Here is a 556,360-nt window from a genome sequence, read left to right as displayed (position 1 = left end):
CCAGGAATTTCCAGAGCTGGCCGCATCCAATTCACTGACTGCACTGTGCCAAGGCTGATACAGGACAAAGCCCAGCACTGTTTAGGCCTTTCTCTCTGACCCTACTGCACCTGGCTGCAGGGCCGGATCTAGAAGGGGCAGAGGGGGTGCTTACTCCCGGTGCCGCCGGAGGGGGGGGCACCAAATTGGGTAAGGAGTCCATTCTATTCTATGGGCCCATAAAATAGAATGGGCCCATAAGGGAGCATCATTTTTTAACCCCCCCCCCCCCTCAAAAATAGGGTTGCCAAGTCCAATTCAAGAAATATCTGGGGACTTTGGGGGGTGGAGCCAGGAGACATTAGGGGTGGAGCCAAGATCAAGCATAATTGAACTCCAAAGGGAGTTCTGGCCCTCACATTGAAAGGGATGGCACACCTTTTCAATTCCTTCCTTCCATAGGAAATAATGAAGGATAGGGGCACCTTCTTTTGGGGCTCATAGAATTGGACCCCCTGGTCCAATCTTTTTGAAACTTGGGGGGTATTTTGGGGAGAGGCACTAGATGCTATACTGAAAATTTGGTGCCTCTACCCCAAAGAACAGCCCCAGCCCCAGATACCTGTGGATTCTCTATGATTTTCTATGGGAATAAATCTCCATAGGGAATAATAGAGTTCCCAGCAGACATTTCCCTCCCCCGCTTTCTGACGACCCTGAAGCGGGGCGAGGGCTTCCAAACCGGGGGATCCCCTGCCCCTACCTGGGGATTGGCAACCCTACTCAAAAAACATTTAGATCCTGTCCTGCCTGGTTGGTGCACCACAAGATTCCACATGTGGAACAAAGGTGCTGAAAGTATATTAGGAATCAGTGTTTTATTTCAATAAATATGGCAGGGCTTTAACAAAGCCCTTTAATTGCAGTTGCCAGATGTAAGACCAGGGGATAGTGGAGAAGTTCAAAGCCAGTGCTTAGCAAACATGTTGGATATGAATATAGGTAAAAGCACCTATGACAAAGAATAAGTGTTTTGGAAATGTAGTTATTATCCAGATGATGTGGCTTGACAAAATATTGTTACTACAACAGTGCTAGTGCTTGCTTTCAAAGGGTATGTGGCCTGCGTAAATAGTACAAGGACTAGTTTTCACACAGCTGTTACTCTATGTTTCAAAAAGAAAGCAAGAAAACTACACCTGGTTTACTTTCTGTTTTAATTTTAAAATAGATTTAGTTTGTTTTCTATTTTTGTGGGATAGAGTCTTTAGGTTTACAAAACAACATAGCAAAATCTAGATTATCAGATGCAGCATTTGCCATTTCTGCTGAAATTTGGTTGTCAGAGAGTATTTTAACAGATCAGGAGCCCCGCTATGAGAAAATATTCAATCTTTCCCCATTGTTTTTTTTTTTTAATTAACGCTTCTACAGACTGAAACAGACCTTTGAAAACATTGATTCTGTTACCTTACCTCTTTGGCATAAGAAAAATCTATGGATATCATTGCTACATGATTGAATGTACATGTGCAAAATCTTTGACCTTTCCTTGCACTGATTTAGTGGGCAGGCTGATGGATAATGGGTAGGGTTGCAAACCTCCAGGTGGTGGCTCCTGCCAGTACAATTGATCTCCAGGTGACAGAGATCAGTTCACCTGGAGAAAATGGCCACATTGGAAGATGGTCTCTGTGGCATTATACCCCATTCTAGGGTTGTCAATCCTCAGTTGGCGTCAGGGGATCCCCTGGTTTGGAGGCCCTCTCCTTGCTTCAGGGTCATCAGAAAGCTGAGGGGAGGACTGAATGTCTGCTGGGCACTCCATTATACTCTGTAGAGACTAGTCCTCATACAGTATAATGGAGAATCGATCCATGGGAATCTGGGGCTCAGGGAGGGTTGTTGGTTTTTTTTTTTTTTTTAGCATAGTATCTGTTGCATCTCCTAAAAAAAAAAACCCAAACCAAGTTTCAAAAAGATTGGACAAGGGGGTCCAATTCTATGAGCTCCCAAAGAAGGTGCCCCCAGCCTCCATTATTTCCAGCAAAAGGAAGGCATTTAAAAGGAGCATGGGCCCTTTAAATGTGATGGCCAGAACTCCCTTTGGACTTCAATTGTGCTTGTCACAACCTTGCTCCTGGTTCTACCCTCAAAGTCCCCAGATATTTCCTGAATTGGGACTGACAGCCCTATTGAAGTCCCTCCCCTCCTAAATCCCACCTTCCTCAGGCTCCACCCCCCAAAATCTCCAGGTATTTTCCAATCTGGAACTGGCAACCCCTAGGGGAGATCATTGCTCATAGGAATGGCTTGCTTTTCTTTTCTTGTCTTTTTTTAAAAAAAACACAACCCAAAGCACGTAATGTTCTTGAACATGTGCGTACCTACTTCTGTGTAAGTGTGTTGATGTTTACATTATGGACTTTATGAAGCTAGATATTCTTTTCTTCCCTTTGTAATTGTCTCAAGCCACTAAGATGAATAGTACAAGATAAATACAGCTACAAATTCATACATGAGCCACTGGAAAATGTCCATCTGTCCTCAGTAGGGTGGCCACTAGCAGGGGACTAGCTTTAAATGCCTGAAGGTCATGAAAGAGTTTGCATTATTAAGTGTATCTAGGAGACCAAGATTTGAATCCCCACTTTGCCATGGAAGGGTTGGGTCAGTCACTGTCAGCCTAACCTATCTCACAGGGTTGTTGTTGTGAGAATAAAAAAGAGAAATGGAGGAAGGTGTTGGGAGTCATTTTTGGTCCTTGTTGGGGAGAGATCTAAAAATATGAATAAAGAGGAGGACTGGCAGTCCCTAATATCTACTATCAAACAGCTGGCATGGTTTGGATTTCTGACTGGTTTAAAAATCCAAATGAAAGACTGATGAAACTGGAAGCAGCAGATTTACCTGATGGCTTATAAGACATCTTTGGATTAAAACAACTGGGAAAACATCTTTTAAAACTATGAGAAGTACAGGCCACTTGCTGAAAAATCTGTGATAACTTAATACAAGAATAAGTCCCCCAATATTACCTTTAATTAGATGTTCATCATGACAAACACAAGAGGGAAAACAGTGATTTTATGACGTATGAAGATGTGATCGATAAAGGTGGGAAAATCAAATTTTGGTAAGTCATTAATGAAGAAGGAAAAGAATAACAATGTTTAATTGGCCAACAGCAAGGGGGGGCTGCAATGGCAGTACAGGCCCACCCCAAGGGCCTAGACTGGAGTGAGGAGGTGGCATCAGCAGGGAAGGAGGCCAGTCCATCCCAAGGACCACACGTGTTGTGAATCCCCATGGCCAGCCCACTTTCTGCTGGGCCCAGCTTTGCTGCCACTTCTGGAGGGCGCCCAACCCACATGGTCCCTAGGGTGGAGTGGCTCCTTCCCTGCTGGCACCACCTCCCACATTCTCTCCCTGGGCTTCAGGGATGGGCCTTGCTGATGTACTATTGCTGTGGCCCTGCTGCCACTGTGCAGCTCACCACAGCCATCTCCTCTGCCGACCACCTCAGCTGTCCACCCTTTCTATACAGCTGGCTTTGTCCTTCACCACCCTATTGGGTGTCTTCCCAATGGGAGATCGGAGGGCATCCTCAGGTGATGGGGAGAGGAACTGCATAAAAAAGCCTAAAATAGCTGGGAGGTGCTAGAGGCACTCCACATCACTCAGCTGTTTTTGTGGCTTTCTGCTGCAGCAGAAAGCAGGGAGTTAAAGGACTCATTTAAAGTTCTGCTTTCTGCTGGACAAGAACTGACAGAAACACAATGAACTGCCTTAAAATTTGTTGGAAGTCTGTGACCACAGAGCTGTCATGTACTTCAGTTCCCAAACCATGAACAGGGCAAAATTAATCATGAATTTTAATTACAGTTTGGTTTGTGCCCATCCCTAAATTAAACACTTCTTTCTCATGATAAAAATTCTCCACAGCTTTTATTATGTCCAGTAAGGGGAAACAACAGTTAACAGTCCTATACAGCATTTTCCTTTGATACTTGATTGGGGGGGAATACTGAAACAAAGGGCACATAGTGAGATATATCTGTGTGGATCATAATTTAGGTTCCATTGCATGTATATTCTAAAGTATTAACCACTTCCCAACCTGAAATTTCACATTTTCAAGAAAGGGAACAAAGTCACTCATTCACACTATTGTCTGCTGAACACAGACACTTCATCCTTTCCCTCACCTCATTGTTGCCGCTGTTTCCTGGCAAGTTGAATCTCCAGCTGATGCTCTGATTTTGTAGCACCCCTTCCGCAAAAGGGCATTTATTTTGGTGAATTTTGTTTTGAACTTGGATCTGATCTTCTCCTTGTATTCTGCACTTCCTTTGAAAAGGGGTTGTGTGACCATGTCATCATGTACTTCATCAACAATGGAACTTCCTTTTTTTTGCACATGTGCAGTAATGTTAGAACATCATAACACTGTAAAAAGGCTGAATGTATCATAAGGACAGCATGGTTGTCACCATTTCAAAAATTCCCCACTCCTCCTTGGTTGAAATCTAGGAAACTGGCTGGCAATGACTGAATTGGATTCACCGATTCATAATACTGTTATTACATAATTATGAAGCATGCTAAATATGTATTCATGTACTTTGTCAGCAACAGAATCTCTTTTATTTCTTCTACTGCTACAGCTGCCTTGAGGAGGGGGGCGGAGGTGCTACTGAGGCAAAATGAAGTTGGAGGCCTTGCATGCAACTAAGACCTTTGCAAAGTTTAATTTATACACAAAAAAAGAATTCCATTTGGAGAGGGGATGTATGTTTTTGGGTGAGTGGGAACAAAAAGAGAGTCAGGCTATGGCTTGAGCCAAGCAGGAAAGAGAGGAACTGTGCTCAGAGGAAAGAGCCCCTGGCCCAGCTGCAAAGAGGAGAAAGAAAAGGAGGCAGTAGGAGGAGTTGGAGGAGAGGAGCCTAGCAGCAGGGTGCATGGAGCAGGTGTTGATCCTGGCTGCTGAAGAGGACTTATTCCACAAGAGTCTGGGCACTGCAGCTAATCTGCCTTTCACTTGTCCCTGGAGCTTGAGTTGGCCACCCACCAGCTGTAGCCTTCGCCGTGCAAGCTGCTCCAGGCACCCATGCAGGAAGGCATGGCCAGTGTGCATGGCCAACAACCTGCTGGACATCAAGTTTGGGCCAAGTGGGACAAGCTGCAAATGTGGTAACATAATGACATCATGACATGGCTGAGTAATAGGAAGCAGAGAGTGAGTATAAATGGGCAGTCTTCGCAGTGGAGGACGGTAAGCAGTGGGGTGCCGCAGGGCTCGGTACTGGGTCCCATGCTCTTTAACTTGTTCATAAATGATTTAGAGTTGGGAGTGAGCAGTGAAGTGGCCAAGTTTGCGGATGACACTAAATTGTTCAGGGTGGTGAGAACCAGAGAGGATTGTGAGGAACTCCAAAGGGATCTGTTGAGGCTGGGTGAGTGGGCGTCGACGTGGCAGATGAGGTTCAATGTGGCCAAGCGCAAAGTAATGCACATTGGGGCCAAGAATCCCAGCTACAAATACAAGTTGATGGGGTGTGAACTGGCAGAGACTGACCAAGAGAGAGATCTTGGGGTCGTGGTAGATAACTCACTGAAAATGTCAAGACAGTGTGCGTTTGCAATAAAAAAGGCCAATGCCATGCTGGGAATTATTAGGAAGGGAATTGAAAACAAATCTGCCAGTATTATAATGCCCCTGTATAAATCGATGGTGCGGTCTCATTTGGAGTACTGTGTGCAGTTCTGGTCGCCGCACCTCAAAAAGGATATTATAGCATTGGAGAAAGTCCAGAGAAGGGCAACTAGAATGATTAAAGGGCTGGAGCACTTTCCCTATGAAGAAAGGTTGAAACGCTTGGGACTCTTTAGCTTGGAGAAACGTCGACTGAGGGGTGACATGATAGAGGTTTACAAGATAATGCATGGGATGGAGAAAGTAGAGAAAGAAGTACTTTTCTCCCTTTCTCACAATACAAGAACTCGTGGGCATTCGATGAAATTGCTGAGCAGACAGGTTAAAACGGATAAAAGGAAGTACTTCTTCACCCAAAGGGTGATTAACATGTGGAATTCACTGCCACAAGAGGTGGTGGCGGCCACAAGTATAGCCACCTTCAAGAGGGGTTTAGATAAAAATATGGAGCACAGGTCCATCAGTGGCTATTAGCCACAGCGTATGTGTGTATATAATTTTTTTTGCCACTGTGTGACACAGAGTGTTGGACTTGATGGGCCGTTGGCCTGATCCAACATGGCTTCTCTTATGTTCTTATTAAAAAAACACACCAAGAGCTATCAGGGCAGAGAAGTGGGGAGGGGAAAATGAGTAAACAATGCAGGCTCAGGGCATCAAAACCTACTCACCAAAAAAAAAAAAAGGGAAAGAAAAGAACTTCATGGATGGGTAATTGCATGGAGAAGGCAACATGAAATCTCACTGCCCATTTTGTCCCAAGCAACTCAAGTGCAAAGTGGCATAACCCACTCTAAAAATATGAAATTATTAATGGGAAGTAAAGGACAGGAACTCCATGGAAGGGCAGTCACCTGGAGGAGGCTACATAGAACTGTACTGCCTGTTTTGTCATGATAAAATGGCTGCTTTGGAGAATGGACTGCACAATGTTATAACATTGCTGTATTGTAATGGACAAAATTGCATCATCACACAATATTATGGGGTTTTTTAATGGCAGCTGTCTCCAGGACAACCTGAGGTGGGTGGTAGGCCAGTAGGTGGAGTGAACACACGTCTCTGATTACCCAAAATGGCAGCAGGAAATGAAATTTCCTCACTATGAATTCCTCACTGGAATACTGTGAGTTAATATCAAAAGAAAAAATATCACAGAAAAAGGGAATTTGGAAATTGCAGGCTAAGGAGGTCACTGATTCTACTCCTGGGGAAGCAAAAGGTTGTGCAGAAAGTTTTGCACACTTTGGTTATTTAAGAATGCATATGTGGGGATTTGGTCTTGTCATGGGGTTTTTTTTTAATCAGGAACACACAAGAACTCAGTTCCAGCTGGCTTGGTGTCAGGGTGTGTGGCTTAATATGCAAATGAGTCTCCTATGTGAAACAATGCTGATGTCAGGAGTGTGGCCTAATAGACAAATGAGTTCCTGCTGGGTCTTTTCTACAAAAAAGTGAAGGAGAGCCCCTGAATAGTTAATCAATACCCCTATAATAATGCAAAAGAGCATGATTTGCCTCTAATCTAGACTGTCTGATGTAACATTCTGTTAAAACGCTGGCCCCAGTAAAGTGGGTGTATGCCCAACCTAGCTAGTCAAGATAAGAGAAAGGGCCCCTTGGAGGTACCTTGCTGAAATAGATAAGTAAGAGAACTTGGTCATGGAAATTTACCAGGGAGAATTCAGTGGAGGCGGGATCCTTTGAAATCAGACAAGCGCATGTGCCTGCTTGCTTACCTCTGTGTGGACAGAATGATTGGAACTCAGTCTTTGGGGCAGCCAAGCCTGACTGGGTCCTACCTCTTGGTGCCAAAAAGTAAACCTCACTTCTACCAGAAATTTTGTGCGGACCTCGTTATTTTTCTGCTACATTAGCCTGGTGTGATTGGTCGGGAAAATAACGAGGTAGGCTATTTCCTTCCCCTTGGGGTGGCTGCATAACTGTCCGCCTTCCACCCTCTCAGCGGGAAGATCGGACTAGGCTCCACGGTCACATTTTTGATCGAGCCCAGCTCTCTCCACCCCGGTGGGAGAAGGTGCCCAGTCCACCAACCAAGATTCCGCGCCTGGTTGAACCGTCAGAAGATCTTCAGGATTGTGAGTTTGAACTCACTGGGAATTTGGAATCACCTCTCCTTAGGAGAGAAGAAGGGTCTGATCACCCCTTAAGCTCTGTCCATTAGGCTCCATTTTGGCACTGAAGCACAGAGGCTAGGATCTGGGAGGATTTCTGTGGTGTGTGTGTGTGCGTGTGAATGAGAGGAGGCACAGACTCTAAGTGAGTGGGATTCTCAATTGTGCATTTCCCAGTAGGGCGACCTCACTGGGTCACAAGAGAGAAGAAGTGAAAAACCCCAGGGCTCCCTGGCTGTCCAGACCCCTTACTGGTGGCTGCTGTTTTCTGTTTTCCCTAGAAGTGTCTTGTCTAAATGGTGTCATGGGTGGAAATCAACAACGACCCCTCCAAAGAAGGAAAAGTCTGCAGTGTTAGATGCCAGACCCGAAGACCCCTTGGTTAGTCCCCCACCATATATTCCAGTGTACCCACCACTCCCGATGCAGCAAGGAGGAGGAGGTGCCAGGGCAGCAGAGGGAGAGGCTGAAGGCGAGAGCCAAGCGCAGCCCGTTAAAGGCGCTCCAGAATCCTTTGATGAGGAGAACCAGGAAGCAGAAGCTAATGGCCATGAGTCTAAAGAGCGTCTACCAGAATACAGACAGGCAATCTTAGACAGGATGAAAGAGGCAGGCAAGAAGCCTATTAATACGTCCAAAGTCAGTGAAGTTCTCCAGAAAGCAGATGAGAGCCCTGGAGCTTTTGCTGAGCGCTTGATGCAAGCATTTCGAATATATACTTAATTCGATCCAGAGGCTGCAGAAAACTTGCACGTGGTAAATACAGCTTTTGTCACCCAAGCCTGTGCTGACATCTGCAAAATGCTCCAGAAGCAAGATGGCTTTGCTGTCATGAATTTATCCTAACTGCTGGAGATTGCCCAGAAAGTTTATGCCAATTGAGATGTAGACCAAAAGCTGGAGGCTGAGAGAAAGATGAAAAAGAAAGCTGATCTGTTGGCAGCGGGTCTGGCAGGGAAGCCATCTATGAGAGGCAGAGGGGCTGTACAGGGGCAAGGAATGAATGGCGGAAATCAAAGATCTGCAATGACTAATTTAGACCCAAACTAGTGTGTGTACTGTAAAGAATTTGGGCACTGGAGAGAATCGTGCCCTAATCGACCCCCCCTCCGCACACAAGAGATCCAAAGCGCCCCTAAACAGATGACAGGACTGGAGTTTAGAGGCCGTGAGAGCAGAGGAGCCAGAGGCAGAGGGAAAGGCCAGATCCAGAGTGGCAGATATCGGAGGAACGAAGAAGAGCCTATGTATGGCCTGGCTGGTCTGGAAGGATGGGATGACTAGGACAGACCGGGCACCGATGGTCCTGGTCCCATGCAGCCCATGGTCACAGTTGATATTGGGGGTTGGGAGATTCCATTTCTTATAGATACTGGAGCTGTATGGTCTGTGGTGCCTGTTAAGATTGCTCCTTCAACTCACAAATACATTAATATAATTGGAGCTAGGGCACAAGCAATCCAGGCCACTTCTAGCCAAACGAACTTGTACAGTAGGAGGCCATGTAGTCTGCCACAATTTTGTCCATTTACCCGACTGCCCGGTGCTGCTGCTGAGAAGAGACCTGCTTTCTAAGTTGCGGGCCTGATTGACTTTTGAGTCAAGAGAGCCAAATGAACTTTGAGTTGCTTTATACAACCCCAGAAGGCAAACTACAGTATCAAGGTGTATATGCTTTAGAATGCCCCCGAGAAGAAGAGTGGCAGCTTTACCAACCAACTCCTGTAATGGTCATGTCAGAAGCCTGGTTTCAGCAATTTCCAGATGTATGGGCAGAGGAAAACCCGCCTGGGTTAGCAGTAAATTATGTGCCTATCAAGGTAGGGTTAATCCCAGGGACTGCTTCAGTCCGAGAACGCCAGTATCCAATCCCCAAGAAGGTAGTAGCTGGCATCCAGAAACACCTAGACAGGCTCCTCTATTATGGAATTCTTACTGAATGTCAGTCTCCATGGAATAGCCCCCTTTTGCCAGTTCAGAAGCCGAGCACCGATGATTACAGACCGGTGCAAGATTTACGAATTATTAATTCTTGCACACAGACTTTGCATCCTGTGGTACCCAATCCATATGTTTGTTGGGAATTATACCTGCCTCAGTCACTTATTTCTCAGTTGTGGATCTCAAGGATGCGTTCTTTTGTCTAAGACTGGCACCTGAGAGTCAGCCACTGTTTGCCTTCCAGTGGGAAGAGAAAGAGACTGGTAGAAAGCTATAATATACATGGACCCGTTTACCCCAGAGATTCAAATACTCGCCCACTCTCTTTGGCAATGCCCTCAGCAAAGACTTGAGCTGGTTCCCAACTGTGCCAGGAGAAGTTGTGTGCCTTCAGTACACTGATGATATCCTGATAGGGGCCAAAGACTTACAGACCTGCCAAGAAGCCACTGCTACTTTACTAATGCTCCTAACTGAGGCTGGGTATAAAGTGTCTCGAAAGAAAGCTCAGCTATGCCAAGAGACAGTGAAATTTTTAGGCTTCCATATATTCCAGGGCAGACGGCAGCTTGGCAGGGAGCGAAAAGAGACTGTGTATGCTATTCCTGTGCCCACTACCAGGTGCCAGCTGAGAGAATTCTTAGGAGCAGCAGAGTTCTGCAGAATTTGGCTCCCCAATTTTGCTATAACAGCTAAGCCCTTGTATGAAGCTACAAAGGGGGGAGAAAAAGCACCCTTTGAATGGACATAGCAATGTCAGAATGCTTTTGAAACCTTAAAGTGCCAGTTTATGCAGGCTCCAGCCCAGGGATTACCAAATACCGAAAAGCTCTTTACTCTGTATGTGCATGAGAGAGAAGGAACAACTGCAGGAGTTTTGACCCAATTGCTGGGATCATGACCCTGACCAGTGGCATATTTGTCTAAGCAACTAGACACTGTGGCCAAAGGGTGGCCTCCGTGTATGCGTTCCATAGCTGCAGAGGCAGAACTTGTGAAGGAAGCTGATAAGTTTACTTTTGGCAGTCAACTTGAAGTAAAAGTACCCCACTATGTGCAGGCACTTCTTGAGCACAAAGGGAACTATTGGTTCACTAATGCCCACATGCTCAGATACCAAGCTCTTATGTGTGAAAAACCCCATGTGAAAATAGTGACTGTGTCAACACTGAACCCAGCTTCCCTGTTGCCAACTCCTGGTGTAAAATCAGAACATGACTGCCTAGAAGTTATTGAAGAAGTCTACTCCAGCCGGCCTGATCTAAAAGATGCCCCATTTTCAGACCCAGATATTGAGTGTTTTACTGATGGGATCAGCTTTGTCCAGGATGGGAAGCGGAGAGCAGGATATGCAGTCATTACTCTAGAAGCAGTAATTGAGACTGACGCTCTGCCGGTCTCCACTTCAGCCCAGAAAGCAGAGTTAATTGCCCTCATCAGAGCACTTCGGTTAGCAGAATGACTAAAAGCCAATATATACACTGATTCCAAATATGCTTTCATGACATTGCATGCCCATGGAGCCTTGTATAAAGAGAGAGGTTTAATAACTGCCAGTGGCAAAGGAATTAAAAATGGGAAGGAAATTCTAAAACTATTAGAAGCTGTTTGGGCCCCCCGGCACATAGCTGTTATCCACTGCAATGACCATCAAAAGCCCCTAAGTCTGGTAGCAAGAGGAAATCGCAAGGCTGATTTAAAGGTAAAGGAAGCAGCCCTTAAGGAATTGCAAGCCTTGGGCAAAAGCTGTAAAGGATGTGAATAGGTATGTGTTTGAGACTTTGCCATATCAAATTTATTTTCCTGTACATGCTTACAAGCCAGGAGACAGTGTGTGGGTTAAAAGTTGGAGGGCTAAGAGTTTACAGCCTAAATGGAAGGGCCTGTTTACTGTTCTTTTAAGTTCTCCTACAGCCGTCAAGGTCCAAGGAGTGGCAGTGTAAGTTAACTGGTCTCATTTAAAGAGAGCTGCAGACCATTGGAAAGCACAGCTAGTTCCAGGGAAGCCACTGACTCTGAAGTTAACCATAGACTCTATCCGGCCTTAAGCCATCTAGTAAAGACCGTTAAAAGACAGCAGCTTGTAGCTGGTGGGACTTGCTTGAAAGCAGGTCTAGTGCTCCCAAGCTTCATCAGCAGCCCTGCTCCAGCCACACCCGGAGGCTGGCTGGTCTACACATGGCCAAAGCTTGAGGAAGCCTTCTGGAGCCACATAGAGTTATATATTTCTTTGTATTAGTTACTCTGAACCTTTTTAGCCTCCTTTATTATTTCTTGTATTGAGTGTGTAATTGAAAAAGGTGCTATATTGTAAGCTTCTGCAGTAAGACCAAAGAATCATTCATGCCTTAAGTACTTTTATAGCTATGTTTTTCTGCTGTATTTTTGCCTGTGTGCCAATATGCTGTACTCAAACTGTGAGATGTACTAAATGTTGGGAAGGAGAAAGTTCACAACGCACGCTGCGTGTCCAATCTAGGGAAGCGTATGGGGCTTGTATAGCACATAATACAAAAAAAGTTTGTGTAGAACGTGGAGTGTCTTATCATCAGGGCAAAAATTGAGTATCCTGGTTCAGGAGAAACCATACCTTATAAAGGAGTTACTGCTACCTGACTTTACAGTGGGTATGCTGGCCAGTCAATTTAAAGTCTCACAAGATGAAAAAGCCAAAGCTTAAGCCACCTGTGGAGAAGACTAAGAAAATTCTGTATAAGACTGTGTTTAATGATGCTCAGGATGAAAAAATTGTTATTCCAGAACCTGGGAGTAATCTTTTTGTAGCCCTGGCTGAACAGATAGCCGCCTTCCTAAATATTTCAAACTGTTGGGTGTGAAGAGGTCCGCTGATGAGTGAAAGATGGCCTTGGGTTGGCATGGAGGTTTTGCCTTTAGACTTGGCCTGATAGAATAAACCTAGATTGGAGTCAAGGTTAGAAGAGAGAAAAATCTGGGAATTGCAGGCGGTTGTGAATGGAGAATTGTGTATTTCTCAAGCTGTGTTGTGGACAAATGGAAAACATGTTGGGCACTCTTTGTGCCACTGAACCCTGCTAGTCAGCTCCACTAAGGAGAAACCGAAATGGGTAGAAGCAGATGGCAATGTTGTAGAGGATTTTCAGCCATGGGAAAATGTTAGCAGCATAAATAAATATTCTAATTCTGCTTCAGAGTCCTTTGATCAATGGATAGCTCCTGAAGGGTTATATTGGATCTGTGGTAAAATGGCTTATACTTTCCTGCCCAGGAGATGGCATGGAACTTGCATTATTGGAATAATACGTCCCAGCTTATTTCTTTTGCCTTTAAATGTTGGTTCTGCTTTGGGAACCCTGGTGTTTGATGACTATGTCAGATCAAAACGTTCCTTGGACATCGGAGGTACACAGTGGGGAGATGAATGGCCCCCACAGCGGATTATTGAATACTATGGCCCCGCCACATGGCCACAGGATGGGACATGGGACTACCGTAACCTGCGTATATGCTTAATCGTATTATTAGATTGCAAGCTGTGGTAGAATTTATAACAAATCAAACAGCCATGGCTCTGGACTACCTATTAGCTAAAGAAGGGGGTTTCTGTGGAAAGTTCAATATTTCAAATTGTTGTTTCAATATTGATGATAATGGGAAAGCTGTGCAGAATAGAGCATCTGAAATTCGTAAAATTGTTCATGTACCAGTGCAAACATGGAAGAATTTCGATGTATCATGGTTTGGGCAAATTATGGGAGATTGGAAACCAATTTTGTTCTTAATTGGTATTTCATTAGGAGGTTTAATGCTATTGCCATGTTTAATTCCTATTATGAGGTACAGTGTTAATAATGCCGTGAAGGCACTCACTCCCTTAGGGAAAAATGTTAACATAATGTATATGTCTCCAGAAGAAAGGAAACAGTATTTTATTAATTTGTTTGAGAGTGGTCAGTCTCCTTCAGACTAAATAAGTTTTTAGAAGACTGAAAAGGGGGAAATGAAGGAGAGCCCCTGAATAATTAATACCCCTATAATAATGCAAAAGAGCATGATTTGCCTCTAATCTAGACTGTCTGATGTAACATTCTGTTAAAACGTTGGCCCCAGTAAAGTGGGTGTATGCCCAAGCTGGCTAGCCAAGATAAGAGAAAGGGCCCCTTGGAGGTGCCTTGCTGAAATAGATAAGTAAGAGAACTTGGTCATGGAAATTTACCAGGGAGAATTCAGTGGAGGCGGGACCCTTTGAAATCAGATAAGCTCATGTGTCTGCTTGCTTGCCTCTGCGTGGATGAAACTGTCTGTATACAGAATAATTGGAACTCGTCTTTGGGACAGCCAAGTTCGACTGGGTCCTACCTTTTGGTGCCAAAAAGTAAACCTCGCTTCCACCAGAAATTTTGTGCGGACTTTGTTATTTTTCTGCTACAAAAGCCCTGGATCTCATCCAGAAATGGTCTTTCTCTCATGTGAAACAGACCACCCTTTAGGTGAGGGATCTAATTCTTAAGAATTGAATCTCAGTTGGGTAGATGGGTGAATTTACAGGCAGAAAAGTGTTCCCATCTGAAAAAAACTTGAATTGATTCCCTAATATTACTACCTTTACTTCCACTATTGAAGAATTCAATAATATGACATACCACCACACTCTTAATCCAATTTTGTACACCCTTCCAGTAATATTAGCAAATGCCTACTTAAAATATTAGTGAAAATGCATGCTTACATAAATAGCAACTTTACAATCATCAAGCTACATTTCTGACATTATCCCACTGAATTCCAGAAAATTATTTTGGAGTAGTTACTTAGAGAAAAGCACAGAAGCAGAGTTGAATGTCTTCCTTGTTTACTTCCTAACATGTTACATCAAGAAATTACAAAACTGCTTTAAAAACAACAGTCATTTGAGGTGACTACAAAACATTACCTGAAGGTGAGTTTGCTAACACTTGAGCCCAAATTTTAACTAGCAGGGAATGAAGTTACAGGATGAATCCAACTCTATATTTAGGAAGAACAACTGTAAGCTATGACAGGAATTCTCTTTTACACTTGGCTGCTAAACTCAGCTCTTTGCTCTAGCCTTAGAAGTGCTCTTGGTATCAGACACAAGCCAGGCAGGACTTCATCTGTTTCAACCACCTGTGAGGAATCAGAGGCAAGATCTGCCAGCTGACCAAAGAAGGTGTCTTACTAAGCGTCAAAAGAAAGTGTATGTATTCACTCACTTGATGGGTTGGAAACTTTCGTGTATAAATAACCAGGTACAAAAATGTAAGTTTGGGAGAACTTTTTTAAAAAAGTAAAAGGGTGACTTAGGAAATGAAGTATTTAACTATATTTCTCTTTATTTCAGTCTCTTGTGTACCAAGTCAGTAAGTTTACCACAAAGCACTTTTGCAACCATTTTTAATCTAGGAGACTTTTAAATGTTAAATAAGAATACTGCTTTACACAGTATCCAAGCTGTGTACGTGCCTGATAACACTTTGTGTAGCTGGCAGAAGCTAACCAAGGACATTCATTTTCCATGTTCTTATTGGTGTCTCCTTGGAATATTTTTAACTTAGGTTTTTTAAATTGATGATTTGTACAAAATATAAACAAAGTTATAGCAGCCACTTTCTCTTTAAGGTATCCATTAACAAATGTTTATAGTTTCAGCAGCAATAAAAACATTAACAAATGTTTATAGTTTCAGCAGCAATAAAACTTACAGTGAAACTGTACCGTGAGCAGTAAAGTTCCAACATGGTGTTTTCTTCTGCTGCTGAAAGTACAAGTCAGTCTCCCAGCAGTATAGTCTTGCTCTTTAATAAGGCATTCCAGTGGAGCTTTCTGTTTGTAACTCCTGTGGTGGTTTTATACATACAGCAGAGAACAGAAGGTATTACCTGTTCCTTTTTGAGTTTTGACTCAGATGGAGTTATGAAAGTGCCTCATGTACATCAACATTTAAAGCAAATTGAATAAGAAGTCACTCAGTGCAAACAGCTGCACATCATTCTGCACCCCTCTCAGGAATTATTTTTAGATGAGGCAGAGAAGATAATCCCTTCTTGCTTCTTCCTTTTTTAAAAACAAAACCTTTCCTATCCCAGATTTCTGCTTAGAAATCAAGGGGATATTTGCCTGTGAAGTAAAATGTTAAGTAGTTATAAAAAGAAATAAAAGTGGTGTTGCTTTCAAAAGTTGATGGTGGATATATATAGATCATAAAAGGTAAGGCTTGAATGAAATGCTAGTGTGCCTGGAAGCTTGTATTTAAATATGTTTTTATTTAAATAATAGGTGTCAACAACATCAGACTGCAAGCCTAAGGGCACCTTCCCAGGTTGGGGGTTTATTACTTTTTTTTTGTTTCAACTGATTTTTTTTACTATTATTGTAAGCTGCCTTAAACTATGAATAAATGTTTTAATAAACAAATTAAACATGAAGCTTACTTGTGAGTAGAGTTGCTTAGGAATACTCCCTTAGTTAGACTACTTGGGGGAAATAGAAGAATACAATGAGATGATTTTAATAGTTCCCTTTTGTCACTTGCAAGTTAGGTTGAGAGTAGAGAAGAAGAGCAGGGACTGCTTCAAAGCTTTCAGGTGCTGAGTTTGATGAGAAAATAACTTTAGCTCAGTGCTACTCTAATGCATTAGGCTACCTTGTGCCAAAAGTATAGACAAACTGAGAAAGAGTTACTCTCAGAACAAGCTGGAGTAGCTCCCTCAACTCTGCACAGTCTCTTATACTGACAATGATTGTAATGTGACTGGAGGATCTAGGGTTGTACAGACTCCTTTGCGCCCTGACTCCTCAAGTCCATATTTATGCTTGCTTGACTAGTGCAGGAAATGGTGCCTTGTGCGGCATTTGCATGTGCAAGATTCATAGATATGGCTGGATTCTGAGGGCTGTGTAAGGAGTCAACTGTTTGTGCCAGCATGTACTAGCCTGTATTATCTATGTGGTCCAGGGTAAAGATGCAATAGACTGTACTGTTTTCCCTAAATATTTAATTTATTCCTAAATATTTAAGCTGGTACTAGTACTAAAGGGGAGGGCAGCAGGGATATAGCCTAAGGAGGTTGTCTATTTTTACTCATCAGCATTGTGTTGTCCTGATTTCTCTGGCAGTAATGAGGTCAGCACTAACTGGCAGAAGAGAAAGATTGGCTCTTTTAAAAGCAATCCTACATAATTGTGCTTCTCTCTTGAGGAATCGAGTCTCATTGTGTAACATTCTTATTGGCTTGCATTAACTCTAAGATTACATTTAAGGCTTTAGATCATCACTTTAAGAATGGAAAGGGCCCCCAGAAAAGCGTACATATAGGATTGGAATTGCCAGTCTCCAGGTGGGATCTGGAAGTCTCCTGGAATTCCAACTGATCTCTAGGCCACATAGATTAATTTCCCTGAAGAAAATAGCTGCTTTGGAGGGTAGACATTATGGCATTGTACCCCACTGAGGTCTGTTCCCAAACTATGCCCTTTCCAGGCTCCACCCCACCCCACCCAGGCATCCAGGAATTTTCCCCACCCAGAGTTGACATTCGCAGATACCATGTTTTGGTAGATTGCACCAAATCTACCATTTGTCGACCATGAGAAATGTCATTGTTGTGATAGCTTTAAAATTATGTTAGTATTTACATTCTGTGCAATCTGTACTTTTGGGTCTTTAAGTAGTATCTATATCAGCTTCAAGTTCCAGTTGTTCTTTTCTCTTGAGAAAATACTTTGTCTTTGATTGGAATTTAATGAGTCAGTTCTTCAGAAAAGTGGTCTTATGGAGGATTTGACATTTTTTCAATACAAATAGAATTGCCTTTTTTAAATCAAGAAAAGCCAAATTTTCAATGCAAGGATCCCTTGGCTTCTATTTATAGCATGAATAATGTTAAGTAGTTGTCCTCTCTGAATACATGCCCATTTGATGGAGCAGTCAATGTCTCATTTACTATTGTGTTGTGAAAACGATCTTACTCTTTCTGCCTATGAAAAATTCACCAGGAAAGCTTAGATGTTCTCACTTCCTTGCGGTATTCTGTGTGTGTATCTAAGTAACTCTGAAACTGAGACTGAAAGACAATCTGGACAGATGAATAAATACCTGTCAAGAACCAGCATGGGTTAAATTGTAGTTAATCAAGCCCTGCTTTTGGGATGTCATTGTAACCCTTAAGAGTTTTTTATTTTGCTTGCAGGGTAAGACTCTCCCTTCAAAATGTCAAAACAGCCAGCTTCAAATGTCAGATCTATTCAGGTAAGTGACAGTGTTTACATTACTAATAATAAGTAATAAATCTTTGACTGTAAAAATGTCAGTTTTGTTGGTGACATCACCCCAAAGTCAGAAACAACTGGTGCTTGCACAGGGGACTACCTTTACCTTTTACCATGCAAACAAGTGTATTTTGCCCAAAATTATTGTTTTATATTTTTGATTAGTTGTATCAGAATAGTACTAATTAGATAGATTTTTGAGTGTGTTAAACCGAGAACATACAGAATTTCCTGCATTAAGATAATAAGCATGATCAAGAACTAATATCTGTATGTTTTCTAAAATGATGATCTGTAGACTGCTTATAGTTATTGGTGTTACCTGATAAAGGTTTTAATTCCATTAAACAGGATAGCCTATTTTCAAGAACTTACAAAAGCAACAAAGAATGTATGGAAATGTTATTGAACTTGTACATAATCAAATTAAGCTAAAGTACAAAGACTTGTGTCACTTCCGCACCACTGACATTGGTTAAACAAAATAGTAGAAATGCAAGTGCCTTTTTCAAAAAGTATCTAAAGCAGCGTGTATAATTTCTGTCACTGAAGTTGACCTCAGTGTTCCTGTCGACTTTAACAGACCTGAATAAGCTTTCTCACATTTAGTAATTGAATCATTAGAAATCTGGATGCAATTTAGTTTTTTTCTTCCCTTAACCCTCTGTTTGGTTTAAGATATTTACTTAAACAACAACAAAACCACTAGTCACTTTGAACCAGTTCCTATTCATTTTGTACAAGTTATTATCATGGATTCTTAAAACTACAATGTGAGTCCTACAAAATGAATACTTTAGAAATGCCTGAGGATTTTTTTAAATAAACAATTTGTTTGAATATCTATGAAGCACTGAACTTAGCACACTTTGAACTTACTCCCAAAACTAATTACTATATAATTACTGTTCCTTAGATGGGACTCACTTTGAAGAGTCCAGGGATGGTTATATTTGTCCGCCTACATTTGACCAGCTGTCTTCTTATAATTCTCAGATGCAAAGTCAAAATCTGAATGAAAATGAATAAATTTTGTTAGAAAACTTAGTTTTGTTTAGTTTATCATTGAGAAGTATAGTTTTTAGTACTTCCAAATCAGCCTGTAGTTTAGTTAAATTAACTTTGTTTTCCTCTTGTGAGAGAGGCAGTGTCTATTTTCTGTCAGGGTAAATATTACAAGGCACGAGAACACAAGGCTTGCAGGTCCTAAAGGCTAAATCTGCCAAGATGTATTATTAAATTAATATTACAGTATTATTATTATTGTTGTTATTTGACTTTAGCTGAGAGGCAAAGATAATCTCATGGTAGTGTTTGGTAGTATGTATTTTTCATATTTTGCTGAGTAAAACAAGTGAGGATTCATAAAAAGAGATCTACATACATCTAAGCAGGATCCTGTTCCTCACAATAGCCAGTCACATGCTTCTGGGAGTCCCTAAAGAAGAGCAAGTAGGCAAAAGCTTTCCCTCATTGTTCTCACCAGTAATTTAATAAAATGTCATTACATTTCATTTTAAAAATCATGCACTGATCCATTCTTCCTCTCATTCTCTAAGTGCATCCTAGCCTTTCTTTTAGCTCACCATAGGTATCCCATTGTATTTGGGAACAATGTTTTAAGATGGATGAACCCTCTTTAAACACCTGTTACTTATTATCAGAGCTTTTTTTTAGCAAGAACGCACAGGAACTGTTCTGGCTGGCTTGGCACCAGTGGGTGTGGCCTAATATGCAAATGAGCTTCTGCTGGGCTTTTTCTACAAAATGCTCTGTGTAAAACAATGGTGATGTTGGGGGCGTGGCCTAACATGCAAATGAGTTTCTGCTGGGCTTTTTGGTGTAGTGGTTAAGTGCACGGACTCTTATCTGGGAGAACCGGGTTTGATTCCCCACTCCTCCACTTGCACCTGCTGGAATGGCCTTGGGTCAGCCATAGCTTTCTGTCAGAGTTGTCCTTGAAAGGGCAGCTGCTGTAAAAAGCTCTCTCAGCCCCACCTACCTCACAGGGTGTCTGTTGTGGGGGAGAAGGTAAAGGAGATGGTGACTGCTCTGAGATTCTGAGTACAGGGTGGGATATAAATCCAATATCTTCTTCAATATCTTTTACCCAAAAATCCATGATTATACATAGTAAATATATATTTACTAGAATTATCCGTCTTGAATCTCAATGAGAAAGGTGGACTGTAAATAAAGTAAATAAATAGCAACTGTGAGGACATTATATGCACAGTTGTGGAAGCAAGAAAAAATATCAGAGAAATGGGATTGGATTATAAAAGTTATGACATGGAGTGAAATGGACAAATTAACAAGAATATTAAGAGACTATGATTTAGAAGTTTTTAAGACAGAGTGGAAAAAGTTTAGGAGATATGTAGAAAAAGAGTGGAAAATAAAAGGACATTGGACAATTTTTGATAATGATTAAGTTTTTAAAAAAGAGAAGAATATAAATTTTTGTTTTAATAGTTAAGGGTACCTTTAAATATTTGCATTTTAAGTAAATAACACCGGCGGAGGTCAAGTAACAGGGGGAGGGGTGGGTAGAAAGTAATATATGGGCTAGATGAAAGAAGTTTTTAAAGATGTAAGAAATAGATTTATTACCATATGTTACCAATAAAATTGTTTTAAGTTGATTTAGGTGATGACATAAATTTTTATAGAAGGATATCAAATGGCAGGTTTTATGAATAAGGCCCAAAACAGCTGAAGGATCCAGTAGGATATATGTTGTCCAAGAAAAACAAAATTGGATAAAAACAACCAGTTTAGTGAATGAAGAAGTTTTACTCTGGTGTATGTCTGGAGCATCCCTGTGGGCAAAAATTGCCATGTTCACTTCCAAAGAAAAAACAGCTTTGCATAAGCAGAACACCCCATTATTTTGAAATGAACAAGCAGGCTCATTATACAAGATTATATCTATAAAGATAAATAGATAGACAAAGAATTATGTTTTTAGATTGCACAAGTGATTTTTGAAATAAAAGAAAGACCCTTGAGAAGCAGAACAAAGGTCCCTCTAAGTTCAGCATTCCTGCATTGGCCAACCAAATGCTCCTTAGAAGACCATAAGCAGGACATGAAGGCTGTGCTCAAATTAGCAGGGGCTAGTGGGTGTGCACTGTAAGAAATGTGTTTTTTCTTTGGAGTTTTGAACTTAATAAAACCTTCACTCTGAGTTTTAAGTTCTCTCTGGGCAGAGAACAGGCCCTCATATCAGTCAACTTTAAGAAATGCTAATAGGTCTAGCAAGAGATCATGGAATGGCCCTCGCCAAGCAGTGGAGAGAGATTTGGAGGAATTAAGACTAGAAAGAAACTCCTGGAGATTTCAGGAAAAAATTCTTTGAACTAGCCTGACTGGGTAAGTAAGAGGGGAAAGAGAGATGATAAAACTCCCAGGTGCAAGCAGAAAGAACTCTTTTGGTGCTGGCTCCATTGAAGCAGGCATAACTCTTAACTAAGACCTGGAGGAGGCAGCTATTGCCTAATGCTGGCCTGCATGCCTGAAGGAAGCTTGAAGGTAATGTTACTCCTGTGAAAATCTGTAACTTTCTAAACTAGAGATCCTGCCTTATATTAAACAACTGATAGGGCATATATAGAGGGAGGGGAAGAGGAATTGCATTTTACACTGTTCTTTTGAACAGTTTGGTGCTGTGGTAAAAGTATTCTTGTAAACACTTTCTTTTTAATAAATGCTTCATAACTTTTGATCCTGGTAGTGGTTCTCTGTGCCACATAGACCTCCAGCTCGGACATGCTATTTTAATAGAAGCACCAAGAAAAAGTGGAGGTTAGTTGCCAAGCGGCTACTCTCCTAGCAGTACACAAGGCAGCAAGCCTTGTCCACATGGTAACCAGACTCTGAGTAGTGGGAGACATCATGGCAAGGCCTCAGAAAGGGAAGCTGGGTGTCCTTACTCTCCCAGTGGACAATTTCTACAAAGCTCAGGTGATGGCAGCAGTTGGAAAGAGAGAGAGGGAGGGGAAAGAAGGAAGGAAGAAAGGAAGGAAGAAAGAGGAAGGAAAAGTGATGGTATTATGTAGGAAAATAAATTCAGTGATTTATGGAGACCAGGGCATATTAGACCACACCTCCCAATATTAGCATATTAGCTCATTAGCATATTGGGCCACATACTGAAAAAAGTAGGGGGGGGGGGAAGGAAGGAAGAAAGAGAAAGGAAAGGAAAGAAATGGAAAGAAAGGGGATGGGAGCAACTCACCTTTAAAACTGCTGACTCTCAGGAAGCCCACTGTGCAATGCAACATGGCCCCCTGAGCCCTGCTAGCCAGCACAACTTCAGGAGGCCTCCAAGCGAGCATGGCTGGATCACTTGAGTCCCAACGGCCAACCAGGAAGCTGCCTGGACTGAGCCAGAACGCTGGCTAAGGCAGCCAGAATGCTGTCCAGGTCAGCCGGAACGGCGTTCCAGTTTGTTCCGGCTCAAAAAAAGCCCTAATGCGGACTCACTTCTGAATAACCATGTATAGATTTGAGCTCGTACAATCCCAAATTATTTTAAAGCTAGCTCAATTAATATCAGAAATGTTTTTATAATTGCTTAGGGAGGCACAAATAGAGCAATAAAAACTCACCCTTGAGACCTGAGGGCTAGGGATGCCAGCTTTCAGGTGGGGATCCCCAGAATTACATCTTCAGACTTCAAAGATCAGTTCCCCTGGAGAAAATGAATGCTTTGGAGGGTGAACTCTGTGGCATTGTACTCTGCTGAGGTCCCTGTTATCCCCAAATCTCCAAGAGTTTCCCAACCTGTATCTGGCAGCCCTACCACCATACTCCGCTGGTGGTCAGTGGGGACCTAGCAACCCTATGGGGGTTGATAGACACTTTCCAGTGGCTCCTATATGAGTTTGTGTCTGAACCTCATTTCATATGCAATTATAGCAAAATGTGAATGGCTACACTACTGCCTCCTCATAAAGCCCCACATTCAAATAAACTGGCTTTTTACCTAAGCAAAAGCCATCTGCAGATCTTCTCCCAGGCTATCATTGAACATAGAGTGAACACAAGCATGGCTGGCAAAAGCGTCTGCCTTGCATGTCTGCCAATGCTCCCTCTAAACTATGGAGTCTTGTGAGCCAAAATTCTACTTCATGAGCTATTGGAATTAGTTGTGAGTTACTGCATAAATTAATTTGCTCCTGGGCCACCCTTCCTGAGCTAAGACAAAAATGTGTGAGCCAGAGGCTAAAAAAGCTAGCTCACACTAACACAACTTAGAGGGAACACTGATGTCTGCCCTGAAACAAATTTCTGAATGACATTCAGTGTTTCTTTGATTATCAGAAATATAGCATAGTGATTAATTGTTGCTACATTTGCAAATGTCAAAGATCAATTCCTAACATTTCAATCAAATTATGTATAAAATTATATTCTGATAAGGTTATGATTTGATTTCTGATTTCCAGGCTAATATCAACATTCCCATGGGAGCACTTTTACCTGGGGCAGGTCAACCACCTAAAAGAAAAGAATTTACTGAACCTGATGAGGTGAGAGCAATGTACCTTTACAGGAGCAAAACTTCATAGATTCCTAGGAAATTAATTTATTTTCATATTGAGACACCATAAAATGATTAGACAATATAAATCAATGTATGCCTGTTGAGTGCTATCTAAACTATAGCAATATAAAAGCAGAACATAGTGGAAATGAACATCTGACTCAACTATATTCATGTGCGGACATTATTTTAGCCGGGGATTTCAATGCTAAGGTGGGCAGCAACATTCAGGATCTTGTTAATAATTCCGGCATAGATCAGGAGATATCTGATGTAATATTTTTACCTGAAAACAGATACTCTCGAGATAGTGTATCTAATAGAAATGGACAATATTTCATACAATTATGTGCCCAATTCTACCTTATCTGACTGAATGGTTTAAAGGAATATGGGGATGTTGGTGGTTATTCATCCATTTCTACTAGAGGTTGTAGTGTAGTTGACTATATTCTAGTTCCTTTAGCTCTTTATTATTGTATTTCTAATTTTTCAGTTGAAGAACAGCTTTACAGTGACCATTTGCCTCTAGTCCTAACCTTGGATTTAAATAATTGTAATCACTCACAATTATTGACTCAAGAACCAGATTTATCAATAAGGATCCCCTGGTCTCTGGAAATAAGGTCATATTTACCAGTACTTTTGAATCAGGCTATTATTTCCAATAGTAGGGATAGATTGATTAACTCTACTGATTATCCAAAAGCTGAAAACAGTTATGAGAACTTATTATCTGTTATAATTGAGTCATTAAGACATAAATTCCAGAGCACTAAATCAAAACAGTTTAAACAACCCATAAATAGCCCCTGGTTTAACAAAGAGTGTAGAGAATACAAAGTATATTTGTTTTCCATCTATTGCAAATTTTGTAATTCAGCTGACTCTCATTTACCTGAAGAATATCAAATATATAAAAACCATTTAAACAATTTTATCAAAATTAAAAGAAGTGTCTTTATTTTAAAAATGGGGATCGATTATTAATTGCTATGTCCCGTAATGACTCCAAACAATTCTGGACACTAGTCAATAGAGCACTCAGATCAGAAACTGCTATCCCTCCCGCTATTTTGCCTTCTACCTGGTACCAATATTTCTCTGACTTATTTCAAGAGGGTGCTCCAGGTGCTTTATATATTAACAATTTATCTTTAGATGATAACTCTGAATGGCCTCTAGTAACCCCAGAAGAGGTAGTATCTCTTATTGATCAACTAAAACTAGGCAAAGCTCCTGGCCCTGATGCAATACCTGCCGAAATTTTAAAAGCTGATCCTGAATGGTGGGCAACACCTTTGGCCACCTTTTTCTCCATTGTAAATTCTACCGGACACATACCTACAGCATGGACTAACACAATTATAGTCCCAATTTATAAGAGGGGCGATCACACTTCATATTTCAGGCCCATCAGTCTTTTATCTATCATTGGCAAGTTATATACTAAATTTCTACAAATCAAATTTAATAACTGGCTAACAACCCAGGAAATTAGTGGTCCAGAGCAAATAAGTTTTAGGCAGGGGAAATCGACTGTTGACCACTGTTTAATTCTTTCCCAATTAGTTAATAAATATACAAGATGCAGGAGATCTAAGTTATATGCAGGATTCCTGGACCTTAAAGGGGCTTTTGACTCTACATCCAGAAAACTATTATGGGAAAAATGGCTGATACATCTCTGGATAAAAGGTTACTCTTTTTAATCAGAAGATTATATATGACCACCTCATACCAGATTAGATATTCTGCTTCTAGACCCAGAAGCGCATGGTGCCCCAGGCCGCCTTACTGTCCATGCGCCCCCAGGCCGACCCCCTCATGTTTTCTTCTGTGGTGCCACAATGCGGTGCCACACTCTGCTCCATCCCCCCCACCCCCCGGCATGCTCTGATGCCAGCCTCCTGCTTACCAGCTTCGCAAGAGATCCTTCTGTTAATATCAAGCCGGAAAAGGCTTTACTCCCCCCTCCCTTCCTGTTCCAGAAGGGAGGGGTGAGAGCAAAGCCTTTTTCTGCTTTATATTAACAGAAGGGTATCTTGCAATGCTGGATGAAGCTGGTAGGCATGAGCCTGGCATCGCTAATCTGAGCATGCAGGGGGGGGGAGGCCTGAAAGTGGCCTATGCACCGCCACCCCCCGACCCCCTCCCCACACGCTCAGAGTAGCGATGCCAGCCTCATGCTTACCGGCTTCGGCCAGCATCACAAGAGACCCTTCTGTTAATATGAAGCAGAAAAAGGCTTCGCTCTCAACCCTACCTTCCAGAACAGGAAGGGAGGGGAAGAGAAGCCTTTTCCTGCTTGGTATTGACAGAAGGGTCTCTTGTGATTCCGGCCGAAGCTGGTAAACAGGAGGCTGGCGTCTGAGTGCTCCAGGGACGGGGGCGGCAGCAGCGAGGTGGCTACCCACACCGGGGCGGAGGTGGTCCACCTGCTGCAGCCTAATTGCCCCTGGGTAGTTAGGCATTTGTCTTGGGAGGAGCCCAATTCAGCACCCCAGGCAAATGCCTAATTTGCCTAGTGGGCGAGCCGGCCCTGAGCACCGGATCAGGTTCAAGGTTATGATGTCTTTAAGGCCCTTAACAGTCTAGGACCTGTGTACTTTTGAGACCACCTCTACTGGTGTACTCCTCAAAGGTCATTGCACTTAGCTGATACGAAGTTGCTTGTGGTTGTCAGCCTGAAAGATATCCAGCTGTCCTTGACCAGGGCTAAGGCTTTTAGTGCCCTGGCTACAACCTGGTGGAATTCTCTACCAAGTAACATCCATTTCCTGTGGAATTTGTTACAGTTCTGCAGGGCTTGTAAGGCAGAGATGTTCTACCAGGCATTTGGTTGAGGACAGTGACAATATCCATCTGATTGGCACTCTCTAGTTGTGAGTGCCACTCTCTACTTGTGAGTGCCATCTGACTGGCACTCACAACTAGAACCTGACCACCATTTGTTTGAATTGTATTGCCTATTATTAATTTATTAAGATGTTTATTTTTAAACATCAGACAAAGCCACATGGGACAGGGGTGTAATAAGAGGAGAACTGTCAAAGACTGAGTGAAAAAGGTGACTGGATCCAAATTTTAATCCTGATGTTCAATCTCACTTTACTTGTAAAATCACTTTATCAAGACCCCTTTCCCATTTATATACAAACCCAAGAGGGGAAACAGTCTAGACAGTAATAAATATATAATGGATCTTTCTTTGCTAAATATACCAACTTCTCTTATTCTTTCAAATTCAGTTTTAGTCTTGATACCATTATTATTCCTTAATAATAGATAACAAGCTGTAATTGGAAATATTGCTAAATTGAAGATATTTTCCCACCCATTATTCTTTTATCTCCTCAAAAATGCTTTTAAAAATCCTGTTACTTAAAAGAGCCTCTAAAATAGTTACAAAAATTATTGTTTGCCACATATTTTGATCATTAGAAAGGATATTTTACATATAAAATTTCACTTGCTATCTAATAATGTATTATGACAACTATTAGGAGTCTTGTGACTAACAGAATTCATCTTATGATGAACAGAATTTGTTTTCTAGGCTAAGTTTTTGACAACTATGAAGTAATTATCACAGAATCATCCAGTCATCTAAAGATTTAATTTCATGTTGATTCATCTTTGAAACTTATGATTGTTTAAACAGTAGTCACTGTCAATGGCAAAACAGACATCTTTGCTATTCCACATATGAATGGTTTCTTATTTGAATGAGTCCAATTCAAGTGTTAAGAGACCATGGGCTGTATATAATACACTCATGAAGGATAACTGTTGGCTTATGGGCATGGTCAGGTCACCAAAGCATTGTGTCCTGCAGTGGTAACACTACTAAATTTTAATTAAGACCTTTCTTTAAAAAAATCTGCTGACAGCTTTATTTACAAGGGACAGACAACTGTTTTTAAAGGTTGTGAGGTATTACGCATTTTACTAGTACAAATTACATTTTTCTTGAAATGTAGATACCTAGACACACATGTGGATTCCTAGAAATATCTGATATTCCTAGGCTTCTCAAATCCTCCGCCTACCCGGGGGACCCCCGATTTGGAGCCTTCTCCCCCCGCTCACCAAAAATCTGGAAAGCGGGGGGAATGGTGGCCCTTCCCACCCAGCCCCGATCCCAGCAGCTTCTCCTTGCCCTTCCCTTCCCACCCAGCCCTGATCGATCGCAGCAGCCTTTCTTCAGTTTTCCCAGGCTGCTTACCGCCCCCAATCAGCTGGCTGGCGGCGGCGGGGGGGAGGGAGCCCCGCCCGCAAAGGACCATGTGCCTTTGCACCTCCGGAGGCTTCACTTGAAAGCCTTCAATTTAGGATGGTGTGTCTGTGTTTCTGTGAAGAAGCTTACAGCAACTGGTGAGTAGAGAGGCCAATCCGCTGCTCCAGACTCGCCAGAAAGGGGGGGGGGGAGAGGGAAATGTCTTCATTATTCCCTATGTGATCGATTCTCATAGGGTATAATGGGGAATTGTTTGGAGGTTTCAGGGACTCTGGGGGAGCTGTTTTTGAGGTAGAGGCACCAAATTTTCAATATAGTATCTAGTGCCTCTCCCCAAAGTACCCCCCAAGTTTCAAAATGATTGGATCAGGGGGTCCAATTCTATGAGCCCCAAAAGAAGGTGCCCCTATCCTTCATTATTTCCTATGGAAGGAAGACATTTAAAAAGGTGTGCTGTCCCTTTAAATGTGATGGCCAGCACTCTCTTGGAGTTCAATTATGCTTGTCATACCCTTGTTCCTGGCTCCGCCCCCAGTGTCTCCTGGCTGCACCCCCAAAGTCCCCAGATACTTCTTGAATTGGACTTGACAACCCTAGATATTCCCCATAAATAAGCTTTTATTAATGGGTGGTGCTAATTTTATGGTAGAGCTTGACCCCCTATAAAGCAAGCTGAAGAATGCAACAAAAATTTCCATTGCTGTATCACTTCTCCAAGAATACAGCAGTGGGTTATCCCTGTTACACACCATGAAGCATATGCAAGGGCAGTGTAAGAAATCAGAACATGTTTATGAAATATATTTATCCAGCAAAACTTAAGCACTTTTAAGTCCCAGTTCATCAAAAGAAAGTTAAGCATGACCTTTAATAGTGGTAACAAGCTTGATGTTTACTTAGAATTTCTGCATGGTTCTGTCCTATGTGTGACTCAGTTTGTTTTATGTGACTAAACAGATGATGGCTATCCCCACTCAGTGTGTCATAATGGCACTAGGTATGCTATAACTTCAATACAAACACAATCAACCTGGCAAACTTACCTTGCTCATCTCACTTGGATGCAAAGTGAGTCCCTGCCTTGCTACCTTGTTCAAGTTCATGTCAAACAGCCTTGGACCTGCACACAGCTAAATCTTTGTAGCTTTGGTATGATGGTCTTTTTTTTGAAATTTTTTAGAAATTGAAATTATCACTATTAGACCATTATGCTAGTTTTGCCATTATGCAGCAATCCTGATGGCATGGTGTAAGCTATAACAAATATTATAGAGGTATACTTATGCAGAATTCCATAAAGAGCCAGTATGGTGTAGTGGTTAGAGGATTGGATTAGTATCTGGGAGACCGAGCTTTGAACCTGCTCTCTGCTATGGAAGCTTGTTGGTTGACCCTGAGCCAGTCACTTTGTTTCAGTCTAACCTACCTCACAGGATTGTGGTTGTGAAGATAAAATGGAGGAGGGAAGAATGATGTTGTAAGCTGCTTATGGCTCCCACTGGGGAGAAAAACCTGGCACAATATCTAAATAAATAACCAGAGAGGGAAGCAGATTCACAATTAGAACAACCTGACACCAGAAGTACACAGGCACCCCTAAATAATGTCTGAATGTAAATAAAATATTTCCCTTTTAATTATATGCTTTTTAAAAGTGGAGGCAGTGGCAGGTGAGGGAAGTACAGCTACTGAAAAAAGTACTGTACATGCTGACCTAATGGTGGCTCTTCCTCTGCTTACTAATATCCCATATCCCTCCTTCCGTTTTAGCCAATAAGCAGTATGACATCATGCCAGAAGATGTGTTAGCAGTAATTTCAAAGGGTTTTTTAAACTAAGGTGGTGACTGCAGCATGTGGTTCATATGTTAGTTGACAACAGATGCTATATTTTCTCGTGTATGGAAGAAAGCAATGTAATTGTGAGAGACAGACAAATTTGGATTTGTTTTGATGCATCTAGTCAGCATGCTGAACAAGTGGCTGTCTGCTTATGACTGGTGAGTCAGAAGGGAGCCCAACAGAGAGCTACTAAAGCGTAGTTAAGTGGCTCTGGCCCAGCAGACAAGAGGAGACAATCCCCCCAGTTGATGGGAAGAGGCAGGTGTGTATGGGTCCAAAACACAGATAATGAAGCCACCAACCACTGCTGAGATGTGAGCTGACACTAGGTTACCAACGCAGGCTTGGGAAATTCTTAGAGATTTCAAATGGTGCCTGGGAAAGTGGAGTTTGGTAGAGGAGGGACCTCAGTGGGGATATGATACCATAAGAACACCTTTTGAAGTTGCCATTTCCTCTGGGGAAAGAGATCTCTATGGTCTGAAAATCGACTGCAATTCCAGAAGAACTCCATATTCCACCTGGACTCTGGAAATCTTAGCTGAAACATCTACAGGTGCAGTATCTCTCTCTCTGGATATCTGATGTGCATAGGGTTGCCAAGTCCAATTCAAGAAATATCTGCGGACTTTGGGGGTGGAGCCAGGAGACATTGGGGTGGAGCCAGGAACAAGGGTGTGACAAGCATAATTGAACTCCAAGGGAGTTCTGACCTTCACATTTAAAGGGACAGCACACTTTTTAAAATGTCTTCCTTCCATAGGAAATAATGGATGGGGCACCTTCTTTTGGGGCTCATAGAATTGGACCCCCTGGTCCAATCATTTTGAAACTTGGGGGGTACTTTGGGGAGAGGCACTAGATACTATAGTGAAAATTTGGTGCCTCTACCTCAAAAAACAGCTCCCCCAGAGCCCCTAAAATCTCCAGATCAATTCCCCATTATACCCTATGAGAATCGATCTCCACATAGGGAACAATGAAGTGCTCAGCAGACGTTTCTCCCTCTCCCCCCCCCCCACGTTTCTGGCTACTCTGAAGTGAGGGATTGGCCTCTCTACTCATGAGTTGCAGCCAACTTCTTCCAAGTAACACAGACACCCCATCCCAAGAGGAAGCCTTTCCAATTGGAGACTGGAGCCTCCGGAGGGGGAAAGTCACATGGTGGCTTTGGGGGCAGGGCTTCCCCCCACTGGCCAGCTGACTGGGGGTGGGAAGGAGCCTGGGAAAGCAGAAGAACCCCCACTGGGACCTGGGGATTTACAAGCCTAGATGTGCAGTAGTGGATCTGTTACCCTGTTGTATTGCCTATGGAGTCCTTCATGTACATTTGTAAATAAAGCAAGGATATTTTAACAAAGAGGCCACAGTCTTTTTTCATCCTACTGGTACCTTTTGAATTTTGACAGTGTGGTGGGTGGAGCCACAAAATGGCTGCCACAGATTGGTTGCTGAGGGAGGTAGATCCAGCCACAAAATAGCTGCCACAGTTTGCCTTCAGTCAAGATCGTTGTGCTGTGGTGGCAACTGCTGCCAAAGAAACATATTTAAAAATCTATTCAGCCAACTTCCAATGGCTAATCAGAACCTTTGCAGGGCAAAAGCCCCCCTTGGCCCCATCCACTTTCTAAAAACAATTGGTGTGCATAGGGTTGCCAAGTCCAATTCAAGAAATATCTGGGGACTTTGGGGATGGAGCCAGGAGACATTGGGGGTGGAGCCAGGAGCAAGGGTGTGACAAGCATAATTGAACTCCAAGGCAGTTCTGGCCATCACATTTAAAGGGACAGCACACCTTTTAAAATGCCTTCCTTCCATAGGAAATAATGAAGGATAAGGGCACCTTCTTTTGGGGCTCATAGAATTGGACCCCCTGGTCCAATAGTTTTGAAACTTGGGGGGGTACTTTGGGGAGAGGCACTAGATGCTTGTGAAAATTTGGTGCCTCTACCTCAAAAAACAGCCCCCCCGCAGAGCCCCTGATACCCACGGATCAATTCCCCATTTCCTATGGGAATCGTTTTCCATAGGGAATAATTGCGCAGTAGACATTTCCCCTTCCCTCCCCCGCCACTTTCTGATGACCCTAAAGCAGGGGGGGGAGGGTCTCCAAACCTGGAGATTGGCAACCCCCTCTCTCTCACACACACACAGGCCCTTTTCACACTTACCAGTGGAAACCGGAAGGGAGTCGGTATTGTGCCGCCTTGCAGTAATCCGAGACAGGGATGGGAGTTTTCAGACACACGTTTTTTTCCCCGGTAGGGTTCCGTGATTGAAGCAAGCCATTTCACACTGTTCCGCTTTTATCTCGCTTCCACCAGCGCCAGCCGTTTTCGCCTGCCGGCGCGCGATCTCCGGCTTTTTTTTTTTTTGGGAACGTCGGGCAAAGATCGCTATAGCGGCATATCACAACAACACCACCATAGAGATGGCTAGGCTCCATTGAGATAAGTTACCAAGTTTCAGTGGCGGCGATCTATGGTGATGCTGTTGTGATATGTCACTATAGCGCTATAGCGATTTTAGCCGACGTTCCCCCCCCCCCAAAAAAAGCCGGAGATCGCGCGCCGGCGGGCGAAAAAGGGCGCGAAAACTGCTCCCGGGTTAGATACTGGACATTTCACACAGCGCCCCATAGCAATTTCAACCCGGAAGGAGGGGTTGAAAAGTGGAAGAAGCTGCTCTTTGTTAGTAACGACTCAGGCATGCCTCACTACCGGGACAGCCGCGGGACTGTGTGAAAAGGTGAGAGTATTCCGGTAGCAGCCAGTTACTGAATCAGGTCTGTCTGAAATGCCAACAGAGACCCGTTATTGTTCAGTAACTGACCAGCTGCCATACCAGAATACTTAGGCTGTGTGAAAAAGATCACACTTACTGGGTCTGGTTCCCCCACAACGACATGTGAAAAAAACAGGGGCTACGCTGTTCCCTCTCTCTCACACACGGTTGCTTTGAAACGAAAGCAAAACAAGCCCAGGGATTCTGTTGCTGACCTTTCCCATGAAGTACTTCCTGCTCAACTTTAAAGGCACACAGACACACACACATTTTGAAACAGACCTGTTTGCAGGTTTCTAAACCTGCCCAAGACCTAGAGCTGCATGGTGGCTGAGAGGGTGGGGCTTCCTCCGTCAGCCAGCTGGCTGGGGACGGGGGGAAGCCTGTAAAACTGGGGGATCCCCTGCTGGGACCTGGGGATTGGGAAGCCTAGGTGTGCACCAGAAAAGGTGTTGGAGGAACATCAGTCCTTTTTCCTTCAGGGGAACCAATCTGATAAGTGTTGGCTCCTGAAGCATCTCATGCTCAGAGAAGTGAGTGAGCATAACTATATGTAAGCAACAAGTGTGTCTAAGCAATAAGTGTTTCAGAAATGCTTAATGTTGATTGTACTGTGTTCTTATCCACTTGTGAAGGGTAGTTATAAATGTAAATGTAAAATATTCATCACAGTGCATTATATTTTAAGAGTGTTGAACCTCTTAGGAGTGACTCTACCATTTTGTAAAGCTTTTTTTACTTCTGTTTTTGACATTTTGGGGGGAGAATTCTTTCACATACACAGTTTTTTAAAAGGATGGCTGAAATGCTATTAGTCTGCCACCCACACTAAGCAAAGCTTTCCCTCCATATTTCACTTCTATTGTTGAAATGGGGTTAGTGCTCATGCAACACTAAGAATAAACTCAAGACTAAGAACCTGACCTTTGGAGAGGTCCTAGTTCTCACAGTTTATCTACCAAAGGGCAGGGAGGTATTTTGCAACACTCCAAATGCAGATCATGTTATTGAACATGTGGAGGTTGCACATAAATTTCAGTGGGCTGAAATGTGGGTAGAAGTTTGGATATAGATGGAAACTGACTGAAAGGGCAAGAAGCAAGGAAATTGTGTGGGAAGTGTGAAATTTTCAGATGAGAACACAGTCTGTTCAGCTGCAGAGATGCTGGCATGAAGTAATTTACCACCACCAGACATATAATTGACTCTATAAAGTTCAAGCCGAATTCTAAAATCAGGTGCAGGGTGCTTAGTGAAGGAAAACTTGAGATACACTGCAATGAATGCTGTGCTACATATCTGCAATTAAACAGTGGCTTTATAAAGAATTTCTGAAGTGAAATCTTTCCATACCATTGCTCTGCCATCATGCCATCCCATGGTTCCAGCCACCTAGTTACAAATCTGAATCGAATTTCAGAGGGCAAATCTGTCTATATCCAGTGCTGCAGGATTATTTTTCCCTACCTTTATCCCCCTTCTTCCAATCCTGTAACACTGTATATTATAAGAGAATAGTATTTTAAAAGACTGAACATTTTATTTTGTTTTCAAATAAAGAATTACCATAGGTATAACAGCATATTTGTAGTATAATAGCTACTTCTGTGTTGTTGTTGATGATGATGATGATATTGGATTTATATCCCACCTTCCACTCTGAATCTCAGAGTCTCAGAGCGGCTCACAATCTCCTTTATCTTCCTCCCCCACAACAGACACTCTGTGAGGAGGGTGGGGCTGAGAGGACTCTCACAGCAGCTGCCCTTTCAAGGACAACCTCTGCCAGAGCTATGGCTAACCCAAGGCCATTCCAGCAGCTGCAAGTGAAGGAGTGGGGAATCAAACCTGGTTCTCCCAGATAAGAGTCCGCACACTTAACCACTACACCAAACTGGCTCTCACCAAACTAGTTCTATAAATCCTGCAGTGAATGGCCCTCTATGCATTTTATTTCATAGCATTTTAATGCTGTATTTCCACAATCTATTATTCGCCACAATGGAAACTAACTTTAGAAATCCTCAGACTTGCAAACTCTTTTTGTCCTTGTCCTACTTGCTTTTCTCTCACTGCTTTTGATGCTCCTTGGGTTTTTTGTCCATTAGAGCATTGGTTGGAATAGTTTTCTCTCTTTAATAACACTCCTCCTCAAAACACTTCAGTACCCTCTGCATTGCTTCATTCCGATCATCAGTTTCCTCTTTCTGTGTCTTTCTCATCTGCCCCCAACTGACTACAGATGCTAAAGGAGCTGGATACTCACTCGTCACACTCTGGCTCTTCCCTATTAAGGTCCTCAGCCCAGGACTAGACTCTTAATTGGTATCAAGGAGGGGAAATGGAACCATCTGTAGAATGGTATCCCAGACCTATGCTCTGTCTGGGTGGGTGGGGAAATATTCCAGAACTAGTTCCCACCTGTATATCCAGGTCATCATGTACTAGTGACACACTGGCATTGGTAAGGGTAATTTCCCTCATTTTTCTCTTCTTGTTGTGAAGGATATAAAGGATAGAAACAGACCATGTGATAATAATGCCTATTTAAAATTATTGGGGCATCCATAATAACTAGCTACTAGCAGCAGAATGAACAGAGTTTATTATTTGTACCTAATATAGCTATCAGCTTTACAATTAATGTATGGCCTATGTAGGCAAGGCAGTGGAGTCAACAACACTATAGCACAGAGGTTGTTCCAATGTAGACTAAGAATGAATCAATACCTAGGATACTCTTGCAAGGAAGGCCCCACCCATCTAGGACTAATCTAACAGTACTTAAGACACTGTGCCTGGTTACAGCAGAAAGTGCTGTAATAGGACTGAAGCAGTTCAGGGCTTAGATAGACTGAGGAGTTGGTTGGGAAGAGAGACCTTTGGCTTAGCAGCAGGTTCTAGGGTGGAGTGTTCAAGGTTCATGTTGTGTCCTAGGCTCAAATGGGAGAACTGTTACTTTTGGAGGGAACTGTTACTTTTGGAGGGAAGCCGAACAAGCCAGAGCTTGAACTCCACACCAGGGTTCCAGAGAAGGCCTAAGCGTGCCCAATCAGGGGCAGGATTGAAACATAAGTAGCCAATCAACATCCAGGCTCATACTGTACCCTGATAGGCCCTTAGGGCCCTCTAAATAGCCAATACGTGTAGATAGTTAAGGACCAATCAGAAGGGGGCAAGAATTGTATAAAGGAGCGGGAAGTTTGAACAGAGCTCAGTGTGTTGTGTGTGTGTTCCTGAAGTAAAGCTTGCTGAAATCACTCTCCGACTCTGGTCTCTTACTGCGCCGACCCCAGTACATTACAGTTCAAGTCCAAATCAGAAAGCATGGGTTAAACAGGCTGGTGTCTCAATGGTCTCAGTTTGCAGCAGTGTTAGATGTCAGTCATCTACTCCTCTGAGTCTAGAGTTGTCCATACTCTGATCAAAGGCACTATACACTATATTCCGGTCCAAGGCACTATAAGAAGCAAATGACCAGGCTGAATAGAATTCTTTTATTTAATTTATTCATGAAAGATGTGGAACTAAGGGTGAGTAGTGTAGTAGCTAAGTTTGCAGATGACACAAAATAATTCAGGATGGTGAAAACCAACACTAATTGTGATGAGCTCCAAGAGGATCTCCACAAACTGGGTTGAGTGGATGACAATGTGGTAAATGAAGTTCAGATTCAGTTATAGATTCAGATTCAGAAATGAAGCTCCAAGTTGGTAAACGTAAGGTGATTCACACTGGGACAAAAAATCCCAACTTCAAGTAAAGGCTAATGGAGTCTGAACTTGATGAGACTGAGAAGGAAAAAGATCTTAGGGTCATAATGGCAGGCCTGGCATGTGGGAGTAGGCAATATAAGCAACTACTAGGGCACTGCATGGCCTACAGGGTGCCACTAGGTGCCCCCTCCCCACACACCAGCTGGTGCAGCTCTCTCTTTTCACTGCCCAAGACTCAGGCGGAGGAAAGAGGCAGCTTGGCCTAACTTCTGAGATGCCTCCCCTACAGGGAAGATAGCCTGAGAGCAAGAACAAGGCCCTGTGCCAGCTCTTTTCCCCACCCGAGACTTGGATGGAGGAAAGAGGCGGCTTGGCCCCGCTCCCGGGCTGCTTCCCCTGCAGGAAAGGCAGTCCAAGAGCGAGGATGAGGCCCCGCTCCGGCTCTTTCTCCCACCTGAGACTTGGGCAGAGGAAAGAGGTGGCTTGGTCCTGCTCTCAGGCTGCCTCCCCTGCAGGAAAGGCAGCCCGAGAGTGAGGACGAGGCCCTGTGCCCATTCTTTCCCCCACCTGAGATTTGGGTGGAGGAAAGAGATTGCACCATGTCACCCTACTATTTAAAGACCCCTGCCGATCAGCTGATCAGCAGGGGTCTTTAAATTGGAGGGGGAAGGCAGATTGGCTGTTTCTGCTTGGGGGAGAAGTGGCAGAAGTAGCTCCATCTCCACCCCCCTTTTAAAGGTCAGGGACAGGGGCACGGGTAGGGCAGCTGCATGGGGTGGCAAAAACCCCAGCACCTCTTCTGCATAATGGACAGCTCAATGAAAATGTCAACCCAGAGTGCCGAAAGCAGTGAAAAAGGCAAATTCTATGTTAGGGATTATTAGGAAACAGATTGAGAATAAAAGGCCAATATTGTAATGCCCCTATATAAATCAATGATGTGGCCTCATCTGGAATATTATGTATGGGTCTGGTTACCATCTCAAAAAGGACGTAACAGTTGTGGAAAAAGTAAGAAGAGAGCAACCAAGAGGATTGGAGCATCTTCCCTATGAGGAAAGACTGAGTTTCAGTTTAGAGATGACTATGCCTGAAGTGGGGAGAGTTGAGTAAGAGAATTTTTCTCCCTTTGTCAAAATATTAGAACTTGAGGGCATCCAATTTATTTATTTATTTATTTAGGATTTATATCCCGCCCTTCCCACAAGTGGCTCAGGGCGGCTTCCAAAAATTGGTCAAACATAAAAATTAAACAATTTTAAATATATAAATAATTAAACGTTAAACAGTTAAAACCTTAAAAACCAGTAGGCATTCCAATACATATAAAACAGATGTCTAGCAAGCTACCTTGAGTTCTCATCTTAGCTAGGTGTAGGCTAGCCGGAAGAGGGTCGTCTTACAGGCCCTGCGGAACTGAACAAGGTCCTGCAGGGCCCTCACCTCCTCCGGCAGCTGATTCCACCATGTAGGGGCCATAACGGAGAAAGCCCTTTCTCTGGTGGATTTCAAGCGGGCTTCTTTCGGCCCAGGGATAGTGAGGAGATTTTGTGTTCACGACCTCAGTACTCTCTGGGGAACATGTGGGGAGAGACGGTCCTTCAGGTAGGCAGGTCCCAGGCCAATGAAGCTGATAAGCAGTAGAGTCAAGATGGACAAAAGGAAATGCTTCTTTACACAGAGAGTGATTAAAATGGATTTTTTTGCCAGAGGATATAGTAATGGCCACAGGAATAAACAGCTTCAAAAGCAGATTAGACAGATTCATGGAGGATAGGTCTATCAGTGGCTTCTAGCCAAGGTGACTGAGGGAAAACATTCTCCTTCAGAGGCAGTCAGCCTCAGCATCCCAGTACCAGGAAGCAATATCAGGGGAAGGTCTAGGCCTCTATGTCCTGTTGTTGGCCCTCCAGAGGAACTGATTGGCTGCTATGTAAGACAGGATGGACTAGATGGACTACTGATCTGATGCAGCAGGGCTCTTCTTATATTTCTCAATGTCAGGGCTTTTTTTGTAGAAAAAGCCCAGCAGGAACTCATTTGCATATTAGGCCACATCCCCTGGCAGCCGGATCTGCCGGATCTGCATTCCTGTGTGTTCCTGCTCAAAAAAAGCACTGCTCAATGTTGATAGATCTTTGGTATGACCTAATAGAGCTATTCCCACATTCTCAAGAACCTTAATAGAACAGGATTATTATATACACCCATCCATGTATATTATATGCCCTCTATCTTCTTTAAAGCAGTATTAGCCCCCATGGTATTACTTTCAGCTGACTCTTTTTATTGTAGTCTCTTCCAGCTACAACGGAAGACGAAAAGAAGAAGACACTCCCAGGTGCCAAGAAGCTACCAGGACCTGCTGTTAACTTGTCAGAGATCCAAAATATAAAGAGTGAGCTGAAATTTGTCCCCAGAGCTGAACAGTAATAGAAATGAAAAGGTAAGTCAAAGGTCTTGTTCAACATGTCGCTCAAGTGCAGACCCATATGAAGACCACTGACATTAGTGGTACTCCATCAATGGATTAATGTGAAGGGCTTGTACTAGCAGGGGATATCAGAGCAAAATTCATAATATAGGAGATCTTCCACATAGTTCAATGCTTTTGGGAAGTGAGGTTTTCCATGCTACCTCACATTCATGCACCTGTGGAGGTTTATTGGCTTCTCTCTGATCTTTCTCAAACCTGCTTTGCTCCCAAGTTTTGGGAGAGATTGCAGTAAAGCCTGGATGGCTGCTTTGTGCATGACTAAATTCAGATTTTCTGGCCCACATGGCAGACTTTTGCCCTGGCCCTGTCTCCATGGCAGTCATTTCCTCCACCTACTACCAGGGGACTTTTTTTAATAGGCCCTAGAATACTATTATATAAATATATTGTTATAGTGATATATATAACAGGTTATTTGAATCCCATATTTCATTTTAAAAGGTAATTCCCTAGACTCTCCCTTTGCAGAGATACAACAAAAGGCACATCTTTGCAAAGGAAGATGCTGGAAAGTCCTTGTTTAAAAAATGAAAACTTGGAATTCAGAGGATCTGCCATACCTATCTTAAAATGGTATATCAATATAATGATATTCTTGTGCTGATTTTTAATTAAAAATACAAGAACACTGGTGGCTTTGTGATTGCAAAGTAGTTTCTGTTCTTCAGCTTTGCAGTTTTAGAATATAAGACCATAAGAAGCCATGTTGGATCAGACCAATGGCCATCCAGTCCAACACTCTGCGTTACACAGTGGCCAAAACTCAGGTGCCATCAAGAGGTCCACCAGCAGGGCCAGAAATCCAGAAGCCTATCCACTGTTGCCCCCCAAACAACAAGAATACAGAGCATCACTGATACAGACATAGTGTTCCATCTATACCTTGTGGCTAATATGTTTATCCAGTCCCATCCTGAAATTGTCTATGCTTGTAGCCACCGCTTCTTGCAACACTGAATTCCACATGGTAATTACTCTTTGAGTGAAGAAGTACTTTGTTTTATCTGTTCTAAACTTCTCATTAATTTCATAAGTGCTCATGAGTTCTTGTATTGTGAAAAAAGGAGAAAAGTAATTTCTCTGCCTTCTCTATCCCATGCATAATTTTGTAAACCTAGATCATGATACCCTCATTCATAATTTCTCCAAGTTAAAGAGCCCTAACCTCTTTAACCTTTCTTCATAGGGAAAGTATTCCACCTCCTTAATTATTTTAATTGCCTTTTTCTGCATCTTTGAGGCTTAGGGACCAGAACTGTACACAACATTAGAAATGAGACTGAACCATAGATTTATACCATAGAGTCATTATGATACAGGCTGATTTGTTTCCGTCTCCTTCCTAATAATCCCTAGCATAGCATTTGCCTTGTTTAATTGCAGTCACACACTCAGGGCCAGCCCTGCCACTAGGCAAACTAGGCAATTGCCTAGGGCGCTGGCCTTCTGGGGCACCAAATTGGATGCCCCCATGTAACTAAGTGAAGGAGGTCTGCCATCCAAATATTTGCCAGAGTTGGTCCTGCTCAGCTTCTGAGATCTGAAAAGATCAGACTTGCCTGGGCTATCCAGGTCAGGGAGCAGTTTCAAGTTGTGTGCTTTTCATTTTCCCCACAATTAATCTGTTTTTGAAAAATGATTATCAGTGGGGGGGGGGGCACTAGAAGTTAGCCTTGTCTAGAGTGCCAGATACTCTAGGGCCGGCCCTGCACACACCGAGTCAACATTTGCAATGAGATCATCCACAACTCCAAGATTTCTCTTCAGGTCAGTTTCTGCCAATACAGTCCCTATCAATGTATCTTCATTAGTTACGATTTTTTGTTCCAGTGTGCATTACTTTGCACTTGCCACTGTTGAAGCTGATTTGCCACGTTGACACCCAGTTGCCCAGCCTCAACATATTCATCTGGAGCACCTCACGGTCTTCTCTGGTTCTCACCACCCTGAACAACATAGTGTCATCCACAAACTTAGCCACTTCAGAGTCAGTTTGGTGTAGTGGTTGATGATATGATGATATTGGATTTATATCCCGCCCTCCAATCCAAAGAGTCTCAGAGCGGCTCACAATCTCCTTTACCTTCCTCCCCCACAACAGACACCCTGTGAGGTGGGTGGGGCTGGAGAGGGCTCTCACAGCAGCTGCCCTTTCAAGGACAACCCCTGCCAGAGCTATGGCTGACCCAAGGCCATGCCAGCAGGTGCAAGTGGAGGAGTGGGGAATCAAACTCTGTTCTCCCAGATAAGAGACCGCACACTTAACCACTACACCAGACTGGCTCACCAAACTGGTTAAGTGTGCGGACTCTTATCTGGGAGAACCGGGTTTGATTCCCCACTCCTCCACTTACAGCTGCTGGAATGGCCTTGGGTTAGTCATAGCTATCACAGGAGTTGTCCTTGAAAGGACTGTGAGAATCCTCTCAGCCCCACCCACCTCACAGAATGTCTGTTGTGGGGGAAAAGATATAGGAGATTGTAAGCTGCTCTGAGTCTCTGATTCAGAGAGAAGGGCGGGGTATAAATCTGCAGTTCTTCTTCATTGCTAATTCCAACTCCAAACAGGGCAGTAGCCATGGGGGGGGGGGGGCACAGGAGTAGTGCCCCTTATAGAATCTGCAGTACTCCCACCCAATCTTCCCTAATCTTCCCTTTAACCAGGGAAAATTGGGTGGGGGAACTGCAGATTCTATAGGGAGAACTGCCCCTGTGCCTCCTTGCTGGCTATGGCCTCAACTCCAACACATTAAGGAACAAGTTAAAAAGCACTGGACATAGTATCAATCCCTGCTGTACTCAAATGCTTGCCACCTTCCTTTTATACTCACTCTCTGCTTCCTGTTAGTTCGCCTGTTTTAATCCACAAGAGGATTTCTTAATTTATCCCATGACTGCTGGATTTACTTAGTAGCCTTTAATGACGAACTTTATCAAAAGATGTCTGTAAATCTAGGTAAACAACATCTACCAGGTTACCCTTGTCCATATGTTTGTTCACCCCCTAAAATAACTCTAAAAGGTTAAGTGAAATGAGATGTTGCTTTACAGCATCCATGCTGATTCTACCTCAATATCTTCATCAATGTGCCTACTAATTCTGTCTTCAATATAGAATTCTACCAATTTACCCAGTATTGACTTTAGACTGACTGGCCTGTAATTTTCCAGATTTCCTCTGGAACATTTATTTATTTATTTTTAAGATGGGGGGTTATATTGCCTATATTGACTATCTTCCAGTCTTCTGGAATGGAGGCAGATTTTAGTGATAGATTGCATATTTTTGTCAGGAGATCAACAAGTTCACATTTGAGTTCTTTCTTGGATGTATGCTATCTGGGCCTGGTGATTCATCAGTCCATCAGTCACAGAACCTCATCTTTCTTCACCTCAATCCAACTAAGGTCGTTTGACACCCCTACTGAAATCAGTGGTCCTGGAGTGGGCAACCACCTCTCATCTTCCACAGTGAAGACACAGACAAAACATTCAATTTCCCTGTCTTTTAAAGTTTAAATTATATACTAGTATGTAACCATAGTTTATTTCGTGTATTTTTTTGTTAATGGTTATGCATCCTAAAAATTACTTTTAGTATTGCCCTTGGAATTTAACATTTTGACTTTTGCCACAGAGTTTCCATATACATACTAGTTTACTTTACAGTGGTAATCCAGAAAGGAGAATATGTAGAGACTCAGAAAAGGAGTTAGGTTTTTTTCAAAACCTGAAATACCTCTGCCTGCATCACTAGTTTCTACCTGATTTTTTTTGCCAGCCTCTGTAAAAATAATTGACAATTGTGATAGGTATTCTAAATTAAAATATGATTTATTCTAATTTACTTTTTGCCCCATTTTGAATAGAAAGGAGCAATATCAACATGAGCATTCTTTAGAGTCCTGTAACCATTGGTATACAAATAATTTGGCACAGACCATTCCTTTCATTTCATTTTAGCTTGGCAAAGCATTGCCTTGAAGAATATGGGTAGGATAAATATGCTTTTAGTTCTACTTAAAAAAGAGTAAAGCAGCTTTTAATCAACAGAAGAAATTTTCCTTTGGCGCAAATACTGCCCTGAATGCTCAAGGCTATGGATATGGTTCCTCCTAATCCTGATCCATTTCCATGTGACATTCTTGTAACTCAGGGCTGTTAGAGTCCCTATAAAAATAATCAGGATGACTTTAGTCACTCATTCTTGGCCTCAAAACAAATAAGTACAGTCAATTGAATGCCAGCCAGAAGAGGACAGTCTTGCAGGCCTTGCGGAACTGAACAAGGTTATGCAAGGCCCTCACTTCATCTGGCAGTTGGTTCCACCAGCAAGGGGCTACAATTGAGAAGGCCCTGTCTCTAGCTGATTTCAATCGGGCCTCCTTCGGCCCGAGGATTACTAATAGGTTTTGTGATCACAATCTAAGTACTCTCAGGGGAACATGTGAAGAGAGATGGTCCCTAAGGTAGACAGGTCCTAGGCCATATAGGGCTTTAAAGGTAATAACCAGCACCTTGTAATGAACCTGGTATACTATTGGCAGCCAGTGCACTTCCCGTAGTCCCAGCTGAATGTGCTCCCACCTGGGAAGCCCCAATAACAGCTGGACGGCCGCATTCTGCACTAGCTGCAACTTCCGGGTTCGGCACAAGAGCAGCCCCATGTAGAGGGCATTACAGTAGTCCAGCCTCGAGGTGATCGTTGCATGGATCACTGTTGCCACGTTGCCGTGCTCCAGGAAGGGGACCAACTGCCTTGCCTGCCTAAGATGAAAAAATGCGGATTTAGCAGTGGCTGCTATCTGGGCCTCCATTGTCAAGGCAGGCTCCAGCAGCACCCCCAAGCTCTTGACCTGTTCTTTTAGGGCATTGTAAACTCACATCATAAGTCACAGATAGCTTATGTACAAATTATAACTTTGAAAGAGGAAATGTTTAATTTATATTCTGCTAACATCCAGAAACAAAAGGCTATAGGTCAAGGTTTTTTCCTAACTAAGGTTTTTTCCAGCCTGAATGACGAGAATAGCAATTAATATATTAATAATATTGAGGAGTCAACAGAATAAAAGAATGTATCCCCCCAACCACCACCCAAAGTATCAAAGAGAGCCAGACATGTCTAATTCATGTGTTGCAGGGATGTGAACAACCATGCCCGATTTGGCACACAGGAAGAAGGTAATTTAAGCATTTCCCCACCACCACCGCTTCCCAGTCTGAAGTAAGCTTAGGAAACTGCTATTATTCCACTGGGGAAGTTTAAATTAGAAAGGAATGGTTAAGTTCCCAGAAGGGTGAAACGTGCACACCTGTACAGTCTTCTACAGAACCAAAAGTGACTGTTCAACATTTGTTTATTTTGCATGGACAAGAGATCTCCTCTTCTTCCTTCCTTGCTAGCTGTGATGAAATCTGATTTTGAGTTGCTTACCAAAAGCATTTCAATTAAAAATTTCTGGCAAGGTGAGCTCTGCACTACAGTAGCTGCTTCCATGAATAGATTAATGCAAGGTGCCCAATAGGTCATCGAGAGGCAGAGCATAGCTCTGCCAAGTCACCACAAATTGTGCTTCATTGATGTAAAGGCTCCCATAGCTTCAATTAAAGGATCAGGTTTTTCCATGTCTTTGGAAATCTTGAGAGAAAAAAGTACAATGCAGAGGAAATTTCAAGGAGAACATAATTAGGGACTTCTGACTAAGGATATTACATAGTGCTGCTAATTACTTCTATATGGGCATTGTGAGATCTGTTAGAACCATAGTTTTGTGTTAGAGGTATTATGGCAACATGCACTTTTAAGAGTAGGTAATAATAAATAATACAAATAATGAACCGTACAAATTACATAAGCTTTTCAGCAAAGGGAGTCTTCCAACTACCTTCACCAAAGTACAGGTCTAATTGCTCCCAAGGAAGTAAAGAGCAACTCTTACCCTTATTAATGCCTCTGTTAAATTCTCTGTAGCTGCATAAATTGTAGCCAATTAAGTTGACAAAGGGATCTCAAATATCATGGCTCCAGCCTGGTAATCAAGCTAATTTATTTCTTATACACTTGGTCTCCACCAGCACTCCCTTTTGTAATTTGTTGCTCATGTCACTTGATAGAAGGCTACTTAATTATGTTTTCTGAGTCCTATGCTCAAAAGCAATATGCTACTTTTTAGTTGTTTTATACTTTGAGTATATTTTCACTTTCGCTTTTTTCTTGGAGTAATTCACTTAATGTAAAATGAAATGAAAATAGCACTCATAACTACTCAGAAGGTGCAACTGTGTTTAGGATGGTACTGTAAAATATCTATATTTATTAACACACAATTCCTTTTTATTGTTCATCTAGATTGAATTATCATAAATCGGTGTACTTCCTAGAGAATCCAGTTTATTTTCTAAATTGTTTATTTTAGATTGCTTGTCTTTATCAGATTTTCTCAATATGTAGAATACCTCAATTGATAAAAGGCTACTATAGTTGATATATTGTTTGCATTATAACATTACTGTCCAGATTCATTGCGGTCATGGGAGTGAGTTGTCTGATTCATTCAACCTGGAACTTGATGTCCAGATCAACTGGACATGTTAGATAAGGCTGATTGCTGTCTCAGTTTATATTTAATTTATAGTTAAATGATTTGTCAAGTATACTTAATTTATACTTAAATTATTTGTCTGGGTTCCACATGAAAAATTTATACTTCAGTGATTTAACTGGGTCCCACACAAAAAAGCTGTAAGAAACAAAGTCAAATCCTGTATTCAGGGTATTTTGAGTTTCTTTTGAACAAAAGGAAGGAGATATGTACCAAGAGCTAGTCAGGTTTTTAATCTAAAGGTAATTCCTACTACCTTATATGAGGCGGGAAAAAAGATTAAGGTGGTTATGGAATCCATTGATTTTCCACTCCTTTACTTTACTTTACTTTCTTCACAATTTTTTGGAATATGGCACCCTGATTCTCATCCCTCCTATGCTTATCATCTGACCTCACTTGGTCTTCTTAGGGCTTTTACTCTTGCTCGAAGGAATGCCATTCAATGAGAGGTTACAAGAGGCTACTCTGACAGAATTTGCTCTTACTTCCTTGGAAAAATAGGGGATCAGAGGAATGCTGTAGACATAGTTTATCTTGATTTCAGTAAGGCTTTTGATAAGGTTCCACATAATATTCTTGTTGACCTATTGTAAAAATATGCTTTGGATCCTATTACTGTTTGGTGGATCTGAAACTGGTTGACAGATCACCCCCCAAGAGTGCTTATGAATCATTCCTCATCTTCTTGGAAAGGAGTGACAAGTGGAGTGCTTCAAGGATCTGTCCTGGGACCTGTTTTTTAATATCTTTATAAATTATTTGGATGAAGGAATAGAGGGAATGCTTATTAAATTTGCAGATGATACTAAATTGGGAGGGGTAGCAAATACAGTAGAAGACAGAGTCAGGATACAGGATGATCTTGACAGGCTGGAAAACTGGGCTAAAACAAATAAATGAATTTTAATAGGGATAAATGTAAAATTCTGCATTTAGGTAGAAAAAATCCAATGCTTAGTCATAGAATGGGGAAGACTTGTCTAGGCATCAGTATATGTGAAAAGGATCTAGGAGACATAGAGGACCATACACTGAATGAAATTTTGGGCTGTATCAACAGAAGTACAGAGTCCAGATCATGCAAAGTTATGGTATCACTTTACTCTGCTCTAGTAAGAGCTCACCTAGAGTTTGTGTTCAGTTTTGGGCACCACAATTTAAGATGGATATAGACAAGCTGGAATGTGTTCAGAGAAGGACCAAGTCCTACAAGGAAATGCTGAAGGAGCTGGGTGTGTGTAGTCTGGAGAGGAGATGACTGAGAGGTGATATGATCACCATCTTCAAGTACTTAAAAAGCTGTCATATAATAGAGGATGGTGCAGAGTTGTTTTCTGTTGCCCCAGAAGGTTGGACCAGAACTGCTGGGTTGAAATAAAATCAGAGGAGTTTTTGACTAAGCATTGGAAGAACTTCCTAACAGTTAGCGTGGTTCCTCTATGGAACAGGCTTTCTTGGGAGGTGGTGGGCTCTCCTCCATTGAAGGTTTTTAAGTAGAAGCTAGATAGCCATCTGACAGCAATGCCGATTCTGTGAGCTTAGGCAGATCATATCAGGAAGGGTTGCGTCAGTGCTTAGTTTTTGTGGCTTTTTCTTACACACCCAAAGAAATGTTGTTCCCTGCTTTGGGGTCAGTCAGTAATTTTTATCCAGGCCAGTTTGATTAGGGAACCTGGAGGTTTTTGTCATCTTCTGGGCATGGAGCAAGGGTCACTGGGGATGTGTGAGGGGAGATATTTGTGAATTTCTTGCATTGTGTATGGGATTGGGCTAGATGATCTTGGAGGTCTCTTACAACTCTATGATTCTCGTATTTTATTAGAATGCCCTCTATATTTTAACAAGATGTCATTTCATTCTACCATGGTTGATGAATTTCTGTGATTCTAATCCAAGCATGGTGGTCCCCTTTCTACACTTAGATAAAAATCTTAATGCAACTTTGGATGTTGCAAATTTTTTTTTCCTTTTGTCTTTTGAGAAATAGAGACTATAAATGAACAGATTTGTATTCTGCTCAAAGAATTGAGCCATAGAGCTTTTATTGGATAAAGGAAAGGAATAATAGCATTCTACAGAGTTACATCCTTCTAAATGCATTGAAGTCCATTGTAAATCTACAGTTTCAGATTTTTAAAATAAAAAAAAAAATCTAGTCCTTCCAAAGCACAGAGATACAACATCCTCACTGTTTCCTGTATTTTTAAAATCAGGCTTATAATTAGTCAGTTAAGCATGGAAGTAGGTTGGAATTTAGTATACTTTTCCCAGTTTCATCATTGGGAAGGAAATCTGAAATGCAACCAATTGATCATTTGAATTAATATTCATCCCAACTAGTAAAATTTATGCTCAGTTAATTCAATTTTGCAACAAAACAAAACAATAAAATAAATCAATTTAAGACATGCCAAACAAAAAGTTCACACACACACAAAATATAGTTAAATAAGCTATTGGATTGAATTGAAGGCCATTTTTACCACCCTTCCCTCCCTAGGCTAGCTTTGCAATCCTAACAAGTTGCTGGTGCCGTGGCCGGCGCATGGGAGTAGGCAGGGTAAGTGACTAGCTAGGGTGCCACCCCACCTCGGGGCACCATGAGGTGCCCCCTTACTCCCCTACACTCTTTGGAGGCTTCCTTGGAAGCCTCTGAAAAGTGTGGCATTTTAGCAGCGCCTGGCCACTTTCGGGTTGAAAGTGGCCGAGCGGCACCTTTGCATGACATTGACTAGAACTGGGGAGGGAGAGGCGCGGCAGGGGGCTGCCTGGAGTGGCAGAACCCACGCATCCGGCCTGGCTGCTGCTTCTATATACCTTGCAAAAAGAAGGGGGAATTAGCTGGAATTGTGGTACACGCTTAGGACATAATTTCACAATATGCCCAATATGTGTAAGGCCATGTGTCCTTCCAGCACATGGAACCAGAGAAAAGAGGTGAAAAGCCCACTCACTGCCATTTTCCCTGATGAAAAGTGGGTGGGAGGAAAATCAGTAGCTCCTTTGCCCCTGTTTTATTGTTCCCTGCACCACTGAGCAAACAAGTGATCTTTAGAGTTGGTTCCTCTGACAGTAATTCTGGTCATACACCCATGTCCTGACACATGTCAGGTGTATCATGTAGTCTGGCTAGGGTTGCCAAGTCCAATTCAAGAAATATCTGGGAACTTTGGGGGTGGAGCCAGGAGACTTTGGGGGTGGATCCAGGAACAAGGGTGTGACAAGCATAAATGAACTCCAAGGGAGTTCTGGCCATCACATTTAAAGGGACAGCACACCTTTTTAAATGTCTTCCTTCCATAGGAAATAATGAAGCATAGGGGCACCTTATTTGGGGCTCATAGAATTGGACCCCCTGGTCCAATCGTTTTGAAACTTCAGAGGTACTTTGGGGAGAGGCACTAGATACTATACTGAAAATCTGGTGACTCTACCTCAAAAAACAGCTCCCACAGAGCCCCCGAAACCTCCAGATGAATTCCCCATTATACACTATGAGAATCGATCTCCACATAGGGAATAATAAAGTGCTCAGCAGACGTCCGCGCCCCCCCCCTCCCATTTTCCAGTGACTCTGAAGTGAGGGATTGGCCTCTCTATTCACAAGTTGCAGCCAACTTCTTCCAAGTAACACAGGAAGCCTTTCCAATCGGAGACTGGAGCCTCCGGAGGGGAAAAGTCACATGGTGGCTTTTGGGGTGGGACTTGCCCCTGCTGGCCAGCTGACTGGGGGTGGGAAGGAGCCTGGGAAAGCAGTAGAACCGCCGCTGGGACCTGGGGATTGGCAAGCCTAAGTCTGGCCCTAAACAGTTATGTGGAAACATTTAAAAGGTTCAGCTGTGCAAGGCTACAGATTGCGATAAGCAAACTAAATGTTCCTAAAAACTAACCTCCATGAATATTTCCCCTTTTCTACCAGGACTGCAACCTTGCACTATGCCAGCTGCCATTGTCAGCAACTGATGGCTAAATGCCAACAAACAATTAAGGCTGGAAAAGGGTTCAGATATAGTTAGGCTGACCATATCCCCAAGGGATATCACTTCTGATGCTCGTTTTAAAGAGCTCTGAGTCAGAGTAATATTTAGTAGGTTTTATGTTTCATATCATTTCAAAACTGTTCTGGAAGATGCAACTCCTGCTTACTTCAGACTAAACCCCTTTCATGGGATAAAATAAACACACTGGGGGAGGGAGCAGAACCTTGTTTTGGCCTTGAAATCACCTGGTACTTGCCTGACAGGAAGCAAAAAGTAGGCTTTTAAAAAAACAAAGCTATTCACATTTGTTGCCTTGGAGCAAACTTTGTTCCAAATTATTCTAACGCCTGATTTGGCCATGCAGAACTATTTATGTAGCACAAACACAATGTCAGTAAGTGCACTTAGGGAAAGAGAAGATGGATTGCCTACATAAATATAGTTTAATGTCCATAATACTGGTCCTAAAAGAGCTAAACTGGAAAGAGCTTTTATGGTATAACATAAAACAGCAGAAAGGGTATCCCCAACAGCAAGAGGCATCCAGTAACATGTGCAGAAGAAAATGTACAGCAACTTTCAACCTCAAGACTAGGGAAGCCAAGTTTTCCTTCAAACTCAAACAAACAGTATCTACATGGTTTAAAGCAGAAAACATGTACAGCAAAAATATAGAGTGTACAATCATTGACATTCATTAAGGGGAAAAGGAAAAAGAATAGAAAGATACAAAACAGGGTCAAGAAATGCATTTTATGGGATGAACTTATGTGGTCATTTAAAACTGAACTCATATGTAAACCTACTTTAATTCCCACTGTACTCAGTGAGATAATTCCAAATCATGTCTATGGATGGAACCATGTATATACATGAGGTTGCTGTACTTTTCACTGTGCTTATATAGGTTAGATCCAAAGAACCATGAAAAGAGCTCTACCTATGGAATGGAATTTTTTCTGCCTCCACATTCTGTCTGCATTCCCTGTGGCCCTTCCACAGTGACTTCTGGAAGACAGTCAGTAGTGGCATGGGATATGAAAGGCTTGCATTAGGATGGAGGAATCAGAGGAAATAATTTTTTTGCCATTTTTGCCATTCTCATAGGGTAGCAGTTGTCATTGGTGTGTGGGGGGAGGTATTTGTGAATTTCCTGCAATGTGCAGGGGGATTGACTAGATGACCCTGGAGGTACCTATGAATTCTATGATTCTATGACTTCTCCCTTTTGTTTGTGTAAAGAAGTATCCTCTCAGACGGGGTTCTGGATCCACTCAGTGAGTTTGGGGTAAATTGACCTTACATATTTTATGAAGAAGAACTTTTAGATTTCACTTCATTGGGGACCCTGAGTTGGGTGAAAAGGTGTCATAGAAATGTTTTAAATAACAATGACATAAATGAATTGTTCCTAAGCGTGTCTGTTCAGAAGAAAGTTGCACTGATTTCAGCTGAACTTCCTTATACACATAGATTGTGTGGTCAAGTTGCAGTACAAAATCAGCCCCTTCAAGCAGTCTGCACCAGCTTCTGAATACATGGTCCTGATTGCCCCAACCCCCATTTTTCCCCTTTGAAAAATGCTAGAATGCAAATGTAGTTTCAAGTAGATAGCTTTGTAAAATCTGTACTAGTACTAGTAGAACAAATGAATTTCTGATGAATATCTGAAGAAGTGAACTTTAATTCACAAAAGCTTATACCCTGGAAAAATTTGTTGGTCTTTAAGGTGCTATTAGATTCAGTTCCCCCTCTCCCCCCTGGAGAGTTAGGAAACAGACAGCCAATTATCTGTGTGCAAAGTGTGCTTTGGGCGTATATTTCTCAAACAGAAGCCTCACATGACAATCTGCACTTCAAACTCAGGGGGAACAGTTTGGAATATAATATGGGGATCTGTTGTTGTTTTAATTACAAGTTCTTCTCTGCTTGCCCAAACACTTGTTCAGAGATAAAGGGACTCTCTAGCATGTAGAACCATTTATAATAACCTCTACAACCAGACATCTTTGGCTGATCCCACAAAAGGTATTGTCTCATACTGTTTATCAGCACATTAGCTTCCCATATATGCATTCAAACATAAAAACATAAGTGTGGCATCAATGACCAGAAAGACTGTTCTGAAATCACCACTCACTCATGAATTTCACTGTTTACCTTTTTGCCAACTTACCTAACAAGGTTGTTGTGAAGATTAAATAAAGTAGGGGGTGATAATATATGCTTTGTGTGTTCCTGGAGAAAGGGTAGGCTAAAAATGTAATGAACAATGCAGAAAGCAGCATATGACAGCAGAGTAATAAATGAGGCTAGCACATAATAGTAGGATGTGTTTCCTCTGTAGTCCAGTTTAGGCTTGAGGTGATGAGCGAGATGACCTGGTTTCAGTATTTTGTGTTCTTTCTCTCATTGATCATGAAAGGGTTTCTTTATGTATAGAGATGCATTCTGCTGCAGAAAAAAGCTCAGAGTTGCAGGTATAGCTGGTTCCTCAAGGAGGCACTCAAGCTGTATTAAATAACGGCTTTTCAGTATATGACTACTGAAATATGTATGAACAGTACCTTTAGATTCAGCTTTGGATTTACTTAAAAAACCTCACCTCAAAACAGCATTATTGTGCTACAATGGGCTTAAGGCACTTCTTCTAACCTCTCCTTTCTAGAAATTCATTTGCAGAAATTAATCGATTAATTGGCTCCTTTAAATCCCAAAGCAGAAAAAAATATTCTGCTCTGACAACAGTTTAGCCTTCTGAGTTTCCCTGGCAACCAGAAACATAGTTCCTTCCGGGTTTTTCCCCCCTTTCCATTTCAGTAATAAATTCACAATATGTTCTGTCTGTTATTCATTTGCATGAGGATAACATGCTGGGTTTCTTGGCTGTTGCTTGTGCTATAATGGTTTGAGATTTTGGCATGGGTATAGATAGAAAAAAGCCATTTACAATATTAGGTAAGAAATAATTATTGTTCAGCAGCATAATCTTGCCTGTTGCTTAAACTGCAGCTGCATAAAAAGCCACTGGCACAGCAAGTGAAGCACAAGACGACAAAAACTGGATAACTCAGCACTTTATGTTTTACTATAGAGTTTCAAGCAATTCCTAGAGCTACCAAACAGTACGTCTGGTTTTTTTCTGGATATGACATATCAATGTCACTGACATTCACACCCTCCTTGTCCCCACCCTTTTGAGCCCCAAAAGAGGGTGCCCCTATGCATTATTTCCAATGGAGAAAAGGCATTTAAAAGATGTGTGGTCCTTTAAATGGGATGGCCAAAACTCCCTTTGGAGTTCAATTATGCTTGTCACAACCTTGCTCCTGGCTCCACCCCCAAAGTCCCCAGATATTTCTTGAATTGGACTTGGCAACCCTATTTAGAGTGCTATCCAAGAGTCAAAAGATACTATTCTATCTCTGTAATTTTAGACAAAAAATGCTTTGCTGATCATGTATACCAGGTGAATAATGAAGATAGCAAAGGTCATTGTTCAGAGGTGAAACTAGTCTGCTTTCAAAATTGTTTGTTTAATATAACCCATGTAGAATGACATGAAGATTAAAATTAAAAGCATAAATGTTTGTTTCATTGTGAAGCATCAGTGAAAATTAACATGAAAGACTTACTCAAAGTTCAAAGTAGTTTTTTATGTATAATGTCTGCAACTTATACATAATCAACAATGCAGTGGTGTATAACTCATGACCCGCATGCCTATAGCTGTATGATTACGTTTCTTGAAAAGCACAGATACTAGTCATCACTTGGGGGCATTAATTTGTCACTCCAGATGTCTTTTCTATTTGCTGTACTTTCTGCATTTGTTGCTTTTAAGCTTTCTGATATTCTTTCAGAATTTGTCTTTGTCATATATTTATCACAGCTATATGGAAGTGGAATGTACAAAGCTCTAACTAAAATCACCACTCCCTTTTATATGGATGTGATATGCTTCTGTACTGGACTGCAGAGTGTGTTTCAGAAGTTTGATCATAACCAGAATGAAAAATTCCATGCTTAAAATTCTTTTGTATCCAAATGAATCAGCTATGACAAGTATAAGTAAAATTCTCAGAAATTGTTCTGTCTGTGTACACTGAGGTTTTTATGAAAAACATTTTCTTCAATTTAACTGACTGTCATTCTTAGGATGGAAGATGCTCATTAGGCATGCTGTCTCTCTCCCCCTCTCCCATTATTGTTATTCAGATTAGGCAGCCGGAAAGTAAGGTACCCTAAGGTCAGGTTATCATCAAGTAAAAATCCAAGAGACTATAACAGCCTGCCAGCTACCCAGTTACTGCTTAGTCCAGTGTTTGCTGATACTACATGTCACATAATTAACACTGGGAGACTGGCCAGTCCATGGTTGGCCTCATAGCATGTGAACTTTCCTTTATTCTTAGTAACATCAGCCAGAGGCAACACATTCACCAGCCCTTCTTAGAAAGTAATCAGCCCAATGAAGAAAGGGGCACTGAATCTTTGATTTCATATTCCAACAATTCCTGGAGTCCCATCCCTGCCCCCAGTATAATTTATTTATTTATTTGGGATTTATATCCCGCCCTTCCCACGAACGGCTCAGGGCGGCTTCCAACAATTAATCAAACTTAAAATTTAAACAATTTCAAATATAAAACAATTGAATATTTAAACAGTTAAAAACATTAAAACAGAGTAATTCAGTTTCCTGTAAACAGATGGCTGGCCAGTTACCTCAAGTTGTTATCCTAGCTAAATATAGGCTAGGTATAGGCTAGCCGGAAGAGGGTCGTCTTACAGGCCCTGCGGAACTGTGCCAAGTCCCGCAGGGCCCTCACCTCTTCCGGCAGCTGATTCCACCATACGGGGGCCATAACGGAGAAAGCCCTTTCCCTGGTGGCCTTCAGGCGGGCTTCTTTTGGCCCGGGGATAGTGAGGAGATTTTGTGTTCCTGACCTCAGTGCTCTCTGGGGCACATGTGGGAGAGACGGTCCTTCAGGTAGGCAGGTCCCAGGCCATATAGGGCTTTAAAGGTAATAACCAGCACCTTGTACCGGACTCGGTATATCACTGGAAGCCAGTGCAGAGTCCGGAGACCCGGCCGGATGTGTTCCCACTTTGGGAGACCCAACAACAGCCGGGCTGCGGCATTCTGCACCAGCTGCAGTTTCCGGGTCCGAGACAAGGGCAGCCCCATGTAGAGGGCGTTGCAGTAGTCCAACCTTGAGGTGACCGTAGCATGGATCACTGTTGCTAGGTCGTCGCGCTCCAGAAAGGGGGCCAGCTGCCTTGCCCGTCTAAGATGAAAAAATGCGGACTTGGCAGCGGCTGCTATCTGAGCCTCCATCTTTAAAGAAGGCTCCAATAGCACCCCCAGGCTCTTGACCCTGTCCGCCGCCGTGAGCGGCGCACCATCAAAAGCCGGCAGGGGGATCCCCCTCCCCGGGCCGCGGCGGCCCAAGCAAAGGACCTCTGTCTTCGTAGGATTTAACTTCAGCCCGCTCAGTCTGAGCCACTCAGCCACGGCCCGTAGTGCCTGGTCAAGATTTTCCGGGGCGCAGACAGGCTGGCCATCCATCAGTAGATAGAGCTGGGTGTCATCAGCATACTGGTGACACCCCAACCCATACCTTCGGGCAATCTGGGCAAGAGGCCGCATGTAGATGTTAAATAACATCGGGGAGAGTACCGCCCCTTGGGGCACGCCACAATCAAGTGAGCGCCTCCGAGATAGCTCCCCCCCGATTGCGACCCTTTGTCCCCGACCTTCCAGGAAAGAGGAAAGCCACTGTAAGGCCAACCCCTGAATCCCTGCGTCGGCGAGGCGGCATGTCAGTAGCCGATGGTCGACCGTGTCGAACGCCGCCGACAGGTCTAACAACATCAGCACCACCGAGCCACCCCGATCCAGATGCCGTTGAAGGTCATCCACTAAGGCAACCAACACTGTCTCCGTCCCGTGTCCCGGGCGAAAGCCGGACTGAAATGGGTCAAGGACGGAAGTGTCATCCAGGAAGGTCTGTAACTGCTTCGCCACTGCCCTCTCAATAAGTTTACCCAGAAAGGGCAAATTTGAAACCGGTGCACTGCACTGTTAGAAATCAGTTCGAGAAAAAGCCACAAATCTTCATTACTCTGAGCCAAACTGCATTCTCTAATCCTCACATGGTAACAGAAAAGCAATTAATTTAATAATGGGGATGCATTTAAAGCAGGGGTGTCAAACATGTGGCCCAGGGGCTGAATCAGGCCCCCAGAGGACTCCTATCAGGCCGCCAAGCTACTGGCTGTTGTATGCTTCCTTCTCCCTCTCTCTTGTTTCTTTCTACATAACAGCTTGTTCAATCACACAGGAACTACAGAGCAAAACCTCTTTTTTCCATTGGCTGAGGCTCCTCTCTTGGGGAGGAAGGGGGGGAGAGACCTAGCTTTGCCAGGCTCTCTCAATCACACAGCTAATGAGCCAAGCCTCTCTTCCTTCTATTGGTTGAGGCTCCTCCTCCTCCTGGTCTCCTAGGGAAGGAAGGAAAGTGTCAGAGCTTCTTTTGCCCAGTTCCCATGGGAGAGATACAAAGAAAGCACCTTTAAGATCAATGAGTGCTAATGTTTTAAGCATGTTTCATTTTAAGCTTTTTTAAAAAAATCTTTAGTTGTGTTTGTCTTTTATAAAGTTTATATCTCTGCTACCTGGCATTACAGTTTAGAACACACATAGCCCAGCCCAACAAGGTCTCAATTATATCAGATCTGGCCCTCCTAACAAATGAGTCCAATACCCCTGATTTAAAGAGTTGGAGTACATGCTGGAACAGATAGGTCAACTGTGTGCAATGTAAGGCTTCCCCTTTGCTGTACCAGCTTACTCACCATCTGCCATCCTGGGTCAGCCTCAAAATGTGAAGTAGAGCAGGTTCAGGCACCCTGGTCTTCTTACTCCCCTCCATGTGAGCATACCCATGCTCTCTCTGCAATTTATACATAATCAGCAATGCAGTGGTATAACTCATGCTCTCATTTTCCTTCCCTCTGTGGTCCACCCATTTTTTCCTCCCTGGTATCACTTGGAAGCCGCCCTTGACCCCAATCCCTTGTCTCCAATCAGTGTTCAGCCCTGCCTTTTCCTTTAACTGATAAAAGAAGGATGGATATCTGCATTTGCTCTTCTTTGCTCTGGAGAGCCAGTTTGGTGTAGTGCGGACTCTTATCTGGGAGAGTTTGATTCTCCACTCCTCCACTTGCACCTGCTGGAATGGCCTTGGGTTAGTCATAGCTCTGGCAGAGGTGGTTCTTGAAAGGGCAGCTGCTGTGAGAGCCTTCTCAGTCCCACCCACCTCACAGAGTGTCTGTTGTGGGGGAGAAAGATAAAGGAGATTGTAAGCCGCTCTAAGTCTCTGATTCAGAGAGAAGGGTGGGATATAAATCTGCAATTCTTCTTTCTGCACTTTAAAGGTAGCAGGCCCAGTAGGGTTGCCAGGTCTGACCCAAGAAATACCTGGAGACTTTGGGGGTGGAGCCAGAAGCAAGGTTGTGACAAGGCATGACTGAATTTCAAAGGGAGTTCTGGCCATCACATTTAAAGGGACCATGCACCTTATAAATGCCTTCCCTCTATTAGGAAATACTGGATGGTGAAATACTGTGGCTCAGAGAATTGGACCCCTTGGTCCAATCTTTTTGAAACTTGGGGGAGTTGAGGAGAGGCACCAGATGCTATGCTGAAAATTTGGTGTCTCTACCTGAACCCTTAGGCCACTGGGTTGTTCATGACTTGTTCCAGTGGTGGGGGGCCTAAGTCAGGGACGGGAGCCAACCTGGACATGCAATTAGACCAATCAACTGGATTTGAAGTTCCAAAAGGTGAGATATCTACCACAGTTTCAGACAAAGAAACAGTGATCCTGAGAGTGGGATCTGGAATACTTCATTTAAAAATGATTAATTGAAAGCTAATATGCTTCAGATAGCTTTCAAAATATGTGTCCAGTTATGGCATGTGGGAATTTAAACAAAAGCCAAATATAAAGCTATATCAAGACTCAGCTTATATGGCTATGCTGATCCATGATTGTGTAACCTCATTGTTGGTTTACTTTCATGTGCTCTATGTTGGGCTGCTCTTGAAAACAACTTGGAAGCTGTAGCTGGTCCGGAATGTGGCATGCCAAAGCTAGCCATTGGGCTAACCAATGGGAATATATCTTGCCCATTTTGAAACTGCTACTCTGGCTGCCAATTTGTTTCCAAGTTCACTCCAAGGTGTTCATTATGACCTTTAAAGCTCTTCATGGCCCAGGGACTACATATCAGAAGCCCTGTTCCCATGTGCGGGCTATGGACTTCACACTGCCACATGCTGGAGTCCACCTGGCACTGATCAGAAACTAGGCCTTTTCCATTGCAACTTTCACTCTGTAGAATGGCTCCCAGAAGAGGTGGCAGGTGTCCCCTTGTTGGAGATCTTCAGGAAGTGCTGTGGGAGGTATTTGTCAGGGCTTTTGGTGACATATGCACAGCAAGCATTTTTCAAGGAGCAAGAGAGGTATTTGGGGCTTTTGTTTTATCTTGTTCTAATCACTAATATTTTAATTGTTACCTACAAGCCACCTTGAGTGAGGTACAAAATGTTATGATAAATATTATATACAGAATAAGACCAAACACTATTGAAACTAGTGAATTTTATTCTACTGATTCCATTAAAAAGGCATAGAGGTCTGTTGTGTCAAAGTCAATGCCATAGCTAGGAAGGACAGACAGCTACAAAATTTATGCTGTCTTGATAGATATATTTTTATCCTCTACCTTTAGGAGCTTTACACCTCTCTTTCAGAAGCAGTTTAAGACCTTCCTGCTTGGGCAGGTTTTCAGAGGCCAGGTTAAAACTGCTGAATTTTAATACACATTTGCATGGGACTTTCATTTTTGAGTCTGGGATGTGTTTAGTTCATGGTGTCTAATCTCTCCAAGACTTAGAATATTTAACATTTGTCTATGCTGTTCCCTGGCTGTTTGCAGAGCAGATTGCTCTGTCTGCATATTCCAAAGTACAACAGAGTTCTTACATGCTACTTTGAAATTGTCAGGATACAGGCAGCACAATTCTGACATAGCTGCCTAATGGCATAAGCAGGATACAATACTCAGTGTCATACTTCTGGTTTTGGGGCCAAGTTACTGGGATTCTGGGAAACAACAACACAGCAATCCAATTGGCAACACAGCCTATCAGGAACATGAGCTGAACCAGTAAGTATTCTTTGCTGCACTGCTGACCTCCATCAACCCACTCTGCAGTCTGTCAGCCAAGTTACTGGCCTGCTAGGGAGCATGGAGAAGAGGACAAAGAAATCAGCTAATACTGCTAGCTACCCCGAATATAAGCCTACTAAATGAATAAGAAAGGGACCAATGTTTTATTATATCCTGATAAAATCTGCAAGTCAAAGAACAGCAGACATCCCAACTGAAATAATTTGCCCAGAGAATGGAGCTTTGGCCAGACCCAAAGCACTAACATTACTGCTGGTCCAGAGTTGCATTTGTGCAGAGTAGGGTTCCTGTCATGAAAGGAAAAGGATCAGATCATATCAGATATTGAAACATGACACTGTCAGTCCTGATGTGGTCCTTTTCATATGGAAGGCCCAGGGCAATTACTGTCCCCATTACTGTCAATACCCAGCTCCCTTTCTTTAGAAGCTTTCTTTAGAGAAAACAGCAGACAAAAATGGGCCGTTCAGAACTCACTAGAATTTATGAGCCACCTAAGAGACTTAGAACTTGGTGGTACCTTTTTATCCCCTCTGTTTTTCATCTTTTCCAAAAATCATCCTTCAGGAGTCTCACCTTTCTGCTTTGCTCCATATTTTGCAATTTATTTTTGCCCTTCTTCATGTAATGTAGGCCAGTCTTGCTGTGGCAACAGTAGAAGGAAGTGCCTTTCCTTTTTCAGCATGCTGCTGTTGCTTGGAAACAGCAGAGACCAAAAGAGGAGGGAAAAAAGGCTGTGGAAACCATAACGGCAAGTGCTTTGTTGAGGCTGAGGAAAATGAATGCACTGAAACTGCTCAGGCATTATTTCAACTGTGTCTATACTTACCCTCTGGTTGGAAGTCACATATAGATTATAAATTGTACCAATAGTAGTGTTTGATGATTAGTGAGAACAGGTTGAGTACAGATGCAACCAAATATTCCTTTCCTCCCCACCCCCCATTACCACTTCAGCATTTAAAGTGGCTTTTGAAAAAAAGATTTCAAGTAGTGCTACAGAACTTTTAATTTAAATCACTGCTTTCTGTTTGCTCATTCAACAGCTGTCTCTAACACTCTGGGTAGCATAGAAGTATTAATTTAGAGAGGAAGGTGGTCTCACTATATAATGAGATCAAGTCAGCTAATTAAAGTCATACACTCTAGAATCTCACTCACCACTCCACAAATGAAAATATTTCTTACCCACTACAAAGCAAAGGATTTAATCTTGCATAAGTACCATAGAAAACATGTAATACTGGTAGCTACCCTGAACCAGGCAGTTTCTAAGAATAGCCCATAGAATCTAACTTCTGAAAACCCAGCAAGATATGTTCCCATCCTGGGATATGGACTAAGATATATTTTATTAGCTTTCTCATATGAAGTTCACAAAATGTTTGCCAGTTCTCTATGTAGTCTATAAAGGTTTATAAACTCTGTATCCTTTTTATTCTACTGAATATAATTTCTTGTTTTCATAAAATGCTCTGTCTGAACTATTATTTAAATGCTCAAGGAATGAAAGCTGTCTCCATGTCTAAAGAAATCAGTTCTTTTCACTTTCTTTCTCAAAACTCCTTGCTGAAATTGTGCAACAACTGGTTAATTTCTAAGTTTCTCATGCACTCTCCTTACAGGAGTACTGAACCTTCCTAGTTACTCAGAGGGGTTTTAACTGTATAATTCAGCAGCCATAGAACTCACTTTTGCTGTTCTCCAAGCTATATAAAGGCCACCAGGACTTTTAAAAAAATACAACATGGGACATGTATAATAACTGGGACAGTGTGAGTAATGTGTCTATAAATGGATTCTGCTTCAGTGTAAACATCACATGGGCTCTGGCTTAGATTCTTGTTGAGTGGGAAACATTTCATGCATCTTTGGGCACATAGCACACAATTGCTTGTTCTGCACTGGAAATATTAAAAAGAATCTGTGTTCTAACCCAACAACAAATGTTGTGGTTAAAGACACTGTAAGTAAGATTGCAAAGGCTAAGTGTGTAAAAGTGTTGATGCCACCAACATTTGATCCCCTTGTGTTTTTGTATTATGCCAGTCTTTAATTACATGAAGACCCAACCAGCCAGCTATATAGAGTAACGTAACTCTAGCTTTTGTGCCATGTTCTTAGTGATTTTATTATGCATGGATTCTGAAATGTGACAGACAACGTTTCAGTCCATGTTTAGACTTGCATACTTAAAAAAGCAATGATCCTTTATTGCTTTAAAATGGTCATATTTCTGCCATAATGCTTCCCTGCTTTAGAATCAGTTTGTTTTATCATAGTGTTCCTTTTTGAAAATGCCATTCACTAATTAATCTACTTGACATTTGGTGAGAGGTCATACCTCACCCAAAAGCTGAAAAGAGACATCATGACAGATTTCTGCCATGAAATGAACAGGAACAGAGAATGGGCTGAAGTTGTGTGGACTAGCATCCAAAAATGAAAATACATGGTCTCCAAGAACAATAATCCAGTAACCAATCCTTTTTCTAATGCTTGTAAAGTACCCTTGTTCCTACTGAAGTCAATAACAAAACTCTTACTGACTGAAATAATGAGCCAAGTAGAAATGTTTGCCCACCAAGGTCGGAATAACGAGTCGGACACGATATATTGGATTGAAATTGGGCCACTTTATTAACTTACAACATGAACAGCAAGGGAACCCCACCAGCGGCCTGGCCAGGGCTAGGGGTCACCGCGACCGCTCCCCTGCCATTAACGGGCGAGGACCCAGCCCCCCTTCCGGAGCTGAGCTGCTCAGCTCCCTCCAGGCAGGCTCAGCAGGGAGGCCCGCACCAGAGGGCCCAAACCCAGACGCACGTCTCGGCGGAAAGGCACCCTCTAGCCGAGCCTCCTGGACAGTCTGCATTCTCCAACCCGGGTCTCCAAACCCCAAGGCCGATCATGCCAGACCCCAAAATTTCCCCCAAAGTGGGGGATGCTTCACAGTCCTCCCCTAGCCGCATAGTGTCCTAAACCCCTAAAACCTGCCAACTAAAGTGACCGCCTATTTAAAGGCACCTTCCCAGAGCCAATTCCACAATCCACTGCACTGCTATGCAGGGTAGGCGAAAAACACACCCCAGCACCAGCCAATCAGCTGGGGCGTAAAAAATTCCTACCCGGCTCCCCGAATGAGGCAACCAGCAATGCCCACATAGCAGACAGGGCGGGTGGGAGGGCCGATCGTCGAGGGACTGAAGAGAGGGACGGGGAGCTAGCCGTTGACTCGGCTAAACCCCGCCCCCTGTAAAGCGCGCCCAAACAGCGCGCGGTCCAACTCTCCCGCCCTGGAGGGCAAACAGCTCTAAGCAGCCTAGCAGCTACGCTGCAGGCTGCAAGATTACGATTCTGTAAAAGTCCACCAGAATTGAAGTGAGATTACACAGAACAAGGTATAGTTGAAGACAGGGCTTTTTTTGAGCAGGAACGCAGTTCCGGCCAGCTTGGCATCAGCGGATGTAACCTAATATGCAAATGAGTTTCTGCTGGGCCTTTTCTATTAAAAAGCCCTGTGTGAAACACTGGTGATGTCAGGGGGTGTGGCCTAATATGCAAATGAGTTCCTGCTGGGCCTTTTCTACACAAAGAAAGCCTGGTTGAAGAGCTATGTTGCAGGGAGAAAACCTCCTTGTGACAGAGATGCAGCTTAACATATCAAGTTTATTAATATGCCCTTCTACATTCTGTTCTTTTTTCCAGTTATCAGCCATTCATTCACCTTTGTCAGAGCTTGAATTTTTAAACTATTGTGTGTTTGGGAGCCCAGGACTAGAGAACACAAAGGAAATTCATAGCTGAGCGGAATGTTACTTGAATAAATTGGAGGAACTAGGATGCTTAGTTTGGAATAGCAGGATGTAAAAACCATCCTGAATGAAGGATTATTTAATGTGTAGGCTTTTATCCTCTTAATTGACGGACACGAATGTGGCTTTTTTCACATTGCTCACATCTGAGTGGGCGAAGTTAAAAGAAAGGTTCTTAAAAAGTTATCTGATTCTAGATTGTCTGTTCATGATTTAGCTATACAAGTGTTCCGGAATTACTTTATATCAGGGCTTTCCAACATTTGAGCCTGTAGGCGCCTTTGGAATTCTGACACAGAATGGTATGTGCACAGTGCTGCCACAAAATGGGTGACACAAGAGGCAGAGCCAGCCACAAAATGGTTGCCTCAGCTTACCTTCAGTTACACAGAATAATGATCCTTGTGCAGAGATGGCAGCTGCTGCCAAACCAATGATTTTTTTTTTTAAAAAATCACCACAGAAAATAAACTTGTCTATAACAAATCAGAAACCCCACTTGGCCCTCCCCACTTTCCCAAAACACTTGACAGAAAGGAGTCAGCAGAGGCCATGGTATTCATAGGCACCATGTTGGGGACTCCAATTTATACTAAAGACAGAGGCTGCAGTTCACACAATACTAAGATGGACAGAAACATTTAATATCCCAGATATAAGTTTTCATGTGCATGCACACTTGTTCAGATACACTGAAACAGAAGTCACCGACCTTTGCATTTAGGTTGTGGGTGAGGAGTTGCCAGAAAGAAATTAGAGTCAAGGTTCATCAGTAACTGAGCAGTAAATATAGATAGGATTGGATGAAGGCGATTGGTCATACCTGCGAATAGCAGCAAATCAACATAGAGAGTAACTGATGCAAGAACAGAATGATATTAGCATGTATTATAAAATAAGAAACCAATGTCTATGTTAAGCTCTGGGGTTTCCATTGTCCTGAGTGCTGTAATAACTTGTAAGTTACAAGTTGTAACTCAGCAACCTCCCATTCTATTCTATTTCTGAAGATCCTTTACAATAAAACAACTATTTTGTTCTCCTATAGGTTTCTCAGTTTCGTGATTCTTGATGTCAGATTTGTGTGCATCTATCTTTTTGTTGTATTACAAAGGAACTTCAGAACTACCTCAGAACATTGATCTGTCTAGTCCATCAGTTTTCATTCTGACTTATAATAGTTCTCTAGGGTCTCAGGTAGAGATAGTCTTTCCCAATACCCGTTATCAAAGATCTTTAATTGTAGATGCCTGAGCCTGAAATCTTTATTAATAGCCAATAACAATAGCTTAAGGGTATAAAACAAAACAAAAATTATGACTTAGTCTCAAGACTTAACACATACAGGTATCCTGTATTCTATATTATTATTTTAACAACAACAATGTATCTATAAAATTATGCTTTTCATTGGCTTATTTAATTGTTCAGAGTAATTTACTATGTGAGGAGGACCTCCTGTTCTTTCATACTAACAGTACAGCATCAAGCTGAGAGGAACTATGCACCTGAAACTGAGGACAAGGTTTGCTCTTGCCTGTATTGGTGTCATTTCATCCACCCACTGCTTCAGAGCTCTGACTTCTCAGTATTCAGCAATGTTCATAATACCATTAGGGAAAGGAACGACTAAAGAACATTTTCAAATGAAACTGCAGGGAGAATTTGCGTAGGCAGAGTGTAATTATTCACATTGGAACACAAGTACAATGGCTTTACTTTGAGTCTCTCCAGCAGACTTCAGAAGCGGAATTACTTTATTTTGCTCTCCTTACTAACATGGCAAGCTTCCAGCACAAGGGACTGAAGTTTCTTTGCACACAAGCTGATGGGCATGTTTCAAAAATAGTTCTTAATATGAGATAACCAAGTATCAAAGCAGAAATGAAAGATTAATTGGTGTACTCAGAGAACCATGGAGGATGAAAGAATCATCATGACTGGGAAGACATTTCTAGTCTTCCCTTAAAGTCGGATCCCATTGCCTGGGAGAACTGTCTCCCTTTGCCCATCCACACATTGCCCCGGAGCCCTGTAAAATGACAGGGGGAAAGCACTGTGAATGTTAAATTGGCAGCCCTGAATGTTCTTGGATATACCCAAATATTTCCAGATTTTTTTTGGGGGGGGGTGCACATTTCATTTGTTTCCTGAACAATCTTGAATAGTAGGTAGAATCTAGATGTACCTTCAAAATGTCATACTAGTGATGGAATTGAACCTATCTTCTCCTTCCACTTACCTCCCTGTACTCTGCTACCTCAGGCATTTTTCTCAAAGCCTTACTTTGATATTGGGAATAAGCTGGGTTGAAAGAAAATTGGCTGAAGGAACAAAGTAGAAAATTAAGGAAGAAGGGTGAAGAATCATATTCCTCACCTTCATGCCCCTTTAAAAGTTAAAATAAGGTCCTGCCTGGGCTCATCAGAGCTTGGAAGCTAAGCAGGTTTGGCCATGGTCAACTACTAGAATGGGAGACCAACGAGGAAGACAGGAGTTGTTATGCAGAAGAGGACAGTGGCAACATTTCGTCTCTTGCCTGGAATGCCCCAGTGATGTGGTTGCCATAAATTGTCTGCAAATAGTATGGAATAAACAAACATGGTTGCCCCCATCTTTTGTAGCCCTAGCTGAATCCAGTCCACTAAAAGCATAAGGCAGTTGAGTGTTGCCTGCAAGACTCAGCTCTGATTCAGAGGTAAGCACACATGCATTTGACTAATTGCTCAAGGATAAAAAAAACCCCAAACATGAAATGTGGAATACCTGTTCTCATCCATATTGAGAGACTGAAGGATTGATTTTGTGAGTCTGTGTCATTATGGGTTTGTTGGATTGTGGATTATCCATATATAGCAGCATCCAGTTCTGGCACAAGGCAAATCTCTTTCCCCTGGACTGAGCAAGATCTTGTGCAAGTTTGGTGTCTGAATTCTTGGCAGAAGTTTTTGTAACAGACTAGGAATGAATGTGAATCAGTGCAAAAGGATGTGTTGATATTCTAATTTGCATATATTTTATTCAAATATACACAATTTGCTTTTTATTTTGCAGGTCTACCAAGATGCTATGGAAATGGTAAATAATAATGAAGATAGATCACTGAAACAATTTATATATTTATAATAAGATTACAAATATTCTAGGTACAAGATACTCTATAAAATATCTTTGCATATTTATATCAGCTTTCTTTATATCTATTTTGCTTAATAAAAGCACATGGATGCTATAAGCACAAAAATATGTCTACATGTCTGAGAATGAGTTTGATCATATAAGTAGAGACAAGTGTAGTACAATTTTAAAATGGAATTGAAATAAATCATTTTCCAGAAAATATTTTGTTCTTTTTCTGTTCCAAAGAATAGGCAAAAATGCAGACTGCATGCAAATGTAGAATTAATATCCATACATGCTGGACACAACATGAAGACCCTTCCTATCCAATAGGAAAGTTAAAGTGAAGCTTTAACTTGTGCTGTTGAAACTAATAGGGTTTAAATATGCTTGTTGGATGACTTGTGCCCAGTATATATTATGCATTCTTTAACAGTTGAAGAATCATTATGAAACTATGTAAAATAGCAGAAAAACTTGCAAGATTTTGCTATTAAAATACAAAAGAAAAAACATCTTTATTCACAATGTCCCAAGTATAATACAATCAAATTAATTGCCTGTCTTCTGAAATATCTGTCCCATAGTCCAGGCAATGCTTTCAGTCCATGTCACTTCTAGGATCAGGAGCCACCAGTATTAATCAACACACATTGAAAGGGCATCCAAAAGCGCATGTTCTATAACTTTCAATAGATTTCTACTTGGTTGTCTGTTTAACTGCCTCCTGGTTGGTGACTGCCAAAATGCCAGTGTGGTGTTGTGGTAAGAGCATTGAACTAGTATCTGGATGGAAGATCCAGGTCTGAATTCCCACTTATGCCATGGAAGCTTGCTACAGCCTAACCTACCTCACAGTCATTGTGAAGATGAAATGGAGATGAGGAGAATGATATAAGCCACTTTGGAAAGAAAAGTGGGATATAAATTAATTAGTAATTAAATAAATCTACATACTGATGCCTGTCTTCCAAACATAACATTTTACCAGGACAACTGTTTTCAGATTATTCAAAAGGGGAGGGGGAGTGGTAGTAGAAGATGCTGGTCCTGTACAATTAATCTTACTTTTTATTTCCAATAATTTGTTTTCATTTAATTATTATTAATACTATTCATTTTTGTTAGTACATTTTTGTTTCCATTGGTTTCAATAGAAATGGATTTTTGGCTGCTATCTTTCTGTTTTCCCTCCAATGTTAATTTTAGCCTACCTTACAAGGCTACTGTAAGGATTAGTATTACAATGTGTGTGAAGTGCTTTGTCTGCTGGAAGTACTATGTAAACTTAATATATTTATTCTTTATGTTTATAACTGGATTCTTTAAGGAGTGTTATTTTTAATGAGAAAAATAATTGTCCTTTAGAATTAGCAGATTTCTTGGATATATATATACCACAACACCACACTGGCATTTTGTCAGTCACCAACCAGGAGGCAGTTAATCAGACAACCAAGTAGAAATATATAAATATGAAGAAGCCAGTTGCTGCTAAAATGGCAAAGTGGCAACTGGGCCTATGTAGCTGGTCTTTGTAAATGGAAATAATATTGATGCTGTCCAGAAGCTCTATTCAAAGCTAGAAATAGATAGCACTTGACAATCCTAATACTTAAACCAGTAGGAGGGCTCTCCTCAAGTTATGTTCTTAATCACAAATCAAGCAGAAGTGCAGTCCCAAAGGTGACATGCATGATTAAAATAGCACAGAGGAGCCCTGAGATGGATAGCCCAGGCAAGCCCAATCTCATCAAATCTCAGAAGCGAAACAGGATCAACTCTGGCAAGTTATTGGATGGAAGACCTCCTTGGAATACCAGAGCCGGAGGCAGGGGCAGGATATATTCAGCCACCTCTCTGAATATCCTTAGTAGGGATCAGTCACCAGCTGTTGCCATGACTTCCAGGTGCACACACGCACATGAAAAATACAAAAATACCCCCCAAAGAAGAAAGAAAATAGTACAAAGGAAAGATTAAATCTCTACAATCCCAATCCAAGTAATGCCCCTCTACAGTGGCTTTGTACTTTTTTTTTAAATGATACCCTCTTCTCTTCTTGAGTTGCACCTAAATCCCATGGACTTCAGTAGTGTGCACCTTCTCCAGGTACATGGGTACAGGACTGTAGTACAACTATAACACCTAAATCTTTTCCTCTTCTTAATAGAGACTTTGGAAAATCCCAAGCCTAGTCATTACTTCCTCTGGAGGGGGGCGGGGCGGAAACATCCAGTTGATTAATCCATACAGAAGCTGTCTACCATAGACCAAACTGTGTATCAAAGTATATATGATAAATCAGTGTTGTCCTTATTCAAGGATAATAAAGTCTTCTGCAATAATTTGGTCTTGCAAGCTTGCGATGTCTGCTTAATCAATAACAAGAAACTTTCCATCACCAGAGGTTTCAGGTGCACACACACAGGCACACACATATTGGGAAGGCAGGCAGGCAGACAGACTGGTTTAGTTGTTTGAAAGAGGTTGTTAATGTCTTCCAATCATAATGCATAGGTTATTGAAGATTCTTGCTGTCAGATTTAACTGTTTTTACATTCTGTAATCCACTTTAAATCTCAGTGAGAAAGGCAGACTATAAATGAAGTAAATTTTTAAAAAGACTATTCAACCATGAGATTTTGCACCTGCTGTTTGAAGCATGTTTACTGCCTGATAATGGATTACAGCCTAGATTTCATATAATTTCTTGATAGTTCTGAATTGTGCAAAGAACCCACAGAGTTCTTCAACTTTCCTTATATCTACAAGCATTCCATTAAAAACAAAGGTCAACACCCAGAAAAAAAAGCAGGCACACAGTGGTTTGGGAGAAGCATCGTAATTCTTAGGGACAAACATGCACTCATTAGTATATTTCAGGGGTGGCCAAACTGCAGTTTGGGAGCCACACCATATCTCAACCACCCTGTCAGCCAGTTTGGAGAAGGCATTTGTCTCTTTAAATCACTTCTCCAAGCCAAGTCAGCTGGCAGCTTGGAGAATGCATTTGAAGTTAAAGTTGCTTTCTTTCAATCTCACTCTCCCTCCTCCCTACCCCATCTCTTTTCCTTCCTTCCTTCCTTCCTTCCTTCCTTCCTTCCTTCCTTCCTTCCTTCCTTCCTTCCTTCCTTCCTTCCTTCGTCTCAAACATCTGACATTCATGTCTTGCAGCTCTCAAACATCTGACATTTATTCTGTGTGACTCTTACATTAAGCAAGTTTGGCCACCCCTAGTGTATTTGCTTCTGAGGCACCTTAAGGCACCAGTCATCAAAATAATCAAGCAATAAAACCAAAATAAAAGTAATAAAATATGCAGTTGCAAAGCCAAATATGTACCTATTGTCCTATTTTGAATTCTGTCCCATTCATATATTAGATTGTAACCTGCAATAAGTTAATATAAAGGAAGGCGTACTTACAGTTCTGCCTGTGAAGAAGTAGCATAAGACCTGCAGCAACACACAGCACTTTAATACAATTCTTAACATTGTTCGTATCGGGATATGGAATGTTCAAGAGATTTCACTTCAGGAGAAATATCTTGGCCTATTTCACACATTAAAAAAGAGTGAGGATATTCACTTTTGCAATCAGAAAGGGATGAATAATGTTAACATTTCCACTCGGCGCAAGGACAGTTGCTCACACAGAAATTTTCTTTGGGATCTAACCATGGGATTCACAAAAATATAGATGATTACAGGAAGCCCAAACATCTGGGCAATCAATAATCAACTTGATTTTTAATGCCTTTAGGTGAAGCTGGAAAGCATCTTTGACCACGGTTAATCCAATATGCTCTGATAAGCCTTCTCATCTGTGTCTTACATTTATTCAACTCTGCCTAGCCTTTTCCCTTTGTCCTACAGAGTTCATGCCCCATCACTAAAACCTTGTGTAGTTGTCACCTACTACATGCCCCATCACTAAAACCTTGTGTAGTTGTCACCTACTACAAGATACTTGTTCTCAACAGGTTATGTAAACCAATGTCTATGCATTTTAAAGACCCAAAAGATTCTACACACCTCCAGCAGAAGGTACTGGCAGAAGTATATGTCTCCTGCCTTCCCTAGCAGCCACATGTGAAATTTGAAAAGGTGGTCTTGAGGACTGGGAGACATATGGATGAAAACCCATGTGATATTGTGTGATGGACTAAACTTTTAAAGGTTTAGAAGTGTTGTATAAACAGATATAGGACTGTGAAGGGTTAATTTTTCAAAAAGTCAGAGAGCATTGAGTGATATGCTGCTCCAAGGAATCTGATTTGTTAGTATCAGTTGAGCAGATAGATTTCTGAACTGGATGCTGAGGAGGATTGAGTTTGAATTAAACCCTGACTGAGAACAGTAACACAGATGGAAAACTGGGGAAAGTTGGCAAGAGGAGTGGATAGTTAAGAGAAGACTCTCATTTGGGCCAAGAAAAAGGGCTAATAGGTGGAGATACAGAGGTTTGCATGATGGAACCTAACTCTAGTGTCCAAAAGGAAAGGTCCTCTTTTTTCATTAGGATGTCTGGTTTTTCTCATTCTGTTCTACAAGTATTTGTCCTTTTGGTGGCTGTACTAAGGTGCTTACCCAGCTTAATCATTTGGGATGATTTCTTTTTCTAAATAATTCCAGAACAGTAGCCATTTCAAGTTTACTGTAGCAAAGTAACACAGAAGTCCCGTGGCACCTTAGTCTTAAACAGCAGTGACATTCATTCCAGCACAGGATTTTGTAAGTCAGACCAACTGAAGAAGCAAGCTTGTTATATAACTTGTTATTATATTCCTCCATATATCTCAGTACTCTTGTCATATGGTCCAAGAGTTCTAGCACAAAACCTGAATTGGTGATTGCAGGACTGGATTAACAATTAGGCCAAGTAGGCACTTGGCCTAATTGCAGCAGTCAGAACAATATAGACCAGCAGTGGTCAAACTTGTTTAATCTTAAAGCCACATTGAATAAATGCCAGATATTTGAGAGCTGCAAGTCATGAACACACCCGGACTCACTGTGACACACCAGCTGTGGAAATGTCAACCACACCTCCATCCAATTAATTGTACAATTATATATTATTACCCATACATAAATTATTATACAATTTTAACTAAAATATTTGATGGTAATAAACTATACTAGATAACTAGAATTGTTTCCTGAATTTTTTTCTTGAAATTGTTATATTTTGTCCCTCAACTGGAAACAAGAGAGCACAAATAGATGGGGAGGGGGAGAGAGGAAGGAAGAGAGAGAGAGGAAGGAAGGAAGGAAGGAAGGAAGAAAGGAAGGAAGGAAGGAGGAAAGGAAGGAGGGAAGGAAGGAGAAAGAGAGAAAGAAAAGCTGGAAAGAAAGCAAATAGATGGGGAGGGGAGAGAGGAAGGAAGAGAGAGAGAGAGAGAGAGAAAAGAAGGAAGGAAAGGAAGGAAGAGAGAGGGGGGGGGAGGGAGAAAAAGAGAAAGAAAAGCTGGAAAGAAAGCAAATAGATGGGAAGGGAGGAGATAGGTATGAGAAAGAGAAAGATATAAACAAAGAAAGCAAATGGGCGAGGGAGGGAGAAGAGAGACAAGAAGGAAAGAAGAGGGAATGGGAGGGAAGGCAGGGAGCCCTGGCAGCTCGGCTGCACTGCTGCCACTGCCACAACCAGAGTGGAAGATGGAGGGAAAGAGAGAAAGGAAGGAAAGAAGGGATGGAGGGAAGGCAGGAAGCCCTGGCAACTCAGCCACATTGCCCCCACTGACACCACAGTGCTGCCTGGCCTAGTTGCTAATGGAGGGGAAGGGAAAGTGGGGAACTAGCTGAGAGGGAGGGAGGTGGAGGGGCCCTCGGCTTTGTGAGCCACACAATATATGTGAAAGAGCTGCATGTGACTCATGAGCCATGGTTTTACCAGCCCTGATATAGACCAAGTGAATACCAAGAGAAATGAAAACCATGGTTTTTTAAAGATCCATCAAAATGAAGGACTGAAGCATGCTCAGGAGTCTTCAGTGCAGAGAATCAGGATTTGGGGAGAAGTTCTTATCTTTAGCCCACCTCTTGACTACAGTTTCCTCCCTACACAGCAATGGTGCACAACCTGTTCAAAGAGTAGATAAAGATTTGATTAGGAATTAACCTACTTGCTAGGAAAGAGGAAAGACAGATAGGTTTCTAACTTCTCTACCTGAGTGAGAAGGCACGACTTAATGTGGCACTTCCAAGAAGAAGGTGGAAATTGCCCTGAGAGTAGCAATCTGAAGATGGGCAAGGAATGACTTTTAAAAGGAGAGAAGGTGCTGACCTCACTATCCTGTTGAATTATTTTCTTGCTGCTTCCTGTAGGGTGCTTCTCTCTTTCTTTGTACACCAGACATTGCCTTTTCCAACACTGATATATGGGGAAAGAGTGAGGAAGGATGCAGGAGGACAGAAGTTTGGTGGTACAAAATGCAGAGCAAAAATATGGAGAGGTAGTAAGGTTTGGATTACAATAGCACAGGTTGAACAGGTTGTGCACCATTGCTGTGTAGGGAGGAAACTGTAGTCAAGAGGTGGGCTAAAGATAAGAACTTCTCCCCAAATCCTGATTCTCTGCACTGAAGACTCCTGAGCATGCTTCAGTCCTTCATTTTGATGGATCTTTAAAAAACCATGGTTTTCATTTCTCTTGGTATTCACTTGGTCTATTTCAAAATCACACTTTCCCATTTCTGAAATGTCCTTTAGTAATAAAACAACCGTAGTGGCAATTTCCAAGTATTGACTGACACTGTCACCACTTCCCGCTACCATTGGGTAGTCTGTCACCCGCCTACTGCAGCCTTCCCCACATTCTTGCAAGATTGGCTTGCAATCCGTCTCTGCTGTGCCATTGGCTGATTCTGCTATCCCCCGCCCACTGCCTGCCCTGTCAGGCAAGAACCCCAGCAGAAGGCCGCTGACCCTCATTTTAATCTGTTCAGGTCCACATTTATATCAGCATTATGCTGTTGCTAAGCTTTTAAAGAACCCCTCCGGTAATATATTGGTCATTGGTTTTGTTTATTTTGCTGTGGTTTAATGTTTTTTAGATATTTGTTCTTTCACTGGTATTATATTATTATTATAAACTTAATATTACCTGCCTTCTGAATAAAATGATGAAGAATGCAAAGTATAAATCGCTTAAATGAATCTCCAGTACTTAAATTATTCCTGGCACTGAAAATCAATATATTAGAGCACATACTATACTCTTCTAGTTTTGTGTCAAAAGATATTGTATTTTTCCCTTCCACAATTGTGGTTCCCTCATGGTTCTTGCTACCTCTCCCCGCCAAGTCACATACCCATTCTGTTCATCTTCTCCTTTAATGTTCAAGGTTATTTAGGATAAATTGAAGCATGCTGTTCCTTTTTTCTGTAACTAGCTTTGGCCTAGCAAATAATCTCTCTTGAGGTCACTTAACTCTTCTAAATGTCACACAACCATACAAGCATATGTGACTTGGGAGTGGTACAAGCTGCTTGCGTGCCCAAATGATACACCAATGACTCAGTCTCTAAATTGTGATAGTATCCTCATTCTCCTGTCATACTCTTTCCCTGTAAGCTGTGTACTCTAACACAATTTACCAGTGTCACTGGAACTTTGCTCAAATTGGGCCTGACATTCAGCAGTGCATTTCTGGTTCTTAACTGGTTAGAGGGTTGGAACTAGTAGCTTGAAGATACTATCTGCTGCAATTTGTAAACAAGTGTTTTGTATACATTCATAATTTCTTTCCCTGGTTTTTTGATATTTTTTGCAAGATTTTGCATAATTTGAGAAAGAAAGTTGGATCAGAATTCCTGGTCAATCCAAATGTTGGACTTAAGCAGCTACCTTCAGGTAATAAAGAATATATAATTGTAAGCAGAAAAAACTCAAGCAAGAAAACATAGAAAAATTGTACTTCAGTTGCTCAAGGACCTCGTGCTAATAGTTCTACATGTAGAATGTTGTGAGAAATGAGTGACTGATTGAATCCCCATATATCAGACAACTTTCCTCTTCATGGAAATTGTGAAATGTCTAGCAAATGCATAGATATTTCTTAATGCATAGATATTTCAGTCCACATCCATATGATGCTCTTACCCCTCTCCCTATACACCGTGATGACAACTTAACACATGTATTGTCCATAGTAGCTCCTGCCTTGTGGAATGGCCTGCCTGAGAAGCTCTAGAAAGCTCCAACCCTCCTGGCCTTCTGGAAACTATACACAACTGAACAATTCAAGAGGACTTTTCTGTGCAAGCAATAGAATTGCACTATATGTACAAAATGGTTCACAAACTTACCTGGGTAAATGATTGGGACTGAGGGCTATACTGCTGTGTATAGTTTATTGTAGCAGAATCCTATTGGTAATCTCTGTACTGCTTAATGTGTCGTGTTCATGCTTACTTTATGCTTTAGATCGTTCCAGTGGTTCCAGACTTCTACAATCCTAATGTATTGGTTATTGAATGTCCTGTTTTGTTGATTGTACAGGCTCACTGTGTCTAATCCACCTTGAGTTGCTGTGAGAAAAGTAGACTATAAATAATGCAAATAAAAATAATAAATTATATCAAAGTTTTTAATAGAATCGAATGTTGTTGGGTTGATTTCAAGTTCCTAGTGGGTTGAAGGCAAGGGTGGCTTGCCGTGGCCTATGTCCTGACCCTGATATTCCTTGGAGGTCTCCCATCCAAATACTAGCCAGGGGCAGCCCTCCTTAGCTTATGAGATCTGATGTGATCAGGCTTGCCTGGGTTATCCAGGTCAGGGCTAGAGTTAAATGTATCGACTATACATTTCTACTGACTGTACGATGCATCCGTCCATCCATTTTTATCCTACCCTTCTTCCAAGGAGCTCAGAGCTGTCACTTTCCTTTTGTAAAAGGGCTGAGTATTCTCACAAGGCAGCATTCACCCAAATCTGAATATGGTGCTGGAGGGAAATAGCTCAGAAAGGAACTTTGGACTCTGCACCCCTGATTTCATTCCTTCATATGAATTCCTGTGCTTATATATAGCTCATGAATCGTTTTGAATCTGCCATGACTTGCAGTGATTAGGTCCTTGATAACCCCAAAGTTCCCTACAGACAAGGCCCAATACTTTCTTTCCTCTTATGTGCCTCTAAGCTATGGCACATAGCCTATAATAATAGGTTGGGACGCACAATCTGTTCAATCATTCAGTGACAGTTTTGCAAATACAGCCATTTGATTTAAGAAAGGGATTATAGCAAACCAGAACTGGTGGCTTAAAGCCATTTGCAGGTGTTAATACTTCTTTTCTCTTTATTCGAAGAGGTAATTAGCCAGCTCTAGAGGGCACCCTGAGGCACCTTTGTGATGTGGAGCTGTGTGGGAGAGAGCATTCTTTTTGGAAACCTTTCTTAAAAGTTTGATTTCAGCTAACTTAATAGCTACCATTTATAATGAAATCAAAATGCAACTCCTTATAGCCCCAAGATTAGAGTTCACTCTCACAATTGCAATTCTTATGCAAACTAGTTGCAGGGAATGGAACTATTGTTTTTAATGCAGGCCCAGGGGAATCTTCCGGCCAATGCCAAAAGATGAGGGGAGATATAACTGTCATTCCACTTAATGCCATATATATTGTACTGAGATATTTTAGACACAAATCATATGACCAAAAGAAAAAAAGAATAAATTTCCTTGAGGAAATGTATTTTTGTAGTGGTTTTTCTCTCCTCTTATCAAGGCAGCTGTTTGTTACATTTTTTGATGGTGAATACTATTGATTGCAGGTATCTGAGATCACAGTGGAATCCTGTTATGGGTCCTTTTTGAAAGACACTGATATTTCTTTGAGTGACTCCACATAACATGTTCACACCCTTTTTATTATCTGGGAGAGCCATCATCACCTATTTCTGAAATCACAATCACTATATGTATTCTAGAATAGCAGCCAAATTGACTTTTTTGCTGTCATAGTTATGAAGGAGACAAGGCCACAGTGGAACACTGTGGAACTATATAAAACATGCCTGAAAATACAACATTGTCCTATGCAGAGTTATGGCCTACTCAGACCATAGATTTCAGTAGACTTAGGAGGATGCACCTTTGCTTAGGATGGCCCTTATGGTCTATCACTGTCTGAGCTTGTGACCTGAGAATTAAGTGTGAATGAGTCTGTGTAATGTGACCTTGAGTATGCATCCCTAGAGAGCTGCCCTTTAATATATCCAGGGTAAGTCTTCACCATGGCAAAATGTGTGCAACAAATCCCTTTAATTGGGTGAGATCAAATAGAAATGAAGAAAACAGGTGCAGGGCAGAACAGATAAGGTTTACCTGGGACACAAAGTTTCCATTGCTCTGTTTGCCTGATTCAGCACTTTGTCCATAGTGGACAGAAAGCATGACACCTCTAATATTAGGAATGCCCACAAAATCTTTATGGTGGTAAATAGCTACAAAAAGTGATTTCCTTCTGTCTTTTAAATTTGTATCTACAAATTTTAAGTAGTATAATAATGTTATCTTGGAAACACAGAGAACATATTTAGAAAACAGCGAAAATCCTCTGAAGCTGATTTAATGGAAGCATTGCAGCTTTTAGACGCTAAGATCCCTCTGAAGAAGCTCAATGTGAAATGCATAGGGGTTATTAATTTATTGGAATACATTTTTCCAGGCCTCATTTTGGGCAGAAGCGGAGCTCTGGAACCTCTAAATTTTATTTATTGTGCTTTTTTTCTTTCTCACCCCCCCCCTCAAGAATACTTTCTTCTGGGCTCCATTGTTCAAACCCCCTGTGACAATTTTGCTGAACTCTAAAATTTGACAAACTTTCTAACATTTTCCCCTACAAAAAATGGGAAAATAACCAAAACATATAAAGTAGACAGTCTTCATCATGCCACTGTGGCCACACAGGAGAAAGTAATTTTAAAAGTATGTTGGGAGTAAGGTTTTATTATGACAATTATAATTCAAGAAGCATTTTAAGGTAGATACTGAGCTGATGATGTCAGGGATGTGTGGCATATGCAAATGAGTGATTAAATGAATTGTGCTAATGAGCTCCAGCACCTCTTCTTCTATGAAATGACCCTGCATTTTTCTTCCCACAACATCGCTATTGCTTTTTCTTCATCTCTTTTCAGGGTGCAAAGGTTGCAGCCCTTTGTTATCTTTTCACAAAAGATAGTCCACATGGTCAGCAGTATAGTTATAATTTCCCCACTCAAGGAATAAAAACAGTTACTAGGGCTAAATGGTCTCATCAAAGGAGTAACAAAATGAAGGCTTATTCTCCTCTGTGGTGCTTAACCCTGGACTTCCATCTAAATACTAACCGGAACTGAGCCTGCTTAGCAGCCAAAACAGGCTAGTTTGACCCATCCAGGTCAGGACCATATTTCCACTACAAGCCTAGAAAGCAGAGCACTTGATCTTTCCTATCACCTTAAAGACTCTGGGAGAATAGTCTTAGCTTAGACATGAGTACTTGCTTAGCACACAGAATATTCCAGGTTCAGTCACTAACAACCCTGGCTAAAAGCTCTTAGATTACAGGTTCTAGGAAAGTCCCTACTGTGCCCAATACCCTGTAGAACCACTACTAGGTACACTGAATGCTGAGCTAGATGGAGCCATGGTTTGACTCTTATTTGACCTCCTCCATCAAGGAACCACCCTGCCCTGAAATCCATTTTAGACTGCTATGCTTGCACACAGGCCATGTGATCTATGCATCATAAAATCATATTATATAGATTGTGTGGCTGGGAAATCCTGTCCCCTCTTCATCTGAAGTTTTGAACATCTTCATAAGATTAATCACTGACCAAAGCACCTTCTTTAAAAAAAAAAAAAACGCTAGGGGGAAATTGTGCAACATTGTTACAGCTGAACGCTGTATGCATGCTATGCTATTGATGTGTGAGTGTTCACTGAGTTTTCTGATCAAGACAGCATCAAGGAAAGACTACAGAAGTATAGAGGGCTACACCATACCAGAATTTTCTGTTCCCTCTTTAAGTTAGAGGGATAAACATAACAACTTTTAAAGGGAGAGTGCATTGGCAGCACTTCTCCTTTAAAGTGTTCTCAAGCCAAACTGCAATTCAAGTGCACATAGAGATCACATACACAGATGGTTGTTGGAATTGTGGCTCTCATGTCTAAGCCACACTACATGAAAAAAGGCTGACAAATAAGATATAATTAGTGATAATATGAATGCAATCTATCTGTTGGGGAAGCCGGTTAAAATAGAAATCAAAACAAAAAAATCACATATAGTTTGTATGTACTATTTTGAAAGGTCTCTAGAGGAAGATGATCCTTTAATGCACAGAAACAGACAGGCACCTTTTCATGTCACATCACGGTCATATCACACATCAAGGTCATATCACACATCAGTGTTGGCATTGGAACACTCTTGAAATGCTACTGTATTACAAAAACAAAGAGTTTGCAGATAGCCCACAACAGTGCAACACAAATTCCCACAACAAAAGCCATTATTTTGTCATTTTTGTTGGTCTTAATAAGAGTTATCACACTGCTTTTATTTTTGTATACAACAAGCCATCCTGTGACTACTCAGAAAGAATCATATTCTAATGATGTCCATATTAAAAAACTTATTTCTCTATAGTATACAAGGGAGATTCTAATATAGAGTTCTGTACCTGTCATTTAAAGTGGTACAGCCCCACAAACAGTTTTTCCACACAACTGGCATGAACATTTGTTTCAGCTCTGAGAAACAAAGCACTCCGCAACTAATTTGTCTTTCCTTGGTATATCACAGTGAGCCAATATACAAGAAACAGATGGTATCAGAAAAACTTTACACATTTTTTGGTATACAATGAACAGTTTATAATTTAAGACACATTAAAATAAATGTGAAAGACAAACTTGATTGTACAATCAGCTGGGAAACATTTCTTCCAGAGCAAATATATCATATTTTTATCTTACCTGTACGCCAAAATGTTCAGGATAACATAGCGGGTTGTCCCTTCCTCTATTTTATCCTTACAACAACCCTGCAATATATATGAGAGAGAGAGCAACTGGTCGAAAGTCACTTTATGACTTAGCAGGGATTTGACGTTGGTCCTCCCCAGCTCAAAACTCTAACCACCTATAACACAAGTAAGTATAATCTTTTACTTGTTGTACTAACAAAAGTTGAAACTTACCAGCAAGACAGGGAGGGGTCTCTTGCCAAATGTCCTTTGGCCTCTAAAAGAGAAGACTGTGCCATGACTTCAGTAGCCTTGTTATCCACCCACTTTTTTTTTTTTTACTAAGAATGATAAAAGGAGCATCAATCAATATCCATGAGTGCTCAGAAGCCAATCACCAGTGTGTCCATGGACATCTGGCTGCACTTGGCCCTTCAGAGAATTAGATACTCCAAGTCCCAGATGACAATTACTGAGAATCTCTCTTTGCCTGCATTTAATTTAGTTCTATATGCTTTTCTATTCCAAATCCCTCTGTGACGGGCTGTCCAAGGAAGTTTAAGCTTAACAGTTACTAACTTGGAACTCACTTATCAAGCCAACATCCCACAACAAACATTTCACTTTATGTGACATCTTGGAGTTCTATTTTTGTCACTTCTCTTCAGAAATACGTTACCCTCATGATTTCCATCCAGGTCACTCAATGTCACATACTTTGGCTCACCCTTCTTGTAGAAGCTACAACTTTACCCTCCCCCACTCATGTCAGTTCAGCATTTGGGCAGCTATGACAAGGCAGCTAGTGTTTGCATTCTATTCTGGTCACTGTGAGTTAATGCGATATCATATAAACCAAAGGGCTCCAAAATGCATGTCAAATTATACCAGTGACTAATCCTACTCTTTTGCTAGTCTTTCTGATTTCAGATTACAGACCTGTGTGCTCAAGAAGTTCCTCCAGCTCTAATTTGTAGGTACTGATGTGATCTTCAGCCAAGACTTCCTAAAAGCAGTGATCTCCATATGCGCTCATTGGCCCTGGGGAAATAAGAGCTAAACTTGCCTAAGAGTGAAATACTGAGCTTGGGCTAAAGCTGCAGCAAAGTTCACCTCTCCTCCTTTCCTTTCGTGATGCACCGGGAGTCAGAGAGGATCTATTTAATCAGGTTAAGAGACAAAGAAAGGCCACAAGAGAGAGCTGAACTGATACAAAATGCCACTTAATGCCACTTAATGACATCTGTCACTTGATGCTGGCCAAGCAATACCTCTCATCTCCTGTGGAGCATCTATTCTTAAGCAGGAAATAGAGGTGAGAGAAACAACTGTCTGAAGATGTTACTAGATTTGGCTTTATGAATGAATGCATGAGGCAATGTACCAGCATGGAGACGGATGTGAAATCAGTAAGTGAGCTTTTTGAATCCAGCTGATGAAGTTGATGGTTGTTCTTCTAAGGCTTCTTTGCAGAGTGTGCTTGTACAGTTTGATTGATGCCCTGTTGTGGTTTCTTTCCTTCTCTTTTCATCTGAAAGTGGTGCTTTAAAGATTTCTGCTCTGCACAATGAGCTACTTCCTGTCCTACTGTAAAGGGCATTGCAGTGCTGTGTTGTCTCAGTATCAAACTCTCCGAGCAGAAGGCTTGCTGTGCGATATTTTGTTGAAGGTAAAAGAGAATGAGTTCCCCGCGCACAAGTCTTTGCTGGCCTGTTCCAGTGATTACTTCAGGGCCATGTTCAAGAGCTACACAAAAGAATCTAAGGATGCCATCGTTCACCTGCAAGTCGTCTCAGCCATTGGTCTGCAACATGTTCTGGATTTCATCTATACTTCCTGGTTGCCCTTGTCTTTTGATAGTTTGGAAGATACCCTGGAAGCTGCCACTTACTTGCAAGTGACTGAGGCAATTGGCTTGTGCAGCAAGTACCTGGCTAATAATCTTTCTCTGGAGAGCTGCTGTTTTTCCGCCAATGTTGCTGCAAAATTTTACCTTCCTGATGCTTTATCAGCAACTGGAAAATATATAATTACTAACCTCTGGAAGCTGCTGGATCTGGATTTTGCTGCATTGCTTGAGCTGAACTTCCAGACTTTGAAAGCAATAGCAGAATCACCTGATGTCCTCATGGTCAAAGAGCATGACTTGCTCAATCTTGTGCTGAAGTGGCTGAAGCATGAAAAAATGAGGTTAACATACACTACTAGCCTGTTGGAACATATACGATATGGTCTTATTCCAGTGGAAGATCTGCGAAAGGTGTACACACAGACAGAAATACCACTGACAGCTCCCATAAAATGCCTAATCATAAAAGCAATAAACTACCATTCACTTACCTTTAGACAACCAATTCTTCAGGATAAATACAGTACCTTGAGAAACCAGAAGACACAGATTATTCTCCTTGGAGGTATGATTGCACATGAAGGGCCTGTCAGTGATGTCGTAGCTTTTGATGTTTACAACCACAGATGGCAAACTTTAACAAAACTGCAGAACAGAGTACAAAATCACTGTGTGTGTACAATTGGAAACTTTTTATATGTATTAGGTGGGGAAATAGAAGATTTGCAAAGTGATCCAAAAAGTCCCACTTTGACAGTTACAAACAAAGTCCATCGCTATGATCCCAGGTTTAACAAATGGATCCAAGCCACAGGGATGCTGGACAAGAGAAGTCAATTTTCTTGTTGTGTCCTAGAAAACAACATTTTTGCTATTGGTGGACAAGGTGAAAATGGATCATTGCATTCATCAGTGGAAGTCTACAATGTTAGCCAAAACAGATGGACAAAGGCTCAAAATCTGCCATGTAAAATGCATGGTCATGCAGGAACTGTTTACAAGAATATCATTTATATATCTGGCGGCAAACACATGGATCAAAATAACACAAGTAAAGATATGTATTCACTGAGTACTGTGGAAGGAGAATGGACAAAGCAAGCCCCAATGAGTATTGCTCGGTTTGGGCATCAGATGGCTACAATCAGAGATACAATTTTTACATTTTTAGGGCTTTATGAACCATTCTCTGAAATTGAAATGTACAATCCTACCCAGAATCAGTGGACACGCTTAAGGCCATTGGTTTATGATCGATTTAGTTATGGTTTGGCAGTAGTGGAGGAAACTGCACTTCTCATTGGGGGGAAGAAGTGGCAAGACTCTCAGGAGGTTCCAACTCAGGATGTAGTGGGCTATGATATCGACAATGACTGTTGGGAAGAAATCTGCAAAGCTTCCTTGCCTTGGTATGGATTGCAGTGTGCAGTACTACAGCTCTCTGAATTAGTTGAAGCTAAGGATGTTCAACAACAAAACAACAAAACGTCTTGCTGAGCACAAGCATCTCTGCAAGGACAGTTCTTAAACTTTGAGATTTTGAAATACTACAAACATAGTCTAGTTTGTAACATTGAAAGTTAATGTTGTGATACTGAAAATGGCATTGAATGTTATATTGCAAAGCATTCTCAAACAAAATAAAGAAAAGGCAAGTGTAGCCAGAAAAAAAATTATGGACTAGCATGCATTTTCTTTGCATAGTTAATTGCACAAGAATGCCTTTCCTAAGCAACATAAAACGGCTATATGAAGAACAAGATATTATACAAGGTGCTGGTGATCTTGATATTTGCTTGATGCAAAAACTCAGCCAGGGAGGAAAAGATGCCTGCTAATTAGCTTTTGTATTCCAACATGTATTTTAAAAGTTGTTTTAAGTGGTTAGGAAGACTGTGAAAGGTAGAGAAAATGTTTGTGCACTAAGAGTGAGAATGAGAGCTATGTCAACAGATATCCATACCTTATGTGGAACTGTCTTCAAGTCTATATAGAATGAAGACACTGCTTCTTGTTCTTACTCTGATTTGTCTTTATAATTTCCTCACAATGGTGTACAGCCAAATTCTTATATGAAACTTGATTGGCTGGGATCATCACAATTATATGCCCATTTTTAGAAATGGTGCTATAGCTGTAGAGTCATCCTTAAAAAAGCTAAAAAACAATCAGCAGTGTACAATTTAAACAAATGAAACAAAAGGAAGGCTTGCAGAACTCTTCTCCTGAAACTGCCATTTCATTGAGTGAATTTAATTGTTGAAAATTTAGCATAGTGTTTGTCCCTTAACAATGAAGAATAATATCAAAATGATGTGTTAAAGCAAAAGAAACTGTTATTAACAGGTCTAGGAAGTAAAAGGTTGAGAAGAAAATGTAACAGTAGGGGCTTATATCTAGCTGTTCAAGGAATATGCCATACCCTGCTGGGTCATGCTAGCAGGAATTTCTTGATAATTTCTCCACAATAATAGGCTGTACTAACAAACCATATATGTTTGTATGGTTGCAATTTTGTGTCATATTGTTAAGGGCAGTTTGCTGGTTTGATACCATACATTTAAGAAGAAAAGGAAAGGTCCCCTGTGCAAGCACCAGTCGTTTTCAACTCTGGGGTGACGTTGTATCACGACGTTTTCACAGCAGACTTTTTTATGGGGTGGTTTGCCATTGCCTTTCCCAGTTATCTACACTTTCCTCCCAGCAAGCTCGAAAGGATGGAAGGCTGAGTCAACCTTGAGCCGGCTACCTGAACCCAGCTTCCACCGGGATCGAGCTCAGGTTGTGAGCAGAGAGTTCAGACCTCAGTACTGCAGCTTTACCACTTTGCCCCATGGGGGTTCTTATATGTTTAAGAACCTTACTACTAAAATTACCAGTGTTCTCTTTCTGTATTACTGTCAGAGTGGGATGGTTACAAGCTTTGTAATTTTAAACCCAAGGGAGAGACAGATTTTGCAGCAAAGGTTTTGGATTCCATTGTGTGTAATTTGTGTGTATGTGTGAAAATGAATATTCATCTCAACATCCATTTCATTTGCAGCACACCCTTCTAATTCAAAAGATCATGGAGTAAAGATGCATATTAGATCTTTAAGTACAGTGCTTAAAAAAGCAGTAGAAGGAATACAACAGCATTGTTTCAAGCTTGACACAATATAAATCGAATTTTCTCCTTGAAAGTTGTAAATCTGTCTTCACCAAGATAATATGAAGGCTGAAGTGCGGTTGCATAGCAACAGGTTGCTGTCTTGTAAACGGCTTGCTTGGCAAGCCAGTCCTGAGAATTTGCTGGCATGAGGGTGCTATGTACCAGTGCTCCTAGCCAGATGAATGAAGGGAATATGCTCATTCCAAAGCCATTAGGTAGGCTTTATTCCCCAGGCACTCCACCTCCCACAAGTCTAAAAGTCTTCTATAGTTCACTTTGTTGAATACTTGTCTTCCTAAATGGGGGTATTTAAACCCCTACATAGATCTGTTTTTGTCTTTGGAGATTACTAAAGAAGACTTTAATTTTGCAAGTATGATGGGGGAAGCATAGCTGACTCAAGGATTAAATAAAACTGCTGGTGATAGGATGTTTTTATTCTGTTTTTAACTATTTCTGCTCTTGGCTTTCCTTTTCGTTGAGAGTTATTTTTATTTTATTAGGCCTTACTCCTTAATATATGGTGTGAGCTACTTGGAGTGTACTTTAGGATAGTGTGGTAGGGTATAAATTCAACAAGCTAAAAATAAAAGAAAATATCGTCATAGGGGTTGGTAATCATAGTGGTGTTCATTTTAGCTTATCCATATATACTGAAATATATGATTACCCACAGCTTGCCATAATATGAATTGGAAAGGCATGATGAATTACAGCTTCCCAATGTACATATACTAAAAACATGCATGAACAACCAGCACAAATTATTATCTACAGGTACTTTACAAGTCCACCCCTCACCCACACCTGGATTGATTTTCTGTGTAAGAGAAACTTGTAAACTGACAGTGAGCACTGGAATTACGGTAGTCTGTTTCTTTGTCTGAAACCTCTCTCCCCCCATCTCCCTCTCTCTATGTATAGAAAATTGCATTTGGAATTTACTGTATACGCCAGAAGACTTACTGATCTGCGTGCTGATTATGGAACAACACCCACAGGGATTAAGAAATTCTCTTACTATAGGGAATACAACAGGAGGGAATTCATGTAACATATTTACACTTCTCTTACACTTCTGTAGCTTTGTTTTGACAATTAAGCTATAGTTGTGCCTTGAAATCTCCCAGTCGATGTCTATTATAGAAAAGAAAACTCAGCAAGAATCTAAAATAAACATTTGGAGCAAACATTGAAATTCAAATCAAGCATTTTTATATGAGAATTATACAAAATAACACTAATTATAACAAACAAGACATGCAGCTGATAAATTATTTAATACAAACAGATTCTTTTAGATGATATAAATATTCCTCCGTACCTGGAATTCCATACAAATCTTAATGTGCAATTTGTCATTTGGGTTCAAATGAATACAGAATTACTTAAAATGAGCTGTAGAAAGGCCACTCTCCTGTAAAATTGTGCAAAATTTGCAAGACACTTGCAATCAAAAATGTAGTTGAAGAGAAATAAACAATTCCTTGCTCATTTCTCTTAGGAGCAGAAACTATTAGTGCAGTGAAAAGTTAAATAGTACATTCACTGAGTTCTACTGGCTATAGGGTAAGAGTTCTGCTTCTTAAAAAGAATTATAAAAGCTTTATATATGTTCCTTAGTTGTTTACCATATACCAATCTGTTATCTTCATTCCTGAATTGTGCAGAAAAGGTTAAGAAAGTTACAGGGACATTTTTTATCATGCTCAGTACTCAGGATAAAAATGAAGGCTTAGAAAAAGGCAAGAATACATACTTTAGCATTTGCCTCTTATATCCCTTGCCAGGCACAGACAGCTTTAATTACAAATACATCACCTTCTGTAACATTTGCTTTTATTGGATATTTGGCCCTATTAACTGGGATGTCTCAGGACTGATGTCTATAATGCAGCCAACACTCTACTGCTAGTGTCCAGAATAAACTTTATCTCTAAAAATGCTTCTGGACAACAACCCCCCCCCCCCCATTTTGATAGTGTTAGTCTGATTCAGGGCTAATAGAGAAGATATGTATTGTCTGTGCAGTGTAATAACTGCTTGGGTAATGTTACATATCCCTCTTGGTTTACATAGACTGCTGTCATTATTGCTGCTCTAGAGAGGAAAGGGGGAAAAAGTATTTGCCTGCCTATCCTTTTGCAGGCAGAACTGAAGGCTAAATGCACTGAAATTGCCTACAGGTTTGTTATTTTCAGTTTTTTATTTTGGCCTTGAAACCATGGCAGGAGTCACTGTAGAAGAGAAGGGCTTATCCATTTCCCTCTTTTCAATATAAAGAACATCTGCAAACCAATACTTGAGCGACAGTTCTCATACTACATTGCTATTTTTCAGTGATCTTAATAATCTTTCCCCTCTTCATATCTGCAGTCCCACTATAGTTCCAAGGCACAAATCAGAAACAGTCAAACCACTTCTTAATTTCAGCTCATTTTTTTTTGTCCTGAAATTATTGTCTAACTTGGCTACAAATAATTAACGGTGAAAGGAGAGAAAGGAAATCTCATGGTAATAATCACGGTAACACACCATCAACAAATATAAGTTATTTAACCAAACAAAATGAGGCATGAAACTCCACCTCCTCCCAGTCTTCAAACTAGAACATTAAAATAAAAACAAAATAGGATGGATACTAGGGATTAAACAGTAACCTACTGGCTTGAGGTCTGATTTCTTAAGAATAAAGGGGTGAATGGTTTCAGTAATGGAAGAACAGGCTGTGTTGAAGCACCCCGGATTATAATTTTGCAGCCTATATTCATATATGGCATACAATTGGTCCTAAATTAGTATAGTTCTGTTTAGCTCACCTTTTGTCAAAATGTAAGTACAATTTAAAATAATGTGGATTCTGAAAGCCAGATTTCATTGTGTATATGGTATCTTTTGAGACTGTCATTTTGAACCTGTGAATATTACTGGCAATCCCATCCCCAAGCTACTAAATGATCCCCCTTCCCACATACCAGAATCTCCAAAACATCTCCAATTTCTTGAGCTACTGGAAGCGTTTGAAATATGAACTTTATTTTTATCTACTGCATGGATCCTTTGGTCAACAGTGCCATTTTTGTGTAACAGTGGGAAGTAATAAAATAAAACAGTCCAGTCATACATTTTTTTTAAAAAAAAAAAAACTTTGCCAAAACTACAACAAAAAGAATCCTTTACTCTCATATTAAATCTGTACTTTAGATTGTCTACTAACTGTCTTTTAAAAGACTAGAAAAATGATACTTTAAACTTTTAACGTAAGGTTATGGAAGTCTGATATTTTTCTTACTCCCTGACTATTAGTTAAAAAGCAACCCTTGCCACAATATGATACTTTCCTCATAATTTATGAAAATACCTAAAGTATTCCACCAGATATAAAAGTTTAATTTCCACATTGGCCAAAACAAAGGCCACACTTTGAAAATGTAACTAAATAATTTACAATTATATACTATTTAATAGGAAACTGATAGACTTTCAGTAGTAAAACACTGCTTTTATGCCAACTTTCCTCTTGATAAATCAGTAATCCTCAAAAATATACTAATTAAAATATTTTTTTAACTGTTAAAGACACTGGACACGGTCCAAAGAAGAAGCATGCGTGCTGCTTCAGCTTAAAATGTAACACTCTTTACTAGCAAGAAACCCTCTTTAAGCAGTGAAAACTGCTGTAGCACCAACCTCAAATAAAAAGCACACAGTTCCTGCTCCCATATTGCTTCTTTGGATTGTGGCCAATATTTGTAAACATAAACATTAACTGAGCATCAGCAGCTTTAAGATTATGTTATATTCACACAATAGTTATGGAAATTGTACTTCACTCATATCAGAAACATTAAAATAGATCTGTACATTAATATAAAAGCTATTCTGTGCACTTGAGCAAAGGTCTGGAGTGTCAGGAAGAGACAAAAACAGAAAATTATTTTTTATACATGTGTTTCAATGTAGGAATGAGTATGTGCTAAAGAGTCTATAAGAGCATCGACTTCATCAGAGTCATTTACAGGGTCCTCTGTAGGATTGTTCTGAGAAATATCCAGGAAGAGGTCAAGGTACATTTGTTTCCAATCTTGAAAGTCTTTAGATGTCAAGGCTGGATTATCCAAGACTTTATCTATGATAGCTACTTCTTCTTCTCTGGCCTAGAAGAAAACAAGTATCTGATCAAAGATATGAAAGAGAATACTCATAGTAATTCAGAACACCTTTTGCCCCGAGCATTCAATGGTTTGTTGATGAGGGAGATACGGTATCACATATCATTTATAGTGCCCAATTTTGTATTAATATCCATGTAATGTCCTTGTAAAACAAGTATGTAGTTTCCAGCTGTGTACGCTTTGCTGTCTAAGAATTTGTGTTTGGTGTTTTGATAAACTGAAATATTTGTTCTATATTTTTTTTTATTTACAAAACTTTATTTTACAAAATGTATATTCTACCTTTCTGCCCTCACAAGGGCCACCACAACAGCTAAAAAAATTAAAACTAAAGTCACATTTTAAAATATTGAAAATCAACCAAAACAAATGCATGCACACACACATCACTGAAACTATTAAAACCAAAGCAAAAATACATAAGAAGATATAAAAACAGCAATTAAAATATTGGATAGGAAGGTGATCACTGATGGAATAGCAAACAAAACAAAAAATGTTCACCTCAGGGGAAGAAAATAACAAAAGCGGCCAGACAAACCTCCTTGTGGAGAGAATTCCAGAGTTTTGCTGGCAGGATTGAGAATGCCTTCTCCCAGGTTGCCACCCGCCTAATCTCAGAAAGTGGGGGCACCCAAAACAGAGCCTCCAAAGATAACTATAGTGGTTGGGTAGGTTAATCAAAGCCTACACAGTCCTTCAGGCACATTGATTCCAAATCATATAGGGTTTTAAATGTCAATCAAATGTCAATACCAGCACCTTGAATAATGCCCAGAAACAGACTACAGCCAGTGTAGGTGGCCCAGACAGGAGTTATATAGACTATATGACCCACTCAATTCAGCACCTAGCAGCAACATTCTGAGCCAACAAAAGTTTCCTACATAGCGTGTAATGCAATAATCTATTTTAGCTATAACCAGGGCATGCACCACAGTGGCCTGTAGGGGTGTGCAATCCACCCCTCAGTATTTTTCAGTTTGAGTCTAGTGGACCTGAAAATTTTCAGGATTCCTGAAAAATCTGAGATCCAAATACTGGTATTGTATTCAGATCTGGAATTTTTCAGAAAATCCAAAAATTGTAGAGTCCAATAGACCAGAACCAAAAATGCTGGTAAAAACAACCCAACCTGATCCTGGGGCTGGCTTAGCTTCTCCTGCAGCCTGGTTTAAACCAAGCTGCAAGAGAAGCAATGCAAGGCTGCGCCAGCGGGGAACGATCAGCTCCCTGCAAGCACAGTTGACCTTGGCTGGGCTGTCATCTCCTGCTACTCGTGCGCCGCCTCTTTCATCTGCCTGGGACCCAGGCAGCTGAAGAGGATGGTGGGGCACCTCTCAGCTACCTGGAGGTTGCCTTGCTTTGCCATCACCTCTTTTGCCTGCCTGGGACCCTGGCATGCACGGTGCTAGGGCCTCAGGTGCCCCATGCCAGCACCTGTCCTGTACCCCCCACCTGTGCCTTCCCTACCGCCACACCCCTGCCCACAGGGGGAGCAGGCACAGCAATGTGGAAGGAGCATATACAGTTATTAAATGATGCTCAGTGTTACTTAAGTAAGTATGTCTGCCACGTTATTAGTTCACACTGGGTTCAACCACAGACTGTGCTGTAAATGAAAAGGTGGAATATTGCCCCATAAGAAGGAGTTTCTGGCATATTTATAAATAGAATATTTATACCTCACCTCTCGAACAGTAGGGGTGGGGTGTCTGTACTGGGCGAGTGCAACTTTGGTGGGGAGTGTTAGTTGGAGGCAGCAAAACGGTGGCAGCATTGTTGGGGGGGGGGGGAGATGGACTGAAGAGAGGCAGTAGTAATCAGTAAGGCTCCAGGAGAACCTGTCAGCAGAGAACTGTCTCGCTCAAAGGTCAGTGGCTTTCTGATGGGGTTCTGGCCTTATAGGACCAATAGAAGGTGGCTCCCAGCAAGGCTACCCAATGATAGGGGGGAGTGGTGACAGACAGAGTGCAAGGCCATTCCTGTGGTAGCCACAACTTCCAATAAAAATTGAGGATTGAGCCGCCCATTAGGCTTTTATTATATCTATGATAACAGCAACAAAAACAACAGCCACCACCCTTGCTCCAGTCTCTTTGCTGTTTTCAGATCTACCCCAAATCCCTGAATGTATTCAGGATTTTCTTGAGATTCTTCTCCCCATTTCCCTGAGAAAACATTACCAGATTTGGGAAGCTGAAATATACCAATAAGGTATTTTCCTGGTATATTTTAGGCTTGGATAGATCCAAATGCCCACCCCCTAGTTGCCAGATTTTTTCTGCCCTGGAAAGGCCACAGCTGACTAACCAGTAGAAGCTGGTGAAAGGCACTCCTTGCTACAACTGCCATCTGCTATGGACTTGTTCCTTCATGGGGCATGCAGCTTCATCCAGAATGGGTGTACTTCATTTTATTAACTTGTATCCTTTCCAAAACTGTCTCCAGGCACCAGTTCTCAGTCATGGCATCAAAACTCAAAGTCTTCTCAGTCCCCCTGGGATCAGCTGGAAGCGCTATATAGAGCTAAGTGACAACCACATACTGGTGACAACATACCCCAGATCTCCATATGACCTCTCCCAGAGATTTCATACAGATGTTAGAGAGCATAAAGGATAAGATGGAACCTTGTGGGATCCCAAAAGCCAAGGCAGGGCTGGCCCTGCCACTAGGCAAACTAGGCGATTGCCTAGGATGCCAGTCTTATGGGGGTACAAAACTGGGTGCCCCCATGTGCCTTGGTGACATCATCAGTGGAGGGCACCAGAACTTGCCTAGGGTGCCAGGCATTCTAGGGCCAGCCGGGGGGGCTGAACGATAGTCCCCCAGAATCATTTTCTGAAACCTGCTTTCCATGTAGGGCTGGAACCACTGCAGAACAGTGCATGGAAAGGTATTCAGAAGCATATTAGAGATGCCCAGCTTCTTAAGTTGGAGATTTCAAATGGCTGTATGTGTGTGTAAAGGATAGATTGAAGAACATAGGCAGCAGCACATAGTGAAGATCTGTCGAGTGGATTCCTAACACAGAGTGATAAAGACAACCAAATAATGGCTGTGGTAGTTATTGGTCCCAACCACAAAATGGTCACCATGAAATGTGCAGCCAAACACACATACAAAGAGGAAGACCAAATACAGAGGAGTAATTTTAAAAGTATACTGGAAAAGAAGAGTCAGAGAGTAAGCTCACATTGTGGTAGCAGCTGCTGCTGAAACATAGTTATTTTAATTTGTACTGCAAATCAGACCTCCAGTAGTCAATCAGAAGCCCCTGCTGGGCAACAGCCCTACAAGGCCCAATTCACTTTCTAAACACACTTGGCAGGCACCAGGGAAGGTCTTGGAAAGCATCCATGTGCCCATGGGCATTATATGTTGGGGACTCCTGGCCCAGTACAATTTACTATAGATCATCTACTATGAAAACATTTCATATGTCACTACTTTGCTTGATATATACAGTTAAGAAAAGGTGTGTCATTCAAGATGGGCTGACATTTTTTCTAATGCTGATCCAGGAAAGTCATGTAACTCCTAAAGTTTTCTCCATAGATGCATATGAAAGATCATTGGCAGGGCAATACACAAAAACACTGTAGAAGCTAGTAATATAGTCATGTTACAAAGGCACAAATATATTGGATTGGGGCATTAACTCGCACTAAAGGTTTCCTGTGTGATTTGGCACAGATGATTAAAAGATCTCAAACAGTCAGATCGACAAGCATGTAATTTCCTTTTATATTAAAAAGATGCATAAGTATCTGGGAAATCATTCACATAGGAATTAGCTTCCATATTCCAATAGATAAGAGGAATAACTTAATACCAATGACATCCAAAATCTGATTCATCACATCCCTTTTACGGATCAGTGGCTAAAACCAAACTAACCCCATGGATCAAGATGTTAAAAGTAAAGCTGAAATGTGTGATTACCATCTTGACACGCAAGCCTTTACTCTAGGGGTGGCCAAACTGCAGATCAGGAGCCATATGTGGCTCTTTCACACATATTGTCTGGCTCAAAGTCCCCACTACCCTGCCACCCAGCTTGGAGAACGCATTTGTCTCTCTAAATCACTTCTCCAAGCCAAATCAGCTTAGACAATGCTTTTAAAGTTGCTTTATTACCACCTCTTCCTCCCTATCTCCTACCTCATCTATTTCCTTCCTTCCTCCAATCTGACATTTACCCTATGTGACTGTTACATTAAACAAGTTTGGTCACTCCTGTTTTACTCTCACTCTGAATCACTCATAGCATTTCCATTGTCAGTCTCTCAGAGATGAGTGGGAAACACTGTACTCCACAGAGGATTCAACACTTTCATGAGATTTGCCCATCTTTGCATTAACTTACCTTTAAAGTGCTTTTCAGAATTCGCAGCTGGTGCAATTTTTCATTAACTATTGGATCACTGCATCTTTTAATAAATGATTTCTTGTACTCCATCTTGGTAGAAATCTGTTGGTCTCCTAAAGGGGACAAACTAGCTAGTTCCAAGGATCGGTACAAATCTTGCAGGGAATCTGCAGGTTTTTCTTCTATTGTTTCAGCTGTAAAACATAGACAAAATTAACTATATAGATTACAAAAGGAAGTCTAAAATAGACACTTTCAATTTATGCTATCTGCCTAAGTGAAGAAAAATGTTTGTTTGAGCATACCCAAATTCATATGATACAAAATTATTACAGAGAAAGCATTACACTATAGAAAACAAATTAAATATGTATTGATTTTTATGTGGACAATAACTATGTATGTATGTATGAAAGTAATGGCCAATTGCATGTTCTCAGTGGTCGTTTTCGCACTCACCTTCCGCCGGCGCGACCCCCCTCTTCACCGCGCAGGATCTGCGCGGATTTCGCACTAAACGCTGCGGAGCAGCCAGAAAAGCCGGAAGCTCCCATCGCAAAAGCCGCGCAAACGCCAAACTGCTTTTTGGCGGTTTCAGTTTGAGCGGCTTTTGCGCCGGGAGCTTCCGGCTTTTCTGGCTGCTCCGCAGCGTTTAGTGCGAAATCCGCGCAGATCCTGCGCGGTGAAGAGGGGGGTCGCGCCGGCGGAAGGTGAGTGCGAAAACGACCAGTATGTGTTCATATAGAAAGATGATCACATGCAATATGTATATAGAAAACAAACTAATATGTAATGAGCACATGAAGCTGTATTAGACCGAGTTACACCACAGTTCAATCAAGATTACTACAGTCTACTTTGACCTGACTGGCAGTAACTTTCTAGGGTCGTCTACCACCTAATCCCTTAAAATGGAGATGCTGGAGCTTGAACCTGGAAGCCGAAGCAGATTTTCTACCACTAAGACACCATCTCTCTGCATACTAAAATTAGCTGAGTCTCCATATGGAAAACTGGACAGTTGATTTAAAATATAATTATATTGACTTGTATATACTATTCTGTTATGACATATGGTCAAGACAAATGGTAAATGAATTGGACACACTGGGTCCTATTTGAAGGAGCTGTAAAGTAATATTCACAGTAACACAAAATCATGGGAGTTTAAGCAAAGCCATTTTAGTTGTTTAGTTCTTTGGAGAACAGAGTTAACCTACCGAATCACGAAAAATTAATGAGTGTTTAGTCAGGTACAGAGATCATTCCAGTTCCATAATCAGAAAGATATTGTGTTAATTAATACCTTTAATTAAACATGCCTATGACTATTTGAAGCATTTCCTTTGTGACCTACTTTAAAAAATCTTTTAAAAAAATCTTGCTGTTACAATTTCTTTAGCAAAATCTTCCTCTTGTGCAATGCGTTTGTTTAGAAGGTATCATAATCAGGACTGCAGCCTAAGAGCATTTTGATGCAATTGTTGTATCATTTTGGTATAAGAACTGTGGGTAAGACTGTGAGTGGAAGAGTTCTTGGTTCAAATTTTTGCTATTTATTAATTCCTGTGATGACCTTAGGCAAGCTGCTTGTCCCTCACCAAAACCCTCAAATTGCAATATGCGGTTACTACTTCCTAATGTACTTCATGGGAATGCTGTAAGGATTACTGAAATGTGATCTGAATGCTTAAACACATCCCAAAAATGCAAAGTCACCTTGTCAGGCTGTTTTTCAATGAAGACCCAGGCCCTGGTATTACATTTGTGTAGTTTATATCATTGCTTGAGTGCATTCTCTTTGGCTTTGGCTCTAAATCCTACAGACAAAAGCTTGTTATCACTTTCTGGATTTAGTCAGGCCATGTTTGGGGCAGGCAATTAGATAAAAGATGTTGCTGAGTCTTAGGGTTGCCAAGTCTGACTCAAGAAATATCTGGGGACTTTGGGGGTGGAGCCAGGAGACTTTGGGGGTGGAGCCAGGATAGTTTTTGTGATGCCATATCCTGTGATGTCACTTCCTGGTCAAAGGTCAAGTGATGTCACTTTCCCAGCTCCATCCCTTCAGATGATGTCACTTCCAGCACACTGCATCAAACCCTACCCCCATCTGTGAGGTCACTTTCAGGGCACTCCGTCAAACCCACCTTTTCCTCTAACGTAACGTCTTTCAAAGTTCAGATTTAAACACACCAACCTATATTAACTTTCTACCTTAGAAATCCATGCTTTCTTCCCTGTTCCTTTCGGTGAGGTCCCTTCCTCCTTCCAAATTTAAATCTCATTTTACATTGTTTTCTGTCCCTCAAATATTCAGCATCTTACTCTTCTCCATTTTATCCTCAAAAACCACCCTGCGAGGTAGACTGCCCCCCAAAGCACCAAGAATATAGAGCATCACTCCCCCATACGTAGTGTTCCATCTGTACTTTGTGACTAATAGCCTCTGATGGATCTTCATATGTTTATCCAATCCCCTCTTGAAGCTGTCTGTGCCTGTAGCTGCCACCACTTCCTGCAGCAGTCCATTCACTTTTTGGGTGAACAAGTACTTCCTTTTATTTGTTCTAAGTCTACTGCTCATTAGTTTCATGGAGTGCCCCCACCTATTTGTACAATAAGATGGGGTATGTCTTTCTGTGCCTTCTCTATCCCAAATATAATTTTGTAAACCTCTATCATGTCACCTCTCAGTCATTGTTTCTCCAAGTTAAAGAGCCCTAACCCTCTTCAAAGGGAAGGTGGTTCCATTCTCTTAATCATTTTAGTTGCCTTTTTCTGCATTTTTTTCAATGCTATTTCTTTTCTGAGGTGTGATAACAAGAACTATATACAATATTCCAAATGAGACCACATCATAGAGTTATACAGGGGCATTATGATAATGGCTGATGTGTTTTCAATGCCCTTCCTAATAATCCCCATCATAGCATAGCATTTGTCTTTTTAAAATTGCACATTGAGTCAACATCTTCAATGAGTTATCTACTACAACTCAAGCAGGTGGATCTCCAATCCAATCACACCTTTATTGGCTTAACGAAAAGAGATATACAAAGACTTGTCAACCAAACAAACAGATATGTCTGTTCAAAGCATAAAAGGCTAAACTAAGATTAAGATCGCAATAAAACCTGCTTAGAATAATTTTTAACAATTTCAGCCAAGAATTTGGTAACAGCTTTTGTGATATCGATTATGTTGTCATTTAATAGGAAATGGCAATCAATCCTATTTTCTTGAATGTAGGACAGTAAGGAAAGACTATCTAACAGAACCTCAAAGGCAAGAGGTCCAGATTCCCTTGCCACCTTAATACCAACAAAGTTTTATTACAGGTTGGAATGCACGTTTTCTCAGAGCAACACAGAACTGATTGCTCGACCCCTGTCAGGGCAGCTTTTGCAGGTGGCAACGGGAGGGGCTCTAGCCGCATCCCTCCCTCCCCCCCCAATGATTCCTCCAGAGGCTGCAGAATCACCCAGGGATTGGGGGGGGGGAATTCCAACCCTCTGTCCCCCCCTCCCCTAGACATCCGCTTCTCTGGGAAGCAAGCAAGTCAGAGTCTGCAAGACAAGGAATCCAGGGTCATTGCCACCTTAATACCAACAAAGTTTTATTACAGGCTGGAGTGCACGTTTTCTTAGAGCAACACAGAGCTGATTGCTCAACGACTGCCAGGGCAGTTTCTCCCGGTGGCAATGGTTTCTCTGGCTGCATCCCCCCCGCCCCTCATGATTCCTCCAAAGGCTGCAGAATTGACCAGGGATGGGGGCAAAATTCCAACCCTCTCTCCCTTCTTCCGCCAGCCATCTGCTTCTCAGGGAAGCAATCAAGTCAGAGCCTGCAAGGTAAGGAATCCAGATTCCTGTGCCACCTTAACACTAATGAAGTTTTATTATAAACTGGATTGCATGCTTTTTAGCACAACACAGAGCTGATCCTCAACACTTGCTAGGCAGCTTCTCCCGGTGGTACCGGGAGGGGCCCTGGCTGCATCCCCCCCCCCCCAACTCCTCCAAAAGCTACAGAATGGCCTGGGGATGGGGGGGAAATACACCCCCCACCTGACCAGCCATCTTCTCCAGGTATCTTACTTTCTCTAGAGGCCGTCTCAGCTCAGGCTCCACCACTAGTCTTGACGATTCAGGTAATGGCAAACAGCAAGTAGATTGCTCGTTCCACCAAATGAAGGCTTATAGATGGCTGCTGAGGAGGGCAGGGCAAGGCCAGCAGAGCCCACTCCTCAGAGCCAGAAAGTGCCCACTGGCCAGTCAGAGACCTGTGAGCTGGCTGGGGGGGGGGGTGCCAGAACCCGGCAGGAAAAAACAATGCTGCAGGCCAGTGCACCCTACAGGGAGCCAACTCAGTAAAACACGTGACTCCCTGGAGGACCATAGAGAGGAATCCTAGAGTGTCCTAAAATGGCTACCATTTCCCCCCCGCTTCTGGATTTTTGGTGAGCGGGGGAGGGGCTTGCAAATCGGAGGATCCCCTGCCCCCAGTGGGGGATTGGGAAGCCTACTGAGTCTCTAGATTATACACGCCTTTAGTTTCTTCACTGGATGGCAGGAGTGCCTAGCTGTGATGCAGAAACTGCACTTAGAGCAGAGTTTGCACACAGTGCTCATTAAAGTCCAGGGCTTGGATTGTCGCCTTTAATCTGAGATTGAAAATTCTTTTTTTGCAGTGCCCAATGCCTTTTTTTTGGGGGGGGGGGAGCATTTTGCATTTTTTGAAGGAAGATAATTTTAGAAGTGCCTGAGAGTGGTTTATAGATAATAGGCATGAATTTCTTAGCCCCTCATATTTAAAACTTTTTACAATCCCTAGCCATAGGCGGTCTTTTGTGCTTGCCAGACTGAATGGTCTGCCAGCTGCAGAACTGAGAGGTAGCTATGTTAAAATTCCATTTTCAGAGTGTTTTTGCAGTTGTATATCTGGTGCATTAGAAATGATAGACCATCTTTTGCTATTATGTGATCAATAGACTGCCCCCAGGGTTTTTTGGATTACCCCTATTTTTTTCTAGATATCAATTTCCAGTCGAGTCCTGGGTGGTATCTCTATTGCTAGCCGATTTTGATCCAGAAATAACTCAATCTGTTGCAAAATATTTGACAACAGAGCTTCCTTCAAATGCTAAAGTGAGTATTATCTTGCTGACCTTATGAGTATTTGTGTAAGTCCACTATTACATCTTATCCTCCTATGTCATCTATAACTAAATTAACTTCTTGTCTGTTCTGTTGTATTCTGTTATGTTATGCTGACTTGGTCTGTTTTGTTCTGCTATGATGTATTGGTTTTATACTTAAAACCATTGGTCATATGAGCTTAATAATAGAGGGAAGGAAGAAAAAAATGTTCATCACGTAAGGATACAGGAAAAAAGACAGAAAACTGGCTCCAAACATTTAGCGGTATTATTACACTGGGACACTGTTATCCTTAAACTGCTGGTCTAAAGGATCTTATGCAGTGTTCTTAAATCTCTGTAAAAGTCAAGAGGAATTTTAGGGTTTTATATCCTATTGTTCTTTACCTTAAGGAGTCTCAAAATGGCTTACAATGATATTTGCCTTCCTCTCCCCACAACAGTCACTCTGTGAGGCAGGCGCGGCTGAGAGAGAGAATTGTAACTGGTCCAAAGTCACCCCGCAGGCTTCATGTAGAGGGGTGAGGAATCAAAACTGGTTCTCCAGATTAGAGTTCATCACTCTTAACCAGTATACTACGCTGACTCCTAGAAGAAGAGACCAAGTTTGACACCAAAGTTGCCAGCAGCAGGAGGCAGATTTTGTCTGTCCTGATAATCTGTGTCCCTTATCACTACCAGAGAACAGAACTAGAGAACTGAACCTGTTTCTAACTGTATACCCAGGGGTCATTTTGTAGAAAAATAGGTGGTGGATCTCATAGGTATAAGTAATTAGCATATGTTGCCCCTGTCCCAGCCAAAAGCAATCCAATGCAAGAAAGGAGAGCCCCAGGAGAGCAAGGTCTGCTTGGGCTGGCTAGAGATCCAGCCAGTCCAAGCAGACCTCACTCACCTGGTGCTCTCCTGAGCTCCCTCCCAGTCAAAAGGCCAGCAATTCATCCCCTGCCCGAAATTACATAAGAAGTGGAGAAAGGGTGCAGGCTTCTCCAGGGGTTCAGGAGGGCTGCTGGGGGCATGGCAAAGCCCCTGGTGGCTGGCTGGCTGCCTGCTCTCCTAATTCATGGATTGTTATGCAGGTGGACCTACTATTCAATGGACAAGGTAGGTGGGGAGGAAGAGGGGGAACCTTCAGAAAGGTTCAGGAGATGAGCTCCTGCTGAATCTGAGGTCTGGTTCTACCCATTTATTTGCAGAATCCTATTTGGCTTCTAGTTATTGGACATTTATGAATATGACAAGTGTCATTTTGAAACTAAGCATTAATATATCAAACAGGCATCTGTTAAAAAAATCTGGTGTCAAAGACTATGTAGGCGAGAGATGGTGTTACTGTTATCTTGAGAGAGAATGAGTAATGGCTTGAGTTTGAGATGGGCAAAAGGTATTATTGGATTTGATTGCTGATAGGGATTGAGTTTGAACTGAAGTCAAAGTGACAGAGGCAAGGTTAACTGAGCAACTTGTTTCAAAGCAACCCAGTGTTCCCATATTTCCTAGGTAGTTGTATACAAAAATATTGCAAGGGGAGATTAAACTAACATTATTTACATTCACCTTTATCCAATTAGTCAGGTTAAAGAGAAAAACTGCATATTACAATGACTACTGCATTCCAGGTGTGGACAATTTATAACTTCAAGAGTCACCTTTTCATTGTTATGAACTGAAAAGAGACACAGCACTGATAACTATGTAAAAGCCAGAGAGGCCACAAATGGGAATGAACACATAAACATATGCTTTCCAGTTGTTCTTTATGCTATTGGAAGAGTCACAAAGTCACCACACCACACAGAGAAGCCCACTCTTTTGACTGGATATTGTTGTCATCTGTGTTACAATGTAATGCAAACACCTCTGTCTTGGAATGCTGGCCTTTCTTTGTAATAACTCCCTTCCCTTTGTCCAAGTTTTGGTTGTGCCCTTGTGTGTATACACATGTTATATATACTGCACTATGTATGGCTGTATCCAGGGCTTTTTTTTAGCAGGAACACACAGGAACGCAGTTCCGGCTGGCTTGGCGTCAGGGGTGCGGCCTAATATGCAAATAACTTCTTGCTGGACTTTTTCTACAAAAAAAGCCCTGGCTGTATCCAGTTGGGTATAATTCTTCATGTATCTGATGCAATGGTTTCTAGCTCACAAAAGATTGACAACGAATTTATTTAAGCAGTCCAAACTATCTTTTTTCACCTGCAAACAAGAGACTAAAACAACTTATCCCTCTTAAAACACCATGAACTGGATAATTTCTGTGTAAATCTTTACTGTTTTTAAAATTCATGATATTTATTATTTGTAGACAGTTCTGTAATATTTGTCCCATTCTCTACAAATGTTCTTAAAAGAGTTGCAGGTATTATAGAACTCTACACAAATAACAGATATCATACAGTAGTATGGAATTCACTTTCAACCAATATCTTAATATTTGGGATGCCCTGAAATTAAAGTTATCATGAATGATATGAATCCCAGAGTTTATAGAATATAATAAGATGTGTGTACCAAAATAAGCCTTCACACATCATTACTGTCTATGTACATTCTTTCTGTCTCTCTGAAACCCACCTTTTGTCCAGCAATTGTCGATGACTTAAGGCAGGGTGTAGGGTTGCCAATCCCCAGGTGGGAGCAGGGGATCCCCCGGTGTGGAGGCCCTTCCCCCGCTTCAGGGTCATCAGAAAGCGGGAAATGTCTGCTGGGCACTCCATTATTTCCTATGGACACCGATTCCCATAGGGCACAATGGAAAATTGATCTGCAGGGATCTGGGGTTCTGGGGGGGGGGGGCTGTTCTTTGAGGTAGAAGCACCAAATTTTACGCATAGCATCTGATGCCTCTCCTCAAAACACCCTCCAAGTTTCAAAAGGATTGGACCAGGGGTCCAATTCTATGAGCTCCTTCATTATTTCCAATGAAGGGAAGGCGTTTAAAAGGTGTGCTGTCCCTTTAAATGTGATAGACAGAATTCCTTTTGGAGTTCAATTATGCTTGTCACAACCTTGCTTCTGGCTCCACCCCCAGAAGTTCCCACTCTCCTGGCTCCACCCCCCCACTCTCCTGGCTCCACCCTCAAAGTTCCCAGATATTTCTTGAATTGAACTTGGTAACAGGGTGCTACATAAAGCTGCAGGATTCTGTCCAAAACAAGTTATTCCAAAGTTCAAGATGGTTGGCAGTACAAAGTTTGCTTGTACCTTAGTGCTTCTCCCATCACATTTCCACAAATACCTTTGCCAGTGCAGCTTGGATCATTTGGAATATTTCAGCAGATGGAAGGGATTTCAATAAACTAATCATCTCCTCCTACTGCAGCCCAAAACGAATCCCTGAAATGTTAGGGAAAAGGGGACTCCCAGGAATCACCTTGCCCCTTCCATTTGCCAAAATTATTTATGGGATCCAACCCAGCGAAATTCCATGCAGAGTTACTTAACTCTAACACCACTGAGATAAATTGATTTATACTAGACTAACTTTGTACAGGATTGCACTGAAAATCTACTAGTTTATGTAGGATAATACAACTCTCATCTCAATCATGATGTGATTAACTAGCACATGAACTACTTATACTAAATCTCCAAATATAGTGGACCAGACAGTTTTATATTCATGAATGGATGGAAATATTATTTAGTTTGCAGTGCTGGTGAGGGAACAGCTGGGCTTTAGGCAATGCAACTGTTATCGCTCATTATTTCAAGAAAAATAATACAAGATTATGTAAGACATTTTTTTACCAACCAAAATGCTTTAAAATAACATTACTATGTTGAAATCATTGTGTACTAAATCATGCTGTTCCCACCGTATAAATGTACTCTAAAAATCTATTTTTCTTGAACCATTCTGAATTATTATAATAGGCAATATTCTATATTTTCAGCATTCATGGAAATAAACACTTTACTCCTAGTAACAATTTTTAGCTATCAAGCTGTAATTCACATTGTATTTAAGAGCAACTATATGTTCCCTATAAAATATTCAAAACATACCTTAACTGAGACTTTGCAATTAGTTCAAGTTAATACAATTAATTTCTAGTTTATTGACAACTATTCTTTAAGCTACACACATAAGAAGGTATTGGTATGTCTGAACATATAACTTTGATCATGTCAAAGGAATGAAACATCCAAACAAACTCCTTACCTGAAGACCGTAAGAGGTAGCTATTGGCAAAAAAGTGCAAAGAAAGAGAATAATAAAAATAAAATCAACATAAAATGAGTAGAAAACTAATGAACTGCAAAATATGGGTGTAATGATGAACACATTATAAACCTATTCATTATCATTTTTTCAGTACAAAATAGATCATACTATTAATATGTTAGTGTTATGTAATAGCCTTGTTACGTTAGTCATATAAATAAAGCATTCAAATAAAATTAAAATTAAAATGCCACTGCATTTTGGCTGCAGTTTGATTTTTTTTAAAAAAAATTCTTCAGTCCAGATTCTAGGTAATAGGTCACAATGACTAATGTTATATTTGTGTACTGTTTGCAGGGGATTGAACTATGGTTGGTAGCTCAGGTTTTTTATGTTCTTTGTGATGGGGATGATCCTGTCTTTATGGAAATGTCTACAATGCATGAAGCTGTGCAAAAGGTTAAATGACAAATGGTTAGAGACGCTGGACTTAACTACATTAGTCACAAGTCAAATGTGATCAACACTTGGGGAACAGCAATGTCTGCCAAGTTTTATAGGACAAGTTTTCATGTTTTAATAGGGAACATACATTCCCAGGACACAATCTTCACTAAGCTCAGGAATTCTATTTCATTGGTCACAACTGCCATTTACACTGTATCTTTACTATCATGGCAAACACATTCCATCAAGAAAGGTAATAAATATGCACCCCAAATCCATATATTTTTATACATTAACATTCAAAATACTTTTAAGACTTGATAATTTTGAATGGCAAAGCATCAAATAATTGTTTTTAATAAATTCAATTCCACTATATAGCTTGCAAATTTGGTTTTGTATAGTTGCTATAGAAGACAGCTGTCCTAAATGACATATATGAAAACAATCACCAGTGCTGTTCCATATAGCTTGAATTATGTATGTGCGGACATGGGGGATATTTTCACATATCAGCACAATTACTAACTAACAGATTCAGTTTTAAAAATAAACCAGGGTCCTGTACTTTAGATTAATTTCTTCCACAGAGGTTCCTGGAGTAATATGTTGAGATGCTGCATGTAAACATCTTTTTGTTGCTTTCCATGGTGGAATATAACCTATGTTACATGGCACTGTGCATAAAAAGTAAGCTTGTGTTTGGTCAATTACTGTTCTTCTCCTGATAGGTAGGAACTGCACAAAAGTGGCAACACAGAAATACCAGTCAATCTGCCCCTAAGTATAATATACTTAGGTAGCAAAAACCTCTTACTTCCTATGTAAAGGAACTGTTATCATAAAGAAAAACTATAATAATTTAACAATATTATTTCAAGTAATACAGAGAAGCATGACAAATCCATCTACCATTAATGTCACAGGCTGCTAATCCCCCCCCTTTCCAATTATCACTGTAAAATGGAAGTGGGCATTCAATGAATGGTTCATCGAACCACTTCAAAGAGGGGGGAAATCTGACTGCATGTTGGTATCAATGTATTAGTTCTACCTATCCTTTAGCAAACTGTAGTAAATAAGTTATCACTGAAAACCCAAAAGCAGTCAAGAGACTGTCTAATTCATTTCCAAAACATTTCATTTGTACCTAATTGAAAATTTAATAGCAGGCTATAAAGATTCAGGCCATTCTAGGTAGGTTTTAGTGATGAATCTTTCAGGATGCATTAAACGAGGATTTATTGACTATGAAGCAGATACACTTTTTCAAAAAACCCAAAACCTGCCTCTTTCATATACCAAAACACCAGTAAATTACACTATAAAGTGATGTCTTAGAATATAGGATTAATTTTAAAAAATGGGAATGTATATTTAGACAGGAAACAAGGTCTATGAGCAAACAATACAATCCAGCCAAGGTAAGCATGTCTAAAACTTGTTCATTTTAATTAGAGAGATTTAGGCATGCACTTTTATATTGAAATCAATAGACCTCCAAACCATTTAATTTCACTGGACCATCGATTTTTAAAGAATAAACCAAGAATTATTAATTAATTTTGACAAAATAATTACATTAGATTTGTGCTAAAGAAAAAATAAGGTAAAATCATAATTAAATGTTTAGACAACCCTACTTGTTTGTCTCAAGTATATAGGCTTTTATTTTTGTGAATAAAAATGAAAGCTTATAAAGTTACTTTATTGCTCTTAGGCAGATGTTGCATATCAGTCACTTGTGAAAAAATACATAACACTTTGTTTAATAAGAGAAATATATGCATTTGTATATAAATAATTATATATAATTTTATTGGTATTAACAGAATGCAATACCATACATTGACCTGACAGAAATAAAACATTTCAAAATACATTTTAAAATTATCTCTCCATAGGATAGTATGAAATATCAAGAAATTAGCATTGACATTTACAGTACACCCTTAGCTAAAAATAGAAAGAAAATCCACATCCAATCACAGAGATACAGGCAAATAATGATCCATAGGAGACCCAATACTTAATGACAGAATCTGAATAGAATCTGAATCTACTTTGAAAGACATTCCAAGAAAATCTTGGTCTCAGAACCATCTCCTATGGACCCTAGATGATTTACAGAGAATACGTTATGCCTGTGCTGCAAAGCAACATCACTCACATTTAATCCTAGAAAGTAAGGAGAAACTGAAGTTTTCTGTCTTCAGTGTCTGAAACATTCCAGTGTGATGCATCACTTCATTGTGATAGTCAGCATTTGTGCACCAGCTGATAAATCATAAACCAGTTAACAAACTCTGTTGCAATCCAAAGCATATTTAATTGAACATAAGGTTCAAACTACATGCAACAGGAACAGATCCAATTTCTTAAACCTAGATTTGCCCTAATCATATACAAAGCAGGAGCTGTAAGGTCTAATTTTTAAAGCAAAAGGGACAGTCATATAAGAAGAGATGAATCCTCTGACTGCTCAACTCTTATTTCACCAGAGTCTCTCCAAGCGCATTTTTTTCCTGGCTAAACTCCCTTTTGATGTTAGATCAGGTTCTGGGGGAGTAAGCTGTGGTTAGGGGAAGGTTTAAGAGCTGCTTCTACAATTCCCGTGTTGTAAGATTTGGAACCTCATTCCCTGTTTTGCACATGATTGGGAAAATCCCAGATTTATATAAATACAATTTTGTGTAGTCAATAGGATAGTTTTCCAAGTTAACATGGTTAGGCTGTAAGTCTCGCAATAATCTGTGCACACCTAAACTTGATAGAATACATTTAATTTAGTATTATACAGCAAGTTATTTTCCTTCACTAATGTAAAATACACCAAGAATGCTATTAGCTTTTTCCCACTTGATCTGGATGGAAGTTACTGAAGTTCATTTCAAAAAACAGGATTTTATAGTTACCATAGCTGATCCCTCTTTCCTTCCTTGAGGACTGCACAGCACACCTGAGTGTCATCATAGCCCTTCCCTGCAATGACCCTCTTCCCCTTCTCTTTTTCCCAAGTTGGTGGCAGTATTTTCTGCAACTGTATTCCATGTAGCCATGTGTTGCGCCTAGTGCCTCTGTAGAAAGGATGCATTCTTCAAAATAAAAGCAATAGGTCTGGCAACAAGTTTGCCCTTTGTAAGACTTTCCTGGAGGCCCCTTACCCAGGCATCTGGTTGCCTATGTTTTAAAGTCAGTTCTCACTTATAAACATCAAAGTTATTCAAGAAGAATTGATTGGCTTTCTGAATGCAGGACATTAGAGGTTGCTTGCAAGAGGCTGAAGATGAGTCTCCGTCGTGCCAATTCTCTCCGATCTAAATTCTCTAATCAATAGTTTATCAATCTCTGAGTCCAAACTGTTCAGTGCCAAGAGAAGTGGATCCGAGTTGGCATGGGGAGGTTCTATCAACTCTCGCAGTGCTTTAGCCTAATATGATAAAGCAGTGATACAATATGGTAAAAGAACTGTAAATGGGCCATTATTTCTATATCACATCAGTACTGCATTAGAAACATGATCATGCAACCTTGATAAATAGAGAAAGCATATATTGCAAGATTTTTCGGTGGTGTTAGCTGTATGGTGTACTTTTTATCTGCATGCACTTTCAGGAAATAAAGGTCATTGCTCTGTTCTTGAATGAGACTTCAAAAATTTCAGTCTCTGGTGGAAGAAAAGCAATTAACAACAATTCTAGATTTTTAGTTTGCATACAAGCTACAATAATTACAAAATCAAAATAATAACATAACCATAAACTTATATTCTCAATAAATATACAACTAGGATTTCCTATTTAATATGCATTTCAAATTGCAACTCAGAAAATACTAAATTGAATTAAATGTCCAACTTTATCAATGTGAAATTTGTGGTTTTATTTTCAAAGGCAAAACAAACACATACAACAGCATACTATATCATCTACTGTAATAGAAAATGCTACTGAAAAAGGAAATGTGATTCATTTTTACTTGAAATTGTTATGCTAAAAATAATCCAAGAAGAGCAGCAAGCATGAATAAAGCCTGGGCTTTTATGCAGAGGTAAAATAATAAGAAACAGTAATGTACATTTTATAAATATATACATATTTGATATCTATACTTTTAATTATTTTTAATTCTGGTTTAAAGTCAAAACTGACTCCCAAAGCAGCTCACAGGAATAAAATGATAATATGTAACAGTACAAAATCAATAATCCTGAGAATACACACACACACACAGGCTGCAAGATGTACCGGTAATTAGTTTTATTGGTAGACTAATCATCTTAACGCTTTGGCTGATCAACTGGTAAGAGCCAAATTTAATCAATGGGAGAAAAGTCAAGCACAGTATTTCAAAACTTACTTTTGGTTTTGTTCAACTGAAAATGTACAAGAACCAAACTCAAAGGATCTGTAGACAAGGTAATTGTCTATAGCCATAAGATTTTAAGAAGAGCCTTATTTGATCAAATCAAGGACATAATGCTTGAACAAACATTAAATCTGAACAAACTCCACAAACAGGGCACAACAGTTCTTCCCAAAATCAGATACTGAAGTTCTAGTTAGTAATGACTAACAACTTGCTACTCTTTGTGAATTTGACTAATCATTTTTAAGAAGTCATCTAAATAAAAATAACTATATATTTGGGCAGCAAATCCCATAAACTAATGATGTATATTTCATCTGTTCTTAACCTACCATCAGTCAGTGATCTGTAGCAGTTAAGAGAGTCCACCTAGGATCTAGAAGATGCAGGTTCAAATTCCCACTCACGCCATGGAAGCTTTCTGGGTGATCTTGGCCCAGTCACACTTGCAGCCTAACCTACCTCAAAGGGTTGTTGTGAAGATAAAATGGAGGAGAGGAGAAGGATGTAAGCCTTAGGCTGAGTTGGATGACATTAAATCCAATGAAGATGGAGGTCCTGTATCTGAGCCATTTGCGGGGGGGGGGGGGAGGGGGGTGGCGGCAGTGAGGTGGGATTGGGAATCAGGCTTCCAATCCTTGGTGGGGTATGATTGTTACTAGTGCTGAAGGTGAAGAGTCTGGGGGTCTTGGATACCTTGCTTTCAGTGGAACACCAGGTCATCACAGTTGCCAGATCAGCGTTTTACCATCTGTGACTGGTTAGGTAGCTGGTTTCTTATCTCTCTTCCCAGGACTTAACAACAGGCTGGATTACTGTAATGCTCTTTACGTTGGGCTGCCCTTGAACCTGAATGGGAAACTGCAGCTATGTAAAATGCAGTTGCCACATCTGCTAGTAGTCCTCGGTCTGAAAGATGTCTGCTTAGCCTTGTCCAGAGATGGAACATGCTCCCACTCAAGATCAGGGCCCTGTGGGATTTAATGCAATTTCACAGGGCCTGTAAAACAGCTGTTCCACTAGAACTTTTGTTGAGGCAATTGATGCCTGAAGACTTTGGCCTCCCCTGCCTACACTGCCCAGGTGAATGGCCCTTTCTTAAAGATCATTATAGCATCAATTGAATGGGTCTTTGTTTTAGTCACCATATGCCTTGCACTTGTGGGCAGCATTTGTGGATGCCAGAAATCAAGTCTTTTCTGTTTGTTAGTTTTAAATTTTTTAAACTCTGTATGAACTGTATTTATTATTATGTTGCATTTTAACTGCTGTGACCTGCCCTGAGCCTGCTCATAGGGAGGCAGGATATAAATCCAACAATAAATAAACTGGAGAGAAAGGCAGGGTATAAATAAACAATAAATATCACTGGGTGACTAAGATCTAGTGTTATAAAGTAAAAAGGTCTTAATCCACTCTATCTATACCACTTAAAGCCTATATTATGGTGTTGTGAAGAAGAAAAAGTGGCAGAAATAGCACAAGGTTGCTACAAGATGAAACTGATTGGCCAAAAATTTTAAAAGATATGATAGTAAAAAAATGAAAAGTGGTGGACTGGTTTATTAGTATTAGTCATGGTGATATGCAGTTTGTGAAAAAAAATGACTCTCAACTGAATGCTAATCATGCTACTAATGTTTCATATTATTTTAGTGTTCTGTGCTATTAAACTATTTTCACAGTGCAGACATTATAGTTAAGGACACAACCCAGATTGCACTTTCATTGAAATCAATGTAATTTACTGAAACTGTCAACCCAAAGAATGTCACTGAAGACCAATTCAAAATCTACATGGCAGATGTAGTTGAGGAGTGGGGATCAGAAATTTTCCACATATAAGGACCCTTAATTCAGATTTGGAACATGGTGTATGAGAAGGAGCATAAGATTTCAAATTGGGAACATGGTGTTGGGAACATGGGAAGGGCAGGCTAAAAACTGAATTAAAAAGTCGAATTTCCTTCCTTTGGGAGGGGGGACCTGAAGTAATTCCAGGAAATGGTTACTTTCCCCACTGGAGAAACTTATACATAGCCATCAGTTTAGGTAATTTTCTAGTGCCATTGAAAGGCTATTTCAGGTCAAGAAAATGGCAACAAAGGGAGGTTTTCATTTCTGCTTCTCATGAAGCCTGGTACCAGTCTGACGTGGATCTGGATGTGCCTGTGGTTTAAGTTCCTGATGGGAAACCCCCAGAACACAATGTCTGAAAGTTTGCATGGGGGAGATCTGGACTCTTTAATGTGTGAATCAGTCTGAACCACTCAGGGAGGCAGCTGGGAGCTCATACTATAAGACAAAAAGAACTGAAAAAGTAGTTTAAATTGATAAATAAAATGAAACCAAAAGTAAATATGTAAATAAATGTTCTAACTATTATTCCCATAAAATAATCTTATAAATTGGACATTAAATGGGAATCAAATAAAGGTGGAGACTATCCACATGAAAAAGCTACAGCCGTTTGTGTCCTGAAGGGGTAAAGTGGCAACAAGTACACAAGTACATAATGTTCATGTTATGAAGACAACATCGTACTGTTCATTCAGTTCTTATGGCTCTTCAATATTATTATTATTTTTCAACTATGAACAAAATCAGTCTTGACACAGGTTGTGCCTCTGTCAGCTGACAAATTAAATAGGCTAAACTTTGGCTTTACTTTTGAACTTACCTCTCTTTGCTATCATCACCTGAAATACTGATTTGATGCAAGATTTTCAGGCCTTCCAGTGCCACTTTCTGAGTTCTCTCAGCTTGATTCATAACTCTATTACTAAAACAATTCACCTATTGTCAGTATGTAGACCATGTGATACCCTCATCAAATCACAACAGTGAAGCCTCATCCCCTTTTGCATCTATTACAAACTCATCCAGTACCACCACCTTGCTGAGGCGAAGTTACTCTTTTTCTGGATAGCTGCTATGGTTGTTAGGGTTGCCAATCCCCAGGTGGGGGCAGGGGATCCCCCGGTTTGGAGACCCCCCCCCCCCGCTTCAGGGTCATCAGAAAACGGGGGGAGGGGAGGGAAATGTCTGCTGGGAACTCTGTTATTCCCTATGGAGATTTATCCCCATAGAAAATCATGGAGAATTCATCCATGGGTATCTGGGGCTCTGGGGGGGCTGTTTTTTGGGGTAGAGGCACCAAATTTTCAGTATAGCATCTAGTGCTTCTCCCCAAAATACCCCCCAAGTTTCAAAAAGATTGGACCAGGGGGTCCAATTCTATGAGCTCCAAAAGAAGGTGCCCCTATCCATCATTATTTCCTATGGAAGGAAGGAATTGAAAAGGTGTACCGTCCCTTTAAATGTGATGTCCAGAACTCCCTTTGGAGTTCAATTATACTTGTCACAGGCTTGATCTTGGCTCCACCCCCAAAGTCTCCTGGCTCCACCCCCAAAGTCCCCAGATATTTTTTGAATTGGACTTGGCAACCCTAATGGTTGTGGTGTTACTTTCTTTTATCTGCATCCAGCTGGCTGTCTTCCTGACAGCTGCACAAAAAAGCTACATGTTTTCCTGTCAGCTACACAGCATACAGTGGCCTAGATTAGTAAGAGGGACCCAGAGGTCTGAATATATAAGACCACTTCTGGCCAACCTGCATTGGCTGCCTGTATGTTTCCAGCCCCAGTTCAAGGTGCTGGTCTTAACCTATAAAGCCCTACATGGCTTGGTACCACAATACCTGTAGGAGCACCTATCCCAACCTTAATCTTCCTGGATACTATGCTTAACCTCTGGGCCTTCCTCCAGGTTGCAACTCCTCAAAGGTAGGTGGCAATTAGACGAAGGGCCTTTTTGGTGGTGTCTTTAGAGCCCTGTGGCGCTGAGTGTTAAAGCTGCAGTACTGCAGTCCTAAGCTCTGCTCATGACCTGAGTTCGATCCCCAGTGGAAGCTGGGTTTTCAGGTAGCCGGCTCAAGGTTGACTCAGCCTTCCATCCTTCTGAGGTCGGTAACATGATTACCCAGCTTGCTGGGGGGAAACTATAGATGACTGGGGAAAGCAATGGCAAACCACACATTAAAATGTTGTGAAAGCAACGTCACCCCAGAGTCGGAAACAACTGGTGCTTGCACAGGGGACCTTTCCTTTCCTTTCCTTGGAACAGCCTCCCTGTTGTGGTGTGCCAATTACCATTTACCATTTTTTTCAGTGCCAGGTTAAGACAACCCTCTTTACAGAGGCCTTCAATGACCTCCCTGGTTATCCAGGGGTTTGATACAATTAACCAGGAGTTTTCTTTCACTTTGGGTCAGGTCTATTGTTCTTTAACATTTCTAAGTTATTTTAAATTAATCTTTAATGTTGAATGTTTTTAATTTATTGTATTTTACTGTTTTATATTTGTTGGCTTTGAGAGGTATAGAAACAGTAACAATAATAGTACTAGGTCAAAAGTGTGGAGGTTTCAGAGAAGGATGGGGAGTGGGTTGCTAGAGAGGACAGGGTTTTTACTTCCACACCTGGCACAAGGAGTGCACTAACTGCTTACTTGGCCTCCAGTCCCTCTGAAGGCAGCTCTTTCAAGCTGGGAGCCACTTATTGACCATAAGCGGCGGCGACGGGACCTGCTGTGGGCGGTGTGCTTGCAGGAGAAGATAGGAGCTGAGTCGGCCGGGGCCGTGGTCGGGCGTAACTGAGGCGAACGTGGAGGTTGAGGAGCCGAGCCGGCCGGGACCGTAACGGGACGTTTTGAGGCGGTCGCGGAGGCTGAGGAGTGGAGTCGGGGGTTCGAGGAGCCGAGTTTGAACTGGGAGCCGAGGAGATAGCAACAACGCTGGGCGAGCTGTGCGTTTATCCCCCTTACCCCCCCCCTCTTTCCTACACGGGAGTGGGCTTGATCGGGGAGAGTACGGCATTGACTGATGACCGAAGGGTCTGGAAGAACACTGGAAGGGGCCGAATTGAGTTGCTGACGGGCAGATTAGGGCGGAGGCTGTGTGACGAAAGGGACGCGGGGGGCTTATACCCCCCGAGCTCCCCGAGTCTGCACGGGGCGTTGTCCGAGTCTGCCGGTCGGCCAGTCGGCCATACAAGTACTATAAGAACATTTCAATGACCCTTACCCAACTATCCACCTCTCGGCATTCCCCCCCCCCCATCACCCTACAAGAAGCAAGCTCCACATGGATATCAGTACGCCAGAAGATAAAGATAAGGACATGGCAAAAATGAGAACATTGCACCCATAGGCACTAGCACTTTAAAAATCATAGCACTTTACTCAACTGTTTACATCCCCTGTCTTATCCCCCGCCCATCTGATCTAGCTGCCAATTGAGTGACATTTATTTATTATTGGTTGTGATTTATAGGCTATTTAAATTAATTAGAGATTGTTACTGGCTAAAGTGAGAGTTGGAATTATAGCAAATTAATTAAGGAAGAAGTTATTGGGAGGGTTTTTTATGATTAATGAGCTTTTGAATTAATAATTGACTTGTGGCAAATTAACTAAGGAGGGATAATTATTGGGAGGGTTTTATAGTTAATAAGCTTTTAGATTATACTAATTTAAATTTAGCTAACAATTGGTGGGAAGCTTGGAAGAGATTTAGTTAAATAGCTGATTAGTAAATTGGCAGATTGGATTAAAATAGATAGATCAGCTGGGAGGAGGGGGTGGAGGAGGGGGTAGATCTGACGGCTCCATCAAATTGAGGTGGCATTAACAGGAGATGATCGGCCTGGGGATTCCAGTGCTCCTGGGGAGGGGAAGATATGACGGTGGGACGAGGCAGAATTATAAGGGAAGGAGGTTGAGACATAATAGTGCTCGACCCCCTTCCAGCCTTCGCCCCATCCCGAAGGTGACAGGTAGCGGGGCCAGGTTGAATCACCCGCCTCCGTCACTGGTGTTATGCAATGCCAGGTCCATTAATAATAAGACCTCTGTCCTACAGGAGTTCCTGACCGAACAGGACATGGACCTGGCTTGCGTGACCGAGACCTGGGTGCGTGAAGGGGAGACGGTAGCTCTCTCTCAGACCGCCCCCCCAGGATACTCGGTCTTTCATCAGTCACGGACTAGCGGGCGGGGGGGTGGGGTGGCACTTTTCATACGAGAGGCTTACTCCTTTAGGGCTCTTCCGGCTCCAGAGATTCCGGGCGTTGAATGTGTTGGCCTGATGTGGGATGTTGGGGAGGGGTTGGCAATCTGGCTGGTGTACCGACCGCCTAACGCACCGGCCGGCGCCCTACCATCCCTGGTGGAGGCCGCGGCGGGCTGGGCGCTGGAGCACCCAAGGCTTTTGGTCTTGGGTGACTTCAATGTCCATGCCGACGACGCGGCGTCCAGCCAGGCGATGGACCTGGTGTCATCCATGGCGACACTAGGACTCTCCCAGGTTGTTACAACACCCACCCATCAGGCGGGACACATGTTAGACCTGGTCTTTGTGGCCGGAATATCAGTGACTGATATTGCAACGGAAGCAGTGCCATGGTCAGATCACTTTGCCCTTAAGGTCCGTATGGAGGTGTCACCCAAAACCTGTTTAGGCGGAGAGCGTATTTTAGCTCACCCGCGGAGCCTGATGGACCCGGAACGGTTCCTAACGGCTCTACGGGATACCTGGCCCGCTGGCGATTCCCTGGATGATCTGGTAGAGTCCTGGAACGATGGGCTCTCCAGGGCCATTGAGGAGATCGCACCCAGGCGCCCTCTGCGCCCCCGCCCGAAACCGTCGCCCTGGTTTAACCGGGAGCTGCGGCAACAAAAGCGGGAGCTCAGACGACTAGAGAGGCAATGGCGGCGTACTCGAGACGAAGTGACCCGAACATCTTATAGAGAGAGTTTGAAGGCCTATGAGATGGCAATCAAATCCGCAAAGAGAGTATTCTTTGCGGCTAAGATTGCGTCCGCAACCTCGCGCCCGGCACAATTATTTGATATAATTAGAGGACTTACAACGCTGCCACAAGGCAGGTTAAATTCTATTGAATTGGAAATCGGCTGTGAGGCTTTTGCGAAATTTTTTGCGGATAAAATCGCGTCACTTCGCCCCGACCCCCCTGCCAGTTTGGAGACAGTTAGCGAACCTGAGGCCCCGAGCCTGTCTTCGGACTATACTCTGGATGGCTTTAGACCCCTCAGCCTGGAGGAAGTTGACAGGATTCTCTTATTGGCTCGCCCAACAACTTGTAAATTGGACCCATGCCCTTCCTGGCTTATTAAATCTTGCCAGGGGGATCTTAGATATCCTGTGCGGGATATCATAAATAGATCCCTAACGGAAGGGCACTTTCCAACGCCACTCAAAGAGGCTGTGGTCCGTCCCCTCCTAAAAAAACCATCTTTAGATCCGGCCCAATTGGCACATTATCGGCCGGTTTCTAATTTGCCCTTTTTGGGTAAACTTATTGAGAGGGCAGTGGCGATACAATTACAGAATTTCCTGGAGGACGCTTCCATCCTTGACCCATTTCAGTCCGGCTTCCGCCCGGGACACGGGACGGAGACAGTGTTGGTCGCCCTAGTAGATGACCTTCAACGGCATCTGGATCGGGGTGGCTCGGCGGTGCTGATGCTGTTAGACCTGTCGGCGGCGTTCGACACGGTCGACCATCGGCTACTGACGTGCCGCCTCGCCGACGCAGGGATTCAGGGGTTGGCCTTACAGTGGCTTTCCTCTTTCCTGGAAGGTCGGGGACAAAAGGTCGCAGTAGGGGGGGAGCTATCCCAGAGGCGCACACTTGATTGTGGTGTGCCCCAGGGGGCGGTTCTCTCCCCGATGTTATTCAATATCTATATGCGGCCTCTTGCCCAGATAGCCCGAAGGTATGGGCTGGGGTGTCACCAGTATGCTGATGACACCCAGCTCTATCTACTGATGGACGGCCGGCCGGTCTGCGCCCCGGAAAATCTGGACCGGGCATTACAGGCCGTGGCTGAGTGGCTCAGACTGAGTGGGCTGAAGCTAAATCCTACGAAGACAGAGGTCCTTTGCTTGGGTCGCCGCGGCCCGGGGGGGGGGATCCCCCTGCCAGCTTTTGACGGTGCACCGCTGATGGCGGCGGACAGAGTCAGGAGCTTGGGGGTGCTGTTGGAGCCTTCCTTAAAGATGGAGGCTCAGATAGCAGCCGCTGCCAAGTCCGCATTTTTTCATCTTAGGCGGGCAAGGCAGCTGGCCCCCTTCCTGGAGCGCGACGACCTAGCAACAGTGATCCATGCTACGGTCACCTCGAGGTTGGACTACTGCAATGCCCTCTACATGGGGCTGCCCCTGTCCCGGACTCGAAAGCTGCAGCTGGTGCAGAATGCCGCGGCCCGGCTGTTATTGGGTCTCCCAAGTGGGGACACATTCGGCCGGGTCTTCGGACTCTGCACTGGCTTCCAGTGATGTATCGAGTCCGGTACAAGGTGCTGGTTATTACCTTTAAAGCCCTATATGGCCTGGGACCTGCCTACCTGAGGGACCGTCTCTCCCCATACGTTCCCCAGAGAGCACTGAGGTCAGGAACACAAAATCTCCTCTCTATCCCCGGGCCAAAAGAAGCCCGCCTGAAAGTCACTCGAGATAGGGCTTTCTCCGTTATGGCCCCCACTTGGTGGAATCAGCTGCCGGAAGAGGTGAGGGCCCTGCGGGACTTGGTTCAATTCCGCAGGGCCTGTAAGACGACCCTCTTCCGGCTAGCTTACACCTAGCCGGGATGGAACTTGACGTAACTGGCCTGCCATCTGTTTATATAAAATGATATGTTATTGGTTTTAAGCTGCTTTGTTTTTATGAATTGAAATGTATTGGTTTTAATGTTTAAATGTGAAGTATTTAATTGTTCTATTTAAATTGTTAAATTGTTATTGTTGGAAGCCGCCCTGAGCCACTCCTGGGAAGGGCGGGATATAAATCCCGAATAAATAAATAAAATAAATAAATAAATAAGCCCCACCAGGCAGTGGCCTTGCCTACGGTACTGAAACATGGGGTAGAGGTGCCATATTGGGAGATGGGGCTTAGAAGGGCCACAGGTGATATGTAAAAAAACACATGTGGCTCCTGAGCCACTGCTCTAATGCTAGCTCTCCCTTTATTAATAAAGAGTGCTAACAATATCATCTGTGTCCCTGCTCCAACATTCACATCTTGTAATGTGATATATGCCATTTTGCTAATAATATCCATCTGCCATTTACACAGTGCAAAGAAGTCATTCTCCATTGAAGAGGTTCAAATGGGACAATAAAAATTGTAACAACTTGAGATAGAACAATTTGATCTTGCTATATATTTTGAAGCAAGCCTGAAAGTCAGTTATTCAAACAAAGAAATTTCAGACTGAAATTCTAATGTGAAGTTATTAAAAGGCACTGGGAATTATTAGCTCTCTAAAACAAGCCCCATCTCTTAGACAATAACTTCAGAGGTACCTTGAAGAATTAAGAATCAATTAAAATCAATCAAGATGAGGCCAAATAACAATTAACAGCAAACAGCAATTAAAATGAAGATAAATCACTAGAGGCAGTAAACAGCATATTAACTGAACCATAACAACCATATAGTAACTATAAAACAACATAAAAAGGACCAATAGCATCCATACCTAAACAAACAAACATTAACCAAAAGCCAGAGTGAACAGAAAGGTCTTACTTGGCATATAAAACTAAGCAGACTTTACACAGTAAGCAACTGTAAGAATGGAATTCCACTTTTATGGAGCTATAATGGAAAAGGCCCTGTATTCTGGTATCCACCTACTTCACTTCTGAAAACAGGGACAACAAACAGTATGTTGACTGGAGTATTTCCACGTACTCCATGTGGGGCTGCTTTTGAATACTGTGTTAGGAGGTGATCACAGCAGTCAGAATGTGATCAGAGCATGGTTAACTGTGACAAAGCCTTGTCTCTGAAGGAAATGCCAAAACAGGCTGATCCACTTATGGTATGAAAACACAACACTTGCTTCAGAAGAGATTTGTACTTCTATCTGCAGACCTATGATACTCTGGACTTTGGAAATTGCTATTCTGAGAAGACTACAACCACATGCAGAACAGTCTGACTTTATAAGCTCTTAATGGCAACGCCACTAGCCAAAAATATAACAGCAGTGTCTTATTTTTGTGCCCACATCCAGTTTATTACCACCTGCAAACACAGGTTAAGACTGTAAATTAACTCACCCAATTCTCATGAAAACGAGAGAAAGCATCAGCATACTCATGACGCCTAACTCAACATTCTTGAACAATCTCTTCCATTGGTCTCATGTTAAATAGCATAGGAGGACATGGAATCTTGCAAGATCCCAGAACGCAAGTGCCTACAGTTCAACCTTCTAAAGCCACTCCACCACAGTTGATTTGAAGCACCAGAGCATGGTGCTTCGAGTTCGCATCCTGGTCAACAAGCCCACAGTGATTTTAATCTGAACAAATTCTATACTCATTGAGTCCTGCTATAGTAGCTTGACAATATCCTGTGATGAGGGTTTAGGGATCATTCCTGAACAATATGCCACATGAGGAGGAGGGTCGGCAGAGAGGATGAATCAGGTAAAAGTGAAGAACTGCTTCTGCAATCCTGCTACTACTGATTCACATTATGTCTACAAAGCTTAATTTGTTTCCAGGCCAAATAGTTTAGAGAAGAACAACTGGCTTCTTGAAAGAATATGCATGCAAAGTTAAAGAATGATGCTAGGATTTTCAGTCTTGATTGCAGAAAAAAAACTCCAAATGAAGAAGAGAACAGCAAATAGCATTTAGCAATGCCCTCTTCTTCAAACTGCTAATAAAACTAGAAAATTGATCTTAGAAAAAAGGCAGCTAAGATGTTGGAAATGATTTTCTAATATTATTTACAAAATGTGAATAGCTGCTTTTTTGCTATAAGGTCACTTGACAAAGTATGCATGCAGCAATACAAATGAGGCAGAGGATATGTTTTACATGTTCTCAGTGGAATGAAGAATGCATGCTGCAATGAACATCATTTCTTTTACCCAGCCAACAGTGACAATAAAGGCAAATTCATTGGTCTCTTTGATCATTGACAGAAACTTGCTCTCAATATTGGCATCTGCTAGAAGAACATGATCAGGAATTTGTGGCTTCTTTGTCTGAATTAGCATTGTTTGGATGCCTTTTATTTATTTATTTCTGCACAGTATTCTAAATGATTAGGTTAATCAGAAGTTATTCATTTCCAAATAGGTCATACCAGCAAAGGCATTGTGGCTGGTGGGTAAAAAGAGACTTAAGAACCAATTGATAAACACCCTGCAGCATCAGAATGTTAGAAGAGGTTCTCATTATTCAACTTCTTCCAGTTTATTGACTTGATATTTTAAAGAATTTTAAAACGAATAATAGAACAATGAGTAACTGGTAGATACCTGCTATGTGAATGTTGCTTTAAGATTTTTGAGAATTTCAATTGTTCTAGGACTCTTATATAAGAACCAGGAATAAGGCCCATTTAGAAGAAAAATACAGTGGGCTTTAGAAAGATGCTCTGGGTGAATGCCCCCCTTGCTGTCTTCCCACCCACCCAGGTGAAGGCATTTATTCCTCCACACACACTTCAAGGGGAGCTGATCTCTGCCATCTGAAGAGTAGTTGTAATTCTGAGGGATCTTCAGCACTCACCTGGAGAGTGGCAACAGTGGTTCCTCAGGAGGAAATGGCATTGTAACTGTCTGAGGTCCTACCCCTCCTCGAACCCCACCCTCTCCAGGTCCCATCCCTTAAATATTCAGGAATTTCCTAACCTAGAGTTGGCAGCCCTATCTCCTTCCCTTTATACGCCCCTCTGACTTCAGCTTTCCATCACTTTCCCCCTCCCTGAAGCCTCTGCATAGGAAAAAGACATGGGGGGGGGGGAACCAAAGCAGCTTACATCATTCTCCTCTCCCCCCTTTGATCTGAACAACAACTCTGTGAGGCAGGTTAGGCTGGAAGTGTGTAACTAGTCCGAAATCACCCAGTCAGCTTCTACAGCAAGAACCTGGCTTTGGCAGACCCCAGAAGTCTGAAGTCCTAACTCCTATGTCCTCCTTAAACTCCACAGAATCTCCAGGAATTTTCCACCAACCTGGAACTGGCAGCCGTAGTTAGGACTCACCCCAATGAGTCCTCAGAGGCCTTCCATGATACTTTTCAGAGCAACGTCTGTCTCTGAAAACGTTGTTGGACTTAAGCACAGGACTTCAATCTTTTGTTGAGTCTCATTTTCCTTCCATCTCTCTCTCTCTCTGTATTTGGCCATTACAAGAGGCCATTATTTCCCCTTTCCATAGGGGGATAGGGAGGAGGCCTCAGCCAATCAAGGGAAGCCTTTCTCTGGCTGTTTCCCTCTTCCTCCCTCCCTCAGACAATCGACAGAAGGGTTTCTTTCTCTCCTCTGTAAATCAGTGCGACAGATGGCTCAACGAATGGAAGCGCCACTAACTGCCAGAACTAAGGTTGGTTGCCCTTTACTGACAGAATCAGTTTTGTTGGTTAGCAACAGGCACTCGGGTGGGAGAGATGAGCAGTCTCAACCAATGGCACACAAGTACTCTTGACTGATAGTTTGATGGGCCAAAAGTGGATGCATCACAGTCCCAGGCAATCAGGTTGGTCGGATTTGCCAAGACGAAAAGGGAATTATGTATAAACTTTCTTCAAGTATTAATTTTAGTCTTTTTGTACAGGGCAGCTAAATCCTCTCATTTCATGTAAATAAGAAAACATCTGGACACTAAACACATGATATACTGCACTCGCTAGTGTAATTAGAGAAAATCAGAATTGTACAGGGATTTAATTAACTCTTAGGCTCTTATTACAAGAGTCAAGCAGTGAAAATGACACGAGCTCCCCAGTGCATTACAGTGTCTCTTAAATATAGAAACCATCAGCAGCTTTGCTATCATTTCAGTTTTTCTATATGCAAGTAAGGTTTTTTTAAATGGACTTCTTCTAGTCTGATTTATGTATTTGCATTGGCTTAACAAAGGAAAATCTGCTATTTATTCTTCAATGTATCTGACGAAGTGAGCTCTGACTCACAAAAACTTATGCAGGAATAAATTTTGTTGAACTTTTCTGGTGCCACTGGCTCCTGCTTTATTTTACTCATCATTCTAGTTATGTAGTTTGCACCATCTGGTAACATTCTATCCTTTTTTTTCCAGGCTGCTGCTTCTTGAATTACCTACTCAAATTTAGACTTTTCCCTTCCTGCCTCTTTCATGTCACATCTTTACACAGAAGATTCTATAATAGTTTTATTTTTGTATAATGCTTTGCTGGTTTGTAAGTGCTCAATGGCACCACCACATTAGAATCTTCAATAGTTCATATTCTCTCTCTCACCCCCATCTACTTTTGTGTTCTAAGTAATACCAGTTCTGTCCCTTGATTTTTTTTCTCCAAGCAGCTGTCTGTTCAACATTCAGTAACAAAATCCTCTTTGTTTTACGAATGGGCTGGGTTATACTTATACACAGGAGTAGTATTGTAGAAAAATAAATAGTGAAGCTCATTAGCATAACTAATTAGCATATGCCACCACTCCCCACCAGCCAAAAGCAACCTGACGCAAGAAAAGAGAAATTTGGGTGAGTGAAGTCTGATTGGGCTGGCTAGAGATCCAGCCACCCCAAGCAGGCCTTGCTTGCCTGGGGCTTTCCTGCCCCCCCCCCCCCGGTCAAAAGGCCAGCAAGCCACCCGCCACCCAAAATCACGTAAGAAATGGACAAAGGGTGGTGCAGGTTGCTGAGGACGTGGCAAAGCCCCTGGTGGCTGGCTGACTCCTAATCCAGAGATTATTATGCAGCTGCACCTACTATTCAATGGACAAGGTAGGTGGGGAAGAGGAAGGGGACCGTCAGAAAGGTTCAGGAGCTGCACTGAGTTCAAGGCCTGCCTATGCAATTTATATATTGAGGTTAAGTTCATATTGTCTTAAAATTTTAAGAACTGGGTTTTTAATTGTCCCATCCTTAGATTATCCCATCCTTAGTACAAATATCAAGGCTAAACTTCGCATTCTATTCTGCTAACCCAGTTCTAAACACAGGTGATCTCTAAAAGAATTCTGAATTAGCCTTTGTTCCGGTCTCATTCTTGGCTCTTGAGTTTGCATGGCGCGGGGTGGGGGGGGGGGGAGAAGCAAGCAGGGCACATGTAATCCCACTCCAGAGATGCCAATGCAGAATCTGGGGAAAAGAGTCTCCATGAGGAGCCCGCACAGAAGTGAGGCAGGTGCTAAGTGCAGAATTGGTCCCAAATAGAAGCTTTGATACATGGCCGGTGAAGTGTAAATGAGCTAATATCATATCTTTAGAGGTAGGAGTACTACTGTGCCATACTGCTTAGATCTATGCTGATAAAATTCTCTTCCAACGGAACACTTATATGTTTTGTTTCAGAACAGAAAATGGAAGCATACCAAATGCACTGACAATGAAGGTGGGAGAGAAGTTTTACATAATATTGCTGGCCTGTGACTGGATACCTCTGCTAACAAGTAATTTAGTTGTGAAAAGTAGGAGCCTGGGTGAAGGTTACTTTTCCTCCACACTTTTTTCCTAATCTAAACTGCTCCCCCCAAACAGCTTTAAATCTAGTAGGGAACAATATATTTTTTCTGGAATCTAGCCCTGAAGAACTATCTTTTTTTAGCCACTGAGTTCAAAATAGCCAAAGGAGGGGGAATTATTGGAAAAATGGTGTGTTACCCTCCAAATCCCTGTTAGACCTTTTGCAGCTGCTTATTTAAACTAAATTACATATTGGGAAATTTGATCCTCTGAGCACCAGTTAAGCATACTTACTTGCTAGTTTGGCTTGAGCTGATAATGTGCATCCCAATTAATTAAAATGATTCATTACTGACTATTTGCTAGAATTTTATTATGGTTTTTCTATTTGTTAGCTGCTTGAATGTTCTTTTTAAACAGAAAGGTGAGCTAAAACTAAATATATAAACTCTGCCAAAAACCATTTTGGGTATCAGATCATGAGGTTGGTCTTGCATGTGATCAAGGGATCTGAACACAGTAAATTCTCCTGGAGATTATATTCATATTGAAGTCTGCAGCAAACCTAGCAACTGTGTCATCAGTTGCTTTGCTCCAAGTCCAAAACTACTCAGACAATGAGAATCATAGAGTTGGAAGGGATCTCCAGGGTCATCTAGTCCAACCCCTGCACAATGCAGGAAACCCACAAATACCTACCCCAAATTCACAGGATCTTCATTGCTGTCAGATGGCCATCTAGCCTCTGTTTAAAAAGCTCCAAGGAAGGAGAGCCCACCATCTCCCGAGGAAGCCAGTTCCACTGAGGAATTGCTCTAACGGTCAGGAAGTTCTTCCTAATGTTGAGCCGGAAACTCTTTTGATTTAATTTCAACCCATTGGTTCTGGTCCTACCTTCCAGGGCCACAGAAAACAATTCTATACCACCCTCTAGATGACAGCCTTCAAGTACTTGAAGATAGTAATCATATCACCTCTCAGCCGCCTCCTCTAGGCTAAACATTTTATTTATTTATTTATTTATATTTAGACTTATATCCCGCCCTTCTCACCGAAGTGGCTCAGGGCGGCTTACAACATTGTAATTCACATAGATTCAGCTTAAAAACATTTACATAATAAAATTAAACCATAATTAATAAAACAGAACAAAAGTAAGAATAAAAACCAGCGGTCTGTAAATACATTTTTAGTTCCATCCAGAAGATATTCTCATTGTCAGTTAGATGTTATAGGTCTGCCGGAAGAAGGCTGTCTTACAGGCCCTGCAGAACTGCCCTAGGTCCTGCAGGGCCCGCACCTCTTCCGGCAGCTGGTTCCACCAGTAAGGCGCTGTTACCGAGAAGGCCCGATCCCTGGTGGATTTTAGGCGGGCCTCCTTTGGCCCGGGGATTACCAACAGGTTTTGTGAACCCGATCGTAGTACTCTCTGGGGAACGTGTGGGGAGAGACGGTCCCTAAGGTAGGCAGGTCCTAGGCCATATAGGGCTTTAAAGGTAATAACCAACACCTTGTACTGGACTCGGAATATTACTGGCAGCCAGTGCAGATCCCGAAGCCCCGACCGAATGTGCTCCCATCTTGGGAGGCCTAATAGCAGCCGGGCAGCGGCATTCTGCAATAACTGCAATTTCCGGGTCCGGCACAAGGGTAGCCCCATGTAGAGGGCATTACAGTAGTCCAACCTCGAGGTGACCGTAGCATGAATCACTGTTGCTAGGTCGTCGCGTTCCAGGAAGGGGGCCAATTGCTTCGCCCGCCTAAGATGAAAAAATGCGGACTTGGCAATGGCCGCTATCTGAGTCTCCATTGTCAGTGAAGGCTCCAATAGTACCCCCTGCTCTTGACCCTGCTCGCCGCTGTCAACGGCGCGCCGTCAAAAACTGGCAGGGGGATTTCCCTTCCCGGGCCGCAACGACCCAAGCAAAGGACCTCTGTCTTTGCCGGATTCAGCTTCAGCCCCCTCAGCCTAAGCCACTGCCTGTAACGCCCGGTCCAGGTTTTCTGGGGCGCAGGCAGGCCGGCTGTCCATGAGCAGATAGAGCTGGGTGTCATCAGCATATTGATGACAACCCAGCCCATACCTTCGGGCAATCTGGGCAAGGGGGCGCATGTAGATGTTAAATAACATCGAGGAAAGTACCGCCCCTTGAGGCACTCCGCAATCAAGCGTGTGTCTCTGGGACAGTTCTTCCCCAATTCCCAGCTCCTCCAACCTTTCTTCATAGGACTTGGTCTCCAGACCCCTAACCATCTTCGTCACCCTCCTCTGGACCCGTTCCAGCTTGTCTATATCCTTCTTAAAATGTGGTGTCCAAACTGACCACAATACTCCAGGTGAGGTCTTACCAGAGCAGAGTAAAGTGATACCATCACATCATGTGATCTAGACACTATACGTCTGTTGATACAGGCCAAAATTGCAATTGCCTTTTTAGCCACCACATCACACTGTTGACTCATGTTCAGTGTATGATCCACTAAGACCCCTAGATCCTTTTCACACATACTACTGCTAAGACAAGTCTCCCCCATCCTATAACTATGCATGGGTTTTTTCCTACCTAAATGCAGAACTTTACATTTATCCCTGTTAAAATTCATTTTATTGATTTTAGCCCAGTTTTCCAGCCTGTCAAGGTCATCCTGTATCCTGTTTCTATCTTCTATTGTATTTGCAACCCCTCCCAATTTAGTATCATTGGCAAATTTAATAAGCATTCTCTATTCCTTCATCCAAATCATTTATAAAGATTTTGAACAAAACAGATACTTTAGGCACTCCACTTGTCACTCCTCTCCAAGAGGATGACGAACCATTCGCAAGCACTCTTCGGGTGCAATCTGTCAACCAGTTACAGATTGTCACGGCTGGGGCCGGGTCAGGCAAAGTCCAGAGGCAGTCCGAGGTCTGTAGCCAGTAAGCAGGAGGGTCCGAGGCGCCAAATCCGAATCACTGTAGAAGTATCGCAGGTCTGAGGTCCAGAAGCCGAGGTCAGGGAGTCCAGAAGTCCAAAGCCAAAGTCAGGGAGTCAGGAACCAAAGTCAAGCCGGAGTGGATGCTAGAATGTCAGGGAGATGACTAGTTGCTTCCACAAAGCTTCCTCCCAAAGCCCACAGCTATATAGCCCTCTGCTGGCTGTTGCCCGTTTGGGCTAATTGCTGGCTCAGGGAGGCAGCCAGGATCCTGTTACCACTCAAGCATCCTTGCTCTTAGAAGGGCCAGAATCCTCTCAGAACTCAGGGCTCAGGGAGCGTCTTGCTTGTGAGCGTGCCGCCCTCCTCCGATCCCTGAGGTCCTGCCGGAGGCGGTCACGCACACGAGCCACCCGAGAGGGCGAGGCAGGGGGGCTGGGATCTTCTCCAGCAGGAGGCAGGGGCACTGGTGCAGGTGGCAGGGGCACAGTTTCCTCATCAGACTCAACTTCCTCTGAAGGGTCCCCAGCACCCATGACACTATCCCCCCCCCAGGGCCCCCCGCCGTCGAGGGACCTGGAAGGTCGGGGTGGTCGTTGTGGAACTGGTGCACCAAGTCCGGGGCATGAAGATTGTCTTCGGGCTCCCAAGACCGGTCTTCTGGGCCGTATCCCTCCCAGTCCACCAGGTACTGGAGGCCTCCACGATGGTACCGGGAGTCCAGGATCTGGCGCACCTCATATTCTTCCTCGTCATCCACCAACACTGGTGGTGGCGGCGGTGGGGAAGGAGTCCGAGCTGGGTCAGGGGGTGCAGCCGGAACAAGGAGGGAGCGATGAAACACGGGGTGAATGCGGAGGTGGGGTGGCAACTGGAGCCTGAAGGCGACGGGGTTTATTTGTTCAATGACGGGGTAGGGTCCAATGAACCGTGCATCCAGCTTGTGAGACCGACCAGGCCGGCGCAGGTAGCGAGTTGAGAGCCACACCTGATCCCCCGGCTGCACTGGAGGGCCTTCTTGCCTCTTTCGGTCCGCAGCCCGTTTATACGCCTCCTTGGCTTGCTGTAGCTGCTCTCGGAGCAAGTCTTGGCTGGCACGGAGTTCTTGCAGGTAGGCATCGACGGCGGGGACATTCGTGGGTGGTAGGATCGCTGGGAAGAACCGAGGGTGGTACCCGTAGGTTGCAGCAAACGGGGTCATTTGGGTGGATGAATGGACCGCGTTGTTGTATGCAAACTCCGCTAGGGGCAATAGAGTGGTCCAGTCATCCTGCTGGTAACAGGTGTAACAGCGGAGATATTGCTCTAGCGTGGCATTGGTGCGCTCTGTCTGGCCATCTGTCTGTGGGTGGTAGGCCGAGGACAGGTGCACTCGAGTACCCAGGCTGGAATGGAGGGCTTGCCAGAACCGAGAGGAGAACTGAGGGCCCCGATCGGAGATCAGATGGGCTGGGAGTCCATGCAGACGAAAGATGTGTTGCAGGTAAAGCTGGGCCGTCTCCTGAGCTGTGGGGAGTTTCGGGCACGGAGCAAAGTGGGCCATCTTGGTAAATAGGTCGACGACCACCCAGATACAAGTCTGACCCTTGGAGCGTGGAAGTTCCGTGATGAAGTCCATCGAGATGGTATCCCAGGGTCCTGCAGATGTGGGCAAGGGCTGCAGCAACCCTGAGGGTTTGGCTGGGATGTCTTTGGCCCGTCGGCAGACGTCACAGGAGCTGACATAGCGGGCAACATCAGCGCGAACTCGTGGCCACCAGAATTCCCTTGTCAGCAAGTGGGTGGTCTTATGCTGTCCAAAGTGCCCGGCGGGTAACGAGTCGTGGGTCAGGCGTAGCACTTCTGCCCGCAAGGGCCCGGGCGGCACATAGAGGCGTTCGCGGTGTAGCAAGAGGCCGCCTCGAGTCGTGAACTCCCCTGTTGGGTCATCTTGGAGAGCCTGGAGGTGTTGCTGGACCCAGGGATCATTGGCCTGGCTAGCCCGAATGTCCTCCACGAGTGCTGGTGAAGTGGAGGTGGCTGCAAATACTGAGGGCGGCAGGATTGGAGCAGCGGGCGCAGTCTCAGTTGAGGCAGGGGCGTATTCCGGTTTCCGGGAGAGCGCGTCTGCTTTCCGGTTCTGGGTATGGGGGATGTAGGAGATCCGGAAGTCGAAGCGAGAGAAGAATAGGGACCACCGGATCTGGCGCTGGTTGAGACGGCGGGTGGTCTGGAGGTGTTCCAAGTTCCGGTGATCGGTGAGCACTTGAACAGGGTGGCGAGCCCCTTCGAGGTAATGTCGCCAAACCTCAAACGCCGCCTTGATCGCGAGCAACTCCCTCTCCCAGATGGTATAGTTCCTCTCTGCAGCAGTGAGCTGCCGCGAGTAATAGGCGCAGGGCTGTAGTGGCTGGGACGGCTCCTCGCGCTGGGACAGCACTGCTCCCAGGGCCACGTTGGAGGCATCAGCTTCCACCGTAAAGGGAAGCTGGGGGTCGGGGTATCTCAGGAGTGGCCCGGTGGCAAAGCGAGTCTTCAGGGTGGAGAAGGCGTTATCGGCCTCTGGGGACCAGTGGAAGGGTTCTTTGGGGCGGAGTAGTTGAGTCAGGGGTGTGGTCAGGGATGCGTAGGCCGGGATGAATTGCCGATAGTAGTTGGCAAAACCGAGGAACCGCTGCAGGTCTTTGCGGTTCTGAGGAGCCTGCCAGGTCAGGACCGCTTCTACTTTTTTCGGGTCCATGAGGATCCCCTGCGGTGACACGATGTGCCCAAGGAACTCGACGGAGCGCAGGTCGAAGTCGCACTTCTCCAGCTTGGCGTAGAGACCATGGGCTCGTAGGCGCTGCAGGACCTGGCGGACGTGCTCGGCGTGCTGGGCAGGATTGCGGGAGTAAATTAGGATGTCATCCAGGTATATGATCGCGAAGCGGTCGAGCAGGTCCCGGAATATGTCATTCATGAACCTCTGGAAGACAGCGGGGGCATTGGTCAGTCCGAAGGGCATTACCAGGTGCTCGTACTGCCCGTATCGGGTCCCAAACGCGGTCTTCCATTCGTCTCCGGGCCGTATGCGCACCAAATTGTACGCTCCACGGAGGTCCAGCTTGGTGTAGATTTGGGCCCCCTTTAGGCGATCCAAGAGTTCAGGGATCAGTGGTAGAGGGTACCGGTCGCGGATGGTGATCTTGTTCAGGGCCCGGTAGTCATTGCACAGCCGGAGCTCCCCACTTTTCTTCTTCACGAAGAGCACTGGAGCAGATAGGGGAGAGGTTGAGGGTCAGATGAATCCGCGTTTCAGGTTCTTGTCCAGGAAGTCTCGCAGAGCTGCCAACTCCGGCTCCGACATTGGGTACAGACGCCCCACCGGGAGTGGTGCCCCAGGTACCAAATCAATGGCACAGTCGTAGGGCCGGTGAGGGGGAAGCTGATCAGCTCCTGTCTCTTCAAAGACATCAGCAAAGTCCACATACTTCTGAGGGAGCTGAGGACCACCACTCGGGATGCCAGCTGCTAGAGTGGTGGGAGGAGTCAGATGGGGGCATGGGTCTCGGAAGCGTAGTTCCTGCTGGGCCCAGTCCACGATGGGGTTGTGCAGCTTCAGCCAGGAAAGGCCTAGAATCAGCGGGAAGCGAGGCATGCGGGCGACATCAAACCGCAGCTGTTCTTGGTGCTGCTGGACGTGGAAGGTGATGGGACAGGTCTCCTGGGTGACGGGGCCAGAACGGAGGAGGCGCCCGTCAATAGCCTCCACCAGCGACGGAATCCCTTTTGTCTGCACAGGGATCTGGTGCTGCTTCACAAAGGCGGCATCTATAAAACAGTGGGCCGCTCCCGAGTCCAGCATGGCATACACGAACAGCCAGCGTTCGTCAGGCAGACGGAGTTTGACTGGTAGCAGGAATGGCCCTGGGGTATCAGCCCGCTGTTCGGAGGACCCAGCTAGTCGCCCCAGGCTGGGGGGTCCACTTACGCCTGGGGCTGCCCTTTTGGCGGCAGTGGCAGCGAAGGTCCAGGTATCCGATGCTTAGCAGGGCAGCCAGAGGCATAGTGGCCTGCCGTGCTGCAGTAGAGGCACAGATTCTGCGTGCGGCGTCTGGTCTTTTCCTCTGGGGTCAGGCGGGGTCGAGCAGCTCCAAGCTGCATAGGCTCGTCCTTGGTGCTGGTACTAGCTGGGGACGGGCGAGGAGCCAGGTAGCACGGCGCAGGGAGCTGGCGCCCTCTGGTCTTGGCTTGGCGGCGACTTTCCAGGCGGCCATCGATGCGGAGGCAGAGGGTGATAAGTTCTTGGAGCGTGGGTGGCTGCTCCACCCTGGCCAGTTCATCCAGGACCTCCTCTGCCAACCCCTCAGTAAACTGGTCCATCTGGGCAGCCTCATTCCACGCCAAGTCCTGGGTCAGGAGCTTGAATTCAGTGGCATATTGAGCCACCGAGGAGTTGCCTTGTTTCAGTGCCCTGATCTTCCGGTTAGCTGTGGCTGCTTGGACTGGGTTTGAGAAAGCAGCAGACAGGTGGGCCTCAAACCCCTGGTAATCAGTCAGTAGGGGAGAGGACGCGACCAGTAAGGGTGTGGCCCATTTGGCCGCCTGCCCCTTTAACAGACTGATGACGAAACACACCTTGGTTTTGTCATTGAGGAAGTCCCGTGCTCTCAGTTCAAAGTACAGCCGACACTGTGCTAGGAAGGCAGGAAATTCTTCCACGGCACCCCCAAATCTGTCAGGTGGGGGAACTGGGCACTTGGCTGGAGCACTGGCCGCAGGTTGTTGCTGCAAGTGCACTACTGCCTGTGTTAGCTGCTGTACCTGGGCTTGGAGCGCAGCCAGTAGTTCTGTGGTTTCACTTGCTTCAGCATCCATCCTGTGGAGTGGGTGTTTGTCGGTGGAAGCAATCTGTCACGGCTGGGGCCGGGTCAGGCAAAGTCCAGAGGCAGTCCGAGGTCTGTAGCCAGTAAGCAGGAGGGTCCGAGGCGCCAAATCCGAATCACTGTAGAAGTATCGCAGGTCTGAGGTCCAGAAGCCGAGGTCAGGGAGTCCAGAAGTCCAAAGCCAAAGTCAGGGAGTCAGGAACCAAAGTCAAGCCGGAGTGGATGCTAGAATGTCAGGGAGATGACTAGTTGCTTCCACAAAGCTTCCTCCCAAAGCCCACAGCTATATAGCCCTCTGCTGGCTGTTGCCCGTTTGGGCTAATTGCTGGCTCAGGGAGGCAGCCAGGATCCTGTTACCACTCAAGCATCCTTGCTCTTAGAAGGGCCAGAATCCTCTCAGAACTCAGGGCTCAGGGAGCGTCTTGCTTGTGAGCGTGCCGCCCTCCTCCGATCCCTGAGGTCCTGCCGGAGGCGGTCACGCACACGAGCCACCCGAGAGGGCGAGGCAGGGGGGCTGGGATCTTCTCCAGCAGGAGGCAGGGGCACTGGTGCAGGTGGCAGGGGCACAGTTTCCTCATCAGACTCAACTTCCTCTGAAGGGTCCCCAGCACCCATGACACAGATCCACCTAACGGTAACAGGATCCAAACCACATTTTACCAACTTGTCAAAGAGGATAGTATGTGGAACCTTATAAAAAGCCTTACTGAAATCAAGATAAACGATATCTACAGCATTCCTCTGATCCAGCAAGGTAGTCACTTTCTCAAAAAAAGAGATCAAGTTAGTTTGATATGACTTGTTCTTGAGAAACCCATGCTGGTAATCACATCCATTCTTTCTAAATGTTCCAGGACCGGCTGTTTGATGATTTGTTCTAAAACTTTTCCAGGTATAGAAGTCAAGCTGACGGGTCAGTAGTTACCCAGATCTACCTTTTTCCCCTTCTTGAAGATGGGAACAATGCAGGAACTTCACAAATATCTCCCCCACACACATATACCCAGGGATCATTTTGTAGAAAAATAGGTGGTAGAACTCATCCCGGGATTGTTATGCAGTTGCACCTACTATTCAATGGACAAGATAGGTAGGTGGGGAGGAAGAGGTGGAACCCTCAGAAAGGTTCAGGAGCTGCACTTCTGTGAGCTCCTGCTGAATTCAAGGCCTGCATATACCCAAAGTGACCCAAGGACTTGAGATGCTGACTAGGAGCTAATCTAGCTTGGAGGACAGGTAATTATAGTTGCGGCTCAGCTAATCAGTGAGCTGTTCCCTACTCACCAGGCTAACTAGTTCATTACACCAGGTTTACCCGATCAATTGTTATTTGGTGTCTCCTGTGCCTTTACATCTTAAAGGGCCATTATTTCCTGTGGGGTAGATAACAGTCCATTAAATTTTAAAGGGAAAGGAGTTCATAGTCAGCATCTCAGGTCCTTTTAAATTTTAAAGAAACACTATTTCCTATGAGCCTCTCATTTCAGAGTTCAAGTCTTTATAGAAAATGATGGCCTTTTAAAATTTAAAGGGAGATCCTGCCAAACAGGCATTTTATAGACCTGCTTCTCTCTTCCTTCCTCCAGCTCCTGCTGCCTCTGGGACCAGAAGGGGGGAGGGTTGCTAAAACTGCACTGAAAAATACCTAGCAAAAATCCTGAAAGGGTTAGAGAGATTCTCCAAAATCTGTAATAATTTGGGATAATGGAAATCATGCTGTCCCCAATACAGACCCCAAAATTAGTCCAAAAATTTTTGGTTTACACACCGCTAGTCACATGTTGTCTTATCAATCTCTGTGTTCTCTGTCTTCAGAACAGCCACAGGTCATGTTGTAGGTCTGAAGGTGATTGGCAAGGCACTGTGAATGGATTCTGTCCTTACGTCTTCCCCTTCATTGTATATCATGCACCTAGATTACCACTGTGCAATGAAGAAACCCTCAGCATCATTTACTAAAACCATAATTTTTTGAAAGGTCACTTATGGTAATTGGTTGCACCAGCCTTCAATCACATTGGTTAGCATATGTCTTTGTTGCCATCCCTCCATTAAATTCATGAGATTAATTACCCCTATGTGCTGCTATTCATCCCTTGTTCTCTGTTTCCCTTGCCTTAATTGTATATCCACTGTGCAGACAATGAAGAAACTCTCATAGCATCTTCCTTCCCCATGAAGATAAGAAGATGATGTTAGTTTTAAGCAGGGAGTTGGTATATATTCCTATCTACCAAAACCCAAATGCAGCTGAGCTATGCAACCATCATACATTTATTGAACAGCATCAGAAGTCAAGTTCTGAATACAAATCTAACTTAAGGAGTGCCAACTCTGTTGATCTATCAAGCCTCCCCTGCCTTTGAAATTTGCACTGACAGGAAGCACAACCGCAGTACAGCTGTCCTGCATGTCGCAAAGAGGTACAGTTGTAGTGGTCAAAGAATCATCCGTTACATAGCTTGCAATGGTGCAGGAGCTAGGTTTTAGAACAAAACAGCTGAAGCATCTAGATGTCAGAACAGCCACAGGTCATGTTGTAGGTCTGAAGGTGATTGGCAAGGCACTGTGAATGGATTCTGTCCTTACGTCTTCCCCTCTTGGTGGACTCCCTGGAAAGAGCCAAAATGACACAAGACAGTAATAAGTAAGACTCCACTGTACCAATATCAGCATATGGGCTCGATACTCTCAACACATGTTATGTGTTACAGATCTGAGAGGAGTAGAACCACTTAGGTTCCCTTCCACTTTATCTTTCTGCTCCCCCTGGGGGTTCTCCCTGTTAGGATTCAAGTTATGGGGAAAAAGTGTAACTAGTGGGCTAATACTTACCCATTACTTGTAGAGATCTGCTTCAGAACTCCATCTACGATTTTTGTTTGGGATGCTCCAAAGGGCTTCTGATCCTGCAAGGCAATGGGGGTCACAAGCATTTAGCAATGGTTAGAATTGCTGGCAAACTTCCAGAAATGTGGCTGTACTCCTGGGTCCCCCACCTATATGTTATGCTGATTGCAGTAATGTTCTGCCATCATATTTCCAATGCTCCCTTCCCTTCTGTACTGTGTTCCCTGTGTGGCAGGTACTGCTAGTAATGGTTAAGAAAGGAAGAACTGCTGAACTGAAACAATGTAGGAACGTGTGTGTGTGTTCACGTGCGCATGTGGACTTGTTAAGAGATATTTAAGCCATTCAAAGTTTGAGGAAGGGAATCTCTTCGCTTACCTTTATGAGGTATACTGTCCCTAAATTTCCAGATGGAGGAGTGCAGCATCCACACCAGTGTTGATATCCTGTAAGATTTCTAAGGAGACTACTATTAATAATGTATTATGACAATATTTGTTCCCAGACTTGGCTGGCTTTCCAAAGTAGTCCCTTTTATACAAAAGGCAAACCTCTCACCATCAAATTCCCTCCAGCTTACAGCTAAATTACATTTTACAATATACACAAGCCAACCATATTGCAGGTGCAATTTCCCAGTGGGAAATCTATTTCAAAGCACTGCTGGGACCCAGTGTTGTTAAGGGACATGTTGTGGGCATTCCCCACACTGCAATCTTGATCTGAAATGGGCCCCATCAGTACTTTTCCACTCTCAGGTGCTGCTGGTTACCTTTGCATTACGCCCCCCCCCTTTTCTATTGCATCACATTTACCCATCCCCACATTTTCCATATATTTGGGGGTGGACTACCATGATGCTGATTCTTTTCTAGTTATACCTGAGCACTCCATTGAAGCTTTGAGAACTTTAGATTGGACCTAAGAAGGTGAACATTGTACTATTTAGTTTTTCGCCCAGTTAGCTATGTACCCCTTTTTCTAAAACAATCAGGAGACTTTAATTTGCAATCGCTTAGTCACGTTTTATGTGTGTTTTAGATCTATGGACAAAGGAAATATTTGACATCTTGATGATTTTACACCTTACATTTTACATATTGATGCCCATGTTGTATCACAAGAAAATTTGATATCACTTACTCTACAGGTGAACTTCTTCATGTAAGGTAGCTATTCAAGTTCCATGTATTTCAAATTTGTTTCTTAACAGATATATAATTATGTATCTTTTTTCCTTTCATTTCTGGTCCATTCTGTGTATGATCAGTTTTATGTATGTTATTGCTAAAATAATTGGAGTGCTCAGTTTGAATTATACCACTGGAAGGCCAGGTACCAAAACATGTTTGGTATTAGTTCTTGCATATGGAGACAATGTGTACTTTTAAACCTGTATTTATGTAAATGAACATTTATCTTTATATTTGGAATAGGTCCTTATATGCTGAACTACAGGATAGTTGTTTTTAAATTACATTTTAGCACTTCTGATTATATTATTAAATTATATACAGTATTTTGTAAATTTGTACTACATGCATAGTTATATTTTACTTTCTTTTGTTTTGTTGTGTATGTTGTAACACATAGTTTGACCTTTAGCTGCTGTCCTGAGCAATTTACAGACTGGATTTAGGACTGTGCCTTTAAACTCTTAAATCTTGGGACATTAACTAATGAATTCAGATTTGTTGTTCAGTTGCACAGTCGAGTCCGACTCTTTGCGACCCCATGGACAAAGTCACGCCAGGCCCTCCTGTCTTCCACCATCCTCCAAAGTCTGCTCAAATTCGTGTTTGTTACATCAGTAACACTGTCCAGCCATCTCATCTTTTGCCGTCCCTGTCTTCTTTTACCTTCTGTCTTTCCTAGCATTAGGATCTTCTCCATGGAATGCTCCCTTCTCATTTGGTGGCCAAAGTATGTGAGCTTCAGCGTCAGCATCTGACCTTCCAGGGAACAGTCTGGGTTGATTTCCCTTAGGACTGACTGATTTGATCTTCTTGCAGTCCAAGGGACTCTCAAGAGTCTTCTCCAGCACCACATCTCAAAAGCATCTATTCTTCTGCACTCAGCCTTCCTTATGGTCCAGCTCTCAGAGCCATACATTACTACTGGGAATACCATCACCAACTATACAGACTTTTGTTGGCAGGGTGATGTCTCTACTTTTTATTATACTGCCCAGGTTGGCAGGGTGATGTCTCTACTTTTTATTATACTGCCCAGGTTCGCCATAGCTGTCCTCCTAAGGAACAAATGTCTTTTAATTTCATGGCTACAGTCACCATCTGCAGTGATCTTGGATCCCAGAAATGTGAAGTCCGTCACTACTTCCATGTCTTCCCCTTCTATTTGCCAAGATTTGATGGGGCCAGATGCCATTATCTTAGTTTTTTTGATGTTTAGTTTCAAGCCTACTTTTGTGCTCTCCTCTTTCACCCTCAACAAGAGGTTCTTTAGGTCCTCCTCATTTTCTATTACTATGCAAACATTTTTCTAGGAGAAAACCACATTGAATAAACCTGGTTTGGTTTCTGAGTAAACCTGCTTAGAATTGATTTCTTTGGTTTCTGAGTAAACCTGTTTAGGATTGATTTCTTACAAAGCAGTCCTAAGTTCACTTTACTGGGATCAGGACCCATCAAATAAAATGTAACATACTTCAAGGACTATAACATGAGGCTTCACTTCTTGCATAGGAGCCGAGCAAGTAAAATAAGCCTACATTTAAAAGGTTTTAATTTAAAATGTTTAATCTCATCTAATACGAATATTCAAGGTCTGTTGAAGTAGGGTTTTTTTAACTGAACACTCTACAGTATCTATATCAGGGCATCAGTATGCTAAGTGAAACGCAGGCATTCAGAATCCTGAAACAGAAGAGCTTAGATATTAAGAAACAGTCCCTTTGTTCTTCTGGACATAAAACTTGTTCCGCTTTAGCATTTGGTATCTTCCCAGATCAAGAGCTGCCTGCTGCCTACCTTTCCCAGATTACTTCACCCCAGTTATGCCGCTCTTTTATGTTAGCAAGACTCAATGTTCTACCTTCAGCGGTATTGTCTGGGAGGTTTGCCAACATCTCTTATCAGGATAGAGTCTGCCCATGTAATGGAAGGCACCTTGAAACGGTCGCCCATGTCTTACTTTATTGTGATTTTTATGGGGAAGTGCGGGACTGCATAATCAAATCTATTCTGTCTAATTTTTATGGATTACCTGAAGCGAAGTTAGTTTTTTTTTCTACTATCTGACCAATGTTCCCGTATCACAAGCCTGCTTGCGAAGTACCTTTTGGCTGCCATAACAATCAGGGAGCAAAAGACTAGCTCCCCTTCTTGATGTTTGACTGGTTTTTATAGCTGTAACTCCGTGTAAATTTGCTATGCTGTACTTTTTATTTCTATGCCAATAAAGGTATTTGGATTTGGAACTCATTACAGAATAGCTGGGTTTGCGTATTTCAGCAATTTACAATTCAAAAGGCATCTTCAGCTGCCCAGAACCTAATACCCCTATATCGAATTTGAGCAAAGAAACTATTGTCAAAGAAATAAAAATTCAGATACAAATGTGAGTGCTCAGAAAAATGTATAGTCTACATATTCAGTTTTCCTAGTTATTCTTCAACAATGATACATGTTCATCTAGGCACAGGAACACAGGTTCTTCTGCTAGATTTTTAATAAGTACATTTATGTTTTCGGCTTATATCGGCAGCTCACTTTGTTTTCTTAAAAACAATGTAGCAAACATATTAGTGCATTTGCCAGGCCCCAAACACTGCTACTTTAAGCTGTTGATCTCAGATCTCAATTGTCTGGGCAGAAACCTGTCGCCTTGGTGATGAGAAATTCACTGGGAAAGACAGGAAGAAGTACATTTTATAGTTCACTGCAAAAATAGGCACAAGAAAGTCTTACCTTCACATTCAGCAATGATAAAGCTTGCAACCTATCGACTGATGTTACAAAATCATAATTTATTGTAGCAACCAGACACAAAACATATGTTTTTTGTAAGAAAATTAATGAATAGCAGCACTCAATCATAGATATAATAATATGTATAACAACAGAAGCCTTTCTTTCTCCACTCCCATCTTGCTTTCTCACACCTACGTCAACTTAGAAATCCTTAAGGAAACATCTTTGTTCTAAGGACAGAGTCAAACAATTCTACAGGAACAATTACATACTAGACTTTGGACCACAACTTCTGAATTGCAAGAGTATATTTCTAAGTAATCATGAAAAATACAAAGCAGTACTATCTTGAACAAAATCTTTAAAAATAAGAAATTTCAGTGAATGTTGTGGTTGTTCTCTGAATACCCCTCCCCAGATCAAATGTTAAAGTCATAGCTAGACTTCAAAACTCATGTTTTATAGTTACTAAATAACATTTCTATTTAGAAAATGGCCAACCCCCAAACACTTAGTTCTGTTTTAATAACAGAATGGTTTTTTAAATATAAATTTTTGTCACTCATAGTGTGCACAGGAGTCTGAAAAGACCCATCAAAATTTAATGAAATATATATGCTGACATTAGAAAAATCATTATTCACATACAAAAAAATTATTCATTAGCAGCATGAATTGTTCACATGCCATTCATTATAAAAAAGATGTACAAATGATCATGACAACTGTTGCTGGGGGGGGGGGGGGGCGGAATTAAGTACCCAGACTGGCCTAGAAGTCCAGCACTTCTAAAGATCAATTATTAGGGAACAGAATAAAGTCCAGTGGCACCTCTAAGACCAACAATGTTTTACTCACAATGTAAGCATTTGTGTGCTAAAAGCACACTTCATCAGACAATAGTATGGAATGGAATTAGCAGTCCTACATAGAGAGTGGGCCGTGAATTAGTATGCAAAATAGTGAAAATGGTTTAAACAGATTAAAAGAATAGCAAGTTTGGGTCTGGTAATTGTTGGTCTGGGTTCAACTGGGGCAGGGGGGACAGCAAAGGCAATAAACATGTCAAAATTGGAGACTTGACATAGTGCCATGCTGTTCTGATTACGGTTAGACTTAATAGTTGAACTGTGGTTTCTTAATCTTGTTTAAAAGTCCCAAATTCAGCAACAAGCTTGAACCAAATAGGATACTGTGATTCTCTCCAGCACCACAAGCAATCTTCAAGTACTGCCATTCTCCAAAGATGCCAGTTCCACTTTAACTGCCTTTTACAGACTTTTATTTCCTACCAGCTCCAGGGCATTATTCTCCAACCACTCAAAATATTACTCCCCATGTGAAAGTGTAGAGATACACATCCAGTGCTCACCTCTGCCATAGGGTTGCCAGGTCTAATTCAAGATATATCTGGGAACTTTGGGGGTGGAGCCAGGAGACTTTGGGGGTGGAGCCAGGAGCAAGGTTATGAAAAGCAAAGGGAGTTCTGGCCATCACATTTAAAGGGACTGCACACCTTTTAAATGCCTTTCCTCCATTTGAAATGATGAAGGATAGGGGCACCTTCTTTTGCGGTTCATAGAATTGGACCCCCTGGTCCAATCTTTTTGAAACTGGGAGGGCGTTTTGAGGAGAGGCATCAGATACTATGCTGAAATTTGATGCTTTTACCTCAAAAAACAGCCCCCCCAGAGCCCCAGATACCTGCAGATCAATTTTCCATTGTACCCTATGGAAATCGGCCTCCATAGGGAATAATGGAATGCCCAGCAGATTTTCCCCTCCCCCCCACTTTCTGATGACCCTGAAGTGGGGGAAGGGCCTTCAAACCGGGTAATCCTCTGCCCTCACCTGGGGACTGGCAACCCTATTCTGCCATGTGCCACCCCAAGATGTTTTTCTGAATACCTGCTCCTGTCGCCGAACTTCACCTTACCACCCTTCTGCTTACTTCCATTCAGACTGTTACATAAGGCAGCACTTGCATGCAGAGAGCCCAGGGAACTTACATTTCAGCTTCACCTGTTATTTAATCCTCCCTGCACTGCTAAGGGAGGGAGACAGAAGAGGAGTGGTGTACATTTGGGTCAGCAGGTTAGACAGCTCTAGCTCACCCACCTCAGTGGGTCTCCTCCACCCCAAACCTTGGCATTCTACATGCATTGTGCTCCTTACATAATCGCTAGGCTTTTCTATCTTAGCCATGCTGTTGTGCACAGTGCACCCAGCCCAGCCCGTTGCTCTGTTCACACACTTACATAAGTGGGCATGTTTGGCGAGAAGATCAGCAGCTTTCCATAGGTGCCTGTGCTTGCTTCTTTCCTTCTTTCTCTCTTTCTTTCATCTATCTATTTATCTATCTATCTTGTACATTTATAGCCTGCCTTTTCCTGTGATGGGCTCAGGGTGGATCCCAACAAGCTAAAACATTAGCACCAACAATAAAACATCAAAATAGTTAAAACAATTAAACCAATACATTAAGTCAATCGTTTAAGACGGCATGGATGGTATAAGCACTTGAGGCATAATTATTGTGGGCAGCCTAAGTCGCCCCAAGATGTCAATGGTATTGGCCCCAAATGAAGTGGCAGTCATTGCTGGGAGGCCAGTTGGGTGGTGTAGTAGGGTGTGGATGTCCACTTGCCTCAACCCTAGACCTGGCAGAACTGCTCCATTTTACAGGCCCTCTGGAATGGTAACAAATCCAGAAGGGCCTGAATCTCTATAGGGAGCTGATTCCACCAGGTCAAGGCAAGCCGTATGTCCTTTGGGCTAGGGATGGTCAAAAGATGTTGGCCGGCCGATCGTAATGGCCTTTGGGGCTCATATAGGGAGAGACGGTCCTGCAGGTATGCTGGTCCCAGGCCACGCAAGGCTTTAAATGTCAATACTAAAACCTTGAAGCGGATCTGGTACTTGATAGGTAGCCACCGCAGCATCGGCCGACTGCTTGCCCATAAAGGCAATTCAGTAAGCAATTGTGCTGCTGCATTCTGCACCAGCTGGAGTTTCTGGATCAGTTTCAAGGGCAAGCCTGCGTAGAGCGAGTTACAGTAGTCCAACCTGGGAAGTGACTGTTGCATGGATCACTGTAGCTAAGTTCCGAGAAGCCAGATAGGGTACTAGTTGTTTGGCCTGCCAAAGATGGTAGAAAGCAGATCATGCAATAACTGTGACCTGCCTCTCCATAGAAAGGATGGCATCCAGTATCACACCCAGACTCCTCACCTTCTGAGCTGGCACAAGAGGCGGTGGGTCATCAGATCATAATCAAACGTGTCAAACGCTGCTGAAAGATCTAGAAGCAATAGCAGCGCTGACCCGCCTTGATCCAGATGCCTTGTAAGGTCATCTGTGAGCAGTCTCCACCCCATGACCAGAATGGAAGCTGGATTGGAAGGGGTCAAGGACGGATGTATCTTCCAGGAAAGCTTGGAACTACTCCGCCACCACTATCTCTCTCTCTGTCTGTCACTGCTATTGCCTTAAGCAGAAATCAGAACCAAATATTATTTTAAAAGACCATACTCAGTATTATTTCACTTACTGCACCTATGGATTTTGCCAGTGAGTAACACAATCATTTGTATCTGATAATAGCCATGACACCTGGGCTTGCACATTCAGCAATTCTGAATTTTTAAGTAAAGGGGTGACTAAATTAGCCCTCACATCATTAAATATAGGGCATTCTATAATCATATGGCTTTCTCTGTAGCAGCTCTCATGTGGTGGAATGCGCTCCCTGAGAACATCAGAGCCCTGTGGGACCTGCCACAGGGCTTGCAAAACTGAGCTTTTCCGCATGGCATTCAACAACTAAATGGGAGACAGCTGCTAAGCCAAAGGTCTGGCAACATCGGCTGACACCATTGTACCAGCATTACGAGCATCATGACCAACAAAGTAATCTATTGATTTTTATTGTATCTTACTGTTTCAATGCTTTATATGTTGTTGTTTTTATTGGTTGTTAGCTGCTCTGAGCCCAAAATGAGGAGGGTGGGATACAAATTTAATAAAATAAATAAATTAAATAAATATGTTCAGTGGTTTCAATTTTATCATTTGAGCATCTGCATGTTCACAGAAAACAGAAACAGGATACAGGATGACCTTGACTGGCTGGAAAACTAGGCTAAAATCAATAAAATGAATTTTAACAGGGATTTAGATAGGAAAAATCCCATGCATGGTTATAGGATGGGGGAGACTTGTCTTAGCAGCAGTATGTGCGAAAAGGATCTAAAGGTCTTAGTGGATCATACGCTGAACATGAGTCAACAGTGTGATGCGGTGGCTAAAAAGGCAAACACAATTTTGGGATGTATCAACAGAAGTATAGTGTCCAGATTGCATGACCTGATGGAATCGCTTTACTCTGCTCTGTTAAGACCTCACCTGGAATACTGTGTTCAGTTTTGGGCTCCACATTTTAAGAAGGATATAGACAAGCTGGAACGGGTCCAGAGGAGAGAGACGAAGATGGTGAGGGGTCTGGAGACCAAGTCCTATGAGGAAAGGTTGAAGGAGCTGGGGATGTTTAGCCTGGAGAGAAGGCAGCTGAGAGGTGATATGATCACCATCTTCAAGTACTTGAAGGCTGTCATCTAGAGGATGGTGTGGAATTGTTTTCTGTGGCCCCGGAAGGTAGGACCAAAACCAATGGGTTGAAATTAAATCAAAAGAGTTTCCGGCTCAACATTAGGAAGAACTTCCTGACCGTTAGAGCGATTCCTCAGTGGAACAGGCTTCCTTGGGAGGTGGTGGGCTCTCCTTCCTTGGAGGTTTTAAACAGAGGTTAGATAGCCATCTGACAGAAATGAAGATCCTGTGAATTTAGAGGGAGGTGTTGTGAGTTTCCTGCATTGTGCAGGGGTTGGACTAGGTGACCCTAGAGGTCCCTTCCAACTCTATGATTCTATGTTCTATTAGAATATGATAGTCAATTATATCTACCCTCCAAAATGGTTGAGTGAAAAGCATTCATTCTTGCTCTTTTTAAATATGAGACTGTCAATTTATAAAAATATTTTGGCAGTTGCATTGGAAGGGCAATTCCCAAATGAAGTGATGAACATACCCTGCGTGCTCTAACAGGTGTACTTGTAACATCTATCTTTCTTACACACTTTTAAATTTATCTTATTATGTCTTTAGTTTCTATATTCTTAATAATATCATTTGTTATTTCTAGGCATTTCATTTTCATTTCCAGTAGTTGGTCCCATTAGCTATAATGTTTATCTGCCTGGATAAGCTCACGTAAAGTAGAGTCTCCCTCAGATTTTAAAACCTTCACTTTGAAATATTTTAATCCAAGCCCTGGCTTTCATCAGTAATTCATTTAGTTCTGCTCTCAGTGCTACGACTGAGACACACCTGTGCTTGTTGGTGCCTTCCTCAGGCTGCCTGCAAGTGGGAAGCTGCTTGGCTGGCCTCAGGGAGGTACAGCTAAAGAGATTCTACCTGCCACATATAAATAGTCAGCCATCTTTCCAGCAGCCCATATGGCACAGGCAGGAACCCAACACGCTCTGGCCAGAGAAAGATGTGGTGGTGGTAGGAGCATGTTCTGAACCTGTGCCTTGGCCAAGGAGAGAAGGCAGGCTGCAAGGGACTGGCTGCACAGAGCTCAGGACCAAACCAGCTCTCTTAGTCCTTTATGGTTGCCAACCCCTCAAGATCTGGAGGAAAACCCTGGGGAGAGAGGGAAAGAAGGGACCTCAGCAGGGGATATAATAACTAATATAGGCCCTTGAGTTCACATTCAGACTGGTTTCCTCCCATGTGCCAGATGAGAGCCCTGGACTAGGGTGCATGTTTGACATGTCTGTTCTATAGCATCACTTCCCTACTGAAGTTCCTCCCCTCCTCAAACTCACCTTTCCCAGACACTGCTCTCAACTCTCCAGAATTTCCAAAGCTAGAGTTGGTTATACTGGGATATTTGGTTAATATGGCAAAGTTTGCCCAGTGACAGAAGTGTGATACTGAGTGCAGTAAATAAATCTCCCAATAAGAATTTTGCAAAGAAGATAAACAAGCCTAATCTAAAGAGTACCTTCCCTATCACAAATGGCTAGCTAAGTATGAGTGTAACATATCTACAGGGCACCTGCAGAGACTTGAAACTCCATGGTAGGTCATGTGAAGAGTTAAAGGACAAAGAGAGAGAGGCAGGAGGGGTCAAAGGGCAGGTTCCGGGTTAAGACAAAGAGAGGCATCCCATTCGCTAGTGGATCTCAGGTCTGATCTTTCTCCAGTCCAGACGGTATCAGCATATTCCAACAGTGTGGGATTATTAGTTGCTGGCAGTATCAGTTTAAAGTGTGCAGTACTCTTTAAGTACCTCATCACCCTTTTAACTTCAGTCCAATCTTTGTGGTGGGTGTGCTAACCCTGCTGGATAATATACTTACAGCTGGTGCAGTATCAGGTCTTGTTGTCATCACTATGTATAGAAGCTTGCCTATGGCAGCTCTGTAGTTATTGTTGTCTGGCAGTGGTTCATTGGGTACTTTTTCTTTGTAGAAGTCTGATTCCATTGGTGTGGGCACTGGATTAACACCTTCCAGGTCCAGGATTTGCAATAATTTACATCTTCCCATTCAATCTGAATTCTTAAGTAAAATTTAGCCTTACCTAGGTGTTTAACTTCTACTTGTTTAATTTTGATTTTCATGGCAAATAATCAGATTGTCAACTTAGGTCATTATAAATGTCCATCTTCCATGTTTGTGTCCACTGTAAAGATAGCAGTCCGCTTTGCCTTCTCTGAAGCCCCGACTGAGTAGCATCTTCTTCAGTCTATCCAACCACACTTTTACAGTTTGTTTAAGCCCATAAAGCTCCTTTTGAAGTTTACAGACTAGATGTTAATTCTTTTCATCTGTAAACTCTGGTGACTGTATAATTCTTCCCCTATTTCACCATGTAAAAAGGCAGTCTTAATGTCTAAGTGTTCTGTTTGCACGTTTCTGGAAGCTGCAATGCTTAGGAGCATTCTAGTTGTGGAATATTTTACAACTGATAAAATGCTTGGTCATATTCTGATTAATACATTTCAGAAAATCCTTTTGCCACTAGTCTCAACATAACTGTTTGCATTTTGGTTAGCTTTAATCGCATTCTTACCTTTAGGTAGTTCAGTGAGAGTCCATGTCTTGTTCTTATGCAGAGTATCCATTTCTTCTTGTGCTGCTTTCTTCTACTTGCTTGCTTTTGCTTTAGTCATGTGTTGTAATTCAGCCCATAATGTTGGTTCATGTGGTAACAATGCCCTTGTAAGGCATGTTGGTTTCTCAGCTGGAACTGCCTTGTTGGCCTATAATGAGTGTCTGAGGTCCAGGCTCTCATCTGCCTTCACAGTGGTCACTGACTCCTCTTGCTTATCTACTAGTTCAGGAATTTCCACCTTCATCTGCTTTTCCAGTTGACCATCTGGTTGTGCATCCGTAGTGACTGTATCTTTTGGCTCTGGGTGAAACACCAACAGCTGGTTGTTGTCACCATCTCCATCTGGATGGTAATCTGTTGCTGCAATCTGATTGTGTCAAGGGAGTTGATTTCGAATTTCAACATGTGACAGGCATGACCAGGGCTTTTTTTGTAGCAGGAACTCCTTTGCATATTAGGCCACACACCCCTGTTGTAGCCAATCCTCCAAGAGCTTACAGGACTCTTAGTACAGGGCCTACTATAAGCTGCAGGAGAATTGGCTATATCAGGGGTGTGTGGCCTAATATGCAAAGGAGTTCCTGCTACAAAAAAAACCCCTAGGCATGACCGACTTAACCAGCATTCCACTCAAATCTATCCCCCTGTATTTAAAATTTACCTTTCAGAAAATGGCTAACTAGGCATAGGGATGGATTAAACAAAAGTTGGTTTATTAAAACAAACTGGCAGCAAAGGGTATTGGTATATACACAGGTGTTTAGGATTGAACAAATGTAAATTTGTACACAAACTTCTGCTGAGGTAACTGGCTTTACTTAATACAGTGTTTCCCTTAAAGTTACTTAACTTTCTCTCAAGGTTTCACAAATGTCACTGGTTTAACTTTTTATGACTGGACTATATTTCTGGGTAAATTTTTCCTTTCACAGTTTCAGACAAACCAGAGTGCACCAAGTTTTGTCCTTATGGGTATAAGACCAAGGTCTCTGTACTAGACCTTCTCCTCTTGGCATGATTGTTACTATCTGCCCAATCAGACTAGTAACCTGGGCTTTTGGGCACCTACTGAGGACCTTGTACTGTCGCCTCAAAATTCCTTTTCCAAAGTCTGATCCGCCAGCCTTTCAGTCTTTCCTCCCTTTGCACACTAAGCTTCATAAAGGGACTGTTTCTCTCCCCCCACCCCCCAATGATGTGCTTATTTGATTGACAAATATAGAGACTTCACTTCTGAGAGCAGTCTCTCAACAGAGTTTCTAGGATGTAAAACCCCACTTCATGGGCTCTGCATTAGACTCTGCCTTGTGACTTTCTGGTCACACTTTCAAGATCATCTCCAAAAGACTTCTGCTCTCTTCTCCAGTCATTCTTCAACTTTTACAACTGCCTAACTGCCACTCTCCTTTGACAGTTTGAAGCAGTCCACCAATAAGAGTGAGTTCTGTCAGTTATCACTCAATGGCCCTTAGCATGCATATCGCTGCTGTTCATTACAGGTCATTCCTTGGCTGTTCATCAAACTGCTCCACTCTGCTTGTAGTAATTTGGTTAGTGCTTGGGTCTAGAATTCTGTACCCCTTGATCTGTAGAGAATAGTCTACAAAGATGCCTTCTTCAGCTCTGGGTTCTTGTTTAGATCTCTTTTCTTTTGGTATATGGGCATAGGATCTTGGATCCAAATACTCTAACATGTTTTATGCTTGAGTTTCTATTATGTCATAACTCATAAGGAGTTTTCTCTGTGGCTTTGGTTAGAAATCTTTTTTTGCAAGCAAACTGTGGTCATTGCAGCTTCTGCTCAGTGCCTGAAGGGAAGGCCTGAGTCAATTAGCATGCATCTGACCATATCCATTATAGAGTAATTCCTATGCTCAGCAACTGCATTCTGCTCTGGTGTGCAGGGTACAGTAGGTCGGTGCTCAATTCTATGTTTCCTTAGGAATGCCTGCACTGATCTAGACATATACTCACAACCATGGACAGACTGGATGGCTTGGAATTTCCTATTGAACCTGTTAGAAACCATGGCAACATAGTCTTCTCACTTTATGTTCAGTTTGTGATTTTTCTTTCACCAAATAACACATGGTATATCTCAAAAAATAATCAATGAAAGATAACAGATAAGTGTTATTTCTGGCTGATGTGGTTTGATACGCCCACGTAAGTCAGGGTGAACTAGCTCAAGTGGTTGCTTAGAGCATCTCTGATTTTGATGGGGAACAGAAGGCTGAGCTGCCTTTCCCTTTTTGTTTGTCATTGGCACACTCACTTATATTAATACTTGTTACCAAGTGCTTTGTTTGTAGTTTCAACATGACTTTTGGGTTACAATGAGCAAATCTCCTGTGCCAAAACTCCAGGGACTTCTGGTCTACAGTTTTCTTGGCTTTACAGGCCTTTGGTCTTTGGCTGTCTATCTCAAAGATTGCATTTCTGAGAGCACCTACTGAATATAGGTCACCTTGGCACAAGACAGTACATATGGTATTCTCAAAGTGTATGACAAATCCTTCTTCTGAGAATGTGGGCACACCTAGCAGATTTGTCTTTAAATCAGGAATGTATAAAACATCATCTGCAGTAAGTTCAGTTCCACCATCACCTATTTGACAATATACTGCAATTTTTCCTTTTCCTTCTATGTCTGCTTGATTTCCCTTGGCTAGGCGTATTTTTCCTAAAGCATTTATGTCCAGTTCAATAAACAAATATGTTATCTGATGACATATATATGAAAGTAGGGGTGTGCATTTGGGTCTACCAAAGCAGAAAAGATACCCGAAAAATATCTTATTGGTATTTTTTTGAGTGTGTATATATACTGGCATCCAAAATGTATCTGCAATTTTTTTTAGAGAACGGGGGTGGGGTGGGGGGAATCCCTGAAAACATCTAAGATATATTCGGGAATACTGGCAAACCTGAACAAGAGCTATGGGGCTGGAGCAGATTGCTCCCGCCACTCAGCTGTCTTGCTGGCAATTTGCAGCATCCAAGCCATAATCATATGTTTATAAGGATTACATTAGACACACTAGAGTTCATACAGCCATAGAAACACAGGGTTGGAAGGGACCTGCAGGGTTATCCAACCCAACCCCTTGCACAATGCAGGAAATTCATAAATACCTCCTTCCCTTACACCTTCCATGGCAATAAACCCTCCAAGGTCCTTGGCCAAACTAGCCTAGAGAAAATTTCTTCCTGACACCAAAGTGGCTATCAGGATTTCCCTGGTCATGTAAGAAGGGACGATGAGAACTAAGCACTGATGCAACCATTCCTGCCCTCCCTCTCATGATCTGTTTAAGTTCACAGAATCAGCATTGTTGTCAGATGGCCATCTAGCCTCTGTTTAAAGACCTCCAAATAAGGATATTTAGCATTAATGTTTTCATTGTGAGAAAACATTATGTGCAATGTAATGTTATTGTGTGAATTTACTGAAAACTGAATCAGAGAGGCTGATCTACATTTAGTGCCTGCAATGGACCAAAATAAGAAGTTATGAACCTAAACCAGAACTGAAGCAAAACTGGTAGTTACTGGGGAAATCCAAAGTGGTGGTAATAACTGGGAAATTAATTTAAAAATTCTAAATTCTAGTGGGATGCCCCAGGAGCTGCTGCCAAGTCCCTCCAATGTCCTCCCTGCAGCCAGCAGGATGCCACCAGAGCTGGTTGGAGTCATTGCTGTCACTGGGTCTCTCCCAGACAACCAAATCCCCTGTGGCCAGCAGAACATCACTGAAACCACAGCAGGAAAGCCTCCCTGAGCCCAGAGAGACAACACTGAAGCCTATATCAACAATATAATGCTATAAATACAACATATAAATCATGTTAGAGATGAAGATGAGCATAAAAGTCCCATGAAATCCAAAGTCCAAGCCAACAGTATATGCTATTTCCTGATAAGGTAAATATAAAGAGGTGGTTGATGATGGCAGCCAATTTTCCACTCCCAACAAATCAACCACGAGAACTTGTGACTTCAAAACTCCAGAAAAAAACACTCCACTTAAAATATTCTCAGTCTAGGAAAATGTGGCAGTACATATAAAACCAACAGACTAACATGACAAGTGGGAGACAGAAAAAATAAGAAGGGGGTATTGGCTTGGTGGGGGGGGGGGGGAAGAGAAAGAGAGAAAACAAATTGAGACATAAGTAAGAGGAGGAGTGGAGGAAGGGAGAGAGATGGAGAAGGGGTGACAGGAGAGGGGAATAAGCAAAGCTGGGGGAATGGAATGATTGTCAGAGAAGGTAAGGGGAAGAAATAGAGCAAAGAAATGCTGACAGATAAGGGTGGGGGAGAAGAAAGAGGGAGAGGTTTGTTAAACAAGGAAGGAAGGAAACAAAGGAAGGAAAAAGACGAGTTAGTGGAGTGCCAAGAGTGGGGAGGAGGTGGGAAGAGAGCAAGAGTGGTAGGTGTGTGAATGCCAAGGATGGTATATACATTTAATGACTACAAAACCTGCAGTGCAATTACAAGTTCCAGACACAACACATTATGCAACATTTTGTTGCAGTTCCTCTCTTGTGTACTTCTATACTTTAATTGGCCAACTGCCCTAGTGCTAGCCTAACTTTACAAGCACACAGCTGCTTGGGCAAGAATATTTAGGGGTTAATTAAGCAGTATTTCTATGGAGTGTAATATCCCCATTTGTTCTGAGTACAGATCTGAATAGACGCAGAATTACAATACATGAACAAAAGTTTACAAAAGCCACAAGGAAGGTTTTATTAATTTGGTCATCATTATTAGAATACTGTTTAATTGCACTTAGAAATATTTCATGTTGTTACAAAATATCTACATTCCTAAAGTACCTGAACTACACAAATGCACTTATCATAAAAGCAAGTAATTCGCAATTGTAAGGGAATAATGACCAAGACAACCACAATAGTAGCTTGCAAAAAAGAGATTGGGAAAAAGGAAACATGAAATGAATTCAAAATAATTAATTTGGATAGTAACTGTGCTGCAAATGAAACTGAAATTCTATCTAAATAGAAAATAGAATTTACAAATAGAAGCTACTAAATAATTTTCATTACTTAATACTATATATATAATATACTAATACATATAATTTTCAAGAGTTCAAACCATTCATAAGTATTATTTTATGAATCTTCACAAACAATACTCCCTCTAAGCTGTGGAGTCTTATGAGCAAAAAATCTAATTTGTGAGGTACTGGCATTAAAGTTGTGAGCTGCTGCATAATTTAGTTTTCTCTGGAGTTATTTTTCCTGAGCTAAAAAAAAATGTATGAGCCAGAGGCTAAAAAAACTGTGAGCTACCTTGCAGTAGCTCAGCTTAGAGGGTTCACTGTTCCCAAGCACATATGGTAAAGAATTTAAGTATTAGCATCCTTGTAATGCAGACAGGAGGTTTGCCTAAGGCCCCTACTATTTTCATGGCAGAGTTGAGATCAGAATCAGGGACTTAAACAGTACTTGATACTAGGACACAACACAAGTGCAAATTTTTAAAAATCATGATGAAAAGTAGTATATTCAAGTAAAACAACATCCCTTTTCTGCATGCACGCAATTTCTACTCATGTTCAAAAGCAGAATGTAATTAGTACTTACTTTCATCTTCTTGGTTTTCTGATGCTATTTCTGTGCCTTCTTCTTCTTCCTCCTCTTGCTCTTTCTGTGGCACTTCTTCTTGATGACTGGAGGCACTGACTGAAAGGGTCTGGCAGCAGTGGTTAAACCCACTATCCCGAGGCAAAGTATAACTGCGGGGCTTTCCCCCATTTCCATTTAGCACTTGCATTCTCTCACCCTCTACTAAAGGAAAAGGGCCATAGTGATCCTGTAAGTGGCATTTTTGAGTTGGAAGAGTTGATTGCCGCCTGTGTTCTGGAGAGATAACAGCCATATCAGAGAAAACTGAATCTTCAAGGGGCAGAGTCTGAAGGTAGTGTAGCCCTGAGCTTGTCAGTGGTGTTTCTATTAAATCCTGCCAAGAACGTCTCTGGCTGGCTGTTTTGCGGATGGGAGATTCAGTAGTACTCCCTACTGTTTCCTGTCGGAACTCCTCATGTGACGACTGTGACTGGGATGTTTCGGTGGATGACAGCCGGCTATGCTTTGGTTCTACATAAGGACTTGCGCAGCTCATCTGGAATATGAACATAAATTCTAGTTTTGTAAGTTTAATAAAGTGTACATATATATTTTCACAATTTATAGAAATAATTGTTTTCTATTCAGTTTTTTATAAGAACATGTATAACCTACTTTCTAGTGCATAACATGAACTTTCCAAGCCAAAAGAATAGTTATAAAATTTGCAATGATAAAGGCTCGCCTTTTTAAAAGTGCTTACTATATAACCTACTTTCTAGTGCATAACATGAGCTTTTCCAGGCCAAAAGAATTGTTATAAAATCTGCAATGATAAAGGCTTGCCTTTAAAAAAATGCTTAAAAGCCTGCAGTTGCAATGAAAACTGCAAGCACACTGGTATGGGGTCTACTATAAGCAAAGGACTCTACAAAGATAAGGTCTGCTTTGATAGAGCTGCTTGCTTAAACTCAGATGTTGGGGCCACATTTTTCAGGGGACCTCTGGCTTTGACTCATTGTATTCCCCATAAGCCTTTATCTTAGGCACGAATAAAACTGGATATTCATTCTTCCTTCATCTTTGCTGTGCAGTCTCACTGGAAAAGATCTTAGCTTGCTTCTATCTAACTATACTCCGAATTCAAAATTCAAAATAATACACACACAGTGTGTATGTGTAGATGCTCTTAGGGTAGATGTCATAGTACATTTGTGTGTAGTTAAGACATTTTTACTATGTCAGTTTTTGTGTGGTGAACATAGTGTGGTTGGAACATTGCTTCACATAGAAAAACATGCATTTAGTGACCTAGAACAAGGTTTGGAAAAGGGCAGCTATGCAAATAATCCTATTCAGATTTTTGAGATACTATGCATAAAATGCCAATAGGCAGAGGCTGCACAATTCCCAAATCCATTTGGCACTGTTGAACTGCTTCTGCTGTCCTTGCAACCCCCTCATTTGGACTATAATTGATATCAGACCTGTAGGGCTGACCTTTGCCACAATGGCACTAGTTGGGCATTAGTAGGCTGGCATTAGTTGGGTTCTGCTGCTGGCCACTAGTATAGTGTACTGTTTCTGCTGTCCTTGCAGAAATGGCACCCCACTGAACTTCAGAGATTCTCATATTTGACTTTAGTTCTCTTGGTTTCTTGGCAGTGCCACAGTGGCATTGGTTCTGATGCTGGCCTAGTATACAATACACACCCACCCACCCCAAAATTCACTTTCTACTGCAGAGACTCTCTAGGAGAATCTCTTCTCTGCTGGGCTTGTTGTGCTATTTTCCCCACCAATGAAAACATGGTGGTATGGGACACCTTCTTTGGGTGCCCCTAGGATTGGACCTCATGGCCGATCTCTTTGAGACCTAGGGGTACTTTTGGAGAGAGGCTCCAACAGCTAAACTGCAAATTTGGTGCCTTTACCTCAAACCCTCCCCCCCCCCCTCAGGCCCCTGAATATACCCTAGGAGAGATTAGCTAATGGCTACAAAGGCCCTACAAAGTATATTGAAGCTGAATAAATTCAGGAATCCTAAATATTTCCCAAATAGGGAGTCCATACCGCCCTTGATATTTGGCAATATTGAGGTATACTGAATAGATTGTTATCAGAGAATCTCAAACTGAATAATACTGAATATTTTTCCTTTGCACACCCCTAATATGTACTTCACAAAAACATCATGTGATCAAATGCAGCATGCAAGCACTGCCATGCAGTGCAGTAGAAGTGCTGCAAGTCATAGACCTGTATTAAGAAGTGTTTTTTATAACTTATATTGTAATATGGGAAATAAGCATCTATGAAGATTACTTTTTTCCTGCAACAGCATTTCTGAGTAACAACAGTGGTACTGGTAGAGGAAGAAACATGGCCACTTTTGAGATAAAGAATCTGTTTCCTGAAAAATGCCTTGATATTTCCATTGTGACCAGAATTAAAGGTGTTTTCCACTGGAATTCTGAAATCATGGTTTATGAGACTGAAAGATTATGGATCCTGTTTGATATTCTAAATTGGTCTGAGTGCTCAGACTGGCATCTGTAGCGAATCACCATGTTTTGTTCCATCAGCATTTTGTTTCTGGTTAAACATTTGTCTTTCCATTAAATCAAATGGCTAACAAAGAGACAGATATCCTAACACATGTTGATGTTTTCCACTATAATAAAATATGCTATAATCATGATAATTGAAACCATGGATACTTGAAGACTGCAGACTGCTTTGATTCTGAATGACCTTTTAATATAGCTGCGTTTGAGTAATTGTTTGAAATGTTTATGGAGAATCTCCAGATGTTGTGTGAATTGCACCAGGTGCAAAGAACAGTCCTTCTAACAGGTCATCAGTGAGCTCTGTCAAGACTAGTAGGGCTATCACTGCCTTATATGCTACTATATGTCTGCTTGCTAAAGATCTTGTTACTTTCAGAAGTTTGTGCATTGTAAATGTAATGCTTGGTGATTTTTTTTAAACATGTATCTGTTGCTCTGCATTGGAAACTACTCATGGGAAATCTATCAGAGAATTCATGTTATAACTAAATAAGGGAAGTAAATATCTTACAGATTTAGACATACTATAAAATTATCCAGTGGAGTCTGGAGAAGGCAAGATCTTGGGAGGGAAGGTATTACAGTCCACCTTTGAAAGCGGGCATTTTTCTATGGGGGAACTGATCACGGTCACCTGGGTATCAGTTGTAATCTCGGGAGAGCTCCAACCATCACCTGGAGATTGGCAACCCTTTCTCTTGTCCACAAACAAAGATTCATGTAATGGGGGGGGGGAAGGGAACCAAGCCCTCCCTTGTGTCTGTGTGCTTGACACTCTTGAAAGAGCCACCATGTCATGACCCAGATGGGGGTGCCACCTGACACTGCCACCACTCTGGAATCAGGGCCCCTTGGGAAGGCCCAGAGTACCTTCCCAAGCCCTTCCACTCCTTTGCTTTGGCCAAGAAAATAGGCATATAGACCAGGCAGAGTAACAAAGAACAACAAAAAGGTTTATTTTAAACAGGAAAATCAATAAAGGGGAAGTGAAAGATAAGGTGTTTTAAAACTATAGTAACATGGGTGAAGGGAAATAGACATAAAGTCCCTAACCTGTAGGCTTGCCAATCCCCAGGTCCGAGAGGGGGTTCTCCCGCTTTCCCAGGCTCCTTCCTGCTCCCAGTCAAGCTGGCTGGCAGGGGGAAGCCCCGCCCCCACAGCCACCATGTGCCTTTCTACCTCTAAAGGCTTCCTCTTGGGATGGTGTGTCTGTGTCTTTAAGGCTGAACGGGGGCAGGGAGGGGAGGCAGCAGTGCTTCCAGTGCCTGTGAAATCAGCCCAGACCCTCCGTTTGTTGCACAATCTTTTCAGAGGTCATTTGTATAGAAAAGGTAAACTTGAACCTTTGGTTGCTCTGTGTTACTTTGAAGTAGTTGGAAGTTCAGCAACTTGTGAGTAGAGATGTCAATCCCCAGGTGGGAGCAGGCCCTCCCACGCTTCAGAGTCATCAGAAACAGGGGGCGGGGGGGGGGGAAGGGAAATGTCTGCCGGGCACTTCATTATTCGCTATGGAGATCGATTCCCATAGGGTATAATCAAGGGTCATTTTGTAGAAAAATAGATGGTGAAGCTCATCCAGGAATTGTTATGCAGCTGCACCTATTATTCAATGGACAAGGAGGTGGAACTCTCAGAAAGGTTCAGGAGCTGTGCTCCTGTGAGCTCCCACTGAATCTGAGGCCTGGGTATAATAGAGAATTGATCTGGGGCTCTGGAGGGGCTGTTTTTTGAGGTAGAAGCACCAAATTTTCAGCAATGCATCTGATGACTCTTCTCAAAATGCTCGCCACGTTTCAAAAAGATTGGACCAGAGGGTCCAATTCTATGAGCCCAAAAAGAAGGTTCCCCTATCTTTCATTATTTCTAATGTAGGGAAGGCATTTAAAAGTGTGTGGTTCCTTTAAATGTGATGGCCAGAACTCCCCTTTGGAGTTCAATTGTGCTTCTTACAACTTTGCTTATGGCCCCACCCCCAATGTCTCCTGTCTCCACCACCAAAGTCCCCAGATATTTCTTGAATTGGACTTGGCAACCCTACTAATGCAACTGAACTTAACTGTCCTACTCTGTTAGGCCCCAGGCCTTGGCCTGCTCACTCTCTCCCTCAGAGTGAGGGTCTTCTTCCTAACAGCAGCCTTCCTGCCTGCTCGACCTCTGAGGAAAGAACAGTGTATGTATCCTGAGAGAGCTTTTAAACTATTTCCCTCAGAGCCTACTTGGACACTGATTGGCTGAAACCAGCACCAAGCATTCTGAGGATTGTAGGTTGTCTCTTCCTATTGAGACACAGGCTCCCTAGGCCCGCTGGGCCTCTGTCTCAGCACAGATCATGACACAGCTGTTGCTGGCATGGCTATAAGGGAGCATCTGAATGAAACTCATGCCATATGCAGTAACAGTCTGCATAGTTCATGTTCTGAGCCCTCTGTAACTAGACCTGATTTATTTGATGTAAGCCTGGATGCTGAACCTTTATGATTTAAGGTTTAAAACCCTACAAAAAGATAATAGACTAAAAAACAGGAGATGGCGCAAGTATTTCTGTAGCCCTACTCACAAGTCAGCTACCAGTGTATCACACAGTGATCAAAATCAGATCTCTGAACAAGATGGTGGGTAGAGCTGTTAGCATATACCGTATTTTTCGCTCCATTAGACACACCTGACTATAAGACGCACCTAGTTTTTCCTGTTTTCCTCCTCTAAAAACTAGGCAAGGAGAGCTGCGGCAGCAGCCCTGACGGCTGCTTCCGGCCCGAGCCCTTGTCCGCGGCGGCAGGGGGAGGTGGCGGTGGCTTCTGGGCTGGCTCCAGCACCTGGCGGGTCTTGTTGCGCACGGCGGGGCTGCTGCTGCAGCTCTCCTTGCTGGGATTGCTACAGCCGCTAGTCGGCATGCCTTGCAGGGGACGAGGCGGTGGCGCCTTGTTCTTCTGGTTGCTTTTGCCCCACAGCGATGAGCCCTGCGGGGAGCTGCCACAGTGGTGGTGGTGATGCTTTGGGTCCTCCATGTCGCGGTTGTGCAGGTGGATCAGCCCGATCTTCCGCAGCAGAGTAGCCATCTTCTGCACGGCCTCCTTCCTCGGGGGGGGGGATCCACTGCCCGCGCCTCCCAGCACCAAGAAGCCAGGGTGGGGGTAGGGGGGAGGCACTCCAGGAGGCAGAGCCCCCCTCTCACTGCGCTCACTCACCGCTTTGCGGCACAGCCGTTGGGGATGCTGCTGTGGGCGGCATTGCAGCCTTCAGGCCGCCTCTGCCGGGGGCGTCAGAGATGCGCAGCCGGAGCCAAGCAACAGGCATTTGCAGGCTGCGGCTCCGCTGCAGCTCCGGGCACAGAAAGTGAAGGTGCCCCCCCCCTTCCTTCTCCTCCTGCTGCTGCTGCCACTCGCTCCATAAGAGGCACACACTTCCCCCCCCACTTTTTTTTTGGGGGGGGAAGTGCGTCTTACGGAGCAAAAAATACGGTAAAAGTCAACTTAGACTCCCCAGGATCAGTCCAGTGTGCAAAGTGCAACTAAAAAGGACAACTATGCAGATGCTGTGCGGCATAGTCTTCCTATTTAAGAACAGATAAGCATTTGGTTCAGCTGAGTGGGAATAACTCTGAGTGATCTGAATGAATTACCTCTGCCTTTAGCTTCAGGACTGATACTAGGCACTGAATCTTGCTGAAAAAACACCCACACTGGCTGCAGGAAACAGCCAATTTCCAATCACTTTTACAGTCTGCCTCCTATTGGTCTAAAAGAAGTACAACCTTTTTTTGTGGAGGGTTATTTAAAGAGAAACTAGAAAAGTATGTTTGTCTTACCATGGAAAATGCTATTCTCGCTAAAAGATGATTTTCTGGGAAGCTTAGAGAATGCTGCCTGTTTTATCTTGGGTTGGCTTCAATTTTAATTGCAATGTGCAAATTATAATTTGTTGTTTGTAGGCTATCCTACTGAACATTTCAGTATTAAACAAATGTTTTAATAAAGCAGCCTTTAAATATTTGATAGGAATGGATATGCTTTAAATTTAATAAAAATATGAAATCATTTTAAAATATATATGTATATAAGATCAAGTAGAGACACTGGTTTGGTAAATTCAATGCAGTTTATGCAGAACCAATACAAACATGACTCTTTCAATATCAAGCATCTACAAAGGATTCTTTGGGCATAAATCCACCAAAAAATGTTCCCATGCAAACTCAATTGAAATTAATGAAGGCTGCACAGCCTCCACTTCTAAAAGAACTTAATCTGGAGTGCTTTGAGCAAACAACTGCAGAAAACTTACTGAAGGAGGTCGTGGATATGTGTCATATGGTGGAGGTGGGCTGTCTTGTTTGGGTGTTGATGGTGTGTCTGCTTCTTCTTTATCACTCTCACTCCAGTAATCTAAAAAAAAAAAATACATGGATCTTATTTTCAAAAAACAATCACCACTACTAGATCACATGCACAGAAAGAAAACGTAAAAAAGTGCAGATACCTCTGAATATGGAATCAGTTTGCAAACAATCAGAATATAAAGTATAAGTTTGTTATGAGTATCAAAATGTTTTAAATTAAATTGAAATAATGAGATCTGATCATACTTAATTTTTGTTGGACTATTCTCTTAGGTATTATTGGTGTCTAATCCAAACACTACAGTATATGATAAACCTATCTATGAACCCTGCGGAAATTAGTGTTTTCTATAACATAGTTTCAAAAGTTACTTACAACGATCCGACAAAGATGATACTAAGGACTGGCACGCCAGTGTAGCTGTCAAGCCAGACAATATGGATGTTAATACTGAGAAGGGGAAAGTGAATGCTACTTTTAACAGAAAGGATCCAACCAAGTATAAGTAAATGAAAATCCTTTGGGGCCAGTGAAAAGCCATATGCAACACTGTACTACAAATGAAATGTGCCAGAACAAAGAAATCATTGACAACTTTTTCATGATTTAGTGAGTTATAAAGTGGAAGAGCACCTGTTTTCATAGCTGTTACAAAATTAGTGCACAAGGTACAAGAATATAGAAGTTACAAAACATACTTATTCTTAAATCATAATAAATGATCTTAAGAGTTACAGTAAAAACTTTATTGTCCAGCATTCATGGGGAATGGAGGTTTCTGGATACTCAAAGGTTTATTACTCTGCCTCATCTTCTACCCAGAAAAATCCAAAGCAACCAAACCCCACCCCACGGGGAATGTTGTGGTGACAGCCGCATCTGGTGGAATCCTTCTTCTTTCTCCTCAACCCCACCCAGTGCAGTAGGTAGAAAAACAGAACAGTTTGCTGGGAGTCCTCCAGCACAGCAGGCTCTCAACAGCTCAAGGGAGGTTGGAGTGGTGGTGGTGGTTGGAGACATCTGGGGATCATGTCACCTAGCAGCAATGGCCCGACACATCAAGAGTAGGAGTGGGGTTGTCCTGGCCAGTATAGCCCAGGCAAGGCCAATCTCATTAGATCTCAGAAGCTCAGCAGGGTCAACTCTGGCAAGCACTTTGATGGGAGACCACCTTGAAATACATGTAGTCGAGAGGACAGGAGCAGACTGTATTCAGCCACCTCCTGGAATATCTTCCAGGCCCCCAGTAGGAGTCAGTCACCAGAAGTCACCATGACTTCCAGGTACAGACACACACACACAGAAACAAACAAAAAGAGTAGGAGTGGGGCACATACATAAGCAAAGATCCAGCGGTTGAGGAGGAGGACCTTTCCCTATGGATTATGCCAATTAACTGAACAATCTGCATAATCAAGCTCCAGATAACAAAGTTTTTACTGCATTTAGTTTCAGCATAAATTTACAACATTCTTTAGGTCCATTTTCTATTAGAACATAATTTTTGGCAGGTTTGCATTCTATATAGTTTCTGGCTTAGAACAAAAAACCTTTCATTCCCTTTCTGTACAGGTTGGGAGAAATTATTCCTGTTTTTTTATGAAGTGTCGGAACCATTGTTAGCCAGGAGATGAAGTGCTTAGCATAAGTGCTTCATAAGCATAAGTCTCATAGTTGATTCACATATGTGCCGTGATTACATCTACTTAGAAGCTATTGCACCATTGTTTTGTGGTTGAAAAGGCATGCTTCATGAGATCCATAATGAGGATTTGTATGGTATATTACACAGGAAAGTAAGAAATACGTTATATAAGTGATATTTCTCTATTACTCCACCTTCCATATGATACCAATTGCCATGGATTTCTAGCATAATTAAAAATAACACACTGAATAGTTAAAAATACCACCTCTAAAATAATTATTGTGAAATAGTACAATAACTAAAATCACTCTGTTCTCTTAGATGTTCTAATAAAATTTAGTGAATGTACTTCTACCCACTAAAGAATCAGAAAATTTAAAATATAAAAAATCCTCAGGCTAGCTACTTTCAAAGGTGAATGCGTTTTATAAAAATATTTTTACTCATAATTTCTTTCTCATTGTGAAGTCAAATATGCACTAAATTTCTTTTGTTCGAATGCCCTTTAATAAATAAATCAACAACAACAGCTGCATCTGAAGAAATGCTCTGAAATGATAAACTGTTTAGTGGTGTACAGAATATAGGTTATGTTAGTGTAAGCGACAAGTAAAAAGAAATAGTCATACTATACCTTGTTCTTGTTTGATCCTTTCTCTTTCTGCATAACCAGCAGCTAGCATATTAATTCTGTTTAACCACCTGAAATAATATTTTTAAAATATGAGACATACTTGAGCAATTGATGGATCTCTATATCTGTCTGTGTTGACCTGAACACATGACATATACAGTGCCAGGTAATGTTCATACAGGGGGATAAAACTATGTCAAAACCCACCCCCAATATGTGTTTCCTGCAACATGGCCACAGACTGGTTTGTATACAAACTAATTTCCTAACATTTCTGAACACAGGAATGAACTCTACACACATAGGTTCTGTGGCCATGCTATGATAAATATGCATGGTGGGGGCAAGGCAGGCATGTTCTCTATATGTGCACTGTTTATATACACTGCATGCGTATTATTCCAAAAATACTAGAAATAAGGCCCTTTGTGAAGGAAAGTACAATGGGCTCTAGAAAGAGGTTCTGGGCAAGTCCTCCCTCACCTTTGCTGTCTTCCCCCCCACCTCAAAGAGAGCTGATCTCTGCCATCTGGAGAGCAGTTCTAATTTTGAGTGACCCTCCAGACATCACCTGGAGATTGGCAACAATGATTCCCCAGGAAGAGATGGCTGGTTTGGAGAGTGGAGATCCCACTCCTCCTGAAACCCACCCTTCAAATCTCCAGGAATTTCCCAACCTGTAGTTCGCAACTACTAAGTCACACTGGCTGTCATAAGGGTACACATTAGGTGGGGAAGGGGTTACTTGAAAATAATTTTTTTCAGAGAGGGAGGAGGCAGTCTGAGGGCAATGCCTATGACTCCAGATTTGCTTCAAGCGTTTAAATAAAACAGCAGCAGGACACAGGACCTATTATATCCCCATGGCTTTGAAATGTTGAAATTTTCAAATGCAGTTTGAAAAACTCTTCCCTCAAAGTGGACTACATATCCCAGAAGCAATCCCACTGGCCACCAGTTGCTGCCATTTTGCAAGGAGTCTGAAGTACTGCTTCTCATAAGCACTTGCATGCATGCTCAGCAGGCCTGGTGCTAGGGGTTATGGCACCCCTAGGCTGAGGCCTGTTCCTCCGCCCCCCTGGTCTCTTCTTGCGCGTGTAAAGCGTGCGCGGCCCCATGACATCACCAGAAGAGATGTCATCAGGGTGTGCACGCTTCGCATAAGTGCTCAGCCTGGCCCTCCCCTACTTCAAAGGGAGCCGGCTCCCTTTGAAGCAAAGGTGGGCCAGCCTGAGTGCTCATGGGAAGTGTTATCAGCCGTGTGCGCTTTGGGCAAAGGGAGGTGGACAGCAGCGGGCACAGGGAGGCAGATGGCAGTGAACATAGGGAGACGGAGGGCAGCAGGCATGGGGAGATGGACAGCAGTGGGGGGAGACAGAAGGCAGTGGGCGCAGGGAGACAGAGGGCAGCGGGTGCGGGGAGACAGAGGGCAGTGGGCATGGGGAGAGGGGGTGCCTCATGAAGCCCCTAGGTCAAGTGGCAGCCGAAGCAGCTGCCTACTTGGCCTACTCCCATGTGTCGGCCCTGATGCTCAGAAGACAAATGAAGGGAAAAAAGCTACTGCCCCACTCCCTGGCTGCTGCATTTGATCAATTCAGGATGGGGTGAAAGCACATTGAAGCAAGTTAAGGGGCTAAGTCTGATCAGAACTCTCAGTTCCAAAAAACCCTGGAACAATTAGAAACAGGGCCACAGAGTGGATCAAGCTGCGTGTCTTAACAGGGCCACAGTGTGCTTTCTGCTATGTTCAGACTTCCATGCACCCCTAGTGGCTGAAGCCAGAACTGCACTTTAAAAATAAAAGGGAACATGTTCTGCTGGACACGGCATGACATTGGTTAAAAGGCCCTTCAAGGGCCTTTCTCAAGCTGCACCTGGGGCAGAGCACACCCCTTGTCCTACCCTTGGTACTACTGGTCCTTGGGATGCTACAATCCTAGTATTCAATAAGTGAAGGAGAGGGAAGGAGACTTTGTAGAGAGATTTCCAGAGAACCCTCTCCATTGCTGTTATCAATTAAACTGGATTACAAAAGAAAAAATGCAGGGGAAAGAATCCTGATTATGGTACTGGTAAAGTATCTGTAAACTGAATCCAGATTTCACTAATATTTAGGCTCAATTAGTAATTAAGTTTACTGATTTTTGAACTTCAACAATGTTAATTTAAAGTAATGTCACAATATTAAAAGTTCAGAAATGTTTGAAATGAGTCTGAAATGTTTCATTGAGTTAGGATCTGCACTGAATTTACAAACTACATTTCAGTAATTAGTTACTGCTACCAGTGCTAAAAATTCCAAAAATATATTTCACTCATTCTTAGCTTTTTTTTGCCACTCTGATTAAATTCAGCTGAGGTTTTAAATTCAGCTGCATGCCTTCTGAAAGTCCACTCTGCTAAGCAGGGGTAAGTAGTGTGATGGGGAACCATTTTGCTAGCCTTTTCTTTCTCTTTTCTAAATGAGATGAAGACACAGTAGGCTCTGGATTCAAAACAGAATTAGCAGAAGTAAGAACAATTCTTTTATAGCCGCTGTGTTCCCTCCCCACTGCTCTTACTCATTCACACACACATACACATGACCACCAGTTATGCTTGCAAAGCCACAATCAGTTTATATGAATGTTATCTGCGCATGCCTGTCATGTGAGATGAAACTGTGATGAAATGGAAAATATCTAATGTATTTTCTTTGGCCTCTGAGTCATCCTTTAACTGAGTATTATATTCAAGGATGATGGTTTACACATATTAAGCTTCACTACCTGTTCATGTCATCTAGATGTTCAGCAGCAAAATAAAAGCTTTTGATTTTAGGATGACAGGCCTTGAATGCACTGTGGAAGAAAAATAGCAGAAAACACAGCAAATGAAATATTCAAGCTTACAGCTTTTTATATTAAAGTAATCATTTCATTTGATGTACTTATATTCAATATTGACATAAGTATAAAGGCAAGAATATCTGCATTTTAATAACCTTTTGGAATATAATCAAAACGTACTTTTTTGAAGGCACATTAATAACATTAACTTTATCTAACTAAATAACAGTTATATTGCATCTTGAACCCAGAGAAAGTTCAAACTGTAGCTTGATTCACTGAATATTTGCTGTAAGAACACAGTTTATACATTGAGGAAACTGTGTTTGGCAGGCAAAAGTGTCATAAAAGTTTGGAACAGAACATTATTTGTGCACATTTGATTAAACAGAGAAGTCCCTATGAGTTTTCATACCATTATGCTTTATGCAATACTTTCAGTTTAAAAACTCAGAAGCTAAATATAAGAAACAAAATGTGTTGATCAATTTTGACATGATTAAATTTACAGTCACAAAGTCAATCACACTAATGGTCAGCTTTATGGGTCCTTTCCATTCAACCAAATACCAACATAATTTTTCTCAATCTCTGGAGCATCAAATGTACACAGGCCTTAGGGTGGTACACTGGCACAAGACTGTCCGGAGCTGTGGTGGGTGCGTTGGCCGGGGGCATGTTGGGTGGATCCTGGTCGGGGGGGGGGTCGAGTTTTGCCTGAACTCTGCCTCAGACTGGAGTTTGGGGGAGCGGGTTAACTTCACCCGGGTTCTCTTCCCTCCACCTCCCGTGTCTTATTCTCGTTTCCCTCTCTCTCAGTGCCTTCGTTCCAGAGTAATCCGCGGGTTGTTCCTCCCCGGCAGGTTCTCAGCATCCCTCCTATATCCCCCTCCCCGCTCACTCCTTCCCCACCCCCGGCCAATCTTTGAGGGCTACAGGTGCGGTCATTTTCACATCGTGTCAGCAAGCTATTCTCAAGGCACCCACGGGCAAGGGGGCCCATTCTGCTGGAATTCACATCTTCCCAGGGGATGGCAGTGGGGGCCTACGGCCCTGCAGCTGCTGACGATGCGGGCCTCCCAGCTGAGAGGCCCAGGAGGAAGGCCAGGGCCTCGGCCCCCAGACATCCCCCCTCCCTGGGCGTCCCCTTGTCCTCGGGGTCATTGTCGTCCTCAAACAGCCTGGATAGACAGTCTGTGTGGAGGTGCTGCTTGCCCTCCCGGTGCTGGATAGTGAATCTAAAGGACAAGAGAGAGAAATACCAGCGAAGGACTCGTGTGTTGTGGTCCTTCATCCAATGCATCCAGAGCAAGGGGGCATGGTCAGTGACTAAATAGAAAGGGTTACTGCTCAAATAGTACTGTAAGGTCCCCATGGCCCATTTTACAGCCAATGCTTCCTTTTCTACAGTAGAATAGTTTTTCTCAGCGGGCTCTAGCTTCCAGCTATGAAACATGATGGGAACCTTGTGTCCTCCCACTACCTGGACGACAGCTCCGAGGCCCGTATCAGAGGCATCTGTGTGGACCCAGAAGGGCTGTTCAAAGTTAGGAGCATGCAGTTTCATGGTGTCGGAAAGTGCCCGCCGCAGTTGGCAAAAGGCCTCGTGGTGGGTCAGAGTCCACTCAATTCCATTAGGGTGTTTTTTTGTAAGGCATCTGTCAACAACGTTGCTTTGGTGGCATAATGAGGGATGAATTGACTATAGTATGCCACTAGCCCTAAGAATCTCTTGAGCTACTGTTTGGTGGTGGGGAAATTGGAGGACCTTCAGAACCTTCTGCGGTTGGGGCCGTAGCAATCCTTTTCCCACTACAAACCCCAGATACTTCAATTCTTGAAACCCCAAAAAGCTCTTGCTCGGGTTAGCCCTCAATCCAGCCCTATGCAGGGCGGTTAGGACTGCTCGTAGATGGAGTAGATGAGTGTCCCAGTTGGGACTAAAGAAGTTGATGTCATCTATAAAGGTGGCTATGAAGGCACAGCAGTCCTCCAGCACTGTATCCACGAGGTGCTGGAAAGTTGCTGCCGCCCCATGTAGTCCAAAAGGAATGCAGGTAAACTGGAATAAGCCCTGGGGCATGGTGAAGGCCATCTTAGGTCGGTCTTCTTTTCTCAGGGGCACCTGCCAATACCCTTTTGTCAAATCCAGGGCCGACAGGTACTCGGCTGCCCCCAGTTGATCAACAAGTATGTCTGCTTGAGGCACTGGGTGTGCATCAAAGCGGGATACTTTGTTGAGTTCTCTAAAGTCAATGCAGAAGTGAGTAGATCCATCTAGCTTTGGTACCAGCACAATAGGGCTCCTCCACTCACTGCACGAGGGCTCAGTTATGTTTAGGCGCAGCATTTCCTCAGTTTCCTGCTGGACATCTTGCCAACATTTGTGGGGGAGTGGCCTCCAGGAGGCTCTGGCTACCTGCCTGAGTTTTGTCTCAATGACATGTGTGATGTGGTCTGTGGTCCCATGGACCCAGGAAAAGGCCTGGTGGTAGGGTGGCTATTAGGGCCCGCACTGCCTGCTGTTGGACGTCTGTCAAGGCAGGATCAATATTGGGCTCATCACGATCGGGGTCTTCTGCATGCCAGGGCAAGTAGAGGGCTGTCAACTCCCCTGGCACACGAGCCAGCACTGTCACCCCCTCCTCTCGAGGGTTCCACTTCTTTAAGTGGTTATCGTGAAACACTCGGGTATCTTGGGCCCATGCCCCATACTGCACCTCATAGGTTACGGGGCCGCACACCCTAACTATGCTGAAGGGGCCCTCCCAGGCGTCTCGTCCCCATCCTGGCATGGCCTGCTTGTGCACCAGGACTTGGTCTTCCACTTGAAACTCTCTCTCATGTGTGTGCACTGGTTGTAGTGGCAGCTTTGAATATGCTAAACATGCACTAAGTTTTGTCAAGCTTCCTTGTGAGTCCGCCACAAGCGATCTTGCAACTGCTGCACGTACTCCTGCTCAGTGACCAGCTTTTCCACCACCTCAGTGACCACTGGTTCTTTGCGGTCAAGCCAGCATGTGGCCAGCTTGCTTAGTTCGCCAGCAAAAAGCCTGGGCTGATCTTCCGCCTTCCACCACCGAGCCTGGAACTTCTGGCGGAACGTTTCATCGGTTATCTCAAACCGGTCCAGGATAGCTGCTTTTACAAAATCATAGACCCTTAAATGGGCCCATGCCATTGCCTGGATGGCCGCCTGAGCAGCCCCAGTCAGGTATGGACCTAGTATGCATGTCCACAGTTCCTTTGGCCACTGTGCCATCTTGGCCGTGCACTCAAAGGTTTCAAGTTACACTTCTATATCATCCTCAGGCACCAACTTGGCCAAGAGCGGGGCTGGAGGGCGCACCGTGAGGAAGGGGTCTGGCTTTGGGTGGGCGTCGGCCCAGGCTTTGGCCATGTCGCAGACGAGAAGACCGAGTCTCCTGCTGCTGCCTCATTCAGTCCCGCATCATCATGTCCTGCTGTTCCATCATCCATTGGGTAAAATAAGCTATGTTGAAGGTGGGCAGCCCCACCGCGAGGTCTGACATCGTTGGGGCAGCTATGGTCTGTCAGGGCTGGAACCACACTGGGGCTACCAGAGCTTGATGGGCGACCCAACCACTCGGAGTGTGTAGATGGGGACGGATTCACCTTGTCCCTGTATGGGCCACCAATTTGTCCGGAGCTGTGGTGGGTGTGTTGGCCAGGGGTGCGTTGGGTGGATCCAGGTCTTGGGGGGTTGAGTTTTGCTTAAACTCTGCCTCAGACTGGAGTTTGGGGGAGCGGGTTAACTTCCGTTCTGTCATCCATTGGGTAAAATAAGCTATGTTGAAGGCGGGCAGCTGCACCACCAGGTCTGACATCGTTGGGGCAGCTATAGTCTGTCGTGGCTGGAACTACACTGGGGCTACCAGAGCTCGATCGGCGACCCAACCACTCGGGGTGGGTAGATGGGGATGGATTCGCCTTGTCCCTGTATGGGCCACCTATTTGTCCGGAGCTGTGGTGGGTGTGTTGGCTGGGGGCATGTTGGGTGGATCCAGGTCTGGGGGGGGGGGTGTTGAGTTTTGCCTAAACTCTGCCTCAGACTGGAGTTTGGGGGAGCGGGTTAACTTCACCTGGGTTCTCCTCCCTCCTCCCGCATCTTACCCTCATTTCCTTCTCAGCACCTTCATCTCAGAGTAATCCGTGGGTTGTTCCTCCCCAGCAGGTTATCAGCATCCCTCCTATATCCCCCTCCCTGCTCCCTCCTTCCTCATCCCCAGCCAATCTTCGAGGGCTACAGGTGCGGTCATTTTCGCACCATGGGGGCGAGCTATTTTTGAGGCACCCAGGGGAGGGGGGCATGCTGCTGGAATTCGCGTCTTCCCAGGGGATGGTGGCAGGGGTCTGCAGCCCTGCAGCTGATGATGATGTGGGCCCTTGTACAAAGACTTCAGGCATTAAATCAGGCATTGAGCTCAGGTTACTGACTGCAACACATCCTGTGAGAAGTTTGTCTGGATATGCAATAGAAAACACCTTTCTCCTAACTGGAGATAAAGGTTTGCAAAAAATGTAATGTATTACAGTTTAATAATTGAAAAATATTCTAGTAATGCAATCCATTAAAAGAAAAAATTAAAAAGTATCGAATCCTCAAAATCAAGTCAAGACTTTCAACAAAAAAAATCTTTCAGCCCACCACTAAGTACCAGAATACATCATTTTATTTAACAGTAATAAGGGAATTCATAAAGGAATAAGGAATAAGTAAAATAAGACTTTTTCTCAAAACAGAGAAAATGTTTCAGCATTTATAATTTCTCTGTTCTTAAATGTTACTTCTAATATACTTACTATTTCTTGCGACATTCGCTAGCTCTATCAATTTTAAATTCTGGTAGGCTGATGAATCCTTCTGCTTTTTCATCCTATAGAGATGAAAAGATGAAAGAAAAATTAATGAAGCCGTCAACTAAATCACAGAGCCACTAGATAAGACTTGTGTATTTATTATCTTATCAAAACATTAACAAGACGAGGACCAATGTTGGCTGAGATTACTAAGTGCAAAGTATTGTCTGAAACTAAAATATAGTGTATCCTTGTGAAGGTGTTATGTCTGCTCGAAAAATAAGTGTAATCTCTATCTGAAGGATGAAGCTCTCTCCAGACATCATGAAGATGGTATTTGGTGAATAATTTAGATAATTTAGTTCTTGTGGGAGCTGAGTTAGCTAATCTGTGATTGCTAAAAGTTCTATTTTCCCATTAGCAATGAAGTTGGTCACCACCAATAATTAGTTCACCTCCTTGAAATGATTGAAGTGACTTGAACACTTCATCCAGAAAAACAATCTGATTCTGATCTGGCGCATAAATAGATGTGAGTGTAAATTTTTTACCTTCAATACTCCCTTTAAGGAAAAGAAAGCGACCCTGAGAATCGGCTTTGGAGCCTTCAAAAATAAAATTAATCTCACGTCTGAGTAAGACTGCAACCCCCTTAGCTTAAGAGAAACCAGGACATTTACAGGACTTTAAATGCACACCTTGCCCTCCAATGTCTGTATTACCAAACAGACTAAAATAGTCTCTGAGTATATTTCCCCTGACCAGGCAGACAATTGACAGACAACATTTGCTGCACTATCAATATAATCAAACAGAGCAATACTATCAGGGCAGGGTCTTGATTCTGAAAAAGCTTTTGACTTGGTGGAAGTACCATATATGTTATGCTTATTTCAGAAAATGGGATTTGGTCCAATTTTTCTTAGAGTTCTACAGTCCATTAATACCAATCTAAATTCCAAAGTAAGGGTAAATGGCTTTAACTCTTTCATATTCCACCCAAAGAGAGGTACAAGACAAGGCTATCCTTTATCACCTTTAATTTTTGCTTTGACCATGGAAGCTTTAGCTGGGTAACTTCAAAGAAACATTTTATTCTATAGCATTAAAATGGGTGGTAGAGAACACAAAATCAGCCTATATGCTGATGATCTTACACTATATATTTCTGATCCTTGTTGGTTTTTACCAGAAATTCACAGGATTCTAAATGCATTTTGCAGAATTTCGGGACTTCATATTCTCAAAATCTGAAATCTACCCAATCACAATGTCTTCTGGGCTAAAGGATCAGATCAAAAGTCTCTTTCCATTCCGTTGGTGCACATCTACTTGGTGTTATATCAGGGTTGCCACTAAAGTTTTATTTTTCATTTCCCTGACTTTCCCTGATCAACATTAGTCAGTTTCTCTGACCACAATTTATTTAGTAAGCTTATATCCCGCCCTTTCCCATAACGGGCTCAAGGCGAATCACAACATAAATTGAACAATAACAACCTACAATAAAATAAAAACCTGAACAACAGAACAATAAAACAAGATAAAGTGCTTCACAGGCAGAAAGGGCACATTTCACAAAATACAGCAGTTTTTGGCCCAAGAAGAAGTGATGGTGTTAATAATAAGATTCAGCACCACAACAAGGCTGTAAAGCATGATATCACAACAAGGGAGGCTAACTGATGGAATAGTTGCTGGAATAGGATGCCTGCTGCCTCAACCTAAAGCCTGGCAGAATAGCTCCGTCTTACAGGCCCTATGAAATGGTAGTGACTTAGGTAGGGCTCAGATTTCCATAGGAAGCTGATTCCATCAGGCAGGGGCCAGAGCCGAGAAAGCCCTAGCCCTGGTTGATGTAAGATGGACGTTCTTTGGGCCAGGGGTGGTCAGGAGATGTTGTATAGCAGACTGCAATGCCCTCCAAGGCATATATGGGGAAAGGCGGTCCCTCAAGTATGTCAGTCCCAGGCCGTGTAAGACTTTAAACGTCAGTACCAAAACCTTGAAGCGGATTCGGTACTCAATTGGTAGCCAGTGCAATTGGCGCAGCACCGGCCAAATGTTTGCCCATAAAGGCAGTGCAGTTAACAGCGGTGCTGCTGCATTTTGCACCAGCTGGAGTTTCCGGATCAGCCCCAAGGGCAAGCCTGTGTAGAGTGAGTTACAGTAGTTCAGCCTGGAAGTGACCATTACATGGATCACTGTAGCTAAATCCTGGGGGGATAGGTAGGGTGTCAGCTGTCTGACCTGCCAAAGATGATAGAAGGCAAATCGATCAACTGCTGTAATCTGGGCCTCCATAGTGATTGAGGCATCTAGTATCAGTCCCTGACTCTTCACCTTTTGAGCCAGTACAAGAGATGCACCTTCCAGGGTTGGGAGTTGGAGGCCCGACTCCAATCCCCCTTGGTTCAGGTACACATGGCCGGATTAATAGGCCAAGCAGGCACTGGCCTATGGGCCCCCAAGTCTTTAGGGGCTTTGGGCTGGCTTTTCCCGTTTCCCCCCTGCCTGTCTCCCTCCCAGCCTCCATGCACAGCCAGCAACTGAACTGCTTTTTGCCCAACTTGCCTGTGCGGCTGCTGCCGCAATTGTCACCAAGTTTGTCTCTCTCTGACTCTGCCCCACAGTTTTGTCAAAGGGGCTTTTGGAAAAGTGCCTGCAGGCTGCAGCAGGGGCCACAGGCGGTGGGGCGAGCACTCCAACTCTGAGATAATTTGCAAGGGGGCCTCCAAGATTTTGACTGTCTAGGGGCTTCCACAGGGTTTAATCTGGCACTGCAGGTACAGGACCTCCGTTTTAGCTGGATTAAGCTTCAGCCAGCTTTGTTGCAACCATCCAGTCACAGCTTCTAGAGCCCTAGTCAGATGATTGGGGGCAGAATCTGATTGGCCATCCAGCAACAGATAGAGCTGGGTGTCATCCGTATGTTGGTGACAACCCAGCCCAAAACCTTAAGCGATCTGGGCAAGGGGCGCATATAGATGCTTAACATCACTGGCAAGAGAATAGCTCACTACGGTACACCACATTCAAGTAGTTGACGCATTGAGGTCTGCTCACCAAGAGCCACCCTTTGTCCTCGACCATGGAAAAAGGAGGAAAACCACTGTAAGGCAACCCCCTGAACTCCAATATCGGCAAGGCAGTGGGTCAGATCATAATCAACCATGTCAAACACTGCTGAAAGATCTAACGATAACAGCAGCGCTGACCCGCCTTTATCCAGATGCCTTCTGAGGTAATCTGTGAGGGCAACCAAAGCAATTTCTGTCCCATGACCAGGGAGAAAACCGGACTGGAAAGGGACAAGGATAGAAGTATCCTCCAGGAAGGTTTGAAACTGCTCCACCACAGCTTTCTCAATTACCTTGCCCAGAAATGGAAGGTTCGAAATGGTGTAATTGGCCAGGACCTTAGGATCTAAAGATGGCTTCTTTAAAAGCAGACTCTTTGAGCCTAGCTGGGAATGTCCCCGATGACAGAGACAGTTTAACAATGTCAACCAGAGGGCTCTAGACATCAGCACAACTGCTTTAACAAGCCAAAATGGGCACGGGTCCAGAGGACAGGTGGTAGGTTTCACTGCAGCCAAGATCCTACCCACATATTCCAGAGAAATTTGACTGAAGTGGTCCTAAAAAGGGCCAGAAGACGGACAACGGACTTCCAGTTCTCGTCCTGAATCAACTGTGGCTGGGAGATCTTGGCGGAGAGTCAGGACTTTATCTGTGAAATAAGTTGCAAAAACCTCACAGCCAATGTCCAATTCCCTAACCTTTTGGTTGCCTGTCGGCACTGTTGTTATTCAAATATACCATTCAAATATAACCATGTTAAAAAATGAATAGGCCATACTGCATTTATGGAAGGCTTAATGAAATGTTCCACTCTACAACTACACAAGTCTCAACTGCAAAAATATTTGTCAAAATATTTAATATCAGCTTCTTTCAACATTAATTGCAGCAACATCTTGTTTTTCAATTGCACCAATAATTAGACCAAGATACAAACTTCAATTCAAGTAAACTCTGAATGCTTACAAGTAAGAACTTTCCAAAGCTGGGAAAGTTTCACTTTCACTTTCTGCTTCCAGAAAGCGTAATGAGCAGATCAGCAGCAAGAAAGCAGGTGAGGTTTCTGCAACCTAGAGAAGCAGACAACCTTCATTTGCAACCTTTATACATGGGAGAAGTCAGGAAAGAGGGTGAGAGAGCTGGTACTCTGTAAACTCCAGCAAGAACAAGCAATCACATTTGCAAAATTTACTTTGCATGGTGCGGCGTAGAAAGTGTTAGTTGTCTGTGAAATCCAACAGGGGCAAAACTCATTTGCAACTCTGTGCTGGGTTTCGCAGGAGACAAAACATCCATTCCATACACAAACATGACCCAAAAACATGCTTATCTTTATATCTAAGTTAAATGCAGTACTAGCAGGTAGGGATGAAAGCAGATGTTTAAAGTTTGTCTATTGATAAACGGTTAAACCAGCCTTGCTTTGCAAATGCTACAGGCAGACCTTGGAAATCATGTAGGGACAGAGCTCAACAAACACATTAGGCTGGTTGCTGGGGTGGAGCTGAGAAAAAGGTGGAGCTGGGAAAGGGCATCATTAACTTTTACTTGTATTCTGCTACTTCTCTATTCCAGTTACCACAAGATCATGCTCTTGAAGCTGCAGGTCAAAAATCCACTGCTTGAATATATTTTAATCACATTTTCCCTGACTTTCCAGAAAGTGGCAACCCAGTATATGGGAGTTCATATTCAGTTTAGCTAACCAAACATAACTTTGATGGGATGAATTCTAGTATAATTGTGCGGTTTAAAGATTGGAATTCTCTTCAACTATTGATAGCGGATCGCATTCATTTGATGAAAAAAATTTCTTAAATTTTCGGTCCTGTTTCGTGCTCTACTAATTTTTTATTCCAGTGGCTGCCTTTAACAAATGGCAAATGTCTCTCTCATCCTTTGTGTGGGCCTGCAAGAAATCCCACTTGAATAGTCATATTTTATTTGGACCTTCAATCTTGGGTGGGATGGATTTACATTGTTTGAAAACATACCACCAGGTATCTATAATTGCTAACATCATACAGATCCTTCATTCAAACTATCCGGTAGACTGGATGGCAATAGAGGAATCGTTTACTTCTTAAGTCTGAAAGAAATTTTTGGCTCCCTAATTCATGAAGACCTAACTCCGTGCAGAAAAATATTTTTATAAGAGTGATGTTACAAACTTGGGATCGTAATAAAGTGACACTTGCTCCGGGAATCTCTCCATTCGCTTCATTTAACAATCATTCTTGGTTTTCTGCTGGTAATGTCCCAGGAACTTTTGATATTTGGTCAAAGGCTGGTCTATCTCGGCTAGTAGATCTCATTCACAATGGCAGAATCAGAGAAAAATCTTATTTTGATACCCTCTTGGATATGATGTCCTCATGGTTCTGTTATCTGCAGCTAAAAAAATATGATTGAATCTCTTACACAGAAGGGTGCATGCTCCAGAGACCACCCACTGCATTTGAACAGATTTTATCTTTAAATGCTACTTTTCTGAAAGACATGGTACAAGATCCTGATAACCTTGGATTGCCCCCAACCCTCAGTTACCAGACCACATGGAAAGAGGACTTAAATTTTGTTATACTGATCCAGTTGCTTGCCTTCAACTAGACATAACTACTTCTATAAATAAACAATTATCAGTGCATCTCTCATTGCTGCTGTGAATGAAGCCTCCTCATTTTCCCTTATAACAAAAAGGACCTGAGTCTTACTTTTTAAAAAATTTAACACTTACTACTTACTACATTGTTTCAAAAGACTGTTATAATATTATAGTGATTTAGCAATTCCAAGCTTTTAAAAAGTCCTATGGTGTATGAGTTTGGGTAGAATGGTAGCTGCACTGGCCAAGGCAAGGAACGCTGCCTGAATTTGCTCAAGTTTGAGATTGAAGGCGCAAATCCAAATGGAGATCTCATATAATAACAGATACTGTTTTGGCATTAAAAACATGAATGGCGGTTGGGACAAATTGGTTACCCTTCTTGTAAAAGAAGCTAACTACCGCAGACGAACTACACCTTGCTGAAATGACTGCTTGCTTACATTGAACTGTCCAGTTATGATTGTTCTGGAAAAAAACCCCAAGTATTTAAAAGATTTCACCTATTCAATAGTATTTCCCTTGAGGTACCAGCTTTGTGGTTTCCAGGACTTTGAGAATACTATAATTTTGGATTGTGCATAGTTTATAGATAGGAAATTTGTCTCGCAGTAGGAATTAAGGCGAGTAGCATGCGCTTGAGGCCCTTCTGCGAGCGTGACAGTACAACTGCATTGTCTGCATAAAGCAATAAAGGGATAACATATGGCCCAAGTTTAGGGGAGTGACCATCAATATAATTTAGGGAGGGGGCCAGATCATTCAGGAATAAATTGAACAGAGAAGGGGCTAGAATACAGCCCTGTTTGACTCCCCAATTAGAAGTTATCTTTGGGGTTAACGCACCAAGGCCGTTATACCGCACTTGACAGCTATTAAGGGAATACATTTTACAGATAAGAAAAAGTAGGCGTTTATCCAGACCCATGATTTCCAGTTTATTCCAGAGAAGGTCCCTGGGAATAGAGTCAAACGTCCCTTTTAAATCAAGGAAGGCTACAAACAGCCTTCTCTCCCCTGTACCACTGTATTTCTCTTTCAGATGGTTAAGTGTTATGCAGTGGTCCAGTGTAAACTTGCCAGAGCAAAATCCAATCTGTTATCTACTTGGGAGATTTTGCTCTTGCATCCATGAAGTAAGTTTTCCCAAGAGGTGTCTCGTGTATAATTTGCCTGCTATGTCAAGCAGACTAATTGGGTGGTAGTTCTCTGGTGCTTGCGGGTCACCCTTCTTGTAAATTGGAACCATTATGTAATTTGTCCATGATTCAGGCATGGTCCCTGTTTTATCGATGACTGTGAAGAGAGTCAACAGAGGAGAAGCCCACCGGTCAAGATTGTTTGTAAATAGCTCTGGTGAGAGACCGTCTGGGCCTGGAGCCTTCCCTGCCTTCAAATGATTGATTAGATGATTGGTCTCATTAGGACTAAAAGGGGGTCATTCATGTAGATTGGGAGGGATTTGTTCTTGCTGATATGATACAATGAACAGAGGGTCAAAAAATAAGTGCTGGAAGTGGTCTATCCAGACCTCAGCAGGGATGGGATGCAATGGCTCTTCATGTCAGAAGCACCAGTAACTAATGACCAGAAAAGCTTACTGTTAGAGGCAGCAGAGGCACTAATAAGTAAATCCCAGTTCTTAATGCATAATTGTCTTTTCTTATGGGCCACTATATCTCTGAGCTTATTTTTCATTTCAAAGTAGCTCAAAGGGATACTGGCAGCAAGGCTGTTACGATAAGTGTGATATACTGCACGCATTTGGTGTTTCAGTTTTTGGCATTCCTTATCATACCATGGGTCTGACTTCCAAACAGGGAACTGGGTTTAGCAGACAATTGTTGTTTAGAAAAGTTGATTATGGCAGAGGTTATATTGCTATAAATTTGGAAGGCCTCAGAAGGGTTTTCAGTTTCAACCAGTTGGTTTAGTTCTGTTAATTTACTTGTTTGAAGCAACTGGTTAGTGTTCTCTCAAACTTTCTCTGACCATCTAACTCTTGGAGGGGCAGGCATATCAACAGGAACCAGAGATGAATGGCTAACAGATAGGGGTGCGCATTCGATTCAGCCGAACCGAATCAACCGCCGAATCACCCCTGATTCGGCTGTATACGGAATCGCATACAGCCGAATCCAATTGGGACTCATTATGCGGGAGCCGAGTATGGCTCCCCGTATACTTTCGTATAGATATTCGGAAGTATATGGAAATCCATGGAAAAGGCGGGAAAGGGACTTCTGCAGCCTCTGGGGAGCTGCTTGCCTCTTTTCCCGCCTTTGGTAGCCTTTTCCCGCCTCTCCCATAGCCTCACTGGGATCAGGGAGGGGGGGAGGGGGAAGAGGAGCCCCAGCAGCCAATCCAAATCATGCATTTGCAAAATGCATTGCAAATGCATGCTTTGCAGGGCTGTTGTATAGCTGATCTCCCAGCCATCAGCAACATTGTTGTTCTTTTGATCTTTTGCTTACTTGGGTTTCCAAGTAAGCACTGTTGTCTGGCCAATCACAGAGCAGTGCTATTTTTTGAAACTGCTCTCTGTAGGGCCAGAGAACCTTTTTAAGGAGTCTGCCTGGCTGGACTCCTCCATTGCTGCTGTGTTGGTGTGTGAGAGAGATTGTGCTGTGCTGGCCCTTGGCCTCAGCTGTTGCTGCTCTCTCTCAGCCTTACCAGTAGGGTGGCCATAATGTCTGAAGGCCAGCCAGGGACACCTTTGGGGGGGGGAAGGTGGGGGTGCGCGCGCGCTGCCGGAAACAGGAGGTGACGTCACTTCCGGTGATGTCATGCCACCGCCGGAAATAGGAAGTGACGTCACTTCCTGTGACATCATTTACCCCGCGCCACCTGCCTGCATTATGCAGCACAGTTGAGAAAGTGCCTTATCCCATATACTGATGAAGTAAATACAGGATCTGAGAACAAAATTGCACCAGAAGACACAAACACAAAGCTCCCTCACACTGAATCAGTGCTTGGGTCCACCAAAGTCAGTATTGTCTAGTCCAGTCACAAACACAAAGCTCCCTTACACTGAATCAGTGCTTGGGTCCACCAAAGTCAGTATTGTCTACTCCAGGGGTGGCCAGAGGGAGGGAGGGAGGGAGGGAGGAGGGAGGGAGGAAGGAAGGAGGGAGGGAAGGAAGGAAGGGAGGAGGGAGGGAGGGAAGGAAGGAAGGAAGGAAGGAAGGAAGGAAGGAAGGAAGGAAGGGAGGAAGGAAGGAGGGAGGAAGGAGGGAGGGAAGGAAGGGAGGAGGGAGGGAGGGAAGGAAGGGAGGGAGGGAGGGAGGGAAGGAAGAAGGGAGGGAGGGAGGGAGGGAAGGAAGAAAGGGAGGATGGAGGGAGGGAAGGAAGAAAGGAAGGGAGGAGGGAGGGAGGGAAGGAGGGAAGGAAGGAAGAAAGGAAGGAAGGAGGGAGGGAGGAAGGAGGGAGGGAAGGAGGGAAGGAAGAAAGGAAGGAAGGAAGGAGGGAGGGAGGGAAGGAAGGGAGGAGGGAGGGAGGGAAGGAAGGAAGAAAGGAAGGAGGGAGGGAGGAAGGAGGGAGGGAAGGAAGGAAGGAAGAAAGGAAGGGAGGAGGGAAGGAGGAAAGGAAGAAAGGAAGGAGGGAGGGAGGGAGGGAGGAAGGAAGGAAGGAGGGAGGGAGGGAGGGAAGGAAGGAAGGAAGGAGGGAGGGAGGGAAGGAAGGAAGGAAGGAAGGAAGGAGGGAGGGAGGGAGGGAAGGAAGAAAGGAAGGAAGGAGGGAGGGAAGGAAAGAAGAAAGGCCGCCCCCCCCGCCAGCCGCCCCCCCCGCTTTCGGCCCCCTCCCTCCCTGCCTGCCCTGCTTACCTGCTTCCAGGGCGGCGGAGAGGCCAGCGACGGCGACGAAGAGGCTGGCGGCGGCGGAGAGGCCGGGGAGGCGTCGGAGAGGTCGGCACTGGTCGCTGAAGGGCCTCCAGCGACCAGCGCCGGCCTCTCCGACGCCCTCCCCGGCCTCCGCCTGCACTCCCCGCCCTCCTTTTATAACTGAAACTCTGTGCAACTTTGCCATGCTGTACTTTGCCATGCTGTACTTTTTACTTCTATGCCAATAAAGGTATTTGTATTGGATTGGATTGCCAAGGCAAGGAAAATGGTGCTCATGTGAGTGGAATCTAGAAAAATGCACACCTTGCCCTCCAATGTCCAAACAAGCTTTGAGTGCAATTTTTCCAAAACGACCGTACAAAACCAGATATAGGAAAGAACATTGGGGAAAATTAGGGTTGCCAGCTTCCAGGTGGGGCCTGGAGATCTCCCAGAATTACAAATGATTTTCAGATACAGATGTCAGTTTTCCTGGAGAAAACAGCAGCTTTGGAGGAGAGGAGATTGGATTTATATTCCATCCTCCACTACTTGAAGGAGTCTCAGAGCAGCTTACAAACTCCTTTTCCTTCCCCTCTCCACAACAGACACCGTGTGAGATAGGTAGGGCTGAAAAAGCTCTCCAAGAACTGCTTTTAAGCAGAACAGCTCTGAGAGAGATGACTTACCCAAGGTCACTCCAGCAGTTGCATGTGAAATCAAACCCAGTACTACCAGATAAGAGTCTGCACACTTAACCATTACACCGAACTGGTTCTCTATGGACTATATGGCATTATATCCCACTAAGATCCCTTCCCTCCCCAAACCCCACACTCATATCTTCAGGAATCTATCAACCCAAAACTGGTAACACTGGAGAAAACACAAAAACAGAATGGATAGAGGATAATGACACTATATGCTTCTGAAAGCACCACTGCCATACAGAAACCAAGGCTTTCAGACATTTAGCTACCTTGTCTCTTTACCAGCTTCCTAATACTCTTCTCTCCTCTTCCCCATAGCCCATAGCTCCATCTTGTAACACCTCACTGATTCTTCTGTACTTTCTCCCAAGCCTTTCCCCCCCCACCACCTATGCTTCCTTCAGGTTCCTATTTTTCAGATCATTGTCCTTGCAGTTTCCTTCCTTCCGAGCTTTTCCCCCTTTGGCTTGCCAGTTTCTTTAGATTTCTTCTTCATGACCATAATGTCCTTGGGTTGAGGTTTAAATTGCCATAAAACAACATTCCAGTATTCCTGCAGCAAGTGAACATTCCAATGCACCACAACATTCAGCCAATCAGTGCTAGATGTTGAGGCAATACAATATAGATACTGAATCAATTGTGTATAGGGATTTACAAACTTTCATATGAGAAACAGTTGATGACTACAATGGGAAATGCATGCTAATACATGAAGCATTTCATGCTCATGAAAGAGAACTGGAAAATTCCTTAAAAGTGTGGTCCTGAATTATTACAAGAGCTGTTAATACTATCACCCAGTAGGATAGTGCTGAGTGGTGAATAACTTAATATTTCGATATATAGAAGCTGCTTTTCTGCTAAAGAGATGGTACAGATTGAAATGGCCCATATTCAGCATACCTTGGAGGAACTAATTTAAAATACGAGTAGGAAAGAACTGTCCCTCCTTCCAAAGAAGTGTGTTTGCAAAAAAAACAACACTGGAATAAAACATTGTTGATCTTAAAAGCTGCCATGGGATTCCAACTTTGTTTTCTCTCTCTCCCCCCCCCCCCCCCCACTCCCTTCCTTCTGAAAACAGAAGGAGCAGCCCTGGAGAAAGAAGAAGCTGTGTGTGTGTGAAGGGAGGGCTTGTTTTTGTATCTCTCATGCACAAAGGAGGAAATAGCCACTGAGGGAGCTTGGGTGGGGGAGAGGCAATAGACTGGAAACAATAAGTGAAGAGCCACTGAGGGAGCTGAGGGAAAAGCAAGCTATAATAATAATAATAATAAATTTGTATCCCACCCTCCCCGCCGAAGAAGGGTCAGGGCGGCTCACATAGCACAATATAAAATACAAACATTACAATAGTAAAAGCACATTGTTTACACAACATATTACATTTTTCAATTAACTTATATATACTATTACATTAAAACCATCTAATTAAAACCATCAAATGCAGTTCCAGCAAATTAGTTTGGTCCACAGTCTCAAGGTTACTCATCTTACACTTTTTACGTGATGACGGTACAATAGGTTCCACATTAAGAAAAAGTCAGTTGAAAGAGGGGTAGTCTTGCAGGCCCTGCGGAACTGGGCAAGGTCCCGCAGGTCCCGCACCTCTTCAGGTAATTGGTTCCACCAGTGGGGATCAAAAAGGCCCTTTCTCTTGTAGCTTTCAGTTTGGCCTCCTTTGGCCCAGGGATTGTCAACAGATTTTGTGAACCAGATCTCAGTATCCTCTGGGGAACATATCGGGAGAGACGGTCCCTATAGTAGGCAGGTCCTCAGCCACATACGGCTTTAAAGGTAATAACCAGCACCTTGTAACGAATCCGGTACACAGTTGGCAGCCAGTGCAGTTCCCGCAGCCTCAGCTGTATGTGCTCTCACTTAGGAAGCCCTAATAACATCTGGCTGCCGCATTCTGTACGAGCTGCAGTTTCTGGGTTCAGCACAATGGTAGCCCCATGTAGAGGGCATTACAGTAGTCTAACCTCGAAGTGACTGTTGCATGTATCACTGTTGTCAGGTTGTTGTGCTCCAGGAAGGGGGCCAACAGCCTTGCCTGCTTAAGATGAAAAAAGGCGGATTTAGCAGTTGCTGCTATCTGGGCTTCCATTGACAAGGAAGGCTCCAGTAGCACCCCCAAGCTCTTGACCTTGTGCGTCGTTTCCAATGGTGCACTGTCAAAAGCTGGTAGGGGGATTTCCCTTCCCAGGCTGCTAAAGCTCAGGCAAAGGAACTCTGTCTTCACTGGGTTCAACTTCAACTTATTCAGCCTGAGCCATCCTGCAACGGCTTGTAACGCCAGGTCCAGATTTTCTGGGATGCAGCCAGGCTGGCCATCCATCAGTAGATAGAGCCAGGTGTCATCACCATATTGGTGACAGCCCAGCCCATACCTCCGGGCAATCTGGGCAAGGTGGCGCATGTAGATGTTAAACAACATCAGGGAGAGCACTGCCGCCTGTGGCACCCCACAATTAAGTGGGGTGCCTATGGTACAGCTGCAGTAGCAGCCCTGGAAAAGGAAGCAGGAAAATGGCCAAATCTGAGCCCTGCATGGGCTGAATCCAGCCGGAGGGCTATATGTTTGGCACCCCTGTTCTAAAGGGATCAGTATTTGGACTGGAACTGTTTTTATTTGTTCCAAAATGATACTGTAGCACTGGGAGGAAGGAGTGTAGAAAGGGGCAACTGAAATCATGGAAGAGGAGGAGGAGATTTACACCCTGCCTTCATACAGAATCTCAGAGCAGCTTACAATCTCCTTTCCTTCCTCTCCCCACAAAAGACACTCTGTGAGGTAGGTGGGGCTGAGAGAGCTCTTGAAAGAACAGCTCTGAGAGAACTGTGACTGACCTAAGGCCACCCAGTAACTGCATGTGGATGAATGAGAAATCAAACCCGGTTCTCCAGATTAGAGTCCCTCACTCTTAACCAAACTGGCTCTGACAGAAGAGATAACTAATGGAGACATAATAAAGCTTATGTACAGCAGACCCTCACCATTTGTCAGTTCATGATTTCACATATATGATCTGATCGTATAATGCAATCTCCAATCTGTTTTTACTCCTAACACAACATCATTGTAATCCTTATATTAAATTTTGCTACTGGGAAGAGATCCCTAATTCCTAGTATTCATAGATTTCTCCATTCACAGTGATCCTGGGAATGGATCCTCAGTAAATGGCAAGAGTCCACCATATGGGGAAAGTGGATAGAGAGAAATTTTTCTCCATAATTTTAAAACTCTCCATAATTTTAAAACACCTATTTATTTATTAAAATATTTGAGGTCTGCCTTTCCTCTTGGATCAATTAAGTGTGAAAAAAGGAAATACTGCTTCAGTCACACACACATTAAATCATGAAATTAACCTCCAGAGAATGTGGTCATGGCTACTAGTTTAGTTCACTTTCTAAAGATAAGGTCCATTAGCTATTGTGGTGCAGCGGTTAAGGTGTTGGACTGGAATCTGGGAGATTCAGGTTCAGATCCCCAATCTGCCATGGAAGCTTGCTAAGTGAGTTTGGACCAGTCTCTCTCAATTTCTCAGCATAAATTACCACACAATGTTACAAATGGTTGTAAACCAATTTCGATATTCACTGGAAACAAAAACGGTAAAAATGAAGTATATAAATACATAAATGGCAGCCAGCCATGACGACTAAATGAAGCCATGTTTAGAGACACTAACCCACTGAATATCAGTTAGGGGGGGCAGAAAAAGTGGGGTTCTTTGACCTCCTTACTCTGCTTGTAGGCCACTGTGTAAATGGGATTATGGATTAGATGCTTTTATGCTCTCTGCAAGAAGAGCAAAAAATATATCAATTTCTTACCTCCTCATTGATATACCAGTACAGAGAAGTATCCTTCAGAACAAACCAGTATTTTTTCCATTTTTGTGAGAAATAACTCTTGGCATCCTTTTTTTTCCAAAGCCAGCCTTCACAATCTCCACGACCAAGATCTTTACAAGAAATTCGCCTTTTACTCTTACTTTGTGCAGTGGCTGAGAACAAGGAAATCCATATTAATCACATAATCTTTCTTCTCCAACCTGGATTCCACCATCTAGCCTATACTTTAACGAGGGTGGAACTCTGTGCTGCCCCTCTTAATGAGCAGTAGAGACTGAGGCATAGTTTACTACAAACAAACAAACACAAGCCTTTATTGGCATATATCAGATGATGAATAAGGCAAAAAAGAGATACAGAAATAACAAAATAAACCAGTCATATACAGCTATACATTAGACAATCAGTCCTTGATTATCATACTCACAAACAAAGCAACCTTTTCAGTTATTTCAGATGACAAATCATTCAGAAGATGGCACACTTTTGCAGCATCAGAGCAACTTGTCATATTGAGCAGAATTGGGTCTAGTAACCTAAGGTGTATAGTATCAAATTGGGAGCAGTAAAGAAGAATATGGGACAACGGATCAGCTTGTTTTATGTTTCATGTACAAAGTCTTAATGAGAGCGGGATTTTTTTATATCTACCATATGTAACTGCTGATGGGATAGTATTACATCTGGCAAGAGTAAATGCTCTGTGCAATTGTGGAACATGGAGAGTTGATAGATAAGAAGGCAGATGACCAATAATTGGGGACTTCCAAAATACAAAAGGAAGCAAGTTGTATTTGCAGCACTAATTAGTTTTTGAAATTCTATATCTAAGATTCTATGTTTCATTAGATAATATGCATTTGTAAAAGGGAGCCTGTAGAGAGAATCCACAGATTAACTAAGGTGGATATTTTCTTCTCTATGCAAGCAATCCATTTGGATGAGGAGGATTCAGACAGCATTTAGTACAGATAGCTCCCACAGTCAGCGGAATAGTACACACGTAGTCAATATTTGATAGATATAAGTCATGCTCTTGTTTCGAACATATTGAGGCCTGATTCTAGACAAAGAGTGGCATATGGGACACAGCGTGGTAGACCCATGATTTTCCTAACAAATTTGGACTGAACTCTTTCAATAACGGACTCAAAGGCACTAATCCATGTTGGGATACCATACAGTAACTGTGGGATTACTTTGGCCTTACAGATTTTTAAAGCTGCTGGGACAAACTGGTTGCCTCTATTGAAGAAAAACCAAGATATGGCTGATGCACTAATGGCTGCTAAGCTAATTATAGATTTACGGTGACATGACCAAGCCATGATGTAGCTAAAGTGGAGACCTAGGTATTTAAAATACCTAACCTGTTCTATTTCTTTCCCATCAACTAGCCATTTGTGGGTTTTACAAGATTTAGCAAAAAACAGTACCTTAGATTTTTCATAGTTCAGATGAAGTTTGTTTTCTTGAAAAAAGCTAAGGCATCTGTTCAATAGTTGTCTGAACCCAACCCTCATACAAGAAAGGAGTACTGTGTCATCCGCGTATAGCAAAATGGGTACACGCAGGGAGCCCAGTTTTGGGGGATGACAATCTACTTCTGTTAGTAAGGGAGCCAAATCATTGAGAAATAAATTAAATAGGAAAGGAGCAAGTATGCATCCTTGTTTAACTCCTTTATTGAAGGGCATTTTAGGTTTAAGTTCCCCGGAAGCTGGGATTTTGATTTGACAAGTGGTGGAGGAGTGTAGCATTATGATTAATTTGAGAAGTCTCTTTTTGATGACCAGTTGATACAGTTTTATCCATAGTCATTCTCTATCTACTGAATTGAATTTCTCCTTGAGGTTCAAGAAAGCTGTGTAAAGTTTGGAATACCTAGGAATAGTGTATTTATTAACCAGGTATGCTAGAGTGATGCAGTGATCTACTGTAGATTTACCCTTGCTAAACCCAATTTGTTCAGGACCTAAGACTTTTTGCTGAGACATTCAAGAAGTTAATTTGGTTAATAGATGCTTGGTGTATAGTTTGCCTATGATGGAAAGAAAGCTGATTGGCCTATAGTTGGAGGGGATTGTATGGTCACATGAATTGGAACGACAATTGCATTCTGCCAAGCATCAGGAATAAGGCCTGTTTGATTGATTATGGTAAAAAAAGAAGCAAGGTGGACAGACCACCATTTTGGATCTAACTTCAGAAGCCTTGGAGGAATCAAATTAGGGCCAGGAGCTTTCCCAGATTTCAGTTGGTTAATTAATTCATCTGGGGTCACAGGTGGCCAGGCTAGTAAATCCTTATCAGAAAGATCAAATGGCTTAGCAGTGCAATCTTGGTCTTGCTGGAACAAAACAGAAAAATATTGAAACCATGCACATGATGAGATCGCAGACATAGGGAGAGGCCCCTCACGTATAGACCCTGAGATTATAGCCCAGAACTTCTTAGAATTGTTTAATATAGTGGCTTGATATAGTTGGTCCCATTGGTTGTGAAAACACTCTAATTTTTCCCTTGTCATGCTCTCCTGTAGCTGTTTTTTTTTTACCTGAAAGTACTCTAAAAGAAAAGAGGGGTCATTAGAAATTCGGAATTGGCTATAGATGTTATGTGATTGAGTTTTTAATGCTCTGCAGTCTTTAGGAAACCAAGAGTTGATGTCCCTATTCTTTTTTATGGTTGGATTTTATACAGAATGAGAAGAGCCCTGTGGCGCAGAGTATTAAAGCTGCAGTACTGCAGTCCTAAGCTCTGCTCACGACCTGAGTTCGATCCCCAGCGGCAGCTGGGTTTTCAGATAGGCGGCTCAAGGTTGACTCAGCCTTCCATCCTTCTGAGGTGGTAAAATGAGTACCCAGCTTGCTGGGGGGAAAGTGTAGATGACTGGGGAAGGCAATGGCAAATCACCCCATAAAAAGTATGCCGGGAAAATGCTGTGAAAGCAACGTCAGCCCAGAGTAAAAAATGACTGGGGCTTGAACAGGGGACCTTTCCCTTCCTTTATACAAAGTGACTGAGAAAATTGAGAAATCAGAGTACTGTAAGCTGAGAACTTTAGAATGGGACCCATATTATCAATTATAGAGGCTCTAAGATCAGAAAAAGGCCTGAGTTGAAGTAGTTGAGATGCCACCTGAACAGAATGGTCATTCCATACAATTTTAGGTAAAGTTTCTGGCTCAGAGGTCGGGGAAACAGGTGGATAGAAAGAGGCAGAGAAGAGGCATGTTCTGTTAGGATCAGAGGCATATGGTTACTAATAACAAAATCCCCAATCTCAAAGTTCAAAACACAAGATTCCAAGAGAGGAGACACAGGAAAGTAGTCAATTAAGCTACATCCCTTTATGGAGACAAATGGTATAGTTTACTATTAGATGGCAAACACAGAGAAGGTCTTACAACTCAAGCTCAAGATCTTAAAACTCCCACAACCTTTACTGTGTTTGCCATCTGGTAGTAAAGATGGACATTCCAAAATAAACCTAAACTTCACCTTGTATTCATAGTTTTCTCATGTGCGTGATGTCTTTAAAGACTGTCTTTAAAGAAATCCAGCAGTGAGAATATCTATGTTTAAAATATATGCAAACAGTATAAAAATTAAATACAAATTTCCATAAGACCTTCAAGAAGCTATTTAACATATTTACCTTTGTTCTTCTTTTTAGACTTGTGCTGAAGAGAAGACTGCTGAAATGTCTAAGAAAGAATCCAGCAAACAAGTCACTTAAGTGTATGCCAATAACAATGATGTAGTTAATATGTAACTACAATGTAAAAGTACAGACACTTGACACAATTTATTGTAAGTTCTCCTGCGAATGGAAGTGATACAGTTGTTGACTGGTATACTGGACTGTTCTCAGTGCCCATTATCCAGAGAATAATGTGCTTCTGTAGTATGTTTTTAGCAGTTAGCTTCTCATCTGGAAACAAAGCTATTTGTTACTGAGAGTCCCAACAAACATAAAAATATAGTGCCTGTGGGTGTGCTTCACTGCAATTTAAGAGATATTGTAAAGTATGCAAAAAGGGAAAGAAAAAAAATAATTGGCAAGAAACTACCTTTTTGCTTTTTTAAAAAATATGATGACTGCTTTTACTATTTTTTCTCAGATATGCTGCTTTTATTGTTTTGATTACTGATATACTTGCTGCTGCTTTTATAGGACAGTTTACAGGTTTTAATGCATCTTTATATGAATTTTATTTTTGTACATCACCTTGGGGGCAATACACTGGCCTGAAAGGCAGTGATATCATCTTTCGCTTGTGAAGCAACTGGTCCCATATCTCACTTCCCAGGACATTGCTACAGTGATCCACACAATGGTCACTTCCAGACTCAATTATTGTAACTTGCTCTACGTGAGGCTGCCCTTGAACTTGACCAAAAAGCTGCAGGTGGTGCAGAATGCAGTGGCATATGTGCCAACAGCAACACCTTTGTGGACTCACATTCAGCCAGTGCTCCACCAACTGCACTGGCTGTCTTTAGAATACCAGATCTAATTCAAGGTTTTAGTGTTAACTTTTAAAACCCTATGTGGCCAGGGACCCACATATCTCAGAGACTGTCTCTTCTCATATGTGCCTTGCAGAGCTTTGGGATCAAGTGATCAACATCTTCTAGTTATCCCTGACTCTCAGCCCTGGCCCTAGCCTGGTGGAACAACCTCCCATCTGAGATCAGAGCCCTGTGGGATCTACTGCAATTCCGCGGCGCCTATAAAATGGAACTGTTCCGCTGGACTTCTAAGGTCACTGCTTATCCATGGTATAACTCTGCTTAGGATACAACTTCTGAACTCCTATTTTTTTGGTTAATTTTAATAATTCTATAATAATTAATTTTGTTCACTATTATAAGACTGTGTTGCCCCAAAGGGTTGACCTTCACTGCTCAGTATTTCAATAGATGCTTTTCACTAGCAACTTCATACTAAAAAAAGGCGTGTAATTTTTTGCATTTCTACACTTACACACAGATGCACTAAACTTCTAAATCTCATTAAACCTCAGTTCCATGTGAAAGAATAATAAAATGAAAGAAGCTTCAAATATTTTATGCTCTCTGTCCTTCTCTGTCTGGAAAGCGAAGGATAACACTGTTTCTCACTTAGCATCACATCATTTTACAACATTTCCCCCCAATTCAATTTTAATGTAACTGAATCAGTTAAATATGGAAGATTATACAATAGCAGGAACAACCCCCACCCCACACACACACTTATTATCATAGTGACTAAAACACCATATATCAAATGTGGGATTTCTTTGCTTCATTTGTGATTACATCACATTTTTAAAATCTTGTAAATAAAGTCATACTGATTCCTAAAAGAAATGTAAGATAACTATCAAAAGGGTTTAAAGGCATAAGACACATCATACTACTCAAGTTTTGGTTTAGAAAGAAGTATTTTGCCATTTTACTTACATGATACAAAGAGGTTTCAGGACCAGGAGTAGTCATGCTGTCTTGCCTTAATGAGTCCATCTGTAAACTGGGCAGCAGGGAGTAATGACTAGGACTATTGTGTTTGTCTCCTTTCTTTTTGGATTTTTTGCCTGTGTCCTTTTTGCTATTTCTCTGAAACATGTAATCTTCCTGAGCAATTTTTTCATTGCTCATATATCGAAGTAGCGAATTTTCTAGACAGAAATTGGAAAAGTTACAAAGCAAATCAGCTGTCCTGCTGTGCAATGCAAGTCTTGTCAAGGTTAGTGGCATAACTCTTGTGGATTTATAATAGTTAAATAACTCTGACTGGAACTCTGTGCTTTGATGACATTTAATAAAAATATGCCCACTTGTATCATGACTGTACCACAATATAATAGATCTAATATTAAAATTCAATTTATTTGAAATATCAACCTGAGTTTATCAAAGGCAGCTGAGTGCTCTGATATTTTAGCTGTCTTCTATTTAATGCCACCAGCTGATTCTCATCATTGGCTCCAGCTAACCTTAGTTATATGAACAGGGGTTCTTTTGTAGAAAAAATAGGTGGTGGAGCTCATCCAGGGATTGTTATGCAGCTGCACCTACTATTCAATGGATAAGGAGGTGGAACTCTCAGAAGGAGGTGGAACTCTCAGAAAGGTCCAGGAGCTGTGCTCCTGTGAGCTCCCACTGAATCTGAGGCCTGTCTATATGTTGCCTTATAGCAGGGGTGGCCAAACTTGCTTAATGCAAGAGCCACATAGAATAAATGTCAGATGTTTGAGAGCTACAAAACATGAACATCACATGTTGGAAGGAAGGTAGATAGGTAGGTAGGCGGGAGATGGAAGAATGAGGGAGAGGTGGAAAGAAATCAACTTTAACTTTAAATGCATTCTCCAAGCTACCAGCTGGCTTGGAGAAATGATTTAAAGAGACATATGCCTTCTGCAAGCTGGCAGCTGACATTATGCGTGAAAGAGCCACATGTGGCTCCTGAGCTGCAGTTTGGCCACTCCTGCCATATAGCACTTACTGGCAGATCAGCTTTATTCTTGTGATTCCTGATTCCCATTACTGTACTGCCTCCTTGATTTCCTGCTTGCTTTTTTCTTTTGCTTCAATTCTTTTTTTTGTTTTTAAAGGTAAAGGTAGTCCCCTGTGCAAGCACCAGTCGTTTTCGACTCTGGGGTGACGTTCCTTTCACAACGTTTTCATGGCAGACTTTTTACGGGGTAGTTTGCCATTGCCTTCTCCAGTCATCTACACTTTCTCCCCAGCAAGCTGGGTACTCATTTTACCCACCTCGGAAGGATGGAAGGCTGAGTCAACCTGGAGCCGCCTACCTGAACCAGCTTCCGCTGGAATCGAACTCCGCTGGAATCGAACATGAGCAGAGGGCTCCGACTGCAGTACTGCAGCTTTACCACTCTGCGCCATGGGGCTATATCATTTGAAATTAACCTTGAAAGTGTTATCTTACAGAAATTGGATTAAATGATATACATTTTGCCTGTAACATGTGGATTTTATTATGTCAGTTTGTATATAATGCCATAATTTGAATGCATATATACAGTATGAATTGTACATGGAACTTCCACATGTAGCAGATTTTCTAGTACTTTCCATATAGACCACTGATTTGAATGTCCCAAAGGAATGGGCACACAAATCCTATTGAAAGAAATTAGCAAATCTTCCAGATGTTGGAGCTCCTATACTAATAAGAAATCTATGGATAACAGCTATATTAATCATCCAGATTTTATCATAAAACAGAAGAACAAATCAGTTTTATTTTCAAGGTAAATATTGCTCCCTAGTGCAGCCGTGCCTTGGAAAAATGGCATGGAGGCTATAGCCCCTCCTCCCTCAGCACCACAGACCTGATCTGAATTGGAATCTGAATTGTGGCTGTGGGGAAATAGAGTCAAATGTATTTTGTATTTTGTCTCTAATGATTAAAAGACTGCAGTTAACTATAATATTAACATCACCATAAAGATATTTTACAGTAAGATACACCAAAAGGCTATGAAATTTATACCTGGCTGAAAAAGTTACATCTGGTCAAATTCTAGAATAGTTGTTACAGTCTCACTTTAGAGTAATTAACAGAAATAATGGCAGAACAAAAAAAGAACCAGAGGTAGGGCTGAGTACAAATCAGTTCCCTGCTCCTGTACTTTGAGCTTCAAACTGCAATAGTATTATGCATGATCAAATTATATTGAGAACAGGCTGGCAATTAGTCTTCAATTCCAGCTCAGGACACTACTAATGATAAACATGCAACCAGAATCCTTGAATATTAGAAGCATGATACGCTTTTCAAATTTGTGGTTTGGAGGTAACAATGTGAAAAGTTTGCATATAATGATTTATTCAAGGGTATATAAAACAAAGTGAAATTCTGTTTGAGGTTACTTACCTCTTCTACTATCTCTTTTTGTCTTGCTGGGCTCTTCATAGTCTCCTACCCAATTATATTCTACTGGCATAGATATAGGCCTTAGCTTACCTGCATTGAAAAAGAAACCCTGACAGTTAAATTACATTGTCTTCAAAATACTTGTCACAAGACCACAGAATTGAATTCACAAGAATTCTCCATACTAATAGATTCAGGTGGGTAGCCATGTTGGTTTGAAGCAGCAGAGTGAAGTTTGAGTCCAAAAGCACCTTAAGATCAACGGAGTTTTATTTAAGCTATAAACTATTGTGTGCAACCAAACTTCTTCTGCAAGCACACAAAATCTTATACCTTAAATAAAATGTTGTTGGTCTTAAAGACTGCACTGAACTCAACTTTGTTCTCCATATTAAGTTGCAGTTCCAACAATTCAAGGTGAGCAGACTAAGGTGACTTTATATTTCTATCCAGATAAAAAAATTTTGAATTATTTTCTTGGATATATACAAACATGCTTGTTAGTGAAACATTTTGCTAATTAACCTAATTAGGTCGTTACAACTGGGGGACCTGCCAGGACTTGCAGGTGGTATCACATTACTCCTCCATTATTTCCTCTTTCCCTCCCCTGAAAACCCTACAGCCTCTCCTCTTTTTGTTCTCTCCTTCCCACCCACCAGCCAACATACTTCCATCTATCTCTCAGTCTTCAGCTTTCACTCCTTCCCTCCCCTGGCAAGCTCTCCTTAGGAAAACTGACCTATTGCACAGTGCCAAGTGAGTCTAACTCAGTTGCATAATGGAGAACTATAAGGACTTGGGGAAGGCAACCTCACCTTCCCTGTATCTCTCGCCATACTATTTTCTCTTTCCCTCTTGTAGGCAGCCCTCATATTCTCAACTTTTCATGCTACCTTCTCACCAACTCACCAACCTACCTTTTATCTGCCTCCCCAAGTTCAGCTCTGTTTATTATTTACATTTATATACCACTTTTTCTACATTGGAGAGCTGTTGTCCTCACAACTCTGTGAGGTTATGTTAGGCTGAGAGTGTGTGACTGGCTCAAAGTTACCCAGTGAACTTCAACAGCAAAGTGGGGATTTGAAAAACAGGGTTGCACTTACTTGTAACTATTATTCATTGAGTGTTCTGTGCAGCCAAACATGGAGACTGTGGAGTCACAGGACAGCCATGGGAAGAGCTTCCAGGCTTTTAAAAAGACATTTCTAGATCCTAAAAGCATTCCCCCTCTCCTCCATTTTCAGTGTTCCCTTTTCCACCCAAGGGATCATGTGATGGAGGCAGGGAGAACTCTCTCCTCTCAGTTCTCCTTTCACTACCATAACAGGCTGCAAAAATTGGTAGAGCTGCTCACAGCAGGCAAAGAAAGGAGGGACCCAAGACTACTCAATGAACAATTGTTACAGATAAGTGCAACCTGTTTTCAGCATTGTGGCTTCTGTGCAGTCCTACATAAGATAGTAGCAGCTCATTTACTGTGAAGAAGAGTGTGGGCTGATCAGCAGTATTGTAGAACTGCCTTCCAAACAGCTGCCTCACCACAAGCATTCACATCCATGGACTAATGTCAGACAAATGTGGAAGGTGTGGATCACATGGCTGCTTACAGATGTTGTCCAGTGAGAGCTGGGACAGAAATGCTACCAATGAGACTTGAGCCCAAGTGAAATGGGGCAAATGAAGCCTGCTTCATTGTATGCTGTTTTGATAGTGGATACCACCCACTTAGACACTAACTGAGACGATACTGCTTTCTCTCTATTTGAGCCTTCCAAACTGATAGTTTCCTACCCTTCCTAAATTACTTTGTCCATGTCAAATAAAAAAGGAGAGCTCATCTGACATTTATCTTATGCAGTATATGTTAGGAGGCAGATGGAAATATATACAGGGAGGATGATATCATCCTAATTCAGGTGAAATCCAAATTCAGATGAAATATGGAGACCTCGGGCAAAAAATCCAGGCTGGGACTTAGCACCACCTTATCTGCATGGAATTTGGCAAAGTTTATGAATCTATTTAGCTAACACAAGGGACAAACTCCACTGTGGAATAGGATGAGTGATGGGGGGGTATAAATTATGTAAACTTTTAAAGAATATCTGAGATTCAGATGCTGAGAACACCAAGAAACATTTTCTTATGAAAATGTACTTTAATGTAAGGTTTCCCAAACTCCACCCCCCCCCCCCCGCCGTGTGGCCTGATTTTTCCCTTGTGGTTCAGATGGAGGATGCTCAGGGAGTGATACAGAGACTGCATGCTGGCCAGAAGCTTTTCCCACCCTATTTGATGTTTCCAAACATCAGAGTGTTTCCAAACATCAGAGAGGGACAGGTGAGGGCTTCTGGCCAGCATGCAGTCTTAGTATTGCTTCCTGACTGTTCTCCACCTGGATCGCTCAGGGAGCGATACAGAGACTGCATGCTGGCCAGGATCTTTCCCCACCCTCTCTGATGTTTCCAAATATCAGAGAGGGATGGTGGAGGGCTTCTGGCCAGCACACAGTCTCTGTAGCACTCTCTGAGCATCCTCTGCCTGGAGGATGCTCAGAGAGTGCTATGGTCGGTGGTGGTGACGTGGGGGCAGGGGCTGTAGCGCCGAATATAAATAGAGAGGGGAATATAAATATAAATAGAGAGGGGAATATAAATAGAGACCTGTGCCTCCCTGCTTGTTTATATAGAGAGGGGAGGGAGCTGTCAGGCCACCCTGGTGACCCAGTATTGAGGCTTGCGTGGTCCGGTATTGGGTCGTAACCCTGCAAATGGGAAACGCTGCTTTAATGGACAAAACCCTCATTCTTTACCAATGGACAAATAGTTGAAAATTTTGGGCAAAGTGGAGGTGACTGGATTGATACCCTACCCAAAGTGCAAACCTATTTCACTTAGAAGCATGTGGAAGGTCTATGACAGGCAGTAGTTTTCTCTATTGCTCTTTGAGATCTGCCTAAGGCAGTATCAACCACACTGTCAGGTGCAGAGAATACACCTCAGACTGTAGAATGGGGTCCATATGTAGGAGATTGTGTGCTGGAGGCAGGGTTCTGTGAACTCCCTTTGACAACTTCGACAATGTTGGGAACCACACTCTTTGAGGCCAATAGAGAGCAAGAAGAATGCAGGCAGTTCCGTTGGCCTTCAGTCTGGCCACTAACTGGTGTAAAATTCTAAAAAGAGGTAACCCATAAAAACACAACTGAAAGGGAATCCCTAAGAGATTCTTTATTCACAGCTGTCCTTGAACAGAACAAGTGGCATTTCATATTGGTCTTTGAAGTGACAAGGTCAACGTCCATGAACCCCTACTCTCTGAACATGGGGAGTAGTAGGCAATGGACCACTCCTGGCTTAAGTCTGTGTCTCTGTTTAGCGCATCTGCCTTGCAATGTGAATGGTTGTCATTGTCTCACACATTTCCAGATGAATGGTGCTTTCCTTCAAAGATGAGTGGAACCTGTGCCTCCCTGCTTGTTTATATAGATTTTGACCGTCTGTTGCTATCAGAATGCAATGTCCATCAAGAGTGCTGTAAAATAAGCAAGAGCATGTCTAATAGCCCATTTCCAATAAACTAATGTGAAGGTTTATATTCAGACTAGGACCAAGACTCCTGATACTACAATGTGCTTTCCAAACCATCAGGGAGACATCTGTATCAACCTGTTTATCATGGGGCTGAGTTCCAAAGGGTACTTAGAATTGCCCTGGGGGTTGAAAACCCCTTCCAGTGAGATTTTGTCTCTTCCAACAAGGGCTAAATGCTTGCACAAACAAGTTTTGAACAGGTCTCGTGTACAGCCTAGCATGTGGGACCATGGCTGTAGTAGATGCCATGTAACCTAGAAGTCTTTGTATCATCTTGGTGGATTGGAATCTGTTCACTAAGATCTTCTTGACTAAAATAATAGTGATCTACACTGTTTGCAATGGCAGAAAGACTTTTGTCCAGTGTGACCCCAATGAAATCTACAGACTGAGTGGCAAAAAAATGGAATTTCTCCCAGCTAATGAAGAAACCTAGTTACTTTAATCTGTGAAGTGCAAAGTGAAGGTCCTGTTGTAGATAGTCCTGGGAACTCCTGACAAACAGTAATTCATCCAGTATAGGTAGATGGTGCAACCTTTTAGCCTGAGATGGGCAACAACCACTGAGACACACTTAGTGAACATTCTAGGCATGGTGGCCAATCCAAACAGACCAACCATATATTCATACATAGCACCCTCATAAATGAACCTAAGCTACTTTCTACAGGCTTCACGAATTGCTATATGGAAATACGCATCCTTCACATCAAGAACTGTAAACTATAGCCCCTTGTCTAGTATAGAAATGTGAACTATAGACCCTTGTTTTATATGAACAACATTCTGAAATTCAGAATGCAAGTGTTTGTTGAGAGCCCTGAGGTCCAAAATGAGTCTTTTCTCACCTCCTTTCTTGTCCACCATGAAACACCTGGAGAAGAAGTCCATGTCTCCTGTGCTTGGGGCAAGTTTTGTAACAGTCCCCTTGGATAGCAGGTAGAAGGAGAGGAAAGTGGATGGTGGAGAGGAAAGTGGATGGTGACAGAAGATACTTGCGGGGGGGGGGGGGGGAGGTTGAAATGAAGGGGGGGTTGAATGCTTGGGCATTAAGGTTTCCTGTGACATGCATAGCTATTGGTGAAATGTTCTCTGTTAGACACCAGTCCCGTAGGGAGATTGCTAGCTGGCAAAGTCTCTGGGACATAGTGCCCCCTTGCTTGTTGGCATCTACAAGGGCAGTTGTGTTGTATGTAAATATCGTAACTACTTTACCTTGAAGTGGTGGATGGAAGGATTGTAGGGCAAAATAGATAGCCCTCAATTCCAGGAAACTGATATGGGAGTGCTGGTGACATAGATCCCACATTGCTCCCACTGATTTGTCCCCAAGATGTGCTCCCCAACCCCATAGGGGCATGTCTGTGGTGATGGTTTCCATTGGTACAGAAGCTTGAAATGGGACTCCTCCCATTAGGTTTTGCTCAATCGTCCACCATGAAAGGGATTGCAGTACATTGTCTGGGATCCATGATCGTCTGCCGACTGTGACGAGCTGGGTTGAAGCATGCGAGAAACCAACATTGTAGAGGTCTCATCCTTAGTTTGGCTAGACAGATGGCTGCCGTAGTAGCTGCCATTGTTCCCAGAAGGCATTGAATAACAAGTGCGAAGGCTTGTCTTGCTATTTGTATGTACCTCACTAATTGTTGGACGGCACTTGCTCTGTCTGACAGAAGGAAGGCTCTGGCATGCACTGTGTCCAGAATAGCCCCTATAAACTGTTACCTTCTGGAGGGTTGCTGTTTGAATTTTTTGAGATTTACTTGGAGACCAAGGTCCCTCAAAAGAGATAGTGTTGTCTGAATGTCCCAAGTAAACTGTGCTTTCGAGTTGACCACTAGAAGCCAGTCATCTATGTACTGAAAAACATTCGCATTTTGTAGTTGAAGATAGGCTGCTACCACTTCCATGGTAAAAACTCTGCGGGCCATGGAAATCCCAAATGGCAGTGCCCTCTATTGGTAGTGTTGCTCCCCTACTGCAAATCTTAGGAAAAGTCTGCAGCCCTCCTGGATGTTTAGATGGAAGTATGCATCTTGGAGATCATTGCCATCCAGCAACCTTCTTGTAATGGGGGTAGAATCTGCATCAAGGTGGTCATGCAAAACTTTTTTGGAGAAATGAACTCATTTAATCCCGAGGTTCATGATGGGTCTGAGACCTCTGTCCTTCTTGGGGATGGTAAAGTAATGGGAGTAAAATCCCAGGCCATGTTTCTTGGGAGGGACCGGTTCTATTGTGCCTTTGTTGAGCAACACTAGGACTTCTTCTCAAAAAATTGGAGAGGGACATGTATTGACTACTCCTGATGATTGGGGTACAGTGTTGTACAGAGTGTTTTAATCGCATACCCCTTGGCAATTACAGATGGTACCCATTTGTCTGATGTGATCTTCTGCCAGGATGTTAAAAAGGGGTGCAGACAGGTAGCATATGGTGTTGTACAGACTGATGGTGGACTGACTTGGGGGAAGTCAAACTCCCTGTTTGGAGTCCTTGGTGGTCTTAGAGCGTTGTTGTTGTGAGCTTTGGAACTCAGCTTTGGAGATGTAGATAGATCCCTGGTTATTATTGTAGGATCTGTTTCTCCATGGCTGTTTGGAGGAGCTTCTAGCCAATAAGCATCTAGGCCAGGACCTGGGTCCTGATTTGGTCTTGTACTGCTTAGTAGAGCAGGAGGTGACGCTGAGGTTTCTTGAAACTTTGACTTATCTATTTCTTGTAGGACTGAACTGGTAGTGGCATGGAATAGGCCTGTGCCATTGAAGGGGAGATCTTCAATGGTGGATTTGGTATCCTGCGTTAAGGATGTGGTTTGGAGCCATGAGTGTTGCCTAAGTGCAACTGCTGACGAGAGGGTCTTCACTGATGTGTCCAGGTTGTGTTTTATGGAGTTGACATGTTGCTTAGCAACCATTATGCCCTCCTTTTGAATATTTTTAAGTCGTGAGCTCACCTCATTAGGCATGTTGGGAAGTAGTTGTGTAACCTGGTCCCAAAGGGCATATTGGTAGCAGGCTAGGCATGCTAAATAGTTGACGTTTTTGATGCCTAGTGCTCCCGCTGCATAAAACGTGCGACTGAACGCATCTAGCTTCTTGTTTTCTTTGTCTGATGGGAGTGGTTGAGGAGTGACAATTCTTAGAGGAAGATGTAACTGCCATAGAATTCAGTTTAGGGTGAGATAGTAAGAATTCAACATTAGTATCTTGTATTTTATACATGTGGTCTAGCTTACATGAGAAGATAGATACCAAAGCCGGTTTGTCCCAAGGTGTCTTCACTGCTTGTAGTAAGACTGATGTCATAGGTAGGGCTATGGCTGAAGAGGTATCTTTTTGAACTATTTCATATACTAGGTCTGTCACTTCAGGTTGTGGTTGAACAATGGATAGTCCTAAGATGGCCACCATTCTCTTAATGAGGTCTCCATATGATCTTAAGTCCTCTGAAGGTGATATGGGGAGTTCTTTGCCTACCAGAGTCAATGGTCCAGGTGTTGGCTCTCCCACTTCAGAGGCTGCGGAGTCTGATTCGCCTTCAAAAGATGCATCCAATTCTCTTGGATCCGATTGGCCCAATTCTGACGGTGTCAGTTGAGTCGGTTTGGTAGGGGCAGCAGGTATAACTTTTTTCTTAGGTTTACGCACAGGTTCCCTCGGTATGGAGTGTGTCGATAGGGTTAAATATTCATCCCAATCTGGCACCCATCATAGCAGAGGCTGTGGATGGTATGGACAAGAAAGGTACTGTAGTAGTCTTTAGTCCCACGGGTGGTACCTCGGAGGGGACGACCATTGGGGTGGATACCTGAGATCTGGAAAGTCCAGGTATCTTGGTCAGTATGGATCAGAGGGAACTCTCGGTGCGTCAGGTCAAGGGGGCGGGGGTCTGAATCTGGTTGGGTTCTGTCGGGAGTTCCTGTTGGGCTGGCCTGCACAGAGCCTGTGGAACCCACACTTTGTTGTGTAACATCAATCTTGTTGCCCTTGGTGGAATCAAGGGCTGTATCCGGATTCTTTCGGGCTGGGGAGTTCACTCTTCGGGTTGGCATTTGAAGTATCTTTTGCAGCACTGATGCCAAAATCAAAGGGTTCAGCCAGAGTGGAGTGAGTTGCAGTGTTGACAAATCCTCCAGTGTGGATGAGATACGTCTTTTCTTAGCATGGTCTTTCTTGCTCTCATGGGATCTATGTTTATCCTTCTTGTGCTTTTTTGATGGGGAAGAAGAGGAGGATTGTGAAGCTGATGAGTGCCAGATCGATCCCAATGTTCCCATCACCGTTCCAGTTGACATCAAAGCCACTGACCCAGAGGTGAGGGTCATTTTGGCTGGCATGCTTAGGCAGAAAGTAACTACCTCCACGGCCAGAAAGCCTTCCAGAGCAGTTGATTCGCCCATAGTTTGAGGGGTGAGGGCTGACTCCAATAGGGCCATTTGCAGTTGGGCAGCTCGGTTTTTCCTCACCTGTTGTCCACATTTTTGGCAGTGCAGGCATGTATCCATAAGGTGGCCTTCCCCCAGACAGAAAAGACAGAGTGAGTGCCCATCTGTGGAGGTGAGCTTGCTCCCGCAGTGGGAACAGCATTTGAAATAGCCCACATAGGGTAAGGGCTCAGTGGTGGGGCTGGGGGGGGTAGAACTTGGAATAAAAACCTTAACTCTAACTAGAACTGTAACTACCAACTACTCTAATAACAGGTTTTTTTTAAAAAAAACCAAAACAAATGGAAGAAATGAAGCACCAACCAGAGCGATGGGAGAAGAGTTCCTCTTGCATGCGCGGTCAGAAATGAACAGGCAGGATCCGAGCGCCCCACCCCTGGGCATGTCCAGTGGAGGGGCACGAAGAGCCTCACTTAAAGTTTAAAGAAACACCAGTGGAGTTGGCGCTGGCACTGTCAATCCCAACTGTGTGACGCACAGAGACCGCGAAGAAGATTAAAAAGAAGTCTGAAGAGGGAAAAGGACCACAGTCCTCCCGATCCTACGGTATGTATGGCTGCTATTGGAAAACCCTTTCATATGAATGAGGGTAGCCAGCAACAAACGCTGCATTACAATGACCCTGCTCACTTTATGAAAAGCTTGGTGAGTGCCTGGGGAAGTGCCTCCATATGCATGGTGCCCATAGCACCATGTTGAGGAATCATGCTTTATAGTCATGCATCTATGTTTCAGCATTTTCCTGAAGCATTAAGAATCTGTCACACATAACTATAGGTCACATATGCAAAATTCTGATAGATCACAACAGGTTCTTGGGATCTATGAAAGCCACCATACTTGAGAAGCAAACCCTATGCTATTATAGCACACATATTTCTAATTTTTGCAGTCAGGAAAACGTAAGGAAAATTCTATAGTAAACAAAAGAAAAATGTAATATTTGGACAGAAGCATATAGGACTACCAGCATGAATGGGTATATTAAGTTCAACTTTATAACACTGAAAATTTAATAATGGACTATAATTAAACACATTGCAGCATATTTATGTATATGTAGATAAAAAAATCTTGAGAATGTTGTATATGTATACAGAATACTGCTTTTTCTGTGTTCCTCCAAATTTCCCAGTTTTTTCACTGGAAAAAATCATTCTGTACATTTAGAATGACAAAAATGCTTTGTCAAACAGAATGTTTCATAGACATTTTTAAAATTTCATAGTTGTTTTTCAGTGTTACCCCAAGTTTTTAAAATTTCATAGTTGTTTTTCAGTGTTACCCCAAGTTTTCATTTTTCTATCAGAAAAACTGAAAACGACTCCTTGGGGGAAGAACAGAAATCCCTGAATTTTCTCCTAAGCCTTCATATGGCTGCAACTGAACAGAACAATTAAACTTTGCTCAAATGAAAATAGGAAGAGATGCATACTGCATTTCTCAAACAAACATCGTTTGGTTGGATGCAAGTTTTCATTCTACCGTTCTGCTAACTCAAAGCCATTAGTGAGATATTGCAAACACTAGAATCTGTAATCAGAGCAATGCAAACAGAGTAGGACAGCTACTAGGAACTATCAAGGGTGGTATAATGCAATACACAAAATAATGCTCAGTGGTAATGTGAAGAACTCTTGGGAATATAGGCAAATATAGAAATACATAAACTGGAAAAAATTAGAAGGGATTTGATCTTTAGTAAATGAGTACCATACCATATGTTGGAGTACTCTCTCTTCTCCCAGAGCTAGTTCTTCCTTTCTCATATTCATAACAGTACAAGACAGCATCTTCTTCAACCACATTAAACCGTTTTCTATATTCTTGGTCAAGAAATGAATTTGGTGATTCAGATCCCTTATGAACTGGCTTTCCTACAAGGTGTCTTCCAATATCATCACATGGGAGATTTCCCTTCTCATCCCTTTTGTTTAAAAAGATGTATTTTGATAGTCATGTAAAAAAGAAGAAAGATAAAACAGTGATCTTCTGCTGCATTACTATGCTATTATTGCACCTAACTCTGATGCTAGTAAGACTGGCTCACTAATACACATTCAGTGTTATACTTTTTAGAGATTCTTTAAGATTAAGGGGTGAAAATAGTTTGTTTGTAAATCTCAGGAAGCCTGCTACATGTATCTTCCTCATCTTTTTTGTGTTTAAACAATTTTATTGATAGCATGTGGTAACAATATCCATTTAAATCATCTCTTGAGCCCGAAAGATTCTACAAACCCTAATAAATCATCTCTATCCCTAACCCATATAATATTTTCTAATCCCCCCTCCCTCCGTTTCTAGACTCCCGCCGAAGTTATATACTTAAAGTTCACTTATAAAGGTACCTTTAACTATAACAATCTAAATTCATATTCTACCTTTATCTAATACTCATTGCTAAAAAAATGTCCAATGTCTTTTTATGTTCCATTCTTTTTCTACATAACATCTAAATTTCTTCCACTCCCTTTTAAACACTTCCAAATCATAGTCTCTTAGAGTTCTTGTTAGTTTATCCATCTCACTCCACGATAAAACTTTCAGAATCCAATCCCATTTCTCTGGTATTTTTTCTTGCTTCCACAACTGCGCATACAATGTCCTAGCAGCTGAGAGCAAGTGCCAAATTAAAGTTCTATCTTCTTTTGGAAATTTTTCCATTTGTAATCCCAATAAAAAAGTCTCTGCTACTTTCTTGAAGTCATATCCCAGAATCTTAGATATTTCTTATTGTATCATCTGCCAGAACTTTTTCGCTCTTTCACATGTCCACCACATATGATAAAAAGCACCTTCATGTTTCTTACATTTCCAACATCTATCTGACATCTTTTTACTCATATTTGCCAATTTTTTAGGAGTCATATACCACCTATACATCATCTTGAAACAATTCTCTTTAATACTCTGACACATTGATATTCTCATAGAGTTCTTCCCATGTGTCCATCTGTATTTCCTTAGTTACATTAATTGCCCATTTAATCATTTGAGATTTTACTACTTCTTCTTCTGTAGACCATTTCAATAATAACTTATATATTTTCGATATTAATTTTTCGTTATCTCCAAGAACCTTTTCCATTTCTGTTTGTTCGCGTCTAATTCCTTCAGATTTAATGTCGTTATCCATCAAACTTTTTATTTGTTGCATTTGAAACCAGTCAAACTTATTGTTCAGCTCTTCAGCAGATTTTAATTCAATTTTATCTCCTTGAATCTTTAGTAATTGGTTATATGATAACCCTCTCTCTTCGTCAGATTCAACCGTTATTTTTATTACTTCTGCTGGAACTATCCATAATAGTTCCTCATCTTAAAGCAGAATCCTTGGATTATATCCTAGGCACCTTTGTATTTCCAAGTTTCTGGTAAAGCCTCATTATGAATTTGAAATAGAGGAAGGAGCAGAAGCCTAGGACAAGTCAAGTGCCCTCTTCCTTGTTCTTAGCTAAGATGTAGATAGGCAATAGATTTAGGACCAACAAAACAAAATAATGAGTAACTTGTGGATTTCACTGCCAGTGGATATAGTGATGGCCATAACATAGAAGGCTTAAAAAGGAACTGGACAGTTTCATGGAGAATAATTACATTATTGGTTACCAGCGAAGGTAACTAAAGAGAATCTCTACAGTCAGAAAGGAATCAGTTGGGCACTCTGTAAAACAGTATGCTGGCCTAGATGTGCCACTGGTGTAATCCTTACGTTCTTATGATCATTAGCCATCCTCCCCGCCCCCCTTCCATCCAATTGGGCATTTACTTTATATTGCCATGTTTGTTCATCATCCTAGGATTGTAATCTTGTTTTCTTATTATGCACACTTAAGTGACAACGCTTCCAAATATAAATACCGTTACAATAGTTCACCTGGGTATGTATGGTTCTGCTGGAGGTGGAGGTATGTAGAGGTCCTGAAGAGCTGAACTGTCTCTTTTGGTAGGTGTGCTGATAGTACTAGATGGTGTTGCCACACTGCTTGTAGGACTTCTAGGTACAAGAGGCTGGTTAAAATAAAATTTTAAAAAATTAAATGCCTGCTTGTTTGCCAGTGAATTGCTCATTCATTTTAATTTTATTATTTCACTGAATGAATCATAAATGAAGTATTTGTTTATTGAGATATTTATATCTAGCTTTACTTCCCAGTGTGGACCATAAAGTGGCTTACAACATTCCCCCCTCCTCCATTTTATCTCTCAGAACAATAACTTTGAAAATTCGTTAAATTGGGAGACAGTAGCTAGCTCAATGTCACCAAGCAAGTTTCCACAGCAGAATGGGGATTTGAACCAGGTTCTAATCCAATACTTTAATAACTATGGTAAATAGGAAAGGTGACGCTGTTTTCAACAATGTTTTTATGGCAGACTTTTTACGGGGTGGTTTGCCATTGCCTTCCTCAGTCTTTTATACTTTCCCCCCAGCAAGCTGGGTACTCATTTTACCGACCTCAGAAGGATGGAAGGATGAGTCAACCTTGGGCCGGCTATAAACAAGATGAATAATAATTCAACTATAACTGAGGGTCAAACCAGACACAATGCCACAAGTTCCATAAATGCAGCTTCTCCCTACACATAGCAGATGGGGGAAAGGCAATCTGAATTCCAACATGAAACTAGAAATAATGCAATGGTTCATCAAAATTAGCTTATTTAAAACATTAAAGATTCTGTGTCACTAGGGTAGATTGTAGTGATATATATGAATATCATACAATTTTCTAACACCTCCCTACTACTTAAAGCATTTATGTATGTTGCAGATATCCCATATTAAAAGTCATTAATTTATTTCATTTCTATCTTGCATTTCCTCCACTGGGATCAGCAAGATATATGCATTCACCATTTAAAATAAGGTGTGATACGAGCGAGAAAGTAAACATTTCTCTACATACTTGTCAAACATAGTTCCAAGATTAAGAGAAGCTGCATCTAAACTATATTCTTTTAACATTTTTTTAATCTTTTCAGAGTGATTTTCTTCAACTCCTGTACTGAAATTGTTATTGTATTTTAAACTGTAAATTATGGCTCAACTAGGGGCTTTCCCACATTCTCATTTTACTCACTGTTACTCACTGGTAAGATCCTGTTTTTTAATCCTCTCCTTCCCCGCCCCCCCTCCATTCTGCACATTTGTGCGCTCTAGTGGTCCATACACTATCTCACAGATTTATTTCAAGTGTATCTCCCTGCAGATTTAAACCCAATAGATAATTTTTCAGGGACTGCTATTATTATGCAACCACTATCAACCACAAAAGGGTGCAAAACAAGTGCAGAACAGGATAGGAAAAAAACTCCCAGAAAAAAGCAGAAATTTGCCAGGGAGTAAAATGATAATGTAGAAAAGTCATAGTTTAGTTGCTAACACAGAAAAAAATGAAACAGCAAAAATGATCATTCCACAAACACCCACATCTCTTGTGGTTTTATTTTTTTTGTTACATGCAAAAGAAGGAATGATTTCTAATAATTCCTCCTTCAGCACTGCTTCCCAAGGCATTCCAAAGGGTACTCAGTCCTCAGGAGCTATGGGGTGGGGGGTTGAGAAAAGGTACTGCTGTGGAAACATTGAGGTGACTTAAACCTCCTCTATTCACTTTATTTAGGATCCAACCCAACAGATAATTTTTCAGGGGCCGCTATTATAATATCTATATTAATACAAAACAGGTACTCTTTTTGCATAATAAAAGGAAAAAGATATTCCTTTTGAGATTTTTCTGGCCTGCTTCATATAATGTTACTACAGAAGCCATTAAAAGTTTTGTGTTGCTAAGTTGTACTGGTGCAACAGAATACAAATATTCTGTGCTGGAGAGTTCAATAGAAAAATCATGAAACCATGCTTCAGGGACAATCAATACAGAAAAATTATCCATAGAAAGAAAAGCAAATAGTGATAGGCCATTAAGATTTTTCTGTAAAGAACAATTTGTTTTTTCTTCATATATTAATTATGACACTCTTGCAGCATAAGGCAACTGATAAACAGGTTGCCCAGAAGTATAAAAATATGAGGTCTGCATAATCTTGCATGATTTTCTTGAGTACAGTGAGATGAAATGTAATGGACAGACAACAACAAAATGATACATATCAACATGAATGTTAAAATGAACATAAATTCATTTGAAGGAATAATTAGAGCTCTTTCCCGAATCTGGCATTCTAACCTAAGAAAAGAAATAATGATTATATACTGAAGTATATTATTTTGTATCCAAAACAATACATATATGGAGTAATATGAGTTCAATTCTGATGAGGGAAAGGAGAGAAAAAATGTCCCACTGCAAGCATAAAAGCTTCCCTGAAGATCCAGTAATTCTAACTGCAAGGCACAGATTTAACAAAAGAGCTTCTGAGGCAAAAATAGCAAGGCATAACTTCTTTTCAATAAACACAGAACGGCAGTTCAGGATTGTCCTGCATTGAACAAGGTCTCTAATATAACAAAAAAGGAGCAAAGTACAAATCTCATTTATTTACCAAACAATAATTTTATGATAACAAATGATAACAGGGCTGGTCAAGTAAAGCTTTCAAAGCAGATCAGGGGAGTCTAATGACATATAGAACAATGCAGTAGCTTGGACAACCTTTTTATGAAGACTGCAGATTTTTCTTTTGGGGTTGTCCCTCACACTGACAGTAGATCAGAACACTAATATCACAGAGCAGTAGTATGCTAATAGAAAATTAATGAAGACGCCAACAAAATATTGCTTCAAAGCAACTTGTCATTGCATGAAATTCCCAAAACATGTACTTGTGCTATGATCTTGCAAATGCTCATTTTAGTAGGTTTAAAATTATTGCAATCGGATTCTTCTTTTCATACTGATTGTAGTTTTATCCTTTAGATAGAATCAGGGCCTTTTTTGTATAAAATCCCAGCAGAAACTCATTTGCATATTAGGCCACATCCACTGACATCAAAATTGCTTCAGACAAGATTTTTTGTGGGAAAAGCCCAGCAGAAATTCATTTGCATATTAGGCCACGCCCCCTGACACCAAGTCAGCCAGAACTGCATTCTTGAGTGTTCCTGCTCAAAAAAAGAGAGCCCTGGTTAGAATTAACAACTAATTCATCCTTGTGTACTTATCAATTATGAAGGCAACTTTCCGAGTGTGAATACAGAATAGTAGGAATCATCCTACATTAAATAAGAGTTCTATGTTGAATGGGCTAATGTATTCTAGCAAGCTGTTACCTTGAAGTTCAGGGATAACAATTTAAGAAATATTTTTTTTTAAAAAAAGGAGAGAAATTACATTTTTGAAAGACCCATAATCCAGTAACTGACAGGTTTTTCAGTGGCATGACAGAATAGCTTTTAAAAAAAGACTTCAATTTCTACAGTGACATCTTCACTTTCTCATTAATTTCCTGAAAAATGCAAAGTACTTTATAAATATTTCACATATTGTGAACTGTTATTCAAATAATGAAATACACATTTACAATTTCATATCATGTTTTAATTAATATTTTATAACCCAAAATAGCTTTCAGATTCCATAAGGAACATTTCCATTGCTTTAAAAATAAGTGCCTGACATAGGCATTTAATTAAGATCTTTTAAGACTAAAGAAATAAGTTTTATATCTAGCATAAATCTGGTATAGATGATAGAAGAATAACCTAAATATTGTCTGTCATATGTCAGATTTTATCTTTAATTTTATTTATTTATTTATTTCATCAGATTTATATCCCATCATCCCCTGATGGGCTCAGGGTGGCTGACAACAAATAAAACCAACATAAAATATTAAAACCAAATTATACAATAAAATCATTTCATTATATAGTCATTAGAATTCCAAGATGCATGTTGATGTTCTAGTTATTCTGATGTTTGTTGTCTCAGTTATGTTAATTCAGTGAGATTGTCAGTGCTGTGGAATAATGGCCACCTCCCCTTAACCATTAAAAGCAAATTTGAACAGTTTGGTCTTACAGGCCCTGTGGAACTGTGGCAGGTCCCACAGGGACCTGATCTTTCCAGGGAGGGCATGCCACAGAGTGGGCGCTATTACCGAGAACACTCTAGCTCTGGTGGTCGACAATCGAGCTTCTTTTTGTTTAAGGATGTTAAGAAGACCCTCAACCTTGTGCCCTCTGGGGTACGTATGGGGAGAGGCAGTCCTGAAGGTAGATACGTCGCAGGCAATCTAGGGCTTTAAAGGTTATGACCAGCACCTTGAAGTGAATCTGGAATGCCACAGGCAACTAGTGTAATGTTTCCAACGCAGGCTGAATGTGCTCCCATACAGGTAGACATCATGAATGTTGTGAGAAAAATGTGAGAAAAATGACAAAAGTGTCTGAAATGTAGCTATCTGCAGAAACAGGCTTTATCATCACAAATCTTGGTTTGCATACTAATTCCCCAGTATCCCAAGTATACATGTGGATTCCTCTCACTACTTACAACAGCTGTGCTGAGATACTGGAGAGAGAGCACTTCCTAGTGATCACTGATTTACCCAGGGCTGGAGAAAGGGCAGGAAAAAGATCTGGATCCTGGTAATTGTGTTTGAATGTAGCTCATGCTTTCCTAACTGAATTTCAAGTTAAAAAGTATCCTGGCTAATCAGTTACCTGCCTAGTACAGGTAAGAACATCATTTCCTGAGTATAAAATGCTCCATTATGAGCTGTGAGGCATTTTCTTATTCTCATTTTGCTTGCTTGTGCGTTCCTACTGCTTTGGGTTGTTGTTGTTTTTGTTCTACATGTGCTTTGTTCCCTTTAGTGGAGCAAAGCAACAGGAATTCACATGTAAAGAAAATGAGAATGCGAAAAAGCCCCAGATGGAGTCCAATATAGCTGGTTTCCTATCCTTCTAGGTCTTTTTGCGGAGTAAAAAGATTGCGTCTACTGTTAACAGTGCTTTTCAAAACAGTTAAACATGGAGGTTTCACATTTACTTGTTCCCAAAAAACATATTACATGCTGCTGAAAGTAAGTAAATGCTAAATGTCATAACGATCCAATATCACATGGCATAAGGGTTCTGGATTGTGTTTGGTAATTATTAAGGGCGACAATATCCAAATTGGAGGTGGTAAAATAATAAATGTTCAAATGCATGCTTATTGGTAGATCCCCTTACCGAAATAAGTTAAATTTTATATTACATTTTTATAGGAATAATACGTTTATACTTCCACCAGCATGATCCAATAGGCAGCTAAACTTATTGGGCTTCAAAAGAAATACAGAGTTGTGGTTTTCAAAGACTGAAGCAATGCATTCTTAAGAAAGACTGAGACCAAGAGACAGGCTATAGGAAAAACACATGACTGCACACTTTCACAATTTTAAGTTTGGTACAGATTCTTACTGGACAGGCCAGATTACTTATTTAGCCCAGGTTATGTTTCATTCAAATCTTGACTCATTTTGCCAAGTAGACTTATTCCTCTTTATTATTTGGGAGCTCATGGAATACAGTGGAATATAAACAAATAATTATTTGTCTCACCACCCATTGAAAACCTTTCTTTGATTTTAATAGCACTAATTACACGTAAACAGCCTTTTTCTTAGGTAGGCTTGTTAAGGGAATATTTTAGCTTACTTGATTTGCACTACAATTGATAATCAGATAAATGATAAATAGATAATATAAATACCTAAGGATATAAATAAGCCCAGTATAAGCAAGCAAATTTTTTTAAAGCTAATTATACATAAAGTGAAAAGTTTTAATTCCTAACCAATTATTTCTTCTTGATAATAATAATTAAAATGCCACATGTAATGTATTAAACCAAATATGCTTCTAGATTTGTTTATGGATTTGTGTCATTCTAATTTGCAAATGAAAAACAGAAAATTAAGAAAGCATTCATTAATACGGCTGTTCATAAAAACTTGTAAGAATCTATTCAGACAAAAATATGCAGCTTCTATGTAATTAAAAACATGGAAAGCCAATTGTGATTACAGAGCAATGGTCATTATGCTAACTGAGCTGTGTTAGAATGGTCTCCAAATCCTCCTATACTAACAAAACACAGTGCTATACTAATAATAATAATAATAATAATGTTTTATTTATATCCTGCCCTCCCCACCGAAGCAGGCTCAGGGTGGCTAACAAGACATGGTGTGTACCATGATTATAATACAATTGATATGATAAAATACAATTTATAAATACAGTTAAAACAATTACATAAAATTTTTAAAAACTACAATAAATTAGGGGTACTACATTTCAGTGAGATATATATCCAGATGGCTAGATGTCCCTTTCAGGGTTCCACCTTATAAGCTTGTTGAAAGAGGGTAGTTTTGCAAGCCCTGCGGAACTAGTTAAAGTCCCGCAGAGCTCGCACTTCCTCCGGTAGCTGATTCCACCAGTGGGGAGCCATTATTGAGAAGGCCTGCTCCCTTGTTACTTTCAGTTTGGCCTCCTTTGGTCCAGGGATTTTTAGGAGACTTTGGGAGCTGGATCTCAGTGCTTTCTGGGGAACATATGGAGAGAGGCGGTCCCTAAGGTTGGCAAGTCCTCGGCCATATAGGGCTTTAAAGGTAATAACCAGCACCTTGTAGCGAACTCAGAATACGATTGGAAGCCAGTGCAGCTCCCTCAGTCCAGGCTGCAGCGGCCAGGCTGCACTACTTTCCACCGAGGTAGTCCCACTAGCAGCCTGGCCGCTGCATTCTGCACTAGCTGCAGTTTCCGAGTTCGGCACAGGGGCAGCCCCATGTAGAAAGCATTACAGTAGTCTGATCTTGAGGTGACCGTTGCATGGATCACTGTTGCTAGGTTGCTACGTTCCAGGAAGGGGACCAGCTGCCTCGCCCTTCTAAGATGGAAGAAGGCGGATTTAGCAGTGGCTGCTATCTGTGCCTCCATTGTCAAGGAGGGCTCCAGTAGCACTCCCAGGCTCTTGACCCTGCACACTGGTATCAGTGATGCACCGTCAAGAGATCTCCCCTCCCAGCTCGCCGCGACCCACGCAAAGGACCTCTGTCTTCGCTGGGTTCAGCTTCAACCCACTCAGCTTAATCCAGCCCGCCACAGCTTGCTATGCCCAGTCCAAATTTATAGGGGTGTCGGTGGTCCAGCCACCCATCAATAGATAGAGCTGAGTGTCATCAGCGTACTGATGGCAACCCAGCCCGTGTCTCTGGGCGATCTGGGCAAGGGGGCACATAAAGATATTAAACAGCATCGGGGAGAGAACTGCCCCTTGAGGCACCCCACAATTAAGTAGGTGTCTCTGAGACATCTCTCCTCCAACCGCCGCCCTTTGTCCCCGGCCTTCAAGGAAGGAGGAAAGCCACTGTAAGGCTAGCCCCCGAATTCCTGCGTCAGCGAGGCGGCGGGTCAGCAGCCGATGATCAACCATATCGAATGTGGCCGACAGGTCTAGCAACAGCAGTACTGCCAAACCGCCTCGATCCAGATGTCACCGGAGGCCATCCATGAGGGCGACCAACACCGTCTCCACCCTGTGGCCCGGGTGGAAGCCGGACTGGTATGGATCCAAGCTGGAAGCATCATCCAAGAAGCCCTGTAACTGCAACACCACAGCCCTCTCAATAATTTTGCCCAAAAAGGGCAAGTTTGAGATCAGCCGATAATGAGACAATTCGGCCGGATCTGATGTAACCTTTTTCAGGAGGGGGCGGACCACTGCCACTTTCAGGGGCGTTGGAAAGAAGCCCTCCAAAAGAGATCTATTTATGACGTCCCATATAGGACATCTTAGCTCCTCCCGGCAGGCCTTAATTAACCAGGAGGGGCATGGGTCCAGATCACACGTAGTTGGGCGTGCAGTGACAAGGATTCTGTCAACTTCCTCCAAGCTGAGTGGGTTGAAGTAGTCCAGGATCAAATTAGAAGACACGCACGGAGCCTCGAGTTCACTAAGGAAACATAGTGCTGGGAGAAAAATGTGTGTCAGCATAACAATAGTCTTATGTTTGCAGAACACTGTTACTGCAAAGATCAAAAAGTTGGCACAGTGGAGGGGGCCATGTGAGAAAGGAATGGAACTTTGGAGAGACTATACATTCAGTTAGGATTTGTTCCTATTCCAAATATTGGAGCAACATTATGTCTGCAAATGCTCCCACCAAATTCAATTGCCGAATGTAGATTAATTTATTTAAAAACATATATCTTACCTCTCAACCCAAGATTCCACCTGTGGTTTCTCTATAAATCCAGTGATTAAAACAAGTAATGAAAGCAAAAAGAAATCACTATTCAAAGCCAACACGCACACACACACAAAGCCTGAAAGGTAGCACGTATGTAACCAGATTAACCAAAACCCTGAATGAATTAAAAGGTCTTTAGTAACTACAACTAAGACTGAGTCCTGTGGATGGCTGTGGGAAGGGAATCTCACAAGTGTGCCACTAGGAAAAATGCCCTATTTCTGGAAGCAAACCACTTCACTTCTGAAAGTGTAAGCTCTGCTCCCAACACCATCTGCAGAAAATATTAATTCTTAGGCAATTATAACAGGATAAAAGAGGTCAGATCACATAAAAATTAGAATTTTAATAGTGACACCCTCTTTAAATCATAGATAACGGGATAAATAAGGTATAACTCAGTAACCGTAAAAAAAGCCCACAGGAAAAAAGCTCATAGAAAAAAACCCATGATCGAAATGCTCACAGGAAAAAAGTCCACGTGGAAAGAAGCCCACATGGAAAAATAACATGTAAAGCACCATAGATATTTATAATTGTCAATAAGCATTCACCCGCATTTATGAGAATGAACAGGTATTACCTATATTTGATGTTGTTAATGTAAGATTAAAATATGTCATATTCACATGCAGCAATTTGTGTTGTGATTTTATCAAGTATAATTAAATAATAATTTTGCCAAGTTATTTGTATATTTGATGGAATGCAGAGGACACGGCTTGCCCATGGCCAGCGTGTGGCAGTACATGAGATAGGCGACAGCCTGGGTCTCCTTTCACTCCCTGCCACTAGGTGCCCCCTCCCCCCCTGCTGCTCTCAGCTTCCTGGGTCACAAACTCAGGAAGCTGAGAGTGGTTGGATGGCACATTGGTGGGGTTCTCCTCTGAGCCCGGCTTCCCTTGCCTGAGCCAGGCTCAGAGGAGAACGTGCCCCGCCTGGCTGCTTTCACCTTGAAAGAGAAGCCAGGCTCAGAGAACATGCCCTGCCCAGCTGCTCTCGCACCTGCCCCCACCACCACCCCGCCTGTGCCTGCCTCTCTGCCGCAGTCCTGCCTGTAGGGAGGGCAGGCACAGGGGAATGCAGGGAGGACTCCAGGTGAACTGCATCCATGCTCTTGGAAGCAATCCAAGACTGCCCGAGAACACACTTGCAGGCATTCTCTTTCAAGCTTAGTTTTCCTTGCAAATGAAGCTGGGGCTAGAGGAGAATGCGCCCCACCCTTGCCGTGAAAGTGAGAGCAGCCAAGCAGGGCACATTCTTCTGCTCTGAGCTCAGCTTCCCTTCCTGAGCTCAGAGGAGAAGAACGCGCCCAGCCCTGCCCAGCTGCTCTCGTCTTTAGGCAAGAGTAGCCAAGTGAGGCGCCTTCTCCTCCTCCGAGCTCAGCTTCCCTTACAAGGGAAACCAAGCTTGGAGGAGGAGGATGCACCAGGCCTTGCCAGCTCTCGCTTTCAAGCCAAGAGCAGCTGGGTGGGGTGCATTCTCCTCCAAGCCCAGTTTCCCTTGCAAGGAAAGCCGAGCTCAGAGGAGAATGCCTACAAGTACATTGTCAGAGGCACTCCAAAACTGTCCCAAGAAGGGCCGTCTTGGATTGCTTCCAAGAGCATGGATGTGGCTCACCCAGAATCCTCCCTGTACTCCCCTGCTGCATTACTGCACCTGCCCTCTCCACTGGCAAGGGTGCGGCGGCGGTGCAGGTGCAGGTGGGGATGAGCAGGTGCAAGCCTGGGGCACCTGAGGCCCTAGCGTTGGACCTGGGTGTGCCACAAACTAACACTGGCTAATGCACAGGCAGGTTGCCTAGAGGTGAAAAAGAGGAAATATGAGGCACTACATGACATGGATGCCATTCTGTTTAGCAATATGAGCTGCAGAAGATAAACTTAATTACTCAAGGAGACTGGCTAATTTGCAATGAAGAATTATATCTGAGCTATTATTGTTGTTATTATTGTTCTTAAATAATTGTTGCTTTTAGTCTTTTGTTGTGGTCACCGGGTGTACCAGTGTATTTGTTAAAGTACAAGTGAAGGGAAATTCTGCCTCCGTTCCTGAGGACTGGAAGGTAGCAAATGTCACCCCCATCTTTAAAAAAGGTTCCAGAGGAGATCCGGGAAATTACAGGCCAGTCAGTCTGACTTTAATACCGGGAAAGTTGGTAGAAACCATTATCAAGGACAGAATGAGTAGGCACATTGATGAACACGGGTTATTGAGGAAGACTCAGCATGGGTTCTGCAAGGGAAGATCTTGCCTCACTAACCTGTTACATTTCTTTGAAGGGGTGAACAAACATGTGGACAAAGGAGACCCAATAGATGTTGTTTACCTTGACTTCCAGAAAGCTTTTGATAAAGTTCCTCATCAAAGGCTCCTTAGAAAGCTTGAGAGTCATGGAGTAAAAGGACAGGTCCTCTTGTGGATCAAAAACTGGCTGAGTAATAGGAAGCAGAGAGTGAGTATAAATGGGCAGTCTTCGCAGTGGAGGACGGTAAGCAGTGGGGTGCCGCAGGGCTCGGTACTGGGTCCCATGCTCTTTAACTTGTTCATAAATGATTTAGAGTTGGGAGTGAGCAGTGAAGTGGCCAAGTTTGTGGATGACACTAAATTGTTCAGGGTGGTGAGAACCAGAGAGGATTGTGAGGAACTCCAAAGGGATCTGTTGAGGCTGGGTGAGTGGGCGTCAACGTGGCAGATGCGGTTCATTGTGGCCAAGTGCAAAGTAATGCACATTGGGGCCAAGAATCCCAGCTACAAATACAAGTTGATGGGGTGTGAACTGGCAGAGACTGACCAAGAAAAGATCTTGGGGTCGTGGTAGATAACTCACTGAAAATGTCAAGACAAGTGTGCGTTTGCAATAAAAAAGGCCAACGCCATGCTGGGAATTATTAGGAAGGGAATTGAAAACAAATCAGCCAGTATCATAATGCCCCTGTATAAATCGATGGTGCGGTCTCATTTGGAGTACTGTGTGCAGTTCTGGTCACCACACCTCAAAAAAGATATTATAGCATTGGAGAAAGTCCAGAGAAGGGCAACTAGAATGATTAAAGGGCTGGAGCACTTTCCCTATGAAGAAAGGTTGAAACGCTTGGGACTCTTTAGCTTGGAGAAACGTCGACTGCGGGGTGACATGATAGAGGTTTACAAGATAATGCATGGGATGGAGAAAGTAGAGAAAGAAGTACTTTTCTCCCTTTCTCACAATACAAGAACTCGTGGGCATTCGATGAAATTGCTGAGCAGACAAGTTAAAATGGATAAAAGGAAGTACTTCTTCACCCAAAGGGTGATTAACATGTGGAATTCACTGCCACAGGAGGTGGTGGCGGCCACAAGTATAGCCACCTTCAAGAAGGGTTTAGATAAAAATATGGAGCACAGGTCCATCAGTGGCTATTAGCCACAGTGTATGTGTGTATATAAAATTTTTTGCCACTGTGTGACACAGAGTGTTGGATTTGATGGGCCGTTGGCCTGATCCAACATGGCTTCTCTTATGTTCTTAAATTGAGCTAGGAAATTGACTTATTTTAATGTTATGGTTTTAATTTTTAATAACAAAATAAGTAAATAATATTAATTATTTGAAAATTTTTGCCATATAGTTGTTCAAAGATTGTGAATACTAGACAGTACTTTATAATTACTTCAGACCAACATTAAAAAGGTTGACAAATTGTAAATGAATACATTAAGAGTATTTAATTTTGTTTAAAAATATTTCTGTATAGAGTTTAATTTCTGTTATTATTGTTTTTCCTTCCCCTTCTTAATAAAGTTCATTGATAACAAAATGGTTGCTTTTATTTCTTGTATTCTTCCCTCCAAGCTTTTACATTCAGGAGCATTGAAGCTCTCTTCATACAGGCCACTTTTGTATAGTAATGAATTAATATACTAATAACATAGCAAAATTATTATTTAATTATACTTGATAATAGCAGAACACAAATTGTTGCATGTGAATATGACATATATTAATCCTACAGTAACAACATTAAAAACATTAATTCAATTTCATAACTGGAGATGAATGGTTATTCACAATTATAAATATCTATGGTGCTTTAAATAATATTTTTCCGTGTGGGCTTCTTTCCGCATTGGCTTTTTTCTGTGGGCTTTTTTTTCATTTGGGCATTTTTCTGTGTGAGCATTTATGACCATGGTTTTTTTTCTATGAGCTTTTTTCCTGTGGACTTTTTTCATGGAACCATATAACTGCTTAGAAATGCACTGTAAAAGCTATAATCCCATTTTAAATTGTACTTTCAGTCTGATAAGAAATCATTGTAGTTCCTTTAAAACTGGTGAGAAATATTGTCCTGATTAATGCTTGAAACTGTTAGTCCTGCTACTATACTTCACATTAACTGAAACTTCAGCTAAAGCTCCAAATAGGATGTTGCGATATTTCAGTCTAAATATGGACAGGATATGGTTAACTGTAGACACATCCCATCTCTCAAGGAAAAGCCTATAACTGGCTCTCCAACGGTACTACGACACTACAAAGATAAGTTGTCCATCACAGTCTAACTCCTTAATTCCTGACTGGCAATATTATTGACTAGGAACACTACTAACTTATTTAGAAGATGATGATACTGGATTTATAGCCCTCCCTTCACTCTGAATATCAGAGTTTCAATCTCCTTTGCCTTCCTTCCTCACAACAGACACCCTATGAGGTAGGTGGGGCTGAGAGACCTCTCACAGAAGCTGCCGTTTCAAGGACAACTCTTGCAAGAGCTATGGCTGACCCAGGCCATTCCAGCAACTGCAACTGAAGGAATGGGAAATCAAACCCAGTTGTTCCAGATAAGAGTCTGCACACTTAACCATTACACCAAACTGGCTCTCTTTGTAATGCACTTCAACTTATGAGACCTCATCAAAATCATTTCCACTACCAGTCCCATATATATCCACCTTCCTTCTAGCCTTCTTCCCTACCATATTAACACGAAAGCCTGTCATAGCAAGCCTAACCCCAGCAATATACGGGAACCAAATAAGCAACATATATCACCAGATTCTATGGAATGGGGCTATATCCCTCTGTCTTTGGTGATAGGTGCATGGTTGAAAAAGCACTTTGTATGAACACACAAGGTATCTCAAGAAGGTAAACAAGGGGAGCATAGCCACTGAATGGGGTCTTCAAATAGTCACTATCTCTTACAAACACACGCACACACACACCAGTACTGCAATAATAATAATAATAATAATAATAATAATAATAATAATAATAATAATAATAATAATAATAATAATAATAATTTATTTTTATATCCCGCCCTCCCCGCTAGGCGGGCTCAGGGCGGCTAACAGACATGGGAGTCCCATGATTCACATTAAACAATATAACAGACATGGGAGTCCCATGATTCACATAAAACATAGCAATTTAAGCATTAATTACAAATAAGTTATTTAAAATACATTTAACTGCAATGCAGAGCAGTTAAATTCACACAGACACACCTTCCCCCTCTCCTTCCTGGCTGTGATCTACTGAAAGAATGTAAGGATTTACAAACTCCATGTTACTTAAAATGTAACAATAGTCTCTCCCCACTGGCTGTAGAAAGTGGCAACCTGGGTGCACAAATACATATACAGTTCTACTATACAATGGTAAAAGGAACAAAGCTAACTTTGGGAATGAATGCCAGCCACACTGTTCATTTACTGGTACTTCTGCCCCCATATTCATGACTCATTCTATCTTGCATGATCAGAACTACAGCACAAAAACAGAACAGATGACTACTGTGCAAAGGACACCAATGTAACTGCTTACATGTGATGTGTTAATATAATAATAATTATAAATATATGGTGACATAAAATCATTTGAGGTATAAAAATATCAGAAGTGTCCAGCAGATGTCTCCAAAAGTGGTGAAGCAAAAATACCACAAAATCATGAAACAAAAAGATTGGCAAAATAGAATAGGTATAATTTCACCTGTCTTTTAAAATATAGAAGTCTTAGTGCCAGGCAAACAGCTGAATGGACAGTTATCAGAACATAAATTGCTATGGACAGATCTTGTTTCTCAAAGAAAAGCCTCAGCTTATGATTTTCTCGGCTACAGTTGCCAGACAGGCAACTAAGGACCTTTTTTTAAAAAAATCGGTATTTTTACCTTTCAATGTTATGAATCTTCAACAATCCAAGAAATTAAAAATGACTAAAAAGGGTATAAAAGTCTCACTTAGCCACAGAGGCATATCAGAGGAGTAACTAAGGAATAACAGAGGCATATCAGAGGAGTAACTAAGGAATATCTCAGTGTGTAGTTAACTTGGTTTATAACAAGCACTTTCATTCAGAAATTACTTTGGAAATAAACTAGCAGTCAATTCAAATGCTGTAAGACTGGCATAACACACTCCCAGTAACAATATGGATACTGCTTCTGAAACAGCTGTAATTTTTGGACAAACTTGAAATCCATGTCAAATGTTTCACAGTAGTTCACAGTCTGCATATAACTATGGCATGAAAATGTGGCTATGTCATTCTTTTCCAGGAAAGTATGATTCTTGAGAATGATCCTAAACTGGATACCACTATAAACAAACTCAACGGCAAGCATGAGTCTTAAAGGGGAGGGGTGCAATCTCATCTGATACATGCTGTATAGCTAAGTGGATGCGCCTAACAATTTTCACAATATCTGGATTAAGTTTACTCACTTTAATCCAGTTCATCATTAATCCAGAACCTTTGTTTCTTCTCTGATAGAAAAGACCAGAGTGTCATCACTATACCATATCCCAAATGCACAGATGACTTTCCCAAGCACAGGAGTCAAGATGTAATCCAGTTGCATCCCATATACTAAATACCAAACTAAATTAATCCTTAAATCAAACTTTTTAAAAACAATGGTCTCTCTTTTAATAGCATCAGTGTTGGCAAAACCCCAAAACTCTTCCTCATGGAAGACAACAAACATCTAATGCTGGAACTCAAATGCCTATTTCTTTTTTCCATCATAGTAATGGAACTACTCATGAAACTATTGAGAGAAATCCTGGTGCTGGTCTCTGGCTTTTCCATTGTGGTTTCCATTCTTCTTATGCAAGGTTAAGAATAGGATTACAACCTTATGCATCAACTTTAGCCCAGGTGTAGCAGGCACTCTGCACAGCATGAGGTAGTAGGTAACACCACAACAAAACAAGATTGACTACAAGCAATGTACATAGTGAGCTCTGATAAAATAAACAGAGAATACTGAATTATTGAAATAGATGTTTCCTCTTCAAGATCTAGGGTAAGGAAATATTTATAAATATTAAAAAATAACTTTGGATACCTATTCATTTAAGTTACACAGATTAACAAAACACAGTTACAAAAGTACCTCAGAAAAACATAAGCATCACAGATGGGATCATTGAACCATAAAATGTAGTAAGCCTTAGCTTTAGGATAATTAGAATAAAAAAGAATAAAGTATGGATATACATTCAAAAATCTATTTAGAACTACACCAGTGATCAGTGATATCAGTAGAAATTTTATTCAGAAAACTAATATTTCCTCAATTATCATAGTCTGTTGAAAGAATATTGCATAGATGACAAAATTAATGAGGTCCATAGGTAGGTAGTTAGAGCATTTCTAGAAAGCAAGGCCATCAGTATGAAATCATGTCATCTACTAATTTATTCTAATAGCAGAATGTAAAACATTCTTTGTACAATTTAAGGAAGTTGCCACAGTGAAGACCACTTCCCCTACTAAAAAATATTGAAGAAATTGTGAAGAAAAAGGCAGATACGTAATTTAATAGATAGAAAGCAATAATATTAAATTTAAAGGAATAATTAAATATTTTCAGAAAAGAGAGGTAATTGCATGGCTGTACTTCTGAGGGAAAATGTTTATTATAATTTATATGACAAAAAGAAAACATATTTTAAGAAGTTATGGTTTCTAGGACCAGGAATTCTTCACTAATATGGTCAAATTTATGTCACTAGAAAGAAGAATGAAAATAGTAATCCATTCTAAGACCAATCATGTATAAATCCTGAAATTTCAGTAAACAAATTTAGACATTATTAACTATGTTTATATCTAAAAACAAGAATTCCCCAACATCAAGCAAAGGAGTGAAATAATATGTCATGAACCTCAGCTAATTTACAGCACAAGCCTTATGATTTGTACTTCAAAATAATTCCCATGGATGTTATCAGAACTTGCATTAATTAATTCTGTTTTGGACTCCACCACCTACACTGAAATTAATGCAAACTTTGTAAGAGCAGTCCTCAGTAGGTAGTGCCACTGGCATATACACATTATAGTGTGCTGCAGGGAACACAAAGCATAACTGAATTTAGCTAGATTAACGACTCACAATGTATTTCAGCAATAATAACACAAATGACTTTCTCATATTTCAACTGCCTCATAAATAGGAGAATTAAAGAGGATAGATTTTTTTAACTTTACCTGGAAGTAGAAAATGTTTAAAAGCGTTAAGACTTGCCCCAGCCCTGCTTGCACATAGGGTGAAGTGGAGCTTCCCATACTTTCCACTATACCCAAAGCTATGTGCACTCCAGAAGGTCCCAGGGAAGACCCTATGTCTCCTCTCCAAAAGCAGATTCCTGTTCAAGCTCTCTTAGGGCTCGCAGATGAAGACCTGTCCATATCCTGCACCTCCAAATTCTTCCCTGGGACCCAAAGAACCAGAGCTTTTTTTTTTTTGCAGGAACTCCTTAGCATATTAGGCCACACACCCCTGATGTAGCCAATCCTCTTAAGTACAGGGCCCACAGTAAGCTCCAGTAGGATTGGCTACATCAGGGATGTGTGGCCTAATATGCAAAGGAGTTCCCACTACAAAAAAAGCCCTGCTGAAGCCATGACTGGATAGAAGTACATACTTGACATCTTGAGCCCTCCCCCACACTAGCCTCTCTCAGAAGGAAGAAACATCTCTATAGCTCTTTGAAGATTGCAGGAACATCTCTATAGCTCTAGACCTCACTACAGGAAACAGAGAGACTCAAATTTCCTATATAATTCTGCAGATTTCTGGTTCAACATCTCATTTCTCATTTTAGCCTAGACATTAGCTGATTCATAATGTCAAGCGAAGGGCATGTCTGCCACTTGTAGAGAGTCCTAGTCTAGTCTCTTGCTTTGACCGTTGCTCTTGCTTTGACCCTTGAATCCTGCCCTGCTTGTTTCTTGAACACCAGTTTACCTGTCATCCCTTTAACCTTGTTGCCAGCTTGCCAGAACAGGATAAAAAACAAAATGAGCAAAATTAATTTAAAAAGTGAGTAAATCACTGGGTGAGTTACAGTTGTTCAATATTCGCTTGTTAATTAGTAAGGTGCATACTTGTTTATCTAAGGGTATGTGAGACCATCTTACAGTGCCTATAAGTAGCGTTATACCACTCTAAGACCATTCGGCTTAGAAAGATAACAAAGTTAGTGTCCAATGGCACCTTTAAGATCAACAATGTTTTATTCAGGTGTGAGCTTTTGTGTGCATGCCGAATTCCTCAGACAGAACAAAACTGAAACAGAAATAACAATCTTGCATATAGAAGATGAGCACTAAATTAGCATACAGAATAATGAAGATGTTTTAAACAGGTTAAAAGAATAATAAACTTACCATATTTTTCGGACCATAAGATGCACTCCCCCCCCAAAAAAAAGTGTGGGGGGGAAGTGTGTGCGTCTTATGGAGCAAAGGTACATGCCTTCCTTGGGGGGGGATCCATTGCCTCCACCTCTGATCCCGGCGCTTCCCCCGTGCCTGCCTGCCTGGCTCCAGCTTCTTCCAGCAAGTGCTGGGATCGCTCCACGCTGCCCCCACCGCAAACCCAGCGCTTCGCGAGCGCCGGCTGTGGAGAGGGCAGCGTGCTTCCTCTGTGCATGTCTGCCTGGCTCCAGCTCTGATGCTTAAAGCAAGCGTGGGATCGGAGGGCGGAGGGAACGATCCTGGCGCTTGCTGTAAGCGTCAGAGCTGGAGCCAGGCAGACAGGCACGGAGGAAGCACATTGCCCCCTCCGCAGCCGGCGCTTGCGAAGCGCTGGGTTTGCGGTGGGGGCAGCGTGGAGCGATCCCAGCGCTTGCTGGAAGAAGCTGGAGCCAGGCATGCGCGGGGGAAGCACCGAGATCGGAGGCAGAGGCAGCAGATCGCCCCCCAGGAGGAAGGAGCGTCCTATGGTCCCGAGTGCCTTATGGTCCAAGAAATACGGTAGTTATATGGCTATCACCATTAAGTCCATTGCTGGCACTTAATGGCATATGCAATGTTAGAAGATAAGCAAGTGAATGCACCTGAGAGGGTGTACTTGATGTTGTTAGGTCCATTGATGTGTTGTCTGAGTGTATGGGCAGCAAAGTTGAAATCTGGGATTATTGCAAGCTCTGGTACCCATGTCCATGTTCAAAATAAATGTTGCATTATTGTTGGTGAGGATTTATTTGAGACTGGAATTGCTCTTCGGTTCTCTACATAGGACAAACAGGTCAAACCCTATGCTAAAGAATAAAGGCACATAAATCTACACAAATTTCTCACTAGCGTTGCTCCACCCCCAGGCTTCTGTTTTCTCCAGTGCAAGTGATCAATTTCCCCACCTGTTGCTCCATGGATGCATTTTGACACAGGGCTCCCTCTAGTTCCCCTCATGGCTTTTAGCTACTGTCTTTTAAAAAAACTGTGAGAAAAACTGGAGAGAGCATCCTGTCAAAATGCACCCACAGAGCAACTGGTGGGAAATCAATTGCTTGTACCAGGGAAAAACAGAAGCCTGGGGGTGGAGCAATGCTAGTGAGGAATCAGTATGACATTAGAAATCACAAAACTGAGAGACCTGTAGGAGAACAATTCAGCCTTCCAGGACATTCAATGGATGACCTCATAGCAGCTGTTTTATTGCAGAGGAACTTCAAGAACAGATTGGAAAGGCAAACTGTGGAATTACAAATTATTAGAACACTTGAAACAGGCACCTCCCCAGGACTCCAGAGATACTGTTTTTTAAAAATCTCATTTCATATGCTAAACCTATTCTCCCCAAATAAAGCTATCCATCCACGATATTCTGATGTATTTTTTTCTTGTATTAGTGTATTGGAATAATGCCTGTAAAATTATGCAACATATTAAATTTATCTGACAAAACAGAACACCTCTAAGGAAACTATGTTGTTTGTTTAACCCATGCTTGAGAGGAGACCAACAGAGCATGACAACAGACTCTAAATGTATTACTTTTTACAATTAAGAAACCTAATAACAGCCTTTCATCATCAAGGTCACATCAATCTCCAATTCTGACATATTTATGTCCTCATAATGTTGTTCCCCACCAGTTGAACCCTAACATGTGATAGCCATATAACTAAGATTATTATTATAACCTGTTAAAAACACCTTCATTATTCTGTATGTTAATTTACTGCCCATTTTCTATATGTAAGATTGTTATTTCGGTTTTCATTTCATTCTGTCTGAGGAAGTGTGTGTGCACATGAAAGCTTATACCCTGAATACAACTCTAACTTTGTTCTATTGCTTTAGACCAGCTACCCACTTGAATCAGGCTTAGAAAAATGTTAAGTCTGTTTAGAAACGAGCTGTTAGTATACACTCTGAGAATGCCGTGAAATATCTAGTGATTAATTTGTTTGAAATGTCCGTCCTAGGAATGAGAAAGGTATGTTCAAGTGTATTCTTCGATTGTCAAAGTAGTTATTTAATTCAATTTTTTTTGCTTCTTACTATGCCTTAAGTGATACATGTTGGCCTTTAATATTTAAAATTGCCACTTATTGTACAAACATCATTATATTCTACTAATACACTATCTGAAATCTGGTTGACAACAATGTAGTACCACCATTATTAACACACAGACACCGTGGCCAAACTGTACGGTCACTTCTGGAATGAGGAATATGTTTGGGATAATTTTTACAATGAACTTGTCCTCTATTTTTACAAGCAGTACATACATTCTACTTTATATTGGGAGAAACTTTATGGTTATATTAGATATTATATACTTCCAGCTCAAGTGACCAGAAATCCATACTATTATATTCGTTATACTACTGTGAAACAAGTATTATTTACTTCAGGCATATACTAAGCATTAATTTATTAATGTAAATAATTAAATAATTGATATCCCATCTTTTTCCCATTTTAAAAAAAGATGCATCGCATATTTCATTCATCCAAATACATAATCACCTATAGTTCACAGAAAAACAAAGTGTGAATCCAATGGCACCTTTAAGAACAACAAAGTTTTATTAAAGGTAAAGCTTTCATGTTTGTGGATTCCAATTTTTTCTGCTACATCAGGCCTATATGAATCTATATTCACAGGAGTAACATTAATAAGTTTTTCCTGCGTTTAATGTCTCAAGGATAAATTTTAAATATTAATTTTTTCAAAGCAACTGATTTTTCAAAGCACCCTCTAAAATTTTTACATAACATACAAGGTAGATTTTTTCTGATTTTATTTCATATCCTTATCACCACTATCTTGTTTGTCTTTTTTATATAATTATACTTCAGCTTTTTCTCACTGATTGCTTGCATCAGTTCCTGATACCCAGCTGTGGTAATGGTCTATCATGTGAAAATAGGAGTCTAATGGAATTATTGAAACTCCTTTTGATGCAAGATCAGAGCCTAAAAAGCCAACTGACAGCAAAGCTAAATAAGCAGGAATAATATTCTGACTGGTTGCTATTTTAGCCTTGGATACTGAATTTTGAATGGGTATCTAGTTTATTAACCAGCAAATCAACTTGTTTCTATTTCTAATTTTTCTGTTCTACAGTTAACTGCACTGTAATCTTAACCCTCCTATTCTCCAGATGAATTCTAAATTTGAACCTTTATAGTAAGGGTATTTATTCCAACCAATATTTTCAGTAATATTTTGTATTTGTTCATCCCATACAAAAGTTCATCAATTCTGCAGTATGCTTCACTCTGTCAAGTCCAAGTTTGTAAACTATGTTTCCGGTTCTTACAAGTTTTTTCTTGTAAAGTGCTGTGTAATCCCAATATTCAATAAAGACTTATTCCAAAAATGAGATTATGTATAGTTCTAATGTTATTCATCAGCTCAGTGTGGACCTGGAGAGACTTCTGTATGGACCTTACTGTATGTGAATTTTTATTCAAGTTATATTTCTATTAAGAGTTGCTTATTGCATTGGTTCATTGCTTAGTTAAGTGTCACAGCTTTTGTTTGGCTTGAAGAGGTAGACATAGGCAGGAAACTGAACAGGGTTCACAGAGATGACATGAATGAGAACCATCGACTTTGAACTAACTGTATTTAGTAGGATACACAAAGAGGGAGGTAATGTTTGGGGAGTTATAAGTAATGAGAAGGATTATTGCCATCTGCTTCCTGAAGTTGCTTTATCTGGGCATGGAGTTGATGTTCCAGGGTAACAGTGAGTAAAAGAAGAAAAGGCTGCAAGAAAAAAGAATGTGCAAGCACTTGGATATGAACACTAGCTACCGCTTCTCTTGAGCTAGCGGTGCATCTTTTCAGCAGCCCTACTACTTTCTTTCTCTGTAGATTATTGTTCCATAATTCCAGGAAGTCCACTCAAAAGATGGAAAAAGCAGGGTTTAATCATGTGGTTAAACTGCAGAATATCAAATATTTTTCTTGAATCATAACCACATAGTAAACTTCCTTCCCTGTTTAACTTTATAGATGTAACTTCTTACTCATTATCTGTGTGTCAGAAATGGTACTTGTAGATCTATCATCATAGGAACTGCATACATGGGAGTAAGGCTAATTTTCCTTTGTTTTACAACTTGGGATGTAACTGAACTCTGAAAAAACATCTCACAAACCATGTCATAAACCATTTTCCAAAGCAGACAAGATTAAATTCATATATGCTGCTGCGATGAAGCATAAGAAAGCAGCAGATCATCTACAGCTAAAATGATGGCATATGATTTATGATTAAGCATCATTACCTGCAGAGCAAGCGGCTTCCATCTCATATTTTTCAGTAAAGCTGGTGCTGAGGTAAGCATGCTCTGAGGTCGCTTTTTCAAAGTTAAGATAACACCACTCGGATCCTCTCGTAGTGCATTCACCAAATTTTTCAACTGCCACCCCACCTGGTAACCAGCAAAATTGTTACAATAAAATTTGAGGCACAATATTCACAATGTAATCTTTCCCCTTTTATTAAAAATAATAAAATTAAATTTTAGAAGATTAATTTTATAAAAGTCACAATTTATTTAATCATGCCATCTTAAAATCAGTATTATCAGGATGCATTAAATAGAGTTTTATAACATTTAAACTTGAAGAATAAATACATTGCTACTGTCACTCTATTGAGGCATTTGTTTTAATTTTTATGTCCTCTGTTTGAAACTAGTTACTGCTGAGCTCTGGAACATCAAAATGAAAATAGCTATCTATTTTACATTTTGACAGGTAGTGTGTTACCTACACATCTTAACTTTATGTTTTCTATATAATTAAGCATACTACAATCCCTTCCCTCGCCACGTTCTATGCATACTAACACTGTTAATGTTAATATTCCCTCAGAATGATTAAAAATAAAAGGAGAAATTGTGTGAGGTCTTCTGTCCTTAAAGTATTAAAGAAAAATATTATAATAAAGTATATTTAAATATCCAAGTTTTCGCAATCCAGTTCAAAATGGCTCCAAAAGTTTTACTGCTCATAAACAAACACATCCAAGAAGATTTAAGTTAAGAAAGTATACGTGTACTATATATAGAACTGAAGCATGCAAGTACAGTGACAGAAACCATTACATTATACTACTCATGACAACATTTCAGGGTATATGACAGATCATATATTTATTTTCAGCTGAAGCATATTGCTGCCTGAAGTGGCTAGTCATTCTGACAATCATCTACATGGCATTCTGAAAAAGGCTGATATATTCTACTGACCCCTACAATGTACACATGTGCATTACCACCCTATATTCCCTAATTCCCATAATCTCTACCAGGCACAAAGGCAACTGCTGGAACAACATACCTTCAGCTTGAATTTGAAGCTTTGATGACTAACAGTGCAATCCTAAACTGAGTCACAAACTTCTATGAAAATTGACTTGAATGAATTTCAGATTTTATCTCTATCTATTAAGGAGCTAACTAGATTTACAGTGTAATCCTAAACACAGTTAATGGTCTTAGAAGATATGACACTGTTTAGGATGACACTGTTAGAATTCTTCATGATACTTTCATAACCTTGGAGTTAACATCTATTTTAAAACAGGAGAAGAATCAGATTCCTGTAATATGGTATCTGCATAAATATTATATTACTTTATATGTTCTAGCACAATTTTTTCATTCTCTGTAAAAGATCTGCATTATTGTTGAACATGTTTTAAACAATTCTCACTTTAAAATCTTCATCTAGCTACGATAAATGCACTCCCAGCCACAGTTCGGAGGAGTTATTATATGAAGATCACATTCCGGGACAGATATTGTAGATGTGGACTGCTTGAAACACTGGGTCATATGATTTTATATTGCCCATTGTATGATTTATATAGAGTGAAATGGACAGATCCAATCCTGAGGAATTTAGTGTCTGCTGATAGATCTAAGATTTTACCATTTTTATTAAAGGATGAAGATCTGAGGATTATTTAGTCATGACAAAAATTTTCTCTGTGGTGACTACATTTTATGATAGGGTTAAGAACTTTTTAAAAGAGTTCATTCTAAATTTTGAAATAAAGTATAATTTACACACACAAATTATATATATATATTGTGCAGCTGGGCTTAAGACATTAGGTCAAATGAGTCAACCATTAAAGGAAATGAAAAACTTGTTTGTTTTTTTAAAATCCAAGTAAGAATTTCTCACAGGATATTCAATAATGCACTCAGGACTACACAGTGCAACATGGAATACCAGCATACATACACGAAAGACCTCAATATAGGCTTCTTTATATACAATAGAATATTCTTTCATAATGTAATCTTTTGAGACAATATTTGTTTATTAAAACATTTATAGCCCACCTTTGCTTGCGGTTCAAGGCAGCTTATAATACCTAAACAACATGCAAACATTTTGATGTGGCAATATGGTTGCTAGCTAATTATATGTATTTGTATTGCTATTAACTATATATATCTAGAAGCCATGATATAAGACTTTTAAATGCAAACATTTTCAAACTCTTCTATGAAAGAAATATTGTATGCACACAAAGTAACTTTTCATTATATTAGTAGTGCATTTCTTCACTCATGCCTTATTCTTGGTCTTTGCTCACCCTTCACTGTTTTGTACTACAACATCATATTATTGGAATTCTCCAATATTTGCCCTGCTTCTTTTAACATTTATATTAAATTATCAAAACTTATTTTTCCTCATGTTTTCCCACTATTTTCTTCTTTATTTAAATGCTATAGTCATAGAGTCTCTTTTAGAAGTCTTGGTCTGAAAATCCTATTTTTCAGTTATCCTGAATACCATAAAGTCTTCTGGCAGTAAAGAAAAGCAGAGCACCTGACAATCTGTTCAAAAGGATCAAAAAGGAATGGCATTACTAAATATTCAATAGTCTAAATAATTGTTTTGACAGTAACATGATTGTGTTTTCTCAGATTCAGAGGACCAACAAATTAATCTCAGAAGGGCGTTCGGGAACATCCGCATTACCCCTCTTTATTATTACAACCAGGAATTAGGCCCTGTCCCTGCGGTGGAGCAGGCATCACAAAAAGGCTCTCTCTTCTAGTCTTTCATGGCTTCAGAACTGATGTGTCTCTTAACTATAATCATACCAGGTGGTGTAGTCTGGCATCACTGAAATCAAATATCTGTTGCAACAGTCTTTCTATACCTCTATAATTCCTGCAAAGCACAGGGCTCTATCAGTATTTTGGTGTCCTTCACCCAAGATACCCTGCTGTTCTGCACCAGGCTTTTATCCTACTGCCTGCCCAGTGTTTAGATCAACGTAGTGGAAAGAACCAGCCAAAACTGCCTTCTTGACAAAACTAAGACAATCCTGTTCTTGAAGGCCTTTGAGTTAATAAACTGGGTATCTGGCAGTATTATGCCATCTTTTACTTGTTATCATATGGATGTTTTTTATGATAATACTTCATATTTAAAATTATTTTTTTTTATTCTTGTGAGCTGCCTTGGGAGCCCTAAATGGGGATAAATTGCATCATAAAAATGAACTACACGAATTGATCAATACAATAAAATATAAATAAATCTTCACTATTATTGAAACAAATGACATTCATTACAGACATTATTCATTTGTTTCCAATTATTATAATTATGCAATATACCATTCAAATCCCCCAAAAGGCAGAGAGTATTCTACAGTATTAACTTAATAGTGACTGTGGCAGACACTTCATTAGTATTTTAACCAAAGAAAACAAATTTGAAAAAACAATTTTACATAAGAATGATCCCTAAATATATAAATATGGCAAATACTATATTTCTAAAAAGGTATATAAATCTCAGTTAAGAGCCAAGCATATTCACTAATATATAAAAATAAGACTGCAGAGAACCACGACTGTAGTTCATGGTGGCAATTCACCTTTTGCTTATCTGAATACTGAACACACAAGAAACCACCATATATGAGCCCTGTTCACAAATTACAGTGAGTATCCACAAGTTCTGCATGTTCATGTGAACATCTGTTTACATGAAAGAGCCAACAAACATACACTTCATAAATGAAAATGGGATCACATACCTGGATAGATATGGGGTTTAAAACACATGTTCCTATGAATCTGCATTAAATTAAACATGAGAATTTCTATAAAGTAATTCTGATGTTACACAGATTTTACATGTGTTCACTGTAACTTGTGAACAAGGCTACTGAATCAGAACATTGCCCCATCAAGACCAGTACTGTCTGCAGCTATTTTCCAAGTTCTCAGGTAGGGGTTCTCATATTTCCTGATCCTTTTAACTGTAGATGCCAGGGATTGAACCTGGGACTTTCTCCATGCCAATCTGATGCTCTATTACTAAATCCTGGCTCCTACTTACTAGGCCACCTCTTCATTCAGTCAAAAGCTATGACTACATTCTTTTTAGTTAATTATTACATAATACTGATACATTATTGTTAAACACAACTGATTATATTAAGACAAGCATTGGAAGCCATTTTCCAAGGGAATATAGTTAGGGATGGGCATAAACTGGGAAAATGATAGTTCGCGTTGGTTCTTGGTTTTTTTGATTGCATGAACCAAATGAACCACCATTCTCCCCAAACTGGTTCATGGTTTCTTGGTTCAGCATGGCTGGGGGAGGGAGGGGGAGGCATTTAAATGCTACCCCTTCATTCTCCAGCCCACAATCTCTCCATTGTACCCTATGGCCCTATAAGGTACAATGGAGAGATTGTGCTGCTGCTGCAGTGTGACTTGAGAGAAGCGGTTTAAAGTTTAAGCCCCTTCTCTGGGGTTGCACTGTAGCTGCAGCATGATCTCTTCACTGTATACTCTATGGGCCCATAGGGTACAATCGAGAGATCTTACTCCCCTTCTCTCTTCCTTTCTCCAGCCAGCCAGCCCTGGCAGGCTAGTTGGATAAGGGAAGAAAGATCAGGGAGAGGTCTCTCCTTTGGTTTTTCTGGGTTGCCTGGTGGAAGCCGGGTTGCCTGGTGGAAGCCAGACTGCCCAGCAGAGCTTATAAAACAGCTGATCCTGTGGGGAGATGTCTCCCCATGGCCATGGGACACCTGTGGAAACCAATCTCAGGCGGAAAGCAGTTCAAGCTGCCTTCCCTTTCCTTCCCCAGGGGAGAGCCAAGTTTAAACTGCAGTTGCATGGTGCCTGGGGAAGCCAGGGTTGGAGGGTTCATGGAAGTAACATTTCTTAAACCCCTGACTCATGAACCAGCTCGGTTCATGTTCAAACTGTGGTTCATGGATCAGTTTGTTCCCATCCCTAAATATAATATTTAGGCTACAATTTAACCAATCTACATTTCATACAAGAAAAAAATGAATTTCTATAAATATATTCTTTATCATATGAATACACTGTACTTCATTCATTAAGTTTCAAGAATTAACTATAATGTACACTACAATATTTAGCAGGTCATATGTCTAGAACAGTAAAACAACAAAAGCAAAAAAAAAAGTGGAAGGAATTCTACAATGCATTTGGTATGGTTTATTGTAATGCTGTTGACTGTTTAATGCGAAAGTACCCCAAAACAAACCTTTCTAAATAGCTCCAAGTTTTTGAAAACAATATCCTGATACATTTTTCTTACATTAAATGAGTCAGCTCCGCCACAGCATTGGAAAGGAGTGTATGATTGAAGTAACTGGGATGTCTCGTATTCAGCCTTTAATTGTATTTCCTAAAGATTTCATATAACTAAATCTCACTTTATATGTCCTGGACATTTGAATTTTACCAGAACTTTCCTTGGCAAGCAAATGCATTGCTCAGCAGGCTATTGTGTGATTTTTAAAATGAAAGGGATCATAATAAGTTATAGTTAAATTTACAACATTTATAAGGCAATTTTAAGAATATACTCTAATAACAAAAGGTCTTTTTAAGCTAGAAGCTTTACTGACCCAAATATTTGACTCTGCCAAGTAGTACGTGGGTGTTACCTCTGACTCAGGATGCATTACTCACGTTACAGTTGAAAGAGGCAGAGCCTGGAATGACAGAGACACAGAAGTTTAGGGTGAAGAGAACCACAGATTTCAAGTCCTCCTCTTCGGCAAAATTGTAAAAATGCTTGGAGTAGGCGGAGCCTTACAAATGGATCGTTATAATTTGAATTTATCAGTAACTTAATTCTAAACCTCTTAGATATTTTATGAATTATAAAAAAAATTCAGTACAAAACCACTGTAACTTATGCATTTGATATTACTTGGACATATCCTAAATGTTTTCACTACTAAGTAATCTTCAGTCAGTATGCTGAAATCATTTATGAGTTTACCTGAAACACAATGACACCATTTTGGATCAGGTACTCCAGTCATGAGCTTCATGGAAGGAGCTCTAAAGAGCTGCAACATGTTTTATAAATGCTACAGCTACAATACAGAGAACCATGAAGTTAGTCCTATGCACCCATGAGAGTTTGTGTTGTTTTTCTCAAGCAACCATCCCCCGTGAGCCACAGCAAATTGCTTTTGAAACTGAGGAAAGATTAAAAAGCAATTTGTGGTGCAAAATAGAAGTGAGCTGTTCTACTGACATAATGCATGTGAAAAGAACTTTCTGGATCCTTGCCAATATTAGGTTCTTGGTTCTTTCAAGTGGCTTATGTGTGCCAGCAAGACTTTTACTTCTTTTTTTCTTGAAAGATTTTGTAAGAGCAGGATTTTATGATATACTCTATCACAAACTGCTAAAATGGGAAACTTCCCAGTTTCAAAAATGGTTTGCAGTGGAAGGCTGCTGGTTCAAAACATGCAAGCTCAAAATTTCACTGGATATCTGGAACTGATTATGTGTTTGTATTCAGTGTGGTCTGTAGAGTTAATTCCTAGCTTCAACTGAAGTAGCCCATGGGTGCATGTTCTGCAGAAATATTTATGTGAACTCAGATTACAACTCACCCTTCTAGGAGAGGTTGCTTTATTCTATTTATACAAGAGTTGATTATTACAAACTTATTGGTGTGTAATGTTTTAGCACCAGTCACTTTGAAGTAGTTCCTGGATCTGTAGAGAGACTAGGACAACAGGATTTTTAAATATTATTATTTTCCCTTCTTATTATATATGGGCAAAACTAAAGTCCAACTGATGGACTGTGTACTGGAAAATTCTATTCAGTTTCTCCTTCCCTCATATATTTTTGAACTGGGTTTTAGTTTGGTCCTCAGAGAATTCTCTGTATTTTTATCTTACATGACTGACAACTTGGGCCTCACAGAAAGGCCAAGATTGACTTCTTTAATTGGATAGCCTCAGGGGGTTTTTTGTAGCAGGAACTCCTTTGCATGTTAGGGCACACCCCTGATGTAGCCAATCCTCCTGGAGCTTACAACAGGTACTGTATTAAGAGCCCTGTAAGCTCTTGGAGGATTGGCTACATCAGGGATGTGTGGCCTAATATGCAAAGGAGTTCCTGCTACAAAAAGCCCTGGATAGACTATTTTATATTCTTCCCTCAAATATTTAAAACGGGCAATGGTTTTAGCATAATAAAGACCATGCTGTGTCTCCACCTCCCCCCCCCCCATTACTGATGACATGGGGTTCATGGAAAGGACAAGTTTGATTTCATTAACTAGATATACTGATATTCTTTTGGATATTTAAAATAAACAAAACATAGTTTTAGCACAACGAACAGACCATTCAATATTTTAAGAGAATTCAATAATTTAAGATAATTCATCTAGTTCCTGACAGAAGAGAGAAAGGGGTGGTCTCCATCCAGTCTCACAGGTTATCTGTGAATGCCTACTTTTTCTGGCTTAAGAAGGAATAATTTTATTTGGAGTGGTAACCAGTTCTGCAAATAGCTGTGTCAATTCTTGAGCTTTCTTATAATTTTGATATATCATATTAAATTATACACAGCCATGTACAAAGCCAGAATCTATGTGTAGTGGTTCAGATATAACACCTTAAAGAATTTATTGGAACATCCCACAAGGGTCAATTCTTTCCAAACATAAAATAATACTTTAACTGAGCTTGAACAAACAACTAATGCTGCCATTGTCTGAACTGCTTCATAGGACTTGAATGCATATCAAAAATTAGAACCAGGCTTAGAACTTGTTCCATTCTGAAAAGTCTACTTGAAGTCTACATAAGAAACCAGACTAGATTAAAGTAGCCATTTTAGTATGATGGAGAAACATCAAACACTTTGCATTAATATGCACAAAACAAGCCAGTATAGAAAACAATTTTCTAGGAATGGGAACAAAGAGTCTCCATTTCAGGGGAAGGGGATAGAAATCACCTGCCACTCTTTCGAAGGGCAGGACTTTATAGAGCTGCTGTGTGCCTACAGTCACCTAGTATCTAGATCACATGAGAGCAGTAGTCAGAAAACATGCTGATTGATTGTGGGACCTATATTCAGCCCTAGAAACTATTTTTCAGCGCAACTGATAGAAAATAATAACCAACTGCAGTTATCAACTATATACTGAAGTTCAGGGTTTGTGCAATATTGGTCTTTTTATTTCTATAAGCAGCTCTGAAAATGTTTCCAGGCACCTAACCATATGTTGTTAGAACCCTCCATCATCTCATGTTCTCAAAATAGCTTTTTTTTTAGCATGCCTTGAATCTCTGGGTCACTGAAGTGAAGTACTTAATTTTTTAAAAAATGTATCACATTAGAGAAACTTACAGCAAAAATTATCTAACATGATCTAGAGAATCTGAATGAATCACCAGATGTGCTCTCCCAGAGATCTCTATTCTAAAAATGTACAACCAGTGGTCATAGTATTCCCCCCACTCCCACACCCCGTCCTGGATTCTCACACTCAGTAAATACCAGGAATGCCATGGGGAACATTTCATGTAATGCATAATGATGTGGAACTACTTTACCAGAAGATGAAAATAGTTTTTAAAATATTTTACAGTGGTCACCATGGACATTAGGGGAAACCAATTTAAAAACTGTTAAAAGTTGTTGAGAGCAAAGCAGGGAAGGTCCAGGGGATCCCTTTCTACTAGAACTAGCTGGTGAAGCAGACACAATCGCAGTACACCACCACTCAGGGAATTAATAAATGTAAGCTGGACGGCTGCATACAAAAGTCTGGAGTGCTCAACAATTGTATTCCCGTCACTGGTGTTGCACCCTATTACCACTCACATCCTCTATTGCCTACTGGCTTAACTGTGTGTGCCAAGGTGCTGATATCTGATAATCCACAAGGGGGAAGGGACGGTTGGGGTATAGGTGGTACAAAGGTGCAAAGGAGTTGAGAGAGCCTCCTAGGAGTGCTAGAAGGAGATGGTATGATGGGGCATGACTGTTAAGAATGCTTCTTGCCATGAGGACATCCATTTTGGTCCAGTCTGATGAAACTATTATGATTTGCTTTGTTTAGCTTGCTTGCTTATCTATTGTGTTATGTCTGTAACTGTGCACAAGTACTTTCCGCCTTGGGAATATGGTATTACCAGCCGTTGAAGGCCAGTCGTTTCTACTGCCCAGAGACTTTTGCTTTTGAAAGTTACCTGCTTCAGCCAGAACTGATAATGGGGGCTTTCCCAGGGGCATTCATTGGTAGAAAAAAGGCATTTTGAGTTCAAGCTTGTAACGAGTCTGAACACATATATCTGGGTGCCTGAGTCTGGGGGCTCAGTTTCACCAAGACACTGTCTTGGAACTATAACATCTTCTCATTAATGAATAAACCTTACTTGAGTACATCATAGAGGTGATCATTGATGGGGATTGTGCAATTGACAATTTGATGGGGATTTGACAATTGGCAGCCAAAATACTGAGTATATGGGGCAGCCCATCCGCACAGCACCAATCTCTGTAATGCAGTTTGCAATGGTCCTAAGAGTGGGATGCATAGGTTCAAGCAGGGCTTTTTTTCTGGAAACAGAGGTGCTGGAACTCTCAAGAGGGAAATGAAAGAGAAACACACAGGTGCTCCTCATGAACTTCTAACTTGTTTTGAGCATTTTGTTTCCACAAAGGGGTTCTGGAACTCTGTTATTTTATTGCTAAATCTGTTTTATGCCAATAAAGGCTTGCTGTTGCTGAAACTCTGTTCCACCGCATTGCTCTGGAAAAAAGCCCTGGGTTCAAGCTTGGCCTTGTCTTGCTGCCAATCAGCCCACTGCCTGGCAAAAAGTGGACTTTGCTTTTGGCCACCTTCCCATCCCTGGGGCTGAAACACTGAGCCATGGAGCAGATGAAAAGCCTTTATTAGAAATGTGTACAAGCATCAGAGTAGCAAGCAGGTAACAGTCACTCTGCCTGGCAAGAGAGAGATCTGCAATTTCTGAGACTCAAACACACATCTACAGAGCACCCCAAAATACACTTCCTCCAGGGCTCCTGCTGCTTTAGCCATGGAATTCCATTGGGATTCTGGTGCTGGAAGATCTTTTCTCCCTATCTTGTGACATTCCACCTGTGGGGAGGAAGAGTAACAGTGGGGGAAGTGTGGCTTAATCGGTAGGTGGCTGCACCTGTGTGTGTCATTCATAGTAAAGTCATTGGGACACCAGCCCTGATTGACAGATATTGTTGTGGTTGTTAGGAACTCAGGCACACTCACTATGCCATTTAGGCTGTGCTGAAAGGTGTTAGTTTCTCTCCCTCTGTGAAATGTCCACAAGGTATTCGCCAGCTGCACCTTTGCCATGGCAGAGCCTCACCAGCAGCTCCTCAGGATTGCACTGATAGTCATTGTTACTGAATGCCTCAAGGGCAAAGGTTTTCTTGACAACTGACTTTGGAATTTACTGAAGCACCTGTGAAGACGTACCAAAAATGTCATAGTTGATTTTAAAAAAACTTGTGGACGGTACAGCATTCTCTAATGACTTTGTCTCACAGGATAGGTATTGTGATCTTTATGCATTCTCTATCATGATTAAAACATATACTGAAATAATCAGACCAGCAAGTCAAGGATATTTTTTACCATATGGAAGATTTTACCATGACTGAATATTGGTGGTTTTTATCATTTAGGGCATTACCAGAAGATCTTTCTTCTTCTTCTTCATTTTTAATTGACACTTCATGTTATAACTAAACTTTGATAACCTGCGTGGAATACTTAAGGTGGTGGTGGCTACAAGCATAGCCAGCTTTAAGAGGGGATTGGATAAAAATATGGAGCAGAGGTCCATCAGTGGCTATGAGCCACAGTGTGTATATATATATGGCTCATAGCCACTGATGGGCATATATATATGTGTGTGTGTGTATGTATGTATATGTGTGTGTGTATATACACACACACATATATTGGCCACTGTGTGACACAGAGTGTTGGACTGGATGGGCCATTGGCCTGATCCAACATGGCTTATGTTCCATACACAAGAAACAGCTATCATAAACCAGTCCACAGCCATCTAAAGATCAACCTGTGCAAAATATCACATGGAGATGGAACATTTTACTTGCATTCAGAACAGGAACAATTTTCTATTCATATGTATTACTGGTGAGTACTCATTAAAAAATCTTTATGCTTTCACGTGTTTGTTGTAAACTGTTAGTTCTGTGATTAGCATATTCATAATTCCTTCTCATGCAGCTCTGGTGGTGGGAGGCAGTGCTCTGACTAGGCAACTGCATGAGTTCTTCCTCCTTGTCGGAATAGTTCTTCATCATCATGGCTGTTAGTGTTGTGATAGCCAACATGAAGGAAAATTATCCCTCCTTCCCGATTACTACTTTTTCTTCCAGCACCTTGCTTGTTTTATCAGTGACTAACTGTGAAATCCTAAGCACATTTACACCCTATTAAAGCCGTTGCCATTCTACATTTAAGAGACTTTAAAAGACTTAAATAAACATGTTTAATCAGATTTCACTACTTATGGCACAAGAAGAGTTTCCAGTTCATTTTTTTTCTGCAAAGACCAGCATCACTGATCCAGTCATGCAGTTCCTAATACTAGTAATTTAAGTTACCTTAAAGGTGGGGAGATTTCCATCAATTTCCCCTTTCTGCTGTAGCCCACTGAGCCAACCAAAATGCTGTTCCTGGGATCAGCTGACCTTTAGGAAGAGCACAGGGGCAAAGTGGAGACCTGCAGTGGGAAGGAAAAAATCAGTGGAAATCACATTGCCATCTTAAGAAATTCTAAGTGCCCTTAAACCTTTGGAATGCATGGTTGTATACAGGCTATTGTGAATGACTCTAAAAGCACGCTGAAAAAACTGCATGATGTTGACAGTTTATTCCAGTAACAACTTGTATTTGAAGTCTACACTTCAGTACACTACACTGAAGTTTATATTATTGCCCATACAAGAGAAGAAAGAAAATATTATGGAAGAGACTTGCTGGCTTTATAAACAAGTTCTTCATTCAAAATTTAAAAATCTACTCTATAACTACTTTATGCCAAGTGAAATACTTTTTGAAATGTGAATACATGCATAACATTATAAAATGTTTCTAAATAAATATTTCTATGGCCATGTCAGAAAAGAGCATCCTAGTTCTGAATCACCTCAGTTACCATTACCCAATCCCCATAGTTAGGTCAGAACTGAACTGTACCTGTCTCTACTTTTTCAAAGCAGACTTTTCCTAGCTGTTATGCCATTTCTAAAATGAATCCAAAATCCAGTTTTTGCTTGTAACTTTCCTGTTTTGCTTGCCACCTTTAAAATGTGGCAACCTAGCTACCAGCTACCAACGGTGCAGCTACCTAGCTACCTATCAGTGCAGTGCTATGATTTAAAAATACTTTTATTCCTAATGCAATAGGGAATAAAATATTGTTTATATTATCTTAATTTGAATGAAAATGATGCTTATTATGAGGGTGAGTCAAATAAAAAAAAATCAATGAAATTTAGAAACATGGCATCATTGCCTGTAAATTAGCAGAATTTTTACCAGTGATATAAGGAATGTCCTACAGGTGGCAGCAGAGTGAAGACAAGCAACATGCTATCACAGTAGCAGTGTGTAAAGATGGACGCCCCTCTTGAGACATCCACCAAAGAAGAGCAGTGTTCCATCATCCATTGCAATTCATCAGTGAATGAAGCTGCAATATGGTGATGCATGTCTGTCACTGCAGCAAGTATGCAAGTGGAGTGGGAAGCTCAAAAACAGTATACTTCCACGACAGATCCTTCTCAACCGGGTTAGGCACACTGACGTCACTATTTCAGTTCTGGGGTCAGCTGCCATGGCACCCACCTTGCAGGTACTTTGTGAAATTGATGGGAAAATATCACAAAATTCCCTGGAGAAACACACACAAGTCCGATGAATATGCAGTAATATATTATATAGAACAAAAATTCTATAACAATCTATAGCAATAGCAAGTATACCAAAGTGAAATAAACAATTTGACAGAAAATATGATTCAGAAAAAATTCCATACTTGGATACCATTATTTATAGATCTTCTCAACAAACAATAACTTTTTCATTGTATAAAAAACAGACAGATGTCAATACTAACCTCCATTTCTCTTCTCTTCAACCCGCTAACCTTATGATCAATACTTATGCCTCAAGAGAAATTCTACAATAAGGATTGATTTTAATAATGAGGCTGGTATCTTAACTCAGCAATTGAGTCAGAGGATATCCTGATGAGATTCTCCGTTCATCACGGAATAGGGCTGAGTCTAAGCCCAGAAGTGAACTTTTATCTCAGCATACTCCTATGACAAAAAATGGAATAACTAGGGAGTTTACAATATACTCCTTTAGCTTCTGCCATATCCAAAATCATATCACTGACATTTGTTACATGAGATACCATCTTGCCCGTGGTGTCAAACTCATTTGTTAAGAGGGCCAAATCTGACATAAATTATACCTTGTCGGGCCAGGCCATGTGTGTCCTAAAATGTAATGCCAGGTAGTGAAGACATGACCTTTAAGAAGGACATAGACAAATACAAAGATTTTTTTTAAAAAAATGAATAAAACATGCTTAAAAGATTAGCACTCTTGCAATATTTTATTTAACAGTCTCTGATAACTAAAGGAAGCAAGAGAGAGGGTGAAGGAAGCAGAATTTCTAGCAGGCCTGACAGAAGCCCTCTGGGGGCCTAATTTGGCCTCTGGGCTGCCTGTTTGACACCCCTGATCTTGCCAAACCAGCTCTATTAATGCTTAGAGGAGAACAAAAATTTACAAGAATCTTTTGTCCTCAGACACAGAATTGTCTTCTTTACCTCAAGGAATGTTTAAATGTAATCACTGTAAAACATGTAAGTTAGTGTACATAGGGTCTTCTATCAGTTTACCCAATGGCAGCCTTTGAGATCAAAGGCTTTTACACCTGCCAAACAAAAAGATGGATTTATTGCCTCTATTGTCTGTGTAGGCTTTTTAAAATGTAGGATGTTCTATGAGGTCTGTATGTGTTGGGTCCTAGAACATAAATCTAGGATAAAGCATTTTGTACAAGATGCACCACTTTCTAGTCATTTTAGAACAATGCAGCATTCTGAAGAGGATCTGAGATTTGTAGCCGCCCTGAGCCTGCCTTGGCGGGGAGGGCGGGATATAAATAAAAAATTATTATTATTATTATTATTATTATTATTATTATTATTATTATTATTATTATTAGTTCTTTATCAGCTAAAAACACACTGTCACACTTCATCTGGACATGAAGAGGATTCTTATTCAACAAAAAGTCATATTTATTTATCTATTTAATTCATTAGAACCTGGGGAACTTGATCTGAATAATGATCTTTCCTGCTTCTTGTAAATGGTATACTGCCCCTTTAAATACTAGCATTATTTGTATCATCAAGCAGCAGTTTCGAACTCCAAGGCTCTTACTCCATGTAATTCCTGAATTTTAATAGCTCTTGCTATTCAATTCTTATGGTTTAGCAAGGTTAATTCTGTTTTAAAATGCAAGTCCTTCCGTGCTACGAGAATTGGTCCCTTTAAGTTTTTCATACACTGTATTGATCAATAACATCTGCACTTCTTTCCTTTCTATATTTCTTTGCCTGTCTCTAGCACACTCAGAGTTCTTGGCCCCTAGAACTGCATTTGAGACCTTTGGAACTCTCCTTTTCACTGTACCCATTGTGGAATTATAAGTGTTTAAGCGCTTTACTCTGTAAGTATTCTATGCTGATCTACAACTTTTTTGGCTCTTTATAATTCTGTTTTAAAGTGCAAGCCTTCCATGCTAGCAAAATTGGTTCTTTTAAATCTTTCTCACACTATGTTGATCTGTAACACCAGAGTCTCTTTTCTCTATACATATGTTTGCTTAGCAAGTTCAGAGTTCTTGGCCCCTAGGACTGCATATTGCTATGTTGTGTATTATTTTTCAGGCCTTTGGAACTCACTTTTCATTGTACCCATTGTGGTTTTAGAAGTGTATTAGTGTCTTATTCGGCAAGTATACTATGTTGGTCTGCAAAATCTATGGCTCTTTCTGTATTTCTTTGCTTGTGTCTGAGAATGTTTAAAGTTCTTGGCTTTTAGGACTGCATATTGGCCTTTAGTACTGCATTTACTAGAACCACTGTGGATTTAGAAGTGTTTAAGTGCTTTACCCTGTAATATACTACCCTATATCAACATCTGATGTGCTGAGCTTTGGATTTTAATGATTTGTTATTGTGTCCTTTTCCCCCCCAACCAGCCTATTACTCTTGAGAAAGGTCTCTGATACTGAAACGGGTTAATTTTATGATCAAATTCCGTTGAGAGTATGAGAATATCCTTTCTTCATAATGATTATTATATCCTTTGTACATTGACATTTTAAGGACTGCTGTTTCATTTGTTGGTGGAGTCTCTATTTTTTGCTTGTTGGCTTTGTATTTTTGTCATTATATATTACATGCTTGTTATTTATCTTTGGTATGCTCGCTATTATAGGTTATAGACTATTTACTGATTAATTGTGATAGGTTTCACTCCACTACTCAAAAAATAGATGATGGAACACTGCTCCTCTTTGGTGGATGCCTCAAGTGAGGTGGCCATCTTCACATATTGCTACTGTGACAGTGTGTTGCTTGTATGCCCTCTGCTGCCACCTGTAGGACATTCCTTATGTCACTGGTAAAAATAATGCCAGCTTACAGACAATAGTGCAGTGTTTTTAAATTTTCCAAGTATAAGCATTTGATTAATGTTAAAACACATATATGGGATTCAGTCATATTTTCTAAACAGATAATTCAATATAGTAATTAACACTGAGTTGGTAATGTTAAAATATATTAACTAGAACATAAATTATAAAGCTCTGACAAGCTGACTTGACTCCAAATATCTCTGTGTGGGAGCAGAAGCCTTTTCTGCATTATGTGCCTTCCTACAACAGCCACTTGTATCCCAAGAAAAGCTCCTTAGTGGCAGAGTACCATCTGAAATCACATGCAATCTGGAACAGGAGAAGCAGCCAAAGGCAGAAGATATTTCACAAATATTCAGTGTAATGTATGATAACTGCTCCACACACTAGTGCCAGCCGTGACTCTTCACACAAAGTATAATCCATTCTGCTAACTGGCACATATACATATTTTTGTAGGTTCAGTTTAGAGTCCTTAGAAGTCTTTGTAAAACTAACTTTAATTAAAATTAAAAATAAACACCACCACCACAGTAGAGTGGGCAAAAACCAAATAAAACTATACAACGGGAGCTGAGTTTCATGTGATTAAAAAAAAAAAGGACTGAGTCAGTTTTTTTAACTCTGGGATTAAGCTAATCATATTAGAAACTCAATCCAATAGTCAGCAATATTCATTTCAATAAGAAACACATTTTAAGATTTAATTTCCCTCATCCACTCCGTCCAATAGGGATCAACTTACAACTACTCAAGAATTTGCACCTGCCAACCTTTAGGCACATAGGAAAAAGTATCCCCATTTTATTCCTGCAGAAATGGCACAGGAAGGTATGCCATGACATGGTATTTTTCAGTGTCCTCACACAGAGTCTACATTTAAACACAATTATACAAAGTAAACACTTCTCCTTCCCACCCCTTCCCTCACTGTGCTCTGTTTAAATATGCTTCCAATAGTGGAGTGCAATAAGGAAAAGGGCCGAGCAGCATTAGCATTCCTCACTATACATGGTCTTTTTTGCTTGCATTAAATTCATGCACGTTAGGCATTCTATGCTACTTATAAATTCCTATAATACTTTTAAAGGTGTCTAGAAGCACTCACAAATAAAATCAGTGTTTCCGTCTGAGAGAACATGGCCTTCATCATTACTGATCTTTGTCATGTCTCTGACATGTATGTATATAAAGTCTGTAATTTGCATTTAACTATTGCTGGGAAGCCTATATGCCTATTCCATCCATATTTGCAGGGCACACCTATCACAATGAAAGAAACCCTGAGTTTTTGCTACTTCCCCACCAGTGTCTGTAGCCTCATTTACCAGCATGTGAAAGCAATGGTTGTTTTTTGGTTTTTTGTCACTTTTCTTTGCAGACTGGATTCCTAGCATAGCTGAAAAGAGCCTTATATTTTGCCTCTTAATGCAACCCAATATTTAAATAGAATCATAAAGCCATCCTGAGTATGGATTGGCTGGCAAAAAAACAGAAATACTGTGTGAAGAAATGCAAGCCGAAATAGTCTGTTCAGGTGGCAAGACAGTTACAACAGAACACAAAGCAAATTTAAAAGAAGTCATGCTGGATCAGCAGGAGCTCACAGGAGCACAGCTCCTGAACTTTTCTGAGGGTTCCCCCTTCCCATCTACCTATCTTGTCCACTGAGTAGTAGTGCAGCTGCATAACAATCTCTGGATGAGCTCCACCATCTATTTTTCTACAAAATGACCCCTGTCATTCCCAGAATCCATTTCATCCTCAAACAATTTTTTGATAGCAACTACATTAGGTAAAGAAATCCCTCTTTCCCTTTTTCCTACCATGTGACCAAAGCAGAGAAAGAAACAATACCTTCGTAGATCACTTATCCTATGATGCTTCTAAATATGCACGGCCAAAGTAGCAATTCCTATTCATGTTGTTTTACCTCACAACTTCATTATTTTTCTGTATCATTCATTTATTCAAGGAAGTCTACATAGCACATAGGTTTTTAGACACAATAATATAACAATTGAAACACATGAGAAAAACGAATATTATTAAAATATCAAATTAAAATTAAAATAGAATCACTGCATATTTAACTAGGCATAGCAGTAGCTCAAAATTTTCTGTATCAGCAGAATTACATCCTTCTAAACTCACTCACTTCAAGTGACCTTGAAGTGTATAACTCTCTTAAGGATTACACTGGGTTGCAAGTTGCCAAGAAAATGAAAATTTATCTTGTATTAACCCACAAGCCTCCAAAAAAACCCTGATAGTATGTATACTAGTCCAACACTGTTCAAAGAGAAGAATATCTAGGGTTCATTTGGTATTGCAGGGAATGACTAGTATCCACTCAGTCTCCTGTCTGGCTATAGAAGACACAGCTTCATAAATACAAAGTGTTCTCTCTACTTTTTTTTTAAAGTCTCTCTGGATCATGGGATTAGTTAATTATATTGTCAGTCTTACATAATCTTTGCCAGTCCTTCATAGTTTCTTTATTTTAGCATAAAAATGACAAAATGGGTAATTTTAAAATTTTCTTTAGCGGCTAAAGAGACAGTACATTTTAATATATGCTGATGATTATCTTGCACTCCTCTATCTTCAAGTGATACAGAATTCAATTATACATACCACAGTTTGGTGGTTAACTTGAATCACTTCATCTCCAGCATGGATTTTCTTACACCGATCTGCAGGTGACTGAATTTAAAATAAAAGAGATGATAAAGAATACAGTCCTTATTGGCTATCATCTCTCCTTTAGCAGAAGCAAGATCGTTAGGCTATGCAAACTGTGCTATTTCTATATTTTCATTTAGGCAAAATATGTCTTTATTCTTTTCAAATGTAAATATACAATACAGAACTGTTAGGATATATCACAGTGAATCACTTAATAAGATTCATACCAGGATGAATATAGGCACGGATATAAAGATTCAGAGGAAGCATACAGCCTTATAATGAATTGAAAAGGCGATAATATTACATAGAAGTGGTGAGATCTGTAACAGTTTCAAAACACCGAAAACATTGATACAAGTGATAATCATTCTTTTCCAGAACATTAATTTTGCCTCAAATTAGACACTTTTCCTTGTGAGTATATGTTTAGTTCATGGATGAAAAATGAAAAATAGCAAATGCCTGTGATAATTCTCTTTTGCGGGAATGTAGAAGCAAACTAAATAGAATACAGGACTCTGAAAATGCATACAAAGACCAAGCTAAAAAGGTGGGTATTCTTAATTTCCTCAACATCTCTCATAATTTTCCTCAGAGGAATTTGTTGAACACAGTATGATTAATTTTAATAAGACATATAAAAGAGCCGCTTTCCCAATGTGGAAAAACACCTACTTCGCACCTCTACTCCATAAATGTTGAACTGATTTCCCTGATGAAGTTTATGAAAACCTCTGAAATTGAGGATTGGCATAGTTATAAATTTTTGGATTTTCCTGGATTTTCCTGTTTGTGTATTCTCTTCTACCGAACCTTTATCAACCTTTGTCTAATTAAATTTTAAGGTAATACTCTGCTAGTATGTGGATTAAGGATTGATCAACCATGATATTATTTGTTTCATACAGTATACTGCATGAATTTTCCAGAATTTTTATAAGCCTAGATTTGAGTACAGTAACACCTTAGTGACTACCAAGATTTTTGGGGTATAAGTGCCAAAGCTGCTACTGGACTCAAATCAAGCCCTTCTGCTGAAGACCAACATAACCACCTTCCTGAAAACTAGTTTTACAAGAATGCCTCTAGATACTTGGATTCTGTAATGAGATCTCATTATATATCAGCTTATTCTGCCAACACCTAAGCTAACCTAGTAAAAGACTTCAATACTATTAATATTTCAGTATAACAAAAAACTTACTACATATTAGCAACTGTTAAACCAAGATTCATAAATGGAAGACCTTTTAAATAAAGTCAGATGGGGAGGAAAATACCATTAAAACTGGTCCCTCGAGGTTTACTGATAAATCAACCAAAGAGCTCTATGTACTCAAGAATCTACCTAGCTCAATTCTGGTCATAAAAGATTCTCTCATTTTCGGGCTCCAGGTATACACATTAAGGTAGTACATGTTCAAAGTTTTGTAAAAAATAAGACTTTCTACTAGTATATGAACTTCCTTAATGACAGCAGTGGTTTTCAAACTATGATTCTTAGGAGTAGTGGGATACTCTGAAAACTCAGAAGTTCTTCAATGAAAACTTTGCTAATGCTGGAGACAGCTGTTCTGACATTATTGATGTTCCACTGCATCCACAGGGAAAATGTGCACCTTCATTTAATATTTAATAATACGTCCAACTGACCTCACTGGCACATTATGCACACAATCACTGCACTTTATCTGTGTGAATCTTACACGGTTTACAAGGATTCCACAGAAAACAAGAGTATTCCTCAAGATGCAAATCAGTGTACAAATGGTTTCCTGAAAGTGGAATGTCCTGGAAACAAATCAGAATATCCCACTGACTAAAATCCTGTGCAAGTGTTCCAGTCTACATATGCTACTTGCCTTGGATTACATGTAACTTATGTCAGCCCAGGTTAGGAGCCTGGAGTGACTCTGGATGCCTCACTCTCTATGGAGACCCAGGTTACCACAGTTGCTAGATTTGCCTTTTATCATCTTTTGCAGGTCAGGCAACTGGTTCCCTATCTCCCCCCCGCAGGATCTGGCTACAGTGACCCATGCAATGATCACTTCCAGGCTTGATTACTGTAACTCACTTTACACAGGCTTATCTTTGTGATTGATCTGGAAACTCCAGCTGGTGCAAAATGTGGCAGTGCACCTGTTGATGGTGTTGCCTGTGCAGGCACACATTCAGCCAGCACTAAACCAATTGCACTGACTACCCATTGAGCACCAGATCTGTGGCCTGAGACCAACATACCTGAAGGACCACCTCTCCCCACATGTGCCCTGGAGAGCCTCGCGCTTGGCCAACCAAGATCTACTGGTTGTCCTTGGCTCAAGAGACATCTGCTTAGCTTCGACTTGGTAGAACATGCTCCCACTTGAAATCAGGGCCTGTGGGACTTATTATGATTATGCAAGACCTGCAAAAAGGAGCTGTTCTGCCAGGCCTTTGGCTGAAGCAGCAGGCATTCAATAAAAGTCTGGCTTCCCCTTCTGAAGCTTACTGTTTTATGCAACCCAGAGTAAGAGGATATTGAAACCCAGTGCCACCAGCTTTGAAACTATGTATACAAACAGTGTAACCTAAATAGTTTTTAAACATGTGTTGTTTTAGTGTTTTATTTATATTTATTATACTTGATGTATTTTAGAGCCTACTGTGCGATCAGCCCTGAGCCCACTCGTGGGAAATGCAGAATATAAATCAAAATAAATACAACCAATGAATTGAAATTGGAGTAACTGTACATAAGACATATATGTTAGACTTCCTTTGCTGTCATGTGCTTCAGAATGTCCTGTCTGAAAAATCAAATTCAATTAAACAACCCAAAAATACAGTTGCCCAGAAGGTCAACAAACAATTCTCCAAGTCCAAGTAGTTACCATCATAAGAACCCTGGAACATAAAGGCTGAAATGCTGAGAATTGTGAACAGGACAGAGTTCATGAAAGGCAGTTTTGCCAACTGCTTTTCCATTTAAGTCCCCCATCTATCCCCTTTCTCAGCTGGTCCTGAGGGTCAGGGAATCCTTGGGAATGCAGATGGTGAGGACAGTTGCAAAAAATACTCTTTGCACAAATTATTCTGCAAATAAAGCAAAAAGTATATGGGATGTGGGTGCATATGTGAACTTTCCCCTTCTCCAGGTATATCTGCTCGCATAGCTCATGCCCATCCTGATGAACTCCAACCTACAAGAATGGCTTTTTGGAGAATGTAGTAGCTTTAGTACAATAGGTAACGTAGCAAAGATCCCGTTATTATGTTCTATACCACTGAGTCAATAAAAATGTCAGAAAGCATTTTTCAAAATTTATTAGAAAGCATTTCTCTCAATTCCTTGCTATGACTGTCTTCTGGACCCCAGAAGATTTAAAAAATGTCTTGGTAATGCAGCAATTAAGGACACAATCCAGTAAATTATCAGCAAATATTAGCACCACTAATTTAGTTTAATTGATTGATCTGCATAAAGAGGAAAAAATCAACAATTCGGAAAGAAATACTTTTCAAAATAATGCATGAATATGTTGCATTTTAAAAGGTAAAAAAGTGCAAGCATCAGTTGTTTCCAACTCTGAAGTGATGGCACATCACGAGGTTTTCACAGCAGACTTTTTATGGGCCACTGCCTTCCCCAGTCATCTACACATTACCCCCAGCAAGCTGGGTACTCATTTTACTGACTTCAGAAGAATGGAAGGCTGAGTCAACCTTGAGCCAGCTACCTGAATCCAGTTTCCACCAGGATTGAACTCAGGTCGTGAGCAGAGTTTGGACTGCAGGACTGCAGCTTACCACTCTGCACCATGGGGCATTAGGCATTATTTTAGAAGTCATTCCCTGACAATACTTTGCAAAATAATTGTTTTATTTACAAAATAATTTAAATAAAATCATTTAAAATCTGTTGCTTGCTGATTCTTGAACTTTTCAAACAAGCCAAGTCTTTTCATCAATCTATCTTACTAATCAATTAAGTGTTATAATCCTGAAATATATATATATATGTCCCTACATGGCATAATGTTAAAACTAAAAATTGATGTTTCTGACACACATTGGCTGTGATCACACACATAAATAATGCACTTTCAATCCACTTTTCAACTGGATTTTACTGTGTGAACCTGCAAAATCCAGTTGGAAAGTGCACTGAAAATGGGTTGAAAGTGCATTATTTAGTGTGTGTGATCACAGCCGTTATTTGCAACACTCAAGCCATCTGCTGATTACTACATACCTTGCAAACAGCATAGGATTACAATAAATGCTTTTATACTTGAGTAACATATAATGGGTTGGATCCAGTGCAAAACTCCTGCTTCCATAATACATCTTGTACAAGTAGAAGCACAAGAAAAGGCCATGGTTACAATAGGGTTGCCGTCCAACTAATGAAATATCTGGGGACTTTGGAGGTGGAGCCAGGCTGTGACAAGCATGACTGAACTCCAAAGGGAATTCTGGCAATCACATTTAATCGGACTGCATACTTTTAAAATGCTTTCCCTACATTTAGAAATAATGAAAGATGGGGCACCTTCTTTTGGGGCTCACAGAATTGGATCCCCTGGTCCAATCTTTTTGAAACTTAGGAGGTGCTTTGAGGAGAAGCACTCGATGCTATGCTGAAAATTTGGTGCCTCTACCTCAAAAAACAGTTCTGCCACAGAGCCACGGATCAATTCTCCATTATACCCTGTAGGAACCAGTACAGAGGGAGGAAAGTGATAGGTGTTGCACAAGATCTTGAGCAAGTGGGAGTTTATGTTCCTGCTTGCACAGCACTGGATCCAAGCCATAGGCTTCTGACTGTACCCAAGGCTTTTTGGTAGAAAAAGCCCAGCATGAATTCATTTGCATATTAGGCTATACCCCCTGATGTCACCATTGTTTCACATAGGGCTTTTTTGTAGAAAAATCCCTGCAGGAATTCATTTGCATATTAGGCCACACACCCTAATACCAAACCAGCTGGAACTGCGTTCCTGTGCGTTCCTGCAAAAAAAAAACAACAAAAAAAAAACCCTGACTGTACCTAATATTACACGTTTTCTGCAATCTCTACATACCACCCACTTTTATTCCTACCTTCGTAAAAAGCAAACTAATTAAAATGTGAACAAAGTTTGTGTTGCCAGCTAAAGAAGTTTAATAGCAACATTTCAGTAGTCTATACATACAATATATAGAAAAATGAGGAAACATGCAAAGCTGATCATGGAAAAATCCAGAATACCTAACATGACTTTTTGATGTCATCTATGGATGTTTCTCCATGGCTTACTTGCCCCGAGTTTCATGCTGTTGGAAGTTGGGTTTTTTTCCTTCTTCCTCACAGCATCATGGTACAGTTGTGTACCTCCCTAGGTTTTCCTGGCTCTTTCTCTAACCCGCTGAACTCTGAAGTTTTGAGAAAAACAGCAGCAAAGCCTAGGAGGTTGCTATGTGAAAGGGGAGTCTAGGTTTTCCAGGTCCCACCTATTTTTTTCATGGCAGCAATTTCTTCTCCCCTACCACAGAGGTGGCTTCTTTGTTTTTTATTCTGTGATTTCATAGCATTGTATCAATATATCATTATACCAAAATATGCATCAGGTTCTCTGAATTCCCAGATTTCTCTAGCCTTTCTCCTTGACGAGATACATGGAAAAGCCTATCTCTGTAACAAAATGGGATACTGACTTACTTCTAAAAAAAATGAAAGAGGGGAATTCAGAGAACCTGACGTATATTTAGTGTATATATATAACACTATTAAACTGCAGTATTTTTAAACGCCTACCAGGAAAACCTGCTGTGTGGAAGCCCTGTCACCACTATGCCACCCTGTGTGGAAGCCCTGTCACCACTAAGCCGCCCTGAGCCACCTCGGTGGGAAGGGCGGGATATAAATCGAAATATAAATAAATAAATATAATAAATATTCAGTATAAGCAGCAGCCATGGCATTAGGGAACCTACACGTCAGTCCCATGTAGAAAACACTGATATCTCTGTATTTTGGATTGCAGAAAATTTATTTTTTTCAGCAATGGTCAGAATAATTGCATCTGAAGTTGTTAGATTCCAGAGACTGCAGGAAGTTTACTCTAAGTGGCGCCTATTACAAGCAAATTAGAAAGGACATATACATCTTTTCCCAAACAGGACAAATTACAATATATCTGTTTTTATTTTGCTTTGTTTTAAGATGTTAATAAACTCCAACATAGAACAACAAGATAAAATCCGTGTAGTAACTTATAATTTTTATTTTCTGTGTTTTGTTTCAACTACATGCTGATGTCTTGGAATCAGGTAAATAATGATGCTCAAATGCACACTTTTTCTTGAAACAAAGACAGCATTTGCAATATAATATATAATACAGTAATACTGTAGTGATACACTTCTCAGTCCAAAGCAGCTATATTAGCATACTGGGAGCTTATTCAGTTCAAAAATTTATTGAACTGTTCAGTAGTAGAAACTGTTTCAGCAGGGGAAAAAAAGCTATAGTGATTCATCGGTTCTTTCACACACTCCTACTGCCTCCATATACTTTCCTTAGACTCGAATTTATCTATGTCATATAAGTAAGATGAAGTAACTTAGTTCAAGGGGACTGCTCAATGATTATGAAAGTGCACATATGCCTTCTAACTAAGAGCTGCGTCAACAAAGGTGGTTTCAAATGTATTGCTGTGGGGAAGCTCACACATGTATGAGCAAATGAATGACAGACCGGCAGAGATGAGGGTGTTACTATGGAAAGAGCGCATACATGTATTCTTGAGCCACTCTATGGAACAAAGCATCCTCCTGTACTCCAACGATCTCCCCCACCCCATGGACAGTCCCTATTTTTCCCCTCCCATTTTATACAAAGAACCAGCACCCACGTTTTTCTTCTGGGGATGCTGTAGTAGATTTTTGTTGGTGGAAGATTTTTGAGCTGATAATCTCCATTGCTCAACCCATTCTTCCAACCTACCTAGCTGATAAATCCCCGCATAGGGGGAAATACACGTACACAAATATACATATGTGAACTCAGAGATTAAACAAAGGCACAACATAGTGTACACCCTGACAATTCATACACTGCAACTGCCGATGTATATTTTCAACAGTTGATAACAGACTGTAAGGCTATTATATCTCCCCTCATATGTTTAACTTAAAGAACAAACACTTCCTTATCTTGTAAATCAATGCAGGCAGACTACCACAAATTAAAAGGATTCTAGGAGAGGCAACAGAGCTTTCCAAGTGGTGTATAACAGAGTGGTGTCTAACAGAGTGGTGCAAGGCTGTGTGGCCAGTGAACTTATGGTCATTTCAAGCGTGTCCCCATTTTTATCTGTGAGATGCTCAGCAATGGGCATCCTCATTAGGAAGCCTTCACTCTGGGCTGAAATTTCAAGGTGAATAATTAAATTTCAGATCCTTAACAAACTCAACAATTCTAAACAATGCTCACAGAAGATGTGAGTGTGTGGAGGGGGAGGGGAACCAGTATAGTGTAGTGAGCTAGAATGTCAGAGTAGTATTGGAAAGACCTGGATTCAAATTTCCTCTGAGCCATGAAGCTCACCAGGTGAACTTAGGCCAGGTACTCTGTCCATGTAACCTACTTCACAAAAGTAAAATTTGTCTAAGATGGAAATGCTTTTGTACCAAGAAAAGTACCAGCAGAAAATCCTATGTTTATTAAAAACATGCACCTCTATTTCACAACAAAATGTGAAAGCAAGACATTCGCCCCCCCTTGAAAATGTTGATTATTTATGTATGTTAAAAGAATTAATTAAACCTAAGCTGTTTCAAATTCCGTGCACCCCTCCTTTCCCTGAGCATGCGTTAGATCATCTGCAGTCAACACACACAGGTTTGCAAGCAAGGAGTAGGGGTTTAGCATAATCAAAAATTCAGGGCAAAGGTGTTCGACCTCAGTGAATTTTATTAACAATACTTACATTTTCTGTTGTTCCAGTAATTACATGGAGACCATCATATGTTGATTTAATGTACATACCCTAAGAAAAAGACATCATGGAAGAATGTGTAAAGCTTTTGCAAACTATTGCCATCCAATATACACTTCTCAGCTATCTAAAAATCTCCCTTCTTTTAAAAATTATTTGGGTGATACTTTGAAATATGCCACTAGAATACCACTCTGAATTTTTTTAAAAAAAATTGATCAGAAGAAAAAATTCAGAGCATCTGTTACTTTCAATTGCTGTGGCAGCTGTCTCCACGTACACCCCCTTTATCTGCAGTGGCTGCTCACTGGGTTTTAGTTTGTTCGCTGCATTGAAAAATTCTCAGAGGAAAGGTGTTTGAGAATAAGAAAAATATCCCCCATCTAAAGAGAGAAATTAATGTGACCAATGTCTCTGTGGAGCTATTTAAAATGTCTTCTATATGACAACAGTATTATGTGCATGGGTTTTTATAATATGTATATAATAGACCTCATCTCAAAATATTTTTATCAATGGCACTCCATTACAAGTCTAAACAGTAAACATAATCCACTTGAAACAATCAAATCAAGATCGAATTGAATCAAGGTATGCATGTTTCTCAACAGTATCAATCATACGAAACTACAAATTCTTAGCTACAACCATGTGATTTAAGATAACATTCTAAGTTCCACAGCTTTAAGAATATAAAATCTTCACAAAAGCCATTAAAATGTAACCAAGTTTTGTAACTTATAAGATTAGGTTTTGTAACTTATAAGGTTTGTGTTGGAAAATACCAGAAGACATTGGGGGTGGACCTGGGAGAGGGCAAGATTTGGGAAGCGAAATGGCCTCAGCATTGTACAATGCCATAGAGTCCACCCTTCAAAGCATTTTCTCCAGGGGGAAGCTGATCTCTGCCAGCTGGAGATCAGCTGTAAAAGTGGGAGATCTCCAGGCCCCACCTGGAGCCTGGCAACCCCATGATACTACTAAATAGCCTATAAAATACAATAAATATAAAATCTCACTTTAATATAGTTATAGAGAAAAAAGGACAATTACACTGTGGAAAACTATAAATATTACCAGTAACACTCAGCAAGACTTCAGAATTTTTAAGTCTCCTACTCACTGATTATTTTATTATTATTTATTAAAATTATGAATTGCCTCACCCAGCCAATGAGACACTCTAGGCGATGTACAACAGAAAATATACATAAAATCAATAAAATCCATTAATCGAAAAGCAGTTTCAACTCATTGGACAGTCTTTATAGCATGCTAGAATTCTGCTTGCTAAGTATTGTGAGCAGTCTCTCCCCTCGGTAAAGGGAGAGGGAAAGAGGGGGTGCCAGGCCGGCAACCATCGCTGTACTCAGGCAAAAGCCTGGTGGAACATCTCTGCTTTACAGGCCATGCAGAATTGTAAAAGGTCCCGTAGGGCCCTGGTGTCTTCTGGCAGAGTGTTCCACCAGGTCAGGGCCAGGACTGGAAAGATCCTGGCCCTTGTTGAAGGCAGCTGGACTTCTATAGAGCTGGGGATCACCAGAACATTTCAACCAGTAGAGTGTAATGCTCTTCCAGGAACATAGTGGAGGAGGTAGTCCCATAGAAATGTTAGTCCTCAAGGCCTTAAAGGTCATAACCAAAACCTTGAATCTAACTCAGTACTCAACTGGAATCCAGTGTAGCTGGCACAGCACAGGTGGAATGTAGGCCAAGGGTAGGCCAGTGTTGAGTGAGTTACAGTTGTCTAATCTGGAGGTGACCGTCACATGGATTACTGTGGCTAGGTCCAAGCAAGGCAGGAGGGAAGCCAGTTAGCTGGCTTGGCATAGATGGACGAATGCCATTTTAGCAATATGTGTGACTTGAGCCTCTTGAAAGAGAGGCATCCAAGGTCACTCCCAGACTCTTGGCAGTTGGCTGACTCTTGGCTTGCTATGGTATACCTAGTGTGTGTTTTAAACTTCCCATACTCAGCTCTGTTGGCACGCAGCCCATAGTCCTGACCTTGATTCAGGTGAAGTAATAAACTTGCTTCCCCTTTTTTTCTGCAATGTTACTCTAATGCCACATCACTTCCTATCATATAATTGCAGCTCAGTTTCCATGCTCAATTTTACAAACAGAAATGTAAACCATTGACTGGAGAACCATGGACAAAATATGTATACATTCAGTTTGCCCCTCAGCTAAATTTTAAATAAATTTCACAAATAAATTATGTCTAACTTGTGCAGGACTTTAAGTCTAAGGTTGCTAAGAAGGGGCAAGCAATACAAACCACTTCTGTTTGACTCTTGTCTTGAAAACCCTAGAGGGTCACTATAAGTCAGCTGCAACTTAATGGCACTTCACTCACACACACACACAACTTGTATAACCTTTAAAGATAGTTTTTTTAACTGACTTTTTAAAGCACCTGTAAATTTACGATAGCCTCTGTAAATGCATGTCTGGTATGACCAATTGAAAAAAAAATGTTTCCTCAAATAATTATAAGTCATCACATCCCAAAATGTCCAAATAAGGAGCTAGATTCTTCCAAAGAATGACTATTCTTTAACTACAGTACTCCTTCAAATTACATCACACCAAATGTAGTCTTTCTCCAAGCACACAAAATGACTTGAAACAGATTATACCTAGTCCTAACCTCTTCAGAAGTTTGACATCACCTAGCTATATAATATTTCTAAACAGATATTCTTTCCCAGGGGTTTTGATGGTCTTTTCTCCATTACCATTAATGCATTATTCCATTAACTACTGACACTTTGTTTTGTTTCAGAAATACTGGCAATATGAAAGTCCCATTTATTTTCAAAGGACATGTGTAGAGTAACCCTTCTTTCAGAAGCAAGGACAAGGGCCAGATTTAAACAAGCAGTCACACTAGGAGAGACATACTTGTTGACAGCAAAGAATAGTCTAGTTCCCTATAAGGGATCAGAAAGTGCAAATACCCATGCAGCATTTTCTTGCTACAGTTTGCCTCCCCACATCCAGTATTTTGCTAAGAATTAAAACCAATACATGTCCATTTAATCTGAAAAAATATGACAATCTGTAATAGTTAAAATCTCTATGCCACCTATCAAGGAAATCAATACCAGCAGCAATTTACTCTACACGAAAGGCACAGGTAGGGCATTTGTACAGCACAAGTATGCTTAACAACAAAACACAGACTAGAAACAGCAAACAAGGAGAATATAGTGTCAGATGGAATATACATACTAGGACCCTTACTGATTTCATAGCAGAGGTAGTCTTTTCCACATAATGGGAATTGGTTTGTTGCTGTTATTGAAATCATTCTAAAATCAGGTCAAACAGTGCAAAACTTGAATGAGAAAAGCAAGGCCGTTGTCTGTAGCAGCAGTTTGCTAAAGTAGAGCAAACTATCATATATATTATTATTACATATATAATATTTAATAATAATAATATATTATTATTATTGGGAGAAGGGAATTATTTTGACCCAGCTTCCAGAAAATGCCTCTTCTTCCAGCTATTTTCAATGGATGATACTTGTTCATCTTGTCCTTTTTGTTCTATTTTCAAATCACTGCACATTGACTGACTTTTGGTGGTTTGAGCAGAGGTAAAAAGGCCACAATAGTCTACATGGAGTTTTTAAAAAGTGAGCAGTGACTCACAAAAAGCTCATACCTACTACAAATCTTTATAGTCTTAAAGGTGCTACTGGACTCTTCTTCTTTTCTACGGCTATGGAGCTTTAATGTTTGTATTTTGGACATGAATAAGCACAAAGATATATACAGATAGATCAGTAATAAACCATCATCCCTTTGATGTTAACAACATTTTAAACAATAAATAACTGCCAACATTGAAACAAGAAATAACTGCCAGTACAGAATAAATATTTGTTGTTTTACCCAAGTTTTACCCAAACAGGCAACAAAACACTTCTTAAAATTAGAGGACCAGCTGCTACTTACTGTTCTCAAAAACAGTGCATATAAAAAAGGAAAATACAGAATGCAACACAATAATATCTGGAAATCAATACAATTGCATATAATCCAGGTATTAATGTTAAAAGTAATGACATGAAATGCATACTGATTTTCAGGTGAATGGCATTAATGTAAATGTTGTCCCACTGTGATATTTTATTTCACTTCTATTGCACTGTTACAAAAGTAAATATACAAAATAGAAATATCAAATGAGGTCAAGCAGGTGGGAACCATTCTCTTCAGAAAAAGTGCATGAGAAAGAGAATGAGCTATAGAAGATACTCAGTTAAATCTGTATATTTATAGAAAAGAGCAGAAGAAGAGACAGTGCTGTAAAATAGATTAAATTTATTCCACAAATGTGTTATACTCTTAATAATGTTAACAGTATCACATACAACTGTGTGACTATTACTTTGTTTCCCAAAAAAATATTTTTCATAACTTCAAATGATTGTAGTTCTTTCTTCCAATTAGGAGATTGATATTTGTTAATGTGCATGACAGCACATTCCAACACAATACAAACTGATTTTTAAGGCGCATGTTTGAGCATGTGGTCTTTTCATAAACTGGAAAAAATATGAAGGTTTTCTTACATACTGAAAGAAAAAAACAATACAGGAGTAAGTAATGTTAATTTGCAATTTTCATTAATATCAATCTGCCATAGTCTGAAATAGTTAATGAAGTTTTAGAATGCTGACGAATCAGAAGCCATCCAGATCACCTGTACTTATTGAACTTTAAATATTTACTAAAAGAACATACAACTTATGTGGTTGAGCTTACAGAAGTGGGTTTTTATAGATATTATAGGATCTATAACAGATTAACGGCCACTGTATACAAATCTGAGTACAATTTTATTAATTTGTGTTACTAAACAGCATATTCTATATATAACAAAGCTTCACAAATTACAGTAACACACATTTGTTACTTGCACTTTTTTATACCACAGTGTTAAATGTTCTAGAAATTCATTTAAAAAGAAGGCATCATATTTACTATTGTGAACCAAAATATTTCATTCTGTCTTCAGAAACACTGAATGGAAAAGAAATCAGCGACATTATGTCTAATGTGAGGGAACTACAATTTAAAAAAACTTAAACAAAATAATGCTTATGCCACACTTATTAACATTTCCAAAGAATACTTCAAAATGCTAAGCAGAAAATATTTTTAACAAAACAAGGATCAAAAGTCATATTGATGACTGTCTACTCAGACTGGCAACAGCTCTCCAGGGTCTTAGGTAGAAAGATCTTTCACATCACCTGCTACCATATCCTTAATTGTAGATGATGGAGATTCAAATTGGTGGTTTCTGCATGCCAAGTAGCAAAGCTTTTCTTGTAGAAAAAGCCCAGCAGGAACTCGTTTGCATATTAGACCACATTACCTGACACCAAGCAGCCAGAATTGCTCAAAAAAGCACTGCTAAGCCACAGCTCTTTCCCAAGGACCAGACCACATGATTCTTTTTACACAGATTTACTCTAGTGATTTCACCCTTTCACATTTTTACAATCTACTTCTAAGCCTCAGAACTGTTATGAGGATCTTTTCAATTACTAGAATTTTTTTAATACTCTAAATTTGTATTGCCTGGCTTTTATACTTTTACTGTTTTACCTGCTTGAGGCAGGTCAAAATTTTTATTTTTAATTACTGTGTTATAACAATCATAAATATTATTATCTTCAGTTTGTATTTTGTTTTTAAATGTTGTTTTTGTTATGTATTTTGTCTACTAAGCTTACGATGCTATTTCTGTTGATTCTAACGGTAAACTTTTTGTCTTATGGATTGTAAGCTACTTTTACGTTTCAATAAAAATGTTCAAATTTTTTTTAAAAAATTAAACAATTTAATAAATAAAGTTATACAAACAATAACATTAAAGCTCATTAAATTGACAAATCTGGTCAGGACTTCTAATTGAATGTTTATGAAATTCTGAAATAATGCTTAGATACAAAAGTGATATTGCAAACATTCTGCCTTTATTATAAATCTTGGGATTGTTGTATTGATAATGTGGTATGTGAACTGTAACATTTAGATATGGATTTTTCCCCTCTTTAATATGTATATTATAATTTATTTTTTATTTAACATAAAAATCCATTTATTGATCTAGATCAAAATAGTTAACCAAATTAGTCTGTCTTTAGCAGAAAAATAGAGCAAGAATCCAATAGTATCTTGAAGACTAACAAAACTTGTGGCAGGGTGTGAGTTTTCATGTCACTACTCACTTCTGAAGATAGTATTGGACTCTTGCTCTAATTAATCGTCTGGGAATGATGTCCATCTCTGGCTCAGCCAGCTGCTAGTACTCAACCTGGGTCCAGCCTACCCGCTGTCACAGTCAGATCCCAACAGCCAGGGCCAGTCCTAGACTATCTGGCACCCTAGGCAAGGCTAACTTCTATCACCCCCCTCCTGTGCACTGATAACCAATTTTCAAAAATAGATGAATTATGGGGGAAATGAAAAGCACAAAACTTGAAATTGCTCCCTGACCTGGACAGCCCAGGCAAACCTGATCTTGTCAGATCTCAGAAGCTGAGCAGGGCCAACTCTGGCAAGTATTTGCATGGGAGACCTCCTTCACTGAATCACATGAGGGCACCCAATTCAGCACCTCCAGAAGGCCAGCGCCCTAGGTAATTGCCTAGTGACAGGACTAGCTCCCCAGCAGGGATCAGTGGTACATACTTCCTGCTGAGCTAGTAGCTACTGGCCTAGCAGGGATAGCTAGGAGGACAGGACTGAGCCAGGAAGAACTTGGGTGGGGCTGGTGAACGACTACCAGACCTGACCATCTCACAGAGGCAGCAGGTGGTTGCGCAGGGAAGTCTGATTAGGTAAGGAGGCCTAAAGGGGCCATAGGACTGGGGATTACAGGTGGGCTACAGGGTCTTTAAAAAGCAGGTTCCAATAGTAGGCCAGGGTGGAAAAGACAACATTGTTCTGAGGTCTAGGGAGCAATAGTCTTGGACAGAGGGAGTAGCAAGGTAGTGCACACCTCTCCTCTGCCCATTTTGAGGCCTGGGGGAGCCCCACATTATGTGACAGGATGACCAAAGGTCAGCAGGTGGAGCCAGATGGGAGAAGCTTCATATTATCAAATATTAAATAGACTTTCATCAACTGTCATAAATTACAGATGACTAAGAAATGCTGATTACATTGCAGCTAATGAGGACTTCAATGTAACCAGAACTTAAGAAATTAAGTCTTAAATCTATGTTCAACCATTGTTTCGGTGAAATTTTACACTATTGAGCCTATAAGGTCCAATTAATTCTGTGGTATCAATAAATTAATCTGTGAAACCTGGCAAGTGTGTTTTTATTGATTTCTACATTGGAAGGCCAATGACAATTCATTGCTTTGTGTTTCCTTGGAAAAGTCGTCAAAAAACCCCAGGAGGTCCATCTTATTCCTCTTCCTGTTCAGCATACTTATCCAGACTACTGGATGTCATTGTGCAGATAATCTGATTGAGATCTCAGCAACACAATGACAAAAGTCTGTTTCTCTTTCTTATCTGAAGGCTGACACTGAAAACATAGTTGCCAATGAAAGTTGAATCCAGACAAAATTGATACAAAGATGCTTGGCAGGATCCATGATCTAAAGAGGCTAGAAACATGAAACTAATGATCAAGCCCTCACAAATTTTTATGGACCTATGCTATACAGTAGCAGTGGTAAAATAGAGATGTATTAACAACTATATTAAATTTGTATCTATTTGTAAACATACTGCTATCCACTCATAACACTGAGAAAGCAAGAAACTGATATCACTAAGCAGACAAATTTCAACCAAATCAGTCAAATTCACATCTTTACAATCTATGACAGAAAAATTATATAATTAAACCAATGATGAAGAATTTATCCCCACAAAAAATGAAACAAAACATCTCTACCCAAGTATGTCAACTGCCCACTATTCCATAAGGCTATAAATAGTCAGAACATTTTTTCTGAGTTTTAAAAAATTGTACAGATTACATCTTTGAGTTTTTGCATTACACCCAAACAAACAATTAGCCAATGTTCACATCATGTCTCCGTAAGTATGAGTATAGTCCAAATGATGTCTGGCTCCTTTAAGTATTATAAATAATGCACTAAATTAAAGCTTACTTTCTCATCAATGTTTATAGCATTTATAAAGACAAAGAGCTGAATGGCATCTGTTAAATAATAAACAACCTGCTAATTTCCTCTAATCTCTTCTTCTCTTAATTGACTATACTTCAGTAATGCAATTTCAAAACACAAATTTACCAGAAAAGAAACTGCAATGTTGTTTTTTTTATTTCACTCATCATTTTTCTTCTTGTAGCCATAGTATCTACACTAATAATTTTAATTTTCATATTTCATGTATCTTTCAAAAATTATTTGTCAATTTCTGTCAAGATTTATGCTTTGCTGCACATAGCTTTTAGATAAATCAGAAATTCTATGGCAAATTAGCTTAAACAACGGCTTTGCTTAGATTTCCTATATAGAAATACTGTTAGGCTCTTTAAAAACCATTTAATGTTTATTAAAAAACCAATAATTGAAAAAATATTCATTTATATTTTTACAATAATTATTACCATAGACATCAAGCAAATGTACATAAATATAGGCTATTAAACTTTTTTCAGTGAGTGTCAGAAAATAGTTTATATAATCTATCTCTTATTACAACTCACTACTATACTGAGTACAAAATGGTCCAGTTCTAAAGAGCTTACAATGTAAAATACATGAGAGAAGGTAAATTCAAAAGGAGTTCATTAAAATAATTCATTTTTAAAGTAATTCAATTATTAGCATTTATAAAGATACATAAGCTCACTGTGCTATATTAAGCACAAACACATAATTAATAAGTAGCTCCCTGCACCAAGAAGCTCACCAACTTAAAATTCTATAAATGACAAGAATTGACTGCTTAAGAGTACTTCTGAAAGGAGAGAACTCTAAAAGGAGAGACGTATTACAAAAGGGTAATATATGTCAGTGCAACCATAAACAGAACAATATTTACAACTATATTATGGAATGGTTTGTGAGATGAAACAGACAATGGTACAGAAAATGTCTTTCATCTGCAATGGTGGCATTGCAACAAATACAAGATCAGGAATGAAAGCAAATTTGCAGTAGATCAAAGTGGCAAAGTTGGGTCCAATCATAGCCAAATTTAGATGAGAATATTTAAACTGTGTCAATTATTAAAAGAAACCTTATGACATAGAAATATATGGATTAAAAATGTTTAATATAATGTATTTAAACTTTAAATATTGATAGGGTTTTATATTACCAATAATTTGATTATATTACCAATAATTAACAGCAGCATTATCAATATAGCCAAGGGAAATAAATAGTAAGTACTGTTTCTCTTACAATCATTGGGTTGGATCAAATCTTCTGCAAAACCAAGCAGTACAGAGAATTAACTTTCTCCTGCTTTCCCCTTCTGTAGGAGCCATGTGATCCCAAAAAGCTGTTTCAAAGGTTAGGGAACCTTCAAAACAATATGCCATTAGGCAAAGGGTTCGTGGTGAGGGTGCTCAAACAATTAGGGGGAAATTCACTGACAAAGAACAAACAAAAAGAAAAGCAAGAATGAAAGGAAATCTTGCATTCTTGATGCACCCTTCACGGTGTATGATATTTTGTTCTGGAGATTCTCTCAATCCTCAGCAGAGGCCTTTTGATGAAATACAGGAAACAGCTCAGAGACTGTAGAGAAAAATCTATTTACTTTAACTCATTCCATTTATGGTAGCTTGGATCCAATCCACTGTTTATGCCATAAAAATAAACATTTTCAGTTACCTAGAACACATTCAACATCTAGAGATCTGCTGCACTATTCCTTTATAGTCAAATAAAGTATGCAAGAGTTCTGAAGTATTAAAATCCCAGTCCTGAACTTGGAAACAAATTCTAGATATTCCATAAATTCTAGATATTCTGTTTAAATAACATTTCTGTTAACAGGTTTATGCACATATCATGCAGTATGGACTTGAAAGTTTACTTCCAAGAATGTTCAGGATCATGGCACAAATGAATTAACCTCTTCATTAGATTTCACTGAGGACATCCTCAGGAAATCATACAATTATTTTATCTGGCATTGGATACCATGAAGCAGAGTCTAGAATTCAAATCTGAGAACCAGTTACAGTATGCAAGACGTTACAGTTCCCATGAGCTGATTTTTAGTTAGAACCATTTCCTTCCACTTCCTATTTTCTTGACAATTTTATAGAATTATTATTGATAAGTAATTCATTGTATCTGGCTGTCTGAAAAATCGCATCTACATCAGAAGGGCCAGTTATGTCAAATTAAGGTCTTATTTAGAGAATTTCCCTCTTTCATCTTGGATGACCGTTTTGATTAACTGTGTACATCTTACCAGCCCTTCGCTTGGTTTGATGTTTGCTAGCTGGATCACTTCCAGGTGAGCAGACTGAGAAACGAGAGGATCAGATGACAGTGAGATTATGTGGTCACAGACACTAGAGAGAGTCTTGCACTAGACACAAAAAAGGAATACAGTAAATATATCGTTAAAATCAAGAATAGTGAAAATAATTACATAAAATATCCAAAAGCTATAATTTGTAATGCTTTTAAAATCCTGATTTCTTGTATAAATGTGCATATTATAAGATAATATCTAATAGTGCTCTGGGTTTTCATTATCTGGGTATAGCTTTTTATTACCTATATGTAGGGCTTTTATTGTAGCAGGAACTTATTTGCATATTAGGCCACATACACCCTGATGTAGCCAATCCTTCAAGAGCTTACAGTAGGCCCTGTAACAAGAGTTTACCTCTTTGAAGATTGGCTACATCAGGAGTGTGTGGCCTAATATGCAAAGGAGTTCCTGTTACAAAAAAAGCCCTAACTATATGTTATCTAAATACATGAGGTACCAGTCTTTATTTCCTTATTTTAAAAGGACTAAACTAAGGATTTATCTTAAAATCTGATATCTTGTTGCTAGAATGTCTATGATTAAACAAAAAGGCTCTATCGTTATCAGTAGTCTGGACTGGGTTGCCATCTCCCTGCTTACACAGGTCATAAAGCTCTGCTTATTATATGACACCACCCCTAAAGTTTTTTAAAGGTGGTTGCTGTGCTGAATACATAGTAACCAAATATTTCAAGATTTCCCAAAGAGATAAACAGTTAATCAAAACAAAGAAATTTCCAGGAAGCAAAAATACTAGACAGGGATAAAAATTTCAAATGTCTTCAAATATCTGGCTACTATGTATCTTCAGTACAGCAACCACCTTAAAAAATTGTAGGGGTGGTGTGAACTACCATTGTAAAATACTTATAACTAGCATTCCCTCTTAACTGAGTTAGCGTGAGCTAGCTCACATATTTTTAGCCTCCAGATCACACATTCTCATCTTAGCTCAGGAAGGATAACCCCACACACAATAATTTATGCAGTAGCTCACAACTTCAATGCCAGTAGCTCACAAAGTAGGATTTTTTGCTCCCAAGGCTCTGCAGCTTAGAGGGAACATTATTTATAACTTCAATCCTGGAAATCAGATACTTCACCCACTGTTGAGATTAGGGTTGCCAAGTCCAATTTAAGAAATATCTGGGGACTTTGGGGGTGGAGCCAGGAGACTTTGGGGATGAAGCCAGGAAACATTAGGGGTGGAGCCAAGATCAAGGGTGTGACAAGCATAATTGAACTCCAAAGGGAGTTCTGGCCATCACATTTAAAGGGACGGCACACCTTTTCAATGCCTTCCTTCCATAGGCAATAATGAAGGATAGGGGCACCTTTTTTGGGGCTCATAGAATTGGACCCCCTGGTCCAATCATTTTGAAACTTAGGGAATATTTTGGGGAGAGGCACTAGATGCTGTACTGAAAATTTGGTGCCTCTACCTCAAAAAACAGCCCCCCCCCGAGCCCCAGATACCCGCAGATCAATTCTCCATTATTTTCTATGGAAATAAATCTCCATAGAGAATAGCAGAGTTCCCAGCAGACATGTCACTCCTCTCCCCCGCTTTCTGATGACCCTGAAACGGGGGGAGGGCCTCCAAACCGGGGGATCCCCTGCCCCCACCTGGGGATTGGCAACCCTAGTTAAGATGTGAATGGAAGATCTTTTGGACCTTGTTGCAACATTCAAGAAGCAGCATCTGCCCATCAAGCAGCAGAAAATAAATTCCAGAATATACAGAGACGTTTCCTATAACTTTATGAATACTAAAGCAGCATAAAACTATTGCCATTCTCTTTTCTAATGACTTCATTGATGCAATATTTGAAAAAAAAGCAAAAATAGAAATCTTAATTTTTTTTAAAAAAAAAATCCAGTTTCCTTTAAAATTAGTATTCCTAAATAAAGGTATACAACTAAGAATCCAAACCGAATGTCTCTAGATTAAAGTTTCTATTTTTGCTAGGTCTATTTAATAACCAGGGATCAGGCTATATTCTTGATGTGACAAGTTAACTCATTACTGGTTTGTTCTGGATCAGTAATATAGATTGCTACATCATCAACAAATGATTTATTTTTTATGTATAATTTCTTGTGGACATCCTCTTTATCTGATAGCAGTTTTAGAGAAAGGATGACCAATAAAACAGAAAGGGAATAGCCTTCCCTGTTTCCTTAAATAGTACACAGGGTTCCAACAGTAAGCCATTTAATCTTAACCTTGTTTTGCATTCCCCCACACACATATATTACAATTTTGTATTTTAGTTATTAATACATCTACTTTCTAACCAAGATGCACAGAATGCCTATCTATCGTGTTAGTAACTTTGATGCCAGGTGTGTGCTGCAGCAACTGCCATAAACTTAGCAAATGTCCTTGAATTGCTAAAGAGGCTAAACAGTAGTAACACATCTCCCACAGTGAAGCAGAGGGATTTGTGAAGTTGGGTCAAATTGAGATGTGGAATAGGCATCTATGCGATCAACAGAGGTGATCCAAGCTCCCAACAACAAATGATGCACAGTAAGTTTTAGGCTTACCATTCTAAACCTCTTGCGTCTGATGCAGAGGTTGACAGGTTCAAATTATAGCTTTAAGTGTGTGAAGTACCTAAGATTTTTTTTAACTTAGAAATTTAATGATGATTAGAAATTAGAAGGTAAAACTCACTTCTCTGTAGCACTAGACCATGAAAACTTCATGCTGGCCTAGGAATTTCCAAACTTTGGAGCTCATCTTTACTAATATTTGACAGAAAAACATTTATAATGAAATTAGAACATACTGATACCATTAGATTCAGGTGGGTGGATGTTTTGTGTTGGTCTGAAGCAACAGAACAAAGTCTGAGTCCTGTAGCACCATTAAGACCAACAAGGTTTAATTTTGTATATAATCTTTCATGTACATGCACACATTGTCAGATCGTTTGCCTCCACAAGAAAATTTATACCCAGAATTAAACTTGCAGGTCTTAAAGGTGACAATGGACTCAAACTTTGTTCTAACACCATTAGTCATGTATGCACTGGAGAACAATTTTAGAAATGTGGTCAGTGTTAACTTACAATATGTTAAGTTTCACCATTACTACTATATCTAACAATTACACTTGGATGTAGACAGGTTTTTAATGCTGGAGTGTTTTTTAAAAATAAGATTTTCTAAAGAAACCTCATAAAATCACTAAGTTCCTCATATCTCATTTTCCTGCAAAAAACCCCCCCTGAAGTTTAAGATTTGGCAGCATAGCCAATGATTTATGAAGTACACAGATAACGTTGTGCTTAGCTGTTATATATACTGATGCTAACAAAAATTACAACAGCAAAATTCTACATTCTCCTAAAGATGAAAATGTGGCACTTACAGGAGCATTTTAGGAAGAAAAATGTAAATGTTTTGCAGTATTTATGTGGCCAAAATACTGTTCCTGCTATTTTTCCACCATATAGACAGCAGATAGAAATTTGATTAGGAAGGTTTACAAGTGTAATCCTATATAGAGCCATACACTTATAATAGCCCTGACTTCAACTGCACTGTTAGATAAGTTTTTAAAAATAAATACTAGTATTTTCTCAATCTTTTCCAAGTCTAATACATTATGTTTAAATTAAACAAAGCAGAAGACAATATTAATTCAACTAGCCAGTGCTACTTACCACATGAAGTATTTTGTTTTCTGTTTCATATACAGTGCAGTCCTATAAATAAAAAAGTAATGATTAATTTAAATAAATCAAATATTATGTGAAAAATTGCTTGTTTTTCAGTGTATTAAAAATACAGCTATATTTAGGAAAAACAGAAAGATCTGTTTTGATTTTATATTTCCTGAAGGCATTTCATTTAAATTCTGTTGCCAGCCTTTCCATAAAGAAATCATCTGATAGTGATAAGCCTTCAAGCCTATGAACACTTGAAAGACACATTGAAACAATGTTGACAACTGGACAGAAAAAAGGTCCTATCCCTTTAATAGAGATTTGAGTAGAAATGGGCAGTGGGAGTTTCTCATGGCATGATGTTAAATAACATCACCTGATAATTACTTGCAGATCAAACAAATGTTAAAAGGGCAGCTAGGGGTAGTTTAAACACTGGCAGCACTGAAATAGGTGGAATTTCTGACAGAATTGGACTCTAATGAGATTCAGCTTATGGGTAAACTGTTTCATGTTCATTTTAGTTTAAGATTATCTGGACTTATCTATTTGTATGCAAAATGGGATATCAAGACAGTGCTGGTTGCCCTGGTGGATGATCTCCAGCGGCATCTGGATCGAGGCGGCTCGGCGGTACTGATGTTGTTAGACCTGTTGGCAGCGTTCGATACGGTCGACCATCGGTTGCTGACTTGCCGTCTCGCCGACGTGGGGATTCAGGGGTTGGCTTTACAATGGCTTACCTCTTTCCTCAAGGGTCGGGGACAAAGAGTGGCGATTGGGGGTGAATTGTCCCGGAGGTACCCGCTGGATTGCGGGGTTCCTCAGGGAGCAGTTCTATCCCCGATGTTGTTTAACATCTATATGCGCCCTCTTACCCAGATTGCCCGGAGATATGGGCTGGGCTGCCACCAGTACGCTGATGACACCCAGCTCTATCTACTTATGGACGGACGGCCTGCCTGTGTCCCAGAAAACCTGGACCTGGCATTGCAGGCCGTGTCTAGATGGCTCAGGCTGAGTGGGCTGAAGCTAAATCCAACAAAGACAGAGGTCCTTTGCCTGGGTTGCCGTGGTCCGGGGAGGGAGATTCCCTTACCGGCCCTCGACGGTGTGCCTCTGTCAGCGGCACACAGGGTTAGGAGCCTGGGGGTGCTACTGGAGCCTACTCTAACTATGGAGGCCCAGATAGCAGCCACTGCCAAGTCCGCATTTTTTCATCTCAGGCGGGCAAGGCAGTTGGCCCCTTTCCTGGAGGACGGCGACCTGGCAACAGTGATCCATGCAACGGTCACCTCGAGGCTGGACTACTGCAATGCCCTCTACATGGGGCTGCCCCTGTGCCGAACCCGGAAGTTGCAGCTAGTGCAGAATGCCGCTGCCCGGCTGTTGTTAGGGCTCCCTAGATGGGAGCACATTCAGCCGGGGCTTCGGGGACTGCACTGGCTGCCGATAACATACCGAGTTTGGTACAAGGTGCTGGTCATGACCTTTAAAGCCCTTTATGGTCTGGGACCTGCCTACCTTAGGGACCGTCTCTCCCCACATGTTCCCCAGAGAGTGCTGAGGTCGGGGTCTCAGAACCTCCTTACAATCCCTGGGCCAAAGGAGGCCCGTCTGAAAGCGACCAGGGACAGGGCCTTCTCAGTTGCAGCTCCCTGTTGGTGGAATCAGCTCCCGGAGGAGGTGAGGGCCCTGCGAACCTTGAACAGTTCCGCAGGGCCTGTAAAACAACCCTCTTCCGGTTGGCATATAATTAATTGTGATCGGAGTGCCTGAATATTAAATCTCGAACATCAGATTATTGAATACTGGAAAAATTGAAAGACCGACTTAAGGAAACGTAGCATAGTGTATATCGATGTGAGTTTTATGTATTTTTAGGTTTTTATGTATTTTATTGTATAATTAATGTATTTAAATTGATCTTTGTTAGCTTTTTTCTGTTGTAAGCTGCCCTGAGCCCGCCTCGGTGGGGAGGGCGGGATATAAATCTAATAAAATAAATAAATAAATAAATAAATAAATAAATAAATAAATAAAAAGAATTTCAGCCTGAGAGTCATGGATGTTCCATGAAGCTTCTCCAATTCCTAGACAAAAACTTATCAAAAACAACATGCATCACTTGTGGGGTAGCCCTCTGACCTTCTAAATGTTGCAGTTACTGCTTGATCATTATGAATGGTCATTTCTTGTGACTGGTCATCCTAACGTTTCCATCAGGACACAGCTAAACTAGGTCAGATGAGAGGTGAAGTAATGTGTGTCAGGAGGCTAGAGGAGCTGTTTGTGTTCTGAATAAATGTGCTTGATCTTTAGTAGTCAGCTAGCATGGCTGTATGTCCTGATGTTTCTTTCTTCAGAGGAAGTAACAGGGCCTGAAGCAATCTCATAAATGGCTTGAGACAAAAGGACTATTCCTGCAACTGTTAAGCTTTAGAACCTTGGCTGGCTTTATAGCATGTAAAAGTTGATACTTTAATGTTCTATTTTTCCCCATTTTATCATATTTTGAATTTTAATTTTTCTAACTTTTAAATGCAGTATGATTTCATTATTTTTCTGTTCTAATATCATTTCTTGTTTTATTATAAGACTATTCTGTGGATGAGGACACCCTTAGTAAACCTCTCTACATTTGTTTCCTGTTTACTGGTGTTTCTTTTACTCATTATATGGGGAAGGAGTTTTGAGCCAGGGCTGATTTCAGAATTGTGTAGATCCTGAGCAAAGGAGGCCACCGTTCCTCTTTGGTACATCCCCTTTTCCCTCCAACCACAGCCGTTCAATTTGGCCACTCTCTTTTCTTCTTCAATCACGCCCATTTCAATTTGCTTACTATGATAAAGAGAAATCATACCAAATTGTGCTTTCTTAGTGCTTTTATTATTTTGTCTAATAAGAGAAGAAAATATGTCTTCTTTGATGTTATTTGGTAGACATACAATAAAATTGGTATAATTTGTGTAAAAGCAATAAAAATTCTTCAGTCTGAAGAATCTTATTCTCAAAGTCTGTGGAAAATTTTTCATCCTCATCAATGAAAATGAGGAGATTTAACCCATATCCATCCAAAATGCTGAAGCAACTCAACAATCCTAACATACTAAAAATGTTTATTTGGTAATAGCAGGCAGAAAGAAGGGAACTTTCATCATTCAACACTACATTAAAGGAGCCATAAATTAACTAATATAAAACTTATTTTTATAATGAGAAATACATCACTCAGTTTTTTAAGAGTTACGTCTTTGATACAACTAATTTAATCCTCCAACAAAAATCAAAATCTTTAATTGTTGATTTTATATAAAGTACCGTTTTAAAAATTGATTTGTATTATATTTTTACCTGTTAACTACTATGAGGGCCCTAATTCTGTACAAAGATGACCAAGTATATTTTTACATGTTTTTGCACATAATGATCAAGATATATACCATGAGAAAGCACTTCTAACCCACTGACTAGTTCTGGCAACTGCAACAAAACTGATTTCACAGCAGCTACTCCATCACAGAAGGCAAAAGAAGATATGGCTGGACAGCGTTACTAAAATAACTAACACGAATTTCAGCAGACTTCGGAGGATGGTGGAATACAAGAGGGCTGACTTTGTCCATGGGGTCACAAAGAGTTGGGCTCGACTGTGCAACTGAACAACAACACTCCATCATGAAGCATTCCAAGATGTCTGAAGGGGTTAGTTTTCAGGATTAGTTTTGCTCCAGAAAAAAAAATGAATAAATGTCATATAATATTACAAAAAAAAAATCCTTTGCCTGGCCAGAAGTGTCTGTAGTATGTATCAATACAAAATGCCATTTTGTGGGGAGGACAAGGTACAAAGAAAGCCTGGGCATTTCCCCCCCAAAACAATGGTTTGCCCTACTTTGGAACCATTATCACAGTACTGACTAGAAATATTACACAGACAATACATACTTTTCTATCACCCCAACGGTGTTTGCAAGACCTTTTTCCTGTCGTATCTGTGATATGCAGATATTTTTAAAAATTCTTCTTGATGTCCACTGATTTGTTGTTAACTAAGAGAGGGGAAGTATGAGCCATTACAGCAAGCAATTTGTCCCCTGGCACCTTGGTGAGAGCTTAGCATCCTTTACTATAAAGGAATAAAGTTGCCATTTTCCGCTTTATTGTATAGTGAAGTTCGCAAACTGAGAAAAATATTTCACAGCAGCTGTTCTCATTTTTTTTCCCACCAGAGTGTCTCAATGGTTGACATTGGCAAGTGACTGACTAAGCCCTGTTTTGATGCTGGGCCTGGTTAAAACTGTCACAATTCATCACCCTCTCAAACTTTCCTTCTTCCCTTTCCTGCAATTGGGACAAGAGGGCAATTTCATGCTTGGATATGAGGTATTCCTTCTCACCTAAGGGAGGAATCCCTTCCTCCCAAATATGTCTCAGAAGACTGGGGTATTTCTTCAGTTGTTCTGCCATCAATCAGGGTCCCTAACTTTCTGGCTCCCACTCAGGGCCATGATTCACTAGAAGGTAAAGGAGCCCCGTGATGCAGAGTTGTAAGCTGCAGTACCGCAGTCCAAGCTCTGCTCACAACACTGAGTTTGATCCCAGCAGAAGCTGGGTTCAGGTAGTCGGCTCAAGGCTGACTCAGCCTTCCATCTTTCCAAGGTTGGTAAAATGAGTCCCAGCTTGCTGGGGGTAAAGTGCAGATGTCTGGGGAAGGCAATGGCAAACCACCATGTAAAAATGTCATGATGTAATGTCACCCCAGAGTCGGAAACAACTGGTGCTTGTACAGGTGCTTTACCTTTTAAGTGTGAGAAAATCTCTTTAACCCCTTAGGTTCAACTCTCTCTCTAATGTGGCTACATTATAATATTCCTGACTGTCTGAATGATCAGACACATGACTGGGAGTTGACAGCAGTTAGTACACCGCAAGACTTTTAAAGGTAAAAAGTTTCAATAAGTAATAATGAATTCTACATGTCAAACACAGTTAAATGGGAATAAATCACAGTTTAACTGTAGATGTTACAATTACTAACAAGAAACCAAAGAGGAAATGTCTTATGAACCTTCCTTATCAGACCCTCAGTCCATCAAAGCCAGTATTGTCTACTCAGACTGGCAGCAGCTCTCCAGAGTCTCAAGCTGAGGTTTTTCATGCCTATTTGCCTGGACCCGTTTTAGATGGAGATGCCAGGGATTGTACCTGGGACCTTCTGCTTACCAAGCAGATGCTCTACCATTGAGCCACCATTCCTCCTGCTAATTCTAGAACAGGGGTGGCCAAACTGTGGCTCGGCAGCCACATGTGGCTATTTCACAGATATTGTGCGGATCTCAAAGCCCCCACTGCCCTGTCAGCCAGCTTGGAGAAGGCCCTTGTCTCTTTAAATTACTTCTCCAAGCCAAGCCAGCTGGTAGCTTGAAAAATGCATTAAAGGTTAAAGTTGCTTTCTTTCTACCTCTCCATCTCTCTTCCATCTTCTTTCCTTGCTGTCTTGTGGCTCTCAAACATCTGATGTTTATTCTGTGTGGCTCTTACATTAAGCAAGTTTGGACACCCCTGTTCTAAACTGATCATTCACATACTTCCCCTGAGAACTGGATAAAAAGCAGTAGAGAACTCTACAAAGGCCTGACACATACTGGACCCTTTGTTCTCCCTATTCCTCATCCATGGCATTCTCTGCCAAGCTAAACTGGCCATATTACCCCCACCTCCTTCCTGGACCCAATCAGAACTTAGTGGGCTTGGCTACATCTTTCCCTCCCCACTGAACAAATGAATGCCCTGTTATAAGAACACAAGAATCCTTGCTGGATCAGACCAGTGGTCCATATAGTACCATATCTTGTTTCACACAGCAGCCAACCAGTTTCCCTGGAGGACCAACACACAGGGTACAGAGGCTAAGGCCATCCCCAATGTCGTCTCCCGTCACAGGGTTTCAGAAATGTGCTGCTCAAAATATGGAGGTTCTCTATAGTCATCATGGCCAATAGCCATTGATGGATCTATTCACCATGGATCTGTCTAACCCCCTTTTAACGTCATCTAGGCTTGTTACCATCACTAGTCCTCTGGCAGTTTATTCCACAATTTAACTGCAAGTTAATTAAATTTATTTATTCATTCAATTGCTATCCTCCTCTCCTTGCAAGCGGGTGTCATACAGAACCACACAGAAATCATGACTAAAATAATTCACCTTAAAATCAACTATGGAGTAGTCTGTCCCACACTTTATGCCTATAAATCACACTTCCAGTATTATGGTAGGCAAAAAAAAATCCCTCTATCTACCTCTTCCATCCCATATATAACTTTATAACCCTTCAGCCTTCCTTCAGCCACCCCCTTGATTATATTGACTGTCCTCTTCTGTACTTTTTTCCAGTTCTGCAATGTCTTTTTTGAGATATATTGACCAGAACTATACATAGTATTCCAAATGAAGCTATACCATAGCTCTATATAAAGCTGCATTCTTGTAGAAGAAGTAGAGCTGTGATGTAAATAGAATACTGACCTTGATGGGTCAATTTTAATTCAGTATAAGGCAACTTCATGTATTAATGCCTTCATAGGTTAACCATGATTTCTGATATTATTGCAAAGGTAGAAAGCTCCAAGACTTCTGCTATCTAGACCATGACTACAATATATTAATTTCCTTTCCTTTAATCTGATTAAAGCTCCTTGACTAAAAGTCTTGAGAAGCAAAACAAAGTTTGAGTCCAGTGGCACCTTTATTCAAGGTATAAGTTTTCAGGTACGCATAAGCTTTGGAGTTCTATCACGGTTTGGAGAAGACATTTAAAGGAACCATCTTCCTTTTAAATGCCTTTCCCTCCTCCACTGGAAACAATGGGAGATGGGGGTATCTTCTTCTGGGGCTCACAGAATTGGACCCTCTGGCCAAACTTTTTGAAATTTGGGGGCAGGGAGGTTGAGGAGAGGCACCAGCAGCTAAATTTGGTGACTACCTCAAAAAACAGCTCCCCAATCCTGACCTGGATAGCCCAGGCAAGCACGATCTCATTAGATCTCAGAAGCTAAGCAAGATCAACTCTGGTTAGTACTTGGATGGGAGATCTCCTTGAAACTGGGAGGATAGGGGAAGGCTTTATTCAGCCACCTCTCTGTCTTAAGTCTCAAGCCTGAACCAGAGATTTTTACACTAAACAAAACTTTGCAAAGAACCATATTCCTTACACCAGCCCCGCCCCTCAATATGTTTCGGATTCAATATACCCAAATGTGAAAAATACTGATTTTTTGACAAAGGGTGCCAAACATTTTTTTTTACTCAAAACATTCCTAGTTGCATGCATTTGTACACTCTTTACAGTGATCACAGAATTTAATACCTCAACCACTGAATTCAAGGATTATTCTGGTTATAATTATACTCAGTGAAAAGACATGCCTTGATAATCAACTGATATTAAATGAGTACTATGAAATATTATCCTTTTCAATAAATTGTTGTGTTTACCAGCCTTCATAACACAGCCACAAATGTTTTAGATATTCCAGTGCAGTATTTAAAGCTTTATTAAAATATTTTTATTTTTTAATCTAAATTTAAATTCAGCATAATGCAACCGAAGAGATCCTCCTGTTTAAACTGAAATGTAACTGCTTTGGTTTCAGCAATTTTAGATACTCTGGTACAGGTTACCAAGACAACTAAATACTTCAAGTGAAAAATTAAAGCATGTCAGTTACATAAATCATTCAGAATGGACAGTATTGTGAGTACCACAAAAAGCAAAACAAATATTATCAGAACAAAGGGGGGAAACTGTGTATTACTTTTTTAAAGTAATATTCTGTTTTAAATCTGGGGTAGAATCAGAAAATTCCAGCACTATAATAAGTGTGCCAAATCTTATTCTGATATAACAACTCCTACTAAAAATTTAAAACAATTTCAGGGGATTTATGCTGTAAATGAGAATTTTTATTCATTAGTCATTTTTATTTGGTAAATAACTAATCGAATTATCATCAAATTACATTTAAATGACATACAAATGTCATTTAAGTAATACAGAATGATTAATGTGCAGTGTGATGTCTGAATGTTCACCACTCTCATAACTGTTTAATAAGAGGGTCATAAATTTAAATTATTAAGCATAGTTATTACGTTTGTAGTTAATATCATGATATCTTAATTCAGAAATTCTGGTTTGTTCAATGAGGAAACAGAGTCACTGCTGCAAAGTGGCAGAATATCCCTGATGAAGTCTAGTCTTGCTGGCAGCAGACAAATCAGGATTTCTTAGAAGATTCTGATTAGTTTTGATTATCTGCTGCTGCACCACAGTTAATCACCATGTCAGAAGCAGCCTAAGCACATTGGTACTACATTTTAGGGCAGAAGTACACCATCAGCTAGGAGTATGCAATCAGATATTGCCAACCCAATAAAATGCCTGATATTTCAGGTATGGGATTGGGTCAGCAATAGCCGACACTGCTCCATATGATTCCCAGTTCCATCAATGCTGCTCCTAATAATGTCAGAACCTAGAATCCTGTTGAGCAGAATCCTGTTGAGAGGAGTGGCTAGAGAGGAGGGAGTGCTCCACAGCTGACCAGCAATATTGTTTTCTAAATGAAGACACGACCTCCAGAATCTTCCTATAAAGTTATTTTATATGAATATAATATGGCTATACTATAATGGAACCATTTGGAAAGGCATTTTTATAAAGGAGATGAGCTTATGGACTGTGTACAGTATGTATTCTCTCTTTATTATATGTATGGGTATATGCCATCAAGAACTAGAGATTTAAAGAAAATGGAAAAATATTTAAAGAAATGAAAACTAGTCAGGAAAGCCAAGTTTAATACCATATTAAGAAAAGTAAGTGATGAGAGCAGTTGACTGGAGAACTCAACAGCATCAAGCCCGTAGCCAGGGTTTCAAATGTTGAGGGGCATTTAAATTTCTTAGGGGGCACTTAATTTAATTCTTGCCAAGGAGCTCTGCACTGAAACACTGTGGGCCTTTTCACACTTACCGGTGGAAACTGGAAGGGAGTCGGTATCGTGCCGCCTTGCAGTAATCCGAGACAGGGATGGGAGTTTTCAGACACATGTTTTTTTTCCCAGTAGGGTTCCGTGATTGAAGCAAGCCATTTCACACTGTTCCGCTTTTATCTCGCTTCCACCAGTGCCAGCCGTTTTCAACTGCCAGCATGCAATCTCCGGCTTATTTTTTTTTTTCGGAACATCAGGCAAAGATCGCTATAGCGACGTATCACAACAGCACCACAATAGAGATGGCTAGGCTCTATTGAGATAAGTTACCAAGTTTCAGTGGCAGCGATCTCTGGCATCCTAATGGAACCCAATGGAACCCAGGCATTCCTATGGTGACGCTGTTGTGATATTTCGCTATAGCAATCTTAGCCCGACGTTCCAAAAAAAAAAAAAAAGCCAACGGTCGCACGCCGGCGGGCGAAAAAGGGGGAGAAAACTGCTCCCGGATTAGATACTGGACATTTCACACAGCGATTTCAACCTGGAAGGAGGGGTTGAAAACTGGAAGAAGCTGCTCTTTGTTAGTAACGACTCAGGCATGCCTCACTACCGGGACAGCTGTGGGACTGTGTGAAAAGATGACAGTATTCCAGTAGCAGCCAGTTACTGAGTCGGGTCTGTCTGAAATGCCAGCAGAAACCCGTTACTGTTCAGTAACTGACCAGCTTCCATACCGGAATACATAAGCTGTGTGAAAAAGTTCTGTCTGTCTGACCTCTGCTAGGCTGTCCTTGGAAGCAGCAGGGCACAGGTGGGGGAGAGCTTCCTTACTTTCCAAAGTGATATATCCCCCCTCCAAGGTTTCTGAGCAGGGAGAAAAAAGACCAACTCCCCTCAACTTTTGCCCCCGTTTCCCGCTTTGGCGCCAGGAGAAGCAGTCAATGCAGGTGGCTGAAAACCCTGCTGGCCGCTCTAGCTGACTTCCTCCCACCTGCTCTTCTGGTTCAGCCTGGGTTGGGTGCTCCTCCGCAGCTGCCTGCAGCTTGTCCTACCCCTTCCTTTCCACTGCAAGCTCTGCAGCTGATCAGCCAAAGGGGCTGCCTTCACAAGCTGTGCTTGGGTGTCACAGGGGGGAGGGATATCCAGCTTGCTTGCTAGCTTGCTTACAGATGAGATGCACAGACAAACCAGGCAAGCCTCTCTGGGGCTTGAAATGCTTTGGCCCATCAAGGCTATGGCTCTCTTTCCAGGCCCCAGCCAGAGCAAAGACATGAGAGAGCAGCCAATTGGAGACAGATTTTGGAGGTGGGGCTTGCCTCCTTGTCAAGACAGCGTGGCTTAAAGGGTACAGGCTGCAACAACAACAACAAAACCAGAGAGGATGAGCCAGTGACAGGGGTCAGATCAGGGTGGGAGCAGGTGGCTGGCAACACGAGACTGGCCAGGACAGGATGGTAACAGGGAAAAAAACAGAGAGGGTCACCACCACTGGCCGTGGGCCAATGAGAGGGATCTGGGTAGGAGAAGGCATCTAGCATTGCACAAGACTTGGTAATGGAGGGCTCAGACTGGGGCAGCAGACAGAGTAAGAGGGTGGTGCAGGGCTTGGTGGCGGTTGCAGCAGCTGAGTGAGAGGGCCCAGCTCAGGCAGGTGGTAGAGCAAGGTGAAGCAGCAGCAAAAAAATTGTTTGAGAGGTCAAGGGGTAAGGGATGACTGGGAAGTGGGGAGGCCTTGGAGGTGAGTTGGGGCACAGCCTCTTGACCTCCCCCCTCCATGGCTATGGGCCTAGTTATCATAACCAATTACCTACAATCATTACCATTACCTAGTTACCAATTACCAATGGCTTGACAATTTCATCTCATCTTTTAAATCATTTTAATCCTAACCATGCACCTAGCTGGATTTTCCCTCTGTCTACATCAGTTTTAGCCACTGATATCATATAATGCAGCATCTGAGGATACTGTGATTTTTTTTCAAATACAAATATGCCAAGTGACTTTATAAAATTAACCTATTTGTTTCACTCCAGGTATTTTCTACATTGCCAACTACATTGAGAGAACATCTGAAATAAGATTTTCTCTTCTAGATCAACATTATTAGCATAAAACATACAACTTAGGACATTTGTTATACACCAGGAGGGGCCATTTCGTAGAAAAAGAGGTGCTGGAGCTCATTATTACAACCAGGGCTTTTTTTTTTAGCAGGAATGCACAGGAACGCAGTTCCGGCTGGCTTGGCATCAGAGGGAGTGGCCTAATATGCAAATGACCTCTTGCTGGGCTTTTTCTATATAAAACCCCTATGTAAAATAATGGTGATGTCAAGGGCCATGGCTTAATATGCAAATGAGTTCCTGCTGGGCTTTTTCTACAAAAAAAGCCCTGATCACAGCTCATTAGCATATACCACATGCACCCTGACATCACTGGAAGGTGTAATAAATTATATCAGCTCAGCATCTACTATAGATAGATGATAGATAGACAGACAGACAGACAGACAGACAGACAGACAGATAGATAGATAGATAATTTTATTTATATCCCGCCCTCCCCGCCGGAGCAGGCTCAGGGCGGCTAACAACATCATTCAAATTTCCATTATACAAAAGACAAAGTTACATTTAACATTAAACATTAGCATTAAAATTCTGATAAGTTTAAAATTAATTAATTAAATTGATAAAAGTGCTAATGCTATTTGTTCTTTATGCTTCTTGAATTAGAATTGTCATAGTAAAACCTTACTCCCATCATACCTTTTAAAGTACTTTCTCCTATGTGGCTACAGTGGCATGAAGGCTTCCAACCATCTGCTTTATATGTTTGGGTTCTTTTCCCATTTTTTATGGGGGGGTAATACTAGAAAGTTTGTCAAATCTAGAGTTCAGCAAAATTCTCACAGGGGGTTTAAACAATGGAGCCCAGAAGCATGTATGTGGGGGAGGGGTAAGAAAGAAAGAGCACAATAAAATTTAGAGGTTCTGGAGCTCTGCTCCTGTGAGCTCCTGCCCAAAATGAGGCCCACACACCAGTACATATGCAATCTACAGGCACATTCTAAAGTTAAAAAGCCAAAGCATGAAACATAGATATAGGAGTTAGCCATGTTAGTCTGTTGTAGAGTCCAGTAGCACTTTTAAGACTAACAATTTTTATTGTAGCATAAGCTTTCGAGAGCTGTGTTTCTCAAAAACTTATTAGTCTTAAAGGTGCTACTGGAAGCATGAGACAGTTACACATTACCCATTACCTTTCTCCTGTATAAACCATTCCCATCCAAACTGCTTTTTATATAGGAAAAGCAGTGTCTGGGTTTTTGTTACGTGCCCTTGCCATCCAGTTCCATGTTGTAGCATAAAACTTCACAAACTATGTCAATTGCAACGGTGTGTTTATGTCAAATAAAATCATACTGCTGTTTACGTATGCTTCTATTATATATTGTTGAACCTGCAAAAAGTTAAAAACATCTTTCTATTACCTGTCTTAGTGCTTGCCCACTTTCTTCTGCATAACTTGTTTCCTGCTTCTCCATATGTCACTACCACTACTACAGCACTCTCTAAATTGTAATAAATTCATGAAGATTCATACAGGAATTTAATGCAATTATATTATATCATTTTCTTAATTAGCATGAGGTGGTTATGTGAAAAAGAACTAAACATGATAACACCTACAGTAAATTAAATGATAGAAACCTAAGCAACCAAAATGTTCCCTGAAACTAGTAAGTAGGTAGAGATGCCCACACAGCTATCCCCTGGGGCAATATGCTTTATTCCACTGAAGTATAAGAAAGGCTCTAATAAGCACTGTAAGCTAAATAAATGTATCCTTCAAAGCACAAAAGAAACTACTGCAGACCTTAACTTTTGTACAAATGCCATTAAACTATTCTAGCCTCTTAAGTTATGAAAAGATCTTAACAGTATACATAATTTATTATATAATCTGTGAAAAGGTTCTTGTTGCCAAATAGACAGAAAAAACAGTTCTATGCACAATGCTTATAGCAAAGTGGAAACAAATCAGATTTTGATAAATGCTGCTTTTCAAGAATACATACAGAAACAGAAAACACAAAGCCCTTTCACAGAAGAAACAAATGGTTTAATGAAGAAGCAAACATTAAAAAGGATAAACCCCAGTGACACAAAATGGAAATTACCATTGATCAATACAGACATGTTGCTATAGGGTTGCCAAGTCCAATTCAAGAAATATCTGGGGACTTTGGGGGTGGAGCCAGGAGACTTTGGGGGTGGAGCCAGGAGACATCGGGGTGGAGCCAGGAACAAGGGTGTGACAAGCATAATTGAACTCCAAGGGAGTTCTGGCCATCACATTTAAGGGGACCGCACACCTTTTTAAATGTCTTCCTTCCATAGGAAATAAGGATAGGGGCACCTTCTTTTGGGGCTCATAGAATTGGACCCCATGGTCCAATCGTTTTGAAACTTGGAGGATACTTTGGGGAGAGTCACTAGATACTATACTGAAAATTTGGTGCCTCTACCTCAAAAAACAGTGCCCCCAGAGCCCCCAAAACCTCTAGATCAATTCCCCATTATACCCTATGAGAATTGATCTCCACATAGAGAATAATGAAGTACTCAGCAGACTCCCCCCCCCCCAATTTCTGGCAACACTGAAGGGGGATTGGCCTCTCTACTCACGAGTTGCTGCCAACTTCTTCAAAGTAACACAGACACCCCATCCCAAGAGGAAGCCTTTCAATCAGCGACTGAAGCCTCTGGAGGTAGAAACGCACATGGTCCTCTGGGGGTGGAGCTCCCCCCCCTCCGCCGTCCAGACTCTCCGAAGAGACGCCTGTAGCAGCTGGAGAGGACACAAGGACTACAAGTCCCAGCATGCACCTCGCGAAGGGAGGCCGCGCTGTTTCCCCCCCCCACCCCTCCCGCTTCCACATTTTGGAGATCGGGGGGAAAGGCTGCTAATCCAGGGGTCCCCCGGCATGGCGGGGGGGGGGGGGTTGGGAAGCCTATGTTGCTAGCTGTTGCTGTATGTCAGGGGTCCCAGACCTTTTTGAGGCTGTGGTCACCTTTAGAATTCTGACACAGGGTGAAGAGCCCAACTACAGCGTGATCAATATGTGAAGTGAAACACACACACAGGAAGCCCAAGTGCAGGGACAAAAGAAGTAATTTTTAAAAATACACTGGGAAAGAGATGTGAGAAGAATAAAACCAATACTGTAGTGGCAGCTGCCACTGAAACAATGCTATTTTAATCTGCACAGCCAATCAGATGTTCAGTGGCCAATCAAAAGCCCTGCTGGGCAGGAGCCCCACCCTGCCCAACCCATTTTATCAAAATACTTGGTGGATATTAGGAACAGTGTTGGCAAGTGCCATGGTGTCCAAAGGCACCGCATCACATTGGGGACCCCTGCTGTTCATATTATCCTACTGTGTAACTTCTTTACAGTTAAATGTCATGCTTATACTTATGGTTTGTTTCAGCTTTGTTACATATTTCTGAATCCCAAACCTATTAAATTGCTTTTTGGATGTTCCAGCCTGTTGACTGTACTGATTTACACTGTGTAATCCAACTTCAGTCTCAGAGAAAGGCAGACTATAAATAAAATAAATAGAATTAAGACTTATTTATGCTACAGAAAATCTGTTGTACTTTATAGAGTTCTCCAAGACTTTTTTTTCTGTAGAGGAATTTTCTACACACCAAAGCTCAGGCAGAGAAGACAACAAAAATGTAGGGCCTATACAAAATGTATTTTGACCATCATTCCCACTCACGAATTATGTACACAAGTTTTATTTGGTCCTCTCTTGCTCTCCAATACCCCAACCTGGTACCTATGCGTTGTCCTATGCAAATGTGCAAATCCCTTGCACAAACCCCCTTTTCTTCCTTCCTACTCCCCCCTGAGTGCTGAAATAAAATTAATCTCAAATATTAAACCATTATGGCTCATCCTGACACCCATCAGGAGCACAATCTCACCTTTTGTTTCAAACTGGGAACCTATTCAGAGTACTCAGTAAAGTCTATCAATGATCATTAACTTGATCATATTCCTGGAGGAAGCACCACCCCTCCAAACAGTATAAAACATGAGAGCAAACTTGGCTCCATCGTGCATTCTGTGGGCGCCATATACAGTCTCTACCCTGTTACTCTATGTAATTGGGCTTCTTTGATGTGTCTGCTGGTTGCACATGTCCCAATCTCCATTTTTCTCTATGCAGACATCTGTATATCTGGACAAGTAAATATCACCTCTGTAATAATCCCTGAAGTCTCTATTCCTCACCCTTGATATTCCTAGATTCTTGATTGTATTTTGATTGCTTATGTGTGATTGTATTACTACATATTTTTCTAAGTAAATATTTTAAACTATTTAAATCTGGAGTCTTCTTTCTGATACCAGACCTTTATATTATTAGTGAAAGGACCTGCTTCAAAATAGCGCTGCCTATGGTCTATCTCTTGCTAATTTCCCCATCAAAAGAGTAGACCCAAGCAATTCTAGTAACAATCACCAGTGAAGTCCAGGGTTGCAAAGGCAAACCAGCTCTGAAACCTCTTGCCTCAAAAACCCTATATAAGTCAGCTGTGACTTGACATCACACTACATGACCTTTACTCTCCTAATTGGGTCATCATTCAGCACTCTGCAATAATCTCTTTCTTCTCACCTTCTCCTGTTAGGAAACAAAGCATAATTGCATCTGCACAGTGGAGACAGGAAAGGCTTTCACTGTTTCCACTTCAGAGATTCTGTTTGGGGAACTTTCTTTCACAGCAGTAGGAAGAAGAGACTATAGCAGTAGCAGTGGGAGTAATTGAACAGCAAGAAAGAAAGTGCTCCAGTGCTGAGAGTCTGAGATGGAAGTGCATTCCTTTCTCAAGCTAGTTGCCATCCACATCAAGCAACCAGCAGCAAACTGTTTAGTTCCCAAACAGGAGAAGGAAGAGGCAGCAAAAGGAAGCGATGGGGTGGCCAATCTATGGAGAAGATATTCAAGCTTTCAATTCACTAGCATACTGCAGTAACATATCCTGATATTCATATTCATAAATCAGGACATGCATGCTATTTACAGAATATTTAATAGTAAGGATTGAGCAAAGCTTTATGGGGAAAATATGAAATTAATATGAAATAAATAATAAGACAATAGAATGTCTTCCTTGCCATACCTCAAAACTGGAAAAAAAAATGTAAAATAAATTTATAAAATAAGAATTTGCAAGACATCTTATTAGGCAAATTACCTGCCTCAAGGATCTTTCTGGTTAGTAAGCAGAATACAATGAAATAAATAAAATAATTGGGACTTTTTAAATATAGCAGATATTTGTCTTTGAAGTCTGTATACATGGTACTTTAAAAAACGTAAAATAGGAAATGCAGATGATCTCATACCTGTTGTACAATTGTTGTTAATTCAAGACAGAGCTGTATGATATTATTTCTTGTAACAGAATAATCTGTCACAGCAGCAAAAGGTGATCTGCAATAAAGGGGAAAAATATGTTAAACTGAAACTGTCTTTTTATTATAGCACTAAGTATATGTAAATAGCTTTAACAGGGCTGCCAAATCCAATGCAAGAAATATCTGGGGACTTTGGGGGTTGAGTCAGGAGACATCGGGGTGGAGCCAGGAACAAGGTTGTAACAAGCATAACTGAACTCCAAAGGGAGTTCTGGCCATCACTTTTAAAAGGACCACACACCTTTTAAATGCCTTCCCTCCACTGGAAATAATGAAGGATAGGGGAACTTTCTTTTGGGGCTCATAGAATTGGATCCCCTGGTCCAATCTTTTTGAAACTTGGAGGGTGTTTTGAGGAGAGGCACCAGATACTATGCTGCAAATTTGGTGTCTCTACCTCCAAAAACAGCCCCCAAGAGCCTCAGAACTGCGGATCAATTCTCCATTATACCCTATGGGAATCAGTTTACATAGGGAATAATGGAGTGCCCAGCAGACATCCCCCTCCCACTTTCTGATGACCCTGAAGTGGGGGGGAGGGCCTCCAAACTGGGGGATCCCCTGCCTCCACCTGGGGATTGGCAACCCTAAGTTTTAAAAGTCTACAAGAGAAATAAATATGCTACAGATATATAAAATATACTGTACTGCAAGCAACTGCAATATTAGACAACTCCAAAGTAGTTTTTGCTGAAATATGAATCCTCTTGCTCATTGTACAGAACATCTGCATTCACACATTTATATGCTATCTAGAATTAAGGAAAGCAACATCAGTTGATCCCATGCTTCCTTGAAAGAGATTCCCTATTTTGTACCATTTTTTTAGGACAGCAAACTTACTACAAAATAAATGTGAATCAAAGGCAAAGTGAGACAAGACTTCCTCTTGAATTAAGGCACAACCATAAACTCACTCATTTATAAGTAAACATGCATAGGATCAGGCAGCAAATATTCGTTCCAATGATTTTTTTATTTAAAAAGTCAGTAGAATCTGTTTACTAACACACCTGACTTCTGAAACTAGGACCAGCAGTTGCAATTAAGTACAGCACACAGCAATGCATTGTGAAGAAGTACAAGGGCTGAGAAGGGGATGTTACATATACAGAATAATGCCTCTTTTTCCATCTGCAAAATATTGGAAGGTATGCATCATTCTACCAAATGGCTATATGATACCAGCCAAAGCAGTTTGAACACCCTATGTTAGGGTGCCTAAACCATTCCAACTCAAGAAGGTGGTGCCCTTCCTCCTTGCCCCTACCCCATGCCAGGCCACAGGAAGAGTCTCCTCTCACCCCCCCTCCAGAGCCTCAGGAAGGCAAGATGTTGCTGTCCATTCTTCTCATCCTCCAGGGGATAGCCACCTCAGCACTCACTCTCCCTGCCTCCCCACAGGAGCAAGAAGTCGCTGCTCACTCTCCTTATCCCTGTAAACAGCCAGCCAGGTTGGCTAGCACCTATCTGATTGGCAAACTGTGTGCTTGTGTGTGTGTGTGAAATAAATACATGAGACAGATGCAAGGAACAGATACAGGACAACTGAGAGTTACTCAGAAGGGCCCTATCTGCCACTGGAATCTTACAAAATTTCTCTTTTTACTGAAAAGCAATTAAAAGTCCCTTAGAACATCTTTGTGTCAAATTTCATGCAAATGAACATCTCATTTTAGAGCTATTTATATTCATTATTCTAAAAAGAGCACCATAGTAATAACATAGGGCAGTGGTGGCGAACCTATGGCACAGGTGCCAGAGGCGGCACTCAGAGCCCTCTCTGTGGGCACGCGTGTGCCCTCGTCCCCCCACCCCACGCACGAGGCTCTGGAGTCATATTTCATTGAAGCGCCTTCTCTCCCCAAACTCAGGCTCCTTCTCCCAAATCTCCATGTATTTCCCAACCCAAACCTGGCAATCCTAGCTGGACCTTCTTCAGAGAGACAACAGGGCACTCCAACCTTTTTGAGCTCATGGGCACCTTTGGAATTCTGACGTTGAACAACTCATACTGTTAAAAAGGTTTTCCTGTGCCAGTCCTCTCTTCTGCTGCCAGCAGGAACAGCTCCCTGCACTCCTCTAAGTGGCAGCCCTTCTAATACTTCAAAATAACAATCGTGTCTTCCCCCCCACAACCTCCGGGTCTCCAGACTGAATATCCCCAAGTCCTTTAGCCTTTCCTCATTGGGCTTGCTCTCCATGGTTACTCAGAAGTAATCTACAGTGAGTACTGTGGAACCTACTCTCTACACATGCACAGGACTGCAGTTTTAGTTTAAAGAAAGAAGATATTGGATTTATATCCTGCCCTTCACTCTGAATCTCAGGTCTCAGAGCAGCTCACAATCTCCTTTATCTTTCTCCCCCACAACAGACACCCTGTGAGGTAGGTGGGGCTGAGAGAAGCCCTCCCAAAAGCCGCCCTTTCAAGGACAGCTCTGTGATAGCTATGGCTGACCCAAGGCCATTCCAGCAGCTGAAAGTGGAGGCGTGGGGAATCAAATCCAGTTCTCCCAGATAAAAGTCCATGCACTTAACCTCTACACCAAACTGGCCCTCCTTTCTCACATCAGACTTTCTAGTTAATACAATTCAGACTATCCCTGAAGTTTCCAAGGGTAGCAATGCTGGTCCATAGTAGAACAACTAGATTCGAGTCCAGGAGATCAACAAGATTTGGGGGAGGGGGCACAAGCTTTCCAGCATTAGAGCTCCCTCGATTAGATAAAAGGACCTTTGACTCTCAAAAATCTTGTTCTCTAAGGTGCTGCCGGACTCAGATTTAGCCATATAAATCAGTGGACTTCTTTCATCAACTTAATTTATTAACTAACATCATGTATTCCCTGCCTTTCTCCCCCAAAAAGGACACTGAAGTGGTTTGACACACTCTCCCCTTCTCTTTTATCCTCACAACGAACCTATGAGGTGGGTTAACTCAGTATATTACTGGTCCAAGGTTTCCCAGCAAGCTTCCAGGCAGAGTAGGCATATGAATCAGGATCTCCCAGATCTGATTTGGACACCCTAACCACCAGCTCCAACTAAACACACTATATTTTAATGTATTTTTTTCCCTAATGGCAAACTAGAATGCTGTTTATAATGTATGTTACATGTTCAAAAATAAATTAGGTGGACAGGAACACCTCTGGGAAAGGTATGTTCACAGTTTAACCCAGACCTGCAAGCAACAGAGCAATGAACAGCCTCCATTTATTGCCTTATGACACTCTCACCATCATTTTCCCATTCTGACATGCTACTATTTTGTTGGTTTCCTAAGCAAATGCTATCCAGACCAAATGTTCTTGCAGTTTGTTAATTTCACTATGAGTTGTTTTTTCTAAACTAAAACCTCAGTATTCAGGTTAAATTGCCGTGTTGGCACTTTCCGATAAATAAGTGGGTTTTGGGTTGCAGTTTGGGCACTCCGTCTCTAAAAGGTTCGCCATCACTGATGCAGGGCATGCCAGAGCCATAACATACAGTGTAATCCTAAACAGTTATACCTTTCTAAACACACTGAATTCAATAGGATGAGAAGGCACAACTACACTTAGTAACTGACAGATATTCACCAACTACAACTATTTTTGTTCAGAAATTTTATCTCTTGATTTTCTGTACTACTAATGAAATCTCAGGCCCATTTCAACTCTGTACTACCACCTTTCCTTAACCCTGCCAGTAAATTCAATCCTCATAGCTGCCTACATTAAAATACATTCCAGTTTGTCATCGTAACAGTTTTAAAACAGTTTACTAAAAAACAGGAAAAGAAGTTTGGGACTCAAATCCAGTTGTATCTGGTTTCTAGTGGGGCTAACAGGGCAGAAGGATCCTACACTACAGAAAAATAAAATAAAGAGGGAAAACAGTATTTTGCCCTAGATTGTATTTCTAAATAGCACTGCAGAAGACAATGTAGAAGCAAAACTCTAAACCCCAGAGTATTTTTAATTCTGTCACACATGAATGCTGTACTGTAAAGAAGCCTATATTTAGTTTCCTCAAGACTTTCTACCAGAAAGGTTTTTGAAAATATGCTCTCTTCACAGAATAACGCAAATTCAGAATAGCAAACCTTAAGTTTTCAAGGCTGCCTTCTTGCTCCTTAAATGTGTTTCAAACAGATGCTGTTAAACAAACAACCAAAAGAAGATTTTCATTTGCCCCTCTCATTTGCATTCAATTGGAGAATCCTGGTGGAATGACAAAATAATGAAAATCTCAGAGGAAACCAACAGATTGACATACAGGAGGAAGGGTAAGAAGTCATGCTGATCTTAAATTAAGTAGCCCAAGTCACTGCCACAGCAACTATACTAGGGAAAACAGAATGAACCCAAGAGAAAGTCAATTTAAATCGTTTCTCACAAGGGTTATCCCATTATTATCATACTCCACAAAACAGTAGCTCTGAAGACTGGGATGGGGATGTAAACAAAGTACCAACAAGGGGCACTGAAGCCAATCTTGCAAAGCTATAAAAACTCATGCTTTTTACTTGGTTTGAAAGAGAACCTAACAAGCAGCTAAACAATCATATTTTAAAATAATAAGGTTGTATCATAGTTTATAAAAACTGGAGTAGAGATAAATAATTTCCAGAAATTTTGAAGCCAAAGGGGGAAAAGTTTTTTTTACGGCAAACAACGGAAATGTTGGGGGAAACTGAAATATATAAATATAGACAATACTTACTGCCCTATTAAATCTAAACCAATTTCACTGCTTTAACAACATAAAAAGCATTATTTATAACTTAGCATATGAAATTGCATTTCTCTTCTCTTTTATCCTCACAACGAACCTATGAGGTGGGTTAACTCAGTATATTACTGGTCCAAGGTTTCCCAGCAAGCTTCCAGGCAGAGTAGGCATATGAATCAGGATCTCCCAGATCTGATTTGGACACCCTAACCACCAGCTCCAACTAAACACACTATATTTTAATGTATATGAAATTGCATTTTTTGACATTTTTATAGATTTTAAAAGTCATAAATGCCTAAGTTTTGTACACGGAAAACTGCTACAAGCTGATGCATCTTATGCTATCCTAGCACATATACCTTATTTTTGCTATCTCCTATCAATGACACTTGCAGTTTTCCTCTGAGGCTTTGGTGCAATTTCTCCTATACCTCCTTCAGATATTTTTTCTCACTCCTGCAAGATAGGGTAGTATGCTATTTTTTATCCAGTTTGTGGGTAAATGTGCCACAGAAGTTTGAGTGAGGTGTGAAAAGGTAAGCAAGTCAGGACAAAAGGACAACAGAAAGCATGCAGCTGTTGAGAAGCAATGAAAACCTTGCATAAGAACAGAAGTGTCCTTCTGGATCAGACCAATGGTCCACCTAGTCTATCATCCTATCTCACACAATGGCAAGCAGTACCTCTGGAGGGCTAACAACAGGGTATAGAGACCAAGACCTTCCCTTGATGTTGCCTCTGGGATTCAGAGGCTTAGTGCCATCCTTAGTACCTCAGAATGTGGAGGTTCCCCTCAGTCACCATGGCTAGTAGTCATCTGATAGACTTATCTTCCATGAATCTATCTAATCCCCCTTTAAAACTGATTATTCCATAATTACATCTTCTGGCAGCAAATTCCACATTTTAATGACTCTCACTATAAAGTAGGAAGCCTAACTGTCTATCACCAGGGCCAGGGCTTCTCTGTGGCAGCTCCTACATGGCAAAATGCACTTCTGGATAACATCAGAGCCCTGCAGGATCTTTCACAATTCTGCAGGGCTTGCAAGACTGAATTATTCCACCTTGCATTTAGCAAGTAAAAGGGAGACAGCTGTCAAGTCACCACAGAACTGACAATCTCAGACAACATTACTGTATTAACATCATGAGCACCATACCTGATCTTTGGATAATATTGGCGGCAGGGTTCCCTCTAAGCTGAGTTAGCATGAGCTAGCTCACAGATTTTTAGCCTCTGGCTCACACATTTTTGTCTTAGCTCGGAAAAGATGACCCCAGAGCACACTAACTTATGCAGTAGCTCACAACTTCAATGCCAGTAGCTCACAAAGTAGAATTTTAGCTCACAAGACTCTGCAGCTTAGAGGGAACATTGATTGGCGGTACTATTGTCTATTGACTATGTAATTTTAATTGTTTATTTTATTGTATAGCATTCTGTTGATTGTTCTGTATAGCATTCTGTCTATGTTCTGATGTTGTGCTTTTACTGGTTTTTAGCTGCCCTGAGCCACTATAGGGAGGGCGAGATATAAATTTAATTAAATAAATAAATATGTGGATTTTGCATAGGGCACCTTTTTGCGTTATGTCTGGTTGCAGACACTGAGGACAGACTGCAAAGGTCTCCCAGATTGTTAGACTTGGAAGAGTGAGGCTCACCACTATTCTCTTTCATACAAGTAATTGGCAGCCTATAAAAAAAGCAATCTCGGTGGTAAATCATTCAGACATCGATGGTAAATCATTCTAGCTAGCTGAAGTTCTGGACAGCTAAAATTCTTATAGCTGTGGGCCTTGCTTCTTTGGTGGACCTGCTAAGGGTTGCTCCCCAGTTCTGCTAAAGTTCCATGCATAGCCAACTCTAATCAGCTTGAGCAGGGATCAAGAAGGTGAGCACTGGAACCAACCATTCAAGTGGTTTGTCTTGGCATCCTTAAGGAAAATCAACTAAAAATCCATTCAAGCAAATACAACAGTCCAGGTCTAAGATGACTTCATATTGAACTTTCAGACAATATGGCATCCAAATCAAAGCAGACACAAGCAATTTTATCTGCAAAATACCTTGCAAATATGACACAGAGGGCTGAAGATAATTCTGTTAGGTTGAAAGAAGGAAGCTGGGCAGAAGCCATCATGAACTAAAAGAGCTCCACTGTACAGCATTTCATATACATATATTGCAAGTAGATCAAGATAGGTAGCAGTGTTACTCTGTCTGTAGCTCTAGGAAACAGCAAGAGTCCAGTAGCACCTTAAAGACTAACAAAATTTGTGGCAGTTTTCATGAATCACTGCTCACCTCTTCAGATACAAGGGTGCCTGAATTCATTTGAGTGGATTTTCACGGAATACAGAGGCATTAATTTTTAGGAGAGAAAATGCACATTCTAACATCTTCCAAAACATTAGAATTTCTAGCTATCTTTAACCATTGTGAGTTCCAGACAATTATGACATTTAACTTTTAAAAACAAATTAATTTGTTTTATTCACTTGTTTATATACATTATTTATAGTCCGCCTTTCTCACTTGCACTCAAGGTAGATTCCACAGAGTCAGTCAATACAATCAACAGGATGGAACAGTCAATAAACAATGCAAGAAGATCTTCAGAAATCTAAAAGCAGAACTAAAGGAACACCTAAGTATTTAAGAGAAACTAAAATAAAACCTAAGATACATCAAATGATAAAAAATTACATTGTAGAATCATACTTACAGGTAGCTACACATAGTAGGATAGACCACAGTCCTCAATAAGTTATACAATATTTTTTTGTACAGTGCATAAGAACATAAGAGAAGCCATGTTGGATCAGGCCAATGGCCCATCCAGTCCAACACTCTGTGTCACACAGTGGCCAAAACACACACACACACACACACACACACACACACACACACATATATATATATATATATATATATATATATATATATATATATATATGTGTGTGTGTGTGTGTGTGTGTGTGTGTGTGTGTGCGCGCACAAACACACACACACACTGTGGCTAATAGCCACTGCTGGACCTTTGCTCCATATTTTTATCTAACCCCCCTCTTGAAGCTGGCTGTGCTTGTAGCCGCCGTCACTTCCTGTGACAGTGAATTCCACATGTTAATCACCCTTTGGGTGAAGAAGTACCTCCTTTTATCCGTTCTAACCCGACTGCTCAGTGATTTCATTGAATGCCCACGAGTTCTTTTATTGTTAGAAAGGGAGAAAAGTACTTCTTTCTCTGCCTTCTCCATCCCATGCATAATCTTGTAAACCTCTATCATGTCACCCCGCAGTCAATGTTTCTCTAAGCTAAAGAGCCCTAGCGTTTTAACCTTTCTTCATAGGGAAAGTGTTCCAAACCTTTAATCATTCTAGTTGCCCTTTTCTGCACCTTTTCTAATGCTATGATATCCTTTTTGAGGTGCAGTGACCAGAATTGCACACAGTATTCCAAATGAGACTGCACCATCGATTTATACAGGGGCATTATGATACTGGCTGATTTGTTTTCAGTTCCCTTCCTAATAATTCCCAGCATGGCGCTGGCCTTTATTATTGCAATTGCACATTGTCTTGACATTTTCAGTGAGTTATCTACCACGACCCCAAGATCTCTTTCTTGGTCAGTCTCTGCCAGTTCACACCCCATCAACTTGTATTTGTAGCTGGGATTCTTGGCCCCAATGTGCATTACGTTGTACTTGGCCACACTGAACCTCATCTGTCACGTTGACGCCCAGCCACCTAGCCTCAACAGATCCCTTTGGAGTTCCTCACAATCCTCTCTGGTTCTCACCACCCTGAACAAATTAGTGCCATCTGCAAACTTGGCCACTTCACTGCTTACTCTCAACTCCAAATCATTTATGACAAGTTAAAGAGCATGGGACCCAGTACTGAGCCATGCAGCACTCCACTGCTTACCGTCCTCCACTGCGAAGACTGCCCATTTATACTCACTCTCTGCTTCCTATTACTCAGCCAGTTTTTGATCCACAAGAGGACCTGTCCTTTTACTCCATGACTCTCGAGCTTACTAAGGAGCCTTTGATGAGGAACTTTATCAAAAGCTTTCTGGAAGTCAAGGTAAACAATATCTATCGGGTCTCCTTTGTCCACTTGTTTGTTCACCCCCTCAAAGAAATGTAACAGGTTAGTGAGGCAAGATCTTCCCTTACAGAACCCATGCTGAGTCTTCCTCAATAACTCGTGTTCATCAATGTGCCTACTCATTCTGTCCTTGATAATGGTTTCTACCAACTTTCCCGGTATTGAGTCAGACTGACTGGCCTATAGTTTCCCGGATCTCCTCTGGAACCCTTTTTAAAGATGGGGGTGACATTTGCTACCTTCCAGTCCTCAGGAATGGAGGCAGATTTCAATGAAAGATTACAAATTTTTGTCAGAAGATCCACAAGTTCAACTTTGAGTTCTTTCAGAACTCTTGGATGTATGCCATCCGAACCTGGTGACGTATTAGTTTTTAATTTGTCTATCAGTTGTAAGACCTCCTCTCTTGTCACCTCAATCTGACTCAGGTCTTTCAGTAATTCTTTGACCCATTGGTCATCCAAGGGCTCCACTGCCTCCCTGGCTGGTTTCCTGTTTCTAATATATTTGAAGAAATTTTTATTGTTGGTCTTTATGTTTTTTGCAATATGCTCCTCATAGTCCCTTTTTGCCTGCCTGATCACAGTCTTGATTTGCCACTGCCTGTGTTCCCTTTTATTAATCTCACTTGGACTGGCTTTCCACCGCTTAAAGGAGTCCTTCTTACCTTTTACAGCTTCCATTACTTAGTTTGTTAACCATGCAGGCCTTCTCTTATACCTGTTTGTACCTTTCCTAACTTGTGGTATATATTTTATCTGAGCTTCTAGGATTGTAGTTTTAAATAGCCTCCAAGCTTCCCCAAGGGTTTTGACTGTATTTACCTTTCCTTTCAGTTTCCTCTTCACATGCCTCCTCATCTCAGAGAATTTGCCCCTTTTAAAGTTAAATGTGGTTGTGTTGGTCTTTTGGGGCAACTCTTTATTTATACAAATGGTGAAATCAATAACGTTATGGTCACTGCTCCCAAGCGGTGTGATCACTTTTATATCTCTCACCAAGTCTTGGGCATTACTTAGGACCAAATCCAGGATTGCCCCACCCCTGGTAAGTTCAGAGACCATCTGCTCCATAGCACAGTCATTGAGAGCATCTAGAAACTCAATCTCTTTCTCTCGACCAGAACACATAATGACCCAATCAATCTGTGGGTAGTTAAAATTACCTATGATGACACAGTTTTTACATCTAGCCACTATCTTTAAGCCTTCCATCATATTATAGTCGTCCTCGATCTTTTGATTTGGTGGACGATAACAAACTCCCATAGTTAAATTTCCTTTTGGGCCGTCTATTTCAACCCAAAGCATTTCTAGAAGAGAATCTAATTCTCTGACCTCAGTCTTACTGGACCGTATATCCTCTCATACAGAGCCACCCCACCTGCAACCCTTCCCTCCCTATCCTTCCAATATAACTTATATCCAGGAATCACCGTGTCCCACTGATTCTCCTCATTCCACCAAGTTTCTGAAATTCCCACAATGTCTAAGTTTTCTCCCAACACTAAACATTCCAACTCACCAATTTTACTTCGAAGACTTCTAGCATTTGTGTACAAACATCTATAATTTCCCAGGCAAGCTAGGCCCGCCACCTTCCTCCTGCAGCCTCAAGACTCTGGCAGGCAGTCCATTCTGTTTGTCACCATCTCAGTGGACAACGCTGGTCCATTACCTGGTAGAACAGTAACAGCTAACCCTTCATCTCTTTGAGATGAGTCCTCCCAAACCAGAGACGTTTCATCTCCTGTCGGTTTCCCCCCAAGATTTAGTTTAAAAACTGCTCTGCCACCTTTTTGATTTTAAGTGCCAGCAGCCTGGTTCCATCTGGGTACATGTGGAGACCATCTTTTTTGTACAGCTCCCGCCTGTTCCAGAAAGCATCCCAGTGCCTAACAAACTTAAACCCTTCCTCCCTACACCATCGTCTCATCCACACATTGAGACTTCTAATTTGTGCCTGTCTCTCCAGCCCTGCACGTGGAACAGGTAGCACTTCTGAGAAGGCTACCTTGGAGGTCCTGGCCTTAAGTCTCCCACCTAGCAACCTAAATTTTTCCTCCAGGACCTCACGACTGCATTTCCCCACATCGTTGGAGCCAACATGCACCACGACCACTGGCTCCTCCCCAGCACAGTCTATCAGCCTATCTACTACATGTGTAATGTCCGCTACCTTCGCACCAGGCAGGCAAGTCACCATACGGTCAGTACGCGGTTTTGCCACCCAGCTGTCTACTTGCCTAAGGATCGAATCACCAACTACCAAGACCCCCCCTCTCTGCCTGCCCAGGGATGGTTCCTTGGCGCGAAAGGATTTTCACTCACCAACTGAAGAAGAGGTCCCTTCTGAAAGCACATTCCCCTTATCCTCAGCCCAGTGCCCTGTTCCCTCTCGACCCTCATGTTCCCTGGCAGCAACGGGGCTGCTGCGTTCAGAGCAGGACTCATCTAACACATCCCTGAGAGTCTTCTCTGAGTGCCTAACTGACTGTCTCTGCTTCTCCAGGTCACTCACCTCTGCCTCAGGGTACAAACTCGTTCCCTGAGGATCAGGAGCTCCTTGCATCGAGCACAAACCGAAGACTTCTGTCCTGTGGGCAGATAGTCATACATGTGACACTCAATGCAAAACACTGGAAAGCCCCCACCCCCCTGCTGGCATTCTACCTTCATGATAGCTTTTAAAAAATATACAGTCCCCTTTTAAACCCTGTTTGTTTATGTGGCTTCCCGCCTGGAAACTCTACTTACTTTATTGGGAACACAAGGAATCTGGGTTCCTGGTCCTTACACAGCCCCCAGGCTAAGAGCCACAGGCCAAGAGCCCTTTAGCTCTCTGGCAAGATGCAGCTTAATAATGCAAAGAGGGTGGGAAACACAGCAACTCCTAATCAATCAGCAGCAATCACCTTCAATCACCTTCACCTTCAGCACTTCACACGAACTCAGAAGTTTTCAGCAACTTCCCCAGCTGCTAAGGCACAAACCTCACACTTGTAGCACTTCTCTGCTCTATTTCAGAGCCCTCTGCAATGTGCAATACAATTGTATTGGGTACAAAAGCCCTTTTAAATGATTCAGCTTTGCATAGCTTGCAAAAAGCCAGAAGAGTGAAAACTTCTTTATCTTCTCAAACAGTCCATTCCATAAGGTGGGGGCCAAAACAGAGGAGACATGTGTACAGGCAGTTTTTAATATTGCTCATTTACAGGTTGGCACCTGCAGAAGACCATGCTCAGAACAGCGAAGCTGTCATGATGGAGAATAGGAAAAAGAGGCAGTCTCACAGTTATGAGAGTCCAAGGTCACAGAGAGCTCTGTATGTGATAGCCATTATTTTAAATTAGGCTCCTAACTAAAGCACAGCCAGTGAAGTGACTGCAGAATGGGAGTAATATGCATGTTCCTTCTAGCTCCTGATAATAGCTGAGCCACAACATTCTGCAGCAACTGGGGCTTCTGAACTGATTTTGAGGCAAGACCAATCTACATTGCATTACAGTATTCTCTATGTTACTGCGCATGAATCCAGGTAGCCAGATCAACTGTATCAAGGCAAGGGGCCATCTCATGGGTTAGGCTGAGTTGGAAGAACGCCTTTTATGTGGGTGCAATAACTGGCTTCTCTACTAATATCACTGGATCTAGTATAAGCCCCAGGCTCCTAACGGAACCCCATCAAAATAGCCTTCAAGTTTTCTGTCTTCGCAAACAGCACTAACTCTGTCTTTTCAGGGCTTAGTTTCAATCCATTCACTCTTAGACAATTTACCACAGGCAGTTATTCAGGATCTCTACTGCATCACAAGGAGATTTGGATCAGGATATATAAGCCAGGTGTCATCCACATACTGATGACAACAAAACTCAAAGTTACAAAAATGTCTCAAACAAGGCTTCCATGTGTGCATATTCTGTGTGTGTGCAAGGGGTAAATATTCATAACTAAACTGGCTGCCAATGAAACATGAAAAAATTTACCTGTCCAGCCAAGCTAAAAGGCTTTTTGCAGCTCCAATCAGATCCACCACTGAAGTAAGGAAGTCATTTGGTAATTTTCTGCTGGTCCTACCATCATAATGACCACTCCTCCTCCTGCCTGTGATAAAGTTCTGAAGATTTTTGGCAGATGCATTTAGCTTGTGAGAAAGAGTTTTTAGGTTTTCAGTTTCCAGTCCGTAGTTCTGTACATAAGAAAAAAACAAACAAAAAATTAGCTCTTTGATACAAAGTAGGATAAAAGGTATGCTGTACGATTAACAAGTCCTGGCAACGAATGCAAGAATACACTACCTTTCAAAGAATACTGCAAGTTTTATATCCAAAATATATCTATACAGAAGCCAAAGATTTTTTATGAAATCTGACTAAGATTTCTACACAAATGTAAATGGCACTGCTGCCTCACCAAGATGCTTTTGAAGTGAGAAGGGGCTGGCACCTTTATAGATCTTTAAGAACTCACCTGAAGTCTGGCCAGCTGATGGGAAGGCTGGGAGAGGGACAGGCAAGCATGGGAGCCATCTAGCTCCTCAGGCACCAACCTAGCACCCACATGAGCAGCCGTGGATGACTCTGGATCGTTCAGAGTGTATAGTAAATTACATGGGTTGAAGATAGCACAGAAGGCACATATATCAAAACACATAAGTTTATTTAGTTTGTAAGTATGACCTGTAATGTCTTCCCACTCTAGTCTGAGAGCTGATATAGTTACCAGAGCTGGGAAGTGTGTTATATTTAAAGTGGTAACAGTGTTGGATTTTTCAGTGTGTAAAGACAATAACTAGACAACTTTACCAATTCCTATTCCTTCTCCCTTTAAACCCCAGTTCCCTCTTTTTGTCTGTTGGTTGATGACTGTTAAACTCCTCAATTTTTTTTCACTTCAGCATTCCACTCATTTTAAAAAATTCAATCGATTCATGTTGAATGGGAAGATATGAGGGTACAATATTTTCCTGTCTATTACAGACCCACTTAGAATCAACAAATTCATGCTGTATGAATCTCAATCGCATTACGCGGTTTTTGTCTGATTCTTACCTCCCTGATGTCTTATACAACTTTGAGAATGTTTATACAGAAAAAATCAACCCTAGTTTATTCTTATTACTACACTACATATCTCTACCCACCCTAGTCCAATGTTCAATGTTCAGATTGTATGCAAAATTACTGCATATATGGCTAGTTCTTTCATTTCAATAAATAAGGCAGCACACAAAATGGCTGGGTCCACACCACCAGCTCAGGATGGCAGCAAGGGAGCCTGGAAGTGAGCTGGCGAAATAGGAGTGCCCAGGAGCGTCCAAGCCCCCCCCCCCCCCGAAAGGAACAAATTGCATGCACCCTGAAGGAGTGTCCTGACGGCTGGGAGCCATCCCAGAAATAAGGTACCACTTTGGAAGTGGTACCTTTCTGAGGTGGCTTCCCATCAGGCCAGGATGGGGTGAGTATGGGATAGGGACAGCAGACAGATGTATGTGTTTGGACACACTTTTTAGATCCGCTCGACTGCTGTTTAAACCACCCATCTGTAACCAGCCAATGTGTTCAACCTAGAGTTGGCACTTCTCTAAATGAATGCAACAAGTTTTGCAGGCTAGAAAACTCAATGTACCAACAAATACAAGAATCTTTGGGACATGCCTGCCAAGTGAATAACATATATCCAGTCAGTGAAGACAGCAGGATTTAGGTGGTTACTTCCAACCAGTGAAAGCTGCTGAGGGACCACTCACAGTGGCAGCTTCTTACCAAGGAAGAAGGGAAACAGGAGGAATCAGTTGAAGGTGGGAGAGAGACTATCTCCTTCCCAGCACTCCTCTAACCAGTTTGGTGTAGTGGTTAAGAGCACAGCCTCTAATCTGGGAGATTTGATTCTCCACATGTGGTTGTTGGGTGACTCTGGGCAAGCCACAGTTCTCTCAGAGCTGTTATCTCAAGAGCAGTTCTTGAAGAGCTCTCTCAACCACACCTACCTCACAGGGTGTCTGCTGTGGGGAGAGGAAAGGAAGGAGATTGTAACTGCTCTGAGCAAAGGCCAGGGTATAAATCTAATCTCTTCTTTTCTTCTTCCCTTTCGGCCTCCTTCCTCCTTTGCCTCTCCTCACAATCTGCTGTCTGCATCCACTATTTGGGAGGATTTGGTGTATTTGCTGTGGGATGCACTAAAGCAAATGACAGGATTGCCCACTGAGAACAATAGGAGATGCTTGAAGGCCCACTGGATATAATGGGAGCCAGGAATGCCAACTGACTGGCATAGACTCCACTGTAATGCATTACAGCACCAAAAACAACTACAAAGAAAATGCAGAATGAATTTTGGATGAAGGTCCCTGGGGTCAGATAGACTGCTCTAGGAATGAAATGATGGCCCACAGAGTGGAATGATGGTCCCTGGGAAGAACATGAATGTTCTGGGACTAGAATTACAACCTCCAGAGTGGAATGGGTGTTCTGCGACTGGAATGGCAGCACTGGTAGCAGAATTGCTCCGGGACTGGGATGATATCACCCCCCAGGAGTAGCAGATATGTTCTGGGCCTGGAATGAAGGATTTGGAAGTAGCATGAGTGTTCTGGGACCAGAATTATGGCCTCTGGGAATAGCAGAGATCTCAGACTGGAATGATAATCCCAGAATTGAATGATGGTGCCTAGGAGTAGTAGATATGTTACAGGCCCAAAATGACAGCACACAGAGTAGAGTGGACAGGAACACCTCTGGGAAAGGCAGAGTAGAGTGATAGCCCCTGGAAGTAGCAGAAGTGTTCTGGGACTAGAATGACAAGTCCAAGGGTAGAATGATTGACCCTGTGATCGAAATCAGTGTTCTGTACCTATGATCATAAGGCTTAGAGTGAAATAAAATACTTTACCCTGATTTACACTAAAATATTACTCCTACACATACTGGTGACTATCATTCCAGTGACAAAACATTTCTGCTACCCACAGGAGCTATGATTCTACTCTGGGACCTGGCATGTTCCATTTGTGCTGGTACCTTTGCTTATACCTTTGATAGTGAAAAGCTGACACAGAGATGGTTTGATGCTATTTGGTGACACTCCAAGATCTGTCCACAAAAAAGACGGTGATTTCCTGACACACTGTACTTCTAGAATTATCAATATATTAGAGTACATACTGAGGTAAGTTGCAGATCTCTGATGAAATCCTGAGAAAATAAAATTTTAAAATAAAATTCAAAATCTAGCTGAAACTTTTAGTCTTAATAAATAGAGCATTTTCTGTTCCTTCTCTTTAATTCTTTTTAATGAACTAGCATGGCCCATGAGATCTAATTTTTACATTCTAAGTGTAAACCAAACACCATGCAATCACAGTCTTTTCCATGTTGTAACAAAAGACTATCCAATAATTACTAGCCCTCGTATTGGTTTACCTATGACATGTGACAGAGACACTGTAACTTTTTTTAAACTTACCTCTCAAGTTTCTTTTTAGATATTTATTTACTTCATTTGTACCCTGTTTTTCTTCCTTACAGAAAGTCAAAGTGCGAAAGAGGTCCCAGTTATAGCTACTTGCCCAGGGACTACAAAAACCTGGAACCAGCCTTGAACATATGGTCTGAGAAACTATTTCACCTCCTGTTACAGAAATTTAAGTCTGGGTATAGCCAGAGGCATGAGCCAAATGGCTCTTTGTTCCTATCCCATGCTACACAGTCTGTGACCCTGCATGAACTGGCCCATGGATCTAGGACCAGGCCAGGAACTGGAATTTTAATATATATTCTGTTGTTGTTTGTCTGAATTATATTTATATTATATGGCTGCACTTATTTGTAAGCCAGTTGGAATACTCAATGGGAAGAAAAGTGGGGGAGAAATACCCAAATAAACAAATATGTCTGCAAAAGTCATCTAGATTGCAGCACAGTAAAGCCCTGGAGTACAGCTCTTTGATACAAGCATCTCCTAAGCAGGCAAGTGGGACTGTCAAATTTATTGTAATGTGTTTAAAATACACTACCAAGTCAGCAGATTTTCATCAGAATATATGTTTCATTTGCATTTCACAATTCATGGACCAATCTACCCATTTATTTGACTGGAAATCTCCCGTTGAGCCAATGCAATACCGAGGGGTACTATAACCACCTGAACTATAACACCATCATAATAGTTTACTGTAGTTCTGGCCCCTATGTGGATAATAAAAGCTGTGCATAGGGGCCAGCAGTGGAAGGAAAGTTACTGGGAGCCCCAGAATTTCAGTAAAATGTTATCTGACTTGGTTGACCACCTTCAGAGCAAAAAACCACCCCCTTACAAAAGGAATTATTTCAACATGAGCATAGATATGGTACACATCACAAAACAATGAAATCACTCAGGCAACCAAAATGGGGCAAATGCTAATGAAAGTGTGGGTTCTGGTTTATATGCCTGAGTAGTCTTATCAAACGTCCATGCTTGAGATTTGTCACAGGGTCATAGAAAAAAGGAAACTGACCTCTGTGACAAAGCCAATGTTTTGGTATCTGATAAGGTTGCTGAAGTAACTGAAATTATGCCTAGATTCTTTCGAGAGAATGGATACCACTTTGAAAGAAAGAAAGAAAAGACAATGGGCAGCTGGAGACAAGGTCCAAGGAAAGGACTGACGGAGTTAAGCGTGTACTGTAAAAGCACTTGAAAGGTGAGGGTAGGGAAAGGTGAGGGTAGGGATTGATGAAACCAGAATTTAAAATAAATAGGAAGAGCTTAAGCCAGATGGGACAGCATGAAAGGGGAGGTGGAAGAAAGGAAGGGATCTAAGGGGATAATGTATAGTGTGTAGTATGGATTGCTGAGGGAGTGGGGGATGGGATACTGTGAAGAAATTATAAAGGAGTGGATAGGGAACAAGAAGTGTTGAATACGAGAAAGGGCACAGAATAAAGAGATGCAGTGGGGATGGTAAAGTGGCCATGCATAGGGGAAAGACAGAATTAAAGAGACAGGAAAGACAAAGCAAGAGTAGTCACATGTTTTTCATTATTCTGTATCTTGGTTGAGTTGTATTTCTTTGAACTTATTTTTATGTATTTTTAACAAGCCTTGAGAAATTATCATTGGAAAGTAAATAAGAATGAATCCAAGTTTATTTTATTGATTCAAAACAAAACTAGGAAAAATATTAATTTTATTATAACCACCCTATTCATCCATACAATCTTATGGAGGCAATGCATCAGAGAATATAGAAACTAAAGTAGTAAGGGTTACGCCAAACTTTTAATGATCAGGCGAGTCAACAATCAGAAGCATATGGGCACGTCTGATTCTCCTCCCCACCCCCACACACGGTTCTTCCCAGTCCATCCAAATCTTAGCAATACTTGAGTCATCTAGTCTAACACATTCAGAAAGCTCAAAGGAAAGCAAAGGATTTCTTTAATATATTACCAGGCAAAATTTCATTAGTGGCCCAAGTAAAGTTGGACCTGATGAGCGGATTTGGGAATACCAGTTTATATGACACCATCAAGGTACCACAAATACTTGAAGTTTCTATATGAAAAGTATGTACAACTTATCTGTTCATGCCACAAAACATGTCAGTCATTCACTTTTGATATCACAGGATGCTGTATCTCTATATTAGGGAAACTGTACTATAACACAGTAAACCAGCTTTAGTAAATAAGTTATATAGTTGCATAGTGAGTTCAAAATCTATAATGCATCCAACCAGATTTTTTTCCTCTTAAACCTATATTAGTTAATATCATGACAAGATGTTGAACCAAGAGGAAAAGTGCATAGTAAAAAAATATATATTTATTTAAGTGATGAAGACAAACATGATCAAGAACTAGGGTTGCCAGGTATGAGCTGGAAAATGCCAGGAGACTTTAGGGGTGGAATGCACACACAGCAGAATACTTACAAGAAGTGGCAGGAAAAGCTATAACAACATGTGAACAAAAATTTAAATGTCTAGTACGCAGTTTGGTCACAAATGTTGCAAATGTATCCAAGATGAGAAGAAATGTAGAAGAGCAGGAAGGGAATACAAAGCTAATAACATATGGTTGCAGTGATCATTTGCTGCACCTCCTAGCCAAAGACTTCAGTGTTCCAGAAATAAAGACTAATGTTGTTGATATTGCTAAATACTTATAACAATCATTTTGCTGCTGCAGCTCTGAAAAGAATGGGTGGAACCAAGCTAACGCTCCCACAAGATGTTAGATGGAACTCTGTGGTGGACTGTTTTGAGCAGTATATCAAGAACTGGCCTATTCTGATGACAATTTGTGAACAAAATAGAGATAAAATAGATGGCACTGTCACGGCCAAATCTTCAACGTTGGGCTGAAGAGAAATGTTGAACATATGCTGAGCATCCTGAAACCCATTTCTGAAGCTTTAAACAAAATACAGAAAAATTGCTGTTTTATTGCTGATGCTGTTGAAATTTGGAAGGAACTGAGTGAGCACTTAAAAACAGAACTACCCATTGACAGAATTAAATTACAAGCATTAAAAAAACAAATGGGACAAGCACTGTCTCCAGCTCATTTTCTGGCAATATCCGGTACGAGGGTCAAAACTTAACTGGTGGAAGTCACTTAAGCACTTGGATTTAGAGACTATTCAAATAATGATTTCACTTAACAGCAATAGTTTCTTCTGCAGGCATAGAAAGAATATTCTCTTCCTTTGGACTCATTCATTCTAAATTGAAAAATCATTTGGGACCTGAGAAGCAGGAAAGCTTGTTTTTTCTTTTCCAGATTATGAACAAAGAAGAAGATGACGAGTGAGCTAAAGAGTTTTTCATGAGCAGGCTGGGCTAAGTTTAAGTTTATATATATATATATATATATATATATATATATATATATATATATATATATATATATATATATATATATATATATATAAAACCACATCAGTTAACAAACATGGATGTTTAAGCAAACATATTCTATAATGTTATTGTTTTAGTTGAATAAAACGATTTAAATATTATTATTAAGGTAATGATTATTTTTCTCCTTCCAATAAAGTACAGCAGAAAAGTTGTTCAAATATGCATGATTAATCTATTAAACTGGATATAATTCGCCTCACAATAATTTCATAATTACCTATCTATGTGTTTCTAATAGTATTAAAAATCAATATTTTTATATAACTGCAAAACTAATATGAACAGTTGTTATTCTAAAAATGAAATCCTCATCTAATTGTGAATATTAAGGTTATACCAGCAAAAATGAGTCTTTATGTAGAAAACTATTATTTAAATCAAGTCTTACTGACTAGTGATTTAAATCGTGATTTAAATCAATTTGATTTAAATCAAATCCACCCAGGAAGCAGATGACAGTGAGTTGCTTGTGGGCCTGATAGGAGGCCTCCAGGCCTCACATTTGATACCCCTGTACTACACTCTGTGGGAGAAAGCTTTGCTTTCTCATCCATCAATACAATTGGCTATAGTATCCTGCCTACTGCCCAATCATGCTGCACCTACACTGGAACCAACTCCTCTATCCATGGCTTCCAATGGTGACAAAACTCCACAAGATGTTTCTAAGAATTCTGCATCAACTAAGCTGCTCCCTACCAACTCAATCTTTCATTGGTACCAATGTGAAATCTCAGTATCCTCTTTTCCTCTGAAGGCAGAGGAGATAGCTAACCCCTTGCATGCCAACAATACTGATAAAGCCTCCAAACTCTTCTTTGAGATCATCACTGTCTGATGCGCTGGTGCTATCTTCCTACAGAGGATCTCAGAAAGTATTCAGAACAGAAGACATGCCTTGCTTAGCAACAAAGACAGATGGCACATTGAAAAAGTTGCAGAAACTCAGGTCAACTGCAGGCTCAAATAGCTAATGTGATAGAACCTGGGAGACTGAGTGCAAAAATCCCTACTCTGCCATGGAAGCTTGCGGGATGACCTTGGGCCAGTCACATACTTTCAGCTGAACCTACCTCATAAGGTTGCTGTGAAGATAAAATGAAGAAGTGAAGAATGTTTGTCAGTCTGATTCCCTATTTAATAAAAAAAACATAGTATAACTGAAGCCAGTCATCAATAATTTAACCACCTAAAAGACCCAGATGTCTTATCAGTGGTCTGGCTTCTTGCCTCAAAACAGAGTATCCCATCCCCTCCTCAGATGGCTCATCATGCCTCAAGTCTCTATAATGATTATCATTCTATTCCAATTAGAAGCACCAACTAAAGATGGGCATGAACCCAAGTTTGTCATGAACCGAGCCAGGTTCATGATCCACACACCTCAGTTCATGCCATCCCACCCTCACAAGCTACACTAACCTGCCAGATGGGTTTGTATGGTTCATGTTGGCAAACATGCTGGTGCTTGGAGAAGGGATTTAAATACCTTCTCAGTGGACTTGCTGAGTTGGGCCACTGCAAGTGAACTGGAAAGACAAGTAAATGCCATCAGTTGACTCACTGAGTAGCACCACCACAAACTGGGAAGACATTTGGAAGCAGGGGGAGAGAAGGGATTGCTGAAATGGCTTGCAAAAGCCATTTAAAGGGAACAGGGTCTCACTGAAAACACCTTGCACCCTTCTAGCTCTTCATCAAAGTTATTCTTTGCTCCAACTTTCTACAAGGTTTCTGTCTTCCGTGAAAACAATTTAATTCAACAAATACCTCTTGTAGGCAGGTCAGTTTCAATAAACATCTTTAGATTAGTAGAATATTGTTGAAATTTCATAAAAGCTCATACCAAATGCTAAATTATACTCAGAACAGAATTTCACATAATTGTGGAATAAATTTCATGTTTAAGATCTTAAATATACTGGCCCTGGCTGAAAAATAAGAGTTACAAACTATTCCCCTACGTAAGTATACATATATGTGGTCTGTCTCTCTTCTTGCCAAACAGAGCCCTAAAGCAAATCCTAAAACACACTTTTTTTTCTTCAAAAAAGCGCCAATCATACAGAAATTCAAGATAGGGCAAATTAAATATATATGAATTTATAAACAGTAAACAACTAAACACATACTTTTAAAATTACTTTGAGACTTCATTCCTTCAGCAGTAACAATGAACTGCTCATTTCAGAACAGGCACTATTTTAATTGAGAATTAACTTTCAGCTCAGTCTGGAAGCAACTACTGCTTACTTTCAAACCAGAAGGGAAGAACTGCAGCATGAGGGGACGAATGAATGGGAGTAAGAGGAGGGAATATGTGAGCCTGAAGTTTATTTCCTTAGCATCAGCCAGTGATTTGGCATTGTGCCTGACCCAGGTCACTGTGAGTCAAGGTGATAATACTACCCTGACACAGGGTAAAGAGAATATCCTCCAACGCTAATTTGTAGAATATTAGTAATCACATCAGCAATTTGTATTGTGGTACTTGGTGATGTATTTTCTGGCATCCACTTATTTCTTGAGTCTTGAGAATAAAGTCTGAATGGAACTAGAAAAGAGCAGGGAACTTCTGGTCATTCCTTACAAATTAACTGAACAGCAAAACACTGAGCTTATCCCAGGCAGAAATATCACTGTTGAGCACCCCTGAATTTGCCATATACATTAACGTTCTTACAGAACCAGGACCACACAGAGAAAAAACTTTCCCCTTTCTTTAGAAAATTAAGCCAAACCAGTCAAAAGTCCTTAGTTGTTAGTACAATCCTTTTTGTTTTCATACACTCGTTGCCCAATATACTCCCCTGAAGAGCATTACACTTGGGGAGCAAAATCTCCTAGTGATCCTTGGCTGTCCTCACCCAGGGCCTTTTCAACCCTGGCCTGGTGAAACTCTCTGCCTGGTGACATCTGTGCCCTGCAGGACCTAGTATGGTTCCACAGAGCCTCCAAGATACATATGTTCCTTCAGGCATACAGTTGAAGACAGCAACAGTTCACCATCAAGCCTGTCTGCCATATCTCACACTCCCCCTCCTCCATGGGGAGGGTGCAAACCAAGATGTCTTTGGATGATTATGCTATTGCTCTGTATTGTTTTACTGAATTTGTTTAAACTGTTTTACTTATTTATATGCTCAGATGGGCAGCCGTGTTGGTCTGAAGCAGTAGAACAAAGCAGTGTCAAGTAGCACCTTTATGACCAACAAAATTTTATTCAGAATGTAAGCTTTCATGTGCTAGAAGCACACTTCATCAGACAGTAGGATGGAATGGCAAGCAAGAGAAAGTGGCAAGAGAAAGTGGGCAGTGAATTAGTTTGCAAAATCATGGAAATGTTTTTAGCAGATTAAAAGAATCACACAGACTGGCAGTCACCGGGCCCCAACTTGTGATGCTTTTAACCTGCTAAAAAACATTTCCATGATTTTGCATACTAATTCACTGCCCACTTTGTCTACATTTAGGAATGCTTGACATTCTATCCTATCCTATCGTCTGATGAAATGTGCTTCTAGCACACGAAAGCTTACATTCTGAAAAAACTTTGTTGGCCTTAAAGGTGCTACTTAACTCTGCTTTGTTTTTTTGATATACTGTTATATGTTGTACACCACCCTGAGCCCTCCGGGGGGGGGGGTTATAAATTGAATCAATCAATGGATCAAGACAGCCTATAAAACTGCTTGTGGGTTAAGTTTTTGTATCTCTTACATTGAAGATACTGTCTTAAGAATTCTCCAAATCTTCAGGATTCTTTCAACTCAGCTCCCTGTTCTAAAATCAGCTATTTGGGACTATTTATGAATTTGGAAGGCTGGAAGCCAAAATGTCTAACAAAATTATTTTAAGACTGTCTTTGTGTCATCAGTCACTTATAATTTCTATGACTGACTGAATCCTGCTAAAAATATAGCTATCAACTGAATGCATTATGACTACATTCAAAATCAGTATGTGTCCATGCAGTTACCACTACCGTTAGTGTTTTTTTTTTCATAACTGAAAATTTAAATTGATATGGTTTGTGTATCATATTCAGCAGCTTTCATGATGGATGATGCATACAGCTTCTAGGCGTTGTATATCCCCAAGCAAAGACACAAGCTACCCATGAGTTCAAAGTCACTGAGTGCTTTCTAAAGGGAATTAAAATATGGAAATGTCCATATAGCTACTTTATTTCTTTTCACTACAGCTTCACTACTGGAGAGCCAGTTTGGTGTAGTGGTTAAGTGTGCGGACTCTTATCTGGGAGAACCGGGTTTGATTCCCTACTCCTCCACTTGCACCTGCTAGCATGGCCTTGGATCAGCCATAGCTCTGGCAGAGGTTGTCCTTGAAAGGGCAGCTGCTGTGAGAGCCCTCTCCAGCCCCACCCACCTCACAGGGTGGGGGAGGAAGGTAAAGGAAATTGTGAGCCACTCTGAGACTCTGTGGAGTGGAGAGCGGGATATAAATCCAATATCTTCTTCAGTGTTTTAATTTATGTATGGAATGATCTAAAATGACCTCACCCTTGACTTCTGTAGATGTTTCCTAATCTGTATAACAGGAATATTTTTATTCAAGCAACCATGGATCTGCTGTTGAAATCAGAACTTTGACTTCTGTTTTTAATAGGTAAATGTTAAAAGGCCAATATAAAACAACAACAACCCCCCATGATACAGGTTTTGAGCAACCTGACTTAATGTGTAGCACTCATGTACAAAGTATAAAGGATAGAAATATCTGGAACAATGCACAAGGTCCGGCCCCTCCCCAGCCAAGCCGGCTTGCCGGCGTTTAGGCTGGGGGCCGTCTTTGCCCCTCCCGGAAGGAGGGAGGAGCAGCATCACCCGACATACGGGTGTTTGCTGGGGCGTGGAGTCGGGGCTTTATAAGCCCCGGCTCCCGCCCTCCGTCACGCAGTTCTTTTTTGGCTCTCTGCCCACCCACCCTCCCTTTGGCAGTACAGGCGTATGCCGGTCGCCTTATTAGGGGCCAGTAGGAATTTTTTTCTCTCCCACACAATTGGCTCATGTGGGGGTGTTTTTCGCCTACCTTGTACTGCCTCGTAGGTTAGGATTTGTTAGTGGTATTTGTTTTGGTCGCAGGCTGGAGGAGGTTTGGCCACAGGGTTTTCCAGGGGAGCACCTATGGCCTAGCACCGTTGGTGCGGTGGTCTGTATGAACCGTAGATGGGCTACACGGCTCAGTGCGGGGAATGCAGATCACAGGGAGCCTCACCTGGGCGGATCTTTCCACGGGGATTGATGCCGGCCCAGATGGTGGATGGCTCGAGGCCTGGCCACTCAGCTACAACCCGAATATGGCGGGCTTGTGCTGGGGGCAGGGTGGCTCGCCCTTTGGACAAGGCGGGGTCCGGGGTTGACCCCAGGGCTTGTCTGGCTTAGGTTTTCACCCCCCTGCCAGTTACAGTTAATTAATGTTTTAATAAAGCGGCCCGGTTTAAAACCCAACACTTGTGTCTGCTTCTTCATTCCGAATGGGGGGGGCAATAGTTTATTATACATTTCTGATACAAAGCAACCAGACAGAATGGTACTAAGGCAGCACCAATACTACATAACATTTGCAGAAGTGATTAGCTGAGAGCTGCAGCTTCTGCTTCTATACTAGAAGCAAAAGATAAACATCAAAAGAGTTTCTGGCTCAACATTAGGAAGAACTTCCTGACAGTCAGAGCAGTTCCTCAGTGGAACAGGCTTCCTTGGGAGGTGGTGGGCTCTTCTCCTTTGGAGGTTTTTAAACAGAGGCTGGATGGCCATCTGACAGCAATGCAAATCCTGTGAATTTAGGGGGGGATGGGGTGGCAGTATTTGTGAATTTCCTACATTTTGTAAGGGGTTGACAAGTTGCATAATTTAAATGTAAACTCTTAAGCATCTTTGGCTATGTATACAGTAAACCTCCATAACAGAAAAAATACTCTAAAACTATTCAGTGGTTGTTCTATATTGATAGAAACACAGCAAAGAAATACAAGTGAAGAAATATCTGTAACGTACAGTGCTCATCTTATGGAAAGTTAAGCAATGCACATCCATCATTTGATGGGTACAGCAGCAAATGAAACAACTAGCAATTACCAAAACCACAATCTCAAACTATTCAACAGAAGTAGATGATATGCTGAGCTGTAGTCATCAATAAACCACCTCCTCTCACCAAGACTCTCTTGGTTAGTGTGGTCTCCCTTTTGTGTTGGACTTAATTGTTTTACTAGGCACTCCCTTTTATAGCCTAGGTCCATTGGGAAGTTGAAACTTGGGGAGTCTCATAAAGGCACCGGGGCACAGCCATGACACTAGAAAATCCCAAGAAAGAAGAGGAAGAACATGTTGGGATTAGTAACTGATTAAATGCAATCTCCCCCAGCTCAGTAGCAGATTGTTCTCAAGAACAACAAAAAAACCCCTTTCATTGCTAAGACAAGGCCTCAGATTCAGCAGGAGCTCACAGGAGCACAGCTCCTGAACCTTTCTGAGGGTTCCCCCTCCTCCTCCCCACCTTGTCCATTGAATAGTAGATGCAGCTGCATAACAATCCCTGGATAAGCTGTACCACCTATTTTTCTACAAAGCAACCCCTGGCTAAGACTATCACCCATTGCCCCCCCAATCGGAAAAACGAGTCCACGCCTCCAAACATCCCCGAATGGGCAGAGGTCCGTTTGTCCCGCCTCCATCCGGGGAGGCAAACCCAGCCCCCGCCCTATGCTGCCGTACAGTGGCGCGGGCGGGAAGGGGCGGCAATATCCTGACACAACCTGGAGATGTCTGCCCAGTTCCAAGGCATGCCCAATACATCCCTTGCTCCAAGGTATATTTCAAGTCAATGTGAACTATTTCCAGCTATGGACAGTTGGGCAACCCTTAAGCATCGTTACTCCAATCCATCCAGGATGGGTCATCAAAAGGATATTTAAACCCATCATTCCTGCCAGGTTCCTTGTCAATATGCTAAAACTGTCCAATGATTAGTCCACCTTGGAATACTAACCTTCCTGCCAGATTTTGACAGAAGTTAACTTCAAACTGACGAGTCAAATTCAAGCTTCATATCTGGGACTAATAATGATCTAGGAAAGTGGGTTCCAATGTCTAGCTATGGGACTGTCCCCATAAAAATACGATCCTGGGTCAGTGAAAGGTATGTGTCAGGTTCACCCACTACCTGAACACCGCTGCAATTGCTCTGCAGGCTTTTTTACCCTTCTTGATACTCTGCTCCTTGGACCGCTTCAGAGCACATGCCCAGGATTTAAGGTTGTATATGTCCCTTCCCTAAAACTTCCTCCTTCCTACTTTTAGTAAGTGTACCCAGGCCTTGAATTCAGCAGGAGTTCACAGGAGCACAGCTCCTGAACCCTTCTGAGGGTTCCCCCCTCCTCCTCCCCACCTACCTACCTCGTCCAATGAATAGTAGGTGCAGCTGCATAACAATCCCTGGATGAGCTCCACCACCTATTTTTCTACAAAATGGCCCCTGAGTGTACCCTCTTCTTGATTGGTCTGCATGTGTGCATGCATGTGTGCGTGCAACTGCTTAGGGATTATCAGGTGCTTAGTGTAGGTTCTTTGCATTTTTATTCTTTACATTTTGTTTTGTATACAATAAAGTTATTTGTGTGTGTTTACAATCACTGACACTCCTTCAAAATTTTATTTTGGGGTCTTCCTGAGATCCATGCTACTCCTTTCTGGAACCTCTTTTAAAGCTAATTTCCACTTATCTGGGTCCAGTTTGGGTGATTAGGGTGATATGAGTTATTCCAGGACAATACCAGCTGTGAAGAAAAGACTCAAGATTTAAATAAAATCCTAAGGCACTTTACTGGGAATAATCCCTATTTAATAGACCTGATCAAGATTCTGAGCAGACTTCTTTTGAGATGGCAGAATATGACCTAAGACAATTTACCTATGTAATATTCAAGTTATAATCAATATATCTAAACATAAATGTAGTCAATTACCCAGATCAAAAAAACAAAATAATGGGGGCATATACAGACAATAATAATTTTTCACAGACTGGGCAGAGTACTCAGGGTTTTTTTTTAAAAAAAAAACAAAAACAAAAAGATGGGGGGGGGGGAGTTGAAATTTTCTCCAAAAAAATGTTAACTGAGATCATGTGAAATGACTGTGGTGTTGCCTAGCAACTGAGGCACTAGATCCTCAGTCTAGGCAATCCTGGCAGAAGCAGGGAGAAGAACACAATGTGGTGGGTGCTGTAAGAGAGAGTGGAAGAAAGTGAGTGTAGAAAACAGTGAATGCAGATAAACTGGAAGACAGCCTGGGAAAAGGGGGGGAGGGAGGGAGGAAGAGAGAGAGACAGACAGATGAACACTGGGCTCTGTGGGGGAAAGCCTGGGAACAGAGGAGTGACTTGAAAAGGGAGAAAGATTAGAATATGGGCGGTGGTTTGAGAAAATTCTGGGGGGAGGAATGGAGGCTGGAAAGAGGGGGAGAAGACACTAGACAGAGAGAAAAGTTGGGAGCCAGTGTGAAGCTGATGAGTTCCTTGCAGAACCTGAAACATATTACTCTGTCTTAATTTTCTTAAATTTGTAAAAATTAATCTGTTTTCAAAAATTTAAAGGCGAAAACTGGCAGTTAAAAAACCATTCAACTTTCTTTCCATAAACCTTAATAACCATAGATGTAAAACTGGATGCTAACCATGTGTTATACTAATCTGAAAATTTAATCAAGGTCAGTTCCACAAGTTATCTCTTGTGGATTTTTTAACACACAATATGAGATTTTGCCTTTACTTGAACAACCAATTCTATCAATTGACAAGGTACTGGTTGCAAAGGTGTTCTTTCATGTGTGGACACATCTTTTGTTCATGGTACTCAGCAAAAGACTGGGTAAGCTATTTGATAACAAGCAGAATCATTGACCTGCTATCACACAGTTTAAACTCTTGTGCCAGCATTTACAGAACACTAGTAGCTATTTTCCTGTCACTACTGTTTCTTTTCATCTATCCCATGGAAATAAAATCTGTTCATCCTTGTGTGCTGCTTTGCCGTGCACAAATTGCTAGTGATCTTATAATCCTTATAAGAAACACAAGCCCCCACTACTTAGAATCATTACATTGTTTGAGATTTCACTGGGATTTGGGTACTCTTCCCCAAATTTTCGGGAGATTAGCTGCATATCATCTATCTTCTTTAAATTTCATAACATGAAATGAAAGCAGCAGCGACTCAAGGTTACAACATTTATGTATTGCCTTTCTCAGATTTGAAACAGCTTACATAAGAATGGAAAACTACAGAGAATACTGTATGAACACTGCAAAAAACACAACCAGTTCAGGAAAACAGTGATTCACCCAGACAACCTCCAAAAGCCACCTGAGAAAGCTAGATCTTGGAACTTTTAGAAACGCCATAAGGGAGGAAATATTCCAGACTTCATATAAGTCATTCAAAAGCCATGGTGCAGTGAAGGCCCTGGTACCTGGTTCTGGCAACTATTTCATATAAACAAATTAAACAAAGCAGAGTCCTATTAGAAGATCATTTCCTATATAAGGAGATGCTATCTTTATGGTAAACTAGTCCCGGCTGTTAAGGAGCTTTAAAAGCACCAGCTTCTTGAAATGAGTTTGAAAGAACAAACAACTACTGCTCTTTGTCGGTGCGGATGTTAGCAGAGAGAGCTGTGTGATGTGCTCAACGGTGAGCCCCAGGAAAGAAGTGAGCCAGACACCTGCAGCTAGTGTTAAAATAGTGTATTTACAATATATACAACTTGTGCTCACTAGTGCAGTCAAATACATTAAACACAGGACCAAAGTGCTCCGCCAGCAAGTGTACTCTCGAAGAGAGACCTGTGCATTGCAAGCACAGTCCATTTATAGTTCTATCAGCCAATCCTGGCAGTCCACAGTCATGCTGACTCAGCAGGTCCTTTCCACCTGTCTTCAGCCGGCTCAAACCGGCCTGTAGATAAGGTCACTGTGACCTAGCATGCCAGCTAGATCACCTGCTGTCATAACAGAGCTGTCAAACTGTGTTAAGATAGATTCCATTACTGACACTCTTCCCACAAAAATGGCTCTCCACATTCATCAGGACATATTGCTGCTCTCTATTTGGTTCCAACTACAGTTTCTGCGTTATTTTTTAAGAGTAGCCCCATTTAAAATGACAAAACAGCCAATCACTAAGGTTACAAATGCATGACAATACCTCTCTCCTCCAAAAATGGTCAAATTCTTCACATCAGATACAGAACTGGTAAAACTAGCTTTGCAAAGAAGTCCTCCAAAATTATGAGCCCACAAAAACATTTATGAATCTACTTGCTTATGCATATATGAGTGTAATAACCCACATTGTAACTAGTAGCATAAAATAGATCAGCTGTGCAAATAAATTCACAAAAATTACAAAACGTTAACTAGCCTGTTTTATGTTTATTTTAAACCACAGATGTTAGAAAATAAATCAGATTTAAAATAAATAATAAAATCCAAAAGGGAAGAATATTTAGGTTTGATATAACTTCAAAGAGCATATCAAATCAGTATCACTTATTACTATGGATGGGCAGACTAGGAAAGACCAGTTTGGTTCAGGATCCATGAACCAAGTAGCCATAAAACCAAACACCTGAACTGAACCCCTGAGCAAAACCTGCCCAAACTAAACATGCACATCACTTCTGGGTGACATTGGGCACCACCCCTGGCACACCTGCATCATCTGGAAGTGACACAGGTGCATTGCCCCGCCCCCATCCTTGGTCCGGGGTTTGTGAACCTCTGTTTAGGTCTGTGCCCATTCCTTTTGATTACTACTTCACCTTCACTGACCCTAACTCAAATTAAGCAAAAATGATTTTGTCTACACTGGCATCTATTTTTAACAAAACTATAAAGGAATTTGCTTGTGGATTTCCATATATCTTCTCTTGTCCCACCATCCCTTTAATTTGAGCTGGATTTCTTAGAATTTCAGGTCTCGGTGAAAAATTATATAATGCAACAGATTATCTCAGACCAGAATAACTACAAGCAATATTACACTCCCTGAAATAATCTGAAGAAAATCTACTTCCTCTCAAGACAACCAGAGGTTTTTTGCTGCAGCTTTTGAAATTGCAAACACTTTACTACAAAGCTCCTTGCAGGAGAAACATGTGGAGGTTTTCTTGTATTTAAGTACTGACAAGGTTTAGTAATTAGAAAGAGTTAAATCAGTGATCAGCTTGCCATGTTAACTGGGTCAGAATCATGCTGCTGAAGAATGTGCTACAAATTGGACTCTGGGTTATCACCCAATCACCAGGTGAAAATTCTGACACTGGCTTCAGGATTCCCTCTTACTGTCAAAATATAGTATAAGACACTCCCAAGCACTACTGTCACTTGTCTATATAGAAAACAGGAATACACACTACCAGGATCATGACACTGAGGCAGGCATTAGCAAACCACCTCTAAACATCTTTTGCCTTGAAAACTGCACCAGGAGTTGCCATAAGTCAGCTGTAACTTGACAGCCAAAAAAAGAAGATATTTACAAACGAAATATTTTACAAGATTCATTTCAAGATATCCAAATCATTTTCGTTATGTCACTATGTAATGCAGACATCTCACAAAATTTTAAGTTTTAATATATTAAAAAGCATTATCTATATATAAAACTACATGGTTAGAATCAGATTGAAAGTTCAAAGGGGCCATCTAGTCAGTGTCTCATGTTAATGTATTTGAGAAATCATTTTGTGCACAAAAGTTAATGGCCATAAAAATATCTATGAAGCTGTGACAGATTGTACTTTTAAAAGTCGAGAATTGTTGTACGAACAGGTGAAGGACTGTGAACGGTTAATTCTTCACAAAGCCAGAGAATATTCAGGCTGTTCCAAGAGAGCTGATTGGTTAGCATTTTAGAGCTGAATGTTGGAGAGCTTATTTTATTCAGAATTCAGCCATGACAGAGCAGTTTAACCTAAGACAGGAAAACTGGGGAAAGTTGGCAAGGATGAGTGCATAGATATACAGAGACTCCCATTCAGGCCAAGGAAAGGGGATAGATGTTCTAGTTAGAGGAGAATTTCCCTACCCAGTCAAGCACCTCTGAAGAGTGGAGAGATCCCTGGTCTGGTGTGGTTACAAACTGCCTCTGGAGACCTAGACAGCTCCTGGTGTTTCAAGAGAAGGGGTTTGGGTACTGGAAAGAGTGTACCAGTCTTCTGGAAACCAAAAGAGGCTGAGAATACCCAAAGAAAGTATACTAGAGTGTTTGGGGAAACACTGGAACAAAAGATTCTCAACATAAAGATTTAAGTAACAGTGAATAGCTTAAGAAACTGTCATTAGCCCAAAACATAAGAACTAAAGTCTGTGCATGTCCTGATTTTACCTCAGAAATGTTACCCTTGATTTCATCTGACCTTTCCCCTCTATGTTGAATAAAATATTTGTTAATTTGGAATATAAAAACTTCTTGAGTGGCATTTTTTTAAGTTAAAGCAGGCTCCTGATTCTTTGCCCCCCCCAGTCGGAATGAAGAGACAGACACAGAGTGTTGGATATAAAAACCGGGCTGCTTTATTAAAAGAACTTATAACTGGCATGGATGGAGCCTAAAAGGGACAAGCCTAACCCCACCTTGTCCTAGAGGGCGAGCCACCCTGCCCTCAGCACAAACCCGCCGTATTCGGGCTGTAGCTGAGCGGCCAGGCCCCCAGCCATTCTCCACCTGGGCTAGCATCAATCCCCCATGGAAAGATCCGCCCAGGTGAGGCTTTACCATGATCTGCATTCCCCGCACTGAGCCGTGTAGCCCATCTGCGGTTCATACAGACCACCCGCACCACTGGTGCTAGGCCATAGGTGCTCCCCTGAAAACACTGTGGCCAATACATCCTCCAGCCTGCGACCGAACTAAAACTCCTTCCCATAAAACCTAACACTACAAGGCAGTACAAGGTAGGCAAAAAACAACTCCACATGGGCCAATTCTGTGAAGGTGAAAAAATTCCTACCTGGTCCATAATAAGGCAACCGGTTGAAACCTGTACTGCCAAAGGGGAGGGCGGGCGGGCAGAGAGCCCAAAAAGAACTGCGCAGCTCTGGGTGGGGCCAGGGCTTATATAGCCCCAACGCCGCACCCAGAGAAAAGAACCGGATGCGCCGGGCTAATCGCTCTGTCGCTCCCTCCTTTCAAGGAGGCAAAGACGGCCCCCAGCCTGAACGCTGGCGATGCTGGCTTGGCTGGGAAGTTTAGTTTAGTTTATTTGTAATTGGTATCCCACCCTTCCCACCAGGTGGCTCAGAGAAGGGGCCGGGCCTTCCTCAGGTTCCGGGGCTAAGCAAACAGCTAAAATATTATCATGTGACAGGGTGGGACAGCCAAAATCCTTCAGGAAAGAAGAAAACAGACAATTAGGGCAGCTCATTCTCAAAAGGGAAAGAAAAACAGAGGATGAAGGTGTCATAGAAGCAAATTGTTATTCCTAGCTTGAGAAAAGCTGCATCTGCAAAACAATAATTTTCAGTTTGAAAATAGCTATTTGGTTTGGAAATTCTGGTTTTAAATGCTTACCTTTCTGGTGCTGATGCTCATATTGCAATGCATTTTTATCAGTTACATTTCATATGATTATGCACTTTCCAAGTTTTATCATTTCAAAATATGCCACCTGCTTCCTCCCATCTATCCCATAGGAGCTTACCAAAGCACAGAGCAAGTCAACTGCTTCTAAGATAAGTTCTTGATGCCCAATTCGAGTAACTCCCAGATCCTCCAGTTCCTGATGAGTGATACGTAGTAATTGGTCCCCACCAATCTTCTCTCTTTCAAAATTTTTGATATACTGCTGCAGGCAGTCATCAAGCCCTAAAAGAAAACACCAAAAGGAGCAGATGTTACAGATCTTCATTTAGCAAAAAGTTGTGATTTCTATCACATACTGAATAACCAAAACAAAATTTTCAAGCTTTAATAAAGGGTAGGGGACAAGAGGCACAGAACACAGGACAGGACTTAGACTAGAGAGAAAGCTATGCCTTTCTACACCTTTTATAATACTGAACTTGGGTTGAAAACAGGCTGCTTACTCAGGTTTGGGAAACTCCTTAAGATTTAAGGGTGGTACCTAGGGAGGGCAGAATGGGAAGCAGAAATGTGATGGCATGGACTCTGCCCTCTAGGTCTACCTTTTCTCCAGGGAAATGATGATCATGTGTAATTCCCAGAAAACTCCAGTAGGAGTAGCCCCATCAGTACATTGGTATCTCTAAATGAAACAGAACTCCTTGAACAGGTGGCAGCTCTCAAATCATCTCAAAACCATAACCCTTCAAACACTGACCAACAGCTAAACTTGGTTAATACTAGCCATAGCTACCATCGGTATAAACATAACAATACACTATTCTTAGTGATAAGAGAAAGGGAAAAATTTTACCAGAGAAGGGAGGAACTGCATAAATCCATGGCCAGTTTCCAGTCCATTAATCATAGTTAAGAAATCAGTAAGGTAATTATCCTCCCCAACCTATACTACAAAAGCTTAAGACTTTCCTATTGACTTCTTTGGGATTAAAAGTGCTTTCGTTCAGCTAGATTGAGCCCTACATCCCTTAAAATAGCTATTTAAACTGTGAATGTTATTTTACCTATATAATTCTAAACACCAAACTATATATGCACTTTGCATACAGCCAGAGATTACATAGCTAAAAATGTAATAATTAAATGCTTGCCATTTAAAATCATTTCATACCAAGCCTTTAAAGAGATTTTAAAAACTAAAATACTTAAGATCTACAGTCAATAAAACACATTTAATATTTTCTAGATTTTACTCAATTTAGGTACCGGGGGGGGGGGGGGGACTCCTACAAAATGTCATCATGCTACAAGTGCATCATGCTACAAGTGCATCCTCCTGTTTGCTTTCAAAACTACAAGACAGGATGATCATAGACAGGGCTGGTGCCAGGCTTCTTGGCACCCTAGGCTGACAGCCCCCTGCCAGCCCCTCCACCCTGATTTCCTGCTTTGCCGCTCTTCCCCCCTACTCACTCCCCCTGCTGCGACAGCCTCTGCCTCCTCTTTCTGAGGGGCTGGGGCAAAAGCTGGAAGGGTGGGAGTTGCCCCCTAACTCTAGGTGATTTAAATCGCCCAGGAGGACACCCAGAAGCAGCCGCTGCCCATCTCATGCCAGTGAAAGGGCCCACCAATCAGTTGATTGCATGTGGGAAGAGCAGTGGATGCTCCTGGGCACTCCCTCTTCCTTGCTCACTCACTCATTATTCCCCACCTCCCCTGCCACTACCCGGGAGGTAGAGGGTGGCCCCCATCCTCCCAGCTTTCGCCCTGGTCCCTCAGAAGGAGAAGGCAGAGGTCATTGTGATGGCAGCAGGGGGAGTGAGCTAGTGAGGAAGGGGAAGTGCCCAGGAATGGCTGTTGCCCTTCCCGCACATAATATAAAGGCCCAGCTATCAGTTGATTGGTGGGCCCTTTCATTGGCATAGGAGGGACAGCAGCTGCTCCTGGGCACCTTCCAGTGCGATTTGAATCACCTGGGAGGGAGGGGGCAGCCGCCACCCACCCAACTTTTGTCCCATCACGGTGGCAGCTGCTATGAATAATATGGGGGGCACCCAACTCAGCACCCTCCAAGGCTATGGCCTAAGGTTGCCTAATTGGTACGCTGGCTCTGATCATAGAGAAATAGTTACCATCTGTCACATACCCAGTGAAAGTTACTGGCCATCTAACGTTATTTATGTGTTTTATATTATCTGTATTTTAGCTGCTCAAATGTTTTAATGTTTTTATGTTCAGCATCTTGTGCAACTTGATCAGATGGAAAGATGGCATTAAAATATTTTTCAGGGATGTCAAACTCATTTGCTAGGAGGGCCGGATCTGACACAAATGGGACTTTGTGGGGCCAGGCTATCTGTGCCATAAAATGTAATGCCAAGTAGCACAGGCAAACACAATTCAATATATTATTTTTTTATTCCCTTGTGATGTTTTGTTTAAAATTGAAAGGTGCAGGAATAGTGGGATTTGGCAACGCAATTTTTAAATAAAACATCAAGAAAAAACACAAGGATCACAGCAGAAACAAAAAAATATAAAAGGCTCTGAGCCTGGGAAAACATGTAATGCCACTGAAAGCTCCCCCCTACCCCTGGGTCTGCACAGATCGGCAATGGCCCTCCAGTGTAATACCTTTCTTTGGCTGTGGGTTCCCAGGCTAGAGTACTCACTAGGCACCAGTTCTCAGGTCCACTGAGCAGAGATAAACTGGCTCAAAGCATCAACCGTTTATTTGCGAGGATACATCTCCAAGAAGCATGAGCTTCAACTGGCTATAAGAACACTGAAAAGTGAAACTGCACAGAGAAAGTTGCAAGGAACGTGGAATGGATTTTCCATTAAGGTCTCGGGCCCTATCTATTGGGGCACAAAGGCCTTTATGGGAAATCCACTCCACATTTTCTTTACAGCTTTGCTTCCTACTGCAGCCAGCAAAGACAAGACAGAAAGAGCAAGGAACTTCAACAACCTCAGAGCTTCAAAGGAGGAGAACAGGAGGTGGAGGGAAGAGCCCCATGGGCCTGAGTAAAGCCCTGGGCAGGCCAGTTCTGGCCTGCAGGCTGAACATTTGACTCTCCTGTTTTAAATAAATAAAATAAACCTGACTTCGCCCCTAAAGTTTTCCACCTCATTACCTAAACTATGAACCTGCTAAAACAGTGGTCAGTTAGCATATGGAAAATTTTGGAGGGATATCAAAGAGAAGCATATTGGTGTTGTAAAGCAATGTGTACTTTATTGCTTTTATTCTAAACAAACATAAAACTAATACAGAAAAAAGTAAGATTTCTGTTGCCATTAAACATTTTTCATTAGTTATTTCTTTAAATGTGAATTTGGTAGTAAATATTAAAAGTAAAGAATTCTCCAAAATCAATAGGAACACTAGGAATAGGAAGAGTCTGTAAATTAGGCAGATCATGAGAAGGAGGGCAGGAAGGGCTGCATCAGTGCTTAGTACTCCTCGTTCTTTCTTACATGCCCAGGGAAATGCTAATTGCCACTTTGGAGTCAGTCAGCAATTTTTATCCAGGTCAGTTTGGGAAGGGATACTGGAGATTTCTGCCATCTTCTGGGCATGGAGCAGGGATCACTGGGGATGTGTGTGGGGGGGGGAGTAGGAAATATTTGTCAATTTCCTTCATTGTGTAGGGAGTTGGAATAGATTACCCTGGAGGTCTCTTCAAACTCTGATTCTGTCACTAGATACAGTCAAAGAAATGTATATAAAGGAAATAAAGGCTTCACTTTCCTAAACTTTAATACTGTTTTTAATTCAATCACAAGTGCTCTGTTATTCAACTTAAAGCTGTGGCTTTTTGCACTAAAAATGCCAGCATGCTCAAAAATACAAGCAATACAATAGTTCTATAAGCAAATAGATTTGGTACAACACTGTAAGAAATTAAATGCAAAGAACTTCATTATCAAAACTCCTCAACCTTTGGAACTAAAATCAAAATATTATTACATAATACTAAAAAAAATATTGCATAATGAATGACTGCAAGAAAGGAAAATATGGCCATACATACTAGACGTTGTAAGTTCTTCTAGGATGTTAACCAAGGAAGCTTCACCAATGTAGATTAGAAATTTAAAAGAAATCAAATTCCGAATCTACATGGAGGGTCCAAGTAATTATGCTATTGAAAAGCAAAATCCAAAACCCATATAACAGGGACCAACCAAAAATATGACATAGTCAATGATTTCTTAAATGCCATGTGCTGTGATTTGCCAAGAGGAGCTGATTATGTTCACATTTTGCTGCATATCATATCCTTTAAAGCAGCATGCGCAACTCCCAGGCAAAAAACCCTGTTTTGCATTGCATATTATCCCGTCCTTGCTCAAATGTCACCACCACTCCTTCTGTAGCTTTTTAAAAAAACTTTTTAATGGAAAGGTTTTGCCAACTTGGACTACCCATTTTAGGTTAGTACTAATTCATATCCACTCTATAGTAATGTAGCAGGTAAATAACGAAGCCCCACACATTGCTTGGTTTGAAGCGAGGTATTTTACTTTGCATCAAAGTAGAACTTGTCAGCATAAGCTCAAAATGACTAAATTAAAATCATCAGCCTTCTGACCATTTTTATTCATCCCCAAAACAAGCAGACAAGCCCCCTCTTATCTAATTCAAATGCTCCACCTCCTGCTTTCCTTCCAGTAATTTGTTGTAGTTTTCCCCTGCTCTGTCCCTCTGTGTTATCAGCAAGAAGCTCCTTCTCTGCGGGGCCCCTGTTATCTTGGATTCATACCCTTAGCCTGTCTGGTTTTAACAGTTTAGCAGAAGCTCCTCTGAGGGGCCTCTTAACAGTCACTCTAAATGTTGCATCAGACATTCTCTTTTGAAGGCACAACCATATTTTCAATTATTATTATTATTATTGAGGTATTCATTAATTATTCAGGGGTCCCTCTTCAGTAAACTACACTGAGAAGAAGCTTAGACAGCAAGTACCTTCAGATGATGACTCAGGATAGTGAGCCAAGCTATATGCTACAAGGGAAAGAGTATCTGCCTCCCAGTCACATTTCACTTGAACAGAAAATCCCAGTTTGCAGTCAGACTCTAGCCTGGAGCAAAGCCCATCCACTAATACAGACAAATGTCCTGTCATTAGATATGCCAATCCCTGATAACCAAGATTATATCAAGATGGGCGCTTTTTTTAAACCACAATAGGACATATTAGACATGAAGGCTATAAACACAAATATATCATCCATACACTGATCTCCTTTGCCATATGGGACACACTTTATTTACTTATTTAAAACATTTTATGCCATCGTTCCACCCAATCAGGATCCACAAGGTGGTGAACATAAAACATTAAAACAGTTAAAAAATTAAAAACACAGTTAAAATTCTAAAATCAATTAAAAACACACAAACAATGCAATGAGGGTCAATAAACTGTTAATGCGGGTATGACACAAAAATGTCTTCACCTCGCTAGCAAAAGACAACAATAGAGACAGATTTCCTGACAAGGGAGTTCCAAAGTTTTGATGCCACAACTGCGAAGGACATTTCTTGAGTCACCACCTATATGGCCTCAGATGATGGGACAACTGAAGTGAGGCCTCTGAAATTAGTACCAGATATAAATGCAAATCATGTACTCTGTCTACAGAACTATTCTCAGAACTATTCTGTCTACAGAACTATCTTTATCCACTAGCCTGCTTGCAGAGCTACCCTAAGCCCCAACACCCACCCTTGAAAAACTGAGAAGAAAAATGGCAAAAACCCGAGTTTCCCTATGTCTCTCTGTTCTTTACAGGGAATGACAGAGACAAAATTTGCACACATATTTCCACATAAGTATAATGTGTACACCATCCTTTGGGTCAACAGAACTAAACTAAGTGCAGGTCTACCAGTTTACGATCATGGATGGGCATGAATCACATTTTTGCAGCTCAGTTAAAGACTCATGGCTAAACCATGAACCAAACAATGAACCTATAAGAACCAGGAGGTTAGTTTGCGAACCAAGCCAGTTTGTATAAGTTCATGATCCTGCTTTCTGCTCCCTGCTGCTACTGGTGGAGAGTAGAAAGCAGGGGTTTAAACAGCTCCAAGCCATCTAAACCAAACAGCTAAGCAGCACTGACATGAACCATTTAAACCACTGCTTTGTGCTCCTCATGGGAACCTGCAGAGAACAGAAAGCAGTGGTTTAAAAGCTCCCAGCTATTTATAGTTTTAATGGCTTGAACCTGAACTGAAGAAAGCCTTTTTAAACAGTGGAACTGCAGGACCACTTTGCTACACACAGCTCAACTTTTTAAAGAACACTCTTTAAACAGCTGAGACACGTGGGGTAACTGCACTGCCTGGATCAGCTGTTTAAGGGGCTTTCATAGGAAGCCAGCCCCTGAGGCTGGCTGCCCAAGAAAGCAGAAAAGAATTTTCTTCCTTTGGCCAAGAAAATAGGCATGTAGACCAGGCAGAGTAACAAAGAACAACAAAAAAGTTTATTTTAAACAGGAAAATCAATAAAGCAAATGTCTATGTTTTCCCCCAACACTAAACATTCCAACTCACCAATTTTACTTTGAACACTTCTAGCATTTGTATACAAACATCTATAATTTCCCAGGCAAGTTAGGCCCGCCATCTTCCTCCTGCTGTCTCGAGACTTTGGCAGACACTCCATACTGTTTGTCACCATCTCAGTGGACAACTCTGATCCATTACCCGGTAGAAAAGTAACAGCTAACCCTTGAACATATGAACATATAAAGTTGCCTTATACTGAATCAGATCCTCGGTCCATCAAAGTCAGTATTGTCTACTCAGACTGGCAGTGGCTCTTCAGGGTCTCAAGCTAAGGTTTTTCACACCTATTTGCCTGGACCCTTTTTTAGTGAAGATGCCAGGAATTGAACCTGGGACCTTCTGCTTCCCAAGCAGATGCTCTGCCACTGAGCCACCATCCCTCCCCAGTTTGAGATGAGTCCTCCTGAACCAGAGACATTTCATCTGTCGGCTTTCCCCCAAGATTTAGCTTAAAAACTGCTCTGCCACCTTTTTTATTTTAAGCGCCAGCAGCTTGGTTCCATTTGGGGACAAGTGGAGACCGTCTCTTATGTATAGCTCCCGCCTGTTCCAGAAAGCATCCCAGTGCCTAACAAACTTAAACCCTTCCTCCCTACACCATCGTCTCATCCACACATTGAGACTTCTAATTTGTGCCTGTCTCTCCAGACCTGCACGTGGAACAGGTAGCACTTCTGAGAAGGCTACCTTGGAGGTCTTGGCCTTAAGTCTCCTGCCTAGCAGCCTAAATTTTTCCTCCAGGACCTCACGACTGCATTTCCCCACATCGTTGGTGCCAACATGCACCACGACCACTGGCTCCTCCCCAGCACTGTCTATCAGCCTATCTACTACACGCGTAATGTCCGCTACCTTCGCACCAGGCAGGCAAGTCACCATACGGTCAGTATGCGGTTTTGCCACCCAGCTGTCTACTTGCCTAAGGATCGAATCACCAACTACCAAGACCACCCCCTCTCTCCCTGCCCAGGGATGGTTCCTTGGCGCGAAACGATACCCGCTCACCAACTAAAGAAGAGGTCCCTTCTGAGGGCGCATTCCCCTTATCCTCAGCCTGGTGCCCTGTTTCCTCTCGACCCTCATGCTCCCTGGCAGCAACGGGGCTGTCACATTCAGAGTGGGGCTCATCTAATACGTCCCTGAGAGTCTTCTCCGAGTGCCTAACTGACTGTTTCTGCTTCTCCAGGTCAGTCACCTTGGCCTCAAGGGTACGAATTCGTTCCCTTTGTCGTGGCTTGAGCCTAGGGTAGGAAACGGCGGCTGCTGGCGTCCCGGCAGTCAGCCAGAACTTTTGCAGCCGGCTGAGGTTTTCAAGTAGCAGCACAGGAGTTATCTCAAACAGTCCAATTAGTCAAAACCATAAATCAGTCCGAGCCGAGGGATAAAGCAGGAAGCGTAGACGCTGGAATGCTGAGGGTTTGGTAACCGGAGAGAATAGATACGAACGAAGCCGAAGTACCAAAACAAGTCCACAGAGCAGAGTCACAGTCCAGAGTTTCGAAGTCTAAGATCCAAGCCGGGTCAGGAATACGCGGGTTCCCACAGAAGTCACGAGGGTGCAGAGCGCGGTCACGTTCCAGGAAAATCGTTCGTTGCCAGCACAGTTTGCCAAAAGGCCAGGGTTGCAGATATACTGTGCTGGCTTGTTAACCCATTAGTACGCTGGGCTTAGATCTCTCCTCCCCCTCATGCGTGCTTCGCTTCTCCTGTTTCTTATCTCCTGCCATCTCCTTTCACGGAGCCGGCTAACAGGTGGTGGAGATTCAGGAGGGGATGAGCTGGGGCCCGGCGCGGCCTGATCAATTCCAGGTGTCTCCTGCTGCCGACTTGCCTCCTCAGGACTTACGTCCAGAGCTGTTAAAGGTGCCTGCTCTGAGCTAGCAGGGGCTGGGTCAGGAGCGGGCATGACACCCTTAGTACCAGGAGCTCCTTGCATCGAGCACACACCCAAGACTTCTGTCCTGTGGGCAGGTAGTCATACATGTGACACTCAGTGCATAACACTGGAAAGCCTCCACCCAACTGCTAGCATTCTACCTTTATGATAGCTTTTTTAAAATATACAGTCCCCTTTTAAATCCTGTTTGTTTATGTAGCTCTCCTTCTGGAGGGTCTACTTACCTTATTGGGAACACAAGGAAAATAGGGATTTGGTATCCTGGTCCTTACACAGCCCCCCAGGCTAAGAGCCACAGGCCAAGAGCCCTTTAGCTCTCACCCTTCGGCTCGCACCTCTGGCAAGGCGCAGCTTAATAATGCAAAGAGGGTGGGGCCTCAGTCTGCCGCAGGAACACAGCCACTCTTAATCAATCAGCAACAATCACCTTCAGCCCAGTCAAACCAAACAAACAGCAGTTCCCCAGCAACCATAAACTTTGTTCTACTTCTTCAGGCCAACACAGCTACCTTCCTTAATCTAAATCCACCTATGTACAGGATAGGATAGAGAAAGCATCAGCGGCAACAACCACCCCCAATCAAAAAAAAAAAAAAGAGTGAGAGCACCCACAGCCTATCCTTTTGGCCACAACTGTCCCCTAGTAAACTGTCCCTTATTTCAATTCATCTCCTGGCCTGCTTTTCAAACTTAAAACTGTCATCAAGCACACAATGGGTTTTTTTACTGAGAATTCTTATCCCATGTCATACTCCAAAAGACTCATATTGTAGTTCAATCCTTCTCCCTCCCTAATCAGTCAATATAAGACAGCTCTTTAATTAATTTCATTAATTCCCTTAATTTATGATGGCTAACTTTTACAATGATGGGGAATGATTCAATGGGGAAGGAAGTAGTAACCATTGCACCCCAAAGCATCCTGGGTGGTGCTAGTCGGCATTGGAGGCGGTGGCTATGACAACAGTTCCACCAGCGGGAATGATAGGCCCAGGGATTCCAGTGCTCCTGGGGAGGGGGAGGTATGGCGGTGGGAACAGGCAATGATATAGGGGAAGGGGGCCGAGACCAGTCAGTGCTCGACCACCTTCCAGTCTGCGTCCCATCCCGACGGTGACAGGTAGTAGGGCCAGTTTGGATGACCCGCCTCCGTCGTTGGTGTTATGCAATGCCAGGTCCATTAATAATAAGACCTCTGTCCTTCGAGAGTTTTTACTCTAGCAGGACATGGACCTGGCTTGCGTGACTGAGACCTGGGTTCGAGATTGAGATACGGTGGCCCTCTCACAAACAGCTCCCCCGGGTTACTCAGTCTTTCACCAATCGCGGATTAGCAGGTGGGGGGAGGAGTGGAGTTGTTCATACGAGAGGCTTACTCCTTTAGGGCGCTCCCGGCCCCAAAGATCGACGGCATTGAATGTGCCAGTCTGGCGTGGGAAGTTGGAGAGGAGTTGGCGATTTGGCTGGTGTACCGTTCGCCTAGCGCACCAGCCGGCGCCTTACCGTCCCTGCTCGAGGCTGTGGAAGGCTGGGCGTTGGAGCACCCAAGGCTGGTGATCCTGGGTGACTTCAACGTCCATGCAGATGACCGGCCTCCAGTTCGGCGATGGACCTAGTGTCATCCATGGCGACGCTAAGGCTCTCTCAATTTGTTACATCTCCCACGCACCAGGCCGGGCACATGTTAGACCTGATCTTTGTGGCCGGGGTTATGGTGGATGATATAATCGCAGAAGCGGTGCCATGGTCGGACCACCTCGCCCTTAGGGCTCTGCGACCTCGGACTAGGCTGGCGCCATGGTATACCCTGGAATTACGCCAGCTGAAACAGGGCCTCAGACGGCTAGAGAGGCAATGGCGGCGTACTCATGACGAAGCGACTAGAGCATCTTATAGGGAGTTTATGAGGTCCTATGAGATGGCAGTCAAGGCCACAAAGAAAACGTACTTTGCGGCTAAGATTGCGTCTGCAAATTCGCGCCCGGCACATTTGTTTAGGACAATTCGGAACCTTACTACATTGCCACAAGGCAAACCAAATGTTAAGGAATTAGAGATAGGCTGTGAGGCATTTGCGAAATTTTTTGCAGACGAAGTCCAGTCGCTCCGCCGCGACTGCCCTGCCATATTAGATACAGTATGTGAACTCGAGGCTCCGTGCCTGTCTTCTGGTTTGACTCTGGACCGTTTCGACCCGCTCGACCTAGAGGAAGTTGACAGAATCCTCTGTACTGCACGCCCAACAACTTGCGATCTGGACCCGTGCCCCTCCTGGCTAATTAAAGCTTGCCAGGAGGAGCTGAGATGCCCTATACGGGACATCACAAATAGATCTCTTTCAGAGGGTTCTTTTCCAATCCCTCTGAAAGAGGCAGTGGTCCGCCCCCTTCTGAAAAAAGCTACATCAGACCCGGCCGAATTAGCTCATTACCGGCCGGTCTCAAACTTGCCCTTTCTGGGCAAAGTTATAGAGAGGGCTGTGGCATTGCAACTACAGAGGTTCCTGGATGACGCTTCCACTTTAGATCCATTCCAGTCCGGCTTCTGCCCAGGCCATGGGACAGAGACAGTATTGGTCGCCCTCCTGGATAATCTCCGGCGACATCTGGATCGAGGCGGTGCGGCGGTATTACTGTTGTTGGACCTTTTGGCTGCGTTCGATATGGTCAACCACCGGCTGCTGACCCGCCGCCTCGCCGACGCTGGGATTCAGGGGCTAGCCTTGCAGTGGCTTTCCTCTTTCCTGGAGGGTCGGGGACAAAGGGTGGCAATTGGGGGAGAGCTGTCCCAGAGACACCTACTTAACTGTGGGTTGCCTCAGGGGGCTGTTCTCTCCCTGATGTTATTTAACATCTACATGCGCCCCCTTGCCCAGATTGCCCGGAGGTATGAGCTGGGTTGTCACCAGTATGCGGATGACACCCAGCTCTATCTACTGATGGGCGGCTGGGCTGCCGATGTCCCTATAAACTTGGACCGGGCATTGCAAGCTGTGGCAGATTGGATTAGGTCGAGTGGGCTGAAATTGAATCCAGCGAAGACAGAGGTCCTTTGCCTAGGGCGTGGTGGTCCGGAGGGAGGGATCTCCCTTCCAGCTTTTGATGGTGCGTCACTGGTACCAGTGCGCAGGGTCAGGAGCTTGGGAGTGCTACTGGAGTCTTCCTTGACAATGGAGGCCCAGATAGCAGCCACTGCCAAATCCGCCTTCTTTCATCTTAGGCGGGCGAGGCAGTTGGCTCCCTTCCTGGAACGCAATGACCTGGCAACAGTGATCCATGCAACGGTCACCTCGAGGCTAGATTACTGTAATGCCCTCTACATGGGGCTGCCCCTGTGCCAAACTCGGAAACTGCAGCTAGTGCAGAATGCAGCAGCCAGACTGCTATTGGGCCTACCTCGATGGGAACATGTGCAGCCTAGGCTGCGGGAGCTGCATTGGCTGCCAATTGTTTACAGAGTTCGTTACAAGGTGCTGGTTATTACCTTTAAAGCCCTATATGGCCGAGGACCTGCCTACCTTAGGGACCGCCTCTCTCCATATGTTCCCCAGAGAGCACTAAGATCCAGTTCACAAAACCTTCTGGAAGTACCTGGGCCAAAAGAGGCCAGACTAAAAACAACTAGAGAACAGGCCTTCTCTATAAAAGCACCCCAATGGTGGAACCAGCTGCCGGAAGAGGTGCGGGCCCTGCGGGATCTTGGCCAATTCCGTAGGGTCTGCAAAACCGCCCTCTTCCGACTAGCCTTCTAAGATGGAGCTTGGAATAAACATCACGCCATCATTAACAACAACTTAACTGAGATCGTAGCACTATTAGATTATATTTTTAGACTGGTTTTAGATTATTTAAATATTTAATTGTTAACTGTATTGAACTGTATAATCTTGTTTTATTGTTTTAATATGGCTTTTGCCATGTCCTGTAAGCCGCCCTGAGCCTGCCTCGGCGGGGAGGGCGGGGTATAAATAAAAATTATTATTATTATTATTATTATTATTATTATTATTATTATTATTATTATTATTATTATATCATATAGTGACCAGTCTTCAAAAATCCCTATCAATTTTTCATCAAATGCTCCCAAAACAGCCTTCAGCATTCAAAGCAAGAACAACTGTCAGCTGGGAACAAACAAAAAAATGCAGATTTCTTTGCCACTGACATTTCACAGGTACATAAATTATCTTCTCCAATACAGTTCTTGTATGGCCCCTCTAGTCTATATTCTTCATATTTCTCAACCCCATATACCAGCATCCATCTAGTCACATATGATTATTTACTAGGATGTTACAATTTTCCAGCTTGCAAGACTGTTTTTACCACACTCACATGCACCATCATGACAGCTTCACTCATCTGAGGAAGATCTTCTGCAAATGCCAACCTGAAAATGAGAAAATCAACAGCTGCACATGCTTTTACAATTGTGGCCCCCATCTTTTGAAATAGCCTGCCTGAGGAGATCAGGAAAGTTCCCAGCTTGCCACGAAGTCCCACAAATTTGAGGGCTTTTTCTATATAGGTAACAGAGTCACACTATATGAAATGATTCACAGTTATTTAGATAAATCATTAAGGACTATGGTCAATACTACCAAGTTAAGTTTGCTAAAACTAGAATCCTACTATGTAACTTCTGCATCATTTAATGTGCCATGTTAATACTTATGCTTTGCTTCAATTCTGTTTTTAGAGTTCTGATTAGTTCTACAACCTTAGTCCTATTGTACTGTTTACTGAATGTCCATTTTGTGTAATGAAAGAAATGTGGGAGCCTTCCTGACTTCCTCAGGCAGGCCATTTCACAAGGTGGAAGCCACCAATGAGAATGCTTGGCAGTCATCTGGGAATTGTTACACAACCACAATATTTCCAAACCTGGCTTCTGTCAGTCAAAGGTGGTGGGGGCTGAAAAAGGTAAAGAACAGAAAGGAAAAAAGGAAGCAGAGAAAGGGAGGAAGGGACGGAGAAGAAGCTGAAGAGGAAGAACAGAAAAATGTAGGTCAGGTAGGTCAGAGAGAGGAAAATAGACAAGGTTGCAAGGAGAGAGAAGAATGGAGAATGGAGAGAGAGGCAGGTTTGCTGGTAAATAAGAATGAGAAAAGGAAGCTTGGATAGGGGACAGGATATGGAGCTGCCATAAGGACATAAAGAGAGTCTGCTGGATAAGACCATTTGTCTTTTTAGTCCAGCATCATGTTTTACACAGTGCCCAATCAGTTGCCCCAAGGACCAAACAACGCAGAATGAAAGCTGAGTTTCCCCCCTGCTGCTGCCTCTCAGCAATGGTATTCAGAGTTTCTGCCTCTGTAGACAGAGGCTCTCTTCAGTCACACTGGCTAAAAGCCATTGATGTACTTCTTCTCCGTAAATCTATGCTTGTGGCAAGACAACAATTTGTTCACTGTGAGCATACAAACAGACAATTGTATATATAGACATCACCACATGGCCAATATAGAAATCAAATAGATTACATAACTGGAAGCAGAAGATGTTCTTTCTGCTAAAACAAGACCAGGCACTGATTGTAATACAGACCATGAATTACTGATATCAAAAATTAGAATAAAGTTGAAGAAAAACACCAAAACACATTCATAGTGCCAAAATACAATCTAGACCGTGAGTGTCAAACATGCAGCCTGAGGGTCAGATCAGGCCTCCGGAGGGCTCCTCGCAGGCCCGCAAGCAACTCACTGTCATCTGCTTCCTTCTCTCTCTTTTGCTTCTTTCTGTGTCACAGCTTGCTTTGCCAGGCTTGCTCAATCGCACAAGAGCTACAGAGCAAAGCCTCTATTTTCTCCTTGGCTAACCAGCACATTAAGCAGCTTATGTACAAAAGCTTGCAATTACCAGTCATTTCATGTTTTCCCCTGGGTCTTTGGCTCAAAGCATTGACCATGAGATTTCTGTAATAAATGCCATTAAATCAAAAGTAGGTTTGCAACATAGAGATACACACCTGAACAACACCTGAACAGCATACTCAAGATTGCTACAGCACAGACGTTGTCACCAGATTTAGTGACAGTAATTCAGAGCAAGAGGTGTCCGTTATTAGAGACAAATAAGTAAAATACTGCAAGAATGCTAATCTTTTAAGCATATTTTAAGTTTTAAAAAAATCTTTTATTGTATTTATCATTTATAAAGTTTATATCTCCATTACCTGGCATTACATTTTATGACATACATGGCCTGGCCCCACAAGGTCCCATTTATGTCAGATCTGTCCCTCATAACAAATGAGATCAACACCCCTGATCTAAACAGCTTTCCTGAACAGTAAACAATAGATCTGCATTACTAAGTTCAACTGAATGTGAACCAGAAGAACTATGAGTTGAAATCAAAGATATTATTAAGGAAGAATACACAAAGACTGTTCCTATAGCCAAAAGAAATAAAAAGCCTCAATGCATGAAACTCTTAAAATTGCTAAAGACAGAAAAGGAGCAAAAGTGACAGATATTGAATCAGAAGTCTAAATGCAGTATACCAGTGACTTGCATGTAGAGACAGAGAAAACTATTATAATAACCCGTGTAAAGAAACAGAACAGAGAATAGGAGACCCAGTGTGGGGCAGTGTTTGAAGTGTCAGACTGGGATCTGGGGAACACAGGATTGAATCCCCACTCTGGAACTCACTGGGTGATCTTGGGCCAATTACACACACTCAACTTAACCTGCTTCACAGGGTTGTTGTGAGGATAAAACATAAGACAGGAGAACAATGTAAGCCACTTTGGGTCTCCCCTGGAGAGAAAGGTGGGATATAAATAAAGATCAACATGGAAATACATTACCTGGACAGGACAAAGCAAAGAAAAGATTAAAACAATGCACTGAAGAACTATACAAAGAGATGAAAGGATTACAGATTCCTTCAAATAATATTTTGAAGAAGAACCTACAGGTTTACAAAGTGAAGTGAAAGCTGTGCCATAAATCAGCTAAAGGCAAAGCAAATGGAGAAATTTCTTATCCCAGCTCTCATTTATTACCTGTTGATGCCTCCAGCAACTCCAAACCCTTCCTCAGCAAAGAAGTTGACATTTTTCTCCCTTCATCCCTTGAATTACAGTGCTTTTGACTTCAACTCTATGATGTTTTCTATGGTTACAGATACCCCTGTGTTTGGTCTTGCCTCTCTTACAGTTTCACCTTGCTTTTCCATGCTCGATTTTGCCACACTTCCGGCAATGGCATTTCATTCTTGCTCAGATTCTGTTGCACTTGCTCAGAAGGCTGAGCTGTTTTTTTCCATTGTGGTCTATTGCTTGAATGGGAAAAGTGTGCAATGGCATTTAGTTCTTGCTCAGATTCTGTTGCACTTGCTCAGAAGGCTGAGCTGTTTTTTTCCATTGTGGTCTATTGCTTGAATGGGAAAAGTGTTGACTGCCAACCTTAATGATTGGATTATCTTGGATTATTATTACCTGAGCTGTTTGGGGGTTCGTCTCAGGCTTCAATCCTAGAAGCCTCCACATCACTCTAGAAGAGGTGGGTGGGGCCAAGAGACAGCAAAATCTGGGACATCTCCACAAAGCAAAAAAAAGTTTCACAGCTTCACGGATGCAAGGGGGGGGGCTGGGGAGGCAAGGCAGCTGGCAGCAGAGGGGAGGGGTCCCAGTGGCAGCCTGGTGGGTTCTTGGATGCAACAGCAGCTGATGTCAGCATGTTGGGTGGGAGCAGCTAGTGCAGCTCAGAGCAGCTGATGTCAGCATGTTGGGTGGGAGCAGCTAGTGCAGCTCAGCTTGGTGATGCCTTGCCTGCCCATTAAAGGGGCTGGCCCGCCTCACCTTCCCCACATGCCCGGGGGGCTTCTGGAGGACAGATCTCCATTATACACCTGTGCTCAAGGTGCATCAGCACCTCATGGGTATAAGAAAAGGAAGGATCCCATGATTGCCTTCCTCCAGGGCTTTTTAAAAAGCTGGAGTGCTGGGCAAGCCAGCCAATGGCATTCCAGTGCATTCTGCCCCCCCCCCAAAAAGCCCTGAATACATCAAACTTGCTTCAGTAGACCCCTGTTAAATTTCCACTTAAAAATAAATAAATCTTCCAAGGTGAATACTTCTGCATTTTCAATAGTTCTAGATGTTTTCTAGCCAGCTTCTGTAGATAGTGAAAATTTTTAAATAGGCCTTTCTATGTTTTTACTGTATGTTCATTTTTTAGCACTGAATAATCATATTTAAGCAAAGTCATCCTAAGAGAGTGCTAGTGGAATCCCTCGGGGGCCTTAGGGAGGCCATTTTATTCAATATTTTTATTGGTTCCCAAAGGAAGGAAGTATTCTATCTGCCACTACAAACTTTTGCAAAGTGACAACACATGAGATTTATGCGTGGAACAGGCAAACTTTATATAATTTTGTGCAACTATTACCATTGGTCTCATGACTGGTGCAGCTCTAGATTTCTATCTGTGCTGATACGACTGACAATGGCTTACTCCCATGCACCCATTCTCAGAACAGTTTTATTCCTAACTTCATTGTAGCTGGAATATTTTAAATTTGCACACAACTGCCAATATGTAAAGCATAGTCAAGATCAAGAAAAACCACAGTGAATTAGATAACCTCATAAAACTGAACAAAATAGGGATAAAATTTAATAAGACTACTTCGGGGAACAGAAACATTCAAAGATACATTGTTCTGAAGACTAATTATAAATCATATATGAAATCCAGTTCTGAAGCCAGTGGCTTGAAGAATGTATTTACAGTTAAAGTTGCTTTCTTTCCACCTCTCTCCCCCACTCCTCTCTCCCCCCATCTATTTGCCTGCCTTCTTGTCTTACAGCTTTCAAACCATCTGAAGTTAATTCTATGTGGCTCTTATGTTAAGCAAGTTTGGCCACTCTTGCTACAGAGCATACTCATTATAGCACTGTGGGAAATCTTGTGGAAGCACTTGCAAAACAATGGTGCAGTTATTTCCCTCCTGCTCACATAGTTTTGAATTAATTGTGTTCAGTTTCAGTCATCTGAACTGTAAAAACTGAACAATCTGGTTCATTATTAATGTAAATAAGGTAAGAAAAAAATAAAAATAATGCAATTTTGATGAATAACTTAGCTCTAAGAAAATTTATTGATATCTTTTATTACTAGTAAAAATGCAAAGCAACATAGCAGATGTAAAGAATTTTCAACAATATGTACTAAGAACATCATTACTCAGCCAACCATATAATGTCCCAAACACAAGAAAATACATTTACGCTCTCATGAATAAAGCATGCAGGCCACAATACTATAATTGTATTAAAGCCCTTAACAGCCTGGGAACACAGGCAGTGGCAAATCAAATGCAAGACTGTGATCAGGCAGGCAAAAAGGGACTATGAGGAGCATATTGCAAAAAACATAAAGACCAACAATAAAAATTTCTTCAAATATATTAGAAGTAGGAAACCAGCCAGGGAAGCAGTGGGGCCCTTGGATGACCATGGGGTAAAAGGATTACTGAAGGAGGATGGGGAAATGGCTGAGAAGCTGAATGCATTTTTTGCCTCCGTCTTCACCGTGGAAGATGAGAAGTGTTTGCCCGCCCCAGAACCACTAATATTGGAAGGGGTGTTGAAAGACCTGAGTCAGATTGAGGTGACAAAAGAGGAGGTCCTACAACTAATAGACAAATTAAAAATTAATAAGTCACCGGGTCCAGATGGCATACATCCGAGAGTTCTGAAAGAACTCAAAGTTGAACTTGTGGATCTTCTAACAAAAATCTGTAATCTTTCATTGAAATCTGCCTCCGTTCCTGAGGACTGGAAGGTAGCAAATGTCACCCCCATCTTTAAAAAGGGTTCCAGAGGGGATCCCGGAAATTACAGGCCAGTCAGTCTGACTTCAATACCGGGAAAGTTGGTAGAAACCATTATCAAGGACAGAATGAGTAGGCACATTGATGAACACGGGTTATTGAGGAAGACTCAGCATGGGTTCTGTAAGGGAAGATCTTGCCTCACTAACCTGTTACATTTCTTTGAGGGGGTAAACAAACTTGTTGACAAAGGAGACCCGATAGATGTTGTTTACCTTGACTTCCAGAAAGCTTTTGATAAAGTTCCTCATCAAAGACTCCTTAGAAAGCTTGAGAGTCATGGAGTAAAAGGACAGGTCCTCTTGTGGATCAAAAACTGGCTGAGTAATAGGAAGCAGAGAGTGAGTATAAATGGGCAGTCTTCGCAGTGGAGGACGGTAAGCAGTGGGGTGCCGCAGGGCTCGGTACTGGGTCCCATGCTCTTTAACTTGTTCATAAATGATTTAGAGTTGGGAGTGAGCAGTGAAGTGGCCAAATTTGCGGATGACACTAAATTGTTCAGGGTGGTGAGAACCAGAGAGGATTGTGAGGAACTCCAAAGGGATCTGTTGAGGCTGGGTGAGTGGGCGTCAACGTGGCAGATGCGGTTCAATGTGGCCAAGTGCAAAGTAATGCACATTGGGGCCAAGAATCCCAGCTACAAATACAAGTTGATGGGGTGTGAACTGGCAGAGACTGACCAAGAGAGAGATCTTGGGGTCGTGGTAGATAATTCACTGAAAATGTCAAGACAGTGTGCGTTTGCAATAAAAAAGGCCAATGCCATGCTGGGAATTATTAGGAAGGGAATTGAAAACAAATCAGCCAGTATCATAATGCCCCTGTATAAATCGATGGTGCGGTCTCATTTGGAGTACTGTGTGCAGTTCTGGTCGCCGCACCTCAAAAAGGATATTATAGCATTGGAGAAAGTTCAGAAAAGGGCAACTAGAATGATTAAAGGGCTGGAACACCTTCCCTATGAAGAAAGGTTGAAACGCTTAGGGCTCTTTAGCTTGGAGAAACGTCGACTGAGGGGTGACATGATAGAGGTTTACAAGATAATGCATGGGATGGAGAAAGTAGAGAAAGAAGTACTTTTCTCCCTTTCTCACAATACGAGAACTCACGGGCATTCGATGAAATTGCTGAGCAGACAGGTTAAAACGGATAAAAGGAAGTACTTCTTCACCCAAAGGGTGATTAACATGTGGAATTCACTGCCACAGGAGGTGGTAGCGGCCACAAGCATGGCCACCTTCAAGAGGGGGTTAGATAAAAATATGGAGCAGAGGTCCATCAGTGGCTATTAGCCACAGTGTGTATGTGTGTGTGTGTATATATATATATATATATATATATATATATATATATATATATATATATATATATATTTGGCCGCTGTGTGACACAGAATGTTGGACTGGATGGGCCATTGGCCTGATCTAACATGGCTTCTCTTATGTTCTTATATCTAAGAGACCACTTCTCCCCATATACTACCCTGGAGAACTTTACACTATGCGGAACACCATCTCCTGGTTGTCCCTGGCCCAAAGCCTCAACTAGGGCCAGGGTCTTTTCTGTCCTGGCCCCTGCCTGGTGGAACAAGCTCCCACTGGGCCCCGCAGAGCCTGTTGCAATTCCACAGGGTCTATAAAACGGAGCTGTTCTGCCAGGACTTTTGTTGAGGTGGTGGGCATCACTGAGCATCAATAATGGTCTCCCTGACACATACTGGCCCAATCTGGAGTAGTGACTGATTCTGACCATTATCATTTATTTATTGTGCAGCCAGGATCCGAGTTTCTGAAAGGGACACCATCTGAAATTGTAATTATTAGTAAATAAGTTGTTTGATTTTATGTTTTATCTAGATGCTTAAAATTAATGTAATTGTTTTGTTCATGATGTGATCACCCTGAGTCCATTTGGCAAGGGTGGGATAGAAATGTGAATAAAAATAAATAATTTAATTCAAAACTCACAATTTCACATTTGACAGAGGAATTGTCTGCATTTGTACTGTAACTTGCAATCATCACTATCCAAACTGTCCTCCCTGTAGTAACGTCATGGCAAATGAGGTTCAATGTGACCAAGTGCAAAGTAATGCACATTGGAGCCAGAAATCCTAAGTATAAATACAAGTTGATGGGGTGTGAACTTAAGGAGACTTGACCAAGACAGAGATTTTCGAGTCATGGCAGATAACTCACTGAAAATGTCGAGACAGTGTGTGACTGCAATAAAAAAGGTCAACGCCATGCAGGGAATTATTAGGAATGGAATTGAAAACAAATCAGCCAGTATCATAATAGCCTTGCAAAATCGATGGTATGGCCTCATTTGGAATACTGTGTACAATTCTGGTCACCACACCTCAAAAAAGATATAGCACTGGAAAAAGTGCAGAAGAGGGCAACTAAAATTATTAAAGGGTTGGAACACTTTCCCTATGAAGATAGGTTAAAATGCTTGAGGCTTTTTAGCTTGGAGAAATGTCGACTGAGGGGTGACATGACGGAGGTTTACAAGATTATATATGCGATAGAGAAAGCAGAGAAAAAAACACTTTTCTCCATTTCTCATAATATGAGAACTTGGGAACATTCAATGAATTTAATTTAATTTGTGATTTATACCCCGCCCTATCCTGCAATGAAATTGCTGATTAGAACTGACAAAAGGAAGTACTTCTTCACCCAAAGGGTGATTAACACATGGAATTCATTGCCACAGGAGGTGGTGGCAGTGGCATAGACAGCTTCAAGAAGGGATTGGATAAATATATGGAGCAGAGGTCCATCAGTGGCTATTAGCCACAACGTATTGTTGGAACTCTCTGTCTGGGGCAGTGATGCTCTGTATTTTTGGTGCTTAGGGGGGCACAGTGGGAGGGCTTCTAGTGTCCTGGCCCCACTGATGGACCTCCTAATGGCACCTGGGGGTTTTTTTGGCCACTGTGTGACATAGAGTGTTGGACTGGATGAGCCACTGGCCTGATATAACATGGCTTCTCTTATGCTCTTGTCATGTTAACTTTCATTCATGTTATTCTGCAAACTACATGGTGGGTAGCAATGCAACAATTTTTCAGGAACGAACTGATAGGTAATTTGCATAATATATACTATCAGCTTCATAGTTTCCCCAGTTTTCTAGAAGAATTCTAATTCTTCCTCCTCCTCCTTGCCCAACAAACAACCACATCAGGTCTAGGTTCAGGCACAACAATTATTAAATCTGTTACACCACAAAGGAGGCTAACACAAACCTTCAGAGGAAAGGGGAGAAGGGAATTTCTCCAGAGTCCTTGCCCTGTTCACTGCATTCCCTTGTTCTAGCCTGTGCCACTGGTGTCGGCAAAAGGGGGAATGCCCCCCACTAATGAGTGCTGCCCCGCAAAAAAATTCAAAGAAAAATCAAATAATTTTGTTTTTAAAAATGTGCTTGGGGTTTCCAAAATGACTTCGGGCACAGTCAGGGAAGCTTCAGACTTGTTTTCTTTTTTTTTTCTTTTTTTTGGGGGGCGGGGCAGGAAATAAATAGTTGTTTGTTTTTTTAAAAAGGGCAAAATAGAATAAAATTGCAAAAAATCAAATACATTTGCAAAATGCAAAAAAGAGAGAAATGGAGATTCCCCCTTTCCGATTCATGGAGAAAAGGAGGTCAGTAGAGTTATGAGGGCTGCAGGTGGGGAAACCATTCTGTCAGCAGTTTCCAACTCTCTTATTTCTCTCACTTTCTTTTCTCCCAGCTTTCCTGTCACACAGGATTTCCCAACTCCCAGCCACCCAAAATTTTCTGATTACACCCCCACCCTGTTCCATGGTACTATTGGACTACCCACTCTGCCAACTCCTTATGCAAGCTTTTTTTTGCTATATTCAAACCATAAATATTGTGTTTTAATTTATGAAGATGCTGTACATTCAAATTCAAATCTAGATGAGCTACTAGCCACTCACCTAGTCCCCAAGCCTCAATAGCTAATAGCAGAAGGCAACTGTTCAAATTTAGGGCTAAATAAGCAGAAACTAATCCCCACACAAGCACTGGGATACAGTAGCTGATTGTGTTTTAATTTATGAAAATGCTGTACCATTCAAGTTCAAATCTGGATGAGCTACTACCCACTCACCTAGTCCCCAAACCTTAACAGCATAAGGCAACTGCACGAGTTCAGGGTTAAACAAGTAGAAACTAATCCCCCCCACACACGCACCGGGATACAGTAGCTGATTTTTTTTGTTGGCCCATTTTTTCTTAAACATTCAGAAAGACTTAGATCTTATATCTATCTTCATGAACTGTTTGCAATCCACTCTGTGGATATATTGGGTAAAAAACTGGGATGTGAATATCACTCCGTGGATATATTTGGTAAAAAACGGATGTGAATATCATTTTACAATTTTAACAATTAAACACTACAAGTTCATTACATTAGCAAGCAGGGATGTGCACAAACCAGCCCATACCTCTAAATTCACAACTAAAATCTCCAGTCATGGTTCGCAAGCCAAGATCCATGCAATCTCACCTTATCAACCTTCCATATGGTTTTTGGAGATTTGGGCATCTCATGGTGGGGCGTGTCAGCAGCATCCACAACAGACCCACTGGTGCTGATCAATTACGATTAAGCAACAGGAGGCATGGACTTCTGCAGTACTGAAACACCAATAGTGGCCCTCCAAAGTTTGACCAAAGCTCCAAAGCACTGTCCACCAATAAGAGAGCTGCCAATCTGTTCTAGGAGAGCAGAATATGTAAACCCCACTCACACACAGCCATTGTTTTCAACACAGTTGGGAGTGCTAGGGAGGCAGTACTCCACCCCCCTAAGCCAATCTTTACTAAACTTGGAGGGCAGGTAGAAGGGCATCCCAGGGAGACCTGCTGCAAGTTTGATGCCTCTAGTGTGCAGGTGGGGCTGTTCAACACATTACTCCTGAACCTGAAGCTGTGAAGTCCCCAGAGAGCACTTTCCTGGGGGCACCTGAGGGGGGCCTGCTAAACAGCCCTTTCACAGCCAATCTTCACCAAACTTGGAGAATAGGTAGAGGGGCATCCTGGGAAAGTTGTCTGCAAGCATGATGCCTCAAGCTTGTAGGAGGTCTCTTCAAAACACTCCTGAACCTGCAGCTATGGTTTCCCCAGAGAGCACTTTCCTGGTAGCACCCGAAACCCAATACTCACCAAAGTTGGAGGGCAAATAAAGGAAAGTCAGCTGGAGACTCACTGTGAGTTTGCCATCTCTAGACCACAGGGGAGCCATTCTATCCCATCATGAACCTCACAAAAATGGTTTGGTAAACAGAAAGGTCCATGGTTTGTGTGGCCCCATGAACCAAAATGAATTTCCATTTTCCTGGTTTGTGCCCATCCTTATTAGCAACTACCAAGGCTGAAATCTGAGATTTGGGGGACATCTGCTGTGATTTCTATAGTACATAAGTCTTAGGATTTTGTAAGGAATACATTTCTCCAACCACCCCATTTTGCTCTTCTACAACTATCCACTAAGCTGCATCCAGAGGCCTAGCAACATAAAACTGATCAAGCTCATATCATGTCTTGGTTAAATCAAGCCTTGACAAACTTTCTTTGACTTGAGGAGCCATTCCCAAAAAAATTAGAAGCCACACTTGTTTTTCAGCCTTCCTTCCCGCATGTGCAATTTTTATGTCATGCAACAAAACTTATGATGGGAAATGACAAATAAGCTTTGTATTTCTACTGAAGATTACCAAGAGAGAATATAATAAAATCATTGCTGAAATACCAGGCGCCAGAGAGAAATTTCTAGTTGCCATGGCAACCTGGTGCCTGGGATTTGTCAAGCTCTCAGTTAAACCACTGGGCAATGCTAAAAAATCAAGTAGATTCATGTACTAAGTTTGGAAAGGCCAGATTTCTCCAGTCTTTTTGTTTAACCATCATTTTCTGATCTGTGAGATTCTGACAGGCAAAATGAATTTATTTACTTCACTTATCCTCTGCCTTTTTCACCAAAGGGAACCCACAATAACTTACATCACTCTCCTCCTTACTATGTAATTAAAAAAATGCTAAAAAAATCCTCATTTTTCCCAAGTGTTCTAAAACTGTGGCTAACCTAAACACCAATGCCACTACATCATACAGTGCAAACATCAAACACAAACTGAGCTGTCCCACAATGACAGAAACATTCATCACAGGGGGAGAAAGAGCGTATTCTTGATTGATTCTTTTAAGTTCATTTCAGTGGCATTTTGTTTGCAAAGAATAACGCAAATATACAGACATGGTCTTCACAAATATGAAGTACAAAGTAATTATCTAGATCATCTACCTTTCAAAGTAAGAAATGCCTTGACCGGGATAGCCCAGGCTAGCCTTATCTCATCAGATCTCAGAAGCTAACTAGGGTCAGCCCTGGTTTGTACTTGGATGGGAGTCCACCAAGGAAGTCCAGGATCGCAATGCAGTGGCAAATAATGGCAAACCGCCTCTGAGCATCTCTTGCATTGAAAACCTCACAGGATCATTATAAATCAGCTATAACTTTGTTGGCAAAAAAAGTAAGAAATGTCAAAGTATTTTTCTTACTCTCTCTTGCTGAATGTCTTCATTCTTACTTTGGTTGCTCTGTGCAGTGGATTCACAATGTTAACCTACTTTTGCTTAACAATCACAAATTTTCCTTTTCTGCTTGTTTTTTTTTCCAGCTTGCATAAAGCATTTGCTCATTGATCTCTCAATCTGCCATTCTCATTAGCCTCTGAGAACCCCTGGATCACACAACAGTCTGAGACAGAACGGAATTACAAGATTGTTACACAGGATCATGCAAACAGATCTTTAGTATCAAAATACAAAACATAAATATAAACCACCAGACCTACAATGAACTGAACTGTTAATGATGTCTCCTGGGAAAACATGTTCCTACTCCATATGTATACCAACAGCTAATTTACAAACAAAAAGCAGAACAAGTATTTAACACACTACAAATTGCCCATTTAACAGAAGACCTACTGAAGTAGCAAAGCTTTTTTTCCTGAAAAAATTAATAAATAGCCTCATTCAATAAATGTTAGCTTAGAAATAAGTTTCTGTGACTTACTCCTAAGCATTTATCAGGCTGCAATTCAAAACTCCTTTATACGTCACATGCAGTTTTTAATTTGGCTTTTTGAATTATCCATAAAAAGTCCAAATGTGAAGTATTGCTTTTGCTAAAACAACACTGCTCAGAATGATTCTGATGTTAAAATCAGATATTTAATTTCAGCTTTTCAAAAAAAGACACTAAATACCTGTTGACAGGTGTGCTACAGGTATCACAAATTACATTTTAGTGATGTATTACTAAAACTCAAATCACAAGGATATGAAGAAGAAATTTAATTATGCCTACAGAAAAGAAATCCCTGCATACAAATACAGGTAGCACAGGGGGGGGAATGGTGCATCCAAATTTAGAATTAGAACTTCAGAATTCTCAATCCCCACCACCACCACCATTTACCACCAGATGTGCTATAAATGTAGAGAGCTTAATAGTCCTAAACTTGTATGGAAAATGGTTACCATTTCATTTTTTATTTAATAAAAAAACCTCACTCTAAATAACCCTTAAGATACTGTGTATGTATCCTTTTAATAGAATTTAACTAAATGTTATCAAAAAGTCTTCTAGACAAAGTAGAAAGTTTAAACCTTCACTTTAATAATTTATATACAGGAAGGAGGAGTAAAGGAAGGTGAAATCTGAAATTTTATAACTCAACCAAATGGGAATCAAAAACCTTTCATTTCAAAACTTCCCCCCCCCCAACAGATATTCAGTTTAGTTGCTAGCAAAAGGTACTGTTTTTGTCTGGATTCATTTATAAAATTATTTCCTATCTTCTTAATATTGCCATTCTATTTGCAATAGATTTGCTTTTCCAAGAGAAGTTCTGTTAGAATTGTAATGGAAGGATACCATCATATAAGCAGTCAAATGCACTGAAGAGATCAAAGAACTGAGACAAGAAAACAAGAAATTGGGAAATTACCTGAAAGTATTGCAAAAACTGGAACACGGAGGGGGAGACATATGATGTACTCAGAATGCTTTGGGTGGTAAAGATCCCAACCACTTAATTTTCTTCTTTATTCCACTCTTAAAAACAACCTCATGTTGGTGCAGGAGTGCAATCCCAAACCCTGTCTCTGAAGGGCTTATTAATTCTAACTAAGAACTGTACCAATGCAACCACAAAATATAGTAGTATAGCTGGAGATATCCTGGAGCCAAGGTGCACTGCTGCTATGCTGGCTCCAGTGTAGAAGGATACCCATAACTCAGATAAACCCGTAACTCTTTCACTCTCCTCACTTATATAACACACACAAGACCCAAGCATCAAACTACAGCCTTCAAACAGTAATGCAAGAACACAATCCATACAGATAAACAAGGGAGGGGCACCCATGCCTCACGCTTGGACAGCTGTAACTATTTTTCAATGTCCCCCACATCTGTGTATTGCCTCAACAACCAACCCTGTCTCCCACAACAGCTGGTAGTAATAAGAACACACACTGCAGAAAGATGACCCTTTCCCCTGCTCCATGCAGATATGCTGGCAATAAATGCTGCCACTGGGGTATTGTGGTGATCTAACTTGCCTTCTGGTAAGTGGGGGAACAGCTGGAGAACAACCACAATCCTGAACAACTACCAGTCACTCCACTGTAATGTTGCTACTGCTAGGCAAATGCTGATGTGCCAAGACCACCATGAGCCAAGTTTTGGCAGTTACTTGTTGTTTGCTGCTACTGTAAAATACTGTGAAATATCAGTTGTTACTGTCCATCCATCCCGACTCTTTTCAGACAACTATACAAGAAAAAGAGGCCAGGATGGAGTCTCCTCACAGTATAACACTAATCATTTGCTCAGCCTACAAAACAACATACACTTCTAGTGTGTATCCAGCTGCTCCAATGTTTAATGTTTAATTCGATTTATACCCCGCCCTCCCTGCCAAGGCAGGCTCAGGGCGGCTTACATCCGAATCATAGCATTCTATGATCACCATCATAAAACAATAAAACCATTTAAATAGATAAGTTAAAACCCATAAATTAAAACAATATACAGTTTGGTGCTAACACATTAGATGTTCCTCATCGTTCCAGGATGACAGTTATTCCAGAAATCTCCTACGATAGGTTGAAAGTCTTACAGGCCTTGCGGAACTGGGCAAGGTCCCACAAGGCCCTAACCTCTTTTCTGGCAGTTGATTCCACCAGGATGGAGCTGCCACTGAAAAGACCTGATCCCTGGGGTCACTAATCTCGCCTCCCTCAGCCCAGGAATCACTAGAAGATGTTAGGATCCAGATCTTAGGACTCTCTGGGGAACATGTGGGGACAGACGGTCCCTCAAGTAAACGGGTCCTTGTCCATACAGGGCTTCAAAAGTAATAACTAGCACCTTGTAATGAATAGTGTATACACGATTGGTAGCCAGTGAAGTTCCTGCAGTGCTGGCTGTATGTGCTCCCAATTGCGCAACCCCAATAACAGCCTAGCAGCCACATTCTGCACAAGCGACAAAGGCAGCCCCAAGTAGAGGGCATTACAGTAGTCCAGTCTTGAGGTGACTGTTGTATGGATCACCGTTGCCAGGTTGCAGCAGTCGAGGAAGGGAACCAACTGTTTAGCCCACCTCAGATGAAAAAAGGCGGATTTCGCAGTTGCTGCTATCTGAGCCTCCATTGCCATCCTCCATTCCAACAGCACCCCCAAGCTTCTGACCTTGGGCACCATTGACAGTGGCGCCCCATCAAAAGCTGGTAGGGGGATTTCCCTGCCCAGGCCGCTGCAACTCAGGCAAAGGACTTCTGTCTTCATTGGATTCGCTTCAGTCGGCTCAGCTTAAGCCAACCAGCCACGGCTTTCAGCATCTGATCCAGGTTTTCTGGGACAGCGCCAGGCCGGCCATCCATCAGTAGACAGAGCCGGGTGTCATCAGCGTACTGATGGCAACCCAGCCCATACCTCCAGGCAATCTGGGCAAGGGGTTGCATGTAAACCACTGTGTGATTGCCATTGCTAAATGAACTGTGGTGGCATGTACACGATGCAGTTATAGTGGCTATTTTTTTTTTTCTAGTGCGTTTGCCTGTTAAAAGGGAATGTGGTTGCATAAGGTTACGCAAACTTTTTTTGCAAAGTATCTTGGATTGGTTCCCCTCCCCCCCCCCAAAAAAAATTTAGTCTTCACCATGATCTACCCAACCCCACTTCTCCACTTGCAGCTGCTGGAATGGCCTTGGGTCAGCCATAGCTCTCGCAGAGGTTGTCCTTGAAAGGGCAGCTGCTGGGAGAGCCCTCTCCAGCCCCACCCACCTCACAGGGTGTCTGTTGTGGGGGAAGATAAAGGAGATTGTAAGCCGCTCCGAGTCTCTGAGATTCAGAGAGAAGGGCTGGGTATAAATCTGCAGTCATCTTCTTCTTTTGCTCTTTCCCTTGTTCATTCTGCATGGGTCATGCCAGGCTTATGTCAGGGACCATTACAGCATGGATGCAGACTGGCTGCTCTCATTGCTGAATCTTAGGAGGACCTCCTTTGACATGTCATTCAAAGACCGATAGCTTGCAGTGAGACTGCTATGGAATTCAGAGCAAATGCTATACTTTCAACACCAACTTACCCCTACACCAACATAAGCCTCAGTTATGTCAGTGTAAGTCCAAGCACACTGGTGTAACCAGCACTTACATCAGTGCAGGTACACTGAGACACCTGGTTGCTCCTGGGCACTAGTCAGTGTCAGTGCGACTGAGCTATAGGCCCCTGAGCCAGACTGTTTGGGAGTGGTGTTGGGGGTATGGCCAGAGTTAATCAGCTCCCTGAGCCCTTTCTGCCTGGGAACATCCCTTGCCCAAGGAAGAAAGTTACACTAACCAGGGCATAGTCAATAGGTGCCCATTTAACGCGAAAATAAAGTCATCCTCCACTGCTGGGTTGCATGACAGGATCTCTTGCACTCAAGCCCAGCATTGAGCTCAGGCATGGGGCAACACAAGCCATGGCTACTCAGCACCATGGCCCATGATGTGCCATGGAAAAATTCTCTGGAAAGTTTTCCTTGAGATGGTCAGTCATTTGCCTGGTTCCCACCTTTGGCAGGGTCTGTGGGTGGGGAGTCTGGCAGCTGCTCTGCTGCTTGTGATGAAATAGCTCGGCTGGTGTCCCTTTGAATCATTCCCTTGCCAATTCACAGCCTTGAGCTGCAACTGTTGCAGTGGATGGACTGCAACTGCAAGCAATCCTGGAGCACTTCAACATAGGATGGGTGAACGTGAGTTACCTGGTTCTATCATGCACCTCAAGGTGGGGCTGTGGCAAGCCCTCCCATGGGCTGCCTTTGCAGACCCTATCAGGACAAGACATCTGTGGCTAAGACTGGGATGGCACTCGTGTCCAGGTGCCATAGCTTTGTTTTACTGTCTTGAAGGAGATTCAACACATAGGCTTCTGGATGTGTCAAGTCCCACCTACCATGCACTCTATTTATTCAGCTGTTCCAACCCTCCTCTTGAAGCAGAGTTTCGTACCCAGCAAGCCTTTCCAAGTTCTATCTAGGATGCTATCCTACTTAGGCTCATACCATGCCGGGCATCCTCAGTCCCAGAGTGGAATTTGATGGCATCTTCACCTCTTGCCATGGATTCCAGTGTGATACAGTCTATGTTGTGCCCCAACTTTGTTTCTGCTAGGAACTCCACACCCCTCCCCACCACACTCTTTCACCAACCCTATTGCCCCCCATAGGCTTACTGCAGAATGTCTAAGAGGGAAGGCTTGTTCACCTTGCAGGCTTCTGTAGGAAGGGGGGAAAGGCTAGAGGGTGGTCTGGGTGAATATGCTGGCTTATTATGATGGTTAACATGAGGTTGGACCTAGGAGTCCCAAAGTTTGTTCCTCACTTGTATCATAGAAGTGGGTGTCCTTGGGCCAGATGTGTACCCTCGGCCTGACCAATCTCATGGGGTTAACTAAAGTGCCACTGGTCTTTTAAAAAAGCCTGGTGGAAGAGTTCCATCTTACAGACCCTGTCTGTAAGTATTGGGGGGCTTGTCCATGGAACATGCTCACATGGTGGGGGGAAAAATGACAGTGACCACATGCCTGTCATCAGCATGAGCCTCTGTCAGGGGGCGGTTAAGAGAAGATTAGAGCTGTCATGTGCAATGACATCTGCCCTGGGACCAGCCACTCCCATTGACCTGAAGTGCCCCTCCCCTCATTCTGCCCTGACTCAACAGTACACTTTGAGGCCATGCTGCAGCTGAATCACCATGGACACGGCCTCACAAGCAGCCAGCTACAATTTACCCCACCACTATCGAAGCATAACTTGGACTTTAGGTAGTCAACGCACCTGCAACATAGGTACAGCTCCGGATTGCTCTGCCAAGCCTAATTAATTTTACATGGATTTACATTTCAGTTTTTATTCAACATTTCACAATAATATTCATAAGCTTAATTTACTGCAGTAGCTCCTATGGCTCCTCTTTATTGTCAGTTGTGCTTAACTTTGTAAGGCTCTATGAACAGAATTTTAAATAGATTAATACTTCTACACTATCTTAGCCAAAAGACCAAGAAGTGATAAACAGATTAATATACATGCATTATTAAACAGGCTTGCATAACTACTTATATAAGAAAATGCAAGAGAGGAATAACTATGAACATATGTTCCAAATATTAAGGGTCACAAAAATGGGGAAGAAGAATGGGGGAGAAGTATGGGGGAAACTGCCACAATACAACAGTTGTTCAAAAGACAAAGTCATCTAACCATACTAATTTTATACAGAAATATATACATGACAGTAAGTGGATTTATTCAAAATATGATGACAACAAGTCCTGGAGACAACTATAGTTTCACATGCAGCATATTATCATAACTGAAGATAAAATCCTATTCATATTTTCATAACTGAAGGGAAATGGATGAGAGAAAGATGAATATAGTATAAAGCAATGTCAAAATAAATGATGCTACTTACATATGAAAAATTTAAGTTAAAGCACGTTTCTAGCACCTAGTTTACTCAGCAGAGATATTTTCATATTCTGCAATGCATTTCACAACAAATTATTGATTTCCAATGCTTCATTCAGCTACAACACAGAAACTCTTTGTTGTGAAACTCATGATAAGAGACTTAAAGGGCTTTGGTCACTTGTAACAGCTATTCTGTCTTGTGGTCTTCATTAGGTTTTTTAAATACATGGTGTAGTACTGGAAACATTGAGTAGATTAATAATGAATTTATGGTGTTTTTAAAATCTAAGTTAAAATATGTCTTAAAGCAAATATAATTGTCTATATGGCATCTGCAATCCAAACCTACAAAGTGTTATATGTGGATAAGACTCCCTGACAATCTTGCTGAGAATTGACTTCATCTGGCAATGCAGACTCAAGTCTACAATAGCGTATCTCCCAATACATTTGTGTAGATTTTAAGGTGCCCATAGAACTCTTGTTTATTTGTTTCTTGGTGCAAAAGACTGATATTACTATTAGGGATGATGAACTGGGCCAGTTCGTTGATTTGCAAACTTTGATTCAGGCAATCACATAGTTCACAAACAGCCCATGAACCACATTTTTTGTGGCAGTTTGCTCAGTTCATAGGTCTCTTTAAATGCCTTCCGTTCACCTGTTGAGGCATTCCACCATAGCAGCATGCTTCAAAGAGTTAAGGAAAGGCATTTAAAGAGACATACATGCCTTCCCCTTTACTGACTGAGATATAAAGGGCTCTTTAAATCTTTAAATTCCTTCCTTTCACTCCCTGAGTTCACTGGCATCTGTGTGCAAATTTGAATTAGGATTATTTTTTAAGCCAAAATCAGTTCTCCCTCACATTTCTTCTGGGTATATTTCAAGATTAAGATAACAGATATTTCTAAAGTACCACAGCAGGGGTGACCAACGGTAGGTCTCCAGATGTTTTTGCCTACAACTCCCATCAGTCCCAGCCATTGGCCATGATGGCTGGGGCTGATGGGAGTTGTAGGCAAAAAAAATCTGGAGAGCTACCGTTGGCCACCCCTGTACTACAGTGTCTCTTTCATTGTGTACTCCAAATACTAAACAGATGAATTAATGATTTCTCTCACAATGAATTTTTTTAGAGGGAAAGGTCTATTAATTGTAACTAGGGGATATGACTCTCTGTGGTCTTTTGTACCATTGGGCCTCTGCACGAGTACATAGTGCTAGAGATATGACAATAGTATATTCTTTTACAAATTCCTAAACTAACCTGCAAGAGCCAGTTTTCATTCGTTCATTTAATTATAAGTAAGGCTTTAGGCAGAAATATAATTTAATATGCCCCTTTACCAATAACACAACATAAATGTATATCTAGTTTAAAAAGAAATTAGTCCAAATATAATGCAGGGTTGCATTTAACACCTTTTATACACAATCTATGTGCTATGTCTTAGATACAGGCATTAGAGGTCAGAAGTCAGTCTTCATTGAACATATGAAGCTGCCTTATACTGAATCACACCCTCAGTCCATCAAAGTCAGTATTGTCTACTCAGACTGGCAGCGGCTCTCCAGGGTCTCAAGCTGAGGTTTTTCACGCCTATTTTCCTGGACCCTTTTTAGTTGGAGATGCCAGGGATTTGAACCTGGGACCTTCTGCTTACCAAGCAGATGCTCTACAACTGAGCCACCATCCCTCCCCATTAATGTCTGTCTTCTAAAACAAAATACAAGGTGAGTTTTGTTTCATTAAGAACTAGAATCTAAGCATCTTACACTGTTTGTACTGTTAATGCTCATTTTATATTTTTCCCTTGACTTTTCTTTATGGATAAATCTACAGATACGAGTTAGATAACTGACCTTCACTCATTGTCAAGCATATCCATATCTTCATCCTGCACAAAATGCTAAAGGACTGTTTGTGCATGTCATCACTGGAAGGGGAAATGACAATAATATGACTATTTCAATAACACTGAATTGCTTCACATAAGCAGGGCAAGCAACATTCACATGAGCAGTGAGCTTATGGATGTGCTCCAACAGGTGAAATTCAGCTCATTTTGCACGTGTCACATACTGATGTGCAAGTGTCCTTGATAAGTCTTCTTGTCCATAACCCAAACTGATTCATCCCTGAAGTTGACTAGCAGCATTGCTGAATGAAATTATCATGGGACTGGAAGCTTTTTTACTTCAGTCCACTACATATGAAATGAAAATAGCTTCAGCAAGCAGTAAGCAGACTGGTTTCCATCACTGAATCAAGACTTGAATAAAGTTAGAAGGAAATCCAGGCAGGAAATGTAGATGGACCAACAACAGAACTTCTCTTCCACTGATTGTTTGAGAGGTCTTGGTGCTATAAAACTTCAGCAGCCAGTTTGCTGCACTAAATCATTGTGCTGAAAAGTCACTTATCTGGCTCCATTATCTCCACAGCTCTTGTATTCATGCTTTCCTTTCTATTTAAATCAAATAATTAAGAAAGAAGACCAACTGACTGAAATCAAATACTGACTGAAATCAAATTACTGAAATCAAATTCCCAATTAATTTTTATACTTCCTAAATAGCAAAAATCTGACCATAAAAACATCTGGAAGTTATATTTTCATATTTGGGATAATATTTTAAAAATTTTAGAAAATGTTAAATTAACATACTGCTTATATAATGGGCATCACTTATTGTCTGTGCATAGTAATATTAGCTATACACACAAAAAACAGTACACATATTTTTTGCTGAGACAGAACTAAAGGCTCAGAATTATCCAGAAGAGAAAGAGGGTGGGTTACTGGAAATAGCAGTTTATTTCCATGAGATAAAAAGGCAATATCCAAATATATGCTTGGTAAGTAGATGGTAAATAATTATAATCTTACAATTGAGCAAACAGGTTCTTTGTCAAATTCAATTTTAATGCTAACAAACTAAAGTAAAAAAAAACTGTTGTTTTTTTTTTAAATCTGAGTTTTTTTAAACATTACACCACACAATAATCTCTCAGAACCAAGCACCTCATGTTCAACCTTTCCCTAGCTCTTCCATTTTCTTCACTCCACATAAATTATAGCAATTACATATGACTGGATCATAGGGTTGTCATCTCTAGCAAAGGAAATCTCTGGAGACTTAAGGATGATGCCTGAGAAGAGTGGCATTTGGGGAAAGCTCAGCAAGAATGCAATGTCACTTAGACCCAATTCTCCAAAGCTGTTGTATCCTCCAGGAAAACTGATATCTTTAGTCTAACTATCAGTCATCCTTTCAGAAGAGCTCAAGGCTCCACCTGGAGACTGTTCACTCAACCAGCATCACCCTCCATAATCTTACTTCAACAAAATACCCCCAACCAGCACATGCCTGGAACTTGGTCCGGCCTCTAAAATGGAGGTAAAAGATGGTTGGCTGCTTCTATGCCTCCCAGTTTCTGCTTGGGGGAAAGAAGAAATCCTACAGCAAAGGGACAACTTTTGGCAGAGCCCAAACCAAGGGGAAAGAGAAACTGATACCTCCACCCAATAATAAGAGAATCCAGTTTTGTTCTTTTTCACAGTACCACAGTTCCATTATAGTGAAAGAGAAACTAGAGCTAAAATGATAGGTCATTTTTACGGTACAAGCATATGTATATATCTTTTTTGTTTCTAGGAGGCAGATATCCATAATCAGTAGCATCACATAAGCAGAGCAAGCAACATTAACATGAATAGTGAGCTTATGGCCTAGTCCTTCCTCCAGTCAGCATGGTGCAGCAGTTAAGCACTGGCCTAGGATCTGGCAGACCCATGTTAAAATCCCTGCTCTGCAAATGGAAGCTCTCCATTTATGCTGTTCTAGTTACTCTCTCTCTGCCTACCCTACTCACAATGTGGTAGCTGTATAGAAGGGAAATAATGCTGTATGCTGCTTTGTGTCCCATACTGAGAGAAAAACAGGATAGAAGCATCATAAATAAATAAGAACAGTACAGAGAGTCCAAGTCTAGTAACCTGATCCTGCTACTATATCCTCATTATCTATGGTCTCAAAGATCTTTCTAACCTGCTTGTTCACTAGTGGAGATGCTAGAGCAACCTTTAAATTCTGTATAAAATTATAGTTTAACATAATTATAGTTCACAAGAACTTCCCAAAAGTGTCATGTCTAAAACTCTGGGCACCTATTACCCAAGTTAAAAACATTTAAATCCCAATTACTTTGGTTGGCATGAATTAAGCACCTAGTCAGGGATGTAATTCTAATCACACATTATTAGGAATAAATCTTATTGAACAAAGTGGGACTTTGAATAAAATACAGAACTTTAATATGGTTAACTGTGTCTGGAACACATCCTCTCTTCCAAGTCATTACCAAAATCCACAAGGAAATAAAGGCAAGAACCTGCATGTTCCAAGAGTGCTGCCAGTTGAAACAAGGTTTCCTTAGAAAGAAGGGAAATAAACCCTTCCCAGACAAAACTGAAAGAAGAAAAGGGGTGGCTGGGTGGGGGAAACAGGACAAGGTAAGTAAAACATGCTAACCTCCATTGCTTGGCTGCACACCATACTGACAGCATATTCACTTTTGTTCAACATGTGACTATCTAGGTTAGGGTTGTTTCTAGCTAAGCAACTTCTAGGTGCATAAGAGAAGAAGCAACAATGTCATGATTGCGTGGACTCCGCCATTATGTGGTACACTGGTTAGACTAGGGTCTGCAAGACACAGGTTCAAATCTGTTATGGGTGACCCTGAGCCACTCTCACTCTTTCAGCCTAACCTACTTCACAGAGTTGTTGTGAGGATAAAATGAGCAAGAAAATAATAAGTTAATTCAGGCCCCTTTATAAAGGAACCGTAGATATTTAGTAAATAAATAAATGTCATTATTTGTGGTGTTGTTTTAGATGTTGCAGATTAATGTAACTACAGCTATAGAATTTATATCACCAAGAAACAAACACATACACAGCTCCCTTCAAAAATGTCCATCTTCTATACTGTTAATAAAGGAAATAGTGAATTGGACTGCTAGCTTAAGATCCGTTACCAAACAAACTCCGTGTCTTTCAAGAAACTCTAGCTCTATTGGATTTAATAAAGTAAAGAGGAAGAAAAAAGGGCTAATGTGTCAACTGTGTCTGTTTCTGGTCAGTCAGTTCTAACCACAGTGATCCATGTCTTAGTAATATCTAGACTAGACTACTGCAATGCACTGTAATATGGCTACCCTTGAAGAGTGTTCAAAGCTGCAACTAGTGCAGAATGCTGCAATTAAACTACCAGTCAGGGCCAGCTACTGGGGTGGATGTCTCCAATGCTACAGCAATTACGCTGGCTACTAATCCACTTCTGAGCTTTGATCCAGGTGGGCAGACATGTTGGTCTGAAGCAGTAGAACAAAGCAGGAATCAAGAAGCACCTTTAAGACCAACAAACTTTTATTCAGAATGTAAGCTTTTATGTACTACTTGACTCCTGCTTTGTTCTACTTCTCAGCTTTATTCACAGTGTTGGTTTTGTCCTCTAAAGCCCTATATGGCTTGGGACTGGGGTCTTCTCCCATACTTTCCTGCCTGGGAATTAAGATGGTGATGCTCTTCTGACTGCCCCATCAATTAAAGCAGAGGTGTCAAACATGCAATCCAGGGACCACAATCTACCCACCCAGCACTCTTATCTGGCCAGTAAGCAACCGGTGTGAGACAGGAAAGGCAGGAGGCTGCTGGGGATGGGGGCAGGGGAGGACAAGTGCACATGGTTGTGAGTGTGTGATTGAACCTTTCAAGAAAGGAAAGGAAGCAGGCGGATATGGTATCCCTTGGAAAAAAACTAGTCTTGCATATGATTAAATACATTTATTGGGGCTTTTGTGAATTCTCCAGTGTATCAATTGCTTTCATGCCTTAGGAATCAATTGCTTTTGTTTGTATTTTGAGCAAAAAAATAATATTGTCAATTGGGTTTACCAGTGTTATTTATAAAGGTTATATCTCTAGTACCTGGCATTAGATTTTATGGAAAACGTGGCCCAGCCTGACAAAGTAACATTTATGTCTGATCCGGCCCTTGTAATAAATGAGTTTGACACCTCTGAATTAAAGCTTCTCACTTGTACATGAGAGGGTCTTTTCTGTGGCAGCTCCACAAATACAGAACAACCACCCCAAGGAAATGTACTTGGCCCCCTCAATGTCAATGTTCAGAAAGCAACTGAAGATAGTTTTATTTAGAACCACATTTTGATTAATTTAGTTTTTATTACTGGAGTTTTTAAGTTGTGATTTTATGAGTTTTATAACTGTCATTTTAAATGTGTTTTTAATTATGTTTTATTTGAATGTAAGCCGCCTTGAGTTCTGCAAGGGACAAAGGTGGCTAATAAATGCTTTAAATAAATAATATGGTATGAAAACAGCAAATGCTACAGATGAAAGATAAAGAAAGCTGACAGGAACAGATATTAAAAGAAATAGCATGCCAGTCAGAAGATAAATGCTAGACATGCCAGTGGGGCTAAAAGAGCTACAGGGGAATGACAAAAAAGACAGCTGTTGAGAGTGGGTGCCATAGCAGCTCAGCTGCTGTTATAGAGCCATCTGAAATGACATGACACCCCTTGTGAGCGCAGGTGCACTAAGAATATAACTGGAAAAGAAGTGAACCATCCAAGGGTTGTAAGAAAAATCACTGTACATAGCATCCTAAAGGACACCAGATTATTATTCTATGCCTCTGCATACTGCAGCTATATTACATCTCATTGTGGTATGTTCAATCATTTTAAAACACACTTCCCCAACCAATTCACATCCCAAAGAATACCACTGTCTCTTCTGTTGCCCTACCACTAATAGCAAACATCATTTCACCATGCACATGCATCCCAAGATGAGATCTACTATTTCAGCCCCCCCATCCCTGTTCTGCCTTGTATATATTTTCACATACCCACAAGAGGCTGCCTTTCCAGCTGCTCCCTCCCCTGCTAAATCAAGTTGACACCACTTCCCCAAAGGTGTCATTCCAGTCCCTCTCCTCAAGAGGCACTACTGAGTCTTGACACCTGCTCTCCATTCTCTCTCCTGTCACCCCCCCTCCCCACATTGCAAGGCTTCTTAACAGCACTCTTTTACAGTTGGCCCTCATGGTTGCCTTCCTAGGTTGCTTTTTGCCTCCTGCTACAAACACAACAAATATCACAACGGCTGCATTTTTTAAAATTCCTCTTTACATCCCATTGTTTTCAACTGCTACTCGTTCGGTGGCATTCGACTTTAGCTTATATCTGATAAAAGTTTAGACAGCCGAGGCAGCCTTGCTTGCGGGGGGGGGGGGGGGAGACTCATCAGTGTGGCTATGCAAAAATAAAATAAATGGCAAGGCAAAACGACCAGAAAGATGTATTTTTCCTGCATTCCTGGAAAAAGGTCAGAACTGGACCTCTGTACGGTCACTAGTACACTGAAGACCACCTGGAGTGGTCATCAGTGATCCGCGAAGTCAATGACCCGCGAAGGATGAGGAAACGGCAAAGAAGAGCCAGGAGGCGGCAGGCTCCTTCCTCTGCCCCCTCCCCCCAGCCTTTCTCATGGCGAGAGCGGGAGCACCTGCCGATGTGCCGGTGGAGCCGACGGCTGCTGAGCAATTAACACCTCCGCAGACGCGAGAGTCAGCCGGAGTGCAGCTCCCGCCTGTGGACTCGAAGGCTAAGGAAGCTGGTGGAAGAAAGGGGAGAGGAGGGTCGCCTGAGGCTTCAGTCCCTCTTTTCCAGCATTCACTTCTCCCACAATCACATGAAACGATACACACATGCACAGCGATGGGGAAAGGAGCTATCCCCCCGCCGCCCGTTCCCTCAGCAACCGCAAAGGCACCACCTTCGGGGGGGGGGGGGGGCTTTCTGTTTACCTTTCATCCAATCCACCACTTGGCTCGGGGTCCACTTACTCACAGGTTCCATAATGAGCGCCATGAGGAAAACTTTGCGAAGTGCCCCTGGACCAATGCGAGGGTCTTCGCGCCGCGGCAAGTTCTCCTTCCCTCCCCTTCACGAAAGGTCCCCTTCCTGGACCTTCAAACCCAGACAATGCGATAAGCCTCGGCGAGCGGAGGAAGATGCGCTAAAAATCCTCGCCTTCCTCTCCGGCTCGTCTTCTGTGCCTGCCGTAGGCGAAGGGACGAACGCGCACGCACCCTTTTCCTCTTCGTTCCTTTCTGGGGCTTTCAGTTCATGTTGCAGCCTCAGTGGGGAGCAGGAGGAGGGCTGCACGCTCCGACGCCTCCTACCTACTGCCCCCCTCCGCCGTGACTCGCGGGCTCCAGGATGTTCCGATCGTTCCCCGGCACTGAACCGAAGCCTGCTCGCCGCTTGAATCACACGGCAAGCAAGTGGAGGCGCTACCAGCCTCGCCTTCAGCCGGCGTCTCTTCTTCCAAACTGCTCCCTCGCCAGCTTTTCCTTCCCGAGCCGGCACGCTTGTCGCGCTCTTTTCTCTCTCTCTCTCTCTCTCTCTCTCTTCCCTTCTAGCACTCGCTCAGGAGAGCCTGGCGGAAATGACGAGAGCTCTCAAGCCGAAAATATCTGAAGTAAAGCAGCTCCTCCGTGCCCTGGGAATGGAGCTGCGCATGTGATTTGCAAGCAGGGATTTAGACACGCGGGTGTACGGCGAGAACTGGATGCCTTCTCGTGGTGCCTCTGAATCACGCTTGTTCGCTTGCTTGTTTGCCCGCCCTCCGTCCATACCCCCCCCCCCCGGTCGTGATGATGGTGTGGGGGGGGGTGCTGTGAGGACTCTTGGGTAACTGCGGTAGGTAGGGCAACAATTCCGTCGCCTTTGAAAGAACGAGGCGCCCACTTCCTTCAGCTTTTCCTGACTTCAAAGCTCTTCCTAAGGGAAAGGAGGGGGAACTACCCTCCGACGATGATGCGCACATATTGAAGAGGAGGAAATTAAACGGGCTGGGGAGTGATGGTATTTCTTTTTTATACATTTCTGTGTGTGCTAAGGAAGTAATTTCTGAGAAAAGCTCTTGTTCACAAGGGGAGGGGAGCCAATAATTTTCAGTTTATTACACGTGCATTTTAGATCAATTTGGGAGTCGATCAGAATAAATGGAACTTCAAAGGGCTGTTTGTTTTAGTGTTGGCTGATGCATGCTCAATACGTGATGGGCTGTGGAGAACAATTATCTCAGTCTATTTTGAGAAATCCTTTTCGGATAGCAACTCACCTAAAGATAATACATTTCCTGATGAAGTCTCATGCTGTTATTAAGCACTAATTTAATGCCGGGAGCTTTACAGACCACCGAGTGTCACTGCCCATTAAAAGTCTAAGGATTCCTAATAATGTCACACCAGCACCAAAGTTCCTGTTCATAAATAATTTTTCATGAAAGTCTTGTAGATTATTTTTTTCCTGTAGGCATTCTGGAGATCAAAGGTAAGGTGTGTGGATAAATTGTGATCAGTAGTAAGATACCGGGGAGCTAAAAGGGGTATTAATTTGTTTAGCTAGCAGTAACAAAAAAAAATGCAATAGAACAAAGTTTGAGTCTGGTGCCATCTTTAAGAAAGCTTATACCCAGAATTAAACTTCCTTGGTTTTAAAGGTGCCAGTGAACTCAAACTTTTGTTCAATTAGACCCACACTGCTACCCACCTGAAAAAAATGCAAGAAAAAGATGCAGAAATAAATTGCAAAGGCCTAAGAAAGAACTATGACAGATTGATAGACTGCAAGGAAGGCTGCTTTCAAAGACCAGGTCTACTCAATCGGACTTTCTCCCAAGAACATGCGTTGAGAACTGCAATGTTAAATGAAGTGCTAAAACAGAAGACAAAGTTTCCTTCATAAAATAGCTGTTTCCTTCTCTTCTATAAAAATAACATGTAATGTGTTCTTTTATGGAAAAAAATAAGAACAAACTGAGACAGTATGGGGAAACAGTGAAATTCAACTTAATCTGAAATAAATTCTTGATGAAATTACCAAGGCAACTAGTAGAGAACAAATTCCTGGATGCAACAGTGTTACTGAACACAAAATCTGAAGAAGGTTATGATAATGAATAAAAGAACATTGCTGGGACCACAAGACCCTCTCAACCAGTTGTGCAAATGTTTGTGTCTCTGTAAAGAGATTTTGCATTGGAAAAACAGGAAGAGGGAGAATAATTTGATAACATGTGATATGGACTACATCTCCCCTCCTTGCATATCAGTTGCACAATGAAAAAGTGCTAGCCTGGAATCATTTCTGCAATCAAGCTCTCACAGTGTTTTCTATGCTACTGGATTCTGTTTCTAGAATATCTTTAAAAATCCAAGAAACATGTACGATATATTCCATTATAATATAATAGAAATAAAACATCTCATGTTTGAATTATTCCCCCATATGAAAAACTCCCAGAATGTGGGAAACCATCATATTGGAGATGCTTGCTCTTGCTAGATGGAAAGCATTGTTGACATACTGAAGTTTTCAAACATGCATTCTGAAGTAGTAAAGTCCCACACTTATATGCTCATTCAACATTTGAATTGGAGTTTGTCCAATGAACTTTAATATACATTTGTGCCAGTGATAAAGATAGCTGGTTATAATTAAGTAATTGTCACAGTTTCTGTTAGAAATCTTAAGACTTAGAAGTATGCAGGCTGGGGTATACATCTTGGGGCTAGCAGTAGGGGTTAAACCACTGCAGTGATGTCATTTCCAAGTGGGTCATTTTCCCCTAGGCTCCCCAGGTAGCATCATGAAGCTGCTCAGGCCGAGTTCAGTCAGTTCTTTTTGTAGCAAGTTAGCAAGTTCATAGGGCCCAGGGCTGGTTTTGTTTGTTTATTTTATGTAAACATAAGAGAGAGAGAGGGGATAATATTGTCTGGGAAGAAAGAACAGAAAGAAGGAGCTAGGAGGGGAGGGAAAGATAGCAGACCCAGTGAAACCCATTTAGGAATCAGAAGGCATCTGGTTGCACTGAAGAAAGTATTTCGTGAAGCCTGCAACACAAACTCTGAGGTAAATAGGGGATTAAGAGAATTATGGTTTGCCTTCACAGATGGGATAGTAATAATTGCAATATTACTGTATTCTGGTGTGCCCTGCCTTATACAAAGTCTCCATCTCTATTTTATCTTTAGCTATGGGTGGTGGGGAGAATTATCAAAGACCCCTTGCCAGATGTGTGTTGTCTGCCCCACTTCCATCCTGGCTAAATTGGCCTTGGCAGCTATTGTTGGAGCTAGCAATACTTTACATTGGGGAATATGAGTTCAGCGGTCTCCTTAGGCTATGCTAATGAGCAGCCAAAACCTTGGGCAAGGCATTGATTCACTGATGGGACATCCTCATGCCTTCTGGTCACCACAGGCTGCTTTGCCAGCCATAACTTGTGCAGTCTAATCTTCTGTACTTGTGCAGATGCTTCCCACCCCAACCCTGCTTGTCTTTCTCTGAGACTATGAGACATTTCCTTGTCATATAGGCAAATCCTTCTCTCTGCTCATTCCTTTTCTCTTAAAAACTCTCTACCTCCTCCTTTAAATCCCTTGGTTTCCCATCCTCCCCCTGGCTCTTTCCTGGCACAGAATTCTCATTCAGCCAGAGACTTGACTCACTGTAACTCTTCATATGCACAGCCTTCTGCACACAGCAATTTCACTGTTCTTATGTTTGAGTACCTTTTCAATTCCTGTACCCCTTTATTTCCCTAAATAAACCTTGTTTTGGATAAGGTCTGATTGTAGTAGCCTATTAGAGGCACTTCAGACTGCACGCTACCCTCTGGAACTATCCAGGTATCTGATGAAGAAAGCTTTGATTCTTGAAAGCTTATTGGTCTGTAAGGTGCTACTGGACTTGAATCTAGCTATCTATATAAAGATTCCTAAACCAGCATTCTGTTCCACCCACCCACCCCCAAATAGCAACTGTGGCCAGTTTCCCAAGCTAGCCAGGCTATGGAAGTGGAAAGAGGTTTCTCCTTGACATGGAGTTTAATGCCCCCAAATTGGGGTTCTGGGCCAGTGTCCTGGCCTAAATGCAAGCTGAAAAATCCACACAAGACTGAAGATATATGAGAAAGGGATTACAGCAGGAGGGAAAACATGGTTCTCTAAAGGTGGTAAGAGTGTTCTACTAGCTTGGGCCACCTTCAAACAAAGAAATATTTCAATTCCATCTCCATTTCCTATTTGATGTGTTGCGGTGAGGGTCCAAAAACCTGTTCCCGAAACACTGGAAGTTTGTGGGGGGGGGGGGGAGTGTTGAGCTGAGACTTGTAGCCAAATGCTGGAAGTTGGGTTAATTTTGGTATCATGTAGCTTGCAGCTTTTTAGGCAAATTGTCCTTGGATGAGGTATGGGGGAATTTAGTAGGAGGGCAAAGATGGCAAATGTGGGGTCAGTAACCTGTGTATAATAGAGTTGGTCTACCCTGGAGACCTTTTTGCAATGATGAGGAGATTTGTGGTTAAAAAAAGAAGGATTTTATTAGAAAAACAATTCAAACATACAAGGTAAATAAATCACACAACAATCACACAGTCCTAGGAAAAAATAGCAAGAAACAAAGCTATCTGATTTTTAATTTAGATCAGGGGTGGCCAAACTGTGGCTCAGGTGCCACATGTGGCTCTTTCATACATATAGTGTGGCTGTTGAAGCCCCCACAGCACTGTTGGCTGGCTTAGAAAAGGCATTGGTCTCTTTGATTCACTTCTCCAGCAGCTTGGAGAATACCTTTAAAATTAAAGTTGCTTTCTTTACACCTCTTCCTCCCTCCGCCATCTATTTTCCTCCCTCCGTCCCTGTCTTGCAGCTCTCAAGCATCTGACCTTTGTGTCTTGTGGCTCTCAAACATCTGATGTTTGTTCTATGTGGCTCTTACGTTAAGCAAGTTTGGCCACCCCTGTTCTAGACCTTGGCTGCTTCCATATACAGAGCGTTTTATAGATATATATTTAAAACCACATGATTGTTCAGAGTAGGTGGTTTGGGGAAATATAAATAATTTCCTGTAGATTAGTAAGTGTGGTCCTTGGCCAGATTCAGCCCCATGTTTCCCTTTCATGAGCCTTAAGGAGGGGGAGCTGGAAGGGTTAACAGACCAGGAAGAACCAACAGCTGGCCCATCAATCACTCCCTCCACATTCCAGGCACCCACACCGACTGTTGACAATCAGTCGCCTTCAAGCTCCCCCCCTCCCATCTCAAGAATGCGCAGCCGTCTATGACGAACACTGACAGAACACAGACATGCAGCGCATCAAGGCTTCCGATCTCTTATCTCGGAATACTAGGAGAACTATGGCCACCCAAGGAGCCGGCTGATTGAGACTCCCCTATAACTCACACCCGGGACTTGACAAACTCATGGAAGCAACAAGTCAATTATCTGGCTTGCATCCACACTTCTTCCTGATTCCAGTTCCTGTCCGGTTTGAATTCCTTGGCACTCTGACCCTTTGGCTTTGGACACTGACTTCAGCTTCTGGTTTGTGATTTTGCTGTGGTGACATGGCTCCTGGTTGAATTCCTGAATTTTGACTTCAGACCAGTTTTAGACTCCTTCCTGCCTGCGCCCTGAGAACGTGACATTCCCCTGCCCAGGGAAACTGAGGAGTCTATGCCCCTGCAAGTGTGCCTAAGGCAGAAGAAAATATAAACAGCATTTGGATTTAAAAGTGACAGAAGGCCTGGATATATCCATGCTATATGTTTTCAAAAGAAAATAACCATAAATTTGAGTAAAAGGTTTTTGGGTGAGAAGAGTATGTATCACCAGTCAAGAGTGTCCCATCATTAGGGAGAGCATGGCAAATGCCTCAACAAGTCATCTTTGAGCATCTTTAAAGTGTAGAAACTTTCAGTTGTTTAGTGTTGTGATTTTGTTAGAAGGATGGGATTACTTTGTCAAGTAATATAGTATCTTGAGCTACCTCTGCCTGGTGATAAGTGCACATAGCAACAGCCACTATTGCCAAACAGCCGTACCAGGCATTAGGAAATGGCTGCAATCTTGGCGTAAACCCTGAACAATGCAAATGCCACCAGGGCAGCACTGGGCATGGCACAGTGGAGCCAAGGAAACTGGTGCTGGGAAGAGGACAAATACCCTGGGCAGCACGGGCAGAGAGACTGGAGCAGCAGATGGGGAGTGAGCAGGCACTACCCCAAAAGCACTGGACAAAGAACAATTGAGTGAGAACAGCCTTGGAGCAGCACCTGGAAGAAGGGAAGGGGCAACAGAAAGAGGAAGCAGATAAGCATGGCATACCCTGTATTGTGAGCTAGAGCATGCCCTTCTGTCATATCAAAGGGCATCTCAGGGAAACTCAGCAACAGTAGGTTGACTGTAAGGAAAAATAGGTTTCCCATAAATTCAGGTTCCAGGCATGAGCAGCATAGACCGCAAATATCCCCTGCCTGACAGAACACCCACGTGCTGGGAATACTGGTTGGTAGGTAAAATTTCGCTGCCACATTGGCCAGACCTCCCTGAATAAACCCCTTCTAAGCCCAGTAAGCCAGAGGTTCGGTCTGTATCAGTTTGCAAGGTCCCTGTATCCACACCTCCACCTCTTCCTCTCTGTGGCCAAACCACAGGGGACATTGAGCTCTTTGTCCTCACAACCCTCAGTCTGATGCTGTCTTGAGGAATAGGTTTCACTTTCCTCCTCTTGCAAGCCGCCTAGCCTGCTTTCTATAGGAATCAATGGAATTCTGAACATCAGGAATTACTCTGAGTATTCAGAAGCCCTATTTACCAGGCTAGCCCAATCTTGCCAGATCTTGGAAGCTAAGCAGGGTTGGCTGCAGTTGATATTTGGGTGGGAAACCACCATGGCTGTCAGGGTTGCTATGCAGAGGAAGGTAATGATCTTGCCTTGGAAACCCAATGGGGTTGCCATAAGTTGCCAGTGACTTTACACCTCCACCATTTGGAACTATAAATTCTGATTTGGAAATATTTGTAACTATTCTGAATGTGGAGTTATTCTGTGACTCTGAATGTTTCCAAATATGAATTGCAGGTATCTACCCAAGGAGACTTTCTATGAGAATAAGGAATATTTATGTTCACATGCCCCAACATTCACATACATTTTTTTTAAGGTTGGATGAAATGAATGCAAAATTTGCACTGTGCCAAGAGAAAGCTTACATAGGAGGTGCTGAAATAACTAGTATCAAAGCCAAGTTTCAAAGGCTTCTCAGCTTGCCTTGAACACATGTTTCAGTATCTATAGGAGTGTCACAGTTGCAAGCAATGTTCCCTCTAAGCTGCAGTCTTGTGAGCAAAAATTCTACTTTGTGAGCTACTGTTATTGAAGTTGTGAGCAACTTCATAAATTATTGTGCTCTGGGGTCATCCTTCCTGAGCTAAGACAAAAACATGTGAGCTATAGGCTAAAAATCTGTGAGCTAGCTCACGCTAACTCAGTTTAGAGGGAACACTGGTTGCAAACTGTATGCAAGTTTTAGGATTACAAGGAGAATATGTCAGATTTCTTCATGCAAAAATGGTAGGAGCTGTAGATGTTATATATCATCAGTGATTTTATAGACACTATGCAATATGCGTCTGTGATACTCTCAGAATACCATGTCAGAAACCACTCTAAACCACACAGTCCTAGTGTCTGTGGAAAGGAATGTATTTTCTGAGTCAAAAAAGGGAGGAAAAACTATTGCTGTTTGAGTACTGAAAATATGCAGTACCCTCAAAACAGAAGCACTTCCTTGAAGGAAAGCCATTAATTCCCATCCAACAAATGAACAACAGCTGCACATGGGCTGTTCTGTAAACTGATCATCTGAAAAGCTCTATAGTGTTCTTGTGGCCCCAGTATAACAAACACTAGCTTCAGTCACATTCTGTGCTAAATGGAATGTACTTGAACTGTATGCAAGATCTGTGACTATCTTCTTTTTTTAAAGTTAGAATGCCAGTGGTCCTGGCCACAATTATTTTAGTGTCACTATTAAATGCAGTTTCACTGATATTACAATGTACAATCAAATTCATAAATTGTTATGCAGCCTGATTCCATAAAGAGTTAAATTCACCTAAGCACACTGAATTAAGTGAACTATAAAGCATTCATTCTGACATTAATCCTGCCTTCCATTTCGCTACCCATTGACTTTCCTGGCATGTGTATGGCGCCATTGTTATTTCTTGCATGTGCCATTTGTCTGAAACATGATTTCACTATTTATAAAACAGTTCTACTTCTAAATAGTTTAGTCTGCAACAAAGACAATACTTTGAGAGTGAAAATTTTTGGCAAATTGGACCTGGCCCAGACCTACCAACAGGTTCCTGTGGATGAAGCTACTACAGAGGCGCAGATGATTGTAACTCACAGGGAAGCGTTCCAGGTTAAGAGGCTGCAGTTTGTGGTCAGTGTGGCTCAGGGAATTTTCCAGAACCTAATTGACTCTCTTTTAAAAGGTATCCAGCCCTTCTTTGATGATGTTTTGATCGCAGCACGAATGGAAGAGGACTTTGTCAACTGTCTCCGTGCCGTCCTGCAATGTTTTGACTTTGTGAGTAAAAACCCCCTTTACTTTTATGCATACGGACATCGTAGTCCCCCATTTGGTTGCAGACTGCCTGGAGATTCGACTCGCACACATCTTCCACAAAGTATGGGTTTGCCTACCAAAATGCAGGAAGCTTATGTGAGCACTAAACCATTACCTTGAAGCAGCACTCAGTATCTTGAGAAGGGTGCTAGCCAGGAGGAAGGATGGGTTTCCAGTCGCTCCATGCGACCTCCAACTCAGCCTTTGTGTGAAAGAAGCTACGCCACCAGGAGCTGTCCAAGCGAGCAATTTTCAGCCTAAATCATAGAATCCCTATGGGAAGGCTAACATCACTAGCGACTATCTTTCTGCAGCGCCAGACTCCATAACAGTAAAGCGAGTGGCTCACGTACTCCAGATGACACCTGGACATAGGGCAATCAAGCTCACCACAGGAGGGAGCACTAAACCTTTGTCCCACGGAACCCAAAACAAAGGATGGTGCAAGCAGAGGAGCAACATCTTCACCTGAAAGCCAAGTATCTTTGTGTAGACCTGGTGTCACCTAGGTATCAATTTGGCTATCCATTGTCACCTTTAGACATGTTTAACAGTTTTCAATCACCCTCACCCCAGGAGTTTTCCTCCCCATTCTTTCCATTAATGGTCATCCTGGAGCCTCCCCCTTGGCCCATTGTTACCTCGTAGTCCAATCAGATAACTAAGGCCAAGTCTGCTCATTGGCTAGCTATGAGCATCCAATCAGGGGTTGTCAATTAACTGGCTATTGACTACTGCATAAGTCCAGCCCTTATGGTCACTGCAGAGCCGCCCCTTTTGCTGAGGTCATGCACCAGCTGACCACCTGTCATCTGCCCCTGTACTTCCCGTCCCCTAAGGGCTCAGGGGAAGCCTTATAACCTCTGACCCAACTTTTTACACATGTACATCTAGCAGTATCCCTATCCCACTGATTAGATCCACCCCCGATTCTTGACCAGTTGAGGGACCCCTCCCCCTAGTCCTCATTTTTTGCCATTGGAGCCTTCCTTGGAGACTACGATTGGTAATTATCACCCTGTTTGTATATCCTTGTGTTATCTCTGAATCTCTCTCTATGGTACATTTAAACAATAATTTCTGGAAGTAGAATCCTTTATACACAGATTCAAAGATCCTTTTTAAGCCAGGTGCCCACCTGTAAATTCCCCAACCAAGTGGAAAAAGTGCCTCCTGGGAGTTCCACTGGTCAAGTTCCTCGGCTTCTTGGTTGACACAGTGGACATTCATCAGGCTCCCAGCAAGGTCCACACCATAGTCAGTGCTCTCAAACCTGTATCCAAACCAGAGCTACAAGTTTTCTTGAGGCTCCTGAACATTTATCATTCATTCCTGCCCTTGAAAGCTACGTTCACGGAGCCGCTTCACTGTCTTCTCGATAAGAAAGCACCCTGGATCTGGGGTCACAAGCAAGCCTCTGCATTCCAAGCCATCAAAGACCTTCTGGTCTCCAACAAGGTCCTAGCACCTTTTGACAAAACACTGCCAGTCGTGCTCGACTCCCGGACAGCTGAGAGGTTTCTGTGGTGTACTACTCCTGCATCATGACTTTGGCGCAACCAGGGCTCTTTTTCTAGCAGGAACTCCTCTGCATAGTAGGCCACACTCCTCTGATGTAGGCAGTCCTCCTGGAGCTTACAGTAGGCCCTGTACTAAGAGCCCTCTAAGCTATTGGAGGATTGGCTACATCAGGGGGGCGTGGCCAAATATGCGGAGGAGCTCCTGCTAGAAAAAGAGCCCTGGATGCTCAAATCAACAAAGAAGCGCTGGCCATCGTCGCGGGCGTAAAAAAATTTCACAACTACCTCTATGGATGGCTGTTCACAGTAGCCACAGACCACAAGCCTTTGCAGGGTCTACTAGCTTCCGAACAGCAGAGCCTCCAGATGTTATCCCCATGGGTTTTGCACTGGTCCATTTTCCTTGTAGGCTACCAATACTCCCTTCAGTACCAGCCTGGAAAGGCTATTGGGCACGCTGATGTCCTCAGTTGCCTGCTGCTGCATACCCAAGACCCAGATCCGGCACCAGCGCACCAAGTTCTGCTCATGGCAGGCCTCTCTGACCAGCCCCTGCAAGCCACGGACATTGCCTGCCACCGCATCCTCTCCCACTTTCTGGACTGGGTGGGAAGGGGATGGCCTATGCTTCCCGCCAGGATGAGCTTTCAATACACAAGGGATGCCTACTCTGGGGAAGCCAGGTAGTAGCCCCAGACCCTTTGCGCCAGCATGTTTTGGAAGCCCTGCACAAGGCTCATCCGGGCATTGTGAGGATGAAAGCACTCGCCCACAGCTACATGTGGTGGCCAGGAATGGACAGTGAAATTGAGGCTTGGGTCAAGAGATGCTGTGCCTGCCAAGAACCACCCCATGCCCCCGTGCAACATTGGGAGACCACACGGGACCTGTGACCTCAGTTACACTTGGACTTTGCAGGCCCATTTTAGGGGCAAATATTCTTTATTTTAGTGGACTTGTACACTAAGTGGTTGGAGGTAGTGCTGGTCACCTCCACCTCCACCAGAGCAGCAGTTCGGGCACTATGAAAGCTTTTTTAACACACAGCATTCTGGACACAGTTGTGGCGGACAATGGGATGGCCTTCACCTCGGAGGAGTTCCAGGAGTTCTTAGGCCGTTACCTAATCCGGCATGTTCACTCTGCTCCATTTCACCCTGCCACTAATGGACAAGTGGACCAGATGGTGCGCACCACCAAAGAGTCTCTCCATTACTGATCCATGGGGACTGGGACCATCACCTAGCCCCATTCCTTTTCAGCCATCGCATGACCACAAGTGCAACAACTGGATGCAGCCTGTCTGAGCTCCTCATGGGCCACTACCTGACAACCCAATTGGACCGCCTACACCCAGATCAGGCTCCAGAACCTAGGCTGTCATCTGAGTGCCAAAAAACACCACAAGGATTTTTTCTGGGCGACCCTGTTTACACCCGGAATTTCGGCAGCAGCCCTGCCTAGATCCTGGCCAGAGTAATCAGAGTCACATGACCGGTTTCCTACAAGGTATCTACTGATGGGGGCCAAGTCCTATGTAAACATGTGGACCAACTCCACCATTGCATGCTTCCTGACAAACTGGACTTAATACCAGACACTGCGGAGCAACCCCAGTTGCTGCCGCGGCAGGAGCCAGAAGCCGTTAGCACCAGCCAGACCACCAGGAGCCGGACGAACCCTCGCTGCATGCATCTGACATCCCAGACACCTCAACCACTCCACAGCCTTTCACTAGTACAGTGCCAGCCACCTCTACAAAGGAGTCCAACACCTTGGCAGCACCCGGTGTGCTACGTCAATCCAACCGGGAGCGACACAAGCCAGCACACCTTAAAGACTATGTTTGTTAGGTGTTTGGGAACTTTTGGGGGAGGAGTATTATGTATTAAAACTGGAACTTGGCCTTAGGGTCAATCAGGGTCTTGACTGAGCTTGAGGCTCCTTAACAATAGCCACCTGGATTCTGGGAGGAGGCCAATCAAGGGTCTTTAGGCCAGTTCTGTACCTATAGTTGTGTGTGATGGGTTTTGGGGTGGGGTTGTTTGCATGCATATAAGTCTTTGGCCCTGCAAGCTAGTTCAGTTTTCTTATCATTATGCTGTAATTGCTGAATAAAGAGCTGAATTCACCATCTTGTTCAGACATCCTCTTGTCATGAAATGTATCGGTTGACCTGAGCCAGTCATTCTTGCTCAGACTAACCTACCTCATAGAGTTGGGAGTATTACCGTAAGTTAGGAATTCAGTTTGATATGCAGTGCCATCCTCTCAAGTCAATGGGTTTAGAAGGGTGTTGCTCTACTTCATATGGCACTATTAGTGTGCTGACTAAGAATGAGTTATCACACAGGACATTGCCTATTCAACTCTCATCTCAGTTCTGGCAAGACACTCTCTCACATATTCATCATATTAAGAATAATATTGGCCTACTATACAGGGGTGTTTTAATATTGGTAAAGCACCTTGAACACCATGGAGAGCCACTGTAGTATAGTGTAGTGTCGGATGTGGAAGACCCAGGTTCAAATGGCCACTCTCCTATGGAAGGTTGCTAACCTTTGGACAATAATAGAATCATGCTTTCAGGATAACCAACGTCACAGGGTTGTTGTGAGGAGAAAATGGAGGAGAGGATAGTTTTATAAGCTGCTTTGGGCTCCCATTGGAGAAGAAAGGCAGAGCATGAATGAAATAAACACTGAAATTGATGTACAAGTATTACGTATTATTATTGGCATACAGTAAAATAGACAAGATAAGGGAAGGCAAGAGTTTAGGAAGGGTGTAGTTCTGCCTGAGGTTAAACTGTAAAGGTTCCTGTTGACTTTTGAGTGGGATAAAAAGGTTTCTAATTACAGAAACCTGAGGCTTTGACCAGTCATGTATTTTCCCAAGTAAATTAGAAAGCCAATGTTACCCCGATCTCTTCCTTCCACACCGTAATTTGCAGTTTAGAATCTCAGTTTACAGAGAAAAGAACAAACCATAATTTGTGATCTGAGGCCAAGTATGGTTAGCTGTAGAAGCAGATTTTTTTTAACCTTTGATCTGTGTGCAAGGGAAGGAAGGACGGGGGAAGGAGAGCACCTACCTGACAATTCCGTGGCCAAATTGCCTTAACAGCAAGCCACCACATGTCATTGTGTAAGTTGTTCTACAAGGTCTTGAGGGTTTGAGGATGATTAATGTTGTACCTTTGCATCTCAACTTCTGAATAACAACAACAACAACTTTAAGAGCTACCAGTAAGGTAACCAGCTTTAGCCTCATTTCATTAGTTGTGGAGTGAACATTTTTGTGAGTAACAGAGCTTTAAAGGTTTAGGTGAGCCAAGGTTGAATGGCTGTGCCATGCTGAGAATGATTCTTTTAGCTGCAGCAGTGCATACTTTGAAGTATTTCATTGCTTAAAGCCCTGTGGTTCTTTAATGTGGTATGGTCTTTCATAGGTGAGAGTTTCCTTGCATACCAAATTCTTTTCCTTGACTAATTTCTTTAACAAGAGATCTTTCTTCCAACACATGCATCTTTTGACAGATTATCTTCCTTTGCTATTCCTTAAATCCCAGATGACTCAATAAATATGTAAGCAATTTAAATCATTTAATCTTGATAAAAATTTAATCGTACTCCTGTTGTATAATCTGAGATATAAATTATTATTATCCATGGATTTGTTAATAATTGAAAGAGCATAGGATTTTATTAAGCCTATTAAGAGATTAGTAGCAATATACTCTGCAATTTGAACAATTAAACCTACTGTCTTTACTGAGTTTAGGCAAACCCAAGGTTTCATAAGATTCGATATGACAGACAGAGCAAAATCCACCCCTTTCTTCTTATCTGTCAGTCTCCTTTGTACCTTGCTGGTACCCTAAAAAACTTTGGAGGAAAGGGAGGGAAAATAGACATAGAGGGGGGAAAGGATACCTTTAACTTTTTTTGTTTAGATAGGGTTTAGAGATTTATTAGGCAATTTAGGGGTTTGCTGCTCTATCGCCAGATTTTATTGTTTTAAAATCTCCTTCATGTATGCTATCCTGAGATTTTTTCGTACTGGGGGGGCTTTTATGTCCCGGCAGTACTGAAATTGTTTCAATACAAAGTTTTAACACAACTGCTCTATGGTATTAACCTGGGCATTTCAGTTAAAAATCTACAGGCTCTTGAGAAAGTGCAATCAAAATTTCTCCGTAACATCTTGCAGCTTCCGCCAGGTGTGCCAAATGCACTTTTGCGATTAGAAACTGGGCAAATGAGAATTGAGGCCAGAATTATGTTATCTTCGGCATACCAATGGCTAAAGATCCATACAAACAAAAAAGGTCTCTTCCCTCTAATAATTCAAGACCCCTACAGGCCAAGGTGGCTGCAATTGGTCAAAAGCAACTTAGAAAGTATAGGATTTTCACTTGAAAACTTCTTGGCGCAGAGTTATGCCAAAGCAAAAAGTATTATTAAACAAAGAATTTGTGATATAGAGAGACAAAGGGATCTAGAACAGGCCCCTTCTTTTTTGGCGCCTACTGAGACTAAATATGTTTATGAGGATGGCCAAGTACTTTTCTTATTTGGAGGTATCAGCTCACAGAAGAGCCTTTATGTTGGCTTGATGCGCAGTCATGCCCTCAAAGGTGTTAGAAGGGAAATATAGAAAAGTCCCCTATGAAGACCGACGCTGCCCTTGCGCTATGGGAGAGGTGGAGTCGATGACTCATATGTTTTTACAATGCCCATTCCACCAATTACATAGGGATAGGTTTGTCTCCCAGTTTGTAGTTAATCCAATGGCAGACGGGGTGTGTTTGGAGAAACTCTTGGTGGATGCAAGTCCATATATCTCTAGACAGATAGCTAAATTCTGCCATTACCTTGTGAAGTTCCATACTAAGAAACAAGAAAATTGCAGTCTTGTATGAACTGTTGAATTTTAGGTTATATATGATTTTACATATTATGATTTAAAGGATTTTATATAAATTTGAACCAACTTTGGATTTTATAATCGGTAAAATGTATTTTAGTTATCCTGGATCTGTATAACTGGGGGAAAGTTTTATGTATTTTATTGTGTTTATGTATTTTAGAAGGGTTTTCACATGATGTGTTATAGCTTTGATATTGGTCTATGACCGTAATAAAGTTTATTCATTCATTCATTCATTCATTCATGGTAAATCTATGCTAGCTAAGGGGCTTTATCAAGGAAGGATATACTGTGTGCCTCTGATGCTCCATTACAATTTACGTCAGAAGTGATTAGCTGTAAATAGTGCAGGCTTGCCACTAAATTCTTTGGCCTTTGTCTCTGTTGTGCTTGGTGCAACAGGGAAGTCCTCAACTAAGTGCAAAATAGTAGAGGAGCTAGCTGGCTACAACATGTGTTCATGTTTTTTCATTAAATCTACTGATTTCCTGAGTGATGGCGTTTCTCCCTTTCAATCAAATCCTTGCAAGGCGGCAGGAGCACAGAGTACTTCCAACCAGTCACCTTTGGGAACAAGCCACAGAGATACGCTGTTTTTTCCCTCCCTCCTTTTTTGGAAGGATTCCTTTTGTTTGTTTGCTAATTTCCTCTAGTTGGGAGAATTGAGAGTCTGGGGAACATTATTCAGAGGCTCACAGAAGTCATCTCCTTGTACCAACTGGTTTGAGCCTTGAAGGTTCTTTATAGAGTAGGCAGCAATCACACTGCTGCAATTTTGGTGTCCTATGGTTGATAAACAGCCACTTCAGTCCTCTGGGAAAATTTCCTCAGGAAATAACGGCAGGCCAATTGGAAGGTATGGGGAGAAGTTCTGTGAAGAAAGCCATTTTCACTTCATGAAAAGAAACTAACAGATCACTACAAGGAACGATGGCAAACACAAAGGTCAGCATGTCAGTCACTGTAGCAGTAGGAGAATGAAGGAGAGTTTATACTTTTTTAAACATCATGGCCAATCAGAGCTTTTCTTTTGATTTAAAGCAATTTTTATTAGTAACATATGGTAACAAAATTATTTCTTAAATCTTAATAACTTCTTTTATCTACCCCATATATTACTTTCTACCCACCCCTCCCCGCCGTTACTTGACCCCCACCGGTGTTATTTACTTAAAATGCTAATATTTAAAGGTACCCTTAACTATTAAAACAAAAACTTATATTCTTTTTCTTCTAAAACTTAATCATTATCAAAAATTGTCCAATGTCCTTTTATTTTCCACTCTTTTTCTACATATCTTCTAAACTTTTTCCATTCCATCTTAAAAACTTCTAAATCATAGTCTCTTAATGTTCTTGTTAATTTGTCCATTTCACTCCATGTCATAACTTTTATAATCCAATCCCATTTCTCTGGTATTTTTTCTTGCTTCCACAACTGCGCATATAATGTCCTAGCAGCTGAAAGCAAGTACCAAATTACAGTTCTATCTTCTTTTGAAAATTTTTCCATTTGTAATCCCAACAGAAAAGTCTCTGCAACTTTCTTAAATTTATATCCCAAGATCTTAGAAATTTCTTGTTGAATCATCTGCCAATACTTTTTTGCTCTTTCACAAGTCCACCACATATGGTAGAAAGAACCTTCATGTTTTTTACATTTCCAACATCTATCTGGCATCTTGTTGTTCATCTTTGCCAATTTTTTAGGAGTCATATACCATTTATACAACATTTTAAAACAGCTCTCTAATACTATGACACATCGAAAGCTTCATAGAATTCTTCCACAAGTATTCCGAAGTTTCCATCTGTATTTCTTTATTTACATTAATTGCCCATTTAATCATTTGAGATTTCACTACTTCATCCTCCATAGACCATTTTAAAAGTAATTTATATATTTTTTAAATTAATTTTTCATTATCTCCAAGCAGAACTATTTCCATTTCTGTTTGTTCTTTTCTTATCCCTTCAGTTTTGATATCATTATCCACCAAGCTCTTTATTTGTTGCATTTGGAACCAATCATATTTATTGTTCAAATTTTCAGCAGTTTTCAATTCTACTTTGCCACTTTGTATTTTTAATAATTTATTATATGACAACCACTTTTCTTCACCTATTTCAGCTGTTATTTTTATTACTTCAGCCGGCACTATCCATAACGGTTTTCTCTCATCCCCATATTTCTTGTACTTCATCCATGTGTTTAGCAAGTTATTTCTTATATAATGGTGAGAGGAAAAACCATCCATCTTCTTTTTTCCATAATACAAATACGCGTGCCAGCCAGATTTATTTCCGTGACCTTCCAACACTAAGAGCTTTTTGTTTAACAGCGTTATCCATTCTTTTATCCACACCAAACAAACTGCTTCCTGGTATAATTTTAAATTCGATAGTTGAAAACCACCTCTCTCTTTTGCATCTGTCAGAACTTTCATTTTAATCCTTGGTTTCTTCCTAGCCCACACAAATTCTGAAATTTTCCTTTGCCATTTATTAAATTGTTTACTTTCTTTCACAATCGGAATAGTTTGAAACAAATATATTATTCTTGGTAGAATATTCATTTTAATTGCAGCAATTCTACCCAGCAATGACAAATAAGTTTGTTCCATTTTAACACATCTTCATCCATTTTACGCCATAGCTTCTCATAATTGTTTTTAAATAGATCAATATTCTTCACTGTTATCTCAACACCCAAATATTTTACCTTGGAGGTGACTTCACAGCCCATTAGTCTCTGTAATTCTTGTTGCTTATTTAATTGCATATTTTTGCATAGAAACTTTGATTTTTCTTTATTAATACAAAGTCCCGCCAACTTCCCATATTCTTGTATTTTAGCTAAAAACAAAGGTGTAACTTGTATGGGGTTTTCATTTATAAACATTATATCATCTGCAAATGCTCTATATTTGTAAGTAAATCCTTTTATTTTTAATCCTTCTATTTCTTTGTCTTCTTGAATCTGCATCAGTAATATTTCAAGAGTCATTATAAACAGCAATGGGGAAAGCGGACACCCTTGTCTTGTGCCTTTGCTAATTATCATATCTTCTGTAAGATCTGTGTTTATACATAGCCTTGCACGTTGTTCAGTGTATATTGCTTTTATCATTCTAATAAAGCTTTCTCCCATCTCCATCTTCTCCATTACTGCAAACATAAAGTCCCAGTTTAAATTGTCAAATGCTTTCTCTGCATCCGCAAAGAATAATGCTACTTCCTTTTCTGGATGTCTTTCATAATATTCTACAGTATTTACAACAGTTCTAATATTGTCTCTTATTTGCCTTTTGGGAAAAACCCCTGCTTGATCCTCCTTTATAAAATTTATCAAATATTGTTTAAGCCGTTCTGCCAAGATTCTTGTATATATTTTATAATCATTATTTAATAACGAAATTGGTCTATAATTTTTTTACATTAGTGACATCTCTATCTTCCTTTGGTATCAACGAAATAACAGCTTCCTTCCATGTGTTTAGTATTATCCCTTTTATTCTTACCATGTTCATCAACTTCTGCAATTTCAGTGTTATCTCATCTTTAAAGATTTTAAAATATTTAGCTGTATATCCATCCGGCCCAGGTGACTTTCCATTTTTCATTGCATTAATTTCAATTTTCAATTGGATCATTCAAAACTTTTCGCATATTTTCTGTTAAGGGTTCTATTTTTATCTTTTGTAAATACGCATCCATCTTTTCTTTCTGTAATTTAACACCTTTAAACAACTTGGCATAATACTTAAAAATTCTCTTTTTATTCCCTCCTGACTAACCACCTCTCTTCCATCTACCACAATTTTATTAATAATTTTATTTTCTCTTTTTTTTTCTTCAGTTGCCAAGCCAAATACTTTCCAGGTTTATTTGCTCCCTCAAAAGATTTCTGCTGCAGTCTTTTCAAATTCTATTCCAATTCTTTATTTAACAAATGTCTCATTTGCGTTTGTAATATTGTAATTTTCCTTATAATTTTCTTTTTCCCTGGCCTTTTCCTCAACTCCCCTTCTTTTTTCCTAATTTCATTCTGAATGTCCAACAGCTGCTTTTCTTTTGCTCTCTTATCTTTATTATTCAAGGTAATCAATAATCCTCTCATTACTGCTTTGTAGGCATCCCAGACCGTCTGAAATTCCATATCCTCTTTATCATTCACTTGAAAGAAAGCTTTAGTTTCATTTTCTAGGTATCTCACTGTTTCTTTATTCTGTAGTAAATCTTCATTCAATCTCCGTCTTCTCAGCTTCTTAGACAATTTTGTAATCCACATTATTGGGTTGTGATCAGCCCTAATTTTGGGTAAAATCTCTATTTTCCTTGTAATAAGACCTAAATCTTTAGTGCCCCACAACATATCAATTCTAGAAAAAGTTTCATGTCTTACTGAAAAAAAAGGTATAGTACCGCACCTCAGGGTTAAATTTCCTCCATATATCCTCCAAATTTTCTTGTTTGACTAGTTCAAAAAAGGACTTTGGCAATTTTCGTTCTTTGTTATTATTTTTTTCCCCCAGATCTATCCAAAGAGTTCTTAATTGTTCCATTAAAATCTCCCATTATCAAAACTAGGTCATATGTCAGTTCATCAAATTGTTGCGTAATGTCTTTTAAAAAAACATCCTTTGCTCCATTAGGCGCATACAATTCCAATAACAATGTTTTCTTTGCATTTAATATTATTTCTACTGCTACAAATCTTCTATCTTTGTCTTTGAACACTAATTTTGGCTCCAATTCTTGTTTCAACCCTTGTCTTCTGTTCAGCCAATGAAAAAAATTCTAACCCCAATTGTTTATTCCATAAAAATTTGTAATCCTTTTGTTTAATATGCACCTCTTGTAAACAAACTATATTACAATTTTGTTTTTTAATCCAATGAAACATTGCCCTTCTTTTTTGTGGTGAATTTAGTCCATTTACATTCCAAGACAATAATTTGTAATCCATCATGGTGCAAATTCTTTATTTCTTCATAAAAACTATGCAATTCCTGTACATTTGTGATTGGGATTCTTTCCCCCTGAAGTTCAAAGCTCAAACCTTCAGGTATTATCCACCTAAACCTCATTTCATTGTCCCGTAATTTTTCTATCAGTTTTTATATGTTCTTCTATCATTTATCACTTGCCTTGGCAATTCCTTCATAATTCTTACTCTGCTGCCTCCCACTATCAATGTCTTTTCAAAGTTTTTACTCATGATCTTTCCCACCATTTCTTTTGTCATGTATCTTATAACAACATCTCTTGGTAGATTATTTTTCTTGGCATAGAGTGAATTTACTCTATACATATAGTCATACATATTTTAGTCTCTTCAGGATCTTCCTCTAAAAATTCTGCAATTATTTTTATTATATACTCTTTCAAGTCACCATCTTCCTTTTCAGGTACTCCTCTCGTATCTGAGTCTCCCATCAATTTGCAGTCATGGATTGTCACTTTTTCTTGTATTTTCAACAAGATGGAGTCATGTATTTTCATTCTACCTCCTACACTTTTTTAGATGTTTCCTCTGTCTCCTTCCTGAGATCTTCCATATCTTTTTTTAATTTCTTCTATACTTTCTTTTTTTGATGCAGTTATCATCTCTTTCATACCTTTCATCATTCTAGCCTCCATTGCCTCTAATTGGTCCTGCATTTTCTCCAATGAAGTGGCCCTTGTACGGCCTTGCTTGTGTTCTGACATTTAAAAATACTGAAAATTTTGATCTCACCAACTTGAAATTTAACTATCCAGTTCAAAAGATTAGAGCTTGCTTTTTACAACAAGCCTAATTTTGCCATCCTCAGAGCTTCCCAGACCAAAATATTAATTTTTAAAGTTTTTAAATCCTTCAAAATGGCGATCGCAACTTTTTACTGCTCTCTGCAACTTTTTTTCCCTTTTTCTTTTAAAGATTTCTAAAGTCCATTACAAACATTATGTCCAATAGTATTTATCCTCTTCTTATCATCTCAATTAATTCCAACCATTTTTAATGTCCCGAACACTTTAAAAACATTATTTTAATTTTGACCTCTAAGCAATGGCTGCTGATGTTTCTCAATGGTGTTATAATCCTAGAGTAGGCTTTTCTTCCTCTGCTTCCTGCTTTACTTGCCACCAAATCCCGTTTCCACTGGTAAGGAGATCTCACAATGATTGACGTACTTCCTGTGTTGATTGCATATACTGCAGGTCTGTGACAATGGTGCTCTTTTTTCAAAACCGCAAGTAGACCAAACAATAAATTCCTTTCCACTTTTTAACACTGTCCTTTAAATTTACAAAGTCCAAATTTCACCTCTTTCTCCCTTCTTCTTCCAAGCTTACTAGATTTCCATTTCCCACCTTCTGAGTTTATTCTGTTTAACTGTAAATAGTCCTGGAATGAAAGATAATCATCTGTACCTTCTCTACCGTTTATCCAGATTCACACCATTCTTGCGTAGCTTTAGATGTTTAACAAAGTCCAAGAAGGTTAGGATTCTGTCAAGCTTATGTCAAATAAATGACTCTGAGAACTTCTGCAGATGATGAAAATGCAACTCTTCTCCGAAGACCCCTTGAAGCCTCAAAGGAGCCCCCCCCCCCTCGGGACTCCCTTTTAGCCAAAGTAAATCTCCTCAAAGTTTCTTGTGCATATCTTGAACTAATCTCTAACTGAGAAAAGTAGGCAGTAGGCATTAATTTGCCTTCCACTACCCCGAACAGAAGTTCCAGTCTGCTCCCGTTATGGGAAGCAGCTCAACTCGACATTTTCCTCCACCAGAAGTCAACCAGAGCTTTCCTGTTAGGCTGTTGCACGACTACTATTTTAGGTATCAGTAGTGAGAAGTGTGGCTGTGCAGACAATCACCTGTTTTGGGGATCTGTAAAATCAAATCTCCTTTGTTCAATCCGGTAGGAAATTAGAGGGTATTTAGATTACAGATTTGTTGCCATTATTTTTATAAACAGCTGCCACATATGTATTCTACATAATGCATTCCACATATAAAAACATAATTGTCCTAAACTCTGGAACCACATGTATTTAAATCCCAAGCCAGTAATGCCCTATCCAAAAATAAGCAATCAAAGCAATCCCTCCAAAACCCAGATCTGAAAATATAATGCAGTCTTTCTCAGAGCACACCCCTAACTGAGCATCCCCTTTTTATGTATATATGAAAATAACTATTTCCTCTTTCTCCATGCTTGATAGCCTGCACTAATTTGCTTGTCAACAGAACTCAATTTGTACATCTAAAGGAACCTCAGGGATAAGGAACCAAGCATTTTCTCCAGCAGCTGCTTGTAGAGATCCCCTTTTATGGTGCTGGGGATGTAGTAGGTATTGCTTGTTCTGCAGTTACAGTGGATGACTCCTAGAATTCTACTCTTTATTATTACAGGCATACATATGTGCACAATAAACCTGAGAACCTTGTCTTCATATTCCTATAATTTTGCACAGAGACCTCAAAGTTCTCCTAAATTGTAGAGAAGCGAGACTTTGCAATTTACACACAAGCTTGGATGAAATTTATGTCTGCCAATGATTCCAATCATATGCACCCACTCAAGTGCCCTTTTATAATTTTTTCATCATTTCCCCCTATTCATGAGCCTATATGAGCCATTCTGGGTTCCATTCAATTAAATGCAATGTTTGTTCCTGCTGACTTCATACTGAGCTATAGTTCAATCTGGTGAGGTAGATTTGTTGAGGAAAACCCACATAAATATAGTACATGGAACTCTACTTACTTGTTAGTGAGAAAAAAGGAGAGGGGGTGGATGTTTGTACATTATGCATGTACATGTTTAATAAGGCTACATTATTTACAAATATCGTGATTTAAAAAAAAAAAAACCAACCAAGGGAGCTCTTAGGCAATGAAATTATTGTTCCATGCTGAAGTAGCTAAAAAGAACATTGTTTTAAAAATCACAAACTGCTAATTATGAATGATGACTTGCCTGCAAAGCTTAATAACAGAAATATAAAATATAATTAAAAGAAAAACTTAACAAAAACACCAACATTGTAGCAAGGCCAATTGGAGTAGAGACGGGGCATTGGTTGTGAGCTGCAAGATCAAGCAGCCAGGGTTGGGGGAGATCAGATTTAGATTTTTCTGAATTCGATGTTACACAACATGATTTTTTACCATCCCACTCAAACTTTTTTTTAAAAAAAACAACTTACGGCTCAGGACCTCAAAAGCTGGAAGTGGCCCGGGTCTCTCTGGAATTCCAAGAGGGATTGTACCATGACTATAAAGTTGTTTTAATATTTTGAATATTCATATTGCATGGCAAAATACAGCAGGGAGCATTCCCCTTAACAATATATACTGGAGTAGATATATAATGTTATGATCATTTCATCCTCCCTTTATATTCCGCTTAGCTGAGCAGCCCAGTTTTCTTTGTTTTTTTTCGGGCTGTCCTACCCAGTCATTTGAATGTATATAGTAAATGGTAACTCATCCTAGGGAACTGAGAGGAGACACTAAAATCCTTCTTTTGTCATTGTTTTGTAATGGCAAAAGAGAAGCTAATGGTAAATCAAAATAAACAGTTTTATTTAACTTTTTTTTGCGGGGGGGGGGGGGGGGGTGGAATGGTCAGGTAGGAATCAGGTTAAGGACTTATTTGGTGACCAGACAACAGGAATGATATACTGTAATTTTGTTTAAAAATAAACCCCGGATAATTTGTCACAGACAAGAAATTGTTTATGTTATTCAGCCAGGTTTTTAAACCTTAAGAAGATTTCTTGGTAGTCTCTGTTTACATAAACAAGCATAAAATTCTCGGTGTCTCAAACACTAAAGGCAGGAACATTCACACACGTTCCCGTTTTCTCCCTTATCCACTAGCTAGGGATCACCCTCATCTTCTAGGAGCTATTTTCATCAGACTTGATAGGGCTGGGCTATGCATCCCATTTCCATAACTCAGTGTCCTTCTTGATCCTCTCAAGGTTTGCTTTGCTCTCTCACCATTAGCTGTTGATTCCCAACTCCTGACACTCTCAGCTGAAGAATTCCATTTGAATCCCCTGTCATTCAAGGTTCTCAGACTGGGCTACAGCATTAACCATTTATTGTCCATCCCATACTGAATGCTGTTTCAGAAGGGTTGATTCATTCAAGAACATACTAAAAGAATTTATACATGCTTTAAAGTATATCCATTTGAATTACATGCAGTAGAAGTAAGGTTCCAAACTCTGAGTGGATTGGGAAATTCTTGGAGATTTGGAGGCAGCACCTGGGAAGAGAAGGGAACTCAGCAGAGCTGTAATGCAGTCTACCCTCTGAAACTACCATTTCTTCCATAGGAACTTATCTCTGTAGCCTGGAGATCAGTTATAATTTAGAGAGAAATCCAGGTCACATCTGGAGGTTAGCAAATGTACAACAGAGTTTAGGGAGAAATGCCAAACCATAAAATGATAGAAAGGAAAGGAAAGGTCCTATCGTCTATGAAGTAGTCTGTCTTATATTAGTTTCATAACATCAGTTTCACTAATACCTATCCAGCTATCTTTGAAAAATTGTCATAAGTTGGGTGTGAAAAAAACCTTTTAATTTTAGCTACCTCAAATGTGATCATTATATGATAAAGGGAATGTCAAGGTTTACATTGTTCCAAAACCTAGTGACTTTTTCAAATATGTTTAGATTTGGATTGCGTATGCCATTCTAGAGGCATTTAACAGTATATGTATGTACTGGAAGAATGAAATAAAAGGACAAACCATAGTTTGGTAACAAAACATTTACTTTGCATGCAGAAGGTATGAACAGTCTAAGGTTGTTCTAGCAAAGTCACCATTGTCTGTTCTGTCTATCGGCAGCTCTCCAGGGTTTCAAGTGGAGGTCTTTCATGTCACCTAATACTTCTATCCTTTTTTTTATTTTGCTTGAAGTTTGGAATGAACAAAAAAACCCTAAATTTGTTCCTAAATCAAAACTTACGTAAGTGAAAGAATAGGACAACACAATGTCCTGTTTCTGGGATCGAGAGAGTGAACCACATTACCATATTTCTTCTGAAGTCATATGACAAAGTCTTGTTTTAGCACAGTAATGCCATAGAAAAGCTGGTGGGACTGACTCCCAGAAAGAAGGGTTCTTAGGAATTTCATGGACCTTTCTGGTTTTCTTTCAGTAGGGTCTCCAAATCCAGTTCTTGGCATAGTAGAGATTACCAGGACCAATTCTTTCCAGTTTCACATAGGTGTTATTTATTTATATGGGTGCTAAGTTTTTTTTTGTTACAAAGTATTTCAAATACTAGATATACACAGGATTACAATTTAAATGTATTTCAATCAGGAGATTTTATTGTAACCATCATATGGGGTAACTTTCCATGGTTAGCCGCCTCTGTGAAATGATGGCCACCTAGCTCTCTGTCTCTCTCTCTCTGTATTTGTCAAATATAAATCAGTTCATATTCAACGGGAGTTATGTCATACAGGCAGCACCCATTGCTGCAAGAAAATTAATTTGAGGTCTATGGACCTTTTTAGTAATTATGTTTTTTAGGATTATTTGTTTATTTTATTTTTATTTGTTTAGTATATTTGTTTAGTATATTTTTATGAGGGCCCAAAGCAGCCTTTAAACAAGTTTAAATATGATACAGTATTTTTTTAAAAAAAATAAATAAATCCTGAGTTGATGTCTGCCAGGTTAATCCATATGGCCAAGGGGCTGTGATTCATGGACTAAGAATCAAAGGCTATGCCTTGTCTAGAAATAGGAAAAAGGGGGGTGGGACCTAGAGGTTTCAAGCTAGCAGCCATCTTATTTGAAAATTTCTAAGGGATACAAGAATGTAACAGCATTACATTTAGCACTATACTTGTTCTGCAGAGAGCCTTACCTACACAGGTACCTTGAGACTGGCTGTTTAGAAATGACTGGTACTCTGATTGCAATTGTATTATATTAGATCCCCTGCTGCTGCATGCCATGCTGTGAACATAGAGTTGATGTTAAGGGTTTTATAGAAGCTGCTGACATCCAAGCTTCTATGAGATCAAAATTAAACCATTAGATTTAATCAGACTTGTACTTGATGATATCCCATTACATTCAAAAGAGCTGAGAAACCTGAATGCAATAAAGGAAAATTATTTTCCTGTTGTTTGTTTGCTGCATCAGATCCAAGATTTCCAAGAAGCAATTCACATCTCCACATCCGCATTGTCACAGAGGCAGAGTTTTCTATTAGGCCATTAGACTGAGTACAAGGGACTCATCCATTTTATGTACATTCATAAATTGGTTGGAGGAAAAAACAGAAATCACATTTCTGCAGCTTCTACTTCAGGAGTCATAATACTGCTATTGTAGAATGTCCATCACTTATTTAAGGTGGCCCCTAGACTAAATACAAGGGACTCAGACATTCAGAAAGTGCTTTGATAGATTTATAATTCTGTTTAAGATTGCACTGTATCATGAACAATATTGTAATGCTGCTCAGATTATTTAATGCTTTTCATTCCACTATACCTAACATGGTAAATATGTAGAAAACTTTTAAAAATGAAACTTGAGCAGAGGCTGAGATTTTTAAGTCTACTGAAAATCTACTGACTCCTCATCTTGAAAGGTGATGCTGGATGCTAGCCCCCTTGACTTCAGACTTGCATCCCTTTTTAGTATGTCACGAAGCTCCCTATAATAGGGACATATGGCTTTTTTATTTCCAGGTCTTGAATTGTGATCTGCCACATGCCTATATTCCAGCCACATGCCTCAGATGTCCTAAGATGTTCACTCTTGGCCATCTCCAAAGAAATTCTCTGCTGTTCATAATTTCTATGTGATAGGGTTGCCAAGTCCAATTCAAGAGATATCTGGACTTTGGGGGTGAAGCCAGGAGACATTGGGGGTGCAGCCAGAAGCAAGGTTGTGACAAGCATCACTGAACTCCAAAGGGAGTTCTGGCCATCACATTTAAAGGGACCACACACCTTTTAAATGCCTTCCCTCTATTGGAAATAATGAAGGATAGGGGCACCCTCTTTCGGGGCTCATAGAATTGGACCACCAGTCCAATCTTTTTGAAACTTGGAGGGTATTTTGGGAAGAGACACTGGATGGTATGCTGCAAATTTGGTGTCTCTACCTCATAACACAGCCCCCCCCCGAGTCCCAGATACTCACAGATCCTCCATTATATTCTATGGGAATCAGTCTACATAGGGAATAATGTACTCAGCACCCCCCCCACACACTTTATGATGACCCTGAAGCAGGGGGAGGGCCTCCAAACTGGGGGATCCCCACCACCACCACCTGGGGATCGGCAACTAGTGATGACTGCAGGTCTTCCTGTACCAGTTTACTTAATGATGGGGCAATAACAAATGTCATCTGGTTTAGAAAGGTAATGTGAAAAGGCTCGTACTTTCCATAAACTTTTCTTTTACATGGACAAAACATATGACAGTCTACCAGAAACTGAAATAACAGACACTGTGCTTTGATTTATATTTGATAAAATAAAATACCCAGACAATAAAATAAATTGTCCAGATATGTTCTTATAATGAAATTGCTGAGGAGTCAGGTTAGAACAGATAAAAGGAAGTACTTCACCCAAAGAATGATTAACACATGGAATTCACTGCCACAGGAAGTGGTGTCAGCTACAAGCATAGACAGCTTCAAGAGGGGATTGGATAAACCTATGGAGCAGAGGCTCATCAGTGGCTATTAGCTACAAGGTATACATAGAACTCTGTCTGGGGCAAGTGATGCTCTGTTTTCTTGGAACTTGGGTTAGGGCAAAACTGGGAGGACGTCTAGTCTCCTGGCACCAGTGGTAGACCTCCTGATGGCACCTGGGTTTTTGGTCACTGCATGACAGAATATTGATCCAACATGGCTTCTCTTATGTTCTTAATAAAAGCATAATATTCATCATTAACTCATTCTTCTTTGCAAAAAGAACAACAGGTATCACTTCTTTTGTCATCTCTATACCTGGCCAGCATTACAAGCTGGCATGGCTAGGTAGCTGAGCTGAGTCCTTGAGCCATTAATAGAATCTTATGCTTGCTTGTTTAGAATTGTTACAGACCCTGATTGTTAATGGTGCAGATAAATGAAGAAAGTGGGCCTGACAATTTCTGCACAACATCATTTTGGCCTGTTACAGCAGTGTTCTTTCTGTTCCATCCTTGCAAAAAATGAATGTTAGCCCCAAACTAAAGGTGCTAAATAATACAGTTTCAGTTCACCTCAGCAACCATCTGCAAGTGGATATTGCCATTTCACACAGTAAAATGCAGTTGCAAAGTGGATTAAAAGTGTGTTTAGCAGGGGTGAAATTCTAGCAGGAGCACCATTGCATATTAAGCCACACACCCTGATGTAGCCAATCTTCCAAGAGCTCAAAAGGCTCTTTTTTGTAAGTTCTTGGAGGATTGGCTACATCAGGGGTGTAAGCCAAAATGCCCTCAAAACGAGGTTGGGGAATTGTCAGGTGGGCACCTGGCTTAATCAGGATCTTTTACCTGTGTATACAGGATTCCACGTCCAGAAAGTAATGCTTAAAAATATTAGGGACACTAATTAAGTAAAACAATTAAAATTTATTAAAAAAAATATAGGCTTCCATACAAGATAAAAATACTCATAAAATCATACATACAGTCCTAAGAAAAATAGATAGAGAGATAGGGAAACACATGGGTAGACAAACAGGGCGATATTTACCGATCGTAGTCTTCAAGGAAGGCTCCAATGGTGACGAGCGAGGAAGTGGGAGAGGGGACCCGAAGCTTGGCCTTAGTATCGGGGATGGATCTATGCAGCGGAATTGGGATACTGCTGGAAGCACACCTGTGGGTAGCTAGTCCACAGATTATAAGGACTCTCTTAAGCCCTTATGGGATGGGAGGTACGAGGGAGGAGGAAGGTGGTCAGCTGATGTATGACCTCCCCAAAAGGGGAGGTTTCGCAGTGACCATAAGGGCTGGACTACTGCGACAACCAATAGAAAGTTCATTGGTGGCACCTAATTGGGTGCCCATTCCTGACCAATGGACTTGCTTGGATCCTGGATACCTGAGTGAACTTTCAGGTCAAAATGGACCAGGGTGAGGCTCCAAAATGACAGTTGGGGAGAAGAATAGGAGACATTACTGGGTGGGGAGATACTTATCTAAAAAGGTGACAATAGAGAGTCAAATCATTGCCTAGGTAACACCCGGTTTACACAAAGGAACTTGGCTCAGGCTGAAGATGGTCTTCCTCTTCTTCTGTCTTCTCCTTGGCACCAGTCTTTGTCTTGAGTTCCGTTAGACAAAGGCAGTGGTGGTTGGACGATTAGCCACTCCTGGGGTGGGTAGATTGCTTGCAGGCACAGGTGACATCTGGTGTGTACGTGAGCCGTCTGCTTCGCTGGAATGGAGTCAGGCCTGGTAGGAAGATGGCTGCATGTGTGTTAGCCCTCCACGGTGGATTCCATGTTCAGTGCTTCAAAACCATTCGCCTGGATAGCTCCTGGTAGCGCAGTCTCCTCCACTCCATGGCTGGGATGGACGTCATACGGAAACGACGGGAAGCCCTCCATTCTCCTGGTGGGCACTCATGTACCGGTCTTGAGTGCCTTTGTAGCGTTATGGCTGCTTGTACTACATAAGTCCCTTTCACCCCTGGATAGGTTTGCTCACACTCTCTGGCCAGACGTGTGTGAGTTACTTCTCCAGGTACTTTGGCAACCAAGTTGGTGATTACGATGTTCTGTAAGGGGGGTTTTCCTCACAGGGGAGTGTGGCCCTGTGAGGAGCTCCAGCTAGAATTCCAACCCTGGTGTTTAGCATGTGTGAAAGAGCCCTAAATCTTACAATATGAAGAACAAACAGACCAGTTATTTCAGCGGGAATTTGGGAAATCCATTCTAAGCTCAGGCATGTTTATATCATGCTTTCAGAGGGAACACATTAAATAGTTTTGATGGAATTATATGGGTTCCACATAATTGGGCCTGAATAAGCTAGCCACATTGCAAACACCCCTGTATCTCTCAGATATGGGTTGCATGAGAGTCTTTAATTTTTCTGAAAGCGCTTTCGTGAGACTCTTGTAAATTGTATTCTATCTTTAAATTTAAAAGAGATAAGAGATGATTTTCTGTTTCTGATTTCATTTATGCAAGTGTTTTTGTATCATTGTGTTCCTTTAATACTTAATCATTCAAGAGTGATTAGGTTGTTTTTATAGTGATCATTAGCTGGGATACAAGTTTTTCAGTTGACACCTGAAATAAATAAACTTCAGTCAGAGGAATGATAACATGTAGAGATGGATATTAGAGAGTATAATAATCTCATTACAGCTCTGTAGTTTAGAGGTTAATGCACTGCTTTAAAACATAAGAGATTTTTAGTTTCCATGTGTCTGTTTTAACAGGAATTCTTCTCTCTCCTCAGGAAGGTATTAAAAAGACTCCATATCAGAAATAAGACCAACTTTAATCAGTCTGATTTATTCTATAGTTAGTGGATGTACAATTGCAACCAAAGGCACCCATCCATGTGGAGCCAATTCTGCCTTCTAACTCAGCATGGAGCTAATCCATATCAGAGGTAGAATGCACTGCCTCCAATCTTGCCAAACTATGTATATGTTAATTAGTGCTATTCAGACTTCCTTAAGAGACTCTGGGAATTATAAGTTTATGACTTCTACATTTACTATACCTCCTTGTTTCAGTTTGAAGATTAAGGGGTCTTACTAAACCAGTTGCTGTACACAAAGCATATAATAACCCAAATGTGTACACATACACATGAGTCAAATTGTCTCCCATACAGCCTGTAGCAGTTATTCATTGCTGCATTTTAGGAAAAAATATTGTATTCTTTAAAGCACTGACAGATTATACACTTGGACAGGAAACAGCCAGACAATCTAATTTTGCATATATAAAACATATCAGACTCTAATTCCACAAGAAGTTACTCCCAGAAGGCATGCTCAGGGGCATGGTGACAGAATGATTGTGTAAGTATGCAAACACACAATCAGTGAAGACTGACAGAGAGTTTCAACATACAAGACATCTGAATTTCTATACTATACTACTGGGGGCAGGAGGTTCTATTATCTTCTGTTTAAAGAATTTAAATCACTGGATGATGTTGAGGGTAAGCACCTTTTTACTAATATAAACAAGCAGAGCTTCTCAGTTTGCATAATTAACTCTCTTTTCTATAACAGTAGAGTGGACGACTTGATCTTCAAAAATTGTAGGAAAATGGTCAACCCATGTTTGTGGAGAAATGTTAGGGTTGGCAAATGCTCTAGGCTTCATGCTGTCTGAAACTAATCTCCAAAAGGATTTACTATCATTAGATTTTATGGCATAAAGGAGTTGGTCCCAATTATGTTGAAAATACTTTTTCTTATTATTTGCAATTACCTCTAAGAAGGATTTCTTACATTCTAAATAGTCATATAGCTTCTGTGGATCTTTACCATATTGGGCTTCCTTAAATAAGGCTCTTAATTTTTTTTTCCAAGAATAGCAGTCCTGGTCAAACCATTTGGACATATTAGGACTACCTAATTTCACAACTTCAGCTTTAGAGCTGCAAAGATTAATCAGCAAGGCAAGTTCAAATAGGGCTTCAGCAACTGTATATGAATTTGTAATTGCCATTCCTAATTTTTTAAACCACCTAGACTTAAAAAGAGCAATGAAATCTGGTGGTCTGAACCTTTGGCCAACTTATTTACATTAATTGACCATTATGGAACTGTCCCAGATTCCTGGCTTAACTCCATAATTGTTCTCATCTATAAAAAAGGTAATTTATGTCTTCCCGAGAATTTTTGCCCCAGTAGTTTATTATCCATTATGGGCAAACTATATGCAAAACATTTAGAACATCAGCTGACTGATTGGATACATTCAGAAAACATTATTGGCCTAGATCAAATAGATTTTTTTTAAAAAAATCTACTATTGATCATTGTGTCACATTGGCTTTTCTGGCTGACAAATACATGAATACAAGAAAGGGGAAGCTCTATGTAGCTTTTATAGATCTGAAGAGTGCATTTGACTCTGAGGACAGAAACAAACTATGGAATAAGCTAAAGGATCTTAATATAGATCCCTGTCTGTTAAATCTATTAAAGAATTTACATACAAATACAACTTGCCAGGTAAAATTCTCATCTATAGGACACGTAACTGAAAAAATACCAGTTTGTAAAGAAGTTAAACAAGGGTGTGTGTTAGCCCCACATCTTTTTAATCTTTTCTTAAATGATATGGCACAATATCTTAGTTTCATAAATGGGTACCCACCTAAGTTAAATGATCTCTGTTATGTACCCTTAAATATTACAAAAAAGTATCAATTTTTCTATATTATACAAATAATTGTTTAATATTTTTGAATTGCATGTTTAGAATGGAGAATAATAATATAAGTAAGTGGTATGGTGACTGGACACAGTCTTATTCTCCATTCTTCTTTCTCCTTGGAAGTGGAGAAGAGGAACAAAATTCTCTACATCACCTGTGATAAATACACAGGAGAGACAAATTGCCAAAGGATAACTTGAAACTATATGCATGTAACCTCTTGGTTGGCCTATCTGTATTATTTTGCCATCTTAAAAAATTTTACCATCCTTTTGCAACATCAGAAATTCTGGGAAACAGAAGACAGGTAAGATTCTTCTTTGTGCCTGGCAGGCCAATATTAGATTGTTATTGCTTTTGCCATCAAGTCACAGCTGACTTATGGTGACCCTGTAGGCTTTTCAAGGCAAGAGATGTTCAGAGATGGTTTGCCATTGCCTGGCTCTGTATCATGACCCTGGACTTCTTGGTGGGGGGGGTCCCCCATCCAGGTTTAGTCCTGCTTAGCTTCCAAGTTCTGACAAGATCAGGCTAGCCTGGACTAACCAGGTCAGGACTAATATTAGGTATTGAATGTCAAAATCACTGAGACAGCCTCGCTTTAGTTTTTGGAAAGAGCCTCCCAATATAGCCCCCACTATCCTGCTACACAACCAGCCATGGGAGCCTCCATATTCTAGGTATAGATTTGCTTCCTACCTGTGACTTAAAGTAAGCACTACAGAGTTTGCAAGAAAAAGTCCAACAACCACTTTGTGAGTAGACAGGGAATATTACTGGGTCAGTAGGGTTGCCAATCCCCAGGTGGGGGCAGTGGATCCCACGGTTTGGAGGCCCTCCCCCCGCTTCAGGGTCATCAGAAAGCAGGGGGGAGGGAAGTGTCTTCTGGGCACTCCATTGATCTGCAGGTATCTGGACCAGAATTGAACCAGGGGGTCCAATTCTATGAGCCCCCAAAGAAGGTGCCCCTCTCCATTATTTCCAAATGGAAGGAAGGCATTAAAAAGGCATGCAATCCCTTTCAATATGATGGCCAGAACTCCCTTTGGGGTTCAATGATGCTTGTCACATCCTTGCTCCTGGATCCACCCCCAATCTCTCCTGGCTCCACCCCCAAAGTCCCAGATATTTCTTGAATTGGACTTGGCAACCTTATGGGTCAGTGACACCTCTTTTTGTCTACTGGGGATTAGAAAGGGAATGTGGTACTCAAGTTTATCATTAACCATTGCTTTCTATGTCATTCACTTCTATGTAGTGATACCAATATCATTTCCTAAAGTTCTTGACAATATGAGCAATTAATAAAGGAACTCCTAGGTGGAAGTGTTCATACTGAGAGCCAGTTTGGTGTAGTGTGGTTAAGTATGCGGACTCTTATCTAGGAGAACCGGGTTTGATTCCCCACTCCTCCACTTGCAGCTGTTGGAATGGCCTTGAGTCAGCCATAGTATTGTAGAGCTTGTCCTTGAAAGGGCAGCTTATGTGAGAGCTTTCTCAGCCACACCTACCTCACAGGGTGTTTGTTGTGGGGGAGGAAGATAATTGTGAGCCACTCTGAGTGGAGGGCAGAATATAAATCCAATGTCTTCCTTCTTCATATAACCTGCTGCTATAGATTCTGAAGCGTGTTCCTCACTAGTACTATCTTTAGTAAATCATGATGAAAATTTCTCAGTAAATATCACTATGACCAGCTTCAAACATGTTGCTTGAAGGACTTTTGACTCACTCCAATTTTCAGTGTGAATGTGTGAATGACAGGAATGCAACTTTTACGCCATTTGTACAAGACTGTAAAGCAACAACTTTGCAGGAAAATGAATTTCAGTCCTCCTGTATATGTTGGTCACCTCTGAAAAGCAGCACCACATCTGAAGTGCATTGTTCATCCTCCATCCACCCTCCTAATCAACAGGCATTTCCCTCATACAACTTTTCCTAATCTCTGATCCCAGAGAGAGTGTTTTCCAATTCCATCAATGCCTAACTCGTGCTTTTTCAAATTGCAGCATTAGTTTATGCTCATCACATGTATATAATTCTTTAAAGGAAAACTCCACAGAATTGACAAGGTTCTTCCCTTTCCATCAGAGTTGGATCAGCTGCTAGATTCTTTTGTATTAATTTAATCAATTATAGATTCAGGTGAAAAGCAATATTGGTCTCAAGCAGCAGAACAATACATTGTTTCTGAAGAAGTGTGCATGCACATGAGAGCTTATACCAAGGGTGTCAAACTCATTTGTAATGAGGGACAGATCTGACATAAATGAGACCTTGTCAGGCCAGGCCATGTGTGTCATTAAATGTAATGCCAGGTAGCAGAGATATAAACTTTATAAAGGACACAGGCGAACAATGTTTTTTTTTTAAAACCCTTAAAATAAAATATGGCTAAAACAATAGCACTCATTGGTCTTAAATGTGCTTTCTTTGTATTTCTCCCATGGGATTAGGCTTCCCAATCCCCAGGTCCCAGCGGGGGATCCCTGGTTTTACAGGCTTCCCCCCTCCCCCAGCCAGCTGGCCAGCGGGGGAAGCTCCACCCCCACAGCCATTATGCACCTCCAGGAACGATTCCCATAGGGAATGATGGGGAATTGATCCACGGGTGTCAGGGGCTCTGGGGGGGCTGTTGTTTGAGGTAGAGGTGCCAAATTTTCTGTATAGCATCTAGTGCCTCTCCCCAAAATACCTCCCAAGTTTCAAAAGGATTGGACCAGGGGGTCCAATTCTATGAGCCCCAAAAGAAGGTGCCCCTATGCTTCATTATTTTCTATGGAAGGAAGGCATTCTAAAAGGTGTGCTGTCCCTTTAAATGTGATGGCCAGAGCTCCCTTGGAGTTCAATTATGCTTGTCACACCCTTGCTTTTAGCTCCGCCCCCAATGTCTCCTGGCTCCACCCCCAAAGTCTCCTGGCTCCACCCCCAAAGTCCCCAGATATTTCTTGAATTGGACTTGGCAACCCTACATGGGATCCAGGGAACTGGACAAAGGAAGCTCGGGCGTTTTCATTCCTTCCCTAAGGACCAAGAGGGGAGGAGCCTCAGCCAATAGAAGGAAAAGAAGCTTGGCTCAGTAACTCTGCTGTGTGATTGAGAGAACCCTTCCTTTGCAAGGGAGTAGCCACAGCCAAAAATAGAGGTTTTGCTCTGTAGCTCCTGTGCAATTGAGCAAGCCTTGCAAAGCAAGCTGTGATGCAGAAGGAAGCAAGAGAGAAGGAGAAGAAAGCAAATGACAGCCACTCAGGGGGCTAATAGGAGCCCTCTGTGGGCCTGATTTGACCCCTGGGCCGTATGTTTGACACCACTGGCTTCTACCTTGCATAAACCTTTGTTGTCCTTTAATCAATTATATTTGCTATTTTTAATATCATCAATGTAACATTTTTATGTAACCATTTCTGGTACTGTATCTATTTTTGTGCTCGTCTTTTACTGTAATAAATAATGCATTAATTCATCAGAGCTGGGTAAAAGCTATATGGCATTTCTCCAGCTTGGTTTCATCTGAGCCCAAATTCAGAAACAATCAGATTGTCACCAGCCATCAGGAATAATTACATCTGAATTTAATCACTGCACTGTATGGGCCACCATCCTAGAAGACAAAAGTGGGGAATGTCTTCTCCTGCAACAGCTGCACTTGGTGTGCTGACATTTAAAGCAGAAATGTCATATTTGGTGGACAGTGGTAAGGAGCAGTAACTGAATTGGGGGAAGTGAGCAGATTCCTGAGTTATAATTAGTGTTTGAGACTGCACAACTCTGCAAAAGAAACAAAATGTGAGATTGGGGAGGGGAGTTCCTCAAACCATCAAAAATTGGAGGCAGACTTTTATGCAAGTGTGTGAAAGTGGAACATGGTAAAACACCTTATCACTGTGATCTGAAAGTGTCCTGGAGTAGTATGCCTCTAGGAATGAATATAGGATTTTACAAGTGGGGACCTGTAGGAGAGGATGAATTCCTGCCTTACTGTCACTTACCCAAACTTGATTCCCTTCTTACAGCTTAGTGGGAAGAAATCCCATATGCCTTCATTGCCAAACCTGGTCAGCTCCAGCCCCTCCCCCACCAACTATTGAGCCTGGCTGGCAACCTTTTCTGCCATGGCTAAGCCTGGCATTACGGCCAGTGTCTTCTGCTGTGGCCAGCCCAGCAATGCTTCTGGTGTCCTCCTCCACTGCAACTAGGTGTGGTTGAAAAAAGGTTGAAGGGGCTATATCACAAAGTCAGCAATAGCTAGCAGAAAAAGGAAGACAGATAATGTTTTTTCTTACTGTTTCTCTGACGTGAAGATTTTCTGGTTTTCTTGTAAAAAGCATTCTGATGCTCCAACAATGTTTTACTTCAAGAGAGCTCCATACCATATTTTTATACCATATGAATTAGGCAACTTATTAAATATTTTAAAATTACCCTCCTAAGGAAGCAGCAGACTGGCTGATCTCTTGGCTCAAAGGAGATAAAGTCCTGTCTCCTTCAAGGCCAATATAATGGGTATGCAGAGAACTGACTGTCAGAGACAGCTAGAGGTAACTTGTATGCTTTCCCAGGAGACTGAAATGTGTCATCTCTGCAGTTCTCCATCTGTCAGAGACGAAATCTGAATGTTACTTGTTTCTGAATTCAGTTTTGCTGACCTTAGTTGCTCCTTCCATTTGCTGCCTGTGGTTATATTGGGCTTGCACAATTGCTGTATTCAAGTTGTTAAAATAATGTTAATAATGCTTTTCATAGAGTTGGAAGTGCAACCCCCTGCACAAAGCAGGACATTCACTCCCTCCCCCCCATCCCCAGTGACCCCTGCTTCATGTCCAGAAGATGGCAAAAAATCTCCAGGATCCCTGGCCAAAGTTGCCTGGAGAAAATCGCTTTCTGACCCCAAAATGGCAATTGGCATTTCCTGGGGCATGTAAGAAAGGAAAATGATCAGCATGGTCTTACACCTAGTAACTTACAGTCATATGTACAGTGTAGTCATATGAATAGTTAAATCTCACTGAAATGATCAACAGAAATTCACAACCAAATGGTAATTATGTGCACAAAGTTGTATTTAAATTTTTCACTTTTCACAATTGACTTTAAACAATACTAAAATCTGTCCTAACCATCTCTTGTCAGATACAGAAATAAGTACATAGAACCAAATCCTACAAATTTAACAAACCACTAAAATAAGAATAGAGATTTTACACATGGTCCTGGCAATGCCTTTTTGAAGGAGAAGCTGGGGGAGTTCCATTTTTGCAAGAGGCTCATGCTCACAGTTTGTAGCTCCAAGCCATACTGTATTGGGTATGAAGTGCAAGTTAACTGATCCTCCTTTAAAACTGGGAACAGCTAAGGACCAGGTCCCTAGTTCATGTCCCTTAACTTAGATTTCTAGGTTGTGGGTGTGTGTCTAGATTGATAAAATCATGAGAATAAAAAGCAATTCTACATGATATGTGTACAAATTATGAATGCATAGTTTGTTATTTTACGCATATGTTGATGTGCTGCCCTTTTATTCTGATTACTTTGGTACTCCAGTTCTCTTTATTCAACATGGTTTTCAGCATGGTTGGCTGCAAAGCTATTTCTTAATCAGAGCTATGCACACTTTAGCAATCCTTTCTTGTTATCATTAATTGCTCATTTATTTATACTTTGGGCTGCAGCATGTATTGTATTTCTTACCTCATTCTAGATCTCTAAATTCCCAAGCATTAAAGTATGTGCAACAGTGTTGTTTGCAGTCTGAATTATCTTTTCTTAAGTTGCTTCTTAGCAATTTAAGAGGGGACTGTTAAAAATGAAGTAACAGACCTTCAAGCAAATGCATATATGGCCTGCTATATCAATTGGACTTCCATATAGGGTTGCCAGATCCAACTCAGGAAATACCTGGGGGCTTTGGGAGTGGAGCTCGGAGACTTTTCCATTCCCTAAAATAAATAAATAAATAAAAATATAGCAGTGCAGTTCTCTGGAATACAGTCTTCACTTCCACATCCTCTTTTTTGCCTTCAAGGGTTCCTAGGGTTGCCAAGTCCAACTCAAGAAATATCTGGGGACTTTGGGGGTGGAGCCAGGAGTCATTAGGGGTGGAGCCAAGATCAAAACTGTGACAAGCATAATTGAACTCCAAAGGGAGTTCTGGCCATCACATTTAAAGGGACGGCACACCTTTTCAATGCCTTCCTTCCATAGGAAATAATGAAGGATGGGGCACCTTCTTTTGGGGCTCATAGAATTGGACCCCTTGGTCCAATCTTTTTGAAACTTGGTGGGTATTTTGGGGAGAGGCACTAGATGCTATACTGAAAATTTGGTGCCTCTACCCCAAAACACAGCCCCCCCAGAGCCCCAGATACCCGCGGATCAATTCTCCATTATTTTCTATGGGAATAAATCGCCATAGGGAATAACAGAGTTCCCAGCAGACATTTCCCTCCCCTCCCCCCACTTTCTGATGATACTGAAGCAGGGGAAGGGCCTCCAAACCAGGGGATCCCCTAACCCCTACCTGGGGATCGGCAACCCTAAGGGCTCCCCAGCAGCTCCACTAAAGTGTAATTTGTCATACCACCCACAAGTCCCTTGTCAGGCTTTAGCAGCATTTCCAAGCATGGCTTTATTAAGGAACGCACTAGAGGTGTGCAAAAAATAAATACGGAATTACACGGATTCGTAAATACACGGGGCCAAAAAGATATGCAATACTGTGTATTTCCTATTACCGTACTTGGAATAGCCGCATATACGGTAGATGCGCGGCTATTTCCAAATATACAGCCCCATTATACCCTATGGCCATTGAAATCAATGGCAAAATAGGGTATATTGGAAGCCACCTGGAGGGGGGAGGGTTTGAGGGAGAGCCCCCAAATTTGCAGGGGACCTTCAAGGGACTCTCCCCTACAAACCCACCAAGATCCAAAAAGATTGGTCCAGGGAGTCCCATTCCAGGGGCACCCAAAGAGGGTGCCCCTATCCCACCATTATACCCTATGGACCATTGAAATCAATGGCCATAGGGCATAATTAGAGGCTACTGGGGGGCAGGGGGTTTGAGGGAGAGCCCCCAAAACTGCAGGGAACCCGCAGGGAACTCTCCCCTATAAAAACCCCAAGTCCCAAAAAGATTGGGCCAGGGGATATTTGGGCTCCCCAAAAGGCCCATTGCCACCAATGATGGTGAAAGCCCAATTAGCCACTTCCTCCACTATAATTGCTGTGGGAAAAGTAGCTCTGGCCAGAGGGGGGTTTGAGGGAGAGGCCCCAAAACTGCAGAGCAGCTTCAGGGGACTCCCCAGCATGAAACCCCCCTGGCCCAAAAAGACTGCATCCATCAGTGGGCACCCCAAAAGGAACACTGCTCCCAATGGTGAGAAAAAAACAATTAGAGCCACTTCCTCACTGTAATTGTCGTGGGAATAGTGTCTCTGGGGAGCAGGAGGTTTTGAGGAGAGCCCCCCAAACTGCTGTGCAGCTTCAGGGCACTGTCCCACACAAAACCCACAAGGCCATAAAAAATTGAACCGGGGGTCCAATTCCTGGGGCACCCAAAGCCAAACCTAACTTCACACCAGAGAATCTCTATAGGACCCAAATGCACTACATCCCTCTATCTACTCTATGAGCCCTGCAGGCCTGGAACCAATATAAACCTAGTTGCCAACGTCACTGCCACACAAACACAATCTGCTCAATGTCTGCTCTGCATACCTGGCAGCAACAAACCCAGATGCCAGCTCTCCAGCCCTGCCCCAAACAACATGGGGAGAGCTGGCCAAGCACAACAAGCCTGCTGGTTCTAGGTCTGTCACCCAGGTGCCAGCTTCCCTGCCATAGAACACACAATCTACAGATGCCCGCTCTCCAGCCCTGCCCCAAACAACGCAACTCTCAAACAAGAGAAGTGGTGGAACACACCTAGCTCCACATCATTCTGTATCTGACACAAAGCAAGAAGCATTTAGACTTACCTTGCGTGATGGATGGTTGGCTGGTCCAGGCTCTTTTGCGTTACCCAGGGTGCACCACGAGGAGGCGAGCCAGAATTGCACCCCAAATGAGGAAGATCACTGGGAGGGCCTCAGATTGTGTGAGAGAGGCAACCATTCCTTCTTTCTCAGCTCAGCAGTAACACACCAGCATCACTGTCCCATTAGAGGGACCTCAGCATTGGTATGGCTGCTGGCTGCCTGTCATCATCACTGGCACCTCACTCTTTCTTTCTCCTGCCCCTGAAAAAAAACCTGGGTTATCCGGGCTGGGCCTGTGGGTGCTGTCGGTTACAGTTGGGGGCTGCAATGGCCCTTTCAGTATTATTAGGCATGTGTGGATGGGGACTGGGGAAATTTGGATTGCTTTGCAGTTTTTAAACCAGCATTCACTTTTGGTTTGGAGATGGATGAAGGTGGGGGGGATGCACTGCCAATCAATTTGTGAGTTTTGGGGCTGTCTTTGGACTCCAGTCTATTTTTAGTGGGAGAGCGTTTTACAACCACCTTCCAAGAGCAGGCCAAGAGAGGATGCAGGCACAAGTAGGCGCTCACTTCATTCACTCTCAAAGTCTACGTTCGGGGAGCCAAACAGAGGCAAGTTGACCTTCAGGAAGACCAACTGCTCAACTGTCCAGGGTTGCAGGCGATTGCGATGTGGGCAGACAATGTCGCCCATATGCAAAAAGACGTACTCACTCTGCACGCTCGTCGGTGGGCATGAAAGGAATGCCTTGGCCACGGAGGAGAGGGCTGACCAGACCCCCTCCTTCGTGACCCAGTAGTCCAAAGGAGACGTTTCCTGCGACTCGATGGGCTCCGAAAGATAGTTCCTCACCATCGCAGCACCCGTCTCCGCTCTCAGGGCCTACTGTTGCTCCTAGAGGGGCCAACAAGTGTCATCTCAGGACTCTTCGTGGCGTGAGTCTGGCGGGAAACACTGCCTAGCCGGGGGGGGGGGGGGGTGGAGATGAATAGCAGTGGAAGTGGCAGATGAACTGCTTCCACCCCCCCTCCTCCTCAGTTACTGGCACTGGGCCTGCCCTGACTCTGCAACGCTCGACCTTCTGGGAGAGCTCATCTCACCAGCGATTGAGCTCGTTGGCCCACTCGGCCCAAGAACCTCCACAGTCTGAGAAATGACCACCCACAGTCTGAGAAATGGGTGAGACAGGTCTCATCCTGAAAGACCCTCGTTTCAGAGACAAATGCATCCAGGACTGCTCTCTGCTCCACCATGCACTCCAGCATGGCACAGGTGGAGTTCCAGCATGTGCTGACGTCACCAATCAGGCGGTGCCCTGGCACGCCTGTCAGTGTCTGTTTCTCACACAGCAGATACGAGTCCGTATTGTTGCGTGAGAAGTGACCCATGATGTGCCGACACTTCTGGAGCAGAAGTCAATACTCATGGGTTGCGGCTAGATACCGACGATCCTGGCTTTTCGTTTGGCCCAATGCGTCCTTAACTACGAGGTGGAGAAGGTGGGCCATGTAAGGAAGGCATTTTAGGCCCTAACGGTGGACAGCCGCCTTGATGTTGGAGCCATCATCAGTCACCACGAAGCCCATGGCGACGTCCCTGCTGCCTAAACAGCCCTCTAACTGCCGTGAGAAGATGGCTCTGAGAGTGTCCACCATGTGCAGCACATTGACTGCTTCAGCGTGCAGCAAGGCCCAGCGATAGCCGGCCTGGCGGCCCTGACCCTGCCTGTCGCTACTGCCACCCCCACCCTGCACCTCACTGGGTTTCCACCAATGTGCAGTCAGGGAGAGATACCCCTTGAACGCATGTTGGGAGCTCCAGATATCTGAGGTGAAATGAACAGTCCCCCCGGCAGCAGAGGACAAATGCTTTTTCACCACAGATCTGGTCACCCTGAAAACAGCTGGCACAATGGTCCTGCTAAGGGTGGTTCTAGCAGGAACTTTGTACCAGGGCACCAGGTACTCAAGCAACCCTAGCACCCCAGAATTCTTGATCACTGAAAATGGAAGCCCATGGGCGACCGACCTGGCAAGGTTCCAGGCGATCACCCTCCTGCCGTATCTGATTCCCCCTCTTGGCACACAGGTGCCACCCCTACCAAACATCTCAGGCAGAGATGGCTGGCGTTCCTATACTCCCACGGAACGCTCCTGGAGAGCTCCGGAGGTAGTCGCAATGAGACTGACCTCCTGGCTGGGTGATGTTGGCCACTTGGGCACCCCATCACCAGCCTGCTTCTCCCCCTTAAGACGCACCACCGGGTGGTGCTTCCAAAGGTGGTTCCATATCCCCCCCAGAGTCAGGTGGGCAGGGTCCCGCCCATGACTGATCCGGGCCCTGCACAGCTGGCACTGCGCATAGCATGGATCCTCCATAAGTTTGAAATACTTCCAGATTTCAGAAGTGTATGGATGCCCAAGCTTTGGTGTCCAGAGCCACCTCCTGTGAGGTGCTCGGGGCAGACACATCGTGTCTCGGGGTGGCAGGAAAGGCTGGCCGCCGGGGGGAAGTGGGCGGAGATGGAGGCACCTCGTGTGTCTCCATCGCTTTCCCCTCCACCCCATGCAGCTTTCCCCCTCCACCCCATGCGGCCTCCCCTGAAGGACTGCTGGTGCCCGAAGGAACCAAAGAAGGGGGCTGGTCCTCCTCAACCAGCTTCTCCTCCAGCTCCTGCACGACACTCTGCACCCTCATTTTGGACAGAAAACTGTCCCCAAAGCTCATCTCCAAGGAGGGCTGCTCTTGCTGCCCCTCCTCCGGCTGCTGAGGCTGAGCGACATCAGCTGGAGGAGAGACTGCTCGAGCAGCAGACCCCTGCTCAGTGCCAGCACCTAAGGGCACCTCTGCTGGGGACACCCCAGCAGCATCCTCGATGAAGGGCCCAAGGTGGGCCTTCTTCATCACACTCTGGCAGAGGTCGGAGTGCTGGAAGGCAGTTGTGGAGTGGCCCTACGCACAGGTGGAGGGGAGACCTGGGTCCTCCCCCTCCCCTCCACCCCTCTAGTCTTCTCCTTGGCCTTGCCCCCAGGGCCCCTCTTCTGCTGGCCTTGCCCCCAGGGCCCCTCTTCTGCTGCCTGTCACTCATGTCACCCTTGGCCAGTCTCACACAACCTGAACTGAGAGTGGTTTTCTTTTACAAACCTAACTCACTGCACTGTACCCTGGACCAACAGGTGCCCTGACTTCTTTTTAAAAACCCTCCCACCAAAACTTGTTTGTTTTTTTCTTTGGTCCTTCTTTGGGTTGGGGTAGTAATGATCTGGTAATGTTTAGGAAACTAGGTGATCCTGCCTCTACCTGGCTACAGTTTTTAAAAGGCTACCTTGAGATGAAGGCAATCCTTGTTATATACTCCTAATGAGATTTCTCCTAACTAGATCCTGGGACAAACCAGATTTCCTTGCAAACTAGAAATCAGGTGTCTCCTTACTTGAGAGAAGCTGTGGTTTACCCTATGGAAATCTAAGGATGCACCAGCTTTCAGTGGCTGAAAGCAAGATGCTCTGCAACCCTAGTCTCTTTAAAAGGGAGCCTGATGTGGCCTAGTAGTCATGCTGCCTTTTATGAGAAACCTAAAATCTTTTAAAATCACCCATATCTTGCCTAGTTGAATTTTGAAAGAAGATGAATATATGAACATATAAAGCTGCCTTATACTGAATCAGACCCTTGGTCCATCAAAGTCAGTATTGTCTTCTCAGACTGGCAGCGGCTCTCCAGGGTCTCAAGCTGAGGTTTTTTCATACCTATTTGCCTAGACCCTTTTTTTGGAGATGCCAGGGATTGAACCTGGGACCTTCTGCTTCCCAAGCAGATGCTCTACCACTGAGCCACCGTCCCTCCCCAAGATAAAGCCCTAAACTGGATTACATTTTTTTTAAATTTCAAAAAACACAATCCCTAAAAACACCCTTAATAGTGGGGCAGCCTATTTAGTGGACCTAAGCAAACCGAAAGCAGCCTCAGACTCCAAAAACAACTCTATAAAAACCCCACCCCACACAGCCCACACACCAACCCTCTGACACCAACCAGAGCTAACTTAAAAAAACCAAAATGTGTCAGAAAGAAACTTAACTTTGAACCTCCATTTTCACCAATAAGAAACCTCAGGCCAAATCAGTCAACAACACCACCACCACCCCCCAAATCCAGAACCAGGAAAAAGGACAACAGGAGAAGGCCAAGAAACTCAACTGTTTAAAAAGTGGGCTTTTCACCAATAAGAAATCTCAGGCCAAATCTGTCAACAACCCCCCCCCCCAAAAAAAAAACCCAGAACCAGGAAAAGGGACAACAGGAGAAGGCCAAGAAACTCAACTGTTTAAAAAGTGGCCTTTTCACCAATAAGATACCTCAGGCCAAATCAGTCAATAACACCCCCCCCCCCTAAAACCAGAACAGGAGGATGCAAAACCTGCAACAATAGATCCAAACAGAAGGCCAACAAACTCAACTGTTTAAAAAGTGGCCTTTTAAACAATGAAAATGAGGCCAAACAGGCCCCCCCTCAAGAACCAGAAGAGAAAAGGAACAACAGCAACACAACACAGACAGCAGCTACAAATCAAACACAGAAGCCTTTTAAAACAGTAAAAAACCTTAACTTTTAACAATACAGGAACTTTACCAACTCCTCCCACCCCCAAAAAAGCCTCACCCTAACCCAAGAAATCCAAGCCACCCAAATCAAGAAAAGTAAAAGGACACTGCACTTTTAAAAGTCCTCTCACTAAAGTAAGATATGGGCAAATTGGCAAACCCCCCACCCCACCCCAGGCCCCCACCCCCAGTAGAACCCCCTAACCCCAAATAAGCTACCCAGTACTCACCCACCCAAATCTGGATAAGTAAAGGGACTCTGAGTCTTAAAAAGTCCTTTTACTAACTAAAATAAAAACAAGAACCCCAAGACTGTCTTACCTTAGATGTCTTCTCTTCTCCAGACTGTCTGACCGGTCAGGCAAGGCTGAGAGAGAGCAGCAGCAGCTGAGGCCAAGGGCCAGCGCAGCATAATCTCTCTCTCACACCAGCACACCAACACAACAGCAATGGAGGAGTCCAGCCAGGCAGACTCCTTAAAAAGGTTCTCTGACCCACAGAGCAGTTTCAAAAAATAGCACTGCTCTGTGATTGGCCAGAGAACACTGTTTACTTGGATACTCAAGTAAACAAAAGAACAACAATGTTGCTGATGGCTGAGGGATTAACCCAGCCATCAGCTACACAACAGCCCTGCAAAGCATGCATTTGCAATGCATTTTGCAAATGCATGCTTTGGATTGGCTGCTGGGGCTCCTACCCCCTCCCCCTCCTTCCCTGATCCCAGGGAGGCTATGGGAGAGATGGTAAAAGGCTTCCAAAGGCAGGAAAGAAAGCAAGCAGCTCCCCTGAGGCGGCAGAAGCCCCTTTCCCGCCTTTTCCATTGACTTCCATATATTTCCGAATATCTATACGGACGTATACGGGGAGCCATATACGGCTCCCGTTTAATGGCCTGAAAATGGGATCGGTAGTATACGGTGCCGTATACTTCCGAATCAGGGGTGTATACTTCCGAATCAGGGGTGATTTGGTGCTCTATGCAGTTCGGCCGAACCGAATGTACACCCCTAGAACGCACATACACAAAGCAGCCAAAATAAATGCAAGCAGTTTGCAATCCCAATCCAGTAGGAATCTTCACAGGAGGCAGGGCCTGGAGAGCCAGCATCTCTTTAGCAATAAACTCTAAACAGACCAAACACAAACTGGTTGAATGGAAACACTGAACCAGCAGAGGTCGCGTCTCAAGTACAGGATTATATAGGCAGCTAAGAGTCCCACTCTTTCCTGTAGTCATGGCCCATACTTCAAAGATCTAGTATTAGGTCCTGGATTCTGCCAGTATCTAAAATTCATCTTCCTCCTAAAGGAACTGCAGTGAGGAAAATTCCAAGCTGCCATGTGTACTTTTCAACCTTTTCCAGGCTCAGGCCTTCTGTGTTCATGGGCTCCTGAGTAGCCTTTGGAAATGCGGGACATAGACAGGTCAGTTCAGGGGGTTCCTGATCTTCTGGTTCCCAGGGAACTTGAATGGGAGACTGCTATTGGAGTTCAGAAAGCTGGACTGCCTCTGGATCTTCTGGCATGCATAAAGCTTCAAACACAGTGGGAACCAAAGAGAGCTCTTATTCTGAGGAGTCTTCATCCCAGGAAGGTTAGCTAGGATAGGTCTGTTACAGTGTTACAACAAATAACCAATTATGTGGTGATAATGCCTTAAACATCACATAGTGGTTATGTCTACTCTTAACATTAAATACTGGACTATGAACAAATGGAGCAGTTTTAAAATCTGTCAAAGATGTAGCCTTAAATATTAATAATATGTGGACATAAATTTGGCTCTATTGTCCTCATTTAATTATTACCTTCTCTAGGCACTTTATCTGAAATTTACCAATCTCCAGGGGTTGCACTAAAAAGAGAGTAGTAGAAATATTGTGAGAAAATTCATGGATAGGATTTAAGTAACATATTTAAACACTGTACTTCATGATCACTAATGTTTATAACTGTAAATTTATGAATCCAATATTTATAATTATAGAAAGGGAGTTAATGTTATCAGATCTGGAAAAAAATATGGCATTTGACGTGGTATCTATTGTAACATAAAAGCCTTTCAGGTTTTTTTTGAATTTTTCAACTGTTTTATGCTTAATTTAATAATTAAGCCTTTAGATTCCCCCTTACTTCTCTTTTTAAAGACAGACCTTTGGCACAGTCCAGCCATAATAACTTCAATGTTAAGCATATGCTCTGCTTTCTGCCACTGAAAGCACTGGGTCTTATTTCTTAACTTTGGCTTGATCATTGCAATACAAAACAATATATGTAATACAAAATTTAATTAATATGATTAACATTTTCCAGGATGCCTTAAAATAAAATAAATTAATGCCTGACTGCTTAAGTGTATGCATTGTACACGTTTTGTTGCATTTTAAACAGACAGCTTTTTGTGTTTAAGTTAATGACTCATGACAAACATTTCTTCCCAGCTGTTAAAAATACACGGACTTCTATCCAGTGAGATATACTTGTGGACTGTACGTGGCTGTCTACTGAAGCCCTCAAAATGTTGCTAAGGATCACTGGACCTTCAGATACAGCATAGGAAATCTGCAGTGGGTATTCTCTTCTCTGAAGATAGAAGTGAAGTCTTTGGAACTGCATGGTTGAGTACAAGCTAAATTGCTGTAGTCAAATAGCATGACACATAACCAAGCCCTGTAGTTTAATGGCTAAATGAATAATGGAATATTTAATTCAATCCATTGCAAACCAAAGCTGGAAAAGGATTCATCTATTTAAGGTAAATTTTTAGAATAATTTGGTATAATATTCCAATCAGTTCTGTTGCTTCTTTTCCATCTTTTATATTGCAATTTCATTATTTAAAGAATGTTAGTCAAATTGCCCTCAAAAGAGGTTTGGGGAATTAGTTTGGTGGACAAAGATGACCAATTTAAGCAGGATCAAAACCTTTGTATACAGGAGGTGGTCTCCCAGGAATTTCTCTTTAAATAATGAGGAGATTTTGAGTAAACTAAAAGGTATTTATTAAGAAATCACACATATAAAGTAAATAATTCATACAACAATCACACAGTTCCTAAGGAAAATAGAGATGAAATTGATATTTATTTATATTTTTTGACTTAGATCAAAAAAATTTTGACTTTTGATAGAGGTAACATGAGGGTAACACAGACAAGGTGATACTTTACCACCTTGGAGACCTCCCAGTAGTGATAGATGAGGGGAGGGGTAGCCAGAGATGACAATTATCACCACTATAAAAATGGCAAGAAAACTACTGCTAACTGGGTATATATTAACCTTATGGCCATATCATAGTATATTCTTCCTTTACTGGATATGTTGACTGTATTTAGATTTTACAATACCAAACATTATCATCTGGATATATAAAAATCCTCCAGTTCATTTGCTGCAGATTTTTTTTAAAAAGAAGCCTGTATCTGTGGAAATATGTATGTTTTCCACCTCTCAGATGCATAACAAAGAAAGCAGTTTATTTAAAATGGAGCTGTTTGACACAATCTTCACCTTACCCACAGTGGGATACGATTTGACTCCCACAAGCATCTGATCACATTTATTTCTCCTACATTAACTAAGTGACCTTTGCAGAACCTTTTCTGATTGTCTCATATTTAGAATAATGTAATCCTCAGCATGACTAATGAACCGACCCTCCTATAACACTGAATCCTAAACAGCAATATTCTGTACATGCTGTACTTCCCTTAGATAATAACAATCTTAGATGATGCTTACAGAGAGGAGACAGTATGCTTTCCCACTAGAATCTGAGCTTTCTTTCTCTTCAGGCTTTCTCCTGCCTGATCTCAAACATTTACAGCAACATAGTTCTTTTCAGTTATGCAAAAAAAACCCTCAACATCATCTCTGGAAATGTTATACTGGGCTGGTTGTTAGTGTACCCCTATTCCGTATTGATTTACAACTATTAAATATATTTTTTAAATTTTCTTTTTATCAGATTCTAAGAGTATGGTCTGAAGAAACGTGACACAGCAGCTTTGCTGCCCAGAGGCCTTCTTAAGAACCCAGAGAAGCTCCTAAGAACACTACATACGCATCCTAAGAATCTTGTACATAGAAGAAAAGCAGTACACAAATAAATAATAAATCATTACATTTTAAAATATGCAGCATTTTTAGAAGTTTTGTGCCCATGTTTGTGATGGCTTTCAGCTTAAGGACTTATTAGGAAACCAATGTTGGTACATGTTCACATTTACTGACTTATCTGGATTACATGTGCCCTAATATCGGAGCAGAACATTCCTCATTGAAGAACAACTTCCTGTGTTAGCATACATGCTGCTTTTATACAACATGGTTGTCAGAATTCATCATGAGCACAAACTCAAAACTTACTTAATCAAACTATGGTTTTTCATGTAGCAGCGTGAGAAAGCACAAAGTATATACAGTCCAGCTTGGCTTGACACAAACATGCTCAGCTTTGGGACTCAGGCAAAATGGGCATGGCTAGAGTACTACAAACACAGACCATATATCGTATTTTTCGCACCATAAGGCGCTCCAGAGGATAGGACGCACCTTCCTCCTGGGGGGCGATCCGCTGCCTCTTCCTCTGATCCGGCGCTCCCCCCGCACCTGCCTGCCTGGCTCCATCTTCTTCAGGCAAGCACTGGGATCACTCCACGTGGCCCCAGCGCTTCGCAAGTGCCGGCTGTGGAGGGGGCAGCGTGCTTCCTCCTTGCCTGTGTGCCTAGCTTCAGCTGTGATGTTTAAAGCAAGCGCTGGGATCAGAGGGGGGAGGGAGCGATCCCAGCGCTTGCTTTAAACATCACAGCTGAAGGCAGGCACACAGGCAAGGAGAAAGCACGCTGCCCTCTCCACAGCCGGCGCTCGCAAAGCGCTGGGTTTGCGGAGGGGGCGGGTGCTTCCTACTTGCCTGTGTGCCTGCCTTCAGCTGTGATGTTTAAAGAAAGCGCTGGGATCTCTCCCTCCCCCCTCCGATCCCAGCGCTTGCTTTAAACATCACAGTTGAAGGCAGGCACACAGGCAAGGAGAAAGCACGCTGCCCTCTCCACAGCCGGCGCTCGCAAAGCGCTGGGTTTGTGGAGGGGGCGGGTGCTTCCTACTTGCCTGTGTGCCTGCCTTCAGCTGTGATGTTTAAAGCAAGCGCTGGGATTGGAGGGGGGAGGGAGTGATCCCAGTGCTTCCTTTAAACATCACAGCTGAAGGCAGGCACACCGGCAAGGAGGAAGCACGTTGCCCCCTCCGCAGCCGGCGCTTGCGAAGCGCTGGGGCCATGTAGAGCGATCCCAGCACTTGCCTGAAAAAGATGGAGCCAGGCAGGCAGGCGCGGGGAAGCGCCGGATCGGAGGAAGAGGCAGCAGATTCCCCCCCCCCGAAGGTACGTACCTTCAGACCATAAGACGCACACACTTTCCCCCCCACTTTTTTTGGGGGGGGGAAGTGCGTCTTATAGTCCGAAAAATATGGTAGCTTTCCTCCTGTTTCCACCAATGGAATCAAAACAAGAAAAGCACCTCTTTTATCATGCAGGTTGGTTTGGGCAGACAGTACCTGAAAAGTTGGATTTATTGTTTTTCTTCTACGATTAACTGATATAAACAATCCAAATCTGTCTTTAGAGGGATTTTGCTGTTTGTAGAAAAAAGAACATCCATGAGGACCTAAGTAAGCATTGGCTAGTTGTTCATATTCCCCCTTGGAGTAAGTGGTGGGTGGTGTCCATGCAGTTTTGGGTGAATCAGCCTATTTAAACCTGTTTCTGTCATGTTTCAGCTCCAGTTTTGGAACAGAAGCAGCCTTGATTGCCATGGGGGAGAGCCAGGACAAGGCAAAATTCTTTCTTATTGTTCTGCTGGTTTTGCAGACATGAGACTTTCTTTTTTTAAAAATGTGGAATGTCAAATTATCAAGAATTTTAAAAACATACATATACCCCCCACATCACACCCAGAAACACGTTTTTATTGCCAAACTGTTCATAAGCAGCAATTCTACAGTATGGAAGTGCATATGTAATATTACGAAAAAGTGACAGACTGCTCATTAATTCCAAAAAGAATCTATGTCAATCAATACGCACATTATAGAACAGCTATCCAGCAGAGTTCTTAGAACGGTGAAATTAAAAAACAATGTCAGTGTAATATATATCAGTCTTACTAACATAAGCCTTAAGACCACTTCATTAAGAAGGTACACGTAGTTCTTGTCTTTCATGTATTCATTCCATACAAAGATTGTGTCACATTTCCATGTAACAAATTGACAATCAATATGTAATTCAATTGAAAAACATGTTAATAGATCTAATGGGAGACATTTAACAATATGATGCTAAGAGGCATTTGTGCATAATAGGAGACAAAAGGTATGAAGGCAGCAGAATGCTGGAAAAGCAATAACATGATTTCAGACACTGTCCTGATTCAGCACAATTGTTGTAACCTATCGGCAGGGTTAAAGGGCACCCATTCCATTCATGTAATTAAGAACATGGGAACAGTGTTTTGCAAATCCTTATAATGACACGACTAGTACTAGGTTGTCTATTATCTGCCTCCACTCTGATCCCCAAGCCCCATCCTTCTACTCTGCCTGTGGCTCAATAGCCAAAAGCTGTTTTCAATTATTACATGAAACCCAAAGGTGTGTTTTTCAATTTTTTTTGGGGGGGGGAGGGGGAGGTTGTAGGCTGCTTGTTATTAGGTTTGTGAATAAAAATGGCTATGAGACTTTATTTTGTTAAGATTTCTTATTTGATCCTTAAATATTGTCATATCACATGTATGAGTTTATTAATTGATGTGGTAATAGTTTCCATTGGTTTCAGTAGGAAACACATTCCTATTTGTAACTTTACCCACTGGAAAGATATTCTGAAAGACTATACTCCACACTAAAGAGACCTACCTTGTCAAAGAGAAGAAAACATTCCTTCTTTTGAGACCATGAAAAACGGAACGTATTTCCAACACTCACTCTCCCCTCCTCAAATCTGGATGAAATTCTGAGGGATTGTAACTCTCACCCAACAGAAGGTTGCCAACTGTGGATACTAAGTAACTGGGGATTTGGGGTATGGAGCCTGGGAGCATCAGGATTCAGGGAGAGGTGGGACCTCAGTCTGGTACAATGCCATAGACTCCACCCTCAAGAGCAGCCGTTTTCTTCAAGGGAACAGATCTCTTTTGTTCAGAGATCAGTTGTAATAGTGGCCCCATGTGGAGGCTGGTAGCTCTGCACCCAAGGGCCTTTACCACTTAGATTGTAAAAGTGTTTCCATGTTACAGGACATTACACTTTCTTCCTTGCAGAGTAGGCACACAGAGGAATGAAGATTATTTTTTCCTCTCTATCCTTCTCTAGTGCTTAGATCCTGATTCAGAGGGGTGGAAATTTATTTTTAAACTGAAATAGTTATGGGCACTAAACCCTGCACACATATTTGCTTTTTTTCAGTTATGTCAGCATTTTTCACCCAGTCCCTGTCTAACTTCACTTACTTTCCACTCTTCATAAGGCATTGGCTGGCTGGCTTGGAAACAGTTATATGCTTTACGCAGCACCCTGTTTTAGGGCAGACTCATGCATAACTATAAACTGGTGGCCTCAGACAGCAGATCCTTCCCTCAGTTCTTCCTTCTCTTTTAGATTAGATTAGATAATTTTATTTGTATCCCGCCCTCCCCACCGAAGCAGGCTCAGGGCGGCTAACAGTATCATACAAATTTCAATTATACAAAGAAAGCAAAAAACACAAAATTACATTTAAGCATTAAAATTCTGATTAAGTTTAAAAATAGTTAATTAAGTTAATAAAAGTGCTAATACTGTTCTTTTAGGATGGCGGTTATCATTAGCAATTTCTTTCTTCGTCAGCGAAAGCCAGTCGGAAGAGGAAGGTCTTGCAGGCCCTGCGGAATTGTTCAAGGTCCCGCAGGGCCCGCATTTCCTCTGGAAGTTGGTTCCATAGGCTCGGGGCTACAGAGGAGAAGGCCCGGTTACGGGTACATTGCAGCTTCACCTCTCTCGGCCCGGGGGTAGTCAGCAAGTTTTTTCCGGCTGACCTCAGTGCTCTCTGGGGTTCATATGGGGAGAGACGGTCCCTAGGGTAGACAGGTCCTCGACCATATAGGGCTTTAAAGGTAATGACCAGCACTTTGTAACGAACCCGATATATAACTGGCAGCCAGTGCAGCTCGCGCAGTCCAGGCTGTATGTGCTCCCATTTAGGAAGCCCCAGCAGCAGTCTAGCCGCTGCATTCTGCACCAGCTGCAGCTTCCGGGTTCGGTTTGTGTGTGTTTTACATTTGAAGGATGGATGTTCAAGAATCTCCAATCTGAAACACAGGCAGGCTGCCTATTATGGGGAGTGGGAGAGTAGAACACTGCAAGACTGGCCTTTAAATCTTGGGAGTGTCCCCCAAGTGACATGGCTGTTTCTGGCTTTCAGAAAATGCAGGTAAAGCCATGGCTTATTTTCCAGAAGCTGTCAGGCATGGACAAGATTTTTGCAGTGGGTGGACAAAGGATTGGGCTTAATCAAAAAACAACCTCTGCCTCTGTACTCCCCTGTCCTGCTGTCTGCCATGCTGCTGACAGTTTGAAAGCAAAACATTTGTTTCCGCCTATCATCAGGCAAAAATAATTCCTACTTATACGTATGAGAGTGCTTTCCAAACCAGTAAGCCAGCTGAGAAGAGGATACTGTGCACAGAAACACTAAGTAGGGGGTGATTTTGCAGTGTGTGAACCAATGTTCTCTCTAAGCTGCAGAGACTTGTGAGCAAAAATTCTACTTTGTGAACTACTGGCATTAAAGTTGTGACTGTTGGCATTAAAGTTGTGAGCTGTTGACATTAAAGTTATGAGCTACTGCATAAATTATTGTGCTCTGGGGTCATCCTTCCTGAGCTAAGATAAAAATGTGTGAGCTGGAGGCTAAAAATCTGTGAGCTAGCTCACGCTAGCTTGGAAGGAACACTTGTGTGGATGTGGACTAAAGATTCTAGTTGGCAAGCAAGCTTGAATCTGCTGATTGCTCTGTCCTCTCACTGCTTGTCTCCTAGCCCTCACCATCCCAGGGAAACACAGAGACAAAGGAAACCAATCATCTATTGCAACACCACCAGAAAAACTGCTCAAGTACATCTAGTCAATTCAGGTTCCAAAGTCAGAGGAACTTTCATTTAAATTGGCTCTCCTTCTGATGTTTTATGAACAGGGCATGCTCAGCTTGGGTTTTGATTAGTTATTATCTGAATACATATCTCTAGTAGAACATTCAATTCATATGGTTAGAACATTAATAATATAACAATAGCTCTGGAGAGTTAATACATTATACTTTTTTTCTTAAAGCTTCTACTAGTCTGACTTTTTGGTAGTTTAATAGCCTATTATCTTCCCAGTGGTGTACCTACAATATGAACAGGCATCTGAAGTTATATTTGAACATATCAATTTATACAGTAGGGGAGCTGAGACACTGTGGTGTCAGCAAGGCAGAGATTTTTCAGAAATCATTTGTGCAACTGTCCTTTAGAGTGAGTATCTATGCCAAGGACCAGGAAAGATCAGTAGAACTCCAGAACTTTCACCAACAGAGTACTGGATGTCTATTTTTTTCCCATGAAGGAAGAACAATTGTATGTCAATTATAAAATAAATATTTTATTTTATTTACTTTATTTATAGTTCACTATTCTTACTCAGACTCAAGGTGGATTGCAGTACATAAAGCAGTGCACCAGACAGCACAAAACAAACAGTGTAGCTGGAGGAACCTTCCGAGACTGTTCCAATTCTACTACAGTTCTAATCTTGTTTTTAAAATACCCTCCTGAAGATTTCAGTTTTGTGCATTCTACAGAATGGTAGATGTGGAGATTAAGTTCCTGACCTCAGCCAGGCAAGTTCACAAGTGGGAACCACCACTGAGAATGCATGTGAACAGGTAGCTGCCACTCATGTATTTTCAGTGTTCCACCTTTAGAAGGCTTTGATAGATGAATGAAGCTGTCACAGACAATCATAGCAGGAGGGGCAGTCTTGCCTGTATGTTGGTACACGGCCATTAAGAGCTTTATATGAGATAACCAGAACCTTGAACTGGACTCTGTAACTGATTGGTTTACACTGCAGTATCTGCAGAATGTATATGAAATGTATGTTCCACCAAGCACCTGACAGTAACCAGGCTATGGTTTTCTTCACCAACTGATGTTTCTGAGTTGTCTTCAACGGAAGACCTATAAAGAATGTCTTACAATAGTCTTACCTTGAGGTAACCATAGCATGGATCCATGTAGACAGATCAGCCAGGTACAGGTAGGGGGCCATCTTCTGGGCTAAATGAAGCTGATAGAATGTCTTTGTTGCTGCTGCATTAACTTGCTTCTTCAGTAATAGTTCTGGGGGGAGTATAACCCTAGGCTTTTAACTGAGTCAGAAAAATGTACTCAGGAGCACAATATTCGTCAGGAACTCAGACTTACCAGTAAGTATTACATCTCTCGGGGGATTCAGTTTCTGTTTCACCTTGTTCACCCTTAACTATCTAACCACAGCAGTAAGGCACTGGTTCTACAACATCATCAGGTAATTTAGATAAAGAAATACAGATCCAGATGTCATTGGCATATCGATGAGAGCCTATTTCAAATCTATGACGATCCTCCTTGACCTCCTATGGAAAAAAGAGCATATTGATTTGATTTTGATAAGGAAGGCAGCCTGCAATGAAAGTTTTAAATACCTTCAGCCTCTTTTCACTTAAGTGTTCCTGAATACAGTTTCTAGAGTCTGCTTTTGTTAAGCAAAATATTGTGGGAAGGTTACCCAGAATTCCAAAGTTTTTCTCACAGCTGCACATTACATTTTAGAGAGGCAGTTTGGTGTAGTGGTTAAGACCTGTAGACTCTAATCTGGAGAATTGGTTTGATTCCCCACTCCACCACATGCAACCAGCTGGATGACCTTGGGCCAGTCATAGTTCTCTGAGTACTTTCTCGGTCCCACCTATCTCACAAGGTGTGTGTTGTGAGGAGAGGAAGGGGAGGCAATTGTAAGCTGCTCTGAGACTTGTTCAGGTAGTGAAGGGTGGAGTATAAAATCAAACATCCTTCTTCCTTCTTCAGTACAAGGACACAAAGTGAATTTTACTTTTCCATATTCTTGATATCAGAAAATATTCTGATATAGGAAAGCTGTGTGAGGACAGCCTAGAGAGGCACAGAGACCTGGACCAGCAAGAAATGTATACCCAATGGCCTTAAAAGTGTGTGAATATTTTGAGTAGGAATATCCAGGAAGCATACAGATAAACTAGGTATAGTGGCTGAGACAGAAGTAGGCTTCCCAACCCTCCCGCCCTGGCGGGGGACCCCAGGATTTCCACCCTCTTCCCCAAAAAAACGAAAGCGGGGGGAGGGGGGAAACGGGCCGGGGAGCATGGCGAGCCGCCCAATCCTGGAGCAAGGCCGCCGCGCCGCTGCCGTCCCGTCCTTGCCCACCGCAGCTGCTCCTCCGAGATGGGCCCAGGCTGAGCCCATCTTGGAGGAGCAGCCAAGAGCAGCACAGGCAAAACCACAGAAGGGGAGGGTGAGGCAGGCCAGGAGCACGGCTCGCCATGCCCCCGGCCCGCCTCCACCCCCCCTCCGCTTTCACCCCAGATGCGGAGCGGGCGAGGCCGCCATGCTGCTGCCACCTCTTCTTTGCTCACCGTGGCTGCTCCTCCGAGATGGGCTCAGGCTGAGCCCATCTCGGAGGAACAGCCATGGTGAGTGGAGAAGAGGCGGCAGCTGCAGGGCGGCTCGCCACGCTCCCCGGCGCCGTTTCCCCCCTCCCCCTAGCTCCACCCCAGTGTCTCCTGGCTCCACCCCCAAAGTCTCCTGGCTCCACCCCCAAAGTCCCCAAATATTTCTGGGGTTGGACTTGGCAACCCTCGACAGAAGTCTACCATTTACCCATCCATAGTGGGGAGTAGGGTTGCCAAGTCTAACTCAGATAATATCTGGGTATTTCGGGGGTGGGGCCAGGAGACTTTGCGGGAGCCAGGAGACTTTCCCTAAAATAAAAAAATAAAAACACAGCAGTACATTTCCCCTGAATACAGTCTTCATTTCCTCACCCAAGTAGCTGCAAATCTCTCTCTCTCTCTCTCTCAATCTTTCACACACACACACACAGAAGCAAAAATAAAAAGTTTGCAATCCCACACTTGTGTGGTCTTACTGGGGCAATTTACTCACGAGTTGCTGAACTTTCAATAACAGGGAAACCAAAGGTTCAAGTTTATCCTTTACTATGCAAATGACCTCTGAAAAGCTTGTACAACAAACGGAAGGTCTGGCTGCTTTCACAGCTACTGGGAGCAGTCACATTGTTCTGCCTGCTCACCCCGCCCCCATTCAGCCTTAAAGACACAGGCACACCATCCAAAAAGGAAGCCTTTGCAAGCTTTCTCCTAGAATTCTGAAGGGGAAAGGTACATGGTAGCTGTGGGGGTGGAGCTTTCCCTTGCTGGCCAGCTAACTGGGGGCGGAAAGGAGCCTGAGAAAGTGGGAGAACCCCTGCTGGGACCTGGGGATTGGCAAGACTAGTGAGGAGTTACCTGCCCCTACCCCCAATTTGTGGATAGGGCCTCCACATAGTGGCAATCTAAAAATAACCACAGAAACTAGAGGAGTGACAGCACATCATCCCAAACTCTGCCTTGCCCAGACACTTCCCCCAGATCTCCAGGCATTTGCTGAGACAGTGCTTGGAACCCTGCTAAATAACTAAAAGACCCCTTTATGGATTAGGCTGTCTCTGGTTCTTAACTCACTACTGTTATGATCTTAATAAATTGACTCAGCCTAGCCCCCTCCCCCCCCAAATACACTCATCTTCTCTAATACAGAGAGTATAATACACACTAGTTTTATAAGGCTATTTTATGAAATACAAAAATATATATATACACAAAGTACTTCGAACATTCACAGTGATGTACAGAAGTGTTGTACTCACAGTGCTTACAGAAGTTAAGAACTATACACAGAACTATACACAGAGCTTGGATTTCAAGATTATCAGACACTTGTCATATTAGGACAGAAGAGTCTCTCCTGCCAGTTAGTGTTAATAAATTCAGTTAATGTTAAAAATAGATATTGCCGCCTAGAATTACCAGCCTTTCAGGTCCACCAGTATTTAAGGAGACTTGTAGACTGACAAAAGCTTAACAACAAGCAGTTTCACCATATTTTTGAACACATTTAAAAAAAAATATTTTGACATAAATCTGCATAGCAAGTGTATGCCCCTTCTTTTAATCTCTGCCTTTGGAGTAGTTCCTGCTGTCTGCTTTAATGGATGTCATTGCTCTGAGTATAATGTTAATGGGTTCCCCCCCATTCCAGTCTTCTGGCTCCCTATCCATCCATCCATTTCAGTAGAATGGTGTTTGCTTGGGCAGAGGTTCCAGGCCAGGTGAAGATCATATGACAAACTGCCCCCCACACAACAGCAAAGACCAACTGCCATTGATCAACAATATAAATATCACACAACAGCCTTCAGATAAATTCAGAAACACCAATGTGATTAAACAACTCGAAAGAGAAACAAAATGGCAGAAATAAAATTTGTAACACATTTTTAAAAAATGTTTTTCAGTAGGTTAGTTTTTAAAAAGACTAATACAGTGCCTGCATTCTCATTAAAAGGTCCCTGTGCAAGCACCAGTCATTTCCAACTCTGAGGTGACGTTGCTTTCACAACGTTTTCACAGCAGACTTTTTATGGGGTGGTTTGCCATTGCCTTCCCCAGTCATCTACTCTTTCCCCCCAGCAAGCTGGGTACTCATTTTACCGACCTCGAAAGGATGGAAGGCTGAGTCAACCTCGAGCCGGCTACCTGAAAACCCAGCTTCCACCAGAGATCAAACTCAGTCATGAGCAGAGCTTAGGACTGTAGTACTGCAGCTTTAACACTCTGCGCCACGGGGCTCTTCATTAAAAGGTATGCCTTACCAATTACAAGATTAAAAATGGGTCCATGTCTTAATGTCAAGACAGTGTGCAATTGCAATAAAAAAGGCCAATGCCATACTGGGAATTATTAGGAAGGGAATTGAAAACAAATCAGTCAGTATCGTAATGCCCCTGTATAAATAGATGGTGCAGTCTCATTTGGAATACTGTGTACAATTCTGGTCACCGCACCTCAAAAAGGATATTATAGCATTGGAAAAAGTGCAGAAAAGGGCAACTAGAATGATTAAAGGGTTGGGACACTTTCCCTATGAAGAAAGATTAAAATGCTTGGGGCTCTTTAGCTTGGAGAAACATCGACTGCGGGGTGACATGATAGAAGTTTACAAGATTATGCATGGGGAGGAGAAAGTAGAGAAAGAAGTACTTTTCTCCCTTTCTCACAATACAAGAACTCGTGGGCATTCGATGAAATTGCTGAGCAGTCGGGTTAAAACGGATAAAAGGAAGTACTTCTTCACCCAAAGGGTGATTAACATGTGGAATTCACTGCCGCAGGAAGTGGTGGCGGCTACAAGCATAGCCAGCTTCAAGAGGGGGTTAGATAAAAATATGGAGCAGAGGTCCATCAGTGGCTATTAGCCATTGTGGCTATGGGCCATTGGCCTTATCCAACATGGCTTCTCTTACGTTCTTATGTTCTTAAAATTATAGAGGCACATTCAAAACTAAAGTAGCTTTCAGTGCAACCCTAAGCAGGTCTACTTGGAATCCTACTGAAGTATACTCAATGGAACTTACTCCCAGGAAAGTGTTCTTAAATTGCAGTTTAAAGCAGACTAGAATCGTTTTGCAAATGGCCAGTATTTAACTGGATTCCCCACACTGTGAGGGTCAGCACCAGAACCTGTTTTGAATTGCAGGCTTCAGGACTGAAAAAAATGCAAGAAGAAGGGAGGAAGCAGTGCCATGTTTCTGGTTCCTTCTCACATAATTGGCATAAATAAACGTGGAACATGGGTATACAGTGAAGTGGAAGATCAAATGAGAACAACTGGCAGCAGATTGTACCACATGGATTACAGGTACCTTCTTTTTCCAATTTCAAGTTTTATTGGTTTCAGAAAGAGTAAGGGTAGGGGATAGAGGGAATAGAAAGCACAATACATTTTGACCTTATTCTGCATAAAAATACTTTCAAAAAATACAAGCTTACATCTACAAGACTTTCTTTACATAAATTGTCCCATATTATTATGTCTATACTAAACATCATCAACATTTTAAAATTTTATAATATAAATCTTTTGTTAAAGTTATCTACTAGTTTTGACAATTCCAGTAAAGGCAATTTTGTAATATAAAATACAGGGGGGAAAGGAGAAATAAGTTCACACCAGAGAATCTTAAGAGTCTTGAGTGTCTAACCAGGCATAAAATTTCATCCAGTATTTTCTTGCTTCTTCTTTAGATATCCCAGCCAACAGCTGGGATAGAAAGTCCAGCTCCACTGTTTCCAGAATTTTTCCCACCAAGTTAATTTTCGTGGGAATTTCCTGAAATTTCCATCTCTGTGACAAGAGAATCCTGGCTGCTGTGTTAAAATGTGCCAACAAATGTCTCATTTCTTTGGAATAGTCCTCAGGAAATATATTCAATGAAAATAGTTCTGGTTTGAATTGGATCTGTGTCTTCATAATCTTCTGTAGTATTTCATGCACCATTTTCCAATGACCCTTCACTGTCTCACATGTCCACCGCATATGGTAAAAAGAACCAACCTGTTTAGTGCATTTCCAACATTTTTTAGACATATTAGTATAAATCTTACACAATTTCTGTGGGGTCAAGTACCATCTATAAAACATCTTATACAATTTTTCTTTAAAAATTGCTGACCTAGTTAATTTAACGTTGCGCTTCCACAGTCTCTCCCATTCTTCGAATGTAATATTATGACCAATTTTTTTTTGCTCATTGAACCATACAATCTTTTACAACTTTGTCTTGTGTCTTCATCTGAAGTAGATATGCATATAATTTGGAGATTAGCTTTTCCTGTGCACCCCAAAAAATGTTGTCCAATGAGTATTGTTCTGTATTGAAACCCAATTTTTTTTTGTCAAATTAGTATTGTTCTGTATTGAAACCTGTCTTTGGCATATCTAGATTCAACTTGCATTCTCAACCACCAGTTCATTTTGATGTCCATATTTTCCAGGTCTTCTCTGGTTTTCAATTGATTATCTTTTCCCAACAGGTCATCATACCTATAATTCTGATGTGATGTTAGGAGATTTAGATGAGTAAATGCTTCTACTGGAGAAACCCATCTTGGAATTTTTTGATAAATTCTGGTCTTAAGCCATGACCACATAAGATACAAGGATTTTCGAAACCAATGATTCTTAAAATAGGAATGGCTTTCAAGTCTTTGATACCATAAATACGCATGCCACCCCATAGTAAAATCATGTCCTTCTAACAACAATTGTCTCTTATCATTCAGTAGTATCTAGTCTCTTACCCATAAAAGCACAGAAGCTTTGTAATATAATTGCCAGTCTGGAAGGCCCATACCTGCTCTTAATTTAGAGTCTTGCAATGTCTTTAGTTTAATTCTAGGCTTTTTGTCTTGCCAAACATATTTGGAGACCATCTTGGTCAATTCTTGAAAAAATCCACTATTTAAAAATATTGGAATAGTTTGAAACAGGAATAGTAATCTTGGGAGGATATTCATCTTTATTAAGGCTATTCTTCCCATTAAGGATAGGTTCAAGTCGTGCCATTTTTCCAAATCTTTTTAAATTCCTTTAAGTAGTTTATCATAATTATCTGTTTTTAAGTTGCTACACTTATTTGAAATAACAACACCTAAATATTTGATTCTTTTTTCATACAAAACCCCTGATTTTTGCTGGGAGGATTGAATTTGTTCCATCGTCATATTCTGTCAAAAAATTTGTTTTATGGTAATTAATCTTTAATCCTGCCCAATAACCAAATTGTTTAATCTTATTTATGAGACAGTCTATTGAATCCATCAGTTGTTCTAGTATAAAGATTTGATCATCTGCAAAGGCTCTGAGTTTATATTGTTCACCTTTTATCACAGTTCCCTTTATACTAGTATCTTCCCTTATTTGATTATTCAGTACCTCTAGAGATAAGATAAAAAGTAGAGGTGACAATGGACAGCCTTGTCTTGTACCTTTTTGAATGCTGATTACACCTATTAGTTCGCCGTTCACTGTCACCCTTGCATTTTGTGAAGAATATATTGCTTCTACTGCTCTCAAGAAGTTTTTACCACAATCCATGCCTTTCAGCTGCTGTAGCATAAAGTGCCAACGAACATTATTGAAGACCTTCTCAGCATCTAAACAAATTAAAGCCAGTTGTTTCTCTGGATGAGTTTCATAATTGTTATAACATGGTTTATACCATGTCCTGTGAGCCGCCCTGAGCCTGCTTCGGCGGGGAGGGCTGGGTATAAATAAAAATTTATTATTATTATAATATTCCAAGATATTACAAACTGTTCTGACATTATCTTTCAAATATCTTCTAGGAAGGAACCCTGCTTAGTCATAATGTATTATAGACTGTAAAACTTTCTTCAAACGTTGTGCCAATATTGCAGCAAAAATTTTATAATCCACATTTAAAAGGGAAATTGGACGATAGTTTTTAATATCTTTCAAACCATTATTTTCTTTTGGAATCAAAGATATTGTAGCTTCTTGCCATTAAACTGGTATTTGGCCTTCCTCTTGAATCTTTTCAATAAGATGCTTAAGTGGTAAGAGTAAAGACTCTTCATAAACTTTGTAAAATTCTGCAGGTAATCCATCTGGACCCGGAGTTTTACCATTCTTTTGAGATGCCATTGCATCTTCCAGTTCCCTTATTGTTATTGGCTCATTTAAAGTTTTCTGTTGTTCTTCTGTAAATTTGTTGAGATTATTTTGGTTGATATATTCTTCTAAATCTATTTTATGAACTTGCTTATCTTCATATAATTTTTTATAGAACTGTTCCACGATTTGACATATTTCTTGCTTTTGCGTTTTCTTTTTTTTTGTTCTCATCTTTCAGTGTCATAATTATTCTTTTGGCCTTTTCTTTAGTCATCCTATAAGCCAACCACCTTCCAGGCTTGTTGGCATGTTCAAAAAATTTTTGTCTAGCATACCTCAATTTAATCTCCATCTCCTCCATAAAAATCAAATTCAATTTGTGTTGCATTTCTTTCACCTTTTTTTGAAATTAATGTTTTGTTGGCTGTTTTTTACGATTCTTTTCAGCTTCTCCATCTTGTGACATTAAGTTTTGAAAATTTTCAGTCCTTTCTTTCTTTTTCTTGATACTATTTCTAAGTGCAAGGCCCCTATAATAAGCTTTAGCAGTGTCCCAAACTACTTGCATCTTTACCTCTTGTGTTCTGTTTGAAAAAAGATTCCATTTCCACCTTAGATTCTTTAAGAAATCTTTATCGTTCAAAATTGAAATATTTAGCCTCCACGGTCTTCTCTTCCGTGAACCTTTGAGCTTTATCATTACAGGGCTATGGTCTGAAATAACTCGTGTTTGAATTTCTGTGTCAACTAAATCTTTAATCATGCTTGCAGAAAGCCAACACATATCAATTCTTGACCAAGTTTGGTGGCTAGAAGAATAGTAAGTAAAGTCTTTGGAGTTAGGCTATCTTGTTCTCCATACATCAACCAAATCCATTTCTTCTGCTAATTTCCAAAAACTTGTTGGCAGCTGAAGACCTTTACTTTTCATCTGTTTGTGTGTGTTTTTGTCCAGTTGTCTATCAGAAACTACATTGAAATCTCCTATCAGGCAATATTCTACATACTCCAAATTTAATAATTTAAGACGCAAATCATGAAAAAAAAATTCTTGATGATCATTTGGGGCACAGATATTTGTAAGTAAATTTTTTTTATTATCCACTGTAATTTCCACTAATAGAATTCTTCCATCTTCAGAAGCATACTGCAATTGTGGGTTAAATTTGTCTTTAATATATATTGCCACCCCCCTTTTCTTCTTGTTCATGTCTGTTGCTATAAAAAAATTACCAAGTTTTTTATTTTTCAAAAGATGTTGATCTTTAGTTAAAATATGAGTTTCCTGTAAACAAATTATGTCCATTTCCATTTTTGTCAAATATCTAAAAGTCTTTCTCCTTTTGACAGGAGAGTTGAGTCCATTCACATTAATTGAAACTATTGAAGCCATTATGGGTTTTGCTTATCATTATCTTTTTTATCTTTTTTGGAATGCTGTCTTGTGTGGTATCTCCATGGTTCATTTGGATTCTCTTTGCCAGAACTTTCTTTCTCCTCCTCCTTCTTTTCCTTGCCTTCATTTTACTTCACTCTATCCAGAAAATTCTGAGCTTTAAAAATGGAATTAATCTTGTATCTGTTTTCCTGGTAGGTAAAAAAAAGGCCTTCTGGCATTAGCCACATATAGGATATTTCTCTTCCTCTCAAAAAGTCTGTTTACGCTTGATATTCTCTCCTCTTTTGTCTCACTGGCCAAGGTACCTCTCTTAGAACTTTCACCATGTTTCCAGCTATCATCATAGGTCTGTTTCTTACTTGCTTCAAAATGTCATCTCTAGTCCTCTTTCTTGTGAGTCTCAAAGGAACTTCATTAGGTAATTTGTTTCATCTTGTATAACTCGATGGCACCTGTCTAACTTGATTAAACTCTTCTTCCATCCTCTGAGGAGTCACCTGTAAAATTTCAGCCAAGGCTTCACTTAAAATTTTCTGTAAATCTCTAGTTTTCTCTTCTGGTATATTTTGAAACCTCAACATATAGGCTGCTCTATCTACTTCCATCTGCAAGAGTCTAGAATCATGTATATTCTTTTTCCAGATGTTCCACCTTTTGGATATTCTCTGTCACCTGACCATCTAATACTTTTAAGACTTTGTTGGTCTCAGCTGTCTGTCTGCTGTTCTCCAAAAGCTCTTGTTTAATCTCTGCCATCTGTTCACCAATATTGACTACTTTACTAGTCAGCTGTGTTATATTAGTCATTAAGGTGTTTTGCATTTCTTTCATGTCTCCCTGCATGGTTGTAAATTTTCCTGGCCCAGGTGGAGGATTAGGTGAAGGAAATGGTGGCTTTCCTTCTCTGTTTTCTTTTTTTTTTTTTTACTGTTCCTTTGAAACCAATCCAAGCTTTATTTTCCATCCTTATTAGAGTAAGCACACTCACAGCCACAAGTTCAATAATACCTCTTCAGCGTTTGTTTTGAAACTCTATATTCCTGTGTATAACAGATAAACTATTCTCCACCAAGCAATGCCCTTATTATAAAATAGTTTTAAAAAGAAAACAACCTTCTAGCTTCTATCAACAATTTGTGGTAGCCAAAACAATGATAATAATAAACAAAACTTTTTAGCCAACCACACTAAATAGTCAATAGGCAAAACAATTCAATTCACTGCAACAACAACAATTCGCTATTACAAGTCCTCTAGCAATGCTGATTCAGTTGAAATCCAAATCACCACAACATCTTTCAAATAACTTCAAATTTTAGAAACTTCAAGGTGTAAATTTGTAATCCAGGGCTGAATGCCCTATTTGTAATCCAAGAGTGAAATCCAGAGTTAAAAATTAAGCCAATAATCCAAACAAAAGAAAAGGAAGCCAGTCACTCCCAAAAGAAAAGGCAAAAAATAATAGAAAGTAGGAAAAAGTTCCCCTATTTGGTAATACAAAAAGGAAAGAAGAATGAAGGGTGCATAAAAAAAGGAATCTTAAGCCAAAACATATTTAAACCATGTCAAAAAATATTCCAGCCACAGATAAAAAGAAGGCAAAGAAAAAATAAAAACAAGTTTAAAAGGTTATATCCATATCATCCAACAAGAATAGATAAAAATCCACTTTGGGAATTTGTAGAAGTATTCTTCTTACAGCCAGAGATCCTGCTGTGTCTTATATTAAATACCCACCAGCCTTTAAAAGTCAGTTGGAACTCTTATAAATTCATTCAGAGCACTTCAATTTAAGTTTCAGAGTATTTTTAAGCCAACTGTCTTTCACATTCATATACACTTGCAAGCAAGCATCTTTCCCAAAATCCAAAACATTTTTCTCCCCTAAAGGGGGTTTAAAGCAGATCAGTTAAATTCAGCCATCAAGTCTCTTATATAACTAAAAATTGGTGTAATCTCCTCATGCAGGTGTTTTCAATATTACCAGGTTAGGCAGAAACTTTTGCAAGCCTTGAAAAAGAATGAGGGAGAGTCCCCCCCCCCCTTCTCAGTCTTTTGCCCCATTTGAAATCTGCTTCAATCCTGGTTCTCCTTTTTCCTGCTTGTCTGAGATATTACCATTCAAAAGATAGTATAGGAAAAGAACACTTACAATAGTAGGAAGATCGATGTCACTTATTTTGGTATTGGAAGATTTTAAGGTCCAAAGTGTAGAGTGCAGAGAGAAAGAGAAAGAAGCTGGTGGCTGACCCTCTTGCCATTTAAAAATGGCGATCTGAGAGATGAGGCTAGAAGCAAGCAGGATTGGGGAGCAGCTGCCTCTGCTGACACTCCCATTTTACCGCTCAAGCCCCTTGCCTTCTGGGACCCTTCCTGGGCCCCAGAGTTGTCCTTCAGGGGCGACCCCTCTACGATCCGATTTAGAAGCAGCTCTGGATGCACCAGTCCAAGCCGCTTCTAGCCGTGCGTCACCAAAACCGGAATTCCCCAGCTTACTCTACAGGTACCTTCTTGTACAATTATCAGGAGCAGATCGAGGGAGAACCACCCAAACAAACGACTCAGGGACTGGATTAAAACTAGATGGTGCGTTCAGCACAGATGCAATTGAACTGCAATTTGAATCAATAAACAAAGTGATCCAAAACACTAGAGCCCTGGAGAGCAAGCGCCAGATAATGTCACCTCTATATGAGGTAGGGTTGCCTGGTCCCCCCCTGGCCACCAGCAGGGGGTGGATGCGGTAAGATTGCTAGATCCAGATTGGAGAACTCCTGGAGATTTTGGGGATGGAGTCTGTGGAACCCAGGGATCACAGTGGAGTATGATGCCACAGAGCACAGCCTCCAAAGGTACCATTTTCTCCAGAGGGACTGATCTCTGTAGTCTGGAGAGGAGCTATAATTCCAGGGAATCTCCAGGTCCCTTTTGGAGGCTGGCATTCCTAGTTTGAAACTGGTGATATACTGCCTTGCAGAAGCAGAAATAAAGGAAAGCTTGCTAAAAATAGGGTGGTAAAGAGGAGCTTTAGTTGTTACATAAAAGAGGGAATGCCAGCAGATGCAGCTTTTCTTATCTCTGCATGACAAGCTGCACCTGCCAAAATTCCCTCTTCAGAACAACTATTAAAAGCACGGGAGCCTCATTCTCCTTTATATCTATATATAGCAAGAAAACCCAATGCACATCACTGTCTTCCTGCAAGCTAGTAGTCCAGACCATTTGAAATTGCTGGAATGTATACCAGATATCTCAAAGGAATATGAGTTTTACATTCCTTCACAGCCACAGAAAAAAGGGAAAAAAACCAAGAAAAAGCATCTGTAACTCATGATAGCACAGAAAAGGCTCTTTTTTGCCTCTTTGGCAGCATACTGCCTCATAAATAAGATAAATGCACCCTTCACCAACAACGGCTTAAACACTGCAGGAGCCTTTGAAATACTGTTTTAAAGCTGGAGGTTATATGGGAGGAAGGAAAGTCTGTATGTCCCTTTGCTCTTATTTTAAGACTTTTGTTCAAGAATATTTGCCTTCTACTGCGAAGTATAAATCTCACCCAACAGAATTTATTGTTACCACTACACAATGAATTCTCTAGGTTATGGGTGAAGAGAATACAGAATCAAATAGGCGGTAACAAGTAAAGAAATGTAGAATGCCTCATGCTGGAATCCCCAAGTGCTGGCAATAACACTTCCTAGCAGTCTATTTTTTATATGTATACAAGAAATCCGCAAAGAGGGAACATTCCTCTGCCTTGCTTCTTTCCCTCTCTACCATTCTCTGTCATAGTTCTCTCCTCTCTTTCTGCCCCCACCCCATATCTATCAATCTTCCCCCACTTCCTCTTCTCCCCTCCCCTCTTCTGCGTTAGCTTTCCTCCCTTTTTGTCCCCCACCTCCTTCTCTATCAGTCCTTTCTTTCCTTCATAGTATGGCAATTTCACTCCTCTCTTACTCCAGCCCTTCTCAGGCAATGTCCTCTTTTCCCCACCCCTTCTCAGTCTCTTTCTTTCCCCCTGACAGTCTCTCCTCTCTAACAGACAATCCCCCATTCTTTTTCTTTCTCTCTCCTCTCTGAGACAATCCCTCCTTCTTTCTGTTTTTCTCCCCTTTCCCAAAACAATCCCTCTTCTTTCTCTTTCCCTCCCTCAAACAATTCCCTATTGTTTCTGTTTCTCTCTCCCCTCTGCAGGACCAGATCTACATGTTTTTTGAGGGGGGGAGCAAAATTAAAAAATGGCGCCCCCTTATGGACCATTCTATCTTATGGTCCCATAGAATATAATGGACTCTGTAATGTACTGAGTGACGAAACGTATTGAAGGCAACGTGCTTTATTAGCGAGTACATCACAATGCCAGGCAACGCGGGCCGGGTCCCGATTATATACATACCCCGGAACAACCCTGTCCAATCCTGGCCAGTTAAACTTCATGCCACAGATCTTGAATGGCGGAGCGTATTTGCGGAGCTATATCCGGGGACCAATGGACTTCCACTGGTCACCTCCGTAGCATCCGCTGTGTTGTAATTTCGGGACTGAAATGCAAGACACAACACTCCTCCCCCCCCTAGTTCAAGACACAAAGTCTTTCAAGTAGTCTGGCGCCCTGTGTTTCCAGGTCAACCTTCTTGGGGTTATTTGGGGAGTTGGAGCGGCCGCCGTTGCTGGTGGGGCCGCTGGTTCCTCGTGGTGGGGTGACACTGTAAAAGGGCTGTCTGTCACTTGTTGCTGTTCCAGAATCTCCTCTCTGGGGGGGGGGGGTGCTCCCTCCGCTGTAGTGCTCTTCCGCCCGCATAGTCGGTGCGGCTGGCATAGGCTGGGCAGCTTCCGGGGGTGTTGCTGTTAGTACTCCCATGCTTCCCACTCCCCTGATCGCTGTTGGTTCTTCTGGCAATGTGCGACAGCGCAGCTGGTCAATATGCCTCCTTAGAATCTGGCTCCCCTCCAACGAGATCTCGTAGGAGTGGGACCAGGTGACCCACAGCACCGGGTGGTTAACCACTCTGGCCTGCGTGCAAAGTTCTTTGCATATACCGGATCCCCTGGAAATAATTCCCTAGCAGCTTCCCTGGTCTTGAGGGAACTGCGGAGGTCTGTAGCCCGGTCAGGATGCAACCTGTCTAGCCTCGTTGTCAGTAGTGCGTGGGAGTTCTGCAGTATGAGTATGCTGATAAGTGCAGCCTCTAGTAAAAGTCTACAAAGACACAACTTCAGTAAGCCGGTCGAAACAGTTGTATTGGGGTTACAGCAAAAGAGTAGTTAAAGGCAGTCCAAGATAGTCAAAGCACAGTTAGTTCAGTTCATCCAGGTCAGAAGTACACAGTCACAAATCCAGAGAATAGTCTACACATACCAGGGTCATTACCATCATCAGTCAAACGGACAGAGTAACAGTCTCTGATAACAATAGCTCTCCACTTCTCCAACACGTCCTTCCTCCTCATCAACCCAACAAAGACTAAGAGTTAGGTTCCTTGTTCTTATGGTGCAGCTGGCCAATCATGTTACACCCCACTTAACTAGCTTCACATGCCTCTCATTAGCTAGTATAGTTGGAGTTACATACTGTTGCATCAGCAGTTTTCATCTTAAAGTGCCTGATGCTAACACTCGTGATCAACTTCCTCCCCATTAGTAACTTGGCAGGGCTTAACCTGGTGACGGGGTTGGGGGTGATTCTGTTATCAAATAGGAAAACTGCCAGGCGGTGATCCCAATCTCCCTGTACAATGCGACCCAGGGCCTCTTTAGTGGTGCGCACCATGTGCTCTGCTTGGCCGTTGGTGGCTGGATGGAAAGGGGCGGACCGAATGTGCTGGATGAGGTACCGATTCAAGAACTCCTGGAATTCCTGGGAGCTAAAAGTGGTCCCATTGTCCATGACAAGGGTCTCGGGAATCCCATGAGTGCAAAAGACCCTTCGCAAGGCTCTGACCACCGCGGCGGTGGAGGTTGAAGCTATGGGGATCACTTCCAACCACTTGGTGTATGCATCGACTAAGATAAAGAATCTTTGGCCCTGGTATGGCCTCCTGTTGGACTCCCAGTGGTGGACAGGGGCACTGGGCAGATTAGGTCGGGACTCTTGGCAGGGTTGGCACCTTCGAACCCACCCTTCTATCTCCTCGTCCATCCGCAGCCACCATACATAGCTATGTGCCAGGGCCTTCATGCGCACTATCCCCGGGTGTGTTTTGTGTAGGGCTTCCAGCACTTGCTTCCGCAATGGGGGGGAACCACCACCCTGTTATCCTAGAGAAGGCACCCTTGTGCATGGAAGGTTCTTCTCTGCGCGATGCGAATGCTCTGAATTCTGCATCCAGTTTGCCCATGGGCCACCCCCTTTCCACCCAGTCTAAAACACTCGCGAGGATGCGGTCTCTACCCGTGGCCCTAGCTACCTCGGCGGCGTGGAGGGGCCTCTCTGATAGAGTCTCTATAAGCATCACATGGTGGGCGGGGCTGAGATCCGGGTCCATAGAGGGCAGCAGCAGGCAGCTGAGGGCGTCCACGTGTCCCATAGCTTTGCCGGGGCGGTGGACCACGGCATATGCGTACGAGTTGAGGAACTGGTTCCACCGCAGGACACGCTGTGACAGAATTTGCGGTGTCTGGCAGTCTGGGGCGAGGAGGCCCAGTAGCAGCTTATGGTCCATGGCGATCATGAAACACGTACCGTGCAGGTAGTCGTTGAATTTATGTACACCAGCCACTATTGCCAAGGCCTCCTTGTCTATCTGGGCATAGTTGCGTTCCACGGGGGTCAGGGTCCTCGAATAATAGGCCACGGGAACCTCCCTCCCATCCAGGAGTTGGTGCCCCAGAACGGCGCCCACCCCGTACAGGGAAGCATCGCAAGCCAGAATCACTGGTAAGGATTCGTCAAAATGGTGGAGCACATCATTGGAAACTCGGAGGTCCTTGACTGCCTGAAAAGCGGTGGTCTGCTTCTTTTCCCAGACCCAAGGGGCGTTTTTATCGAGGAGCCTATGAAGGGATTCTGCGATGGCAGCTTTGTGGGGCAAAAATGAATAATAAAAATTTAATAATCCCAAGAAACTTTGTAACTCCGTCTTGCACAAGGGGGCCAGGACATGGACAATAGCCCTGGTCTTGTTGGCCGTCGAGTGGATTCCCGCGGCGTCTACTGCAAACCCCAAGAACTCTACCCACGACACCCCGAGGGAAAACTTCTCCCGCTTTACTTTAAGTCCTGCTGCCTGGAAACGGCTGCACTCTGGGGATCCCTTTGAGAAGAGAATCCATTATGCTCTGAAAAATCCCCGGAGCCACACTAACCCCAAATTGCAACAACCGTACCCGAAAAGCTCCCCTGTGAGTCACAATGGTCTGGGCTTCTGCTGCCTCAGCATCCACCGGGAGTTGCTGGTACGTCTGGGCCAAGTCCAGTTTCCCAAAAACCTTAGAGCCTGCTAGGGCTGCCAGTACGTGGCTGACCACCGGAATGGGGTATGGGTTGTCCTGAAGTGCCTTATTTATTGTGCACTTGTAATCAGTGCATATGCGCACATCTCCATTCGTCTTCACTGGAGTGACTCTGGGTGTTTCCCATGCAGCATAGGATACCGGTTCTAGCACTCCCTGGACCGTGAGGCAGACCAGCTCCGCTTCTATTTTTGGTTTAAGAGCGAACGGAACTCACCTGGCCTTCAGCCTTATCGGTCTCACGTGGGGATCGAGGGGTAAGGTGATGGGAGGCCCCTTGTAGCACCCCAGGGACCCATCAAACACTTCCGGGAATTCCCGGCACATGTGCTCGAAATTTTGCGGTCGCATCTGCTGCACCCCCACTGTTTGAATACCCAGCAGTCAAAACCAGGCCAGCCCCAGTAATGTGGTGAGCTGGCATTTGACTATGAGAATGTCCAGCTTGCCCTGAAAGTTCTTAAACTCTACCCTTACAGTGGCCCAACCCAAAATCTGTACAGGGTTTTTTTTGGAAGTCCCACAGTATGAAATTTGCCAGTCGCAGCCGGGGCCGGCCACGAGGACAAAGTTTTCTTAGAGACTCCTCCGAAATTATGGAGATGGAGGAGCCCGAGTCCAGCTCCATCAGGCATGGAGTGCCCTCGATTAGGACCGACACCCTGACCTTATCTGGGGTGGTGAGGGGCAAGTTCATTACCTGCAGGCTAGTCGATACGGTCGAGTAGGCATCGGTCAAATCATGGTTGGTGGACTGGCGTCTGTGGGTGGCCTTGACCCAGCAAGCCCGTGCTATGTGGCCCACTCGTCCGCAGTTCCTGCAGTCCACATTGCGATAGGGGCAGTCCCGGCACTCGTGTGGATCCCCACAGCTGGCGCACTTGGTGTTGGCTGGTCTCTCTGTCGCTCGTGGCCGAGTGGGCGCTCTTGGCCCCATTCCTGGTTGGCGATGTAGCTGGTTTGCCTCCTCCTCCTCCTCTGGGTTGCCCGGTGCCATCTCCTCCTGGGGGACGGCTTCCGCTCGTGGGTTGTTGTAAGCTTTGGTTGCTCTCTCGAACGCGGTGGCTTCATTGAAGGCAAGTTGGAGGGTGAGCTCTTCCTTTGCGAAGAGTTTTTGCTGCAGTCTTTCGTCTCGGAGGCCCCAGACAAAGCGATCCCTCAGGGCTTCATCTAGCTTGTCGAAGCTGCAGTTCCCTGCTATTTGGCGGAGGGCGGCCAGGTAGATGGTGGCTGTCTCTCCCGCCCCTTGATCCCTCTTGTGGAAGAGGAATCGGCGGGCATTGCTGGAAGGCTGGGGCAAGAAGTGCCTTGTCAGGAGTCTGACTATCTTCTCGTACATTTTCTCCATGATCTTCGCAGGGGCTGAGAGACCCTTTGCAATCTCGAATGTGGCCTCCCCACAGACACTCAGGAGCACGTCTCTCTTACGGCTGTCGTCTGTAATCATGTTTGCTCGTAGGTAGCAGTCAACCCACTCCATGTAGGTCTCCCACCTGTCGGGGTTGGCGGGGTCGAACTCTGCAAGGTGGCCCGTTGTCCCACTTGGGTTAGCCATGGCGGCGGGAGGCGTTTCTGTCTCCCTCAAATGCGTGCCTTCCTTGTCTCCGGCCAGGTTAGCGAAGTCCCACTTGGGGAGGTACCTGGCTAGAATCCCATCTTCGTCACCACTGTAATGTACTGAGTGACAAGACGTGTTGAAGGCAACATGCTTTATTAGTGAGTACATCACAAGGCCAGGCAACGCGGGCCGGGTCCCAATTATATACATACACCGGAACAACTCTCAGTCTGGCCAGGTCCAATCCTGGCCAGTTAAACTTCCCGCCACAGATCTTGATTGGCGGAGCGTATTTACGGAGCTACATCCGGGGACCAGTGGACTTCCACTGGTCACCTCCGTAGCGTCCGCTGTGTTGTAATTTCAGGACTGAAATGCAAGACACAACAGATTCCATATCCAATTTGACACCCCCCCCCTCCTTCGGCACCCAGGGCAAGCACCCCCTTCTGTCCCCCCCCTAGATCCGGCCCTGCCCCTCTAGCAATTCCTCCTTGTTTCTCTGTCTGTCCCCTTCAACCAATTTCCCTTCTTTCTCTTTCCCTCCCCCCTTGTTCCTCTTTCTCCCCCATCCAAAACAATCTTCCTTTCTTTTTCCCTACCAGTGGTGGTACCTGGGAGTGGCTTCCAGTGGCAATTGGGCCTCGAACCCATCCCAACATCCACCACTGCTGGGCCTGAAGCAGCTCCTAGTGTCCACCACTGCTGCAGCTGGGTCCAGAGTGGCTTCCTGAATCCAGGCCTGCATCTGCCACCATGGCATTCAGGCTTGGAATTAGGGTTGCCAAGTCCGACTCAAGAAATATTTGGGGACTTTGGAGGTGGAGCCAGGAGACTTCGGGGCGGGGTGGAGCCAGGAGCAAGTGTGTGGCAAGCACAATTGAACTCTGAAAGGAGCTCTGGCTAGTTTGATGCAGTGGTTAAGTGTGCAGACTCTTATCTGGAAGAACTGGGTTTGATTCCCCATTCCTCCACTTGCACCTGCTGGAATGGCCTTGGGTTAGCCATAGCTATCACAGGAGTTGTCCTTAAAAACGCAGCTGCTGTGAGAGCCCTCTCAGCTGCACCCACCTCACAGGGTGTCTGTTGGGGGGGGGGGCGGGGAAAGAAGGGTAAAGGAGATTATGACCACTCTGAGACTCTGAGATTCAGAGCATAGGACAAGATATAAATTCAATATCTTCTTCTTAATCATCATCACATTTAAAGGAACCATGCTCCTTTTAAATGCCTTCCATCCGTTTGGAATAATGAAGGATAGAGGCACCTTCTTTAGGGAATCAAGGAATTGGACCTTCCAGTCCAGTCTTGGGAGGTACTTTTAGGAGAGTCAACAGATGCTATGCAGAAAATTTGGTGCCTCTATCTCAAAAAACAGACCCCCCCCACAAGTCCCAGATACCCACAGATCAATCTTCTATTTTACCCTATGGGAATCAGTCTCCATAGGGAATAATGGAGTGCCCAGCAGCTATTTCCTCTCCCTGATTTCTGATGGTCCTGAAGTGGGGGGAGCCTCCAGATGGGGGATCCCCTGCCCCCACCTGGGGATTGGCAGCCCTACTTGGAATGGCTCCCTCCATCTACTGTCAAAGCTATACAGGTAAGTGCATTGTCTGCATGTGCACAGGCAACAGTTTAGTTTGGGAAGAACTTGAGCTCCCTTGTATTTTTAACAGTTTTCAGATTTTTTTGCAAACCTGAGGAGTCCCCCAAATGTTCAGAACTATCTCTTTTGGGTACACTTGGGAAATAGGCCACACTTGGGAAATATATAGATTATCTCCTATTGCATTTTAAAGCAGTATGCTTTATTTTGTTTTTTCATTTATTTATTTCATTTATACACTGCCTTTCTCCACAATGGAGCCTCAAAGTGGCTTATATTGTTCTCTTGTCTTCCATTTCACCTTCACAACAATCCTGTGAGGTAGGTTAAGCTGAGAATATGCTCAAGTTCCCATCAAACATTCATGGCAGAGTAATAATAATAATAATAATAAATTTGTATTTATACCCCGCCCTCCCCACCGAAGCAGGCTCAGGGCGGCTTACAGGACATGGTATAAACCATGTTATAACAATAAAAACAAGATAATACAGTTAAAATACAATTCATAGGTTAAATATATTAAATAAATAGTCTAAAACCAGTATAACTTAATAGTGCCACAATCTCAGATGGCTTGATGTTACTACCAGGTTCTGTTTTAGAAAGCTAGTATGAAGAGGGCGGTTTTGCAAGCCCTACAGAACTGATTGAGATTCCGTAGGGCCCACACCTCCTCTGGCAGCTGGTTCTACCATTGGGGTGCCTGTATCGAGAAGACCTGCTCTCTAGTTGTTTTTAATTTGGCCTCCTTTGACCCGGGGATTTCCAGAAGATTTTGTGAACTAGATCACAGTGCTCTCTGGGGAATATATGGGGAGAGGCGGTCCCTAAGGTAGGCAGGTCCTCGGCCATATAGGGCTTTAAAGGTAAGAACCAGCACCTTGTAATGAACTCTGTACACAATTGGCAGCCAGTGCCGTTCCCGCAGCCTAGGCTGTACATGTTCCTACCGAGGTAGTCCCATTAACAATCTGGTTGCTGAATTCTGCACTAGCTGTAGTTTCTGAGTTCGGTACAGGGGCAGCCTCTGTAGAGGGCATTACAGTAGTCTACCCTCGAGGTGACTGTTGCATGGATCAAGGTTGCCAGGTTGCGACGCTCCAGGAAGGGAGCCAACTGCCTTGCCCACCTAAGATGAAAAAAGGCAGACTTGGCAGTGGCTGCCACCTGGGCCTCCATTGTCAGGGAGGACTCCAGTAGCACTCCCAAGCTCCTGACCCTGCGCACTGGTACCAGTGATGCACCGTCAAAAGCTGGAAGGAAGATCCCTTCCTCTGGAACGCCACGACCCAGACAAAGGACCTCTGTCTTCGCTGGATTCAATTTCAGCCCACTCAACTTGATCCAATTTGCCACGGCTTGCAACGCCTGGTCCAGATTTACAGGGACATCGCCAGCTCGGCTGTCCAGCAATAGATAGAGCTGGGTGTCATCAGCATACTGGTGGCAACCCAGCCCATATCTCTGGGCAATCTAGGCAATGGAGCGCATGTAGATATTAAATAACATCAGGGAGAGAACTGCCCCCTGAGGCACCCCACAATTAAGTAGGCGTCTCTGGGATAGCTCTCCCCCAGTCGCCACCCTTTGTCCCCGACCCTCAAGGAAAGAGGAAAACCACTGCAAGGCTAACCCCTGGATCCCTGTCGGCGAGGCAGCGGGTCAGCAGCTGGTGATCGACCATATTGAACGCAGCCGATAGGTCTAACAACAGCAATACCGCCACACCGTTTCGAACCAGATGTCACCGGAGATCATCCATGAGGGTGACCAATACTGTCTCTGTCCTATGGCCTGGGCGGAAGCCGGACTGGAATGGATCCAGGGTGGAAGCGTCATCCAAAAAAACTCTGCAACTGCAACGCCACAGCCCTCTCTATAACTTTGCCCCAAAAGGGCAAATTTGAGACCGGCCGGTAATGCGCCAATTCGGCTGGATCTGATGTAACCTTTTTCAGGAGGGGGCAGACCACTGCCTCTTTCAGAGTAGGAACTCCCAACATTTATGACAGTTTTACAGCGCATTTTTGCAGTATAAAAAGATTTACCCTGTGCAAGGTTTACAGTTTACCCTGTGCAAGCACCTAATCATTACCGACTCATGGGGTGACATCACAGCACAATGTTTTCATGGCAAACTTTTAACTGGGTGGTTTGCCATTGCCTTCCCCAGTCAGCTACACTTTACCCTCAGCAAGCCGGGTACTCATTTTACCAACCTCAGAAGGATGAAAGGCTGAGTCAACCTTGAGCCAGCTATCTGAATCCAGCTTCTGTCAGGATCAGGTCATGAGCAGAGCTTGAACCGCAGTACTGCATCTTACCACTCTCCAGCATGGGGCTCTTGTATGCACACTGTTATTTGGCAGTAGTCAGTTGCTGTTTTCATCCAAAGGAGCTAAGTGCAAGACAGACAAACTGGAATAAAATAAGCAATTGAATATTTAGATTCACTAGTTTAATTTTAGCCTTGAATGATTGTTTTTGTAAATAAACAGTTCTTGGTTAAGCACAGAAGAGCCTCTGTTTTTACAGTTCTAACAACATAAACATGATTTGAAAAACAGAACGTAATTCATGGAACAAAAACATGCACACATTAAGATACTAATCATAACACCAGTTCATTTCTTTGTATTCTACAAGATTATATTATTTCATGCAGAACTGGTATCTTGAGATTTTGAAAGCATAATACCTTCCTCTCAGTCTTCCATATTGACTGTTTTAAATTCAACTAGTTGCTATAGACACAATGCAGTTATTTATGTGAATTCAGACTACTGCCATCAGATGTGCCCTAGGTGACCAGTTTACACTATTGTATTGAGGTAGTGGTCATCTTGCATAAGTGTGGATGGAAATGTCATGTTTTGGATGCAGAAGATGCATTACTTTGAATTATGGGGGAGGGGTTGATACGTTGTTACACATAGCAACCTGATAAGGTTCTTAGTTGGCTTTATTTCTTCCAATAATTCAACAATTTGACTCATGCAAAAAGATTTCAAGCAATATTCTTCCAGCTAAACATCATCACCCTAACAGCACAATCATTATATCCACTAATTCACTTGTTCCAGAAGAGCCCAAAGACATCACAGTCTAGTGAATCTAAGCTACATGTATCATTGTTGGAGGTATACAGCTAGTGCAAGAGGCAAAGATTGATAAACTTAGGCTACAATGGGGAAAACTAGGCTTTTAGAATGTATTCAATTAAAGCAAAAAATGACAAGAGTTCTAACCCTACAACCAAAGGATGTTCAATTACCCATCTGTTTGGCTTGTATCTTTTCTATCCAGTCACAATGGCTCAGCAGCATATTTGCCTGAATAATTCATGTGTGACCATTGGTGGAATTACAGACTGTTTTCTTATAGATGCCACCACTACCATCTGTAATTATTAAGAGACATACCGTTCAAAAGGGGGAGAATCACATTTGGGATTTTTTAGCGGAGTCTTACCACTTTTGTATCTCTGTGTGCTCTCAATCAGGGCTTTTTTGTAGGAAAAAGCCCAGCAGGAACTCATTTGCATATTAGGGCACACCCCATGACATCACCATTTTTTTCACATAGGGTTTTTTTAAAGAAAAAGCTCAGCAGGAACACATTTGCATATTTGGCCACACCTCCTGATGCCAAACCAGCCTGAACTGCGTTCCTTTGCATTTCTGTTCAAAAAAAGCCCTGCTCATTAATTTAGGAACGAGCCAATCCTGAAGCTCTTCTCTTACCAGATGCACAAGCCTTCTAGATTTTGCTGGCTAAATGCTTCCTACATTATTTTTTTATTTTTATTAGGAGCAAGCCATTTCTGATTGACAGCAAAATGCTCTCAATACCACTTAAGTGTTTAGTTTAGGAGCAAGCCAGTCTTGAACCTGTTCTCTAACCAAATGCCTAAGCCTGTGCATCTGGTAAGAGAAGAGGTTCAGGACTGGCTTGCTCCTAAATTAATATATGAATTGAGAACATTTTGCCATCAAAAGGAACAGCTTGCTCCTAATATAAATATTGTAGAAAGCATTTTGCCTACAAAATCCAGAAGGCTTTTGCATCTGGTTAGAGAAGTGCAGGACTGGCTTGCTCCTAATATAATATAAACATTTAAATGGTACTGAGAGAGAAGTTCTTAATAACAATCAATAATATTTTTAAATCATTCATTTAAAAATTTAAGAATTATCCACTTCCATTCAGATTTGTGTTGTATCTTGTTATAATTACCATGGTTTATTCCAGGATGAGATATTTCAAAGAAAATATAAACACTGCAGAGAGCAATAACACTGAATTGTAACGTTGAAGGAAATAGGGATACTCCTAAGGAAGTTTTTTGCTCACTAGGTGAAGCTTTCTTGTAATATTGTAAAGTTGTAGTTTTTTATAATGCATACAAAAGATGTATACAACTCTTTAAAAAGTTTTACAAAACATTGTTAGCCAGTATATCACAGTGTTTGTTTTTTTTATTGCTTGTAATAGGAACTGTGATCCCAGGTGGTTGGTTTTTCATATAAACATATGTGTAGTGCTACAGTCGCAGCGATTACTGCATGGACTAATGGCCCCACTCTCCTTGAGTATATTACAGATGAACACCCCTGATGTCTCTCACTGGTTATTAGGGAATATAATATTGCTACTAAGGCTACCTCCATGCATCCAGTCAATGGAGCTGCATTTAATTGCTTTCTCCTGTTACTCTTTTGTTTGCTCCTTATGTGCTCTGGCTTTGGTTCCTGAGAGCAAAACTGTAGCCAAAGTATTTAGATAGTAGAACAAATGTGTATGTATTCACCAACAAAGGTAGCTGTGGTCCCCCATCCATTGCTTTCTCTAGTGTATGGTGAGTATCTAGGTTTGGAGATCCATGCCCATCAGGGGGCTCCTTTATGCAACTGATTTACTTATCTTGTATGCATTCTGCAACTACGGCCATGTTGGATGATTGCAACCCCAGATGAAGCTGTGGAATTGAAGATCATTATGGGTTTAAATGACCGGAGCTCATAAATAAAGTATCTGAAAAGATTTTTAGACTCTTTTAGAAAAGATTCTTAGAAACAAGTGTCCTTCTTTGTCTGCTTGCGGCTTATGCAGTGCTTCTTTTGTGCTACACAAACTTACTCCAAAGTTTGCCGTCATCTTTTATAAACACAGTTCTGTGGACATGGTGGTGGAGTGAAGAAACCCCATAATATACATCTTAGTACATGAGCTGTGATGGTGCTCCTGCTGGTGCTTACATATTTCTAGAATGCTGTTATGTCTGGCTACTTGTTTTGGCTGTGAATAGACATGCCCTGATGGGATGCGAAGAAGGGCTGATGACCAGATAGTGTTCTAGTTACTTCATTTTTCTAGTCATGAATATACACCCGCACCAGCACAAAGAATGGACTCAATTAAGATTGCCAGTCTCCAGGTGGGCCCTAAAGATCTTCCAGAATTAGTTATCTCCAGACTACAGAAAAGTCTACTTTGGAGGGTGGACTCATGGTGTTATAACCCCCTGAGGTTCCTCTCCAGGATCTATCCCCAGATCTCTAGAAATTTTCCAAATTGGGAAATTCCCATAGCTACTTAGATAGAGCCCCTTGTAGGCAATTCCTCCCTACCCATGAGCATTCAACACGCATATTCTTGTGCTTTCCTTGTAAAGGCTAGTGAAAGCTTTCTCTGATGCAGTGACTTGCACAAATATGTTTTTCCAAGGGTGTTTAGTTCTGATCCACCTATCAGGCACACCTAGAATCACACCACGAGTTCAGGAAGCTTCTGCTAATGTCAGTGAATATTGTTTCAGGAGACTAAAAACAGAGGCTGGGCAATCAGATGTGGCAGTTCATTAAAACAGATTTGGAAACCATGCAAGCAAGGAACATTGTGCTTCGTCTTTCTATTTTTGGAAAGAGAGAGTTGTTCAGCCAAGGGCCTCCCACACTTCAGCCTGTTCTATTCCTCTTTAGCAGAAGTTGTGAGATGTTTTAAAGCTATAAAAAATGCACAGGGAGATGTTAGATTTTGAATTAGAACAGTGCAATTTCAGCAGACCAGGTCAGACTTACATAGTAAACAAAGAAAAAGAATAGTAGGTTTTTATACCCTATTTTTCTCTACATTAAGGAGTCTCAAAGTGGCTTGCAATCACATTCTCTTCCTCTCCCCACAACTGCCACCTTGTGAGGTAGGTGGAGCTGAGAGAGGTCTGAGAGAACTGTGACTGGCCCAAGGTCACCTAGCAGGCTTCATGTGGAGGAGTGGGGAATTAACCCTGGTTCTCCAGATTATAGTTCACCATTAGTTGTTTGGGTTGCTGCATTCAACTGGTGCCCTAAGTGAGGCAGATCAATAGAATTGCCCTGGGGGCTCCAATGTAATCCTGAAGATGTTTAGTCAAAAATTAGCTTCACTGAGTTCCGCAGGGCCTGTAAGACAGTCCTCTTCCGGTTGGCATACAACTGATGGGTACTTGAAAATTTCGAATAGAAGGCTGTAGTATGGTACTTTGGTAAATGGCTTTGTTTTACTGTTTCACTGTTTTTACTGGTTTATTGTTTAAATGTTGTAAACTGATGTATTTTAAAACTTAATCCTATGTTAGAATTTTTGTGTTGTGAGCCGCCCTGAGCCACTTTGGTGGGAAGGGCGGGATATAAACTAAATAAAATGAAATGAAATGAAGAAAAAATATTTTTTGTGTGTGTGGTTAGGATTTAGGACTGACAACTCTGGTTTAAGAAATTCCTGGAGATTTGAGGGTGGAGCCGGGGGAGAAACCTCAGCAGTATATAATGCTATAGAGTTTACCCTCCAAAACTGTCATTTGCTCCAGGGGATCAATCTCTGTCATCGGGAGAGTGTTGTAATTCTTGGAGAACTCCAGGCTCTACCTGGAGATTGTGCATCCCACAAAGAGCAATGCAGATAGTAGAGCAGGAAAAATTGGTAAGAACCTCCGCGAAGACCAGCCTCCTATAACGTACAAAATATAAATTTACTTACAAGTAGGCATCATTCAATCATACATAATAAATACAATTTTTAATGCAAAATGAGGAACATCAATGACCCCGCCCACAGTCATTTAAGATGCAAGTCCATGTCCATAATTTCTTAACAACAAGTGCTGGTCATGATTCCAACGATGCAGTTCTCCACAGAGACCAATGCTCCTATGTTCAATTGCACAGCTAGGCACACAAAGTGATATGCGATGCAGTAGTACTTTATCCCACGTTTCGCTGTTTGCTTCTACGAGCTGTACATAAAATGAAAACAGTAAACCATACAAAATAAATTCAACTTAGCACCATAGGATGAGTTCCAGAGGCAAAACCCCATACCTTTTCCAAGACATTTCACCAATTCAATGCTACTGCTTCAAATAGCTTACCATGCTCTCTGGTACATTCACTTATAAGTCCACAGATGCATGCAATTAAGTTGTTCCTTAAAGCTGCAGCATAATAACATACATGTCTGGATGAAGTTCCCTGGTTCAACTTCATCATAAATAATCACTATAAATAACAAGAGAGATCCCACTCATTGTTCAAGCCCCTCGGTGCAAGAGTGTGCAGCCAAAATATCCATTTCATCTCATGCCTTAGCAGCCATTTAGTAACATTGACCTTGCCTTGTAATCCCGGAGGGAACCTTTCCACCACAAAAAACCTCAGTGTGTTAGAGTCATGGTGAAGGTCCCTAAAATGCAACACGAGGGGAGCATTGATCACGTGATTTTTTATCTGGGATTTGTGTTCGAGCACACGTTTACTCATGACACGCATTGTGTTTCCCAGGTAAATTTTTTTGCAGACACTGAATAACGTAAATACATTGCTGGGTTGAGCAGGTCATGGTATCCCTTAAGTAGACTTTAAAGCCCATCTCAGGATGTATAAATTCCCTCAATTCCAAAGATAGAGAGCATGCAGAACACGCCCTGCATTTATGGTGCCCTCCAGTACTATTCATGGAATTATGCTTTGCAATATCCATTCTTACAATTGGTTACAGAGGTCAATTCTCCTGGGGAACTGAAGGTTCAAAAGTGGAATCTATGTCACTGTATCCCTGCTGATCTTCCTTTCCTTCCCAAATTATATACTCTCCCCAGGCTCTGCCCCCCACCCCCAATCTCCAGAAACTTCCGAACCTGGCATTGGCAGCCTTAGGCAGGGTTTATAGGCTTTGCTATGTCTTTGTGCTGTTGCTGGGCTCTTAGTCAGCCCTGAGACTGAGTCCCTCTTCTTACGCAACAGCAAGAGTTAAATCATTCCAATACAAATATGTGTAAAAACCTCCAGAAAAAATATGGAAACATATTCAGGCAGGCCTATCACTCTCTTTCAGCATCTGTACTTCTAACTTTGTATTAATTGCCTTCCTTTGAAACATAACTGCTTTGTAAGTCTAATTAAGAGTGGGCCTACCCATGCTCTGTTCTGTGCAAACATGTGGGTGCTGCCATAGTAACAGTAAAGGAACACTGAGAAGAAGCTCTCTCTGATTAATGTAATTACACAGTATGCACATAGAATGCCTTTAAACACAACTTATTTCTGCATGAAAAAGAAAGATGAAACATCAGTATTATGTGTTACATGTTTGTTAACTTCCTGAAAAATATGGTTTGAACATATTGATGTGCACTATCGGCAGCTGCAGCTTCGGATTTTTTTCTCTGCAAGGGTTTTTTTGCATAGATAAGCAAAACTCCCACAGATGTAACTGGGTGCGAGGGGGCAGGGGGAAGAAGTAGGCTTTAATTGAGTCTGATGCAATAACTTTTGCAAACACAGGAAGACTTCAACAAATACACAGAGATCCATGCAGTCTGGAGTCGTATTTGAACATAAAGCAATCAGACAACTATAGGATTCCTAAGAACCAAACTCAATAACTATACATATGTATTGATACACACAATTTAATTCACAGAAGTAAACATTTGAATATTAATCCATACAGTTGAATATCTGGAGCATCGGATTTTGAAAAGAAGTGTTTCCACTTACACTTTTCTCCTGATTTCAAAGACTGCCTATGCACTATCTAGAAAATTACATGCTCTAACTGATTAAGATGTACTCAAAACTAACACTATGATCATCTTGACACACCACTTTCATTTGCCATGCCCCTTGAAAATCTAGGTCTTGAATCCAACACAGGGGTGGTGTCTGTTGATATTACAAATACTTGACAGCCTTGGTTGGACATGTTTTGCCCTTACAATGTCCCCATGAGACTGATTATTCAGAACGAGTGAGTTCTCTAAGGACAAAACAGAATTCCAGTGGCACCTTAGAGATCAGCATGTTTTGTTCTGGCATGAGATTTTGTGAGTCAGAGTTCACTGGTTCAGAAGAAAAAGAAAGTCAAATTTCTGGACTTCTCTTTAGTTTTGCTACAATATACTAAGAAGGCTACACCTCTGGGATTGCCTAAAGACATCCAGTCAGCTTCACAGGTGCATTGGGACTTGAAGCTGGACCTCAACTATATTCAGAATTTTATTCACTGGTTGACTTTGGGATTAAAACTGATGAGGCTTTCAGAGAATTATAAATGTTGACAAAAAGAGAGTTCCCTTTGCAAAAGTGAAGCTGATGCTTTCCTAGTGAGGATTGTTCTTCCATAAATATAACAACTCAATCCTTAATCAGATTTACCAGATTGGCAAATTTAGTTGACAAGACCAGCATCTTGCATTGTGCCTGGAAACAAATAGGGATCCAGTGTAGTTGGGCCATGAATGGAGTGATGCAGTCCCTACAACTCACTACAGTTAACATCCTGACTGCACCATCTGTACCAGTTGAAGTGTGGGAACAGTTCTCATGGGGAGGATAAGTCAAATGATAAATAAACAAAACATTTTCATAATAATAAATGAAGAAGGCAATTTCATTTTTAATGAAAAACATTGAAATGGCCCTGCTGCCCTCTACTTGGGGAGCAGACAAGGGAATGGAGGCTGCAACAGTATTGGAAATAATGGCAGGAAAGGGATGACAGATGGAAGAAAAAGGGATTTGATCATGCATGGGTTAGATATGACTGCAAGAAGATCAAATCAGTCAGTCCTAAGAGAAATCAACCCTGATTGTTCCCTGGAAGGTCAGATGCTGAAGTTGAAGCTCAAATACTTTGGCCACCAAATGAAAAGGGAGCAGTCACTGGAGAAGACCCTGATGCTGGGAAAGGCAAAAGGCAAAAAAAAGAAGGGGACAGCAAAATATGCAATGGCTGGACAGTGTTACTGATATAACCAACATGAATTTGTGTGGACTTCAGAAGATGGAAGACAGGAGGGCCTGCCGTGACTTGGTCCATGGGGTTGCAAAGAGTCGGACTTGACTTTGTGACTAAACAACAAACTGCTCTTCAAAATACAGTACCTGACATTCTATATGAGGGCTTAATGTCCACTACATGTTCTACTCCAGCTCAGTAGGTCAGTCTAATCCCAACCAGAAACTTCAATGAGTTTAGAAGGATATATCTATGCTAGGGCTGCACTGCAATCCATTCTTGTGGTTTAGCCATTGCTGAATGCTTAGAAAAAAAGATGCAAGTAAACAAGCAACAGAGAGGGAATGATTATTATTATTGGAGGTGAAGCAATTGTGTTGAGATGCTTGCAAGTTCTCTCCCTGATGTCATGAAAAAGTTAACCTGTGTGTTTGTTTATGCTAATTCTAAGTTAGTTACCTTAGGACTAATGAACTGTCATGCACTTATTTCCCATGGTAGCAAAAGAGGTCTTATTCATAATGAAGTGACCTTTAGCCTGGTCATTGGCTAATCAACAGTTTGGTGATGTTACATGATATTTTGCATGTTCACAGTTGAGGGGGGGGGGGGGTGTCTTCTTCTTCCCTTTGTTCCAAGATCAGATGCAAGAATTCATCATGGAGTAGGCAGTAACTAGAAAAATGCAGCTAGTCAGCTACACTGTTTATTGTTTTTATCCTCTTATGTAAGCCTAATTTCCTAGCAAACTTTCCTTTAGCTAATTTACATGTGTGTGCTGCATCATTGCCTTTTATTCTGCTAAATTATACAACAACTTGTTCTTGTTGGAATTAATCTAATTTAGCAGACTTCATTAGCCTGTGCTACCATCCTGTGTTCTTCCAATGTGGAAAAAAAGGAAGAGTCTGGAAAATATTTCTAGAGCCAAGCTGGCTGCTTAGAGACTGCAGAATACAATGCAGCAATAGTTAAATGCTGTGGCATCCAATTTATTTTAGGTGTGTGTGAGGGGAGGTTAAGCTCATGTTTAATTTTTTCTTCTGATATCATTCAAAGGATCCAAGGACTCCTTTTTGCTAGACTAATCACTTAGTGGGAAAGAATCCCTGGATCCAACTCTATGGGTATTAAAAATGTTATGTTTGGCTAGATTGTGACCATAATATTTTCGCATTCGTATAATAAGCACAACACATATTATTCACATTCACATCAAATTAAGAACATAAGAACATAAGAGAAGCCATGTTGGATCAGGTCAACGGCCCATCCAGTCCAACACTCTGTGTCACACAGTGGCAAAAAATTTTATATATACACACACACTGTGGCTAATAGCCACTGATGGACCTGTGCTCCATATTTTTATCTAAACCCCTCTTGAAGGTGGCTATACTTGTGGCCGCCACCATCTCCTGTGGCAGTGAATTCCAGATGCTAATCACCCTTTGGGTGAAGAAGTACTTCCTTTTATCCGTTTTAACCTGTCTGCTCAGCAATTTCATCGAATGCCCACGAGTTCTTGTATTGTGAGAAAGAGAGAAAAGTACTTCTTTCTCTACTTTCTCCATACCATGCATTATCTTGTAAACCTCTATCATATCACCCCGCAGTCGACGTTTCTCCAAGCTAAAGAGTCCCAAGCGTTTCAACCTTTCTTCATAGGGAAAGTGCTCCAGCCCTTTAATCATTCTAGTTGCCCTTCTCTGGACTTTCTCCAATGCTATAATATCCTTTTTGAGGTGCGGCGACCAGAACTGCACACAGTACTCCAAATGAGACCGCACCATCGATTTATACAGGGGCGTTATGATACTGGCATTAAATTGCATAGTATTTTCTCATTATACAGTCCAACACACTGTAATTTTTGTGTAGAATATATCCACAGGTCCTTTTATGTTGTTCAGCTCATGGACAAAGAAATCACCTCATACAGAATCAGATCATTGATCTATCATGGTCAGTACTCCTTACTCTGACTGCTTGCAGCTCTCCAGGGTCTCAAGTTACCTACTACCTGATCCTTTCTAAACGGGGGATGCTAGGGATTGAACCTGGGACTTTCTGCATGCAACATAAATGCTATACCACTGAACCACAGTCCCTCTCCTAGTAAGGACTTCACATGAACAAAAGGGACTTAGCAAAGCTGCAGAGTGCAAGGAGACAGGTCTTGGTGCTAAAAGCAGTCCAATAATGCTAAAACACTGGGAAGACTTCACAAATGACTCCCTTTTTATTGCTGTGTTTTTTCAAAACTGCAGTGTTTGTAAAATCATTGTTCACAGCAGATATAATATAGACAAACATATATCGGAGTGTGATTTTCTTTTATGAATGTACTATGTATAGAGCTATCCACAGTGCTCACTATTTCTGTGTTTATGGTTCCTAATTTAGGCAAGTTTTGGAGCACTGATTTTTTAAATCATGCTTTGGAAAATCATGCTTTGCTTTTAATTAAACAGGACTTTGGATATGATTAAGCCAAAAGAAATAACTTTAAATTGCACTGATCTCCAAGAGGAAATGGCACTGCCTTATTGTGATGACTGTAACCCAGATGGTTAACATGTGATGCTAATAGTAGGTGATGCTAATAGTATTGTTCCATCTACAGACACACATAGGTAGAGTTCTTTGGGACTAGTTATTAATTGTGCTACATATTGCCATGATTGTATTAATTGATGTTTTATGTAGGTTATAACTATTGTACTACGTATTGATTTTGTCAATTTAGTGTTTATCCATAGTTGTAACCTGCCCTGAGCCTGCTGTGCAGGGAAAAGTGGGCTAGAAATCTAATAAAATAAACAAACAAACAAATAATACTACTGCATTTAAATTGGATGCCTTGTGTAATGACAACTTCTAAAGGACAATCATTAAGTTATAGTGCTACTAAGAATGCTGCATGCTGATTTTCCCCCAAGAATACCAATAACTCCTCTGATTCTATTAGCAGTACTTCCACATTAAACTAGTGCTGAGCTACTGCATAACATGGTTATGTTCTCCTGAAATCTCAGAAAACAATGGTTAATGTTACAGATAAACCACATTTTCTTGAGTTAGAATGATCAGTTACTCTTTTTCTTAAGGATGGTGTACCCTAATATACTACATATAAGACAAATGTAATATATAAATATGGCTCATATTTACTAACAGAAAACTTTGATGAGAATGACCACCAATGCCAATACTGATTCTTGCGGGACCACTCTACTCACTTCCCTCCATTGTGAATACATTTATTCCTACTCTCTGCTTCCTGCCATTTAGCCAGTTTTAAATCCATTCTCTTATTTTCTTTATTTACAAAATTTATATCCCGTCTTTCTGCCCTCACAAGGCAGCTAACAATTTAAAACATATATCACAAAATCACATTTTAAAACCATTAAAATCAACCCTCTCTAAACACACATCATTAAAACAAATTTTAAAAATATATAAGGCATAAAAACAGCAATTAAAACATTGGTCAGGAAGGAGGGATCACTGAGGGAATGCCAAAAGTTTGGTGAGGTAGGTATTCCCTTTGAAGAAGCCATGCTAATTTTCCCTCAGTAGGTTTTTCTCTTCTCTGTGCTTATTAATTCTTTGTTTGATTACAGTTTATATTATCTGATTAATTACAGTTTATATTAAATTATTATATTAAAATACTAATTTTCTGGATATCCTCTGAAACTGCCTTTAATGGACTTAGAAAGATATAACTCTACTTAGGGTGGCACTGAAAGTAGGGTTGCCAGGTCCAGCTCAGGAACTACTTGAGGTCTTTGGAGGATGGAGCTGAGAGACTTTGGGAGTGGAGCCAGGAGACTTTCCTATTCCCTAAAATAAATAAATAAATACAAACACAGCCGTGAAGTTCCCTCAAATACAGTCTTCATTTCCTCATCCTCTTTTCTGCCTTCAAAAGATTCCCCAAGCAGTGTACTTCCACTAAAGGAAAGTTAACACACACACACACAAAACAGCCAAATTGAACAGTTTGCAACCCCACTTTTATGATCTCACTGGGACAATTTACTCACAGGAGTTGTTCAATGTATCAGTCTCCTGAATTTCAACCAATTTCTTCAAACAAAACTACTAAATAGAGTGGTCTAGATAGATAGATAGATAAATTTATTGTCATTGTTCTCCACAAAAAGAGAGCAACGAAATGAGGTGCTCTTCCACAAACATACCAACACATCAAACACACATATTCATACCATTTAAATACATCTAAAACCATTTAAACCATTAAAACCATTTAAATACATCTAAAACAGATAAACATTCATAAAACCATTAAAACCATTTAAATACATTGTGGTTAACTTTTTGATTTCCATAGAAATAACCAGGTTCTGGTTAACTCTTTACTATCCATACAAACAACTTCTTAATTGAATGCCAAACAAACAGAGGGACTGTGCTGGCTTCCTCTCTCACACATTTACCAGGAAAAGCCATGTGCTGGCTTCCTTTCACACACTCACCCTGCCGCTCTGCAGCTTTGTCCTACTGAGATTTAAAGGCAAACAAACCTACAAGACACAAGCAGTTCTTTGAAAGCTTCTTCTAAGCATGCAGAAATTTAAAGGCACATGGTGGCTGTTGGGGTGGGGCTACCCCCACCAGTCAGCTGGCTGGCAGTGGAGAGAAGCCTGAAAAACTTGAAGATTCTTCACTGGGACCTGACTGGCAAACCTAACTGAAAGACAGGATGCATTGTGAACACACTATCCTCAATCTGTTTTCAAATCTCTGCTTTGCTATAGCTACCTTATTTTGAGCAAAATAATTTTCTGAAAAGCTGTTTAACTGAATCAGTCTCTCCTTGGAAGCTAAGTACATTGCTTAATCAAACAAATTTGAATTCATTCCATGAAATAACTTTTGGAGAAGTGTCCTCAAATAGGAATAATAAGTTTCATACAATAATTAAAGATATACAAATGTACTGTAATTTTAACAAATAATCTTCTGGTTGGCTCTCAGGGAAAAATATCCGGTACATAGCATGGGGGTTTTTTTGGGGGGGGGGGGTTTACAGTTCTGTTTTGAATTTTGGAATTTATGGATTATTTTATGTTGTCACTATTTTTCTGTTCTTGGACTATTGATTTGAAGATGCCCAGCACTGACTTCAAGAACAAAATGTTCTGGGATATGCCTCTTTTTTATATTCCACAATATCCCATCCAGCACCTTAGCTGTTCATGGTATCATTGTACCTCATGTATCCAATGACTTGTTAATCGTAAAACAGAGGGTAGAATTCCATTTCAGTCAATAAGCTTGCTAAAGTGAGAGGTCAGAGAGAGGCTAATCTGTTGAATTTATTGCTAGGAATAGTTGAATTATTCATTGGAAATAAATTATGTGGTAAAGAAAGCTCTGTCCTCCCTGCTCATGAAAAGGCTGAGACTTCTCTGGATTTATTTTTTATATTCAATTGTCCTCTCTTATTAATAAGTTTCAGAAGTTTCCCAATGGTTATCTCAACTGTTGACTAAACTGTGTCATTTTAGCACAAATTTAGGACTTCTGAGAAGATACACAGCAAAGGACTCTGCCAGGACAGGTTTACAATTATTAATTATGGTGCAATACCAGATGATGAGGATGCAGGAGTGTAAATGTTCATGTGCTATCTCCCCTTTACATCTCTCTGAATTGTCAATGAACAATATTCTTGAGACCTCACAGTAATGGGAAAGAAGTAATTGCTTTCCATGTCTTTGGTCCAGGACCAACATGCCTAAAAGTCTTGGGGAATCTCTGCATTTAAAATAAAGATATATAAGAAAGCATACTGAATTTTATACAAATTGCATTCTGACCTTACTACAGTATAAGAAGAAGATCGTAGATTTATACCCCGCCCTTCTCTCTGAATCAATATCAGACAGTTTACAATCTCCTTTATCTCCTTCCCCCACAACAGACACCCTGTGAGGTGGTTGGGGCTGAGAGAGCTCTTCCATAAACTGCCCTTTCAAGGACAACTCCTACAAGAGCTATGGCTAACCCAAGGCCATTTCAGCTGCAGCAAGTGGAGGAGTGGGGAATCAAACCTGGCTCTCCCAGATAAGAGTCTGTGCACTTAACCACTACACCAAACTGGCTCTATAAATTCAGGAATCCCGTAACAGCCAGCCTGCTGATCTTTAATATAATAGAGGATGCTGAATTATGACGAGTTTCTTATCCAGCTCCTGCAAGATAAAAAGACATCTTGTGAACCCAAATGAACCCTACTACAGGAGATTAGTAACCTAATATTAAACAGATGTAATTGAACAATAAGCATGAATCTATAAGAGTGATCTGGAATGCCTTTCAGGTGCCATGATTGTTTGGCTAGCTGTTGGGAGTACCATCTTCTTTTCACATGTCCATTTACAGTGCATTCCTAAGTAGAGTTACATCCTTCTAAGACCATTAAAGTCAACTGATCATGCAGCTAATATTTTTAATGTGCTCTATGCCAAACAATAATGCGCTTATAATGCGTTTAACAAAAATGGCTTAAGAGCCAATGAACTGTGCATGGAATGAGTTAATGGAATGGATTTATCTCCCTTCTCCTTGCAGTCCTTTCACCTGCCAAACATGCTGTTTCTGAGGATTAGGAACAATATGGGACGCAGCACAGATAGCTGCAGTTAAAGGGGAAATGAGTGGAAATTATCTTTCCTCTTTTGGATAAGGTCCCCTAGAAGCAGAGCAAGAGATCATAGCAGAGTGGGTGTTCTGCCCAATCTCCCCTTTTGTTGCAGCAGACAGCCTCTTCTCTTGGAGATCCCTAATATTAAGCAAAAGTGTACGTATGAAATGCACATAACTTTGTGGTTCTTAGGTGGTCAGGCAGAGCAATCCTGTGCTGCACCAGTGCTGCAGCATCTGACTGCCATGCTGTGGCACTGCCAGTCACCTTCCTAAGGGGATAGTTCCTTGGTGGCCAAATGGGAAAAAGGTGCCCCAACACCATTGCCATCCGCTGATGTCTGGAGATTCTGCCTCAGTGTTCCATTCCAGCATTGTTGGGAGGCAGGGGTGGCATGACAGACATGGCAAGCAGGACCAGTGGGAGCCATGAGTCAAGGAGGCAGAGCCAAGCATCCATCACTGGCAGGGGGTAGAGGGGATGGGCTGGAGGAGCAATGTTCTTCCTTTGCTGGACACCCCCCCTTAAAGAGATGAGCTCCCAACACAAGTGCCAGCCACCTGTCAGTGGGGAGAGGGGCATCACTCCTCAATCCATCTTGCACCCCCCCCGGTGACACTCTGTACACAGAGTGCACAGGGTACCAGAGGCTGATAAGAGACAAGATGTCTGGGAACCCCCACTCACTGTTATCTGTGGCAGCCAAATGCCCGCCCACCTGCCAGCCCACATGCCACCTTCTCCACTACAGGCACAGCAGGAAAAGGGGAGGGGGGCAAAGTGAGAGACTTGGAGAGGTCCCCAGTGGCTTCTTGATGCTCTCCTGTCCCTCACTGGCATCCCTCACTATGGCAAGAAGCCTTTCCAGGTACCCAGAATCTGCCATTGCAGATTATGGCAGCCCTTCCATCCACTGTTGGTGTCACGGCTGGGGCCGGGTCAGGCAAAGTCCAGAGGCAGTCCGAGGTCTGTAGCCAGTAAGCAGGAGGGTCCGAGGCGCCAAATCCGAATCACTGTAGAAGTATCGCAGGTCTGAGGTCCAGAAGCCGAGGTCAGGGAGTCCAGAAGTCCAAAGCCAAAGTCAGGGAGTCAGGAACCAAAGTCAAGCCGGAGTGGATGCTAGAATGTCAGGGAGATGACTAGTTGCTTCCACAAAGCTTCCTCCCAAAGCCCACAGCTATATAGCCCTCTGCTGGCTGTTGCCCGTTTGGGCTAATTGCTGGCTCAGGGAGGCAGCCAGGATCCTGTTACCACTCAAGCATCCTTGCTCTTAGAAGGGCCAGAATCCTCTCAGAACTCAGGGCTCAGGGAGCGTCTTGCTTGTGAGCGTGCCGCCCTCCTCCGATCCCTGAGGTCCTGCCGGAGGCGGTCACGCACACGAGCCACCCGAGAGGGCGAGGCAGGGGGGCTGGGATCTTCTCCAGCAGGAGGCAGGGGCACTGGTGCAGGTGGCAGGGGCACAGTTTCCTCATCAGACTCAACTTCCTCTGAAGGGTCCCCAGCACCCATGACAGTTGGCCTCTGCCAAAGGCTTCTTGCCACATACAGTGTTTCTCCAACTGCACTCAATTGCCACCTATATGGAGGAAAGGTTGGGTGGGATGGGCTGTGCTGTGCTGTGCTGGAATGTGGGTCCCATGGCTGGAGACCTGGCAAGTGGCCAAGTCCTTCCCTCCTCAGCAACACCAGCAGCTACACGTTCAGGGCGTTCCTGAGACAATGGTCACATTCTCCTGGCCCATCTGCAGCAGCCCTTGGAGCCTCTGGGCTCTGAAGGGAGCATCGAAGGTGCAGGGATGCTTCTATGGGAACCACTCCCTTGTCACCCACCCTGTTTTTTGCAATGGTTTTGACCCCTGAATAGAAGAAGTGACAATAGTGATTACAGAGCTAGGAATTTCTGCAAGGTAAGACAGTCATGCTATGTGTAAGTTGCACCCCAGGGTGAAGCCAAGGTGTAATTTTTGAGGGCACTACAGAGCAAGTGGGATGTGTGTGGAAGGGACTACACATCCATGCAGATGGACAATCCCTCTACAGTGCAGACCCTCAGCATCTACCCAAAGACAAGCAGAAGTTCCTAGCTCTTTGGGTACTGAGCCCCAGGATGGTTTCAGGACCTGGCTTGGCACACATAGTGATGGGTTAACTTTATGGTAGCTGTCAGGCAGGGAAGCCATCAGGTGACGCACATACTGACCATGGCATGCTTCATTTTTGCTGTACAGGACAGGACATGACTGTCCTAAACACTAGAAAAGCATTCCCATGCCACATAAACCTGAGAATTCAAATCAAGGGTGAGGGGCCTCACAGCATCTCATCAGTATAAGATTACTGTAGGATTTTTTCATCTGTATAGCCATAACAGTGGGCTTCATTAAAACCTATACTTAAATTTGGTATGGTATTTTGCTGATTTAAAAATCAAAATCTAATTAGCAATTTAGAAGCACTTGTCCAGTGTAATAGCCTCCCTTGGAAGCAAATTTAATGTATGATACTGGTCATCAATTATGAATACATTTATTATTTTAATGTATTTTCACTCACATTATTAAATATTGGTGTCTATTTGGAGATTTAGATTATTACTTTGGACAATGAGCAATTTGGCATGGAAGCAGGTGGACCTGTAGATATTCTAGCCTCGAGCTGCTTAGAACTTCAGAGGTCAAAACTGTGAAACAAACCTGGAACCAGTATGGATCATTGTAATGCTAATGAAGTGTATTTAGTTCAGCAGAGAAAAACATGGCTGCTGTAAGTTGGAATAGGATGTGCAAAGAAATTTTATTCAAAATTTTATTCTAAATAGCTTTCAGTTAATTTTTATTACAGTCACACCTAGTTTGTTAAATTTCTTTGTCTTATCTTCTATTCTTTCTGATTGCCTTCTATGGAAAACACATTTTGGGATGCAACTTAAGTTTTCTACCTACTTTGGTGACATTGTAGCCCTTCACCAATGAAAATCCCCCTACCAAAAATCAAGCAGATAGGATAAGGCATCTCATTTTATAGACAGCTAAAAGCAAGTGAGAGCTTCATGCCAAGTGTGGATCGGCATGTCTATTTTAAAATAAGCACAAAGGGAGCTAAATCTGCCCTTTCTGGACCTTACCCCACTGCCCCCAGTTGATTCAGAATTTTGTACTAATCCAGCTAACTTCCAGAGTTGGCAGTTTACTTGGAAGAAAAACATCTCAAAACATGCAGTAAGGTGTGAAAAGGGGGAGATTATTGCTGGTCTTTCATGGAAACACTGATCTCATTCCTTCCTTCCGGTTTACTATTCCTACTTTTCAGTGAGGCAGGAGAAACATTTGCCTCCTTCTCCAGTAGAAGCCTTCCAGAGAATATAAGCAAAGCATTAGTATCTGTTCCCTCTGCCTGTAGGTTTGCTACTTACTGTGATGGGGAAACATAGCATAGGACCTCTGTTACCCCTTCCCTGCCAGGTTTTCCGCACAGTCTCCTACTCCATATCAGGTCAGGATTGTGCGCTGGATTTAGTGAAGAGTTCCGCACATTCTGCTCCTAATCAAATTTTTGGTTCTTCTTTTCTGCCTTTAACACGGGTTTTCTGGACTCCTAATTTTTGCGGTGTCCAAAAAACCCGTGTTAAAGGCAGAAAAGAAGGATCAAAAATTTGATCAGGAACAGAATGTGCAGAATTCTTCACTAAATCCGGCGCACAATCCTGACCTGATATGGAGTAGGAGACTGTGCAGAAAAGGCCATGTTGTCTCTGCCTGACAGAGATCAGAAGCAACATTAGGCCTTTTTGCAGTAGGCAAGCTGCCAAGGAGGAACACTTGGAAATGTAGTACAGCTAATCTTTGCCTCAACTTTCCCAGCTCTTCTAATTGGAAAACATTACAGTCAGATTACCTGTACTTGTAACTGCCTTTCCTTTGGCTCATGCAACTGTGAAAAGCAGGCCACAAGATCATAACAATGTCAAAGGTTTCTAGGATTGACCAAATGTATTGATTTAGTGTATATTTTAATTAGGTAATTTCTTATTCACATCCCTATTCCCGAACCAAGTTTCCAAATCATTTTCAAAGCAACCCTAGGTACAGTGTATTTCAGCAATTCAACCTGGATGTTAACCAGAGCATGCATAACTGTAGTGAGACTTCAGGAGGGTAGGTATGTCGGTCTGCAGTAGAAAGCTACATTTGAGTCCAGTAGCACCTTAGAGACCAACAAGATTTTCTGGGTTTAAGCTTTCAAGTAAAAGCTCTCTGATGAAGGGAACTTTGACTGTCAAAAGTTTAAACCCAGAAAATCTTGTTGTTCTCATTCCAGGTCCTGCTGAACTGGAATGTAGCAAGGCAATCTGTGTCCAGGAGTCATAGCTGGCAAGTGATTCTAAGCTTATAAAACTGTGCTTTGTGCTACAGAGGAGAGCTGGTATTCAAAGTCAGAACCAGATCTAACACACTAGAACTGAAAGCCTGGTTATTAAGGACAAGTGCAACCCCATCCAGAATAGATTAAATAAATACCATTTTCATGGTCAATTGAACCATCCACCAATGGTAAACTACCTTATATCGAGATTCAGTTTATTAACCTTCATCCAACCCTTTTCAGTTCTAAGATATCTGCTCAGCATTGCTTAGCTGAAAAAAAGAAATAGAAAACATTTGTCGGTCATTGTCTTGTTGATAACATCTTATTTTAAATCCTGGGATGATTTCTCCCAGTAGTTTCATGTAGATAAAATAATCTGCCAGGTATGAACAGAACCAAAAGAGTACATTGCCTTCAATTCATGTCCCAGCCATCTGGTATAGAAAGATGTCATGGTCAATGGTATTGAAAAAAACGCTGAGTGGTCCAGAAGAATTTGAAAGCTAAACCCCCTCTGTCTATCTCTTGGCATATGTAATCTTCCAATGCAATCCAAGAAGTTTCAGTGCAAACCTGGGATGGAAGCCAAAGTGAAATATATCTAGATAATTAGTGTCATCTAAAAGTATCTGGAGAGAAGTTATATTCTCTTGAGCACCTCACACATGGAGGAACTTGATCAGCTGATAGGTTCAGCATTTGCCAGAGCCCCAGAAAGGTCAGAGAATATAATTACATAGGTGCCTGGAACTACTTTCTCTTTTCATAAATCATTAACCAGCTCCCAGATCCAGTTAGATCCTCTCCCTCTGGAAAGATGGCACAAGCTAATAATTGCTGGGTTAGGTTGCACACGTCCAAGCACTGTTTCACATTCCCACACTAAAAAACTGAAATAAATCCAATTAATTATGACAAAATCCAGTAATTGTGTAGTAATTAATGAGGAGACTATGGATATTATCCCAGCATGAATACAAAAGATGAAGTATTTATAATGAACTTGTGAGCAGTGGCTGTGCCTGCCAGATAGTTGATATTGGATATCAAATATTGTATCAGCAGGAGAGTATCAGTTAAAGATCTGACTAGAAAAAGAGGGTGAAAATTAATATGGCTTCTCAGTATAAAGGATGGTAAGACCTATCTGCATTTTATGAGTACAATCAAAAGGGAGAAGAAAAACACAACCGTGTATGAGAAAGGTGACCAAAATGGTTGAAACAAAGAAAAAGAAAGTAAAATATAACTGTGTATGTAGTGCGAACATATAAAATATAATATATAATTTAATAATACAATTGTGAGTGCTAAAATATCATTTTAAAACAATCCTATGGTTAAGTATATAATACTTAATCTCAACATAAAGACAAATGTCCATTCATATAAATACAGGCTAAAAGGTACATAATGTCTCCATATGCAAAACCCAATACCAAATGTGTTTTGGCAATAAGCTTTCTTCAGTGGTATAATTCAAACTGATTAATTAATTAATAATTCAAACCATTAATTAAACAAAGATTTACACAAAACTAATAATACACAGAATGAACCTTACTCACAAAAAGAATTTCTGCTATATTAAACTACTTCAATCAATCCTTCTGTAAACATCAGAATTAATGCAGCATCCATTGATGTGCTGGTAAAAAAAAATTCAGCAACCTTTTTTTTTTCATTTGAATGCCTACTGAACATAATGTGAAATAAGAACATAAGAGAGGCCATGTTAGATCAGGCCAATGGCCCATCCAGTCCAACACTCTGTGTCACACAGTGGCCAAAAAAAATTATATATATATATATATATATATACACACACATGCACACACACACACACGCACATATATATATACACACACACACACGGTGGCTAATAGCCACTGATGGACCTCTGTTTCATATTTTTATCTAAACCCCTCTTGAAGGTGGCTATGCTTGTGGCCACCACCACCTCCTGTGGCAGTGAATTCCACATGTTAATCACCCTTTGGGTGAAGAAGTACTTCCTTTTATCCGTTTAACCTGTCTGCTCAGCAATTTCATCGAATGCCCACGAGTTCTTGTATTGTGAGAAAGGGAGAAAGGTACTTCTTTCTCTACTTTCTCCATCCCATGCATTATCTTGTAAACCTCTATCATGTCACCCCACAGTCGACGTTTCTCCAAGCTAAAGAGTCCCAAGCGTTTCAACCTTTCTTCATAGGGAAAGAGTTCCAGCCCTTTAATCATTCTAGTTGCCCTTTTCTGGACTTTCTTCAATGCTATAATATCCTTTTTGAGGTGCAGCGACCAGAACTGCACACAGTACTCCAAATGAGACCGCACCATCGATTTATACAGGGGCATTATGATACTGGCTGATTTGTTTTCAATTCCCTTCCTAATAATTCCCAGCATGGTGTTGCCCTTTTTTATTGCAAATGCACACTGTCTTGACATTTTCAGTTAGTTATCTACCATGACCCCAAGATCTCTCTCTTGGTCAGTCTCTGCCAGTTCACACCCCATCAACTTGGGTAGCTGGGATTCTTGGCCCCAATGTGCATTACTTTGCACTTGGCCACATTGAACCTCATCTGCCACGTTGATGCCCACTCACCCAGCCTCAACAGATCCCTTTGGAGTTCCTCACAATCCTCTCTGGTTCTCATCACCCTGAACAATTTCGTGTCATCCGCAAACTTGGCCACTTCACTGCTCACTCCCAACTCTAAATCATTTATGAACAAGTTAAAGAGCATGGGACCCAGTACCGAGCCCTGCAGCACCCCACTGCTTACCGTCCTCCACTGCGAAACTGCCCATTTATACTCACGCTCTGCTTCCTATTACTCAGCCAGTTTTTGATCCACAAGAGGACCTGCCCTTTTACTCCATGACTCTCGAGCTTTCTAAAGAGCCTTTGATGAGGAACTTTATCAAAAGCTTTCTGGAAGTCAAGGTAAACAACATCTATCGGGTCTCCTTTGTCCACATGTTTGTTCACCCCCTCAAAGAAATGTAACAGGTTAGTGAGGCAAGATCTTCCCTTACAGAACTCATGCTGAGTCTTCCTCAATAACCCGTGTTCATCAATGTGCCTAGTCATTCTGTCCTTGATAATGCTTTCTACCAACTTTCCCGGTATTGAAGTCAGACTGACTGGCCTGTAATTTCCCGGATCTCCTCAGGAACCCTTTTCAAAGATGGGGGTGACATTTGCTACCTTCCAGTCCTCAGGAACGGAGGCAGATTTCAATGAAAGATTACAGATTTTTGTTAGAAGTTCCACAAGTTCAACTTTGAGTTCTTTCAGAACTCTCGGATGTATGCCATCCGGACCCGGTGATGGATCAGCTTTATTCATGTAATTTTTAAAAAATTAATCATATTATTTGAATCCAATATATTTGAACATAATGATAGGTCTACCGAACATGACCAAAATCTGCACAGTGAAGGCAGCATAGGGTACAACAGTTTTCTTGGTCTAATACTATTTGTAATACTGCTTGTAGAAAACTAGGATGTTTATCCCTTTAAGGCTGTCATCAGACAAACTGTTTGATCTGATGTTGTTGCTGATACCCTACAGATTTAAAAATCACATACAAACAACATTGTCAATATCTCATTCCCCAGTTTTCACACACGCCCAATCTCACCCCTTCTTGATTTTTCAGTTTTATGGCACCAGGGAAGCCCAAGGCTTATGGATATAAGTTGCTTCCAGGGCTTGTTTTGTAGAAAAATAGGTGGTGGAGCTCATCTAGGGATTGTTATGCAGCTGCACATACTATTCAATGGACAAGGAGGTGGAACTCTCAGAAGGAGAAGGTGGAACTCTCAGAAAGGTTTAGGAGCTGCGCTCCTGTGAGCTCCCACTGAATCTGAGGCCTGGTAGTTTCACTCTGCATTTCCAGATGTCTGAACTTCCCTTTTGCAAAGTCAAGCCATTAGGGAAGTCTGAACCTTCCCTTCTGCTTTTGCCTCTTTTTAAAACAGTAGTTAGTGATGTGTACATCATTGGATCTTCAAGCAAGGATTTTGAATCACTGCTTCCACGATTCTTCACTGTAATATTTTGTTGTAATCAGGAACCCATGGGGGAGGGTGTTTTAGAGCAACAAATTCAAGAAAAATGACCCTTTCTGACATTTCTTCGGGTGAGATTGCACTGGAAATAGTTCCATATCGGCAGCCAGGATTCTGCTTCTGGAACTTTACTCCAAGTTACTTCATAATATTGCTCTGGGAGGAAAGCTCTATGTGGAGAGAAAAAGGGAAAACTTCTCTATGAAATGAGTGGAAAGGGGAGTAAGATTAGGTGGGAAAGGACAACCTCTGTATGCTAAGTGAAATGCAGGCATTCAGAATCCTGAAACAGAGGATCTTAGATATTGAGTCCCTTTGTTCTTCTGGACATAAAACTTGTTCCCCTTTAGCATTTGGTATCTTCCCAGATCATGGGCTGCCTGCTGCCTACCTTTCCCAGATTACTTCACCCCAGTTACGCCGCTCTTTTATGTTAGCAAAACTCAATGTTTTACCCTCAGCAGTATTGTCTGGGAGGTTTGCCAACATCTCTTAACAGGATAGAGTCTGTCCATGTAATGGAAGGCACCTTGAAATGGTCGCCCATGTCTTACTTCATTGTGATTTTTATGAGGAAGTGTGGGACTGTATAATCAAACCTATTCTGTCTAATTTTTATGGATTACCTGAGGTGAAGTTAGTTTTTTTTCTACTATCTGACCAATGTTTTCATATCACAAGCCTGGTTGCAAAGTACCTTTTGGCTGCCATAACAATCAGGGAGCAAAAGACTAGCTCCCCTTCTTGATGTTTGACTGGTTTTTATAGCTGAAACTCCATGTAAATTTGCTATGCTGTACTTTTTATTTCTATGCCAATAAAAGTATTTGGAATTGGAAAAAAAGGTGGGAAAGGAAGTGGTTTCTGGTGGAGAAATACAATTGATCACAAGTACTTGGTGGAAGGATTGCAGAGCTGTCAAAAAGGAGCTTTGGATATACACTTATGCACATGCATGAAAAACAAATTTTAAAAAACCCATAAAAATTCCATGGTTACGACACAGGAATAATCTGAATGGTCAACCATGAGGTGAGTGTGCAGACCAGTGGGTTAAATGTGGATGTTTAGATAAAATTTTCCAGTAAAAACATAGATAAGAATCAAATTAGAGGTGCAACCAAAATGTGTTAAGCATCTCTAAATAACAGCCTAAATATAATAAATATGCAAAGTAGCACATTTTATACTCAAAGTTATATATAATGCATTTATGTTAAAGCATTACAAAGTTTAGAATCAATAAGGCAGCACAGTATATAATTAATTTATCCTAACATTCCAGTCCCATCCCAAAAAAATCCAGGGGAAAAAACTTGTCTTCCATGGCTTTAAAACTAGATCTTCTCTAAGCCTGAGTTGGGGGGGGGGGGGGCGTGTTTGGAACTTGCCTAGAATTAATTTATTTTAAAAAAGACTATTTTTTAACATTTCTAATATGGATATAGAAGGAAAAAAGGGAGTGGGGAAAAGGTAAAAAACATATATTAAATAAGCTTTGTTACCCAAATACACAAAATATGGGCAGTTTTGCTAATACAAATATTGAAGATATTTCTTATTCAATGTACAAATATGTAAGAAGAATAGTTTAGCAAATACATGATGTGACACAATATATTAGCATAGCAACATGAAAGTATTTAATGAGAAAAATATATAAGATAATATATGTATAATGTAAATATAGTAAACTTTCCTAGAATTTCAACAAGTACATGAAAGTGGAGTGATTTTTGCTGATTCACAGCAGGCCAAAATGTCATCTGAAATGCTGCTCCTGGGCAGGAATAAATGAAAATTGCTCTTCCTCATGCCCACAAAAAGTCTATAAAGGATCCTAGCCTGAGACTTGGCTACAGTGTTAAGTTCAGGATACTCTAAAGACAGGGTCCTTATGTCATTGAATATTCAGGATTTGGGATTCTAGGCTAGTGTACCCGAAAATGCGACATAAAGATTCAATCAGTCTAATATGTAATAGAATATTTGAGTGAGTTGTCAGCTTTTGACAAGGCACATGAAAACACCTTGAAAAAACCTGTATCCATCAATGCTAGCTGTTATACATTGGAGCTCTCTTCTACATGAATGATTCATGTAATAAGTTTAATAGTTTTTAGTGCCCAGAACTACTGCCGCCACCACCCACCAAATATATATAGGTTGACTTTAAAGTTTTTGGTATGTAAAGTCACTATAGATTTTTTTTTTGGGGGGGGGGGGTGTTTCCTATTAATTTTTTCTGTTACTTTTTAAACCTTCTAGTTTATACTCTCAAAAATCTAGGGAGCTAAATTAAGGGAGTTCCATAAGAAATGAGAAAGCAACAGTCACTTATGATATGGGTATGATTCCTAGGATAAATCACAATGCTGTATTAACTTAGAGCAGTTCATATACATAGTAAACAAAAGGTTACTAAGGTTGCTTCTAAAATCTATCAGCCGCACTTTGAGAAATGTGTGAATATGCTATGCAAAACTCTAAGATAGATTTGGATCAAAGCACAAAGATCAATAAATAGTACTCTTAGTTCAGGCACAAAATAAAAATTAGGGCTGTGAGGATTTCTTCTACTAATGCTATCATTGCACGTATAACATTAATCTTTCTTAAAGTCATGTATGAAAAACTCCATGAACTTCTGCATCTATAGATGACCAGGTCTGTAGTCCAGTAACAATGTTAACATTCAATTTGATTGTGACCAATGTGACCAAACCCTAAATATGAATTAACATAGAGCTATTTTTTAAAGCATATCAAGATTCAATAGCAATTGGTATTTTCACCCCCTCCCCTTTAGGGTATTTATTGATCATGGAACTAAATGCATGAATTATGTGCCAAAGTGCCTCCTAAAGCATATAAAAAGGCTTGTACATACTGGGTAGGATCACCAGCTGTAGTCATCAGGAGGAACTGGAGGGCAGCATTGCACTGGCACATGATGCCATTTCTGGCACAAGTCTAGAGCGTTGCCTCAACATGACAACCTCACTTCTGATTTTCTACTAGAAGTGAAAGTAGGCTTCCCAAACCTCCTGCTCTGGCGGGAGACTTCTGGGTTCGCAACCTCATCTCCCGCTCTTCAAAACTCTGGAAGCGGGGGTGGGGGGTGGAGGGGGGGGAGAACATACCTTTAGGCTTCATGTTGTAGAGCTCCTGAGCTGTTTGCAAAATGTCTGCCCCTTTAAGGCTGGGCAGGAAGCAGAAAGGGCTTCTGAGAACGGCCCCTCCCTTTCTTTTGCTTTTGTTTTCACAGGAAGTAGAGTTGTCCGGAGGAAGATCTGGTAAGTGTGTGTGTGTGTGAGAGGGAGGGGGCAGGGGATTCCCTAGTTTGGAGGCCCTCCCCCGCTTTAGAAAGCGTGGGGGGGAGGGAAATGTCTACTAGGCGCTCTATTATTCCCTGTGGAGAACGATTCCCATAGGGAATAATAGGAAATTGATCCGTGGGTATTGGGGGCTCTGGGGGGGGCTATTTTTTGAGGTAGAGGCTCCAAATTTTTAGTATAGCATCTAGTGCCTCTCCCCAAAATACCCCCCAAGTTTCAAAACGATTGGACCAGAGGGTCCAACTCTATGAGCCCCAAAATATGGTGCCCCTATCCTTAATTATTTCCTATGGAAGAAAGGCATTTTAAAAGGTGTGCTGTCTCTTTAAATGTGATGGCAAGAACTCCCTTGGAGTTCAATTATGCTTGTCACATCCTTGTTCTTAGCTCCACTCCAATGTCTCCTGGCTCCACCCCCAAAGTCTCCTGGCTCCACCCCCAAAGTCCCCAGATTTTTCTTTAATTGGACTTGGCAACCCTAAGTGGCAGTGCTTTCCGGCTTAACACCACTGCATCCCCCCTCCCCATTTTTCTCCTGCCTGCCTGTTAAGCACAGGTAGGGACTGGGAGTAATCACTTTTAGGTCTTTCTCCACCACCGCAGATTCTATGTTCTTTTAGAAGGAAGGATTTGCAAATCCCCTTGCACCTTCTAACTGAGATATAACAACTCAGAGATCTGCATTCCAAGTCATATCTGATGAAGGGAGTTTTTAACTCTAAGAGGCTTATACCCCCAAAAGAATCCCGTGGAAGGGAACCAGAGGAGGATAGGGGGGCTTACCAGGAGTAGAAGGGAGGCCCAGGCTATGTCGCCGGCAATGTGGTGATGTAACATGGCAGAAGTGACAGCAGCACATTGAGACATCCCAGCAATGCTCTGGTATTTGGCCACAAACTGTATGGTTAAGATGGCTTCTACCATAGAGTGTTTGCCCAAATATCATTGTTGTATGGACATCACTGATGTGATGGCATTACTTCTGTTTCACACTGGAAATAACATCACCATGTGCCTGGGCCTCCCTCCTGCTTCTGGTAAGTCCCTCCACTGGCCAGCTGATTGCAGTGGAGGTGGCTGTCAAGCCTATTGCTCTCTAAGGGACTCTGGGCTTGAACTTAGCTGTTTCTGAGAGAGATAGCCAGACATTTGTTTCTTTCAAAGAAAAGTCTTCATGGATCCAAAATTGATTTTCTTTGGTAAGGGCAGGATCAGTTTTTATTTCTAACAAGTGTAGGTATCTGGAAAAGAAGCCTATAAATTTCCAAAATAAAAATAAACAATGTACTTATAAAAATACAACAGATATAAAATTATCTTTTTCTTGTGTATAAAATATGTGTTCTAACAATCTAATCCAATATTATGCTCTGCTGAAAGTTTAAGGAGAAATTAAAAATCTTTAATTACTAATGCTCTCTTATTTAGAAGATAGATTAGACATTCACTAGTTAGAAAATCTGTTAATTCAAAACAGACAAGTTTTATGTATTATTCTCTGCTGGAATGAAATCAAAAGTACAATATCAAAAGTACTAAGAAAAAGCTGAACAACTTCCCCTTCAGTCCTTTGCACCCTTCCACAACAAGCTCCAGGGAGTTGAGGAACCCATGAGAACAATGAGAGATATGGTATTAAGCCTGTACTGATGCATGAGTCAACTCAAACTACCCTTCTTCTCACCTGTGCAAACAGATCCATTTTTAAGAATGTTCCAGAACAAATCACTCTTTGTCAGGTAAGATTCAGTGTTGAAGACCGGCATTTAATCCATCACTACACCAAGTTAAAATAATTTTTGTACACAGATACAGTGCTATTTGTGCCAAGCATACCAACTTATGATACCTTCTGATTATTCAAGATCCATGCTAGTAAAAACGATGCATTGGAGCTAAGCACTAAATTGTAGCTTTAAAAGTCTCACAGTAAAAGTTCCTTTCCAATAATGGAAGCTGTTAGACTGCTAGATGAAGAAAAAAAGCAATCATTTCATGTTTCAGAATATGCTTCTTATACTCTCACACTCTGAATACAAACAGTATTGCACAGATCTCATTCAATTCAATGGGGCTCTCAAAGGAATACTTTCCAGGGTATTGTGCCCCAAATTATGTATATTTATTTATTCTTTTCCTTTATTAAAAATGCACATGTTTGGAGTTTCAGAAAATTGAGGGCACAACCCATCTGACACAGTCATTGCACACATTCCTACATTTTAATAGTCTTTTATCCCCCACAGTATTTGTGTGGACTGCATTCTAAAAGATCCAGCTCTGTAGATATCTCACATGAATTATTTACATAGGAGCTTCTTTAAAACCTTAATAACAAACAGATATTGTGGAGAGAAGACCAGAAGTTTACAAGCACACATTTAATTCAAGCTAGGCACTTATGCACCAATTTGATACTTGATGAATGTAGTAGGAACATTCCCAGTGATTTAAGCAGTTCAAGACCTGCATTTTAAAAACAGAAACTCTGCCATAAAAAGGTATTTCAGATAATTTGTTAATTCTGTTTCAAGAAAGTGAGACAGTTTGCAGAATTCTGATATCACTGTTTATACTTCAGAATATAGAAGACCTAAGGGACAATTACATTTTTTTTCTCTTTCTCTCTCTCTATCCTAGTAGATAGTATAAGGGCCAGATGACATGATATGCCCAACACGTATTGGGTTACAGGTGCACAACTGAACTTGCAGTCAGATGTACATCAGGGGAGTTCAGTTTAAAAAGTGCTTGGAAGCCCTAAGAAGGACACATGAAAGCAGAGAAAAATGATGAAAAGGTCCTTCTGGTCACTCTCTCTACTGCTGAAAACAAGGTCAGAGGGAAACCAGTGTTACAGGCAATGCTTTAAGTCTCTTATTTTTAATGGGGAAATTAGCTAAGAGACTAGGTAGAGCAAATTTAAGAGTGAGGATCTTTTCTTTCAATGATACAAAGTTTGGATTTTCAGCCAAGAATAGTCCAAGCAATTATATTTTTATAGTGTTTACTAAGGATATGTAGCAAGAGGATTTACACACATATACACACAGATCTATGTACAAGCAATCAAGAGACTAAGAAAATAGAGGTTATCTATAGAGGAATTCAAGGGTTGTTGAAGCAGGTAATATTCACCTGATCCAGAAGAGGGGACGTTCGTTCAATGGGAAGTACACGGAGAGGAATGCAAATGACCAGTGTAACGTGCCCTATAGACCCAATTACAGGAGTAATGGGTGGTACAGACTGCAAATGGCGTCCTACAGAATGCACACCAAGTGGGTTTTTGACCCACACTATATAGGGGTTCAATGGATGGGGGTCGTTAGTTACCAAGGGGCTTTGATGTTCCATTGATGGCTATCTTGAATCGCTATGTTGGGAAACTTTGCACATTTTCCTAGGATGATAAGCTCAGAGCAACTGAATAATTTGTTACTGGTTTTGGGCTGACACTCGGAAAGGGATCAAAGACCTTTAAGGGTAGGATCGATCAAATTATGCATTTGATTGGAGTTAGCAAGGTAGAGGTGATAGGCTGGAGGAAGAGACAATTGGCAAGTAGCAGAAGATCAGAGTGAGAGTAGTACTTACCCGCAGTTCCCATGTTATTATGCAGAGGCACTGGAGGGGGAATGGGTGAGATTATGCTGAGAAACAGACTCTCTCTACTGGGTCTACTCCACCTGTTTAGATGGAGTGTTTTCTTGGCCTGTTTTTGGTCAAATTCCATTTTGTTTAACAGAAGTAGGAGACCCTCTCTCTTTATTTGCACTGGGGTACTCCATTCTGTGAGGAAAAAGCCCCCTACTTTTCATACATATGGACATCGTGATCACCAGTATGGTTGCCAGGGTGCCTGGAGTTTTGACTCTCACACATCTGCTCTAAGAAGTGGACTTTGCCCACGGTTTCTAAGGCTTATGTGGATACTATAAGCCTCAGCTTTGCAGCAGCATTCTGCTCCTTGTGTGTCCAGTCTTGGCCACTGCAGTAAAGGAAGCCATGCCACCATGAACTGTACAAGCAAACAGTTTCCAGCCATCTCCATGAACCAAAGGCTAACACCAGAATCCATCTTGCTTTCCTGATCTAAGCATACCCTGCCAGGCTGGACTCCATTCCTTCTTAGTGGGAAGATCACGTACACACCCTGTGTCACCCTTGGCCTGCAAGCAACCTATCTGCCCCATGAATGGATTAACAGCTCATCTAATGTTCCTGATTGTCTAGCAAAACCTTAAACAATGTTTCCTGCCCAGAAGATGATGGAATAAGAGGAAGGACATCTCCTGTCATTACCAACTCTTTTGTCTACACCGGGGATACCTAGGCCAGTATTTGATTCCCCATTGTCACCTTCCCAGATAATCCCATTTAACCTTAAGTATCCAGCCATTCCCATTCTCACCCCAGTCTAATACCTTGGAGCCGCCTCAGGCAATATTGCAGCTTGGAAATTTCCAGGTTCACCGGACTAAGGTGTAGTTCATTGGTCAAAGCTGGCATCCAATTAAGAGTTACCAAGGAACTCACCATTGGCTCTGCTAATGTCCAGCCTCCTTGGTCATCACAGAGCCTCCCCCTGCTCCTCCCCAAGACCTCCCAGCCCCTGAGGGTCTAAGAGAGTCTATTTAACCTCTGACCCAACTCCACTCATGTGTGCATCTAACAGTATCCCAGTTCCGCTGTCTAGATCCATCCCCAATTCTGGCCACAGTTTTGGGTCCATTTCCCCTGTCCTCTTAAGTCGCCATTGGAACCTTCCTGGAAGACTACGATGGTAAATATCGCCCTGTCTGTCTACCCATATATGTTCCCCTATCAATCTATCTGTATTTCCTTAGACCTGTGTGAATGTGTGATTGTTTTGTATTTTTATCCTTATGTGAAAGAACTATTATTCTAAATAAATTACAATTGATTTTACTAAATTAGAGTCCTTTTATTGAGCATTTACCTTCTGGATGGTTGAGCCTGGTATACATTTGGTAAAAAGATTCCTATTAAGCCAGGTGTTCACCTAACTAATTCCCCAACCTCGTTTTGAGGGCATTTGGCTTAACAATTCTTATCAGGCAGTGCCTCTCAGTAACACCAGAAGCTTCTCCCACACCAGCACTTCCTTGCAGTGTCAAGTGAATGAGCACTTGTTAAGGTGCGTTCCCCTGATGTACTTCTGACTGCAACTCTGGTTGATACACTATCATGTGTATCGTGTAGTTACGCCCTTTAAAACTCTTGCACCCAGCATAATTTAATCCAGACAAAGACTCTAATACTTTCCATTTGAAGACTACAAACTGCAGGCTAGTGGTTTCTCCATTAGATCCTATGGTATTCTTTCCTCTTCTCTTCCCTCCTTTGTTGCATTGTACTGAACATTGATGGATAGATCTAGAGGACAAGGAGATTGGATTTATACCCTGTCCCTCTCTTAGAATCTCAGAGCAGTTTACAATCTCCTTCCCTTCCTCTCCCCACAACATATACCCTGTGAAGTAGGTGGTGATGAGAGAGCTCTTTTGAGAACTGGTCTTGATAGAACAGTTCTGAGAGAACTGTGATGACTCAAGGTCACTCAGCAGCTGCATGTGAAGAAGTGGAGAATCAAACCCAGTTCTCCCAGATTGAGTCTGCACACTTAACCACTGCACCAAACTGGCTCTCAAAAGCTTGCTCATTGTATTGCTCATCGTGTTGTGAAGTTTTGGTTGATCCTAACAGAAAACCATTGTACTACCATCAGATTTAGAATCTTTCTATGAACCAACACAACTCTGCTTAAAAACTGATGTGCATTATGTAGTCTCTCAACTGTTTTATAAGACAATCATCCGACCAAGTGTACTCTCACACTGCCAAAATTAGTCCTGGGTAATTACAAGTTACTTTGGCATAAGCACAAATGTCATGTAAGGGCTATGGTAAGCTTAGACACAACATGTCCCAAGCAAATAGACTTTATACTGAATGACTGCTAAAGCTGCCAACTCTGGCCTGAGAAATTCCTGTAAATTTGGGAGTGGTGTCTAAGAAGGGGGGAATTTGGGATTTCACCTAAATCTATGGTATACCATAGAAATTGCCCTCGAAAGCGGTCATTTTCTCCAGGGGAACTCACTTCAGAAATCTGGCTATCAGTGAATTCCAGGCCCAGTGCAGAGGTTGGCAACTCTAAGCCTCCTTACTGGACTTTGGGTGAGCTCTGGTCTGACCTGTATAAAGAGGAAGGTCTGACCCTGTATAAAGTAAGGAAAGGAAAGTTCCCCTGTGCAAGCACCAGTAGGGGTGACACCACTCGGGGGTGACATTGCTTTCACAACGTTTTCACGGCAGACTTTTTATGGGGTGGTTTGCCATTGCCTTCCCCAGTCATCTATGTTTCCCCCCCAGGAAGCTGGGTACTCATTTTACCGACTTCGGAAGGATGGAAGGCTGAGTCAACCTCGAGCCGGCTACCTGAAAACTCAGTTTCCACCAGTGATTGAACTCAGGTTGTGAGCAGAGCTTAGGACTGCAGTACTGCAGCTTAAAGACAACTCTAAATATTTTTCAAGTTCCCCAATATAGATTGCATAGCTCTAAGGACCATATTGCACATTACTGAACTGCTTAAAAACAAATTCTGATGAATCAGTCAACTAACAGAGAGGTGGGAGGAAGCGTGTGCGGAGATTTTCAGCTTTCTGGTAGCAAGTGCAATATTTACTCCCCGGACTGTTATTTGTATGGTAAGAACTCTATTTTACTTCTTTGGATGTTTCTAGAATTTATTAGTCACCATTTTAATCTCCCCCACAGGCCTGTGACTAAGGCTGGTTTCGGATACTGTAGGATCCCACGGAAATGTTTTTTCATCCATGACATTTCCAGTCCTAAAGAACTGATTGGCCTCCTTTAGGGTGTCCTTCATCATACTTCCCCTGTACTGAACATCATGTTATTGCTAACCAGGTTCCATATCATCCCAAGCAATCAAACATAGCAATTAAGTCTAGATGAACCAAATCAGCATTATTCTGTAGCTCTTTATAGCTGCATTTATCCCCTTGTTCTTAAATACTTACACCTACACATTTTTTCTACATAGATACAGATACCTGGGAAGCAAAAATAGCTATTTTGTGAATATTATGGTTGGTGTTCATCCTCTCTATCCCTCTCTCTGTCTTTCTCTATATAAACACACAAAAAATACTTTAAAGCCGGCTAAACTAGTATTATACTGGATAGTTTAACAATGAAAGTAGCAATCCCTAGAATAGTCCTGGAGACAATACTACCAGTGAGATGTATGCTCTAAAGAACCTCTCTTACACTGTCTAGGAAGTCCCCTTTTAGCAATGCAAAATGCCTTGGAGGTTAGGTGATAGCTGAAGAACAAAAGAGATGAAGCACATAGCCACATTTCTCTACAAGTGGGGCAGCATTTGAGAAAAGGCAATATTCAGTTACTCTGTATATAGAATAGGTATGTACAGGACTTTTTTTTTGTAGCAGGAATTCCTTTGCATATTAGACTACACCCCCTTGATGCAGCCAATTCTCCAAGAGCTTTCAGGGCTCTTCTTACAGGGTCTACTGCAAACTCTTGGAGGATTGGTTACATCAGGGGGATGTAGCCTAATATGCAAAGGAGTTCCTGCTACAAAAAAAGCCCTGGGTATGTAGGATAATAATACAGGCATTCCTGATCTCTTGTGATCTGAAATGTGATCCCATGTGCTCTCTCTCTCTCACACACACACACACACACACACACATCCATCATATTTCAATGATCATCTCAGGAAATTAGGATGATAAAATTAGGATTATTTTCTGTATAGAGAAAGAAATGAGATAGTCCAAAATGGTACGTGAAGCATCTCCTCTCTTAAGGTATACCCATTCACAACCATGCAGTTAAAATTCAAGCCATTAGCTCTGAAATTATATTTATGCCTCAGTACATTGAATTACACTCAGAATAATAGAAGCAATCCATATTATAAAATAATTCTAGATTTAGAATCAACAATCTTCTCCTCCAACCTGCTGTTCCTTTATGGTCTTCAGTCTTTCTTTATAGTTAGTAAAGATGTTATATTGTCTTAATTATATGTTAATTTTTTTTAAAGCAGAGCATTGTCAGCTGCAAAAATTTTACATCCTGTCTCTACAAACTGATTTTAGTTTATTAAATTAACATTGACTATTTCACACCCATGTCCTATGGTGTAGGGGTACTTCAGCACAGTACAATACCACTTGGTAAGAACCTGCATGTAGGTAGCATAACCATATGGAAGGCTCAACCCATTGTGTGCAGGATCTTTGTAACTGTACCCTACTATGGATGCTAGTTCCATGAGTTTCACCACACCCACATGGTCATGCTGTTTATATGTGCATCTCCACAGCATGGGATCTCAATATGGTGAACCAACTTCTACACAGCAACATTTGCTTGCAAATGAGTGGTCGTGGAAATCAAGATGCAGCCGAGATATGGCAACCCCATAGGGTTTTCAAGGCAAGAGATGCTCAGAGGTGGGTTGCCATTGACTGTCTCTACAAATGGGACCTCAGGGTTATGAGCCAAAACTGACCTTGTCAGGGCAGATGTGGCAACATAACTTTGTTTCATTTTTAGGAACATAAGAAAAGCCATGTTGGATCAGGCCAATGGCCCATCCAGTTCAGCACTCTGTGTCACACAGTGGCCCAAAAAAAAAATTATATATATGTATATATATATATATATATATATATATATATATATATATATATATATATACACACACACACACACACACACACACACACACACACACACTGTGGCTAATATCCACTGATGGACCTCTGCTCCATATTTTTATCTAACCCCTCTTGAAGCTGGCTATGCTTGTAGCCGCCACCACCTCCTGTGGCAGTGAATTCCACATGTTAATCATCCTTTGGGGTGAAGAAGTACTTCCTTTTATCCGTTTTAACCCGACTGCTCAGCGATTTCATCGAATGCCCACGAGTTCTTGTATTGTGAGAAAGGGAGAAAAGTACTTCTTTCTCTACTTTCTCCATCCCATGCATAATCTTGTAAACCTCTATCATGTCACCCTGCAGTCGACGTTTCTCCAAGCTAAAGAGCCCCAAGCGTTTTAACCTTTCTTCATAGGGAAAGTGTTCCAAACCTTTAATCATTCTAGTTGCCCTTTTCTGGACTTTTTCCAATGCTATAATATCCTTTTTGAGGTGCGGTGACAAGAATTGTACACAGTATTCCAAATGAGACCGCACCATTGATTTATACAGGGGCATTATGATACTGGTTGATTTGTTTTCAATTCCCTTCCTAATAATTCCCAGTATGGTGTTGCCCTTTTTTATTGCAATCCCACACTGTCTTGACATTTTCAGTGAGTTATCTACCATGACCCCAAGATTTCTCTCTTGGTCAGTCTCTACCAGTTCACACCCCATCAACTTGTATTTGTAGCTGGGATTCTTGGCCCCAATGTGCATTACTTTGCACTTGACCACATTGAACCTCATCTGCCACATTGATGCCCACTCACCCAGCCTCAACAGATCCCTTTGGAGTGCCTCACAATCCTCTCTGGTTCTCACCACCCTGAACAATTTCGTGTCATCCGCAAACTTGGCCACTTCACTGCTTACTCCCAACTCCAAATCATTTATGAACAAGTTAAAGAGCATGGGACCCAGTACTCAGCCCTGCGGCACCCCACTGCTTACCGTCCTCCACTGCGAAGACTGCCCATTTATACTCACTCTCTGCTTCCTATTAATTAGCCAGTTTTTGATCACAAGAGGACCTGTCCTTTTACTCCATGACTCTCGAGCTTACTAAGGAGCCTTTGATGAGGAACTTTATCAAAAGCTTCCTGGAAGTCAAGGTAAACAATGATATGGGTAAATACAGGTCTCTTGACTACCACCCCTAAAGGACCCCTATACCCAATAAAAAGTCCCTAAGAAAAGTACAAGGTTATAACATGTATATATCAGCAATTGCTTAACTGACCAGGCTAAAAAAATAAATGCTTAACCAGCAACTATTCATCCATAGCAGCTGGAAACCACCAGTTTGCTAAAATGCTGTGTCTGCAGATAAAGTATTTTTTTCTCTTTCAGCATATATTAACCAAGTGACGTAAAGGATGAAATGTCCATTTATGACCATTATAGAATAAGACTGGGAGCCCTCAGTCTACGGCCTGATTGGTCAGAGGGACAGAGAGAGGGGGATGTATGTCTGGAGCTTGAAATTGAATTGTGCTGTGACACAAACTTCAGAGACCGCCCCTGCCTTGGGTGTATTCTCTCCACACTTTTGCAAAAACATGTATTAAAAATAAAACTGCTTATTGCTGACCACCCTTGTTCAGAGTTTTCTTGGTAAGACGAAAATTGCCCATAACAACAACATCTAATGGATCTCCTTTGTCCACATGTTTGTTCACAGGTTAGTGAGGCAAGATCTTCCCTTACAGAACCCATGCTGAGTCTTCCTCAATAACTCCTGTTCATCAATGTGCCTACTCATTCTGTCCTTGATAATGGTTTCTACCAACTTTCCCGGTATTGAAGTCAGACTGACTGGCCTGTAATTGTCATAACCAACTTATGGTGACCCCATATGGTTTTCAGAGATGGTGTACCATTGCCTGCCTCTACATAGCAATCCTGGCCTTCCTTGGTGATCTTCCATCCAAGTACTAACCAAGCCTGCCCAGCTTAGTTTCTAAAATCTGGTGAAAGCAGGCTAGCCTGGAAAGTCCAGGTCAAGGCACAACTTTCTTACTCTAATTCAAAAACTTGTGAAAAGGAAAACAAAAACAATTAAAACAATTAAAATTAATTTTAATGTGTCAGCATTGGGCACTTTAAGGGGAAAAGTGCTGATGCACTGTTATGTAACTCCTACTATACCTGCTAATGAAAGGCATGTGAGAATCATGAGCAGCTAGTTAAGAATTGGGTAACATGATTGGCTGGCTGCACTATATCAACAGAGAGCCTAACTCTCATTCTCTGTGGGTTGATGAATACGGAGGACGTGCAGAGGTGTGGAGAGCTATTTGTGATCAGAGGCTGTTACTCTGTCGGACTGATTGATGATGATGATGACTTAGTATGTGTAAGACTACTCTCTTGGACTGTGACTGTGTACTGTTAACTTGGATGGACTGAACTTACTGTATATTGACTATCTGGACTGACTATTACTACTCTATTTGCCTTACCCCAAATACAACTGATTCAACTGGCTTGCTGAAGTTTTTGTCTTCATAGAACTTTTACTGGTGGCTGCACTTATCAGGGCACTCATACCTGCAGAACTTCCACGCACACTGACATCGGTTATGGGCCCAGCGTGGTCTACAGGAGAGTAAGCTCTGTCTGCTGCAGCATTTTCCAGAGTTCTACTCGTGAGTAAGACGAACAGTTTTTGGGCGTGGCACTTTGTATGTGTATAAGGCAGTTCCAATGGAGTCCAGCGTACATGTCTCTGGCTTCCTAGTTACGAGGCTTAATGGAGACAACTACGTCACATGGTCAGAGAAAGTCACCATGCTGTTGAAGTACCAAGGGTTGTGGGAGTATGTGGCAACTCCGCCAGACTTAACAGTGTTACATGCTGCTGATGATGCAGATGTAATAGCCAAACATCGGAGTAACGATGATAAGGCATTCTCATTAATTGGCTTAACCTTGGAAGATTCACAGCTCATCCATGTTAAAGGGTCTACTACTGCCAAGTCGTGTTGGGATGCACTAAAGGCTCTATATGTGAGAGAGAGCGTCGGGTCCCACATTTTCCTAATGAAGAAGCTCTTGAGTGCACGTTTGGAGACAGGTGGAGACATGATGACTCACCTGGAATACATGAAGCGCACTTTACTCCAACTGCAGGAAAAGGAGGTAACTTTTTCTTCCCTGCAGCAGGTGTACATAATCCTCTGTTCCCTGGACCAGAGCTATGATCAATTTGTGGCTAACCTTGATGTTGTTCCACAAGCTGAGCTCACCGTGTCCAGCATTTCCCACCGACTGCTGAATGAGGCGATGAGGAGGAGAGACGCAGCTCAATTCCATGCGGCTCCAGCCCATTCAACTAATGTTCCTGCCAGGGAGGTTCTTAAAGGGGCAGAATGCAAGGCAGCTGCAGCTAAAGCATATGCTGTACGTAAGTGCTACTTGTGTGGAAGTTTCAAGCACCTACAACGCCAGTGCGGCTTGAACAAAAGGAAACATTCTCCTGCTGTTACTAAAGGAGGTGGGTGTAATGTTATCATTAATGATTCCTCCTGCAGTAGCCAGCAATTTATGATTGACAGTGGTGCGACGGAGCACATTGCCAAGGATAGAAGGCTTTTTGAGACATTCACTCCTACACAAGGTCAGTGTGTGAAGCTCGCAAACGGGCTGTCTGCCAATGTAGCAGGGAGTGGTCTTATCAACATCCCTAGCCTTGGGAGAAAGTTACACATGCTTAATGTTCCAAGCCTGAACTATAATTTGCTTTCAGTATCAGCCTTGACTGAACAGCACTTTAAAGTTTGTTTTACAGCTACAGACTGCAACATATGTGCAGATGGTATATCTGCTAAAGCCAAGAGGAAAGGCGACCTATATTTCCTTGAGAAGGAGCGTTCAGTGCAGCATGTGAGTACAAATAAACCACCACATGATAATTGCATACATTTCTGGCATCGCAGACTGGGGCATATCAATTTCCAGGCGGTGAAGAAGACTCTTCAAGCGGCTGGAGTTACCCTCAAACCATGTGGATGTTTCATAGAATGTGAAGTATGCAAGGCTGTCAAGTCCAAAGCAGCAGCAACTATGTCTCCTAGCAAGTTTCAGACTAATGAGATACTTGATTTAGTGTTCCTCGACCTGATTGGCCCGTTCCCTACAAGGAGTTTGGGTGGGGCAAGGTTCTGTTTATGCATAGAGGACCATTTTTCCCGGTATGGTTTCTGCTTCCTTCTTAGGTCTAAGGCGGAAACATTCCAGGCATTCTACAACTGGCTTCGCTTTGTGCATCGGAAGACAGGCAAAGTTCCTAAGTCTATTCTCAGTGATAATGGGTCTGAATTCTGCAATGAGAGAATGATTTCTTTGTGCAGGAGATATGGCATTGAACGAAAATGTACAGCTCCTTATAGACCCCAGCACAATGCCTTCTGCGAAAGAAGGAACCAATCCCTGTACAATATGTGTATGGCTATGTTAAAAGACAGTGATTTACCCTTGAGCTACTGGGGGGAGAGCATGATGTGTGCTTCTCATGTACTAAATTTGTCTTGGTCATCTGCTATAGGAAGGATTCCTGCAGAAGCCTGGTATGGCAAGAAGCCCTCCATAGAGCATGTAAAAATCTTTGGGATTCCTGCATATGTCCACATCCCAAAGGAGCTCAGAAGGAAGGGAAAAGACAAAGCTGAAAAGTTGTTGTTTGTTGGTTATTCTAACAATCATCGAGCTTTCAGGTTCTGCCATGCTGGAGAGAAGAAGATAACGACCAGCGCGTCGGCAACTTTCCTTGAGAGATCTGTTGGCTGGCAGCGAACATCCTTGACTCTAATCCTGCCGACAGCAGAGAAACAAGAGACACCACCCGTTCCTAGGAAGGGGAGGAGGAGCCCGTCGCCCAGCAACGGAGCAGTCAAGGAGGAGCCGTTAACCCCTGCATCTCCAGGAGCTGGTGTTTCACAGCAGCAGATGGCAGCACAACAGACAGTGTCTGATGAATCTGCAGAACCGGTGCTTCGGAGATCGCAACGTGAGACGAGGCCACCGGATCGCTACAGTCCAGGACAGGCATGCACTGTGATTGCAGAGCCCTCTAACTTTGAGAGCATTCAGCATCTATCACAGGAGGAACAGTCTGGATGGCACGCTGCAATGAGCTCTGAGCTTGAGTCCCTGCGTAACCTGCACGTCTATGAAGAAACCACTCTACTGCCCGGTCAGAGACTCATTGGTTGTAGATGGGTGTATAAACTCAAGCCTGGCACAGATGGTACTACTCAGTACAAGGCCAGACTTGTAGCCCAGGGATTCTTGCAAGGGGGGCAAGATTATGACGAAACTTTTGCTCCAACCCTTAAAGCCACTTTACTTTACTGTGCTCTAACTATCGCAGCAAAACAGCACTGTATGATTAGGCATCTTGATGTAAAGACAGCCTATTTACATGCCCCATTGAGACACTGTGTGTATATGAAGAAACCACCAGGTGCCTCTGGTGACAATGACAACACTTGTTGGTTGCTTAAGAAATCCTTGTATGGGTTAAAGCAGGCTGGATTCGAATGGAATCAGCATTTGGTAGATAACCTTAAAATGTTAGGTTATAAGCAAGGAGTTGCAGATCCCTGTGTGTTCACTAAACAGAAGGGGGAGCAACAATGCACCATCCTAATCTTTGTGGATGATTTGGCCATAATATGTAAATCTGCCAAAGTAATGAATGATACTATTGATGCTCTAAGGTCCAAATTTACGGTGAGAGATCTAGGAGAGATCAAGCAATATGTTGGCCTAGAGATAGAAAAAGTAGATGGTGGATACAGAGTATCACAAAGGGCAAAAATATCCCATTTGCTAAAACAGTTTAAAATGGACCAGTGCAAAGGGGTGCAAAGTCCTATGTTCCCATGTAATGAGTCAGACAGCGAACAGAGTCCACTGTTCGATCAGGGGATATATCAATCCCTGATTGGCAGCCTGTCATATCTTGCTAATTGGTCCAGACCGGACATAGCCATGGCCACTAATGTATTGGCAAGAGCAATGAAAGAGCCAAGGCAAAAACATTGGCTAGCAGCTAAGCATATCTTAAGATACTTAAAGCAGACCATAGATTTTAAGTTTATTCATAACTCCTACTGGAGAACTTACCATGCTTGCTTATGCAGATGCTAGTTTTGCCAACGATCCTGATACTAGGCAATCTACTACAGGAATGGCTATTTTTCTGGGTGGCGCCCTGGTTGGGTGGCGGTCACTGAAGCAAAGACACGTGGCTCTGTCTAGTTGCGAGGCAGAATACGTAGCCTTGAGCGCTGTGTGTACTGAACTCATATGGTTCAAGCAATTGTTGTTAGACTTTGGAATACGTCATGTCAATCCCATAGTTGTGAGGGAAGACAATCAGGCTGCTTTACAGTTAGCAACAACTCTTGGTGTCAAGAGTAGGTCCAAACATACTGATGTACGTTTCCATAACGTTAAGCAATGCTTGGAGGATAGACTAATCGTGCTTGAATACTGTGAAACCAATGACAATGTTGCAGACTTGTTTACAAAGGTTCAAACACATGTGAAGCATAAAGAAAGCTGTCTATCATTAGGTCTTAAAAAAATGTGAAAAGCAGTAATGTCATGCTGTAGAAATATTTTAACTATGAATGTTAAAGTTACATGCAATGTATAGCCCATGTCGTTACATAGGGGGAGGATGTCAGCATTGGGCACTTTAAGGGAAAAAGTGCTGATGCACTGTTATGTAACTCCTACTATACCCGCTAATGAAAGGCATGTGAGAATCATGTGCAGCTAGTTAAGAATTGGGTAACATGATTGGCTGGCTGCACTATATCAACAGAGAGCCTAACTCTCATTCTCTGTGGGTTGATGAATACGGAGGACGTGCAGAGGTGTGGAGAGCTATTTGTGATCAGAGGCTGTTACTCTGTCGGACTGATTGATGATGATGATGACTTGGTATGTGTAAGACTACTCTCTTGGACTGTGACTGTGTACTGTTAACTTGGATGGACTGAACTTACTGTATATTGACTATCTGGACTGACTATTACTACTCTATTTGCCTTGCCCCAAATACAACTGATTCAACTGGCTTGCTGAAGTTTTTGTCTTCATAGAACTTTTACTGGTGGCTGCACTTATCAGGGCACTCATACCTGCAGAACTTCCACGCACACTGACATAATGTCCAGCCACTGGCTCTTTCTAGTATATTATGGCATATGTACTTTTATAATATTTTGTATCAGTGGGTTTATATACTGTTAGCTGCCTTGAAGATGCATTTGTGCCAAAGGGAAGGGGTTTTAATACAAAAACACATATATACCTTCTAAAAACAGTTCACCATCACCCATATCTCAAAGACTTACTTGTGCAACTGTTCATACTTTCCCTGATCTGCCTCTCCACATATATGAAATAAATGGCATTGCAATGTGAATGACCTAGTACCTGAGATGGATACTAGAAACAGCTTGGGAGAAAGGGGAGGAAAGTGATAATAGAAATCATAGAATGTAGCAATCTGATATGTGTGAACAGTGCAGAAAGCAAAAGGGGGAGGGGGAGAAGTGCAAAGCCATATTGTGTATATTGTTGGAGCATACTATACAGATGAAACTAGAGCAGAGCATTGTCTGGAAAAGACGGTAAGGGTCTAGAACTGCACATGTTTCCTATGTGAATCTTCTTATAAATTCTAGAGGGTCATAAACCATAAGCAAGCCGCCTCCAAAGGACAGTTTCTTTGGGAGACACTTGATGGGCTCTTAGAATTCCTGATATGAAACTCCCATACGTGCTCTAAGTTTCCGTCCAGCTAAGAGCTCCTGTGCTTTGATCAGAATTGTTTAATTCCTCTTGAACAGTCACCAAGACAACAAATGAAGTTCGGCTGAGTGAGGTCCTGACCTACAGTGTAGATATTCTATCATCTGCCAGAGGAAGATTAAAAACAAGCTGCTCTACTCCATATGCATTCATTTGGGGGAAGATTGTGACACAATTTCAATGCCACCCCCTTCAATATTTCATAGATGAAAACCAATGCACCCTTTGCCCTCTTCACCTTCTCCCACTGTTTCATGGGGCTCAGTCAGAGTTAAGTACATTATTCACTGTCTTAAAGTACTCTATATCTGTCCCACTTGCAGACACACAGAAAGAAATTAGAAGACTGACAGGTCAATATCATTTTTATAAACAGCAATATTTGGAAAGATTCTCATCTGACCATTATTCTGGTGCTCACCTGTCCAATTTAGAGCTCAAAGAAATCAGATGGAGGAGAGAGAGTAGCTCAGCAGATACATAATGACATAGATGCTTACCATTTGTAACAGATTTTGCCATCAAAGAGGATTGTGCTCAGTGGTATTAAGAGTACATTGACAACAGGCCTCTCACCAGCCTGAGTTTATATAACTAGCAGTTATCTCCTGCTGTTTTTGCTATGCTCTTCTCTTTAGATTGCACTTCCTGGGCAAAGGAAAAATACTTTTATTTCCTATGGATACAAGAAGGCAGTGCTACAGAAGAAAGGCAGTGCTCCCACCGCACCCTGAGTAATAAGCAGGCACCTGATGTATCATCTTAATGTGTGTGCACTACAGTCAGTAAAACACACACACAGGCCAGGACCAAACTAAATAATAGTGATCAGTGATTGAGGATGAATCTGAGATCTTTAGAATGCTTTAATAGAAACATCATTGCTAATGCTATGTTAGTATAAAAGCTGCATTTTACAGATTTTACAGATTTTCATACTCCAGTAGTGTTTGCAATAGGGGGAGAAACCTGCCATTTTCTGGTGCAGTTCTTATAGATTCCAATACTAGCAGCCTCTCAAATGAAATAATCACCAGATTTTTACCTGATACTATATATAGAAGTGTGTGTGTGTGTGCACACGAGTGCATGTGTATAATTAGGACCAGATAAGAGCTTTTATCTGTTAAGAGCTGAAAATACCACATTTGAAGTGTTTAAATGACTTCAGGTATGCCTGAAGATTTTGCAAGGATTTTAAGAGAATTTCCTCTTCAGAAGAAAAAAGAGGGACAGACAGAAACAACAATTTGCTTTTGTTGCTGTTGCTGCTTTCTTTTTCGTTAGAGATGGCTGACTCTCTAAATAGGATTGTTAAGCTCCTGCCTACTACAGCAGCTAACTTCATTCTAAGTTGTTTCAGCAATGGGGTGAGTCATACACTATTGAATTTGTGTTGACTATTCTAATGCTGGTACCATATGATATCCCCCCACTCAACTACATCATTGTGCTGGAAAGAAAGTTAATGAGCACCATGAAGCCTCAGAAGCATTACCTCTGTGGGTCTTGTTCCTCTCAAAGTTCCAAGAAACTCCCTCTTAGAAACACGTTCACTGGAGCTGTTCACTGCATTTTTTTTTTTTAAAGTTCTTTCCTCTCTCAGGAATCTTTTCTTTGAGACTACAGTAGCATGATAGAACTAATAAAATAAAATAATAACAACAACAATAAAAATATCCTGCATAAGCTTTGATTTTGGAGACCCATTTGCTGGGGAGGAAGGTCAAACTTGCATTTTCAGCTGCCCCTCCTTTTTTGTTTTTTTGCCATAGTTCTCAGGATTCTAATGGTATCTCATACAGAACTGATTTCTATGCAGTCCTTGAGCTAATGTACAGGGCTCAGCTACTGGAGTAGGGTTGTCAACTCCAGGTTGAGAAATTCCTAGGGATTTGGGAATGGAGCCTGTGGAGGGTGAGGTTTGAGGAGGGGAGGGACTTCAGCAGAGTAAAATACAATAGATTCTATTGAATAAAGCAGCCATTTTCTCCACAGAGACTTATCTCTAGTTTGGAGAGAAATTGCAATTCTGGGGGATCTTCAGACCCCATTTGGAGGTTTGCAACCCTATACTGGAGCCATACGCACAAGTGTAATTCCTAAATTTGGCTCATTAAGGACAATATCTTAAAACTGAAGTTTAAAGAGATTCCATGCATATATATTCTTTGTAACCATTCCCTCCACAGATAGAGCTAGGCTGGGCATATTCTCGGGGGACAATCTGTGAGAACTAGTTCAATATAGTGGTTAAAATGTTGAATTAGAATCTGGGAGATCTGGATCTAAATCTCCACTTGCCATGAAACTCTCAGGGAGGTGACCTTGGGTCAGTCATTATCAATCTAACCCCACAAGATCATTTCAGAATAAAACTGAGAAAGGGGAGGGAGACTATGTATACTATGATGAGTCTTCTGAGAATGTAAACAAATCAAGATGATACAAGATATTCAAATCATGAAATTTATGTTCTGTTCTGGAAAAAACTTCTCTGGGAATATCTATGTTGTCTTAATTCCAGATGTGACTCCATAACATCAGAAGACACTGTAAGTAAGTGGCTGCAGTGGTATATTTCTGTAGCCCAAGACATGTTTTATCAGGTTACGATCAATGCTAAAAAATTACTTCTTGCAAAACCATAAAAACAGCTACTTCAGACAGTAAAACCCTCAGGGTGTTGAGATTAATACAGGAGGATGCCAGAGTAATGGTAGATGTCAAAGGATTTATCATGGCACTAAAATCTTGCAGTACTCAACAGTAACTTGCTTCACTTGTATCATGCTCTTCTATTAGCATCTACCTAATGTATAATTTAAAAAAACACAAATAACTTAGGAATACATTCAGATCAGGAACACATTTGCACAGAGCAAAGAAGACACATATTGGCAAAGAAAAATGTTCGTAGTGTTTCTAAAGAGTGAATCTCTGTTAACAAGAAAAGGACAAATGAAAATACAAAAAAATGGAGTCAGAAGACTGCTTTCCATAAACAGAAAGCAGGAAAAAAAGGTTCATATTCATTTGGAGTAATACCTTGTGGATTTTTCTGTTTTGAGGAAACCATACTTTCATGGAGCTCCCTGAAGGCACTGTGGCCAGGAGGCACTGCCTGCCTCATATAGGAGAACCCACAACCAGTAAGGTCCCCAACTCTAGAAACAAAATGGATGCTGCTTGTCAGAAACAGGCCAAGTGAAGCCACTCTCTGTGAAGGGTCAGAGAAATCCATCTGGGCTTGTTCTGATTACAACATGTGTCCTCCTGGTCAGGCCTCTCTCCACCTCCCAAAGAAATGCAAGGACAAAAGGGTTCACAGGTAATGTATTGCTCAGCTCTTAATCCTGGGCTAGCTACTTTCTTGTCTCCCTCCCACAACTCTGTATCCTTTGTTTCTTTCTATGCTAATGCAGGACCAGCTGCCCAAAATTTTTTGTCTTCCACTTTGTCTCCTTCTCAGAGTATCAAAGCTAAATTGATATCAACCATTAATCCCATCATGACACACCCTGGCAAACATTACAGTGTTGGCCTCACCTATTGTTTTGAACTGGGAATCTATTCAGGTGCCCAGGAAAAACCCACCAACAACCATTAAAGTCGTCATAGCTACGGGAGGGTCTCCACCCTTCAAAACCTTATATAAAATGAGTCCCAATCCCACTACTGTGTGCATTCTGTAAGGCACCATTATACAGTCTGTATCCCCCATTACTCTCTGTAATTGGGTCTATTGAGCGTGTCACACTGGTGGTTCATGTCCTCCTCTCAATTTTCTTGCCACACAGACATTTGCACATCTGGAACAGGTAATATCACCCTCTTCAACATTCCCTAAAAATCCCTATTGATCATCTGTATTTTTCCTAGCCCTTGATTGTGTGTATTTTATTGCTTGTGTGTGTGTGATTGTATTTTCTACATGTTTCTCTAGTAAAACATTTTAAATTTATTTTAATTTCTGGAGTCTTCTTTCTGATATCATACCTCTGTATCATTGGAGAAAAGATCCCTGCTCTATCTTGGGTTCCTTCTTGCCAATTTCCCCATAAAAAGAGGAGACCTTAAGCAATTCCTGTAACAGAACAAGAGAGCAACACATATCTTGTATTCTGCAAAATACATATCCGTTTCCATTTTTCATATCTACAATCTCCCAAAGATTTTATACCTTTACCCCTGCGTGGCCTTGGGTCGCTCAGAGAGATTAGTATCAGAGACACGAATCCACTTCACAATATGGTTGTGAGGATAAAATGGAAAAAGAAAGAACACTACTTTTTGTTTGTATTAATTATTTACTTCTTGATCTATTCCATTAGGTGTTTCTGCTCAATATTTAAAAGTCTTCATAGGAATTTTTCTCTTTTTTTTTGCAGGGGCAGAGAGGAAGATGTGTGTGTTCTCCCAGAGTTGAAAGCTAGTGTGACTTAGTGGATAAAGTGTGTGGCATAGTGGACTAGAACTGGGAGACCCAGGTTTGAATCCCCACTGTACACTGAAAAATTGCCTAACCTTCTTCCCAGGCTTGTTGTGAGGATAAAACGGAGGAGGAGGATCTAGTAAGTCACTTTGCTGTTTCACTGGAAAGAAAAGCAGGGCATACATAAATAGAAATAAAACAAATGAGTTCTTTCCATCACATAATGTTGGCTTATGCACACTGATGATGTGGCACATACATGCTTTATCAAAGTGCACTGTGAACTGTAGCATGGGCATATGCATCCTGATGACATCTGAAAGTTTAACTATCAAAACACAACTAGAAATAACAGGGGTCTGGAGCAAAGAGAAAAACTACAAAGAATGTAAGAACCAATCAAGAGACTTGATCGTCTCATATGAAGAAAATACTCTCCAACAAAATGCTTGGTTGAGGGATCTGATCATATATTTCAAAGCAATCAGTGTGAGATTTATGATGGGCAAGTAGTTAACATTAAACAGCTTCTGCACATCTATCTACCATGTAGTTGGTTTGTAGTACTTCTAATTCATTGCTATCAAAGAAATTTTTATTGAGCATAAGAGCTAGTGTTAAGGAAATTATACATTTCATTAAAGGCCATTCAGTTTAGGTGTGTGGTCTATAAAGCACTGGCCTAACATGCTCAGAATTTTGTCTTATTTTGTGAGATGAAGAATTTCTCAAGAAAATATTGCCTGTAAGATTTTTAATATATAGCTAAGCAAAATGAGCTAGAAACCTTCTTGATACAAAAAGTAAATCATTTTGAGAATCCTGGTTTTGTGCACAGGATAAAAAAAAAGTTTTAAATAAATACACACATTTCATTTAAATTAGGAATAGGGTTGACAGCTTCAGGTTGGGAAATACCTGGAGATATTGAGGGTGGAGCCTGAGGAGGACAGGTTTTGGGTAAGGAAAGGACTTAAATGGAGTATAGTGCCCTAGAGTCCATCTTCCAAAGCAGTAATTTCCTCTAGGTGAATTGATCTCTGTCACCTGGAGATCAGTTGTAATTCTAGTCACCACCTAGAGGTTGGCAACCTTAGAAAACAGATATTCCAATGAACCTTCCCCCCCATACAGCTTTCAGCAGCACCTTCCAATTTACTATTACCTACGAATGTAATTCTCATTCTTTTTGCTACTTCTCTTGGGTCTGGAATATGTCACAAATACTGCAGTGGCATTTAGTTATTTACAAAAGCAAACATTGGTCCTAATTACACAAGGTGAATCTGATAGGTACAAACAGCAACTAAGCCTCTAGAGTTTTTGCAACAATTTTGCAGAGTAGCATTTTGGGAGATTTTTTAATATCTTTCATAATGTAGAGTCAATAAACAGGACAATTAAACCTTTCTGTATCTCATTATTTCATGGAATAACCTGTACATCTTCAGCTGGGGCCCAAGCACTAGAAATCTAGGTCATAGCCAAAATTCTCAGTTAAACATCTCACGGTCACAAAACCACTTTTGTCTGGGCTGATTTCAATCTGAACATTGTTTTTGCATACACTAAACATCTGTTTCATGCAATTTCCAGCCAGATTGCCACTGATTCATCTTGTGAATGATAATGATGAGAAGACTGGATTTATACCTTGCCCTTCACCTGGAGCTTACAAACTCCTTTCCCTTCCACTCCCCACAACAGACACCCTGTGAGGTAGCTGAGGTTGAGAGAGCTCTCAGAGAACTGGTCTTGAGCAAAACAGCTCTGAGAGAGCCTAAGGTCACTCCAGCAGCTGCAAATGGAGGGATAGTTTGATTCCCACACACTTAACCACTACACCAAACTGGCTCTCTTAGAATTAGAAAAACTGGAATATTTATTTATTTATTTATTTGCTTTAGATTTATATCCCACTCTTTCTGCAAGGTGACTGAGTGTAAACTGAGCATGCACCTTAGATTCTTCAGTGATGTTGTAAAGGATTCCAAGCGCATTCATGTTCACAACATCATATCAAAAGCAACACAAGATATTTGCATTCCAGTGGCAGCTGGTATCCCTTTTCTGATAGGGAGGAAAAATCTTATTCTAGAAAACAAAGTGAAAACAAACCGTGTTTAAACTGTGCTTTGATACGTTGAGTTCAAATTCTGAAAACATGTAGTTAACTAGTCCATTAGGAAGAAATACAATGGGCCTCAGAAAAAAAAAACATTTTGGGGGGAGTGATGAATGTGTAGGTGACAGCAAGGAAGGATGACAGACAAACAGAATGAAAGAAAAAGAAAGAAAGAGACAGAGAAAGAATGAAAGAAAGAACAGTAGGGAAAAGATGAGGAGAAAGAAGTGCGAGGGGGAAAAAAGGAAAGGAGTTAGGCAGAATGAAATAAAAAGACAGAAAGACAGAGATACAGAGAAAGAATGAGAGAAAGGACAGAAGGGAGAGGTAAAAAATAGAGGGAGAAAGAAGTGAGAGAGAAAAAATAAGAATATAGAATGAAAGAAAAAGACAGAAAGAGAGTGAGAGCCATAATGGAAGGAAGGAAGGAAGGAAGGAAGGAAGGAAGGAAGGAAGGAAGGAAGGAAGGAAGGAAGGAAGGAAGGAAGGAAGGAAGGAAGGGTTACGAAAAGTTGTTGAGAAAGCAGTGAACAAAAGGAAAATGGAAGGAAGGAAGACGGGAAAGAAAAATGATGGAAAGACAGGCAGGCAGGAAGGTAGGCAGCCATTAGAAGCCTTCCTTTCACCCTCTCCTACTTACAGACGGGGCGGGGGGTGGGGGGAATGAAAGGAAGCCTTTCAATGGCTCCCCACCACTTAAAGCAAGCAGCTGATAGGCAGACCTGCTCTGCTGGTGGCTGTAAAAGGCAGGAGCAATTGCAAGCTTCCCTTTCACTCCCTCCCACTTGCTGGTGGTGGGCAAGCAAAAGGGAGTCAATTCCATCTCATGGGGCCATAGGACAGAGTAGACACCATTGTATCTTATGGGCCCATAGGACAGAATGGACTCCATGTTATGCTATCAGCCCATAGGATAGAACAGACTGCATTGTCTCCTATGAGACAGGATAGGACAGAATGGAGTCTATTCCTTCCTATGGGCCCATAGGATACAATGGAGCCCATTCTGTCCAATGGGCTCATGATATAGAATGGACTCTAATCTGTCCATTGGGCCCATATGGGCTGATAGCATGGAATGGAGTCCATTATACCTTTGTGTCTAGCACCTGGGAAGCATTCACTTGACCCTCACTACACAATGGGAAACTAACCAAAATATTGTATAAACCCATTAAAACACCTAGTCATACTTCCAGGATACATTTTGGGGTACAAGAATACCTACACCGTTTTTGCACACACCTTACCTCGCAGTCACAATCCTGTTCCCTCTGCAGCGTCTGTTGGATTTCCTACCATCTGCGCCGGAGTTACAGGAAGTTCCACGGCTTTTGTGTAGCAAATGTAAACTGGGTTTTAGCGGTTTACATTTGCTACGCAAAAGCTGCGGCACTTCCTGTAACTTTGGCGCAGATGGTGGGAAATCCGACCAGACGCTGCGGAGGGAACAGGATTGTGACTGCGAGGTGAGCTGTGTGCGAAAACGGTCATAGTTTGACACACTCCCAGTATGCACTCTGAGGGTGCTTAGGCAAGTAGGCACTAGTTTTGGGCCTCTTTGACGTGACACGCTGGTTGTTCATGTCTCTCTCTTTTTTCATGGACTTCTTCGTAACAGCAATGGTAATCATCACCCACACTGTCTCTCTCCCTAATTGTCTCTTATTTCAATCCTGTTTTCCTTCAATTTTGTTTGTGTGAGTATTTTGCAAGTACAGTGTGTTTGTGTGCAAACTTTTAATAAAATCCTTTTATTGCTTTGGAGTTTTTAATCTAAACTAGACCTTGGTATACATAGGTGTATGGTCACACTGTACACTTTGGCCATTCTGTCTTTTAGTTAATTTCCTCAACACATTGAGACACCCCTTTTATGTAACAGCAGTGATAGATAACAAGCCTAAACAGATGTACTCAGATATAAATTCCACTTTATTCAATGGGTCTTACTCCTAGGAAAGTGTCCTTTGGATTGAAGCCTTTGTGATAGCTTTTGGACCACAAGTAGTATGGACTGTATTCTGGTATGTTTAATCCTTACAATACCACTGTTGCCAGGGAATATGCTTTCACTCCTCAATTGCTTTTCCCTTACTTGTGCTGCCATCTTCTCCTCTGCTTCTGAGAATAAAACCATCTGAGTGCCTGAGTGTATCCCATCTCAGGAAAGGGGTACAGGGTGCCCAATTCCCCAACAAAAGGAGACAAAACATTGGGGGGGGGGGGAATGCAGCAACAAAACAGCGGGAGTGGATGCGGCAACAAAACAGCATATTTTATCTATTTATTCAAACCAGGTATATGACCAGCTTTCTTCAGGAACACGGTTTTAAAAATTAAACACTTCTCTTGTACACTTGATTTAAATCCATAATGTAGAAATATAATTCTTACTAAGATGCCTTTCCAGTTCTGTTGTGTTAATTTTGGTTGAGGTCATGTTGAATCTTCAAGGTCATCTATGTTATTTTTAAATAGCCAGAATTGTTTCTCTCTTCTTTTGCCTGACGATAACTGTTGTTGAATAAGGTATGAGAATAACATTAAATTCTGCAGAACTTCTTTGAATTTCTAATGCTGTAGCTAGCTTCTCTGTCTCAAGATAATTAGTTCTTCATTCCTCATGCACATTCCAAAGAAGGTTTCAATATTACTGCAGAGGAAGCTTTTTCCTTTAATTTTCCACAATTAAATTGCTTGATATTTTTGAAACCTAAAATTGATATTTGAATTGGTCATTTGCATGTGTCTTTATCTTTGAAAATTGACAGGTACAAAGTGTGGCCTCACTTTAGTTAGCCTAGTGCAGAAGCAAAATATGCTTCAGAGAATCCAAAAGCACAAGATTCCAAATCCACTCCTTTTTCACAAGAGATGAGGAACACTTGTGTGAAATTCAGCCTTTCCTGTCTTGTACCTTTCCAAATTCACTGAGGTGTTCAATATATTAAAATGTTACTGTGGCATACTCAGGAACTTAGCCTAAGAAGCTGGGAGCAGCCTTGCGGCGATGAGCTGGGACACAGCCATGGTAACTGAAAGTAGTGAAATGAAGAGGCTTGCAGGGAATGCCTCAGGGTTTTCAGTTTTTAGATTTGAGAGTCTTCAGTGAGTCTGTGAAGAATGGGGCTTAGGCTAGTCAATTGTGGCATGAAGCAACTGGACAAGGAGCTGAGAACAGCCAGTGGGGCTGAGTTCCTTGTGGAAAAACAGCTGGGCTGAGCTTCTGTCTGAGAGAGAGTTTGAAGTCAGGAGGCAAAACCAGGCACCTTCTATGAGGGAAACTCTCTCTGTGGGAGATCTGCCAGCACTGAGAGCACACAAACACTTAGAAGGGAGGACTGGATTCTGGTGGTCAGCAGGATTTTCCAAGATACAGACCAGAAAACTAGCTGGGGATGAGACACACAGGAGTGAGAGGCTGGTATTAGCTCTGGATGTGAGTCCTGGATGCTAGTGCGGAATGTCTGTGAGGGAGAATTAATCTGGCACTCGTCAGGAGTTCTCAGTATGAGTGGAAAAGATTATGTGGACTTTTGTTATTTTTATGATTTGAGTAGCCAGGGCATAGGGCTATATCATCTGAACTGCAAAGCATTCTAGTGCCCAGAAGACACTGCCTGTTTTTCATAGAGTTCTGCATAATTATTAAGTCTGCCAGTTTGGTAGTTTAAAAATCTTCTGCCAGGGTTATATATTTACGTTTACCTCAGCCTGACAAATCTCTGTGTTTAGTAATTGATTATTCCAGTAACCATCTGCCTGCCAACTGATTTGTTGTATTGATCAGATCTAATCAATATTATTTTATCCGTCTACCTTGCTTTTTGTTATCCAATGAATTATTTTTTGTGGTTTTGACTTTTAAAAATCATTTGGTGCCTGATTTCTTTAGGTCTGACAGGATTTCTGTGTGTGTAGGACTGAGGGACTGAGGTAAGGTGACTGGGGAAAAATGTATAGTGGTCACCCTCCCAACTTGACCCTGACCAGTCCCTCACAGTTACCTTTGCTATAGTCACCTGCAGCCTCAGCTGGAGAATTAAAGACTTAACTTAAGTCCAGTGAAGTCACATTTAGTGGAAGGAATCTGCAGGGGTGTCTCAACTTGCTTAACATAAGATCCACATAGAATAAATGTCAGATGTTTGAGAGCCACAAGACATGAACAATTATTACACCCATGTCTTTAATAAAAACTCTCAATACTTTCTTTGCACAGAAAGATAATATATACATATATATATATGCACCTTACAACACGACCATGATAGAAGGAGATTTTTTTAAAAAAACAAAAGCTTGGAATAACAGTCCCCATAAAACCAGCAAAGGGAATTATTTCTTGGCACCAGTGGGAGAAGGAAACATACATATACCATATAAATCACGGACTACTAGGGTTGCCAAGTCCAATTCAATAAATATCTGGGGACTTTGAGGGTGGGGCCAGGAGACTTTGGGGGTGGAGCCAGGAGACACCGGGGTGGAGCCAGGATCAAGGGTGTGACAAGTCTAATTGAACTCCAAAGGGAGTTCTGGCCACATTTAAAGGGACTGCAACCCTTTTAAAATTCCTTCCTTTAATAGGAAATAATGAAGGATAGGGGCACCTTCTTTGGGGGCTCATAGAATTGGACCCCCCGGTTCAATCTTTTTGAACCTTGGTGGGTATCTTGGTGAGAGGCATTGGATGATATACTGAAAGCTTGGTGCCTTTACCTCAAAAAAAAAAAAACTCCCAGAGCCCCAGATACCCTTGGATCAAATCTCCATTATTTCCTATGGGAATAAGTCTCCATAAGGAATAATAGAGTTCCCAGCAGACATTTCACTCCCCTCCCCCTGCTTCCTGTTGACCCTGAAGTAGGGGTAGGGCCTCCAAATTGGGGGATCCCCTGCCCTCACCTGGGAATTGGCAACTCCACTGACTACCATTTGCATCATTACACATCTTTCTTTGCTTGACACCAAGGTTAGTAAATACAGCTCCTACAAAAGCTATGGAACTAAGGGTAACCCTGTGCCACCCTCTTTAATTCTGTCCCTCCTTCCAATGGCTCCCTCGGCTGTTGCGCTCTCTTTCCCCGCTCCAGTCTCCAGCAACCTCTGTAGTGGATGAGAAGAGCTTGCAAGCCTGCCTATTTCCCACTCCTTCCCTGCTTCACACACAGCAGAAATAGTCACCTGACCTAACTATGGGGCAGTGCTCAGAGGCTGACTGAGGTCCCAAATGCTAAGCATGTTTACTTGAGTGTAAGCCTGCATTAAGTTCCTCCTTGACCTCTGGGAGCCACACAGTATGTGTAAAAGAGTTGCATGTGGTTTCTAAGCCACAGTTTGGTCACCTCTCTGCTACAGCATGGCTTCTTTCCATACTGTTGGAAAGGTACTCTGAGGTCCACAAGAAAGTCATTTGTGATGTGTCTTCATGTGCTACCTAATACAACCCATACGATTTAGGACAGGATCCCATAGGATCTAGGTGTCGAACTCATTTGTTATGAGGGGCGGATCAGACATAAATTAGACCTTGTCGGGCTGGGCCATGTTGGGATGGGCCATGTGTGTACCTATTTAAGATTAGGTAGCAAAGAAAGAAAGAGGGAGAAGGAAGTGGATGACGGCCAGTTGCTAAGAGGCCTGAAAGATATATCTGAGTGCCTGAGTGCATCCCACTCAGAAAAACACAATTAAAGATTTTTTTTAAAAAAACCCTTAAAATAAAACATGATTACAACATTAGTACTCATTGGTCTTAAAGGTGCTCTCTTTGTCTTTCTCCCATGGGATCCAGGGAACTGGGCAAGGGAAGCTCTGGCGCTTTCCTTCCTTCCCCAGGAGACCAGGAAGGTAGAGGAGCCTCAGCCAATAAGAGGAAGAGAGGCTTGGCTCCGTAGCTCTGCTGTGCAATTGAGAGAGCCTGGCAAAGTAAGCTCTGCCTCCCTCCCCTTCCTTCCCAAGGGAATAGCCTGAGCCATGGAGAAAACAGAGGTTTTGCTCTGTAGCTCCTGTGCAATTGAGCAAGCCTTGCAAAGCAAGCTGTTATGCAAAAGTAAGAAAGAGAGACGAAGAAGGAAGTGGATGACAGCCAGTTGCTAAGGGGCCTGAAAGGAGCCCTCCGGGGGCCTCATTTGATCCCCGAGCCGCATGTTTGACATCCTGATCTAGGACCTCTAAAGTCAGTAGAACAAGCAGAAGCTCCCATGCCTGAAAAGGTAACAGTGAAAGGGCCTCTTAGAAATATCCTTTTAAACATTAGGGATAAGTATTAGGAAGGTTTTCTTGGGAAATGGTGGCCATATCAAGGTTTAGAAACTATTATAGGAAGGCTATCAGTGCAATCTTAAGCAGCTGTATCAAGAAGTAAGCCCCATTAAAGAGGCTTCTAGGAAAACATTCTTAGGATTGTCGCCTAAGTGAACCATCACACATTACCTCTTTGAAGTGTTCAAATTCTCCTTTCTTTTCTGCTGTGCTCCTGCTGCCAGTGTTGTTCACTGCCAGTGTTAAAACTGCCTCTGATGCTACCATAGGTAGAGAGAAAGGTCACTTTCATTTCTCTTCAGAAACAATCATCCGTATGCATCTTCCATCTCCTCTGCCATCACCATGCATTAACATGAAAGAGGTTGGGAAGAAACTGTGATGGCCAACAGTGTGATGAAAAAAGACAGGCAAATTCATGGAACACCACAGTGTCAACAGTTATTAAACAGGCCTTCAAAGGATTCTTCTTAATGCTTTGGTTGTTTAAAACACTTTATCAGCCAGAAGGCTGAGAGTACATGGAGAGTAGCATTCATGTCCAGTGTTGTTAACAACTTGCTCAAGCATTTTGGGTCTGGCCATGCAGTTACATGGCTGGATCAGCTATTGATGTGAATCACTCAAGCAGTTTGTTTACATGAGCTCCAGTATCATTTTTAGAAACATTCAGCTTAAATATGTTTTCACAGAATGTACTCAAACATATGTGCTGCCAACTATCAGATTAATCTTAGTTTTAAGTTATTTTAAAAGAATCTTTAAATAAGTGATTGAGAGGTCATCATCACCAGCAGATAGTGATGCTTCCCTGTAATTGTGTTGGCTTTAATTATTAACATAATCACAGCTGTGGCCTCTGATGAGGGAGAATTCACAGGGAATAGCACAGCATCTTAAGCAAAGGTTAGCAAAAAATCTTTCAGTGCTGGTGCTGAGAAAAATGAAAGCTAACATAAAGTGGCCATTAAAAAGTAGATACTATGGAAAAATTTAGACATGGAGGTGCAATCTGGAGAAAGTTAGCCAGGCATAATATCTATTGAAGAAAAAGGGTTAATTATAACTAATTTAAGTTCCAGGATTATTTAAATATGACTAACATGCAATCCTAATCGGGGAACCCATTGATTACAATGGACTTACAAAGATGTTTGAAATTGCACTGTAACTTTGGACTAAGACAAGAATATGACCTTTATTCCAAGTATAAGACATGGTTCTGGTCTGGTATTCACCTTGCCCAAATCTCAGAAGCCCAGTAAATGAACATCATACTAAATATGACATTCATTTTAAATATATAACCTTGGCTATGCTAAACTAAACTAAAGAAGAGGCTTGGGGTCAAGTTACACATTGCATACAAGCACAATGCATCACAGTGGTTCTTCTTTAACCTGAAAAACCATTTCAGGTGGATGTGATGGAGGGCAGATCTAGTCTGGATAGAAAAAATGTGCAGGCACTCATCCCGTGGATTTTGCTGCAAGAGCAGGTTGTCATGAAAGAAGCATGGGGATAAAGGTGAAACACCCTTCCTCTCATCAGTGATCCTGCTCCAGGCCTCAATGGCAGCATATTTGCCTTATAGCAATAATAACCTATTTGATGATATAGCCTAAACCTGCCATAAGAGAAGCAATAATGAACCATTTCCTTACCTGGCTGTTTCCATTTCTTCCAGACCTTCCACTCATTAGATTTCAAATGCAAGTTTGCAAGAGTAGGCATGTATTTTACATTAAACAGAAAATAGAGGCAAATTTTTTGAGCAAGGCAATTTGGAAAAGAGAAACTGCTAGAAGGGAAAGGATTAAATTCCCCTCCTCCAACCTGATCTCAATTTCTCCCCACCAGCAGGCTTTCAAGATAAAATAGAGACTATTGGGCTTTGACATCACTGAGGAACAGTCAGCTGAGGAAAGCAATGGCAAACCACATCTTCAGTCGTCTTGCTGGAGTCACTGTGAGTCAGTTGCAACTTGATGGCACATTCATACATACTGGGCTCCCATTAAAAGAGGCTTTCTTATGAATTTTATAGTGTAATCACCTGAAGTTCTCATTATGAATAATTCAGAACTAAACAGCTTGAGTGTGAAGTAGGGACATTTAGAACAGACAGAGAAGTTGAGTCATACTGAGTGTATAGATGTTTTTCACATTTTTGACAATGTACTTTAAGAATCATTCTGTTATTTCAAATGAGATAGTTACATTTTACAAGTGCCTCTGCAAAGATGAAACCTTTAAGAATTAAACCACAACGTCCCTCTCATATTGTCATGAATGTATTTTTACTTCAGAGACCCCTGTACATTTTCAATTTGTTTCCTTAAAAATGTGTCATTTGTGATAAAATGCTCTTTTAAATGCCATAATTTGATGTCAAGGGCTGTGATCCTCAAGCTTGCCTGCCAACAGAGGCATTTCAATGTAGCTGGCACATCATTCTGAGACTGTACAGGCTGATATTGGCAAAGGAGTTGAAACTGCTTGTTCCTGGCTCAGTCTTTTTCCTAATAGTAATTTCCTCCAGTTTCATAATTTTATAAGATGAACCCATAAAGCACCTGTTTTTACCATGTGGCAATGCCAGCTCAATAGGACTAATGTCTACCACAGATTTACAATCCAAGCAAGGGGAGGAGGTTGCAAGCCCAGAAGAACCAGTACAATGTACAGAGTGCCCAGCAGTACAAGTTCAATCACAGAATGGCCAGCAGAACCCAGTGCCCATCTGACAATGCCATCTCTACAGGACTGATGCTTAGCATCAGAATCCAAGCAAGGGAAGGGGGTTGCAAGTCCAGCAGAACCCATGCAAAGTGCTAGTGCCCAGCAGAACCCAGTGTCACTGTGGCAATGCCAGTTCGACAGGACTGATGTCAGGCACAGAATCACAATCCAAAGGGGGGGGGGGAGTTGCAAGCCCAGCAGAGCCCAGTGCCATTGTGACATTACCGGCTCAATCACAATTCAATCTATTGGGGGCATTTTTGCAAACTCTGCAGAACCAGTACAATGCAAAGAGTGCCCAGCAGTACCAGCGCAATCACAGAGTGCCCAGCAGAGTCCAGTGACACTGGCATTGCAAGTTTAAAAGGACTGTTCTCAAAGTACAGAGTCACAAATTAAAGCAATGGTGGTGGAATTTTGCATGCTCTGTGCAAGAAAATGGGATGTGAACACAAAGGAACACCAGCAAAAAGGAGGGGAAAACCTTCTTGAAATTGGCATGACTAGTTTGACACAGACAACAGTATTCCCAAGGCTGGAGAATTCCACCCCTCATTGAGGTTCCTAAACATTTTCTTTGAGTGGAGACAGTGTGTCTGGAAATGTATCAATTCACAAACTAGCATGAACCTCCATTTACTATTTGAAAGTTTGTGCAAAGTTCATGCTGGTTGATCTGCCACAAACTTCAGTTAGCAAACCATGAACTGCCTAAAATTTGTCAAAAACTTTAGTTTGTGAGCTGTTTTATGTCCATCCCTATTTGTACCTCCTGGATGTCCTTGCGGCCAATACACTATTGGTTTTAATGGAATTTCTGCTATTTTTATTGTAGTAAAGTTAATTTATCATATGTAATCCATTATTATTTATTCTGTTATTAGGCCTTTTGTCAACCTTTTTGGTTACCTGTTTTTCTGAGTTGAAGTTTTCTCTTCCCCTTTCTGTTTTGGTTTTGAAGCTAGTTTAATTAAACTATGGTTTCATATTTTTAATCAAGTCACTGTTTATCAAAGGTCTTTAAAAAAAACTAGTTCCTAACACATTCTTTGTGAAATAACAGCTAAAGAATTAAACAAACTTACAGCCTAGGCACAAGGGTAACATAGTATGCTAACAACAGAATTCACCTACAAGTAGGTGTGTTTAAAATTGCTTATATATGTTTCATTGTTGGATACTGATCATTAAGCTAGGTGGATTTTCAACCTTCAGTGTTTATGAAAGTAAATGTGAATGCAAAGCCTACAAGAACAATCCCTTTCCAGCTAACATCAATGACATTTCTCTTTTTTTAAAAGTGCCAATTCTATTGTGTATATGAATTAATTGATTTGTTTAATTGGGGCAAGGTCTTGGATGCAAATTTGCTCTTGCATGACTGAAAGGCACTGCTGTTCATGCACAGGGATGGTGGGGACGGGGCATGATTCCCCTTTCCTAGATAGGGCTGCCAAGCCCCCGGTCTGGGAGGGGAATTCCCTGCCTGGGAAGTTCCCAACCCGCCAGCCCACATTGGTAACCTCCCCCAATTTTGCCGGTGTGATAATGTCACCCAGAAGTTCTCACAGTAAAATCCAGTTGAAAAGTGGTACATACTACATCCAGCAAAATAGTTCTGAAGAAGATATGGAGACAGGGCAATCAGCCAATGACCTCTCAATCACTTATATTGTTTACACATTGATTTATTTGGACTGCTTCACTGTTTACACTTTCTGTTTTGGGAATTTTTTTTACAGAAGTTATATTTTATTTACAAACTGACTCCTTGTTTTTTGTTGTTGTAACCATTATCAGTATAAATGACTTTGTGCCTTTTTGTAACCTCTCTGTATGTCTTCTTTTCCTAGTGTACTCAGACCAGCAAACTTTAGAGGAGAGGAAATGGATTTGATGAAATTAGATAGAGTGAACAGGCAGTGACAAGTGGATGTACCAATGGGTATTCTATTAAATCAGATATGGAGGAAGAGGAAGAGAAGCTTTCTGTCCTTGATAATATAGGCATGTGTCCTGAACTTTATTAAACATTTAGGCAACAATCAGGTAAGGTGACAAGAACAGGCCAGTGACTAAGTGATTTTAAGTTACCAATTCACCAAATGCTAGCGTTTGTTTTAAAATAAATATGGTTATTTACTGCTATTTGAAAAGCATTTGTCTGTTAGCTTTCACTGGAACTAACTGAAAGTTCGCAATTGCAGTCCAGGCAGTAAAGCTCTCTCAGGGACAAACAGAAAATTCAACTGACAAGGCAAATTATTTTTTCCCTAATAGCCATCACGGATTTATGGCTGGCCTGGTCTTTTCACAGCTTTTGCAGCCTTTATAAATAAACCATTGGTCAAATATTAATGTAGGCCTAGTAGCCAGGCTTTCAGTATGCCAAATGAAATGCCAACTATTACTAATGACTTTTGAACAAATGCTATTGAAGTGGCAACAAAACATTTGAAAGACTTACATACGCACAATATTTGAATTTCACATTGTACTGACAACCTGTGGCTATCCTTTTCATTTGTTAACAATGAGCAATACAACACTGCCAGTACAGCATTTCAGTAAGAGCACTAATTGTTTCTTTTTAGTGTATGAATCTTATTTACCAATCCATCTTGTAACAAAGTGCACCAAGCAGACTGCCATGTCACCAAGGATATAGCTTATCATGACCCACACCAACCAGCTGAGAGATTTGGACTTGGAGTCCTCAGAGAAAGAGCTCAAGGAGTCAAGCCCACTAGCAGAGGAGGACCTGCAGGACCAGGGAGAGCCTAACATGGCTGAAAAGCATACTGACATGATCTAGCAGCACCAGAAGCTACCCCTGCTTGACCCTTCAATGGAAGTCACACCACTGGCCCCAGTAATAGTCACCAGGACTCTGCTGGGCCCATGGCTCTGCATGAATGGTGATAGCAGAAGGCCTGGGCCGAGGTAAACAAAAGAAGGTGAGGTGCTTGGTTGGCTGCATGCAATCCTATCCCAAAGCCAGAGAATCAGAACAATAATTATTTGCAGGATCCTGGCCAAAGCATAGTTCAGTCAAAGGCACTTCCAGCAGAGCAATTGTGCTGGATTACTTCCAGTTTATTTAAGCTAAGGCTTGGGAAAGCTGCCTTGATGGATCAACAGGTCCATTGGAAGCAAACCTGTGTGTCAGCTCCTGTTCCCAGCTGCCAGCTCCTGTTCCCAGCTGTCAGCTCCTGTTCCCAGCTGCTCAAGCCTCATTCTCTAGACCAGAGTGCAGTGCTTCAGAGGAGACGTGACTGGGCTGGTCTACAGAGCACAGGCCAGGGCTAAGCAGCAATAGCAACCATTTTTAAGGTCAACATAAAATATAATAATGACCAAATTTCCTCATAGTTAAAATGTTATTCTTGTTTGTTTTCATCTGAAAACAGTATTTGTGTGCAAAGATAAAAGGAAAAGAGTTAAACAAATATATGTGTAATGGAATGCACAGTCACCACAACTATATGGACTCCCTAAAATTCATAAGGACTTGTCTCACTCTGACCCATAGTGAGTGCCATTGATTCACTTACATATGAATTAGCTAAATATCTGGCCAATCTTCTACAGCAGGGGTGGCCAACGGTAGCTCTCCAGATTTGTTTTGCCTACAACTCCCATCAGCCCCAGCCATTGGCCATGCTGGCTGGGGCTGATGGGAGTTGTAGGCAAAAAACATCTGGAGAGCTACCATTGGCCACCCCTGTTCTACAGAACCACATCAGAAAAACCATAGCAGGCATCAAAGATTCAGCACATTTTATCAACAAAATCAGTCCTCTGCTTGTAGAAAAAGCCCAGCAGGGACTCATTTGCATATTAGGCTACACCCCTGATGCCAAGCCAGCTGGAACTGCATTCCTGTGCGTTCCTACTCAAAAAAACTCAATCCACAAGTCATGCTCGTCAGTTTTGATGTGGTATCTCTTTTTACCAAGGTTCTAATAAAAGAACACTCACACTTGTTAATCAGATTTTTCCAGATGACATAACAGCCTTATTCCACCATTGTTTGACAACCAGTTACTTCCAATGGAATAACAAATTCTATGAACAGATGGATGGTGTTGCCATGGGAAGTCCTCTCAGCCCAGTTATAGCAAACTTCTACATGGAACATTTCAAAAAAACAACTTAAAAATCTGCACCCCACAAACCTACAGTCTGGTTCAAGTACATAGATGATACCTTTATCATTTGGAGCCATGGTGAGGTAGAATTGATTGAGTTTTTAGACCACCTCAACAATATCCACCCAAACTTACAATTCATCATGAAAAAAGAAGTTGAAGGTAAACTCCCATTTCTAGATATCGTGATCATCTGCAAAGCTACCCTTCAATTAGATCACAAGATCTACAGAAAACCAACTCACATGGATCGTTATTTACAAACACTCCAATCACCACCCTCAGCAGAAAAGAAGCATAATCAAAATAATAGCAGACCATGCAAGCTGGATATGTGAACCACACTTTCTCAATGATGAACTAAATAATCTAAATCACGCACTTCAAGCAATTGGTTACTCCAAGAATGAAATCAGAAGAGCAATTAAATCAAGGATGAAACAAACAGCTGAGGAGAAACAGTCTTCCACAGGAAACGTGTTTTTGCCAAATATCAAAAGAATCACTGATCAGATAGGAACACTTATGAAAAAAAACAACCTACAAACAGTATTCAGACCCACCAGAAACATACAACAGATGCTACAATTAGCAAAAGACAGAAGAGACTGCCATACTTCTTCAGGAATATAACACATACCCTGCAGTTGTGGACAAGTTTACATTGGGATCACGCAATGTAGCATCCAGACAAGAATAAAAGAACATGAAAGACACTGCAGATTTGGCCAACCTGAAAAATCAGTAGTGGCTGAACATAGCCTAGCTCAAACAGGACACAGTATCTTATTCCAAGATGCTATAATGCTGGAGAACCACTCTGGTGTAGTGGTTCAGTGCGTGCACTCTTATCTGGGAGGTTTGATTCCCCAGTCCTCCACTTGCAGCTGCTGAAATGGCCTTGGGTCAGCCATAGCTCTCGTAGGAGTTGTCCTTGAAAGGGCAGCTGCTGTAAGAGCTCTCTCAGACTCACCTACCTCACAGGATGTCTGATGTCTGTTGTGGGTGGGGGGGAGGTAAAAAGAGATTGTGACTGCTCCGAGACTTTGAGATTAAGAGTAAGGGCAGAATATAAATCCAATCCAATATCTGGACAACACATCCAATTACCATATCAGGTTACACAGGGAAGCCATTGAAATCCATAAACATAACCACAATTTCAACAGGAAAGAGGAGAGTTTAAAAATGAATAGGGCATGGTTTCCAGTCCTGAAAAACACAAAATGCTCTACATCTTACAACAGCACTACAGATAAGATTAGAATTTCAGCAGCCAATTCAGAACCTCTTCAGGAAAGCTCCTCCATTAGCATGGCACAGCCTGGGAAACTCCTACAAGATAATGACTCAGCCCTACTCCCACCTTCCATTGCCTGCCTACCAGCTTCTTCTCATTTGAACACAGAGAGAACTCCAGCCTTCTGTGTTATACCTCTGAGGATGCCACTCACAGCTGCTGACGAAACATCAAGTTCTATAATGCCAAATTACCATGGCCATACAACCCAGGAAATCTACAGCAACTAATACATCTCATCTTTGGCTCACACATTTTTTTCACATCCAGACCCACAAGTGGAATGAATATGAACTTTCTGTGAACTGATTTTAGATGTGTGGGGTCTAGGGCATGATAGATATGAAGGAACTTTGAGTATATACTGCTCTGATTCTTTGTGTATTGTTGTGTGTATCTGAGTGAGAGTACTTAAGATGCCTGAGAGCGTTTCCCAGTTGCCAGAGCTGCTACCACCAGCTCTATGTGATGTTACATTAATAAGTCTTCTATTAAAGAGTATATAATTTGCTTATATGGAGTTTGTTAAATGGAAATAATCTTTGACGGTGATCCTCAATGATAACCATTGTTTTGGTTAACCCTACACTGAATGTTCCTTTGGTATTTTGGATGTTTAAAACTGAAACACCCCTCACAGTCTGTCTTGACCATTTCCCCGTAAAAGTGTTATAAAACAGTTTATGTGTTGTGAATTAATATTAGCTTCCTGTGCGCCAAATCAGAGATATACCAATGATAGGTTTTTCATTTCCTCAGCATCCTTGGTTAAGCCAAAATATGTCTGTATATATTTAAATAACTGGGGGGACAGAGAAACAAAGAAGAAGGGTCTGGGGTTTAACAGGGGTGTAATGTACTTGATGACAAGACGTGTTGAAGGCAACATACTTTATTAGCTAGTACATCACAAGAGGGTGAAACGCGGGCCAGGTCCCGCTTTATATACAATACCCAGAACAGCCCTCCAACTGGCCCAGTCCAATCCTGGCCAGTCAAACTTCTCGCCACAGATCTTAATTGGCGGAGTACTTTCGCGCGCTACACCGAGTGACCAGGGGACTTCCTCTGGTTGCCTCTGCTGCGTTGCTGCGCAGTACTTCCGGATTTCCATGCAAGACACAACAAGGAGTTTAGCAAACCTTCAAAAGGATAGCTGCCATCCTATCCCCGGAAGAAGCCTCAACCCTGCCACAGTTATGGAACTCTACAAGGATGGCTAGGTATCAGGATCTCCTAGACGAGAAGGACAATTTAAGAAAGAAAGATGATCTAGAATCTAGGGGGATAAAATTTGATTGGTGGACGATGAATCAGATAATAGCCAAATATAATATGGATAAGTTGAAAGGATTTACTAAATATAATTTCGATTTCGATAAGCTTTTACTTATAGATGAGAATAAGGTAATCAAGAAAGTATATAATTATATTATACAAATTAAATTAGAGGATGAAATGGTCAAAGAGTCAACGATAAAATGGTCCCAAAATCTGCAAAAAAATATCGATTTGGAACAATGGTCCAATTTTTGGAAAGTGAACTATAAAATTATTAAACCGATTAATTACAGAGAAAATTTTTTTAAGCTTTATCACAGATGGTATATCACTCCCCTGCAATTGTCTAAAATTAATCAATCTATCTCACCTATGTGTTGGAAATGCGGTTTAGTAATAGGTTCCTTTTATCATATTTGGTGGAACTGTAAAGTTTCTAAAAACTTTTGGAAAAGAGTACATGATATACTAAAGGCAATATTACTATTAGATCTGCAGTTTAAACCGGAGGTGATGTTGTTGTCATTTGTCAAGAAAGTTGTACCTTCTGAGGATGAACACATGACGATATATATTCTTACTGCGGCAAGGATAGTCTTTGCCAAATATTGGCGACAAAGGATATGTCCTGAAATGAATGAAGTGGTTGACAAAATTTTCAATGCTGCCGAAATGGATATACTTTCGAATATGTTAAAAGGAGAGTCCAAAACTGAAGCTAGTAGAAAATGGGTTAAATTTTATAAATGGTATGAAGCAAAAGAAGGTGCTAATATTGTATTATAAGAAGGAAAATTTGAATGCAGTTGTATACTCTGTATAAAGAAATTGGGGGAAAAAATGATAGACTAAAGGTAGACTAATGACTAATTTTTTTTTTAGATGCCTTTATTTGTTTTTTCCACGGGTATGATAGAATCCACAGACAATCCTCCTTAAGGATGAATGAAATGCCAATTATATGATTACTTTGTTATGTTGTGTGTTACTATTATTGATATTTTGCTGGCTGGTACATATTGTTGTTTTTCTAAGCTAATAAAAGAATTTAATGATAAAAAAAAGGATAGCTGCCATCTTAGTGATTGCTAGGCAACCCACAACAAATATTACTAAGCATTCCAAGTCTCAATTTGTGATAGTATGGGGGAGAGGAAAGAGTGAGGCAGACTTTAAAAGGTTAAAAAAACAAGTGGGGTGAAAAGTAAATCTTTCAGTAACAGTAGACCTTTGGAGTATACATGTGGCAGCTACACTCTCCAAAACCCATGGGATGATCATGCTGATGTACTAATCCATAGAAGAACAAAAACATTTGATCTTCTGCAACAGCTGATTAATGAATTCTTATTGCTTATTCCCCTCCCTCAATCACCTGAAAAATATGTACAGTTTTTAAAAAGACTAAAATAGACTTCAAAAATAGTGTACTAAACTGGGAGGCAGCGACCTGTCCAGTTTAGCAGAATTTGAAAAAGTCACAGGAGGACATCTCCTGCTTTCCAATATCTGCCAATTTTAAATGCTCAGTCACCAAGGTACTTTCTTCATTTACTGCCATTTAGCCACTTTCTGCATTTCCTAATTGCATCTGCCTTTAAGGATTAGTCCAATAATCGGACCCACCCACTCATGGGTGGCTCTGCCCATCAACCTCACCCATCCCATAGCCCAGAGATCCTCTCCCACATCACAGCTGCAAATGCTTTCCAGCCTCATCCCAGCTGATTAGGTCCTGTCCACAACTGGGCTACTGGCTTTCCCTGAAGTTTGGCCCAGGGCAGACTTTTCCCTGTGCTTCCTTGGGGTAAGAGTCTTGGTGGCTGTAAGAGTCTTGGTGGCTGCCATATGCACTTTCAATGGGCTCCCCAGTCTCCTAGATCACAAATAGTAAAACGTTTGTCTTGCCATTGTGGTACTCATTCTGGAGAATACCTATGCAACTTGTCATAAATTTTTGTACTCCCCTTGAAAAACTTGCTGCTACATGCCCTTCTGTTTATGCCTTTTAGTCTGCCTATCATGCATTAATATGTGCACATATCAAATGTGGTTCTCAGATCTTCTCTTTCTGCTCAGAGTACTTCTAAAGATGTTTTGAATCTCTTTTGGGGAGAAAGCATAGGATATACACTTTTCCATAAAACTAATAAGGTTGGCTGTCAATCCTGTAGCTGCTGAACCAAGATTCCCTCATGATTTTACCCCTCTTTCCCACTTGTCAGAAGACATGACCAACATGAATAAAAGCAGGAATGCTTCCTTGTGCTTAGGTCTTCAGTACAAAAGAGCTCAGTTCCACAAACAACAATAACTCCAGACAAACCTGTTTATCTTGTTGAAACTGCAGGTCAGTCAATGCAGAACAGAAAAATAGAAGAGCTACATGACAGTATTTGGATTAAAAGAGTATTAAACTCACCTAGAAGTTTTTTTCTCACAAACCCAAATGTCAGCTACTTCAAGTAAAATGGATTTCAGCTTTCAACCAAACTTATCTTCATCTTGAATATGACCCACATACATTATTTCCCAGACTACGTTTCAAAATGATCTCAGACAGATTAGTTGACCTCTGTGTAAAATTCCCCCCAGCAACACAGGAAAGGATAAGAAAATATACTAGCGTTAAGGGTGGACAAAATAAAAGAGCTGAGAATTGGACCTCTTTCTGAAAGTTGCAGAGAAAGAAATGCCTTGACCATCAAAAGCCCATTCTGGGAAATCAGCATGGCTAAATGTCTCCTGGTATAGTTACAGAGCAGAACAGAATACTCATTAAGCTGATGCAGTAAGGAGAAGAAGGTTTTGAAATTCCAGGAGGTTTGCAGATGCTAAGGCAGCCAAAGACAAACCCACATTGGCAACATGTATCTTTCCGCTGATGGCTGCCACTTTCAAAAGTTTGTAAAATGTTTGAGTCAAACTTTTGGTTATACAAAGAATTTGTACCATTGCTGCGATTGTCCTTATTTTACAATATTATACACCATCAGTGCACTGACTTGTTTTATTTAAACATTTTTGGGCACAAATAAAGATAAAAGTCCCAAATTACAAAAAAAACAGAAAGACAAAAAAGAAACACAAAAAAGTCTGGACTGTTCCAGGTCTGCCAAGCAGACTATTGCAGACTGCAAGCCATAAACTAAGAGCCAAGGGACAAGATACTAGGCAAATACCTGCAGGAAGAGGAGAAAAGGGTTATGCAAGATCAGGGGTGGCAAAACCTGCTTAACGAAAGAGCCACATTGAATAAACGTCAGGTGTTTGAGAGCCGCAAGACATGAACATCAGATGTTTGAGGGAAGGAAGGAAAGAAGGCATATAGATGGGGGAACGGGGAGGGAGGAAGAGATGGAAAGAAAGCAACTTTAAATGCATTCTCCAAGCCACTGGCTGACTTGGCTTGGCGAAGTGATTAAAAGAGACAAATGCCTTATCCAAACTGGCCAACTGGGCAGTGGGAGCCTTGAAGAGCAACACAAAATATGTATGAAAGAGCTACATATGGCTCCTGAGCCACAGTTTGGTCACCTGTTTGCTAGATGGACTTCAGTTGCTGTTAGTTTCATCTTCAAAATGTAATGCAGCAATGGACTCTGGGTAGTACCATTTGTCTATGGATTGGTCTCAAACTCACAGGAAAGATTATTTTGCTTAAAGAGTGAATTTTTTTGGCTTATGTTAGCTGACTCGTGTTTGGGTGACATTTTCAAAGTATGGCTTTAAAGCAAGCAGCTGGGCACTTAAATGCTAAAGACTGTGTTTACAATTAACTAGAATTTTTTTTTCTTTTAAACAACACCTTACCACAAAAACGGTGATGAATAGCAATGTAAGATTAAAGTTTTAACAAGAAAAACATATACAAAATTGATTTAATATATATATAATTTTATTTTAAAGGGCCTTGTCCACAGTTTAGTTGTCTGCATAAAGCAAGCATTCATCATGTATGCATAAATGAATGACTCATGACAAATAGCAGCTGTGATGTATTTTAAGATAGATGTTGGTTTTGCATGTTTAGACCCCTGAAAGATATTCACAATTGAAGTGCACATAGCAGTACAGGTAGTTTATCCATGTGGCATTAATTTGAACAGAAAATGAAGCCAGGTGTGTACTCCACTGAAAGCAAAGCAGTGCCATTACATATCATCTGCATTCGGCTGAATTCCCAATGGGTAGCTGATGTATCATCTGGACATGGATCCAAGTACATGTAACCCACTCTGGGCTGCTCTGGCTCTGATTCTATAGGACAAGGAAATGCTGATGCCAGGGGAGGAAAAAGTATTGTAGGGGCAAAGGACATTTCTACAGATATACTTTGTACTAGATGTTTGAAAGAAAAATAATAGTATACTTTATACTAACAAATTTAAACTTTTTTTCTGAAAGGAAATTGAGACAAAGCACACACATGGCTGATGGCTGAATCTGTCAATTCAGGTTTTAATCTGTGATTCTGTAAAATGGTTTCAGAAGGTAGCTGTGTTGGTCTGTGGTAGAACAGTAAGATTTTTAGTCCAGTAGCACCTTAAAAGCCTGCAAGAGTTTCAGGGTATGGACTTTTGAGAGTCAAAGCCCCCTTCATCAAACAAAGTAGAACTAGAGTTCTCTGAGTCTTTATAGCCTGATTAGAAGGTGGGAGGAATGTTCTAAACTACAAGCATTCTTCACAACACCTCTCCCACATTCTAATTGGGATATAATAACTTGGAGATCTCCATTCCTATCTGATTCTGACAAAGGGAGCTTTGACTCTCAAAAACTTACACTCTGAAGCTCTTGTTGGTCTCAATTTAGGGATGGGCACAAACCTCATTTGTGGCAGTTTGTGGCTGAACCATGAACTAAGCCATGTATCAGCAGGCTGGTTCGTGAACCGAACCAGTTTGTATCAGTTTATAAACTATTTAAAATTTGAACCCCTGCTTTCTTCTCCCCATAGCTTTTTGCAGAGAGAAGAAAGCTGAGGTTTCCAAACAGCTGAGCAGTGGGCTCAGCTGTTTAGTTTAAATGGCTCCAAGCCATTTAAATCCTGCTTTCTGTTCCCTGCAAAGACCTTGGGAGCAGAAAACACATTTCCTTCTGTCTGTTAGTAAACCTTACAATAATTTCTGTAATACTGGCTAGCTATACCATCTCTATACGGCAGACAAAGGAACTGGGGGCTTTGCCTAAATCCACACAGCGAGTTCATGAAGGGTTAAGTTCTGACCCAGAGCAGAAGTTCTTGATTGCTGTTTTGTAGTATAGTCTGGTTCTTGTACAGGTTTATGCAGAAATATCTCCCATTTTACTCAATGGAGCTTACTCCCAGGAAAGTGTTTTTAGGATTGCAGTTTTTAGGATTGCATCCTAAACAAAATCCTACTCAGGTATATTTAATGATCACTCCCAGGAAAGATTGCATTGTAAATATTCCGTGACCATTTCTTATCCCCTTTGCAACTTTGAATGTTTGTTTTAAATCTCAACATTAATATTGCATCCCATGGTAGATTCTTCATTTCACTCTGTTTCATTGTGAAGTTACATTTAGCTTACATATATAAACTACCTGCAAATTACCATAGGTTTATAGGATAAAACTATTATTATTATCTTTCTGTTTTGAATTCAAACACCACACTGTTATACCTGTAAAGCACGCACTTCTGAGCAAGGTAATTTTAAAGACTAATCTAAAGTATCTGAAAAGGCCCATTTTATCACAAATGCCTATTTTATAATGGAATTAGAGTGATTTACAGGATAGTGTAGCAAAACAAGATTTATAAAATTAGTAATCTGACCACACTGTCACTTTTGGTACATGCTGGAAGTGACATAGTGACGCTGCTGGTGATGTCTCCTGGGCCTTCTCTCAATCCTAGTAAGTGCCCCCATTTCCCACCAGTTGGCAACCCTAAATGGAAATAATACTTAAAAATGGAGGCAAAAAAAATTCTGTTGAAGTAATCTATAAAACACAAACATTTTCCCCTGAAATTCTCTTGTATGCTCCAGTGTCAAGAATTCTTCTTGCCATGAGTACTTTTATTTTGGTCCAAACTTTTGTAACTGCATTGCTGTGTAGCTGGAATAGCTGGCAAGCTAATAAAATGTGTTTTGTCTATGAAATTTACAAGTAATCTTTTCTCACCCTGAGTTATGTGGTACACCTATGCATTAAGGTCAGCTATGCTCAGAGATTATCACTTTTGATATAACTTGTTCTAACTGGAATTAGCACACAAGGGGGGTGCTTCATTGGTAGAGAAAAAGGTGCTCATTGCTTCAAACTTGTAACAGTCTGGACCAGTGTTCCCTATAAACTGAGTTAGCATGAGCTAACTCACAGATTTTTGGCCTCCAGCTCACACATTTTTGTCTTAGGTCAGGCAAAATGGTCCCAGAGCATAATCATTTATGCAGTAGTTCACAACTTTAATGCCAGTAGTTCACAGTTTTAATACCAGTAGCTCACAAAGTAGAATTTTTGCTCACAAGATTCGGCAGCTTAGAGGAAACATTGGTCTGACCATACAATATATTTGACTGTCTGTACCTGGGAAACCCAGTTCTACCAAGACATAGTCTTGGGTCTGTAACTTCTTCCTTAAGTGAATAAAATCCTATGATTTTACCATCATAGAGGTCATAATTGATGGAGATTGTGCAGTATTTGATATCCAGTAACCAATATATATTTACTATATGATCTCTAGTGCCTCTTCCTTTTCTAATCCAACTTGAACATCTGGCATTTCTCATTCCATATCTAGTAACAGTCTTTGTTGTAACATTTTGAGTGTGGTTAATCCAGTAAAAAAAAAAGATTTACGGTAATTTTGAACATGGAAGGCAACAGATGCTGACAATTTAAAATACTATCAATTGCTTGTCACTGTCATTGAATTGCAGGACAAGAAGTGACAGATGACAAAATCTAACATCAAGAATCACAAAACTGAGAAATCTATAGGAGAACTTTTCAACCTCTCAGGGGACCTCAAAGTAGCTCTTATATTGCAAAGGAATTTCTGAAACAGACTGGAAGCGGAGATTGCTGAATTACAAGTTATTACAAAATTCAAGACAATGGAACCCCGAGGACTTAACAGAGATATTGGGTTCTTATCTCATGATATGTCACTCATATCCAGAATTACACTTTATTGGTCTTAAAGGTTCTCATATCCGTTGTTAACTCTATTATCTGTATGCTATATTTTTTCTAGCTTTGATAAAGCCTTGATGTGAAGCGTAGTGGAAAACTGATTCTACATGTAAGCTACTGTCCCATGATTGTTATACATTGAATCAATAATGAGAGGATGAGAACTGCACAACATCGAAGCAGAAGCTATCCGTTTAATTGAGACTGGCTCTCATCTAATTAACACTTACCTCTTGGACCTTTTTGGATTGCATACTCTGACCATGGTGTTCTGTTTCCACTAGTTGCAATTTGGGTGTAGTACATGTAATACTGTTCATTGTTATATTTAAGTGGTTTGTAAAATATATATATAAGTATTTCATAGCTGGTTTAAATGAGACTTTGTTACACAGAGGCTTTTGCCAGCTAACCTTTCCCAACTGGGATTGGCAACCCTAGTTCATAAAAAGTTGAATTACCCTTAAATTATGGATCCCAATTTTTACCTAGGAAGTATCCTCTAAATAACACCATCTCCATTATTTCAGACCATTCCTTTATTTAAACATTTACATTATTTCTATGTTTATGGTAACTAGAGGCTTCTTAGAAGTTAGCAAAAGTTTCAAGTTTTACAATCCACCCACAAAAGGTTAGAAGAGTTGCAGCTATGACTTTGATGCCAATAATAAAGATGACAGGCAAATTAAGTGGGGCATAAATATGTCCATCAAGTATTAAACACAAATAAAGATACCGTTACTGTTCCTGAAGGGTCACCAAGTTTCTAGCTTGACATCTGGTTGATGTGGTAGCAGTGGGATGGATTCACATGACAGAGGCCAGCCATGTGGCTGCTACTTCCATGTCTAGGATTCTGTTCTAAAGCAATAACATTTGGAATCATTGTATACATGAGTCAGAATTCTAACATAATAAGGTACCCCCTGCCACCCTTTTTGCATAGTGAGAAAAAAGGTTCAAAAATGGCTTCCAGTTTCCTGGAGTGTTGTTGTTTTCTTTGGGGGGGGGGGGTTAGGTGGGGTTTGGCCAAACTTAGGTTAGTAACTTCAAGTAAAAGTACAGTTGTCTGTCCAGAGGGTCTGTCTAGTGAGGAGCATTTTAAAAAAATTGTGGTAAGGTCATGTTGCAACTGGTTTATTGGGGAGGAAACCATGCAATCTCTTGTGTGCAACACACACAATTGGAAATTAAATGCAAGAGAGTCAAATACCCTTTCCCCATTTTTGAACAAGCAATTGTGCACTTCTTGTAGGTTAGGTGGCAGTGCATTCAATTTTGATGGTGGGTTTCACACAGTGCTTTTGGGAAGAAAATGCCTATTTGCATATTAGGCCACACACCCTGATGCCAAACCAGCTGGAGCTGCTTTCCTGTGTGTTCCTGCTTTGAAGGTCACTAATGCATAGGGTCACCATAAGTTCAGAAGTGTCTTAAGAAACCAAGGATGCCTGGGAATCTTGGTTGTCATCTATTCTCTTGCCATGTTTTGGGTTTTTCTGTTTTTAGGACTTGGGATGGGGAAATACAAAAGGGAAGGGCCTCATGAGGCAAAGCAAGATGGTGAAGCAGATGCTATAGCCATCTGTCTGTGCAGACCCAACCAGAGGAACTAGGTCTATAGGAAAAATTCTAGGAATCTGGACAACCAGTAATGGAAAAGGAACCAATGGGAAGACAAATTAACACATAGTGTCCAGAACGAAGACCTTGCCAGCATATTGTAGCTGTTAGAGTGTCATGCTAGGATTTGGGAGCTCTAGATTCATAATCTCCACTTTGCCACTTGAGCTTATTTGGTGACCTGGAGTAAGTCACTCTGAGCGTTTTCGCACTGACCTTAATCAGCAGCGACGCCCCTCTTCACCGCGCAGGATCAGCGCGGATTTCGCACTAATTGCCGCGGAGCACCCGGAAGAGCCGGAAAGTCCCGCGGCTTTTGCGGCACAAATGGAAACTGGTTTTTGGCGGTTTCCGTTTGCGCCGCAAAAGTCGCGGAACTTTCCGGCTCTTCCGGGTGCTCTGTGGCAATTAGTGCGAAATCCGCACTGATCCTGCGCGGTGAAGAGGGGCGTCGCTGCTGATTAAGGTCAGTGCGAAAACGCCCTCTGTTTCAGCCTAGCCTACCCCCACAGGACTGCTGTGAAGATGGAGGAGGAAGAATGACATTTGATCTGTAACCACCTTGGGGGAAATGGTGAAAATAATTATCTAAATAAAATACCTACTCACAACATATGGGTAGTCCTGGGCCACAAAATCTTATAGTGAAAACAGATTTTGTCAATTAAAAGGCAAGAGGCTTAATTTTTTAAAAAGATTCCCTTTTCAGGCTTGGAAAGAAGTGAAGGGCAAGGTAAAACATCTGTTATGTCCCTGATTACCCAAAAGGGTTAAATTCTGGGTCCTGGGAATATTTCCATATAAGGAAACAGCTTGTTTTTTTCCCAGGTGGGGAGGAGATGTGTCTGGAAGCAGTCTTGCTTAATGTAGCCTCATTTGGAAATTTAAATAGCCTTGATTATGCTATTGGGGCAGTGTGACATATTTGTAGTGAATTCAGTTGTACAATACTTTCCTTGGCAGAATGCTAATCAAGCAAGCTAATTAATCACTAAGAGGAATTGATTAATTAATCACTAAGAGGAATGGTCTGATAGTCCAGTACTGGGAAAGACTGGGTTTCTCTCTGAAATTGCTTTTTTCCTAAGTAAATGGGATTATATTGGATGGGACTGCTCACTACGCTGGTTCTTCTGTCTGTGTCATAATGAGCCAATCATGTTCACTGGCCCATGCAAAGACAGGCAAAGGGAGGGGGGAAAGCTGGTCCTGCATCAAGATGGATAAGGAGAGGAGAGTGAAACCAAAACGGAGGCTCATGGCTTACATTTATGTGCAGATAACTTCATGGCTGTTGCCTGAAATATGGGGTATATGATATTTGAGACAAGCACCGAGGAAACTGGGATCTCTTTCTGTTATAAAAGAGTTATCATTTACATACGGGGGAGGGGGTGGGGGGTGGGATCAATTCCTTCCCTGCACGTTTTAATTTTATAGTTCTGTCTAATGCTGGCATCTTAATGGTCATGGACATTCCTGATGGGGACCATGCATTCCATCAATAGCTGTCCATATGCAGTATTCTAGATATTTTTAAAGAAGGTAAAGGTAGTCCCCTGTGCAAGCATCAGTCGTTTTCGACTCTGGGGTGACATCACGTTTTCACGGCAGACTTTTTTACGGGGGGGGGCTTGCCATTGCCTTCCCCAGTCATCTACACTTTCCCCCCAGCAAGCTGAGAACTCATTTTACCAACCTCGGAAGGAGGGAAGGCTGAGTCAACCTGGAGCCAGCTACCTGAACCCAGCTTCTGCTGGAATCGAACTCAGGTTGTGAGCAGAGGGCTCCGACTGCAGTACTACAGCTTTACCACTCTGCACCACGGGGCTGTTTCATATTTTAGATATTCGGTCTTGATATAAAAATGTTTGATCTGATTTTCTAGACAGAACTGGGTCATAATGACATGAAACTATAATCATTCTCATATCTGAGGTAACACTCTGTTCTGATCAAAGGCTTATTGATTCAAAGGATAATTGTTTGCAAACTGAAGCTATTGAACTACAAAGAAAACCCATCAGTAAGAATATGAATAAAATATTGGTATATTTTCAGTGTCAACCCTTGGAGAAGAGGCGATTTAAAAGAGAAGCAAATGCTTTCAGCACATTGTATAATATGTTCCTGTTAGTTGCCACCTAGTGGCTGAGTGGCAGATACTTTTTGTTGAGCATTCAGACTAGGCATGCTCCTGAGGAAAGCGGGACTCGTTCAGGATTGATTCCAATTATCAATCCATGGCTGTGGTTTTGTGTGTTGTAGTTCAAATAGAGCAGATTTGTATCCTTGACCTGCTGGTATGGACTTCAAATTTTACAGGTTGCCAATTGTTTGAAATTATGGTTGTAGTTGTAGTTGTTGATTTTCAAATCATGATCCTAAAACTCATGCATCAGGGTAAAGAAAAAAATCTCCCATGCTGCATTCTTCCACTTACCCATCCTAATTATAGGTCTACAGTCCACTCTAATCACTAGTGACATAAGCACAACCAATTTATAAAGCAAAAGGGCCAGTTTGGTGTAGTGGTTAAGAGAGCTGACTCTAATCTGGGAGAACTGGGTTAGATTCCCTACTCCTCCATATGCAGCTGCTGGTGTGACTTTGGGTCAGTCACAAGTTCTCTCAGAGCTGTTCTCTCAAGAACAATTCTTGAAAGATCTCTTAGCCCCACCTACCTCACAGAGTGTCTGTTGTGGGGAGGGGAAAGGAAAGGGAGATTGTAAGCCACTCTGAGATGCCAAGTAAAGGGTGGGGTATAAATCCAATCTCTACCTTTTCTCCTCCTCCTCCTCCTCTCTGTATTTTCTGTGGCCTAGTTTTATAATGTTATGGATGGCAAAGCAACTCCAGGGTTTTCTGGATGAGTCATTAGTCCTAGACCTACTTCAATTTGCCTTCAGGCCTGGTTTTTGCAGTGCTTTTACTGCACTGCTGATGATCTTAAAGAATAACAGAATAAGGGGCATACATCCCTTTTGAATTGGTTACATCTTTCTGCTATGTTTTGTGCAATCTATTCTGCAGGATTCCAAAGGATTTAATCCTTTTCCCTTATGCTGTTTAAATGCAAGACCTGAAAATATACCAAATGCAAGATTTGAGGGAAAGCAAAATCAGGCCTACCCTTTTCCAGTTTAAGTGTTATAGAATACCAGAATGAGCAGAAGGATGGTCTATAAGAAACTTCTGTAAGAAATGTGAGGCCATTCTTTTTAGGCACGTGTTTCATATTCAATTCTAAAACAAGAAAAGGTTGTACTGGATTTTTTTGTTTTGTTTTTGGTTAAAACAGATTGTTGCCTGAAACTCGGGTTTTTTGTAAGTTGCTTTTAGCCTCTTTGGTCAGTGGGGAAAGTAACATATAAATATTTAAATAAATAACAAGATTTGAAGAGTGTGCATGCATATGAAAGCCTATACTTTGAATAAAACTTTGTTGGTCTTAAAGGTGCCCCAGGACTCAGCCTTTGTTCTGCTGCTTCAAACCAACATGGCTGCCCACCTGAATCTAGTGTGTGTGTGTATATATATATATATATATATATACTTTCATTCTATCACATTTCTGGCATGGGTTTTAGAATTATATGCTTAGCCCAGATGTGGAATAAGGCCACACCAGTAAGTAGGAGAAAAAAGGTCCCCTCACAAAGCTCATAGCGAAATGTGTTGGGATCTAAAAGGTCAAATAGACCACTAAGCCTTCCATCTTGTACCTCCTTTTTTTTCTCCTATCCCAAATATGCTATTATAGTAGCCTCTATTGTTGAAGAAGTCATGCTAAACAAAATGGTAGAAAAATGCACCTTGTCAAGAATGAGCAATAAAATTGACAAATGCTTAAACTCAAATAAAATTGTTTGCAGTCCTGTGATCTTTGACACAGGTGTAAAAATATCTGTTTTTCCAATCTTTGTTTGTCATAGCATCAAATGATTATGTTGTCCAATGTGAAAAAGAGGCATCTTGTGGTAAAAACACATTGTTTATCCGTCTATAATGAATAATAGTCATACACATCTGAGTAATCAGTTTTTACTAGTACATTTCCCAGAATTCTCAACCATAACTAGGGCATTGGTATCAGTTAAGAACATGTAAGACAATTTTAAATGTTCTTTAGATTTAATTTATTAGTATCTGCTCAGTTTAAAAAGCAAAAAGAGGGAGGGGGTTGAACCCTGTAGCTGCCCAGTTCATGGCAACGAGAATCAGAGAGAGTTTTTAAATGGTTTAAAGAGGCCTGATTGAATTTTGCTGGTTGCCTGTGGCATTCCAGATTTATTTCAAGGTGCTGGTCAAAACCTACTGCAAAATCTACTGACAATCCCTGGGCTGAAGGAGGCCAAACTGAAAGTTATGAGAGAAAGGGCCTTCTCGATTACAGCTCCCCACTTGTGCAACCAATTACCAGAAGAGGTATGGGACTTGCGGAGTCTTAACCAGTTCCGCAGGACCTGCAAGACCACTCTCTTCCAGCTGGCTTTTTCTTAATGTGGAATTATTTTACCGTCGTCATGTAAAACTGTGTCATGATGAGTATCATCAAGATTGTAGTACCGAATTAATTTGTTGGTTTAAAATTTGATAGTTTTAATTGATGCTTTTAATGTAATGGTATATTTTAATTGAGAAATATAATTGTTATGTAATTAGTGTATTTTATTATTGTATTATTGTAATGTCTGCATTTTATGCCATGTAAGCCGCCCTGAGCCTGCTTCAGCGGGGAGGGCGGGATATAAATTAAAAATTATTATTATTATTACCTTTAAAGCTTTATCTACCTGTCTACCTTCGGGACCACCTCTCCCCATATGTGCCCCAGAAAGCACTACATTCAGGGTCCTAAAATCTTCTTCAGATTCCTGGACTGAAAGAAGTTCGATTGTCCACCACTAGAGCCAGAGCATTTTCGACAATAGCCCCTGCTCTGTGGAATGCCCTCCCTGAAAACATCAGGGCCCTGTGGGACCTGCCACAGTTCTGCGGGCCTGTAAGACTGAACTATTTAAGCTCGCCTTCAATAGTTATGGGGAGGTAGCAGATGATCCACACCACTGACAATCCCACTGGACAAATATAGATATTCAGAAACATCGACGGGCATCTTGGGTTTTATGGTTAAAATGTGTGAATTGATTTTATTGTATATTGTTTTTAATATTCTATGTGGTTTTTAACTGTTGTTAGCCGCCCTGAGTTCGTTAGGGGAGGGTGGGATATAAATTTGATACAATAAACAGTTTGGATCCTGAAAGTCCCAAAAAGATTGGGCCAGGGGGTCCAATTCCTGGGGCACCCAAAGCCAAACCTAACTTCACACCAGAGAATCTCTATAGGACCCAAATGCACTATATACATCTATCTACTCTATGAACCCTGCCACGCAAAACACAATCTGCTCAAGGTCTGCTCTGCAGACCTGGCTGCAGCAAACCCAGATGCCAGCTCTCCAGCTCTGCCCCAAAGAACGTGGGGAGAGCTGGCCAAGCACAACAAGCATGTTGGCTCTGGGTCTCTCACCCAGGTGCCAGCTTCCCTGCCACAGAACACACAATCTACAGATGCCGGCTCTCCAACCCTGCCCCAAACAACACAAGAGAAGCGATGGACCGCACCTAGCTCCACATCATTCTGTATCTGACACAAAACAAGAAGCATTTAGACTTACCTTGAGTGATGGATGGATAGATAGATAGATAGATAGATAGATAGATAGATAGATAGATAGATAGATAGATAGATAGATAGATGAATTTATTGTCATTGTTCTCAACAAAAAGAGAGCAACGAAATGAGGTGCTCTTCCACAAACATACCAACACATCAAACACACATATTCATAAACCATTTAAATACATCTGAAACCATTAAACCATTTAAACCATTAAACGGATGGTTGGCTGGTCTAGGCTCCTTTGCGTTACCCAGGGTGCACCATGAGGAGGCAAGCCAGAGTTGCACCCCAAATGAGGAAGATCACTGGGAGGGCTTCAGATTATGTGAGAGGAAGGCAACCATTCCTCCTCTCTCAGCTCAGCAGCAGCACACCAGCTATCACTGTCCCATTAGAGGGATCTCAACAATGGTATAGCTGCTGGCTGCCTGTCATCATCACTGGCACCTCCCTCTTTCCTCCTCCTGCCCCTGAAAAAAAAAACCTGGGTTATCCTGGCTGGGCCTGTGGGTGCTATCGATTACAGTTGGGGGCTGCAATGGCCCTTTCAGTATTATTAGGCATGTGTGGATGGGGGACTGGGGAAATTTGGATTGCTTTGCAGATTTTTAACCAGCATTCACTTTCAGTTTGGGGAGGGATGAGGGGGGGGGATGCACTGCCAATCAATTTGTGAGTGAGTTTTTGGGCTGTCTTTGGACTCTAGTCTATTTTTAGTGGAGGAGCGTTTTACAACCACCTTCAAAGCGCGGGCCAAGAGAGGATGCAGGCACAAGTAGGTGCTCACTTCATTCACTCTCAAAGTCTATGTTTGAGGAGCCGAACAGAGGCAAGTTGACCTTCAGGGAGACCAACTGCTCAACTGTCCAGGGTTGCAGGCGATTGCAATGTGGGCAGACAATGTCACCTATATGCGAAAAGACGCGCTTGCTCTGCACGCTCGTCGGTGGGCATGAGAGGAACGCCTTGGCCACGGAGGAGAGGGCCGGCCAGACCTCCTCCTTCGTGACCCAGTAGTACAAAGGAGACATTTCCTGAAGCTCGAGGGGCTCCAAAAGATAGTCCCTCACCATCGCAGCACCCGTCTTCGCTCTCGGTGCCCTACCGCTCCTACAGGGGCCAACGACCCGCCCGATGAGTGTCATCTCAGGACTCTTCATGGCGTGAGTCTGGTTGGAAACACTGCCAGCTGGGGAGGTTGGGGATGAACAACAACAGTGGAAGTGGCAGATGAGCTGCTTCCTCCCCTCTCCTCAACTACCGGCACTGGGCCCATCCTGACTCTGGAACGCTCGACCTTCTGGGAGAGCTCGTCTCGCCAGCGATTGAGCTCGTTGGCCCGCTCGGCAACTGTGCCCTTAAGGCAAGGGACTAACATGGTCGCCATCATGTAGACCTTATCCTGGGTGAAAGTCTGAAAGCAGGCCTCAAGCCCTTCCTGCAGCCTATCGACCAGGGCACGCCACCGGAAGGACATCTCCATGGCCTTGAGCTGGCACTAGAAATGAGGCCAGGTCCTCATGGGCCATCTGGACCATGGAGACGACCAGTGCGATGCTCGCCGTGTCAGATGAGAGCATTTCTGTGTGGGTCTTGAAAGGCCCAAGAACCTCCACTGTCTGAGAAATGACCACCCAATCCTCTTGGGTGAGACGGTTCTCATCCCAAAAGACCCTCGTCTCAGAGACAAAGGCATCCAGGGCTGCTCTCTGCTCCACCATGCGCTCCAGCATGGCACAGGTGGAGTTCCAGCGTGTGCTGACGTCACCGATCAGAAGGTGCCCTGGCACGCCTGTCAGTGTCTGTCTCTCATGCAGCCAATACAAGTCCGTATTGCTGCGTGAGAAGTGACCTGTGATGTGCCGACACTTCTGGAGCAGAAGTCGGTACTCATGGGTCGCAGCTAGATACCGATGATCCTGGCTTTTCGTCTGGCCCAATGAGTCCTTAACCACGAGGTGGAGAAGGTGGGCCACGCAAGGAAGGCGTTTTAGACCCTGACACTGTACAGCCACCTTGATGTTGGAGCCACCATCAGTCACCACGAAGCCCATGGATCCTTTTGGCTGTACGCCCTACGACTTGTAGGTTGGATCCGTGTCCGTCCTGGCTTATAAAAGCTAGCCAGACATGGCCACGTGACCCAATACAAGGTATTGTCAACAGATCCCTGGTAGAAGGGATCTTTCCCACACCTCTTAAAGAGGCAGTGGTCCGTCCCCTCTTAAAAAAACCATCTACAGATCCGGCTGTATTGGCAAATTATCGGCCGGTATCAAACCTTCCCTTTTTGGGTAAGTTTATAGAGCGGGCGGTGGCAACTCAGCTACAGGAATTCCTGGAGGACACTTCTGCACTGGATCCATTCCAGTCCGGCTTTTGACCAGGTCACGGGACAGAGATGCTTCTGGTTGCTCTCATAGATGACCTCATGCGACATCTGGATTGGGGCGGCTCAGCAGTGCTGTTGTTATTAGATCTGTCAGCTGCTTTTGATATGGTTGACCATCAGCTACTGACTAGCCGCCTTGCCGATGTGGGGATTCAGGGGTCTGCCTTACAGTGGTTGACCTCCTTTCTCCAAGATCAGGGACAAAGGGTGGTGATAGGGGAGGAAGCATCCCAGAAGCACTCTCTCAGTTGTGGGGTGCCACAGGGAGCAGTCCTATCCCCAATGCTATTTAATATCTATATGCGCCTCCTTGCCCAGATTGTCAGGAGGTATGGACTGGGTTGTCATCAATATGCAGATGACACCCAGCTCTATCTATTGATGGGCGGCCAGTCCGAATGTACCCCGGAAAATCTAGACCTGGCCCTTCAAGCCGTGGCTTCATGGCTCAGGTTGAGCCGACTGAAATTGAATCCGACAAAGACGGAGGTTCTATCTGAGCAAGGGTGGTTCAGGGGGAGGGGTTCATCTTCCGGCTCTTGACGGGGTGCCATTAATACAAGCCCCTAAAGTCAGGAGCTTGGGCATGCTCCTTGAGTCTTCCCTTACAATGGAGGCCCAGGTAGCGGCCACAGTTAGATCCGCCTTTTTCCACCTTCAGTGGGCACGGCAGCTGGCCCCGTTCCTGAAGCACAACAACTTAGCAATGGTGATCCATGCTACAGTCACCTCAAGAATAGATCACTGTAACGTTCTCTACATGGGGCTACCCTTGACGCTAACCTGGAGACTACAGCTAGTGCAGAACTCTGCGGCGCGGCTGTTAGAGACTCCCTCGATGGGAGCACATTCAGCCGGTGCTGAAAGAGCTGCACTGGCTTCCTGTTGTGTTCCGAGTTCATTTCAAGGTGTTGGTGTTGACCTTTAAAGCCCTTTATGGTAGGGACCTGTCTATCTGCGGGACCACCTTTCTCCACATATTCCCCAGAGAGCACTGCGTTCAGGGACGAAAAATCTATTGTCCATCCCTGGACCAAAAGAAGCCAGGTTGCGTACGACACGAGCCAGGGCCTTCTCGGTGGCAGCACCAGAACTCTGGAATGCTCTCCCGGAGACCATAAGGGCCCTGCGGGATTTGTCTACATTCCGCAGGGCCTGTAAGACTGAATTGTTCCGACAGGCCTTCGACATTTAACCGAGAGAGAGCTGCCACTGGACATCATATGGAGCACCATGCAGAGTACCGATGGTCACCATCGAACTTTCAGAACTGCTATACTATACTGTATTAATACAGCACCATGAAATGTTTTAAATAATTTAAATATGTAATTATGTTTTATATGTTTTATTGGTTTTTAATGGAAGTAATGTGATGTTGTGAGCCGCCCTGAGTCCGCTTGCGGAGAGGGCGGGATATAAGCTTAACATAATAAATAAATAAATAAATAATACCTTGAACCAATTCAAAGTGAGGATGTCCCAAATCCCACCTACCCGGGGGATCTTCTGTCCATAAAAGAAGAATTCCTTCCCATAGCAAATTGTTCCTCAGATCTCTGGTCCATATCTCTGCTGGTCAGAACTCTGGTTTCCTACTGAGAACCCCTGCTGCACTTTGCATGTTTTTTTCTCCTTGGTTAGACAGCTTCTCACTGTGCTCCTTGGGCCTCAGCTGTGTTTGCCCATGGATCTCTCCAGACCTCAAGCCCAGGATTTCAGGTTGTATACACCTTCCCTACAACTTCCTAGTTTCCTCCCTTCTTGCTGTTATAAGTGTGCCCTCATGTTTGTGTATGTGTGTACATGTGTGGTTACTTAGGGAATTAATTCTCAGATGCCCAGTGTAGGTTCTTTACATTTTTATTCATTTTATTTTGTACGCTATTGGAATGTCCACTTGGCATCAGTAAAATCCTCAGAGCTGAGGATCATCAGGTCAGTTCTCCACTTTTTTATACAAAGGGTGGACGTTTGATAGATCCAGCACTAAAATTATTTAAGAGCAAGGTTCTACCACAGCTCTTGTATTGTGCTGAAGTATAGGGGTGGAACGAGAATGCTTTATCTAGTCTGGAGGTAATCCAGAATCAATTCCTAAAATGAATTCTTGCTCCCCCTAGGGGCTCTCCTGCTGCACTGGTGGGGGCTGAAACAGAACTCCCTTCCATAAGAGCATGGGTATGTCTAGCCATAATAAAACATTGGAGGGAAAGTAAATTCTCTTGCCATACTTCCCTTAATTACCATTCATTTAATCTCCCACTATCAAAAGGTGTTCTAGATACCTCAACAACATTATCCAGAGTTACTCTATTCCTGATGATCTCATAGGGGCCCAAAATGATAATTCTCAAATTAGGGACTGGATATATATTTCAGATGCATTGCTAGATCTTTCTGTAATCCAAAAGTCTAAAGTAGCTCCCTGGTTTAGACTAATCAAATCTGATCATCTGAGATCCCCATACCTGGTTAATATCTCCAGTTTTAACATCAGATCGTCCTTCACAGAACAATGTTTTTGCATTTGCATTTTGCCTATGATAGAGAACCTTCCCCATTATATTCTATCTTGTCCACTCTACAACGCCCACAGAGTTAATTTCTGGCTGAAATACTAACCACCTTAAAAGCACATTTGGAAACTGAAAAGATTATATTTCTGTAATCTGACAAAGATGCTTATGTATCCTTTATAGAGTCTCTTTGTTTGCCCTTGCAGCTAAGAAGATAAGAGCAAGAGTGATATCAAACATAATGTTTTTTAGGTCGGCCCTTCTGGGGAACTTTCAGATGTTTTCTGGGAACTTTGGTGTTTGTGTTTTGTTTTGTAATGGCTAATGGCTTGCTATACACAATCTGGAGCTTGCAGCCAGCAGCGTAGCTACTATGCTGCTTTTGCTCTGCTTGCCTCCCTGGGAGGGAGGAGTCAGAGTTCGCCCATTTGGGCGCACAATGTTGGGGGCGAGATCTAGCCGTGTTAACAGCTAGCTCTCCTCTCCTTCTTGGCACTTCTTCTTTGACCGGGAGATGATCGGGTGGGGATCGGTCGATTCAGAGTGCTCATCAGCGTCGGACCAGACAGAGGAGTGCATGGGAGGCGTTTTCACGGTGGCGGTGGCATTTGGCGGCGTTCTGAGCTCCGGAGGCTTTCTTGGGCTGAGTCTTTGCTGGGCTGGGGTGGTCACTGGTGGGGCTCTGGCCTGGCTTATCTTTGCTGGCTTTCTTTGTGGCTGAGTTGTGGCAGGGCTGGTGTGGTTGGCTAGGGGCTCTGCCTGGGGGATTTGATTTGGGAAGAGTGGGGTGGTCTGCCCTCCCCCCCCCCCTCTTTTAGGGGGGAAGATTGCCTTGGTGGGTTGAAGGGGGCCTTTGGGGGTCCATTTTAGTCCTGTCACTGGGAAGAAGACTGGTGGTGGCCATTTTATGTCATTTTTTTGAGTGAGGTTGGGCATTTAAAGCATTAGTGGGCAGCCATTTTGAGACTCTTTCCTTTTGAAAGGGCAGCAGCCATTTTGGGAGGTAGTAGTAAGGTATTGAATTTTTTAGGTGAGGCAGTTGAGCAGCCATTTTAAGTTCCTTTCTAGTGGGGAGTGTGGCAGCCATTTTAGACGTTTCTGAAGCAATTGTCTGTGCAGATAATTCTGTTGCAAAATGGCTGGGGGTAAGGGCTCAGGTAAGCCTAAAGGCAAGAAGCCTGTACCCAGGCCATCTAAAGTGCCTGCTAGGAGGCTGCCACCCCCATCATATTCTTCAGAGGATGAGGGTGGAGCAGCAGTGGATGCTAATATATTAAACAGGTTGAGGGTGCTGGAGCAGGCGTCGGGTGTCCCTTCTCCAAGTGGGGGGGGGGAGGGATAAGGCAATCCAAGAAGGCGAGGCAGGCTAACATTCTCACCAGGCTGTCTATTCTTGAGGGCAGGTCTGGTGGAGTTGGGCCTGGCAGGGATGTCGGTCCCTGTGGTCCTGATGCGGGTGTGGTGGCGGCGGCTGGGACGTCCAGCGTCGGTTCGCCATTGGTTCCTGCTGGATTTGGAGGTAGGTTTTGTGATAACTTGCAGGTTGGGCCCGGGCAGGTTTGGCCATGGGGGGCATGGGGGCCTGCTTTGGCGGCCGGGCAGGGTACTTCAGGAGTGAACTCGGGGGTGCCTGCTTCTTCCAGGGTGGAATTATCGCATAATTGGGCGTGGCCAGGTGTGCAAGGTATATCTTGGCCATGTCCAGGTGCAGGGCAGATTAACTTGGCAGGTCTCATTATGGGGGCACCTTCTCCTTATGGGATGGTGCCTTTTGCAGCCTTGCCCTTTGGGGAGGTTGCTTTGCTGCTTGGGGATCATTTGCTACCCGCCACCAGGGAGAAAATTTTAAAAGGGGAATATGTGGACATATTTTCTCTTCTCTATCATGAGTTAGAGAAAAACGATAAGGAAGAATTAGATGAGAAGGAGAAAGAGAAGTTAAAGAAGCGAAAGGTGGACAGGACTTGGGCGAATTGGCTTCCTGGGTTCTGTATTTATGCTAGGGTGATTGCCAGGGTGCAGCCCTGGCGGGCAGCGTCCTTGTTCCAGTATCTGGACATAATTTATAAAGGCTATACGGCCTTTAGCGGACCAGCCTGGTTACAATATGACCAGGAATTTAGGGTGAGGGCTGCCCTGTATCAGTCTCTTCAGTGGGATCAGATCCATCAGCAGCTTTGGCTCCAGGTGATGTCCCCGGCTAGGCCTAATCTGGATGATCGCTCTGATGGCGGTCACTTGGTAAGTAGGTCGTCCACCTCTGCTTCCGCTTCATCAGGCTCTCCCTGCGGTACAGCAGGGCAGGCGGTTCAACCCCGTTTGCTCTGCTGGGAATTCAGATCCCTTGGGGTGCGCAATAGGAAAGCGTGCCAGTTTAAGCATGAGTGCCCCATGTGTAGGGAATTGACAACTGCCCTAAAGGAATTCAAAGAAGCCTGGAGGAAGCAGAGGAGCCTTTCCGGCTAAGAAAGGCACCCAGCCCGATAAGGGTGGGACATCTTGAGCAGTGGCTGGCAAGGTATCCTAGAAGAGTTGATAGTTTGTATTTGTTAGAAAGTTTTAAGTTTGGTTTTAGAATCCCTTTTCAGGGGTCTCGAGTTCAGTTTATGTCTGGAAACCTTAAGTCAGTTCAGGGTTTGGAACAGGTCGTGAGGGACAAGATTGCCAAGGAACTGGCTGAGGGAAGGATTTTGGGCCCCTTTTCACATCCTCCAGTGAGTCCACCCTGATGATTTTGAGCTCTTGGGGTTTTCTTTTGAGGGCCAGTTTTGCCAATGCTCTGTGTCATGTTCTGCTTTCGAGCGTTTCAGCACGTTTTTAGAATGGGCTGTGTAGGAGAAAGTGGGTCTGCAGGATGTCATTCATTATTTGGATGACTACCTGTTTACGGGTCCCAAGGGGACGGGGCATTGTGGGCAGCTTCTGGCCGGTTTTGCTGAGCTGGCGGTCCCTTTAGCACCTGAAAAAACGGAGGGTCTGACCCAGAGGTTGACCTTTTGGGGGATTGAGATCAACCCTATTGCACAGTTGTCTAGGGTGCCTCTTCAGAAGATAGCAGAGCTGAGGGCTAGGATTTGTGACTTTCTTTGTAAGAAGAAGGTTACTTTGTTGGAATTGCAGCAGCTAATGGGGCACCTCAACTTTGAATGCAAAGTGGTTGCTCCTGGAATGGCTTTTCTTAGGAAGTTATGTGATGCTATGGCAGGGTTACGCCTGCCTCAGCACAGAACTAGGGTTACCTGCAGCATGAGGGATGATTTGAGTGTATGGAAGGAATTTTTGGAGTCCTTTAATGGAGTTACCTTTTGGAGTGAGGACTTGAAGCTCGAGGCTGAGCTCCAGGTCATGTCTGATGCTGCAGGATCCTTGGGTTTTGGGGTTTATTTCCGTGGACATTGGTGCACGGACAGTTGGCCTGACTCCTGGGCCCGGGTAGGAGTGAACCAGGATCTTATGTTTCTTGAGTTCTTTCCCATTTTAGTTGCGGTTTGGCTGTGGGGGAAGGATATGGCCAATCACACCATTCATTTTTGGTGCGATAATATGGCTGTGGTCCATGTCATTAATTCCCTTTCATCCAAATCGGAGCGGGTTATGAGATTGGTGAGGGCCTTCACTCTGCATTGTTTGCGGCTTAATATTCTGTTTGTAGCCAAGCATGCTCCTGGGGTAAGTAATGGGGTGGCTGACGCTCTATCTTGTAAACAGATGGAGAGGTTTCATCAGCTGGCCCCAGAGGCAGATGGAGAGCCAGTGCCAATGCCCCAGGAGCTATGGCTGATTGGAAAGCCGAGGCCTACAGAGAGATAGGTCTAGCCATTGCGCCTAGCACTTGGAAGTCTTACGAATGGGCTGTGCAGCAGTTTGAAGACTTTAGAGCTGAGGTAGGGTATCGCAGGGTTTGGCCCCTCCCGGTGGAGGAATTGCTCCATTACTGTGTTTCACTGCGAGGTAAGGGGTTGGCCGTGCAATCTATTAAGGGGCGCCTGTCTGCATTGGCTTTTGTCAGTAAGGCGCTGGGTTATAGGATACAGTGGACTTTCGTCCGCGAAAGATGTTGGAGGGGTGGTCTAGAGAGGCCCGTCCCAGGGTTGATACGCAAAATCCTGTGTCTCCGACGATTCTGCATGGTTTGAAGAGGGTATGGGACATGGTGTGTGCTTCGTCTTTTGAAGCATGTTTGTTTCACGCTGCGTCCTTGTTAGCCTTTTGGGGGGCTCTTAGGGTGAGTGAGCTGGTGGCTCAGTCCAGAAACGATGTTTCTGGTAGGGCTCTGAGGTTGGGGGATTTGCGGCTGTTTGGGAGTAAGGCAGTCATTACTGTCCGTCGTTCTAAGACGAATCAGGTGCAGCGGGGTACTGTGCTCGAGCTGGGTAGTTGTTCAGAGCTTGAGCTGTGTCCAGTTACCGCAATGGCTGCTTATTTGGCAGTCCGGGGGCCCAAGGATGGGTTTCTGTTTCTACATTTGGATGGTAATCCATTGATGAGACATCAGTTTTGGGCTGTGAAGTCCCGGGCTTTGGGTGAGTTGGGGTTGTCAGGAGTTCAATTTGGGACCTACTCCTTTAGGATTGGGGCGGCTTCTACAGCGGCTGCCATGGGTTATCCCTCCACCTCTATTCAGAGATTGGGTCGGTGGTGTTCATCGGCCTATAAGGCCTATGTGCAACCTTTTTTCAGGCCGTGAGTGACTCGGGTGGTTAGACTGTTATTGGTTATGTTTGTGTTTAACTGTTTTTTCTCTTTAGATGCTGTTGTTCCTGGCCAGAGGAGCCGGAGCCGAGTTCTCATCTGTGGCCATAGCTACGTGTTCTGGGCCGCTCTTCAGGTGCGGAGAACTGCAGTTGGCTCTCAGCTGGGACTGAGCCAGCATACTGTTATCGAATGGCAGGGGCGCCGGGGCCTTCAGTGGCCGGACTTGCTGTTTAACGATAGAGCGGGTCCTCCTCAGGTTTTAATTGTTCACCTGAGAGGTAATGATCTGGGGTTATTGAAGGGCAAGGCCTTAGTTTGGCAGGCCCATGATGATTTCCAGCACATTTGGGAGCGATGGCCGGGGACCATCATAGTGTGGTCAGCCATGCTGCCCTGCCTGGTGTGGCATTGTGCTTTGGACCCTGCAGCTATAGAAAGGGCCAGGTATAAGGCTAACAAGGAGATTAAAAAGGTGCTGGAAAGGGGGTTGGGCCACTTTTTGCCCCATCCAGACATTTTGGTGAAATTTCCTGACCTCTACAGGGGGGATGGGGTCCATATCTTGGAAAAGGGTAATATGCTTTTCCTGAGAGATTTGCAGCAAGGGTTGTGGGTGGCTTTGGGCCTCCCAGTGGGCGCTAAGCCCTAAGTAGAGACTTGGCCTTAGTAGTGGCAGGTTTCTGGGGTTTAGGACACTATGCGGCTAGGGGAGGAAAGCATCCCCCTTTTGGGGAATTTGGGGTCTGGCATGATCAACCTTGGGTTTGGAGACCTGGGTTTGGAGAATGCAGACTGTCCAGGAGGCTCGGCTACAGGGTGCCTTTCCGTCGAGACGTGCATCTGGGTTTGGGCCCTCTGGTGCGGGCCTCCCTTCTGGGCCTGCCTGGAGAGAGCTGAGTAGCTCAGCTTCGGCTGGGGGGCTGGGTCTCTCGCCCGTTAATGGCAGGGGAGCAGTTGCGGTGACCCCTAGCCCTGGCCAGGCCGCTGGTGGGGTGCCCTTGCTGTTAATGCTGTTAGTTAATAAAGTGGCCCAATTTTATTCCAATGCATTGTGTCTGACTCTTTATTCCAACCTTGGGGGGGGGCAATAAATTTTTGACTGACTGACAATAAAATTAGTTGTTTGTGTTTACAATCACTCTCTCTCACTCTCTTCATAATTTTATTTTGGGGTACCAGTGCTGTGATCTACCCTAGTATACAGAGGCAACAAATGTCTTGTTATTCCTTTCTGGAACCCCTTTTAAAGCTAATTTCTCCTTCTCTGGGTCCAGTTTGGGTAACATTCATACTAGAATTTCCAAAAAGCCAATGTCTTATCAGCAATTTGATGGAGATAGATCTTAAGTAAGGGGATTGTAACTACAGTTGCAAATCCCCAGTAGGGGGAAGGGAATCCTCTGGTTTGGAGGCCCTCCCCCCACTTCATGGTTAGCAGAAAGGAGGGGTTGAATGTCTGCTGGGAACTCAATTATACCTTATGGAGACAGGTCCCGATAGAATATCATGGAGAATCAGTCTGTGTATATCTGGAGCTCTCAGGCACCAAATTTTCAGTATAGCATCTGGTGCCTCTCCTCAAATACCCCCCCCCCAATTTCAAAAAGATGGACAAGGGGGTCCAATTCTATGAGCCCCAAAAGAAGGTCCCCCATTCTCCATTATTTCCAACAAATGATCCCTTTAAATGTGATGTCCAGAACTCCCTTCAGAATTCAATCATGCTTGTCACACCCTTGCTCCTGGCTCCACCCCAAAGTCTCCTGGTTCCACTCCAAAGTCTCCAGATATTTCCTAAGTCAGACCTGGCAACCCTCAATAGTTCTCCAGAAAAAGATGAAGCCAAAAGATGAAGTCATGTCATCAGCTACACCAGATTATGCTAACCACTCAGTGTCTGCACACCTGCAAATACCACTAGTAAGAATGCCACATCCCTCTCTCCTATCAGTAGTGCTCAGTGGTGGAAGATATTCTCTACAGCCCAGTCAATGAGCTTCACTACTTGAAACTTTCTGCACGCAAAATCAGAGCTCCCCTCTCCCCTCTGCATATGACTAAAAGGCCAGATTTAGGTCTCTTTTTAATGTGTTCATGATTTTCTTCAGGAGCACAAAAGAATGTCAGAAAATTGTTAAATCTATGCTTTATAACAGTTTCCTTATGCCTCTGTCAGGAGAATCTCATGAATTCCCTTAAGCAATTTGATTTGTTTCCCCTTCTACAGCATTTTTTGCTTTCCTTTCTCCTAAACAAGGAGAAAACTTTCCAATTCAGAATAACCTGAAGCAAGTGAAACATTCCTATACATTCAGAATATTGTATAGCTGAACAAGACCAATGTATCCAAAGCCATCAGTTGTTTTCTTCTCTATTTTACATGGCTTTGGTTTCTGGTAAAAATATAAAAAAAGAAAATGTTAAAACAGAGATAAGTGAAGGCCTCAAGTCATCCATACAAAAGCTTTGAACTAGCCTATAAATATTACACAGATGCCTAGAAAAGTCCATAAAGTATCCTCACAAAAAAAAAGAATAATTTAATTTTCCTTCTTCCTATGACAAGTTATCTCAACAGTACACATCATGATACATATCACTACAGCACACACTGCTTATAATGTACACAAATGCTGAGGAATATGGTACTATTTAAATCTATACTTTGTCATGCTAATACATGTTAGTGTAGGGCTTCTATCCCCTGTAAAATTAACATTTGCTATTTATCAGTAGATTTAAATTAATATTGATTAAATAAGAAATAATTTTCTCCAGGGAAACTATTCTCTCAGAGCAATCCAGAGGGGAAGACCGAAAGCACTGTGGAAGGGAACTTACCACTATGCCAGTGGTCTGGAGACTTACGCCGGCGGATCCTCCTCTGCACTGGCGGAAATGGGGCGTGCGCCACTCTCCAACCTCTGCAGTGTGCTGCTGCCGTGGGTTGATGGCGGAGCGCTGCCGCGCTGCACTTGGGGTGCAGCAAAGGCGCAGGGCAGCACATCGGCGTAGGAGGGGGTCAACCCAGGGGCGTGGCTGCTGCTGGTTGGCTCCCACAGAGCTTTCAGTGTGGGAACGCCCCCCCCCGCCAGATGCAAACTTGCGCCATGGAAAATGCTGGCGTACCCCATAAGCAGTAGTGGAAGACTCTGGCCACGCACAACTCCCCAGAGAGGGCAGGGCACACGGCATGGCATTCTGCTCCGGAGGGCTGTGTCATGCCGACTTAGCGCGAGGAGGGGTGCACTTGGTGGCAGGAATGGCACATAGAAGGATGTTACTTAAGTTATAGATGCTGGACTTGGGGGGAGGTGAGCTAATTCTGGGCTGTCTGCTTAACCACTTGTGCTTCCAAGCCCTGACATGTCTCACTTCCAGAGCCCCCTGAATGGATGGGTAAGTCCGGCTCAGAGTCCTTGCGGCCCCCAGCCCCCAAGACCGGCCACCGTGGTTGCGGCTCTGGGCCTCCGCACATGTGCATGGGGGTTTGCTCTGGCCGCCCATCCCACTGCCGTCCCCTGCACACCGTGTCTCGGCCATCCCCATGCTGGGGCGAGGGGGGTGCAACACGTGTTGCGACTTTCCACAGCCCAGCAACCGACTCGCCATTTAGGGCAGGTCCTGCTGCTCACGCCGGCCCCCACATCGGCTGCTGTGATTTCAGGCTCATAAGCGATGCAGCTGGCCCATGATGCAGGGCAGCTGGAAATGTGTGGGATGGCTCCACAGGAGGCAGAAGGGATGCTTGCCCTGCTTGCTGCAGGCTCGCCCCGGGTTGGAGTTCTATGCCTGCAGCCAGCGAGGTCCCCCCGTCTCTTTGTCTTTCAGGTGTGTGCGCTGCATACCAGTCTCTATAGCTGCCGGAGCACAGCCACCCGGCCCCAGTAGCCCCGCAGCTGTGTGTGTGTCCTCCGGCAATGGCATCTCAGACTTTGAGAGCCAGGAACCTCCACGCATGAGCTTGGTCTCCCCGCTAGCAGATCAATAAACTTAGCCCAGCGTGCTGATGTCGTCTTATGTGCAGATGTGTGGGAACTGCAGTGGGCGATATCGGTGAAGGGCGGGGGCTGATAGGCAGCGAGGCAGACACTTGTCCGGGGCCGCACAATGTGTCCACGTCGTCTGGGTCTGTGATGCAGCTGACAGGGGTGCCGTGGTCGGGGTGGGTGCCCACTGAAAAGGGGGTCGACCCAGGGAGGGGACTTGGCTGATCAAAAATAATAGTGACTGGATGGCAGGCTCAATAAAGAGGGAAGCTGGCCATGTCAGTATTCCTGCTGCAGGGCGGGCTCGAACCCACGGCCCCAGCATTATGAGGCTAAGCCAAGCCGCCTCCACTGTGTGCTGAGGTGGGGGGGGGCAAGGTTGGTCCTGGTTGGAGTGTCGGCATGATCGGCTCCTCCCAGACCCCTTCGGAGTGGCCTCAGTGGGGTCATGCAGGGGCCACAAGGAGGGGACAGTACAGGCTGCCATGGGGGCTTCTGGATATGCAAATGAGGGAAAACTGCAGGCTTGAAGGTGCGCCTGCTTAGCCCAGGGAGCACGTGGGGAGGTGTGAGTGGTGGCTATCGTCCCCTATGGCTGCTAGCTGCTGAGAGCAGCTTCAGCTGGGAGTCGAGTCTGTGGCAACTCACACCTCACAGAATGCCTGCCATGGTGCCCTGCCTGACAAGCTCCCGGCATTGCACTGGGGTTCCTGGGTTCCCTCCCTGTTTTTCTACCTTGTCATTGTTTTTTGTGCCTCCCCCCAGGACTTCAGCTCTGCCTGCCATTTTGTCATCTTCCCCATGCCTTTTCCAACAAGTGCATGAATTTTTGGAGGGATCCCGAGAGTGGTCCCGACAATTCTGTTTAATAATAGACTGAAGTGTCCAAGAAGCAGCAGCGTACATGGAGCACACGGGGTCCCCCCGGTGGCCCTGGGTGTGAGAGGCCACACTCACAGCATGCTCTCCTCCCTGGGTGCCCTGCCTGTACACCGAGTGACCCAGATGTGAGCTCGCACATGCTCCTGATTCAAGTGCCCCCCCCCAAGTTCTGTTGGGCAGCGGTCACATTCTCATGGTGACCCGGGGTCTGGGAAGGAAAGGTCCCGGGTGGCGACGTTGTGCAGCATGGTGCACATGGCCACCAGCTTAGCCACAGGCAGGGACTGCATGCTATGTCAGCCACCCATGTGGTGCAGGCAGCGGAAACTCATCTTCAGCTGCCTGAAGGCACGCTTGATGACCATGCGAGTGGCCTTGTGCGCCTGGTTGTACGCTGCCCAGGCCTCGGGCGCGTCCTCCTGGTACAGCTTCAGCAGGTAGGGCAGCAGCAGGTACCCTTGGTTACCTGTGGAGGACAGGAAGGTGAGGACGGGATGAGAGGAGCGCCCCACGCTGCCGCCTGGTGGCCTTACCTAGCAACCACCCCTGGCCATTCAGCTAGGCTGCCAAGAGGCGGTTGAGGTCCGAGGACATGAAGATCTGGGGATCGTGCACTCTCCCTGGGAACTTAGACACCAGATCCCTGGTGGTCACAGGATGCCTGCACGTTGAAGCTGTAGAAGAGATGCCTGTTTTGGTACACCATGGGATCCTCCCGGGGGGCCAGCAGGGCAACACGCGTGCAGTCCACAGCCCCCACTACATTGGGGAACCCCGCGACCGCTGTGAAGCCAGCTCTGGCAGTCCTCAGTTCCTCCTTGCCAGTTGGGAACCACACATGCTGCTGGAGGCGCTGAAGCATGGCGTCTAGGAAGGAGTGGAGGAAGCGGCTGGCCAACGACTAGGAGATCTCCAGGACCTCGACCACCACACCCTGGAAGGAGCCGGTCGCCAGGAATTGCAGGGAGATGAGGATCCGCTGCAAGACGGGGATGGGGCAGGGGCTGGCCACCTGGCTGTAGAAGCTCGTCCTGAGCTGCTCACACAGGTCATAGATGGTAACGCGGTCCAAGCAGAAGCGGTCTAGACAGATGGCATCCTCGAGACGCAAAGTGCTCAGGCACTCCCGGTATCTGCGCACCCAACATCTCCACTGCCACTACGCAACCCACACATAGAGAGCAGGGAGGATGTGCAGCTTCCACACCCATGGGGCCTCTGGTGGCAGGATGAGGGGGCACCACCCATCACGGGCCCCCACAGTTTGCACAATGGCTGCTGCCCCGGTGCGCTCCACCACTGCTTCCAGACACCATTGGAGCTCTGAGGGGCCCTGGCCGAACAGGGGCGTGGGGTCGCTGAGACCACCGGATGCCCTGATGGTGTACCATGGGAAAGCTGGGCCGGGCAGCATTAGAGCACCCACTCTCAGCCAGCTGCGGTCAGCAGCCCCCGCATTCCACTGCCTGTAGGAGGAATGGCGACAGACAGAGCGGCACCAACTGAGAGTCACCGGCAGTCGAACTGGACTGAGGCAGAGAAGGCACTCCTCTTTGACTTGGTGACCACAGTGGCACTCGCTGGCACAAAAGCCAGAGGGGGAAAACTCCCACCGTTGGGGTTTCTGGCGTATGGTTGCAGAGTGAGTGTTCGCTTTCAGCCAGGTCCCCCGCACAGAACAGTCCACCCTGAAGTGCTGGAACGACTCATTCAGCCCTGCCAAGAAGCGGGTCCGGAGTCTCGTCACTGAGGGCTCGACCTATGAGGAGGCAGTAGCCTGGGCCCTGACCGGTTCTGAGGCAATCATGGGACCCCTCATCTGCCCGGTGGCTGTAGCTAGCCATGGCATTGAAGTGATCCGCGATAGGTAGGCACCCTCCCCCACCCCACCTTGCCACTGTGAGACTGCTACAATTTGATGGCGACACCCTTCCCCCCCTGGTGACTCCTAGGAATCCTCGCAGACAGGCACGAGCTCTACTGTGGACTCGGTGGTGGGCAGCTGCTATAGCAGGGCAGCCGAGGACTGGAGCTGGCCAGCCAGCACCTGCACGATGGAAGGTCAGCAGGTCCAGCACCCCTCGCCGCCCCCAGAACATTCGGACAGGCATCAGGAGGCGCCCAGTTCGGGGGAAGACACATCCAGTGAGGAGGTCATGGATGGCATGGTGGGTAACCTCCGTCTGTCCACAGATGATGAGCAGCCTGAGTTCCCTCAAGGTGCAGCAATGAGTGCGGGGTGTGGGCATCTGCAAGTGGCCGTTCGTGCCAGCATCTGACCCCTGTTCCGTTCCACAGGTAGCTGCACCATGACCCTGACGGCTGATGAGGTGGAGAACCTACGAAGGGTGTCCTCACACAGACGGTCAACCCTAGCTACCTCCCTCATGCAGAGAACCCTGGATCTGCCCACATCCCCTCCCCATGCCCCAGGGCCCGGGAATCTGGGGGAGCCGGCCACACAGACTTGAGTGTGGCGCGTCCCATGGGCCACCCGCCAGATTCAACCCCTAACCAGGGGGAGCCGCTGGAGGATCTGGAAGGTGGCAGCGATGCCGAAGGCTGCGCAGGTGGCAGGGACCCGGGACCCAGGGCTCAGGGACCACGGCCAGCTCAAAGGATCCCCGCCACCCTATCCTCCATGTGGGCAGCCATAGAGCGGGACCGGCTGGAGGGGAACTGGAATGGCGGGAAGCCATGGCCGTGGGACAATGCTGGATGGCGGGGATGGAGGGGACCGTGTCCACGGCCACTAGCTATTTGTCCCGTCTCCTGGCCATGGCGAGGCAGTCGCAGGAGTGGGGCATGAGGGTGGAGCGGCTGCTCGCCAGTATCGACCAGTCTCTGGTCAGCGCCAAGGAGGCTGCTCCTGCCTTTCCCAAGGTGCCCCCCCCAGCCAGGCGGACGGGGAGATGCAGCACGCAGGCTCTATCAGGGATGATGTCCAGGATGCCACATCCACCCCAGACAGGGGACCGGCCGTCCCAAGGCTGCATCCTTCAGGCGGCCACCTCTGCCCACTGCGGATGCAGGCAACTTCCTGCAAGGGGTCCGCGCAGCAGCCCCTCTGGAGCCCTGTACTTCAATAAATCTGATTCCTGCACATAGTGCTGAGTCCTTAATTGAGCGGGATCTGGGGGCGGGAGGCAACGATTGCGGCACACAGCCACTTCAACATCATCGCGCACCCCTCATGGATGTCCAATTCTCTGCGGGTGAACATGATCGGAAGCCACCACAGGGACTGCTGCCAGCATCTTTGGGACACGGGTGCTTGCAGTGGGTGGCCTACTGTGCCCTGTGTCTGCAGCATCTGGGAAGCCATCCACCCATGCAGGCCACGGGGGGACACTGACGGGTGCTCGGCTTCACCCCTTTGCCAGGTAGCCTGCTTCATGGAACTAGTGGTAGGTGCTGACCAGATGCTCCCCCAAGGATTACACAGCCACACCATGGGGCTTGGTATGTGTGTGAGGGTGGGTGGGGCATGCAGACAGCCTATCGCTGGGGAGCGCTCTCTCCGGCGGCAGGCATCACATGGGCCAGCTCCCCAACCCCCACAAGCCAATCCCCACCGTCCCTGCAGAAGCGCCCCCTCCTGTCCCTGCCCTCATGCCGCTCAGGGAGGCCACGCTTCAGTGTATCTTATGCATCTACTGCTCACGGCCACTGCTTGGGCGCGCTGTGCTCTGGCGCCCCGAACCTCTTTGGAGGCCAACTAGTGGTGCCGTAGATCCGTCCACGCTGAGCGGCCACCCGCCACATATGTCTGGATTGGGCTGCCCGTCATCTGGAAATGAAACATGAGAACTTACCTGAGGGTTTCTTCTCTTCAGTGGGGCAAAGTCATCCAAACTGGTTAGGTTACACCTCCTCATGCTCTAGGCAGAGCTATGCAAATTTGTGTAGACTGTATTGGCTCAGAGCGAGGCTAATCCTCCAGTCATAGTATACCCCAGCTCGATAACAGATTTTGTGTCCAATGAGATTGTTTGTGTATGTGTGTGTGATGAGGTGTGGCTGACTTTGCCCCACTGAGGAGAAGAAATTCTCAGGTAAGTTGCAGCGGAGTAAGTCATCCAAACTGGCTATATGCCCAAACTACAACCTGGGTGGGATCCTCATTTTTCTTGCCCTGTTGCCAGGCATCCACTGAGATAGCCTCCCTATAGGAATCACCGCCCTCTAGTGGGATGGTAGTGCTTTCAGGCCAAGGCCAGGAGAAAACATATGTGTATTTTAATAACTTCATCACAGGATTGATGTGTATTTTAATATTATTGCATCACAGTGACAATGCAAAAGCAATGCAACATTCTGCACAGCATTCCAAACTAGAAGACACATGTGAAAGAGAAGGAAAAAACTACACTTCACTTGTAACAAAATACTGCACTTGTAGCATTAGAAAGATATTTGCAACTGGAGCATAACTTTAGGAACAGCACTTCAATTATTCAGAAGAAGTATCTATTGCATATATGTTATACTATATTTTCGAAAAGCCTAAAAATAAATCTAACAGTGCAGTGCCATAGTTATATGTGTAAATATTTATAACTCTTTCTGGTATGTGTTAAAGAGAAAAAAATATGCTATGTTTACAGAGTAGGCTAAACATCTGGTTGTATTCAAGAGTCAGAGGAAATGTTTCTAAAGGAAAAACAAATATCCCCCCCCCCAAAAAAGGAGGTGTATGTCTGTAATAAACAATTGGTAGGCATGTTAATGATTTGATGACATTTTTTTATAGAGATGGCTTGTAATTGGATGGTAGTTTGTTGCCTGTGAATACACATACATTACCAGAGCAGGTGGGAGACTATCTTTAGCATTTAGGGGACTTTGCAAGGCCATTTTCTTTGCTAGAATATTTAATGGAATTAGGTTTGCCAGCCTCCAGGTTGTAGGCAAAGAAATATGGGAATCCCTAGTGTATGTAAATAAAGTATTGCAAACACCGCAGAGTGGAGGAAACTGATACCACCAACTGCAGAACTGGAGTTTGGTTTTAGACTGTTATATTGCTTTTAAATTGTATATTGTTTTATAATATGAATCCAGGGCTTTTTTGGTAGAAAAAGCAGACCAGGAACTCATTTGCATATTAGGCCACACCCCCTGGTGCCAAGCCAGCCAGAACTGCATTCCTGCTCAAAAAAAGCTCTGTATGTATCTGATTTTAACCTTGTATTAGTGACTGTTGTTACCCACTTGAGGCCCATTTGGAAAGGGCAGGCTACAAACTGAAAATAAAAAATAAAATAAAATAATAATAAAAACCATCAAATATTTTTAAATACTCATCCCACTCTTGTTATGCTATTTAAATAATACTTATTACTCTGTGTAGACTATAACAAAATTGAGTTGGCAGCACAACCCAAAGAGATCACACAAATTGTCACTACCCAATTTCCAAGTTCAGATTCATAAGATTTATGAGAGTATCACTAACAGCTTATAGCTTACCAAAGTGTAGCTGTGCACTTTACACCAATGGTGATGCAATTAGCACTGCTTACAGGCAACCAAACAGGTACTGCTGTGCACAGGAAAATAAAATATATGCAGTAGTAAAGTCCTCTGACTGGCTCCTCCAGAGCTCTCAACAATAAATGAGTCCATAGACTTCTAAATCAGTTCCAAATGGTGAGGCAGAGAAAGCACGGTGTGGAGATAAACTGTCAGCCAAACACCTCTCCTAGGTAATTGATTAGACATTTCAAACACCGTCTTCTTCCAAAATTGGCTGAATAATGAACCCAATTTACATTCATTTGGCAACAACTCAAAACTTTCAACCAGAATCATTTATTTTGTAAGCTATAACCTATAAGTTATTAGTGATACTCTGTTATGAATCTCAGCTTGGAAACTGTGAACTGAAAATTGTATAATCTCTTTGGGTTGTGACAGCCAACTCAGTTTTGTTATAGTCAACACAAAGTATTGTTTAAATAGCATAACAAGAGTGTGATTAGTATTTTTAAATATTTGATAGTTTTCCCCTCTGTGTGTTTGCAATATTTTATAGCAGGAGTGGCCAAACTATCTTAATGTAAGAACCACATACAATAAACATCAGATGTTTGAGAGTCGCAAGACATGAACACCAGCAGTTTGAGAGCTGCAAGGAAGGAAGGTAAATAGATGGAGGCGGGGGAGAGGTGGAAAGAAAGTGATTTTAACTTTAAATGCATTTTCTATGCTGACTGCTAACTTGGCTTGGAGAAGTGATTTAGAGAGAAAAATGACTTCTCCAAGCAAGCTGATGGGGCAGTGGGGGCTTCAATATGTGTGAAAGAGCCACATGTGGCTCCCAAGCCACAGTTTGGCCACCCCTGCATTATAGTCTCCAGGTTGTGGCTGGAGATCTTCCAGTATTACAACTGATCTCCAGGCAACAGAGCCACTTTGAAAGGTGGCCTCTATGGCATTATACCCCATTGAAATCTCTCCTCCCTCCAAACCCTGCCCTTTCCCATTCTGGTTTCAGGACAGGCTATGGACAGAGATGGCCCTGGTGGCTTTATTTGATGAACTCTGAGTGTAGACAAAGGCCATGCTTCTTTGTTGTTGCTACTGGATTTATTTGCAGTCATTGATACAGTACATTATCCATTCCGTTGAGGTATTTGGAGGCAGGGGCAAGTATCACATGATGTGCCTTGCATTTGTTTCACTCTTTTCTTATGGATCAGACTTTAAGGGAGACCAATTATCTTCAGTGTGGGAATTGTTTTGTGGGGTTCCATAGGAAGCAGTCCCCTATGTTATTCAATATCTATGTAAAGCCTTTCAAAGGAATCATTCACCACTTTTGAAATGGATGTCATCAATATGCTGATGTCACCCAGCTTGGTATCTCTCTAGCAGAGCTTTACAGCCCCGTGGCGCAGAGTGGTAAAGTTGCAATACTGTAGTCAGAGCCCTCTGCTCACGATCTGAGTTCGATCCCAGCGAAAGCTGGTTCAGGTAGCCGGCTCCAGGTTGACTCAGCCTTCCATCCTTCCGAGGTCAATAAAATGAGTACCCAGCTTGCTGGGGGGAAACATAGATGACTGGGGAAGGCAATGGCAAACTACCCTGTAAAAAGTCTGCCATGAAAACATTGTGAAAGCAATGTCACCCCAGAGTCGAAAACAACTGGTGCTTGCACAGGGGACTACCTTTACCTTTATGTAAAGCCTTTCAAAGAAATCATTCACCACTTTTGAACTGGATGTCATCAATATGTCATCACCCAGCTTGGTAGCTCTCTAGTAGGGCCGGTGCATGGGGTTCTGCCCCCCCACCAACACTTGAACATGAACATATGAACATATGAAGCTGCCTTATACTGAATCAGACCCTTGGTCCATCAAAGTCAGTATTGTCTACTCAGACTGGCAGCAGCTCTCCAGGGTCTCAAGCTGAGGTTTTTCACACCTATTTGCCCGGACCCTTTTTTGGAGCTGCCTGGGATTGAACCTGGGACCTTCTGCTTACCAAGCAGATGCTTTACCACTGAGCCACCTCCCTCCCCCTTATTGCATGTGTCATCATGTATCTTGGTTTCTGTGCGCTGAGGGCCGGGAGAGTTCTTCCAACCCCTCAGTGCGCAGAAACAATGTGGCGAGAGCCTCCAGGACTGAAAGCGCCATGTTGTTTCTGAGCCCTGAGGGACTGGAAGAGTTTCTGTCCTCAGTGGGCAGAAACAATGCGCCATTTAACTTTCAGTCCTGGGCACTCTTTGGCCGCTGGCGTTGGAGGCCATGGGCTGGACAGTGGAGGAGGGCACCCCTAGCAGGGTCACCAGCAAGGCTCCAAGGAGCAGCGGTAGCAACACAGCCATGGAGGAGGTGGGCGAGGAGCTCTGGGCAGCAGAAGCCAGAGAGAGCCAGTCTGTGGGGCAGCCACGCTGTGCTCCCTTGGAAAAGGCGCCCCTTCGTTGGCCCTCCCTCTGGACGCCTGGGCAGGGGCAGTGCAAGAGTGCCCAGGACTGAAAGTGCCGTGTTGTTTCTGTGCACTGAAGGGGCTGGAGAAACTCTTTCGGCCCCTCAGCATGCAGAAACAACACCCCCCTCAAGAGCCAGCGCCCAAGGCAACTGCCGAATGTTGCCTAATGGACATGCCGGTTCTGCTCTGTAGCCTAATCCCCTGGTGACACAGTAGAGGTCCTGAGCCACTGCCTGTCTGCTGTGGCTAATCACTAAAGGCTGTAAGTCAGCAAATTGAAACTGAACCCAGTCAAGATGGAAGTAATGTTGGTTAGGAAGACTAAGGTATTAAATTACATCATGCTTTCCACTGCTGATGCGATTCAGCTGAGCTTTGCTGGCTCATTGAGGTTTGCTGGCTCATTGGCCTTGAGGTTACACTGGGCCAAGCAGTATTGTTGGAAAAGTAAGCTAATGCAGTTCGGACACTACAACTCGTGCTAAATGCTATAGCAAATTATTGGGGCTAGGTGGAACATGCATACCATTCTGCAATCCCTCCATTGGCTATCCATAAGTTACTGTACTCAAATGAATGGACTGGCTTTCATATACAAAATCCTTCATGCTTTGAACCCTTGTATCTGCAAGTCCACACACCTCTAACTGTGTCCTGCCAAGAAGGCCCTCTGCTCATCTGAGCAGGGCCTTCTGATGGTACTGCAGATGGGCCAGTACAACAAATGCCAGTACATGTCTTCTCTGTAGTGGCCCCATCCCATGGAATGGCCTGCATGGAGTTTCACAAAAACAGAACTGCTCTGGAGGCCATTTTATAAAGGATATAGGGCTACATTTAAGAGACTGGTCCAGATGAATGCACCATGTTTCTGCTGATGTAATACCATGTTCTGCATTACATGTATGTAAAACTTGTGCTTTGTTCAGATAACAACTCTATTCCACATTTCTGCAATTCCTGTTACATTACTTATTAGAAGTATCATCCTATTAATTCATTAATTTGCATGGTTTAATCTGTTGAGTCTCAGTGAGAAAGGCAGACAATAAATAACATAAATACAACAAAAAATAAATATACCACTGGCTTCAGCTAGGAAACTATCTATAGCAATTTTTGCTTTGGGGAAGTGAAAAAAATAGAGTGAAAGCCTACTATTTCTGGAATGCACAGCAGTACAATGATAACCTTATGCTATAAACCTGTAACCACAGATTGCTATTTGTAGATCTGAGCCATTTTGAAATCCTTCTAAAGTGTTGACACTGCTGTTAAGCAAAAACACCAAATCATTATGGGTTGTTACTGTGATATTTGCCATAGTTCCTTTTTAAAAACCATGATACATAACTAGATGACATGTGCAATATTATCATGTAGGGGCCAAGCACCCTGTCAAAGCTTTATCTCTGTATGAGAATGTATTTGCTCATCTCCTTTAGCCTGTTATCAGCTGCCAGCATGTCAAGATGAATCAATATTAAATATGAAGCAGAAAAAGTTCAGTCTTGGTGGACAGAAGGCTGATTCTGGATTTAGCCATGAGGCTAGGGATCCCTTAGGCTGCACAGATACATTCATAGCACAGCATTTTTAACAGAGGTAAGGTGTTGTAGTATCTAATAGCTGTTTTAAAATATACTTTTGATTGAACAAGTTATTTTAGCCACCTTTTCAAGAAAAAATAAGAATATTCAGTAAAGACTATCTACTGAAAGTTTCAAAGCAGTTTGGATTTTTTAAAAAGGTGATCTAAAAACTTTATCTCAAATGAGTGAAAAGTTTTTTCTCTGAAAAGTGGGAAATCAACATAGCTGACATTATTCAGTCAGACATATTTCCCTATATGTGATTTACACAGCAGTATGCAACCAAAGTAGCTTAATAAAACTTTGGACAAATTGTAATTCTGATAATCCCTACAACATTCAACTGTATAAAATTCAATTCTTGCCTCTTACTTCTCTCCCTTATATGCCTGGGAAAGAGAAACCAGGTCATCTTTTTATTTATTTGTGTCCCTTTTAGTTTTCGATCTATTATGCACGGGTTGTTTTCCTCACCATGCATGCCCATCAGGTTTTCTTTGTCATTCTGCATTGATTTTCACCCTTCAGTGCTCAGTGGGGTCAATTCAAGAAATATCTGGGGACTTTGGGTGTGGAGCCAGGAGCCATTGGGGCTGCAGCCAGGAGCAAGAGTGTGACAAGCATGACTGAACTCCAAAGGGAGTTCTGGCCATTACATTTAAAAGGACTGTGCACCTTTAAAATGCCTTCCTTCTATTGGAAATAATGAAGGATAGGGGCACCTTCCTCTGAGGCTCATAGAATTGGACCCACAGTCCAATCTTTTTGAAACTTGGAGGGTCTTTTGAGGAGAGGCATTGGGTGCTATGCTGCAAATTTGGTGCTTCTACCTCAAAAAACAGCCCCCTCCAGAGCCCCAGATACACGCAGATCAATTCTCCGTTATACCCTATATGAATCAGACTCTATAGTGAATAATGGAATGACCAGCAAACATCCCCCCCCCAACTTTCTGATGCCCCTGAAGTGGGAGAGGGCCTCCAAACCAGGGGATCCCCTGCTACTACCTGGGGATTGACAACCCTAGTGCTCATTTCACTTTCTGATAGCTGTTTCTCCAGTTTTCTGACTGCTTTTGTGCTGATTCTCCCATCCACACACACACTTTTTTTTTGCTTCCAAGCAAAGATGATTCAAAAGCATAGCAATTCCCTTAGCTTTCCCACCCCCACCCTTTCCCCACCCCTCGAAGGTCACTCCCCTGTCCACATTGAGGTTATTCCACCAACTCTGTACCTTCCACCATCCTCCCCACCTTCATCAGTGTACAAGCTCCATTTGATCCTTGTTTTTGAATTTAATTTTTTTTAACAAGCAGCTTGAGTCTAGTGATATCTATCACAAAAATAGATAGAAAATTTTAGTGCTGCATGCAAACAAAAAAAGGGGGTTGCTATCAGCACAGAATGAAATTTACATGAGATGTAAAGAGAGAGGGACACTGGGATGAGAAGCCTAAAGCTTTGAAAAAAACACATACAAAACATTTTTCCCTTTAATGCTTTAGTGAATAAAGTTTTTTGGGGAATCATTTTGGCAGTCTCCGGGTGTGTTCACACTACACCAAATAATGTGCTTTACAACTGGATTTTTGCTATTCTCACACAGTGAAAATCCAGTTGCAAAATGCATTATTTAGTGTAGTATGAGCTCACCCTCCAAAAGCCTAACAGTAAAATAGCAGCTGAACCACACAGACTTTCTGCAAACCGCCAGATCTAAGAATCACTTGCGATTGAGCCATGTGGAGGACATAGTGCAATTGGTATAGTACAGGCTTTCAAAAACTGCCAAGGTCATGACCAGTGTGCAAGTTTGAATTAGAGAATAACAAAGAGAAAACCATGTAAATTTGCAAGGAAGGGCAGGAAATTAGTGTTACTATGCATATCAGCTGTACCTGACAGGAATCTTGCACCCCCTGTAAAATATTCTAGTAACATTTTGTGGATTAGAGGTGACATAGATACATGCAATGGATTTACAATGGGCCAAAATCTTATGTGTACACACACACACATCATGTAGTATACCATTGTATACAGGGGTCAAAACACTATTAATATAGGATGTGACATGTAAAATTCCAATGTAATCAAGGGAAGCTTATAACAATAATTAGTAGTAACTGGTGATAACAAAGTAACCCCTAATTCAGTAATGTTTGAGTGACCCGTGGTCTTTGTTCAAGTCTCAGGAAATGTAATTAATTTAAAGAAAATTAAAGATAAAGGCAGCAATATGTACAGTAATGGCTGAGAAGCATGCACGTATTCTGAAGCAATCCACTTTCTCAGTTTACTAGAAGAGTTCTAATATTGTCATACGTTTTAATTGTGCTTTTCTTGATGATAAATTGTTTCTTTTAAAAGAAACTGATTAAGCAAATATTGTCAGCCTCTCATGCCTGTCATCCATGTATTAGAGTACTATGTAGGAAGTGATCTGACCCGAAACTGGGACTTCACAATAACTTTAAAAAAAGGAGATATTACATAATGGGAGGTTCAGTTTTTTAAAAAGCTATGAGTCCTGGAAAGAGGTAGGTGGTAGGGTATGGGTGGTGAAGTGCCTAGCTTGTACCCACAACCTAGGGAAACAGCCAGGAACAAAATGAGGTGCTGCTCATTGTATATAGTGATGGTAGTAAAGTGATAAGGCTATTGTGTGACAGGAGCCAGTGGATACCTTGAACAATTGACAGGGTGAAGACCAGTAAGATTGACACTGTAATGTTACCTGACTTCCTGCACAGCAAGGTGTATAGGCTACTCCTCTGATCAAGAGCCCTAGTTATGCAGAGATTGAAGACTTGGTATATGATTAACATGACAATTTGCTGGTCATAAAGCAAAAAAAAAAAGGATTACCACAAGAACCATGTCCCTAGTTCATCACTCGCTCCTGAAAACAGCAGTATCAGATTTGCTATCAAGACAGCATCATGGTATCCCCTGACATTGGCAAATCAGCAGTCATTTTACTGCATTATACACAGCAAACATTATCTCATCTCAGAATAGCTCACCAAGGATAGAAATTGCCATTCAAATTTATTGTGTTCAAGATAACATTAGATAAGAAACCCCCTCTGATGTTTACAGCTATAGTAAAATTGGAGCTAAATTGCTAATAAATTATACATGTTCAAAATTACATGTCATATATTGTTTCCTCCTGCTGCTATGTCATTGTCATGATAATATTTACTGATGATATTTTTCCTTATTGCCCTTGGTCATGTTATAATGTTGCTATTACCATAATAACTTGCTTTTACTGCTTATACTATATATTTTAAATTTTTTATTTGCTTTGCAGGGTCATATAACTGGAAAAATGAGATATAAACAGTTTAATAAATAACATAACAAAGATACAGAAAGACTGAGCGCTATAGGCAATGTCTTTTTCCCCAGCCTCTATAACCCTGTGCTATAAAAAGACAGAAAGCAATATGTATTTGTTTGCTTTTCTTAAGTCTTATGTGAAGAAATTTGCTAATACTTCTGCAAAGCATGCTGAATACAACAACAACAAACAACTGTTTTTAAATAGATGAGCAAGCCATAAATTGTTCTATCTGAATTCCCGACTTTGAACCATAGATAGATAGATAGATAGATAGATAGATAGATAGATAGATAGATAGATAGATAGATAGATAGATAGATAGATAGATAGATAGATAAATTTATTGTCATTGTTCTCAACAAAAAGAGAGCAACGAAATGAGGTGCTCTTCCACAAAACATACCAACACATCAAACACACATATTCATATTCATACCATTTAAATACATCTAAAACCCTTTAAACCATTTAAACCATTAAAACCATTTAAATACATCTAAAACAGATAAACATTCATAAAACCATTTAAACCATTTAAATATATCTAAAACAGATAATCCTTCATAACCCTGCATTTAGCCTAACCACAGCACTTGAATAGAAACTGTCCTTAAATCTGTTTGTCCTAGCCTTCAACACTCTATATCGTCTACCTGATGGTAAGATCTCAAATAGCAAATGGCCCAGATGTGAAGGGTCCCTTAGAGACATTCTCAAAATACCTGTGATCTGTCCTATTCCATAAAGGATGCTACACCTTTAAAAAATGTGCAAAGAAGCATGGAAAAAACACTTCTACAATAAACTACTATCTCAGGAACACTTTAGGAATAATGCAGCTAGTCTATTGTGTTATACCTCAGCTAGCATCCTCAGAGTTGCTGTTACGGGGGGTTTAATGACAACACTGAAGCAATTCTAGAAATCACTTTTCTTGCTAAGAGGAAATGCCTGAAATAGATAGGACAACTGACAGCTGTTGGTGATGAATTCATGGAATAAATGATGGATAACATCATCTCGAATCTGTGGCTTGCTTTCTTCAGAGTATTTTTCTCTGAAACCAGTTAAAGGCAATGTAAGAACTCATTAAGGGTTTACCCAAGCTAATGGGTGTCCCCTGATGTGAAGTCCTGAGAAGACAAATCTTCCCAATGGTTGCAATTTACCATCTGCTCTTTAACACAGCAGTACTGCAGTACTATGGTCTGAACTCTCTGCTCACAACCTGAGTTCGATTCCAACGGAAACTGGATTCAGGTAGCCGGCCCAAGGCTTACGCAGGGGACCTTTTCTTTCCTGTAACTCATTTCCTGTGTTATGAATCACGAGTGCCTTCTAAACAGAGAGAACTGGTATAGTATCTTAGCTGCCATGCCTAGCCAGAGGGAGAAAGACTTCTCTATACTCCAGGTGAACTATGGTTTATAGGAAGCTGTCTTGTGATTTAAAAAATTTCTTTTATACATTCTTCCTCTGAGCTCACCTTTTCTTTTATTTTCTCTTCTTAGTCTATCCCCTCCTCCACTGATAGGGACCAACATATCTGAAGGACTGCCTTTCCCCATATGTATTCTGAAGAGCCTTGCACTCACTGGATCAACACCTACTGCTTACCCCTGGCCCAAAGGACATCCACCAAGCCTCAGCCAGGGCCAGGGCTTTCTCTGCCCTGGGTCTGGCCTGGTGGAATCAGCTCCCACTGGAGATCACAGTAGAAGACAGAAACAGGATACAGCAGGTATGTCCACCAGGTAGATCGTGATCTACCAGTAGATCACGGAGGGGTCAGAGGTAGATCACCAGCCCCACTTGGTTTCATGGTTTTCTGGACTGGTGTTTGGGTTTTTTTGATTATTGTTTGGTGTGGTGGTATTTGATTATTGGTGCCAGTATGATGAATTCTTATTTTTACTTTTAGAACTGCATGTGTGGTTTTGGCATCATCCAGAGATCTTCAGTTCCTGTTGATCTTTAATACTTTGGGACAGTGACAGTTTTGGACCAGATTCAGTCAGTGTTAACTTAGCACCCCAGCCACCCCAGTATAACGAAGATGAGTGTTCCAAAGAAGAGCAAAAGCTACCACTTTCATGATGAATGGTAAATGGACTACTTCTTCATCATGGTGAAAGACAAATATTGCTTTCTACTTTCTAACGCCGCTGTATCCTTGCCCAAAAAGGGTAATCTGGAGCGTCATTATAAGGCTATGCATAGCAATAAGTTTGATGCTGATTTTCCACCCAAAAGTGAAATTCATAAACTGAAGCTCAAAGAACCTAAATTGGCTACACAGCAACAGTTGATGGTGAAGCCAAGGTCACATTCGGTCAATGCAACCACGGCATCCTTCAAGGTCAGCAACCTGATCACAAAGAAATGCAAACCTTTCAATGAAGGAGATAGCCCCCCGAGATCAGAATAAAGAGTCAGACACAATGTATTGGTATAAACTTGGGCCACTTTATTAAACATCGTAATAAACGGCAAGGGCACACAACCAGCGGCTTGGCCAGGGCTAGGGGTCACCGTGACCACTCCCCTGCCATTAGCAGGCGAGAGACCCAGCCCCCCAGCCAGAGCTGTGTGACTCAGCTCCCGCCAGGCAGGCCCAGCAGGGAGGCACGCACCAGAGGGCCCAAACCCAGATGCACATCTCGACGGAAAGGCACCCTCTAGCCAAGCCTCCAGGACGGTCTGCATTCTCCACACCCCGGGTCACCAAACCCCAAGGTTGATCATGCTAGACCCCTAATTCCCCAAAAGGGGGATGCTTCACAGTCCTCCCTTAGCCGCATAGTGCCCTAAACCCCAAAAACCTGCTAACTAAAGTGACCTCCTATTTAGCAGCACTTCCCAATAGCCAAATCCACAATCCACTGCACTGCTATGTAGGGTAGGCAAAAAAACACAACCCAGCAACTGCCAATCAGCTAGGGCGTAAAAATTCCTACCCGGCTCCCCAAACAAGGCAACCAGCAACCGCCTACATAACAGACAGGGCAGGCAGGAGGGCCGATCTTCCACAGGACTTTCAGCCAAGTGCGGGGTCTGGCCGTTAGAGCTGCCAGGCCCCGCCCACAGCTTTGCGTGCCCAAACGGTGCACACAGACTCTTCCCTCCCCAGGTGGCAAACAGGCTAACGCAGCCTAGCAGCGTTGCTGCTGGCTGCAAGCCTAAGAATTTTTAAAAGATTGTTTTCTTGAAGCAGCAGACAATCTTTTTGAAGGATTTAAGAATAAGAAAGAGGTCATTGCTGCTGTTCAAGATGTACATTTGTCAAGAAACACCATTGTGCGGCGAATAGAAAAGATGTGTGGAGACACAACTGAACAATTGTTGGAAGATGTTTCAGTTTGTGTTGCTTTCTCACTCCAACTGGATGAATCTACAGGCATAAGAGACATAGCACAGTTACTAGTCTTTATCCGGATGGTTTTTGAAGACTTCAATGTTAAAGAAGAACTCCTTTGAATGATTTCTTTAAAAGGGAGAACTACTGGTCAGGAAATATTCAGCTCTTTCCATTCTTTTGTGACAAAGTGTAATCTTCCATTGCATAAACTTGTTTCCATCACTACTGATGGAGCAAGAGCAATGACAGGTGAGGTTAACGGTTTCATAGGCCTCTGTAGACAGCATGATGACTTCCAGATTTTCTTTCTTACCACTGCATCATTCACCAGCAAGTTTTCGCAAGCAAGAAACTTAATACAAAGACTGTCATGGACATCACTTCCAAAATTGTAAATTCAGTTCGTGGAAGATCACTTCAAAGACAGCTTTTCAATCTTACTCTTGATGAAGGGGCAGCGGAAATCATTTTGCATACAGATGTAAGGTGACTAAGTAGGCACAAATTTCTGCAAAGATTTCATGATTTGCTGAATGAAATAAGAAGGTTTTTGTAGGAGAGGGGATGACAAAGCAGAGTTGGAAGATGAGGAGTGGTTATGTGATCTGGCATTTCTCGCTGACTTTACAGGCAAACTAAGTTATATGAACATTGAGCTACAAGGTAAAAATAAATGCATTGGTGAGATGATGAGTACAGTTTCATCCTACAAGAGCAAATTTGAGCTAATGATGACTGAACTTGCAAACAACACTTTTGATCATTTTCCTAATATGCAGGACCATCTGGGACAATATCCAAATTTTGTTTTTCAGAATGAGAAGCATGTGACAGAAATATGCTGTTATCCAGGAATTCGAAAAAAGATTCTGTGACTTCCAAAGAATTGAAAAAGTTGTGGAGTACTTGTCATACCCATTCAAAGCAGATATGGACATTAAGGAAACTGCAGCTGCTATCAGTAAAAATTACTAATTGAACAAGGAATCTCTTGAAAACGAAATAGTAACCCTTAAAAACGACATTTTTCTCAAGACCCATGCTGAGCAAGAATCGTTTTGCTAGTGCCTAGCGAGAAATTTCCCAATTTGAGAAGATGCAGTGAATCTGCATTTTCCCATGTGAAAATGACAAAGAGTACACAGCGTTTCAACATGACAGATGAACATCTCCAGGATTCCCTGAGACTGGCCCTCATACAATATTCACCCAACTTCAAAAAGCTGGTGGATGAAATGCAGGCTCAGATGTCTCACTAATTAGCAAGAGCAAAGTTTTAAAAATTGCACAAGATTAGTCTGGATCAATACTTGACCTACATTTAACACAAATTACTCAATAAAAGTTAAAGAAAGTTATTAAGACAGTTAAAGAAAGTTATAACAATAAAAATGTAAGAAAAACTTCACAGTTCGCAGTTCTTTCTGGATCGTCTCTCTGTTTTGTTTTTGCTTATTTTGCTTACCAGTAAATGACAGAAGGTGCATTGTAAATGGGGGGGGGGGGGGCGGAACCCAACTTTGGTGGGTGAAAATCTAATTCAAAACTAATTTGAAACTTAATTTTCATGGTGGTAGATCACCAGCACTTTTGACCAGAAAAAAACAGATCACAACCTGTTCAAAGTTGGACATGCCTGGGATACAGGATGACCTTGACAGGCTGGAAAAGTGGGCTAAAACCAATAAAATGAATTTTAACAGGAATAAATGTAAAGTTTTGCATTTTGGTAGGAAAAATCCAATGCATGGTTATAGGATGAGGGACACTTGTCTTAGCAGTAGTATGTGTGAAAAGGATCTAGGAGTCTTAGTGGATCATATGCTGAACATGAGTCAACAATGTGATGCGGTGGCTAAAACAGTAAATGCAATTTGGGGCTATATCAACAGAAGTATAGTGTCCAGATCAGGTGATGTGATAGTATCGCTTTACTCTGCTCTGGTAAGACCTCACCTGGAGTATTGTGTTCAGTTTTGAGCACCACATTTTAAGAAGGATACAGACAAGCTGGAACAAGTCCAGAGGAGGGCGATGAAGATGGTGAGGGGTCTGGAGACCAAGTCCTATGAGGAAAGGTTGAAGGAGCTGGGGATGTTTAGCCTGGAGAGGAGGCGGCTGAGAGGTGATATGATCACCATCTTCAAGTACTTGAAGGGCTGTCATATAGAGGATGGTGTGGAATTGTTTTCTGTGGCCCCAGAAGATAGGACCAGAACCAATGGGTTGAAATTAAATCAAAAGAGTTTCCAGCTCAACATTAGGAAGAACTTCCTGACCATTAGAGCGATTCCTCAGTGGAACAGGCTTCCTCGGGAGGTGGTGGGCTCTCCTTCCTTGGAGATTTTAAACAGAGGCTAGATGGCCATCTGACAGCGATGAAGATCCTGTGAATTTGGGGTAGGTATTTGTGGGTTTCCTGCACTGTGCAGGGGGTTGGACTAGATGATCCGGGAGGTCCCTTTCAACTCTATGATTCTATGATCAGGGACCTGTGGGACCTTTTATCAATACTCAGGGCCTGCAAAACAGAGCTGTTCCACAAGGCCTTCAAGTGAGGCAACAGGTGTCCATCTCAGTTGGCCTCCCTGCTCTAGTTCCCAATCTATTGTACCCATTGATTTCACATACATGGTTCTAACAGGTTTTTTAAAATGTAAATGCTGCTACCTCTTGTGTTGTTATTGTTTTAATTATGTTAATGTAAGGTAAGTCACTGACCCTATTTTGTTGTGATCCACTCTGAGCCCACTCTGGGGAGGGCAGACTAAAAATCAAAATAAATAAATAAAATAATCAAGAGTGACTATGGCCAGGAGATTATTTCTTACATCACCTATGCCAATAGCATTGGTGGTGGAGCTGTAGGCCTGCTGGTTCATACAGTAAAGTTGGTCCCTGCCAGGAATTCACAAAGGCTTAGCTGCATGTACTGCAGCCTCAGGGACTTAGGTGGCATTGGTGCAGTACTAATTTTTTTCCTCATTAGATACTATTAATAGATTAATATTAAAGTTCAGCTGAACAGGATGGGAGGCTAATTGATTTCACAACAAACTGAAGACTCTAGCTAGCAGCAACAATGACATAACAGTTAACATAACAGTGATGACATAACAGTTTCCAATCTTGGAAATACCACCTTTGCATAGAAGAGCTAAGATACACAAAGTCATAAAGTTAGCTCCAAACTGCCATTGGTTCAGTTCTTCACTTAAAAAAACCTTTTTATTTATCTTAACTATTTAAACTTTAACAAATAGCTTGCTTTATAAATAGTAGGTGATACAAAAATATATGTTGAAATAAGGTAATATCTGATTCTTTAAAAACCTTGAAAGCTTTCATCCTAAAATCATCTAACAGTTCAACAGAAATCAAAAAGTATCGTCCCATATCATCACTGAATGTTTCTTTAAACTGTGCCTTCTTGACAGTGCTTAGTGTTCAAAGCCTGGTAACAGAGGGCCACAGAAAATTCTACTGCCCCAGAAAGAGACCTATGGGCCCTGTTCACACAGTGTGTTGAGTCTGTGTTAAACTGACCCAGTTCTGTTCTGGATATTATCGGTCAGACTGCCATACTGCAATTCGAATCACTCCACAGTGAAACAGTCTTCTGCTGTCCACACGACGGCACCATGCAGTTCTTTTTTTCCTCAACTATTATGCACATGTTTACATTATGCACATGTACGCATTGTGCGCATGCGAACATTATGCGCATAGGTTAAAACATTATGTGGTTATGCGGTTATACGCATATTGCTAAGTAGTAAAAAAAATGGCAATTCTGGGGGCGTGAATGAACAATTTGCAAATTTCTTTCTCCAATATTTTGTAAATTCTTGGGGGCTTAAGCAAACTATCTACAACTCTCTTGTTTTATTTTAACTGACTCAAACAGCTGTCCAAATTCTATTGCTTCTGCAACATTTAGCTTTCATCAGACAGGGATGTAGACTGCTGTAACAATGTGCACTCCCCTCAACTCGAGGCAGAGCAAGGTTTTCTCTTTACAGTGACAGACAAGGCAACACAACTTAAAGATAAGCAAAAATATTACTTTATTGAGCTGGCAGGCAGTTTTAGAACAGACTGGGCGGAGGTTACAAGCATCGAGGCACTGCTGTTGAAGACGCAGCTGCGCTGGGCAGGGCATATTTCTAGGATGGAAAACCACCGCCTTCCCAAGATTGCTCTGTATGGCGAACTTTCCACCGGCCATCGAAATAGAGGGGCACCAAAGAAGAGGTACAAGGACTCCTTGAAGAAATCCCTTGGCACCTGTCGCATCAACCATCACCAGTGGTCTGACCTAGCCTCAGATCGCAAAGCATGGAGGCACACCATCCACCAGGCTGTCTCTTCCTTTGAGAACGCACGCATAGCTGGTCTTGAGGACAAAAGGAGATTGAGGAAGAATCGCACTGCTACAGCACCAACCCCAAATCAGACTTTTCCCTGCAGCCACTGTGGCCGGATCTGCCTGTCCCGCATTGGTCTTGTCAGCCACCAGCGAGCCTGCAGCAGACGTGGACTACTGCACCCTTCTTAAATCTTCGTTCGCGAAGTCAAGCCGAGAGAGAGAGGGTGCAAACAAACAACAACGTTATAAAATATAACTAACTAATTTGACTTACATCACACCATAATTGCCAGCCAGTAAGCAGGACAGCTTTTTGCCAAGAAAACAGTAGTAAAAAAGCGTTTTTGGAAAACAGTATAAATCCCCCTCAGCTGGCTAATGACAAACCAAAAATGGACATCCCAGAAGAACCAATCAACCCAAGCTAACTTTCCTAGTGCAGCTGAGAGTGACCATTATATATATATATATATAATTAGATTTTTAAAATCCACAATACTCTTTAAGAGAGATCTTCATTATAACTGCTGCCTATGGGTGAACTGGTTTTGCTGCTTTCACCACCTAGCTAGGGACCAGCTGCTGATATAAACAGACAGATGTAAATAATACAAATGAAAATAATATAACATTTCAATTGTTAAACACTCAGGATATTTGCAACTATTCATAGGTACATATTTTTCTTTTTCCTTTAGAAAGCAAGTGTAGGGGAAAATAAAAAAAATATCGCTACATACATTATGCTAGTACATGCAAGTATTCTCTTTATTACGATAGGCAATATTAATTCCCTATACTATTATAATATTCTACCTCCATTGCTTTTATCCTTTGGCATTGCACATTAGGGGTGTGCATTCAGTTCAGCTGAACTGAATCAACCGCCGAATCACCCCTGATTTGGCTGTATACGGAATCACATACAGCCGAATCCAATTGGGGCCCATTATGGGGAAGCCAAGTATGGCTCCCCGTATACTTCCGTATAGATATTTAAAAATATACAGAATTCCATGCAAAAGGTGGGAAAGGGGCTTCTGCAGCCTCAGGGAAGCTGCTTGCCTTCTTTCCCGTCTTTGGTAACCTTTTCCCGCCTCTCCCATAGCCTCCCTGGGATCGGGGAGGGGAGGGGGAAGAGAAGCCCTAGCAGCCAATCCAAAGCATGCATTTGCAAAATGCATTGCAAATGCATGCTTTGCAGGGCTGTTGTGTAGCTGATCCCCCAGCCATCAGCAACATTGTTGTTCTTTTGATCTTTTGCTTACTTGGGTATTCAAGTAAGCACTGTTGTCTGGCCAATCACAGAGCAGTGCTATTTTTTGAAACTGCTCTCTGTAGGGCCAGAGAACCTTTTTAAGAAGTCTGCCTGGCTGGACTACTCCATTGCTGCTATGTTAGTGTGTGTTGGTGTGAGAGAGAGATAGTGCTGTGCTGGCCCTTGGCCTCAGCTGCTGCTGCTCTCTCTCAGCCTTACCAGACTTGCCTGGAATAGAGAAGACGTCTAAGGTAAGACACTTGGGGTTCTTGTTTTTATTTTAGTTGGTAAAAGGACTTTTTAAGACTCAGAGTCCCTTTACTTATACAGATTTGGGTGGTGGGTAGCTTATTTGGGGTTAATGTTAGGGGGTTCTGCTGGGGGAGGGGGCCTGGGGTGGGAGGTTTTTTGCTGATTTTCCCATATCTTACTTTAGTGAGAGGACTTTTAAAAGTGCAGTGTCCTTTTACTTTTCCTGATTTGGGTGGCTTGGATTTCTTGGGGGGGGGGGGGTTGGGGGGGAGGGGTTGGTAAAGTTCCTGTATTGTTAAAAGTTTAGTTTTTTACTGTTTTAAAAGGATTCTGTGTTTGATTTGTTGCTGCTGTGTTGTGCTGCTGTTGTTCCTTTTCTCTTCTGGTTCTGGTACTTGGGGGGGGGTGCTTTTTGGCCTAATTTTCATTGTTTAAAAGGCAACTTTTTTAACAGTTGAGTTTGTGTTGGCCTTCTGTTTGGATCTATTCTCTATTGCTGCAGGTTTTGCATCCTCCTGTCCTGTTGTTCCCCCTTTTCCTGGTTCTGGTTTTAGGGGGGGGGGGGGTGTTGTTGACTGATTTGTCCTGAGGTTTCTTATTGGTGAAAAGGCCACTTTTTAACAGTTGAGTTTCTTGGCCTTCTCCTTTTGTCCCTTTTCCTGGTTCTGGTTTTGAGGGGGAGCGGTGTTGTTGACTGATTTGGCCTTGTTTTGGGGTGTAGAGGGTAAACAGTCAAACCAGTTCCAACTTCCTTTGAAATACAGGCCTCTTGGTGGTACTCCAAACAGTAACTTGTGGTGGCAGAACCAGTGTTTGGACCAGACACTACTGTATATCTCCTCGCAGGGGATAGTTTCCAGGGTGTGGAGATATGTCATTTGAGATGGTCCAAAGGTTGTTTTGGGGTACATTCTGGCCCCAGCTTCTGCCTGTGTGATAGTCCTGGGAGCACCCATCTTTGGAACAGCTGATATAAGAACCTCTCTTTGGACCAGGAAACACCACATTTCCCCTAGAGGGGAAAGTCCCCTGAATGTGGAAGTGTATGATATATGGTAGTCCAGACCTTTTGGGGGTGGGGAGGTGGTTCAGAACTTTCCAACTCTCCTCATTGTTTTTGGTTGAATTCATGAATAAGTCACAAATAAGGAATGGATAAAGGACTGGGAATAACGAACCAACTTCAGCCTTCTTTCATAGCATATGAACCACATTCAGTTCCAACTTGATTTTCCACTCACTGCTCTGCCCTCCCTACCAATATAAAGAACTATTTTGGAGGTCTCTAGGGAAATCTTGCTGGAAAAAAAGAGTCTACTTCAGAAAATCTTCTTATAAATTACAGTATTAAAAGTTTTAAAATCTCTCTTCTTTCAATTTTTTTTAAAAAATCATGTAATCCTTTAAAAATATTTTCATTGTGGCATTACATTTTGGCAAACACTGCCTCTAAATGATGATTTGGACTGTCACAAATATTTGAGAAGTCAAGCTGCCTTATTGATAGAGTGCTGGAATCTGCTGAATCCCTTCCAGTAATGCATTTTAGAGGATACATTAAACTTGTTTCCTGCTCTCAGTTGACCAGATCCACTGGAGTGGAGAAGAGTACGTGGGGCTGCAGATGGCACCTAAACAATTCTGAACATATTGATATCCAGATGGGCACTTTTGCTACTGCAAGGAAACAGAAGGAAAAACCTGAAAAGTTGTTTAAAAAAAAACCCTGGAGAGGATAATTCTTTAGCTAATATCTTATTTTTCAGATTTGTACACTATCTTTAATTTTAAACACAGTGATGAAGGTTTTATATTCCATTTCCCCTTGAGGAATTATTAGTAGAATATATGAAATTGCAATAACATTCTGAGGCCTCTTAAAACACACACATCCTTAAACTTGTACACACACATATATTTTGTACACACATATACACACACAAGTTCAGTTTGCATTCACAACTAAGGGCCAAAATAGATTGGAAGCTAGCAGTTTGTTTAAGCAGAATGGTCACTTAGAAAGGTTGGGGACACACTCTGATTTTAACAATCAAAAGCATGTAGGTTAAAAAGCACAGAATGCTCTTTCTGCCCTTGACTATTCCCCAAGACGAACACACGGGGCCCTAGGGGTAATCAAGCTCAAGCAAAGGAAACCCCCAGTAAATAGTACATTACAATCTTCACTAATACTTTAATAATAATACAGAATAATATCAAATAGACACCTCTCATACAATATCAAATAGGGTTGCCAAGTCCAATTAAAGAAAAATCTGGGGACTTTGGGGGCGGAACCAGGAGACTTTGGAGGTGGAGCCAGGAGACATTGGGGGTGGAGCCAGGAACAAGGATGTGACAAGCATAATTGAACTCCAAGGGAGTTCTGGCCATCACATTTAAAGAGACAGCTCACCTTTTTAAATGCCTTTCTTCCATAGGAAATAATTTCCTTTCTTCCATAGGAAATAATTTCTTCCATAGGAAATAATATCCATAGGATAGGGGCACCATCTTTTGGGGCTCATAGAATTGGACCCTCTAGTCCAATCGTTTTGAAACTTGGGGGGTATTTTGGGGAGAGGCACTAGATGCTATACTAAAAATTTGGTGCCTCTACCTCAACAAATAGCCCCCCCAGAGCCCCCAATACCCACGGATCAATTCCCTATTATTCCCTATGGGAATTGTTTTCCATAGGGAATAATAGAGTGCCTAGTAGACATTTCCCTCCCCCCCACATGCTTTCTAAAGGGGGGGAGGGCCTCCATACCAGGGAATCCCCCCTCCCTGCCCCCTCCCTCTCTCACACACACAAATACTTACTTGGTCTTCTTCCCTCTGCCTGCTGTGAAAACGAAAGCAAAGAAAGGGAGGGGCCATTCTCCGAAGCCCATCCTGTTTCCTCCTTCCTGCCCAGCCTTAAAGGGGCAGACATTTTACAAACTGCTCAGGAGCTCTACACCAACATGAACCCTACAGGTATGTTCTCCCCCCCCCTCCACCTTCCCACCCCCCCGCTTCCTGATTTCTGGAGACTGGGGAATGAAGCTGCGAACCCAGAAGTCTCCCGCCAAAGCAGGGGGGTTGGGAAGCCTAATATCAAAATACACAGTAAGCAATGAACTTTCAATAGTACAATTAGAAATTACACACAACAAAAATTATACAAACATACTCCCAAGTCCATACTTCCATAAGTCAAAACTGCTCTCCAAAATTCTGTTACAAATTCTCCAGGTAGCTACATGGAAAAGTCTCTGATGGTGCTACTCATGGAAATAAAAATATCCATTCATTTGACCGGTAATCGATGCAAAAGGTCAAAGGCCAAGGAGTTGAACGTCAGTCTACCAGACCACCTTCTAAAACCTGCTTTCCATGTAGGATTGAAACAACTGCAAAATAGTACTTTCCCAGTCCCAACTTTGAAAGTATCAAAAGCTACTGAAAGTTCCCAGAAAAATTAATAGGGTTACACTCCCTCTACCGATTTCCCAGCATAGGTCATTCACCAGAGTAACTGAGGCTGTTTTAAGTCCCTTATCCAAACCTAAAACCAGACTGGAAAAGATCCAAATCATTCATTTTATTCAGGAAACCCCGGAGTTGTCCAGCTACCACCTGCTCAATCACATTCAAGACTAATCAATAATAATTCAAATATTTTGGTTCCATGGTAGATTTTTTAGGAATGGATGCACCACATCCTCTCTCAACCATCTCTTGGATCCAGACAGCCATGCCTTTGACAAATGTAAACAGTCACAAAGGGCAAGGACAGAAGCAGGTGGTGTGTCTTAAGCATCCAAGGATCCTGTCCACATTCTCAGGCTGAATAAACAACAATTGAACAAGTTAGCATCCAGGCACCATCTGACCTGGTCATTACTAATGAAGAGTTTGTCAGTACGAACAGAAAGCCTTTAAGAAAAAAAACAGAAAAAGTTGGTTTTTTCTAAGAATTTTTTTTTGTAAATTTTCAATGGAAAAAAGGCTTCAATTTTTTTAAAAAAAAGTTTACATCTTTAGTTCCATCTAGCTTATCCTTCTCCATGTTTAAATGTAGACAGGAAGTTTTTGAGGATGCAGATAGAAGTTTCTGAGGGCAGGGACAAATCTTTTATAAATATTCATGTGGTTCATGTGGAAATAACATTACAATTATCACCTTCTATGAGTCAGTGACAAACAATTCCCAAATATCTTTAGATGCCTTACTAAGCAAACTAATTCTGTTTCAGTTTTCTTTCCTCTGGAAGTTTCATTTTTAATTGCTTTCTTTTCATTTTATGACAATACACGTGGGAGAATACATCTCCCGTTAACTGAAGCAATTACTTTTTGGAAGGAAAGCAAAAATGTCTTGTAGACTGGTTTTAATGACACATCAGCACATGGAGAAACACTAAGAGATGTATGTTAAGTGTACATTGGTGAATACATTAGGTGTAACCCCCCACACACACATTTAACTGCTGTGAAAACAAATGATATCTGAGCAGGCACAGAAGGAAGCATCCAGATTGTACCTATTGTTAGTTTTCAGCCTTAAGCTGAAGTGCTGTTTTAACCTTTGAAAAATATTTCATTAACCAATTTGATACCAGGGAACCTAGTTCCAGATGAGCCTGCTTATATTTCTGAGGCTTTCCTTCATGTCACCTTACTGTCTGAGTTCTCATAGGTGGCTACATGAAGCAACAGCAGCAGAACTTCTTGCATCAGTGGTAGGTTTCTTGTGCTTGAAGAACGTATTTCCATGAGCCTAACTGTTCGGAGCCAACTATTTACATTAACCATCCTTCACTTATCAGATAGCCCCCATATCATAGGGTTCAAACTTCCAGGTGCAGATAGAGATCTCCTGGAATCTCCTGATCTCCAGGTTACTGAGATCAATTAGAGAAAATGGAAATGGACTCGATGCCATTGAAGTTCTTCCAAAACCCTGCCCTTTCAGACTCCACTCCCAAAATCTCCAGGTATTTCTCAGCCCAAAGCTGGTGACATTAATTATTTATAGCTGTTTGTCACTTACAGCTATTCTTATAAGAATGGATCAACAAGCTAAAGTTCAAGGACTTCCGGGGTTGGAAAATGCCAAGCTGAACTGCTTCTCAGAAGGGAACCAGGCTGGAACTTCTGTTCGGGGTAGTGGAAAGCAATCTAATGCCTACTGCCTACTTTTCTCAGTCAGAGATTAGTCCAAGATATGCACAGGAAACTTTGAGGAGATTTCCTTTGGCTAAAAGGGAGTCCCGGGCGGGGGGGGGGCTCCTTTGAAGCTTTGAAGGGTCTCCGGAGACGAGTTGCATTTTCATCATCTGCAGAAGTTTCCAAAGTCATTTATTTGACTTAAGCTTGACAGGATCCTAATCTTCTTTGATACTACTAAACATCTAAAGCTATACAAGACCGGTGTTGATCTGGATAACTACAGAAAAGGTATTGATTGCTATCTTTCATTCCGGGACTAATTAAAGTTAAACAAAATAAAATCAGAAGGTGGGAAATTGAAATCTAGAAAGCTTGGAAGAAGAAGGGGAGAAGGGGCGAAATTTGGACTTTGTAAATTTAAAGGACAGTGCTAAAAAGTGAAAGGAATTTATTGTTTGGTCTACTTGCGGTTTTTGAGAAAAAGCCCCATTGTCATAGAATTGCAGCTCCCACAGTCAACACAGGAAATACATCAAGTATCGTGAGATCTCTCTACCAGTGAAAACGGGATTTGGTGGCAAGTAAAGCAGGAAGCATTGGATGAAAAGGGGAAATCATCGAAGCAGCCAGCCTACTCTAGGACTATAATATCATAGAAAAACATCAGCGGCCATTGCAAGAAGGCCAAATTTTAAATAAAACTTTTAAAGTGTTCGGGACATTAAAAATTGGTGGAGCCGACAGAGGTGACGATTATAAGGTAAATGCTATTGAACATTATTGTTAATAACTATTTTAGAAGCCTCTAGAGAAAAAAAGGAAAATTTTTTAAGTGAGACAGAAAGTCGCGACTGCCATTTAGGAGAAAATAAAAACTTTAAAAATAAATATCTGAGCCTGGGAGGCTCTGAGGATGGCAAAATTAGGCTTATTGAAGAAAGCAAGCTTCACTCTTTTAAACCTGATAACTGAAATTTAATTTGGTGAGGTCAAAATTTTCAGTGTTTTTAGACCACAAGCAAACCTGTGCAAGGACTGCTTCATTGGAGAGATGCAGGACCAATTAGATGCAATAGAAACCAGGATAATGAAAGGGATGAAGGAGATAACTGCTTCCAAAAAAGAAATTAGAAAAGATATTGAAGAGCTAAAAAAGGATATAGAGGATCTCAGAAATGAGACTGTGGTAACATCAAAGAAAATTGCAAGAGGTGGAAGGGAGAGTGAAAGTACATGATTCCACCTTGTTAAAAATACAAGAAAAAGTGGCAATTCATGACTGCAAATTGATGGAGACTCAGATACATCTGAGAGGAATACCTGAGGATGAAGAAACTGACTTGAAAGAATATATAATAAAAATAACTGCAGAATTTCTGGAGGAAGATTTTGAAGGGACTAGAAACATGTATGACTATATGTATAGAGTGAATTCAATTTATGCAAAAAAAAATAATCTACCAAGAGATGTGGTTATAAGATATATGACAAAACAAATGGTGGGAAAGATTATGAATAAAAATTTTGAAAAGACATTGATAGTGGGAGGTAGCAGAGTAAGAATTATGAAGGAGTTGCCAAGACAAGTGATAAATGACAGAAGAACATATAAGAAATTGACAGAAAAATTACAGGACAATGAAATGAGGTATAGATGGATAATACCCGAAGGTTTGAGCTTTGAACTTCAAGGGAAAAGGATTACAATTACAAACACACAGGAACTGCGTAGATTTGTGAAAAACATAAAGAGTTTGCACCATGATGGATTACAAATTATTATCTTGGAATGAAAATTGACTAAATTCACAACAAAAAAGAAGGGCAACGTTTCATTGGATTAAAAAGCAAAATTGTAATAGTTTGTCTACAAGAAGTACATATTAAACAAAAGGATTATAAATTTTTATGGAATAAGCAATTGGGACTAGAATTTCATTCATTGGCTGAACAGAAGAAAAGGAGAGTGATTTTTTTATATTAAACAAGAATTGGATCCGAAATTAGTGTTTAAAGATAAAAATGGAAGATTTGTAGGGGTAGAAATAATATTTAATGCAAAAAAAACTTTATTGGGACTGTATGCACCAAATGGAGCAAAGGATGCTTTTTTCAAAGACATTATACAAAAATTTGATGAAGTGACATATGATCAAGTTTTGATAATGGGGGACTTTAATGGAACAATTAAGAATACACTGGATAGGTCGGGGGGGGGGAATAATAAGGAAGGAAAATTGCCAAAGTCTTTTTTTGAATTGGTCAAACAAGAAAACCTGGAAGATATATGGAGAAAATTTAACCCTGAAGTATGAGACTATACCTTTTTTTCAGAAAGACATAATACTTTTTCCAGAATTGACATGTTGTGGGGCACTAAGGATTTAGGCCTTATAACAAAGAAAATAGAGATTTTACGTAAAATAGGGGTTGATCATAACCCAATAACGTGGATTACAAAACTGTCTAAAAAGTTGAGAAGATGGAGATTAAATGAAGATTTACTACAGAATAAAGAAATAGTGACATCTCTAGAAAATGAAACTAAGCTTCTTCCAAATAAACGATAAAGAAGATATAGAATTTCAGATAGTGTGGGATGCTTATAAAGCAGTAATGAGAGGAATATTGATTACATTGAATAATAAAGACAAGAGGGCAAAAGAAAAACAGATGCTGGATATTCAAAATGAAATAAAGAAAAAAGAAGGGCAACTGAGGAAAAGGCCAGGGAAAAAGAAAATTATGAGGAAGATTACAATATTACAAACATAAATGAGACATTTGTTAAATAAAGAACTGGAATGAAATCTGAAAAGATTACAGCAGAAATTTTTCGAGAGAGCAAATAAACCTGGAAAATATTTGGCCTAGAAGCTGAAAAAAAAGAGAGAAAGCAAAATTATTAATAAAATTGTGGCTGATGGAAGAGAGGTGGTAGATCAAGAAGGAATAAAAAGAGAATTCTTTAAGTACTATGCCAAATTATTTAAGGGTGTTAAAATAAAGAAAGAAAAGATGGAAGCGTATTTACAAAATATTAAAATAGCACCCTTAACAGAAAATATGAAAAAAAGTTTTGAATGATCCAACTGAAAAAATAGAAATTGAAGCAGTGATTAATGCAATGAAAAATGGAAGGGCACCTGGGCCAGATGGATATACAGCTAAATTTTTAAAAAACCTTCAAAGAGGAATTAATACCAAAACTTCAGAAATTGATGAACATTATAAGAATAAAAGGGAAAATACCAAATACATGGAAGGAAGCTGTTATTTCGTTGATTCCAAAAGAAGATAGAGATGTCACGAATGTAAAAAATTATAGACCAATCTCACTATTAAATAATGATTATAAAACATATACAAGAATATTGGCAGAATGGCTTAAACAACATCTGATAAATTTTATAAAGGAGGATCAAGCGGGATTTCTCCCCAATAGGCAAATAAGAGACAATATTAGAACTGTTGTAAATATTGTAGAATATTACGAAAGACATCCAGAAAAGGAAGTAGCATTATTCTTTGCGGACGCAGAGAAAGCATTTGATAATTTAAACTGGGACTTTATGTTTGCAGTAATGGAGAAAATGGAGTTGGGGGAAAACTTTATAAGGATGATAAAAGCAATATATACTGAACAACGTGCAAGGCTATGTATAAATGCAGATCTTACAGAAGATATGATAATTAGCAAAGGTACAAGACAAGGCAGTCCGCTTTCCCCGCTTGAAATTTTACTGATGCAAATTCAAGAAGATAAAGAAATAGAAGGATTAAAAGTAAAAGGATTTACTTATAAATATAGAACATTTGCAGATGAGATAATGTTTATAAATGAAAATCCCATACAAGTAACACCTCTGTTGTTAGCTAAAATACAAGAATATGGAGAACTGGTGGGACTTTATATTAATAAAGAAAAATCAAAACTTTTATGTAAAAATATGCAAGTAAATAAACAAAAGGAAGCTAACAGGTTGTGAAGTTACCTCTAAGGTAAAATATTTGGGTGTGGAGATAACAATGAAGAATATTGATTTGTTTAAAAATAATTATGAGAAGCTTTGACATAAAATGGATGAAGATATGATAAAATGGAATAAACTTAATTTGTCATTGCTGGGTAGAATAGCTGCAATTAAAATGAATATACTGCCAAGAATAATGTATTTGTTTCAAACTATTCCGATTGTGAAAGACAGTAAATTTAATAGATGGCAAAGAAAAATCTCAGAGTTTTTGTGGGCTGGGAAGAAACTAAGGATTAAAATGAGCTTTCGACATCACAGTATTAAAGAGAACTGTTTTAAAATGATGTATAGATGGTATATGAATCCTAAAAAGTTGGCGAAGATGAACAATAAGATGCCAGATAGATGTTGGAAATGTAAAAAACATGAAGGTTCTTTCTACCATATGTGGTGGACTTGTGAAAGAGCAAAAAAGTATTGGCAGATGATTCAACAAGAAATTTCTAGGATCTTGGGATATGAATTTAAGAAAGTTGCAGAGACTTTTCTGTTGGGATTACAAATGGAAAAATTTCCAAAAGAAGATAGAACTATAATTTGGTACTTGCTTTCAGCTGCTAGGACATTGTATGCGCAGTTGTGGAAGCAAGAAAAAATACCAGAGAAATGGGATTGGATTCTAAAAGTTATGACAAGGAGTGAAATGGGCAAATTAACAAGAATTTTAAGAGACTATGATTTAGAAGTTTTTAAGATGGAGTGGAAAACGTTTAGAAGATATGTAGAAAAAGAGTGGAAAATAAAAGGACATTGGACAATTTTTGATAATGATTAAGTATTAAAAGGAAGAAAGATATTATTTTTTGTTTTTATTAGTTAAGGTTACCTTTAAATATTAGTATTTTAAGTAAATAACACCGGCGGGGGTCAAGTAGCGGGGGGAGGGATAGTTAGAAAGTAATATATGGGATAGATTAAAAAAAGTTATTAATGATGCAAGAAATAGATATTGTTACCATATGTTACCAAATAAAAATTGTTTTAAACAACAAGCTAAAGTTCAAAACAAGTTTCCTCTGTGTCTTCCTATGCTAGTTATTTTTAATTTTTCTGCAGTAATTATTGGTAAGACAAAAACTTTAGTTTAGTTTCTTGCATTGCCTTCTTTCTCTCAGATGCCACCTCTCAATATGGTTTCTTATTTACCCCTAATTAAAAGTTCTATCTCCTTTTTCATAACAATTATGACTGGATCACTGCTTCAAATGGCAAAGGGGCATAGCACATAAAGCTGTTATCTCATTGCTGCTCTCAGATAGGGTGCCCCAGCAAAAGCTGAAGCAATGGGAAAGGCCACATGAGTCCACCTGCCAAGATGTAGAGCCTGGGGACCAAAAGCAATATACATTCATGAAAGCAGTATACATCCATGATCATCATGCAATGATACATTCTTCAGATAACAATATAAAGCTTAGGCATTTTATTGGCCTCTACATTCATAAAATCAGAGCATCTCACAATCTTTAATGTGTGACAAATGGCTCTTAAAGAGTAATGAAGTAACTGAAGACATTATTCAAGCTCCCACATAGTGAATATTGTCCTCAAGTGGTTGTGATGTATGTGTGTGTGTTAGGGTAACCAGACCCCATGGTGGAGGTGGGGGTTTCCTGCTGCAAGGCTCCACCTTCCTAGTGTCAATCAGCTGGCCAGTGGGGGAGAACTTACATTGAAAAATAAGGAGATGCCGCGACGTATCTATGTCACTGTCCATGTGACCAGAAGTGACATCATCACATTTAGGTTGTTGGGGTGACACTCTAGTAGTTGGGCAAAATCTCTATGGTAGAAGCCGAATTTATCATAGAGTTTTTGTCCAAATACTAGAGCTTCACCCTGATGGCCTGGAAGTGATGATGTGGGCAGTGACATAGACATGTTGCTGCACTTCAGATGGGTCTTCCTGCTGCTCCTGGTAAGTTCTCCCCATCCCCTGCCAGTTGCCAGGAGGGATCTGGCAACTCTAGTGTATGTCCGGAGTTAAGCAAAAAGAAAGGAAAAGGTTGGTGTAATATCATCCAGTTTGACAAATGTGAATCAAATGCATGTAAAAATAGTCTCCATAAGCATCACTGGTGGAAGAGTTCTATGGAAGTTCAAATGCCCAAGTCAACCAGATCATAAGAGCTCTATTCAGAAGTTACAGTGAATGCACATATATCCTGCATATACATGTGTGCACCTATTTGTAAGAAAGAGCCAATGCATGTTCACTTTACAAAAGAAATTGGGAACCGGTACCTGGATAAATATGTGGTTTAAATCACATGTTGAGCTGTACATCTGTTGAACAGAATGTGAGAATTGCTCCATGCCTGTGTATAAAGAAAAATCAACTGTATGCTACACAGACTGTACATTCATTCACTATAACTTGTGAACTGGGTTACGATCACCTTCCTTCATCAAAACATGACCACCCTCTGTATAATCCTCAAACCATCACTGTCTGAGTAAGAGAAGAGTG

General features: G+C 41.9%; 3 protein-coding genes across 10 annotated transcripts; 2 read left to right on the top strand and 1 right to left on the bottom strand.

Annotated features, from left to right (window-relative positions):
• Positions 1-14,802: 14,802 nt before the first annotated feature.
• SMPX (small muscle protein X-linked) lies at positions 14,803-65,675 on the top strand. Of its 3 annotated transcripts, none has more exons than XM_060234068.1 (5): positions 14,803-14,941; positions 17,961-18,019; positions 23,493-23,576; positions 38,467-38,617; positions 65,390-65,675. In XM_060234068.1, the coding sequence occupies exons 2-4, from the start codon at positions 17,981-17,983 to the stop codon at positions 38,602-38,604; spliced, it is 261 nt and encodes an 86-aa protein (XP_060090051.1). In that variant the 5' UTR covers positions 14,803-14,941; positions 17,961-17,980; the 3' UTR covers positions 38,605-38,617; positions 65,390-65,675. The 3 variants fall into 3 exon arrangements, with proteins under 3 accessions (XP_060090051.1, XP_060090050.1, XP_060090049.1); XM_060234067.1 differs by having other exon boundaries at positions 14,819-15,030; XM_060234066.1 differs by having other exon boundaries at positions 14,820-14,968.
• Positions 65,676-79,238: 13,563 nt separating this feature from the next.
• Positions 79,239-81,787, top strand: KLHL34 (kelch like family member 34). The gene has a single exon (XM_060234065.1). The coding sequence runs from the start codon at positions 79,992-79,994 to the stop codon at positions 81,768-81,770; it is 1,779 nt and encodes a 592-aa protein (XP_060090048.1). The 5' UTR covers positions 79,239-79,991; the 3' UTR covers positions 81,771-81,787.
• A 2,835-nt stretch (positions 81,788-84,622) lies between these two features.
• On the bottom strand, positions 84,623-351,965 carry CNKSR2 (connector enhancer of kinase suppressor of Ras 2). Of its 6 annotated transcripts, XM_060234059.1 has the most exons (22): positions 350,921-351,061; positions 311,741-311,904; positions 291,094-291,296; positions 278,188-278,275; positions 261,747-261,788; positions 258,003-258,122; positions 247,542-247,601; positions 239,530-239,598; positions 221,069-221,215; positions 198,692-198,825; positions 196,530-196,738; positions 186,763-186,852; positions 184,320-184,534; positions 182,527-182,575; positions 178,845-179,017; positions 164,780-164,853; positions 159,896-159,967; positions 157,128-157,195; positions 154,790-154,890; positions 147,954-148,491; positions 91,972-92,168; positions 84,623-87,581 (listed from the first exon to the last, which is right to left on the bottom strand). In XM_060234059.1, exons 1-22 carry the CDS (start codon positions 350,982-350,984, stop codon positions 87,366-87,368), a joined length of 3,093 nt encoding a protein of 1,030 aa, XP_060090042.1. In that variant the 5' UTR covers positions 350,985-351,061; the 3' UTR covers positions 84,623-87,365. The 6 variants fall into 6 exon arrangements, with proteins under 6 accessions (XP_060090042.1, XP_060090044.1, XP_060090043.1 ...); XM_060234061.1 differs by lacking the exon at positions 221,069-221,215 and having other exon boundaries at positions 350,921-351,965; XM_060234060.1 differs by lacking the exon at positions 247,542-247,601.
• Positions 351,966-556,360: the final 204,395 nt, after the last annotated feature.

The sequence above is a fragment of the Heteronotia binoei genome, chromosome 3 (assembly GCF_032191835.1).
Source record: "Heteronotia binoei isolate CCM8104 ecotype False Entrance Well chromosome 3, APGP_CSIRO_Hbin_v1, whole genome shotgun sequence".
Classification (NCBI taxonomy): Eukaryota; Metazoa; Chordata; class Lepidosauria; order Squamata; family Gekkonidae; genus Heteronotia; species Heteronotia binoei.
This window is presented reverse-complemented; position numbering and strand designations above follow the sequence as displayed.

Coding starts and splice junctions, on each gene's coding strand:
- SMPX (XM_060234068.1), top strand. CDS start 17,981: ATGTCAAAACAGCCAGCTTCAAATGTCAGATCTATTCAG. Junction 18,020..23,492: donor CAAATGTCAGATCTATTCAG/GTAAGTGACAGT, acceptor TCTGATTTCCAG/GCTAATATCAACATTCCCAT. Junction 23,577..38,466: donor AATTTACTGAACCTGATGAG/GTGAGAGCAATG, acceptor TTTTTATTGTAG/TCTCTTCCAGCTACAACGGA.
- KLHL34 (XM_060234065.1), top strand. CDS start 79,992: ATGAGCTACTTCCTGTCCTACTGTAAAGGGCATTGCAGTGCTGTGTTG.
- CNKSR2 (XM_060234059.1), bottom strand. CDS start 350,984: ATGGCGCTCATTATGGAACCTGTGAGTAAGTGGACCCCGAGCCAAGTG. Junction 258,123..261,746: donor AAAACAAAATACTTCATGTG/GTAAGTAGCACT, acceptor TTTTGTGTCTAG/TGCAAGACTCTCTCTAGTGT. Junction 196,739..198,691: donor GCAGAACCATACATACCCAG/GTGAACTATTGT, acceptor TTTAAACAAAAG/GGATGAGAAGGGAAATCTCC.